Source organism: Plecotus auritus, assembly GCF_963455305.1.
Source record: "Plecotus auritus genome assembly, chromosome: X".
NCBI lineage: Eukaryota > Metazoa > Chordata > Mammalia > Chiroptera > Vespertilionidae > Plecotus > Plecotus auritus.
The window spans coordinates 88,415,609-88,951,774 of NC_137784.1; the positions used below are offsets into that span (position 1 = coordinate 88,415,609).

Genomic DNA, 536,166 nt, shown 5'->3' on the forward strand with positions numbered 1-536,166 from the left:
AGGCAAACCAGCCGGCCCCCATCTGTGCACCAGGCCTCTATCCTATCTAATAAAAGAGTAATATGTAAATTGACCATCACTCCAACACACAAGATGGCTGCCCCTATGTGGTCAAAGATCCTGCCCCCATGTGGACACAAGATGGCCGCCACAAGATGGCCAGCAGGGGAAGGCAGTTGGGAGGGACCAGGCCTACAAGGGAGGGCATTTGTGGGCAATCAGGCCAGCAGGGGAGGGCAGTTGGGAAGGACTAGGCCTGCAAGGGAGGGCAGTTGGGGGCGATCAAGCCTGCAGGGGAGGGCAGTTGGGGGGATCCAGGGCTGCAGGGGAGAGCAGTTGTGGGGGGAACCAGGCCTGCAGGGGAGGGCAGTTGGGGGGGACCAGGCCTGCAGGGGAGGGCAGTTAGGAGTGACCAGTCCTGCAGGTGAGGGAAGTAAGGGGTGACCAGGCCTGCAGGGGAGGGCAGTCAGATATCCCTCGATGGGGTCCCATATTGGAGAACGTGCAGGCTGGGCTGAGGGACACCTCCCCATGCATGAATTTTGTGCACTGGGCCTCTAATATACTATAATAGGCTAGAGCAACTGAGACTAACCCAGTAGCCCAATCTTCCAAGATGAAAAAGGTCATCTTTTTTGAGCAGTTTAGAATCTTTATTGTGGATATAAGGACACATTTTGAATTGTTTCCATATGTCATTCTTATATATTAGGCAGCCAGGATAGCTGGGAGGACATTCTGTCTATATAAGCTAAGTCAATACCCTTTCTAGCTCCTTTTGCTCATGCTACCATCAAAGGCATCCTATAAAACATGTTTATGTGTATGCTTCATATCTCATGGAATTCTCCTGTTTCTTCTCTGCCCTCTGTTTAACAGCAACAACTAACATTTATTGAGAACTTATTGTATGCAATATACTATATATACTAAACACTTCATAGAGATTACCATATTTAATTCTGACAAGCACTACATTACTTGTGTGTTCTTTTTGTCTTTATTTTCACAGATGAGAAAAATGTAGAACATAAAATTAAGTAATTAATCCAAGACCACCAGCTTAGGAAGTGGTTGAGCCAGACTATAAACCAGGTTTAATTAAGATGATCAAGGCCAATCAACTTGTATATGCTAGAGTTAAGTTATAACCAACCCCACTCTGGATCTTAAGTAATTTTCCCACTTTCCACTCTGTTTCCTGGATCAAAGAGTCTCCTACACTACCCAGCTTATATGGACTGACATCTAGATTTGACTAATGGTCTACTTTGGTTTTAATTTCTCCATAGAATACTGCCTCTTGGATTGCCCATATGTGTCCCACTCTCTGCAGGATGCAGTTCAACCCAGCCCTATCCCTGTGGTCAGTACATGTTACAATGACAGTATACTCCAATGTAAATTCAGTGCCACAGAGCTCCATTTTCTGGAGGAACAGATCTAACATTACCTCAGAAAAAAAAAAAAACACAAAAAAAAACGACTGGAGAAAGGAAGAAAGATGGAGACAGCCCTATACTGGTAGATCCTCCAAAAGACTTTCTGGGTTATCCAGACCCAAATAAAATAACAACTAATGTTAAACCTGTGTGCCAAGCACTGGGATGAATTCTTTATCCAAATTATTTTATTTAAATCATAAAAATTCTTTGAGGTTAGTACTATTATCACCCCCATTTTAGAGATGAGGAAACTAATGTTTGAAGAGATTAAGTGACTTGCTTAAGTTTGAAAAGCTAGATTTTACATTCAGGTTTCTTAGACTCTAAGCCCTACACCACTAAAATCTGCAACTAGAGTAGGCTGCAGATGTATGTCTGCTCATAGCTGCACCTGGATGAGATCCAGGACCATGCAGTGATAGCCACGAGATCCAAAGAATGTTGGAATTACTTACTGTATGAGAGTGGGTGATTGTATTTACCAGGTGGAGAGGCTCATACACAAGTACTTCTCTTGTACCATGGTCCCATTCTGTTGGCTATTGTGCTCCATACAAGTCAAGACCTTGAACATGGTTTTTAGTAGTGGCTCCATTTCTGACACAGCATCTTCAGTGAGTCATTATTTATGATAGCTGTTTCCAAGTCAAGAAGAACACTAGCAGATCCAAGAGCCTTCTGCTTTCACTTCAGATCTACAAACACATCTGAGATACCATTTCACAGTAAACTATTTTTTCATATTCCATTTTCATAACTCCACAAAATCTTTGTAGTGGCAGATGTTCTGAAAAAAAATATATCATTCATTGCAGTCAGCACCAGCTCTCTATCTACTCCAGCTATGATTATTTTGTTTACCAAAAGAATATTCTGGTTCTAAATTATTCATCTACAACAACTCTGATAATTGTCTTCAATTATCACCCTGAATTTAGATATCCTGTTCAAGGCCCTTCACATTAGTATCTATTTGTTAATTACCTACTGCTGATAGATATAGATGTCATATTGAGAATATCAACCAAGCACTAACTAGAAGAGAACCTCTGCTGTTTCACCTTTTCACCGAGTTTCCCCCAAATTTATTACATTCATCCAGCTACAAATACCTATTTTCACAGTAATTATGACTTCTACACCCACTATTTTTCACACTCTCCCATGCTGTATTGGACATAAGGAACTGTAAGCTTCCAGAATGCTAAAGTTAAGGACATGGAGTGTACTGAGTAATGCTGGGTTCTTAGAGAGAACATCAGCATGGGAGACAATACCACACACATAAAAACACCATCACATAGGGCACTTCAAGATAATGATTATTATCAATGCCATGGGTTTCTGTCTCTAGCAAATTACTTTATGCTAATCTAACCCCTCCTTCTATGTTCAACCCATTGAGACTTTTCCCTTTAATAAGTAGTTAGCTCTTTAGATTCCAGGAAGGTGAAGTCCAGAACCAAAGTGGGTTGGGCAGTAGGAAATTGGCAGCAGTATCCAGCTATCCCCTCTTATATACTTATTTATGAGGTGATCTTGAGGGTCATGGTTATCCCAATCAGAAATACTTACCAGTGGTGGTTGTTCACAATTATAAGTTATGAATCGAGTGGATATCTGGGTTCGTTTGACCAGGATTTGGTCTACCATGCAGCTTAAGAATCCTGAGTCTCTCCTGTCCTCAATTCAGTGACAGTACATTAGCTCTCCTTTGACAAGCTTGGCTATCAAATATTTTCTCAGATTAGTTTTAAAGCCCAGGTAGTTTCTGAACTTACAAAAGGCCTAAGCTTCATTAATTCACGTTTCTAGGCATTCAGGAGACAAGAAAGAAAAGAAAATCAGCTTTCTTTGACTCCACTGTAAATGATGGCTGAGTATATAGCAGCATTTGGAGCCTAAAGCTGGTATCACGGAACTCTATTAAGCTAGGTAGGGTATGTGTGAACACAGCTTCATCCTAGTAGCTGATAGATAAATATGCAGACCTGTATCTATAACAAAGAAGGAAGTTGACCTCTAAATACTGTCTGATGATTTTCCCATAATATAAAGGCTAAGAAGGAGAACAACCCAGAGAGTTAGTTCCACAAGACAAGGATGGGAAATGGGAGATGTTCCTGAAGTCCTTAGAAATGGATCTTGAAGGATAAAATAGTGAAATTATGTCTAAAGGAAAAAATAGATCTAAAATGAGTGGTTATGCAAGGAAATCTTAGGAAAGAAGCAGAAGTTGAGGGGCAGAAATAGGAAAGATAAGAGAAATATCATCAAGCAGGTCAGAGTGAACAAATCAAATGGGTAGTGTCTGAATGACTACCAAAAGCAGGCACCTAATGATACAGGCTGGGATTTTGCCTGTTCCAGATATTACTTGCACAAAAAGGCCAAGTCCTTTTAATAGGGCCAGAATAACTATCAAATTAAAAATTCAAATAAATAAATACATTTTAAAAATGCAATACTCTCTTACCCAGCAATTTGACTTCAGAAATCTATCCTATTGATATACCTGCACAAAGGCATAAATATGAGGATGTCCAACACAGCATTAATTGTATTAGTAAAAGACTGGAAAGAACAGAATGCCTATTAATATCGGACTGACTAAATAAGTTATGATATATTTATACAATTTCCTATTATTCACCCTTTAATGGGGTGAATAATAAGTCAATTGAAAATTAACCCACAACTGGGTTTTCTGCTCAGAGGAGGCCTAGGTTCAACTTTCTTTAGCCTTTCCAAATCCGGGTTCATCTGACACCAGCTGCCTTCACCATGCCTCCAAAGTTTGACCCCAATGACATTAAAGTCATATAACTGAGGTGCACTGGTGGGGAAGTGGGTGCCACTTCTGCCCTGGCACTCAAGATTGACCCCCTGGGCCTCTCTCTAAAAAAGGTTGGAGGTAACATCACCAAAACAACCAGTGATTGGAAGGGTCTGAGGACTACAGTGAAACTGACCATTCAGAACAGACAGACCCAGATTGAGGTGGTGCATTCTGCCTCTGCCCTGATCATCTAAGCCTTCAAAAAACCACCACAAGATGAAAGAAGCAAAAAACAACAACATTAAGCACAGTGGAAATGTCACTTTTGATGAGACTGTCATCATTGCCCAACAGATGCAACACTAATCTTTAGCTAGAGTACTCTCTGGAACCATTAAAGAGATCCTGGGGACTGCCCAGTCTGTGGGCTGCAATTTTGATGGCCACTACCCTCATAATATCATAGATGACATCAACAGTGGTGCAGTGGAATACCCAGCTAGTTAAGAACCACAATTAAATATCATTTGACAACAACAACAAAAAGTTTCCCCAGAACTGACACAGATAGTAGAATTAGTGAAGACATTAAAACAGTTTAACTGTTGTCCATATATGTTCAAAATATTGATATAGGTCAAGATGGCAGAGTAGATTGACACTGTACTCACCTCCCCGCCATGGCCACATGAAAATTACAACTAAATTATAGAACAATCAACCTAGATACAGTAGGTCCTTGGGTTACATCAGAGATCCGTTCCTACGGTTCATTGTGACTCAGCAATGTGATTTTTGATTTTCGCCGTAAGTCGAAACCCACTTACATAAGCACCTATGTCACTCACATGGAGCACATACACAGCAATAATGAAGTGAAACAGCAAAAAAAAAAAAAATTAAAAGAAAGATAACAATTCCTGACCTTTACTTGTGGTAAATAAATAATAAAAAACATAAAGCACATATGTACATATGTCAAAATGACAGAACTTTTTTTATATATAAAAATAAATGGGAGATGGCAACATAACCACAAAATGACATACGTCGAGCCCGACATATTCCGAGGACTGCCTGTAATCATCTGAAGACTAACTTAACAAAAGTCCTATAATTAAGTATATACAAAAGAAGCCAGAGTCTGGTAAGACAGGTAGAGATGTGAAAACAGCTGGCCCCACAACATCACATGGAGGTTGAGAATCTGGAAAGATATCTCAGCTGCAGAGGTCCTCCCTGAGGAGTGAGAGTCTCAGCCCCATGCTGGGCTTCCCAGCCCTGAACACAAATGTCAGAAGAGGAGTCCACATATCATCTGGCTGTGAAAATCAGCAGTGAGGATTCCATCCATCTGAGTGAGATAGAAGGCTAGGGGAAACCCAGGTTTCCCTTTACAGAGATCAGGTACAAATTTTCACTCACATGTATCCACCTTGGGCTCTGGTGGAGGGATAACTGCTTGGGGAGTGACAGAGACATACAGGGAGAAACTGAGTTGTGTGGCTTTAGGGAGAAGGCTGGATTGACGGCCACCATTGTCCCTGTGTTGAGCCTTCCACCCACACAGCCAAATCTGAATCTGTATTAGCCTAGTGACCTTCACTAGCTCCACTCTGATAATTCCATGACCTAATGCAAAGGTCTTCAGTTGCCAGGTAGGTGGAAGCTGGCCTCAGTGCACCCTGAGACTTTTGCTGAGTAGCCTCAGGCTTAGCACTAGTGCCAAATCTCAATCCACATTAACCTGGTAAACACCACATGCTCCACACTCATGACCCCCTGAGATCCTGTTCCACCTAAATTGTGTACCGCCCAAGGCCCTTTCTATAGCTGAGCATTGTGTACAGCTGGCAGGTGTCAGTAGATCTTGGGTGCTTTGTGCCTTTTGCTGACTTGCCCCAGGCCTGGTACTGGTGACAGCTGGTTTCAGTTCCCTGCGTGGCCTCTCCCATGTGCATCCAGACCTAGCACAGGAAGCTACCAACTGCATATCGGTTAAAAATATAGATTAAAAATATACCAAAGGGTGTTTTTTGCTGATTAGACATTGTAGGAGAAAAATTAGTAAACTAAAAAATACAACAATAAAAACTATCCTATATAATAAAAGCCTAGGTGGCATCGAGTGACATCGTAACAAGATGGCTGCCATGATGTCATCACAAGATAGCCACCACAAGATGGTCACCACAAGATGGCTGGCAGGGGAGGGCTGTTGTGGGCAATCAGACCAGCAGGAGAGGGCAGTTGTGGGTGATCAGGCTAGCAGGGGAGGGCAGTTGGGGGTGACCATTCTTGCAGGGGAAGGCAGTTGGGGGCAATCGGCCCAGCAGGAGAGGGCAGTTGGGGGCGATCAGGCCAGCAGTGGAGCAATTAGGCATCAATTGGGCTGGTATGGGAGTGGTTAGGGGGCGATCAGGTTGGCAGGCAGAAGTGGTTAGGGCCAATCAGGCATGCAGGCAGGCCAGCAGTTAGGAACCAGCAGTCCCAGATTGTGAGAGGGATGTCCAACTGTGGGATCAGGCTTAAACCGGCAGCCGGACATCCCCTGAGGGGTCCCAGATTGGGGAGGTTGAGGGTGGCCTGAGGGACACCCCCCATGCACAAATTTTGTGCACTGGGAATCTAGTATAAAATAAAATACATAGGGGGAAAAGAATCAATATAATGAAAAGCACATCAGTAAGCTGTGAGACAACTTCAGGCAGCCAAATATATGATTAATTGGAGTCACTGAAGGAAAGAAAAAAATTAACAGAAAAAACATTTGAGGAAATCATCATTGAAAAATTTACAAATTTGATGAAACTAAATGTACAGATTCAAGAAGCTCAAGAACCCCAAACACAACAAACATGAAGAAAACTACACTAAACCATGTCCTAATAAAATTTATCAAAATGATGAACAAGAATAGATCCAGAGACAAATGGTAGGGGAGGGGGTATTAGAGAGCAACCAAAGTACTTGTATGCATGCATATTAGCATAACCAATAGACACATACACTGGGGCAGTGGGGTCTTGCCCAGGGTGGGAATGGCTGGGGGGGGCGGTGGTCAATTGGGGAAAAAGGAGATATATGTAAAACTTGAGACAACAAATTTTTTTTATCAAAATGAGTGATAAAGAGTAATTATTATAAGTAGCCAGAGAAAAAAGACAAATTATGTATTGAGAAATAAAAACAAGGATGACAGTATACTAGTATTTCTCATTGGAAATGGTGAAAGTGAGAAGAGAAAGAATATCTTTAAAACACTGAAAGGAAAGAATTTTCAACCTAGTGTTCTACATCCACAAAAAATATTTTTTAAAAAGGAAGGTGATATAAGGACATTTTAAGACATACAAAGGCTTGAAATAATGCATCATCAGCAATACCACACTATAAGAAATGATAAAGGATGTTTTTGAAGCAGAAGAAATATGAAATCAGATATTAATATGGATCTATGGAAAGATATAAAGGGTACTGGAAATAATACTACCTGGGTAAATATGTAAGTTTTGCTACATTATTTAAATATCTTTACAGAATAACTGAGTCTTTAAACAAATATAATAGCAATTAATTGTAGGGTTTATAATTATGTAAAGGGAAATTTATGAAAATATTAGCACAAAGCCTGGGAGGAAAATGGAATTACACTGTTGTTAGGTTCTTATACTATACTGTTGTTAGGTTCTTATACTATACTAGTGACCCAGTGCACAAAATTCATGCACATTAAAAGGGGATTAATTAGGGGAAATAGTTTAATATTGCTATTTGCCCTTTCTCTATAATAGAAGTGTCAGAGATGAAAGAAAATGTATATGAAAACCTTCCTCCTGTCAGAGTCTGGGGCTCACCATGGGACCCAGAGTCAAGTCCCCACTGACCCACATGCACCTCAAAATCACATGAGACACAGACCTGGCTGCCCCCCCATTGGGCTAGATCCAGACCCAGCCAGTCCCACCCTTGTCAAGCCCTGCTTGGCAGGGGGTGTAGCCTCAGGCCCCCTGGCCCGGCGCCAGGACAGGGGGCATGGCCTGAGGTCCCCCAGCCCAGACCAGGGCGGAGGTGTGCCTTGAGTTCCTCCATCAAGCCCCACCAGGTGGGAGACACGGCCTAAGATCCCGTCAAGCCCTGCTGGGTGGGGGGCATGGGCTGAGGTCCCCCATCAAGCCCCACCTGGTGAGGGGCACGGCTTGAGGTCCCCCAGCGTGGTGCTGGGGTGGGGGGAGCAGCCTGAGGTCCCCTAGCCCAGCACCAGGATGGGAAGTGCACCTTGAGGTCCCCTGTCAAGCCCTGCCAGGTGGGGGGCATGGCCTCAGGTCCCCTGGCCTGGCACTGGGGTGGGAGGTGCAGCCTGAGGTCCCCCAGCCTGACACCAAGTCCTTTGGTTGCTCTCTAATCCCCCCTCCCCTATCATTTGAAGTCCCCTGTCAAGCCCCACAGGGGCAAGGGAGGGCGTAGCCCAGCCTTGGGCAAACTACGGCCCGTGGGCGGGATCTGGCTGTTCTATCCGGTTCTTTTGCTCTCCCCTCCGCTCCTTTACTTTGAATTTATATTAGTTCACACAAACACTCCATCCATGCTTTTGTTCAGGCCCTCCGGTCCAGTTTAAGAACCCATTGTGGCCCTCGAGTCAAAAAGTTTGCCCACCCCTGGCGTAGCCTCAGGTCCCTGCTGATTGCTCATTAAGGCTCCTTATGGGAACTTGGCCTCAGCTGTGGGTGCAGCCATCTTTGTGATGGAGTGATGGTCAATTAGCATATTCCCTCTTTATTAGATAGTATGTGAAGAGCTGTAAATTCAATTGAGGGTAGATTTAATCACTTAAAATATTTTATATAAACCATTAATCAATCTCTAAAATAACAAAACAAAAGCTATAGCTAATAAGCCAAAAAGGAGATAAAATGTGGTCATCAAAAATATACAATTAATCCAAAAGAACAGAGAAAGGGTTATAAAGAACAGGTGACACAAATAGAAAACAAATAGCCAAGATGATACACTTAAAGACAAACATATCAATAATCACACTAGAAGAAAATTGGCTATTCTCTCTAATTAGAAGGCAGAGATGGTCAGATTAAATTTTAGAAAATCAAGATGCAATTATACACTGCATTCCACATACACTCTTTAAATATAAAGATACAAATAGGTTAAAAGTAACAAGATGAGAGAAAAACTTACTGAATAATCAACAGAAGACTTGCTGGAGAGAACCCTGATACACAAGAACCAAAAGTAGGGACCACATAGATACTGATAGGAGGGATAGAGGCATGAAAGGACTGGCCGGGTGCCCATAGACAACAATTACAGAAAGATATCTCAGCTGTGGGGACATTGCCACTGACAACTCTGGGATTTAATCCCCAAACTGGGCCCCCCAGCATAGAGCACCAGAACTGAGAAGGGTACCCACATAACATCTGGCTGTGAAAAGCAGCAGCATTGCTGTCTGCCAGGGAGCGATGGCTGGGAATTCAGGCACTCTCTTAAAGGGCCAATGCACAAAATTCCTTGTGGAGCCACCCACCTTGTGCTACAGCAGAGAGAGGGCAGAGTGGACTGGAGCTAGTGAGCAGAATCCAGGATTGGGAACCCAGGGGTTAGAGCTCAGAAGGCAGACACCCCTGGTTTCCTGTTCCGAGTCATTCCCTCATATAGTGGACCGCATCTTTTCAACACAGACAATTGGTATACAAGTGTTCTTACCTGTGGGAAGACAGTTGATCCATCCTATTGGAAAATACCTTGCCCTGAGGCCACTTAAGAGACTAAAAATAACAGTTAGCCTCCAGGCAGAAGCAACTGCCACAGGCTGTTGAAAAAACTCTCACCACCCCTGAGGACAATTGCCTGAGGCACTTCAAGTCAGAAACCTATCAGTCTGTAGGTAGAGGCGGTTTCTGAAGGCATTGAGTCATTGCCCGATCTAATTAGTCAGAAACAGCATTTGACACTGTCCTGCACTAGAGATTGAGAGGTCTACCTAATACATAGTCACAAACCCAAACAGCCAAAATGAGTAGAAAAAGAAACAGCCCTCAAATGAAAGAACAAGAGAATGCTTCAGAAGAAGAGATGAATGAAGTAGAGATAAGAAATTTTTCTGAAACAGAGTTCAGAGTAATGATGGTAAAGATGCTCTACAGCAGGGGTCCTCAAACTTTTTAAACAGGGGGCCAGTTCACTGTCCCTCAGACCGTTGGAGGGCCGGACTATAGTTTAAAAAAACAAACTATGAACAAATTCCTATGCCCACTGCGGGCCCGGGACGAGTCGGCTGCTAAGCAGGACAGGCAGCGGCACCCAGCAGGCCGAATAAATGTCCTTGGAGGGCCGCGGGCCATAGTTTGAGGACCCCTGCTCCACAGCATGAAAAAATATATAGTAACTATGAAAACAGAAATAAAGAATGACATAGCACAAATAAATAACACATTGGAAGGAAAACAAAGAAGATTAGGGGAAGCTGAGGATCAAGTCAGTGAATTAGAAGAGAGGGTTGAAAAAAATCACTCTATCAGAAATACAAAAAAAACAAAAACAATTTAAAAAATAGGACGACAGCTTAATGGAGCTATGGGACAATGTGAAACTTAATATTAGAATAGCAGGTGTGCCAGAAGAGGCAGAAAGGGAGAAAGGTATAGAGAATGTATTTGAAGAAATAATGGCAGAAAACTTCCCTTACCTGGTAAAGGAAGAAGTCACAAGTTCAGGAAGCACAGAAAACCCCAAGCAACAAGAACCCAAACAGGCCCATGCCCAGACACATTGTAATTAAAATGCAAAAAATTAAAGACAAAGGGAAAATCTTAAAGGTAGCAAGAGAAGAGCAAACTGTTACATACAAAGGAGCTCCCATAAGGCTGACTCCTGATTTCTCATCAGAAACTTTACAAGCCAGAAAGGAATGGCATGAAGTACTCAAGGTGATGGAAAGCAAGGATCTAAAACCAAGATTACTATATCCATCAAGGTTATCATTAAAATGAGATGGTCAAATAAAGAGCTTCACACACACACACACACACACACACACACACGCACACACACACGCACACACGCACACACGCACACACACACAAAGGCTAAAGGAGTACATCACCACCAAGCCAGCATTATAAGAAATGCTAAATGGACTATTGAAATGAGAAGAAGAAACAGAGAGAGAAACCTAGTCACACAGAATTAAAATGGCAATAAATAAGTACCTACTAATAATAACCCCAAATGTACATAGATTAAATGCTCCAATCAAAAGGCATAGAGTAGCTGGATACAAAAACATGACCCAACTATATGCTGTACACAAGAGACCCACCTCAGAACAACAGACACACACAGAATGACAGTGAAGGGATGGAAAAAAATTTCTATGCAAATGGAAAAGAAAAAAAAAATATGGAGTATCAATACTCATATCTAATAAAATGGACTTTAAATGAAAGCCATCACAAGAGGCAACAAAGGTCACTACATAATACTAAAGGGATAAATACAACAAAAGGATATAACCCTGGTAGACATATAAGCGTCCAATATAGGAGCACCAAAATATATAAAAAACTTCCAGAGAACTTTAACAGAGAGATCAACAGCAATACAGTCATAGTTGGGGACTTTAAGACCCCACTGACTTCACTGGATATATCTTCCAGACCAAAACTTAACAAGGAAACAGTGACTCTAAAGGACATACTAGATCAGATGAATTTCATTTACATTTATAGAACATTTTACCCCAAAGCAGCAGAATATACATTCTTCTCAAGTGCACATGGATCATTCACAAAGATAGACCACATGTTAGGACACAAAACAAGTCTCTACAAATTCAAGAAGATTGAAATCATATCAAACATCCTCTCAGATCACTGAGGAATGAAATTAGAAATCAACTACAGTAAAAGCACCCCAAAGCATTCAAACACATGGAGGCTAACTAGCATGCTATTAAACAATGATGGGGTTATCAATGAGATCAACAAAGAAATCAAACACATCCTGGAAATAAATGAAAATTAACACACAACAACCCTAAATCTCTGAGACACAGCAAAAGCAGTACTGAGAGGGAAGTGCATAGTTCTACAGGCATACTTCAAAAATCAAGAAATATCAGCAATAAACTATTTCATCTTACAACTTGAATAACTAGAAAGAGAACAACAAGATGAGCCCAGAATAAGTAAAAGAAGGAGATAATAAAGATTTGAGCAGAAATAAATAACATAAATAACATAGGAACACACACAAAACAAACAAACAAACAAACAAACAAAAACAAAGAAAATCAATGAAACCAAGAACTGGTTCTTTGAAAGGATAAGCAAAATTGATGAACCATTAGCCAGACTCATTAAGAAAGAAAGAGAGAGGACACAAATAAATAAAATCAGAAATGAAAGTGGAGAAGTAACCACTGATACCACAGGAATACAAAGGATTGTAAAAAAATACTATGAATAACTATATGCCAATAAGCTGTACATTGTGGATGAAATGGACAAATTCCTAGGAAACAAAAAACAGTCTTCCAAAACTGAATCAAGAAGAATCAGAAAACCTGAATAGGTCAATAAGAACTGATGACATCGAAGCAGTAATGAAAAAACTCCCAGCAAACAAAATCCCAGGTCTGGGCAGCTTCACAGGGGAGTTTTACCAAAGATTCAAAGAAGAACTAACACTTATACTCCTCAAATTATTCCAAAAAATCCAAGAGGAAGGAACACTTTCAAACTCTTTTTATTAGGCCAGCATTATCCTAATTCCAAAACCAGACAAAGACCTACAAAGAAAGAGAATTACAGGCCAATACACCTGATGAACATAGATGCTAAAATCCTCAACAAAATATTAGCAAATTGGATCCAACAATATATTAAAAATATCATACACCATGACCAAATGGGATTTATTCCTGGGATGCAAGGCTGGTACAATATTCACAAATAAATAAACGTGATACATCACATGAACAAACTGAAAGACAAAAATCACAAGATCATATTAATAGAGGCTGAAAAAGCATTTGAAAAAATCCTACAACCATTTTTGATAAACATTCTCAGCAAAGTGGGAATAGAGGAAGCATATCTCAACATGATAAAGGCAATATATGACAAAACTACAGCCAACATCATACTCAATGGATAAAAACTAAACCCATTTTCCCTAACAACAGGAACAAGACAGGGATGACTGCTTTCACCACTCTTATTCAAAATAGTTCTGTAAATTCTAGCCACAACAATTAGACAAGAAGAAGAAATAAAAGGTATCCAAATTGGAAAGGAAGAAGTGAAACCCTCATTATTCACAGATGACATGATATTGTACATAGAAAACTCTTAAGACTCCACCAAAAAACTACTAGATTTAATAACTGAAGTTGGCAATGTAGCAGGATATAAAATCAACACCCAAAAATGGATGGCTTTTTTTATACACCAATAATGACTTCTCAGAAATAGAAACTAAATAAATAATCCTATTTACCATTGCAACAAAAAAAATAATATACTTAGGAATAAACTTAACCAAGGAGGTAAAAGATTTGTACTCAGAAAACTGCAGGACATTGATTAAAGAGATAGAGAAATATAAAAACAAGTTGAAGAATATACTGTATTCATGGATTGGTAGAATTAATATTATTAAAATGTCCATACTACCCAAGGCAATCTATAGATTCAATGCAATCCCTATTAAAATACCAATAGCATATTTCACAGAGCTAGAATAAATACTCCAAAAATTTATATGGAATAAAAAAAGACTGAACAGCTGCAACAATTTTGAGAAAGAAAAACAAAGTTGGAGTAATCACAATACCAGATTTCAAGTTATACTACAAAGCCACTGTTATCAAAACAGCCCAGTACTGGCAAAAGAACAGGCATATAGTTTCATGTAACAGAACAGAGAACCCAGAAATCAATTAAAGCCATTATGCTCAATTAATATTTGACAAAGGAGGCAAGAGCATACAATAGAGTCAAGAGAGTCTCTTCAAGAAATGTTGTTGGGAAAATTGAACAGATACATGCAAAAAAAATGAAACTAAACCACCAACTAGTAAATGGAAAGGGAACCTACTGTATGGGAGAACATATATGGCAATGATACATCTGATAAAGGGTTAATATCCAAAATATATAAGGAACTCATACAACTTAACAAACATTAGACAAACAATCCAATTTAAAAAATGGGCAAAGGACCTAAATAGAGAGCAAAAGCAGTACTGAGAGGGAAGTGCATAGTTCCCTCTCAGTACTCAATGTCACTGATCATCAGAGAGATGAAAATTAAACCAACAATGAGGTATCACCTCACACCTTTCAGAATGACTACCATCAACAAATCAACAAATTACAAGTGCTGTTGAGGATGTGGAGAAAAGGAAACCCTAGTACACTGCTGGTGGGAATGCAGACTGTTGCAACAATTATGGAAAATAGTATGGAGTTTCTTAAAAAAATTAAATATGAAACTGCCATTTGACCCAGTGATCCCACTTCTAGGAATAATAGAGGTCCAGTGCAAAAAATTCATGCACGGTGGGAAGGTGTCCCTCAACCCGGCCTGCACCCTCTTCAATCTGGGACCCCTTGGGGGATGTTCAACTATCGGTTTAGGCCCGATCCCACATGCCTCTCACAAACCGGGACCGCTGGCTCCTAACTGCTTACCTGCCTGCCTGATCACCCCCTAACTGCTCCCCTGCTGACCTGATTGATGCCTAACTGCTCCCCTGCTGACCTGATGGCCCACAACTTCCCTCCCCTGCCAGCCCAATCGCCCCCAACTTCCCTCCCCTGCCAGCCTGATTGCCCCCAACTGCCCTCCCCTGCCAGCCTGATTGCCCCCAACTGCCCTCCCCTGCCAGCCTGGTTGCCCACAACTGTCCTCCCCTGCCAGGGCCTGATAGTCCCCAACTGCCTTTTTCTGCCACGACCCTCTTCCTCCCCCTGGACCTGCCTCCTCTGCATGAGGCGGTGGAGACACTGGGACCAACCACCTCTGTGCCACACAGAGCCACAGGACCCCCAGGCCTCACTGCACAGAGGGCCACTGGGCCCCGCCTCTGCTGTGCGCATGGCCATCTTGTGGTGGCCATCTTGTGGCGGCGATCTTGTGATGACGTTGTGCGATGATGTCACGCAAGGGTGTGAGCCACCTAGGCTTTTATTATATAGGATATCCTAAGAAACCCGAAACACTAATCAGAAAGAATGTATGGACCCCTATGTTCATAGCAGCACAGTTTACAATAGCTAAGATCTGGAAATAGCCTCAGTGTCCATAAGTAGATGATTGGATAAAAAAGATGTGGTACATTAGTACCATGGAATACTATGTGTCAGTGAAAAAGAAGAATCTCTTACCCTTTGAGACAGCATGGAGAGACCTGGCGAGTATGATGCTAATTGACACAAGTCAGTCAGAGAAAGACAAGTATAATATGACCACACTCATATGTGGAATCTAAGTAACATAATAAACTGTTGAACAGAGTGGATCCAGAGACATAGAACCATGCAACAGAGTGCTGAATCTCAGAGGTAAGGCGAGGGAGGACAGGTGGGTGGGAGGTAATCAGCTAAAGACCTTGTATGCATATGTGGATAACCCATGGACACAGACAATAGGGTGCTGCAGGCCTAGGTGGTAGGTGCTGGGCAGGCTGTAGGGGATCAATGGAGGAAAAAGGGGGGCATATGTAATACTTTCAACAATAAATAATTATTTTTAAAAAAGTGAAAGGATGAAATAAGACAAATTATGCTAACTAACCATAGGTAAACTGACATAAATAGATTAATATCAGACAATGTGAATTTCAAAGCAAACAAATCAGTGATAAAGTAGGTCATTTTATAATGATAAAGGAGTCTATTCTTCTAGAGGACATAGCAACCTTAAATGTTTATGCCCCTAAAAAAAAAACACCACATGAAGCAAAAAATGATAGAATTACAAAGGAGAAACAGACAAATCCATAACTAGTTGGATATTTCAATAACCTCTCAATAATTGATAGAGCAAGTAGACAAAAAAAATCAGCAAGGATACAGTAGACTTGAACTAAGCTATTAATGAACTTGACTTGATTGACATATATAGAACAGTTTACCCAACAACAGCAGATGGCACATTCTTCTCAAGTGTAGATGGAACATTTATCAAGATAGATCATATTCTTGAACATAACACAAGTTTCAATAAATTCTATAAGATTCAAGTGACATAATGTATATTCTTTGACCACAGTGGAATTAAATTAAAAATTAACAAAAACTTCTTAAGAAAATTCCTCATACTTTTAAAAACTGTAACACATAATATTACTTCTAAATAACCCATGAGTCAAAGAAGAGATCTAAAGGAAAATTAGAAAATATTTTGAATAGGGTGAAAATAAAAATACAATATATCAGAATTTGTGGTATGTAGCTAGAAGTAGGTTAGAAAGATCTCAAATCAATGATCAGGGTTTCCACTTAAACAGTATTAAAAGAAAATAAAATTAATTAGAAGAAATGATTAAAGTATAAATCAGTAATACAAGAACCAGAAAATCAATAGTGAAAAACAATGAAACCAAAACTGGTTCAATGAGGTAAAAAAAAAAAATTGATAAACCTCAGTCACACTTATCAGAAAGAAAAGAACATAAATTTTCAATATTAAAATGAGAAAGGACACAGGACTACAGATTAGACTAATATTATAAGAGTAATATGGAAATATTAAAAATAACTTTGGTGTGAATGAGTTTGAAAACAAAAACAAAATGGACAAACTTCTTTTTTTAAAAATTTTATTTTATTGTTTAAAGTATTACAAATAGTAGTACATATGTCTCCTTTTCCCCCCATTGAACTTCCCCCAGCACATGCCCTCACCCCACCCCCGAAGTGTCTTGTGTCCATTGGTTATGCTTATATGCATGCATACAAGTCCCTCGGTTGATCCCTTACCTCCTCCCCTCCACACCTCCCCAGCCTTCCCACTGTAATTTGACAGTCTGTTCGATGCTTCTCTGCCTCTGTATCTATCTTTTTGTTCATCAGGTTATAATGTTATTTATTTTATAAATGAGTGAGATCATGTGGTATTTTTCTTTCACTGACTGGCTTATTTCACTTACCATAATGCTCTCCAGTTCAATCCATGCTGCTGCAAATTATAAGAATCGCTTCATTTTTATAGCAGTGTAGTATTCCGTTGTGTAGATATACCATAGTTTTCTAATCCACTCATCTGCTGATGGGCATTTAGGCTGTTTCCAAATCTTAGCTATTGTAAATTGTGGTGTTATGAACATAGGGGTGCATATATCCTTTCTGATTGGTGTTCCTGTTTTCTTAGGATATATTCCTAGAAGTGGTATTACTGGGTCAAATGGCAGTTCCGTTTTTAAAATTTTGAGGAAACAACATACTGTTTTCCACGATGGCTGCACCAGTCTGCATTCCCACCAACAGTGAAGGAGGGTTCCTTTTTCTCCGCATCCTCTCCAGCACTTGTCCTTTGTTGATTTGTTAATGATAGTTATTCTGACAGGTGTGAGGTGGTACCTCATTGTTGTTTTGATTTGCATCTCTCAGATGATTAGTGACATTGAGCTTGTTTTCATATATCTCTTGGCTTTCTGAATTGTCCTCTTTCAAAGTTTCTATTTAGATCCTTTGCCCATTTTTTCATTGGATTGTTTATCTTTCTTTTGTCAAGTTGTATGAGTTCTCTGTAAATGTTGGCGATTAAACTCTTATCAGAGATAACATTGGCAAATAACTTCTCCCATGCAGTGGGCTTTCTTGTTGTTTTGTTGATGGTTTCTTTTGCTGTGCAGAAGCTTTTTATTTTGATGTAGTCTCATTTGTTTATTTTCTCCTTAGTTGCTCTTGCCCTAGGATCTGTGTCTGTAAAGGTATTGCTATGACATATGTCTGTAATTTTGCTGCCTATGGAGTCTTGTAGGATTTTTATTTTTTCCCATCTTACTTTCAAGTCCTTTAGCCATTTTGAGTTTGTTTTTGTGTATGGTGTAAGTTGGTGATCTAGTTTCATTATTTTTGCATGTATCTGATCAAATTTCCCAGCACTGTTTATTAAAGATACTGTTTTGACTCCATTGTATGCTCTTGCCTCCTTTGTCAAATATTAATTGAGTATAATGGTTTGGATTAATTTCTGGGTTCTCTATTCTATACCATTGGTCTATATGTCTGTTCTTGTGCCAGTACCAGGCAGTTTTGAGAACTGTGGCTTGGTAATATAGTTTGATGTCTGGTATTGTGATCCCTCCAACTTTGTTCTTCTTTCTCAGGATATCTGTGGCTATTCGGGGTCTTTTTTTTTTTTTATTCTAGATGAGTTTTTGGAGAGTTTGTTCTAGATCTTTGAAATATGCCATTGTTTGTTTTTTATAGGTATTGCATTGAATCTATAGATTGCTTTAAGTAGTATGGACATCTTAATGATGTTGATTCTACCAATCCATGAACATGGTATGTTCTTCCATCTGTTTATGTCTTTCTCTAGCTCTTTTTTTCTTTTGTAAAATTTTTTAATTGATTTTTTATTGATTAAGGTATTACATATGTGTCCATATCCCCCCATTGCCTCCCCACCCCACCCTACTTCCTTACATGCCCTCACCACCCCCTGCTCTCTCTGTCCATTGGTTATGCTTATATGCATGCATACAAGTCTTTTGGATGATCTCTCCCCCTTACCACCACCATCCTCTACCATCTCTCTGAGGTTTGAGCATCTGATTGATGCTTCTCTGTCTCTGAATCTGTTTTTGTTCATCAGTTTATGTTGTTCATTATAATCTGCAAATGAGTGAGATCATGTGACATTTATGTTTCTCTGACTAATTTATTTCACTTAGCATAATGCTCTCCAGCTCCATCCATGCAGTTGCAAATGGTAGGAGTTCCTTCTTTTTATAGGAGCGTAGTATTCCATTGTGTAGATGTACCATAGTTTTCTAATTCACTCATCTGCTGATGGGCACTTAGGCTTTTTCTAAATTGTTAGCTATTATAAATTGTGCTGCTATGAACATAGGGGTTCATATATCCTTTCTGATTGCTGTTTCTGATTTCTTGGGATATATTCCTAGAAGTGGGATCACTGGGTCAAATGGGAGTTCCATTTTTAGTTTTTTGAGGAAACTTCGTACTGTTCTCCACAGTGGCTGCACCAGTCTGCATTCCCACCAGCAGTGTACGAGGATTCTGTTTTCTCCTCGTCCTCTCCAGCACTTGTCGGTTGTTGATTTGTTGATGATAGCCATTCTGACAGGTGTAAGATGGTACCTATTGTCGGTTTGATTTACATCTCTCAGAAGATTAGTGACTTTGAGCATGTTTTCATGTCTCTTGGCCTTCCTTCTGTCTTCTTTTGATAAGTATCTATTTAGGTCCATTGCCATTTTTTGATTGTGTTGTTTATCTTCCTTTTGTTAAGTTGTATGAGTTCCCTGTAAATGTTGGAGATTAAACCCTTAGCTGAGATAACATTGGCAAATATGTACTCCCATGCAGTGGGATTTCTTATTGTTTTGTTAATTGTTTCTTGTGCTGTGCAAAAGCTTTTTATTTTGATGTAGTCCCATTTGTTTATTTTCTCTTTAGTTTCCATTGCCCTAGGAGCTGTATCGGTGAAGATATTGCTTTGGCATATGTCTGAGCTTTTGCTGCCTGTGGATTCCTCTAATATTTTTATGGTTTCCCATCTTATATTTAAGTCCTTTATGCATTTTGAGTTTATTTTTGTGTATGGTATAATTTGGCGGTCTAGTTTCATTTTTTTGCATGTATCTGTCCAATTTTCTCAACACCATTTATTGAAGAGATGGTCTTGACTCCATTGCATGCTCTTGCGTCCTTTGTCAAATATTAATTGAGCATAGTGGTTTGGGTTGATTTCTGGGTTCTCTATTATATTCCATTGATCTATATGTCTGTTCTTATGCCAGTACCACGCTGTATTACAGGGGCTTTGTAATACAGCTTGATATCTGGTATTGAGATCCCTCCTACATTGCTCTTCTTTCTCAGGATTGCTGCAGCTATTCGAGGTCTTTTTTTTTTATTCCAGATGAATTTTTGGAGAGTTCATTCTAGGTCTGTGAAATATGCTGTTGGTATTTTTTTTAATGGGAGTGCATTGAATCTATAGATTGCTTTGGGTAATATAGACATTTTTATGATGTTGATTCTACCAAACCATGAACATGGCATGCTCTTCCATCTATTTATGTCTTCCTCTATCTCTTTTTTCAACATCCTGTAGTTTTCTGAGTAGAGGTCTTTTACTTCCTTAATTAAGTTTATTCCTAGGTATCTTAATTTTTTTGGTGCGATTTGTAAATGGGATTGTTTTTTTAGTCTCTCTTTCTGTAACTTCACTATTGGTGTATAGAAATGCCATAGATTTCTTGGCATTAATTTTGTATCCTGCTACATTGGCAAATTCATTTATTAAGTCTAATAATTTTTTGATGGAGTCTTTAGGGTTTTCTATTTATAGTATCATGTCATCTGCAAATAATGACAATTTTACTTGTTTTTTTCCAAATTGGGTGCCCTTTATTTCTTCTTGTTGTCTGATTTCTGTGGCTAGAACTTCCAGTACTACGTTGAACAGGAGTGGTGAAAGGGGGCATCCCTGTCTTGTTCCTGTACTTAGGGGAAATGGTTTTAGTTTTTGCCCATTGAGTATGTTGTTGGCTGTAGGCTTGTAATATAAGGCTTTTTTATGTTGAGGTATGATCCCTCTATTCCCACTTTGCTGAGCGTTTTTATCAGAAAAGGGTCTTGGATTTTGTCAAATGCCTTTTCTGCATCAATTGATATGATTATGTGATTTTTGTCTCTAACTTTGTTTATGTAATGTATCACATTTATTGATTTGCAGATATTGTACCAGCCTTGCATTCCTGGAATAAATCCCAATTGGTCATGGTTTATGATCTTTCTAATGTAATGATGGATCTGGTTTGCTAGAATTTTGTTGAGGATATTAGCATCTATGTTCATCATGGATATTGGCCTGTAATTCTCTTTCTTTGTGGTGTCTTTATATGGGTTTAGGGTTAAGGTAATGCTGGCTTCATAGAAAGAGTTTGGAAGTGTGCCTTCTTCTTGAATTTTTTTGGAATAGTCTGAGAAGGATTGTTTTTAGTTCTTCTTTGAATGTTTGGTAAAACTCCCCTGTGAAGCCATCTGCTCCAGGGCTTTTGTTTGCTGAAAGCTTTTTGATTACTGTTTCAATTTCATCAGTAGTTGTCGGCCTATTTGGGTTTTTTGAATCTTCGTGATTGAGTTTTGGAAGCTTGTATTTTTCTAGGAATGTGTCCATTTCGTCGAGGTTGTCCAGTTTGTTGGAGTAGAGTTGTTCGTAGTATTTTTTTACAATCCTTTGTATATCTGTAGGGTCAGTTGTTACTTCACCGCTTTCATTCCTGATTTTGTTTATTTGGGTCTTCTCTCTTTGTTTCTTGGTGAGACTGGTGAAAGGTTCATCAATCTTGTTTATCCTTTCAAAGAACCACCTCTTGGTTTCATTGATCTTTTGTATTGTTGTTTGTGTTTTTTTTTTGTCTCTATGTCATTTATTTCTGCTCTGATCTTTATTATTTCCCTCCTTCTGGATACTGTGGGCTTTTCTTGTTGGTCTATTTCTAATTCTTTAATTTGCAAGGTTAGATAACTTATTACCATTTTTTCTTGTTTTTTGAGTTATGCCTGTAGAGGTATGAACTTCTGCTTTCATTGTGTCCCATAGATTTTGGATTGTTGTTTTTTCATTGTCATTTGTTTCCAGGAGGCTTTTAATTTCTTCTTTGATCTCATTGGTAACCCAATCATTGTTTAATAGCATGCTATTTAGCCTCCAATTGTTGGATTTTTTTCATTGTTTTTATTTTAGTTTATTTCTACTTTTATGCCATTATGATCTGAGAAGATGCTTGGTATGATTTCAATCTTCTTGAATTTGAAGAGACTTTGCCTGTGTCCTAATATATGGTCTATCTTTGAAAATGTTCCATGTGCATTGGAGAGGAATGTATATTCTGTAGCTTTGGGGTGAAATGTTCTGAAGATATCAATTAATTACATCTGATCTAGTGAGTCATTTAGGATTGCTATTTATTTGCTGATTTTTTGTTTAGAGGATTTGTCCAGCAGCGTCAGTGGACTATTAAAGTCCCCTTCTATGATTGTATTGTTATCGATCTCTCCCTTGATTTATTTCAGAAGTTGTTTTATGTATCTGGGTGTTCCTGTATTGGGTGCATATATATTTACCAGAGTTATATCCTCTTGTTGAATTGCTCCTTTTAGTATTATGAAATGGTTTTCCTTATCTCTTGTTATAGCCTTTACTTTGAGGTCTATTTTGTCAGGTATAAGTATTGCAACTCCAGCTTTTTTCTCATTTCTATTTCCCTGAAAAAAAAAATTACCTTCTCTTCACTATCCATCTGTGTGAATCCTTTACTCTGAGGTGCATCTCTTGCGGACAGCATATATATGGGTCATGTTTTCTTATCCATTCAGTTACCCTATTTTTTTATTGTAGCATTTATTCCATTTAAATTTAATGTTATTTTTGATAAGTACTTGTTTGTCATCATTTTTATTCTTAATGTTTGTGTTCCTTCTTGCCTTTCTGTTTCTTCTTTTTACAGCAGTCCCTTTAGCATTTCTTTCATTGCTGGCTTGGTGGTAATAAACTCTCTTAGCCCTTTTTTTGTCTCTGAAGCTCCCGATTCCACCTTCAAGTTGGAATGATAGCCTTGCTGTGTATAGTATTCTTGGATTCAGTCCCTTGCTTTGCATCACTTTGTATATTTCATTCCATTCCCTTCTGGCCTGATGTGTTTCTATTGAAAAATCAGTTGATATTCTAATGGGAGATCCCTTGTATGTAACTTTCTATCAATCTCTGGCCACTTTTAAGATTCTTACATTGTTGTTGGTGTTTGCCTATTTGATTATAATGTGCCTTGGCATCAGTCTTTTGGGGTTCATTTTGTTTGCGACTCTGTGAGCTTCTTGGACTGGTGTGAGTTTTTTCTTCCCTATATCAGGAAAGTTTTCTGTCATTATTTCGTCAAACACGTTTTCTATTCCTTGTTCAGTTTCCTCTCCTTCTGGCATCCCTATTATGTGGATGTTGTTGTTTTTTCGTGTTGTCCCAAAGTTCCCTTAGGCTCTCCTGTTTTTTAAGATTTTTTTTTCTAGATGCTGCTCTGCTTGAGTATTTTTTCCTACCTTGTCTTCTAGCTCACTGATGTGTTACTCCGCTTCTTCTAGTCTACTGTTTATGCTTTCTATTAAGTTCTTTATTGTAATGATGTCATTTTTAATTTCTTCTTGATTCTTTTTCATTTCCTCTTGGTTCTTACACAAAATGTTGAATTTGTCTTCCAACCTTTTCAGCGACCTTATGACTATTTCTCTACATTGTTTCTCTGCTATACTGCTTGCCTCCATTTCTTTTACTTCCTTTTCTGGTGATGCCTCTTTTTCTTTCGCATGCAGGCTGTTTCTTTGTCTCCCCATGATCTCTCCTCTCTGGGTGTGTGGTTATGATGCTCTCTCTCTCCTGTGTTGAGTTAAAGGCACAAAATATAACACAACAACACAACAAGGCACAACACACAAGGCACTGAACACAAATGTATTTATGATACTAATGACCCCAAATAATGGTGACCACCTAAGAAAATAGAATTAGGGGATAAAAAAAGAGTGCAAAAATGATATTGAGAAAGAAAAAAAAGTGAGAAAAGAAAGAGAATAAAAAAGAAGGGGTAAAAACTATTTATATGGGGAGAAAACTCCAATAGAACAACAACTAATCCAAAAAATGCAATCAACTAACACCCAGATATGAATGAAAAATACAAACAACAACTAATAACAAGCGAGGAGAGGAAAAACAGAAGCAAAAAAAAGAGAGACAATCACACAAATAAACAAACAAAAAAACCAATGTAATCAACAATCAAAGTAACAACAACAATAGGACAGAGAGAAAGAAGGGCAAAACAAAACAAAATAAAACAAAAATCATAAATAAAAACAAAAAAAATGGAAGAGAGAAAAAAATTTGGATAGTGAAGATAGAGAAGAGAGAAGTGTAAATGGACTTGGAGCAGGTTATTGGAATTAGATCTATAAGTAGGATGAATTTTTAATGAGGTAGAAAGAAGAAATAGGGAAAATCTAAAGCAGGAATAGGGTAAGAGAAATAGGACAACAAAAGGGGAAAAATGAGGAAGAGAGTGTTGGCATAAAGGTAAAGCTGAGATAGAGTAAATTGATGCTAAAGGAAAAATGAAAATAGAATATAGAACACTAATCCCAAGCACAATAAAATAAAGATAAAATAAAATGAAACTTAAAAAAAGGTAAAATAATAGTAGTAATAATACTGATTAAAAATAAAAATATAATAATTGAAAAGGTAAAATCAAGTGAGAGAAAAAAGAAAAAATAGTTTCTTAAGTAAAAGATAAAAAATAAAAAATGTGCAGTAATGAAGGTCATTCACTTCCTCTACTGTTCTCTTTGTAATGCCTGTTTCTTGCCAGGTAGTCAGCACAATATTGATGTTCCCTGCATTCCACAGCTCCTCTGTGTAATAAGCCACAATCCTGTTTCAAACAGGCAGTATTTCTTTATTTCTCAGCTTGCCTGTGGTTGTATTTACACAAGAGTCAATTTGTGATTCAACCCCTGGGTGGCACTGTTTCTGTATTGTCATCCAGGGCTATAAGTCCTCTCTACCCAGTATTTAGAATTTGTTTTCCCTGCTTCACTTAATATTTGTATGGGGGTATGGACTGCCCCAGAGCTGGTTTTCTGGTCATTGTTCCCCACTCTGATCCCCATGTTCCACAAAAACAACTTTCCCCTGCAGTCTCTGAGAGTGTTTTTAATTGGGAGATCTTATGTACAGGGTTTAGTAATCAAAAGCAAGGATTTTAAAGACAAAAGAGCCACAGTAAGTGTGCAAACTTGTGACTTTTTCACCCAGCACTGTGTGTGACTCTGCTCACATCTCTGTGCAGGTCTTTTTCCCCTGGCACAGCGCAACTGGTTTACTGATAAAGCTTCAGGCTGCCTTTTTGTGCCCAGCCCAGCTATGGGTTGATTTCTAGAGTTCCCTTCTGTCAGCAGCCCTGTGGACCCCCTTCCACATTCTCAGACTATGTTGGCCCCAAAGGCCGTGGATCTTGTGGGGTGCAGACTTCCTTTGTACCTCTATAGCCTGCTGTGTGCATTTCTCCCTCCAGACTGGATTGCAGACCTCACCTTTCTCTGGGATAAATCTGACCTTTCCGTGAGAAGGTGCAGAGCTTGTCCGAGTCCATGTATTCGTGCTGCTTGAGACCCAATGTTTGTGAGTTCACAGCTGGTGCTTTGGTGTTGTGGTTGTAGGGTCCATGGAGGTATCCAATTCTTCCTGGTTGAAGGTAAGGCTATGCTTCCAATCACAGTCACTCTCCCTTTCAAGACTGCATCATCTTTGTAGCAGAGCTGGTCACTCCAGGAGAGATTTCAGCAGCAGTGAAGGCTGCCCAGTCAGGGGAGCCTGGTCCGGCAGTCCCCAATAGTTCCTTGGAATATAGCTGTCCCTCACTCACAAGAAGACACTCCCCATACGTCCACACACTCTCCTTTTGTTCTCTCACTCACTCACTATCTTGCAGCCTGCCTTCCTGTAAGTAGCCATCTTCAATCTCCCTGGACAAACTTCTTGAAAGATACAAACTATCAAAACTCCCTCAAGAAGAAATAACCCAAATATATATATTAAATAAATTGTAATTTTATTTGAAAACATTCCTATTAATATAACTCCAGTCCTAGATACCAAATATTTAAGGAATAATAATAGCAAATCCACTATAAATTTTTTTCAAGAAAATTAAAAAAGGGATATTTTCCAATTCATTCTGTGGGCCAACAGTACCCAATCCCCAAACCAGAAAAAGATGGTGCAAAAAAAAACCAAAAAACTATCAACCACTATTCCTCATGAATATAGATAGATAAATGCCTTTAAAAGTTTTCAAATCAAATCCAACAATATATTAGAAGCATAAACATCACTGCCAAGTGGGACTTATTCCAGGAATACAGGGTTGGCTTAACATTTAAAATTAATGTAATTTACCATAATAACAAACTAAATGAGGCAAACCACATGATTCTCTCAATAGATGAAGAAAAAGCACTTGACTAAATCCAACATGCATTCTTGGTTTAAAAAAACAACTCAGTAACACTAGGAATAGAAGTGAACTCCCACAATCTGGTAAAGTGCATCTAAAAAAACTATCTAAGACATCATATAGAATTATGAAAAGCTTACTATTTTTGCCATTAGATCAAGAACAAAGCAAGAATGTCTGCTTTTGCCACTTCTATTGTACTGGTCCTTCTGGATGGTGCAATTAGGCAAGAAAAACATATAAAAGTCATTCATATTGGAAATGAAGAGAAATAAAAGTATCTTTATTTAGAGATGATATCTATTTAGAAATTTTGATGACATCTGCAGGAAAACGACTAGAACTAAGTAAGTATAGCTCTATTGCCAGTTAGAAAACAATATACAGAAATCAAGTAAATCAATCAATAATTGAAAATTCAAAAGATAAATTTATAGTTGCACAAAATACATAAAATGCTTAGAGGTAAATCTGATAAAAGATATAAAATACCTATATACTGAAAACTACAAATCATTGTGGAAAGTAATTAAAGATGACTTAAATAAATGGAGTAATATACTTTCTTCTTTAGTCTGAAGATGAAATATTGTTAAGATGTCAAGTCTTCCTAAATTGATTTATAAATTAAATGCCATTCCAATAGAAATCCCAATAGGTTTCTTTGTTGAAATTTATGAGCTGATTAGAGAATTTATATAGAAATCTAAGTGGTCTAGTATATGCAAAATAACTTTGAAAAAGTAAAATGTTACAGGGCTAACCCTAAATTATTTCAAGACTTATTTTTTAATATAACTTTTATTGATTTTAGAGAGAGAGGAAGAGAGAGGGATAGAGAGATAGAAACATCAATGAGAGAGGAATATTGATCAGCTGCCTCCTGCACACACCCCACCGGGGAACAAGCCCACAACACGGGCATGGGTCCTGACCAGGAATCGAACTGGCGACCTCTTGGTTCATGGTTCGAAGCTCAACCACTGAGCATACTGGCTGGGCTCAAGACTTATTATATAACTATAGTAATCAAAACAGTGTGGTACTGGTATAAGGAAATATAAAACAATGGAACAGAATAGAAAGTCCAGAAATAGACTAACACTTATATGGGTGGCTGATTTTCTTTACAAAATGACAAAAGCAATACAGTGGGGAAAGGATAGTCTTTTCAACAAATGGTGCTGAATTTATTGGATATTCATATGCAAAACATGAACTTCAAACCATATGGAAATCTTAAAAGTGGATCACAAATCTAAATGTAAAATCTAAATCTATACGATTTGTAAAAGAGAACAAAAGAGGAAACCTTTGTGACCTTGCATTATTCAAAGAGTTTTTGGATACAGCACCAAAGACATGATACATAGAGATCCAAGATGGCGACAGGTTAGGTGAAAGTTATACTCACCTACTCACCTACTTCCAATCAAAATTGGAATTACAACTAAAATATAGAACAATCAACCTTAATAATTAGCTGAAGACTAGCTGAACAGGTCTAATAACCAAGGATTTACAGAAGAAGATACATCGAGACTGGTAGGAAGGGCAGAGGCATGAAAAGGGCTGGCCCTACGTCCTCATGTAGCTGTTGAGATTCTGGAGGGATATCACATTTGCAAAGGTTCACCTTAAGGAGCATTGGGTTTCTCAATCCCATTCTAGATGCCCTTTCCCAGAGAACCAGAGCCAACATTAGGAGCCAACAAGAGGAGCCCACATAAATCTGGATTTGGAAACAGTGGGCATTCTATCTACCAGGGAGAGATGGGAGTCTGAAAGAAAACCAGGAGCCTTCTCAAAGGGTCAGCATACAAAATCTCATACACATCCACTCACCCTGGGCTCTTGCAGAGGGATGGGGGGGATTAGAGTAGACTATTGAGCAAAGACTGAATTGTATGGCTCCAGGTAAACAAACAAAGGGTCAATTGCTACGGCCCCTATGCTGAGTCCTTCTCCCACATGACAAATGCCATCATTCTAGAGTCAAGCATTACCCTCCATACAGCATCAGCCTGTGGTAATGCAAAAGCCCCACATTCCCAACTCTGTTGCCCTGCCTTGCTGAGCTCACACCTTGTGGAGATGTCAGCTGCCTGGGCCCAAGGTGTAGAGGTCTGATAGATGCAGGGGGTGTCAGGAACTGAGTGGTGTGGCTCTGAGGTGAGGGCCATATTGCCTACCTTCTTTAAAGCCTGACCAGCACCACCCAATCACAAGAAACTTACTAGCTCCACCCTCCCAACTCCCAGAACTTGGCTCTGCTGTGCTCTCAAGGAAGTCCAATGAAGAATCTGAAACAGCCTGAGTTATGCCGCTCTAGGACATAACCATTTTGCCCTTTCAAGCCTAAATGGTGCAGAGCTCACACTTCAAGCAGCCAAATCTTGTTCTGTTTAGGCTTGATAAACTCTGCTTAACTCCCCCCGATGACTCCCTGAGACTCCACCCTACCACAAGGTTCTACAGACAACCAGCAGGTGGAAGCTATTCTTGGTGTACCCTGGGACTTTTGCTGAGTGGCCTCAAATCCAGCACTGGCACCAATTTTGAATTTGTATCAATCTGGTGATTCACTGAGAACCTAACTCACATGTCTCACCTACTGCCAGAGGCTCTTTCCGTGACTGAGCCTAATAGGCAGCCAGTAGGCAAAGTGCACATGAGACATTTTCCAGCATAGATCATGTGTTAGGACAAGTCTCAATAAATTTAAGGATATTGAAATCATACAAGCATCTTTTCTGACCACAATGTTATGAAACTAGAAAGTAGTTACAAAAAAACACAACAAAACTGAAAAATTCCCCAACACATGGAGGCTAAATAACATGTTACTAAATGTTGAATAGGCTAACAAGAAGATCAAGGTAAAAATCAAAAGGCACCTTGAAATAAATGAAAATGATAACAGAAGCCAAACTCTGTAGGACACAGCAAAGCAGTGTAAGAGGGAAATTAATAGTATTACAGGCCTAACACAAGGAACAAGAAAAATCTCAAATAAACAATCTAACTTTACACCTAAAAGAACTAGAAAAAGAACAACAACAAACAAAACCCAAAGTGAGTAGAAGAAAAGAAATAATAAAGATCAGAGAAGAAATAAAAAAATAGAGTAAAAAAGATCAATGAAACCAAAAGCTGATTTTTGAAAAGAAAAACAAGATTGATAAACCTTTAACCAGACTCATAAAAAAAAGAAAGGGTCCCAAATAAATAAAATCAGAAATAAAAGAGGTAAAGAAGCCTAGCTGGTGTGGTTCAGTGAGTAGTTGAGCATTGATCCAGGAACCAAAAGGTCACCAGTTTGATCCCCAGTCAGGTCACATGCCTGGGTTGTGGACTCGATCCCTAGTAGGGAGTGTGCAGGAAGCAGCCAACCAATGATCCTCTCTCATCATTGATGTTTCTATCTCTTGCTCCCTCTCTCTTCCTTGCTTAAATCAATAAAAATATATTTTAAAAAATAATTTTTAATGTAAACTGGAATTGAAAAAAAATAAAAACAAAGAATACAGAGATCTGAAATATATAAACCTAATAGCTTACAATAATAAAGAGCTTCTGAAAATTAAAAAAAGACATGCTACATAATAGAATAAATTGATAAATTAAATTTCATCAGTATTTAAAACTTCTGTTTTTCAAAAAAGATTCTTAAGAGAATGAAGGGGGAAACTATTTGCAAATCATATATCTGAGAAATTACTTGTGTCCAGAATATACAAAGGATTCTCAAATCTCAATAATAAGAAAACTAAAAGCTCAATTAAAAAATGGACCATGGTTGAGGAGAAATGTATACATGTGTAAGCTGTTCATTGGTATGTCATCTTATATAGCCCATATGGAGGCCAATTTGCTAGAATAAAACATTTTTAAATGCACTTTACTCATCAATACAATAAATCCTTTATAAGTATTATATTTTTCATAGAAAAATAGCTTTCCATGTGTACAAATAGGCATGTACAGATGTTACTAAAACATTGTTTATAATAGCAAAATATTGGACACTATCTAAGTATGCAACAATTGAACAATGGTGAATAAACTATGATTCATCCATCATCCACATTACACTGAGCTATAACACAACAGTTAAAATGAATGAGGTACAGCTATATGTCCTTCCATGAAAAGAATTCTGAGCTCCAGCAGTAGATGAAGAAAGCAAGTTGCAGAACAAATATGCAGTGTTAACCTTAAACAAAGTAAAACCATGTCTGTATTTACATATGTATGAACACTTATTTAAATTATCTGGTATGAAACATACCAGACTTCCTACAAAAAGCAGGGGAAGGTGGGCACAGATGATTGTGAAGGGGATGTTTATATTATCCTATATAAAAATTGGCTAATATGCAAATTTTCCCCTTGACCTGGAGTTTGACTGGGAGTTAGACCAGGGGTCCAGGCTGGCTAGCCAACCATCCATGGCCCTTCTCCCTGGCCAACCCTGCCCCCGACTGACCCCCCTACCCCGAACAGGGGTGGGGCTGGCCGGCCAACCACCTGTGGCCCCTCCCCCTTGCCAGCCCCACCCACAATCACCTCCCCTAGATCAGGGTGGGCCTAGCCCACCAACTACCCCTGGCTCCTCCCCCCAGCCAACCCCATCCCCGATTGGCCCCCACCACCCCTATCAGCTGCAGGGCCAGCTGACCAACCTCCCCCATCCTCTCCTTGTGGCCAGCCCACCTGATTGGCCCAGATCAGGGTGGGCTGGCTGGACCCCACCCATGTATGAATTTGTGCACTGGGCCTCCAGTGTTATATATTTTAACTAGAGACCTGGTGCATGAAATTCATGCATGGGTAGGGTTCCTAGGCCTGGGTCCCTAGGTTCCTCCTGCTGCTGGCCAGGGCCAGGGCCTTCCTTCATTCCATGCTGCCCCCTGGTGGCCAGCATACGTCATAGTGAGCTGGCGAACTCCCAGTCAAACTCCTGAGGGGACAATTTACATATTAACCTTTTATTATATAGGATGACAGCTTTATTGAGATATAGTTCACATAAAATACAATTCACACAAGTTAAATGTGCAATTCAATATTTTTAGTGTGTTCATCACAATTTTAAAACATTATCATCATATAAAAACACACCTCTTTTTCCATTAGCAGTCAATCCCCAGTTCCCCCAAACCACATTGCTACACTGAGCCCTAGACAACAACTTTCTGTCTCAATGGGTTTTGTTATTCAGGACATTTCATGTAATATGTGGCTCTTCATTACCAGCTTCTTTCACTTAGCATGTTTTCAAGGTTCATTCATGTATCACTATGTTATTTTGTTTTATTGCTGAATAATATTCCATGTATGGATACACCACTTTTTGTTTATCTATTCATCAGTTGATAGGCATTTGGATTGTTTTCACTTTTTAGTCATCATAATTAATGTATCTATAAATATTCACATTCAAATTTTTGTGTACATGCTGTGTAGTTTAAATTTTTTCCAATTTTTTACATGAATATATTTATATATTCTTTGCGTATAAATTGAACATATAATAAATAATGGTTTTCTTGGCTGATGGAGTAGCACAGTGTAGTAGAAAGAGCTTTATGTTCTTTCTTGGGAGCTATGTGGTTTTGGGAGAGTCATTTAAACTTTCTGAACTCCGTTTAATTACCTGTGAAACAAAAGGTTTGGACTGAGATAATAACCAATGCCTCTTGTTGTTCTGGATTTCTGTTATGATGTGAATTAAAATTTCCAAGTTCTCAGTCTTATTCATGAGGAGTCTCATACCTAAATGATTTGAGGGCACCCAAGGTATTTTAACCACCCAGAATGCCTAAACCTCCATTTCATTGGGTTTAGCATTGTCTCCTCCTGCTAGTCTCCCTTTTGAGAAAAGAAACCTATAATGGTACTTCCTTGCAAATAAATATATCTGGTCACTTTTTTTCTGGATGGCAAAGACAGTGATTTTGATATTCAGAGATTGGAAGTGGGAAGGGAAGGGTGCTGCACAGAGAGAGTTGAAGGGTGTCAAGAAAGAGATTTCACCTCCTTCACAATTTGTTTTTTCAGCTTGGTTCTGAGCATTGTTATGACTCAACCTCTCTGTGCTTGGCAAGGCTAAAACAAAAATAATCTCTATTTGGTACCAAATCAGAACAAGGAGTCCTTGGCTGAATGTCAGATTCAGGTATTTGTGACAGATTTTGAATGGACTTATTAATTAGGTGTTTTGATAAACAAGAGCTTTATTAGAATAGCCAAAACATGCCTTTGAGTAAACCATGTACAGTCAAACTTTGATTCTTGAACATCTCTCATCTCGAACAATTCTATTTCTCGACCAAGTTGTTCATGAAAAAAATGTCTTTGTTGTTGAACTTCAGATCTTGATCTGACAACCTTTTCATGCTGATACATCAACATGACAAAAAAAGTCTTTCAGGCCACAAAGGAAATAATTTACCAGTATGAGTCAGTTTACCACAAAACCTCCAGTTGTTAACATCTCAGGAAATTGTGCTGTGAATTTTTTTTTTTTTTTTTGCTTTTGTTGCTGGGGAAATGGGCGATTAGCACAATTTTAAAATATAAAGAAGCCACCTAGAGTACTAATGCTGCTAATGGCGTGAAAGAAGCAATGATCACAAACAACTGAAGAGGTAAAAAAATTGTTGTTGATTTGGATAAACAAAAAGCAGTTAGCCACTGTGTGAAAAAGCAAAGATGTCACATGGGGAAAGACACCCCTAGAGCACTTGCTGAAAGTGATTAGTTTAAGGATAGCAGGGGGTGGTTTGATAAATTTAAGAAAAGAAGTGTTTGTTTATAGATTAAACAGTACATTATACATGTATATAAGAAAGGTTAAAACAGAGAATTATTTGGGGATCTGGAACTAATGAATTCAATTTACATTCTTTCTAATGAAAAAAAAATTGATTTTAGAACAAAGCGCTTTTTGAACAGCCTCCCAGAATTAATTAAGTTCAGGAACCCAGGTTCCACTGCACATTGTTACAAAACCATTAATAGGCATATACATCTATCACAATAACCATGAGTATCAAGAATTTGGGTCAAAATTTCCTGCCCAGACCTAAATTCCCTCTTTTCATCATCCTCTTCTGATTCTGTTCTCTTCTCAGTTTCATGTTGGTTCTCAGTAGTTGCAGAGAATTCATTGTCTCTCTTTGTTTATCATGCCTATCTCCTATTGTCAACACTTGATCTGTCCTATCCTGGGGAAAGAACCAATCGCTTCCTCTGTATTCCCTCAATGTTGAGATATTATTAGTAATGAATCATTTCTGACTTTAATGGAGAAAAACCTATAAGTGAAGTTGTTCCTTTTCTCTAATAATAAGCTATCATTTATTGAGACTTGCTATGTCTCAGGCACCTGTATCACTCCATTTCATTCTCATACTTCCATACCTATTTCATATGTGGATCATTGATACTGAATCATTCTCTAAGATTTTCCATGTAGGGCTGTCTGGTTCCAGAGTGGAGCTTTAACCCCCTGCACTAGCCTGCCTCTTTTGCTTGATATCCATCTGTACACTTGGGATTGCTCAAGTTGTTGTGTGAGAGACAGGTTTCCTCCCTTGGTGGCAAACAATGATTCATTCTCATGACTTAGAGGACAAAGATCTAGCTGGTTGGGGAAACATTCACAAGATTATCAGCCTTTCTGTACCTTCATTTCAAATTATTCTTATAGTAGATGCCAGCCAAATCAAAGAAATAATCATGTCTCTAAATTGGGGACTGAGGCCTAAAAGTCTTTAACTCTTTTTGCCCACTAACTTGTGAGTTGCACCTAAATGTATCAACCTAACTGAAATTATTTTTCAAAATCTCATTTATAATTAAAATTTTCAACTTAGTAAAGACACTAAACCAGGGGTTGGCAAACTTTTTGACTCGAGGGCCACAATGGGTTCTTAAACTGGACCGGAGGGCCGGAACAAAAGCATGGATGGAGTGTTTGTGTGAACTAATATAAATTCAAAGTAAAGGAGTTAAGGGGAGAGCAAGAGAACCGGATAGAACAGCCGGATCCCGCCCGCGGGCCGTAGTTTGCCCAAGGCTGCACTAAACCATTTAACGCCAGCATGGAGATTAATAGATGAATTGGTAATTTATTTCCAAGATGTAATTTAAAACAGAAACTTTGGCTTGGAAATCTGAAGACCTGTGTTCCAATTCTGGATCTGCCACTCACTAGCCTGTAATGTTAGGAAAATCCACGAAATCTGTTTCTTTACCTATAGAATACAAATAATGTTATTTTCCTAGCCCAATTCACAGAGATGGTAATGTAGGGATCCCATTATTAGGAAGTGCTTTGTAAATCCCCAAGTGCTCTACAAGTATAAGCCATTAGGCAAGATGAAGTGAAATGATTAAAAGGTTACCAGGGAAAAGAAGACTTTCAGCAGGGCTCTAAGCAAGGGGTTCACCAAGGATTGACTCACAGGAAAAAGCTGTGCTTGTCAAAGTTGCTTTCCCTTATCTTAGCTTAAGGCAGTGGTTGGCAAACTCATTAGTCAACAGAGCCAAATATCAACAGTACAACTATTGAAATTTCTTTTGAGAGCCAAATTTTTTAAACTTAAACTTCTTCTAACGCCACTTCTTCAAAATAGACTGGCCCAGGCCGTGGTATTTTGTGGAAGAGCCACACTTAAGGGGTCAAAGAGCCGCATGTGGCTCGCGAGCCGCAGTTTGCCAACCACTGGCTTAAGGAATGCAGATCCAAATTGGGTTTTCAGTTGGATCGATGATGATCTTCAATTCTCTGACATCTAGAAAACCAGTGTTATTCTTATCTAGACTGAGTACCCCATTCCTAGAGGGGGAGTGGCATGTTGATTAAATGACTCCTTGACACCAGTGAAACTGGGGTGGGGGTCGCTGGCTGGATAAGCAGACTAAAAAGTAGATAATTGACTGTATGCCACCTTGGTTACAAACACGGAGATTTTTCAATGGGATGAGAGACAGGAAAAAAGGTGGGATGTAATTGTGCATGAAGTTATGGGCACCTCAACTAGTGAAAGTCAAACCCAACTTAGAACAGAAATTGCCTTTTGGGTAGTCCAGGCAGCACTCACTCACGCAATACAATGTGATGGTGATAGTGACTGTCCTTGGTCTCCTTCTATTCTCCTTGGCTATAGCCTTTCCAGAGATATGTGCAGTTGCAAGCTACCAGTGCCCAGAAAGAAGATTGAGGGAAGGAGTGTGGACATTAATGGCAGGCCTGGAGCTTTGGTACAGATCCCCTTCTCCCTGCCCTCGCTGCCTCACCTACAACCCCCATCCCCATGCAGGCACAGTCTAGCTTGAGAGACTGAAAGGGTTTCACTTCCGCCTGGCTGCAGGAACCACAAGTTCAGTCTAGGTCGGAATTGGGAAAATCATAGTCAAAATATACCCAGATGTTCTTTCACACCCAGACGCGTGCGCATCCCCCGGCCATGGGGCGCACGTGAGCCCACGCCCAGCGCACCCAGCCCTGACTCACGCCAGAGCATCCTCAGCAGCTGCCACAGAAGCAGCCTCCTCCTCCTCCCTCTCCGCTTCCTCCTCCTCCTACTGCCGCCCCGCCGCCGCCTCCGCCGCCTCTGCTGCTGTGTCTCCTATCCCCTCATCCTCCTTCTTCCCCCAGTTCCTGCTCCTCCTCCCAGCCAGTGCCTCCTGCTTGGCGACATAGGGCAGAACCCTCAGCAGTGGCTCCCCCTCGCTGTTGCCACGAAGAGGCTGGAACAGGTCTGTATGGGGGACGCTTTGTTGCGGGCTGTTGGGAGTGCCTGTGGCTCCAAGAGCCCCTGGGAGGGCACGGAGCAGACGGGAGGGTAAATTTTTTTTATGAGGTTTTGGTCTTTTTAATGAATAGATGTGGTGCGATGGGGTGAAAAGGCGCTGGATCCCTTTGCCCGTTCGCTGTTCCTCTTGCTTCAAGGCGAGAAAACACCAAAGCTGCCCAGACTCCTGCTCCCCGCCCACCCCTAAAGCTCTCTTTCTTTGAGCCCCAGCCCCCTCGCATCCACTTCTCAGAGCTGAGCTTTCTCTTGTTCTTGGAGCTTATGATGGGGGCGGGAGCGATAGATGGAGTCATCCAGCGGGGTACCTGGGTGCATGGGGCTTTGTTACATACAACAAAAACCAGTCCTCACCAGCTTACAGTTCCATGCTAGGCTGCTGTCTGATGGTGGTGTGGGGTGTGGGCTAGGCAGACTAGGGAAGTGGGAGGATGTGAGGGGGCTCTCCCTGTTTGTGACAGGGCACACAAGAATGCAGTGGTGTGTGCCACGGATATCATGAGCGTTTTGTGAGGGATTCAGTGAGTGTATGTGTGTGTGTGTGTGTGTGTGTGTGTGTGTGTGTGCGGGGGGGGGGTGGTGGTGTATGTACGTGCTCCATGGGGCTGGGCTACTCTTGGCATTATATGTCCTTGGGTATCATCCCATGCCAAGTCAGATTGCAGTAATATGCAGATGGATCAATTCCAACCTGTTCTGCCCTTCCAATGTGACGGAAATACCCCCAGCTGGGGTTCTTATTTAGAATATTATAGATGTGGACATTTCTAGTCAGATTGACCAAGTCTTAATAGACATCGTTATTGTTCCCTCAAAGATGCCCAACTTTCTTAGAAGGTTTCCCTCAGCCAGTGAGCATCCAAAGCTCTTACAGTGATCCCTGCAGTAACCACCACCCTCCTTTAATCAGTGGATCCTCATTTCTTTTTTAAAATGTGTTTTTATTTATTTGAGAGAGAGAGAGAGAGGGAGAGGGAGAGAGAGAAACATCAATGAGAGACAACTATCATCCATCAACTGCCTCACAGCGCCCCCATCCCCCCACCCTGACACACACACACACACACACACACACACACACACACACACACACTGAGGATAGAACCCACAACCTGGCATGTTCCCTGACCAGGAATCAAACTGGCAACCTCTCAGTGCATGGGAAGATGCTCAACCAGCTGAGCCACACAGGCCAGGGCCTTAATTTCTTCTTTAATGCAGTGATGCTAGTGGTGGGCTAGGATGTAGAGATGTATGTTTGGAATAAAAGGAACATATTAAATGCAGCTTTGCATTAGTTGTGAATTTGGATTACAGGTTGTGTTTTTTTCTTCTTGAACCATAAGGTGTGAATTGGTATGGCCATTATTTCTTAAATTAAAGAAAAAAGAGATCAATAAAACTGAATGACACTGCTAAACCCTCTCTGACTTTTTTGTGGTTTTAATAAAGCATTGCTTTTTCAAGGTCCTAAAAACACAGTTAAGGATAGTGATCATTCAAACAACCAACATTTATTAAATACATGCTATGTGCTCGTAATAATTTTAAGTATTGGAAGTATGGAAATGAATAAAACATCTTCTCGGCTCTTAGGGAGTGCACAGTCTGGTAGGCAAGATAGATTGTGTAAACAGATAACTATAGGAGAGTATGACAAGGGACAGGCAGGGTACTGTGAGAGAGCACAGAGAGGGATGCCTGGCTGGGGGTCAGGGGTAAGATCAAGGAAGGCTTCACTGGGGAAGAGGCATTTGGGTGAGTTTTGAGGAATTAATTCACCAGGTGGCTAAGTTGAAGGGACAGCATGTCTAAAGGCAGAGGAATCATTGTTAAATAAGACTTCAGGACATCCTCAGAAGTGTTACTGTCACATTCTCAACCAATTCAGAATGAATCTCTCTGGACTGGGATGGTGATTAGTGGTGAATACAAAAGGAGCCACTATTGGGTGAGGGGAAGTAGAGGAGGGTATAGGGGGGTAAATGGTGATGGAAGGACACTTGAAGTGGTGAACACATAATAGAGTATACAGATGATGTGTTATAGAACTATACACCTGAAACCTGTATAAATTTATAATTTTATTAGCCATTTCACCCCAATAAATTCAATTTTAGAAATTAAATTAACTTAGAAAACAAAAAGAGCCAGTATTGCAGATTGATAAGGATCAGAACACATCCCCATCTTAAGAAATGTCTAGCTCATTTATTAATATTAGTGTGTTTTGATTTAAGCAAATATGGTATGTGTAAGTATGGATTTACAAGGCAAATGAACTAGATGGACAGTATTCACATTGCAGAGTTTGTTGCTTTACAAAAGGATTTATAATCAGATCATCTTAAATAACAGTGCCCATCTGACCTTGACAGTGAAATTTTTACCCCCAGAATACATTTACACAGGATTTTTCATACAGCCAATGGGTTGTATACCAAAAAAAGGTATACCTGTATTACAGTTTGCACAAAAGTAACCAATTTTAATAGAGGCATTTTCCCTCATGGTGTGAATGTTTAATAATAAATATTGTAATGAAACATGAAAATAGTAGTAATGAATATTAAATCCATGTGTGTTCCTTTATCATTTGAATTGTATATAAAATACAAATGAACCAGTACAAGGTCTTCAGGGATTTTTACATTTTAGGTACTTTTAGTAGTGTCACTGGTAATTAATGATAGCAAAAAATTCTGTGCTGTATTTTAGTTTTGAAATAGATATATGATGAGTACTATAATACTCATATGATTAAGCCAGAACAGGGACACATTCTGAGTCTCCTCATTTGTTGTTTTGTTGCTGATTGCATGGGTTGATGCTTGGCACTGGAAATGAACCTAGGAGATCAATTTAAGAGCATAAGCTCTGAGGGTTTAGACCAGCATCCTAAGCACCTCCTCCCTTAAATGAATACCAAAAGTAGCCCTGGGTCCTATTTGAAAGAAATTCCAGCAGAATTAGGTGAGCTTGAATTAACTTTCTGCCTACTCTGGCCAATGCCCTACTGCAGGGGAAACGATGGCCTGGGGTCCTTGGGTGCACCAAGGCCCTTTGTTTACTGGCTGTCAATACCACAAGGTATCGGGCAATATTTCTAAGAAACATTCTCACAGCTTGGACTGGAATAGAATTCATCTGTTTGCTATGCTGATACTTAGATCAGTCTAGTGCAGTGGTCGGCAAACTCATTAGTCAACAGAGCGGCAAACCGCGGCTCGTGAAGAAGACTAGTTCCACAGGATGTTAGGTGTTACACACACACACACACACACACACACACACACACACACACACACACACAGTTTTGTGGTCAAGTTTAATTTAGAGATTCTTAAACAGAAACATGTTTATTTTATGCAGGGCTTCTAAAAGTCATTACTAGCTAATGTAAATTGTGACTCTTCAGGTGAATAGAATATGCAATGTTTCAGAGATGTATTGGCCCACAGAACTTGGTGTTCCTACAAGAATTCAGTTGGACTGGTGTGGAGAATAACATTCTTTGGGCAATGATTAGCAAGAGAAATTCCTGCTGAGTTCAGAGGCTGGTAGTATCTTGCTGGGTAAACTTGATGACTCTGCTTCACCCCTCTAGGCTTTCCTTCCTCCATGTGTTAAACAGGCTGATAATAATCACTGCTCTCACCAACTGTGATGGTGTGATGACAACTAAGATAATATCTCTGCAAGTATTTTGAGCTCTTTAGAAGAAAGGCTCTATGTAAACTCAAAGTTGTTATGAAAGGGAATTGAATAATTAAAGCAATTATCCTAATAATTCAGACTCAAATCCTATTTTTCTGCTGGGTTCTTGGACAGACTGCCTCAGTTCTCTGCTCTGCTTTGATTGGAAAGACCTATCCTCATTCAACCTTGGGTGACTCAGATCTCTGGGATTATTTCCTTACACATCCTGAAAATTTCAGCGTGGACTTTAATTTCCTGGTCCAGAGGTATGATTAGTACAGCCTCAAGAAAAATCCCATCAATCAGAACACCTCCTACTGACCAGAGAACCCCGGAGGTGGGAATTAAATTTAGTTGGGAAGTTGCTTTTATCTTTCAGACTCATTTTCTTGCAGCAGCAGTTCTAAAAGGCCATCTTGAAAGCTAGCTGCTACAGGGTTCATCTCCAGTGGCCCCAATGCCCTATTTGGGCTGGAGCCTGGTTTGCAGAAGAGGTTTCTTGAGCACCATTTGGGGGTTCATTTTGCCAATAGGAAGGGGTGGTCATCTTTAAGGAACTTTAAAGACAAAAGAAAAAGCACTCATGTGCTAATGACCCTTCCTGTTTCCCTTGACTCTTTATTAATTTCCTCAACCTTTATTCTTTACAAGGTGCCTTTAAAAAAAAAGAATGGAGTTCTTGAGAATAATCCTTGCAAACTGGGTTTGGCATAGAGACTGATGTGCAGGCATTAGAGTTATTAGTTCTACAGTGCTCTGCACATGGGCCAGCCATTCTCTGCATGAAAGCAGCAAGCTTCATTTGCAGTAGGAAAGATTTAGACTAGTCACAGAGAAAACTGTATGATTTTAAGATTGTGACACTAAGAAGCATGTGAAGTTATTCTCTGTTCTGGAAAGTTTAGTGGAAATTCCTGTCCAGTAGGGGAGAGTCATAGAATAGTAGAGCTGAAAGCATCTTTTGAAGTTTACCTTGTGCAAATCATTTATTTGGATGAAGAAAATGAGGAAGTGAATTGCCTAAGATCACACAGCTACCACATGACAGGACAGAAGTGATGCTAAAGCTTAAAGCTGATACCTACTACTATCTGCTGCCTCATAATACTCTTTCTATTAAACTTACCTTCTTGTGTAGTTCAGGGGAGTATGGATGGGCTCATTCAGCGGGACTTGGAGGGCATGACCATGACTGAATTGTGTCAGGTCTATGTGGCAACTTGATCAGATGGACAGGTTTCTAGCGAAACCTTAAAAGGCCATGGTTCCCCTCCACTCACTCCATTCTTCTTGAGTATATGGTTGCCTGAGTCACCAAGCCAAACAGCCATCAGGAAACTTGGAGTCTGGGTGTTCTGTCTAGAGATTCAGTGGGTAAATCAATTATCCAACTCCCTCTACCTTGGTGGTTATTAACTTTTCTGTGGACCAAGGACCTCCTTGAAAATCCAGTGAAAGCTACTAATGCACTACCGAAAGAAAGGTTCACATCCACTAACATGTGCATGTAATTTTAGGGCCAACTATGGCTCCTACTCTGCTAGCTCTTGGTGTTGGTACACAGCCTAAGGTCACTTATAGATGCTCCCTAAGATTCTCAGAGCTGGGATTGTCAACCTTAACTTGGATGAAATTGGAAATACTGGGAAGAGCCTTGTGCCAAATAGATTGGGGGAGGAAGAGTTAGGGTGGAATTTCTTTAGGATCAAAGAGTGGGATTGAATCCTGAACTATAGATGAAAACAGAAAAGGAATTGAAAATCATTTAGCCATGTCCCCTTCTCCCTACCTGTGAAAGAGATGAGGGTATATGAGGATGGCAAAAGAAAGATGGGATATTTGGATGGATGTGAGAGAAAGATCATTCTACAGAGGGTGTCAATCATACCATAATTGCATATAATAAAGAGGTAATATGCAAATTGACCCTCACACCCTTGCACAAGATGGCTGCCCCCATGTCGTCAAAGATGGCTGCCACAAGATGGCCGGCAGGGGTGGGTAGTTGTGGGTGATCAGGCCAACAGGGGAGGGCAGTTAGGGGTGACCAGGCCAGCAGAGGAGGGCAGTTGGGGGCAACCAGGCCAGCAGGGGAGGGCAGTTAGGAGCAAGCAGGCCTGCAGGGGAGGGCAGTTGGGGGGGACCAGGCCTGCAGGGGAGGGCAGTTGGGGGCAGCCAGGCCTGCAGGGGATGGCAGTTGGGGGGGACCAGGCCTGCAGGGGAGGGCAGTTGGGGGTGACCAGGCTGGCAGGGGAGGGCAGTTAGTGGTGACCAGGCCAGCAGGGGAGGGCAGTTGGGGGCAATCGGGCTGGCAGGGGAGCAGTTAGGCATCGATCAGGCTGGCAGGGGAGTGGTTAGGGGGTGATCAGGCTGGCAGGCAGGCGAGCGGTTGGGAGCCAGCAGTCCCGGATTGTGAGAGTGATGTCTGACTGCCAGTTTAGGCCTGATCCCACAGATTGGAGAGGGTGCAGGCTGGGCTGAAGGAACCCCCCCTCCCAGGGAAAAAATTTCATGCACCAGGCCTCTAGTAATTGCATAAGATGAAACTCTTCTAAAAATTTGACAACCTTCTACATCTTTCCAGCATTCCTTCTCCTAGTTCAAGTTCTAAACAGCAACAGCTCATGGTTTTAGGTATTAGAAATTGTCTTAGATGCTGGAACACCATGTTCTTGAAGAGGACATTTTTAGAGGCTGAGAGTGGGAGCTGGACATTGTGGGGGAATGGCACAGTTTGCCTCACTTATCATTTTAAAAAAGCGTTTTTATGATCAAAATAATATATGCTTATGGTTGTAAAAATAGAAATATGAAGTAGAATGTTCTGAGACTCTCTGCCACTGATCCCCCACTATGTTCACAGTTTGGTATGTATCATTTTGTACATGTTTTATGAATATTCATATATTCATATTCATCAAATAATAAAAGGAGTGACCAAATGTTTCACATACTACTCTACAACATGATTTTCATTTAACTATGTCAGGAGGTCTTTTTCTGCCAGTATACATCTGGTTATTTAATTTGAAAAAATAGTTGCACAGTACTCATACAATTGTGACATAATTTCTTTAGTCCAAACTTTATTGATTAATTTTTACATTATTTCTAATGATTAAAATTATTAAATATCGTTGCAACATACCTCCTTTTACATGTATCTCTGCATACTTTTGCAAGTGTTTGTGTAGTATAAATTCACAGTAGCAAAATTGGTGGTTCAGAGTTTGGTTTGCCCATCTTTGATTTTTATAGACCCCCACCAGGAAGACTACAGCATCTTACATTCCCACCACCAATGGACATTTCTGCATGATCTTCCTTTCCAATGTAAGATATTATGAAGCTTTTTAATTTTTGACAATATGATAACTGAAAAAAATCTCCTTTTTATTTGCACTTTTTGAATATTAGTGGGGCTGAACATCTTTTCATGTGTTTATTGGCCATTCTTGTGTCTTCTTCTGTGTTGCCATTTCATATTCTTTGCCTGTTTTTCTATTGAATTGTTCTTTCTTGTTTTGAGAACTGGGATCACTTTATGTATTTCAGATAGTACCTACTTAACTATTATCTATGTTGCAAAAATATTAAGCAGTTTATTACTTATCTTTTAATTTTGATTTTAGTGTCTTTCATTGTACAGAAATGTCTGAAATTTTTAAAAATCATAATTGTCACTCTATGCCTTTATGAGCACTCAATGCCACAGTGAACATCCTTGGACTATATAATATGAATTTGGCTAATTATTTCCTTAACATAAATTGATAGGACTGCATTTGTTCAGTTATTTTTTCTAGATATTGCCCAATTGCTCTCTAATGTGTTTTTAACCAATTTACATTCCAATCAAAGTATATAAAAGTATATCCTGCTCCTCTTCAGGTTTTGTTTCTTAAATCAAGTGTGAGGCAGGAATTCATACTGACACCACAAAAGGCTTGGAACAGAAATCCCTAATTGCACATAAAACACATGTAATACACTCTTCACCTTCAGCTATTTAAGCAAATATGCTTTTAAATTCATACCCAACTAGAACTGTGTCAAAAGCATTTTCCAACATCAAATCCCTCTAAATTCACTGTGAATTGAATGGTCATTTAGGATAATTTCTGCTGGCAGCAGCCACTGCAGCAGACAACGGCAAACAAACTTTAGAGATATACCATGTAAGACACTTGGGATAAAGCTACTGATGCATCTTCATTGACCTCTAAGAACAGCTAAATTTGTTCCAGAATTTTCCAGAAGCTGAGTCCTGAGTAGAAGTCAGTTTCTATCCTACTTGACTTCCTGCAAAGAAAATGAGTTTGAGGCTCTCCCATGAGATGCTATTGTAACAGAAATAAACAGTGATGTCACCCTCTGCAAAGGGAATAGTAGGAAACAGGTATAGGGGTAGTTTTTCCCCTCACTCTACCTGAGATTCTTGTATCTCTTTTCTGCTAACATCCAGATATGGTCAAGGGGAATTTAGTATTTGCTTTAGGCCAAGAGTAGCATCTGTGGATAAGGAGAAGATGGAAATCAGAGTGGTCTTTTGTGTGGTTTAGGAACTACCTTTGTCTGAAGAGAATCAGCAGCAACCTTAAAATCCTCTGGGGTTGCAGAACAGTGTTGGAAGCATGAAAGAGTGGTGACAGTTGTTATCCATTTTACAGACACATGTGAAAAGAAGAAATGCTCTGAGAGTTGGACATTTCAGGAAAATACTCCTGAAATAGCCCCCCACCCCAACACTTGCTAGCTAAAAGTTTGGCAAATTCTCTTGCCTAGGGATGGATATAGGTGCCTTTTAAATATAACTTGTTCATGTGAGAGATTTCAGAATGCCCTTTGTACTTACCTATTGTTCACTTTACCTAGTGTGGTACTTACACAGCCCACACCTGGGATGCCTATAAGTTATCAGAAGATGGGTGGATTATTGTACCCAAAGGAATAATTTGGATTATTTGAACTATTAACAATTATGATTTATGGTTTTCCACTTACCTCAAAATTTTTGTATTTGGCAAACTAGAGCCCTGGTGCATGAAAATTCATGCACTGGAGGGGGGGTCCCTCAGCCTGGCCTGCCCCCTCTCACAGTCTGGGAGCCATAAGGGGCGGGAGGTGACCCGGCAACCAGGGGAAGGTGATGCCCCATTACACCTCTGCTGTTGCCACTGCCAGCAGCACAAGCCTCAGCCGGCTCTGGTTACCTGAGCCTCGGGCGGCCCTGGGTGGCTGCGAGGCTTGGCTGCACCTCAGGCCCACCCTGTGTGGCTGGGCAGCTGACATCTGAGGCTTGCCTGCACCTCAGGCCAGCCCTGGGCGGCTGGGGGGCTGAAGGGACTGGGGGACTCCAGAGGCAGGCATGTTGAGCAGCCGGGCCTGCTTGGGGGCAGATCCGGCCTTGCCACGCGCCTGCCGCCCTGGTGGCTGAGGGGACTGGGCGCCGCCATCTTGTGGCTGTGGGCGCCTCCATCTTTGAGGGCAGGGCAGTCAATTAGCATATTCCTTCCTTATTGACTGTGGATAGCACTATCTTTGAGGGTGGGCCAGTCAATTAGCATATTCCCTCCTTATTGGCTGTGGGTGCCGCCCTCTTTGTGACAGTGTGAGGGTCAATTAGCATATTCCCTCTTTATTAGATAGCATGGCTTTAGAGCAGTGGTTCTCAATCTTCCTAATGCCGCAACCCTTTAATACAGTTCCTCGTTGTGGTGACCCCCAACCATAAAATTATTTCCGTTGCTACTTCATAACTGTAATTTTGCTACTGTTATGAATCGTAATGTAAATATCTGATATGCAGGATGTATTTTCATTGTTACAAATTGAACATAATTAAAGCATAGTGATTAATCACAAAAACAATATGTAATTATATATTGTGAAATATTTATTTCTAATTACAAATAAATGAAATTTTGTCTTGAATCATGGTGTAGCATGGGTAAAAGTCTTAATATAACAGCAGTAAACTACATTGCTACGTTTTGCGACAGTACGCGTAAAAAGCCAACATCAGTGCGAAGGTTGAGATTGCTTCTTTCTCACCAGATCAGAAATTCTCGGTGTAGTCTTTGCAAGAGCACAATGAAGATCATCTTCCACAACAAGTCTACTTCTGTATTTAGACTTGATAACCAACAAGCTGGAAAACCCTGTTTCACAAAGATATGTTGTTGGAAATGGAAGAAGAAGGCGCAACACAGTCTCAGACAGAACAGGATATGACTGCAAACACTTGATCCAGAATTTTGTAACTGGCATTGTAGAGAAATCAGTTCTTGCTGCATCGCTGTTAATAAGTTCAATTAACTCCTCTTGTGCTGTCTCAGGAACATCTTCAACTCTGACTGTGAATGAGTTTCTGGCAAGTGCAAATGGGGTGTCAGGTAGATTTGGAAAGTATGATGAAATTTCGTCTGCAAGGATGTTCAAGTGTTCTTTCACAGAAATTATCATCATAATCCTTTTGTCTGGTTCAATGTCACGTTCCTCAAAGAAAGCAGATAAGGTAGGCAACATGTAAATTTTATTTTCATCCAGTTTTTTTTTTGCCAAAGCTGAAGTTTCATTTGCAATGATCGGATCTTTTCAGACAAATCAAGGCATGTTGCATTTGGTCCTTGCAGTGATAAATTTAACTCATTCAAGTTGGCAAAGATGTCAACCAAGTAAGCTATTTTCTGCAGTTCACTTTTATCGCTGAAAAGTGCTTTGAACTGCGGTCTTGCTTTCTGATTAAAAAAACGTTTTGAGTTCATCACGAAGCTCAAAAACACATTTTAAAACTTTTCCTCTCAACAACCATCTCACTTCAGTGTGAAATAGCAGAGCATTGTTTGGTGCATCCAACTCGTTGCACAGTTGTGAAAACAGTCTACTGTTTAAAGTGCTTGCCTTTACAAAATTGACAGAACTTATGACGCTTTTCATTACTTCTTGTAACTCTTGTGGCAGCGTCTTTGTTGCTAATATTTGCCAATGAATCATACAGTGAGTTCCGATGGCTTTTGGTGACTCATTCAGTACCAAACGTTGAAATCCAGATTGACATCCTAGCATAGCTGGAGCACCATCTGTGCAAACACCACAAACCTTTTCCTAAGAGATCTTATGCTCTTTCAGAAATGAACCAACTGTGTCAAATACATCACGTGCAGTAGTTGTTGTTTCAAGAGGTTTGCAAAAACGAAACTCATTTTTAAAGTCGCCATCATTAATATACCTCACGTAAACCAGTAACTGTGAACAGTTTGCAACATCTGTAGATTCATCAAGCTGGATACTAAATATTGGAAGTGGAGCAGATTTAATTTCCTGGATTACCTGATCAAGAATATCAGCAGACATGTCATCTATTCTTCTGCATTAGATAAGGAAATTGCACTCAATTTCATAACAAATTCATCTCCGATCATAACTCGAACAATGTCTTTGGTCACTGGCAACAGTAAATCCTCAGCAATGGTGTGAGGTTTCATAGCTCTGGCGATTCTGAGTGCCACCAAATATGAAGCTTCAACGGCTGCTATGTTTTGTTTGTGGTACTTGCCACCAGTGTCAAGTCTGGCTTTCTTGAGTCCATCAGCTTTGCTTCTAAAATAGTTGGTATCCTTGCTGGCAAAGCTTGGATGCTTTCTATCAAAATGGCGTTTTAGTTTGTTCGGCTTCATAGATTCAGCTGATAGAACTTCACAACAAATAACACATTGGGGTTTCTCAATTCCTGCTGTAATTATTGAGGTAAAACCATACTGTAAAAAATACTATATTTTCTTTTCTTAACGTTCTCTACACAATCCATTGTCATGGGATGGTTTGCTAATGAAAATAATATATAACAATAGCTTCAATAATACAAAAGATGATACATGGCATAGTTCAGTCAATACAGTTCATTAAAGTTTCCCATGATTTACCATTCTCTGTGTTGTTGTTTTTTTACATACCTGTTACTATCACAAGGGGGCAGTATTCACATCAACCACAGCTGAATATAAAAAGACAGATCAGCATCCAGATTAAGTTCCCATGGTACAGTTTTTTTTTTTTGCAGTAGTTGATGATTTTACAATACATAATTTTACATTTACCCAGTAATTATAGTTCTTGAAGTGTCGTTTTACCTGCAATACTGCTTCTTTCAACACAGTAGCTGCTTTTAACAGAGTAGCTGCTTTCAACACAGCAGCTGCTTTCTACATAGTAGCTGCTTTCTACACAGTAGCTGCTCTCTACACATGTGTGACTGGTCTGAATAAGTACATTATGGCGCCAACCCTGTCACATACACCTGTATTTGTATGGGGTGTATGTGATGGGGTTGGCACAATGATGTCATCATGCCGGTTACTCGTATGTGGGCGTATCTGCATGTGGGTGGACCCGCCTGGAGGTGGATAGAGGAGCGGTGTCTTGGTTCCTAAGACCTTCGGAAATATGTGTTTTCTGATGGTCTTAGGCGACCCCTGTGAAAGGTCGTTTGACCCCCAAAGGGGTCGCGACCCACAGGTTGAGAACCACTGCTTTAGAGTCTATCTAATATTTGTTTTTTGTTTTTTTTTTAAGTTTTAGACTAGAATGAGGATATTTCACAGAGGAACTGGTAGCCAGATAATATAATTACTAATCTTTGCTACCTTGAAAAAAAGGCTTTGGTTGTTATGCTAATGAATGTCCAATCTTAAAGCTAGGGTGTCTCTTCTTCAATACTGAATAATTTAAAACTGAAACATTATAGCCACAAATATGGTCAATACACAGAAATCATGTGGTACATTTCTCCTTATACATGGTTATAAAGGGAAAGGCCATATTTTCTTTTCTTTTTAAAACTATGTTTGGTGCTTTTAGTATAACCGGAGATTGTTCATGTTTGGTTTTCTAATGAATTATTTCACAAAGGTAGCATTGATTTTTAACTCTGATTAGAACCAGGAGAGACATCTGCCTCCATACTTAAACTAGAAAGGAAAATCTCATTAAGAGGATTAAGAGATTTGGTAAATGGAGCTTACAGTGAATTGAGAGACAGAAGACCTGGGTTCCAGTTCTGGTTTTGCTACTAATTAGCTGTGTGACCTTGAACAAATGCTTAAATGTCTCTGAGCCCAAGACCTCTCATGTATAGAATGACAAATTTAGGAATAGATTATATTGTAGTGCTTTCCATTTTGACAAAACATACTTGTCTCCAAAGTCAAAGCTTGCTTTGTGACAGAAACACTTGGGGTCACTTTAAAAAAAAATATGTTTGAGTACCCACCTCAACCAACTGAATCTGGAGACAGCAAGAGTGGACCCAAGAAATCTGTTTACCAGCTCCTTAGATGATTTACAAAAGGCTGTAACACCACCACGCCCCACCCGTGGTGACTTTCAGTAGGCAAGATCCCCTGGGCTTTCTGGACTGAAGGAATGAAACCATTTTTCCAAAGTGGTAGAGTCTCCAGTGGCTCTGGCTTAGAAACCTATGATATGAGACTACATTTGAGAGGCTGGTTTTTATAACTAGTTCCCTGGAGCTGGTTTTTGCAGAGGTGAGTGGAGAGCAGAATGTTCTTTTAATAAGAGAAAGGCTAGGTGAACAAACTGACCAGTTATTCAATAGTGAACATATTTCAGGCCCTTTAGCATGCAATATTTAGTAGAAACATTTCTAAGAAAGGACAAAGTGGTGTCCAGAACTCTCACCCTTTCTGCCCAACTTCTTTGACTCATGTTTGAAGTTTCTATGCCTCCTTTAATTTTTTTTTTAAATTTACTCTGTTTCACTTCCCTTCATTAAACACACTATGTTGCAGTGGCTTTGCTTATTTCATGGTATTTCAATACCCCAATTAAATATATATATATATATATATATATAGATTTCAGAGAGGAAAGGAGAGGGTCAGAGAGATAGAAACATCAATGATGAGAATCATTGATCAGCTGCCTACTGCACACGCACTACTAGGAATCAAACCCGCAACCTGGGCAGGCATGTGCCCTTGACCAGAATTGAACCTGGGACCCTTCAGTCTGCAGGCTGACACTCTATCCATTGAGCCAAACCAGCTAGGGCGAGCACCCCAATTTTTATGCCCTAACCTCTCCCTACCACATCACACTTTAAACACCTTCTCCCAACCTACCAGTCCCTCCCTTTGCTATATCACTGATTTGTTTTTCTTTAACCATAGGCACTTTCTCAATACTATCCTTCCTCCTAAATGCAAAAAGAAAAGGAATCAGTACCACTGTCCACCTCTTTGCCCTACTAATTTTCTTATGTCTCAGCCCTCCGTCCTTCAATTCAATACACGGGAAATTGGAGCTAGACAAATGCTTCTCCAAAGCAAACTTTCAGAGACAGCAAGTCTTTCTTTTTATATATGGCTACCATTTATTGAGCTGTGTGCTAGGTGTTGCACCACTCTCTGGGCATGAATTATCTCATTTAATCCCTTTAATAGCTCTATAAGGTAGGTACAACTAGTATTCTCAATTTACAGAGGAGTAATCTGAGGCTAAGAATAGGTAAGCAACTTGCACATGTTCATTCAGCCAGTGAGTAGAAAAGTGGATGTGTCTGTCTGGTCCTGGGTTCTGAATGGTTAAATAGAGTGTTCTGCTGTTAAAGGTTCCCCATGGTGATAAGGCTGTTATACCAAGGGTGAATATATGAAACAGATTTTTTTTTTTTTTTTTTGGTGTGAAGAGTCTGAGCCCTGAAGTCTCTGAGTAACTTCAAACACCAGGGCTATTATTTATCATTGTAGGGGTGACTCTAGGAGACTGGTTTTGATTCTTGAAAATTAATAACTGAGTAAACCTGTAACATTGTCATTAAGAAGTAAATTCCTGATACCCCTGTGACTATTGTTAGCTTTGTGAATTATGGGGATATGGAACATACATGCTATTTTTCTCCTTCCACTCTCATCAGGAAACTGGTGCCAAGGGTACAGATGACCAGAGGTTCAGAGTGACCTCCTGAATGCTCTCAGCTAGATGGGAACTGCATAGGGGTGGAAACAACAAGAAGGAATGTGGAAACCCCTTTCAAGTCCCGCGTGATTCAGAGTTCTGGTTCAGGGTTCGGGTTCTGGAGAAGGCCGCACACAAATGAAAAGAGACTAGAAAAGCATTAATTTGGGAAATGGGGGCCAGGCGGTAGTCCAACTCTAGTGGGAGGACTATTACTCGCTCTGGCCTTGCCATCCCTTTTATTAAGATTAAGATTATGGGATACACCTATATCCCTTAGGCAGGAAACTCCAATAATAACCAATCAGCAAATTTACTTAAGACTAACAGGTGGAGGCTGCTTCAACTACCAATGTCTAGTGATTAGCTCTGACCCTTCAGAGCAATTAAGGTTGATCAGCCCTTCAGATTCCCTGTCCACAGCTCTCTATTATTAAAACAACTAGTGGCCCAGTGCACAAAATTCGTGCACATTAAAAGCGGGACCCAGAGTCAATTCCCTGCCCACCCACAAGCACCTCAAAATCACGTGAGACCCAAAACCAGGCGCCCCCCCCAATTGGGCTAGATCCAGACCCAGCCAGTCCCACCCTTGTCAAGCCCTGCCAGGCAGGGGGCATAGCCCGAGTTCCCCAGGCCCAGTGCCAGGACAGGGGGTGTTGCCTGGGGTCCCCCAGATGGGGTAGGGGCATGCCTTGAGGTCCCCCATCAAGCCCCACCAGGTGGGGGACACGGCCTGAGATCCCCTATCAAGCCCCCGCTGGGTGGGGGGCATGGCCTGAGGTTCACTGTCAAGCCCCACCAGGGGGGGGGCACAGCCTCAGGTCCTCTGGCCAGGCACTGGGATGGGGGTGCAGCCTTAGGTCCCCCATAAAGCCCCACTGGCAGGGGGGCACAGTCTCAGGTCCCCCATCAAGCCCCGCTGGGTGGGGGGTGTGGCCTGAGTTCCCCCAACCCAGCACTGGGGGTGCACCTTGAGGTCCCCTGTCAAGCCCCACCAGGCAGGGGGGTGCAGCCTCAGGTCCCCTGGCCTGGTGCTGGGGGGGTTGCAGCCTGAGGTCCCCTGTCAAGCCCCACCTTGTTGGGGGCACGGCCTGAGGTGCCCTGGCCTGGCACTGGGGCGGAGGGAGCAACCTGAGGTCCCCTAGCCCAGCACCAGTACGGGAAGCACACCTTGAGGTTCCCCTGTCAAGCCCTGCCGGGTGGGGGGCGTGGCCTCAGGTCCCCTGGCCTGGCGCTGGGGCAGGGGTCCCACCTGAGGTCCTGAGGACCCCGGCCTGGTGCCAAGGCAGAAGGTGCAGCCTGAGGTCCCCCAGCCTGATGCCAGGGTGGGGGACATGGCCTGAGGTCCTTTGTCAAGCCCCACCAGGCGGGGGAGGGTGTAGCCTCAGGTCCCTGCTGATTGCTCACTTGGCCTCAGCTGTGGGTGCAGCCATCTTTGTGATGGAGTGATGGTCAATTAGCATATTCCTTCTTTATTAGATAGGATGATCTGCTTCCGGCATCTCCCCCATTTCTTTCCTTTAAAAAATCTTACATCTGCAGGCTAAAAATAAACATAAGAACAAAAAATATTTGAGTCCCAATTTCAATGTCCAAAAGTTCTGAGTCCCAGTTTCAATGTTAAACAGTTCTGAGTCCCAGTTTCAATGTCCAACAGTTCCCTATGTGTACATGTCAGCAATGATATCTGGATGGTGGACAAATGGTGGCAATGCAGGTCCGACCCTCTCTGGTTTGGTCCTGGGCAACCTGCAGTGATGCACAGCTGCTGACTGCTAGTATGGCAAGGTGTCGTCAGCATCTTCCATCTCTGGACTGTTTCTCCTCCGTCTTCATGGCTGGAGCATTCCTGTCTATTCCTCTCTGTTGCAGGAATCCACATGGTCTTGGAGTTGTTTTCTGAAAATATACAAACATATTCTCGACCAAAAGTTAGTAAAGAAATCTTTTCTATAAATTTGACTTGGGATCCTTTTTATTTTTTGCCCAAACGATTTTCCTTTGGCTTGTTTTGACACCATGTGTGTTTTTCATGGGTGTCTTGCTGTTAGCATTACAAATGAAAGTTAATTTTCTAAAGTAAAAAAATTTCTAGATGCAATTTACTTTCAGGATATTTTTCCTTACATAATATTACCCTACTATCCCCCCTTTTTTTGATTAATGGAGGCTTTTGGAAATTTTATAATGCAGTCTTGATAGCTTTAAATTTTAATTTTTTTGCACAAAAATATGACTGCTTTAGGTTTATTGCATGTTAAGCAATTTTATCATGAGATGAACTACCAATAGAAATTTTAATTAATACTTTAGGAACAGCTTTTTGTCCAGTACAATTATATTTTCTTGAATACTTATTTCACTTAGCCAATTTAAATTAATCTGAAAACTTGACTACTATTTTACTGTCAAATTCAATACTCTAACAACAATCTTAGTTTGCCCTGTAAATATTAGTGGAAAGGATTATTTGCATTCTTGAATAGGCTCTGAGCATTCCTGGTGCTAAGCTGGATTTAAATATAGGGCAGCTGCTGTCGGTCAAGTCTCTTTCTGTTACATGAGTCCCAATCTGAGCTGGTCCAAGTCTCTGTTGCCTAGGTCCCAATCTGAGCTGGGCATGGGAAGCAAAGTAGCCATGGGGCAGGAGACCTCCCTCAGAAGGGGCTAGGGTTCAGGCCCCTGCAATGTTGGGGGGTGAGGGTCTATACCCCACCTATGTTGACCCCCAAGTTCTCTCCTGATGGCCCCTCTGCGACTGTGCCTGTCTTAGGTTGTTCCTTCCTTGAGGAATCTTGCCCGTTTCTGGCTAACCAGCCATCCTCCAGGGCCAAGCAGGCTAATGTGAAGTTCATATCTGTCTCCTTGGTAATCTATGCTCCCGTGGCCTCCACACCTAGCATCTGCCTCGGGATCCCACCTCGGCCATCAGCGAGGCCCTGGCACTGATCACAGATCTTGGGAAACCCAGGTTTCTTCTCCAGGGAGGGCCCAGCTCATACCATTGGGCGAGAGACAGATCCATGGTACCAGCCACTACGAGGCTTCAACCTAACGCTCAGGCAACAGTTGTGGGCAATTGGATTGTGAGAAGAGGGTCCTTCTTGGCAAAAAGGGCAAGAGGGGCCAACATAGAATGCTCAAGTGCCTTCCCAAGGGGCCTTCCACACAGTGAAGGGATTAAATCCTTTCATATCCTTTTTATATTACTGCCAGTCATTCAAAAAATTAGTTTGTAAATTTGTTTGAGATAATTGTACAACATGCTGTTATAAAACATCAAAAATTATAATGACATTGTAGAATAATATCATGTAAGGATATTCTTTGCTCTAAGCCATGACAATTCAATCTCAAACTGGCTGTCAATTTCTTTTTGTATATACAAGATCTAGTTACATTTTCTGCACCTCTCCCATAAACAAGTAGTGATAATCCCCTACTTCCTTGGTATCCACGCCAAGCCAGAAACCTCTCTTTAATTTTACACATAAAGGAGCAGTGATTTAATTTTATGTCATGAAAAAGGAAGACTGGGTGGCAACACCTGTATAATTATACTTCCTTGCCCCACCCATGTTCCTCCTGGATGAACCAAGGTGTTTGGTATTATTGATGACTAGGCAGGGATCAGCTCACATAAGGGTTCTTACCCATAAAGGGTCAGGAACATAAGTCAAAAATACTTTCCCATTTGCCCCAGGTAATCTTACCGTACAGCTGATTACTGCTAGCATGGCAAGAAAGACGTTCTCAGGCGTCTGTACCGTCCTCTTTACCATGCCTCAGGTGGTCTCCAGGCTGTTTGTTGTCCAGCTCGTCCTCCTCCTGCTCCTCATCTTCAGGGATTGTGTGGAGTTGCTGCTCTCCGTGGCTGAGGTAGTTGATTGTCTGCATCTGCATAGTGAAGCTCCAGGTGCAAAGTCCTCATTAATCTAACTAGTTACTCTCTTGGATCCCCTGTTACAGTTTAATATTTCTAGCAGGAATCCACACGGGTTTGGAAAAATTCTCTGGAAGTGTACAAGCATACCCTCTGCCAAAGGTTAATAATGGATCGGGTCCCTTCCATAAACCAGATTCGGGATCCTTCCATTTAACTAGACCATTTTCTTTTGTTTTATTCTGACACCAATGTAGCTCCATAGGTGTCTTTCCATCAGCATCACAAGTGAAGAAATTTAAAGTAATTAAGGCTTGGTGCAGTCTACCCGCAGGTGATTTCTCTATCATCCCCCCTTTTTGCTTTTCAAGTTGGGATTTTAAGAAATATTTTGCCCTCCTTAGAGGCCAAAACCTTTATAACATCTAAAAGTAAAATGTAGTTATTAATTTTTATTTGATAAAGCTTTCCATGCAATTTTAAGTATATTAGATCGGTTAAATTTCAAAAATATTTCCTTTAAGAAGGGAGAACAAATTTCCTGTATTACTCCGGGCCCTTGGAGCTTTCCAAGAATCATCTCTATTAAAGCCTTGAAATTTTAACATGGAATAAAACGATCAAATATATGTATATATCCATATATGATTTTAATTACCACAACTATAAAATTTCTCCCAATTTGCACTTTGTACTTTTAAAACTGGCAAGTCAAACATTTAGCAGTCCCTAGATTAATAACAACATCCTGCTTACTTCAGGGGAAGTTTCAGCAACAGATCTGGCCGAATTTCTTTTCATGCTTAATAGATAAAGTCAGATCTTAAATTTTTTCCTTCTTTTTCGCTTTCTGAAGCAATAACTAGCACCCAATTTGGCCAAAATTTGCATTTCCCTGCGAGTTCTTTTATAATTTTTAAACAATACCTTAAGCCATCTCATTGAGGGAGAGCAGATAGCCTTGCCCTCTCCTGCCACCTTTGAATTTCTCCGCACCAGAGACGGTTTCATCAGTAGAGTTTCACTTATTACAGATTTTAAATTCCAAATACCAATTAAAATTTTAATTTTAACAAGAAACCACATTATTTTATAATCTAATTCTTCCCCATTAGCCTGGCTGAAAAAGACGTTCCCACCCTACTTACAGATCACAACTCTGCAGTTAGTCCATGGGCTTTGCCTGTGGTGAACCTCCCTCACTTTTTTCTCAGTGAATTTTTTCCACACCTTTTCTCGGTGTATTTTTCCTTCCTTCGCTCTAGGCGAAAAATATCATCTCCTCCAGATGTCCCGCGGTCAGGCGCCAAAAGTGGAAACCCCTTTCAAGCGGGTGATTCAGGGTTCCAGTTCAGGGTTCGGGTTCTGGAGAAGGCCGCACACAAATGAAAAGAGACTAGAAAAGCATTAATTTGGGAAATGGGGGCCAGGCGGTAGTCCAACTCTAGTGGGAGGACTACTACTCGCTCCAGCCTTGCCATCCCTTTTATTAAGATTAAGATTATGGGATACACCCATATCCCCTAGACAGGAAACTCCAATAATAGCCAATCAGCAAATTTACTTAAGACTAACAGGTGGAGGCTGCTTCAACTACCAATGTCTAGTGATTAGCTCTGACCCTTCAGAGCAATTAAGGTTGATCAGCCCTTCAAATTCCCTGTCCACAGCTCTCTATTATTAAAACAATGATGGGCTTCCAGCAGAGGAAGGCCAAGAATAGGGTGTATACTAGTCTTACTGGCTTGGATTCACTGGTTTACAGCTCACCCAAGTCCTTTTTATCTGATTCTCATTAACAAGCTTGCAGCATGTAGCAAGCCATATTTGGCATCCTACAATATAGACTCATTGAACTAGGATTGGTATCACTCAAACTTCTGAGCACAACAAGCCCACATACAGCATTCCTAAATATACCCATGGGACAGAGTCCATTATCAAGCCCTAACCTAACATTCTATTTGAAGGAGCCCAAGTTTTCACTTTGACTGTAGTATGGATCAATTTAACATTGCTACATAAAAACATTTTTTTTCTTTTTCTTGGCTCTTTCCTGCAAAAATCTTATGTTGGCTATAATTTCTCTAAAGACCTTTCTGAGTTAGTGCCCTCAAATGAAGACTTCCACCCGTTTTCTGAAGTATCTGTTTTCTTTAGTGTCAGTTCCAGTCATTAGAGTATATAGGCACCGAAGTCTTGTAAGGCCTTTGTCACTTGCTCCATATCTAATGCTGAACAAATCACTTTAACTCTCTAGGCCTCAGCAATCTCATCTGTACTGATCCTGATTCACCTTTTTCCATGGAGATATTAGAGCAATCAGATCATTGAAAACAAATGGTTCAAGATATATGATTGTGGTTATCTTTAGGTTTTACTTGACAAAAGAACTGTGTTAGAGAAAAAGAGCAAGTACCAGTAGTGTAAGGGTAAAGGGCCAGGAGCTAGAATCATTTGCTTAAATTCAAATCCTTGTTCTATCCCCTACTAGCTAAGTCAGTGGTCGGGAAACTGCGGCTCTCGAGCCACATGCGGCTCTTTGGCCCCTTGAGTGAGGCTCTTCCACAAAATATCACTGCCTGGGTGAGTCTATTTTAAAGAAGTGGCGTTAGAAGAAGTTTAAGTTTAAAAAATTTGGCTCTCAAAAGAAATTTCAATCGTTGTACTGTTGATATTTGGCTTTGTTGACTAATGAGTTTGCCGACCACTGAGCTAAGTGATCATGGTAAGTTTCTTAACCACATAACAGCCTTAGCTCTGTAACATGGAAAGAGTGATAATTGTACCTATGTAATAGAGTTATGGTACTGAATCAAAGATAATACATGTCAAGGGTCTGCTCCATAGTTGGTACTCAATAAATGGCAGGTTTTTAAAATTATCCTGAGTACATGAAGCTCTGTGGAGAGGTGTGAGTGCTTAGGAATTTTGGACAAGTCACTTAGTTTCTTTAAACTTCAGTGTCTTCACCAATATAAAGGGGCTAGTAATAGTAACTACATCTTTGGACTTTTTGAGGAATAAACAAGATAATTCCTGCAAAGATCTCAGCATACTACATGATACATCGAAGGGCTCAAAGAAGTGTTGTTATTATCAGTCAGTTTCCAATCTCAGTGACACTGCAGACCCTTTGTCCCTGGCTTCTTAGTGTATGGATCACCTTTGGGCCTAGCTCCCACCCCAGCATATATTTTTGATGTCTGTTAGGCATACATTGTTTGTGGTAAGAAGAGGAGATTGTCTTTTGCATAGGGAACTCCTGAGACTGAGAAGTCTTTCTGCAAAAGCACTGCACAGTGGCACATGGGCTGCTTCTAGGTACAAAATGGTTCATGAAGTAACAAAAAGGGGGACAAAGTAGACCCTGCTTAGTAACTCCCATAGGAGTCTGGCCCCATGCAACACAAAGTTCTGTTAGTTGTCCCTCTCACACCTCCTCCCCTGGCAGCCCTGCCAGCCATGTATTCCCTTCTGTCATTCCTCCAAGACAACAGGCCTGGGAGCCCTGCATCTTCTCCCCAAGTAATACATCAAGTAAGGCAACCATATGTTACCATAGTGACAATTCTTACTTGATCAATAGAGCTGGGAATTGAGCCCTGGTGACAGGGCTTGCCTTGAGGGGTACCACCTTCCAAGGCATCACCTGCCTCAGCCTGGTGACCAAGTAATCTGGCCTACCTGCTACTGGCTCTGGGCCTTTCTCTATATATTAATCCATACCGCTACGATGCCAGAGTGACAATTTCAGCCATATGCTGCCCTCATTACATTTTCCAATTTCTCTGCCTTAATTCAACCTTCATTATTTCTTCCCTGAACTATTCAATATTATTGTTGCTGCTGCTGTTGATGCCACCAATAATAGTAATAATAGCTAACATTTGAGTACTTATTACGTGCTAGGCACTTTGCTAAGCATTTATGTGTATTATCTAGTCACAACAATCCTAGGAAGTAGGCACTATTAGTATTCCCATTTTACAGAGGAGGAATAATAATAAACATTTATTGAGTGCTTACCATGTGCTAGGCACTATGTTAAGTATCTTATGTGTACTTTTTTATTTAATTCTCATAATAAACTTATGAGGTAGGCACTATTATTATTATTACTAGAGGCCTGGTGCACAATAGTCATGCATGGGGGGGGGGGGGTCCCTCAGCCTGGCCTGCACCCTCTTGCAGTCTGGGACCCATTGGGGAATGTCTGACTGCTGGCTTAGGCCCACCAGGGAGCAGGCCTAAGCCAGCAGTCAGACATCCCCCAAGGGGTCCTTAGTGCTGCTGTGGAGGCAGGAGAGGCTCCTGGCACCGCTGCTGCGCTTGCCAGCCATGATCCAGGCTTCTGGCTGAGCAGCGCTCCCTCTGTGGGAGCACATTGACCACCAGGGGGAAGCTCCTGCATTGAGCATTTGCCCCCTGGTGGTCAGTGCGCATCATAGCGACCAGTCATTCTGCCATTTGGTCTATTTGCATATAAGGGTTTTATTATATAAGACTAGTAGCCCTGCATAAGAATCCGTGGTCCATAGCCATCTGCAGGGCCTGGCTGCTCTGTGCCCACTGCTCAGAAGCTCTCCATGGCCCAGAGGCCCATCCATGACCAGGCGCGGAACACTTGCCTCATCGCCGGGGTGACAACACAAGTGTTCCGTGCCCCGGCCTGGCCAAAGGCCCATCCACGGCTGGGCACGGAATGCTTGCCTTGTCACCAGGGCGACAACGCAAGCATTCTTCCCCACCCCCTGGCTGCTCCATGCTTGCTGCCCAGAGGCCCTCTGCGGCCAGGGTACAATGCTTGCCTCGTCACCATGGCGACGAAGCAAGCATTCTGCCAGGCTGCTCATGCTGCCCGCTCTCAGCGGCCGCCCCCCAGGACTGGGGGACTCTAGTGGGGCTGAGAGGACTAGGTGCTGCCATCTTGTGGCTATGGGCACTGCCATCTTTGTGATGGAGTGACAGTTAATTTGCATGTTATTCTTTTATTAGATAGGATTAGAGATATCTGTCAACCTTGAGTAGTAGGTCAAATGGTTACCTGAACACCTATGGAATATTAAGAAGGGATTGCAGGACTTAAGAGAACTTTTGATGCACTTTGACAACTAGTTCTTCCTTATCTCCCCTTTCACTTTCCCACCAGATGCTTGGGTACAGTAGACATTGCTCATTCTGAATCCTGCTGAGGCCCTGGACCTGGCAGGAGATATGTGGGCTATTCTAAACCTAATTACTTGCAGCGGAGGAAGAGTGGTGCATCCTGCCCACTCTGGGTTGTTTTGGGATAGCTGGGTTCAGGTTAGGGTAGTAGCATAGTGGAAGTTATCAAATAAAGGTCACACTTCTTAGACTGGAGTTTTAGGCTTTTTAATATATGACTATAAAGTATTTCTAATGTCTACGTAACACAGACCCAAATCTTTAGCCACACCTACCCTCATCCCAAGAATAGTTTTCACACAAATACCCATTTCCATGCCTTTGCTCATGGTGTTCTGCTACTAGTTCTCCAAAAATCTTTCTCAGACCATGTTATTTCTTTATCCCTTTATTATTTCATCTTTTTATCCAAAAGACACATATTGAACATTAATTATACACTAGGTGCTGTGCTAGGTGCTTAGAATATGATTATAAACAAAACAGATATAGACCCTGCCCTGATGGAGCTCATGGTCTAGTGCAGTGGTCGGCAAACTGCGACTCGCGAGCCACATGCGGCTCATGAGCCGCGGTTTGCTGCTCTGTTGACTAATGAGTTTGCCGACCACTGGTTTAGTGGAAGAGGAAGATATTAACCAAATAAACTCAGACATATATAATTATAAGTTGTAATAAATGGTGCAAAGGAAAAGAACAGTGTGGTATTAGGCACAATAACAAGGGAAAGTTAACTTAGATGGGTACGGAATCAAGAAAGGCCTTTCTGGAGGAAGCAACATTTAAGCTGAGACCCTAAAGATGAATAAATATTAACAAAGAGCATTCCATGCAGAGGGAATGGCTTGTGCAGACACCCTGAAATAGATGCTGGAATATTCAAGCAACTTTTTAGTGAGGCAGTGAACCAGGAGAAGATAGTGCTCAGGGAGGTTGGAGACAATGCAGTGCCTTGCAAGCAACAGTAATGAGTTCTCTCTTTATGCTGAGTGCAGTGGGAAGTCACTGATATATTTAAGTGAGGGATCAAACTAATCTAATTCATACTTTTAAACTAGTATTTTGACTGCTATACAAAATTGAACTGGAGAGTGGCAAGGAGAGAGAGAGAAAGGCAAGATAGGAGGCCAGGACAGAATTCCAGGAAGAAAGATGCTGATGGCCTTGGTAAGGGGGTGGCAGTGGCCATGGGGAGAAGCAGGCGGATTTAGGATACATTTAGAGCTAGAGCCAAAAAGGATTTGCTGATGGAATGAATATGGGGCTGAGGGGAGAGAGCAATCAAGGAAGACTTCCTTGTGTCAGGCTTGAGCAACGTGGATGGCACTACCACATGGGTGATATATCCTGAAGTAGATTTGGAGTTTAGCTCTCCTGTGCCACATTTGGTCTATAATGCTCATTTAGCATATATCCTATACTACTTTGTTTTGGTGATAGTTAAAAGGACTGTATTTGTTGTCTACCTAGGTAGATTTTATTTTATTTTTTAAATATATTTTTATTGATTTCAGAGAGGAAGGGAGAGATAGAAATATCAATTATGAGAGAGAATCATTGATCAGCTGCCTCCTATACACCCCACATTGGGAATCGAGCCTGCAATAGGGGATGTGCCCTCACTGGGAATCTCCTGGTTCATAGGTTTATGCTCAACCATTGAGCCATGCCCGCTGGGCTACCTAGGTAGATGTTAAATTCTTTGAAAACACTGAGTATGTCTTACTCATGTCTGTATTCCCCAAAGCACCCAAGACATGATGTATTGAAGACTGACTGATGAATTAAGAGAAGGAAATTCTTTCTCTTTCAACTTTACTCTTCTCACTAAGGAATCACACATGATTCTTGATTAAGCTGTTTTTTTTTTTAATGACAGAATCTTGAAGAAATATGTACTTTGATACAGACTTTGAACAGCATTCAATCATTAATCACCTTTGAACAATTTCTGCTGTGTCAGCATGATACACAGGGCATACCTGACTTTGGTCCTCAGAACATCCTTCAGCAATGCACTTAAGGCTATGTGTTCACAGAAGAGTGGCTTCATGGGAGTGTGCAGGCGAGTTCAGAGTGGGCAGAGCGGAAGACTAGAAGTAGCCTCAGGGCCTCAGTTGTTCAGGCAGTTATGGACCTTCGTGACCATGGGTTTCAGCATGTGGCATCTGAAAGCACATACCATGGATAGCATGCTATAGAATCTTAGATTCAGCTACAAATAGACCAAATATGGCCTGATTACCATGTGCAAACAAGATAAAACAAAAAGAAGGCACCCTATTGCAGATTTTTAAAATTCTCACCAGAGGCTATGTTGAGAGAGAGAGAGAGAAAGAGAGAGAGAGAGACAGAGACAGGCACCCTGACTTCTCTTGACTTCCAAGTGTCCTATTGGAGATCTGAGACTGACTGACCTGGTCATTAATTGCAGAACACATAGCCTGTAACAATGAACATCTAGGGGTTCATTTTACTTCCTGAATTCCTGTTTCCCAAGGTCACCAAAAGAAACACACAGGCAATAATCACATCCCACCACCACCCCATGGACGTGAATTCCCCAAATTTTGAACTGACACTTGGTGGTAACCAGCACCTCCCCAGTTTGTTGCAACTCTGGGACAACCTCACCCCCAATGATTTTTTTCCAAAGGGGGGCTACTCAGAATGTGAGACCTTTTAATTCCTATTAATGCCTTTCCATTCATGCTATCCTCGGCCACTACCCCAAATATAAGGTCCTTTCCTCTCCTGGGGCATTTCAACCCTCATATGTTTGTGCTTTCTTTTTATGCTTTATCCTCTCTCCCAGGCTTTTTGTCTGTGCCCTTTGAGACACATGTTGCACTTCAAAAAAAACTCCCCTGGCCCTTGCCCTTGCAGCGTCATCTACCTACAACTCTGGCTACCCAGTAGCATCACCTGGGGAGCTTTTTAACAAGGTTCGAAGTATGAACACCATCACCAAAGGTTCTGATTTAATTGGCCTGAAGTGGATGGAGCCTGGGATTCTGGACTTTTGAAGAGTCACTCCACGTGATGTTAACGTGCAACCAGCCAGGTTTGCAAACTACTGATACCTGCTTGTCTTAACTGAGACATGAATTCTCTCACAGTTTTATCAAGTGCAGGCTTGCTCATTCTCCTGGACTGTATACACATACCACAGAGGTGAAAGGTGATGTCCACATGATCCTATTCCCTGGCACAATTTTCAGGCCTTCCGTGTCCATCTTAAAAAAAAGAAAAGAAACCCAGCCAGTGTGTCTCAATGGTTGAGTTTCAACCTATGAAACAGGAGATCACGATTTGATTCCTGGTCAGGGCACATGCCCAGGCTGTGGCTCAATCCCCAGTAGGGGGCATGCAGGAGCCAGCCAATAAATGATTCTCTCCCATCGTTGATGTTTCTATCTCTCTCTCCCTCTCCCTTCCTCTCTGAAATAAATAAAAATATATTAAAAGAAAAAAATCAGATAACAAAATCAAATAAAAACTAAATCTATGGTTTACTGTTTTAAAAGATAGATTGTTTTAAAAATGAAATGAAATAAAATTAAATAAATGTTCCTTTGAGGCACATGCCATCTATACCACCCACTATTCTTTTGGTCAACTCTTGTCCTCCTCATTCACTCATACTTTTCCTGGATTTATAATGCCTGGTTTATCATCCTCTCCAACCTGAGTCCTGCTCTTATCCTGGATGATTTTTGTTCCCCTTTATTTAATCCATCCAACATCTTATACTCATGATTTCATCATTTCTTTAACAAATATTTATGGAGTACAGTACCTGCTATGTACAAGGCACTGTTATAGTGGTGATACAAAGGATATAGTAGTGAAAAAAATGAACAAAAATCCCCAGCCTCAAGAAGCTTATGATCAGGAGTGCAGGAATGAGGGAGATAACCAATCAGTAAACAAACAAATAAATATGAATAATACATAGAATGTCAGATGGCAATAAACATATGAACAAAATTAAGCAGCAGCCAAGACAGAGAATTCTGGGAGAGAGGAATAAACTTTATATATGAGAGAAGGAATTTCAACAAGGGTAGCCTTCATTGAGCATATGATATTTGAGCAAAGACCTGGAGGAAGAAAGGGATCTACCATGTAAATATCTTGTGCATTATAGGCAGATACAACAGCAAGTACAAATATCCTGAGACAGGAGTATACTTGGGTGGGAGAAGGCCAGAATGGCTGAAGCTGAATTAGTGAGGGAAGAGTAGTAGATGAGATCCTTGTAGGAAATTGGAAGGATTCTGGCTCTAACTCTGGATGAAATGGTGAGCCATTAGTAGGAAAGGTTCTGGAAAGAAAATGAAATAGTATCTGACTTATATTTGAAGTTTCTTTGGCCTCATTTATCTCCACTCACCTTTATCTCTATTTCACTTTGATCACCCGTCTCCATTGCCAACCCATGTATCTTGTCATTGTCCCAAACTACTGGAAACTTAAACTCAAGTATTGTGATCATAAGAGTTTACACATCCAGTTTCTCATTATAGTTATACTTTCTCTTTCACCTCATCTAATTTTCTCATCTCTTGATTCTACTCCAGTCTTCATGGATATTGTGGCTTTTTTCTCTCTGTCTTCAGCAATTCTCATGTATTAATTTTCTCTCCTGATTATTCTTATTTAAAGTAATTCAGCAAAGTCTAGACCAGTGGTCAGCAAACCACGGCTCGCGAGCCACATGCGGCTCTTTGGCCCCTTGAGTGTGGCTCTTCAACAAAATACCACGGCCTGGGTGAGTCTATTTTGAAGAAGTGGCGTTAGAAGAAGTTTAAGTTTAAAAAATTTGGCTCTCAAAAGAAATTTTAATCGTTGTACTGTTGATATTTGGCTCTGTTGACTAATGAGTTTGCCGACAACTGCTACCATAGTAGGTCATTTCAGTGGCTCTTGGTCTTAGCTGCACATTAAAATCACCTGGGGCATTTTAAAATATGTTGGTGCCTGATTTCATTGATCTAGGATGGGGCCCAGATGCGGGTATTTTTAAAGCTCCCTTCGTGATTATAATGAGCAACTAGAGTGAAACCTCCTGAACTAATCCAGTATCTGCCTCTTCCCTTTCTATACCTCGACACCTGGGCAGGAAACCAATTCAATTGTTACCTTAAAACAACCTGGAACCCAGCCGGCATGGCTCAGTGGTTGAGCATTGACCTATGGGCCAGGAGGTTGGGGCTCGATTCCCGGTCCGGTCACATGCCAGGGTTGCGGGCTTGATCCCAATGTGGGGTGTGCAGGAGGCAGCCCATCTATGATTCTCTCTCATCATTGATGTTTCTATCTCTCTCTCCCTCTCCCTTCCTCTATGAAAGCAATAAAAATATATTAAAAACAAAAGCCACTTGGAAATTTTACAAAGTGACCTTAGTAAGCTACATCTCACATTCCTCTCAGTGCTTAACCCACCCTTAACCCAGCCTCCAAACCTCCTTCTGTCCCTGTCTCTCTTAGAAGATGGCTTCATTTTCCATTTCATAGAGAAAATAGAGGCTTTCATAGCCTCAACCTCCTACCCTGCTGCCTCAAATCCAGAAGTATCTGTGTTCATTTTTATTCTATTATCTTCTGTGCCTCTTCCAAAACTTCCCTCTATTTTGTGGATCTTCAGCATCTTGCTTACCATTGGCTCCCTTCAAAATATCTATAGTCTCTTCTATATTTTAAAATATTTTATTCAATTCTATATTCTCCATTTCTATCTACTGCCCTATGTCTCTTCTTCCTTTCACGGGAAATATTCATGTAAAAGGAATCATGAAAAAGTCTGTCTTCATTCCCTGCCCTTCCACTTACTTTCACAGTCCACTGGAATCTGGTTTCTGCTCTCATTGCTCTCCTTTTCCTGTGGCCACCAGTAATTTCCCAAATGTCAAATCTGATGAACATTTCTTGGTCTTTTACCTTTCCTGGTGTTTCTGAGTCATTAATTTAAACTGCTTGCTTTCCTGAAAATTTGTTCTCTGGTGGATTCCATGACACTATTTTTTCTTGATTCACCTCCTGTTTCTCTGGCTGCTTCTTGAGCTTTTCTTCTTTTTCCAGGACCTGAAATATAAATGTTTCCAGGAATCTCTCTTTCTCTTCTTACTACACATTTTTCTTAGAAATGTTATTCATGTCCGTTACTTCAGCTATCACTTACATGTTTATAACTCCCAGATATATATCCCACCACAGACCTCTCTCCTGACTCCTAGATCTGTTTATAAAACTTTCTATGGGCTGTTTCTACCTAGAAATTCCACTGGTGTCCAAAATTGAATTTGACCTTTTGTATACTCTTATTCCACTAAACTAGAAATCCAAGTCATCAAGATTCCTCCTTCATCTCCCTCACTTTCCCCAATTGCCAGTTCCTCCAAAGTCTATCTCCAAAATATCTATCTATTTGCTCCTTTGCATCTTGCCACTTCTCTAGATTCTCATAATGTCTCATTCATCTGTACCATTACAATATCTACCTAACTGGAGTGTCTGGCTCTATAGCAACATCCTTCAACCTGTCTTCTGGGCCTGAATAATCTTTCTACCATGAAAAGCTTATTTCCCTGCTTGTATACTATTAATAGTCACAAGGGACTTACAGCAATAGTTTTAAAATTATACTTCATGTATCCCTATGTGCATTCTGTAGTGAAGGTGAGGGGCAGTAGGTTGAGTAGACCATACACCAGGACCAAATTTCTAATTTAACTAAAGCAACTGTGCTTTGTATCTGTTTACTATCCTGGGCATCTAAGGACATTTTTCATTTGAGTAAAAATTCTATAGCAAGAATAAAAAGTATCTTGATCTTCACCACGAATTCTAATGAGTTCACTATTTATCAGGAATAGAAGAGTATTTCTTATATCAAGAGTGTGAGAACTTCATAGAGCTGTGTTCAGGAACAATGTACCCTCCAGATGTGTATTGCCAAGGCCCATATTAAGGGCCCTCACAAATTGATATTATTTCATGTGAGTGTTCTAAGGCCCTTCCTCTTTCCTTTAGGGTTGCTGGTAAGTACCTCTCATAGACATGAAAATTGAACTCTGCCTGAAGTACACCCATAGTCTTGATGCATGCACCATTCCTGGTCAATCTCAGATAGCAAATTACACACTGTTCCATAACTTGCATTTTTTTTCTATTTGACATGTCTCTAATATCTTTCTAAGTGATATAACCTATTACTTAGAAAGTGGGTATTTTTCAAAGCTGTAGAATAGTCCATCGGATCAAATACTTTTATATATTTACTTTGTGAAATTAAATTTTGTTCCCTTTATCAGAACTGAGGTAATCTTATGCTACCCTGTCCAGCCCTCATGCCATGACCTCAATGGGATGTGATTCCCAGTGAGCTTAGTTCTCAGAGGAACTCATGGACAGTGGCCTTTATTCGATCTCCCAAACTATGATTGTAGGCTGTAGGCTGTGTGTGGGCTTTAGGCTTTTCATCTGCATTCAGGGAAGGGGAAAATGCACACCCTCACATAAAATGGAATTTTGGCATTGACAAATCTGGTGTTTCCCAGTCCCATGCTATAAAAATAATCTTAATTTGTTCAGTTCAGAGAATGTTCAGGGGTGAGTCATCTGTAGCTATGTCCTGGCTTGACCTGAGCTTCTTATGTCATTTCTCCCTATGCAAACATTTTTGTCAAAACTGTTATTAAGTAAAAGTACTGAGCTAGGGATCAGATTTTAATGCTGTTTGTGTCACCCAGTTTACTGTATGACCTTGGGCAAGTCACTAAACAATCCTCACCTGAACAAGAAGGGTGTTGAACCAAATGATTTCTGGGCTCCTCTTCAGCACTGATACCCTGAGTCTTTGATGCTAGAAGATAATCAGTGTGGAAATGCTTAGAAAATTCCAAAGTGCTATATCAAGTGAAATGCTATTAATTAAACCTACTGCTTTAAGTTCCCATAGCAGCAGAAGGAGAAGTAAAGGGGCCTTCTTGATTAATATACAACTGGACAAGTCAACATCTGAATCAACTGAAGTTGGCAGTGTAGTGTTCTTTACTGGCAAGCAAAATAATAATAGGAGCTATTATTTATTGAGACATAACCGTATGCCAGCAGTATGCTAGTAACTTTCATACACAGATTTGTTATTCATCCTCACAGTAACCCTATCATTACCATTATTTTTGCCTTTTTCAAATGAAGAAACTGGGGCTCTGGGAGATTACGTGACTTGGTTAAGGTCCTATACCTAGTAATTGATGGAACTAAGAACTGAACCATTTTCCTGATTCAAAAGTTCAAGCACTGTCAAGTATGTGAAAATTTGAGAGTCAGGCCTTGCTTTCTAGCCCAGTACTTCTCGAACTTTACTGTGCACATGAATCACCGTATCTTGCTAAAATCAGATTGCTGATTCACAGTTCTGGGGTAGGGCCTGAACTTCTGCATTTTGAACAAGCCCCCAGATGCTGTTGAGGTAGCAGATTCATGGACCACATACTTTGAGAAATAAGGCACTAGAAGCCTTTCTATAGAAATTCCCTGGCCTACATTTGTCCCTGGAGCAGGGTCACATATGCTGTGCCCTGCACAACTACAGAGAGCACCATTTACATTCTAGTCTCAGTGTAGTGTGCCTCCTGTTACTGTGTACTTATGGTAGGTACCATGGCTCTGGGATGAGAACATAGTAAATAGTGAATAGATCTACAGACTTTCCCCACCTGGGCCAAGTCTGAAGAAATAAAAGTGCTCTCTCTCCCACAAATAATATATTGATCAGTGCAGTTGAGAAAAGAAATACAAAGCCAGTCTGCTCACAGTGAGGGTGGCCCATTTGGTGAGGCAAGATGGGAAGGAGTAAAGGAAGATGGCTGGCTGGCTCTATTCTTATGCTAACAAAGCCCTGATTCCAGGCTGCAGCTGCTGCCCTGGCAGACGCTTGGGCCATTCATGGCAGCTTGCCTTAGAGTGCCAGACCCCCAGAACAGGTGCGGCTCCACTTGTTATTTTGTGTAGCCCTGACTGTCCAGACAGAGAGCTGATTATCATTGTGAATCAGGGTTCACTACTGATTTACCAGCTTCTCGTAAACAAAGGGGCAAGCCTTAAGACAGCTGCCTTTTCTGGCCAGAGTGACACTGAATGCTCTGAAAGCCTTGTTGCCTCAGGGAGATGAGCTTGAAGTGGAAATGGGACAGAAGAAAATCAGATCTAGGTAGCAATATGGGCTTAATCACAAGGAACAACAACAGCCTGTAATTATTGGAATCGAGAGTCTAGGTCAGTGGTCGGCTAACTCATTAGTCAACAGAGCAGCAAACCACGGCTTGCAAGCCGCTGTTTGCCGACCACTGTTCTAGGACAAGTCAAAGTGTCTGAGAGTCAGAATCCTCAGAATTTAAGCCCACAGTCCCCAGGCAGGAGACCAAAACCTATTGAGTTATCTCCACCCTCTTCTTCTCTATAAGGGGCTGCTGCCTGAAGCACCCCCACCCTGGTTTGAGGTCATCTGCAACAAGGATGCAGCATAGCCAGCTGGCTATCACTGTCCCCTTCCTCCTCTGCTCAGCCTCAGCACCAGGATTCTGGAACAAGAAAAGCAGCTTCTATTCACAGAAAGGCAGAAGATCTATATAGCACTTGGTTAAGAAGACCAAGCTCCAGAGTGAGGCAGCCTGGATCTAGATCTTAACTTGATTAACTAGCTGCATGAGCTTAGGAAATCATTTTATTTCTTTACGCCTTGGTTGTTACTTCTCATAGAAAGATAATAATAGTACTCTGTCATGGAGCTACTGTGAGGATTTATTATTAATATTAATTTATTATTGAATAATAACAATAGCTAACACTAAGAAGCACCTTCTGTGAACTCTTCTAAGCACGTTACATGATCTAATTCACTAAATCTTCAACATAACTCTATGAGATAAGTGCTCTTATTACCCTCAATTTATAGATGTCTAACTCAGGATGAAAAGGGTTAAGTAACTTGGTCAACGTAACACAGCTAGTAAGCAGCAGAGCTGAGAATTAAACCCATTCAGTCTTCTCCAGAGGTCACATCTTAAGCATTATGCTTTATTTTACTGCATAAAATCACATAAGTAGAGTGGTGAGCACAATGCCTGGCATATGTAAATCCTCAGTATATGAGCTGGTTCTGATTCACTAACCTGATGTAGCCTCACTGTTTTAATGAATGGCTAAATATGTGTCACATAAAAAATGGAATTTTTTTTAAATATGAAAAATGGGTTTCCACAGCTGGAGTCTTCATAATGGAAAGAATGGTGGTTTTTGTTGGCCCCAGGGCTCCAGCTCCATTCACTCACACACAAAGAAAGGAAGGACAATTCATTTTGCCACTTGGCTTAGTAAACCATTTTTGGCCCTCAGAGCAGCTTTACATCCCTACCCACCAAACCTCCTCCTCTTGTTTACATCTTCTTTAGGCCCACTGCTTTTCTCTAAAATTTATATCTGTATAAATTTGCTTCATTTAGTATGTCAGCAATAGGGAGGAAGAGTAGAAAGGAAGGAGGGTAGAATGGGAAGAAGAGAGAGGCAGGAGAGAGAGAGAGAGAGAGAGAGAGAGAGAGAGAGAGAGAGAGGCACTCTTAAAAATGAGAAGGAGAAATAGTCAGGTCCAACAGCTTCATTCAATCTAATCTTAAATCATTGTTTTTGTAAGAATTTTTACTGACAAGGAAGCATGTCCATAACATATGATTAAGTGAGAAAAACAGTCTACAAAATATATTGTGTGACACCATTTTGGAGTATGTGTGTCAGTATACAAATACAGAAAAAAGACTAGAAGTAAATATGTCAAAGTGTTAACGGTAATTATCTGTATTCGTGAGGTCACAGATTATTTTTCTCCTTTAAATTTTTCTGTAATTTCACCATAATTCTAAATGAATATAAATTCCTTATGTAATTAAATAAAGTTCTAAGGCAGAGAAGAATGTAGGGACAAGGTATCTCTGTACTATCTGTATCAGGGGTGGATACCACCCCCAAGAATGCCCTGTCCTAGAGAGCAGTGATTGTATCCTATGCTAAGTAGCATTCCTTCTGTGCAGGGGAATGCTAGGCTACTGAATGATCCCCAGCAAGCTTTGAGGTGCATGGTTAGCTCTAAGTCAGCTCTGAGAGTGTCTAATCTTCCTGCCCAGACAGGTAAGTAGGAATGGAGAGCCCTGACCTCTGATGTCCCCACTTAGAACACCCTGTGTCCCTGACAATGGTTCAGGAAATCAATGGTACAGTTAACATCCTAAAGGCTTGCCATATGGAGCACAAAAGGCTCTCTAAAACAGAGCTACGGGGGGGGGGGGGAAAGAAAACAGATCAGGAACTAATGAGTGAGGAGCCTCAGAGCTGACAACAGAAAGGTGAAGCCTAGGGTAGTATGGCCATTTTAATGATGTTGATTCTACTAATAGATGAACAAGGTATATTCTTCCACTTATGTATTTCTTCTTCTATCTCTTTTTTCAATGTCCTGTAGTTTTCTGAGTTCAGGTCTTTTACCTCCTTGGTTAGGTTTATTCCTAAGTATCTAAAAGTTTTTGTTGCAATGGTAAATGGTATTGTTTGTTTGGTTTCCCTTTCTGAGTGTTAATTATTGGTGCATAAAAATGCCATAATTTCTGGGTATTAATTTTATATTCTTCTACTCAAAGCAATCTATAGATTCAATGCATTCTCTATCAAAATACCAATGGCTTATTTCAAAGACCTAGGACAAATATTCCAAAATTTATATGGAATCAAAAAAGAAGAATAAAGTTGAAGGGATCAAAATGCAGATATCAAGCTATATTACAAAGGCATTGTACTCAAAACAGCATGGTACTGGCACAAAAACAGGCATATAGACTAATGGAACAGAACAGAGAACCCAGAAATCGACCCAAGACAATATGCTCAATTAATATTTGACAAAGGAGGCAAGAACATACAATGGAGTCAAGACAGTCTCTTTAATAAATGGTGTTGAGAAAATTGGACAGACACATGCAAAAAAATGGAATTAGACCACCAACTTATACCATACACAAAAATAAACTCAAAATGGATAAAATACTTAAGTGTAAGATGTGAAACCACAAAAATCCTAGAAGAAAGCATTGGCAGAAAAATCTCAAACATTTCTCATTGCAATATCTTCAGGGATACATCTCCTAGGACAATGGAAACTAAATAGAAAATAAACAAATAGGACTACATCAAAATAAAAAGCTTCTTCACAGCCAAAGAAACCATCAACAAAATAACAAGAGAGCCCACTGCATGGGAGAACATATTTGCCAGTGATACATCTGATAAGGGGTTAACTTCCAAAATTTACAGGGACCTCATACAACTTAACAAAAGGAAGACAAACAACCCGATTTAAAAATGGGCAAAGGACCTAAATAGACACTTCTCCAAAATGGACATATAAAAGCCAAGAGACATGAAAAAATGCTCAAAGTCACTAATCATCTGAGAGATGCAAATCAAAATGACAATGAGATACCACCTCACATATGTTAGAATGGCTATCATCAACAAATCAACAAACGACAAATGTTGGTGAGGATGTGGAGAAAAAGGAACCTTCATACACTTCTGGTGGGAATGCAGACTGGCACAGCCTCTGTGGAAAACAGTTTGGAGTTTACTCAAAAAATTAAAAATGGAACTACCATTTGACCCAGTGTTCACTCTTAGGAATATATCCCAAGAATTCAGAAACACCCATCAGGAAGAATATATGCACTCCTATGTTCATAGCAGCACAATTTATAATAGGTAAGGTTTGGAAACAGCCTAGATGCCCGTCAGCAGATGAATGGATTAAAAAACTGTGGTATATCTATACAATGGAATACTATGCAGCTGTAAAAAAGAAAGAACTCTTACCATTTGCAACAGCATGGATGGAACTAGAGAACATTATGCTAAGTGAAGTAAGCCAGTCAGTGAAAGATAAATATCACATGATCTCACTCATATGTAGAATCTAATGAACAACATAAACTAATGAACAAAAATAGACCCAGAGACATGGAGACATAGATCAGACTCTCAAATCTCAGAGGGAATGCAGGGGAGGATAGAGGAGGAGAGAGATCAACCAATGAACTCAAGTGCATATGTGCATAACCCATGGACACAGATGGTAGGATGGTGAGGGCTTGGTGGGGAAGGGGAATTAGAGAAGGCAATGGGGGGGGGGAAGGGGACTTATGTAATACTTTCAACAATAAAGATTTATTATTTTTAAAAAAAAAGAAGAAAAAGAAAGGTGAGACCTAGAAGTATCTTCCCTATGCTGGAGGTTTCTTAAGTAGGGTTTCTATTGGGAGTATAGGTATATTGGAAATGGGTAAAAGGTTTTATGCAAGGTATAACCAGAGGCCACAAAATCAAATGCCTTTGGGGACCAGACTGGTAGGATAAATGACTAGAAGGACCTGAGTGAGGACTGTGATGGCTGGAGGGAATATTTCTTAAGTAAAAGAGCAGTGGGAAGCCTGAAAATGTGGGCCCAGGGTTACCATGTCTTAGGACTTTTCAAGAGAAGAGAAAATTCCAGATATTTATATGAAAACTTTCAACAACTTTTTTTTTGTCAAGACACTACAGGCCAAAAAAATTAATATGTGGGCCACAATTTTTTAGACTTTTTATTTTAAATAATTATAAATTCACAAGAAGTTGTAAAGATATTACTAAAAAGTCCTGTGTACCCTTCACTCAGTTTCCCACAATGTTTATATCTTACATAACCATTGTAAAATATCAAACCAGGAAGTGGACTTTGGCACCATGTGTTTGTATACTTCTATGTTAACCACATGTGGGTTTATGTATCTAATACTACAGTCAACATACAAAACTTTGACCATTTTTCCAAAACTACAGCCATTCTTCTGCACTCACAGATTCAACCAACTGTGAATCAAAAATATTTTTTAAAGTTACATTGTTGTTGGCATGTACTATGTAGTTAAGCTTACAATGGTTGTATCTGTACTTAATATGTACAGAATTTTTTCTTGCCATTATTCCCTAAATAATACAGTATAACAGCAATTTACATTGTATTAGGTATTACTAGTATAAATAATCTAGAGATGATTTAAAATGTATGGGGGAATGTGCTTAAGTTACATGCAAATACTATGCCATTTTATATAAGGGATTTGAATGTCTGTGGATTTTGGTATTCATGGAACCAATCTCCAGCAAATACCAAGGGATGACTGTATTCCATTACCCCAAAGATCTCCCTCTTATTACCCCTAAATAGTCACACCCACTTTCCTTTCCCCACTATCCCTAACCCCTGGCAATTAGTATCTATTTTCCAACTCCATAATTTTGTCATTTCAAATATGTTATAGCCCTAGCTGGTTTGTCTCAGTGGATAGAGCATCGACCTACAGACTGAAGGGTCCGTGTTCAATTCCAGTCAAGGGCACATGCCCAGGTTGCAGGCTCGATCCCCAGTAGGGAGCGTGCAGGAGGCAGCTGATCAATGATTCTCTCACATCACTGATGTTTCTACCTCTCTCTCCCTCTCCCTTCCTTTTAGAAATCAATAAAAAAATTATAAAAATATGTTATATAAATAGAATTTAATATATAACCTTTTGAGATTGGCTTTTTAAAAAACTTAGCATAATGCCCTAGAGACCCATTCAAATTTTTGCATTTATTAATAATTCATTAGTTTTTAATGCTGAGTAATATTTCATGGTATGGATAGAACAGAGTCTATTTAACCATTGGTTAACTGAAGGCCAATTTTGTTGTTTCCAGTATTGGGCTATTACAAAGACTGTGTGGACAGAAATTTTTATCTCTAGGATAACATCTTAGGAGTATGATTGCTGGGCCACAAGGTAAGTACATGTTTGTTTTATGAGAAACTGCAAAACTGTTTTCTACAGTGGCTGTACCATTTTTCATTTCCACAAGCAACATATGAGTGATTCAGTTTCTCTACATACTTGTGAATATTTGGTGTTGTCACTATTTTTTTTACTTTAGCCAATCTTACAGGTGTATAATGATATCTTGTTATAGTTTTAATTTGCATTTTCCTAATGGTTAATGATATGGATCAAGTTTTCATGTGCTTACTTCTCATCTAAATATCCTTTTCAATGAAATGTATATTCATTTTCTAATTGAATTTTGAGTTTTTTACCATTAAATATTGAAAGTTCCTTATATATTATAGATACTAGTTCTGTCAGATACATGGTTTGTAAATATTTTCTCTCAGTACTAAGTTATATTTTCATTCTTTTAATAGAGTCTTCATAGAGCAAAGTTTTAAATTTTTATGAGGTCCAATTATCGATTTTTTCTCTTATGAATTTTTTTATGTCATGTTTAATAACACCTCACTAAACTCTGGGTCCCTAAGATTTTCTCTTTTCCCAAAAAAGTCTTTTATAACAATACATAGTTTATTAAACTACATATGTGGAGTTTTACATTTAAGTTTATGATCTATTTTGAGTTAATTTTTGTATAAGGTGTGAGGTTTAGATTAAAATAGTTTTGTTTTCTTTTGCTTGTGGATGTCAAATAGCTCCATTATAATTTGTTGAACAGGCTATGTTTCTTTGATTGAATAGTTTTTGCCCCTTTGTCAAAAATTAATTGGGCATATTTGTGTAGACCTATTTCTGAGCTATTATGTCATTGATCTCTGTGTCAGTCCCTCTAACATGATGCTCTCTTGATTACTGTAGTTATATAGTAAGACTTAATATTGTATAAAACAATTGCTCTACTTTGTTTTTCTTTTTCAAAACTGTTTAACTATTTTAAGTCATTTGTCTTTTGAAATATATTGCATAATAATATGACCTAAGGTAATAATAATCTTGTCAGGATTTAGATAGGAACTGTATTAAACGTATATATCAATTTTGGGAGAATTGGCACTTTTACTATATTGAATTTCCCAATCTATGAGCACAGTATGTCTATCCATTTATTTAGATGCTTGATTTCTATTTTCATTGTTTTTAAAATAGTTTTTAGTATGTAAGTCATGTATAGGCATTGTTAAATTTAAAATTTAAACCTATGAACTTCATTTTTTGAGTGATTGTAAATGGATTGAACTTTTAACTTTGGTTTTTATATGTTCATTGCTAATATATAGAAACACAATTGGTTTCTACATGATGATATTGTATTTTGCAACTTTACTAAACTCCATTATTAGATCAAGGAGCATTTGCTTAGATTGTTTTATATTTTCTATATAGGTGATCATCTCATTTACAATTTTCTTTCGTTTTTTCTGATCTGTAAGCCTCCCCCCCCCCCACTTTCTTGTTTTATTGAACTGGGTAGTACTATGTTTAACACCAGTGCTGAGAATAAAAATCCTTGCCTTGTTTTCAATATAAACAAAAAAGCATTGAGTGCTTCATCATTAAGTCTGATATTAGCTTTGGCTTTTTTTATCAGCTTTGTTGAGATGTAATCCACGTGACATATAGTCCATGTATTTAAATGTACAATTCCATGGTTTTTAGTGTATTCACATAAATTTGCATTTATTAGCGCAATCAATTTTAGAACATTTTCATTACTGCTAAAAGAAAAAAAATACACTGAGATCCAAGATGACAGCAAACCAGATACAAGAATATATTAAAAAGATCATACACTATGATCAAGTGTGATTTATTCCTGGGTTGTGAGGTTTGTACAATATCTACAAATTAATTAAAATGATATGGCACTTAAAATTAATGATAAAATATGATCATATCAATAGGTGCAGAAAAGCAATCGACAAAGTCCAACACCCATTTATGATAAATACCTCTTCACAAAGAGGTAATAGAGGGAACATACTTCAATATAATAAAGTCCATATATGTCAGACCCATAGCCAGCATCATATTCAACAGGTAAAAAATAAAATAATTTCCCTTAAGATCAGGAACAAGATAGGGATGTCCAATTTCACCACTTTTATTCAACACTAGAGGCCCCGTGCATGAAATTCATGCATGGGGGGCGGGTGTCCCTCAGCCCAGCCTGCACCCTCTTTAATCTGGGACCCCTTGAGGGATGTCCAACTGCCCCTTGGTAGGATCGGGCCTAAACGGGCAGTTGGACATTCCTCTCACAATCCAGGACTGCTGGCTCCCAACTGCTCGCCTGCCTGCCTTCCTGATTGCCCCTAACTGCTTCTGCCTGCCAGCCTGATCACCCCCTAACCACTCCCCTGCCAGCCTGATTGATACTTAACTGCTCCCCTGCCAGCCTGTTTGCCCATAACTGCACTTCCCTGCAGGCCCGGTCACCCCCAACTTCCTTCCTCTGCCAGCCTGGTCAACCCTAACTGCCTTCCCCTGCAGGCTTGATAGCCCACAACTGCCCTCCCTTGCAGGCCTGGTCCCTCCCAACTGCCCTCCAATGCTGGCCATCTTGTGGTGGCCATCTTGTGTCCACATGGGGGCAGGATCTTTGACCACATGGGGGCAGCTATCTTGTGTGTTGGAGTGATGGTCAATCTGCATATTACTTTTTTATTAGATAGGATAGAGGCCTGGTGCATGGGTGGGGGCCAGCTGGTTTGCCCTGCCCTGAATGGTGTCCTGGATCAGGGTGGGGGTTCCTTTGGGGCGTGGGGTGGCCTTGGCGAGGAGCCGTGGTGGTTTGCAGGTCAGCCACACCCCCTGGAAACCCAAGTGGAGGCCCTGGTATCTGGTATTTATTTATCTTCTATAATTGAAACTTTGTAGCCTGGAGTGGAGCCAAGCCTCCTGCTTGCTCTGTGGCGGCAGCCATTTTTTGGGGGATTTATTTATCTTCTATAATTGAAACTTTGTAGCCTTAAGCGGAGGCCAAGGCAGGCCAGGGCTTCAGAAGCTTGGCTTCCTCCATCTCCAGGGGCAACCCTTGCCTCCTGCTCTCTCCAGCTCTGTGGCTGCCGCCATTTTTGTTGGGATTTATTTATCTTCTATAATTGAAACTTTGTAGCCTGGAGTGCAGGCCTGAGCCGGCCAGGGTGTGAGGAAAGCTTGGCTTCCTCCACGCCGGGTAAACCCAAGCCTCCCTCCTACTTTCTCTGTGGCCGCAGCCATCTTGGTTGGGTTAATTTGCATACTCACTCCTGATTGGCTGGTGGGCGTGGTTTGTGGTCGTGACTTGTGGGTGTAGCAGAGTGATGTTTAATTTGTATATTACTCTTTTATTAGATAGGATAGTAGTGGAATTCTTAGCCAAAACAATCAGATAACAAAAAGAAATAAAAGGCATCCAAATTGGAAAGGCAGAATTAAAACTGTCATTATTTGCACATGACATAATACTCTAAAAATCTATGAGAACTGATAAATTCAGTAAAGTAAAAGAATACAAAATAAATTATCAGGAATCAGTTGCATTTGTATTGGTATATTATTATACATCGATAATGAGCTATCAAAAAGGGAAATTAAGGAAACAATCCCATTTACAATTGTATCAAAAAATAAAATACCTAAAAGTAAATTTAAACAAGAGGGTAAAAGGCCTGTCTTCAGAAAATTGTAAGAAACTGAAAAAATTGAAGAAGATGCAAATAAATGGAAGCTTATCATTAAAATGTCCATAGTATCTAAAGCAATCTATAGATTCAATGCAATTACTATCAAAATACTAATGGTGTTTTTCAAAGAACTAGAACAAATAACACCAACATTTATGTGGTACCACAAAAAACCTGCACATTGCCACAGCAATCTTGAGAAAGAATAACAAAGTTGGAGGAATCATGCTACCTGATATCAAACTATACTACAAGGCCATAATAATCAAAACAGCATGGTACTGGCAAAAAACCAAACACATGTATTCAGTGGAACAGAACAGAAAGTCCAGAAGTAAACCCATATATATATTATCCATTAATATTTGACAAAGGAGGCAAGAACATACAATGGGGACAATTGGGTACTGGAAATATCAGGGAGGATACTCTGTAAAGTATATGGTTGTCTAACTGCTATGCTGTACATATGAAACTAATAATAGACAAATATGTATATTGACCGTCCCTCCACGACACCCACAGCCAATCAGGAGTGAGTATGCAAATAGCGGGCCTGTGGGCAGCGCACATGTGTGCAGGTGCTGAGTGGCCGGGGGCGGGGTGGGCATTCCAGCCCCCAGCCACTACGAGCCTACGCATGCAGGGGCTGAGTAGTCAGGGGTGGGGTGGGACATCTGCCTGCCCACTCCGAGCCTGTGGCTAGTGTGTGTGCAAGCACCAGCACCCAGTGGCCGGGGTTCCAGGGATGCCCCTGGAGTGTCCGGTCCTGTCAGCCCGGCCTGGGGGCGGCTAGAGTTCCCAGTCCTTTTGGTTTCTGCAGTCCCTGGACTGGAAGCGGAAACCAAGAGCACGGGGAGCACCAGGAATTCTGGGAATCATAGTTCTGGTGGCAGACGCATCGCGGGATCTCTTAGACACTAAAGCAAAGTGAGCCTGGAGCAAGTTACTGTTGCGGGTGGGGGATGGAGGGAAAGAAAAGGTGAGAGACATAAGTCAGTGTGTCGAGGAAAAATTAAAAGGAAGATATCCTGCAACTTCTAGGAAATCTCCACCAATGGAGCAAAGAAAAAAAAAAGCACCAAACCAAACTGGGTTGGGGTCTCAGACAATTCACTTATATGATTGCAAAGACAGACAGAAACTCCCAGATTGGAGAGGGCTCCCCTGAGGACTCCCAGATTTGAGAGGGTGCAGGTCGGGCTGAGGGACCCACCCTGCATGCACGAATTTTGTGCACCGAGCCCCTAGTCCTATATAATAAAAGGCTAACATGCAAATTGTCCCCTCGACCTGGAGTTTGACAGGGAATTTGGCCAGGGGGTGGGGCTGGCTGACCAACTGCCCCTGGCTCCTCCCCCTAGATGGCCTTGCCCTTGATTGTCCCCCCCAATCAGGGGCAAGGCTGGTCGGCCAACTGCTCAAGGCCCCTTCCCCCAGCCAGCCCCGCCCCCGATCAGCCCCCCAAATTGGGGGTGAGGCCGGCTGACCAACTGCCTATGGCCCTTCCCCCCAGCTGGCCCTGGCCCCAATCAGCCCCCCACCCTGATTGGCGCCAGGCCAGCTGGCCAAAGGCACACTGCCCCTCCCCCCAGCTGGCCTGGCCTGATCGACCCTGATTGGGGAGGCCTGGACAGACCCCACCCATGCACAAATTTGTGCACCGGGCCTCTAGTACAAAATAACACTTTATTGAATTTATTGCAGTGACATTGATTAATAAAATTATATATGTCTCAGGTATACAATTCTATAATACATCATCTGTATATTGTATCGTATGTTCACCACCCCAACTCAGTTCTCCTTCCATCACTATTTATCTCCCCTATGCCCTCTTCTACCTCCCTCCACCCAAATAATAAATGTAAACTCTATTTGAAAAATAAATTTTTAAAAAGACATTCTATTCAAAAGTTGGTGTTGGGAAAATTGGACAGATACATGCAAAAAGTGAAAGTAGACTGCCTTCTTACACCGTATACAAGAATAAAACCAAAATGGATTAAAGCCTTAAATGTAAGACTCCAAGCCATAAGAATCCTGAAAGAAAACATAGGCAGTAAAATCTCTTAGTAATATACTTTCTAATATATCTTCTTGGGCAAGGGAAAGAAGAAAAATAAACAAATGATACTACATCAAACTAAGTTTTTGCACAGCAAAGGAAACCATCAACAAAATGAAAACACACACACACACACACACACACACACACACACACGAATGAATGGAAGAAGGTATTCACCATGATATATCTGATAATTGGTTAATGTCTAAAATTTATAAAGAACTCATAAAATTCAACAAACACAATCAAATTAATAAATGGGCAGAGGACCTAAGTAGACACTTCTCCAAAAAGGACATACAGATGGCCAACAGACATAGGAAAAGATGCTTAATATCACTAATCATGCAAATTGGCAGGGGAGGGTGGGTAAGAGAGTAATCAAGGGACTTGTATGTATGCATATAAGTATAGCCAAAGGACACAGAAAGTAGGGGGGGCAGGGACATGTGCTGGGGGGTGCAGTGGCCAGGGAGAGGTCAATGGGGGGAAAAGAGACATATGTAATACTTTTAACAATAAAGAATTTAAATTTAAAGAAACTACAATGAGTTGTCATCTCACACCTGTTAGAATGGCTATCATCAATAAATCAACAAACAATGGTTGATGAGGATGTGAAGAAAAGGGAACCCTTATGCACTGTTGGTGGAAATGCAGATTGGTGCAGCCATTGTGGAAAACAGTATGGAATTACCTCAGTGGACTGCCTTATGACCCAGTGATTCCACTTTGGGAAATTTATCTAAAGAAACCCAAAACATTAATTTGAAAGAATATATGCACCCCTATGTTAACTGTAGTGTTATTTACAATAGCCAAGATATGGAAGCAACCCAAGTGCCCATTAATTCACAAGTAGATAAACAAGTGGTACATATATACAATGTAATATTACTCAACCCTAAAAAAAAAGAAATCTTACCATTTGCAATAGCATGGATGGACCTAGAGAGTATTAAGTAACATAAGTCAAAAAGAGGAAGACAAATACTATGTGATTTCACTTATATGTGGAATCTAAAGACCAAAACAAATGAACAAACAACATGGAAACGGTCATAGGTACAGAAGGAAAACTGAGAATTGGCGGATGGAAAGAGGTTTTGGGGACTGGGTAAAAAAGGTGAAGGGATGCCCTGGCTGGTTTGGCTCAGTAGATAGAGCATTGGCCTGCGGACTCAAGGGACCCAAGTTTGATTCCAGTTAAGGGCATGTACCTTGGTTGCGGACACATCCCCAGTAGGGGTTGTGCAGGAGGCAGCTGATTGATATTTCTCTCTCATCAATGTTTCTAACTCTCTATCCTTCTCCCTTCCTCTCTGTAAAAAATCAATAAAATATATTTTTAAAAATAGGTGAAGGGATTAAATACAAATTGATAGTTACAAAATTGTCACAAGGATGTAAAATACAGCATAGTAAATATAATCAATAATATTGTCATAACTATATATAGTGCCAGGTGGGTACTGGAAATAGCAAGATGAACACTTTAAAGTATATGATTGTCTAACCACTATGCTATATATCCAAAACCAATACAAAATAATATTGAATGTAACCTGTAATTAAAAAGTCAAAAAGAGACCTGGCTGCGTAGCTCAGTTGGTTGGAGCATCGTCCCATGTATCGAAAAGGTTGTGAGTTTGATTCCCAGTTAGTGCACATACCTAGGTTGTGTGTTTGATCCCTGGTCTGGACATGTACAGTAGGCAGCTAATCAGTATTTCTCTCACATATTGATGTTTCTGCCTCTCTCTCATTCTCTCTCTCTCTAAAATCAATTGAAAAATCATAACCTTGGGTGAGGATTTAAAATATTAAAAATAAATCTATATATAAAGTCTAAGCGACCATTAGGACCAAACGACTGAACAACTGGAACGACTGGTTGACTAGTTGCTATGACGTGCACTGACCACCAGGGGGCAGACGTTTGATGCAGGAGCTGCCCCCTGGTGGTCAATACTCTCCCTCAGGTAACTTCCCGCAGGCCCTCCCCACTGCTGGCCAGCCCCCCCAATAGGCCTCAATCACTGGCCAGGCTGAGGGACCCCATCTGTGTACAAATTTGTGCACCGGGCTTCTAGTAGATAAATAACTAAATCATACGACCCTTAGCTTAACCACCCAATCATCCCATGTTTCGTAGCCCTAGGCAAACACTAGTCTATATTCTGTCTCTATAGATTTGCCTATTCTGGATGTTTCATGTAAATTAAATCATACAATATGTTGTCTTTGAATATTACTTCTTTCACTTGGCATACCTTTTCAAGATTCATCTATGTTATAGCATGTATCACTACTTAATTTCTTTTTATTGCTGAACTAGAGGCCCGGTGCATGACATTCATGTACTGGGGGGGGGGGGTCCCCTAAGCCTGGCCTGCGCCATCTCACAGTCTGGGACCCCTCAGGGGATGTCCGCCTGTCAGTTTAGGCCCTGGCAGGAGGACAACCCCCTGCGGGGTCCTTAGCGCTGCCATGGAGGTGAGAGAGGCTCCTGCCACCACTACTGCACTCGCCATCTGTGAACCCAGCTTCTGGCTCAGTGACGCTCCCCCTGTGGGAGCACACTGACCACCAGGGGGCAGCTCCTGTGTTGAGCGTCTGCCCCCTGGTGGTCAGTGCGTGTCATAGTGACCAGTCATTCTGCTGTTGAGTCAATTTGCATATTAGCCTTTTATTATATAGGACAATATTCCATTGTATGCTCATATGACAATGTTTTATCCACTCATCAGTTGAACATTTGAGTTGTTTCCACTTCTTGGCTGTCATAGTTGTTGTTTTTTAAATAATTAAATGTTATTTATATATTCTAGATATAAGTCTCTTATCAGATATATGATTTGCAAATATTTTCTCCCATTCTGTGGATTGTATTTTTACTTTTTTTGATGTCCTTTTAAGTAAAAAAGTTTTAATTTTAATTATTTTCAGTTTATCTATGTTCTCTATTTTTTTCTTTGTTCTTTTGTGTCATGTCTAAAAAAACATTTCCTAATACAAGGTCACTAAGATTCATATATATGGGTTTTTTTCTAAGAGTTTTACACTTTCAGCTCTTGCATTTATATCTTTGGCCCATTTCTAGTAATTTTTTTATATGGCATGAGGTAGGAATCCAACTTTATTTTTCTGCATGTGGATATACTGTTTATCCAGCACCATTTGTTGAGAAAACTCTTCTTTATCCATTGAAATTTCTTGGCAAGCTTATGAAAAATCAGTTGACTATAAAAGTGAGTTTATTTCTGGACTCTTAATTCTATTTTATTATTCTTTATGCATATATCTATATATCTGTATATGTAGAAATACATATATATAATCTTCCAATCTATGAACAGGGATGTCTTTATGTATTTTCATTTGTTTAGGGTCAGGTAGGTCCCATTTATTTTTTCATTTATTTAGGTCTGCTTTAATTTTTTTCAATAATGCTTTCTGTTGTTCAGATGATAAGTTTTATACTATCCTGTTAAATTTATTAAGTATTTTATTATTTTATGCTATTGTAAATGAAATTGATTTCTTAATTTTAATTTTGGTTTGCATATTTCTACTGTGCAGACATAAAATTTATATTTTGTACATTGATCTTTTAACTTAAAACCTTGCTCAACTTATTAGTTATGTTTTTCAGTAGATTATTTAGGATTTTATAGATATAGATCATGACATCTGTGATTAGATTTCATTTTACTCCTTCCTTTCTAATTGGGATACTTCTCACTTCATTTTCTTGCTTAATGGTTTTGACTAGAACTTTCAGTACAATGTGTTTTTTGTGTTTTTTTTTTATTTATTTTATTTTATTTTTTAATTGTTTGACGTATTACAAATAGTAGTACATATGTCTCCTTTTTTTTTCCCCATTGACCTTCCCCTGGCCTCCCCTTCCCCCCAGTACATGCCTTTACCTGCCCCCCCCCAGTGTTTTTTATCCATTGGTTATGCTTATATGCATGCGTACAATGTTGAATAGAAATGGCAAAGGCAGACATCCTTGTATTATTCATGATCTTATGGGGAAAGCTTTTAATCGTTCACCATTAAATATGATGCTAGCTATGGGATTTTCATAAATACTCTTTACTAGGTTGAAGAAGTTCCTTTATATTCATGGATTGTTGTATGTGTTACGATGAAGGGGAGTCAAATTTTGCCAAATGTTTTTTTCTGTGCCTATTGAAATGAAAATAGTTTTTTGTATTTTTTTTTTTTGCTGTATTTCTCTCTTTTTAAAATTTATTTATTTTTTAATTGTTTGAAGTATTACAAATAGTAGTACATATGTCTCTTTTTTTCCCCCATTGACCTCCCCCCAGCCTCCCCTTCCCCCCAGTACATGCCTTTACCTGCCCTCCCCCTGTGTCTTTTATCCATTGGTTATGCTTATATGCATGCGTACAAGTCCTTCAGTTGATCTCTTACAGCCCCTCCCACCCCAAACCTCCTCTGCCTTCCCGCTGTAGTTTGACAGTCTGCATTGAAATGCTTCTTTGCCTCTGTATCTATTTTTTCCCCTTTTCTTTCCTTTAAAAAATCTTGCCTCTGCAGACTAGAAATAAACGTATAATAACAAAAAATGTTTGAGTCCCAATTTCAATGTCCAACAGTTCTGAGTCCCCGTTTCAATGTCCAACAGTTCCTTAAGTGTACATGTCAGCAATGATATCTGGATGGTGGGCACATGGTGGCAATGCAGGTCCGACCCTCTCTGGTTTGGTCCTACGTAGGCAAGCTGCTGCGTCGCACAGCTGCTGACTGCTAGGGTGGCAAGGCGTCCTCAGCATCTCCCATCTCTGGACTGTTTCTCCTCTTGTCTTCGTGGTTGGAGCAGACCTGTCAATTCCTCTCTGTTGCAGGAATCCACGTGGTCTTGGAGTTGTTTTCTGAAAATATACAAACATATTCTCGACCAAAAGTTAATAAAGGAATCTTTTCTATATAATTGATTTGGGATCCTTTTTATTTTTGCCCAAACGATTTTCCTTTGTCTTATTTAGACACCATGTGTGTTTTTCATGGGTGTCTTGCTGTTAGCATTACAAATGAAAATTAATTTTGTAAAGTAAAAATTTTCTAGATGTAATTTACTTTCAGGATATTTTTCCTTACATGATATTACCCTACTATCCCTTTTTTTGATTAATGGAGGCTTTTGTAAATTTTATAATGCAGTCTTGATAACTTTAAATTTTAATTTTTTGCACAAAAATATGACTGCTTTAGTTTCATTGCATGTTCAGGAATTTTACCATGAGATGAACTACCAATAGAAATTTTAGTTAACACTTTAGGAACAGCTTTTTGTCCAGTACAATTAAATTTTCTTGAATATTCACTTATTTGAATTAGTCTATTTAATTTAATCTGAAAACTTGATTATTATTTTACTGTCAAATTTAATACTCTACCAACAATCTTAGTTTACCCTGTAAATATTAGTGGAAAGGATTATTTGCATTCTTGAGTAGGCCCTGAGCATTCCTGGTGCTAGGCTGGATTTAGATATAAGGCAGCTGCTGTCAGCCAAGTCTCTGTCTGTTACCTGGGTCCCAATCTGAGCTGGGCCAAGTCACACTGTCTGTCACCTGTGTCCCGATCTGAGCTGGGCGTGGGAAGCAAAGCAGCCATGGGAGAAGGAGACCTCCCTCAGACGGGGTGAGGGTTCAGGCCCCTGCAAGGTTGGGGGGGTGAGGGTCTGTGCCCCACCTCTGTTGATCCCCAAGTTCTCTCCTGATGGCCCCTCTGAGACTGTGCCTGTCTTAGGTTGTTCCTTCCCTGAGGAATCTTACCCGTCTCCTGCTAACCAGTCATCCTCCGGGGCCAAGCAGGGTGATGTGAGGTTCAGTTCTGTCTCCTTGGTAGCCTATGCCCCCGTGGCCTCCACGCCCAGCACCTGCCTTGGGATCCCCTGGCCTGCTGGCGGGGCCCCAGCACTGATCACATATCTCGGGAAACTCAGGTTTCTTCTCCAGGGAGGGCCCAGCTCACACAATTGGGCGAGAGACAGATCCATGGTACCAGCCACCACGAGGCTTCAAGCTCAGCATGAAAAGAAAGCTCAGGCAACAGCTGAGGGCAATTGGATTGTGAGAAGAGGGTCCCTCTTGGCACAAAAGGCAAGAGGGGCCAATATAGAATGCTCAAGTGCCTTCCCAGCGCCCTAATTCCTTCTGAAAGGGATAATAACCTTTCATGTCCTCTTTTTTTTTTTTTTTTAAATTGCTGCCAAACATTCCAAGAATTAGTTTGTAAGTTTGTTTGGGATAATTGTACAATATGCTGTTGTAAAATATCTAAAATTATAATGACATTGTAGAATAATATCATGTAAGGATATTCTTTGCTCTAGGCCATGGCAATTCAATTTCAAACTGGCTGTCAATTTCTTTTTGTAACTTTATATAAACTTTGTCAGGGAGGCAAAAACACAAATTATTCCCCCATAACCCCCCACCCCCCACTTATGCCCCACCCCCTTGTTGTCTGTGTCCATTGATTAGGCTCATATGCATGCACACAAGTCCCTTGGTTGATCTCTCCCCCTTATCCCCACCCTCCCCTACCTTCCCTGAGGTATGACGTGCTGTTTGACGTTTCTCCTTTATTCTATCGAAGTGCTATATTATATTAATTGATTTTTAATGTTATGCCAACTCTGCATTCCTGGAGTAAGTCCCAATTGATCTTGATGTATGGTTCAGTTTGGTAGCTGTGAGGGTTTTTTGTTTTTTTAAAGATTTTTAAAAATCAAGTTGAGGAATTTCTTCTCTATTTCTAATTTTATGAGACTTTTAAAAAATCATGATGGGTGTTGGATTTTGTTAAATTCTTTCCTTCATCAGGAAAATTATAACTTCATTTTTACTAGTATAGGGCCTATTGATAATTTAGATTTTCAATGTAGCCTGTTGTATTTTCATTTTCATTCTGTTCTGTGGATTCAAACTCCTAATAGACTTTACAGGGTTTTCCATCTAAAGTGTCAGCAGGGCTGGACTCTTATCAGGAGATTCTATGGATAAATCTACTTTCAAGGTCATTCAGGTGTTTGGCAGAATTCAGTTCCTTGGGGGCAGATGACTGAAGTCCCCATTTCCTTGCTGGTTGTCAGTCAGGGGTCACTCTCTGTTTCTTTAATCCACCTATATTCCTTCTTACATGATGCCCTTCATCTCCAAAGTCAGTGACCTGCCAACCTGACATTTCAAATCCCTCTGATTTCCTCTTCTGCTTAGTAGTCAGAGAAAACTCTCTGTTATTAAAAGTTCCCTGTGATTAGATTAGACACACCCAGAAAATCTCCATATACTAGTAATGTAATGTAATCATTGGAGTGATTTCTCAACATATTGATAAGTTCCACCCATACACAGAGGGGAAGGGATTATACAAAAGCAATGGTCATTGGGCATCATGTTTAGAATTTTGCCTACCACATTAATTGAGTTTAAAAAGTAAACTAATTTAGCCCAGCTGGTGTGGCTGAGTGGTTGAGTGTTGACCTATGAACCAGGAGGTCAGGGTTTGATTCCCAGTCAAGGCACATGCCTTAGTTACAGGCTTGATCCCCAGTAGGGGGCATGCAGCAGGCAGCTGGTCAATATTCTCTCTCATTATTGATGTTTCTTTCTCCCTCTCCCTTCCTCTCTGAGGTCAATAATATATCTATATCTATCTATACTATATCTAATCTGTGTCTATGTCTACTAGTATATGTATATCTATCTATATTAGTAAACTAATTTAAATAAAAATGTTGAGTAAATGATATGGCCAAAATTTGGAGGAGTGCATGGAAACAGTTTGGGATCCAGTGGAGTAGCTCATTTTTAGGTTCCTTCCATATTCTGTTCACTGTAAGGTACAGTGTATAAAAAAATCAGAGGCCAGTGCCTTCTTAACAAATGTCAAGGTCATGAAAGACGAGAAAGATTGTGGAACTATCTATACTAATAAAAGGGTAACATGCAAATTGGTCAGGACACCTTCACAGTAATGACCAAACAGCAGGCTGCGTGGGGTGACAAGGCCGGCAGGAGGGGTAGTGAGGGACGACCAAACAACTGAACAGCAGGCTGTGTGGGTGACCAGGCCAACAAGGAGGTTAGTGAGGGACAACCAAATGACTGAACAGCAGGCTGCATGGGGTGACTAGGCCTGCAGAAGGGGGGAGTGAGGGGTGACCAGGCCAGCAGGGGGGGGCAGTTGGGGGCGACCAGGCCAGTAGGGGGGGCAGTGAGGGGTGACCAGGCCAGTAGGGGGGGGCAGTTGGGTGCAACAAGGCTGGCAGGGGGGCAGTTGAGGGCAACCAGGCCAGCAGGGGGTGCAGTGAGGGGCAACCAGGCTGGTGAAGGGGCAGTTGGGGGTGACCAGGCCAGCAGGGGGGGGGGCAGTTGGGTGCGACCAGGCCAGTGTGGGGGGCAGTGAAGGGTCACCAGGCTGGCAGAGGGGGGCAGTGAGGGGTGACCAGGCTGGTGGGGGGGGCAGTTGGGGATGACCAGGCTGGCAGGGGGGGCAATTAGGGGCGGTCAGGCAGGCAGGCAGGTGAGCAGTTAGGAGCCAGCAGTCCCCGATTGTGAGAGGGATGTCTGACTGCTGGTTTAAATCTCTAGTTTAAAATTAACATTAAAGGATACTAAAAGCACATGATAACCAATTATTTAGGGATAAAGGAGCATGTCTGCAACTTACTTTCAAATGGTTCAGAAAAATAGTAGTGCATATATAAATATGTACAGAAAAATATAAACAAAATGTAAAATGTTAACATTTGGGGGATCTGAGTGACAGGTATATGGAAATTGTTTATATATACTTTTATACTTCATATTAATAGAGCTTCAGATGAGGATCACAGCTCTGGCTGACATCTTCATTTCAGCCTAGTGAGACCCTGAGCAGAAGATTCAGGCTTACTGTGCCTGGACTTCTGACTCATGGGAACTGTGAGATAATAAATATGTGTGTGTGTTCTAAGTAAGACAAAAGGTCTATAAGAAATGAAGAAAATCACTACAATTTGGTGCCTGACTAGATGTGGTCAGAGGGAGAAGAGTTGGGGATGGGTTCTGAAGTTAGGAGACTGAAAGTTGAGATAATACTGACAGAAAGAGGCGAATCTAGAGGGAGAATTGGTTGAAAAAAAACAACAACAAGTTTTAGGTATCTTAAGTTTGAGTAAATAGGGGACATGAGTGGAAAGGAACCATCCCGTAAAGGAGTTTTTAAAGGATTGAAGCTGAATAGAAAGATAAAGGCTGGAACCAGAGGTTTGGGAGTCATTGCAATGGTATTGGAGGCATCTGTTGTAAAGGGAAAAAAGAGGCTGAAAATAGAGGAATGTTTCTGGATCCACCATTGCACATTCAGCCAGTTAAGAGCACTTGCTCTGAAATCAGACAGGTCTGGATTTAAAATCCTGGCTTTGCTCTTTCTGTGTGACATTAAACAAGTCCCTCAATGTCTCTGAGCCTCAGTTCTTTTCAGCTATGAAATGGTGATACTAACCACACCTGACTTTCTGTGAGGACTAGATGAGATATCCATATAAAGTATTAGTCCATTGCTTCGCACATAGTTGCAGCTGAAGAAATTGGAGATATGATTGTTATTGATTGATATTTTTTTCATTTGCTTGTCTGCATTAGGTAACTTTCTCCAAAAATGCCCCATGCAGTTCAGGTCACTATATTTTGCTAGATGGAATGAGGTGAAGGAGTTCAGGGCAGGTTGCCTCAAAATATGCCTCTTTGGCATATTGACTAAAGTTAATTGAGAAACATCCAGTACAAGAACAGTCTGACCCTACTTTGTCCTCCTGAAAGCAGGAAATAAATTTTCTATGTGAAAGTATTCTTCCTATATCAGGAGGATATAAAGCATTCTTATCATCAAAGAAAGGGAATTCAAGGCCAAGAAAGCTGTATAAACAAACTATCTATTATGTCTTCATTAATTTGCTACTTAAAGCAAACACCCCTTTGTTTTGTCCAATCTTCACAAATAATTATTTCTTTTTTTTTTTTTTTTTTTTTTTTTTTTTTTTTTTTTTATTTTTATTTTTATTTATTTATTTATTTATTTTCAAATTTTTATTAAGGTATTATATGTGTACATATCTTACCATTGCCCCCCACCCCCATCCCACTCCCATACATGCCCTCACCCCCCAATGTTTTGCATCCGTTGGTTACTCTTATATACATGCATATAAGTCCTTGAGTTGATCTCTTATTTCCCCCACCTCTAACTAACCTTACCCCTGTAATTTGACAGTCTGTTTGATGCTTTACTGCCTCTGTAACTATCTTTTTGTTCATCAGTTTATAATGTTTTTCATTGTCCCCAAATGAGTGGGATCATGTGGTATTTTTCTTTCATTGACTGGCTTATTTCACTTAGCATAATGTTCTCTAATTCCATCCAAGTGCCTACAAATGGTAGTAATTCCTTCTTTTTTACGGCAGCATAGTATTCCATTGTGTAGATGTACCATAGTTTTCTGATCCAGTCATCTGCTGATGGGCACCTAGGCTGTTTCCAAATCTTAGCTATTGTAAATTGTGCTGCTATGAACATAGGGGTGCATATATCCTTTCTGATTGGTGTTTCTGTTTTCTTAGGATATATTCCTAGGAGTGGGATTACTGGGTCAAATGGGAGTTCCATTTTCAGTTTTTTGAGGAAACTCCATACTGTTCTCCACAGTGGCTGCACCAGTCTGCATTCCCACCAGCAGTGCACGAGGGTTCCTTTTTCTCCGCATCCTCGCCAACACTTGTCGTTTGTTGATTTGTTGATGATAGCCATTCTGACAGGTGTGAGATGGTATCGCATTGTTGTTTTGATTTGCATCTCTCGGATAATTAGTGACTTTGAGCATGTTTTCATGTGTCTCTTGGCCTTCCTTCTGTCTTCTTTCGAAAAGATTCTATTTAGGTCCGTTGCCCATTTTTTTATTGGATCCTTTATCTTCCTTTTATTAAGTTGTATAAGCTGCCTGTAGATGTTGGAAATTAAACCTTTATCAGTGATACCATTTGCAAATATGTTCTCCCATACAGTGGGGTTTCTTGTTGTTTTGTTGATGGTTTCTTTTGCTGTGCAAAAGCTTTTTATTTTGATGTAGTCCCATTTGTTTATTTTCTGTTTGGCTTCCATTGCCCTAGGGGCAGTATCACTGAAAAAGTTCTTTTGGCATATGTCTGAGATTTTGCTGCCTGTGGATTCCTCTAGTATTTTTATGGTTTCCCATCTTATATTTAAGTCCTGTACCCATTTTGAGTTTATTTTTGTGTATGGTGTAAGTTGGTGATCTAGTTTCATTTTTTTGCATGTATCTGTCCAATTTTCCCAACACCATTTATTAAAGAGACTGTCTTGACTCCATTGTATGCTCATGCCTCCTTTGTCAAATATTAAATGCGCATATTGGTTTGGGTCGATATCTGGATTCTCTATTCTGTTCCATTGATCTATATGTCTGTTCTTGTGCCAGTACCAGGCTGTTTTGAGGACAGTGGCTTTGTAATACAGCTTGAAATCTGGTATTGAGATCCCTCCTACTTTATTCTTCTTTCTCAGGATTGCTGTGGCTATTCGGGGTCTTTTTTTATTCCAGATGAATTTTTGGAGAGTTCTTTCTAGGTCTGTGAAATACGCCGTTGGTATTTTAATGGGGAGTGCATTGAATCTGTAGATTGCTTTGGGTAGTATGGACATTTTAATGATGTTGATTCTACCAATCCATGAACATGGTATGTTCTTCCATCTGTTTACATCTTCCTCTATCTCTTTTTTCAGTGTCCTGTAGTTTTCCGCATATAGGTCTTTTACCTCCTTGGTTAGGTTTATTCCTAAGTATCTTAATTTTTTTGGTGCGATGGAAAATGGGATTGCTTTTTTAGTCTCTCTTTCTGTAAGTTCATTGTTGGTGTATAGAAATGCCATAGATTTCTTGGTGTTAATTTTGTATCCTGCTACATTGCCGAATTCATTTATTAAGTCTGTTAGTTTTTTGATGGAGTCTTTCGGGTTTTTTATGTACAATATCATGTCATCTGCAAATAAGGACAGCTTTACTTCTTCTTTTCCAATTTGGATGCCTTTTATTTCTTCTTCTTGTCTAATTGCAGTGGCTAATACTTCCAGTACTATGTCAAACAGGAGTGGTGAGAGTGGGCATCCCTGTCTTGTTCCTGTTCTTAGGGGAAATGGTTTTAGTTTTTGCCCATTGAGTATGATGTTAGCTGTGGGTTTATCATATATAGCTTTTATGATGTTGAGGTATGATCCTTCTATTCCCACCTTGTTGAGAGTTTTTATCAAGAAAGGGTGTTGGATTTTGTCAAATGCTTTTTCTGCATCAATTGATATGACTATGTGATTTTTATCTCTCAATTTGTTTATGTGATGTATCACATTTATTGATTTGCGGATATTGAACCATCCTTGCATTCCTGGGATAAATCCTACTTGGTCATGGTGTATGATCTTTCTGATGTACTGCTGGATCCTATTTGCTAGAATTTTATTGAGGATTTTGGCATCTACATTCATGAGGGATATTGGCCTGTAATTCTCCTTCATTGTGTTGTCTTTATCTGGTTTTGGTATTAGGGTGATGCTGGCTTCATAGAAGGAGCTTGGAAGTGTTCCTTCCTCTTGAATTTTTTGGAATAGTCTGAGGAGGATAGGTTTTAGTTCTTCCTTGAATGTTTGGTAGAACTCTCCTGTGAAGCCATCTGGCCCCGGGCTTTTGTTTGCTGGAAGCTCTTTGATGACTGCTTCAATTTCTTCCATAGTTACTGGCATGTTGAGATGTTTAGATTCTTCCTGATTGAGTTTTGGAAGTTTATATTTTTCTAGGAATATGTCCATTTCCTCCAGGTTGTCCAGTTTGTTGGAATAGAGTTGTTCGTAGTATTTTTTAACAATCCTTTGTATTTCGGCGGGATCTGTTGTTATTTCACCTCTTTCATTTCTGATCTTGTTTATTTGGGTCCTCTCTCTTTGCTTCTTGGTGAGCCTGGCTAGAGGTTCATCAATCTTGTTTATCCTTTCAAAGAACCAGCTCTTGGTTTTGTTGATCTTTTGTATTGTTTCTTTGGTCTCAATGTCGTTTATCTGTGCTCTGATCTTTATTATTTCCTTCCTTCTGCTTACACTGGGCTTTTCTTGTTGCTCTTTTTCTAACTCTTTGAGTTGTTGGGTTAGGTAATTTATTACCCCTGTTTCTTGTTTTTTGCAGTAGGCTTGTAGAGCTATGAACTTCCCTCTCAGGACTGCTTTCGCTGTGTCCCATAGATTTTGGATTGTAGTGTTTTCATTGTCATTTGTTGTCATGATGTTTTTTATTTCTTCTTTGATCTCTCTGGTAACCCAGTCATGGTTTAATAGCATGCTGTTTAGTCTCCATGTGTTTGATTTCTTTGGGTTGTTTTTATTGTAGTTGATTTCCAGTTTTATGCCACTGTGGTCTGAGAAGATGCTTGATATGATTTCTATCTTCTTGAATTTGAAGAGACTTTGCCTATGTCCCAACATATGGTCTATCTTTGAAAATGACCCATGTGCACTTGAGAAGAATGTATATTCTGTGGCTTTGGGGTGAAATGTTCTGAAGATGTCAATTAATTCCATCTGGTCTAGTGAGTCATTTAGGATTGATGTTTCTTTGCTGATGTTTTGTTTAGAGGATTTGTCCAGTGGTGATAGTGGGGTATTAAAGTCCCCTACTATGATTGTATTGCTGTCAATCTCTCCCTTGATATCCTCCAGGAGTTTTTTTATGTATTTGGGTGCTCCTGTATTGGGTGCATATATGTTTACCAGAGTTATTTCTTCTTGTTGGATTGCTCCCTTTAGTATTATGAAATGGCCTTCCTTATCTCTTGTTATGTCCTTCAGTTTGAGATCTAATTTGTCAGAAATAAGTATTGCTACCCCAGCTTTTTTTTCAGTTCCATTTGCCTGGAAAACCTTTTTCCATCCCTTCACCCTCAGTCTGTGTGCGTCTTTTTTTCTGAGGTGGGTTTCTTGTAGACAGCAGATATATGGGTTGTGTTTTCTTATCCAATCCGTTACCCTATGTCTTTTGATTGGGGCATTTAATCCATTTACATTTAAAGTTATTATTGATAGGTACTTATTTGTCGCCATACCTATTCTTTACCCCTGTGTTACTTCTTCGCTTCCTGTTTCTTTCTTTCTTTCTTTCTTTTTTTTTTTTTTTACAGCAGACCCTTTAGCATTTCTTGCATTGCTGGTTTGGTGGTAATAAATTCCCTTAGTCCTTTTTTGTCTGTGAAGCTCCTGATTTCACCTTCAATTTTGATTGACAGCCTTGCTGGGTACAGTATTCTTGGATTCAGCCCCTTCCTTTGCATGACTTTGTATATTTCATTCCATTCCCTTCTGGCCTGATGAGTTTCTGTTGAGAAATCAGTTGCTAGTCTGATGGGGGTTCCTTTGTATGTAACTTTCTGTCTCTCTCTTGCTGCTTTTAAGATTCTTACTTTGTCATTGGTGTTTGCCAATTTAATTATAATGTGCCTTGGTGTCGGTCTTTTGGGGTTCATTTTGCTTGGGACTCTGTGAGCTTCTTGGATTTGTGTGTGTTTTTTCTTCCCTATATCTGGGAAATTTTCTGTCATTATTTCTTCAAAGAGGTTTTCTATTCCTTGCTCAGCTTCCTTTCCTTCTGGAACCCCTATTATGCGGATGTTGTTTTGTTTCGTGTTGTCCCAAAGTTCCCTTAGACTCTCCTCCTGCCTTTTAATTTTTTTTTCTAGAAGTTGCTTTTCCTGGGTATTTTTTTCCATCTTGTCTTCTAGCTCACTGATGCGGTCCTCTGCTTCTTCTAGTCTACTCTTGATGCTTTCTATTGAGTTCTTTACGGCAGCGATGTCATTTTTCATTTCTTCTTGGTTCTTCTTCATTTCCTCTTGGTTCTTGCTCATATTGTCGAATTTGTCTTCCATTCTTTTCAGCCACCTTATGACCATTTCTCTGAATTCTTTTTCTGGAAGGTTGCTTGCCTCCATTTCGTTTACTTCCTTTTCTGGTGATGCCTGCTTTTCTTTCATATGCGGGCTGCTTCTTTGTCTCCCCATGGTCTCTCTTCTCTGGGTGTCTGGTTATGTAGTTCTCTCTCTCCTGGGTTGATTTAAAGGCACAAAATACAGCACTACCAGGTACAACTCACAAGGCACTGAACAGGAATGTATTCACGATATTAATAACCTCCAATAAAGGTGACCACCAGAGAAAGGCAAATTAGGTGATAGGAGAGAAAGAAGAAGAGGAAAAAGGAAAGAAAGAAAGAAAGAAAGAAAGAAAGAAAGAAAGAAAGAAAGAAAGAAAGAAAGAAAGAAAGAAAGAAAGAAAGAAAAAAAGAAAAAAGGAGTGTGAAAATGAAATTGGGAAAAGGGAAAGTAAAGAGAAAAAAAAAAGTAAGAGAGACAAGAAAGTGACTAAGAGAGAAAGGGGAACAGACTATATATATTGGGGATAAAACTCCAATAGAACAATCACTAATCCCAGAAAATGCCAGCAACAAGTGCCTGGGGATTAGTACAAACTACCACACCAACTAATATGGAGTGAGGCAAGGGAAAGCTGAAGCACAAAACAAACAAAAAAATAAAAAAAAGAAGAATAAGCAAAACAATCTCACAAAAAAGCATAAAAATTGGATATAATCTACATTCAAGCAAACAACAACAAAAGGACAGAGAGAAGGACAAGTTTATGGATAGCTCAGACAGCAAAGGGAGAGGTGTATGTGGACTTGGAGCAGAGGATTGGAGATTAGATATGTAAGTAGGGTGAAATTTTAACAAGGGGTAAACAGAAAGAATAGGGAAAATCTAAAGCATTAAAAGGGTAATATAAACAGGACACTGAAAAGGGGGAGGTTAGGAAGAGAGTGATGGCCTAAAGGTAGAGTTGAGATAGAGTAAAACGATGCTAAAGGAAAGATAAAAATAGAATGTAGAACCCTAATCCCAAAATAAAATGAAGAGAAAATAAAATGACACTTTAAAAAAAAAAAAAAAAAAGATAAAATAGCAGCAGTAATAATACGGATTGAAAATAAAAATGTAATCATTAAAAAGGTAAAATCAAGTGATGAAAAAAGAAAAAAAAAAGTTTCTTGATTAAAAGATGCAAAAAATGAAAATAAAAAAAAAATTAAAAAAATAAAAAAATAAAAGGTAAAAATAAAATGTGAAGTAGTGAAGGTCATTCACTTCCTCTGTTTTTCTGTTTGGCACGCCTGTTTCTCAGTCCAGGCAGTATTGCAGTTCCCTGCGATCCACTGCTCTTCGGTGTTGTAAGCCAGTCCTGATTTTAAGCAGGCGGTGTGTCTTAATTTCTCGTATTCCTTTATTTTTGATTACACAAGAGTCGATTTGTGATTCAGCCCCTGGGTGGCAGTGTTTCTGGATTAACTTCCGGGTCTATCTATGGCCTCTCTAGGCAGTGTTAGAGCCTTCTTTCTCTGTGGCACTCGTCACCGGCCTGTGGGCGTGGTCTGCCTCAGAGCTGACTCTCTGATGGTCACTCCCCGCTCCGATCCCCAGGTTCCAGAAAAACAACCTTCCCCTGCAGTCTCCCAGGGTGTCCCCAACTGGGTGATCCTATGTATTGGGCTTAGTAATCAGAAGCAAGAATTTCAAGAGGAAAAAGCCCAGTTGTGCGTACTCCGGGACTCCGCGTAAGCCCAGGCACCCAGGGAACGCAGGGGCTGCGCGTAAGTCTGGACTGCCTGAAATTCTTAGGGTGTCCCTGCACTTCAGATCAAAATGGGTTGCTTTTTAGAGTGCCCTTCTCTTAGCAGCTCTGAGGACCCCTTTCCGCAATCACAGATCACGCCAGCCCCTACAGCCACGGATTTTTCTAGGCACAGACTTCCCTGGTCCTCCAGCTCCCGCAAAACGCGCGTTCCTCTCTCCCGCCGGGACCAGAGACCTCACCTTATCCCAGGCGAAATCTGACCTTTCCGTGGTGGAGTGTAGAGCTCCTCTGAACCCGTGTGCTTGTGCCAGTTGGGGAGCGTTGTTCTGGGGCTCGCAGCTGTTCCTGGGGTGCCGCCGTTGTGGATTCTCAGGCTTCAGATAAGCTCCACTTTCCGGATCAAGATGGCGCAGACTCCACGTCCAACCCCGCAGCTCCGGGAGGGGACCCAGCCACAGTTGGTGCTGCCAGGTCAGGGGAACCCCGTTCAGCAGTCCCCCACCTCCTTCTGGAATTCAGCTGTCTCCCAACCAGCCAACAAACACTCCTTGTGCGACCCTCAGCTGTTCTTTCTTTCTGCTCCGGGACAAGGCTCGGAACACGTCTGTCTATTCCGCCGCCATTATTCCTCTCTCCAAATAATTATTTCTTTGTCTACTTGGGTTACTTCCTTGAGCCTCATGTTTTGTTTTCCCTATATGCAAAATTAAATTTGATTGTTTTTCTCCTGTTGCTCTGTCTTATGTCAATTTAATGTTTAGATCAGCCAAAAACAAAACAAAACAAAACCCCAACACCTAGAAAAGTAGAAGGTAGAGGAAAATTGTGTCTTTTTCTAATGAAGGACAGGTTCACAACCTGTCACTGAAAAAGGTGGACTCTTTTTCTCTTTTGAAAGTTTGAGCAAATTAAGAGGAAGGTGTAATAAGTTCTAGGAAGTGAGAGCAGACCACAGGCTTACCTGGATCATCAGGAGCAATTCATTCCTCAGAAGTCTTCCCTCCGCTATCAAAGGAAAGATATTTGGAGGAGAAGGATAATATAATCTAGTGTGTAGGATGAGCACAGCATACAAGAGGACAACTTATATTTATGAAAGGTGTCTAGATCACCTGATGCATGTCTAGGGAGGAAATGGGTCCTAAATGAATGTGCCCAGCCCAGGAATGAAGAGATCTGGTTTCACCTACTGGCACTGATTCTTCCTAAGGAAAATGCAGCTCTGGGCACTACACTTCTAGCTTAATTTCCTCCATTCCCCACTCCAACTGTAGCACTAATCAATCTATACTCTTCTGCTGCTAGATGTTAATGCAATCAAAAAGATCACAATGACCTTAAGGTTTCCTGATTAATTATTTTCCCCTCCTAGTCAGCAATTCTTTCTTTAATTTCTCAGTGCTTGGCTCATTTTCTCAGGTCATTTGGCTCTGCTGCATGCTCTAGGAACCTTCTTCCTATATTGGGGACAGGGTTTGGGTGATGTGATAGAGCTCTGAGCTGCTTGGCATTGGTAGATGGACTATCTCTGTCCTTAAATAAAGGCATATTCTCCGAAAAGGAAGGTTTTTAGGTTTTGACAAAAAGCAATCTCAGAAAGGGACATCTGACTATATATGGTTCCAGGTGGTGACTGGAAATATCAAGGGGAACATTGCATAAAGTATATGATTGGCTAACCACTATGCTGAACACCTGAAACTAATGGAAAATGATATTAAATGTAAACTGCAATTGAAAAAAAATTGCTGGGAAATAAATTAGTAAAAATATTGTCTTAAAAAAGAGAAAGGGACATTTGGGAATTTGGAAATAGTAAGAGAGAGAGAGAGAGAGAGAGAGAGAGAGAGAGAGAGAGAATGAATGATTGTGAGGTAACAGGATCAAACTGAAAAACTAAAATCATTATTTCATCTCAGGCCAAAGGAGGCACAGAAAAAAAAAAAGCCTGCTGAGGCAAAGATAAGTATCAGGGATTACAAATATTCCCGAGGCCACTTGTGCTTGAGCTCCTCAGTGAGAAGGAGCTTATGATACAGAGCCTAATAGATCTGTGGCTTAGGTGGGCAGTTGGAGTTGATGCAAACTGCCCAAAGCAGGACTTGTGATTTTTCTCCTGCAATGTTTCTCCTCCCATTAATCTTACTTAGTAAAGGACACTACCACTCACCTGAGTGCTTAAGTCAAACTCACAGTTATCCCGAGTTCCTCTTGGTCCCTTACACCTCATATCCCAGCCACCATCAAATTCTAATGACCTACCTTCAAAATATATCCTGAATTTTCCCACTTCTCACCACCTCCTCAACTATTATCTATTTGAGCTACCATTATCTCTCTCCTGGACCACTTCAACAGCCTCCTAACTGGTCTACTTGCTTTGACTCTTGGCAGCTAAGGCTACTGTGCTTGGATGTTCAGGTTGTATACTACACAAAGATACTATAGCTTTAGGTGTGCCATTTTTATCACAGACACATACTAACTTACATAAAAGTGTGCAGATGGGTGCAGGCATTCTGTATTTTGTGACTCCATGTCTGAGAGCTGAGGAAGAGAGCCTGCTCCTTCATAAACCTGTACCAGTATACATGATCTTGTACTGACTCTGGAGAGCACACTTGCACACATATGCACCCACATAAATGCATAAATGTACATTTAGTGGCACAAATGAGTGGGCTCTGTCTCACCAAGCCCTGGGTGTCCCTGAATTCACTTCTCTCACTCACCACCCATTGCTCTCACAGTCTAAAGTCCTGTCCTTTCCACCCACAGTTGCCTTATCTGGGGGGCCGGGGATGTGGAGCAATGGGGTGAAAAGTGCTGTTGATGGTACACATAGTCCAGTAACAAGAAATCTTTAAGTGTGAGGAACTCAGTACACACAGCCAAGGCTGCTGCCTGCCAGGACTCTAGCAAACTCCCTTGGGCAGGATTTAAAGTTGTTTAGTTATATTTTAGAAGACTAAGTTATTTTTGTTAGTTTTTAAGTTAAGGAAAGAGTATCTTTTTTGTAATCCACTCAAAGACAATGTATCAGATAGCAGTGGCCCTGCCCCCAACAATCTTAGCTCCATACAATGGCCAGCAAGAACTATCAAATATTTGAGTATACAGAGGTGAGCAAAATTAGGCTTACAGTTATGACCACATGAAACACAGCGTTAATAAAACTATTTTAATAATCATAACCTGGATGTCTTTTTCAATATGAACAACTGTAAACCTACTTTTGCCTACACCCCTCCCCCCTGTATTAATCCTTTGCGTAAAGCCTTCCATTTACTTCTCAATGGTCTTAGGATGAAGACAAAACTCCTTACCTGGCCTGACTTCCTTTGGAACCTCATCTCATAACACCCTCCGATGTGCCCCTCCCCAAACTCCAGCCACACTTTCTGTCCTCAAGCTCCTCATTCATAGAATTTCTTGCCTATCTGTATCCACCAGCACCTTCTACTGTATTAACTTTATTAAGTAGGGACTTTGTCTTGTTCACTATCTATCATCTCTTCATCACTTAGTGCAGCGCCTGCCATGTAATAGGTGGTCAATAAGTGTTTGCTGAGTGAATAAATAAATGAACAGAAAAAAATAAGCAATGTCGACCCACCTGAAAGGCTCTAAGACTAATCTCTCTTCAGCCCCCTCTCTAGTGTTCTTTCAGATCCTCTGGTGAAACAAGATGGCCAGAAAAATGCAGGGTATAAACATCAGTAAGCTGAAAGACCTGTTGGGCCAGCTGAAATAATAGTAAGCATAATCAGCAGTTAATTGAGATGTTAGAATGTTCTGGGCATTGCTCTAGTCACTTTACTCCTTTCATCTCCACAGTAACCTTGTAAAGTTTATATAGCCTTAGTTTTATTCCCATTTGACTGTGAGCAAACAGACACAAGAGATTTAGTAACTTGGATTCAAAAGCAGGCAGTTTGACTCTTCTGTGCTGCGCAAGAGTGAGAATGCTCCAATTTCCTCTGGTTTCTTTTTTTTTCTTTGAAATTCCCTGAGAGTGGTTCCTCTGTGCAACCTCACTTCCTTGAACCCAGTCCTGGAAATCAGATAGGATAGGGGCACGTGTTATGTTGGCAAGCAGCAGTGAGTGTGGGGAAGGAACCACCTTGGTGCTTGACAAGACATATTAAATAGCTGAGGTATTTTGTACTTTCTTGATATTGAAAACTAAAAAACCATCAAATCCTAAACCAGCCTCACCAAAATGGAAGGGAGTTGCAGTCACAAAGCAAATTTAACACCTCTTCCAATATTTCTGACATCAAATGGAGTGCTTCCACTGAGGTGAGAATGGTATTAACTTGAAGCGCTATGGGGCTAAAACCTCTGCTATTACAGCGCTAGGTTGCACCCACCACCTTCACATGGGAAGAGAAATTGGAACGGGGAAGAAGTACTGTCTAGGGCCTATGCTTTGCTTCCCTGACTATGCTAAAGAGAATGAAAAATAAAGCATGAGAGGGAAAAGGCAGAGTAATCCTCATCATTAAAATATTAGCATGCTCATGGCATAATATAATTTCCCCTTTATCCCACTCTTTTGATCCCTTTTAATAAAAATGACTATTAAAACACAATTTGAAGTCAACTTGCCTCTTCATGCTCAGAGTCTGAATCACAAATTTGTGGGCTCCATGTGGGGCTTTCCCATATATTTTATCAGAATCCTAGAACCAGAGAAATAACCTAACAGACCATTTGGTTCAACCCATTTACTTTATAAATGAGAACACTGAGGCCAAGAGAAGAGTGTTGATGGAATGACCTGCACTGTGAAGGGGAAGGAGTGAAGAAAAATGTTAGAATCGATAGAGTTTTTGATAAATAACTAGTCACTTGTCACATAAATATATACACATTGCAAACAACACCCCTCTCTGTGGCAGAGGGAAGACCTCAGCGGAGGAAGCTAAATGGGGGTCATTCATCCCTCCAGTCCCTTTTGTGTTATTTCAAAGATTGCTCCAATCCACCACATAGGTTTTTTGTGGGCTCTCAACATTTTGTCCCACAGAGACTTCCAAACATTGCTTCATTAGAGGCTTGTGGCATTTAATCTCTTGTGGGAGGGATGGGGCCTTTTCCTCTTTATGGAATCCATTATTTTTCTTTGAAGCACAGTGCAGAGATTTTTGCAAATTGCAGGGCAAAAATAGAAACATAGCCAGTCCTTAGCACAGCCCTGTGTAGAAGGTTCAGGGCAACCTGTCCTTCTGCAATGTGTTTACAGAGCATGATCATTTCAGAACTAGATGGTAAACCTTTCAGGGAGGGAGGCAGAAAGCAAGCCATCTCTTCCTCTTCTCCCTTAAAGGAAGATAGACATGAAATTGGATGGAACTTGGAACTCTGGAGAAAACCAGCCCAAGTGCACTAGTAGACCCTGCCTGAGGGAATCTGAGTGGTGGAGCTTGGCTATGAACCTGCTGTAAGCCACTTCCCCTGTTTGGGTTTCTAGTTTTTATCTGCCTCTCCTTCCTCACAGGGTAGCTGAAAAGTATAAATGTGGAGAAAATAGACACACATATGCTTTGGAAATAGTTAAAACTCAATTTAAGGGCAAGGTATTATTGTTATTTTATCCCTGATCCTTGTCTCTGGTGGTTGGACCATCTTGGTGCCTAACCTGGAATTTGAATTGGTATTGAACAGTGGTTGGCAAACTCATTAGTCAACAGAGCGGCAAACCGCAGCTCGTGAGCCGCATATGGCTCGCGAGCCGCAGTTTGCCGACCACATTCCAGGACAGGTCTACAGAGGGTCTCTGGAACTACAGAGGGGAGAGGGTGAGAGAGGTCTGTAAAGGTAGGAACAGACTCCTCATGAATCACAGTCCCACCAGTTTCTTAACTTCTCTGTATATGTCTTCTAGCAGCTTGTCGAATTTCTCTGAGCCTTGGTTTATTAATCCATAAAGTGGGATTATCAAACCCGGGACCCTTCAGTCTGCAGACCTGCACTCTATCCAGTGAGCCAAACCAGCTAGGGCATTGATTATTTATTTAATTATTTCTGTGCACTGAGGAAAACTGTGATTCCTTTATGGCAGTACATGGCTAGTTATTGGCAAAAAATATAGATTCTTGGGCCTCACCCCAGAGAAATTCTGATTAAGGACTCCAAGGGATTCTGATCTGGAGCCAGATTTGGGAACCATTGGTCTAGAGCAGTAGTTCAAACTGCCAATTATTACCTACTGTTTGGGAAATCAATTTATTGCAGTGATTTTCAACTGGTGTGCTACAAGAATTTTTAAAGCAGGTAATACCTGACTATTCAGTCAGGGGCACTGACCGCTTTTCCCATAGATTGTCAAATAAAAATATGACAACAGCTAATACAACAATAGCTGTCCAGTGTGAATGAATCAAAATTATACCTGTCTTTTTATGTGCCACAGAATTTTAGTAATTAGTTTATGTGTGACATTACATGAAAAAGGTTTCAAATTGCTGATTTAGTGGGTAGTGACCAGCAGTAAAAAAGACAATTAAAAAGTGGAATAGGAAAAAACAGTGCATTGCACACAGTAAGGGTAAATATTGCTCTATGGATGTCAAGTTTATTTCTTAGTGTAGGTCATGGTGGAAAATATTTGAAATACATTGGAGGATACTATATTCCATTTGGAGACATTAGTATCCAGAGAAATAATATGTCAAGTCTCAGACCAGATAAGAAGAAATGACCAGCAAGAGAATGGGTATTATCCATTTCTCTTGTCTCCCCATCTGTCTCATGCTATGCTTGGGTCAACAGAGTTGTTTGTTCTCTAATTATAATGAGTTTTAATATTGTGCAATGGCCCTGGCCTAAGATGTAAGGTCAAGTTGGGAGTATTTCTACAGGTACCAGGCTAATTGTATTGACCCTATTAGGCAAAAAATGAATTGGGTTTATTGGGGTGTTTAGTTACTCTTGGTTAGCGAGTGCTTTGTATACACATTTCACTCTTCTTCTCTGAGACTTTGCTACTTATTTTACCATTTGAGACCCTTTTCTTGCTTTTGTGAAATAAAATAATAAACTTAAAACTCTGTTTCGATGCACATCAGTATCTTTTTCCTCTTCACTTGGTATATTGAGGATATTAGCACCCCAAACTTTTTACCCATGTGCTCTATCTGAAGGGAGCAGGCATTCCTTGGTTCCAGTTCATGTGGTCCTGTGGGATGAGGTCACCTTGTCAGCAAGGCCTTGTCAACCAGCCTCTGTAAACTATAGTTGCCCCTTAGAATCCGTGGGAGATGGTTCCATGATCCCCTATGGATACAAAAATCTGTGGATGCTCAAGTTCCTTATGTAAAATGATGTAGCATTTGCATATAACCTACACACATTCTTCTGTATGCTTTAAATTATCTCTAGATTACTTGTAATACAATGCAAATGCTATGTAAATAGTTGTTATACTATATTGTTTAGGGAATAAGGACAAAAAAACCCACAAACCTCTGTACATGTTCAGTACTTATACAACCATCACAGTAGGTCTAACTACATAGTACACATCAGCAACAATGCAAACTTTTTTGGAATATTTTCAATCTGTGGTTGATTGAATCCTTGAATGTAGAATCCACAGATACTCAGGGCCAATAGTATAGGCCTTGCAGGATCCTTCTAACTCCTACTCCTTCAGAACTTCTTAAATCTCCCACCTTTATATTTTCCCCATGGAGCTTATCACAACCTAGCACACTATATTCTAAGTAATAAACAGATGATATCAAGTTTTATGTAGTCTTCCAATATTTAATGTTACTAGATCTGATATTTCTAGAGAGCTTGGGAATTTGAATATTTATATAAAATCTTCTGATTTTTAACTTTGGTTACCAGATCAAAGTACTTTAAACCCCATTTGGGCCAAAGAAAATAAGTCTGTGGCCCAGATCTGTTCTGTGCATCACCAATTTGTGACCTGTGTTATAGATTTGTAGACTACTGGGGCTGTGAGAGGCCCTAACCAACATCTTCTATTGAGGAAATACAACCCCAGAGAGGTTAGGTACCTTCTCTATGGACACATGGTTAGCTCATACCAGAACTGAACCCAGCTTTCTTGCCTCAGAGTGCTCTCTCACATTTACCCTGCTGCCTGCTAGGCTGCCTCCCTTCTTCTGAGGGTTGAATTAATCTACCCTGTCTAGAGGACAACATTGAGTTCACTCTCCAGTGCCCTCCTCACAAAGAACATACAGAGTCATCCCCACCCATCTGATAAGCCCCAAGCACTTCTCACCACAGAGTGTATCAATTTATCTGCCTTCTGAATCGTTATCTTGGTTATTGCCCCCTAGCTCTGTTTATTGCTTTTGCTCCAGAGATAGACTCAAGACAAGGTCTTATTCATGCACTGGAGGAGGGGAAGGCTATGCCCCCATCACATCTCTGCTGCTGCCACTGCCAGCAGCACAAGCCTTGGCCAGCCCTGGTTACCTGAGCCTTGGGCAGCCCTGGGTGGCTGGGCAGCTGACATCCAAGGCTTACCTGCACCTGGGCCGGCCCTGGGTGGCTGGGCAGCCACCATCCAAGGCTTGCCTGTGTCTTGGGTCAGCCCTGGGTGGCTGGGCAGCTGACATCTGAGGCTTTCCTGCACCTCAGGCTGGCCCTGGGCGGCTGGGGGGCAGTAAGGGAACTGGGAGATGCCAGAGGCAGGCGCACGGAGTAGCCAGACCCACCTGGAGGTGGGCCCGGCTGTGCCATGTGCCTGCCGCCCAGGTGGGGCTAAGGGTACTGGGCGCTGCCATCTTGTGGCTGTGAGTGCCTCAATTTGAGGGTGTGGCAGTCAATTAGCATATTCCCTCCTTATTGGCTGTGGGTGCCACCATCTTTGTGAGGGTGTGTTGGTCAATTAGCATATTCCCTCTTTATTAGATAGGATTACTAGCATTTTTTTTTAATTTCTTTATTGATTAAGGTATTACATATGTGTCCTCATCCCTCCATTAACCCCCCAACACCCCCCATTCATGCCCTCACCCCCCTGGTGTCATGTCCATTGGTTAGGCTTATATGCATGCATACAAGTCCTTTGGTTGATCTCTGCTCCTTACCCCCACCCTCCCCTACCTTCCCTCTGAGGTTTGACGGTCTGATCAATGCTTCTCTGTCTCTGGATCTGTCCCTGTTCATCAGTTTATGTTGTTCATTGTATTCCATAAATGAGTGAGATCATGCGGTATTTATCTTTCTCTGACTGGCTTATTTCACTTAGCATAATGCTCTGCATTTCCATCCATGCTGTTGCAAATGGTAAGAATTCCTTCTTTTTTACCGCAGCATAGTATTCCATTGTGTAGATGTACCACAGTTTTTTAATTCACTCATCTGCTGATGGGCACTTAGGCTGTTTCCAAGTCTTAGCTATGGTGAATTGTGCTGCTATAAACATAGGGGTGTATATCCTTTCTGATTGGTGTTTCTAGCTTCTTGGGGTATATTCCTAGAAGTGGGATCACAGGGTCAAATGGGTGTTCCATTTTTAGTTTTTTGAGGAAACTCCATACTGTTCTCCACAGTGGCTGCACCAGTCTGCATTCCCACCAGCAGTGCAAAAGAGTTCCTTTTTCTCCGCATCCTCACCAACACTTGTCGTTTGTTGATTTGTTGATGATAGTCATTCTGACAGGTGTGAGATGATACCGCATTGTCGTTTTGATTTGCATTTCTCGGATAATTAGTGACTTTGAGCATGTTTTCATATGTCTCTTGGCCTTCCTTCTGTCCTTCCTGAAAAAGTAGCTATTTGGGTCCATTGCCATTTTTTGATTGTGTTGTTTATCTTCCTTTTGTTAAGTTGTATGAGTTCCCTGTAAATGTTGGAGATTAAACCCTTATTGGTGATGACATTGGCAAATATGTTCTCCCATGCAGTGGGCTTTCTTGTTGTTTTGTTGATAGTTTCTTTTGCTGTGCAAAAGCTTTTATTTTGATGTAGTCCAATTTGTTTATTTTCTCTTTAGTTTGCATTGCCCTAGGAGCAGTATCAGTGAAGAAATTGCTTGGGCATATGTCTGAGATTTAGCTGCCTGTGGATTCCTCTAGTATTTTTATGGTTTCCCATCTTATGTTTAAGTCCTTTATCCATTTTGAGTTTATTTTTGTGTATGGTTTAAGTTGGTGGTCTAGTTTCATTTTTTTGCATGTATCTGTCCAATTTTTCCAACACCATTTGTTGAAGAGACTGTCTTGACTCCATTTTATGTTCATGCCTCCTTTGTCAAATATTAATTGGGCATAATGGTTTGGGTTAATTTCTGGGTTCTCTCTTCTATTCCATTGATCTATATGTCTGTTCTTGTGCCAGTACCAGGCTGTTTTAAGAACAGTGGCTTTGTAATACAGCTTAATATCTGGTATTGAGATCCCACCTACTTTGTTCTTCTTTCTCAGGATTCCTGCAGCTATTTGGGGTTCTCCCAGCTAGTGGTATCTTTGTTAAAATTGGTATGGTCCAGTGCAAAGAATCTGTGACTTAAAGTCCAGAGGGCTGGGTTTAATTATCAGATCTGTGATCTGTGATAACTTTTCTACCTCCTTGGCCCTCAATTTCCTTAACTATATAAATAAGAAAAATAAGATTTGCCTTTTTTATCTCTCAGGGTTTCTATGAAGCAAAAATTAGATAATATGTATGAGAGCACTTTCAAAAGAGAACATTTACAACTTTGAGTGTGTAGTATCATTATGAAATCAAATAATTATTGAGGACCTACTATATGCAAGCTGACATTAACATTTCTTTAGGGCATGCCAAGCTGCTCAAGAGCTAGCTGCCTCCAGGAGCTATAGTCTACTTGAGAAGAAGAGACACATGTGAGTGAAAAGAGATCCAGCACTGCAAAGCCAGAGATGACCAGGACTGAACAAAGTGTACAAACTATGATGAGAGAGATTGTGATGGAAAGGCTGATCATGGAAGGCTCTCTGGAAGAAGTTGCATTTGAGCTGTGCTTTGATAAAAAAAAAGTTGGTAGGATTGGGTTGGCAGAGGGGAAAGAAGGACATCTTAGAGAGAGATAACAGCACAAGCAAGGCCTGAAATCACATGTGTTGGAAGCCTAATCTACATGGATGAAGGGTTCATGAGAGATTGGCAAATGATCGCTTCTTTGGATTCTTCACTTGGCTAGAACACAGGAGAGAAAATCAAAGCATGCTTCTCATGACACCAAAGCAGAATTCAAGTGAGATAGTGGGTATGGTTCACTACATTATGGGAGGTCCTAGAACTGTAAAATAGTCATAATAACTGTTCCCACCTCATATAGCTCTTTTTTTTTTAATATATTTTATTGATATTTCACAGAGAGGAAGGGAGAGGGATAGAGAGCTAGAAACATCGATGAGAGAGAGACATCGATCAGCTGCCTCCTGCACACCCCCCACTGGGGATGTGCCCGCAACCAAGGTACATGCCCTTGACCGGAATCGAACCCGGGACCCTTCAGTCCACAGGTCGACGCTCTATCCACTGAGCCAAACCGGTTTTGGCTCATATAGCTCTTTTGAGCATTAAATGAGGTGATGTATTTTAAACATTTAGAAAAGTGCCTGATACATAGTTGGTACTAAATAATTGTTAGCTATCATCATCAATTTTCATCTTACACTGAAGTCAGGAGGTAATGACATGGGCTTTGGAATCTACCTGATACTATTTATATTACCATGAACAAGTCATCTATACTAATAAAAAGGTAATATGCTAATTAGACCGGATAGACCAGATGTCTTCTGGACATCCTTCCAGATGTCCTTCTGGACAAAGCCACGGTGGTGGGGGCCGAGGCAGAGGTGGTTAGGGGTGATCAGGCCGTCGGGGGAGAGTGGTTAGGAGAGATCAGGGTGGTAAGCTGCGGCAGTTAGGGGTAATCAGGCAGGCAGGCAGAGGGATTAGGGGCAATCAAGCAGGCAGGCAGAGTGGTTAGGGGCAATCAGGCAGGTAGTCAGAGTGGTTAGGGATGGTCAGGCAGGCAGGCAGGTGAGTGGTTAGGAGCCAGCAGTCCTGGATTGTGAGAGGGATGTCCGATCCCTGTGGTATCAGACCTAAACCAGCAGTCGGACATCCCCTGAGGGGTCCCAGATTGGAGAGGGTGCAGGCCGGGCTGAGGGACAGCCCCCTCCCATGCATGAATTTTGTGCACTGGGCCTCTATAATAAAAGCTTAATATGCAAATCGAATGAATAGGGGAACAACCAGTTGCTATGATGCACACTGACCACCAGGGGGCAGACACCCAACACAGGAGCTGCCCCCAGCCTGCAGGCCCCAAGCCAGTCAAGTCAGGTGCGAGCAGGGGCCCCCCGATTGCTCCACCGTTCACACCACAGATCAGCCCTGATCGCCAGCCAGGCCTAGGGACCCTACTCATACACTAATTTCAAGCACCGGGCCTCTAGTATCATAATATCACTTCTCTGTTTCTTGGTTTTCTGGTCTTTAAAATGAGAATAATATTAGTGCCAACTGAAAAGGGATGTTGTGAGGATTAAAATGAATTAATACCAGTAAAGTGCCTATCATAATGCCTGGCACATGATAAGCACTCAATAGATGTTACAATGATTATGGCCTGGCAATCATTAACATAATATGACTGCATTACAAAAAATAAATTGAGAAACATAAACCAAACCACCCAACTCTAACTACTGAGATACAATGCCTTGTTATATTGAGATCCAGTTCTTAAATCTGAAATTGCTTTTGTTGAGAAAGTCAAGACTGTAGAAAAGGGCATGGATTTGGGATACAGTGCCCATATCATTAAACATTTACAGAGTACCCAGTACTGAAGCCTATCTGAGCTCATTTGAATCTCAGTTTAGTTCTTTAGTATACTTGATATCCCTGCCAACTTTGGGTTATCTTCAGTAAATGTACTAGCCAATGTTCCCAGGGCTGAAATTCAACAAAAAAGATGACAGACATGATCTCTGCATTAAAAAAAACAACAACTTACAGACCAATAGAGGGATATAGGAAAACAAAATAAAAATAGAAAATATTGTTATATGGTATTAAGTACTACTGGGAAAACACCTTAAGATGGGCTGATAATGAGTTTTGATATAAGGAGAAGTGTGGAACAGCCTGCAAGGCCAACAATTTTAAAGAGGGTGGTCAGAGGAGACCTCACTGGGAAGAGGATCTTTGAGTCCAGCTCTGAAGAAAGTAAGAGAGAGGGCCATTCCAGTATCATCTCAGGGAAGAGCATTTCAGGCAGAGAGATTAACAGAAACAAAGCCCCCAAATTAGGATCATACCTGGCATTTAAGAAACAGTCAAGAAGCATGTGTGTAACCAGAGAGGAGTGAATGTGGGAAAGGGTAACAGGATAGGAGGTCAGAGAAGTCACAAGGGCAGCTAGTTTGGGGTTTTGTCTACCATTGTGATGACTTCCATTTACAAGGAGTGAGATTGAAACCCATTGGAGGATCTATCTTATAGGAGGGGAGAGGTCACATGATAAGACGTAACCATTTGGTCCTGCTATAAGTAATGGGTTTTCCCTCCATAGATTTTGTACAATAATAAACAAGAGCTGAAGTCTGAGCAGTTCCTGCAGAGCTGTCCTTACCACTCTGTAGATTGCAGAGAGAGGGATAATTGGTCAGAGGAGGCACTAGAGTGGAATTGGTGGCATGGAGAATAGGAGAAAGAGATGCAATCTTATGGAGCTGAAAGGGACCCAGGGAATATAATTCCATCATGGGGTATCTGTTCATCCACTCTTGACTTAAAGCACCCATTGCCTCACTAGCCTACTCAGGCTCTTGCAGGACCCTCTCAAGGTTAGAAAGCCTTTTGATAGATAGGTTTACTGAAAATCTGCCTCCTTGCCACCACTGGGCAGCATTAGCCTAAGTTCTGTCACCTGGGCAACCCAGAATAATTATATGCATTCTATAGTAAAACACTTTTGAGATTTGAAAGCAAGTGGGTATCTTATATGTCCCCTGACAATTCTCTTTTTCAAGGCACATGTCTCTGGTCCCTTCCAAAGACGCTCCTGTTATGGGGTGGTTTTGTATCCCTTCGTCAATCTTGTGGCCCTCCTCTGGATATGTTCCACTTTCTCAGTGGCCCTCCTAAAATGTGGTGCCTAGAATTAAATAAGAGACTCCAGGGGGGAACAGCACAGATTGCAGTGTGAAAATTGTATTGTGGGATCTAGAAACCATATTTAGATTAATACAACTGAAAATTATGCTCTGTTTTGTGCAGCTGAATAATTTAGCTACATTAAACTTCTGGCTCAACTTATGCCTTTGGATCATCTCAGACCCCTATGTCTTTTTTGGTTTGTTTGTTTGTTTGTTTGTTATTATGTAAGCTGCCACCAAACCATGTTTACCTTATTCTGGTCTTACAAATATAGACTTTTAAAATTTTAATTGAGGTTGTGTTTTCCTTATCTTATAAATTTCACCTTATTTTTTTTTAAATTTTAGACCACTGTTCTAGTCCATCTGAACTCATTTTGAATCTCAATTTTGTTCTTCAATATATGTGTTATCCCTGCCAGCTTTGAATCATTTTCAGACGTGGTAAGTACATTTTATGTGTCATTTAAGTTATTAATAAAAGTGGAAAATCCCTGTGGCCTTTCTCTGGAGAATTTTATGCTGGTTGCCACCTATATTTTGAGTAAAATTATTTAATCAAATGCTAATCTATTTGACTTGTGTTATGCTTAATTGTTGTCTTATCGTAGTTCATTTGTGAGAAAGTTATAGGAAACAATTTCAGATGCACTGCTGAATCCAAGATATGTTATGTTTATAAAAGACAGGCTAGGTAAAGGATAATCTAAGATGGAGACTTTTGTTTTGCAAAATGGAAACTATTATAGTTTTTCCAATTATAAAAGTAATATTGGCTTGTTGTAAAGGTCAACAGAATGCAAAAGTATACAAATTAGAAAGTGAAAGTTCCTGTGTAATTCTATGCCTACAACATACCAGATAACTGTGGTTAACAGTTTTGTGCAAATAAATACGAGTCTGTGACTTAAATGGAATCGTACTATAGAGACTGTTTTGTGACCTGCTTTTTTCACTTATAATCTTTTGGAAACATCTTTCCTTGTCAGAACATATAGTTCTACCTCATCCTTTTAAACAAAAACATAGTGTTCTTTTCTGTGGTTGTTTTCTAATTTATTTAATTAATCCATATTGATGGTTACTTAGCATATTGGTGAGTTTTTGCTGTTACAAGCAGTGTTTCATGATGACCTTTCTTTGTTGGCTTGATGAGATGTTGTGCAGGGTGCTGGTTGCTGGCTCTTCTGGATTATTTGTTCTTTTCAAATTTTGTAAATGTTCTAAATGCTCAAGGACTGCTTCCACTGAAGAAAACTAAAAGAAGGGACTGTCTACCCATCATGGTTTGAGTTTTAAAAATCTATAACCTTGTCATCCCTTGGAGTGGAATTAAGGTTATTTGAGCTTCTGGGGGGCCTTAGGAAGACCAAGGCACCTCAATATCAAGCCCTGAGTCACAAAATAATCTTCATAGGTAGGCTCAACCCCTAGCTGGCACAGGTAAGGTGATTAGGAGCAAAGAGGGGAAGGAGAACAGCCTCAGCTCTTACAAGTGGAGCCACTTGGTGGGCCCTGAATAGGCCTCTCTTTCCTCATCTTTACTCCTTTCTTCCTTCTTTGTGGTTTCCTCCCTGCACACATGTACCTACCAGAACAAGGTAAGACTTGTCTGCTCTGAACTCCCACAACACTTTAAGAGTCTGGGTTTGAGAGTCAAACTTGAATATCAGAGCTGCACCTACCCAGATCTGTGATCTTGGATAAGACACCTATCCTTTTTTGGGCCAAATTATTCTCATCTGTAGACTGAAGATTTACCTATATAAAATATTTCAAAACACCTAACCCAGTGACTGGCTGGTATGAAGCACTTATTTCATGTTAGCTGCTATTATCACCATCATTATCATGATTATCATGGGTGATCATATTATCTACTCCATAGAATTTGGAAGATTAAATGAGAACATATGTCAAACACCCAAACGCAGTGCTCAGCATAAATTGTGTGCTAAATAAATAAGCCATTTCATCATTGTATTGTTTTCTAGTTAGCATCTCTCCTATTAACCCATTAACTCTGGGGTGGGGAATGTCTGGTCTAAGGCCCACGGAATCATTTGGTCTGGCCCTGCCAAGGCATTAGGGATGAGTTAATTGTTTGACCAAATATAGCAGGCTAATTTTTAAGTTGATGATTTTGTATAGCCTTTGAATGATGTTATAATTATCCAATTGGCCCTTGGTAGAAAAAAGAGGTTCCCCAACCCTGCAACTGATCAACTGGGCCATTTATCCCTAGGGCAAGTCATGGCATACGCATTCCAACCACTGATCCACTGGTCACAGAATTAGCAATATACAGAATCTTAGCTTGGAAAGTATTCCAGAAAACAATGGCCTTGATAGTGTGTTTATATGAGCAGAATGGATTTTCAGGCCTTCAGCCTTTACCGTTCCCTCGCTGCAGATGTCAGTTTGAGCGGCGCTATCAGCTCTGAGGGTTAGTGACAAATGGCTTCTTCCCTGGCCCCCTCAGCCTCTGACCCTTCTCAGTGGTTGAGAAAGGATGGTGGGCCTGAACAATGCCATCGCCGCGCGTGTGCAGTGCCCTCTTCATCAGGTATTGCATTTACTTTGTTTTTGTTTTTTATACCATATATTTTTTATTTTTTATTTTTTATTTTTTATTTATTTATTTATTTATTTATTTATTTAATAAATCTTTATTCAGATTATTACAATTGTTTCTCCTTTTTCCCCCCATAGCTCCCCTCCATCTGGTTCCCACCCCACCTTCTGCCTTTACCTCCCCCACACTGTCCTCATCCATAGGTGTATGATTTTTGTCCAGTCTCTTCCTGAAACCCCCCATACCCCTTTCCTCCTGAGAATTATCAGTCCACTCCCTTTCTATGCCCCTGATTCTATTATATTCACCAGATTATTCTGTTCCTCAGGTTTTTAATTCACTTTATTTTTAGGTTCACTTGTTGATAGATATGTATTTGTTGTTCATAATTTTTATCTTTACTTTTTTTCTTCTTCCTCTTCTTTAAGAATACCTTTCAGCATTTCATATAATACTGGTTTGGTGGTGATGAACTCCTTTAGCTTTTTCTTATCTGTGAAGCTCTTTATCTGCCCCTCAATTCTGAATGATAGCTTTGCTGGGTAGAGTAATCTTGGTTGTAGGGTCTTGCTATTCATCACTTTAAAAATTTCTTGCCACTCCTGCATAGTTTCTGTTGAGAAATCAGCTGACAATCGTATGGGTGCTCCCTTGTAGGTAATTAACTGTTTTTCTCTTGCTGCTTTTAAGATTCTCTCTTTGTCTTTTGCTCTTGGCATTTTAATTATGATGTGTCTTGGTGTGGTCCTCTTTGGATTCCTTTTGTTTGTGGTTCTGTGCGCTTCCTGGACTTGTAAGTCTATTTCTTTCACCAGGTGGGGGAAGTTTTCAGTCATTATTTCTTCAAATAGGTTTTCAGTATCTTGCTCTCTCTCTTCTTCTGGCACCCCCATAATTCTGATGTTGGTATGCTTGAAGTTGTCCCAGAAACTTCTTACACTATCTTCAACTTTTTGGATTTTTTTTGCTTTTTGCTTTTTCGGTTGAGTGTTTTTTGCTTCTTTGTATTTCAATTCTTTGACTTGATTCTTGTGTTCCTCTAGTCCAGGGGTGGGCAAACTTTTTGACTTGAGGGCCACAATGGGTTCTTAAACTGGACCGGAGGGCTGGAACAAAAGCATGGATGGAGTGTTTGTGTGAACTAATATAAATTCAAAGTAAAGGAGCGGAGGGGAGAGCAAGATAACCCTCCGCTCTTTCAGCTCTGCGAGCCGGATAGAACAGCCAAACAGGCCGGATCCGGCCCGCGGGCTGTAGTTTGCCCACGGCTGCTCTAGTCTGTTTTTGGGTCTCTATATAATATTTTTTTATTTCAGTCAGTGTATGTTTAATTTCTAGTTGGTCCTTTTTCATATCTTCGAGGGTCTCGTTATATTTATCGGCCTTTTCTAGGATATCCTTGAAAAGCCTTATAACTGTGGTTTTGAATTCTATATCCAGTCGTTTGTTTTCCTCCATTTCTTTCGTTTGTGATCTGTTTCTTTGTTGCCGCATTTTCACTGCTTCCCTGAGTTGGTAGGGTAGCTTTGTGTGCTAGGTTTCCTACATGGCCCAGTGGGTCGGCCTCCCTAGTTAACCTGAGGTGGATACTCTTGGTGCACCCCTTTGTGGACTGTGTGTACAGCCTTGTTGTAGTTAATTCTTGATTGTTGTTGGTATCACTGGGAGGAATTGACCTCCAGGCCAGTTGGCTGTGAGGATCAGCTGTGTCTACACTGGGAGAAGTTCGGTGCTGGAGACAGTCTTATAGGATTTAGACTTGCCAAATTGCAAAAGCCTCTGTGCTCAGCTTGGATGGGGTGGAGTCTGAGGGCAGAGCAGACAGTCTTGGCTTCCCGTCAGCCTTGCCCTTGCGCACGCGTGCGCCTCCAGACCTCTGCCTTCCCCGGCTCCCGAGTCTCTGCCCGAGAGTCCAGATTCCCCCCCGCAAGAGCGTGGGTCCCCAGGAGCTCGCCTGGAACTGGGGTTCAGTGCAGTCAGAACTGGGGCTCAGTGCAGTCAGGAGCTTCTGACTCACTTCCACTAGGGAAAGCCTGTGGCAAGCTCCACAATCTTTGTGCACACTGGCGCATGCGCCTCCTGACCTCTGCCTTCCCCGCCTCCCGAGCCTCCACCCGAGAGTCCAGATTCCCCCCCGCAAGAGCGTGGGTCCCCAGGAGCTCGCCTGGAACTGGGGTTCAGTGCAGTCAGAACTGGGGTTCAGTGCAATCAGGAGCTTCCGACTCCCTTCTGCTAGGGAAAGCCTGTGGCAACCTCCACAGCCTTTGTGTACACTGGCACGCATGCCTCCAGACCCGTGCCCCCAGGGCTCCCCTGGGTCTCCCCCACGTCTCCAAGTCTCCGGGTGCCTTTCTCTCTACCTGACAGTCCAGACTCCCCCTGTAGGAGCCTGGGTCCAAGGGGTTTCACCCAGAACTGGGGTTCAGTGCAGTCGGAACTGGGGTTCAGTGCTGTCGGGGGCTTCCTTCCCCCTCCTGCCAGAGAAAGTCAGCCAAGCTCTCAGCCGCCCTTCCTCTGTGCATGCACAAAGACCCTTTGCTGTACCTCCAATTCTCTGTGAGCTTTTCTCTTTCCTTCTAGTTGTAGAATTTCCACTCAGCCAGCTTTCCTGTGGTTCTGGATGGTGTCCTTTCTGTCTTTTAGTTGTAGTTTTGAAATTGTTGTGCAAGGCAACAGTTTAGGTGCTTACCTATGCCGCCATCTTGGTTTCTCCTGCATTTACTTTGACCACAAGAGACAGAATGACCCCAACTTCAGGAACAGGCTCAGAGAACAAAGAAAGAAACAAAAGCTTGCCAATGAGAGAGCTGGACTCTCCAAGTTACCTGACCTTAAAAATGCTGAGGCTGTTCAGAAATTCTCCCTTGAAGAAATACAGCTGGCTGAAGAGTTACTAGCCCAAGGTAAATATGAAAAGGGTGTAGATCATCTCACCAATGCAATTGTGGTGTGTAGACAGCCACAGCAGTTACTGCAAGTGTTACAGCAAACACCTCCACCACGAGTGTACCAGATACTTCTGACTAAGCTTCCAATAATTAGTCAGAGAATTATAAGTGCTCAGAACTTGGTTGAAGATGATGTGGAATGAGAAACAAATGTAAACATAATAATCTCAATTAAAAATATTTAAAAAATCTTGACTTGGAAGATGAACAGCTCTGGGGGAATAAGGGCAAATATGTTTGCTGTGGACTGTCCTACACTGAAACCTACCAAAGTTAATTTTTACTTTGTGTAGATCTATTTGTTTTGTTTTTATTTTTCCCAGTGAAGAGTGTATTTTGATAGAGAGCTTTTCATTATATAAATACACTATGACTTACCAAAATATCATGGATTTTGTTCATTCCTAAAACTTGCAATTAAAATGGACACCTATTATCATATTATGCACATCGGAAATATCTAGTGCTCAATTTAGAAAAGCGGAAAATGTAGGGGAAGGTTGAAGAATACACATTTTTTAAACTAGTACATTTTGCTGTACATAAGAAAATTTGATGGAAATGTGATTTTGTCTATCAAAACTGGGTATTAAAATCTTTGAGATTAAAAAAAAAAAAAGAATGGCTTTTTGTACCACTCTCAGGATTCTGCTATCTAAATGGAGTGACATTAGGCAGCAGCCTAATTCAGGGCACCATCAAGTCCCTCTTAGACTACCACAACAGCTTCTTAAGTGTTTCCCAGCTTTCACTCATTTCATCCACACAGCAGCTAGAGCAATCTTTAGAAAATAGTAAGTCAGATCAAAGCATTCCCTCCTCAAAACCTTCCAATGGCCCCTATCTCATGTCTAAAGTCCAATTTCCTTCCCATGGTATACAAGGGTATGCATAATCTGGCCCTTGGGTATTTACAGTATTAACCTCCATCTTGTTTCATTCTTTCCCTTGCCCATTCTGTACCACCTGTACCAGCCTTCTGTTGTGAGAACACACCAAGCTCATTCCTGCTTCAGTACCTTCATTCTGCCTCTCATCAGGAATTAAAACTGACCCATGGCCCAAATTCCCCATGCTTCATTTTGTCCTTCATATTTCCATTTAAATTATCTCAGAATGGTGTTATTCATTTAAGCCTTCCCTGAATATCCTATCTGAAGCAGGTTCCTTGCCCCCCCCATACCTTCAAACTCATTGGTTCTCAGGCTTTACTTCATATTAAGAATTATGTAGAAAGATTTTGTTATAAGCATTATCAGGTCCCTTTTATATCATGTAAATCAGAATCTCTGAGATGAGGCCCAGATGATCTGTATTTATAAATGCTCCTCCAGTGATTTTAATTGTAGCCAAGGTTGACAGCGTCTGTTATCAGCTTGATTGTTTCTTTCATAGCTGCAATTATTTTTCTTATTTCATTCATTTGTTCAGTAAGTATTTATTGAACCTGTACCATGTGCCAGACACTCCTTGAAACATAAACACAGGGATTAAAATATGCAATAAACACAACTACTAAATTTTATGTAACTTCCATTCTAGTTGGGAAGAAAGAAAATAAACTATATATATATATATATATATATATATATATATATATATATATATACACATACACACACACACACACATACACACACACACATACATATACACACCGAGTGGCCAGATTATTATGATCTCTGAATGCATAATAATCTGGCCACTCAGTGTATATCCTATATAATAAAAGGCTAATATGCAAATTGTCCCCTCGACCAGGAGTTCGACCAGCAGGCAGGCTGGTCAACCGCCCATGTCCCCTCCCCCTGGCCAGGCTGGCCGAACCCCACCCATGCACGAATTCATGAACCGGGCCTTTAATATATATATATATATATATATATATATATATATATATATACTGAGTGGCCAGATTATTATGCGTTCAAAGATCATAATAATCTGGCCACTCAGTGTATATTAAAGCCCTAACCTCCAAGGTGATGATATTTGGAGATGGAGTCTTTGGGAAGTAATTAGGATTAAATGAGGGCATGAGGGTAGGTCTCTGGTCTGATGGGATTAATGAGTGCCCTTATAAGAAGAGATACTAGAAAGCCCCCTTTCTCCTCTTCATTTCATTCTGTGCATTCCTACACTCAAGAAAAAGTCATATGAGCACACAGCAGAATGGTAGCCACCTACATGCAAGAGAAAAGGCCTATAATGAAACCTACCTTGCTGGCACCTTGAGCTTGGACTTTCCAGCTCCTAGAACTGTCATAAATAAATTTCAGTTGTTTAAGCCACCCAGTGTATGATGATATTTTGTTATCACAACCTGAAGAGATGTAAGACATACAGTATATTAGATAATTATAAGTGCTAAGGAGAAAAATAAAGCATAAATGGAGATATGATTTTTTGGTAGGGAGGGAGCAAAGTCTTATAGTTGTCTGGGAAGGTGAATCTTGAGTAAAGACATACAGGAAGTAAGAGATCTAGGTCTGCAACCATCTGGATGTACAGCATTTAAGGAAGAGAATAGTCCATGAAAAGGTGCTAGGCTGAATCATACCCGTTGTGTTTGAGGAATAGCAAGGGGACTAATGTGAGTGGGGAGTCGAGAACAAAGTGAAGAGTGGTAGGAGATAAATTTAGACAAGTAATGGGGGGGTCAGGTAATGTGGAGACTTAAAGGCTATTGTTGGAGCTTTGGCTTTTATTCTGAGTAAAAAGGGGCATCACTGAAGAATTTCTAGGAGAGAATAACATAATCTGACTTAGATTTTAATATGCTCACTCTATGTCTACCATGTGAGAATAAATTGAAGGGGGAAATGGTGGAAGCCACAGAACCAGCTAGGAGACTATTTCAAATAATCCAGGTGAGAGATGATGGTGGCTTGGAAAAGGGTGGTAGAAATGACAGTGATATGATAACGAATAAGGAATGGTCAGAATCCGTATGTATTTTGAGAGATGGAGTTATAGGATTAGTTGACAGACTGTGCTGGACATGAGACAAAGTGCAGTCAAGGATGACACCATGATTTTTGGCTTGAGCATCTAGAAGAATGAAGTTTCCATTTAAATTATATGGAAAGGACTGTGGGAAAAGAAGATTTTAGAGGGAAATATCAAGAGCTTAGCTTTGAACTTGATTAGGTTTGAAATGCCTATTAAGCATTCAACTGAAAATGTCAAGTAGAGAAGTGAATATACAAACCTGAAGTTCATAGGAGAGGTCTGGCCTGGAGGTAGAACTTGGGGAGCCATGAGACTGGCTGGAACACCTAGAGTGTGAGTTCAGGTGAAAAAGAATAGAGGTCCATGGACTGAGTCCTAAAGCACTCCAAAGTTAGAGATTGATTTGACAAGCAACACGCAAAGCAGACTGAGAAGCAACAGCCAGAGAAAAGAAAGAAAGTCAATGGCATGTGGTTTCTTTGAAGTCAAGAGAAGAAAGTGATTAAAGGAAGAGTGGTCACTTAGGTCAAACACTGTGGAGAACTCAAGTAAGATGAGAACGGAGAAAGGACCATTGGCTTTTAAAACATGTAGGTGGCTGGTGATCTTGATAAGCACAGTGATTAGAGTGAGTTCAAGAGACTACAGGAGATACTTTGAAGACAATGAGTATAAACAGCTGTGTCAAGGTGTTAGTACAAAGAGGAGGAGGGTAATGGGGCAGGAACAGTATCTGAAGGGGTAATTAGGGTTGAGAGAGAATTTTAATAATTTTTTGGATGTGAGAAGTAATATTGTTTTTGCTGTTCATCCTCACCGGAGGCTATTTTTTTCCATTGATTTTTCGAGAGAGTGGAAGAGAGGGAGGAAGAGAGGAAGGGAGGGAGGGAGGGAGGGAGGGGGAGAGAGAGAGAGAGAGAGAGAGAGAGAGAGAGAGAGAGAGAGAGAGAGAGAGAGAGAGATGTGAGAGAGACACATTGATACACATTGATTGGTTTCCTCCCACATGCTCTGTTATCAGGGCTGGGGATGGAACCTGCAATCCAAGTACATGCCCTTCACCTGGAATTGTAACAGTGACCCTTCAGTGTGCAGGCTGACACTCTAACCACTGAGCACACCTGCAGGGGTGGTAGAGATAATATTCTAATGAGAATGATTTTGCCTCTCTCATTAGAATATAAGCCCCTTGAGGAAGGCACTTTGTCTTTAGCACAGAGTAGGCACTCAATAAATGTTGTTGAATAAGTGAATGATCAAATGAATGAAGGAATAAGTAAAAGTAGGTGTCAAAGAGTTGATTAAGAAATAATAGTAGGATAAAGTGACAGGTGAATTGGGCAGCAGCACCCTGCCTTTTAGTTCCAGTCATTCCTGCCACACTCCTGGCATACCAAGTTTACACCAGGGCCAGACAGCTTAAGCATGGCTTGACATGGCATAACTCCCTTTGCCAAGAGGGCATGCTATGTCTCTATAATTATCTGTTCCAGTGAGCAGACAGGTTTGGGGTCTGTAAGAACTGGGTGTGGCCAGAAAAGACTGCAGAGTTCAGGAGTGTGCCAATAGAGAAACCCCTTTGTGTCATCATCGTTCTCTGGGTATGGTCTATCTGAAGCACAGAGCATGTCTGAGATGTGCTACAGTGGCTTCCCAGCCTGCCCCTGCTGGCCAGAGAATAATTAATAACCTTACATAGCTCAGACCAAGAAATCTATGTCCATGCAGTGACATTGGCACCTGCTTCACCCCAGTTGCTGCATTGCACAATTCCCACAGTGTAAGGTGGTGGGTTGGCCCAGTGGGGCTCCCCCATGGTTTCTATGACTCAGCTGTTGCTGGAAAGATGGTATGGATCAACATTGGACTAGCAAATAGGAGACACTCAGGAACTTTTGAATGAATAAACCCTTTGAGAAGTGACACAAAAGGTGAGGAAAGAAAGCTTATTTTTCTATGTTTCCCCTGCCATCCCACTTTATACTCAGGCACAGTTCTGTGCAGTGACACAGCCAACGGCAAGAGCATATCCTGGGCTTGGAAGAAGGGACAGAAAAAACCCCATAGCTAGTTGGCAGCAACCTCAGACAGACCTTTTTCTTCTCCTTACCTTGCACCTAGAGAATCCACCATTGTGTCAGGTATCAGAAGTCCAAAAGGTTAATTTCAAATAGCATTGACCTAATACCTGATTTAGACCATTAGCTGCATTTTTTCTCTAAAGTGTGACTATACGATTACTGCAATTATTACTACTGTGATGGTGACTACTACTACTAATAATAATAATAATTGCAGATAAAACATACTGAGCACCTACCATGGGCCAGGCATTGGGCTAAACACTTTACACGTATTGACTCTTGTACTCCTCACCACACCCCTGTGAGGTAAATACTATTGTCTCCACTGAACAGAAAAGATTCATGCTATGAAGGGAAAGAGTTGAGATTCAAGGCCAGTTCTGTTTCACTATAGAATCACACTCTACATAGTTTCTTATTATAGCATCAATGTGCTCTTTTAAAAATGTAAATCGAATAATATCATTTCTTGGCTTAAAGCCTCCAGTGGCTTCTCATCAAACTTAGAATAAAATCCAACTTTTTTTTTTAGACCATCAAGGCCTGGCAGAATCCAGCCATTGCCTGCCTCTTCAGCCTTGTCTTGTTCTCCTATTTCCCTGCCCTTATAAAACTTGTGGACTAGGTTCCATAGTTGTAACAGCTCGCTGATCTTGGTATATTTGGTAGGCTGACTTGGGTGCTTATTCCTGCGTACAGTGATGGATTCCTCGGAAAATGATTTCCACAGTCCAAACAACCAGCCAGGAAGCCCTGTTTATAAAAGGTGAAAGCTGCCTGTGATTGTTAGTTTCACCCATTGTTAGATACACCCATTGTTCCAGGGGTATTTGTTTAGCTATCTTAGTACTCTCTCCTTTCACTTGTATTTTATCATCCTAGGTTGATAGTTTCCTAGATGCTATCCAGCACCAAGAAGAATCTGATGCTCAGAAGTAAATCTAAGCCCAGATTCATTTTTCCCCCCTTTGATTTTTAGACTGGAAGGGAGGAGGAGAGGGAGAGAGAGAGAAACATAGATATGAGAGAGACACATAAATTGATTGATTAGTTGTCTCCTACATGTACCCTCACCCATTTTCATGCCCTTGAATTGGAATCTAACCCTCAACCTTTCAGTGCATGGGCTGATGCTCTAACCACTGACCCATGCCAGCCAGGGCTAAACCCAAATTCTTTGTTTTTGTTTTTTTGTTGTTAATCTTCACCCCAGGATATTTTTCCCATTGATTTTTTGAGAGAGTGGAAGGCAGGAATGGAGGTGGGGGGGCAGAGAGAGAGAGAGAGAGAGAGAGAGAGAGAGAGAGAAGAGAAAGAGAGAGAGAGAGAGAGAGAGAGAGAGAATCATCGATGTGAGAGAGATACATCCACATACATCCACTGATTACCTCTCTCATGGGTTCCTCACTGGGTGGGGGATGGAACCTGCAACCCAGGTAGATGCTTTTGACCGGATATAGAACCTGAGTCCCTTTGGTATGCAGGATGATGCTTCAACCACTGAGCCACACAGGCCTGGGCTAAGCCCAAATTCTTATTCTGTGACTGCTGTCAGTGGCTAGGGCAGTACAGAAGCAGCACTGAACTAGAAAATATATGATTCCAGCTCTCTCACTCATGCTAGGAGAGTTTAGATTAATCCTTTAAATTTTCTAAGCCTAAATTTCCTTAGTCAATGAAAGTAATAGTCTCTGTCCCTAATGAATTGTTTTGAATATATAAAAAGATGATATTGGAGATTGTTCTGGAAAGTACATACATTTGCATAATAATAATGCCTACACATTGTTTACTATATTTCAGCTACTGCTCTAAGCTCCTCAGATGCATTATTTCTACCAATCCTCAGAAAAACCCTATGAGATTAATATTAAAAGTATCTCCATTTTACAGATGAGAAAAATGAGTCAGAAACAGGTTGAGATTTGTTCATCATTACCTAGCTGGTAAGTAGCAGAGCTAGATTGTGAATCCAGGCAGCCTGGCTTCAGAGCCTGTAGACTGAGCCACTTATTTACATATGTAAGGCATTGAGTTTTATTTGGGGCATGTTTTAGTTCATTTGGGCTGCTATAACAGAATACCATAGACTGGGTGGTTTATAAACAGCAGACGTTTATTTTTCACAATACTTGAAGCTGGAAAGTCCAAGCAGGTGCTGGCAGATTCAGTGTCTGATGAGGCCCTCTACCTGGTTGTAAATGTCCATCTCCTTGCTATAACCTCACATGATGGAAGGGAGCAAGAAAGCTCCCTAAAGCCTCTTTTATAAGGGCACTCATCTCATTTACAAGGGCCCCACCCTCATGATCTAATCACCTCAAAGGTCCACATCCAAATACCATCACATTGAGGATTAGGTTTTAGCATATGAATTTGTGGGAAACACAATCATTTGGTCTATAGCAGGACAGAGGGTATTATTATTTTTAGATGTAAAAACCTTTCTATCATTTTGTCCAAGTGTTATATCATTTTCCTGGTTTGTTTGTTTTTTTACTGGGCCACATGCTACTTGGGTTTTTTCTCCAACTTTGTGGTAGGGAACCCTCAACCTTACCCAATCATCTTACCTTCCCCTTCTTCAAAGCCATGAGAGGTTCCCAACAAATGTGATATTCCACAGAAGGCATTTTTCCCATCTCCAGAAAGGAGTGTGGGTGCTTGATGATCTAACCCCTTTGTGTTTTCACATGTACAGAGCTCCTCCTATGTGTCAGGCCCTGTTCTAGTCAATAGGGGATACAGCAATGAACAATAAAAAACTCACTCTCAACAACATTATTTCTGCAGTGTTTTTGCTCAAAATGCATAACCCTCATCTAACCATGAGAAAACATCAGACAGTTATACTAAATTATTGTCCTGAATTTGTCAGAGTCAGAAAGACAAAGACTGAGGAATTGTCACAGATTAGAGGAAGCTAAGGAGACATGACAATAAATACAATATGAGATCCTGGATTGGATTCTGGAATAGAAAAAGGTTACTGTAAAAAAACTGGGAAAATTTGAATAAGATCTGTAGAAGTGTGGCATTAATGTTAATGTCCTGGTTTAATAATTTTCTATTACTGAGTAAATTATTAATATTAGGGGAAGCGGGAGGAAGGGTATATGGAAACTCTCTGTGCTATGTTTATAATCCTATATAATAAAAGTGAAACATGTAAATTGACTGTACCTCCGCTACACTCAACAGCCAATCAGGAGTGAGTATTCAAATTAACCTGACAAAGATGGAGGGTTAATTTGCATACACAGGCACTGGGTGGAGAGCAGAGCTGGAGAGCCAGCTGAGAGTGGAGCAGCTTGGGGAACTTGGTTCCCCAAGCCACCAGATGGAGAGCAGAGAGGGAGAGCTGGGGGTTCGGAAGACTTGGCAGAGCAGGAGGCCATGGGATGGAGACAGAGCAGGAAGGGAAAACCCAGAGCATGGGGAGCACCAGGAATTCTGGGAGTAGTAGTTCTGGTGGCAGCCCCAGGGCCAGAAGAGGAATCCCAGAGCATGGGGAGCACCATGAATGCTGGGAATCATAGTTCTGGTAACAGACAGATCTCCTAGACCAGCCGTGGGCAAACTACAGCCCATGGGCCGGATCTGGCCTGTTTGGCTGTTCTATCCGGCCCGCGGAGTCGAAAGAGTGGAGGGTTCTCTTGCTCTCCCCTCCACTCCTTTACTTTGAATTTATATTAGTTCACACAAACACTCCATCCATGCTTTTGTTCTGGCCCTCCAGTCCAGTTTAAGAACCCATTGTGGCCCTCGAGTCAAAAAGTTTGCTCACCCCTGTCCTAGACACTAGAGCAAAGTGAGCCTGGAGCAAGTTACTGTGGCGGTGGGGGATGGAGGGAAAGCAAAGGTAAGAGACATAAGTAAAATCAGAGTGTCTAGAAAAATTAAAGGGAATATATCTTAAAACTTCCAGGAAATCTCCACCAATGAAGCAAAGAAAAAAATTGCCTTTATTATTCTGTGAGCAACAAACCAAACTGGGTTGGGGTCTCAGACAATTTGCTCATATCATTGCAAAGACAGACAGAAACTCCCGGATTGAAGAGGTTTCCCCGTAGGGATCCCAGATTGGAGAGGGTGCAGGTTGGGCTGAGGGACCCACCCCCCATGCATGAATCTTCATGCACCAGGCCCCTAGTTTTCCTAAGTTTAAAATTATTTCAGGCAGGCACTTGGAAAGGAAGCTGGCAGGTACAGAAATGACAAAGGCTAAAAATATATGGCTAGGGCATTGACAGTATTTGCTATACTTCCTGAATCTCAGTTTTCTCATCTGTAAATTAGACCCAATGATAATGAATCACAAAGAAAATTGTATGGGAACCTGCTTTTGAAGTAGTGTAGATATGTAAGCTATAAATATGTAGTTTTGTGATAGGAGCTACAAAAGAAATAAATACCTTTCTATCCTCCAGAAAAAAAATATTAATAAAATTATTTCAAAATGAAGAGCAAAAAATATTAATTCCTTTCTGGGGCTTATCTTCTGGTAGAGAAGAGGAGGAAATATGAAAGAATAAATAAAATAATCAGGAAATTATGTAGTATATTAGAAGGCAATGGATGCTATGGAGATAAATAAAGCAGCAAGGGGAGATAAGGAGGAAGAGAGGAGCAGTTTTAAAATGGGATGATCACAGTTGGCCTCACTGAGCAGATGACATTTGAATAAAGACTCTAAGGAGAGGGAGCAAGAGCCCAAAGGAGTTTACCAATCAGAGGGAAAGGCAAGTCAAAGGCCCTGAGGCCTGACCAATTTAAGGAAGAGTAGGAAGCCTGATGTGGCTAAAGCACAGCAAGCAAGGTCAGTTTGTTTGATCCATGATCTTAAAGATAATGGAAAGAAACTGGCCAAAGGGAAAGGATTGGGGAAGTTAAAAAAATAGACACCAGATAGAGGGCTTGCTATTGTCCTCTATTTCCATCAGAGTTATAGATGACAGGGAGGAAAGAAAAGAACTGGTGAGGAAACAAATCATTATCAAGCACCATAACAAGTTTCTTTAAAAAACAAAATATTGCTTTCAGAGAGGAAGGGAGGAGAGATAGAAACATCAATGATGAGAGAGAATCATTGATCGGCTGCCTCCTGCACGCCCCCCACTGGAGATCGAACATGCAACCTGAACATGTGCCCTTGACTGGAATTGAACCTGGGACCCTTCAGTCCACAGGCTGCAGCTTTATCCATTGAGCCAAACCAGCTAGGGCCAAGTTTCTGAGTCTCCTGTGCTTTATTTCTCTCTGATCATTGAATTCTTATTAATGTTCAATATGGCAATAATGTCACAGCCTGAGACATTTTCATGATTTTGCTTTAATGAGAAGTATAATTGGTAGCATAGAGGGGTAGGCTGATTTTTCTTGGACTAATAAGTGGAATTGATAAAAATAACAAAACACCAGAATATCCTTGTGGTTTGGTTTATGTTTATTATCAAAAGTCCTCAAGTCATTCAATTAGCATCATTTGGATGTTTGGGCCATGCACTACACAAAATGCAGGAAGCAGCCCTGGGAGGACCTGATGCATAGCTGCAAAAGATAAGCCAAGTAACAAGAAGGTATTGAAAGTGTAAAATATTTCATATGTTCATGTTATTACTATTATAGTTATTGTTAGGCTCACTGAAGGAGGAACACACAAAGCCAAAGTGGTAAGGAATTATGAATTTATTAGGTCATCTGGATACCAGATGGGCTGATCCCCAACATGGCACCCACAAACCAGGAACAGGGAGATAGAGATTTTAAAGGACTCTAGGCAGGCTTTTTCTGGGTGGAGAATTCTCTGTGCAGGTCCCCATTCTGGGAAAGTTCAGAGGGGAGAGATAATGGTCTTAGCAAATGGAAAGTGGTCTAAGCAAGTGGAATGTTTGTTGTGAAGTGGCCTGAAGGTCAGTTCCCAGGGGAGAGGATATCAATTCAATTATTTCATCTGACCTAACATTCCAGCATTTTTGTTTTATGGAGTAGGGACGAAGGTCATATCTTCCATAGTTACTTCCTGCTGAGAGGGGACATCAAGATCATAGGGGGATGGACTTTGATAGTAGTTGGCTGGAACACTGTATAGATTCCTCATGGCTGGAGCGAGGGATTGCAGCAGAATGAGTTCCCGAGAGATTGCTTGGTGAAGTCTAGAAAGCAGTCCTGTTGAGTGTCTTGGGAGATAAAAGCTGGTCCTGAGGCTGCCACAGTGTCACTTGTCTAGTTTTGCTGCTTTTCTGGGCCTGAAGCTGAAATACAACTGAGGCCTAGATGTTATCTTTAGGGAGGAAAAGATCAGGGGTCTAAGTTGCCTGACTAGTGATATGAAAGGGGAGGATAGGTTACTCTGGGGCTGAGTTTCTTATTTTCCCAGTTTTGCCCCTTGCCAGGCATCCAGAGCTTTTTTGTAGGTCCTGAGACAGGATTTCAATAGTGATTAAGCTCCCTATGCCAGTCTGCTGAGATACTGAGGGTTATGAGGAGAGGGATTATCTGGACTTCCCTTTTGTGTCAGATGTGATGGGTTACAGGGACAGGTAAAGACTAATTATTAGGGCCCTAACCAGTTTGGCACAGTGGATAGAGTGTCGGCCTGCAGACTCAAGGGTCCCAGGTTCAATTCCAGTCAAGGGCATGTACCTTGGTTGCGGGCACATACCTGGTGGGGAGTGTGCAGGAGGCAGCTGATCGATGTTTCTCTCTCATCGATGTTTCTAACTCTCTATCCCTCTCCCTTCCTCTCTGTAAAAAATCAAGAAAATATATTTTTTTAAAAAAATACTAATTATTAGGAGCTACATCTGCATTGGGTGAGAGACTGAGAGACAAGAGTACAAGTTTCTAGCTAGTTGGTCAGGAGGCAGATGTATGTGTTTCCTCACAGAGGAAGAAAAATCCCTCATCACGGAGACAACTAAAGGGTATGAGATTCCTTTTCCAGATTCTGCTGCACTCCAAGCTGAGAGAGTAGTCACCATGTCTCTACCAATAAGAGGCAACAGATGAAAGTAGGCAAGAATGCTAGAATGGGCTGTTATCCAAGGGAAAAGTGAAAGGGAAGGAAAGGAGCAATTGAAGCCTGGGGCATGGATGGTTGGTTGCAAGCTGATGGTGGGAGATGGCCTATTGTTATATTGCCCTGTGACCTTGTAAAGCATAAAGGGGCTTGGGTGATTAGTGGGGTGTGTAGAGTGATAGGATCTGTGACTGGGGTGGAGGAAGGAGCTACTTTAGCAAGAGATTGACTATAAGAATGGAAAAGAAGGGAGGCTTGATTTGCCTGGGCTATAGGATAATTAATTAGAAGGGTGTCTGTCTTTTTGAGAAATATAGTTCCCTTTTCCTTTTTATAAGCCAGAGAGTGGTCACCAACTTTTTGGACCTCACGGACCACCAGTGGTCCGCGGACCACCGGTTGGTGAGCGCTGAGCTAGAGTGACTTTTGCCTAATTCCATCTCTTGATTGGTATAGGGATAGTGGTATATGCTGAAGAGGAGAGGGAAAGGCAGAGCCAGCAATCCCTGGCTAAGGTTGAATTGGTCTGGTTTAGGAGGGAATGGGTAAGGTAAAGTGTTCATTCCAGATGAGTGGAGATGAGCAAGTTCCTTATGAGTGTAGGAGAGAAGGGTTGGAATAGGATGAGAAGGAGAGCTAATTCCCACTTCCTAGGTCAGGATTGTCCTGGGTACGGTATGTACGGGATCTAGAAAGAAGGAAATTTCATCCTATGGGAAATCAAAGTCCCCTTGTTGAAGGGAGTCCCATAGAAAGGTGAGAATCCTGATGCAAAGAGAGAGGGGGCAGTAGCTAGGACCTGGAGGATGTATATTGGAAAAAGAGGTGGACTTTCAGAGAAGTCAGGGTTGGTAGGGGTAATACATAGGGGGCATGTGCAGGGATGCTCACTTATTCATCCTCTTCTTCTGGGAGTGGGTAAGGCTGAGTCTGGTGGGCCCATCTGGTGGCTGTAATACTTAGGGGACTCTAGCTCATGTGATGGAGGTTTTCCTGGGATGGGTTTTAATCTGGAAAGGTGGAACCATGGGGAATGCCCTGATAGATTATCTGCAATTGGGGCAGTTAAGAGTACCTGATAAGGGCCTTGCCATCGGGGCTATAAATTATTTGATAGATGGATTTCCTTTAGGAGGACCCGGTCCCCTGGCTGTAAACCAGTAAGTGGAATGTCTCCTGTAAAAGGTTGAGGGAAGACCTGATCACATGTTTTCTCAGTAATTGTGGGATGAGATTTAAAATGGGGACATAGTTTCCTAGAGTGGTCTCTGTGGAAAGGAAGTTTCCTAATAAGAAGGGTCTTCCATACATGAGTGCAAAGGGACTAAGAAAGGAGGGTGCACGGGGTGGGAGATTGTCCTGATGTTCATAAGGGCTAGAGGTAGGAGAGTAGTTTAAGTTTCTTTAGTTTCGAGAGTTAATTTAGTTAGGTGAGGCTTAATTAAGGAATTTGCCTTTTCTAACTTGCCTGAAGGTTGGGGCTGCTAAGGGGGTGTAAGTTCCACTGGATGTTCAGAGTGCAGGAGGGCTGTTGAGTCATTTGAGGTATGAAAGCAGGTCCATTATCTGATTGTAATGAGGTGGGTCAGACTTAGTGGGGAATGTCTTCTACCCAGCCTGAGAAGTTATCTACAAGAGTTAAGAGATATTTGGTTCTTTTAATAGGGGGCATGTGAGTGAAGTCAATTTGCCAGTCTTGACCAGGGATTTGGTTCCTAGCCTGATGAGTAATGAAAGAAATAGATCTAACCTGTCCTTGGGGAGATACTGAGTAACAAGTAGAACATGTTTTGGTGATATCTTGCAGTAAGAAGGCTAGGCTAGGACATGTGATGAGGGGTTTTAGGAGATGTAAATGTATCCTATATGTAGGGAATTGTGAATAACCTGTAAGACATCGTGGGCCTGTCCCTGGGGAAGGATATATTTTCCCTAAAATGTTAACCATGAATCTTCTTGAGTGGCCCCAAGAGCTAATAGGGACTGGAGTTCCTCTGGAGGGTATTTGGGTGTTATATGAGGTATGGCTAAGAGTTGGGGAGATGGAGGCTTCCTCTGAGCCCCTGCCTTGGCCTGCTGTTATCCTTTGTTATTTCCCTACTAGAGGCCCAATGCAGGAAATTCGTTCAAGAGTAGGCCTTCCTTCTCCCGGCTGCTGACACCAGCTTCCCTCTGGCACCCGGGACCCAGGCTTCCCTCCGGGACCTGGGCTTCCCTCTGGCCACCAGCAGGCACCCAGAACCTGGGCTTCATTTCGGCCTCAGCTTTGTTCAGAAGGACGTCTGGAATGACATCAGGTCTAATTAGCATATTGCCCTTTTATTATTATAGATATTACAAGATCATTCTGGACTTGGTGTCCTTTTCTGTGTATGACTTTTAAGAAGGCTAGAAAAGGGGAGAGAGGTTCCTAAATACCAAGCAGGAAGACCTGTTGAGGCTTTCAATGATAGTGTCAAGGACTGTGAATGAGCAGTAGAAATAAAGAAAGTCTAGGCTCAGCTATAAGGACTTAAGCAATAGAGGAGAGAACATGGGTGGGGCTACTTTAGCTTACTAGGAGAGAAGGGTTCCCTTTGGACGTCAGGGGTGATCAGGTCCTGACTCACTGGATAACACAAACTTCCTACCCATTCAAAAATAACCAGCTTTAGCTAAAAGTAAACAACCAGCATTTACATTTATAAACACACTATTATTTTCAAGAAAATATACATTCAACAAAGTACAAGAGACCTTCTGTAATAAAAGCTAATATCAGGTGAATTTAAAACTTGTCTAGCAATCAACATTTCAGTATTTTATGTTATTTTAAAAATATTTAGATGTTTATCATTTAACTCAGCAATGCTCCAAAAGTCTTTAAGTTACCAAAGACTTTGGAAAATTATGTATAGGTCTATGAGGCTGGAGAAAAGGCAGGAGGTTTGGGGCGGGGGGGGGGGGGGAGGGCAAGCAGGCCCAGCAGCCTGTTCCCAGGGCTCCAGCCACTTGGATTTAAAACTGCCATATTTTTCCTTAGATAGCATGCTAAGGTTTTGATGATAATGAGTTCAGCTTCTGATAATAGCAGGACTGTTAAGTGTTTGCAGTTTTGTAGTAAAGAAAGGTGTTCTTTGGGAAGGGGGGTGGTGAGAAGGCACTGAGGTGAGAGCTGTTTTCAGAGCATTAAAGAGGTAAAAATGCTGGCCTTGGGATTTAAAGGCTCAGTGAGGGTTCCCTTCAATGCATCATTAAGGGGCTTTGCAAGAAGACTAAAGTTGGGAACCCAGAGATGAAAGTACTCAGTGAGCCCTAGAAAGGAGCTTATTTCTTGTCTAGAGGAGGGAACAGTCATGGAGAAGATAAAGTGTTTCCAGTCCAAGGTAATGGCTTGGCTTTGTGGGGTGAGAGTAAAACCAAGGTAGATGACTGTGGTTCAGGACAACTGGGCTTTATGTGGGGGTGCCCTGGCTAAGCACTGAGGTAGAATGAGAAAAGAGTGGATAAAGGGGGTGTCTAGTGAGATGTAGAATTGAGATGGCTAATGGCTGTGAGACTAGTTCGTCAACCCCCATAATAGAGACTGAGGAGGGGACAAGGGTCCCAGAGAATTCAGGGAGGGTGGAATAAGTGACTTCAGTATCAATTAAAAAGGAGATTGGCTTACCTGCCACCACAATCATTACCTGAAGCTCTATCTTGGTGATGTAAGTCTGCTGGGCCTTGTCAGGGCCTGGGCAGCTTCAGTCTTCGGTGACCAGTCCAAGGAGGTCTGGGAGCTCCAAACTGGATCCAGAGGACAGCCTTACTGGACTGGCTGAGGTCCACCTGAAGGGGCCAGACTACAGTCTGATTTCCAGTGGCCTTCCCTTCCGCACTTTGGGCAGGGCCCAGGTGGGGGGTCTCAGGTTTGGGCAGACTTGATCCAGTGTTTTTCCTTGTTTCATTTGAAGCATGGGCCTGGAGGAGGCTTAGCTCCTGACATACCCTTGGTTGGAGGACCAGCACTTCGTTTAGGGTTCGTGAGAGTGGTGGCTAGGAGCTGAAAGGCCTCCATATGGGCCTCATCCTTTGCCTGATCTTGCTTTTGTTTTTTTGATTTGGATCTTCTCATCTCTATTAATACAGACCTTAAAGGCTATGTTAATGAGGTCTTTTTGAGGGGTTTGTAGATCTGGGTCTATTTTTGAAGTTTGTGGCATATGTTGGGGGCTGATTTGGATATATTTTGGGTGTTCAGAAGTAGGGTTCCCTCTGGGGAGGTGGGGACTAGGGTGGTAAATTTCTGTAAGGCCTCCATGAGGTGGGAGAGGAAGAGAGCTGGCTTTTCATCAGGTCCTGAGTGATTTCATTAAGTTTTGTCATAATTGACCACCTTATGAGAAGTCTTTTTTGAGCCTGGCAATGAGACAGGTGATCATATGGCTACAGAGCTGGCACCCTGGAGAATTGATCTCATAGTCCCATCTTGGGTCAGTTCGGGGGACCAAGTTAGCACCAACCAGGCTGGCCAATGCATGCTGTCTATGGAGGGCACGGCATGATCCTGAGCTGCTAGTCAGATGTGCTCCTTCTCCTCTGGGGTGAGAGAAGAGAACAGGATGACATAGATGCCATGCCAGATCAGGTCATAGGACTGGGTCAGGCACTCAAATTCCTTAGTAAAGGTGGTCAGGTCTATGGAAAATGACCTGAGATGCCTTTCAATCTGTGCAAGGTCAGACATAGAGAGTGGGATGTGGACTCAGACTATACCCTTAGTTCCTGCTCCCTCCATCAGGGTTGGAATGGGCACAGGAATAGAAATGGCTGTTGAGGAGGGTGGTCTTTGGGTGGCCTGAGAGCGAGTGTTAGGTGGGGAAAAGGTTGTACTAGAGCTCAAGTTCTCAGGATTTGGGCTCTCAGGGGCTGGGGGAGAAGATGGTTGCTGGTTAGGAGGGTCTGGGTTTTGGGAATCTACTAAGGTGAGGGAGGAGGCATGTAAGGGAGTGGAGGCTGGTGGTCTGCTGGGTCAAAAGTAGATTTAGAATCAGAAGTGTTAGGGGTATGATGCTTTGTGTGAAGGAGAAGGATCTGATGGGTAGAGCAGGACTGATAGAGAAAGGGTCTGGACTGACAGGTGAAAAGGGCCTGGAGATAGGGAATCTCTGACCATTTTCTATTGTGGTGACAGAAATTATCTAAATTGTGTAATGTGTTAAAATGGAAAGTGTCGTTTCCAGGCCACTGAGACTTATTATCTAGTTTATATTGTGCTCAAACAATGTTACAAAAGAAAATTGAGATGCTTGAGTGTGATCTCCCCTGTTGAGTATGCAGGGGGAATGTAGTGTGGCCCATGAGAGAGGAAGGATGAGTGACAGATCACAAATCCAAAAGTGACTGTTTAGGGCAGGCATCTTCGCTGCTAAACCATCACCATGAGAAATGAGGAGGTGACCCTCCAGACTGGGCATACCCAATTCATAAAGACCCAAAGCCAAATGGCTGAGAAGTCTTCTGGCCTAGCGCTAGGACTTTTGATACAAGAAGACTTTTGAGAAGTCAGTGAGAGAGAGTGGGCAGAAGACTCAAGACAATGGAAATTGTGGAACACCACTCACCTAAAGAAGATTGGTCAGTGTCGGACCGAGAGTCAGCAATGGAGAAGGAGAGATTCCCAATCTGGTGTCCTCCTTGGCTGGCTCAGGAGGGAAGGAGGCCTAATTGAGGCTGGCAATGAAGTCACCTGAGTAGGATTCAGAGGTAAGCATAGGACAAGCTGATGCTGCCTACTGCTCTCCAAGTGGAAAACTTGGCACGACCAAGGCTGGGATGATAGCTCCCCATCCTCGTGGAACCCCCTTGGGTTCTGGCACCAAATGTTAGGGTGGTCAAAGGAAGGATGCACAAGGCCAAAGTGGTAAGAGATTATGAGTTTATTAGGTCATCAGGATACCAGATGGGCTGAGCAGCAAAATGGTGCCCACACCCAAGGATAGGGAGTCAGAGATTCTAAAGTACTCTAGGTGGGCTTTTTCTGGGAGGGTAATTCTCTGTGCAGGTCCAGATTCTGGGAAAGTCCAGAGGGGAGAAATAATAGTCTTAGCAAGTGTAATGTGGTCTAAGCAAGTGGAATGTCCATTGTGAAGTGACGTATTGGTCAGTTCCCAGGGGAGGGGCTATCGATTCAATTATTTCATCAGACCTAACAATTATTATGTACTATAGAGAGGTATACAGAAAGTTGTAGATCTATAGCCATAATGTTCTCTGCTTCCCTACTTGTTTCATGTTATAGAGGGGTCATTACCCTCTTTTTAGAAACAGCAGCCAACATTTTTTGAGCACTTGCTTGCATTATCTTATTTCTTCCTCATAACAAACCCCATGGAGTAGGCACTTTCTCAATTTTAAAGTTAAGTAAGTGATGATCACAGATGTTAACTAACTTATCCAAGGTTACACAGTAAGTGGTTAAAACTAGGATTTACATGCAGAACACTAGCTCTAGGACTGTGTCCTCCTCTCTGAGATAAAGGGCCTTTTAAATAGTACATTGAAGATACACATGCCTTAAAATGGCAGATTTGGGTCTCCAAGCAGGAGGGTGCCAACTTTGTTCTTTAAGCTCAACACATAGGTATGGCTGTAAACAGAGACACCTCCTACCAGCTAATCAACCACCCCATCTTAGAGTGATGGTGGAGTGGGCACTGACATGCTTGAGGAGGTACTGTGGGGATATCTGGGTTGCCAACTTGAAAGACTGAGCTGGAACAGGACAAACAAACAAGCTCTAAATTCTAGAAATTCCCAGAATAGTAATCACCAACTTCATCTACTCTTTGTGCCTGTGAGGCAGCTGGAGACCCAAAGCAGTACTGAGATTTGCCCAAGGCTGCCCAGCTCACTAGAGCCAATAGCTGTAGTAGAACCTTGATTTTCAGCCTGCAGTGTTACTAGAACTCAGCACTCTTCCTCCTGCCTCAGCCCCACTGGCCTCTCAGATTCAGTGTGAAGCAGTCAGAGAGAAGGCATCTTCTTGTGAGTGAAGCCATAATGTCTATCAAACATGTCAAACTTGTGGCCAGTGGGCCACATGCCACAAGTTTAACATGCTTGATGTATATAGTGGTTCTCAGTGTGACACAGGGACCTGCAGCATCAGCATCACCGGGGAACCTGTGAGAAGTGCCAATCCTCAGGTTTTACCCAGAACTTACTGTGGCTTGAGCTTAGCAATGTGTGTCTTTATAAGCCCTATAGATGACTCTGATACTTGCTCAATTTTGAAAACCATTGGTCTAGACTTCTTCAGGTCCCTCCATGCTTTCTCAAAGGGTAAGATAGCCTTCGTTTTTATTGCTGCATAGTATTCCATGGTGTAGATGTTCCACAGCTTTTTTATATACTCACCTGCTAATGGACACTTGGGCTGTTTTCAAATTTTAGCTATGGTGAATTGTGCTGCTATGAACATAGGGGTGCATATGTTCTTTCTGATTTGTGTTTCAGGCTTCTTAGGATATATTCCTAAAAGTGGGATCACGGGGTCAAATGGCAGTTCCATTTTTAATGTTTTAAAATAAATCTTTATTGTTGAAAGTATTACATATGTCCCTTCCCCCCATTGCCCTCTCCCACTCCCCTGCCCCCAAGCCTTCACCACCTTATTGTCTGTGTCTATGGGTTATGCATATACACATATGAGTTCATTGGTTGATCTCTTCCTCCCCTCCACTCTCCCCTGCCTTCCCTATGAGGTTTGACAGTCTGTTCAATGTTTCTATGTCTCTGGGTCTATTTTTGTTCATCAGTTTATATTGTTAATTAGATTCCACAAATGAGTGAGATCCTGTGATATTTATCTTTCTGTGACTGGCTTATTTCATTTAGCATAATGCTCCCTATGCATCCATGCTATTGCAAATGGTAAGAGTTCTCTCTTTTTATAGCTGCATAGTATTCCATTGTATAGATGTTCCATGGCTTTTTAAACCATTAATCTGCTGATGGGCACTTAGGCAGTTTCCAAATCTTAGCTATTATAAAATGTGCTGCTATTAACATAGAGGTGCATATATTCTTTTTGAATAGTGTTTCTGAATTCTTGGGATATATTACTAGAAGTGGGATCACTGGGTCAAATGGGAGTTTCATTTTTAATTTTTGAGGACATTCCAACCTGTTTTCCACAGAGGCTCACTAGTTTGTATTCCCACTCATTTTTATTTTTTTAGAAGACTCCACACTGACTTACATAGTGGTTGTACCAGTCTGCAATTCCACCAGAAGTGTATTAGAGTTCCTTTTTCTCCACATCTTCACCAGAACTTGTTGTTTGTTGATTTATTGATGGCAGCCATTCTGAAAGGTATGGGATGGTACCTAATTTTTGTTTTAATTTTCATCTCTCTCTGAACATATGGACCTGCCTCTGTGAACCTACCAGCCACACCCTGGCTCCCCAGACTTCCAGACTGTTAAAATAAGGAGACAAAGAAACAACCCACAAATGAAAGAAAAGGAGGAATTGCTAGAAAAGGAACTAAATGAAAAGGAGGCAAGCAATTTGTTGGATAAAGAATTCAAAGTAATGGTTATAAGGATGCTCAAACATCTGAGTGAAAATTACAACTTAATGAGAATCATAAGGAGCTGAATGAGAAATACACCAACATAAATAAGAATCAAGAGGGAATGAAGAATGACATATTTGTAATAAAGAACATCCTGGAAGGATTCAACAGTAGACTAGAAGAAGTCGAAGACTGAATCAGTGAGTTAGAGGACAATGTAGAAAAACAAACAAACAAACACACAATCAAAGCAGCAATTAGAAAAACTTTTAAAAATCAAGAGAGTTTGAGGGTGCTCTGGGACAACATGCAATGAAACAGCATCTGTATAATAGGGGTGCCAGAAGGAGAAGAAGCCTAGCAAGGAATAGAAAACTTGTTTGAAGAAATAATTACAGAAATCTTCCCTAACTTGGTGAAGAAAAAAGTCACACAAGTCCATGATGCACAGAGAGTCCCAATCAAGATGAACCCAAAACGAATCACACCAAGACACATCATAATTAAAATGGAAAAGTTAAAGACAAAGAATCTTAAAGACTGCCAAGAGAGAGACAGAAAGTTACCTACAAGGGAACTCTCATTACTATTAGCTGATTTCTCAATAGAAACACTTCAGGCCAGAAGGGAATGGCATGAAATATATAAAATAATGAAAAGCAAGGAACTTAATCCAAGACTACTCTACCCAGCAAGGCTATCTTTCAAAATTGAAGGTGAAATTAGGAGCTTTGCAGACAAAAAAAAAAAAAAAAGAAACACTAAAGGAGTTTATTACCAATAAACCAGCAATGCAAGAAATGCTAAAGGCACTGTTGTAAAAACAAGAAATAGAAAAGGAAGAAGTAACACAGCATAAAGTATAAAACTGGTGGAGAGGGAAAATGGTCGCTGAATAAGCAGACGTGTCCTATGCCTTGTCCTGGAGCAGATAGAAGGAGCAACTAAATCGAATAATATCTACCTGGAATTGGCGAATAAGACACACACACATGGTGAGACAATTTGCAGCCAGGAAGGGCAGAGGATGCCTGGAGAATGGTAGGATTGGGGATCTGGGCTGTAGAGAGAAGTGTGACCACCGAGCCAAGAGGGTCAGATGGAAGCTGCCCAGCACCAAGGCCATGTTCCTTGGGGATAGGCATAACATCTGACTGTGGAAAGGAAGTCCACAGGGCTGCTGGTGGCTGGGGAACCTAGATCTAAGTCAACAGATGCGATAGGTTGTGTCCTGAAAGGTGGCCTGAAGAGCTGGCTGAGCCACGCAGTGCCGGAAGGAGAGAAACTTGCAGTTGCGTGGTTGTTTTACCTCTGTTTTGTCTTTGCTTCCATTCACTAAAACCAGTTCATAGGACCTTTCAATTACAAATATTTGAGGCTGTGTGCAGGTGGAGGTGCAGATTTGTGGAGTCTAGGTAGAGGATGTGGAGGAGAACAGGACAGGGACAGGTGACTGGGAATCCAGCACTGAGACATTCCTGACCCTCCAAACCTAAGCCACCATTTTTCTCCTGAAGAGCCAGCGCCTCCCAGGAGCCTCAAGACAGATAATACAGCCACACCCAGGCTATACCTTGAGATTTACAAAGGAAAGAAAGACTCTGAATGGCCTCAAAGAGCCCTCAAGAGGAGGTTGAAGAGGGGCCATTCAGTCCCAGAAAGTGATACAGCACCATCCCCACCTAAAGCCCTGTCAGAAACAGACACTTGAGTGATTAAGTCTGACACAGGCAGACAGGCAAAGTGGGCAAATTGGTCCTGCCTGCTTGCAGCCAAGGCTGTGGAGACAGACACAAAGAGAGGAGCGTTGGATCGCTTGGAACTTCAACACGGTGCTGACTACCTAAAACTGAGAAGTGGCAGACAGAACAGAAAACTGGAATCTTAAATGAACCCCATGGGGCATTAAAACTTGGTTGAAGTGAATGACAACTCACTTTCTTATTTTTTTATCTTTTATTAAATTTTTTTCCTATTTTATTTTATTTTTTATCTTTTATTTTTTGCACTTTTCTTCATTCTATTTTTATTTTTTATTGTTATTTTATCTTATTTTTATTTTTTCCACTGTTTTCTCCTTATTTCCCCCCTTTTCATCCTGTTTTCTCTTCTCCTGTCCCCACTTTAGTTTTTCTCTTTCCTTTAATTTTACCTTTTGTTAAAAATTGAGCTTCTTTATCTGCTTAATTGACATGTTATTATTTTAGTCTCTGTTGGCTTACTCATATATCTAATTTTCTCTTCCCTGTTCCAAGTCCATGCAAGCTTCTCTTTCCTCTTTCTTCACTAGTCATTTTTTATGTTTTTGTTTTTTCTCTTCTCTGCTGCTCTCATCTTCTCCTAATTGTTTAATTAGTTTCACTCACTAAATTCAAGCCTATCTACTCTCTCCTCTATTCTCCTTTTCCAAAAATGAATGAATGAATGAATGAATGAATGAATAAATAAATAAATAAATAAATTTTAAAAATATTAATATATATATATATTTCTTTTCTTTTTATCCACTCATTTTCTTTCTACCTCCTCTATACAGAACTGTGGTCCTCCCCTATTCATTCAATTCCTTAACTTATTTTCTGTATATAAGCTCTGCCTCTACAGATTCTGTCTCCCACTTTTTCTGGGTGCTTGTTGTTTGCATTTTTTTTGGTTAATTTGTTTGTTTTGTGGTGTTTTCCTCCCATATACATTTTCTTCTTCTTTTTTTTCTTTTGTCTCTTACCTTTATTTCTTTTCTCGATATCATTTTGGCTCTTTTCCCTCTCCTAATTCTCTTTTCTCTGGTGGTCACTTTTATTGGGGTTATTGGTGTCATGAGTACATTCATGTTTTGTTTCCTTTGTGTTGTGTTTTGTGAATTTGTATATTCCGCTGTTTGGTCAACATGGCAGAGAGAGAGCCTCAAAATCAAACATTCTGAGAGGAGACACCATCCAGGAATGGGACAATAATACTCAGGGCCCAACTACACCAAGAAAACCCAAATATCCATAATAGGGGGCATCCCTAAAATACCCAGCCCAGAAGACCTGAGAGTTTGCACCACTGGGTCCCACAAAACATCTACTACATAAGAAAAACCCAAAAAATCTGGGGTCATAGCAGTTTGATCTAATACAAAGAAACAATCACAAAGGAACAGCCAAAATGGGGAGACAAAGGAACAACCCCCAAATGAAATAAAAGGGGGATCTCCAGAAAAAAGAAAAAAACAAACACAAAATGGAGGCAAGCAATTTGTCAGAGAAAGAATTCAGAGGCATGGTTATAAGGACACTGAAAAGGATGGAAGACAAATTCAATAACATGTGTAAGAATCAAGAGGAAATGAAGAAGAATCAAGGAGAAATGAAGAATGACATCGCTGCAATAAAGAACACAATGGTAAGTTCCAACAGTAGATTAGAAGAAGCTGAGGACCGCATCAGCAAGTTAGAAGACAAAGTAGAAAAAAATACACTCCAGCAGAGCAGAAACTGGAAAAAAAAAAAAAAAAAAAGCAGGAGGAGAGCCCAAGGGAACTTTGGGACAATACAAAATTAAACAATATTTGCATGAGATGAGTGCTACAAGGAGATGAAGCTGAGCAAGGAATAGAAAACCTGTTTGAAGAAATAATGACAGAAAACTTCCCTGTTTTGGGGAAGAAAATAGTCACACAAGTCCAAGATTCACACAGAGTCCTAAAAAAGAAGAACCCCAAAGGACATACACCAAGTCGCGTCATAATTAAATTGGCAAACTTCAAAGACAAAGTAAGAATCTTAAAGGCTGCCAGAGAGAGGCAGAAAGTTACCTAAAAGGGATCTCCCACTAAACTATCAACTGATTCTCAGCAGAAAAACATTAGAAAAGAAGGGAATGGGATTAAATGTACAAAGTGATGCAAAGCAAGGGCTTGATCCAAGAATACTATATCCTGCAAGGTTATCATTAAAAATTGAGGGTGAAATCAAGAGCTTCACAGATAAAAAAAAGGCTAAGAGAGTTTATTAACACCAAGCCAGGAAAGCAAGAAATGTTAAAGGTACTTCTGTAAAAAGAAGAAAAAAGGGAAGAAGGAACACAAGCATAAAGGTTAAAAATGGCAACAAACAAGTATCTATCAATAATAACCTTAAACATAAATGGATTAAATGCACCAATCAAAAGACATAGGGTAGCTGAATGGATAAGAAAACATGACCCATATATTTGCTATCTACAAGAAACCCATCTCAGAACAAAGGACTCACACAGACTAATAGTGAAGGGATGGAAAAATATTTTTCAGGCAAATGGAAAAAAAGCTGGGGTAGCAATACCTATATATGACAAAGTAGACCTCAAGTAAAGGCCATAACAAGAGATAAGGAGGGCCACTTCATAATACTAAAGGGAGCAATTCAAAAGAGGATATAACTCTGGTAAACATATATGCACCCAATACAGGAGCACCCAAACACATAAAAAAAAAAGCTCCTGTAAAATATCAAAGGGGAGATCGAGAGCAATACAGTCATAGTAGGGGACTATAATACCCCATTGACACCACTGGATAAATCCTCTAAACATAAAATCAGCAAAGCAACAGCAATCCTAAATGACTCACTAGATCTGATGAAATTAATTGACATCTTCAGACCATTTCACACCAGAGCTATGAAGTATATATTCTTGTCAAGTGCACACAGGACATTTTCAAAGATAGACCACATTTTGGGACACAGGCAAAGTCTCTTCAAATTCAAGAAGATAGAAATCATATCAATCATCTTCTCAGTTCACAATGGCATAAAATTAGAAATCAACTATAATAAAAATAATAAAAAATAAAACACTTAGAGGCTAAATAGCATGCTATTAAACAATGATTGGGTTACCAAAGTGATCAAAGAAGAAATAAAAAGCATCCTGGAAACAAATGATAATGAAAAAACAACAATCCAAAATCTATGGGATACAGTGAAAACAGTCCTGAGAGGGAAGTTCATAGGTCTACAGGCCTACTTCAAAAGACAAGAAAAATGGTAATGAATTATCAAACCCTACAACTTAAAGAATTAGAAAGAAAGCAACAAGGAAAGCACAGAGAAAGCAGAAGTAATAAAATAAGAAAGATCAGAATGGAAATAAATTGCATAGAGATGAAAAAAAAAACAAAATACAAAAGATCAATAAAACCAAGAGCTGGTTCTTTGAAAGGATAAACAAGATTGATGAACTTCTAGCCAGGCTCATCAAGAAAGAAAGAAAGAGAGAGGACCCAAATAAGCAAAATCAGAAATGAAAGAGATGAAGTAACAACCAACCACACATACATACAAAGGATTGTAAAAAAAAAAAAAAAAAACTATGAGTAACTACTCAAACAAACTAGACAACCTTGATCAAATGGACATATTCATAGAAAAATAAAATCTTCCAAAACTCAATCAGGAAGAATAAAAAAAACTGAATAGGCCAATAACTACTGATGAAATTGAAACAATAATCAAAAAAACTTCCAGCAAACAGAAGCCCTGGTCTAGATGGCTTCACAAGGGATTTTTCCCAAACATGAAAAGAACTAAAACCTATGCTCCTCAGACTATTCTAAAAAATTCAAGAGAAAGGCACACTTGCAATCTCTTTCTATGAAGTCAGCATTACCCTGGTCTCAATCTCAGATAAAGACACTATACAAAAGAGAATTGCAGGCCAATATCCCTGATGAACATAGTTGCTAAAATCCTCCAAAAAATTCTAGCAAATCGGATCCAGCAGTTCATTAGAAAGATCATACATCATGACCAAGTGTTATTTATTCTGGGGATGCAAGGCTGGTACAATATCCACAAATCAATAAACGTTAAACATCATATAAACAAATTGAGAGATAAAAATCACATAATCATATCAATTGATGAAGAAAAAGCATTTGACAAAATCCAACACCCTTTCTTGATAAAAACTCAGAAAAGTGGGAATACAGAGATCATACCTCAACGTAATAAAAGCCTTATATGACAAGCCTACAGCCAACATCATACTCAATGGGCAAAAACGAAAACCATTTTCCCTAAGAACTGGAGCAATACAAGGATGCCCACTTTCACCACTCCTGTTTGACCGAGCACTGGAAGTCCTAACCATAGTGATCAGACAACAAGAAGAAATAAAAGGCATCCAAATTGGAAAAGAAGAAGTAATACTGTCATTATTCACAGATGACATGATATTGTATATAGAAAACAAGGTAGACTCAATCAAAAAACTACCAGACTTAATAAATAAATTCTTCAATGTCTCAGGATAAAAAATTAACACCCAACAATATTTCTTTTTAATACACAAATAATGAATTCACAGAAAGAGAAATTAAAAAAAGAAAAACAATCCCATTTATTATTTCAACAAAAAAATTAAGATACCTAGGAATAAACTTAACTAAGGATGTAAAAGACCTGTACTCAGAATCCTACAGGTCATTGAAAAAGAGATAGAGGAAGACATAAACAAATGGAAGAACATACCATGTTCATGGATTGGTAGAATCAACATCATTAAAATGTCCATACTACCCTATAGATTCAATGCAATCAATCCCCATTAAAATACCAACGGCATATTTCACAGACCTAGAACAAATTCTCCAAAAATTCATATGGAATAAAAAAAGACCCAGAATAGATGCAGCAATCTTTAGAAAAAAGAATAAAGTTGGAGGGATCACAATATCATATATCAAGCTATATTACAAAGCCACTGTTCTCAAAACTGCTTGGTACTGGCATAAGAACAAACACAATGGAACAGAACAGAGAATCCAGAAATCGACCCAAGCCATTATGCTCAATTAACATTTGACAAAGGAGGCAAAAGCATACAATGGAGTCAAGACAGTCTCTTCAATAAATGGTGTTGGGAGAATTGGACAGATATATGCAAAAAAATGAAACTAGACCACCCACTTGTACCATACACAAAATAAACTCAAAATGGATAAAGGACTTAAACATAAGATGGGAAACCATAAAAATCATTGAAGAATCCATAGGCAGCAAAATATCAAACATATGTCCTAGCAATATCTTTACTGATACTGCTTCTAGGACAATGAAAACTAAGGAGAAAATAAACAAATGGGACTACATCAAAATAAAAAGTTTCTGCACAGTAAAAGAAACCATCAACAAAACAACAGGAGATCCCACTGCATGGGAGAACATATTTGCCAATGTTATATCCAATAAGGGCCTAATCTCCGAAATTTATAGGGAAGTCATAAAACTTAACAAAAGGAAGATAAACAATCCAATCAAACAATGGGCAATGGACCAAAATAGACACTTTTTGAAAGAGGATATACAGTAGGCCAAGAGACATATGAAAGCACTAGAGGCCCAGTGCATGAAATTCATGCCCCTGAGTGGGGGGACCCTCAGCCCGGATTGCAAGAGGATGCAGGCCAGGCCGAGAGACCCCACTGGTGCAGGATCAGGACTCGGGAGGGATGCGGGAGGTTGGCCAGCCTCAGAGGGACCGCGGGAGGGCTCCAGGGCGTGTCTGGCCCATCTCACTCAGTCCTGATCAGCCAGATCCCAGCATCAAGCTAACCTACTGGTTGGAGTGTCTGTCCCCTGGTGGTCAGTGCACTTCTAGTGATTGGCTACCTTACTTCCCATGTAACAGAAAATGAGATGGTCTGCCTGGAGTGCTGGGTATAGGACTTGGAGTGTTAGAGGCAGTCTTTGATAGTAGGTTGTAGAGTGGGGATTGAATACTAAACTAAGGATTTAGCATTTTTATTCTGAAGGCAGGGGACATATATATTTGGAGGATGGATTGGAGCAAGGTAATAGGAGAAAGGGAGAGTAAAGAGGCCACTGTATCCTTACTATGGCAGTGGCTTAATAACTGAAAGCAATGGAACAAGATTCAGGGTTAGAACAGGGATTTGTGAGTTAGTGTTTGTGTGAACTCCACTATTACATATAAACCAGAGTTCAGATTAACAGTGTATAAAATATTAAATATGTATATAATATTAAATATGTATAAATATTTTATATGTGTAAAATATATGCTATCCTATATAATAAAGAGGTAATATGCAAATTGACTGTCAAGCCCTCGCACAAGATAGCTGCCCCCATGTGGTCACAAGATGGCCACGCCCATGTCACCACAAGATGGCTGCACCCATGTCATCACAAGATGGCTGCCCCCATGTGGTCACAAGATGGCCATACCCATGTGGTCACAAGATGGCCACCACAAGATGGCCGGCAAGGGAGGGCAGTTGTGGGGGGGACCAGGCCTGCAGGGGAGGGCAGTTAAGGATGACCAGGCTGGCAGGTGAGTGGTTAAGGGACGATCAGGCTGGCAGGCAGAAGCAGTTAGGGGCAACGAGGTAGGCAGGCAGGTGAGCAATTGGGAGCCAGCAGTCCCAGATTATGAGAGGGATGTCTGGCAGTCGGACATCCCCAAAGAGGTCCCAGATTGGAGAGGGTGCAGGCTAGGCTAAGGGGCACCCCCCAGTGCACAAATGTTGTGCACCAGGCCTCTAATAAAATGTATATGTGTTATAATTAATATATTAAATAGAGAATGAAAATTAATGGTTGGAGAGAATATTAGCCAATATTTTATAGTTCTGATATGAAAGACAGTCTCTTTGTTATCTTGAGTTAAGCTATGGGAAATATCGTATTCTGTCAAAACATTTTTCGAAGCTGGTCTTTTTGTAAGAAAACTTGAGACATATATAATTCACATATACTTGATAAATTTAAGCACATTCTGTCTTACTGGCAGGTATAAAAATCTGTAATAAGACAAGGAGTCCTCTGATGATACATGACCAGAAATGGCAATGGCAGTGCACATTGGGTCTTAAGAAATTTTCTAATGGTTGTCTAGGAATACAAGTGCCCCCCATTTGGACTTTGGCAACAATTAGAGTATTCTTCAGTTCTTGATCAGGATCAACACAATTCAAAATATTCTTGAATCCTAGGCCATAGAGAATGTTCTCATTTGGCCCATTACTGAGTTCCCGTGAAGAGGAAAGACACTAACCGCTCACAAATATTTTGTCATTGACTAACTGCAAAGATGCATCCACTAAAGCAATCCATCTCAGTAAGCTAGTTTTCTTGAATATTAAGGAATATTAATATATACAAAAAACAAGTTGATTTGTCAGCATTTACAAAGCAGCTTTGAAGCACAGTGATACCTTTTCTATTTTCACCTTTCTTCCAGAATATATTCACAACACATACAAGTCTGCACTCAGCCTCCTCAGTCAGAGCCTTTCAAATAAAACTGACTTTCTTTGGCTGCATTGAAACAGATGTTTGGGTGGAAGGGGTTATGGGGGTGGGGGTGGGGGTGATGGCTGCTGTATTATTGGGAAAACAGTTCTGTACCCAGCTGACTAAATATCATGAACTCGTGGTTAGCTCCCTCTCAGGCATGCCAGGCTCCCCTTTCATCTGCTACCAGATGGAAACAAAACAGATCCACTTAAGTGGTTAAACTGACCAGTTAGATTGACCCAATTCTTTCAGGAAATGGAAAAAAAAAACAAAAAACTGTGGCTTGTGGGATTAGCTTTTTAATTGCTCCCCATCTGCACATTATCTTCTTGTCTACTACTGCCCAGATTTCCACACCTGCTCAGTTTAACAGCTTGATTTCCAAGCCAAGACAATTTAAGAACAATTTAGTTATGAGAAAGCAATGTATAAATCTAGAAAAACTTTGTGGCAAGTCCAAAAAGAAATTTGGCCCTCATCTTAATTGATTTGCTTTATCCCTGACGTTCTTGTCCAACTCACTATCTGCCCTTTTCTTCTGTAAGTCAAGGTGATGTGGCCAATTTGTTAGGTGTAGCTTTGTGCAGAACACATCACAGAGCAGACACAATTCAATTCTCCTCCTCCTCCTCCTCCTCCTCCTCCTCCTCCTCCTCCTCCTCCTCCTCCTCCTCCTCCTCCTCCTTCTCCTCCTTCTTCTTCTTCTTCCCCTCCTCCTTCTGATTCTTCTTCTTCTTTTTTTCATAGAAAAAGGAACTGTGCTGACCAGTTATAGGGAAAATAGAAGAATGGAAAAATGAGTGTTTTGTTTCCAGTAGAAATATGGAATCAGAAGGCAGTGAGAAAAGGCCCAGGGAACCTCATAGGCAATTAATGATCTCAGAACTCACATTAAAGGAGACATGGGGCCTAGACAAATTATACTCAGGTCTTACTCAGCTGACTATAGTTCCTAAATCTGTTATATACAGTGCTCACAGAAAAGCCCATAGCACAGAGATTGTTAGCCTTGGTTGCACATTAGAATCTCCTGAAGAGCCTAAAAATGTATATGCACAGGCCCCACTCTCAAAGAGGCGGTCTTAATTGGTGTGTGGTTAGAGTCATAGCATTGGCACTTTTTAATAGCTCTCCAGATGGAAAACAAAATTGCCATAATGGACATAATTGAGACAACTGGCCATATTTTAATATGCATTATATATAAGACAATGCTATTGTATCAATGTCAAATTTCTGAACTTGATGCCTATAATGTGATTATGTAAGATGATGGCCTTGTTCTTGGGAAATATATGCTAAAGTGTTTATGATGTCTGCAACGTACTCAAATGAACTAGGAGGGAAAACCACACATAGAAAGTTAGAGAGGGAGGAAGAAAGCAACTATGGCAAAATGCTAACATTTGTTGAATCTGGGTGAGGGCTTATCCTTCTGGCAAGAGTTTTTTGTATTATATTTAAAACTCTTCTATTAGTTTAAAATCATTTCCAAATACAAATATTGTTTAAAAAAGAAAGAAAAATTCTGTTCTGCAGATGAAATAATGTAGAATCAAATTGGTAACCACTGGATTCAGAAAAACAGAAGGAATGGGGACCAACTATAGATACATGACAGTGAAAGCCCTTCTGAGCCACTGTCCTCTACCACTGCTTCTCCCACTTTAATGCTCATACAAATCTCCTGGAGGTCTGGTTAAAACTCAGTTTCTGAATAAGAAGGTCTGAAGTGGGTCCTGAGAGTCACAATTTTTAATAGACTTCCTGGTGATGCCAGAGCCACTGGTTCACAGACCACACTTGGGAGTAGCAAATTTCTAGGACTGACTTACCCCACCATGAATCTGTCATTCAATCAACAAATATTTTGGAACCATGTACTCTGGGCTTAGCAATGTAGTAGAAATTTTCTAAGTGAAGTAGGGTGGGCATGCGGAGCTCCATGGATTGGCAGCCCATCATCTTGTCCTCTTGATTATGGCAACTCCCTGTGAACAACCACATGATCTGGCCTTCTGAGAGTTACTCTGATCCACAGAACAAAACATCCAACAGAACAAGCATAAATAAAGGCTTACAGCGAATGGAAGGAGGTATGAAGCAGTTCTTTTTTAAAGCAAGCCTATAATACAGGTCAAAGGAGAAGTTCAGCCCTTTGGGGGGGTGGGGGTGGGCAATTGGTGCCGAGCTCTTTCAGAGAGCAACATAATTCTTCCTGAGTCAGGCTGCCCGCTTTAGTGTAGGGACTCATTTATTAGAAACAGATTTCCAGGGAAAATTCCCATTTTGTGCTGGTTGTGTCATGCTTCGAGTTTGTTGCTTCTGCTGTAAGAGTAGCCAAAAGGTCTCTCTCCTGGTGGGAGCATATGGAGAACAGATTCTGCCTCCATCGGAATTTTCCAGGCCTCTTCCCACTCCCTCCCCCATGGTAGCTCCCTTTTCCTCTGCCTGCCTGCTGTGATCATGTTTTCCATACATTGAATCAGAAGATAGCTTGTTATTTGTCTTTCTTGTTTATGGTCCAAATCCAGGCCAAGTAACATAGATTCACTGAAAGAGGCAGCTGAGCTTTAATGTGCACACAGCCCCACAAAAGGCTCTAGAAAGTGTGAATTAGCAGACCTGGGTGGTTTTGGATCATAGTTTTGACACTTAATATCTGTGTGAGCTTGGGCAAGTTAGTTTCCTCATCTGTAAAATGGGGCCAATAACAGCACTGATTCATAGGATTCTGAGCATTAAATGGGATGGAGTGCATAGCAAGTGTTCAATAGTGGAAGATAGTCATTCATTCGATGGGTATTTATGAGATTCTTCTGTGCAGAGACAAAGAATAGTTAAAATACAGTCTACCCCTACTTGCTAATTGTGCAACCTTGGACAAGTTACTTAGTTTTACCTCTCTGAGCATCTTAAATGAGGCTGGCACTAGTACATAAACTACCATGGTGCCCTAACACCTTGAGGACTGATGCAATGAATAAATAATTCAGATGAGTTAAGCATGTGTCAGGCATCTAGAACAGTGCTGAGCCAATGTGAATTATCATAGTTGTGGTTACTATTTGTATCAGCTCTTCTCTGAGTTCCTTCTTATTATGAATAGATTAACTCAGCTGTCAAGCATTCTTTAAAATGGTCCTTGCACTCTCCTCCAGTGGACCCTCCCTGACCTACATTAGTATTTCCTTGAGGGCCATGTCATATACTCCATTCTGGTGTCCCCATGGCACTTGGCAGAGAGTATGCATTTGGTGCCTGAAGCAGAGAGCACTATGCAGTAAGCACAGCCATCCACTGGCTTCACTTCCTAGGTTTGAGATTTATCATGTCCACTTCACTTACTGAGTGACTGACTTGGTAGCAACTTCTGGAACTTCAGTATCTATTCTCTCATAGGTATAATAATATAAGTATAATAATTCTTACCTTTGGGGCTTGCTGTAAGGATTAAAACTGGGCACATAGTAGGAGCTTAATAAGGTCTGTTATTATTTGAAAAATTCACATAATCAAGGATCATAAGAGTTACCTTGAGGAATCTCTCCCTCTCTCTCTCTCTAACACACACACACACACCACAAAACATGAGTGCCATTGAGGGGACAGGTGACAGAAGAGACACAAGCAGGCATTCATTCATTGCCCATGAGGGGCTCTTTGAACCCAAGCCAGGGTAATGTCTGTATAAACTTCTCTCTTGGGGACCATGGTGCTCTAACCCCTTTAGTTCTTTTTAATATTGAGGTAAAATTATGTAACATACAATTAACCACTTTAAAGTGAAAAATTCAATGGCATTTAGTCCAATCACAATGTTGTGCTATCAATACTCCTGACATTCTTTAGAATTGACTACCCCTTTTTTATTTTTTACACGTTTCTTTATTGTTGAGAGTATTACAGATGTCCCCGCTTATTTGCCCCTATTGCCCCCCTCCACCCAGCTCCCGTCCTACCCCATGCCTTCACTGCCTATTGTCCTTGCCCATGGGCAATGCATATATGCACATAAATTATTTGGTTAATCTCTTCCCTCCCAGACCCTTCCCTCTGAGATTTGTCAGTCTTTTCCATGCCATTAGTTCTGCTTTATTGGCCAGTTTATTTTGTTCATTAGATTCCACATATAAGTGAGATCATGTAATACATGTCTTTCTCTGACTGGCTTATTTCACTTAGTATAAAACTCTCCAGGTCCCGCCATGGTGTTACAAAAAGTAAGATTTACTTTTTTTTTTTTTTATAGCCAAGAAGTATTCCATGGTGTAAATGTACCACAACTTTTTTTTTTAATAAATCTTTATTCAGATTATTACAATTGTTTCTCCTTTTCCCCCCCATAGCTCCCCTCCACCCGGTTCCCACCCCACCTTCTGCCCTTACCTCCCCACCACTGTCCTCATCCATAGGTGTATGATTTTTGTCCAGTCTCTTCCTGAAACCCCCCATACCCCTTTCCCCCTGAGAATTATCAGTCCACTCCCTTTCTATGCCCCTGATTCTATTATATTCACCAGATTATTCTGTTCCTCAGGTTTTCAATTCACTTGATTTTTAGGTTCACTTGTTGATAGATATGTATTTGTTGTTCATAATTTTTACCTTTACTTTTTTTCTTCTTCCTCTTCTTTAAGAATACCTTTCAGCATTTCATATAATACTGATTTGGTGGTGATGAACTCCTTTAGCTTTTTCTTATCTGTGAAGCTCTTTATCTGCCCCTCAATTCTGAATGATAGCTTTGCTGGGTAGAGTAATCTTGGTTGTAGGTTCTTGCTATTCATCACTTTGAAAATTTCTTGCCACTCCCATCTGGCCTGCATAGTTTCTGTTGAGAAATCAGCTGACAATCGTATGGGTGCTCCCTTGTAGGTAATTAACTGTTTTTCTCTTGCTGCTTTTAAGATTCTCTCTTTGTCTTTTGCTCTTGGCATTTTAATTATGATGTGTCTTGGTGTGGTCCTCTTTGGATTCCTTTTGTTTGGGGTTCTGTGCGCTTCCTGGACTTGTAAGTCTATTTCTTTCACCAGGTGGGGGAAGTTTTCTGTCATTATTTCTTCAAATAGGTTTTCAGTATCTTGCTCTCTCTCTTCTTCTGACACCCCCATAATTCTGATGTTGGTACACTTGAAGTTGTCCCAGAGGCTTCTTACACTATCTTCAACTTTTTGGATTTTTTTTTTTCTTTTTGCTTTTTCGGTTGAGTGTTTTTTGCTTCTTTGTATTTCAATTCTTTGACTTGATTCTTGTGTTCCTCTAGTCTGTTGTTGGGTCTCTGTATAATATTTTTTTATTTCAGTCAGTGTATGTTTAATTTCTAGTTGGTCCTTTTTCATATCTTCAAGGGTCTCGTTATATTTATCGGCCTTTTCTAGGATATCCTTGAAAAGCCTTATAACCGTGGTTTTGAATTCTATATCCAGTCATTTGTTTTCCTCCATTTCTTTCGTTTGTGATCTGTTTCTTTGACGCAGCATTTTCATTGCTTCCCTGAGTTGGTAGGGTAGATTTGTGTGCTAGGTTTCCTATATGGCCCAGTGGGTCGGCCTCCCCAGTTAACCTGAGGTGGATACTCTTGGTGCACCCCTTTGTAAACTGTGTGTACACCCTTGTTGTAGTTGTCTTGATTGTTGTTGGTATCACTGGGAGGAATTGACCTCCAGGCCAGTTGGCTGTAAGGATCAGCTGTGTCTACGCTGGGAGAAGTTCGGTGCTAGAGACAGCCTTATAGGATTAGACTTGCCAAATTGCAAAAGCCTCTGTGCTCAGCTTGGATGGGGTGGATTCTCAGGGCGGAGCAGACAGTCTTGGCTTCCAGTCAGCCTTGCCCTTGCGCGCATGCGCCTCCAGACCTCTACCATCCCCGCCTCCCGAGTCTCCGCCAGAGAGTCCAGATTCCCCCATAAGAGCATGGGTCCCCAGGGGCTCACCTGGAACTGAGGTTCAGTGCAGTCAGAAATGGGATTCAGTGCAGTCAGGAGCTTCGGACTCCCTTCTGCTAGGGAAAGCCTGTGGCAACCTCCACAGCCTTTGTGCACACTGTCCCACGTGCCCCCAGACCCCTGCCCGCCAGGGCTCCCCCGGGTCTCCCCTGGGTCTCCGAGTGAGTCTACAGGTGCCTTTCTCTCTACCTGACAGTCCAGACTCCCCCTGTATGAGCCTGGGTCCACGGGGTTTCACCCGGGACTGGGGTTCAGTGCAGTCAGAACTGGGGTTCAGTGCGGTCGGGGGCTTCCTTCCCCTTCCGCCAAAGAAAGTCAGCCAGGCTCTCAGCCACCCTTCCCTCTGCGCGCACAAAGACCCTTTGCCGTACCTCCAATTCTCTGTGAGCTTTTTTCTTTCCTTCTAGTTGTATAATTTCCACTCAGCCAGTTTTCCTGTGGTTCTGGATGGTGTCGGTTCTGTCTTTTAGTTGTAGTTCTGAAATTGTTGTGCGAGGCAGCAGTTTAGGTGCTTACCTATGCCGCCATCTTGGTTTCTCTCTACCACAACTTTTTTTATCCAGTCATCTACGGATGGGCACTTGGGTTGTTTCCAGATCTTAGCTATTATAAGTGAAGCTTCTATGAGCATAGAGGTACATACATTCTTTCTGATTGGTATTTCAGTATTCTTAGGGTATATTCCTAGATGTGGGATCACTGAGTCAAATGGAAGTTCCATTTATAATTTTTTGAGGAAACTCCACACTGTTTTCCACAGTGGCAGCACCAGTATGCATTCCTACTAGTAGTGGACTGGGGTTCCTTTTTCTTCACATCCTTGCCAGCACTTGTTGTTTGTTGATTTATTGATGTTAGCCATTGTGGCAGGTATGAGGTGATACCTTTGTAGTTTTAAATCTCTCTGGTGATTAGCGACTTTGAGCCTTTTTTCATGTTTCTTGACCATCTGTATGTCTATTTAGGTCCTCTTCCCATTTTTTTAAAAAAAATAAACAAATGGGACTACATCAAACTAAAAAGCTTCTGCACAGCTAAAGAGACTGTCCTCGGAATGAATAGAGAACCCACTGTATGAGAGAACAAATTTGCCAATGATACATCTGATAAGAGTTAATCTCTAAAATATATAAATAACTCATACAACTCAACAAGAGGAAGACAAACAGTCCAATTAATTACCCCTTTGAGCTGGCTGTATTCAGAGGAAGGCAGAGTTCATCCACTTTATCACTCCTCCAGTCACTGTTCTGTACCTATCTTCATCCCCACATTGTTCTTCCCTCTCCATTTTTCAATTACACCATCTCTCTCCACCCTCTTGCTCCATGGGTCAATGAGGATAAGTGTGTCTGAATGACTTATATGTCTAGGGAGAGTGAAGGTATTGACCCACTGGAAAGATGCTGTGCCCCAAGAGTGGCCCTGGCAGTGTGGGTTGGGGCTGGCAAAGCCACTTCTTGCCACAGCTAAAAGCAGACACAGCACAGTAGCAACTGCCTAATGTTGCTTAGCTTTCTGGTGGCCTCAGGGGTAACAGGCTATGTAAAGAGATTGTTACCAATTATGGCCTCTGATAGTTGTAGTCCGCTTTGTTATCACATCTTCCATCCGTGGGCTCCTCGTGGTTATGAATATATTTGCTCCTTATCAAAGCATCTATTACAAAATAACCTTGGCAGGCTCCACAGCCTCATTTGAGATCTACTTTCTATTTCTACCTGTGAAGAAAGAGCCACATCTTGAGTATTTTAAAGTATAAGAGGAATATATTCATATTGGGGAGCTAGAGCTCCTTGGGTGCTCTGTAATAACTCGGGTAATCTGCATGTTTCTCTGGCTAGGTGAAATCCTGGACAAGCCATTACCATTCCTACACTTCATGGCTGTGTGAACTTTTAAGCTGTAGCCAACTTCTCTGAACTCCATACCTGTGTCTTTCATCAAATGTAGTTGGAATAGCACTGGGGAAGTTTTCAGCCTTTGGTACATCAAGGGATTAGATAAACCCAGTGAAAGCCTCCTACGATGCCTCCAGCCTATTTCCTTTTTGCAAAATCTCACTACCTATTACAGAAGTGTGGTGCAAATTAACTTGCGACTAAATGTCTGAAAATGTCTTGAACAGTGCCAGTGTCTGCCTCATAGTGGGTGCTCAAATGATCATGACGCTTTTTGTGAATTGGGTTGTTATTTTTTGGGAGAAGGCAGAATGCAAAAGGAGAGGGAGGCAGCAGCAGGTGGGCAGTTGGGACTCCTCCACCACAGGGCTTGCCAATTTCCCAATTCCTTGAAATGAAGGTGTGATTTTGAAACACAGCTGCCTCTTGTTCAGACAGGAGCAGTTTATGTACACAGTCATGTTTGGCTTCTGATGAAGGTTCTTTATGTTTTCCAGAAATGCTGAGAAGTGGCAAGGTGATGAAGCCTAGTTAAAGGCCTATCTGTTCTATGACCCTTCACCTCTCTGGCATGCAAGGGTTTTAGCAGCAAAGCAGGCAAGAGTCTTTGAGCAAGAAATAATTTTTATTATCTTTCAATGCAGACATGAAAGACAGGGGAGCAGAAAAGCCAGGGAAGCAGTGGAGAGGAGCAATCTTCTAAGCCCCATGTGGAATTATATTAGAGAATTAGTAAACTTTTTCAGAAATTATAAATATTGCACATATTCAGTGTCAGTGAAATAACACATGGGCAATGCACTCCTCTATCATTTTCCACTCTGATGAGTAAGTAACAGTAACAGCCTTGTTCGGAATCCTCCCACAACCTTCCTGTGCTTATGCAAATATGTTTGGGTGTGGAGCACATCTATAGATTATTTTGCTGTTTGTATTAGAATATACTGTGATATACTGGTATACATTTCCCTGCAGCTTGGCTTTTGCACTTAAGAGTACATCACAGTGCTGTCCTATGTGGCTTAGTTGGTTGGAGCATCGTCCCGTGCACTGGAAGTTCATGGGTTCAATTCCCGGTCAAGGCATATGCTTAGGTTTCTGGTTGCTGGTTCAATCCCCAGTTGGTGTGCGTAGAGGAGGAAACTGATCAATGTATCTCTCTCTCTCTCTCTCTCTCTCTCTCTCTCTCTCTCTCTCTCTCTCTCTCTCTCTCTCTTCTCTCTCTCTCTCTCATCAATCAAAAGAATAAAAAGAGTAAATCACAAACCTCCCAGCATATCATTAGTTACAGATCTGGCTCATTTTTTCAAATGACTGTATAATATGAATTTACCAGGATTTATTCACCCATTTATCTATTGATGAGCATTCAGGTTGTGTACAACTTTGTGTTCATTCCCCTGAAGTAGGGCAGCAGCCTCATTCTTTGGGCTTATTTACCAGTGTTCATGGGAATGTTGCTGGGTCAAAGGGTTTTAATTTACCTAAGGTAAGATTGTTTGGCTGGTATTCATAAATAGCATTATGAATTCCTCCTTTTATTATCAGAAAGTTTATTGTTCATCTGTTAAGCAGATTTCATTTGCCTTTTCAATACTTAATGTAAAGAGTGAGCATCCAAAGATATGATCTTCTCTTTGAGAGGTGAATTGTAATTTATCAAACTGGACCAAATTCCTGTGATGCCTTCCTTCAATGACTGAGTCCAATTATTCTCCTGCCCTTTCTATCCATGATAACACTAGGCTCAACCTTGAGAAGCACAGAGAAATATTTCCTTAGCAGTAAATATGTTCTGGTTTCTCCCTCAGATAAAAATTCCTTTGCAAGACAGTGAAAGAAACTAGTGAAACTGGAATAGGAAGATAAGCAGAAATTATAGAAAATGACAAATATCAATCAGCTTTACTAATATATTTTACATAGTATTGCTGAATAGTTCTTTTAAATATCAAGGACATGGTGGGACATGGGTGTGCATTGTAATGTTCTTTCAAATTTGTATAACAAAATGTTAAGATGTTAATATGTGGTTGATTTCTAAAAATTCTGGTCACATACCATTTTCTAGGCATGTAAGATATGTATCAAAATACTTTGCCAGCCAAAACCGGTTTGGCTCAGTGGATAGAGCGTCAGCCTGCAGACTGAAAGGTCCCAGGTTCAATTCCGGTCAAGGGCACGTAACTTGGTTGCGGGCACATCCCCAGTAGGAGGTGTGTAGGAGGCAGCTGATCGATGTTTCTCTCTCATCAATGTTTCTAATTCTCTATCCCTCTTCCTTCCTCTCTGTAAAAATCAATAAAATATATTTAAAAAAAATACTTTGCCATATATATTAAGCTTTATGCCTTTTAAAGCACACTCACAGTCTAATTCTACTCTTAGGTAGCCTTGCATAACAGGAATCACTTTCCCATTTTACAAACAAAGAAAATTAGGCATCAAGAGGTAGATGACTTGTCCAAAGTCACATATACAATTGGCAACAGGGTTAAGCCTTGAACTTGGGATAACCTAGTCAGTGTTCATTCGACTTAAGGAAGAGGGGTGCAACATGAAATCTTAATTCCATTTCTCATTAGGCCTCTGCTTGAGTGTCATTTGGCCTATCCCAATTTCTCTTTTATAGGCATACAAATCTATGCTTCATTCCATGGTTGATTTAATGCTGATTGAGCACCAGTAATGTGCTAGGGGCTCTAGAGACCATTGAATTAAATCTGGTTGTTGCCCTGTAGCTCCCAATCTCAATTTTTTGAGCCCAATTTAAAATAGTTATTGCTCTGTGCAGACAATACAGGCTTATAAGAACATCTATCCTTTCTATTGTTTTTCACCATTTTTCCTTAGGATCCCCAAGGGATTTTATTGTCCTCAGACTGGAATATTTTCTAACTGGTCTCTGAGTAGTCCTGAAAAGTACTTCCTTATTTTGGCCAACTCATGCTTAAAGATAATTGTGTCAGTTTCATTTCCCTTCTACAAAGAGAGGCTACCTTTCTCTTCTGAGGAGTCAGAAGTGCCGCTCACCCAACATGGGATGGTTTGAGGCACATTGGAATGGCCTCTTGGATCCCAAATATTTTTCTTATCATCTGAAATGTCATTCTTAGAGATGCAATGTTTTGAATCCTTCCTGACCCTCATATCCTGTAAGTTATAATAATGTATTGACCTTACTCTATGTACAATTTGGGGACTGTTTTGACCATCTATACTTTTTCTAATAATGTCCACTGCCACTGACTTAGTCACCTTAAACGGTTACCCCCAGGTCCCAGCAGATCTCCCTACTTAGTATCACCTCCTCTAGTTCACCCTGCATCCTTCTGGCAAATTATACTTTTGAAACATCATTCTGGTGTCATATCCTTAGTCAAAAATCATAGCTGGCTTTCCATTCCCTGGAATAGTAGTTATCAAAGCTGTTCATTAGTTTGTTTCTTCTTTTATTTTCAGTTAGCAGGGAACACTTTTATCAAGTAAAATATTAGGTAGTAAAAACCTCCAAATGACCCCTAGCCAATTTAGCTCAGTGGATAGAGTCGGCCTGTGGACCAAAGGGTCCCGGGTTCCATTCTAGTCAAAGGCATGTACCTCAGTTGCAGGCTCCTCCCCAGCCTGGGCCCTGGTCAGGGGTGTGCAGGAGGCAACCAATAGATGTGTTTCTCTCACATTGATGTTTCTCTATGTCTTTCCTTCTCTCTTCAACTCTAAAAGATCAATGGAAAAATATCCTCTGGTCAGTATTAACAAAACAAAACTAAACTAAAAAGAAACAAACTACACACAAAAGAAACCCTCCAAATGAAAAGCAGATAATAGTAGACATGTTCTAAAAATGTAAATATGCTTTAGTTGAAGTGAGGAGAGAAGACCCAGAGCCTCCAGTCTTGCACGGGCATTAGGGAATATAATGCAAAGACTACTGGCCTACTCATGAGGTTCCAACCTCTTCGCTTGGCATTCAAGACTGCACATAGACATACCATGCTTTTGTGTCGAATATCCATCTCCCCTTTGGAGAAAGGAACCCTATGCTCCAGCCTTTTGGTTTGTTCTCTGCCTTCCCCACACAGCTGCGGCATTCTCCACTATTTACCTTTGCCCATGGCATGTCCTTGAGACTGAAATGCCACTGCTGTTTTATCTTCCTGTATGAGTTATATTTACCCTTCAAGGGCCAGCTCTAGTCCTATTTACTTCAAGAAAACTTTGCTGGCTATTTTGTTCATAAGAACTCTCTTCAAAGAAACAAACAACGAAATGGAGACAGAAGCTGTTCAGCGAAGATATTTTTGTGGACTCTGTTTTTTATGTATTCCTTCTAGCTAAATAAGCATAAGGTGTGATCATTAAATGTGAGTGTAAAGTTCCCTAAGTTTGTGTCATGGCTCTGTTACTTGTTAGCTGTTTGACTCTAACTCTAGTTACCATGCCTCAAGTCCCTCATCTATAAAATGGGAACAAAAATAGTACTCACTTCAAAGGATTATATGAGGATTACATTGTATCTAGCTCTTAGCACAGTGTTTGGCACTTAGTAAGTAATTGCTAAATAGTAGTTGTTATTAGGATAGTCAAGGTATGAGGTGATAAAGGTGTGAGATAAGGCAAAGGCAGTGGGGTGTCTACTGAGGGCAGAATTGTTGGGATATCTAAAGGTAGGGAAATGTGCACAGAGTAAAATAAAGAAACTAGCACACAAGCAATGGAGGGTAAAACAGTTTCCTCCGTCATACGTTATCCTGAGAGGTGGTTCCCCCAAAGCCCCTATTAGCAATAATCAAGTTTATCAGCCACAAGTACTTTAGCAAAATTCCTCTTTCAGTTAACTGAGAGCTAAAAGGATAGCCATTTGGAATTGAGCCATAAGACAGAATGTGTTAGAGGGGTGAAAATAGAGCACAGGGATCTTTCAGGAAAAGGAGCATATGTGGCAACAGGTGTGTGCATTGTGCCAGACATAGCACAAACTCTCTATAAATGTTAGCTAGTATCATTAAAACTGTACTAGTTGCCTGGTACAGATAGAGGCAGTGCCAGGGTAACTGAATAGAGTTATGGAAAATCCAAAAGAGAAATGTTGGTAGTAGTTTGCCTATTTAAAGTGTGTGTGTGTGTGTGTGTGTGTGTGTGTGTAGGCATGCATGCTAGAGTACAAAGTGAGAGGCCACAAGGTCCAAATTGGTTTTGTTACCATGGAGATAATTAGCTGTTTGAATTCTTTCAGAGAAAGCATTATTCCAGATAGAGTGGAGGATCACAGTATGATTACTTTTCAGTGAATTCTTTTGGGGCAAGGTCCATGTCTTACTCATCTCATGTGCACATCATCAGTTCTTGTTCAGTTCAATATATAGTTGTAGAAGGAAGGAGAAAGGGAAGAAGAAAGGAAAGAAGGAAGAAAGGAATGAAGCAAGGGAAAAAAGGAAGGAAAAAAAGGAAGGAAGATGGATTATGAGACAATGATTACAGCATCTGCCCCAGAGACTTTTGGAGGTAAATGGAGGCTTCTGACCTGTTTCTTTTATTCTAAAGTTGGTATTTCCTTTAGCACTCACCATGATAAATAGTAAACATTCAACAAGGATAGTAATCCCTGCTTTTGGCTATAAATGAATATGAGTTTGGCATGGGGAAAAGTAAAAGCTGTACCAGGATTTATTTTTATGTGCTGAGGGTGAGATGAGAGCAATATATGGCTCCAAACCATTCAATTTATGTACCACTTAATGAGATCCAAGTTTTCTGTTCACTCTGGGTAAAGGCAAAGCAAGTATAAGAGCTAAAAGCCAATTCAGTTATATAAAATCAATAAATATGTATTAAACACCTACTTTGAGTAAATTAAGCAAACATCGAGCATCAAGCACCTACTCTATATAAACACAACAGAAGTTACAAATGGTCCCCTACCCTAGGGAATTTACAATCCAGGTGAGGACTACAGTTTAATATACTTGAATCAATAATGAATAATGCAAGTCAGATTAAAATTCAGTTTACCAAACATTCGTTAAGCACTTGTTTGTACCATGCATTGTAGATTCAATTATTAATAATAAGAGCAAGTGGGGGTTATTAGCAAGATGGTGGAATATGAAGCTCCAGGTCCTCATGGAAACATCAAATCAACAACTAAGTACTAACTAAAATAACTTTATAGGAGTTCTAGAAACCATTCAGAGATCAATTGTAACCAAGAAAACGCCCAATCAAGAAAAAGCTACATTCAGAATGGTAGGATTTAATGGCATTTTACTCACCTTTGCCTTTCCCCCTCCCCATTGTAGTGCAGTATATTTGGGAAGAATCAGCTTAATCCCCAGTTCCCACCCTTTGAATAGAAAGAGCAGAGTGGAATTTGTTTGCAACATTTTGGACTGCCTGTGGGCTACCCAAGGAACTGGTTTCTATCTTACCTGAATCAGAGCTCAGATAGGGAATGGCAGCATAGTTTGGAACTCAGGCTGAAAGCCATGGAGGTAATGGCAAGTATCGCAACATGTGAAAATTGTTGCAGTGAAGGAATTTTGGGCAAAGGAATCTGTATCCTATCTAATAAAGAGGGAATATGCTAATTGACCCTCACACCATCTCAAAGATGGTGGTGCCCACAGCCAAGAAGGAGGAAATATGCTAATTGACTGCCTGCCCTCAAAGAAGGCAGTGCCCACAGCCAATAAGGAGGGAATATGCTAATTGACTGCCACACCCTCAAAGATGGTAGCACCCACAGCCACAAGATGGCAGTGCCCAGTCCCTTCAGCCCTGCGTGCCTGCCTCTGGAGTCCCCAAGTCCCCTCAGTGCCCCCCAGCCTCCCAGGGCTGGCCCGAGGAGCAGGCAAGCCTCAGATGTCAGCTGCTCAGCTGCCTAGGGCTGGCCCAAGGTGCAGACAAGACTTGGATGGCAGCTGCCCAGCCACCCAGGGTCTCCTGAGGCTCAGGTAACCAGGGCCAGCCAAGGCTTGCGCTGCTGGCAGTGGCAGCAACAGAGGTGTGATGGGGCATCATCTCCACCTAATCGCCCGGTTGCCTCCTGCCCCTGAGGGCTCCCGGACTGTGAGAGGGGGCAGGCCAGGCTGAGAGACCCCCCCTTCCAGTGCATGAATTTTCATGTACCAGGCCTCTAGTATATATATAAAAGCCTAAGCAACCAAACGACCAGTCAACCGGTCACTATGATGCACACTGACCACCAGGGGGCAGATGCTCAATGCAGGAGCTTCCCCCTGGTGGTCAGTGTGCTCCCACAGCCAACCTCCCATGGCCCCTCCCCGTGGATGGCCAACCTCCTGTGGTCCCTCCCCCCGGCCAACCACCCACAGCCCCGATTGGCCCTGATTGCCGGTCAGGCTGAGGTACCCCACCCGTGCATGATTCATGCACCGGGCCTCTAGTACAATATAATATCTAAGGCCCCATGAAGATGCAGAGGTGAGATTCTACAAAATTAAGACATTTAAAAGCAGCTGGAGGGAAAAAGTGCCACATGGAAAGTGCATTAAATTAAAGAGTCAATAATTAAAACAAAACAAAACCAAGATATTCAGTTGAAGATGGTTTTGAGTCATTAAATGAAAAGTGAGGTTGCTGAACAAGAATATTAAAATAAAATGCATGTATAGATAATTCCCTGTTAAAAATTATAAATAGAGGAATCCAATTCTAGAAATAAAATGGTTACCTTGATAAGAGATTCAAGCTAACATCAGATTTTTCAACTGTAATTGTAAATACTAAGAAAAACAATTTTGACAGAATGCTAAAGAAGAATGTCTCTACCAATGCATAGATTTAATTTATACTTCTATGCTCTGACATAAAGGTTTTTAGTAAAATAACAATCTTATCCTATCTAATAAAAGAGAAACATGCAAATTGACTGAACCTCCTCTACGCCCACAAGCCAATCAGGAGCGAGTATGCAAATTAACCCAACCAAGATGGCAGTTAATTTGCATATCCAGGTGCAGAGCGAAGACTGAAGACAACATAGAAGGAAGCCAAGCACTGCAGAAGGGAGCGAAGCTGCAGAGAAGCAAGCGGGGCAGCGGAGAAGGGAGGGAAGCAGGCGGGGTGGCGGAGACTGCCGCAGGAAGCCCTATTCTTGCAGGAATCTTCCTGCAATGGGCCTCTAGTATTTATATAAAATATTATCCAATTGCCTTTTATCCCATAACCATATTAAAATGAGTTAAGGAAACTCTTCTAAAAAATAAATAAAAATAAAAATAGCCCTGTACAGTGTGTCTCAGTGAGTTGGGTATAGTCCCAGGCACCAAAAAGTTGCCAGTCCAATGCCCAGTTAGGACACATGTTCAGTTTGTGGGCTTGATCCCCAGTGGGGAGCATGCCAAGAGGCAGCCAATCAATGTCTTGCTCTCATATCAATGTCTCTCTCTCTCTCTTCCTCTCTCTCTGAAAATCAATTTTAAAAATTATTTTTTTATATTAAGATTTTTTATTGTTTAAAGTATTACAGGTAGTAGTACATATATTTCCTTTTTCCCCCTTGACCTTCTCCCAGCCTCCCCTACCCCCTGTCGCATGCCCTCATCCCATGCCCCAGTGTCTTGTGTCCACTGGTTGTGCTTATATGCATGCATACAAGTTCTTCAGTTGATCTCTTTCCCCCCATCCCCAACACTCCCCAGCCTTCCCGCTGTAATTTGACAGTCTGTTCGATGCTTTACTGCCTCTGTATCTACCTTTTTGTTCATCAGGTTATAATGTTCTTTATTTTCCATAAATGAGTGAGATCATGGGGTATTTTTCTTTCTTTGCCTGGCTTATTTCACTTAACATAATGCTCTCCAGGTCCATCCAGGCTGCTGCAAATGGTAAGAATTCCTTCTTTTTTATTGCAGCGTAGTATTCCATTGTGTATATGTACCATAGTTTTCTAATCCACTCCTCTGTTGATGGGCATTTAGGCTGTTTCCAAATCTTAGCTATGATGAATTGTGCTGCTGTGAACATAGGGGTGCATATATCCTTTCTGATTGGTGTTTCTAGTTTCTTAGGATATATTCCTAGAAGTGGGATTACTGGGTCAAATGGGAGTTCCATTTTTAATTTTTTGAGGAAACTTCATACTGTTCTCCATAGTGGCTGTACCAGTCTGCATTCCCACCAACAGTGCAAAAGAGTTCCTTTTTCTCCGCATCCTCGCCAACACTTGTTGTTTGTTGATTTGTTGATGATAGCCATTCTGACAGGTATGAGATGGTACCTCATTGTCGTTTTGATTTGCATCTCTTGGATAATTAGTGACTTAGAGCATGTTTTCATATGTCTCTTGGCCTTCTTTCTATCTTCTTTTGAAAAGTATCTATTTGGGTCCATTGCTCATTTTTTTATTGGATCATTTATCTTCCTTTTATTACGTTGTATGAGTTCCCTGTAAATGTTGGAGATTAAACCTTTATCAGGATAACATTTGAAAATATGTTCTCCCATACAATGGGCTTTCTTGTTGTTTTGTTGATGGTTTCTTTTGCTGTGCAAAAGCTTTTTATTTTGATGTAGTCCCATTTGTTTATTTTCTCTTTAGTTTCCATTGCCCTAGGAGCAGTATTGCTGAAGAAATTGTTTCAGCATATGTCTGAGATTTCTCTGCCTGTGGATTCCTCTAGTATTTTTTGGTTTCCTGTCTTATGTTTAAGTCCTTTATCCATTTTGAGTTTATTTTTTTGTATGGTGTAAGTTGGTGGTCTAGTTTCATTTTTTTTTTTGCATGTATCTGTCCAATTTTCCCAACACCATTTATTGAAGAGACTGTCTTGACTCCATTGTATGTTCATGCCTCCTTTGTCAAATGTTAATTGAGCATAGTGATTTGGGTGGATATCTGGGTTCTCTATTCTGTTCCATTGGTCTATATGTCTGTTCTTGTGCTAGTACCAGGCTGTTTTGAGAACAGTGGCTTTGTAATACAGCTTGAAATCTGGTATTGAGATCCCACCTACTTTGTTCTTTCTCTGGATTGCTCTGGCTATTTGGGGTCCTTTTTTATTCCAGATGAATTTTTGGAGTGTTCTTTCTAGGTCTGTGAAATATGCCATTGGTATTTTAATGGGGAGTGCATTGAATCTATAGATTGCTTTGGGTAGTAATGATGTTGATTCTGCCAATCCATGAACATGGTATGTTCTTCTACCTGTTCATGTCTTCCTCTATCTCTTCTTTCAGTGTCCTGTAGTTTTTCACATATAGGATTTTACCTCCTTAGTTAAGTTTATTCCTAGGTATCTTATTTTTTTTGGTGCGATGGTAAATGGGATTGCTTTTTTAGTCTCTCTTTCTGTAACTTCACTATTGGTGTATAGAAATGTTATAGATTTCTTGGCATTAAAAAAATAAATAAAATAAAAAGTTAAAGCAGCTGGAGGAAATTTTAAAAGAAATATACAAGCCCAGACAGAATGTATGCCCAAAAAATATCTAAGAATTTAAAAGCTCTCACCCTGGACTGATCCTAAGTCTCAGAGGCCTACTAATTATTGAAGGTCTACCACATTAGTCTGCAGAGACTGGAACAAGTTGCTGCCTTTTCTAAAGCCCAATTTTGATAAAAAATCACAAGATACAAAAACATAGGAAAAACTGACCCATAACAAGGAATAAAATACATCTCTAGAAATGACGCACATCAAGCTTACTGGACAAAAACTTTAAAACAGCTGTCTTACATATGCTTAAAGAGCTAAAGGAAAATACAAGCAACTAAAGGAAATAAAGTGCTATAGACTTCATTGTCCCCCCATTCATGTAATGAATCCTACCCCCATGTGATAATATTTAGAGATATGGCTCTTAAAAATAATTGGGCTTAAATGAGGTCATGTGGGTGCGGCTCTCATGATGAGATTAGAGCCTTCATTAGAAGATGCACTAGAGAGGTTGCTCATGCTTTATCATGTATGGATGCAACAAGAATGTGGTCATCAAACAGAAATTCTGAAGCTGAAGAATAAAATATGTGAATTGAAAACTTCAGTAGAGGATTTCAAGGGCAATTTCAAACAAGTAGAAGAAAGAATCACCAAAGTTTAAAACAGATCATTTGAAGTTATAGAGTCTGAGGAGCAAAAAGAAAAGAATGATGTGCCAAAACCGGTTTGGCTCAGTGGATAGAGCGTCGGCCTGCGGACTGAAGGGTCCTGGGTTCGATTCCGGTCAAGGGCATGTACCTTGGTTGCGGGCACATCCCCAGTGGGAGGTGTGCAGGAGGCAGCTGATCGATGTTTCTCTCCCATCGATGTTTCTAGCTCTCTATCCCTCTCCCTTCCTCTCTGTAAAATATCAATAAAATATATTTAAAAAAAAAAAAAAAGAATGAAGAAAAGTGACCAGAGCCTAGGGGAATTATGGGTTACCATTAAACACAGCAGTATGCATATTGTGGGAATCCCAGGAGGAAAAGAGTGGAAGAGTCAGAGAGATTATTTAAAGAAAAAATGGCTAAAATTTCCCCAAATTTGAGGAAAGTCATAGATATCTATATATTTAATAGAGAAATATGCTAATTAACCGGGACGCCATAACAGGTTGACCGGACAGGAGGAGGTTGTGTGTGCAGCGTTTGGGGCAGGGTGGCAGGGGCCTCCACATGCCTGCGCTAGGGGAGAGCCTGATTAGCACCAACTGTGACTGCCTCAAAGGCCAGGGAGGGAGGCAGGGCCGGACCACCAGCAGCCGCGGCTGCTGTGGGGCCTGGCGAGGGAGGCAGGCCCAGACCGGCGACCCGAGGGTGGGTGGTGCTGCATGATTTCGAATCACGCGCTGGGCTCCTAGTACAAATATAAGAGGCTCAATAAATTCCAAGGAGCGTAACCCCCAAAAGGTCCACATGAAGGCACATTATAATCAAACAATCAACAGAGAATGATAAAGAGAATCTTGAAAACAGCCAAAGAAAAGTGACTTGTCATATATACAGGATTCTCCCATAAGGCCATAAGCAGATTTCTTAGCAGAAACCTTCTAGGCTACAAGATAGTAGGATAACATATTTAAAATGCTGAAAGAAAAATAAACTGTCAACTGAGAATTCTATATCTAGAAAAACTGTCCTTCAAAAATGAGGAAGATATTAAGACAAGTAAAAAACAAACAAAAGTTGAGGGCATCTATTCCTACTAGATCTGCCCTGAAAGAAATGCTAAACAAAATACTCCAAGTTTTAGTGAAAAAATACTTATATGAAGCCATATGAAAATATAAAGTTCTCCATTGTAGGTAAATACATGGACAGATATAAAAACATTATTATTGTAATTTTTGTTTAACTTCACTTTGTATTCTAAATAATTTAAAAGACAAGTGCATTAAAAGTAAAAATCCATGTCAATGGGTACATAATACATCCTAATATATAAAAACCCTCGGTCTGTCACATCCATCCATAACAACTGGGAGGCTCGACTGTTTGTCAGGCTGCACGCGCAGCGGGCGAGCGGGCTGAACTGCTGACCTCTCGGAGAGAGAGGTGGGGCTGATCAGCAGCAGCAGTGGCTGCTGGCGAGGCATGGATAGAGAAGCAGGGTGATCAGACCCTGCTTCTCTCTCCCTCACCAGCAGCCAAGCCTCTCTCTCTCTCTCAGAGGTCAGCAGTTCACATGCTGATCAGCCCCGCCTCTATGATCAGGCCCGGATATAGGCCTGGAGATGCTGATTGGCATGGAAACCAACCAATGAGAACCAAATCTGGGTGAATTGCAAGGAGCCAATGGCTGCCTAGGAGGCGGGGCTTTTAACACTGACTGGCATAGGAACCAACCAATTAGAACCAAATTGGCCGGCAGGGGAGGGCAGTTGGGGGCGATATAAGGCCGGCAGGGGTGGGCAGTTAGGGGTAAGCAGGCAGGCAGAGGCAGTTAGGAGTGATCAGGCTGGCAGGGAAGGGCAGTTGGGGGCAAGATCAGGCCGGCAGAGGAGGGCAGTTGGGGGTGATCAGGCTGGCAGGGGAGAGCAGTTGGGGGCGAGATCAGGCTGGCAGGGGAGGGCAATTGGGGGCAACCAGTCAGGGGAGCAGTTAGGTATTAATCGGGCTGGCAGGGAAGTGGTTAAGGGGTGATCAGGCCGGCAGGCAGAAGCTGTTAGGGGCAATCAGGCAGGCAGGCAGGTGAGCAGTTAGGAGTCAACAGTCCTGGATTGTGAGAGGGATGTCTGCCTGCCTAAACTGGCAGTCAGACATTCCCCGAGGGGTCCCAGATTGGTAAGGGTGCAGGCTGGGCTGAGGGACACCCCCCCCCCAGTGCATGAATTTTGTGCACCGGGCCTCTAGTCCTATCTAATAAAAGAGTAATATGCAAATTGACCGTCACTCCAACACACAAGATGGCTGTCCCCATGTGGTCTAAGATGGCTGCCCCCATGTGGACACAAGTTGGCCACCACAAGATGGCCAGCAGGGGAGGGCAGCTGGGAGGGACCAGGCCTACAAGGGAGGGCAGTTGGGGGCAATCAAGCCTGCAGGGGAGGGCAGTTAGGGGTGACCAGGCCTGCAGGGGAGGGTGGTTAGGGGCAATCAGGCTGGCAGGGGAGTAGTTAGGCATCAATCAGGCTGGCAGAGGAGTGTTTAGGTGATCAGGCTGGCAGGCAGAAGCGGTTAGGGGCAATCAGAAAGGCAGGCAGGCGAGCAGTTGGGAGCCAGCAGTTCTGGGTTGTGAAAGGGATCTCCAACTGCTCTTTTAGGCCCGATCCTACCAGGATCAGGCCTAAAAGGGCAGTTGGACATCCCTTGAGGGGTCCCAGATTGGAGAGGGTGCAGGCTGGTCTGAGGGACACACCCCCCGTGCACAAATTTTGTGCACCAGGCCTCTAGTAAAGATATAATTTGTGACATGAATAACATAAAATGGGGAGTGGGTAGAGCTGTAAAGGAACAGAGATTTTTTTATATGATCTTACCTAATAAAAGAGAAACATGCAAATTAACCATCACTCCGTTACGCCCACAGCTAATCAGAGTGAGTATGCAAATTAACCCAACAAAGATGGAGGTTAATTTGCATATGCAGACACAGAGTGGTGTGAAGCCTGCTAGGAGGGGAAGGAGGGCAGCGGAGGGAGCTACTGGAGTGGTGCTCCAGACAAAAGTGAGGACGTGCCAGCTCCAGGCGGCCCGGGAGCGGGGACTTGCTGGCTCCCAGGCGGCCTGGGAGTTGGGATGTGCTGGCTGCCACACCCCAGGCGGCCAGGGAGTGGGGACTTGCTGGCTCCCGGCAGAAGCGGGGAATTGCCAACTCTGAGTGGCCAAGGAGCAGGGTCTTGCCGGCTCTAGGGCGGCCAGGGAGCGGGGACATGCCGGCTCCCTTCTGGGCGGCCGGGGAGCAGGGACTTGCCAGCTCCTGGGCGGCTGGGAGTGAAGCCAGGGGCCTATTCTTGCACGAATATCATGCAATGGGCCTCTAGTTGAATATAATTGATATCAATTAAATATAGAATGTCATAACTTTAGCTTGTTATGTGTAATGCCCATGGTGACCACAAATGAACTATCTGAATACAAAGGGAAATAAAAATAAATGAGAGTATGGAATTGACATGCCCCAAGGAGGAGATAATGAAGGCCCTTCCCTGGGGATGGGAGGAAGGCTGCTAGACCTCTTTGGCAATGAATCTCACTTGATTGCATTCACCTGATTAATTCATTTCTTCCAGGAATTGCAGACTGATGCCAATCAGGAACTAAGTTACAGAATTTCATGCTGCCCTGCTCTCTTTGCATGGTAATCTCAGCACACTTGCACTGGAGGTTTGGCTTAGTGGAGAAACAAGCCTCCATACAGCTTTCAGAATTTTTGTCATTCTTGATCTCCTATTGGTTATTCTCTGGTACTTTCCCTAAACTGGGACCCTGTGAAGCCTTAGGGAGTTTTTTTTTAAATCCTTATTGTTGAGAGTATTACATATATCTCCCTTCCCCCACATTGACCTCTTTCCCATATCCCCTCCCCAGGTCTTCACCACCCTATTGTCTGTGATCATGGGTTATGCATATACACATATGAGTTCATTGGTTGATCTCTCCTGCCCCCTTCCGACCCTCCCCTGCCTTCGCATTGAGATTTGAAAGTCTGTTTGATGTTTCAATGTCTCTGGGTCTATTTTTGTTCATCAGTTTATGTTGTTCATTAGATTCCACATATGAGTGAGATCATGTGATACTTACCTTTCTCTGACTGCCTTACTTCACTTAGCATAATGCTCTCCAGGTCCATGCATGCTGTTGCAAATGGTAAGAGTTCTTTCTTTTTTACAGCTGCATAGTATTCCATTGTGTAAATGTACCACAGTTTTTAATCCACTCATCTACTGATGGGCACTTAGGCTGTTTCCAATTCTTAGCTGTTGTAAATCAAGCTTCTATGATCATACAGGTGCATATATTCTTTATGATGAGTATTTCTGATTTCTCAGTATATATTCCTAGAAGTGGGATCAAATGGTAGTTTCATTTTTAATTTTTTAAGGAAACTCCATACTGTTTTCCACAGAGACTGCACCAGGCTGCATTCCCACCAGCAGTATACAAGGCTTCCCTTTTCTCCACATCCTCGCCAACACTTATAGTTTGTTGATTTGTTGATGATAGCCATTCTGACACGTGTCAGGTGGTGACTCATTGTCATTTTGATTTGCATCTCTTGGATGATTAGTGACTTTGAACACTTTTTCATATGCCTTTTGGCCTTCTATATGTCCACTCTCGAGAACTATTTAGGTCCTTTGCCCACTTTTTTTTTTTTTTTTTTTACTTTCCAAGTGTGATTTTATTTTTTTTTCTTTATTGATTAAGGTATTACATGTGTGTCCTTATCCCCCTTTGCCCCCCAACCCCACTCCTATTCATGCCCTCACCCCCCGGTTGCCCATTTTTTAATTGGATTGTTGATCTTCCCTTTGTTAAGATGTATGAGTTCCCTATACATTTTGGAGGTTAAACCTTATTGGATGTATCACTGGCACATATGTTATCCCATGCAGTGGGCTCACTTGTTGTTTTGTTGATGATTTCTTTTGCTGTGCACAAGCTTTTTATTTTGATGTAGTCCCAGTTGTTTATTTTCTCCTTAGTTTCCATTGTGCTAGGAGATGTATCCATAAACATATTGCTATGAGAGATGTCTGAGATTTTGCTGCCAATGGATTCTTCTAGGATTTTTATGGTTTCCCATCTTACATTCAAGTCTTTTATCCATTTGGAGTTTATTCTTGTGTATGGTTCAAGTTAGTGGTCTAGTTTCATTTTTTTGCATCTGTCTGTCCAATTTTCCCAACACCATTTATTGAAGATACTATCTTGACTCCATTGTATGCTCTTGCCTCCATTGTCAAATGTTAATTGAACAAAATGCTTTGGGTCGATTTTTGGGTTCTCTCTTCTGTTCCATCAATCTATATGCCTATTCTTATGCCAGTACCAGGCTGTTTTGAGTACAGTGGCTTTGTAGTATAACTTTATATCTCATAATGTTATCCCTCCAACTTTGTTCTTCTTTCTAAAGATTGCTGTGGCTATTTGGGGTCTTTTTTTATTCCATATGAATTTTTGGAATATTTGTTCTAGTTTTGTGAAATATGCCATTGATATTTTAATAGAGAGTGCATTGTATCTATAGATTGCTTTGGGTAGTATGGCCATTTTAATTATGTTAATTCTACCAATCTATGAACATGGTATCGTCTTCCACTTGTACATATATTCTTCTGTATCTCTTTTTTTAATGTCCTGTAGTTTTCAGATTATAGGTCTTTTACTTCCTTGATTAACTAACCATACAACCTAAAGAATTAGAAAGAGAGCAACAAGAAAAGCCCAGAGTAAATAGAAGGAAGGAAATAATAATGATCAGAGTGGAAATAAATCACATAGAGACCCCCCCCCAAAAAAAAAACCACAATACAAAACATCAATAAAACCAAGTGCTGTTTCTTTGAAAGGATAAATAAGATCGATGAGCCTCTTTCCAGACTCACCAAGAAGCAAAGAGAGAGGACCTAAGTAAACAAAATCAGAAATAAAAGAGATGAAGTAACAACTGACCCCACAGAAATACAAAGGATAAAAAGATATACTTCAAACAACTGTATTCCAACAACCTTGACCAAATGGACATATTCCTAGAAAAATACATTCTTCCAAATCTCAATCAGAAAGAATCAGAAAAGCCAAATGGACTGATAACTACTGATGAAATTGAAGCAGTAATAATAATAATAAAAAAAAACCCAACTCCCAGCAAACAAAAGCCTTAGTCCAGATGGTTTCACAGGGATGTTTTACTGAACATTCAAAGAAGAACTAACACCTATATTCCTCAAACTATTCCAAAAAATTCAAGAGGAAGGAACACTTGAAAGTTCTTCCTATGAAACCAGCATTACCTTAATCCCAAAACCAGATAAAGACACCACAAAGAAAGAGAATTACAGGCCAATATCCCTGATGAACATAGATGCTAAAATACTCAACAAAATTCTGGGAAATTGGAGCCAGCAATACATTAGAAAGATCATACACCATGACCAAATGCGAGTTATTCTAGGGCAGTGGTCGGCAAACTCATTAGTCAACAGAGCGGCAAACTGCGGCTCACAAGCCGCATGTGGCTCGCTAGCCACGGTTTACCGACCACTATTCTAGGGAATGGAAGGCTGGAACAATATCTGCAAATCAATGAATGTGATGCATCACATAAATAAACTGAAAGATAAAAACCACATGATCATATCAATTGATGCAGAAAAAGCATTTGACAAAATCCAACACCCTTTCTTGATAAAAAACAACAACAACTCTCAGCAAAGTGGGAATAGAGCGATCAAACCTCAACATAATAAAAGCCTTATATGACAAGCCTACGGCCAACATCATACTCAATGGGCAAAAACTAAAACCATTTCCCCTAAGAACAGGAGCAAGACAGCGATGCCCACTTTCACCACTCCTGTTCAACATAGTACTGGAAGTGCTAGCCATAGTGATCAGACAAGAAGAAGAAGTAAAAGGCAACCAAATTGGAAAGGATGAAGTAAAACAGTCATTATTCGCAGACAACATTATCTTGTACATAGAAAACCCTTAGGACTCCATAAAAAAACTACTAGATTTAATAAATTAATTCAGCAACATAGCAGGATATAAAATTAACACCCTGAAATATGTGGCATTTTTATACACCAATAATGAACTCTCAGAAAGAGAAAACTAAAAAGATAATAATAAAAATACAACCCCATTTACCACTGCAGCCTTTGGAAGTTTTAAGGGGAGGAGAAAGTTATCTTTGTTGTTTTTAAAAAATTATATTTGTTGTTGAAAGGATTACAGATGTCCCCCTTTTTCTCCTTCATTGATCATCTTCCTTCCTGCTCCTGCCCACTCCCCAGGCCTTCACTGCATTATTGTCTGTGTCCATGGGTTATGCATATCTATCTATACTGATAAGAGAAATATGGTAATTGACCATCACTCCATGATGCCCACAGCCAATCAGGAGGGAATATGCAAATTAGCGGGACAAAGATGGCAGCGGCCACAGAGCCAGCTGGAGTGTGTGGGAGGCTTGGGTCGCCCAGGCCAGCCTACGAGGAAGGGGCCTGCAAATGGCCCTCAGCCCCTCACCCAGGCTGGCCACACCCCCATGGGGTGAGGGTTCCCGCTGGGGGAGCGTGGCCAGCCTGCAAACAGCCATCAGCCCCTCACCCAGGCTGGCCAGGTACCCCAGTGTGGACCCCCACCCTGAAGGGGGTGTGGTCAGCCTGAAAATGGCCCTCAACCCCTCATCCAGTCTGGCCATGCCCCCCCCCGCGGGGACGCTCACCCCATTGGGGTGTGGCTGGCCTGCAAACTGCCTCAGCCCTTCACCCAGGCTGGCACTGTCCCCAGTGGGGACCCCCACCCCAATGGGGGCATGGCCAGCCTGCAAACCACCACAGGCCCCTCTCCCAGGCCGCTCCGCCCCCCAAGGGAACCCCTACCCTGATCCGGGACATCCTTCAGGGCAAACCAGCTGGCCCCCACCTGTGCACCAGGCCTCTATATATACTAATAAAAGGGTAATATGCTAATTAGACTGGGAGACCTTCCAGGAGACCTTCCAGACGTTCTTCTGGACAAAGCCATGGTGGCGGGGCCGAGGTAGAGGCAGTTAGGGGCCAAGAGGGGAGGGCAGTTGTTGGTGATCAGGCCAGGATGGGACGGCAGTTGTGGGTAATCAGGCCAGTGCGGGGGGCGTTGGGGGTGATTAGGCCGGCAGGGGTCCAGTTGGGGGCGAGCAGGCTGGCAGGGGGGCAGTCGGGGGCAAGCAGGCTGGAGTGGGGGGGAAGTTGGGGGCAAGCAGGCCAGTATGCAGAGTGGTTAGGGGCAATCAGGCAGGCAGGCAGGTGAGTGGTTAGGAGCTAGCAGTCCCAGATTGCGAGAGCAATGTCCAACTGCTGGTTTCAGACATCCCCTGAGGGGTCCCAGATTGGAGAGGGTGCAGGCCAGGCTGAAGGACACCCCCCCATGCACGAATTTTGTGCACCGGGTCACTAGTATATATATAAAAGCATAATATGCAAATCAACTGGACAGCAGACTGACCAGTCAGCTAGGATGCTCACTGACCACCAGGGGGCAGATGCTCAATGTAGGAGCTGCCCCCAGCCTGCAGCCTCCCATTGTCTGATTGGGGCCTGCTGGCTAACCTCTTGGTCCCTCCCCCTGGCTGGTAGGCTCTGATTACCTGATGGGGAACCAGGAACCAGAGGTGGGTGGCAGCAAACGCGGATGGCGCCAGGGCCCTGATAGCCCTGGTGGCATGGAGGTGGAGGGCAGGGCCAGCTGCCAGCAGCTGGGGAAGATCGGCCCTGATCGCAGGCCAGGCCTAGGGACCCTACCCGTGTGCGAATTTCATGCACTGGGCCTCTAGTATGCATATAAATTCTTTGGTTAATCTTTCCTTGCCTCCCCTCACCCCTTCCCTCTGAGATTCTAGGAGGTGAGTTTTAAGGTGAGCTTCTTTTTGTCATATGCCCCCTAAAGCCTCCTTGTAATTTCTTCACAGCTATCAAAAGACTATAGCAGAATTCCCACCTTCATGTTGAGGAGGAAGCCTCCCTCTCCGCCCCCCCCCCCCCCACACACACACAAATGCTTACCAGTGTTCATTTAGGAGAAACTTTGTATAGAAGGGTGACAGGACTGATGTGTGAGAATTATTGGGAATCTGCAGTGCAAAGGAAGGGCAGGACTGAAAAAAAATCTAAGAAGCTTTTAAAGAGAGGGACTATTTAGTTTAACTAACAATTATTAAATACCAGATTTTAATACTCCCTACCAGAATTTTCACATGATACTCAGTTTGAGAGCTAGATTAACTATCGAGTTCAGATTCCAAGAAGATAAAATTTCCATTATATTGGCTAAATAAATGGGTGGGTGAATGTATGTATGGATAGATCATATATGAACAGATGGATTGATGTTGGATATATAGTTGAAGGAATGTTGATTGGAAGGATGGCTGGCTGGATGATGGATGGATGGACCTGCAGACAACAGACAGATGGATGGAAGGATGGCTGGCTGGATGGAGAACTTTACTGAGACAAAGCAAAAAATCTCAAGTTGATCGCTTGTTTCTTGATTTTTTTGAAGTTCAAGACATCATGTAATTCCTTCTGCTCATTTCCCATTACTTTCACTAGATTTTAAATTTGCCCAATAGTGGTGCAAATGCTGTATCTTAACTATTTCAATACATTTCAATGACATTAATTCTCACTGTGAAAATGTAAGGTACAAGTCAGTTTGTAGTCAGCTGAACTCTCTCCACTGTTTTATAATTTTGGCAACTTGAAAATAACTAATGCCAAGAAACCCACCCTCACCTTTGACCCAACCAAATTGCAAAGTGAATTAGTGAGGTGGTCAAAGCCAATTGTTTGAAATGGCTCATCCATTGGAAGCAAGGCATTTCACTCATTAGCATATACATGCAAATTGATTACCTACTATGAGACAAATAAAACATAGCTCTTACTTTGGGGGAGTTCACAGTCTAGTGGGAGAAATACATATGTGAAACAGGGAACTAAAATACAGTAATAAGTACTAGACTGGAAGTAGATAGAAAGGCCTGGGGGAGTATAGAGCAAGAGGTGATTAACTACTTGAGATGATTAGAGAAGGCTTCTTATAGAAGGTCAGTATTAGGAATCTCTGAGGACAACCCAAGAAGATTTAGGCTTCTTCCTATAGAAAAGGGGAAACTAATGAAGGACTTCTTTGAACAGAGAACAGAGTAGCAAAATATATTTCAACCCTTTTTGGTTGACGCTGGCCCATCATCATGCTCAGTTATTGTAGTGACTGTAAATGTCTATTGCTGAATCAGTTCTGATTTCTAAATATCTGGTGAACCAAATCAGAGGATGGAGCAGCTTTTTCTTTGTTGTTGCTTGTTTGATTGTGTATTGTTATTGTTGTTTCTTTTTGCCTCTAATATCATTAGTCTTCATCATTCTCAGCCTTCTTTGACTTTTTAGCAGTGGTAAGAACATTCTTTCATTTAGGGGTTACTAATGCAACCTTATTTTCAACATGGGCATTCTCTGTCACTCATTTAGACATCTGTGGATAGAATTCAGGGGGTCTATGAAGTTGGATGAGAAAAAAGTTCATTTCTATTTTTACTAATCTTTAACTGAAATTTAGCTTTGTCTTCCATTACAAATGTAGGGCATAAACCACAGTAGTATTAGCAGTAGTTGTGATTTTGTCCCCAATAAAAATCAGTTTTTTCTTAAACACCACAACATTATAACATTACAACTGTTGCCAATGTCTTAAAATATCATTTTTGCTGATCACTATTTTGAAATTATATTAGTTATGAGACCTGCTGCTAAAATTTGTTTAACATGTTAATAAAGAAGTTCATATATAACTATATCACAAAATTTTTAATAATAGAGTTATTTCAATATAGTTGGTTTCTAATCCTATATATTTAATTTTATACATTTACTAGAGGCCCGGTGCATGAATTCGTGCATGGGTGGGGTCCCTCTGGGTGGCCTGCAGGGATCAGGCTGAAACCCACAGTTCAACGCCACCTGCAGCTCCTACCTGCTGCTCCTGCTCATCCCAGCCTCATTGTGCCTGCCGTGGGCTCGCGCCCAATCATACGCGATTGGGAGTGGCTCACACTGCTGTAGCAGTGCTCACCAGCCATGAGCCCTGCGTCTGGCACCTTCCCAAGGGGAGTGGCCTGAGGGATCAGGCTGAAACCAGCTCTCTGACATCCCCCAAGGGGTCCCAGATTGCAAGAGGGCGCAGGCCAGGCTGAAGGACCCCACTGGCGCATGATCCGGCTGGGGAGGGACCGCGGGAGGGCTCCAAGGCGAGCCTGGCCCATCTAGCTCAGTCCCAATCAGCCGGACCCCAGCAGCAAGCTAACCTACCAGTTGGAGCATCTGCCCCTTGGTGGTCAGTGCACGTCATAGCGAGCTGTTGAGCAGCCTTAGCATATCATTAGCATATTATACTTTGATTGGTTGTTCGGTTGTTCTGCTGTTCAGTCTATTTGCATATTTCCCTTTTTATTATATAGGATAAATATTGTTCCGAGAGGGACTAACAGATTTCATCAGACTGTCATGAGGGGTAAGGGTTCATAGCACAATAATAGTTAAGAGGCCCAGTTTTGCATTTGCTCTAATAGCTTACTTTAACAGCCGTGGGCAAACTACGGCCCACGGCCGGATCCGGCCCGTTCAGCTGTTCTATCCAGCCCGTGGAGCCGAAAGAGCAGAGGGTTCTCTTGCTCTCCCCTCCGCTCCTTCACCAGCAGCAGTGTTAACATGGCAACGTCGGGGAAAGACGGCCGCAGCTCCTTCTTCTGAGTGGGCGGATTTATATCCGCCCATTTAGTAGAAGGAACAACCTCTCAATCTTCCAGAGGCTCCTTGTAATGCCCGCAGACACATCCCCCGACATCACCCTGGGAATGCGTAGACACCTTATTGTGGTGATGTAGGGAGACACGCCCCTGGAGAGCACAGTATCAGAGCATTAGCTAAAAAGGAGACCAACAACACTGTTCCCACTGAAGCTGATGTTTTAAAGACCAAAAACCTTTCAACCCAGTCTACATTGCCATCTACATCTACGTCCCGGGCATAATTTGGAAGTTGCACTAAAGAAAATGTTTAATTTACTGTTTACACATTTTGTTCTTTTCTATTTATTTTAGTTTTAAATTATTTTATTATATTTAAGTTTAATTTGAAAGGCTTTTGTACCTTTCCTTTGTTAGGCAATTTTATTTTGCCTTTGCCATCTTCAATATAAGGTATGTTATTGTGCTATGATTCCTCCATTTTTTGAAGTTTCAAATTATAATAATTAGTGTTTACATTCTTCTTGTTAAAATGTTTGAAATGAATAAAACTATTGAAATAAAAAAAAAGACCGTACCCTTTTATGTAATGATGTTTACTTTGAATTTATATTAGTTCACACAAACACTCCATCCATGCTTTTGTTGCGGCCCTCCGGTCCAGTTTAAGAACCCATTGTGGCCCTCGAGTCAAAAAGTTTGCCCACCCCTGCTTTAGAAAGTAAGGAGTAACACATTTCTTTTTGACCACCATGGTGGCATTTTTCATCCAGAAACTTGTCCAAGCTTGTAAACATTTGGATCAAGACTCTTGAAGCCCATTAAAATGGGGTTGTATTGTATAGCTACAGGCAAAGAAGGAACATTATGTGAGCAACTCTGGTTTTCAGCCAAGCTTGATTCTTTAGGGCCCAAGCTCTCTGGGTGCAAGATAATCAATTTATTGTTCTACCTGTAGTGAGTGCTCACTCTTGTTATTTAAAGAAACAGAAGTGAGATTCAAATAGCTCACAGTACGGCATTTAACTCTTTTTCTTCCCTGATGCCCCTATGGATGAACTTGTATAGATCAAATGAAGATAATGAAAAACAAAAGGAAAACTGCCAAATGCTGAGCACAAGCTAGGCTGGTACTCACAGACAGTTTAGAGAAAAGAAAGAGGCATGGAGGACTTTTACATTTTATCTGGGGGTGGGGTTATTTTACTCCATTTTCCTTTCTCTTGATTACTGAAGTGGCTTAATTGTCAAGAAAATGAAGTAGTTTGGTTCAGATCCCTGGCAACTCAGGGCCTAATGATGTAGGTACTTAATGAGCCAGATCTTCTTCCAGTCCTTTTCTTAAAGGGCTCTTCATGGGCTCATTGTCAGTCCCTGTCTCCCATGCTCATGTACTTGTTTTCTTTTCCCTCATTACCAGCAGGCAGGAAGGTCAACACCTGTCAGAGAATGACACTGAGAATTTGAGATGTCTATACATGCATACATAGTCGCATTGTAACATGATTTATTATCACCAGATTTAGGTATGCTGAACCTGAGACATCCCAGTTTTGTATAGTGAGAGCTGAATAGAGCTCTCATATTCACAACCTCCCTCTGCATACACAAGGACCACACACACACGACCATAACCCCCTATACATGCATGTCACATGTAGCTGTAAGAAGCCAAATCTTCACAACCATCACTTATGTCTGTAAGAAATGGTACTTGTTCAAGCATACATGTCTGTGAGGAGTGCATATTCCCAAATGTGCCAAGCCAACCCTCTTCCTCCCCTCCCCCCCACACAGGCATTCATGACACACAGTCCTACGGGTTGAGGGAGTACTTACCTCATAGGCACAACACTGATCTGCAAAGCCCCACATTGGCCTGCATTCACCTTATTATTTCTGCTGTTATGATAAAAAGTAACTCACTTTGGCTTTCTTCTAATTTCGGTAGACCCTGAGCTGACAAAGCAAGAACTTGGGTGGGCCTCCTTTATAAAACTTTTCTCAGCATGTGGTAATGCAACTCTCTTGGCTAAGCTATCTAGCTAAATAGTTACAGTATACACTGGGATGTCTGTCACCCAAGCCTATTAAAGAAGATTCCCCCACACCAAATTTGCCATTTGAAAATTGAGTGTGACTCCCATTTGGCTAATTGCTTTTAGGGAGTCAATCAAAGCCTCTCACTTAATTCCAGCCCACACTCAGTTAGAAATTCCTAAATAACACTATGGTTGGGACAGTGGTTAGAGCAGCTACAGTTGCTACAATGGAGACAGCCTGGTATGATGGCTTGGGCCCAGTGTGAACTCCTAAGAGGGGATTAATAGGGCTTCCCAAGCTGACAGTGAAGAGACGCTGACCACTTGGTTTGAACATAAGCTGAGCACTGAGAAATGCTGGGCTCAGTGACTAGTGGAGTATGAGAAGCCCTAGATCTACCTGCACAACCTTAGGTCAGGGCAGAGGAGACACTGAAGCAGGCCAAGAGGTGATTTTGGGGATCATACCTCTTCCCTAGAGTTACAAACTTCCCTAGATATTTTTTCTCAACCTTCTCAAGAGTTATGCCATGAATTTGTTTTGCTGTGAATAAGCAGGTTAATGAAGCTGCTGTCTGGAATCATATTGTGTTAGTATTTATTGCTATGTAACTAATTACCCCCAAACTTAATGGCTTTACACAAAATGCATTAATAGCTTCATTTCTGTGGGTCAGAAGCCCAGGCACAACTTAGCAAGGTCTCTAACAAGGCTGCAGTAAATGTGTTGGCCAGGGGCGTAGTCATCTCACAGATCAACTGGGGAAGGATCCATTTTTTAAGCTTATTCATGTGGTTGATGGAAAGATTAAGTTCCTTGTGGATGGTTGGACTGAGGGCCTCTCCAGTGTGGCAGTTTACTTCATCAATGTGTCCAAACTGAAAAGGCAATGAAGAGAGAATGCTGGCAAGATGGATTAACAGTCTTTAGTAACTTAATCACTGAAGTGAAATTCCATCATTTTTGCTATATTTTGCTCCTTAGAAGCAAGTCACTAGGTCCTGCCCACACTCCATGCTGTGGATACCAGAGGAGGGAGCACTGAGATCCTTGTCAAAAGCTATTGGACTGGGAGTCAGGAATCTTGTTTTGTTTTTCCAGTTTTATTCAGGTATAATTGACAGATAACATTGTCTAAGTTTAATTTATATAACATGTTGACTTAATATATTTATATATTGCAATATGAGGAATAATCTCTTCTAATTCTGCCTCTGTTGTTGGCTAGCTGGGGAACCTTGGACAATTTTCCTTACTTCTCTTTCCTAATTTTTCACTTACTATAGGATGGGGGCACATAATAGCCATCATAAGGATGAAAAAAAGTAAAAATATATACAAATACTCTGGGGAACTTTTAGTAAATATTGTTTTATGGGGTGGGGGTTAAGGGTCCATCTACCTGTATCCATTCAGGAGAATGGAGTGCAATGTTTAAGTCATAGGATGTTGAGCTGGTTGCTTGGTTTCAGTCTGAGCTGTGGCATTAATTCTATGACCTTGGCCTAGCTACTTAATGACTCTAAACACCCATTTGTCCATCTGCAAAATGGGAATGATAATAATAGCTATCTCACAGAGCTGTAAGTTATAAATAAAATAATGATTATAAAACATTTATCAGGGTAATTGGCACACAATAAAATATCAATAAATGTGACTTATTAATTTTTGGTGGTGTTATTATTATTATTTTGCAATCATGTCAAGAGGGAATAATCTCATATACTCTTGAAAAAGAATTCCACAGTCTCATCCCTTAGGCCATTCTAGTGCCATCACCCCAGCAGAGCTGGGTAGTCTTTCTCTTGATTTCAAGCTTTCTTCTCTCCTCCCCTTGCATACACATACACTCATACACAAACACACATGCAAGTACATACACATAACCCATTCTATACTTTATTTCTTTCTATATTTTCTCTATGTGAATAACTGCTAGAGAGTAAAATTGAAGAATAACCTATTCCCTGGGAGATGGTCACAGTAACCTCCTCAGAGGGCTAAAATATTAACAGAGAAGAATAGATTTAGATATATGATAGATAGATAGATAGATAGATAGATGATAGATAGATAGATACAGATTCTTTTAAAACCAAGAGATTTTTCAAAAATGATACTGAAAGTAAAAATGGAGGTCACTTTCTATAAGCAAGAGATTGTAGCCAAGTGCTTCCGTGATCACATGGTCATTACTTCTCCACTCTCCCATTTCCAACAATGTATGAAATCCAATTTGGCATAGGCTTCTTTGGCTGATCTTTTAGAAAATCTCTTTTATTACTCCATGGATGCTGCTGTTTCTATCTTTTGGTAATTTTCCAGGTCAAGGCAAGTACATTACAGTGAGGCCAAAGGGTGTGCTTGATATCACCAGTAATCTACTGTTTTCCCCAGAACAACCTCTGCATCCTGTCTGAGATACTGCACTTCCTTGAAATTGACCTTGACAGCAGTATGGGACCTGTTGTATAGTGGAAAGAACTCTAGACTAACAAAGAGACCTAGGTTCTCCTTCCACCTCTGCTGTTAACAAACTGTATAACTTTAGGTTAGGCTGTCCTCTGAGCCTCATTTCCTCATCTTTTCAATGACAGTTGCCCTGCTGACCTCATAGCCTTGTTGGGAGGCTCAACTGAGATGTCAGGAAAGCATCCTGAAAGGCATTCATTTCTATGCTAATGCAGGATCAGATTCTGTTTTTTGTTTTAACTCCTGCACTCTACAGGGACTTGCCCAAATCTCTAAGTCTCAGTTTATTCACCATTATATAGCCACTGCAATGCCCAGAGGGAGTTCTAAGCAGTTGACTGCATTTCCCAAACCACCTATTGTTCTTTACTGTGGATAACTGACACCATGCTGGAGACTGAATGGCGCCTGTCATGAGAGCTGATTGGAAGTGGTTTGGTGTGCCAGCAGGCAGAGGTGTGGTTATGGCTGTGAGACATTCTTAGCTAGATGTTTTCAGGCTTTCTTAGCAAGAAAAAGAAAAATAGAAAATGCTTTCAAAATAGAATTTTAAATGCTGTGCAAATATAAGATATTACGTTTTAGTCTACCTCACTTATGATTTTTACTTTGTGTTGAGCACAGTGCTGTTTTTTTACAAGCAGTATCTAATTCCATTTTCACTTCAACCCTGTGTGGGAAGTATTAAGTACATGAGCAAATTGAAGTTCTGGGAGAAGTTAAATAGCTTTCTCAAGATCAACAGCCTCTCTCCAAAGTCATCTTATGAGGTGAATGAAACCAGCCCCAAATTACAGGTCAGATGTAAGTAAATAAACAGAGAGGTAAGTAAACTCCTCAAGGCCAAATGCCTAGTCAGTGGAAGAACCTGACCAAAGCCCATGCTTATTATCTGTGTTGTATATCACCATTTCCATCAGCTCATTGATCTCTAAGCATCCATTCCTTGAATGCATACTCGGTGCAGGGAGCTTGCTGAAGGATGTGGCACTGAACAGAGACCAGAGTCCAGTTGAGACACCAACAGACAAGAGGCTAAATTTGCCTGTCCAGAGCTGAGTGTCTGTTGAGTAAGTATATAGGCCTGTGGCTCAGACCATGGCTGCTTCCTCACACAGGCCCAAAGCAAACCATTATGTGTCAAAGGGCATAAACATAGGCTTAATATACTTATTTCCAAATTGCTTTACAGTGCTTGTTCAATTTATTTTAGCCATGTATGAGTAGCAATAGGACATTTCTTGTCAGCATTAAGTCCACTGATTTTTTAAAAAATGATTATTTAATGCCCAAAATTTGTATCTGACTTGCGTCATTTTTATATATTTTATTACTAGGTGAGGTTGAATAGTTTTCATATATTTACTAGTGTCCCAATGCACGGATTTGTGAACATTGAAAGGATATTAATAGAAGAAATATTTTAATATTGCTATTCGCCCGTTCTCTATAATAGAAGTGTCAACCAAATTCATGATTGACAATGACAGATCAAAACACATGGGTGCAATTGGCGCCAGAGAGAGCTTTATATGTATTTTGCATACCCAAATCAACCTAGCCTATATATAATAAACTTGCTTAATTAGACCTGCTTTCTGATTTAGCTAAACTTTTTCCAGCCCAGTGAAGCACCCCAACTTCCCTTTCCAGTAATTGTCAGCAACATAGCAGTAAAAATCAACATGAAGCAGATTATTATTGCAGATCACACAGGGAGAACAAAAGGTAATATATTTAACTGCAGCAGTGTTTGACTATATTCTGTGCAGTGAGAAAACCTGAAGTCATTTTCAAATTCCACCATTTCTTACTTCCTTTCAGTTGGGTCAAGTTTCTAAATCTCCCTTTTCCACTAATGAAAAGAAAATAAGATTCTACTGAGTCTCCTATCTACCTACTTCAGGACTTCTGTGAGAATCAAATGAGATGAGGCACGTGAAAATGCTTCACAAACATTTGGTTAAAGTATAAAATGTTTGCACCTGGCTATAAAGCAAATCATGTTCCTGGGCTGAAGAAACTCCAAGGAGGGTAGTCGCTAGGGCAGCCGTGGGCAAACTATGGCCCGCGGGCCGGATCCGGCCCGTTCGGCTGTTCTATCTGGCCCGCGGAGCCAAAAGAGCAGAGGGTTCTCTTGCTCTCCCCTCCGCTCCTTTACTTTGAATTTATATTAGTTCACACAAACACTCCATCCATGCTTTTGTTCCGGCCCTCCGGTCCAGTTTAAGAACCCATTGTGGCCCTCAAGTCAAAAAGTTTGCCCACCCCTGCGCTAGGGAGTGGAAACCAGGCGTTGCTACATGATGTCATTACCTGGCGCCCAAAGCCACTGTTTCTGGGCTGGGCTGGGCTAGGCTGTGGGCTGCATTTTGCACCATTGGATCTTGGCAGCGTTGGCTGTGATTTGGTGGGGTGTCACTCCAGGGTGGTGGCGGGGCCTGTGTCCCACTTGGGGGAAGCCAAGTGTTGGTTTGTTGGTGCCAGGTCCATGCTGCCATTACTTTTTAAATGGCCAGTGTGTGTCATGGCAGCTCCTGCCTTGAGTGTCTGCCCCCTGGTGGTCAATGCGCATCATAGCTACCAGTCAGATGGTCGGATGGACACTTTGACTTTTATATTTGTATATATACTGAGTGGCCAGATTATTATGACCACCTGACGTTTGTAGGCAAATTAGCCGTACACTGAATTGTATGGAATATGGAAGTCGAAAGCCTGTTCGAACACCTTTGCTGTCTGCAGTTACCAAGATAAAACATCTCCAATTCATACAGGAACACAAGGATTGGACAGTTGAGCATTGGAAAAAAGTCATGTGGTCTGATGAATCACATTTCCAGTTGCATCATGCAGATGGCAGAGTGAGAATTTTGCAGAAACAGCATGAAAGCATGTACCCCACATGCATGAGTACAACCCTTCCAGCTGGTGGGGACAGTGTTATGGTTTGGGGCATGTTTTCCTGGCATGATCTGGGCCATTTAATTCGTGTGGAACAACCTCTGAATAGCACAACATACCTAAGTATCATTGCTGATCAGGTTTATCCTATCATGTTGATGGCTTCTTCCAACAAGACAATGTGCCATGCCACGGTGCTCGTATTGTGCAGGAGTGGTTTCGAGAACATGAGGGAGACTTTACCTTGCTTAGGTGGCCCCCACAATCACCAGATCTCAATCCAATTGAGCATTTGTGGGACGAAGTTAAAAGAGCCATCAGGCAGCTGGTTCCACAACCATCAAATCTCACAGAACTAGACAGTGCTATTCATTAGGCATGGTGTCAGATTCCTCGCATCACCTTTCAACATCCCGTGGAGTCAATGCCAAGAAGAATTGCTGCAGTATTGAAGGCAAAAGGGGGCCCAATGAAGTACTGATGGGGTGGTCATAATAATCTGGCCACTCAGCATATATATATATATATATATATATATATATATATATATATATGGCCATTTTGAGTTTCTCTTTTAGAAATTGTACTTTTTGCCCATTTAACAATATACAGATGTCACCCGAAAACTATTTTACAAATGTGTAAACTCTTTGTATATGAGGCTATCAACACTCTGTCATATTTGTGGTGATTGCTTATTTTAAGCTTTCCGATTCTCTGCAATTGTTTTAAAATTGAGAGGAGTTCCACTAGGGTTTTGAGTTGGTGTTAATGCCTTTTTAAATCTTCCCACATCCCTTGTTTGTTCAAAAACTAGTCTTTCTTTCCTTGGTATTTTGGTTTTTACCTCTCAAGGAAAAGCAAGTATTTCAGTTATGGGCAGAAATAGAGTGAATATTGTTTTTATCTTAATCATAGGGACTCAGCATAACCCTGGTAAGATACAAATTGAGCCCATCAAGTAGCAGACAGCACAGGTATATTGTATTCTTAGTACAGTGTGTGGTGCATAATAAGTGCTAAGAAAAACTGTTGTAAAATTAAAGCAGGCATGAATCTTCCCCAAGAATCATGTATCATCAGTTATAGCCTCATGTCTTATCACCTGAATTATAAGGCAAACTACCTTTTTTTCTCTCAAATTATTTTTCCCAATATTTGAAAAAAATCATCTGATTACATCAGGAACAGGATATCTGTAGGTATTCATAAGTCTTTAATACTAATAATCTCCCTTTCAACAATGGGTTCCCAAGGTGCCCCTGGTTTCTTATGAATACTATGAAGAGGCCTGCAACATAGTTATTAAAATCTCAGATTCGAGCCCTGGCCTTGGTGGCTCAGTTGGTTGAGCATTGTCTGATGCACCAAAAGGTCACTGGTTCGATTCCTAGTCAGGGCACATGCCCAGGTTGTGGGCTTGATCCCCAGTAAGGGGCATGCAGGAGGCAACCAATTGATGTTTCTCTCTCACTTCAATGTTTCTCTCTCTCACATCAAAAAACATCTAAGTTCAAATTCAACTTATGCAATTTAACTAGCTATTTAGCTATTGGCAAATTATTTGACCTCTCTATGCCTGCACTTCCATCTCTGTAAAATAAATAAATATGATAGCAGTTCCTCTCTCACAGGGTAGAAGTGGTTCTGAGGATTAAGTGAGATAATGTATTCAGAGTATCAGAGATAGAATAGGTAAGCATTCATTGAATGGTAGCTACAATTATATCAACAGTAATAATGTATATGCTGGGGGCAGGAGACAAGGATGGAGATATTGTCAGGGACTGTATCATAAAAGACATAGATATCAATTTCAAATACATAGATTCAAGTTCAAACTCTATCATCAACTCAGCCTTTGGCATTGGAGGAGTTCCTTTCCTTCTGTGGGTCTGGTACTTTGACAGTAAAGTGCCCTGTTATTCTCTGTCCTGGGTTGGGATATAGAAATGGCACCAGCATCATAATGTGCCTTGTGCTTAGGAAAAGGCCTTTCTGGGGTTAAATATAAGGTTGCCTATGGGAATCCAGGAAGAATAAGTATTAGGACCAATGGTGCACAAATTATAAAGAGGTAAACAGGTTTCAGCCAATAAAAGAGCTTTCATTGTTCAGTGATTCAGCGCATGTAGTCAAAAGCCATATTGCCTGGGTCAGAATCCTGACTCTGACACTTACTAGATGTCTAACTGAGTATTTTAGCCTTCCTGATGCTTAGCTTCCTTGCCTGTAACATAAGGATAATAGCAGTACCTACATAATAGAGTTGTTATAAAAATTAAATAGCTCAATATTTGTAATTTGCTTACAGCAGTATCTGATATATATGAAGTACAATGTGAGTGCTTGTCAAATAAAAAAATAGATAAAATTGAGCACCAAGAGAGGATTGGACAAGATGGAATTTTTACCATTCATTCCTGATCAGAAATTCCATGATTTGCCTCCTTAGGTAACCCACCTAGTCAGTAGTAAGGAAGACCCATGATAAACCCAGGTTAAGCCAGAACTTAGAGTTTTCTTTCCTATATACCCTTTTCATTTAAGCTTATGATTCCTCAAATGGCAATTTTTAATTGAATTTTTTGGGTGACATTGGTTAATAAAATTATATAGGTTTCAGGTATACAATTCTACAATGCATCATCTGTATATTGTATTGTGTGTTCGCCACTCCAAGTTAAGTTCCTTCCATCACCATTTATCACCCCTTTACTTTTTTCTACCTCCCCTCAGGCCTCCTTTTCTCTGGCAATCACCAGACTTTGATCCATGAAATTCAGTGGTATGAAGAGCAGGCTTAACTAGCCACCTTTCCGTGCTCACAAAACAGCTATTACTCTGAAAGCCAGTTTTATTTTTTTGTCCCCTTGTCAAATCCTGGACAACTTTGATTGACAAAAAGGCCTTTGGTGAAATTGTTTCATTAATGTTCTGGATATTGCCTGCTGATTTACAATTTTTCCATTTGTAAGGTTCTTGTTGCTATAAATGAGAGGAAGTAGCATCTTATAAAACTGATGCCATCAACTTGTCTGTTTTATATCTGACCTAGCTGTACCTGCATCTGCTATTTGACTTTAGCCTCTTATTTGGGCAGGGAATACCATCCTTTCATTCACACTCCACCACCCACACTCACTAAAGAGCAGAAGAATATGCCTCTAGTTGAGGTTGCTCAGTGATGAACTGAGACAGGGAGACAGTGCTGTGTTACTCTAAGCTCAGCAGAGTGGGCTGATGCTTTAATACACCATGCAGACAAAGGGACAGTGGAAGAACTGGGGCAGAGATGATGTACCTGGAGAATCAGACTAGACTGCAGGCCACACAGATGTGGCTTCTTGAATGACTGGAGATGGTGTCTTAGTGTACCCAGCCCTCAACTGGGCTGAAATCCAAACCAGGAAGGCAAGGCAAGGTGTGAGCACATAAATGAATTTCCCTAAAATAGCCAGGCCCATGGGGTACCCTGTAGCTAAGAAGGGGTCCTGTGAGGAACATAATTCATAAGGTCTTTGCTGAGGCACACCTGCTGACCCTGAGACTCTAATACAACATCCTTCATATTAGAGAAGGGCTGGGCCCCTGGAACTTCTTAACCACTCCAGGAAAAGTGGTTATAGCAAAATATGTCAGCAAGATGCCGTTAGTGTAATAGAGGTTGGAGGTTTGCATGCACTAGAGACCCAACCTAGGTCCAGAGAGAATGCCTCTTGGTGACTGCAAATGGCAGCATGGCCTTGGAATCAGAGAGACTTGGGTTTGTGTCTCTGCTTTGCCAAATTCCATCAGTTGAGTTACTTAACCTCTCCAAGACTCAATTTCCTCTTCTCTAAAATAGAGATGATAATAAAAGTCCTTGATTTATTGGGCTGTTGTAGGAATTACAGAAGCTAGAACGTAGGTAAAACACTTAGCACTCTTCTTGACAAAAACTAAATGCCTAGAATCATCATGGATCAATTACTGGAAGCAGATAAATATAACTATTTAAGAAAATGCATATACATTTTAATACACTTTTTAATGAATACTATATTTCACAATAAAGGCATCATAAAAAAAGAAAAAGAAAAGTGGTGTGACAGAGTATTTAAGAATGTACTACAAGTGATGGTTCACATCCCTAGCTCTATGACCTATTCCATGTGAGTGTCAAGAAAAATCATTTAGCCACTTGAGGCTCATAGGACCAACCTCAAAGGATATTGTGAGAATTAAATGAGGAAACCCCCATAAAGTGCTTAGTACAGTGCCCGTGTAGAATAAACTAATGTTTATTTCTGTTTATTATCATTATGGATGTTTTCCTCTCTGCAACTCTCAGCTCTGTTGTGTTCCATGTGATTCTACCAGCCTTCACTCCATTATTCTAAATTATACCATAAGGAAATCCAGTGTCACTGATGGTCTCCTGAAGGGATGAGTGGTGGGCTTGACACTAGCAGGCCCTAGGAAATAATCCAGTGTTAGCAAAAAATAAAAGAAAAAGAAGGTAAACCATTTTTAGGAGCCCAGTGTATTAACTAAAGGCACTGTGGCTCCAAAAATTGTTTTCCATTGTCCCCATAGCTGAGTGGGTTCCCCAGTGGACCCTGTACCATGATATAGCCCCTTCCTTTCAGCCTCCCACCCCACTAGGCAGAGCTACATGTACTGCTCACTGATGCATTTACCACTTTCTTCAAATATTTGCAAAAAACTTCCCAGAGCAGGAAGCCTCACAGCTGCAGAACACTCCATGAGAAACACTTTGGCACTTCTTAGTGTTTGCATAGGCACTAAAGCAAAATCTAGGGTACAGACAGACACATGCTGGAAAAGGATGAGGAGAAGAGGGCCAGGGGGTACAGAATTGCTCTCACTTTGCCCTCTTGGGTGGTAGCCTTTATGGACAGTCCTGGAGGAATATTTGGGGCATAATTTTGCTGGATGGCCTTATAGAGAGTTTGAATTCTTCCCTGGAAGCTCCAGAACCACTTACCTCACCCAATACTACTGTCTTTGCAACTAGGTTCAGCTTCCTCCAACACGCATTTATCCTGCCCAAAACCTTTGCTGCTTTTCCCTGCTATCTATCTATAGGTCAAGTCTAAATCATGGCATTTGAAGCCTTCCACACCTTCTTCTGTCAAGAAGCTCTGGCTGCTTCCCTCACTCTGCCCTATGCACCTTCTATTTCAACAAGATTTTTCAACCTTATCCTACCTCTGTTCTAGTCACACTGAGAGGGTTTCTACTTCCCCTCTTTCTCCCATAGCAGTCTCCTTGCTTGGAGTTCCCAAAACCTCACTCTTGTATCCAGGACTTACCTTTACCTCAAGACCCATTGTAAGCCTTATTTTCAACAATAAACTTTCTCTGACCACCCCAACTCAATGGACTTTCCTTCTCTGAACTCTGATTACATTACTGCTCTGATTCATCATGCATTTGTTATTTAAACACATATTGCCTGTTCAGTTCTCTTACTATTGCTTATATGTCTCTATCCGACTAGACAGTAAACTCCTCCCTGAAAGGGGATTTCAAAAAGAATTTCTGGTTTTCCCATAGGACCTGATAGAGTACCCTGCTCAAAATTAGGAATTAATTTGACAATATGTGCAAACGGCTCACCCAGTGCTTGCTATATAGTGAGTGCCAAATAAATGTGTGCTGTTATTAAAATAGCCCTCAAATAGTTCCTGATGGATGCCCTGGTACCTCAGTCACCACTGCCACTCAACACATCTCAAGATGCATGTGGCATCCCTGTTGAATTCATTTAGCTTTTGGCTGGGAGCCTTCATGGGCCATTATGTTGGCAAAGCTCAGTGAGTGGACATTGGCCTTATCCTCACCTTCTGCTGTTGCCCACTTACCACTCTAGCTCTCAGGACCAGCTATATAATTTGCAGGAGGCAGTAAAAAAATAGAGATGTGAGGTATCTGGTTAAAAAAAAATTAAGAATTTCAAGACAGTGAGAGCCTCAAACTACTTGTTATATAGTTTTAAATAATAATTTTTTAAAAATTGAATTTTAGAGAGAGAGAGGAAGGGAGAAGGAGAGAGAGAAACATCAATGTGAGAGTAGAACATCAATTGGCTGCCTTCTGCATGCCCCTTAATAGGTTTTGAGCCTGAAATCTGGCCATGTGCCCTGACGGGGAATCAACATGGGATGACACCTAACTAACTGAGCCATACTGGCCAGGGCCAATCATACTTTTACTGTGCTCATAGATAATATCAGGTCCTTAGAACAGTTCAACTCCATTTCTTTAATCATAGTATCATTTCATAGTCTATCTCTGATATGTCCAATTTCTGAAGTTTTTGGGGTCTGTTTCTATTGTTGGCTTTTTCTGCAGGTTCTTGCACATGGCACCTTAATTGTATGTGTGTCTGGTTATCTTTGAATGTTAGTCTTTGTACTTGAAAAATTATTTGTAGGAATAATTTGAAACCCATGATAGTTATCTTTCTTTTTTTAAGATTTTCACATTTTAATACATTTATGTTATTCTCCATTACTTGACCTTGTATTTCCTGATTATGAAATTAGGAATAAAGCATCTGTCCTTAAAACAGATGTCTTAGATGTTTATAAAGAAATTAATTTGCATTCTTCATTTTCTTAAATAAAAGCAAGTTTAAACATTGTGGACATTTCTGTGCAATCTTTCTTCAGAGAGAGAATGTGTGTTTGCTTTGGCTAAGATCCTGTGGCACTGATACTCTAGGACCATTTTATTTTAAGACTTGAGTTTTCATTGATGAAATAAACTCAGGCTGCAGGTATACATGGTTAATGTGTAATTTACCCTTATCCTGTAAGTATAGTCACTTGGAATCTTAGATTTCTTTGGAGAGAGTTTAATAACAGATTTTTCACCTCCTAGGTTTTTTTATTTCTGTTCCCTTTGACTCACAAAACTTTCAATGGGAAAGTTGCAGTTTGCTGGCATTGGAAAATGTCCTTAGGGCAAAAGAAGCTATGTCTATTCTCAACTTAATATCTAGGTTCCAATTATCATTTCAGTTTTGGCCTGTAATACTTGTTACCTTGTTAATTCTTTATTGATTTCAAAAAGATTTAAAAAAAACATATTTGTCCAGAGATTTTTGTTGGTTTCAACAATTATAAGAAACCAAAGTATACTGCATGTGATTCTGTCATCATGTTTAGCAATAGACAGGTGGAGTGAGAAACTAAAACTATATATATTTTATAGATGAGGAAACTTTCTTTTTTATTTTTTATTAATTCTTGCCTGAGGATATTTTTTCCATTGGTTTTTAGAGAGACAGTAGAAGGGAAGGAAGAAGGGAGGGGGAAAGAGAGAGAAAGAGATGTGAGAGACAAACATTGACTGGTTGCCTCCTGCACCTGCCCCAACGGGGGCCGGAGATTGAACCTGCAACCCAGATACCTGCCCTTGATCGGGAATCAAACCTGTTACCCTTCAGTTCATGGGCCAATGCTATAACCACTGAGAAACACTTTCCAAGGCATAGATGAGGAAACTTCTTGAACTTACTTTCCCAGAGCCGCACAGTGAATTAGTGATGGGGCCTGAAGGAGAACCTAGGCTTCCTCCATGTAGCCCTTGCACTATACTGTGCCACCATCACATTAACAAATGATGAAGTGTTATTCCCTAAAGTACTAGTCCTTTTCTTGTCAAATTCTGTGAGGATAGCCCTTGGTTGCAGTTGCTATCCTATCTACTTTCCCTTGATGGCTACTAACAGCAACATTCCCAAGAGTAAGATGTGCTTTCTTCATTTGGTTTTTGACCACCCTGCTTTATGTAGGAACCCCAAGAAAAAGGGTTTCAAACTTTTCCAAAGCAGTGGTGTCAAGGTTCCTGACCCTTTCCTTTCCTTTCTGTTCAAGTACCCTGGTCACACCATGGATGTTGCCTTAGAAATGTGGAGATAGGTACGGTAGTGGGGTCTGATATCATTGACAAATATGTGGGTACCTCTTGGCTACTGTGGTGTCCTGACAACTGCTGTTGACAAACAAGGCCTCTTCTCCCTGCATCTACCATTACCATACCCTGAAGTATCAGATCCTTACATGCAGCTTTGGAAAACATACATACCAGAGTTCTGGAGTACTTTTACACACATGTGTTAATTTCTCCATCTGTGCTGTCATCTATGACTAACAGAAGTTGATCTTGGAATGTGTTTAAGCAAGTTACTGGGGCGGGTGGATCTCCAAGAAAATCTGCCATTTTGGCATTTCTCACCTAAGCTGGATCATTGAGATTTTGCCTTTGGGGGCCGGGGGGCTGGCATAGGAGACAGAAATGTCTGGGAGATGGAGGATTCAGACTATGACATATGACATGAAAACTTAAAGTGTTCTACACAGCCTTTGCTAGGGAAGGCCAGTGGACAGATGCTCCAGCCATAGACTTGCCCAGACCTCTCCCCTCCTCAATGAAATTGACTTCTATCCTAGAGTTTAGGCACTGTTAGTGCTTCTTCACAAGGATCCTCAGCAGGTGTTGCAGGTAAAATTAGGCACTGGTGTCTGGAAAGAGGCCAACAAGTGCAAGCATGGGAAAAGTGTCCAAAATGTATATAAAATTACCTTGAATGTCAATTTGAAAGTGTTAAGGTGGTTTGACATTAGTGAAAAGCAGAACCACACTAGTAACACTTTTAATAAGTTATGGGTAGATTGTGCCACGTTACAAAGATTATGTTATATTTTTATTTTCAACAGTTATATTTTCTGACATTTTGAGCACAGTATTTCTGTTGATATTTGAGAACTGTGGATAATTGAGCATACTGATAATTTTTTTTAATTTAAATAAGAGACTTCACTAATCTCGCTTTTCCCCTAAGTGTGATGTGATTGCATTCAATGTCTGATGTTTTCTCAGAATAATGACAAGGAAGATAATTGGAAAATCATATTCACTAAAGAGAAGTTAGATCCATTCTGTTAAGTAAGGATCACATGTCTGGCTAGCTGTCATGCCTAGTCATACACGTCCAGCTATAGAGGCTCCATTGCAATGAGCAACATTTATTTTTCTCTAGTATGCTATGGTCTCAAGATTCTAGGCAACTGCTTCCATGGCTAATTTCATTCCAACCCACCTGCTCTTTTTATGGGCCAGAGATGGGCTAGGCTGTGGGGACAGTGGATGGCTCTCAAATACATTGGTAACACTGGCCTGAAGCTCCAGTGGACAAAAACTTTTCAACACTAGTCACCTCTATTTGACTCTGCTTCTGAGCTTTTGTTTCTGCCATTGCCATGCCACTAAGCTAAGATAACCTATCCTTCTCATTTATCAATCTAAGTTTCATGTTGTGACCTCATATATTAGTGTTAATAAGGGTCACCCTGGCGGATCTGCTCAACTGGGTGCCAAAAAAGAGCCTTGACTGATGGTGGGCAGAGAAAGCTATATGGGAGCTGAGACAGAGAAAGACAAGAAGGGAACTATCATTTATTGAGTGTTTACTATTTGCTAGGTACCATTCTTGGTGCTTTACATGCATTAACTGTATTCATTCACTGTTGACAAAAGGAAGGTTCAAAATGGCTCAACCCTAAAGAGTGGGAGGCTGACTTGTTTTCCCCGCAATAGATGAAGCAGTATGGTGCAAGGGAGGGATTACTCTGGGAAGAGTAAGGAACTTATAGCCAAACAAGCACATGACTTAAAATCAGCCACTTCACTTCACCGGGTTTTAGTTTATCCCTCTCTAAAATATAGTCTTTGCCAAGCTTATCATACCTCATTATTGTGAGGACACAGTGATATAGATTTGGAAGCTTAGAAAGGCATAAAATATTCTATAATAGCATGATGCATTATAGAGTCAGAGTACAGATGGGGTAGGGGATTCTAAATCTCAGCCCAGTGCTTGCCACCTGTGTGATTTGGACAAGTCACTTATCCTCTGTGTGCCTTACTTTCCATATCTGTAACTGAATATATGGATAGTAATTGTTCATAGGGGTTCTGTAAGAGAAAATGAGATAATATATGGAAAACAATCAGAATAGTACTGGCACATAATAAGTGCTATGTCAGTACTATTTATTATTAGAAATACTAGAGGCCTGATGTACGAAAATTCGTGCAAGAGTAGGCCTTCCTTCCCCTGGCTGCCAGCACCGGCTTCCCTCTGGCACTCTGGACCTGGGCTGCTTCCCTCGGGCTGCCCGCAGGCACCCGGGACCCGGGCTGACTTCCCTCTGGGCCTCACTTCGTCAGGAAGGACGTCTGGAGTGTCATCCGGTCTAATTAGCATATTACCCTTTTATTATTATAGATTAGATACTATGAATATTCTATTTCCCTGTTTTTCCCATTGTACTTTCCCAGTGCTAATAACCCTTAATATAGCAGAACTTGGGTAAAGCTGCAATTCCATATACTTTGTATGTATCTGTTGGCATGCTAAGGCATAACACACAACCCTGCCCTGGAATACACATATGCCATGGCGCCTGTCCATATAAGGTCTGCAAGCTCAATACTCCCCTCTAGATGAGAGACTAGCCTCCTTAAAATGGACAGCCTCTGAGATGAATGTTGTAAAGGATTTATTTATATAAATCAGGATGCTTTTTAACTTTCAGAAACATGTTTACTGCATTATATGACATATACCTGGGTATAAAGGAATATCCAGCATCATTTCATTACTCTACAACATTTAGTGAACACCTACTTTGTGTCACTTGTGAGATACACATAGGACTAAGATCTAGTCCTGACCTCAGAGAGTTGATCATTTAGTGGAAACGGCGTGACAGATGCTCAAACTCAACATGGTTTAAGACAAGACAGTGTTAATTATGAAACTGAATGAGAACATACTATACACATATCCTTTATAAGCTGAAACTAAAATGTGCTCTCTCCTGATTTTCTCAGGTAAAAAAAAATATGCTAATGGTTATTTTTCTTTGGGCCTTAAAAATTGTAAATTTTTGGAGGTTCTAGGAAAGAGAAGTATCATTTATTACTGGAGCATCAGGAAAGGCACAGAAGCATGAGGCAGAACATAGGACAAAAGGCACCAGAAAAGACCTGGAGGTAAGAACATGCAGTGTATGAAGGCACCAGTGAGTAGCTTGTGTTGGCTTTCACATAGGATACACAGGGATATTGTTGAGGGATAATAGGATGAAAACTATGGTTGGACCTGGGCTTAAATGCCAGTCTAGAAAGTAGGGTTTATGTAGTAGGCAATAAAGAGCAATGGGGAATTTTGGAGTAGAGGAATTGCATCAGCAAAAATACCATTTTTGAAAGGTTCCCTGACAGTAGGGTACAGTAGATGCCATCACCTCTGGTCCTCTCAAGGACTTCTGTCTTGTAATGCTATTGCTCTTTTCTGCATCATCAATCTTTCTCTTTCCACATATATGTGATGGTAGCCTGCTGCTTTAAAAAAATGAAAACATCCTTTGGCTCCACACTGCCTTCTAGATTCCTTCCCATTTCTCTACTGCCTTAATAGTGAAACTTCTAGGGTCCGGGGAGGTGTCTATACTCTTTTGTAAAAATATATTTTTATTAATTTCAGAGAGGAAGAGGAGAGAGAGAGAGAGAGAGAGAGAGAGAGAGAGAGAGAGAGAGAGAGAGAGAAACATCAATGATGAGAGGGAATCATTGACTGTCTGCCTCCTGCATGCCCAGCCCACAACCCAGGCATGTGCCCTTGACTGGGAATCAAACCTGGGACCCTTCAGTCCACAGGCCGATGCTCTATCCACTGAGCCAAACCAGCTAGGGCTATACTCTTGTTTCTACTTCTTCACTTATCATTTTCTTCTCAACTTCTAAACTTGCTCTAGACAGGTATTTATGGCCAATATTCATGTTAGGGTCACTGATGACCTCCATGGAGTCACATTCGATGGTCATTTCTCCATCTTCTTTCTATAACACTCTCTTTTCATGATGTTCACAACTCCATAGTCTTGGTTTTTTTCATATCCCTCTAACCATTCCATCTCACTATCTCTTGCTATGTCTTCTCTATCTCATCTCTAACTATTGGGACACACTAAAGATCAGCTGTGGGCTTTTCTTTCAATACTTTCTCTTAAAAATAATTTTGTTCAGTTTTGTAGTTTTAAAATTTTTCTACATGCTGATGGTGCTCACATTTATATCTTTAGCTCTTGCCTCTCCATTCAGTTTTAGATTCATATATCTTACTATAAAATTAAATGTATACTTAGAGGCTTACTAACATCTCAAACTCTTTTCATGGCCCCTAAAACCTACTTGATCCATGCACCTCTCACCTCCACCACCAAATTGTCCCTACCTCTGGTTTCCCAATCTAAGTAAATAGTACCATTTGTCCAAGACCAAAACCTCAGCCTCATTCTTGATCTTACTTTCTCTTACCCAACATGTCCTATTCATCTATTTATCAACAAATCCTATTGGCTCCACCTCAAAAAAAATCTATCCATTCCATCATTACTGCTCTCATCTTGGTCCAAGCAACCATCATCTCTTGCTTAAACTACTATAATAGTCTCCTAACTGGTCCTCCCATTCTATTTTTGTGCAAATCCTATATAATAAAAGCCTAATAGGCAAATTGTCCCCTTGAGCAGTCATTTGACGGGGAGTTCAACTGGGAGACTGGGAGTTCGACTGCTCACTATAACATGTGTTGACAAGCAGGGGGCAGCACAGAACATGTTGGGTGTCAGTGATGTGGCGCTGGCAGGGGGCAGCAGTGGAGGTGCTTCCAGCCCCAATGAGCCCCTACAAGAACAGGACTGCAGCGGGATGGTGGAGTAGGTGAGCTGGTGGTGCCAGGCCAAGGCAGGGTGCCAGGCAGGGCTGTGGGGCTGCAAGGCTGGGGGCACAAGCTGGGGCTGTGAGGCTGGGGGTTCAAGCTGGGGCCCGATCTCCACAGACCACCCCGAGAGACCCCACCTGTTCACAAATTCGTGCATTGGGCCTCCAGTCTATATACTAGTATATAAAAGGCTAATATGCAAAGTGTCCCCTTGGGAGTTCAACCGAGAGACTGGGAGTTCGATCACTCGCTATGATGTGTGCTGACCACCAGGGGGTGGTGTGTAACATGGCGGGTGACCAGAGGCAGTTGGCAGGGCACTGGGGGAATGAGGGAAGTGGGAGGCAGGGGAACCATGTGGTGGCAGCGCAGGTGGCAAGGGAAGGAGGAGGTGAGGAGGTGGGGAGGCGGAGAGGTGGGGAGGCGGGGAACTTGACTGGCCCTGGTTGTTGGCCAGGCCTAGGGACTCTATCTGTGTATGAATTTCATGCACCAGGCCTCTAGTATATATATAATTATTAATTATAGGGTCTCTAATTTTCCACAAAGCCTCCAGGGTGAACTTTTAAGATTGTAATTTAGACCATGTCACTCATCTGCTTGAAACCATCCAATAGCTTCCCATTGCACTTAACAAAAAATTTGAATCCTTTCCTATGCCTTACAAGGGTTTTACAGCATCTGGCCCCTGTGTGTTTTTTCAACCTCATCTTGTGCCACACTCCCTCTTGCTCACTATATTTCAGTCTCACTTTCTTTTCTGTTCTTTAAGCAATCTAATTAGGACTCTGAACCAACTCTTTTCTCTTCTTGGAATGTTTTTCCCCTAATTCTTTACCTATGGTAGGTTTCTTCTTGTCATTCAGATCTCAATTTAAGTGTAGCTTCCTCAGAAAGGCCTGTATGGACATTGACCACCTTAAGTAGCCACACTTCTTTACCATTACTTTCTAATACATCAGCGTGTTTTATTTTATTCATAGTATTTATCTCTATCAAATTATCTTATTATGTAAGTAAGTGATGCACACCCCCAACTGGAATATAAGCACCATAAGAACAGCAACATTTTCCGTCTCATTTGCCATTGTATCCTTTGTGCCTGGAACAGCATCTGGCATGTAGTAGACACAATAAATATGCATTGAATGAATGTTAAATAAATTAATTGGAAGCAGAGTAGTGACTGCAGTAACACAGTTAACAGGTAATGAGCCTTTAATTAAATTGGTGGCAGTGAGAAGCAAAATGGAGGGACAAAACATTATACCAAACCCACCTAGATTTCATCTAAGGTTATTTAACACTGGAAACACTGAAAAAATCTTCCTAGGTAATTATTTCTGTTACAGAGTATTAAAACTGGGATCACAAATAAATTAAGCATTAACTAATTATCCACCCATTAATCATAAAAAATAAATGAAGGACTATATTGGTAGAACTTGCTATCTGCAAGTTACAGGAGTAGAAGGAAGAGATAAATGGTGACTTCATAAGTTGTTACCATTAAAACAAAGCAGGAAGTTTGGGAGAATTGCTGGTGTGTGGGAGGGAGGATGACAGTTTTGGTTTGGAACATGCTGATTTTTACTCATCCCCTGAGGTTTCATGCAGATACTTTCAATGTAGGTCTAGTATTTGGCAGAAATAATAGAGAGAATAGAGACTGAGGATATTATCAACATAAAGATGAGAGTTTAAAGTAATTGGATCCTTGAGGATAGGGAAAGTCCTTACTTCAAGGGATTTGTTTATCATATCTCATGGCTCCCAGGAAGTACAACTAGAAAGTGTGGATTATAATAATCCCCTATTTCCCCACTCTTCCCCACAGTTCACCCCCTTTTTTGAACAATCCTGTGTATTCTTTCTTAGGATACATGAGCTGTGAGGAGATTGTTATCCTCCCTGACATCAACCTCATCACATATGCTCCTCAGTACTCATAGGGACTCACAATAAAAAGTGAGGAATGCCTTGTAATGACTGAGATCTGTTGGGGAAAAGCCTGGCTATAAAGTCACTACCACTATTTTGCCTTCCCAATAGAAATGAACATTTTGATTCTTTAAACTCCAGAAACAATTCACTCAGCAGCAACAATTTCACCGAGGCACTTAAGGCATTTTATCAATATGGCTAGTTATTGTCACTTGAAGCATTGTTATAATTTTATTCACTGTCAATGTATCTTAGCAAAATGAAAGAGCTTATCTGAGTTAGGATGAGGCCCTTAGACTTCTAGGCCCAGCTCCTCAGCTCAGAAGGAGCTGTTGGCAACAATCTCAGACTATTATTCTACCTTCTCCCTTTGCCAGTAAGCAAGGTCTCATCCTCTATGCTGGGCTTCATCCTGAACTTCTAATGGGGAGCCAAGTGTCTATCAGAGGCTGATTGTTCTACATCCCTTGGCAGATTAGCACCAGCCAGTATCAGAGTTCGTGCAGAGAGTATATAATAGGGTCCATAATGAGGACATGACAATGAGGGTTTTGTTTCAATTGAAGAGCTTATTTGTCCTATGTCTGTGTCTAGACCCCACAAGGCAAATCTTGTGTGGTGGGGTAGGGGAGGGAGAAGGCTATAAAACTTAGACTCAGAGGACAAGGTTCTCAGCTTCTGCAAAAACCAAACCTGGACCTTGGGCTTTGGACTTGAGCAGAAAGAGGGTGATGGGTTTAGGAGGTCAGAGTGGGCTATTGTATTCTGAATGATACAAGACAGTCTAAATTTAGATTATAGAAAAGGATTCCACATCTATTGGAAAAAAAGAAGTAAGCTTCATTAAAGCAGTAACTTTCTGTGTTGTTCACTTCTGTATCCTAATGATCTAGAAGAGTACTTGGCACATAGTAGATGCACAATAAATATTTGCTGAATACATAAAACAATAAAAAAGATTTAATATTGAATTAATATTGAATACAACATTTTAGAAATTTATTGATAAAATCACAGTCCAGTGGAAACCTTTCCCTAGCTTTCACTGGAAGAATTAAATGTCTTATTAGCAAACCAAATCCAGCAATACATTAAAAAGATCATACACCATGAATAAGTGGGATTAATCCTGGAATGTCAGGTTGGTACAAAAATCTGCAAATCAGTTAACATGATACACCAAACAAACAAAATGAAAGAAAAAATATATATGATCATGTCCATATATGCAGAAAAAGCATTTAATAAATCCACTACCCATTTATGATAAAAAAAAAAACACACTCTCAGCAAAGTGGGAATAGGGGGAACATACCTAAATATAATAAAGGCCAGATATGACATACCCACATCCAACATCATACTCAATGGGGAAAAACTACAAATGTTTCCTTTAAGATCAGGAATAAGAAAGGGATATCCAATTTCACCACTCTTATTCAACATAATACCAAAGTACTAGCCATGGTAATCAGATGACAACAACAACACACAAAAAATAAAAGGCATCCAAATGGGAAAAGAAGTAAAACTGTCATTATTTGCAAGTGACATGGTACTACATAGAGAGAACCCCAAAGATCCACCAAAAAACTATTAGAACTGATAAATGGATTCCGTAAAGTAGCAGGATAAAAAAAGAAATATCAGAAATCAGTTGCATTTTTATACACCAATAATGAGCGATCAGAAAGGGAACCTAAGAAAACAATCCCATTTACACTTGCATCAAAAGAATAACATACCTTGGAATAAATTTAACCAAGAATATAAAAGACCTGTACTCAGGAAAATTATAAGACGCTGAAGAAAGAAATTGAAGAAGACACAAATCAGTGGAAACATATACTGTGATCATGATTAGGAAAAATGAAGATTATTGACATGTCCATATTACCCAAAGCAATCTATAGATTCAATAAAATTCCTATTAAAATACAATGGTGTGTATTTCATGGAACTAGAACAAATAATACAAAAATTTATATGGAGCCACAAAACATCCCAAATAGCCACAGCAATCTTGAGAAAGAAGAACAAAGTTGGAGGTATAATACAACCTGATATCAACTATACTAGAAGGCTATAGTAATCAAAACAGCATGGGACTGGTATAAAAACATACACAAAAATTAATGTAAGAGCACAGAGAGCTCAGCAATAAACCCAGGCATATATGGTCAATTAATAGGAAGTAAAAATATACAATACAGTAAAGATGATCTAATCAATAAGTGGTATTGGGAAAATTGGACAGATACATCAAAACCAAACAAACCACAAACAAATGAAACTAGACCACCTTCTTACACCATATACAAGAATAAAGTAGATTGAAGATTTAAATGTAAGACTCAAAGCCATAAAACTCTTAGAAGAAAACATAGGCAATAAAATGTCTGACATCTCTGTTAGCAATATTTTTTTTCTGATATATCTTCTCATGCAAGAGAAACAAAAGAAAAATAAAAAAATGGGACTATATAAAACCAAAATGTGCTTGCACAACAAAGGAAAACATCAACAGAATGAAAAGTCAACCCACAGAAAAGGAGAAGATATTCACCAATGATACATCTCATAAGGGCTTAATATCCAAAATTTAAAAAGAACTCATACTTTTAGAATCTTCCTGATTGAGTTTTGGAAGGTTGTATTTTTCTAGGAATATGTCCATTTCCTCCAAAACTCAATCAGAAAGATTCTAAAAATCTCAATAGTCTGATAACTATGGAAGAAATTGAAGTAGTCATCAAAAACCTTCCAGCAAACAAAAGCCCTGGGCCAGACGGCTTCAGAGGGGATTTTTACCAAACATTCAAGGAAGAACTAAAACATATCGTCCTCAGACTATTCCATAAAATTCAAGAGGAAGGAACACTTCCAAGCTCATTCTATGAAGCCAGCATCACCCTAATACCAAAACCAGATAAAGACAACACAATGAAAGAGAATTATAGGCCAATATCCCTCATGAACATAGATGCCAAAATCCTCAACAAAATTCTAGCAAATCGGATCCAGCAATACATCAGAAAGATCATATACCATGACCAAGTAGGATTTATCCTGGGGATGCAAGGATGGTACAATATCTGCAAATCAATAAATGTGATACATCACATAAACAAATTGAGAGATAAAAATCACATAGTCATATCAATTGACACAGAAAAAAGCATTTGACAAAATCCCACACCCTTTCTTGATAAAAACTCTCATCAAGGTGGGAATAGAAGGATCATACCTCAACATAATAAAATACATATATGACAAACCTACAGCCAACATCATACTCAATGGGCAAAAACTAAAACCATTTCCCCTAAGAACAGGAACAAGTCAGGGATGCCCACTCTCACCACACCTGTTCAGCATAGTACTGGAATTACTAGCCATTGCAATCAGACAAGAGGAAGAAATAAAAGACATCCAAATTGGAAAAGAAAAAGTAAAACTGTCTTTATTTGCAGATGACATGATACTGTACACAGAAAACCCTAAAGACTCCATCAAAACATTATTAGACTTAATAAATGAATTTGGCAATGTAGCAGTATACAAAATTAATGCCCAGAAATCTATGGCATTTCTATACACCAATAATGAAATTACAGAAAGAAAGACTAAAAAAGCAAACCCATTTACCATGGCACCGAAAAAAAATTAAGATACCTAGGAATAAACTTAATGAAGGAGGTAAAAGACCTATAGGCAGAAAACTACAGGACACTGAAAAAAGAGATACAGGAAGATGTAAACAGATGGAAGAACATACCGTGTTCATGGATTGGTAGAATCAACATCATTAAAATGTCCATACTACCCAAAGCAATCTATAGATTCAATGCACTCCCCATTAAAATACCAATAGCATATTTCACAGACCTAGAATGAACTTCCAAAAATTTATATGGAATAAAAAAAGACCTCGAATAGCTGCAGCAATCCTGAGAAAGAAGAACAAAGTAGGTGGGATCTCAGTACCAGATTTCAAGCTGTACTACAAAGTCACTTTTCTCAAAACAGCCCGGTACTGGCACAAGAACAGACATATAGACCAATGGAATAGAATAGAGAATCCAGAAATTGACCCACACCACTATGCTCAAATAATATTCGATAAAGGAGGCATGAACATACAATGGAGTCAAAGCAGTCTCTTCAATTAATGGTGTTGGGAAAATTGGACAGATACATGCAAAAAAATGAAACTAGACCACAAACTTACACCATAAACAAAAATAAACTCAAAGTGGATAAAGGACTTAAACATAAGATGGGAAACCATAAAAATACTAGAGGAATCCATAGGCAGTGAAATCTCAGATATATGCCAAAGCAATTTCTTCACCAATACCGATCCTATGGCAATGGAAACTAAAGAGAAAACAAACAAATGGGACTACATCAAAATAAAAAGCTTTTTCACAGCAAAAGAAACCATCCACAAAGCAATAAGAAAGCCCACTGCATGGGAGAACATATTTGCCAATGTTATCACCTATAAGAGTTTAATCTCCAACATTTACAGAGAATTCACACAACTTAACAAAAGGAAGATAAACAATCCAATCAAAAAATGAGCAAGGGACCTAAATAGATACTTTTCGAAAGAAGACAGAAGAAGACCAAGAGACATATGAAAACATGCTCAAAGTCACTAATCATCCAAGAGATGGAAATCAAACCGACAATGAGGTACCATCTCATACCTGTCAGAATGGCTATCATCAACAAATCAACAAATGACAAGGGCTGGCGAGGATGCAGAGAAAAAGGAACCCTCGTGCACTGCTGGTGGGACTGCAGACTGGTGCAGCCACTGTGGAGAACAGTATGGAGTTTCCTCACAAAACTGAAAATGGAACTCCCATTTGACCCAGTAATCCCACTTCTAGGAATATATCCTAAGAAACTAGAAACACCAATCAGAAAAGATATGTGCACCCCTATGTTCATAGCAGCACAATTTATAACAGCTAAGATTTGGAAACAGCCTAGGTGCCCGTCAGCAGATGACTAGATCAGAAAACTATGGTACATCTACACAATGGAATACTATGCTGCTATAAAAAAGAAGGAATTCTTACCATTTGCAGCAGCCTGGATGGAAATGCAGAGCATTATGCTAAGTGAAATTAGCCAGTCAATGAAAGAAAAATACCATGTGATCTTGTTGTGGAGCCAGCGCGAGTGAACAACCACTGGAGTCCAGACCAAATTAAAATTTAGGGGGCCTTTATTAGCCGGCCAGCTGGCCGGCCAGTCGGCCGGTGACTGCTCTGCCTTTCTCCACGCAGGGAGTCCAGAGAGCAGCCCCGACCCTTTGTGCAGGACCACTTTAAGCACATTAACCACATCCTGTTTTTGCAGAGCAAGTAACCCAAGACAAAACAGTTTTTCCCAAGCAACGTCAGGATCATGCCATTGATAACCATGTTATTTACAGGGTCATCCTGTTCTTCAGAAAGCTGACAGTGTCTATGAAAGAAGGCCTACGTGTTGGGCATGGGCCATGGGACCGTATCTCAAGGCCTGGCCTGGTGTCAGCACTGACAACTCTATCTGGGGCATAGTCCATGGCCTCTCTGGAATGGTAGTAGTAAGCATACTCAAAAATTCCCACTCTCTAACAATCTCACTCATTTATGGATAATAAAGAACATTATAAACTGATGAACAAAAAGATAGATACAGTGGCAGTAAAGCATCAAACAGACTGTCAAATTACAGCGGGAAGGTTGGGGAGGGGTGGGAGAGATAAGAGATCAACCGAAGGACTTGTATGCATGCATATAAGCATAACCAATGGACGCAAGAAACTGGGGGGTGAGGGCATGTATGGGAGTGGGGTGGGGGGAGGGGCAATGGGAAGATATGTACACATGTAATACCTTAATCAATAAAAAAAGAAAAGAAAAACTGGATAGAGAATATGAATAGACACTACTCCAAAGAGAACATACATATGGCTAATGGACATATGAAAAGATGCTCAATGTCACTAATCATCAGAGAAATGCAAATTAATATCACAATGACATGTCAGCTCACACCTGTCAGAATGGCTATCATCAATAAATTCACAAAGAACAAGTGTTGGCAAGGATGTAAAGAAAAGGGAACCCTCATACACTGTTGGTGGGAATGCAGACTGTTGCAGCCATTATGGAAAACACTATGGAGGTTTTTCAAAAAATTAGAAATGGAACTGCCTTATGATCCAGTGATTCCACTTTTGGATATTTAATTTAAAAAGACAAAAACACTATTTGAAAATAATATATTGCACCTATGTTCACTGTAATATTATGTACAATAGCCAAGATATGGCAGCAACCCAAGTGACCATCAATAAGATGAGTGGATAAAAAAGCTGTGGTACCTACTGCCCCCAATGTCCTATTTTTGTATAATGGAATATTAGTACAGAATAAAAAGGAATAAAATCTTGCCATTTTCAACAGGGTGGATCGCCCTAGAGAAGATTATGTTCAGTGAAATAAGTCAGAGAAAGTCAAATACCATATGATTTCATTTATACATAGAATGTAAAGAGCAAAATAAACAAACACAATTGAAATAGACTCATGGACACAGAGCAGACTGATGGTTGCCAGAAGAGAGGGAGATTGGGGGACTGGTGAAAGAGGTGAAGGGATTAAGAAGTACAAATTGGTAGTTACAAAATGGTGACAGTGATGTAAAGTATAGCATAGAGAATATAGTCAAGAATATTGTGATATGCTTTTGGAGGAAAGATGGCGACCAAATAGGCAGACCTGTCCTGTGCTGTGTCCCAGGGCAGATAGAAGGAGCAATTAAATCGAATAACATCCACCCAGAATAGGCAAATTGGACACAGCTGATGAAACAATTAGCAGCCAGGAAGGGCAGAGGATGCCTGGAGAAAAGTAGGATGGAGGATCTGGGCTGGAGATAGATGTGTGACCACTGGGCAGAGAGGGTCAGAAGGTGGCTGCACAGCAACAAGTCCATGTCCCTTGGGTACAGGTGTAATATCCAACTGTGGAAGTCCACAGGACTGCTGGTGGCTGGGGAACCTAGATGTAAATCCACAGCCACAAGAGGCTGCACCCAAAAAGGTGGCCTAAAGAGCTGTTCAACAGCATGGTGCTGGAGCAGGAGGGGGAGAAACTCGGTAGACATGTGGTTGTTTTGCCTCTTAATTGTCTTTGCTTTAATTTGCTAAAACCAGTTCATAGAACCTTTCAATTACAAACACTCACCCAAGGCTGTGGTGCAGGTGGAGGTGCAGATTTCTGGAGTATGGGGAGAGGTGGTGGAGGAGAGAAGGACAGAGAGAGGTGACTGGGTATCTGGTGCTGAGACATTCCTGACCCTCCAAACCTAAGCAGCCATTTATCTCCTGAAATGCCATCCCCTCCCAGCAGCCTCAAGGCAGATAATACAGCCACACACAGCCTACACTGTAAGCTTTTCAAAGGAAACAAAGACTCTGAATAGCCCCAAAGAGCCCTCAGGGACTGGGTTGAAGAGGGGCCTTTAAGTCCTGAAAAGCAATACAGCATCACCCCCACTTAAAGCCCTCTCAGAAACAGAAGCTTGAGTGATTAAGATTGACAGCAGGCAGACAGGCAAAGCAGGCAGATTGGTCCCACCTGCTTGCAGCCAAGGCTGTGTAGGAGTATTGGATCCTGTGGAACTTCAACACAGTGCTGACTACCTAACAGGAAACTGAGAAGTGGCAGACAAAACAGAAAAGTGAGATCATAAACCAGCCCACATGGGGCACTAAAACTCAGCTGAAGCCAACACACTTAACTTTGTAATTTTTTATTTAAAATTTTTTTCTTTATATTTTGTTTTTTTTAATCTTTTATTTTTGTATTATTTTTTCTCATTCTATTTTTTATTGTTATATCATTTTATCTTATTTTTTCTTTTTTCCACACTTTTCTTGCTCCCTTCTCCCTTTTTCACCCTGTCTTCTCTTCTCCTGCCCCGCTTTAGTTTTTCTCTTTCCTTTAATTTTACCCTTTGTTAAAAATTAAGCTTCTTTATCTGCTTTATTGACATGTTATTATTATTGTAGTCTTTGTTGGCTTACTCATATATCTAATTACCTCTCCCCTACTCCAAGTCCATGCACCTGTCTATTTTCTCTTTCTTCACTAGTTATTTTTTTTCTGTTTTTGTTTTTCTGCTCCTCTGTTGCTTTCATCTTCTCCTAATTGTTTAATTAGTTTCACTCACTAAACTCAAGCCTATCTGAGTTCTCCTCTACTCTCTTTTCCAAGTATAAATGAATAAATGAATAGATAAATTTAAAAAAAATATTTTTTTGTTTTAACTGTTTATTTTTTTTCTTTTTTCTTTTTTTCTTATCCACTCATTCTCTTTCTACCTCCTCTATACTGAACCGTGGTCCTTCCCCTATTCATTCCATTCCTTAACCTTATTTCCTGTAAATAAGCTCTGCCTCTGCAGATTCTGCCTGCCCCCTTTTTTCTGTGTGTTTGCTGTTTGCATTTTTTGGTTTATATGTTTGTTTTGTGGTGTTTCCTCCCCATATATATTTTTTCTTCTTTTTTCTACTTTTTCTTTTCTCTCCTATGTTTTTTTCTTTTCTCAATATCATTTTTGCTCTCTTTTCTCTCTCCTAATTCTCTTTTCTCTGGTGGTCACTTTTGTAGGGGTTATCAGTGTGGTGAGTACATTCGTGTTTTCTTCTGTTTGTGTTATGTCTGGCTGAGTTGTATTTTGTGCTGTTCAGTCAACATGGTAGGGAATGAGCCACATAACCAGACACCCTGAGAAGAGACTCCATCCATGAACGGGAAATAATGCTTTAGACTCAACTACAACAAGAGAATCCAAATAAACCAAGAACAAGGCATCCCTACAATACCCAGCCCAGAAGACTGGGTCCCATAAAACACCTACTATATATGAAAAACTAAAAAAATCTGGGTGGCATAGCAGTTTGATCTAATACATAGCAACAAACACAAGGAACAGCAAAAATGGGGAGACAAAAAAATAACCTCCATGCAAAAGAAAAGAAGGAATCACCAGAAAAGGAAATAAACAAAATGGAGGCAAGAAATATGTCAGAGAACGAATTCCGAGCAATGGTTATAAGGATGCTGAAAAGGATGGAAGACAAATTCAACATGTGTAAGAATCAAGAGGAAATGAAGAAGAATAAAAGGAAATGAAGAATGACAGCTGCAATAAAGAGCACAATGGAAAGTTCAAACAGTAGACTAGAAGAAACTGAGGACCACATCAACGAATTAAAAGAAAAGGTAGAAAAACCACTGAAGCAGAGCAGCAACTGGAAAAAAATTAAAAAGCAGGAGGATCACCTAAGGGAGCTTTGGCACAATATGAAATGAAACAATACCCATAAAATAGGGGTGCTAGAAGTATAGGAAGTGGAGCATAGAATAGAAAAACTTTTTGAACAAATAATGACAGAAAACTTCCCTGATGTTGGGAAGAAAAAAGTCACACAAGTCCAAGAAGCACACAGAGTCCCAAAGAAGAGGAACCCCAAAAGGCAGACCTAAAGACACATCATAATTAAATTGGCAAACATCAACAACAAAGGCTGACAAAGAGATACAGAAAGTTACCAACAAGGGATCTCCCATTAGACTATCAACTGATTTATCAACAAAAGCACATCAGGCCAGAAGGTAATGGAATGATATATACAAAGTGATGGAAAGCCAGGGACTGAATCCAAGAATACTATATCCAACAAGGCTATCATTCAAAATTGAAGGTGAAATCAGGAGCTTCAAAGACAAAAACAGGCTAAGGGAGCTTATTACCACCATCCAGCAATGCAAGAAATTCTAAAGGGACTGCTGTAAAAAGAAGAAATAGAAATGGAATAAGGAACACAGGCATAAAGAATAAAAATGGCACCCTAACCTGTTTGGCTCAGTGGACAGAGAGTTGGCCTGCAGACTCAAGGGTCCCAAGTTTGATTCTGGTCAAGGGCATGTACCTTGGTTGCAGGCACATACCCAGTAAGGAGTGTGCAGGAGGCAGCTGATGTTTCTTTCTCATCGATGTTTCTAACTCTCTATCCCTCTCCCTTCCTCTCTGTAAAAAAATCAATAAAATGTGTATTTAAAAAAAAGAATAAAAATGGCAATAAAGAAGTACCTATCTATAATAATAAAAGCATAATATGCTAATTAGAACAGACAGCCAAACATCCTTCTGGACGTCTTTCCGGACAAAGCCCCAGCAACTGTGAGGGCCAAGGGCAGGCAGCCACATCAGCTGTGAGGGCTGAGGGCAGGCACTCATGGTGGCTGCAAGGGCTGAGGGCAGGCAGTCGAGGTGGCCAGCAGAGGCGGCGTGATGGGAAGTGGCAGCTTCCCCAGATCAGCCCAGTTGTCTCCTGCAGAGGGAGGCCGGAGGCAGCGGCAGCAGGGGGGTGAAGGGGGCAGTGCCTTCCCCTGATTGGCCTGGTTGCCTCCCACAGAGGGAGGATAGACTGTGGCTTAGGCCCACTCTCTGTGGGGAGCAGGACAAAGCTGTCAGTAGGACATCCCCTGAGGGTTCCCAGACTGTGAGAGGGGGCAGGCTGGGCTAAGGGATCCCTGCCCCAGTGGACAAATTTTCGTGCACTGGACTTCTAATATATATATATATATATAATGCTAAGTGTTTGTCCAGGTAATGATATCACACAGAAATGCCCGACTTCCTCACCCTATCGAATAGCCTCTTTGCAGTTTCTTCAGCCTAGGAACATGACTTGCTTTATAGCCAGGTGCAAACATATTACACTTTGACCAAATATCTATGAAGTGTTTTCCCATGCCTCATCTCATTTGATCCTCACGGAAGTCCTGGAGTAGGTAGATAGGATACTCAGTGGAATCCTATTTTCTTTCCATAAGCCAGAAAACAGAGATTTAGAAAGCTTAGAAACTTGACCTGACTGAGAAGAAGTAAGAAATCGTGGAATTTGAAAATGACTTCAGGTTTTCTCACTACACAGAATATAGTCAAACACTGCTGCATTTAAATATTTTACCCTTTGTTCTCCCTGCATGATCTACAATAATAATCTGCTTTGTGTTGATATTTACTGCTGTGTTGCTGACAATTACTGGAAAGAGAAGTTGGGGTGCTTCACTGGGCTGGAAAAAAGTTTAGCTAAATCAGAAAGCAAGTTTAATAAGCAAGATATATATATGGCTAAGTTGACTCGTGCATGCGCAATACATATAAAGCTCTTGCTGGTGCCAATTTCACCCGTGTGTGTCTGTCATTGTTGATCATAAATTTGGTTGACATGTCTATTATAGAGAAAGGGCAAATAGCAATATTAAAACATTTCTTCTAATTAATTTCCTTTCAAGGTGCACAAATTCATGCACTGGGCCACTAGTCAATAATAACCTTAAATGTAAATGGGTTAAATGCTCCAATCAAAAGACACAGGGTAGGTGAATGGATAAGAAAACATGATCCGAATATTTGCTGTCTACAAGAGACCCACCTCAGAACAAAAGATTCACAGAGACTGACAGTGAAGGGATGGAAAAAACTTTTCAGTCAAATGGAAATTAACATAAAACTGAGGTAGCAATACTTATATCTGACAAAATAGACCTCAAGTGAAGGCCATAACAAGAGATAAGGAGGGCCACTTCATAATACTAAAGGGAGCAATTCAACAAGAGGATATAACTCTGGTAAACATATATGCACCCAATATAGGAGCACCCAAATATATATTTAAAAAAAAAAAAACTTCTGGGAGATATCAAGGGAGAGAAAGACATCAGTACAATCATAGTAGGGGACTTCAATAACCCATTGAAAATAACTGGATAAATCCTCTAAACAAAAAATCACAAAGAAACAGCAATCTTAAATGACTCACTAGATCAGATGGAATTAATTGATATCTTCAGAAAATTTCACCCCAACACTATAGAATATACATTGTTCTCAAGTGCACATGGGACATTTTCAAAGATAGACAACATATTGGTACACTGGCAATTCTCTTCAAATTTAAGAAGACAGAAACCATATCAAGCATCTTCTCAGATTACAATGACATAACATTAGAAATAAACTACAATAAAAACAATGAAAAAATTCTAACACTTGGAGGCTGAATAGCATGCTATTAAACAAAGATTGGGTTACCAAAGAGATCAAACAACTAATAAAAAGCATCCTGGAGACCTAGCTGGTTTGGCTCAATGGATAGAGTGTCAGCCTGTGGACTGAGAGGTCCCGGGTTCGATTCCAGCCAAGGGCACATGCCTGGGTTGTGGGCTCGATCCCCAGTAGGGGGCATTCAAGAGGCAGCCAATCAATGATTCTCTCTCATCATTGATGTTTCTATCTCTCCCTCTCCCTTCCTCTCTAAAATCAATAAAATATATATTTTTAAAAAAGCATCCTGGAAACAAATGGCAATGAAAACACAACAATCCAAAATCTATGGGACACAGTGAAAGCAGTTCTGACAGGGAAGTTAATAGCACTACAGGCCTAACTCATAAATAAGAAAAAATGGTAATAAATTATCTAGCACTACAACTTAAAGAATTAGAAAGAGAGCAACAAGAAAAGCCAAGAGTGCACGGAAGGAATGAAATAAGAAAAATCAGAGTTGAAAGAAATGAAATAGAGACCAAAAAAAATATATACAAAAGATCAATAAAACCAAGAGCTGGTTCTTTGAAAGGATTAACAAGATTGATGAATCTCTAGCCAAGCTTACCAAGGAAGAAAGAGAGAGGACCCAAATAAACAAAATCAGAAATGAAAGAGGTGAAGTAACAGTTGACCCCACAGACATACAAAGAATTGTAAAAAAATACTATGAACAACTCTATTCCAACAAAGTGGATAACCTGGACGAAATGGACAATTTCTTAGACATATACAGGCTTCTAAAACTCAATCAGGAAGAATAAAAAAACCTGAATAGTCTCATAACTACTGATAAAACTGAAGCAATAATTTAAAAACTTCCAGCAAACAAAAGCCCTTGGCCAGATGGCTCTACAGGGGAGTTTTACCAAACATTCAAAGAAGAACTAAAACCTATCCTCCTCAGACTATTGCAAAAAATTCAAGAGGAAGGCATACTTTCAAGCACTTTCTATGAGGCCAGAATTTCCCTAATTCCAAAACCAGATAAAGACACCACAAACAAAGAGAACTACAGGCCAATATCTCTGATGAACAAATATGCTAAAATCCTCAACAAAATATTAGCAAATCAGATCCAGCAATACATTAGAAAGATCATACAATATGACCAAGTGGGATTTATTCTGGGGATGCAAGGCTGGTAAAATACCCACAAATCAATAAACGTAAAACATCACATAAACAAATTGAGAGACAAAGTCACATAATCGTATCAATTCATGTAGAAAAAGCTTTTGACAAAATCCAACACCTTTTCTTGATAAAAATTCTCAGCAAAGTGGGAATAGAGGGATCATACCTCAACATAATAAAAGCCTTATATGACAATCCTACAGTCAACATCATGCTCAAAGGGCAAAAATGAAAAACATTTTCCCTAAGAATAGGAACAAGACAGGGAGGATGCCCACTCTCACCACTCCTGTTCAACATAGTACTGGAAATACTAGCCATAGCAATCAGACAAGAAGAAGAAATAAAAGGTATCCAAATTGGAAAGGAGGAAGTAAACCTGTCATTATTTGCAGACAATATGATATCCTACCTAATAAAAGAGTAATATGCAAATTGACTGTCACTCCAACACACAAGATGGCCGCCCAATGTGGACACAAGATGGCCACCACAAGATGGCCAGCAAGGGAGGGCAGTTGTGGGCGATCAGGCTAGCAGGGGAGGGCAGTTGCGGGTGACCAGGCCTTCAGGGGAGGACAGTTAGGGGTGACTGGGCCTGCAGGGGAAGGCAGTTGGGAGCGACCAGGCTGGCAGGGGAGGGCAGTTGTGGGTGATCAGGCTAGCAGGGGAGGGCAGTTAGGGGTGACCAGGCTGGCAGGTGATGACAGTTAGGAGTGACCGGGCCAGCAAGGGAGGGCAGTTGTGGGCGATCAGGCTAGCAGGGGAGGGCAGTTGCGGGTGACCAGGCCTTCAGGGGAGGACAGTTAGGGGCGACTGGGCCTGCAGGGGAAGGCAGTTGGGGGCGACCAGGCTGGCAGGGGAGGGCAGTTGGAGGTGACCAGGCCAGCAGGGGAGGGCAGTTAGGGGTGACCGGGCCAGCACGGGAGGACAGTTGGGGAAGAACAGACCTGCAGGGGAGGACAGTTAGGGGCAATCGGGCCAGCAGGGGAGCAGTTAGGCATCAATCAGGCTGGCAGGGGAGTGGTTAGGGGGTGATCAGGCTGGCAGGCAGAAGCGGTTAGGGGCAATCAGGCAGGCAGGCAGGTGAGCAGTTGGGAGCCAGCAGTCCTGGATTGTGAGAGGGATGTCCTACTGCCCATTTAGGCCCGATCCCACCGGGCAGTAGGACATCCCTCGTGGGGTCCCAGACTGGAGAGGGTGAAGGCTGGACTGAGGGACCCCCTGGCACTCGAATTTCGTGCACCGGGCCTGTAGTTGTACATAGAAAATGCTAAAGACTCCATCAAAAAAACTACTAGATTTAATAAATGAATTCAGCAGTGTAGCAGGATATAAAATTAAGACGCAGAAATCAATGGCATTTTTATAGGCCAATAATGAATTCACAGAAATAGAAAATAAAAAAAAAACACATTTACCATTGCAAGAAAACAAATTAAGATACTTAGGAATATACTTAACTATGGAGGTAAAAGAACTGTACCCAGAAAACTACACGCCGTTGAGAAAAGAGTTAGAGGAAGACCTAAACAAATGGAAGAATATACCGTGCTCATGGATTGGTAGAATCAACACCATTAAAATGTCCATATTACCCAAAGCAATGTATATATGCAATGCAATCACCATTAAAATATCAAAGGCATGTTTCACAAATGTAGGACAAACTCTCCAAAAATTCATATGGAATAAAAAAAGACCCCAAATTGCCGTAGCAATCTTGAGAAAGAACAAACTAGGAAGGATCAAAATACCAGATATCAAGCTATATTACAAAGCCAGTGTTCTCAAAACTGACTGGTACTGCACAAGAATAGACATATAGACCAATGAAACAGAACAGAGAACCCAGAAATCGACCCAAGCCATTATGCTCAATTAAGATTTGACAAAGGAAGCAAGTGCATACAATGCAGTCAATACAGTTTCTTCAATAAATGGTGTTGGGGAAATTAGACAGATGCATGCAAAAAAAATAAAACCAGACCACCCACTTATACCATACACAAAAATAAGCTCAAAATGGATAAAGGACTTAAATGTAAGATGGGAAACCATAAAAATATATACCAATAAAGGGGTAATATGCTAATTAGACTGGATAGACTGGATGTCTTTCCGGACAAAGTCGTAGCTGCTGTCAGAGCCGAGGAGGGCTGGTAATCATGGTGGCTGCGAGGTCTAACAGTGGCAGCAGCAGCAGGGTGATGGTGGTGGTGCCTTCCCCTAATCAGCCTAGTCACCTCCCACAGAGGGAGGCCAGAGGCAGCAGCAGCTGTGGGGTGAATGGGGTGGCACCTTCCCCTGATCGTCCTGGTCACCTCCTTGGGTAGCAGGACTAAGCCATCAGTAGGATATCCCCTGATGGCTCCCGGACTGTTCGAGGGGGCATTCTGGGCTGAGGGACCCCCCCAGTGCACAAATTTTTGTGAACCGAGCCTCTAGTCTTAGAAGAGTCCATAGGCAGCAAAATATCAGACATATGTCATAGCACTATCTTTACCTATACAGCTCCTGGGTCAATGGAAACTAAGGAGAGAATAAAGGAATGGGACTACATCAAAATCAAAAGCTTCTGCACAGCAAAAGAAACCGTCAACAAAACAACAAGAAAATACACTGCATTGGAGAACATATTTGCCAATGTCATATCCAATAAGGTTCTAATGTCCAAAATTTATAGGGAACTCATGCAACTTAACAAAAGGAAGATAAACAATCCAATCAAAAAATGTGCAAAGGACCTGAATTGACACTTTTCGACAGAGGACATACAGAAGGCCAAGAGACATATGAAAATATGCTCAAAGTCACTAATCATCTGACAGATACAAATTAAAATGACAGTGAGGTACCATCTCACACCTGTCAGAATGGCTATCATCAACAAATCAACAAACAAGTGCTGGTGAGGATGCGGAGAAACAGGAACCCTCGTACACTGTTGGTGGGAATGCAGACTGGTGCAGCCACTGTGGAAACAGTATGGAATTTCCTCAAAAAAGTAAAAATGGAACTCTCATTTGACACAGTAATCCCACTTCTGGGAATATATCCCAAGAATTTAGAAACAACTATCAGAAAGGATAAATGCACTCCTATGTTCATAGCAGCACAATTTACAATAGCTAAGATTTGGAAACAGCATAAGTGCCCATCAGCAGATGAATGGATTAAAAAGCTGTGATACATCTACACAATGGAATACTATGCTGCAGTAAAAATGAAGGAACTTTTACTGTTTGCAACATCATGGATGGACCTGGAAAGCATTATGCTAAGCAAAATAAGCCAGTCGGAGAAAGACAAATATCACATGATCTCACTCATTTGTGGAATATAATGAACAACATAAACTGATGAACAAAAATAGACCCAGAGACATAGAAACATAGAATAGATTGTCCATCCTCAGAGGGAAGGCAGAGGAGGGGGAGTAAGTGATCAACCAAAGGACTTGTATGCATGCAGATCAGTATAACTCATGGACACAGACAGTAGGAGGGTGACAGTATGTGCTGGGGGGTGGGAATAGCTGGGGAGAGGTCAATGGGGCAAAAAAAGAGACATATGTGGTAATTTAAACAATAAAGAATTTTTTTAAAAAGAATAAATAAAAAAGAATATTGTGATAACAATGTATGGGCCAGGTGTGTACTGGAAATATATGGGGACACTTTGTAAAGTATATGATTGTCTAGCCACTATGCTGTACACTTTAAACCAATAATAAATAATATTGAAATAAACTGTAACTGAAAAATAAAAGCACAAAAATATTTAATTTGTGTAACATTCCAGGCAATAAGCCAAATCCCATTGAGATTGCTTTTTTAAAAATTGGTCTTATGCCCATTTCCTCTTTTTCTGTTTTTCTCTAGACCTGGTCTTCCATTGTGAGCATTTTTCAATTTTTTTCTCCTGAATTAATAATTTTTATAAGCTATCATTTTTCCTCCTGTGTCTCTGGGTTGCTGTCCCATTCTTAGCCTTAGATGTCTATTTTTATGCTGATCTCTGATTATTATGACATCAGTGGGTATAGTCCTTATGGAAAATGTGTTTGTTCATTGTGTGTGTGTGTGTGTGTGTGTGTGTGTGTGTGTGTGCGCGTGCATTTTAACTGCTTATAAAAAGTGAAGAACTTAAAGAAGTCAATGGAGAGTGATGATTTACATGGAAGTGAAATTATTAGGCACTTCTCAACCTATCACTAGAGCTATTATGTGTACTAGACAGGAAACCAGGTCTCATTGAGACTAAGCCCCAAATTGGCACTAAGGTGGAGCCCTCAGTTTAAGGCAGTGGCGGGACTTCCAAAAACATACAGATGGTGAACCCACTAACTCTCAGCAGCTCTAAGGTCATTGTACTAAAATAAAAATATGGAAGCTCAGAAGACAAGCAGGTCCATGGCAACAAACAATGCTTTCACTTGCCTGTGTGGAGGACATTGGGGACAGTAGGTACCACACCCATTTCCCTGGCCCATGCTGAGCCTGGCTCTTCATGCTGCCTAGTTCAGAACGTAGTGTCATGACCTCCCAGCCTTCCTCCCAGCTTCTCCCACCATCTCCATAAATTGCTGAGGAAGGGATATTAGCATTAAGTTAGATCCCTTAATGGTGAATGAGCAATAATTGAAGGAGAAGGCAAGTGTTAGAGATCATGAACAATTTATATATAGGTCAGCAGCACAGAAGAATGAGTTATTTAAGACAACAAAACACTGGAATGTGAACCAGAGGTTCCCCCTAAAATGTTTAAGCTATGTAGCCTAAACAGAACTGATTTATTTTTGTTTTATATTATAGGTAATACAGAGTACTAATGGTCAAGTTTCTTTTTTTGTCCCTTTACCTTGTGGTATTAATAATGGAAGCTAACATTTATTGTTTATTGTGTGCCAGACACTGTCTTAATCCTCTTAAGCATTTTACCTCATAATTTCATTTAATCCTCACTATGATTCCCATGGGGCATCATGGGATGATAAAGCTGAGGCTTAGAGTGGCAAATAAGTTATCCTGGGTAATATAGATACTGAGTGATAGAGATAGGATATGAAGCAGTCTCTAACCACAGAGCCAAAGCTGTTAACCAATCCTATTTAATAAAGAGGGAATGTGCAAATTGATCATCACACCATCACAAAGATGGTGGTGCCCATAGCCACAATATGGCAGTGCCCAGTCCCCTCAGCCCCTTCGGAGTCCCCAGTCCTTTCGGCCCAGGCAAGGGGGCGGCAGGCACACGGTGCAGCCAGACCCGCCCTTAGCCCCCAGCCACCCAGGGCCGGCCCAAGGCACAGGCAAGCCTTGGATGGCGGCTGCCCAGCTGCCTAGGGCTGGACCTAGGCACAGGCAAACCTCAGATGTCAGCTGCCCAGCCGACGCCCAAGGCGCAGGTAACCAGGGCCAGCCAAGGTTTACGCCGCGGGCAGTGGCAGCAGCAGAGGTGTGATGGGGGCATTGCCTTCCCCTGATCACCGGGTCATCTACTACCCCTGAGGGCTCCCAGACTGTGAGAGGGGGCAGGCCGGGCTGAAAATCCAGTGTATGAATTTTCATGCACCGGGCCTCTAGTACACTATAATAGGTGTATTCCTTCCTTTAACTCTTTTACATAAATTAACAATTTTGTAAAGCCTTAAGCTGATGCAGTGGCAATGGAAGTGGATGATTTTGTAAAAGTTTTGGCTTCTTTCATGGAAAATGGGACTTAATAAGAACTGTCACCCCCTTTTATATATGTCAGAAAAACTCAAAAGATAAATATATTTTGTTATATTTTATACTTTTATTAAATAACAAACTATATTATGTATGTTATTAAGCTATGAATAGATAGTTGTGGCTTTTACTGTAGAAATATTGATAGATATAAAGTGTAGGTTGCTCATACACACATGTTTTTCTGAGTTATGTGACATAGTCAAGAATGTAACTCCTGTGTAACCGAGGTGAAGTATATTTGAGGCAGGGCCTTTTAAAAAAATATTTATTCCATGAGGGAACTGAGATTAGAATATAGAGACAGGTATGCTTTGATGAAGTGAGCCTGAATGAGAAATGAGTTTCCACCACTGTCTCAAGAGTGGGTGAAAAGTTGGTACCACAACAGGTTCTAAAGTTTGAGGTTGCCAAAGCCCAGTGTTTGCTATAACAGATGAGGGAACTGAAGGCTCAATGTCTTTCAGGATACAAGGCTATATAAGCTTATAGCTCCTGGAACAGACCCCAGACTGTCAGATTGTTTCTATTTATCAATATAGATATTAAATGGTAGAATGTTGTAGACCATTGATTAGTCACTAATTGGCAACTTCTCTAGAGTACAGTAAGTCCTTAACATTGTTGATCGGGTCTGCAACTTTAAATGAAACAACATATAATGAAACCAAATTTACCATAAGCTAATTGATATAAACAAGAGTTAAGTTCTTATGGCATCTTGTCAATGTTATAACAAAACTACATTGAAGGAAACAACATTATTTGAGGACTTGCTGTACCAGTTCCGTATGTACTATAATTGGCTGTAATTTGCTCAAAGGTCCAATTCAGGCCCAGGCACTTTTGACACACGGTGTGCTAATAGGCAGGATCTTGCCAAGATGGAGACCCTCAGACCAAGCTGCATACATTGGGATAACTCTCACCCCACTTAAGATCCATACAAATGTTCCATACCACACTGGGCAGGCTTGCATCCAGCACAAGGACCCCCTTTTTTTTAGCCCTTTGGGGCCCTCATTCACTGATCAGGATAATCTCAAACAGCGCCTTTCAGACCAAGATCTACACCACCACAGTGCAAACCCCAAGGCAGTCCTCCTGGCACTCACTCATATGCCAGACACCACCTGAAAGCTCTGATTACACCAGAAGCCATACTCTAACTGTGCATGGAGTAAAAATCTTTCTTTTTGAGGTCAGACCTTAGCTGTGATACAAACTGAGACAAATTTTCTCTCCACCAGAGTATACCCTACAATTATGCAGCCTTGACATTGACCTCCAGGGCCTACTTAGCTACTCTTTACTCTGAAGCAATCCTCTCTCAGATTGGAGCTTTCATTAAACTTTCCAATGCAGTGAAACCGGCCCTACATGTTCTGTCAACATGTTGCCATACTACAACATCATGAGGTCAATCTTAACCACCCAGCCACCACTTTCCACAGGACAACCAATCCGGAGACTCTCCCATTGCTGGGCTCACCATGAGGCTGAACTCACCAGCTTTCACCTTCACTAGGGCATATACCACTATTTTGCTCAGAGTAAAGGCAACCTTCTCCCAGACCAGGGTCCACATCTCACTGTACACCCAGTGAAGCAACTTTCCAGTGTCCCTAATCATTGTTGTGTTATCCAAAGTCATATAATTACTTAAAAAGTTGGAAATTTGTTATTAAAAATGAAGTAGTGTTAATAACAAAAAAAACTTTTTTAGATTTTTTTTTACACTTGCATGGTTTAAAATTGTTTCCATTGGATTTATAGAGAGGAGGGTTGACATAAAAATCTTTTCATGGATTAGGGCTTCCAAAGGTCCTATTTGGCCCTACACTCTCTGTTTCTCCATAAACTCTGGAGTAGTCATCTGCCACTATCCAAAATGGCTCATACCATTAGCCAGTCAACTCTTGCCTAGAATAGCAACCCTATAAGTAGGAACAGAATAATCATCCAGAATATATGGGTATGACCATTGGCAGGTGTTAAAATATTGAACTATTTTCTCTGAATCATCCTCTGTGTCCCCTGTGCATCCCACCATCACCCAAGCTTCTCTATACCCTCCCTAAGAATTCCTGGACCTCCTCATAATCTAGCAACTAAGGAATAATGCCTGCTTCAGCATCCTGTTACAATGTTTGTACTGATTGACTGGTGCCCATACAAAGCCTGTTGCTAAATATTTTGAATATTATCCCCTCCTGTAACCAATGCATCAAATATACAGCTCTCTAGGCATTACTACCTAGATGCATATTCCAAACCAGCAAGGACTCCAACATTTGGTATATGGTGTGCACCAACCACTGGCCCACACCACCACTCCTTATATTTAAATGTACCTTTTGCCCTAAGGCAACCCCTGAGCAGACTGTACATCAACCACTTTCTTCATGAAGCAGCTCTGCAGCTATATGCCAATCTCCATATACCATGTGGCAGGTTATAACCATGCCTTCTGTTCATCTATTGACTTGACCTGCCTCTCACCACTGTGCCTGTTCCCTGGATAACCTATGATCTGGGCAGTGACATGGCTCCAACATAAGTAAATGACTGTCAAGACCAGTTCCACATAGCTGGTGCCAGTTTTGGCAAACTGAGGCAATTTATGACCAGACCAGAGTCCACTTGCGATATAGTTGTCAGCTTCTAACATGGGTCCTACACCCCTCTTCACAAAGCATTAGGCAGAACTTGATAAAATCAAGATCCATAAAACAATTTCCAAAATTTTGAGGCTTCTAATCAGAGTCAGGTCCAAAACTCCTCTCCCCCATCCACAGATCTCTACTCCTAACAGGCATTTGAAACCACCGAAGGCACTGAAGGTTCAAGGCCACACCTGATCTCCACACAGCATAAGGTAATCCCTGATCAGACCAGAATCCACATCAATGCTGACCAGAAAGTCACACACATAGCCTCCACTTATCCTGAAGCAAACCCTGACCAAGCCAGGGAACTAACAGCAGCCTACAAAACTTGAGGCAAATTCTGAGGAGACTATGAAATCTTGAAGAAGCAATCAAGATGATAAGAAGTACCCTGCACTTCATGAGACAACTTTATTTTTTTATGAGACAACTTTTGAACAGACAAGGCATATGGTTTGATTCTTCACATTCATCTCTCCTCTCCCTTCCCCTTCCTTCTTTCTTTTCCTCTTCCTCTCTCCCCTTTGCTCCCATTCTCTGTGACCCTTATTTTCTCTCTAAGTCAAGTAAAGGCTATATTATTTAATTGTTATAATAATTTTTATGTGCCCCCAGTCATATTTTAGCCAGAGGAAAACTTGGGACACATCTAAGACAGTATCAGCCACCCCACCCCCACCCCAAGCAAGGCTGCTGTGGGATACTGAGCCTACTGAATGAGAATCTGTTCATGGATTTTTGGCTCCTGAGAAGAATGGTTGTGGAATAAAATACATTTTATCTAGTGAACAGGGTCCCAAGCCAGCTACTGGTGATCTAAGGCTAGTCCCAAATGAAAGGTTATGTGACAGCCAAATTGAGAGGGACTAGAGGAGACCTTGAACAAAAAACACAAGTAGGTAAAATCTTCCATGACGCTACCTCACTCCTTGCTATACCATATGGGGAAAATAGCTGTTTTTAAAAATCCTACATGTGTAAGTGTGTAGGATTTTGTCAATCTTTTAAATTAGACACTTAAACAAACCATAATTAATTGTCACTCATGTCTCTTAAACTATTTTCTGTCTATTTCTTTTCATTATTTTTCTTTTTCTTCTATTTTTATATGCAAATCACTTTTTTCATTTTTTTATTGTTTAAAGTATTACAAATAGTAGTACATATGTCTCCTTTTTTTCCCCATTGACTTTCCTTGGCCTCCCCTACCCCCCAGCACATGGCCTCACCACCACCCCCCACCCCGCAGTGTCTTGCGTCCACTGGTTATGCTTATATGCATGCATACAGGTCCTTCAGTTATTCTCTTACCTCCTCCCCCAACCCTCCCCAGCCTTCCCTCTGTAATTTGACAGTCTGTTCGATGCTTCTCGGCCTCTGTATCTATCTTTTGGTTCATACGGTTATAATGTTCTTTATTATCCATAAATGAGTGAGATTGTGTGGTATTTTTCTTTCACTCACTGGCTTATTTCACTTAGCATAATGCACTCCAGTTCCATCCATGCTGCTGCAAATGGTAAGAATTCCTTCTTTTTAATAGCAGTGTAGTATTCCATTGTGTAGATGTACCATACTTTTCTAATCCACTCATCTGCTGATGGGCATTTAGGCTATTTCCAAATCTTAGTGATTGTGAATTGTTCTGCTATAAACATAGGGCTGCATATATCCTTTCTAATTGGTGTTTCTGTTTTCTTGGGATATATTCCTAGAAGTGGTATTACTGGTTTAAATGGCAGTTCCATTTTTAAATTTTTGAGGAAATGCCACACTATTTTCCAAATTGGCTGAACCAGTCTGCATTCCCACCAGCAGATCATGAGGGTTCCTTTTTCTCCGCATCCTCTCCAGCACTTGTTATTTGTTGATTTGTTGATGATAGCCATTCTGACAGGTGTGAGGTGGTACCTCATTGTTGTTTTGATTTGCATCTCTCAGATGATTAGTGACTTTGAGCATGTTTTCACATGTCTCTTGGCTTTCTGAATGTCCTCTTTCCAAAAGTGTCTATTTAGGTCCTTTGCCCATTTTTTTATTTGAATTTTTATCTTCCTTTTGTTAAGTTGTCTGAGTTCTCTGTAAATGTTGGATATTAAACCCTTATCTGAAATATCATTGGCAAATATGTTCTCCCATGCAGTGGACTTTCTTTCTTTCTTTCTTTTTTTTTTTTTTCATGCAGTGGACTTTCTTGCTGTTTTGTTTATGGTTTCTTTTGCTGTGAGGAAGCTTTTTATTTTGATGTAGCCCCATTTGTTTATTTTCTACTTAGTCTCTCTTGCGCTAGGATCTGTGTCTGTAAAGATATTGCTATGACATATGTCTGCAATTTTGCTTCCTATGGAGTCTTGTAGGATTTTTATGGTTTCCCGTCTTACATTCAAGTCATTTAGCGATTTTGAGTTTTTTTTGTGTATGGTGTAAGTTGGTGATCTAGTTTCATTTTTTTTTTTTTTGCATGTATCTGACCAAATTTCCCAGCACCATTTTTAAAAAGGCTATTCTGACTCCATTGTATGCTCTTGCCTCCTTTGTCAAATATAAATTGAGCATAATGGCTTTGGTCAATTTCTGGGTTCTTTATTCTGTTCCATTGGTTTATATGTCTGTTCTTGCACCAGTACTAGGCAGTTTTGAGAACAGTGGTTTGGTAATATAGCTTGATGTCTGGCATTGTGATCCTGCCAACTTTGTTCTTCTTTCTCAGGATAGCTGTGGCTATTCGGTGTCTTTTTTATTCCAGATGAATTTTTGGAGAGTTTGTCCTAGATCTTTACAATATGCCATTAATATTTTAATAGATATTGCATTGAATCTATAGATTGCTTTAGGTAGTATGGACATTTTAATGATGTTGATTCTACCAATCCATGAACATGGTATGATCTTCCATTTGTTTATGTCTTCCTCTATTTCTTTTTTCAATGTCCTGTAGTTTTCTGAGTACAGGTCTCTTACATCCTTAGTTAAGTTTATTCTTTGGTATCTTAATTTTTTGGTGCAATGGTAAATGGGATTGTTTTTTTCATTTCTCATTCTGTGAGTTCATTGGTGTATAAAAAGGCAATAGATTTCAGGGTGTTAATTTTGTATCCTGCTACATTGCCAAATTCATTTATTAGGTCTAGTAGTTTTTTGATGGAATCTTTGGGGTTTTCTATGTATAGTATCATGTCATCTGTGAATAAGGACAGTTTTACTTCTTCTTTTCCAATTTGGATGACTTTCTTTTTAGTTTCACTCTTAAATTGTTGTATCTTTTTTTTTAATTCTTTATTGATTAAGGTATTACATATGTGTCCTCATCTCTCCATTAACCCCCTAATTCCTCCCCACTCATGCCCTCATCCCCCTGGTGTTCGTGTCCATTGGTTAGGCTTATATTCATGCATACAAATCCTTTGGTTGATCTCTCCGCCTTTCCCCCACCCTCCCCTACCTTCCCTCTGAGGTTTGGCAGTCTGATCAATGCTTCTCTGTCTCTGGATCTGTCCCTGATCACAACTTTATGTTGTTCATTATATTGCACAAACGAGTGAGATCATGTGGTACTTATCTTTCTCTGACTGGCTTATTTCACTTAGCATAATGTTCTCCAGTTCAATCCATGCTGTTGCAAATGGTAAGAACTCCTTCTTTTTTACTGCAGCATAGTATTCCATTCTATAGATGTACCACAGTTTTTTAATCCACTCATCTGCTGATGGGCACTTAGGCTGTTTACAAATCTTAGCTATGGTGAATTGTGCAGCAATGAACATAGAGGTGCATATATCCTTTCTGATTGGTGTTTCTAGTTTCATGGGATATATTCCTAGAAGTGGGATCACTGGGTCAAATGGGAGTTCCATTTTTAGTTTTTTGAGGAAACTCCATACTGTTCTCCACAGTGGCTGCACCAGTCTGCATTCCCACCAGCAGTGCAAAAGAGTTCCTTTTTCTCCGCATCCTCACCAACACTTCTCGTTTGTTGATTTGTTGATGATAGCCATTCTGACAGGTGTGAGATGATACTGCATTGTCGTTTTGATTTGCATCTCTCGGATAATTAGTGACTTTGAGCATGTTTTCATATGTCTCTTGGCCTTCCTTCTGTCCTCCTTTGAAAATTGTCTATTTAGGTCCGTTGCCCATTTTTTTATTGGATTGTTTATCTTCCTTTTGTTAAGTTGTATGAGTTCCCTGTAAATGTTGGAGATTAAATCCTTATCGGTGATAACATTGGCAAATATGTTCTCCCATGCAGTGGGCTGTCTTGTTGTTTTATTGATGGTTTCTTTTGCTGTGCAAAAGCTTTTTATTTTGATGTAGTCCCATTTGTTTGTTTTCTCTTTAGTTTCCATTGCCCTAGGACCGTGGTCAGCAAACTGAGGCTCACGAGCCACATGCGGCTCTTTGGCCCCTTGAGTGTGGCTCTTCCACAAAATACCACAGCCTGGGCGAGTCTATTTTGAAGAAGTGGCGTTAGAAGAAGTTTAAGTTTAAAAAATTTGACTCTCAAAAGAATTTTCAAACTTTATACTGTTGATATTTGGCTTTGCCGACCACTGCCCTAGGAGCAGTATCAGTGAAGAAGTTCCTTCGGCATATATCTGAGATTTTGCTGCCTGCGGATTCCTCTAGTATTTTTATGGTTTCCCATCTTAAGTTTAAGTCCTTTATCCCTTTTAAGTTTATTTTTGTGTATGGTGTAAGATGGTGGTCTAGTTTCATTTCTTTGCATGTATCTGTCCAATTTTCCCAACAACATTTGTTGAAGAGACTGCCTTGACTCTATTTTATTTTCATGCCTCCTTTGTCAAATATTAATTGAGCATAGTGGTTTGGGGCGATTTCTGGATTCTCTATTCTATTTCATTGATGTATATGTCTGTTCTTGTGCCAGTACCAGGCTGTTTTAAGAATAGTGGCTTTGTAATACAGTTTGATATCTGGTATTGAGATCCCACCTATTTGTTCTTCTTTCTCATGATTGCTGCAGGAATTTGGGGTCATTTTTTATTCCAGATGAATTTTTGGATAGTTGGTTATAGGTCTGTGAAATATGCCGTTGGTATTTTTTTTTAAATATATTTTATTGATTTTTTACAGAGAGGAAGGAAGAGGGATAGATAGTCAGAAACATCGATGAGAGAGAAACATCGATCAGCTGCCTCCTGCACACCTCCTACTGGGGATGTGCCCGCAACCAAGTTACATGCCCTTGACCGGAATCGAACCTGGGACCTTTCAGTCCGCAGGCTGACGCTCTATCCACTGAGCCAAACCGGTTTTGGCTGCCGTTGGTATTTTAATGGGGATTGCATTGAATCTGTAGGTTGCTTTGCATAGTATGGACATTTTGATGATGTTGATTCTACCAATCCATGAACACAGTATGTTCTTCCATCTGTTTATGTCTTCCTCTATCTCTTTTTTCAGTGTCGTGTAGTTTTCCATGTATAGGTCTTTTCACTCCTTAGTTAAGTTTATTCTTAGGTATCAATGTTTTTGGTGCGATGGTAAATGGGATTGCTTTTTTAGTCTTTTTTTCTATAAGTTTACTATTGGTGTAAAGAAATGCCATAGATTTCTGAGCACTAATTTTGTATCCTGCTACATTACCGAATTTATTTATTAAGTCTAATAATGTTTTGATGGAGTCTTTAGGGTTTTCTATGTACAATATCATGTCATCTGCGAATTAGGACAGTTTACTTTTTCTTTTCCAATTTGGATGCCTTTTATTTCTTCTTCTTGTCTGATCACAATGGCTAGTACTTCCAGTACTATGTTGAACAGGAGTGGTGAGAGTGGGTATCCCTGTCTTGTTCCTGTTCTTAGGGGAAATGGTTTTAGTTTTTGTCCATTGAGTATGTTGTTGGCTGTGGGTTTTTCATATATGGCTTTTATTATTTTGAGGTATGATCCTTCTATTCCCACCTTGATGAGAGTTTTTATCAAGAAAAGGTGTTGGATTTTGTCAAATGCTTTTTTCTGCATCAATTGATATGACTATGTGATTTTTATCTCTCAATTTGTTTATGTGATGTATCACATTTATTGATTTGCAGATATTGTACCATCCTTGTATCCCCAGGATAAATCTTACTTTGTCATGTTGTATGATCTTTCTGATGTATTGCTGGATCCGATTTGCTAGAATTTTGTTGAGGATTTTGGCACCTATGTTCATGAGGGATATTGGCCTATAATTCTCTTTCATTGTGTTGTCTTTATCTGGTTTTGGTATTAGGGTGATGCTGGCTTCATAGAATGAGCTTAGAAGTGTTCCTTCCTCTTGAATTTTTTGAAATAGTCTGAGGAGTATATGTTTTAGTTCTTCCTTGAATGTTTGGTATAACTCCCCTGTGAAGCCATCTGGCCCCGGGCTTTTGTTGCTGGGAGCATTTTGATGACTGATTCAATTTCTTCCATAGTTATTGGCCTATTGAGATTTTTTTATTCTTCCTGATTGAGTTTTGGAAGGTTGTATTTTTCTAGGAATATGTCCATTTCCTCCAGGTTGTATAGTTTGTTGGAGAAGAATTGTTCATAGTATTTTTTTAACAGTCCTGTGTATTTCTATGCCGTCTGTTCTTATTTTGCCTCTCTCATTTCTGATTTTGTTTATTTGTGTCCTCTTTCTTTGCTTCTTGGTGAGCCTGGCTAGAGGTTCATCAATCTTGTTTATCTTTTCCAAGAAGCAACTCTTGGATTCATTGATCTTTTGTATTGTTTGTTTTTTTATTTGTCTCTATGTCATTCATTTCTGCTCTGATCTTTATTATTTCCTTCCTTCTGCTCCCTCTGAGCTTTTCTTGTTGCTCTCTGTCTAATTCTTTCAGTTGTAGAGTTAGATGATTTACTACCATTTTTTCTTGTTTTTTGAGGTAGGCCTGGAGAGCTATATACTTCCCTCTCAGGACTGCTTTCATTGTGTCCCATAGATTTTGGATTGTTGTGTTTTTGTTGTCATTAGTTTCCAGGATGTTTTTAATTTCTTCTTTGATCTCATTGGTAAGCCAATCATTATTTAATAGCATGCTATTCAGCTTCCAAGTGTTTGAGATTTTTGGATTGTTTTTATTTAGTTTATTTCTAATTTTATGGCATTGTGGTCTGAGAAGGTGCTTGGTATGATTTCAATCTTCTTGAATTTGGGGAGACTTTGCTTGTGACCCAATATGTGGTCTATTTTTGAAAATGTCCCATGTGCACTTGAGAAGAACATATATTCCGTGGCTTTGGGGTGAAATGTTCTGAAGATGTCAGTTAAGTCCATCTGATCTAGTGAGTCATTTAGGATTGATGGTCTTTGCTGATTTTTTGTCTAGAGGATTTATCCAGTGATATCAGTAGTGTATTAAAGTCCCCTACTCCCATTTGCAACAATATGGATGGAGATGGAGAGCATTATGTTAAGTGAAATAAGTCAGGCAGAGAAAGAGAAATATCACATGATCTCACTCATCTGTGGAATATAATGAACTACATAAACTGATGAAAAAAAATAGATCCAGAGACAGAGAAACATCAATCAGAACGTCAAACCTCATGGAATTTAGGGGAGGGTGGGGGTAAGGAGGAGAGATCAACCAAAGGACTTATATGCGTGCATGTAAGCCTAATCAATGGACACAGACAATGGGGGGGGAGCATGAATGGGAGGTGGGGGAATAATGGGGGAATAAGGACACATATGTAATACCTTAATCAATAAAGAAATTTTTTTAAAAAAATCCCCTACTATAATTGTATTGTTGTCGATCTCTCCCTTGATATCTTCCAGGAGTTTCGTTATGTATTTTGGTGCTCCTGTGTTGGGTGCATATATGTTTATCAGGGTTATATCCTGTTGTTGTATTGATCCCTTTAGTATTCAGAAGTAGCCTTCCTTATCTCTTGTTATGGCCTTCACTTTGAGGTCTATTTTGTCAGATATAAGTATTACTACCCCAGCTTTTTTTCATTTCCATTTGCCTGAAAGATATTTTTCCATCCCTTCACTTTCAATCTGTGTGAGTCCCTTGTTCTGAGGTGGGTCTCTTGTAGACAGCATATATGTGGGTCGTGGTTTTTTTATCCATTCAGCCACTCAATGCCTTTTGATTGGAGCATTTAGTCTGTTTACGTTTAAAGTTATTACTGAAAGGTACTTGTTTGTATTCATACTATTTTTGTGTCTGTGTTCTTTCTTACCTTTATATTTATTCTTTTTACAGTATTCCTTTTAGCATTTCTTGAATTGTTGGTTTGGTGGTGATGAACTCCCTTAGCCTTTTTTTGTCTGCGAAGCTCCTGATTTCCCCTTCAATTTTGATTGATAGTCTTGCTGGAGAGAGTATTCTTGGATTCAGTCCTTTGCTTTGCAACACTTTGTATACCTCCTTTCATTTCCTTCTAGCTTGATGTGTTTCTGTTGAGAAGTCATTTGATAGTCTCATGGGGGATCATTTGTAGGTAACTCTTTGTCTCTCTCTTGGTGCCTTTACAATTCTCTCTTTGTCATTAATATTTGCCATTGACATTATGACATGTCTTGGTGTGGGTCTTTTGGGATTGATCCTGCTTGGGACTCTCTGTACTTGTGTAATTTTTTTCTTCCCCATATCTGGGAAGTTTTCTGTCATTTCTTCACATAGATTTTCTAATCCTTGCTGCTCTTCTTGTCCTTCTGGCAGTCCTTTTATACGTATGTTACTTCGTTTCATGTTGTCCCAAAGCTCCCTTAGGCTCTCCTTCTGCTTTTTATTTTTTTTCTCCAGTTGCTGTTCAAATTGAGCTTGTTTCTGTACCTGATCTTCTAACTCAGTAATTCAGTCCTCTGCTTCTTCTAGTCTACTGTTGAAACTTTCCATGGTGTTTTTGATTGTAGCTATGTCACTTTTCATTTATTCCTGATTCTTGCATAGGTTGTTGATTTTCTCATCCATCCAATGTATGAATTCCACGACCATTACTCTGAATTCTTTTTTGGTCATGTTGCATGCTTCAATTTCACTAATTTCCTTTCTTGGTAACTCCTCATTTTCTTTCCTCTGGGGACTGTGTTGACTCCCCATTCTGACTATCACCAGGAGCTTCAAACTTTGAGTTGCGGGGACCTGGGCCATGTGCAGTGGGAGCTTCGTTCCACTCAAGTGTCACTGAAGTTCTCCAACACTGGGACATGTGGCTGCCGTGGGTTGGTGGGAACCAGGCTCTCCAAGGGTCAGTGTTAGCAGCATTCAGTGTGGTCTCGTGTGCACACCTAGAATCAGGCACCCCGCCTGCACCACGCTGTTGGCATATGCCGAAAATGAGTCCCCTAGCACATGCCAGGAGTCAAAGTTTCCCTGTGTCTGCACAAAGTTTCAAGTATCAGAGTCTCTGTTGCCTCGTGTAGCTTCTCGCTGAGAATCAGTGTCCCCATGTGTGCATGCACCAAGAATTGGATTCACTGGCTCTTAGTGTGAATGCACCATGAGTCAGGGATCCCAGGCGCACACGGTAAGAAACAGAGTCAAGTCAGTGGTGCTCAATGTTGCCTCTTGCTTGGAGAATCTGGGTGCCAGTCACCATGGGGGACTGGGTTGCACAGTAGCACTGTGGCGTGCCTGCGCTGTGGAAAACACACTTCCATGTGTGCTGCGGAAAACAGACTTCTGTGTGCACTGCGGAAAACAGACTTCCATATGCGCTTACCCAGAATCGAAGTCAGGTGTCACTGCTGCCCTGTGTGAGCTTCAGGTTTGTTCGCCCAATTGCTTTGCAGGGAGCAGATTCCAGTGTAGCAGCGCTGGGGCCCATGCGGGCGCTCCCAAGCTCAAATTTTCTTAGGGGCACTGTGGACCAAGCGAGGGGAGGATCTAACAGTTACTATCGTGCTATCTGTGGGCCTGTGGGGAGTGGGATAGGCTCTTTGACTCACAAAAATCTGCGGCTGGGAAGTCTGGATTCTTGTTGTCTCGTGGTCTGAAGCTATGGTCGCAGTTCTCTGTCCCCAGTGGCTGCAGGGTCCTGGTTTGCGTCTGAGACTAGACTGGGTGGTGCTGAGGCCAGGATCCTAGTATCAAGCAGCTCTGTTTCTCAAGATGGCGTGGTCTCTGTGCCCACACTGGCCGCCCAGAAGTGTCCGCTTTGTGCGCGGGGCTCCACCATCTAAGACTGCCAGTTTGGCAGCCTCTTGGAGGATCTGCTGAATCTAACTGTCCCTAGCTCATACACACACACACACACACCACACGTCTGCACTCTCCTCTATGGCTCCCTCACTCTCTCACACTCTCTCCCTCCCTACCTTCCTGCAAGTCGCCATCTTCCAGCCTCCAAATCGTCATATCTTATCTATTCCTTTTTGGATGACATTTATTTCTTTTTATTGTCTGATCGCTATGTGTAGTACTTCTTGTACTATGTTGAACAGGAGTGTTGAAAATGGGCATCCTTGTCTTGTTACTGTTCTTCGGGGAAATGGGTTTAGTTTTTGCCCATTGAGTATGATGTTGGCTGTAAGTTAGTCATATAGGGCTTTTATTATGTTGAGGTATGATCCCTCTATTCCCATTTTGCTGAGGGTTTTTATCAAGAAAAGGGTGATGGGTTTTGTCAAATGCTTTTTCTGCATCAATTGATATGATTATGTGATTTTTGTCTCTCAGTATGTTTATGTGATATATCACATTTATTGATTTGTGGATATTGTACCATCCTTGCATCACTGGAATAAATTCCACTTGGTCATGGTGTATGATCTTTCTAATATATTGCTGAATCAGATTTGCTAGAATTTTGTTGAGGATGTTAGTATCTATGTTCATCAAGGATATTGGCCTGTAGTTCTCTTTTTTTGTGTTGTATTTATCTGGTTTGGGGATTAGGGTAATGCTGGCTTCATAGAAAGAGCTTGCAGGTGTTCCTTCCTCTTGAATTTTTTGGAATAGTCAGGAAGATAGATTTTAGTTCTTTGAATGCTTGGTAGAACTCCCCTGTAAAGCCGTCCAGACCAGGGCTTTTGTTTGCTGGAGAATTTTTGATCACTGTTTCAATTTCTTCAGTAGTTACGGGCTTATTCAGGTTTTTTGATTCTTCTTGGTTGAGTTTTGTGATCTTGTATTTTTCTAAGAATATTTCAATTTCATCTAGGTTGTCCATTTTGTTGGAATAGTTGTTCATAGTATTTTTTCATAATGGTTTGTATTGCTTTGAGATTGGTTGTTACTTCATCTCTTTCATTTCTGATTTTGTGTACTTGGGTCCTCTCTCTGCTTTTTGGTGAGCCTGGCTAGAGGTTCATCAATCTTGTTTATCCTTTCAAAGAACCAGATCTTGGTTTTGCTGATCTTTTGTATTTTTTTTTGTCTCTGTGTCATTTATCTCTGTTCTCATCTTTATTATTCCCTTCCTTCTACTTAAGTGGGGCTTTTCTTGTTGCTCTCTTTCTAACTCTTTGAGTTGTAGGGTTAGATAATTTGTTACAATTGTTTCTTGTTTTTTAAGGTAGGCTTGTAGAGCTACGAACTTCCCTCTCAGGACTGCTTTCACTGTGTCCCATAGATTTTGGATTGTTCTGATTTCATTGTTGTTTGTTGCCATGATGCTTTTTATTTCTTCTTTGATCTCTGTGGTAACCCAGTCATTGTTTAATAGCATGCTATTTAGCCTCCAGGTGTTTGATATTTTTATTGTTTTTATTGTAGTTGACTTCTAGTTTTATGCCATTATGATCTGAGGAGATGCTTGATATGATTTGTATCTTCTTGAATTTGAAGAGACTTTGCCTATGTCCCAATATATGATCTATCTTTGAAAATGACCCATGTGCACTTGAGAAGAATGTATATTCTGTGGCTTTGGGGTGCAATGTTCTGAAGATGACCATTAATTTCATCTGATCTAGTGAGTCATTTAGGATTGATGTTTCTTTGTTGATTTTTTGTTTGGAGGATTTGTCCAGTGGTGTTAGTGGGGTATTAAAGTCCCCTACTATGACTGTATTGCTGTCAATATCTCCCTTGATATACTCCGGAAGTTTGTTTTTTTTAAATATTTGTGTGCTGCTGTATTGGGTGCATATATGTTTACCAGAGTTATATCTTCTTGTTGGGTTGCTCCCTTTAGTATTATGAAGTGGCCTTCCTTATCTCTTGTTATGTCCTTCACTTTGATATATAATTTGTCAGATATAAGTATTGCTACCTGAGCTTTTTTTTCATATCCATTCGCCTGATAAACCTTTTTCCATCCCTTCACCATCAGTCTGTGTAAGTCCTTTTTTCTGAGGTGGGTTTCCTGTATACAGCAGATATATGGTTCATGTTTTCTTATCCACTCAGCTACCCTATGTCTTTTGATTGGGGCATTTCATCCATTTACATTTAATGTTATTATTGATAGGTACTTGTTTGTCGCCATTTGTTTTCTTTACCCCTGTGTTCCTTCTTTGCTTCCTATTTCTTCTTTTTACAGCAGTACCTTTAGCATTTCTTGCATTGCTCGTTTGGTGGTAATAACTTCCCTTGGTCCTTTTTTGTCTGTGAAGCTCCTGATTTCACCTTCAATTTTGATTGATAGCCTTGCTGGGTACAGCATTCTTGGATTCAGACCCTTCCTTTGCATGACTTTGTATATTTCGTTCTATTCCCTCCTGGCCTGATATCTTTCTGTTGAGAAATCAGTTACTTGTCTGATGGGGGATCTTTGTAGGTAACTTTCTGCCTCCCTCTGGCTGCTATTAAGATTCTTTGTCATTGGTGTTTGCCAATTTAATTATAATGTGCCTTGGGGTTTGTCTTTTGGGGTTCATTTTGTTTGGGATTCTGTGAGCTCCTTGGACTTGTGTGAGTTTTTTCTTCCCTATATCAGGGAAGTTTTCTGTCCTTCTTTCTTCAAACAGGTTTTCTATTCCTTGCTCAGTTTCCTTTCCTTCTGGTACCCTGATTATGTGGATGTTGTTTTGTTTTGTGTTTTCCCAAAGTTCCCTTAGGCTCTCCTCCTGTTTTTTAATTTTTTTTTCCTAGATGCTGCTCTGCTTGGGTTTTTTTTTTTTTCTACCTTGTCTTCTAGATTACTGATGCAGACCTCCGCTTCTTCTAGTCTACTGTTGATGCTTTCTATTGAGTTCATTATTATAGTGATGTCATTTTTTATTTCTTCTTGATTCTTCTTCATTTCCTCTTGGTTCTTACACATATTGTTGAATTTGTCTTCCAACATTTTCAGCGACCTTATGACCATTTCTCTGAATCTTTCTCTGACATATTCCTTGCCTCCGTTTTGCTTATTTCCTTTTCTGGTGATTCCTCCTTCTCTTTCATATGTGAGCAGTTTCTTTGTCTCCCCATGATCTCTCCTCTCTGGGTGTCTATGTAGCTCTCTCTCTCTGTCCTGCATTGACTTAAAGGCACAAAATACAAAACAAGAAGGCACAATGCACAAGGCACTGAACACATATGTATTCATGATTCTAATAACCCCAAATAAAGGTGACTGCAAGAGAAAAGAGAATTAAGGGTTTAAAAAAAAGAGAGTGCAAAAATTATATTGAAGAAAGGAAAAAAGTAAGAGAGAAAAGAAAGAGTATAAAAAAGAAGGCGGATAAACTTTAAGTGTGGAGAAAACTCAATAGATCAACAACTAATCCAAAAAATGGGAATTCCTAACACTGAGAGATGAATGCAAACTACAAACAACAACTAATACCAAGCAAGAGAGGAAAAACAAGAAGCAAAAATAAAATAAAATAAAACAGGAACAATCACACAAACAAACAAAAACACCAATCTAAACAATCAAACAAACAACAACAATAGGACAGAGAGAAAAAAGGGCAGAACCAAACAAAATAAATCAAAAAACATAAAACAAAAACAAAACAAAAAACAACAACAAACAAAAAAAGGGGAATAGAGAAAAAATTGGATAGAGAAGAGAGAAGTTTGTATGGACTTGGAGCAGGGGATTGGAAATTAGATATATAAGTAGGATGAATTTTTAACAGGGGATAAAAAGAAGGAATAGGGAAAATCTAAAGCAGGAATATTGTAAGAGAAACAGGACAACAAAAGGGGAAAAGTGAGGAAGAAAGTGTTGGCATAAAGGTAAAGTTGAGATAGAGTAAAATGATGCTAAAGGAAAAATGAAAATAGAATGTAGAACATTAATCCCAAAATAAAATAAAATAAAGAGAAAATAAAATGAAACTTTAAAAAAGGCAAAACAATAGTAGTAATAATACTGATTAAAAATAAAAATATAATAATTAAAAAGGTAAAATCAAGTGAGAAAAAAAGAAAAAAATTAGTTTCTTAAGTAAAAGATAAAACATAAAAATGTGCAGTAGTGAATGCCATTCATTTCCTCTACTGTTCTGTTTGACACACCTGTTTCCTGCCAGGTAGTCAGGGCAGTATTGAAGTTCCCTGCATTCCACCGCTCCTCTGTGTCGTAAACCACAATCCTGTTTTCAAGCAGGCAGTATTTCTTTGTTTCTCAGCCTGCCTTTAGTTGAATTTACACAAGAGTCAATTTGTGATTCAACTCCTGGGTGGCAGTGTTTCTGTATTGTCATCCGGGGCTATAAGTCCTCTCTACCCAGTATTTAGATTTTGTTTTCCCTGCTGCACTTAATACTGGTTTGGGGGTATGGACTGCCCCAGAGTTGGTTTTCTGGTCATTGCTCCCCACTCTCATCCCCAGGTTTCACAAAAACAACTTTCCCCTACAATCTCTGAGAGTGTTTTTAATTGGGTGATCCTATGTCCTGGGCTTAGTAATCAAAAGCAAGGATTTAGAGAGAAAAAAGAGCCAGAGTAAGCACACAAACTTGCAACTTTTTCGCCCCGGCATAGCATGTGACTCTGCTCATGTCTCTGTGCATGTCTTTTTCCCCTGGCACAGCACAGCCAGTATACTGGTAAAACTTCATGCTGCCTTTTTGTGCCCAGCCCAGCTATGGGTTGATTTCTAGAGTTCCCTTCTGCCAGAAGCTCTGTGGACCCCCTTCCACATCCGTGGACTACACTGGCCCCAACTTCCATGGACTTTGTGGAGTGCAGATTTCCTCTGTACCTCTAGACTCCGCTGCATGCGTTTCTCCCTCCAGCCTGGATCACAGACCTCACTTTTCTCTGGGTGAAATCTGACCTTTCCATGAGAAGGTCCATAGTTAGTCAGAGTGTGCATATTTGTGCTGCTTGAGACCCAGTGTTTGTGGGATTGCAGCTGGTCCCTAGGTGTTGTGGTTGTTGGGTCCAGGGAGGTATCCGATTCTTCCAGGTTGAAGGTAAGGCTAGGCTTCTGATCACAGGCACTCTCCCCTTCAAGATGCCACAGTCTCTGTGGCAGAGCTGGTCACTCTGGGAGAGATTTCAGCAGCAGTGGAGGCTGCCCGATCAGCGGAGCCCAGTCTGGCAGTCCCCAACAGTCCCTTGGAATATAGCTGTCCCTCACTCACAAATAGACACTCCCCGTACATTCACACACTCTCCTTTTATTCTCTCACTCACACATTATCTTGCAGCCTGCCTTCCCATTGGCAGCCATCTTCCAATCTGCCTTTTTCTGTTGTTGTTGTTAATCCTCACACAAGGATATTTTTCCATTGATTTTTAGGGAGAGTGGAAAAGAGAGGGAATGACAGAGAGAAACATTGAGGTGAAAGAAACATCAATTGGTTGCCTCCTGCAGGAGCCCTGACCAAGGTCCAGGCCCAGGAGGAGCCTTCAACTGAAGTAAGTGCCCTTGACCAGAATGGAACCCTGGACCCTTTGGTCCACAAGCCAACACTCTATCCGCCAAGCCAAACTGGATAGGGTTCCATTTCTATGCTTTCATTATATTCTATCTGTTGGATTTTGGTCTCATATGTGGGTATCACCAACACACTCTATCTCACCTGCTCCCCAAGTTTACAGTATCATTCATTTGGTGTGTATATTTTGAGACCTATACAGGGTATTATCTTTGTGTATTTCTTATTGTATGCTATGCAGTCCATATCTTTCTACAACTTGCTTTTTCACTCTGTATTATGTTGAAGTTCTTGTCATATACATGTGGACTTAGTTAATTTATATAAATTGCTGCTTAGTATGGGATATTTTGATATATCTCAATTTATGTAATCACTTCTTTATTAATAGATATTTAGGTTGTCTCCAATATTTTACTATTTCAAACAATGTTATCTCTAGGATAGATATTTAGAATGAAATCAGTGGGTCATATTAAATGTTCTATTTTTTTATTGTAATAAATAATGAAAAATTGAACACCCAAGTGGCTTTTTCAAATTTACATTCCACTAAAGAGTCTGAATGTGTATGTTTCCCCAATCCTTTCTAAATAACTTTTAATCTATTATTGTGAAGATTTTCATACATAAAAAAGAGATAGTGCAATGAACATCCATATAATTATACCTAGATTCAATAATTTTTAGCATTTGCTATATGTGTTTTATCTATTTATCTATCATCTATTTTGCTGAACCATTTCAATGTAAGTTTTAAGTATCATGACTCTTGACCCTTAAATACTTAGCAAGAATCTCTTAAAAATAAGGACATTCTTCTACATACATGCAATTTATATTTACACATTATCTTATCACATGTATGAAAAATAGTAACTTACTATACCTTATATTATTTAATATTCAGTTCACATTCAAATTTCTCTAAGTGTCTCAGAATGTCTTAAAATGTTCTATTTTGGCAGCCATTCAAGTTACATAATTGCATTTTTATTGAAATATAATTTAAATACCAAAACCATTTCAAATTAAAAAATATAATGGTTTTTAGTAAAGTCACTAGATTGTGCAGCCATCAACAGTATTTTACTCCGGAACATTTTCATCACCCCCAAAACAAACCTAATTCCTGTTAGCAGTCACTGCTCATTTCTACTACACACTATCCCTGGCAACCAATAATTTTCTTTCTGTCTATAGATTTGCCTGTTCTCGGTATTTCATATAAATAGAATCATACAATATGTGACCTTTGGTGTCTGGCTTCTTTTGCTTAGCCATAATGCTTTCAAGATTCATACATGTTTTATCATGTATGAGTACTTTTAGTCCTTTTTATAGCTGAATAATATTCCATTACATGGGTATTCCACATTTTGTTTATCTCTCTGTTGATGGACAATTAAGTTGTTTCCACTTTTGGGCTTTCATAAATAATGTTTCTATGAATATTCTTATATAAAATTTTGTGTGGACATACGTTTTCATTTCTCTTGGGTATACACCTAGAAGTGGAATTTTGGGGTCATATAATAAGTCCATGTTTAACATTTCTAGGATCAAAATGTTTTCCACAGTGGCAGACTACTTTTACATAACCACCAGCAAAGTATGAGGTTTCCAAATTCCCTAAATATTTACCAACATTTGTTATTTTCCTTTAAAAAATATAGCCATCCTAGTGGGCATGAAGTGGTAATATTTAATTATGGGTTTGATTTTGAATTTACTAATGATATTGAGCATCATTGCACATTTTACCATCATCTGTATATCTTCTTTGAATAAATGTCTGTTTAAATCATTTACCATTTTAAATGAATGTTCTCTTTACTATTAAGTTGTAAGAGTTCCTTATATATTCTAGATATAAGTACCTCATCCAATATATGATTTACAAATATTTTCTCTTATTCTGTGAGTTGTCTTTGCACGTTCTTGATAGTATTCAAAAATTAAAGTTAAAAAATTTATTTTATGAAGTCTAATTTATCTATTTCCCCCTTTGCTTGCTCATACTTTTGGTGTCATATCTTAAAAAAAAATGTTTCTTAGAGGGAGAACCAAGGTGGTGGTGTAGGTAAATGCCTGTACTTGCTGCCTCCCACATCCACATCAAAATTATAACTAAAATACAGTACAACCATCATTCAGAACTACCTGAAAGCTGGCTGAATGGCAGTCCTACAACTAGAGAAGTAAAAAAGAAAGCACATTGAGACTGGTAGAAGGGGTGGAGGAGCAGAATGGGCTGGTCCGGCACCAATGTGCAACTTTTTTTTTTTAATCGGGAGGGATATCTCCAAGGCTTCCCATGAGAAACAGGGGGTCCCAGCCACACACCACACCCCCAGCCCATGGTTTCAGAACTGGGAAGAGAAAGAGAAATCCCCATAACTTTAGGCTGTTAAAACCAGTGAGGATTGTGCTGAGTGACACAGTGGCTGTTGGAGTCCCAGGTGTCCCTCTTAAAGGGCCTGCACACGAACATACATGGTCTCCCTTCCTCTGAGCTCCAGCACAGTGTGATGGCTTTGAGGGAATCCAGAGATTTTCAGGGAGGAATTGGACTATCTGGCATTAGGCCAGGAATTTGGGGGTGGTTTTCTCCCAGATCGGAGCTCCCCCATCCCAGAGCTGACTTAAAGCCCTATATGAGTTTCCATTGGCATGGCTAACACTGTTCACTGAGACCCCACCCCATTTAATTTTCAGCCCCACCCAAGATGTTTGCAGCTGCTTTTCTATATGAATGGCCTGTTCTGACTAAAGCTTTAGACTTTCCTAAAATCTCTTAAACTAGGAGCAGCTAGAGTCAGTGTGCCACAAACCTATCAGTAAAATGCCCAAGACCTGGCACTAGCACTGGCCTGCCTTGCTTCACAGCTTGGCTTCTTCTGAGCACTTCCTATCCCAAAACAAGTATCAGCCATCTGCAGATATCTCTGTAATTCTTGCTGGGTGGCCCCAGGCAGAGGCAGACTTTGCACCTCCTGGGATGCTCCAGAGCCAGTGCACCTGGTGGACAGCTTCAGACCATACCAGATTACAGCTCTACACATCTACAAGCAACACACTCAAGGGACAGTCTTAGTGAGCACCAAAACCCCACTGAAGCCAGGCCTGCTCCATAGGGGTGTCTCCTGCACAGCAGCTCCTCCATTGTAGACACAGCTGCTCCTCACAGACAGTTGGCCTGGAGGTCAATTCCTCCCAGTGATGCCAACAACAATCAAGGCTCAACTATAAAAAGACTGCGCTCATAACCCACACGGGGGCACACCTAGGGTGCCCAGTTCAGGTAACTAGGGAGACTGAGCCACTGGGCCCCACAGGACACCTATCACACAAGGTCACTCTACCAATTCCAGGAGACATAACAGCTCTATCTATTACATAGAAACAAACACAGGGAAACTTCCAAAATGCAGAGACAAAGAAACATGTTAAAATGAAAGAAATGGAAGCAAGCAAACTACTGAAAACAGAGTTCAAAACAATGGTTACAAGATTAGTCAAGGATCTTAATGAGAGCTTCAAGTGACTTCATGAGAGCTACAAGGGAATTATTGAGAGTGTCAAGGGACTTAGTGAGACTTTCAAGGATCTTAGTGAGAATGACAAAGACATGAAAAAGGACCAGTCAGAAATTAAGCATATACTAACTGAAATAAATAATAATTTACAGGGATTCAACAGTAGAGTAAAGGATTCCAAGAATCAAATAAATGATGTGGAACCTGAGGAAGCAAAAAATAATCAGAAGAACAAAAAGAAAAAAAATAATCCAAAAATATGAAGATGGTGTAAGAAGCCTCTGGGACAACTTCAAGCATACCAACATTCACATTATGGGGTTGTCAGAAGAAGAGAGAGCACAAGACATTGAAAACCTATTTGAAGAAATACTGATGGAAAACTTCCCTTACCTGGTGAAAGAAATAGACTTATAAGTCCAGGAAGCACAGAGAGTCCCAAACAAGAGGAACCCAAAGAGGCCCACACCAAGACACATCATAATTAAAATACAGAAGGTTAAAGACACAGAGAGAATCTTAAAACCAGCAAGAGAAAAGCAGTTAGGTATCTACAAGGGAGTGCCCATATGACGATCAACTGATTTCTCAACAGAAACTTTGCAGGCGAGAAGGGAGTGGCAAGAAATATTCAAAGTGATGAATAGCAAGGACCTACAACCAAGATTACTCAAGCCAGCAAAGCTTTCATTTAGAATTGAAGGTCAGATAAAGAGCTTCACAGACAAGAAAAAGCTAGGGTTCATCACCACCAAACCAGTATTACATGAAATGTTGAAGGGTATTCTTTAAAAGAGGAAGAAGAAGTTCAAAAATATGAACAATAAAATGGCAACAAATACATATCAACGATTGAATCTAAAGATCAAAATAAATGAACAAGAAATCTAATGAATAAAATAAACTGATGAATAAAATAGAATCAGCGGCATGGACATATGGAAAAGACTGAGGAATCTCAGAGGGAAAGGGGGATTGGGGGTGGGAAGAGATTAACCAAAGATTTTATATGCATCTATGCATTTCCTATGGACACAGAAAATAGGGTGGTGAAAGCCTGGGGTGAGGTGGGAACAGGGTGGTGGGCAATGGAGGGAAATAAGGGGGGACATCTGTAATACTTTCAACAATCAAGATTTTTTTAAAAAAAAACTTCTTTGAGGAAGAAATATGTAAAATAAATAAATAAATATTGTTTAGCCCAATTTACCCTTTTCTTTTTAAGAGTTTTATAAATTTAGCTCTTATATTTAGGTCTTTGAACCATTTTTAGTTATGTTTTGTATATGATGTAATGTTGGGGTAAAAATTCATTCTTTTGCATATGGATTCCTGGTTGCCCTATCACCATTTGTTGAAGAGACTGGTCTTTTCTCTTTAAGTAGTCTGGAATCTCAATCCTATTCCATTGATCTATGTCTATTCTTATTCCAGTACCATGCTGTCTTGATTTGTTCCAATAGGTTTTTTTAGTTTTTTAGTGGATTTCTTAAAATTTTCTATATGTAAGGTCATACAATCTATGAATATAAATAATATTTTATTGTTCTTTTGCAATCTAGATACCATTTATTTCTTTTTCTGGCCTCATTGCTCTGGCTAAAACCTCAAGCATAATGTTGAATAGGAATGGTGAAACTTGACATTCATGTCTTATGATCTTAAGGGAAACTTTTAGTCTTTCATTATTAACTGTGATGTTAGCTTTGGGTTTTCATAGATGCCTTTTATCAGGTTGAGGGAGTTTCCTTTTATCTATAGTTTGTTGAGTATTTTTATTATGAAGTAATGTCGAGTTTTGTCAAATACTTTTTCTGTATCTATTGAGATGATCTTGTGAGGTTTTCCCCTTTATTCTACTAATATAGTGTCACGTTGATTTTTATATGTTAAAATTAACATATATGTTAAATAAACTAATCTTGAATTTTTAGAATAAATCCTACTTAGTCAAGGTATATAATCCTTTTTGTATGGTGCTGGCTTTGATTTGCTACTATTTTGTTGAGGTCTTTTGCATCTATATCTGTAAAGCGTATTGGTCTGTAGTTTTCTTTTGATGTATTTGTCTGGTTTTTGTATCAGTGTGATGCTGGTCTCATAGTAGGAGTTAGGAAGTGTTCCATCCTCTTCTAATTTTGGAAGAGTTTGTGAAATATGTGTTAATTCTTACATTTTGTAGAATTCACCCATGAAATCTTCTTGTTCTGGGTTTTCCTTTGTAGAAAGATTTGACTATTAACTCAATCTCTTTATATAAGTCTATTTAGATTTAAATTTTTATTTTTTGGTCAGTTTGGTCATTTGTGCAACTCTTTGCTCTTTGTTATGTCTTTTTAGACTCTTATTCTAGACCTGTACTCCCACTTTTTTTTTCATGATATTGACTGCTAAAGACATCAAGTGTACACTGTCTCATATTATGTATTTATCTGATTGTTTCACTGTGGTGTCATTTAACATGTTCTTCTTCTTCTTTTTTTAAATGTTATTTTATTTTGTTCCATTACCATTTATCCTCTCTATGCCCTCTGCCATCTCTACCATCTCCCTCTACCACCATAATCATCACACTGTTATCCATGTCTATGAGTTTAACATGTTCTTCTTTATCTTGTATTTACTGTAACCTGGAAGTTACATATAATGGCTAGAGTATTGTCAGGCAAAACATTTTTCTTGCCAACATTAGATGTCTTAAAAATTTACACTTTGACAATCTGTTAAAAATAGGCTTTCATTGTTAATTACTAAGAAGGATTGGATATTTTTCAGAATTATTGCCCATTTGGGTTTACTTTTCTGTGAACTGTTGGTGTTTATCCTTTGCCCATTTTGCAACTGTTTTGATCATTTTTGTCTTGTTGACTTGTCAGCATTTATTATATACTAGAGGCCCAGTGCATGAAATTTGTACATGGGGGGGGTGTCCCTCAGCCCAGCCTGCACCCTCTCCAATCTGAGACCCCTTGAGGGATGTCCGACTGTCCATTTAGGCCTGATCCTGGTGGGATCGGGCCTAAACAGGCAGTCGGACATCCCTCTCACAATCCAGGACTGCTGGCTCCCAACTGCTCGCCTGCCTGCCTTCCTGATTGCCCCTAACCACTTCTGCCTGCCAGCCTGATCACCCCCTAACCACTCCCCTGCCAGCCTGATAGATGCCTAACTGCTCCCCTGCCAGCCTGTTTGCCCCTAACTTCCCTCCCCTGCAGGCCTGGTCACCCCTAACTGCCTTCCCCTGCAGGCCCAGTCGACCCCAACTTCCCTACTCTGCCGGCCTGGTCACCCCTAACTGCCCTCCCCTGCAGGCTTTATTGCCCCCAACTGCCCTCCCTTACAGGCCTGGTCCCTCCCAACTGCCCACTCCTGCTGGCCATCTTGTGGTAGCCATCTTGTGTCCACATGGGGGCAGGATCTTTGACCACATGGGGGCAGCCATCTTGTGTGTTGGAGTGATGGTCAATCTACATATTACTTTTTTATTAGATAGGATAGAGGCCTGGTGCATGGGTGGGGGCCAGCTGGTTTGCCCTGCCCTGAAGGGTGTCCTGGATCAGGGTGGGGGTTCCTTTGGGGCATGGGGTGGTTTTGGGCAAGGGGCCTGAGGTGGTTTGCAGGCTGGCCATGCCCTCTGGCGACCCAAGCGGAGGCCCTGGTATCTGGGATTTATTTATCTTTTACAATTGAAACTTTGTAACCCTGAGCGGGCCAAGCCTTCTGCTCACTCCGTGGCGGCAGCCATTTCTGTTGGGATTTATTTATCTTCTATAATTGAAACTTTGTCGCCTTAAGCAGAGGCCAAGGCAGGCCAGGGCTGCAGAAGCTTGACTTCCTCCATTGCCAGGGGCAACCTTAGCCTCCTGCTCTCTCCAGCTCCATGGCTGCCTCCATTTTTGTTGGGATTTATTTATCTTCTATAATTGAAACTTTGTAGCCTGGAGTGGAAGCCTGGGCTGGCCAGGGTGTGCAGAAAGCTTGGCTTCCTCCATCACCGGAGAAACTGAAGTCTTCCTCCTGCTTGCTCCGTGGCCGCAGCTATCTTGGTTGGGTTAATTTGCATACTCACTCCTGATTGGCTGGTGGGCATGGCTTGTGGTTGTAATGGAGTGATGGTTAATTTGCATATTACTCTTTTATTAGATAGGATTTTAGATGAAGATTATATCCATATTTTTTCATTTAGTTCCTTAATACACCTGAAATTTATTTTTCCAAATGAGGTATTTTAGGTAAGTATGTTATCTATTGAAAGTGATATCCAATTATCCAGATGCAATGTTTTGAATAATTGGATTTTTCATTGGCTTGAAGATGCCACTTTTATCATATACTAAATTCCCATATATACAAGAACAAGTTTTTAGACCTTTCATCATGCTCTATTGACTTATTTTTGCTTAGCCCTATGTATATACATTTTAATTACTCAAATGAATTATATTTTTTGAGATCTATCAAGGCAACTATGTTGTCTATTTCTTTTTAAAATTATATTGACTATTTTGCATATTTACTTTATTACTAAATTTTAGAATCAACTAGTCAAATTTTATGAAATATCTTTTACGATTTTGGGTTGTTATTGTGTTGATCTTATAAGATCACTTTTGTGAAAATTTATATCCTAAACATCATGTGTTCCATACATAAGCAGGTCTTCTTCTATGTTGTCCAGTAAAATTTTAGTTTTCTGCATAACAATTTTGACCATTTTGGGGGTCATATTTATTTTTATGTATTCCAGAGACTTTTTGCTATTATAAGTGTGCTTTTTTTCTAATACCTTTTCCAATTTGTTATGGCCTGTGAACCATATGCCCAAGACATTTTAAAAAGTGCTACGAGCCCAGCTGCTATGACTCAGTGGTTGAGCGTTGACCTATGAACCAGGAGGTCATGATTCAATTCTAGTCAGCGCATATGCCCGGGTTGCAGGCTTGATCCCCAGTGTGGGGTGTGCAGGAGGCAGCCAATCAATGATTCTCTCTCACCATTGATGTTTCTATCTCTCTCCCTCTCCCTTCCTCTCTGAAATCAATAAAAAATGCATTTTTAAAAAAGTGCTATGAGCCAAAACCGGTTTGGCTCAGTGGATAGAGTGTCAGCCTGCGGACTGAAAGGTCCCAGGTTCGATTCCGGTCAAGGGCATGTACCTTGGTTGCGGGCACATCCCCAGTAGGAGGTGTGCAAGAGGCAGCTGATCGATGTTTCTCTGTCATCGATGTTTCTAACTCTCTATCCCTCTTCCTTCCTCTCTGTAAAAAATCAATAAAATATATTTTTTTAAAAAAGTGCTATGAGCTCTAAATAGTTTGTCACTTCATTTTAAGACCTACTTTATTTTTATCTCTTATTGCCTTGGCTAGCTTATCTAGTACTATATGGAATAATGGTTGTTAATGATTATTGTTTTTTCCTTTTCATTTTAATGAAAATGCTTCTAAATTTTCACCATTGAAATATGCTTTAGTAGATAAGTTTCAACAAGGTAAGAAGTTTTCAATTTACTAAAAGATTTGTGAACTAATGGATGTATGTTGTACTCGGTGTAGCTCAAAGCTTGAGACCAAGTACCAACTTTATTACAAAGAAATGGACTCCTAGACTGCAGAGTATTGGCTTGGGTTGAATTGAACTATCAGCCGATGGACCTATTGGCAAATCAACCCAGCCAGACATCTGGGAAATCTCCTAGAAGTGAAAAAATTCCAAGGGGGAGGTCTCTGTACATACCGTACAAGCTCAGGCTTACCAGGAAACAGAATCTTGCTTGGGGAAAGAGAGGCAGAAGAGTCTGTCTTGGAGGGGTCTAGGCCCAACAGATAAAATTTCTACTGAAGACCCTGTTGCCTGGCTGCCTTAGGTTATCAAGCCAATTGGGATAAGAAGAGACCAGAGAACTGTGGTTTGTTATACCTCCATCAAACTGTAGAGACCTTATGTTAGGAAATTACCTGTTTGTTTGTTTTTTTCTTTTTTCACTGCCTCAGGAGAGAAAGGTCACTTTCTCGAAGTCTGTCATCCTGTCATCATGGCAACCACAGCTTATGGCTGACTGGCTTTGCACTTTTCATGCCTTACTATTAGCAGTGCCACATGATAGCTTCATCTCTTGCTACCTGAAAATAATTCCTGCCCTGACTGGTTTGGTTCAGTGGGTATAGCGTTGGCCTCCGGACTCAAGGGTCCCAGGTTCCATTCTAGTCAGGAGCATGTGCCTTGGTTGTGGGCACGTCCCCGGTGGGGGTGTGCAGGAGGCAGCTGATCGATGTTTCTCTCTCATCGATGTTTCTGACTCCTTATCCCTCTCCCTTCCTCTCTGTAAAAAATCAATAAAATATATTTAAAAAAATAATAATTCCTGCTTCTTACCCTAGCTTGGAAAAGCTGGTGGCTGAAGCCAAATGCCTAGTAGGTGCTTTCCTCAAAAGAACCTCTCTCCCTCACAGTTTTGGGAAATACCTGTGAAGCAGAATTGAACAAACTATTTTTCAGTCTGGTTATCATCAAGTGGAAAAAGCCAGATGTCCACAGATCTGTATTCTAATATTAACCCCTTTCCTCACTTGTTATGTGAGTGGAACAAATCATTTAATTTCTCCATGCCTTAGTTTCCTTCTGCAAAGTATGGATAAAAATAGTGTCTACCTCAAAAGTCTCTGTGAAGATTAAAGGAAATAGGTATAAAATCTTATCAAAGAATATAATAATATTTAGTATTCACAAAATATTACCTGTAAGAATGAAGTACTGAGTGAAATCATTGTGAAAAACCTTGAAATGAAAAAGAAGAGACACTGTCTTATTCTATATCCATCTCTCTCCAGTGACTTTCAAGCAGACACCCACTAAATTATTTTAATCTAACCAGAGAAAACCAAGATTCCACAAAGAGGTCTTCAGTAGACCCCTGCTTCTAAACCAGCCATCTCTTCTTGTGGGGAAGTATGGGCAAGTGAAACTGGACATTAGTTTCAAAAGCAGTGATTCCTAGACATGAGAAGCTATAGACGCCTGGACACAGCTCAAGATTAGTGGAACTCTGAAATTGACTTGATTTAACTCCTGATTAACTCCAAGGTTGTCCTAGCCTTGCAAGGATGTTGTTGGCAAGGGCAAGGACACAATTCCAGGACAGCTCTTCACTACAGACCCCTCCCACGCACCCTGAACTATGCTAGTTTGTTTACTGCTCTGAACACCAGAGTGCCTTGGTTCTTTAAGTGGCAGACCAGATGGTGTCTCTAATCTGGACTTAGATATGCTCCTACTTTATCTAAACCTTTACCATACTTCATAAGAACAATTTCTTATTTGCAGAAAGAGAATGAAACTGAGTTACATCTCTTTCACCGAGATTTTTTGAGGAAGACATTTAGACAATTCTAAAACAATAACAATAATAACAATAGTAGTAATAATGATACAATTTAATAAGTACATACTAGTAGTCTGTATCAGGGAAAATACGGTTAAGTATTCTGCATACTTTGTCCCATTCAATTATCACGAGAACCCTGTGAGGTAGGTACTATTAACTCATCTATTTGACATATGAGACATTTGAGGCCCAGAGGGATTAAATAACTTGCTCAGGGTCTCATAACTAGTATGTTATAGTTTCTGTTGGCATTGCAAATGAGATTTTTTTTTCTATCAGATATCCTAATAAGCTATTGCTGAACTATAGGAAAGCCATTGATTTTCATAGGCTGATATTTTATCTAATCACCCTGCTGGATTTCCATATTAATTTTATATGAAAGTTGACTGTCTTATATTTCTATATAGCCATATTTTTTGTAAATAAGAGCATTTTTGTCTTTTGCCTTCTAATCCTATTCTCTTATTTATTTATTTTTCTTACTGTATTTCATTGGCTAAAACATCAGAGTGTTGAATGGTAAGTAGTTATAGTGGCCATCCTTGTCTTGTTTCTCATTTTAATGTTTTGTCAAAAATGTACTGCTGATAAAAACTAATGTTTATTGAGCACTTAATATTTTCTGTAAGCACCTTTATATATTTTATATCATTTAATCCTTATATCAATACTATAAGGAATGTGCTTTCCTCATTTTTATGGATGAGGAAAATGAAGCTCAGAGAGATTAAATAATTTTCCCAAGATCATACAGCTTATATATGATGTAAACAAGATCTAAAATTAAGCTGTCTGACACCAGTGCTTGTGCTCATAGCCCAAATTACCTCATGGTAGTTTTCTAAAGCTTTGTTAAGGAAGTTCTCTTCTATTCCTTGTGTGCTGTGGGTTTTTATCATGGATAGGTATTAAATTTTGTTAAATGTTTCTTTCTGCATCTGTTGAAATGACTGTATGGTTTGAATTTTTGATCTGCCATTGTAGTGAATTACATTTGTAAATTTGCTAATGTTAAACTAGTCTTACATTCCTGGGATGTATCATTAGGAATAATGTATTATTTTAATAAGCTTCTGTATTTCATTTGCTTTAGGAATTTTATATTTATGTTCATAAGTGAGATTAGTCTATAATTTTCTTATCCTTTCTTGTCCTGTTTATCCATTTTGCAGGAGCAACTCATCTTTTTCTATACTATGGAATGTATATTCCTGTCAATTGGTTCTGATATTTGTCTATGAGTTTTCTACATCTTATTGGATAAATTTTAGTAATTTCTTTTTTCTTAGAATTTTTCCCATTGAAACATACTAGTTTAGAATCTATGTAGGATTTGTAATATCACCTTGGTATCTGTATTTATAACCCTATTTAGTTTCCTGGTGGCATTTATTTGTATCTTTTTACTTTTTTTAGTACTTGCTGAAGATTTGACTTTATAAAAAGTTTTGATTTTATGAATCAACTTTATTGTCTATTTCACCATTTCTGATTTTATCTTTATCAATCCTTTCCCTCTACTTTCCATGGATTTATTTTACTGTGCTTTTTATAACTTCAGGATTTGATAACTTAATTAATTTCTTTTCCATTTGTTTTGATCTATATATATATAAGCTTAAGCGACTGTTACAACCAAACAACCAGAATGACTGGATCGACTGGTTGACAAATTGCTATGATGCGCACTGACCACCAGGGGGGCAGACACTCAATGCAGGAGCTGCCTCCTGATGGTCAGTGCACTCCCATAGCCAACCTCTCATGGACTCTCCCTCTCCCTCCCCCAGCTGACCTCCCTGATCGACCCTGATCAGGGGGGCTGGCCGGCCCACCTCCCAGGTCTCTTCCCCTGGCCGGCTGGCTCCCTGATAGGTCTCCAATGCTGGCCAGGCTGAGGGACCCCACCTGTGCACTAATTCGTGCACCAGGCCTCTAGTTTTCTAATAAGTTAATTTAAGATCATATGTTATTCTCTGAATATTCCCTTGATAATATCCAATAGAATTTTATATGTAGTGTTTTTATCATCATTCAATTCTAAAGAATTTGTAGTATCAATTTAAATTACTCTTTTATTTAAGAGTTATTTAAAAGTGTGTTTGTGTTTTTAATTTATAGATGTATATTGTGTTGGGGCTGTGTGATGGGAATGGGGAAGTTGGTTGGCTTTTCATTGCTCATTTCTTTTTGTTTTTGAGTTCTATATGACTGGATTTTGACTGTGTTCTCAATCACTAGAAACAGTACTTGTCTGTCCTAGTGTGTATCTCTGTTTCCCAACGTGTAGGCAGTGTGATTTTAGCTTTTTTTTTGTATTCAGCATTACCTAGGGGTAAATACTTGGGGATATGAGAAATGAGAATGAATGTCAGCTCCAAAAAGTCAACTGATCTACTAAGACAAGGGCAGCTCCTTCCCAAAAGAGCTTCCTCTTCAGGGTTTGAAAGAAAGTATTTGCCTTATGAGCCCACTTTGTCAGGCAGGACACACTTAACATGTTGACATATCTAATTCTAGTGGTTTGTGGCTACACTGAAAAGTCCGGACTAGTTGTTATAGGCACATCCCATAGGTCATGTGGGATTGAGGAAGTAGAATTTTCAATGTCCTGTTCTGGGGAAAAAACAATCCATTGGTCTATGGAATTAGAACTTTTGGTTAATTTTGATTCTACTCAACTCCACTGCCTTTTTGTTCTTCAAGCCCACAGTATCCACAGCAAAGGGGATAATGTGGATATTACCTTATAATTCATGATATTGCTTAGCTTATGTTTATAACTTGAGTAGTTCTCTTGCCTCCCCCCTTATATTTTAAGCTTTTTGAGTTCAAGGACTGCATTTTATCTGGCTCCACAGTAGTTTCTCAAGTACTTAGGACAGAGCAAAGCAAAATAAATGCATCAGTAAATGCTTGCTGAAAGAATAAATGTAATGGGTGGATAAAGACAAGATATTTTTATCAGAATAAAACAAAACTAAAACTAAGTACATCTTTTTCCTGCTTAACAATTTGGATGGGTATTTTATCTCCCTTTATACCTTACTTATAAGAATACAGTCTCATTGCCTTGCAATACAGACTGTATATTATATCTCAGGTTGGGGCCTCCTTCAGGCTGCTATTGTGGTCTCTCCTTTTCACTGCTACTGTCATTACCCCAGTGCTGCCTGATACATGCATCCTGAGAATGGTGGGTGTTAATTTGTCTTTCAAATGAATATGGCCATTTTTTTTTTCCAACTGGACACCAGCAAAGTGTTTTGCTTTTATGCCCACATCCTTTGTTTTAATGTCCTTGCTTCCTTAACGATCCTTAATTGGGCTCTTTGCAGACTGAATCTGACTTTTTTCCCCCCTCACTTCTGTATCATTAATGACAGCGCAGGATAAAGCAGGATCTGATAGTGCATACTGCTAACCTCCATGCCAGAAACCCCTATGCAGTGCACTGGATTATCTATTAGCTCTTTCTTTTTTTTCCGGCCAATTTTCTACTCATTTAAGCCATTACAAGATGATCTTGCCTTATATGGGCAAAAGGTAAGCCTGAAACAAAGAAACAGACTGGCAGGGATTCCAGGAGATTTGCACTAACCCAGAGCTGTTGTGAAGCCCCTATCTTTCACTGCTGAATTTGATCATCTATATGGACAAAGCAGGTTAGTTTTTCCCTATGTGTGTTTCCAGTGAGTTTACCAGTATCTGTGACTTCAAAATAGTTGCAGTCATGTGTCTAGGTCAGGACATACCTCAGATGGAGCCATCTTGCCTTTCTGAGGCCGAGCTATATTTGCTGAAGAAAAATCTTTGCAATTCCTCACAGCAGGGAAATCTTTGCAATTTAGGGCAGGCTTCTTAAAAGAACAAGAAAGTTTTAACCTAATGTTAAGGCCTTTGTGTACTTGTAGTCATCACTATACCTCATGAGTGGCTCTTTCAAATGTATTTCCCTTCCTTCAGCTAGGAATGCTATTGTGATCCTATTTAAAGGTGAGGCAAGTGGGGCCTCCAGAAAATGCCATTCTGTAGTCCCAAGATCATCTGAAGACTTCATACTTGACCCTGCCATTGTTTGTACTCTGCCTATGTTGTGCTATTCTGTCTTGGTCACTGCTTTGGTCTGAATATGCTCTCCAAATAGTCTGGCCATGTTGCAACATGCTGGGCATCTACTGGGGATAATTTTTACTTCCAACTCCTTTAACTGAGGGTAGATCTGACTCACTCCTGTATGGCTGTAGAGATTTATTATATCCTTTAATGCAATAATAATTCCTCTCAGCCTCTGGAGCTGGATGTGGTTCTTTCATGTGCAACCTGCCATTTACCAATCTTTTGATGTCTACATTAAAATATCTTTTCCAATTATACTTAATTGGGTGCATGTATTCATTAGGTGCCTCTCTTAGTTAATGAGTGATTGCATATCAGACTCTAGAATTCATGTAAGTGGCCCAATCTAATGGGACAGCTTGTTGCATACTTATATTATTTAGCTATATATTAAAAGTCTTTTTGGAAGATTCTTATATATACCATTGATGAAACCACTTCACAGAGGCCATATTGGTTTTTGGAAATGGATAGAACTGGATTCCTAGTTTTGCTATACTATGAAATACTGACCACTTAACTAGCTGTGTGGCATTAGACACATTATTATAAACTTTCTATGTCTTAATTTTTTATCTTTAATGGGATAATGGTACATGTCTCACAGGTTTGTTGTGAGGATTGAGATAATCCACATAAAGAATTTAGATCACATAATGTATACCACATTGTAAAGATTTAATGCATTGCTATTGTTATCATCATCATCATCACTATCTCTAGCTACATTTCAGGGTTGTTGTAAGATTATTAAATAAAGTGATATAAACTATATAGCAATGTTTCCCATACTTTGAAATAGCAACTCTTATGATTATGGTTATTAAAATTCTAGTAGTATATCATGAAGCTGTGACATTTCTGGAGCATGGCTTATTTAATCACAAAGATGGTTATCTTGAGCAAGTAGTACTGTTCAGATTTTCTAATGCAAGTCCACTTGTCCCCACCAGAGAGTACTAGTAAAGTGATAAACATCATGGAGCCCTTTAAAAATGAATCACCTTTTTTACTTTTCCCATTAACCCTGAGTCAGCTTTCTAAAAGTAGTACTAAAACATACTCTTAGAAAATAACTTCTTTTCAGGGTAGGGTAGAATTGTGACAAATGGTATTACCAAGGTGGCTAACTAACAGAGACACACATTTTTCAAGATGTGTTCTGATTACTTGTTCTCAACCCTTCTTTAATTTTAGCATCCACCTGCACAGCCTACCTCCTACAGAAACACCCAACCAAACTTGTGTACAGGAAATTACAAGGGGTTAGAATTCAGAAAGACCTGGATTCTATTTTGGGCTCCAGCACTTGTTAGCTCTCTGACCTTTCCAAGTCTCTGAATGTGTCTGAATATTAGTTTCCTTAAGTATAAAACTGATATAGAAATAGTTTCCCAACCCCTATCAAAAGCCTTGAGGCCAAATAAGTTCCAGGGTGTTTTTGTTTTTTTTTGTTTTGTTTTTAAATACTGCATGGTGCACAACACCTTCAGCGGGATTTGAAATAGAATCCAGTAATCAATCACATCAATATTTCTGCAATGAAACATGAATATTTACAGTGAAAGAGCCTCACAGGTTTTGTCACTGCATACATGTTGGCAGGAAACATAAAAAAAAAAAAAAACTGCTTGGTTTTCAGAGCTTTCTGGAATTTGGAATTATTGATAATGGAATGAAGAATTCAACCTAATCTCATGAGATTATTCTAAGGATTACATGAAATACATTGTGTGTAGTGTGGATTCTGCTCATCCTAAATTGAAATTCAGACACACCTGGGTGTATGAAGACCCCTGGATGTCTATTTGCTTGAAATGATATGTGGAAGGGAAAAAGTCATATAGGGAAAGCTGTGTCTGAAACTTAGGGCTGTAGGCATGAGGGAACAATTTGGCAGAACATAACGGTGCTTGTTCTCTAGGCACAGGAACCAAGTTGGAAAGTCTGAACTGGGGTGATGGAGGCTCTACAGAGAGTGAGAGGGTGCTCTACAGTGTTGCTGCAAGAAGAAACTGGAGATGCTCTTCTCACACAAGCCTCACTGAGAGAGGGTAGAAGCAATGTTTTACTGTCCAGGTGACAAAGTGTTGCACAGAACAAAAGTAGGCATTTCCATCCTTCTATGTAGACCCATTAGTGGCTTCAGCCAAGCTTTCCAGAAGAGAGGTCAGCAACATTTAGGCCCCTTGTGGATTTGTAGAATCCTTCGCTCACCCCAGCAAGGACCTTTGTGTTCCAACAGTCAAAGGTACCCACCAGCAGCTGGGGTGAGGCTGAGGGGCTGCCATGGACTATCTTTTATTAAGAATGCAAGCTTCCTAAAACTAGGGATTCTCTTGTTTGTCATGGCCCCCACTCTATCCCCAGCAACTGGGAATGGGTCTGGAACATAGTATGTACCTAAAACACATTTGTTCAATTAATTTGCTGGCAGTTTACATCCACAAGGAGAGAGGGAGTAGAATAATAACATAAAAGGACTGTTCTTAAGGACTGTCAGATATAACTGGAGGTGTTAAGAGGGAATGAGGCCCTCTGTTGAGCAGGTAGGGACACGAGTCAGTGACATGTGAGTTATTAAAGTACATATGTTCTCACTTGCAATCAAGGTCAGATATAGCCTGGGGAAACTTGGGACCTTAACATTTTATAAAGGTTCAAAATGTCTTCTGGAGCATTCTGGATATTAGATAACTAAGCTTCAGACAGACACCAAGTGGTGCTTGGAAAGATTCTAATTATAAAGTAAGACCTTCAGGGTGGGATGAGGGTAGAGGAGCAGGAGCTGGTTGTGGCAGGTTCTTCTTGGGTTTTAGCTGCTCCATTTAGCCCTTGTGATGTTAATTTAGAGGAAGGGAGAGGCAATAATAATTAGTTGGTGACAAAAGGAAAAAAGGAAAGATTTTCTGTTGTTCTCCACTTTTCCAAGAGGAAATCAGTTTTACTTGAATTTATTACAATTAAGGTGAATTCATTTGCATCCATGTGCTGCTAAGCATGGGTAAATGCAAGATATATATATATATATATATATATATATATATATATATATAGAGAGAGAGAGAGAGAGAGAGAGAGAGAGAGAAATGATTTTTAAAAGGATATTTCCCTCTAATACCCCTCCTCCATCTCTGACCCTTAAATATGAGCTTCTCGAGGTCAGGGAGCACAGTTTGTTCTCTGATGCCTAGCATGCTTCCTGTCCCATAGTAGGTTTTATTTATTTTTTATTTTTTATTTTTTTTTTGTTTTAGGATACCTTTTTTTTCTAATTTATTTTTTTAATATTATGCGTTATTTATTTATTTATTTATTTATTTATTTTTTATTATTTTTTAATTGTTTGAAGTATTACAAATAGTAGTACATATGTCTCCTTTTTTTTTTTCCTTCCCCATTGACCTTCCCCGGGCCTCCCCTTCCCCCCAGTACATGCCTTTACCTGCCCCCTCCCCCCAGTGTTTTTTATCCATTGGTTATGCTTATATGCATGCATACAAGTCCTTCGGTTGATCTCTTACAGCCCCCCCACACCCCCCGCAACCTCCTCTGCCTTCCCACTGTAGTTTGACAGTCTGTTCAATGCTTCTTTGCCTCTGTATCTATTTTTTCCCCATTTCATTCCTTTAAAAAATCTTGCCTCTGCAGACTAGAAATAAACATATAATAACAAAAAATGTTTGAGTCCCAATTTCCATGTCCAACAGTTCTGAGTCCCCATTTTAATAAAAAACATTAATTGAATGAGACATATTGATAATTAGGATATGGATATACAAATTTATGCCACAGAAATAATTAAAAGAAATTATTTTCTCTCAAACTGTTAAATCCTGTCTGACATGAACACTAACAATTTGCTTAACAAACAATTCTTTGATATGAAATGCAAAATATAACTTTATTCCACTCTAGGTCTGGGATTATTTTAAAAAAAACTGGATTGGGTAGATCCAAATGAATGAGGTTTTCCTATTTATTTTTCTTGTTGTGGCTTTTGACATTCCTTCCCATAAATAAGAATACAGCAGAGAAAGTATAACCAGTCCTTTTCTTCTTACAGTTTGATATATCATAGCTGCTGGTTTCAGTTGGCTCACATTTCCTAAATAGTCCCTTACCTCATTTTGGTTGATAGCTATTTTTATGAGGTCTTCATGAATTGCTGCTCACCTAAAATAGTTTATTCATTTTTCTAAAAGCTGACTTTTAAAAAGACTCCACTCTTGTAAGCTTGCATCATTGCTCATTCTATATACAAAATCAACACCCAAAAATCAGTGGCTTGAGTGTGATAGAGGAAGATGGCGACCGGCAGGAGGGAGAAAGTGTGAGAGAGTGAGGTAGTGATAGAGGAGTGTGTGGATGTGTGTGGTGTGTGTGTGTATGCACTAGAAACAGTTAGATTCTGCAGGTCTTCCAAGGGGCTGCCAAACCAGGCAGTCATAGATGGCTGAGCCCTGCTCCCAACGCGAACACTCTGGGGCAGCCAGTGTGGGCACAGAGACCATGCCATCTTGGGAAACAAAGCTGCTTGAGACTAGGATCCTGTCCTCAGCACCACCCAGTCTGGTCTCAGATGCAAACCAGGACCCTGCAGCCACTGGGGACAGAGACCTATAACCACAGCTGCAGACCCGCAGACACCAAGAATCCAGAAATCCCGGACACAGATTTCTGTGAGTCACTGAGCCTATCACCCTCCCCACAGGCTCACAGGCAGCAACATAGAAACTGATAGACCGGCCCCTTGCACGGGGGGCAGCTTCGCTACAGGAATTTGAACCTAGGAGCATGTGCATGGGCCGCAGTGCTGCTACAAGAATTTGAGCCTGGGAGCACTCAGACACAGGAAGTCTGTTCCCCGCAACACAATCGGGTGACCAAACCCGAAACCCACACAGGATAGCAGTGACACCTGACTTCGATCCTGGGCAAGTGCACATGGAAGTCTGTTTTCCACAGCGCAGGAGTGGACCTCCTGCAGACACAGTGCTATGGTGAAACCCAGTCCCCCAAGCTGACCGGGACCCTGATTCTCAGCGCAGGAGGCAGCAGTAAGCACTAGTGACTTGACTCTGTTTGCTATCACATGCACCTGGGATCCCTGACTCCCAGTGCATTCACATTAAGAGGAAGTGACTCCAATTATTGGTGCATGTGCACACAGGGACCCTGATTCTCAGCATGAGGCTGCACGAAGCAACAGAGACTGTGATACTCGACTCTTGGTGCAGACACAGGGGAACTCTGACTCCTGGCATGCACTAGGGGACTCTGATTTTTGGCACATGCCAGCAGAGCCTCTGTTTCAGCATGTTGCAGGTGGGGTCCCTGATTCTAGGTGCACACACAAGACCACACTGAATGCTGGTAATGCTGAACCTGGGCGAGCCTGGTTCCCAACAACCCACGGCAGCCAAACATCTTAGTGTCAGAGCACTTCAGTGACACTCAGGTGGTGCAAAGCTCCCACTGCACATGGTCCAGGCCCATGCACACAACGTTTGGACTTCCTGGTGATAGTCAGAATGGGGAGACGACACAATCCCCAGAGGCAAGAAAATGAGGAGTCGCAAAAAAAAAAAAAAAAAAAAAAAAGGAAATTAGTGAAATTGAAGCATGCAACATGACCAAAAAAGAATTCAGAGTAATGGTCGTGCAATTCATACACAGGATGGATGAGAAAATCAACAACATATGCAAGAATCAGGAAGAAATGAAAAGTGATATAGCTACAATCAAAAACACAATGGAAAGTTTCAACAGTAGACTAGAAGAAGCAGAGGACTGATTTACTGAGTTAGAAAATAAGGTAGAGAAACAAGCTCAATCTGAACAGCAACTGGAGAAAAAAATTAAAAAGCAGGAGGAGAGCCTAAGGGAGCTTTGGGACAACATGAAATGAAGTAACATATGTATAATAGGGCTGCCAGAAGGACAAGAGAGCAGCAAGGATTAGAAAATCTATTTGAAGAAATAATGACAGAAAATTTCCCAAATATGAGGAAGAAAAAAAGTTACACAAGTACAGACAGTACCAACCAAGATGAATCCCAAAAGACCCACACCAAGACACATCATAATTTCAATGGCAAATGTTAACGAAAAAGAGAGAATTGTAAAGGCGGCAAGAGAGAGACAGAGAGTTACCTACAAAGGAACCCTCATTGGATTATCATATGATTTCTCAACAGAAAGACATCAAGCTAGAAGGGAATGGAAAGAGGTATGCAAAGTGTTGCAAAGCAAAGGACTGAATCCAAGAATACTCTATCTAGCTAGGCTATCAATCAAAATTGAAGGAGAAATCAAGAGCTTAGCAGACAATAAAAGGCTAAGGGAGTTTATCACTACCAAACCAGCAATGCAAGAAATGCTAAAGGGAATGCTGTAAAAAGCAGAAATAAAAAGGTAAGAAGGAACACAGACACAAAAATAGAAATGACTACAAACAAGTACCTTCCAGTAATAACTTTAAACGTAAATGGATTAAATGCTCCAATCAAAAGAAATCAAGTGGTTGAATGGATTAAAAGAACATAACCCATATATATGCTGTCTACAAGAGACCCACCTCAGAACAAGGGACTCACATAGACTGAAAGTGAAGGGATGGAAAAATATCTTTCAGGCAAATGGAAAGGAATAAAAAGCTGGGGTAGCAATACTTATATCTGATAAAATAGACCTCAAAGTGAAGGCCAAAACAAGAGATAAGGAAGGCCACTTAATAATACTAAAGAGATTGATACAATAACAGGATATATTCCTGATAAACATTTATGCACCCAATGCAGGAGCACCCAAATACATAAAAAAACTCCTGCAAGATATCAAGGGAGAGATCGACAACAATACCATCATAGTAGGAGACTTTAATACACCACTGACATCACTGGATAAATTCTCTAGACAAAAAATTAGCAAAAAAATAGCAATCCTAAAGGACTCACTAAATCAGATGTACTTAAGTGACATCTTCAGAACATTTCACCACAAAGCCACGGAATATACCTTCTTCTCAAGTGCTCATGGTACATTTTAAAAAATAGACCACATGTTGGGTCACAAGCAAAGTTTCCCCAAATTCAAGAAGATTGAAATAATACCAAGCATTTTCTCAGACCACAATGGCATAATATTAGAAATAAACTATAATAAAAACAATCCAAAAAACTCAAACACTTGGAAGCTGAGTAGCATGCTATTAAATAATGATTGGCTTACCAATGAGATCAAAGAAGAAATTAAAAACATCCTGTAAATGAATGACAATAAAAGCACAACAATCCAAAATCTATGGGACACAATGAAAGCAGTACTGAGAGGGAAGTTTATAGCTCTCCAGGCCTACCTCAAAAAACAAGAAAAAATGGTAGTAAATCATCTAACTTTACAACTCAAAGAATTAGAAAGAGAGGAACAATAAAAGCTCAGAGGGAGCAGAAGGAAGGAAATAATAAAGATCAGAGCAGAAATGAATGACATAAAGACCAAAAAAATAAAATAAAATACAAAAGATCAATGAAACCAAGAGCTGCTTCTTTGAGAGGATATACAAGATTGATGAACCTCTAACCAGGCTCACCAAGAAGCAAAGAAAGAGGACTCAAATAAACAACATCAGAAATGAGAGAGGCGAAATAACAACAGACCCTGCAGAAATACAATGGATTGTTAAAAAATACTATGAACAATTCTTCTCCAACAAACTACACAACCTGGAGGAAATGGACATATTCCTAGAAAAATACAACCTTCCAAAACTCAATCAAGAAGAATCAAAAAATCTCAATACCAATAGCTGTGGAAGAAATTGAAGCAGTCATCAAAAAGCTCCCAGCAAACAAAACCCGGGACCAGATGGCTTCACAGGGGAGTTTTACCAAACATTCAAGGAAGAACTAAAACCTATCCTCCTCAGACTATTCTAGAAAATTCAAGAGGAAGGAACACTTCCAAGCTCATTCTATGAAGCCAGCATCACCCTAATACCAAAACCAGATAAAGATAACACAATGAAAGAAAATTATAGGCCAATATCCCTCATGAACATAGGTGCCAAAATCCTCAACAAAATTCTAGCAAATCGGATCCAGCAATACATCAGAAAGATCATACACCATGACCAAGTAGGATTTATCCCAGGGAAGCAAGGATGGTACAATATCCACAAATCAATAAACATGATATATCACATAAACAAATTGAGAGATAAAAATCACATAGCCATATCAATTGATGCAGAAAAAGCATTTGACAAAATCCCACACCTTTTCTTGATAAAAACTCTCATCAAGGTGGGAATAGAAGGATCATACCTCAACATAATAAAAGCCATATATGACAAACCCACAGCCAACATCATACTCAATGGACAAAAACTAAAACCATTTCCCCTAAGAACAGGAACAAGACAGGGATGCCCACTCTCACCACTCCTGTTCGACATAGTACTGGAAGTGCTAGCTATTGTGATCAGACAAGAAAAAGAAATAAAAGGCATTAAATTGGAAAAGAAGAAGTAAAACTGTCCTTATTCGCAGATGACATGATACTATACATAGAAAACCCTAAAGACTCCGTCAAAACATTATTAGACTTAGTAAATGAATTCGGCAATGTAGGAAGATACAAAATTAATGCCAAGAAATCTATGGCATTTCTTTACACCAATAGGTGAACTTACAGAAAGACAGACTAAAGAAGCAATCCCATTTACCATCACACCAAAAAAAATTTAACGTACCTAGGAATAAACTTAACTAAGGAGGTAAAAGACCTATATGTGAAAAACTACAGGACACTGAAAAAAGAGATAGAGGAAGACATAAACAGATGGAAGAACATACCGTGTTCATGGATTGGTAGAATCAACATCATCAAAATGTCCATACTGCCCAAAGCAATCTATGGATTCAATGCAATCTCCATTAAAATACCAATGGCATATTTCACAGACCTAGAACAAACTTTCCAGAAATTCATCTGGAATAAAAAAAGACCCCGAATACCCACAGCAATCCTGAGAAAGAAGAACAAAGTAGGTGGGATCTCAATACCAGATATCAAGCTGTATTACAAAGCCACTGTTCTTAAAACATCCTGGTACTGGCACAAGAACAGACATATAGATCAATGGAATAGAATAGAGAACCCAGAAATCCCCCCAAACCACTATGCCTAATTAATATTCGATAAAGAAGGCATGAACATACAATAGAGTCAAGACAGTCTCTTCAACAAATGGTGTTGGGGAAATTGGACAGATACATGCCAAAAAATGAAACTAGACCACCAAATTACACCATACACAAAAATAAACTCAAAATGGATAAAGGACTTAAACATAAGACAGGAAACCATAAAAATACTAGAGGAATCCACAAGCAGCGAAATCTCAGACATATGCCTGAAGCAGTTTCTTCATTGATACTGCTCCTAGGGCAATGGAAACTAAAGAGAAAATAAACAAATGGGACTACATCAAAATAAAAAGCTTTTGCCCAGCAAAGGAAACCATCAACAAAACAATAAGAAAGCCCACTGCATAGGAGAACATATTTGCCAATGTTATCACCGATATGGGTTTAATCTCCAACATTTACAGGGAACTCATACAACTTAACAAAAGGAAAATAAACAATCCAATAAAAAAATGGGCAACAGACCTAAATAGATACTTTTTGAAAGAAGAGAGAAGGAAGGCCAAGAGACATATGAAAACCTGCTCAAAGTTACAAATTATCTGAGCGATGCAAATCAATACGACAATGTGGTATCATCTCACACCTGTCAGAATGGCTATCATCAACAAATCAACAAACGACAAGTGTTGGCAAGGATGCGGAGAAAAAGGAACTCTTTTGCACTGCTGGTGGGAATGCAGACTGGTGCAGCCACTGTGGAGAATAGTATGGAGTTTTCTCAAAAAACTAAAAATGGAACTCCCATTTGACCCTGTGATCCCACTTCTGGGAATATATCCCAAGAAGCTAGAAACATCAATCAGAAAGGATATATGCATCCCTATGTTCATAGCAGCACAATTTATAATAGCTAAGATTTGGAAACAGCCTAAGTGCCCATCAGCAGATGAGTGGATTAAAAAACTGTGGTACTTGCCAAAACCGGTTTGGCTCAGTGGATAGAGCGTCAGCCTGTGGACTGAAAGGTCCCAGGTTCGATTCCGGTCAAGGGCACGTAACTTGGTTGCGGGCACATCCCCAGTAGGGGGTGTGCAAGAGGCAGCTGATCGATGTTTCTCTCTCATCAATGTTTCTAACTCTCTATCCCTCTTCCTTCCTCTCTGTAAAAAATCAATAAAATATATATATTAAAAAAAAAAAACTGTGGTACATCTACACAATGGAATACTATGCTGCGGTAAAAAAGAAGGAGTTCTTACCATTTGCAACAGCATGGATGGAACTGGAGAGCATTATGGTAAGTGAAATAAGCCAGTCCGAGAAAAATAAATACCACATGATCTCACTCATTTATGGAATATAATGAACAACATAAACTGATGAATAGGGACAGATCCTGAGACAGAGAAGCATTCATCAGACTGTCAAACCTCAGAAGGATGGTAAGGAAGGGTGGAGGTAAGGGGGAGAGATCAACCAAAGTACTTGTATGCATGCATATAAGCCTAACCAAGAAGTCTTACATGGGGGTTAGGGGGTTAATGGGGGGAAGAGGACACTTATGTAATACCTTAATCAATAAAGAAATAAAAAAAAACAAAACAAAAAACAAACAAACAAACAAACAACAAAAAGCAAAAAAAAAATCAATTGCTTTTTTATATACCAATAATGAATCATCAGAAAGAGAAACTAATCCCATTTACCACTACAACAAAAACATTAAGATACTTAGGAATAAACTTAACCAAGGGCTTAAAAGACTTGTACTTGGAAAACTACAAGGCATTGAAGAAAGAGATAGAGGAAGATATAAACAATTGGAAGAATATACTATATTCATGGATTGGTAGAATTAACATCATTAAAATGTCCATACTACCCTAGGCAATCTATAGATTCAGTACAATCCCTATTAAAATACCAATGGCATACTTCACAGATCTAGAACAAATATTCCAAAAACTTATATGAAACTAAAAAAGAACCCGAATATCTGCAGCAATCTTGAGAAAGAACAAAGTTCAAGTAATCATAATAATAGATTTCAAGTTATACTACAAAGCCATCATAATCAAAACAGCCTGTTACTGGCACAAGAATAGGCATACAGATCTATGGAACAGAACAGAGACCCCAGAAATCGTCCAAGTCAATTAATATTTGACAAAGGAAGTAGAACATCCAATGGAGTCAAGAGAGTCTCTTCAATAAATGGTGTTGGGAAAATTGGACAGATACAATTAAAAAAAATGAAACATGACCATCAACTTACACCATACACAAGAATAAACTCAAAATGGATAAAAGACTTAAATGTAAGTCATGATATCATAAAAGTCCTAGAAGAAACCATAGGCAGCAAAATCTCAGACATGTCTCATAGCAATATGTTTATGGATACATCTCCTAGCGCCAAGGAAACTAAAAAGAAAATAAACAAATGGAACTACATCAAAATAAAAAGCTTCTGCATAACAAAAAGAAACTATCAACAAAAGGAAAAAGGATCCCACTGTATGGGAGAATATACACTGAGTGGCCAGATTATTATGATCTCTGAACACATAATAATCTGGCCACTCAGTGTATATCCTATATAATATAATAAAAGGCTAATATGCAAATTTTCCCCTTGACCAGTAGTTCTACCAGCAGGCAGACTGGCCAACTGCCCATGTCCCCTCCCCCTGGCCAGGCTGGCCAGACCTCACCCATGCACGAATTCATGCACCGGGCCTCTAATATATATATATATATATATATATATCTTATCTAATAAAAGAGAAACATGCAAACTAACCATCACTCTGCTACACCCACAGCCAATCAGAGTGAGTATGCAAATTAACCCAACAAAGATGGAGGTTAATTTGCATATGCAGGCACAGAGTGGAGTGGAGTGAAGCCTGCTATGAGGGGAAAGGGGGCGGCGGAGGGAGCTACTGTAGTGGTGCTTCAGACAGAAGCGAGGACTTGCCGGCTCCGGGTGGCCTGGGAGCAAGGAGGTGCCGGCTCCAGGCAGCCCGGGAGCGGGGACTTGCCGGCTCCGGGCGGCCAAGGAGTGGGGACTTGCTGGCTCCTGGGCAGCTGGGAGTGAAGCCAGGGGAAAGAAGGCCTATTCTTGCACGAATATCATGCAACGGACCTCTAGTGTGTGTGTGTGTGTATATATATATATATATATATATATATATATATATATATATATATATATAGTATGCATGCATATAAGCCTAACCAATGGACATGAACACCAGGGGGATGAGGGCACGCATTTGGGGGGTTGAAGCATCCACAAACTATATATGCATGCATAATAGTCTGGCCACTCAGTGTATTTGGCAATGATACATGTGATAATGGGTTAATATCCAAAATATATAAGGAACTCATAAAACTTAACAAAATGAAGACAAACAATCCAATTTAAAAATGTACAAAGGACCTAAATAGATACTTCTTCAAAGTGGACATATAGCCAAGAGATATATGAAAAAATGCTTAAAGTCATTGATCATCAGAGAGATGCAAATTAAAGCAACAATGAGGTATCACCTCACACCTGTCAGAATGGCTACCATGAACAAATCAACAAATGACAAGGGCTGGCGAGGATGTATAGAAAAGGGAACCATAGTACACTGCTGGTGGGAATGCAGACTGTTGCAGCCATTATGGAAAACAGTATGGGGTTCCCTTAAGAAATTAAATATATAACTGCCATTTGACACAGTAATCGCACTTCTAGGGTTATATCCTAAAAAACCCAAAACACTAATCAGAAAGAATATATTCATCCCAATGTTCATAGCAGCACAATTTACAATAGATAAGATCTGGAAACAGCCCAAGTGCCCATCAGTAGATGAGTGGATAAAAACCAGTGGTATATTTATACCATGGAATAGTATGCAGCTATAGAAAAGAAGGATCTCTTCCCTTTGAGACAGCATGGAGTGACCTGGAGAGTATTATGCTTAGTAAATAAGCCAGTCAGTGAAAGACAATTATCACATGATCTCATTCATATGTGGAATCTAATGAACAAAATATACTTATGGAGTGGATCCAGAGACATGGAAACATGGAACAGTGTGCAGAATCTCAGAGGGAAGGTGGGGAGGATGGGTGGGTAGGAGTTGAACAACCAAAGAACTTGTATGCATATATGCATAACCCATGGATGTAGACAATTGGGTGGTGAAGGCCTGGGGTGGGGGTGGGGCAGTGGCAGTCTGTAGGGAGTTAATGGGGGAAAAGGAGGGGCATATGTAACTTAAAACAATAAATATTTAAAATAATAAGAAATAACATGTACAAAAGGTCAGTGATTCACGGGATTAATTTTCTTTTCTCTGTGCTTTGTAAGGGAAGTAATGATTGTTAAAATGAAATGATGTGACATGAACATATGGGAGAGCATATTTTCCAATAACACATCTGATGAGGGGTTAATTTCCAAAATATATAAAGAACTTATATAACTCAAAACTGGTAACACAAACAATCCAATTTAAAAAAATGAACAAAGGGCCTGAATAGACACTTCTCCAAAGTGGACACACAGATGGTCCAGAGACAAGAAAAAAATTCAAAATGCCACTAATCATCAGAGAGATGCAAATTAAAACCACAATGAGATATCACCTTACACCTGCCAGAATGGCTACCATCAATTAATCAACAAACAACAAGTATTGGCAAGGATGTGGAGAAAAGAGAACCCTGGTACTGTTGGCATGAATGCAGATTGGTGCAGCCACTATGAAAAACAGTATAGAGCTTCCTCAAAAAATTGTAAATGGGTCTGCCTATGACCCAGTGATCCCATTTCTGGGAATATATCTTACGAATCCCAAAACACCAGTCAGAAAGGATATATGCACCCCTATGTTCATAGCAGCATTATTTACAATAGCCAAGATATGTAAAAAGCCCAAGTGCCCATAAGTAGGTGAGTGGATAAAAACACTGTGGTACATTTACACAGTGGAATACTACAGGGCTGTAAAAAAAAAAGGAGCTCTTACCTTTGCCACAGCATGGATGGACCTGGAGATTATGTTAAGTAAAATAAGCCTGTCAGAGAAAGACAAATACCATATTATCTCACTTATATGTGAAAGCTAATGAACAAAGTAAACTGACAAGCACAATAGAACCAGAGCCATGGAACAGACTGACTGCTGTCAGAAGGGAGGGATGCATGGGGAGGAGGTGGGGGAGACTGGATGAAAGAAGGTGAAGGATTAGCCAAAGAACATATATGCACAGTCCATGGACACAGACAACAGTGAGGTGATGGACTGAGGGAAGAGGGTTTGGGGGCTGGGTGGAGGTAAGCAAAGGGCAGGGGGGTGGGGTAGAGGGGACATCTGTATTAGTGTCAACAATAAAAATAAATGTTAAAAAAATGCAATGAAATGAAACTAATCACAGGTTGTAAATATTTAGCTCCAATTGTGAGGCAACTTTTAAACATGGGCTGCTTATCCTCTTTCTGTCCTTATGGGTTTTCATATTTTACCCTCAGATCAAGCTGTACATTAGATAGTAACATCTTTTCTTGATTGCTTCCTTGGGACCTGCTTCTCTTGCTCTGATGTGGATGGATGGCACCCAATCATTTCCTAGTTGATCAGAGTAAAGTATAAGCTCTGATATGAAGTTTGTGGATGCTTCACACCCAGGATAGTTTCACACTACCTGTCTAGCAGCTGAGTCTGATCCTCTGTAGTTTATTTTTCTGATTCATAAACTTTGAAACTATCCTTTTACTAATTCAGGGAAATGTCTGAGGCTTTATTTTGTTTGTTTTTTGTGCCTTCCTTTTCTGTGTGTTTGTCACAGTAAATTATTTGAAAAATTTCTATCACTTTCTCAAGAGCTTTACAAATCACCTATTGGGTAAATGGCTTAGTCCGTTCTCTGAGCCAGTGTAGAATCAGCTTTGGAATCAGAATTCATCTAAAATGGGCCAAGGAGGGAATCTCCTTAGAGCAGTGGTTCTCAACCTTTCTAATGCCGCGACCCTTTAATACAGTTCCTCATGTTGTGGTGACCCCCAACCATAAAATTATTTTTGTTGCTATTTCATAACTGTAATTTTGCTACTGTTAATGAATCATAATGTAAATAGACAAATGGACAGGAGGGGTATATAGCATGGATAAGCTGGACAAAGGGATGATTCACATCCCAGGTGGGATGGAGCAGGAAGGCTGGAGACTACATCATGCTACTCAGTCAACATGGCACACAATTTAAAATGTATGAATATCTGTGTTTTCCCATGGTCTTAGGCGACCCTGCTAGCGGTTCTTAACCTGTGGGTTGCGACCCACAGGTTGAGAACCGCTGCTGTAGAGCCTAAGACCATCGGAAAACATAGATATTTACATTACAATTCATTAATATTAGCAAAATTACAGTTATGAAGTAGCAACGGAAATAATTTTATGGTTGGGGGTCACCACAACATGAGGAACTGTATTAAAGGGTTGCGGCATTAGAAAGGTTGAGAACCACTGCCTTAGAGGAAATATATTTGGTTATAGCAGTCTCTCCTTTCCTCAGGGGATGTTCTAAGACCTCCCATGGATACCTGAAATCACAGAGAGTACTGAACCCTACATAGTCTATGTTTTTTTTCCTATATATACATACCTATAATAAAGTTTAATTTATAAATTAGGCATAGGAAAAGATGAACAAAATAACGAATAATAAAATATAACAATTATAACAATACATTGTATATAAAAGTTTGTGAATGTGGCATTATTAACTAACATACGGGTTACTTGAACACAAGCACTACAATAACATGACAGTCTATCTGATAACTATTACAGCTGCTAAATGACAAATGGACAGGAAGGGTATATAGCATGGATAAGCTGGACAAAGGGATGATTCACATCCCAGGTGGGATGGAGCAGGAAGGCTGGAGACTACATCATGCTACTCAGTCAACATGGCACACAATTTAAAATGTATGAATTATTTATATCTGGAATTTTCTATTTAACATATTTGGACCATGATTGACTATAGGCAACTGAAACCACAGAAAGCAAAACCATGTAATAATAATAATAATAATAATAATAATAATAATAATTTACTATTAATAATAATTATTATTTTTAGTATAAGCTAGTTTTCCAGTAGTTTCAAAAATCATACACTTTATCTTCAAGTGCTAAATTATTATGTTTTTCCTTAATCCTCACTTGAGGATATCTTCATTGATTTTAGAGAGAGGAAGGGAGGGGAGAGAAACATCTATGTGAGAGAGAAGCAACATCAATTGGTTGCCTTTTGTATGCACCTGATTGGGAACCAAACCTATCACCTAGGTATGTGCCCTGACTGGGAATTGAACCCACAATCCTTTTAGTACAGGGACAACAATTCAACTAATTGAGTCACCCATCTGGGACAAGTGCTGAATTATTTTTAAATATCATTTTTACAATTTAAAAAAATAAATGTATTGAAGTAACATTGTTAATAACATTATGTAAATTTCAGGTGTACAACTTTATACCATGACATCTGTGCTTACCGCCTAAAGTCTAGTGTCCTTTCATTACCATACTAGAGGCCTGGCGCACAAAATTCGTGCGTGGGTACAGTCCCTAGGCATGGCCTGTGATCAGGGCCATCTTCCCTGGCTGCCCACAGCCAGCCCCACCTCCTGCCGCCACCCATTCCCCAGTTCCCCATTCCTGATCAGGCGATTGGAGCCTGCTGGCTGGGGGGAGGGACCAAGAGGTGGTCAGTGCACCTCATAGTGACTGGTTGAGCGGTCGTTCTAGTCGTTCCGCCATTAGGGTCAATTTGCACATTACCCTTTTATTATGTAGGATTGAGGCCCAGTGCATGGTTGGGGGCCATCTGGCCTGCCCTGATGGGGGCCCCGGATTGGGGTGGGGGTCCCCGCTGAGGGCCGGGGCCAGCCAGGGTGAGGAGTCGTGGGAAGTTTGCAGGCTGGCCATGCCCCCGATCAGAGTGGGGGACTCCGCTGGGGTCAGGGTCAGCTGGGGCAAGGGGCCCTGGGTGGTTTGCAGGCTGGCCATGCCCCCAATCAGTCATTCTGGTCTCTGGTCATACTTATTTTGCCATTTTGGTTGCTTGGCTTTTATTATATAGGATGGTTGACTCCCTTTACTGCCTTTGTCCTCCCCCCACTTCCCTTCCCCTCTGGTAACCACCATACTGTTCTCTGTATCTATGAGTTTGTGGTTTTGTTTGTTTGCTGCTTTTTGTTTTATATCCCACATATGAGTGAAACCATACTGTTCTTATCTTTTTCCATCAGACTTATTTTACTCAGCATAATCCTCTCAAAATCTATTCATGCTGTCACAAGTGGCAATAATTTCATTTTTTATGGCTAGGTAGTATTCCAGTGAATATGCACCACATCTTCGTTATGTAATCATCCATTGAAGAACATTTAAGTTGTTTCCATAGCTTGGCTACTGTGAATAATGCCATAATAAACATAGGGGTACATATATTTTTACAAATAACTGTTTCTACACTTTGGGGGTAAATATTCTGAAGAGAAACTGGTGGGTCAATATGAAAGGTCTATTCCAACATTTTAGAGGAAACAACGATGTCATTTTTAATACAAGAGGATTAAGTGTTTAAAAATGACAATGCTATCTATCTATATCTATCTATCTATCTATCTATCTATCTATCTATCTATCTATCTATCTATAAAGGCTAATATGCTAAGTGTCCCTCCTACCATCCGACCAGTCGCTATGATGTGCACTGACCACCAAGGGGCAGACGCTCAATGTAAGAGCTGCCGATCTGCAGTGACTTGGCAGTGGCAGTTCTCGGGTGACACACCCCAAAACCAGAAAGGAGGGAGCCCAATTCCTCTAGGGGCCATGCGATTCCACCTTCGTCCAGAGATTATGTTGTTGCTGGGGCACTGTCAACCCGGAATCTGGTTTACTGCACACTTGCGTTTGCATTCCACACCCTGTACGACATCAACTTTGCAGGTTCCTCTTGTACTCAGGGACCCCTCAGGGGATGTCAGAGAGCTGGTTTCGGCCCAATCCCCATAGGCCAGGCTGAGGGACCCCACCTGCTGGAGGGACCCTGCTCACCCTGCAGACGTTCTTTGAGCCCCGGCGCTGCCCCAGGTGTGGCCAGCTAGGGAGGGACCATGGGAGGTTGGCTCCAGGGTGTGTCCAGCCTGTCTTGCCCTGTTCCACCCCGCTGGCCACCTTCTAATTAATTTCCTTCCAATGTGCACGAATCCGTGCACTGGGTCACTAGTTTTAAAATAAAACAGTGCATTGAAACCAATCAAAATCCCCAGATCAGAAAATGGTTTTTCAATTTAGTCAGACGGTTCTAATCCAGGTTCCAAGGCTCAGCTAAAGTAGCCATGAGATTGCTCCCCAACCCTATTCTCTCCACAAGCCTTCTAAATCAGCATGTATAAAAATTTATGACAACAAAGAAATATGCTCTGAGCCTTGATTCTTAATATGGTCAGGTTGCAGTTAACCAGAAAGCTGCCAGTCATCAGCACTGCAAGGCATTTTAAGTTTCTATTTAACCAAAAGCCCTATTTTTGTCTTAAGCTTCTTGGAGTTTATGAAAAGTCTTGCTTTCATGTATGAGTGCAGAAGCCTGTCTTTGAAATTATGGAGTGGATTACTGTCTGCTGATGGAGAACCCTGGCAGTGGCCTACACCAGAACCAAACTTGTGTGGAAGAGCTTTTTACTGTTGTGATTGTCAATATTTCTCCACCAAAAATATCCCTCTCTTATCCTCTCTCCCAAAGCCTACTGTGACCTTCACATTTCCACTCCTGCAATTCATTCCTTTGAGTCAAACATCCCCATGCCATAATGGTCTTTCTAAAATACAGAAACCTAAGAAAATCAATAAATGAAATCCCTAACACTGTACTGAGAAGTCAATCAAATTTCCTCCTTCTCAGACTCAGGAATGAGAAAGAAGGGGCAAAATTAGCTCCTTGGGCCTCTAGGTGGGCTGGGAGAAGTGTCTGAAAGGAAGAATAGAACTCAGGAAAGGAAAGGACAATTTAAGACTAGTTCAAGCCTGTCCTGTACACTGGTCTTTGTCTTAAACTGTAGAAAGAAAATGTAAGACCCCCTAGAGGGAGACCCTTACTCTATCTCACGGATTGACGGCAACCCCAATCATCCGCAGGAGGCGTCACTTGATGCAAACAGCAAGAGGCTTTATTCCAGCGCGCTGGGGCTCAACTCGTAACTCACACGGAGCGAGGAGTTGAACCCCGAGCAGAAAGTCTTACAAGTATATATAGGCAAAAACCATACATCGGGGGGTTACACATGTGAGGGGGGAAGAGAGGACAAAGTCGCCAGGAAATTCCAACAGGGCTCGTTAATAACATGTTTAATGACAGGGCCTAAGTTTTCAGTCAACAGTCCCATCCGGTAATCTCATGTCCTGCTTTTCTTATCTGTCAGAGCACTATTTGCTCTGTCTGCTCTTAGCTCGGGGCTGCTTCCTGGGACAGGTTTAAGGGTCTTTTTCCCATCACTGGCAAGGGGGAAGACCTTGGAGATTTAAGATAAAACGGACAGCTGTAAAAAAACTTTACTCTTTCAGTTAGGGTTTGCTTTTTTTTTTTTTTTTTGAAGCTCCATTTTCTATTGTTGCTTTTTAATCTCTGGAGTTAAGAAGTTCAGTATTTGCCCAGATAAGATAAAGTAAACAAAATTCTTTACCTTTCAAAAACTCTGATATCAGCATATGCATGTGTGTGTGTGGGGGGGGGGTAAAAATAGAACATAGTGAAAATAATAAACTTATTATTTGAACCTGCTGCTGTTTTGGGGATTCTATATTTAGATTTTACTATAAATCTAAGGATTTGAAGGCTGTTTGGTGTAACTAGAAAGGGATAATTTCACCATAACCCCCCTCTACCAGCTGAATCCAAATAGTGCTACCCATTTCCCAATATAGCTCTGATAAAGGTCTGATAATTTCAACAGAAGTAAAGGGAGAATAATGCTTTCTCTACCTCTCTTTCTTTTAAGAACAGAGTTCTGGGGCGTTTGCTTTAAATTACAAAAAGCCAGGTTAAGAGTTCTTTATGACCTTTTATTTTTTACATGGGTGGTGAAAATTAAAAAGGGTCAAAGACATCCCAAGAATAATGAGAAAGTACACCCCTTCCTGGTTACAAAGACGCCCTATGTCTTTCTAAAAAGAATCAGAAAATTACCATGGAAATCTGCCCAATAGGCAGTGCTCAAGTGGAAGTCAGAGTCTTTGTTAGCAAGGGCTTTGTGGGGGCCGGCACCATAGTGAACACGGTTAAGCCTCACCAATTCCCTGAATGGAGGAAAGGCCAATCTTGATTTGTAAGAAGCTTGAATTTGAAAATATGTTTAAAGAAATGCCATGTTATTATTTCCAAAAACCTGCAGTCAAACTGCTGGTTGAGGTCTGTGCTCTGAGCTTTCCTGACTCTTCATGCCTTGAACAAACAGATAAGGGCTATAATTAGCATATTGGTCATTTGAATGCAAAGTGCAGTTAAAAACTGCATGTTAGCATACTCCCCTAGCAGGGTGTCACTTTCCTATTGTTTATAGTATTAATTAGCCTAGCAACCTGCTCCCTTTCCTTTTTAGTAATAAACTTTAGCCTACCATGTCAGAATTCATTAAATTTTCCATATTAGCAACTGGAATTAATAAGAAGTGATGGTGGGGAGAGAGGAAGGTGAACAACTTTTAAAAATCAACGTGTACATATTTTAAATATCTATTTAGCTGACCTTTAAAACTCATCATTTGATTCATATTTATTATTTGCTGAGTAGGGAATGTATTCTCTTGGATAATTCAAAAGGGGGAAGGGGCAAGCTGTTTCGAATACCCCTCCCCCTCAAGTGACCTGACCAAGTAAACACCAGAGAACATTAAATGTAATGAGTTCCTGGATTATAACAAAATAAGGATTGATTATGAGGCTCAACATGTGCTTAATTATAGGAGCAACAGCACATTGAGGTCTACATCTATTAAACACATCTGTGATGGTCAGCCGGCTCTGTGCACACATTTTAACTTTCTTTTTAAATTCATATTTGAGACCATTTAATTTGAAGTGTGATTGATTTATGTTTGGGAAGGGGGAAGAGAGAAAGGAGTACAGCTACAGTTTTACTCAGTCAATTTTTTCATAATTTTTCTAAGAAAATGAAAGAAAAGAGCTATGTTCTTTCCCAAGTTGAATACATAAGGGAAAATAAGTAAGGATTGTAGAAAGAAAACTGGGTGAAGCCTCAGGGAGGACCAAACTTAAAAGCATGCCCTTGGGAAGATCCCCCGATTCTACTTTCTGCCCCTGTGAGATTCAGACATTTTGAGGAAAATGGCCAAAATTTATGAACAAACCTAAGGAGGAAAGATAATACTTAAGCAATTAAATTCCTAATGTAATGGTCCCAAACTTTGCTACACATTAGAATCTGAGGAGATTAGAATCTGAGGGGACTTTTTAAAACCCCGATGCTCAGATTACTGTCATACAATGAAATTAAAATGTCTAGGGATCAACCAAAGACTATCAGAGACAAGAGTATATATAGTCCCACAAGGTCAAATTTATTGTGGAAGTGCATTGAAAAGAGGGAGGGGAGAACATCTTTTAAAAATATATTTATATTGATTTCAGAGAGGAAAGGGGAAGGAGAGAGAGATAGAAAAATCAATGATGAGAGAGAATCATTAATCAGCTGCCTTCTGCATGCCCCACAGCACACCACACACTGGGGATCGATCCCACAACCTGGACATGTGCCTTGACAAGGAATGGAAGGGTGACCGCCTGTTTCATAGGTTAATGTTCTGGCCACAGGCAAGAACATCTTTGGTAACATTTGGGTTCCTACTGAGTGATTCTGAGGAGTGTCTAAGGAAGCAAGGATAAGTTCTGGATTGATTGCAGTTTCTGTGGTGGGATCAGAAGGGATCAGTAGAAGGAGGTATTGACCAGAAATTGGGTACTGTCATGAGGAGAGAGTGACTGAGCAATTGGGAATCCCCATTAATAAATGAAAATAGCAAAGCAGATCTGGGGCATCATTGATAAGAAAGCAGTAGTCAAAGAATGTGGAGGTCATGGTGTCATTTTACAACTGCTGTGTGACCTTGAGAGAAACAGTGTTTTCTACTAACTTTGCAGCTGGCTTTATCTGTCTGTATTCCCAGGCTGATTAATAGCAGGGCTGCTTTTCCTTAGTCCAAGCTGATTTTCTTTCTTTCAGTCCCAAGCAAGTTTTGACTTTTTCAGAGGGATAGGCCTGAGGGAAAAGTTGAAAAATAAATAAATTATTCATAGTTTTGCTACTTTTCAGCTGAGTTGGCAAATTACTAATGAAAAAGTGCATGTAAAACTGGAGAATTATGAATAAGGCCTGAATTTGAGTTAGTAGTATTCAACCAATATCAATTTCCAGGGTTTTGACAATGTACTGCAGATGTGCAAAATAATGTTCATACAATAGTAGATTAAAATATTGGGGAAAACCTGGGAATCTCTGTACTATTTCTATAACTTCATGTGAGCTTTAAGCTATTTCAAAATTATATATATATATATAGATGTCAAGTGGAAAAACAGGTTTGTGTTTCATTATCTAAATAAGACTTTTAAAAAATAGTCTGACTTTACCTATGTTCTTCCCCAAAAATCCAAAATTGGTTGTACCAATGTTCTCTTATGTGTCACTGGACTTGAATGTGCTAAATTTGAATGCAGTACATAATAGTGATGCCAGTCGACATCCATGTCTACCAGGTACCCTCTGGGTTTGTAAATATGGGACCAGTTTGTGCATCCACAATATGCCATTTGAGTCAAGTATGGGAATATTCATTAAACATCCCCAGATAGGGAAAGGAGTGAGAGAGTTATACTAGACAAAGGGGAGGGCAGAAGGAAAGAAAGGCACAGAGATATGAAATTCAATGCATATCAGGGAAATAGATAATAGTTTGATGGGGCTGACTCTTTGAGATATCAGGGAGGACTGGTGAAAGAAGAATCTGGAAAAATGGGTTGGAACTAGAGTGGGACAGTCTGTTTGTAATTCTCCTCTCTCTGAAAATAAGGACTTTGGATTTCCCTTGTAGTACTACATCTGTCTTATATCAAGGTTACTTGAGTATATATCTTTTCTCCCCAACAAGATTCCAAACCCCTTAAGGAGATAGCCCAAGTTTGGTTCATCGTGTAGCATCTATTGCCTCTAGCTGTGTTCTTTGCACTTAGTAAGTGCTAATAAAATTGTCCTAGGAATGAATAACATATTGCAAAGGTGCAGCTGATATTCCCTCTCCAGAACATCTGGAGCCCCAAGATAATGTTAAATGATGTGCTTACCCTCAGGGAAATGAGGGTAACTGGTAGAAAATCACACAATTTATTTCCCTTAAGCTCTCTTTGTGTCTGACTTTGGTGACTGGGGATAGTCATGCCCTATTACCTTTGACACATGCCACCGCCCCCCCCACCCCGGTACTTACCCCTGGATGCCATAATGACATCCTATGAAAAAAGGTGATATGCCTTTCCCTAACTTATTTAGCATTCCAGTCACACTTCTCTCTGTTTAGCTTTGCTGGAGGGTTGCAAAGTTGTCTCCCTCCTCCCCCACTTGTTCCACAGATCTCTGAATTACAGTGAATACAATGGTTCAGGCATGACCTGAAGATGGCAGGTAAGGAATTCCTTAAGAAGGAGATTTCCCCCCCCCAGAATTTGGCTAATGTACATTATCTAAGGTGATTTCCATCATGCCTGTTAGTGATTTTCCCTCTTAGCCCCCTGAGAGAAATATTCCATTGCTCACCACTTCAAATGGTTGGGTGTAGCAATGGGGGACACTTCTGTTCCCGACAATCTCATTATGTGGTTATCAGGAGCAGACACTGCCTAGGTTGTCATGACAACCAGTAGTGATTCAATGCTTCCCCTAAAGGTCTGTATCTCTGGCAAATAATCAGCCTTTAGCTCTCAGCAGATGCTGAACTGAGCAGCCAATCACAGGTGAGTTGGGAAAGCATGACATCATAGTCCAGCCGGTCCAAAAGAAAAATTAAGATTTGTTGCGCTATTTATTTTCTTGGTTCTTTGTTCCTTAGATTTTGTCATCTACTTTCTCCTCTCTCTTTTTTTTTCTAGTAAAATGGGGAGAGCAATGGAACCAACTTTCCAAATTCAATTTATTCTGCAGTTTGACTTAGATTTGGGCAGTGCAGTGATTGGAATGTGTGAGGAAGTACTGTATAATATGATCCACTGCAAAATCAAACAAAGCATCAGATCAATTAAATAATGTGGTTTGATATGTAGGACCATGGTGGAAGAGAGGCTAATTAAAATCAAGTCAGAAGAGAAGAGCTTTCCCATTCTCATACTAATTCATCTAGGTCCATCTGCACTTAATTGTCTTCTGCTTTTCCTTTACTAACTTCCTGGTGGAAGGGAGGAGGACAGAGTCTGTGGGCTTCTGAAAACTCATAGGTTCTACAGGGCAGGTTTCTAAGGGCTGCTAATTATAGTGAAGGAAGGAGAGGAGAGATCCCATTCCCAAGGTCCCACCATAAAGGGAACATATGTAAATGAAGACTCATCAAGTCTATTAAAGAGGTGTGTAGCTCTGAAATCTGTTAAATCCACTCTTGTTCCGTTAGCCATTTGCATCCATACAAGAATCTAGGGAGAGCCCGGCTGATGTGGCTCCATGGTTCAGTGTCGACCTATGAACCAGGAAGTCACAGTTCGATTCCTGGTTAGGGCACAAGCTTGGGTTGTGGGATTGATTCCCAGTGGGGGGCATTCAGTAGGCAGCCTATCAGTGATTTACTCTCATAATTGATGCTTCTGTCTCGCCCTCTCCTTTCCTCTCTGAGATCAATAATAATAAAAAATAATATAGGGAGATAGGGAGAGCAAGTTTCACAGAGGAGAAAACTAAAGCCCAGGGAAATTTTCATCTTCCTCAAGGTTTCCTAGCCAGAAGTTAGAATAATCTGTATCTCCTGATTCCTTGGCAATAACTCTGCAGGCCCAAGAGGATGAGGAATTTCTATCCATGGCCTTCCTTCTTTCCCCACACTATGGTTTTTAAGGGACCTAGAATGAAACCTTTTGGCATTTCTGAGACTCCTTGCTCTTTGTCCAGCATGTTACCTACCATGTTGCCTTCTATAGAAGAGCTGTAACCCCTAATGATGAGGGAGGGGGCAGGAAGGAAGGGGCTCAGTAGGGCCTGATCTCAGTGATGGCAACAGGTTGTAGTGAACAGGCCCTGGTAGAAGAATGGGAACTGTGCTTCCAGCCAATGCCTTCTACACTAGCTGTACCAAGCTAGATTCTTTTGTATTCAAAGCAGAAAGGGAGATTTTTTTAAAAGTGTAGCTACTGTAGTAAAAGCTGTGAAGACTGAAAACAACAGAGATATAGAATCTATCACTGGAAACAATTTCTGGCTTGAAGTAGGGGTGTGAAGGGAATCAGGGTATCCAGGCTGCTTTTGCTCAGGGGGTTGTGTATTTCTGCCTTGCATCCAGTGCCTGCTCAGGTATGGCTCAGCTCAGCCTGGCACACCTTAACCTTTATTGAAACATTGACCTGGAAATCAAACCTTTTTTTTATGATAGCAGGGGTGTTTTTGTTTGTTTGTTTTAACCCCAAAAAAGCCATAGTTTCCCAAGTATGCTTATTGTAAAACTATACAAACAATGGAGAAGAAAATGGTTAATGCCCCAACCATACAGACATACATTTCTTCCTTTCCACCTTTTTTAATTCCTAGAGTTACCCTGTTACCATTTTGGTATGTATAATTCCAGGTTAAACAAACACAATTTTTTTAACAACAATTAAATAATAGTACACATGCTGTCCTGTCCCTTTTTTTCACTCAAGAATGTGTCAAGGTGTATTTCTATTTTAATATGTAGAAATCTACCTGATTCTTTTTAGCTAATGAACAATATGCACAAATATGTATACTGGTATACCATAATTGATTTAACAATTACTTTATTGTGGGACATTTAGATTGTCCTTTATGTACGATTTTTTTCATCCTTACATAAAATTCAAGAATAAACATACTTGAACATGTCTTTGCATGGTTTTTATGAGTATTTTCATAGTCAAATTCCTTGAGTTGAAATTCTTGGTCAAGTGACATATGCATTTTAAAATTTCCCAAGTATTGCCAACTTGCCCTCCAAAAGGCTATGTCATTTTACACTCCCATCAATGTATATGAGAGTGAGCAATTTTCCCCTTTCCTGGAATTGGATTGGAGAAGTTTGAAAATACTTTTTAAAATTTACTTCTGTTGCTACCAGTCCCATCCCAGAGTCTCTCACTTCTCATGTGATTCAAGGGGCTGGTTGGATTGGTGGGAGCCAAATAAGAAATACAAGCGAGGATGCCATGTAGGGTGGTATAAAGAACACGGAACTGAGAGTGGGAGAATTGGTTTCTAGGACCATCTCTCTGAGGCATTGGACAGGCTACTTTAAATCTCTGGGCATCCATTACCTCATGTGTAAAATGCAGATCATAATAGTACACTGTGTGGTTGTTGTGAGGATCAAACAGGGAGATACAAAAGTGGTTGGCAACTTGAGAAGCAGGTACACATGCCAAGTGGTTATTATGGTAGTGTTGTGATTATATCCTTAAATTAATGAGCTTGGGGAAGGGAATGGAGGACAGTGAGAGTTTAGTGGGAAATCTTTACGACATTTCAGCTTCACTGTATATTTCCATGCAGTTGTCCTATATTCTTGGAGAACAAACCACATTGGCAGTAAAAACTGCTTTATGGTATCAAGAATAAAATAGGAGGGCAAGAGAGACTAAGAAGAAAATAAACAAATGGGACTACATCAAAATAAAAAGCTTCTGCACAGCAAGAGAAACCATCAACAAAACAACAAGAAAGCCCACTTCATGGGAGAACATATTTGCCAATGTTATCTATGATAAGGGTTTAATCTCCAAAATTTACAGGTAACTCATACAACTTAACAAAAGGAAGATAAACAATCCAATCAAAAAATGGGCAAAGAACCTAAATAGACACTTTTCAAAAGAGGACATTCAGAAAGCCAAGAGACACATGAAAACATGCTCAAAGTCACTAATCATCCGAGAGATGCAAATCAAAACAACAATGCGGTACCATCTCACACCTGTCAGAATGGCTATCATCAACAAATCAACAAACAACAAGTGCTGGAGAGTATGTGGAGAAAAAGGAACCCTGGTGCACTGCTGGTAGGAATTCAGACTGGTGCAGCCATTGTAGAGAACAGTATGGAGTTTCCTCAAAAAATTAAAAATGTAACTGCCATTTGACCCAGTAATACCACTTCTAGGAATATATCCCAAGAAAACAGAAACACCAATCAGAAAGGATATATGCACCCCTATGTTCATAGCAGCACAATTTACAATAGCTAAGATTTGGAAGCAGCCTAAATGCCCATCAGCAGATGAGTGGATTAGAAAAGTATGGTACATCTACACAATGGAATACTATGCTGCTATAAAAAAGAAGGAATTCTTACCATTTGCAGCAGCATGGATGGAACTGGAGTGCATTATGCTAAGTGAAATAAGCCAGTCAGTGAAAGAAAAATACCACACGATCTCACTCATTTATGGATAATAAAGAACATTATAACCTGATGAACCAAAAGATAGATACAGAGGCCGAGAAGCATCGAACAGACTGTCAAATTACAGCAGGAAGGCTGGGGAGGGTTGGGGGAGGAGGTAAGAGAATAACCGAAGGACCTGTATGCATGCATATAAGCATAACCAGTGGGCGCAAGACACTGCAGGGCGGGGGGCGGAGGGTTTGAGGGCATGTGCCAGGGGGTAGGGGAGGCCAGGGGAAGGTCAATGGGGAAAAAAGGAGACATATGTACTACTATTTGTAATACTTTAAACAATAATAATAAAAAAGAATAAAATAAGTTATTCCCCTTTCACAGGAAGACTAAAGTATTTTGTGCTGGGCCTGACTCCTAAGTCCAGTCCTCTTTCTATGACACTACTATGCTTTAATTTGTTAGGCACCTAATAGGATTGTGGCCCTGTGCTACTTTCTATGATCACCAGGGAGAGAAGAAATATACACATGAAATGTTCAAATAACTGTGCGGTGACCACATAAATAGCTCTGAGTTATAGCAGAGGTATAAGGGAGGATTAGAGTGAAATCAACTACCTTTTAATTACTATTTAAATAAATAGCCTAGAAGACCCAAGTTAAATCATTAGCCAGGAAAATCCAGTCATATCTTTCTATTTCTTAAAAAAAGCATGCTTATTGTTTAAAAAATAACTTGAATAAGTGCATTTTACAAGTTAGAAATGTAAAATTTAATTGAATGACATTCATTTTCAGATCAGTACTTTTTAGATTAAATTTACCGTGATGTAAAAACAAAAATTAATGTGATGGGTTACTTTTTTTAACCTCAATGTTAATTTAAAAGATATCTGTAAAATCATTAGAAGCAGGACCATCCTGATTTCAACCTATTAATTAGGGATTTGAAAAGGAGGGTGATGGGTGTTTTTGCATTAGGAGACAAGTAACCACCATGTCAAAAAAAAAAGCTATCTAAAGAGCCTGATTAAAAAGCAACAACAACACCAATCTGGTATACTTTGGGCTTTTCCCCCCAAAGCAAATATGTATTTTAACCAAACCAGTAAAGCCAGGTCTCATATTAGAAAAAGCATATTCTTTGGACTCAAATCTATATACAAATCTCAGCTCTGCCATTCTATGCAAAGTTTGTGTAATACTCAATTATGCACAAGTGTATTTTAAGTAAGGAAAATTCAAAGTAAAATGCAAAGTTATCCTTTTAAAAGTCTAGAGTATATAGTTCACTTATTCTTTCCTGGTTTAGAAGGGTCATTGTTGTTCTCGTTTCAATTCCCCGTATCATCACATGTTAAAATAAACTAGTCCAAAGAGGCATCCCATTCTCTAACTTGCCCAGATGTTGCCTCTGGTAAATCTAGAGTCCTGTTGCATGACTTTTTCTAACAGTGGCAGATATATTAGTTCACTCTCAATCTTGACACTTATTTTGTTGGCATTATGGAGAAATGATTGCTGGGTGTTATGAGGAATTGATAAAATTGGAGAAAAGTGCACTGGAAGTGTCATGACTCATTTTTACAATTTAAGTATATGAGGATATAGTTATCTTTACAAAATTAAGTTTGAAAGTGTAGAGGAAAAAATAACTATTACTTTAACCCAACTGTTATAATTATGTGTCCTTTTCTGATCTTTATTTACAGGCATATTTTACATCATTATAATTCAAATGAGCTTATTATTTTGCATTTGTTGTTGTTTTTGTTAATCCTTACTCTAGGATATTTTTTCCCATTGATTTTTATTTTTAGAGAGAGTGGAAGGGAGGAGGAGGGACAGAGAGAGAAACATCGATGTGAGAGAGACCCATTGATTAGTTGCCTCCTGCACATGTCCAGACTGGGGCCAAGGATCAAACCTGCAATGGAGGTACTGTCCTTGACCAGAATAGAATCCAAGACCCTTCAAACAATGGGCTGATGTTCTAACCACTGAGCATAAACCTGCTAAGGCTTGTTGTCATTTTTTTATGAAAATTTAAAGTCCCCTTGCTGAGATTTAGCATGATTTACATGAGCTAACCAAATACTGGGGTGGGAGTATGGATTTGGGAATAGCAAAAGATAATTTTGGAGTTAGATTTTAGGCATTGGACACCAGCAAAAAATTGAATTATTTTTTAAAGACAAGAGAGGCCATGGAAGGTTTTATGGAGAGCCACATTTTAATGAAATAAAATATATCTATATCTATCTATATAAAGTAGATTAATTATTCTTTTTGTGGTGTAAAAAGATAAGTTTTTTCAAAAATATATGTTTTATGTGCAGCAAGGTAATTTCCCTATGTAGACTGTCATCTCTTTGAATCCCAGTGCCACATCTGTCTCTCTGAGTTTACTGTGTATTCCAGAGACTACATCAGTATTACCTGCTTGCTTGACAGGTGGTGTCCCAAATCCAAGCCATTTTCCTTTCAAAAGAGTGTCCGTGTAGCTGGAAAGATTTTCTCCCCTAAAACTTATCTGAAATTCAAGTCTTCCTGAAGGGTTAGTCAAGGAAGAGAAATTAAATACCCGCTCTCCTTTCTACTCTCAGCCTCTTTCTTGATGGCCAGACCTCTGCCTAGACAACCCTGACAGTGTAGAAGTTTCCATCTCATTTTCCTTTCCCTCTCCCAGTTCCCTCCCCTTTATTTTTTTTTTTTTCCTTCCAAGGCGCTTCCTGCCTGGAAACAAAAGATTGGTCCCCAGTAGCCCACTCAGGGCGATTTTAGTTTGATGCTCATCCTCTGATTGGCCTATGTACTGCGCAGAGCCCAGGTGATGTCATAGCAGAGAAGGGCTAGGGAGCGGTTGCGGAGCTGTGAATCTACCTCTGGCTGGCAGCTGTCAGAGGCGGGTCTTCTGGGGTCTTGTGTAGGGTGCTTCAGCTTTCACTTGCCTAGAACAAGGGTGGGGGTCCGGGAGGGGGTTCGGGGTGGGGGGCGGGGAGTTGGCTGGGCATGAGGCGGCGGCTATAGCCACGGGTTGTGGCTCTGCAGCCGCGCTATCCCGCTATCGCGAGCGCTCTGAGGTAGAGGAAAGGTCTTGACAGGTTGGCTGGACCAGTGGCAGGTAAATCCACTTATGGCACCTGGCTCACTCAGGGGAGGGGGTGGCGGCTGGGCATTGATTTTAGGCGGCTGGGAAGATTTTGTTCCTTCTGGGATCCCCCTCTGGCTTCTAAGGCGTTCCAGCCTTGAGTCCCTGATGTGGCTCCTAAGGAGTCCTGAGACCTAGGGCGCTGTTTGCAGCATCTCTGGTCGGGAAAGCAGACAAGTGGGTGTGTCAGGGCCCTTCCCGAGGGCTTGGGCTCCTTCGCTGGGTCAAGCCTTATACAACCATACTGGGCTGGAGGCAAAATCCGTCCCCAAAGCTATGTCAGCCTGTAAATCTTATGACTTCTATGAGCCCGCTCCACCAGCCACTGTTGCTGGGATGGCAGTTCCCACCCCCACCTCCAGGGGGGCAGGTGGGGTGTCTGTGGCCTAGCAAGTCCCTTAGGGGAAGAACCAGACCTGAACAAACAAAAAAAGTGACTATTTTTAAAAGGGGGACCTTTCCCCATTTCATTATTTTTTTCTTATCCCCTTGCCCCCTCCCCCTTTTTTTGGTGGGAGAAGGGTAATGGCAGGAGGACTCTCTTCTTCTCCTGTGGGGTTTGGAATTATGGAATAATGTCCCTAAAAAGCCTTGGGTCCCTCAGTTGGCCTTTGTCTTTGTCTGGGGAGAGGGGTCATTAGATCCAGTGGCTCTCCCTTCCCTGTCCTTCTCAGCTTGCAGGGGGCATTGCCCTTAATTTTTGAACTGGATTTGGCAAGATTACTGCTGCACTTTTGGGCAGATTGAACATTTTACAGTCTTGATCTCAGCAGGTTTTCTTTCCTGAGTTGGTGGTTGAGGGGTGGGGTGGGGTATATCAGGAGGGCTGTGCCAGGAGGGAGGGAGCCAGAGGTTCCACTTGGGTTTTTGTTTTGTTTTGTTTTTGGTCCCACCTTCCAGAATCCAGTGCCAGACTCTGGACTTGAGGGTTCTGGCTATGGTCTGTAGAAGCGAAGGAGAGAAGGGTGAGTGGCTTGGCTTTGGGAAGCATGAAGGGGGAGGTTACAGCACTATTTTTTAAAAATGGCTTTCAGCAGGGAAGCCTTTAGCCATGTTAGTCTTGCTCCCCTCATGGTTCTCCAGACTCAAATCCAGGTCAACTGTATGGCTGTCTGAGGTGCTGCAACAGAAGGAAGTCCATTCCTATTGGTGATAACACTGTGGCCCTGTTCTGAGACGACCGATGTATAAAGGTCAGTGTGGTTTTCACTGGACTATTTGCAAAATTATAATTGGGTAGGTCTGTGATTTGGTACTTAAGTCCCCTAATCAGAGGCGTCTTTGGGCAAAGGGACTTAATATGGTAATAAATGATTAATAGGCAAGTGCTTGGAGAGACAGCTGTGTAAGCCTGTTTCGAATACAAATGTTGTAACCCATTCCCCTATGAAAGAGGTAAAGTGAAAAGAGACTGGGATGTATGCTGGGTAAAAGATGACAGCTGAGAATCTAGAGGACAGAGGGACCTTGATATGTCAAATACCAGACCCTTCAAGCTGGCAAGTGGGCCTTGTAGGAGAGACCTAACGGGAAAAGGAGGTTTAGTTGGGATACAGGTGCAGGAAAGGGGCCACAACATCTTAGAGGATGTTCCAACTAGCTGACCAATCCCACAGGTTACAGACTTTCTGGTTAGAGGTGGAAATGGTATACAGAGCAAACAAGCTTGCTGAGGTCTTTGAAGGTAGAGCAGTGGACATGACAGGTGAGGGAAAGTAAGAATAATTGTGGGGATGGGGAGGTGCTGTCCCCATTAGAGACTCTGCTATTAGGAGGTCAGAGACTAAGCTACTATGAGGTCGAAGCGAGTAGCAGTGTGAAGCTCGGTTGGTTGAAGCTTCGTCCAGATATGCCAAGGTTGCAGGTTTGATCCTCAGTCAGGGCACATACAAGGGTCAATCAGTGAATGCATAAATAAGCAGAACAACAAATTTATGTCTCTCTCTCTCTCTCTCTCTCTCTCTCTCTCTCTCTCTCTCTCTCTCTCCTCTCTCTCTCTCCCCCCCCCCAAATAAAAAATTAAAAATAAAGATCTAGAATCCAGAGTAGGTAGGTAAAAACAAAGTGATAGAGAGAAGAAAAAAACATTGTCTTACCAAGAACTCAAAAACTCTGATTTACCTGGTGAGATGGGGAATTTGGTGGTTGAGATTCCTGTGGCTCAGCCCAGACTTAAAGGGATGATATCTCAATATTTAGGGACTCAATAGCTTTCCCACCCATGTAACCCACCTTCTGGATCCAGTTACTTCTGATCAAGGGAAGAAGAAAATCCATGGGTGCAGCTCAACAACCAGCTTTTACCTCCTGGGTAAGGAGAGGGAATGGAGGGGCAGGGACCCAAAGGGGACTGGAGGAGCTTTGAATCTGTTTGAGACAGGTAGGTTGACTGCTTTTACATGGGAGTGTCAGGCCTTTGCTCCAGGTATAGGGGTATCTGCCTGTACGGAAAACAAAATAAATAAATAAAATTAAAGCCCTCATTTCCAGGCAGGGGCCCATAGGACCCAGTGCAGGCTGAGGGACGGTGAAAACAACTATACTAGAAGGTAAGTGCAGCTCTTGAGGCATCTGGGGTGCAGCTTATGCTTCAGCTGCCTTGTTTTTCTCCAACCTCTCCATTTGCCAGAAATTAGGTGATTTCCTCTGCAGGGCCTGGGGTGGACTCCCCTGCCAACTAGGCACTAGGAGGCTTCTCCAGCAGGGAGCAGGAAAGGGCATGCAGTGGTGTACAGGGCCTGAGTCCTCCATTTCAGGTGTGAAGCCCTAGCCTGGGAACCAGTAAGAGCCAGACATGTAGTATCTGATATAGAGGTAACAACTAAACAAATAAACCCCCAGGTCTAGCAGTCTGTTTCCATTTCCCCACAAGAAATGTGTCACTTCTTATCTTGCTCTGTGACTTTGGAAGGTATGTGCATTTATATATGAGGTGATTACTGGTATCACTAATACATACAGCCTAACCGTGAGTTTAATTGGAAATGTTAATCAGTGTCTGATTTGCACATTCAGTCAATTATCTGAGTGTTGGGGCAATCTGTTTTTTACAGGGGATGTGATGTAGGCATAGCTATCTCTAGGTCTGCGGGTGGGAAGCAAAATGGGAGAGGTGAACCTTGAAGACTGGAAATAGATGAACAATATACCGGTAGAGAATGGAAATCATTCCAAAGGCGTGGCCACAGAGAGGGAGACTAATCCCTGAGATGGAATAGGACAGTATTGGAGGACACACAGTGGAGGTGGAGGCTAGCTAGTGTTTCACTATGAGATGGGAGGGGACTGGATTAGGAGAAGTAAATTTTATAAGGACTAGAGTATCAGGATCTGATGTGGAATGAACCCTGGGAATCAGAAGTCAGGCATTCTGGTCTGAGTGTTTGTACCTCAGTTTCCTTTTCTTTCAAATGGTGTGGTTTGGGGGAGATGCTTTTAAAAATAATTTTGACATTTTAGGAAGTGGGTCCATATGTTTTGGTAATAAAGACAGGCCTGCTAAAGGACAGCCCTCTCCCCTAAAATTACCCCTTCTAAATCACACTCTTTTCTGTATGCTCTCCATTTGAGGGGAAACAGTACAAAACACACCTGCAACCCCTACCACATTTCATCTCTTCACCAGTATGATTACACTTTTGTTTTATGTGAATGGTGAAAATAGGGAAAAGAGAAGCCCAAGTGGAGAATCTGCTAAGGACCCTATAATCAAGCCCACAAAAAGGTCTGTGGGGATCTTATATGGTGGGGATACAGAGATTCACCAGTGACTCTGAGTCTCAAAAGAGAAGGCCTTGGGGTAAGGGTGAATGAAAGACCTGGCTTGGATGTGGATCCTTTCCCTTTTATCTTTCTCCCTCATCTCTCTCTGAGCCAGGCAGAATTTTGGGAATTCTGCAACCCTCAAGAGACCTACCCCTAACAATCAGCACAGTCACGCCCTCTAGTGACCTCAATGGAGACAACTTTGGCAGAGCTCCCCATACATTCATTCCATAGCCCAGCTCTGGTGCTAGTGCTAACCCTTGTGCAGCTCTTAGTCTCTGTGGAGAAGGGCTCCAGTACTTCCAATTGGCCTGAAGGAAAGACTCAGGTGCAGCTGTGGCTTCTTGTAGGCCCTTCTCATAAATGGATGGGGCTGGGAATTGAGAGAAGGAGCCATCCCCTCCACCTCCAGTGCCCAGTTTCCTTCTTAGAGCCTGAAAAAGGCTCCAGTAATCTTTCAGTGCTGGTCCAGGCACTCGCCACTGGAGAATTCTGTAGTAGAAAGAGTAGTTGTCTGCAGCTTCTCTCATTCCATCACCAACAAAGTGGCAGCCCTAGTCCCCATATAGAGATGCTGGCAAGAAGCTGGAATGCAGCAAGTCTGGAGTGTTAGTAGGTAGAAGATGTGTGCACTGATCTCTATCTCAGGTCTGGTAGGAGGCCTGAGCCACAGGTGAACACACAAGACAGTAGAGACACGCAACATGATACAGGCATACAATGTGGCATAGGCATATGGCACATGATATGGATTAGCTACATGGTACACACACACACCGCATGGAATAGATACAATACACATACAACACAGTACAGACCCACAGCATGGACACAATACAGTACTGACATGATACATATACACAACACAGTATAAACATGACTGCACATGTACCAAACATAATACAGATTTGATATACACACAACATAATATAGATATGATTTGGCACACACCCAAAATGGTATAGGCACACAAGGCACATAACTTGGTATAGAGAGCAGCACAGATATATACTCTACCCACCATACTATTCTCACTCAGGACATACCCCCAGACCTACAGGAGGAGTGTAGCCACCAAGTGGAGCCCTGTGTCCTGCCAGTGGCATCTGCACTGGCTCCAACTATGCAACTGGTAGGTTTGAGGCAGGCTGCATGGAGTTAATAAGTGAATGAAGGGATGTGGAGGCAGGTCTAAGGAAAGCTCTGGATCTTATGCAGAAACCTGGAGGTGCATTTCCCCCTTCCTCTAGGTCTTCTAGCAACTGTTCCCCACCTCTATCCCCCATGAATGCATGCTGGGAGTAACCCTCAGCTCTGAGGATAGGCAAGGGTTTTGTTGTTTTTTTTTGTGGCCATCCTTCTTGAGCCCTCTTCAAGCCCCAACCCTCTTTGGAGCTTTGACAGCCCTCACTCCTCCACCCCCACCCCACCTCACCTCAGCCCCTTGAAGGATGAGCTCCTGTAGTGAAGGAGGCTGAAGGCACACCACTCAGCTGCAAAGTGGGTGGGATTTGGAAAGGCTCTTTGGAGTGTGCATGTGGGCAGCATAAAGGGAATGCCAGGGCTCCTGGGGGAAAGATGTGCTCTGTAGTCTTGCCAGGAACAAATGGAAGACCTGGGGTATGGCTTGGTCTTCTTAGTCAAGAAGGTGGTATTGTGGGAATCAAGGGAGCTTTTCTTGGCTCCCTGAGGCTCTAATTTTGCTATGTCCACCTTTAGATATCCATCCAACCATCCATCCATTCAACCATCCCTGACTTTGGCTTAGGACCCTGTGTATTCTGGTATCCTCTAATAGCATGTGTGCTAGCCTGGATCTGGCTTTATTGGGAGTTGTGTATAAGTGCTGCTTTTCTTTGAAGAATGCTTTTCTTTGAGGACAAACACCATGGAGGGAAAGGGGACAGAGTAGGAAGGATTGCAGAGCTTGGAGTCCTGTCAAGGGAAGTTTGGTCTCCTCCTTGATAGTACTAAACCCTTGAGAGACTCAAGTGAATGTGTGGAAAGGCAGAAAAGGGAAGAATTAAAAAGACTCCATCTCCTTCAAGGTTGGACATGAAAACCACTGTTGGGAAGATAGGGTAAATTGCCATAAACACGCAAAATAAAAATAAAAACCCAAGTATATATCACCCAATAAGATCTTGGGAAGACTGTAAAAGATATCCCTGTGGTGGAGATAGGGGAAGGCAAAGAGAATTTCAAATTAGGAACAGAAGCTGAGGGAATCAGCAGCTGTGAGATGACTTTAGAGTGTTTCCCACCCTAGTGGAGCTTGTTGAGAAGGAAAATGGAAATGGACGTGGACACTTGGAGTTGAGGAATGAACAGCAGTGCCAGGTCTTCAGGAAGCTCAGGTATCCTTAGAACCCACCTGAATCCCCTATCATCTCTCAGTTTTCCATGGTACACTGGATTATACCACCTCCGTTAAATATGCAAATATTTTACATCTGTCATATTTGATTTAGTCCTCCCAATGCTTATCCAAGGTAACGAGGGTAGGCCTTGTCCACTTGATAGCAAACTGATCCAGAGTGGTGAAGTGACAGCACTTCTCAAATTGAAACTCCCAGTTCAGTGGCCTTTCTGGACTCCTAAGTAACAATGCTTTTTTAATATACTTCTCTAATTCTCTGTCTTTTGAAGGGATTTCCTGAAATTCACTGTAGTGCGTGTGTGATGTTTGGGGGGTTGGATGAGGGAGTAGTAGTAGGTGGGGAAAGAGATTCCTGCTCCCCCACAATGCTTCTCTTGGCAGGTTTTCCCCAAGAAAGAGCAGCTGATTCCTTGCATCTTGTGACAGCTGGTATACCCAGCCCTGAATTCGTCGGAGCTGAAGGCACCCTGGTTCCTTCTCATGGGCAGCATCCACCCATGCTAAGGTCCTGCAGCGGTGGTGGTGTGAGGTGAGTAATGGATTCCAGGGCAGGGAGTTAGGGATCTCTAAGCCAAGGTAAATACCACCTTTTCACCAGAGCTCCCACTTTTAAAGACCTTGATTAGGCCTCATTAGCCAGGCCCCAAGGCATGGCCCCTTCTTTCTGTACAGCTTCCCTTAGTTTCTTGGTTCCCCCATCTCTAATATGAGAATGACACTCTTGACCTACATACTAGCAACAGTATAGAAACAAACAGTCACCGGCAAATCCTTCGTTAATGTCAAACTCCATCTAAGAGCTTTAGTGTAACACAGACCTGCTTCCCATCAAGCTGTCATTTATTTTCCCCCTGCTTTCCTGATGCTGAAGTTGCATTGCAGCCACATGCCACAAATTTACCAATTGGTACCTATAACTTCGACTACCTCACTACCTCAAAACCTTAATTTTACCTGCCTATTTAAAGTGTAACTTCCAACCCAATCATCCCAACTTCTTAACTTAAACCTTCCAGAACCTTTTTTCTGCCTTCCCACCCAATCAGGGAATACTTCCTTCCCCGGCTCTCCAACAACACTTGAGTCTGGCATGTAGTATAGTTTGTTCTTCTCTACTGCCTAAAATAATTCTTGCATGGCTTCTGCAGTATTCATTTTGGCAGGTAAACTATACTTTAAGCTCTTCATGGGTAGGGACTAGATCTCATAGGTCTCTAGTCTCTCACAAGTGCCTGACAGCTCCCCAGCAGCTTTTTAATTTGGGCCTCTCTCTCTTCCTCTCTACTTCTTTCGGGTTTATTGGCCTGACTCTCTGATCATCTCCCTGTCTCTTTACTGCTCAGGCATCTGTTATAGCTTCTCTGTTGGCTTCTCTATCTGGCCTTCTTTTGCTATGTGCTGCAGTCCAGGCACCTGTTTGTGTCTTACTGTCTCTTTGCCTTTCTATCTGTTCTTCTGTCTGTCCCTTTGTCAGTTACTTAAGCATCTCTCATATTGCCCAAGTCAAAAACAAACAACCAAAAATCAAAATAAAAACCCAAGAGAAAAACAAACTAAACAAAAAACAAACAAATAATATGCAATCCAATTCCCTTTCAAACTCAGCCTGTCCTGAACCTAAAGAACAAAGGAAAACTGTGGCTCAGTGACAGGTGTTTATGTGATGCCTTCTCATGAAGGGGAAGCTCCAGAGTTTCAGCTGTGAAATGAAAGGTATGAAATTACAGCCTTGCCTATATTGATGCATTCAACTTTCTAGAGATGCTTTGGTAGAGGATCCTCTACAGATCTTGAACAACAGAAGGTAACTAGAACTGGCTAAAATAAGAATCAAGCCATGGGTCTCTCCTGGGTATTTTATGTCAGCTGCAATAATAATGTATTTATTGAGTAGCTACTGTTGCCAGCACTATACTAGGCATTTTACTTGCATGAGACAATTTGATTCTACAGTAACTCTACAAAGTAGTATGTTTTTCTAATAGTTACTATATTTGTTTCTTATTATAAAAGTGATAACTATCTCAAGGTACCTACTTTATCATCACTGTTTTACCCATGAGGAGATAGAGGTTGAGAGGTGCTATGTAACTTGCCTGTAACTGGACACATATGACTTTGGGAGGAGATACTTCCTAGAGAATTTCTCAGAATCCCAAATTATTTTGGTACCTTTCAGTGCTCATACACACTCTCACAAGCACACTTGCTTACTTGTACATCACACAATCATATTTTCTTCTTTGACTCACACTTTTCACACTGAACACATTCATAGTGATGATCACTGTTATTCCTCCACCCTCACACACAATCATATTTATAAACCCACTACATACAGGCAAATTCTTACTGCCACATTCATATTTATACATTCATATTTTCATGCTGACACACATTCACACTTGCCTTATACCCCATCTCACGTTCTCACTCACTCACACCTTTATGTTTTCTTAAATTCTGACACACAGTCACCCTTAAGCCTAAAATTCTTACAGTTATACATATTCTATGCACAAATACATACTGACTTTCCTCTGCTTGTTTCTCATAGATATACATATGTTCAATTTCTATCATTCCAACACATTTGCACTATCACTATTTCCTCCTCACATTCACACATATAAACAATTTATAACTAATCACAGTGATACACACATGTGCATGCATACCCATATGTTCACATGTATACATGCTGACACCATAAAAACAATCTCACCCATTAAACCTTTATACTTTATTACATGCTCTTATATACTCAGCACTGACACAATATTTCTATCCTATCACATTCACACATAATCACACTTACACATGGAAACTTATTTTACTACATATTATTTGGTTACATATTCACATTCCTATTCTCACTGAGGCATAATTGCCTCATAATTGCCTCTTCACCAAACTCATCAAATATAATCACAAACACACTCACTTTCATAAGTTCAGCCATTTTCACTGAGACACATAACCCTACTCTCACACTCATACACAATCACATACACACAATTGCAGTCACCTTGACACACACTCACACATACATATGGTCACTCACATTCAGTACCCACAAAAATTAACATTCACACACAGTTACACTGCACACACAGGCTTACATACTTACATTTTTACATATTCTCACATTCACAACTGCACACTTAAAATCATACCCTTCCACACATCCTCATGGAGGCACAGTCATACTCCCTGACACTCATGTTCATTCATATGTACACTGTCTCATACACCAACTCCCATTTGTATATCACACATATTTACACTGGCACAATCACACTTCCCACATACTCACATTCTTATACATTCCTGCTCTCACACTGACACACCCTTACTCACATTGCTATATACATTCTCACCAGTACACATGTAGTGACATGAATAGTCACTGACTGCATTTACCTTGGCACACACCAGAGCAACCCATGCAATTGAGTGTCACAATAAACTTACAAGAATACATATATACACTCACACAGATATAGTCCACATAGACTGACCCTCACTCGGGCTCACAGTCATCCTGTCATATCCTCCCTTACACTGATACACTTGCTCACACTGACTCACACAGTCACTGATGCATAAATCACTGACTCGTTTGACACACTCTCCTGAACTTCCACTGACTCTTACCTGGACTCTTAGATGGACACATCAACTCTGATTCATACTCACATTGACACTAACCTAAACTCCCTCACTGAGATGATCCCACTGACCCACTTTTACATTGATTCAAAAATGCTTATAGAGGCCTACACTCTCATTCACACACCCATATATACTTTGCCAAACTCTTATACATGCCCCACACTGATATTGCCACATTCACACATCTTTTCACTGACACACACTCTATAACACACCCAATTACAGGTAATAGTTTATAATCACAGTTGTCACTCTTTTTTCCTACTTGAACTATTATTCTCCTTACCCCTGCTAAAAGGCTTTCCAGCAACCTGTGGCCAAAGAAAGAGAACGGGAACTAGGTCTTTCCTGAGCAGAAAGGAGTGGAATTTATGTCTAGGATTTAAAAGAGAAAGCAGAAACACACATATCAAGTTTTATATCCTTTTGCCAGTTTCCTCTTAGAGAAATCATTTCTAATAGAACCTTACTCAGTCCTATCCAAAAGAGGTTGGGATTTAGATGTTTATTTCTTTTTAAAGAAGTTTATAGCTAAACTTACTACCTCATCTCTTTTCCAAGGGGAGGGAAAGGTGAAGAATGTGTTTCTTTATGCACTCGATGTTTTCCTATACTAAAGTGTGTGTCTCCAATTTTGTGTTTATGCTCTGGAATTGCCTGTGGATTATACACATGGAAAGAGCAGTCCTACTACAAGTAGGTACCTCTGATCTAGCAGGTCTACTTTTAAGCTGTTAACCCAGGAACATGAAATTAAAGAAAGAGAAAGAAAAGATGATAGCAAGATGATAAAATAAATTCTATTGTGCATGTCCATCCATAGACCCCACTGGAATTTCAACAGCTGTAACCAACAAGTTAACAGAGAAAATTTGTCAATAAGCTTGGATAAAGACAAACTAAAGAAACTTCCTTGCACTCCAGACAGACTGTAGATTTCCATGTAACAGGATAAAAAGAAACACAAAATCCGGGAGTGAACCAGTAGACCAGAAGCCTGGTGCCAGAGCCATGTGCCCTCCCAGTTCCCTGGCAGAGATTTGGAAACATGAAAGCCCCTTGTAGCAATCTCCCTAGCCCACGGCTTCTGCTATAGTCTCTCAATAACAATGAGTGCAAAATATGACTAATCCACTATTTGATATGGGTTCTGGCATACCATGTGGAAATGCCTATACTCTGGAATACCACCTACCACCCTGAACATGTCATTAGATTGAAAATGTATTTGATAGCAGACACCACATCATCTTGCTTAGTTTGGATTACCAATGCCTATTACAATGTCAGGCCCAGAACAGCTACTTGTAAAGTTCAGTTAAGAAAGTGAAAGGGTTATGTGGACAGCAACATGTTGTCAGGACAGGTGCAGTGTGTCTCTTCCTCAGTCTTAGAATTCCAATGCCATTACCAGTATAGATGGACACTCTTCATTAGTCCTCACATAGTGTTAGGCCCAGATGAAGATTCAAATGGGTGAAAGAAACATGCTCTGCCCTTGAGCTATTTCATTTGAGTAGGAAAGATGAAGTCACTATGAAACAGTAGAATAAGGCAACAGTCTTAACATTTGGGATTAGAAAAATCTTTATCATGTAATTCAGTGACCTTCAGGCTCCAAAGGTCTTGAGGGCCCATGAGTGGTTGAGAACAGAAGTCAGGATATAAGTAAATCACTTCCCAAAGCAAAGTTCCTTGTAGACATCTTGCTAAGCACAGGGCTGTGCCATCTTTCCAGGAGATTCTGTAAAAGAGCCCTTTGTCACTGGGCCTAAGGAAGAGGAATTAAAATGAACTACAGACCTTGATGAAAATTTTGTACCTCCACGAGGAGACAGCTTAGAGAGTAGCCTGGCCAATTTATATTTGATAGTTTCTGTTGATATACCAAGATTCACCAAAAATAATTTATGTAGTTTACAGGACTGGCTGAATTTTAAGAAGGGAAAATGTACCTGCCTGAATTCGCTTGAATGCAGTGAAAAGTGCTAAGTGATGACACCCACCCCTTTGCATTTATATGATATTTTATACTTTTCAAAACATTTAATAACTCATTCATTCATTATGATAATGACATTAAGAACAACACTTCTTAGCTATGTAACCTTGTTTGAGTCAATTACTTATCACCCCTAATCCTCAATTTCCTCATATGTAAAGTGGGCATGACACTAATAACATCTACATCATCTATATATATAAAAGGCTAATATGCAAAGTGTCTCCTTGGGAGTTCAACCGGGAGACTGGGAGTTCAATCACTCACTATGACATGTGCTGACCACTAGGGAGCAGTGTGGAACATGGCAAGCGACTAGCGACAGCAGTGATGGGGTGCTGAGGAAGTGAGGGAAGGAGAAGGCGGGGAGGTGGAGGAGGGGACCGTGCTTGCAGTGGCACCATGCGGGCTGGTGGTGAGGGAAGGCAGAGGCAGAGAGGCAGGGAGCCGGGGAATCTGATTGGCCCTGATCGCTGGCCAGGCCTAGGGACCCTACCTATTCACGAATTCCGTGCACTGGGCCTCTAGATGAGTTATAATGAGGATGAAATTAGATAAATTCATGAAAGCATTTAGCACAATGTCTGGCCTATAGTAAGTGATCTACAAATTTTAGATCTTAGTGTTATCCTTACCACAACCCTTTGAGGTAGATGCCTTCAAAGGGACAGAACCTTATGATAACAGAGAAACAGTATGTCTCTTTGCAGTCAAAGACCCCATTTTCATAGCACGTGTTGCCTGCTTTCCTTTAAGTCTTTATTTCTGCTTAACCAAAAGCTAGGAGTCAGTGCTCATTCCCACTTAAGAAGATGAATGAAAAACAGAATTAACCCATGGGGTTTCCTCAATTCCTTTCATTTTAGGACATGTTTATCTGGCCATTGCAGCAATGTTTCTTGTTAATTTAAATGTCCCCTTTAGTTCTCCAATGTTCCTCTTGAACTAGTGAAGCCCTCACTGTTGTCACCTTCATTTGCTGGTACAGAAACTTGAGAGGATGAATAGAAGAGACTGCTGATGCTGGTAGAGGCAGAGGTACCATTCACCATCAAAAGTCAAGGCATGTGTGTGATTCTGTTCATGCTTCTAGAGCAAGCATGTCAAACTCAAAGGCTAACAAAGGCCAAATAAACAAGGTTTAAGTTTATGTGGGCCGCAAAAAAACAAAACCTTCAACTTTTATAGAAACGTAGGTTTATTTCCATAGAAATATGCTGAATAAAAAGGGCTGAAATAAATGAGTAATCGTTAACATAAAATAATAGAACATTTTAATAAAAATTAATATTTTTTCTTGAACATTAACTTACCAGACACTGAATAACTGCACAAATTAATAAGCGTAATGCAAATAAACCTACTTTTCTTGTTTTCCAAAAGCGAAATATTTCCTGTTGTGCACAACAAACAAGTCAGTCCAAGACTAATGACATGGCAATCGGCTGCTAAAATATTCACTGCTAGTATTAGTGAAGAGAAATGATGCGCCTATGCATAAGGTGCATCAGGGAAATGAATGCAACACGATTATAGTAATCAGTCATTAGCAAACGTTGTAGTTCGTTATTAATAATTATGTATAACAAGATATTGTAAAAAAAGTTATGAAATTTTTATTAAAATGTTTCTTACATACTGTTATATTGTCTGGGCTGCAAAAATATTAATTGTGGTCCAGGAGTTTGACCAGCTCATGCTAGAGTAATGCCAAATGTTTGGAGTCTGGGACATGCATTATGAAATGGCTCAATGGAGAGCTGGACACATGGACTGAAGATATTAAACTGACAAGATGAACCTTACTCCCATGCTGATGGTCTCCAAATTAATGTCATATTGCCAAAAATAAAACATGTTGGAACTGCTGCTATTATATTTGTATTTGCTGTATTAATATTGCTTTATTTATTGAGAGGAATATATTTAGGTAGAGATATATTTTTCCACCACATGTGAATTGACATTTCCTTCAGTTTTTCATTATTTGCTATGTAGTTTCATTACTCTCAAAGTCAAGATGCTTATATACATATTTGTTTTGCTTCCCACTAGATATTTTTACTGAGATATCAAATATTTTACCATGGTTATCCTCTCTTCTTAGTATATTGACTTATACAAGACTTACATATTTGTAGTCCATTTTGCATTACTTAGTCTTTATAGAATATTTATGCTTGTTTGTTGAGTCTATGAATTTTCTATAAAACTCATATGTGCAGTCCTGTTGGCCAAAAGCATAATAATGTGCTCTTATTATACTCTTGGGAATATTATCATATTACTGGTGATCCAATGACTGATAATACAAGTGGCCTCCAGGATAATTATATTTGTTATCATCACATCGACTTCATTGTTGTTTCTGATAATCCCATTTTAAGCTACTTGTTTATGCTCATCTCAAAACAACGACAACAACAGCAACAAAACACACACAACAAAAACCAAAAATCAAACAAACAGAAACTGAGGCACTATTCTGTTTGGAACCAAAACAAAAACTAAAGGCTATACTGGAGATGTAATGTGCAGCATGGTGACTATAGTTGATAATACTGTATTGTATAATTGAAATTTGCTAAGAGAGAGTAGATCTTGTGTTTTTACTATACAAACAAAAAAGGTAACTATGTGAGGTGATGGATGTGTGAATTAGCTTGATTGTGGAAATTACTTCACAATGCGTACAAATATACCATCACATTGTACACATTAAATATATATAATTTTCATTTGTTAATTATACCTCAATAAAGCTGATAATCACCTAAAGACTAAAAAACTCTTCAGGCCTACCAAACTCCTCTGGGGATTATAGGATAGAAATATATTTCTACCCAGATTTCCAATTAGAATCCTGAAATCAGTTCATCTCACTATGCCTAGCATCCCTTCCATCTTTGGCCAATGTCCAAAATAGAGGCCTTTCTTGAAATCTAGTTTTTCCTATCTTTCTATTCCCATACTGTCTGTGCTTATTCTCCCCTGCTTCATTTTCTCAGTGTTGTTTATTTTCAAAATTATTTCCATGTTGCTACATGGAGCATCCCACTCCATGTGGGGAAAATTCCCTGTCTTCAACCTTATGCATCTGCTACATAGTCACCTGAGTAATACTTCTGAAATTCTAAGATAATATTGCCTTTCTACTATTTGAAACTTCATCTGGACAAGAAGAGTCCAAACCTCAAAGAAAGGCTTAGAAGACCCTTCTTCATTTGGTCTCTACTGATCTTATATTTTTTCCAGCCCTTCTCTTTGCTATAGTCACAGCAAGTTTTCTGCAGTTCCTTTAATATACTACATTGCCTATAATATCCCATGGGTCCTAACAACTGCTGTTCCTTGCACCTGAAGAATGCCCTCCCCATGGTTTGGTTACTTGTTCTTCCTAATTCAGCTTAAGTGCATTTCTTCTGTAAAGTCTCCTTCCTCAGGCTGTTAGGAGTTCCTTTCTCTGTCCTAATTTAGTAGCAACCTGTTGTCATCTTTGCACTGAGCTGCCATGGCCAAAATACATTACATTTTAAATCTCTTCGAGGACAGGGACTGTACCTTGTTCATCTCCCACCCTAGATCCTGCTAAACTCCTACTCATTTTTCAATACCCTGATCAAGTGCTACATCCTCTGACTCCTCTGGGTAGCATCAACTGCCTTTCCTCTGCTGCCCTTTCAAAGCATCCTCTGTCTTTCTAAGAACAAACTAGACACTGTGTAAATGCTGAATGAATGAGTTCATGCAGGTTTAATGATTTTTTTCAAGATCACAGAATAAGCCAGAAGTGGAGCTGGAATTAGCCATTCTTCTTTTGTTAGAGATATTCTTTTGGTTTTATAAAAGACTTACTAACTAAACATCAACACCACCCCCAGATTAAAACTGCATAACAAGATGCAATTTAGTTCTTCTAAGAAAAGAGATTTCTTCTAAGAGAAAGGAATTTCTTTTCCCAAGTGTCCTGTTCTTAATACAGTTAGTTCCCAAAAAGAAGTCTGTCCTGCTCATATATGGATATAGTTATAGCAAATGTTTTTTAGTTCATCAGGGGCAAGTGTTTTTGCTTTTTTTAACACACACACACACACACACACACACACACACACACACACACATCTATCATGCTTGGGTATTTGTTGGTTAGAATATAGTACTTTGAATAATGGCTTACACCAATCTATTGCTTTCCACTTTTCAAATTCTGGTGAATTCCTACTCATCCTCAATAACCTGCTCAAGTGCTATATCCTCTGATCCCTCTGGGAACATTAGAGACCCTTCTTGCTCTGTCCATCCAAAGCATCCTGTGCCTACCTAGGTTGCATCACATTCTCTATTGCATGTATACATGTCTGCTATCCTCACTGAACTGTGAGCTCTTAGAAGAAAGGAACTAGTCTTTATTCACCTCTTTTTGTATATGCCCTGTATCTGACATAATACCTGGTATATATATATATAATATATATATATATATATATATATATATATATATATATATATATGAATGTTGGTAGCATGGAGATGGAAGGCAAAGCAATGATGTTCTTTAGAACAATATCAAACAATTTTTTTAATGTATGAAGGTATGATTATTGGCACCAATTTCTCATATAATAGGAAAGCAATCAGTTAAAGAGTCTTGCTCTTTTCTGAACTGCTGCAGTCTTTTAATTTTTGCACTCTTCATTTTCCAATATACATGCCCTTACTTGTTTTGTAGGTACATTTTTATCTGTGTACTTAATATACATTTTAGATGGAAGCCAGGGATAAAACCCACTGCTCAAACATGTAGCTTCACTCAGGGCTGGGTGTTTAGTTCTTTACTCCCAGCATTTTGAGTGATGCCTAGCACATAAACTTCAATAAATGTTTTTTTGTTTGAATACATGCACAGATAGGTTGCTTAAGGGGTACTTTCTTACAGTTACTATCTAGCTCCTCAAAGGGTAGTAGGTCTAGGATTTGGTCTCAGGATTCTTTAAAATGAAAACCAACCAGAAATCAACAAGAAGAAAACATGTAATTAGTTTACTTTTCTGTAAAAAGCTATGTTAGGCTGATGCAAGGTCTTTTCTTTTCATTTTTTTTATACAGCTTTGTAAGCTACAGACCCTCATTATTAAGCTGGGCAGAAGAATATAGGTATACCTAAGCGACCTTCTAAAGGCCATGCAACTGACTGGTGGCTGACTGACATGATTGTGAGTGCAAGGAATGTACCAGGATCAATCTCAAAGGAGAAAGAATACTCTGACTCTGGCCAGGTGGTTCAGTTGGTTGGAGTGTCATCTTGTACACCAAAAGGCTGAGGGTTCCATTCCTGGTCAGGGCACATACCTAGGTTGCGAGTTCAATCTTCAGTCGGGGCATGTACGGGAGATAACACTGATGTTTCTCTCTCACATCGATGTTTCTCTCCCCCTTCCTCCCTCTCTAAAATCAATTTTTAAAATATATCCTCACCTCGGCCAGTGTCACTCAGTGATTAGAGCATCAGCCTATGCACCAAAGGGTCATGGGTTTGATTCCCAGTCAAGGGCACATACCTGGGTTGCAGGTTTGATCTCCAGCCCGTCAGGGCACATACAGGAAGCAACCAATGGATGTGTCTCTCTTACATCGATGTTTCACTCTCTCTCTCTCTCTACCTCCCTTCCACTTTCTCTAAAAAATCAATGGGAAAAAATATTATCAGGTGAGTATTAACAATACATATTCATATATATATATGTATATGTATGTATATATATATATATATATATATATATATATATATATATATATATACACATCATCAGATGAGGATTAAAAAAGCAATACTCTGAGATGAACATCATTTGCAGAGTTTATATATGTTAAACACCAAGCTTTCTTCCCCTTTTTCTTCCCAAAATTTTTGTTAGTATGTGTTGTAAGCTACAGTCCAGGCTCCATAGGAATAATTTGGGAACTACTAACTGATTCCCTCTCAGGCCTACTGACTTCAGCTCCTTGCACCAAACTCTGCTTCTGCTTTATCTTTCATTTTCCTACCAGAATACTATATCTTGCTTTGAGGTGAGGGCTGGATCCTCTGATTCAGCCTTGGGCCTTCCCAAGACACAAAAAAGACTTGGGCACATGGCAATCTTCTCTTTGTGTGTGTGTGAGCTCTGGGGAAGCAAAAACTAATCATATGCTGGATTAAGGATCTACACTAGCATGAACCGATGATGAGCCATATCTTATATAAGTGCACGGTGGCAGCTGCAACCAGGAAGGTAGAGTAATGAGCAGCAAATGGAATACACTATTTGGTGTATCCAACAGGTTGCAAATGAATATCTTTATAAGCTGGGAAGAGGAAAACCACGAGAAAGCCAATATGCTCTGTTATAAGGTCATCCTTCAGATTTGTCTTTTGGTTTCTAGAAGAACTTTCTTTGGGTGGAATGATATTTTCTTAGACCCATTGCCAATTTTGTTTAAAACACAAAAATTTGTCTTTGGTGGGGGTAAGAGGTGGGGAAATTCCTACAACTAAGGCGTGGCCAGCTGAAAGTTTATACTCTAACATTTGTGAAACAGGATAGATAGAAAGTAGATCTTGTCATGTCCCATTCTTTCTTCAGTATTAGAAAGAAACACTTTTTTTAAAACATGGTATTTATTCTTCCTTAGCTGAAACCCTTAGGTAAGATGCTAAGATGTACATTCAGCTCTTTTAAAATGTAGGCATGTGAACTTGGGTCAAGGAACAAAAATTTGGGAAAGAGTTGTTGCATTTTACGCTAGCTCAAATTCTTTGAGCTCCAGTTCGATAAGTTGTCTTTATTTTAGTGAAATATGAGCATTGTTAAATTGATCTAAATTATTGGTTTAGAAATAATACCAAGGTCTCAATTGATCCCATGTAGCTCTTTTATTCAGACAGGCAAGGAGCACCTTCCCTCTAGAAAGCTGATTTGGGTACAGACGAATTCAAACTACAGCAAGGACCTAGAATGATTAGCCATGACACTTAGGTGGGAAGACAATGTTCAGGCATCTATATGGTATACAAAAAGCCCTAAAAATTACTGGAATTTAAATTTTAGCCTTGGATTTGAAGAAATTTGTGGCTTTTTCACTGGAGTGGATCAGGAAAGAGTATAATTATAACCCATGCAGAGTAACAGAGAGCAGCTAGAACCCCAGACACTCAAGACCTTGATTTATCATATATGCTCACTTAGGCTGTTAGTCTGCATCTATTTTTTTTTCCATCTGAATGCTTTCTAGGTTACTACATTCTGTTCTGAGAACTAGGAAATATTTTATTACTAGATTTTACTTTCCTTACCTTTTCCCCACACATTTCTTTGAGGCATCTTTTAAGGTCGTCACTTTTTTATGATTAAAAAAATGTATACCTCTGCTCTTTAGGCATTTTATTTTCTCTTTGTAGAAGCATCAAGGTTGGAAATGGAAAGCTGAAACCTGTAATAATGCATCAATTTGCAAACATAAATACACGTCAGATGATCATTAGCATTTTCCTAGCATTATCTCATGTAGCCTACACAATAAATAATAAAGTATGGTGCTGCATACATTTATAAGCTTAATAAGTCATTGGAAAAGGAACTATTTGTCCCACATAATATACAGTATGTAGTATATGAGGTCTGGATGCTGGGTCTACCTATCAATTTCCTTATTTGCAACCTATCCTTGAAATTTGTGACTATAATATGCTGGCTTATTGGATTCAATTAATGTCAAGTTGTGGCTCAAAACAATGAAAATCACTCATAAAGATGTTAGCATAAAAATAGGACTACAGCAGAACTTACCTCATTTGCTTGTGTATATGAAAGGGAACATGAATTTATTCTATGTGAGTGTGCTTGTATGAGTGTCAGTAGTTAGTTATCTTTTGTAGCATCTAACATTGAAAACAGGCAGCTGTAAAAAGAGCTAGTTACCTCCCTTGCTTGTCTGGCTGCTTTTGTAAATCTGCCAAACAAGTTGCTCAGCTCCTCCTGATCAAATGATCTTAGAAATGGCTTCCCTCCATTACACACTGTAATGGTATCTCCCAGGCGAGGCTTTCTGAAACAGCACACCCCTGTCTCTGATAGCAGAGTTCCCTTGGTGAGTGCCCCAGAACAGACAAGCTCCAAAACAAGGCCATCTAAGAATTGGTATTACCGGCCAATGAAACCTGTTGGAATTCTGTCAGTAAATCACCTAGCCTTGGGTCTTTGGATGAGAAAAGCAGTTGAAATCAGTAAGTACTATCCTGAAGTGGGTTGAAGTGAAAAAGCTAGAAGTTTCATATGAATATTTTTGGAATATAAAAATATATATATGAAGAGTGTGTGTGTATTTGTGGGTTTACCTGGATACACATTGAATAGGTGTAGTGAAAAGGGAATTGAGAAGAGTTTGAAATTCTAGTCTCAGTTTTTTCATTTATTTTGTCACCCTGGGTAAGTCACTTAACTTTTATACACTTTTAATTCCTCATGTGGAAAGTGGGGATGCTACTTCCTTCTTTACATGCTGGTGTCTGTCTCAAGAGCAAGACATAGTTCTATGGACATTACAAAGTCATATAGTAAAAACAATGAGGTGCTAATAATGGTAGCTGGTTTCTTCATCATGCCCAATTTCTTGGAAGTTAGACTAGTGCCCATATTTCCAAAGATGCCTTTTTGGCTCAGGCCTGCTTTGAGTAGGCATATAGACTTATATAACTTTATGACAAACTTACTGCAACAAATGCATAGCATGTATAGAGTTCAGTGTCATTATCTCACATGCGTATTTAATGCCTACTGGGGATAAAACACTGTATTAGGCAGTATGAAAGCATACAGTTATGACTGAGGGGTCTTACCCTCAAGGAGCTTATGTTCTAGTGAGGGAATGATATGTATAATGACTATGTGCAATTTGAAAGAAGATGATAGAAGTTCTCAGTCGGGCTCATCTAGCTGGCTCCGGTTAGTGGTCAATCTCTCTCTTGTCCATCTAGTCTGGGAATGGGAGTATGAGTTTGGAGCTACTAGGAGGCCAAGACTATGCCTTTTCTCTTTCCTGTAAAATGAGATAAATGTTCTTTCTCTCTACTTTTGAATCATAGCATATTGTGGGAATTAATGTCTAAATTAATGTCAAAATCTTCAGATGCAAGTTGCTATAGAAATGCAACATAATGTATTATCTTTCTTTTAAATTAATATACATTGTCCCCTTTGTGAAAGGCTAGATAATTACTTTTCTTTCTTTCTTTTTCTTTTCTTTTCTTTTCTTTTTTTTTGGCAATTAAAACCAGTCCACTACATCTTCTTCCATTGTCCGTCAGTATCTGAGCCAGTTGGTTCAGTTGCTAATAATGTGTCCACTATAAAGTGTATTTAATATCTGTGTAGGCTAGTTAGCAAAGCAGAGTTTGTTTCCCAGTCCCAGGCAATATGTGGAAGCTCAGGTAGCCATCGTGAAAACATGTGCTTTTATTTACGGGGAGCCCAGGAAAAAACACTGGCAGGTAACTATTAGATCCCTTTTCCTGCCACCAAAGTACAATTCATTCTGATAGTGAAAGCAACCTCATCCTCAAATACCAAAAAAAAAAAAATCCCTGTGTTGATATCATTCTTTAAATAGACATTGGCTGACTTTAAATCTATGTTTACTTCATACCTCAAAGTCTGAAAGCTCTCATTAAATCTTCAATTTGTCTTGATGTATAGAGCTAATTCTTGTTATAAAGATTTCTCAAATTGTAGAGATGTGAAATACCCTCATGTTTTATTACTCTTTTTGACTTAGTGAGAGTTCTTTGACTTGTTTACTTCAATTTTGAGATCCTAAAATCCATCTTCTTTCCTATGTGCTCCTGTCAGTTTGGCAGTCATCTCATCAGCTCAAAATGTCTTGAAACCCCATTTTTTTATGTAGGTATCTCAGAAACATTGTGAAGTTCACCCTGGAAATTTCCCCTAGGCTACATCTCTTTCCTATGTTAGATCCTCTAGTTTGATATCAAAATGATGTTAAGAATATTGGTGTGCTCGCCAATTTGTAGCAATAACCTTGTGTGGCTGGTGGTTTAGGAGCTTTACCTCTGGATTAATTAGATCATAGCTCTGCATCTGCTGGCCTGGGCTTTTCTTTTTGAAAGGAGTCCAGTATTAGTTTGTTTCTCATTGGGAAGATATGAAAATAAACAGTTATTTCGATTTTTAAATCAGACAGGATAATACAGTCATGTCAGTTGTCTCTGATGGCACCAGATATGATGAAAATAGTTGTTTAGGTTGCTTATGGCTTAATATATGGCCTTGCAAGTTGCAGGACTAATATTTCTGGACTCATTTTTACACACCTGGATAGAACACCTATGGCAAATGGCTATGATTGGCATTTTTGGTTGCATCCTATTCAACATGTATGCCAGAGTATGAATTTTGAGCACATTAGGGAGAGCATAATTGATTACCTATCTCTCCCTTGGTTCCTGAAATATGCAAATTGGTGACTTTTTTTTTAACCTATGGGGCATTCTTTGTCTACCTTGGCACGCACTGATTAAGATAATGCATTTTGGAGGAATGAGAGAATGATAGAAATTTATTTATAATTCCTAATCATTTCATTTAAAGTCCCATGCATCTTGAGAAAAAGATTTCTCTAAAATTCTTTGCAGTAGATCTCTGTGTCAAAAGCCAAGTCAGTGAAGAGCTGTGTGTATGTGTTTGTATATGGCCCTGTGTATGCATGCCCTCGTGCTTTGTGAGGAGAAGGGGAAAAAGAAAGAGAAAAAGGAAGATGAGTGAGGGGAAAAAAGAAGTAATCTCTCCTAGTACTCTGAAAAGGGGATGATTAGGCTTCTTGGTTATCATGAGACAAGAGGCTCACTTCTTTTTACTGATGAATTTATATTGTAATTACTGAGTGCTGGTGAACCTCATTAAGTTCCAGGGGCTGGATTATAAATATATACAATTCACAGAAGCCATTTGAATTCTCTGTGAAAAACCTATCAATCTGTGAACAGATATAACAGTTTTGATACTGGTTGTCCATTAAAGTTAGCTGTTTATCCACAGTGCTAAGGGCCAAGTTCTAAAAGTTAAACAAATGGCCTGTGGCTAGATCCAATGTGCCACTCACTTGTAAGTTCCTGTTCTGTTGCAGAAGGGAATGACAGCAGTTAAACTTTAAAGCTAAACATTTTTTAATTGGGTTCCTAGAGAATAATGGTGATTTTGTACAATTCTTGAAATAGAACCTTCAGCCGCCCCAAACAAAATAGTCTCTAACAAGATCTTGGTAATAATGACATCATAGTCAGATTGAACCAGCAAGCCATTAAACAGTATGCTTTGTAGAAAACTATATCATGGGAGGAACCTGTTTTGGTAAATAGGCATTGTTTACAAACATAACATAATGGAATCCCCTTTTTATCTACATTTGTGGAATAGTTGGAGGTATCTCACACTTGGGAAACAAATACATTAGCAGCAAGGTTTCCTTACATGTTCCTACCCTTTCACCATTGGTCTTCTAAAAGTATGCTTTGAAGCATTTGCTTTGAAGTTGAGTTAATGATAACAAGATGCTCCTGCATTATTCTCTTGCCACCAAATCAGAATTATTTGGAACCATTAGAAGAAGATGAAGATAAGTTGTACCTTGTAAAGGGTAACAAAGAACTGAAGTAATATGAGGATAATTCAAGCAAAACCAAATCTGAAATGTCTAGGTTAAAGGAGTGGTTATTTGGTTCATGCTACATATTCCTGGTGTGGAACTAAACAAAAATTCTTCAACTTCATTTTCATGTCTGTTAAATGTTTATTCCAACTCCTCTTATAATCTTCTGATGATTTTAATGGAATTGAAGCAAATTTAATTTACTGAGCAGTAGAAAGTACACTGTATAAGCTGGGTACTTTGAAGATGCCCATGATATAGACCACATCAAGTGTGTGGGGTAGACATTTTAGTCAGGGATTTCTAGTGTAATATAGGAGAGTATAGTATGAGTTTGTTGTTTGTTTGTTTTTTTTTTTTTTTTAAAGTACAAGTAGCCTTTCTCTCCCAACCTAAAATATACCAGGTCAAATAAGGTCAGAATAATCAGGCATCTTGAAAAGAAACAGGGCACTTACCTTGTGAGTCTCTGGCAGGAGCCCTTAGTTGGGAACAAAGAAGGCCACTTTGTTAGCCCCACCCATTTATCAAGAACAAAGGAGCCTAGTATTTTAAATTACATAGGTGCCCTAGAATCCTGACTGGCCCAGACTCTGACTAGCTTTATTATGCAAGACCAGCTCTGTATACAATTTTAAAGACGACATGCATGTTCCTCTGACTTCTTCATCTCAAGTTAAGTAATCAATCATCAGAAAATATGCATCATCTGAATTTGGTGGCTCCTCTCTCCATGTGATATAAATTTTTCAGAAACCTCTCTTTTAGGTATTTCTATTTAAACTAGAGGCCCAGTGCATGAAATTCGTGCACGGGGGTGTGTGTCCCTCAACCCAGCCTGCACCCTTTCCAATCTGGAACCCCTCCAGGGATGTTCAACTGCCCTCTCACAATCCAGGACTGCTGGCTCCCAACCGCTCACCTGCCTGCCTATCTGATTGCCCCTAACCACTTCTGCCTGCCAGGCTGATCACCCCCTAACCACTCCCCTGCCAGCCTGATCGACACCTAACTGCTCCCCTGCCAGCCTGATTGCCCCTAACTACCCTCCTCTGCTGGCCTGGTCGCCCCTAACTGCCCTCCCCTGCCGGCCTGGTCCCCCCCAACTGCCCTTCCCTGCAGGCCTGGTCCCCCCAACTGCCCTCCCCTGCAGGCCTAGTCACCCCCAAACTGCCCTCCCCTGCAGGCCTGGTCACTCCCAACTGCCCTCCCCTACAGGACTGGTCCTTCCCAACTGCCCTTCTCTGCCAGCCATCTTATGGCAGCCATCTTGTGTCCACATGGGGGCAGCCATATTGTGTGTTGGAGTGACTGTCAATTTGCATATTACCTCTTTATTATATAGGATACACAGTTCTATTGCAATAACTTTAAATTTTCATTTTTTTTACCAAAGTTCAGTATCATATGAGGTAGATTTTGTATAATTGAACTTTATTTAATAATCTCATATTCAGACATCACTTTTGAACTGAGAAAAGTAAAACAAAGAAATAAAACCAAAGAAAAAATAGTGCTTTGTTTCTGGTGGCAAATTCTTCTCAGTGACAAAGTTAAAACCATGAATCTTTCCAGAACAGAATAATGCCACTGATGAAATCAGTCTTTTTTTTTTTTAGTTTTTTGTTTGTTTGTTTGTTTGTTTGTTTTTGGTTTTTTGGCTTCCTAGTTTTGTTTTTTTTTTAATCTTTATTGTTCAGACTATTACAGATGTTCCTCTTTTTCCCCCCCCTTAGTTCTCCTCCACCTGGTTCCCACCCCACTACAGGCCTCCCCCGCCCCAACTAACCTCGTCCATAGGTGTAAGCTCTTTGTCCAGTCTCTTCCCGCACCCCCCACTTCCCCATCCCCCCCGAGAATTGTCAGCCTGCCCCCTTTCCATGGCCCTGATTCTATTACATTCACCAGTTTGTTCTGTTCATCAGATTTTTTATTCATTTCATTTTTAGATTCACTTGTTGATAGATATGTATTTGTTGTCACTTTGTTGTTCATAATTTTTTTATCTTTACCTTTTTCTTCTTCTTCCTCTTCTTAGGGAATAACCTTCAGCATTTCATATAATACTGGTTTGGTGGTAATGAACTCCTTTAGCTTTTTCTTGTCTGTGAAGCTCTTTATCTGACCTTCAATTCTAAATGATAGCTTTGCTGGGTAGAGTAATCTTGATTGTAGGTTCTTGCTGTTCATCACCTTGAATATGTCTTGCCACTCCCTTCTGGCCTGCATAGTTTCTGTTGAGAAATCAGCTGACAGTCATATGGGTACTCCCTTGTAGGTAACTAACTGTTTTTCTCTTGCTGCTTTTAAGATTCTCTCTTTGTGCCAAAACCGGTTTGGCTCAGTGGATAGAGCGTCAGCCTGAGGACTGAAGGGTCCCAGGTTCGATTCCGGTCAAGGGCATGTACCTTGGTTGCAGGCACATCCCCAGTGGGGGGTGTGCGGGAGGCAGCTGATTGGCATTTCTCTCTCATCGATGTTTCTAACTCTCTCTCCCTTCCTCTCTGTAAAAAAATCAATAAAATACATTAAAAAAAAAAGATTCTCTGTTTGTCTTTTGCCCTTGGCATTTTAATTATGATGTGTCTTGGTGTGGTCCTCTTTGGATTCCTCTTGTTTGGGGTTCTCTGTGCTTCCTGGACTTGTAATTCTATTTCTTTCACCAGGTGGGGGAAGTTTTCTGTCATTATTTCTTCAAGTAGGTTTTCAATATCTTGTTCTCTCTCTTCTTCTGGCACCCCCATCATTCGGATGTTGGTACGCTTGAAGTTGTCCCAGAGGCTCCTTACACTATTTTCATATTTTTGGATTCTTTTTCTTTTTGCTCTTCCGGTTGGGTGTTTTTTGCTTCTTCGTTCTTGAAATCTTTGACTTGATTCTTGGGATCCTCTAGTGTACTGTTGAATCTCTGTATATTATTCTTTATTTCAGTCAGTGTATGCTTAATTTCTGACTGGTCTTTTTCCATTTTTTTGGCATTCTCACTAAGATCCTTGAAGGTCTCACTAAGTTCCTCGGATGTTTCTAGAAGATTCTTGATAACCTTATAACCGTGGTTTTGAACTCTATATCCAGTATTTTGCTTTCATCCATTTCTTTCATTTGTGACTTGTTTCATTGTCTCCACATTTTGGCTGCTTCCCTGTGTTTGTTTCTATGCACTGGGTAACTGCTAAGTCTCCTTGAGTTGATAGAGTGGCCTTGTGTGGTAGGTGTCCTATAGGGCCCAGTATCTCAGCCTCCCCAGTCACCTGAGGTGGATGCTCTTGGTGCACCCCTTTGTGGGCTGTGTGCATAGTCTTATTGTAGTTAAGCCTTGATTGCTGTTGTTATCACTGGGAGGAATTGACCTCCAGGCCAATTGGCTGTGATGACCAACTATGTCTACACTGGAAGATCTGTTGTGCAGGAGACACCCTTATGGGGCAGGACTTGCTTCAGTGGGGCTTTGGTGCTCACTGAGTCTGTCCCTTGAGTGTGTCTCTTATGGATGTGAAGAGTTGTAGTCCAGTATGGTCTCACACTGACCACTGGGTACACTGGCTCTTGGATCTCCAAGGAGGTGCAAGGTCAGCCACTGTCTGGGGCCACCCAGCAGGAGCTACAGAGACATCTTCAGATTCTTCCTCTTTGTATGGGGTTTAGAAGTGCCTAGACGGGGCCCAGCTGTGAAGCAAGGCCAGCTGCTGCTGCTGCCAGGCCTTGGACCTTCTTTTGGAAGCTCTGGGGCTCTCTGACCCACCTTCAGTTTGACACGTTTTAGGTGGAGAAAGGATAGGCCTTTCATATGCAAAAGCCACTGTGCACAGCTTGGGTGGTTTTGTAAATTGGGTGGGCGTTGTCTCTGGGAATCACCAAGGCGGAGCAACCAGCAATGGCTGCCAGTCAGCCCTGCACCAGAGGGGTCCCAGCTCAGGAACAATGACCTCTGAGAGCACCTCTGTCTGAAAGAAAGCCGCCTTCGCATTCCTTCACTGATGCCAGACAATCCAGTTTCTCCCCGTATGTGTCTGGGACCCCCAGAGTCTCACCCAGAACTGGAGTTCAGAGCAAGTGGGAGCTTGTATCTCCCTCCTGATTAAAAGAGCAGCACATCCAGGTGCCAGCACTTTCCATGCCTCTGCACCTCTTACCAGTCTCAATGCACTTTCTTCACCTCTGTAGTTGTGGAACTTCCATTCAGCCAGCTTTCCCGTGGTTCTGAGTGGCAGTTTTTCTGCCTTTTAGTTGTAATTTTGATGTGGTTGTGAGAGGCAGCAAGTATAGTTGTTTACTTAAGCCACCATCTTGGCTCTCTCCATGAAATCAGTCTTAAACTCACTTTTATTTGGGGGAACCAGTGAATTTATAAGGACCAAATTAAAATACAAAAGGGAATATAAACCCATTAGCACTAGTTTAATATTCTAATTAAAATAGGCACTAGTATATCCATTAGTAGTCCTTATCCTTGACATCAGTTCGTTTTAATTTTGCTGTATACTATAGTTTCATCTACATAGGAAAATGGGAGACTTGTTAAGTTGTTGCCATTTGTGACAAAACATTTAATATTGAGTATTTTCTTTATCATGCTAACTGAAAAAGAACACCCACAGAATTGTTCTTAATTTATTAAGATAATGCAAGTCATGTCACTTAGGAAAGGAAAAGAGATCTCTTGTCCAAATCAAGATCAATCCAATCATCATCATCATTGTTAGTTGGCAGTCACCTATGCAGATGGAGAAGCTATTGATAATCACTTATTCTTAAATATTCACAGGCTGTATATATTTGAGAATACTTAGAACATAGTAAAATTTAAAAAAAATTTCTTCATAACATGATGTAACCTAATTAGTGTTCAATACTGAAATCAATAAACATTGTAACAACTAAAGAGCTAAACGTATTTATGACAGATTATTTCTCATTATAACTGGTAATGAGGCGATCCTGGTTTTATTGTTGTTGTACTTAGATTTGTTTATAGTAAATATTGTTGGGATAAAGTGATGTACTAAGTTGTGTTTGGAGAGTTCTTTTGCTCCTAAATGAGTGCCAGTTAATACTTGAATTTACAGAGATTTTGTCGCAATGAAATTTGATTTTTCTTGTATTTAAACTGAAGATTCATTTGGAAAGTACTCTTAACACCTGACTTGCCATGGCAAGTTTCAGGTCCCTAATGAAGGACTTCAATTAGAATAGTAAAACAGCTGGAAACAGAAACATTTCTTTGGAAAGTCCACGCTTTACAGTTCACTTTACCCTCCAAGTGGGATAAAACCCAAATATATTCAGCCTTAAGCACAAAATGCAAAAGTAATGAAATTAAGAGCAAATAAGTTGCTAAAACCCAGACAGATTCTTACAACCATGTTACCCCTGTCAACTTCTTTGCTCCCTATTCCAGGACACATAAAATATGACAATGAGTAGGCTTTTAGTGTCTCCTCAGGAAGTGGTCCTCTCCTTGGAGCTCCTCTTTGCTCATGGTGACATTTGCTTCAGCTTTATCTTCTACCTGCTACCCGAAGATGGGGAATTATTTCTTATATCTGTACACCCCAACTCTGCTGAAACTACCAGGTCTACTAGATTGCTTCTCAGTTCTTTCTCATAAAACGGTAGAGTATATTTTGTAGCTCAGGTACACACAAGTAAGAATCAGACACCAAAGGCATCCCAATGTCAAAGCATCCAACAAATCATTCTTATGGGCCATTAAAATCAACAGCCAAATCTGTGTCAATTGTGGATTCTGAAGAGGTTATGGCTACCCTACCATAACAATGATCAGGATAGAATGTTTAAAGAAGAAAGATTGTAACTTGTTCATTAAAAGACTTGGTGTACAGCAGAAAATATAGTTTCATTGTGAGAAAAGGAAGGGACCTTTTATGTGTTTGTGTGTGCATACTGAAAAGCGATTAATCATAGCCTTCACTTTTCTCTTTGGGAAATTCCACTGTTGGTCATTAGGGAGGCAGTACCTTTTCCTCTAGAAAAGAAAACCTTCAACATGATCAATGAAAAACCTGAGACAATATGATACCAATACCTTTGTTTCTAAGATATTAGAATCCCTATATTTACTAGATTGTTTTATAGATCTCTCTTTTCTTAACCCCTGTTTTCTCCTCCTCCTCCTTTAGGAGCTGTGCAGTTAATTGTAACTGAAAATGTCTGACAATCTGGATAATGAAGAGAAACCCCCAGCTCCACCACTGAGGATGAATAGTAACAATCGGGATTCTTCAGCACTCAACCACAGCTCCAAACCGCTTCCCATGGCCCCTGAAGAGAAGAATAAGAAAGCCAGGCTTCGCTCTATCTTCCCAGGAGGAGGGGATAAAAGTAAAGTATCAGTGGCCGGGCATTGAAAAGGGGCTAGTTTATTCTTTCATTGTCACTTTCTTTCTTGGGTAGTCATTTCTTGAGCATTAGCTATTTAGGGACTGCCTGATATTTATGTCTACTTCTTCAGAGGTTGCATTTTGTCAGAAGTTAAAGTTTGATTGATGTACTGTGGTATACAGAAAATATACTTATGTTGTATTTGCCTTTTACATAAAATTGAATTCATAGTGTTAAGCCAAGGGAACTCATAGCAATAATACTGTCTTGAATATATAAACTACTTTCTTTCTGATAACTTAGAGGAGAATTTACAGTAATCTTTTCTAAACTACAAGCTCTCCTTATTGGAAATTGGACTATAGGTGGATGTACTTCTATATACCTTTTTGACAGCTGTGAAAATTTTGAACTGAGTATACAGGAGTCAGTCCAAGTCATTTGTTTTCTTTCTCATTTTCTGTCAGTTGTCCCCTACACAACCAGGCCTATTTGCACTGGATATTACAACAATATATTATCATTTATCCTTGTGTTGTTCATAATACCATTTGGTGCTTAAAAATCATATGCTGACGCTTTGTAACACTAGGGGATATAAAATATCTAGTAAGTAATTGTCAGGTTGCATTAATTAACCTAAAGTTTAAACATGGCTTCTATAAATGTGACTATTGAGGCAGAATAGAGTAGATGAAGTGCAGAGACAGTTACCACAGAAACTTGCCAAAAGGGCAAGAAGGGTGATGTCTTTAGAAGAGAAAATTATCATTCTTCATCTGCTTCTTCAAGGCAAAACAAATGGCTTCATAGGTTGCTTTCGCAGTGTTAATGAATCCATAATTTGTACCATAAGGAAAACCAAATTTTTTATTAAGGTCAATATTGTCTCTTGTATACCGTATCACTTAAGAGATGTTTTATCCCTTGTGACATAAGGATGGAAAACTTGGAAATGATGTTAAACATCTGTATTAAATACAAGCAAAATAATAAGGAAACACTTTCCATGTATGGGATCTGTGACCACGTAAGAGGAATTTTTGAAGAAATATTTTCAGACACTGAAATGGGTACAGAAAAAATATTTTCTAGGAACAAGGGATAGTTTGAGAAACAGGGAATGCCATGATCTGGAGACCAAGTTTTATGTTATAGTGGTGCCAAAGAAAGAACTACCAGAGCCTGTGTTGTATCTGCCACAATTGCAGAAAGTAATTGAATCAGGGGATTATGTGTCTGTGCAAATCTGTGCTGTTGAGACCACCATGCTTTGGGAACCCTTGAATAATCTTACTTGCCTTTTTGAAGAGTAGGAGCCAACTGATGGTGGTATGAGGTCACCAAAAACAGGGAGGCTTACATTTGTGGTTTGTGCCACTACTTCAGGTGGCATCATAGTGAAATCATTACTACTCTACATGAAACTATGCCCAAATCTTCCCAATGGAAAAACCGAGCCAAGTTTCCAGTGCATTTGCGTGCAAACAGAAAAGCCAGGGTGACTCCTTCTCTCTGTAAGGAATTGTTTGCAAAGTACTTTCTTGTGGAAGTTCAAGACTATTTTTTAAAAATCTTGAATTCAAAGTCCTACTGATTTTTCACAGTCCTTTTGGAACCTCAGATGTACTTGCCAATGTGCATCCTAATGTTAAGGTTGATTTGATAATTAGTCTCATGTCTCAGATCCTTGAGGCCTTAGATCAGTGTTTGATCCAGTCATTCAAGAAGACTTAATGCCAAATTAATAATATAACTTTGTTGTTAAAAATCTCACAAAGGTTCCTCTGTCTGAAGATCCTAGTGCATGGGATTCCTACACCATCACTAATGCTATATTCTTAATAAAAGAGATATTCGATAGTTTAACAGGGCCTTTCATTAATACAACCTGAGGAAAAATTTGGCTAGATATGGTGAAATATCTTTCAGCAGTCCCTCCTGAAAAAAAATATTGCTATCAAGAAGAACCTATGGGTGCAGATGAACATTTGGCACAAGCAGTCATTGGCTGAAGTTGAATTTGAACCTGTTGACACTAACCCAAGTGATGTGATGCTGCTAGAAGATGACTTTCAGGAAAATTCCAATACTCCAGAGATGATTATCATAAGTGATGATGAAGATACTTAAAATCTATGAAACTGTAGCAACAGAAGCAAATATTTTAGAACAAGATTAGCACCTCCCAAAAAAAGTTGGGAAAATTGATACCTTTACATGTCAAACCTTACCTCTTCAAAGCTTGAGTAATTTAGCAGAATTACATAAAGAGGTATTCTGGTGCCTTAAAAAAATATCACATTGGACAGAAACCAGCGGAGCTTAAATCATCAAATACCAATGCTGGAAAGCTGATAAGCTGCCTTCAGATGAAGCTTGAATGATTTACTTGAACTCTATAAGGAGATTCTAAGAGTCTTTTGACAACGCCATAATAGGAAGAAAGCAAACTCAGAAGAGCCTAAAATTCAGCCTTGGGCAAACTACGGCCCGCGGGCCGGATCCGGCCCGTTCGGCTGTTCTATGGCCCGCGGAGCCGAAAGAGCGGAGGGTTGTCTTGCTCTCCCCTCCGCTCCTTTACTTTGAATTTATATTAGTTCACACAAACACTCCATCCATGCTTTTGTTCTGGCCCTTCGGTCCAGTTTAAGAACCTATTGTGGCTCTAGAGTAAAAAAGTTTGCCCACCCCTGGTAGTGCCATTTATATACCAGTGCTGGACAGCTGATAATCTGACTTCAGAAAAGCTTGAATGATTTAATTTGAATTCTACACCAAAGTGCTAAGGTGTCTTTTAAAAAGACTTGAGAAGACAGAAGGCATCTTCAGAAGAGCCACCCACAGTCATTAAATTGTACCACTTAAATTCACTTGCTTGATAAGGCTAAAGCCACAAGCAAATCATTACAATTTTAGGATTGGATTTAGATTACTCTGAGAGTATGGAGAGCCATGATTTTGAAATACTCCAGCTTTGTTCATTGATTCACTGTCACTCCCATTTTCCACTGCCGTAATGAGTGGTGCATCTTCATTACCTTTGGAAATCATTTCAGGATCTAAAATGGAAACTATGTAGAACCTGTCATTTTTATTAATTTAAGCTATGTAAACTTTCATTCTTTTTATGTAATGTACTGTTATTATTGTTTTGTTTTATTGTGCAAAAAAAGTATTTATGAGGGCTTTCAAAATTCACATGTAACCTCACTTTCCTTACTCTTTTTTTTACCTCCTAAAATCATAATTTCATCAGCTGAACTCCCCTACCTTGGGGATCATTCAGGAATAGCATCCTTATAAGTAGGGAGTGGTTATTGTTTCTATGTTTCTGTCTCTCAGTGACTGATTAGGTTACACCACTGTCAGTCTTGAATAAATATAAAGAACACTGGTCTTGGGTTCTGGAGGCCTGGGTTTAAGTCTATCTGTGTCACTGATTATTGTGACTTTGAGCTAGTCACTTAGTTTCTCTGAGTCTCAATTTCATCACCTATTAAATGAGAAGAGTAATATCTAGCTTGTCTCACAAGATATTGTTGATAATCAAATATAATTATAAATATCAGGATGCTTTTACAAATAAGTTTAATAATATTAAATTTAAATAAATTTATTAATTATTAAAATTTAAAATAATTTTATAATTATTAAGTGCTTAATTATTGTGAGGTATTATTAGATTTGCATCATTCTGGCCCTTACAAACAACCAAAAAACTAGATTTTAGAATTCTTGTTTCTTTAAGTAACTTTGTTCCTGGCTAGAATTTATATGTCAGTTATAGAAAATTGAAAAATTGAAACTGTTCATAATTCCGTAGACCAACGATAACTGATTAGGTTGATATTTTCTTCCTAGTCCTTTTTTTCTCATTATAGAGAAATTTTTCATCAGTATAAAAAACTTTGGAAAATAAACACAAAGATATAGAAAAAAAAATCACCCAAATTCACAGATCTCAGAAACAATGTTAACATTTTGGTGGATTTCCTTTCAGACTTTTTATGGCTATATATGGGGATATTTTTACATAGTTGAGATCATAATATATAATTTTATATCTTGATTTTCACTTGCATTTTTATCATTAATATTTTCCTACATTTTAAAAAGTTTTCATAATGTTATTTTTGAAGTGTATAGTATTTCATCATATATTGGCAATAGTGGCATCATGGTTTATTTAATCATTTCCTTTCATTGGATATTTGGGGAACTTTCTAAATTTTTGATATAAATAATGTCACAATGTCTACTTCTTTAATTAAATGAAAATACTTGCTTTGGTGAAAGAGGTTTTTATTTGTTTTGTTTTGTTTTAAGAAATCTCTTTAATAGCTACATTTCATTGAACAAATGGAATTTCAAGAGATAGGTAGAAAAAAATAAGTAGTAGTAGACGTAATTTCAAGAATGACTATCTTTGTTGGAGACTATTCCTGGAGCTGAATCGTGATGTTGGAGAAACTTTGGAGAGACAATTTACCACCATTTTATGACACTTCACTATAGGAAAGTTTTTAGAATGTAGATCAGGAAAAGAACATCCTTAACAAGTGGTTTTGCTTTTATTTTATGTACCCTGTGAAATGTGAGACTGTGGTTACTAGAAAGCTTGTTGGCTTTCTAGTAAATGGTAGATCACTTCTTTTGTGATCTACCATTTACTAGGTTTCTCTTTTGTTGGCTACTAGAAAGCTTGGAGCCAAATTTGTGGCCCATACATAGCATTTGCCATGGGGACTCTATGGTATGCATGTGCTTTGTATTAGCTTTCTTCCAGGCTCCATTTTATGTCCCTATCATTTTTTTAAGATTTAAAAAAATGTTTTTATTGATTTCAGAGAGAGGAAGGGAGAGAGAGACAGAGATAGAAACATCAATGATGAGAGAATAATCAATCGGCTGCCTGATGCACACCCCCTACTGGGGATAAAGCCTGCAACCTGGGCATATGCCCTGACTGGGAATCAAATCATGACCTCCTGGTGTGTGGGACAGTGCTCAATCCACTGAGCCACACAAGCAGGGCTGTTCCTATCTTTTTTCCCCTTTTTACTTTCTTATCTACTTTGAATTTATACTATCATTTGTATTTTGTGTATTCTTGTAAGCCACCTGATAGCCATTTTGGAACAAGGTCAGGAACAAATACATGAATGAATAAATAAATACATGAGAAAATTACAAAGGCAGTGAGGCAAATGAATCTGCCAGGACTCTGAAAATGGTATAGTACCTCTAAAAATAAATCAGTGTTAAGGACTTGAAATTGGAAGAACATATGGGGAAGAAGTAGGTGAGGTTGCATTTGGAGGTGACATATTCTGTGTGACATCTGTGTCATCTGAAGCATGCTTAGCTGTCCTGTGCTGCACTTGAGCATCAGGTGTGTTTCAGAGGATATGCAATGCTGTGTGAAGGGCTATGTCCTTAGAGAGCACAGTTTATGTACATTTTGTTTGTGGGGAATCCAGAGAGATTTGGAAGCTGGTGAGCCTGGGAATGAAGCAAAGGCCCCTCTTCCTAGAGGAGTATTAGGAGATAGTTGGATATAAATAAAATCAAGACAAATAAGAAGTGACCTACCATTTACTGACTGATCTACCATGAATTCCTGTATGCTAAGCTGTATTCCATGCACCATACAACCATTCTGTATAATCCTCTTTTTACATATGAGGCAATTTAAGTTCAAAGTGTTTAATTAGACAACCTAGCATCACATAGCAAATGATGGAAGCCAGATGTCTCCCAGGTCTCTTGGACTCCAGATCGTATGATTTTTCTGTTCTGTAAACACTCCCTTGAAATAGAACAAATGGAATATGTGGGAAACTATAATCTTAGCATCTAAAAGCCAGCAGTGGCTTTCACTTTTCCTTAAGAATATATGGTAGTGTGCTTTGAAACTTTTCTCACTTTCAAAAATGGGACATTTTTATTATCACCACTCAGTAGGAAAAAAACAAAAACTTTTTCATATTTTTATAAAATGATGGCAAGAAAATATTCTTCATCGTAGAGGTGTGCTAACATTTAATTCAGGTGTTTTGCAGGTTAGATTCTCATTTAGTGTGTATACTTTACAGCAGGGGTGGGGAACCTTTTGTCTGCCAAGGGCCATTTGGATATTTATAATATCACTAGAGGCCCGATGCATGAAATTCATGCAAGGGGCTTGGTCCTCGTAGCCACGGCAACTTGCCTTGGCCCTCGCAGCCCCGGCTTCATCCAGAAGGACGTCCAGAAGGTCGTTCGACTGTCCGGTCTAATTAGCATATTATACTTTTATTATTATAGGTTTGGGGGCCATACAAAATTACTTAAAAATGAGCTTGCTATAGTTGGTCAAACACTTAATTAGCTCACCTCTAATGCCTTGACATGGCCAGTCCAATGACTTCGTGGGTCTTATATGGCCTGCAGGCCGGGCATTCCCCACCCCTGCTTTACAGGCTTGCATACTGCTTACTTTAGAAAGTTGAGGCTCTAAATGAGAGTGCTCATGCATGTGAAAAGTTTTTAAAATGCCATATAGTTTGTTATTGTATAGTTTGCTCTAATTCTTAGAGTATGCTATTTTCCATATATGCTACACAGCAGAAAGCATTACTGTGCAAAAATTATGTTAAAGAAGACTCTCAGTTATCCTTTATGGTCTTGTTAATGAAATGTTTTGGTCAATGCACGTTACTAACTTTCACCTAATTAATGCACAATAAAAAATTCTTAGTGTGATAATAGACTGAAAAGTATGCAGTCTTTCTTCGGTGATGCTGAAGACCCTTTGGGATCTTATAGTAGCTCAAAGTTATGATCATTACACTAACAATCAATGGGAATCTCGATTAATCATGGGTTCTGTTATCAGAATGCCAGATGTCAGAGACTGCTGCATCCCGAATGGTGTTTACATTCCTCTTGGTTCTCCAAAGTATCCTATACAGATCAGAAAAGAGTGCTCTTTGGAGATCATTGCACTACCCTTTGGAAAGCCTGAAGGACATGACATCTTGCTTGTCCTCCAGGGTCAGTGCTGTGCCTCAGAAGAACCTCCTGTACTACTCCTTTACTCTTAAAGTCCTCTATGGTTGAAATGAGAATAAGGGGGCATAATGATGCCCTCTATCTACTAGGTCCTGTGCTTCTATTTCAAGGCCAATAAACAGGAAAATTGGGCACTAAAACCAGCAGTCAAATTCAAGACAAGTATGGAGGGCAGAACTGGGAGATATATACACTAAAGGAAATAAGTTATAGGGAGAAATAAATTGAGAGAAAATGTTTGAGAGGGAGATTAAGAAGTGGAGAAGATACAGGGGATAGATGAGAATGGGGAAGACAGAAAAGAGTTGTACCAAACATTAAAATGAAGAATTGAAAGGAGAAAATGCTAGCTAAAGAATATAAAGTTACTTCCCTGCTTAAAGCAAATGAGGCTCCATTTTTTTCCTCTCTAACTTACGCCATGCATAATTATCCACATGATCAGATGTGTCTGGTTTAGGACATTGCCTCATATTTGCTTTTTGTTTTCAAACATTTTCCATTGAAACTGTTGCACATGTGAATTGGGTATAAATGAGAGTGAGACCAGTGTGTATTGTCTAGAAGGAGATAGGTATAAAAGTCAACTCCTTAATGATTTGTCAGAATGATCACTGTTGCTGAATATCTTTGAAGATGATACCACTGGAGGTGATGGCTGTCAGCATGTGTGAGTGGGGGTCACTAGAAGGGCTAACATAGGGCCATCATTTCCTTTCATCCATCATCCTCATGGAACACACAGCCTGTGAATTGGGCTTGTAGCTGATCTTGCAGAATCAGGTACCATTCTGACTATTTTTCTATATTAAAGACTGCTATGTTATAGAGGGCATATATTGTTTCCCATAGCCACTAAAGACCTGGCAGGAGGAAATGGGCTCCCTATTTCACCAGAGAGAATGGAACTAGACATAAAGAAATTCCAGCCCTGGCAGGTTTGGCTCAGTGGATAGAGTGTCGGCCTGCGGACTGAAGGGTCCTGGGTTCAATTCCAGTTAAGGGCACATGCTCGGGTTGTGGGCTTGATTCCCAGTAAGGGGGGGGGGCGGGCATGTAGGAGGCAGCTGATCAATGATTCTCTCTCATCATTGATGTTTCTATCTCTCTCTCCCTCTCCTTTCCTCTCTAAAATAAATAAAAATATTTAAAAAAAGAAATTCCAGATGTGCTGATTGGATACTATGATTACCAAGGTTCTCTATTGGGTCTCTCATGGATTTAGCAGGTCCTCCTACCTGAGGATGGGAGAATGAAACTTCCACCATGGGCCTTCCCAGTATATACATCTGAGATTTGCTAATATAATGTAAGATATTATAATAAGAGCAGTGAATGTTTAAAACATCCCAGTTTAATCCTCTTTCTTGGTAGTTATATTTCTAAGGACTTCATTCATAGGGTGCAAGTGCTACATTTTATTTATTTATTTTTTTTAGCATTTTATTTTTTTAATTTTTTTATTAAGGTATTATATGTGTACATATCTTACCATTGCCCCCCCCCACCCCACTCCCATACATGCCCTCACCCCCCAATGTTTTGCATCCGTTTGTTACTCTTATATGCAAGTGCTACATTTTAAAAGTGTCAGGTTACTTAGTTCTCCAGCAAACACAGATACCCTGTTACTAAGTATATTGTTAATGAGATGATGTATTTTGGATGGCAGTTACAGGAATATTCCAATGTTCAAAGTGTTTTTATATCAATTACCTCCTTCAAACCTCCTTATGATGGAGTCAAGGATTATCCCAATGTTACAGAAGGCAGGGGTTTAGAGAGGTTAAATGACTTCCACAAACCTGCCCTACTACTAACTACAAAACAAGGCAGACCTAAAATTTAGATCCCCATATGCTAGTCCAGTGGTGATTGAACACTATATAGCTTGCCATAAAATAGGAGTTACCTAACTTGTTTTGAAAATAGGTTTTAGTCCATGGAATATATAAAAATGAAATCTTTACAGAGGTAGGTGAAACCTAGGTGAATCTAACCCATTTTCTCAATCAGCCACTACAACAGTACTCATACCTTTGTCTTTCCATGTTACTCCTCCAGAGGGCCTAACTTGCTAGCAGAAAGTACCAGCTTTTGTAAAAAAAAATAGTTAAACGCCCCCCCTCTCCAATTCCTGTGATATTTTGGGGGCTTCGAAATATTTTTCTATTACAAAGATATCTGATGTTCTTACGATTAAAATATTTAAAAACTATATTAAAATAGAATATGACAGTCACCTCTCATCCTTCCTCTTAGATTCATTCATAATTCAGTATTAAAAGATTAGGGCCCTTTTTCCCTTATCTGATCAAAAGCAGTATATACTTTGCTAAATATGCTAGATTTAAACCAGAAATATATTGTTATGTAGAACCTCTTTTTAAATCTTTTACCCACCTTGCACTGTCAATTTCTTAAATACTTCAAGCCAAGAATAAATTCTGTCTAACTTTCCACTGTAATTATCACATATAGTTTGGAGTATTTCCATTTGGAAAAATAAATTTGAAGGCCCACAAAATAACATTTTTTTTTACCAAAAAATAGAGTAAAACTAGAAAATTAATCTCTCCCTATGTAAGAGAAAAATATACATTTCATGAATCCAGGTAGTAATAAATTCCTTTGGATCCCTTCTCATAATAAGCCCCCAAACAGAATATTTTAACTGTTCTCAGGTACTTATTTGTTCCCAAGTATAAGACTTCAGAAAGCTTCCCTTGTGGGGTTATGGCACAATGTTCTCTGTGACCCACAAGTAAGAGGGTGGAGCAAAACAACTCCAATGCTTGCTTAATTTACTTTTCTGGTAGTTAAGTAAACACTAAGACATTTTAATTCTTAAAGGCCACAAGGGCAACATGTTTTTAATCTTTATTGTTCAGATTATTACAGAAGTTCCTCTTTTCCCCCCATAGCTCCCCTCCACCCAGTTCCCACCCCACCCCAGGCCCTCACCCCCCCCCAATGTCCTCGTCCATAGATATAAGATCTTTGTCCAATCTCTTCCTGCACCCCCACACCCTGTTCCCCCCAAATATTGTCAGTCTGCTCCCTTTCCATGCACCTGATTCTATTACATTCACCAGTTTATTATGTTCATCAGATTTTTTATTCATTTAATTTTTAGATTCACTTGTTGATAGATATGTTGTCACTTTGTTGTTCATAGTTTTTGATCTTTACCTTTTTCTTCTTCTTCCTCTTCTTAAAGAATACCCTTCAGCATTTCATAAAAACTGGTTTGGTGGTGATGAACTCCTTTAGCTTTTTCTTGTCTGTGAAGTTCTTTATCTGACCTTCAATTCTAAATGATAGCTTTGCTGGGTAGAGTAATCTTGGTTGTAGGTTCTTGCTGTTCATCACTTTGAATATGTCTTGCCACTCCCTTCTGGCCTGCATAGTTTCTGTTGAGAAATCAGCTGATAGTCGTATGGGTACTCCCTTGTAGGTAACTAACTGTTTTTCTCTTGCTGCTTTTAAGATTCTCTCTTTGTCTTTTGCCCTTGGCATTTTAATTATGATGTGTCTTGGTGTGGTCTTCTTTGGATTCCTCTTGTTTTGGGTTCTCTGTGCTTCCTGGACTTGTAAGTCTATTTCTTTCACTAGGTAGGGGAAGTTTTCTGTCATTATTTTTTCAAATAGGTTTTCAAGATCTTGCTCTCTCTCTTCTTCTGGCACCCCCATAATTCTGATGTTGGTATGCTTGAAGTTGTCCCAGAGGCTCCTTACACTATCTTCGTATTTTTGGATTCTTTTTTCTTTTTGCTCTTCCAGTTGGGTGATTTTGCTTCCTTATATTTCAAATCTTTTACTTGATTCTTGGAATCCTCTAGTCTACTGTTGAATCTCTGTATATTAGTCTTTATTTCAGTCAGTGTATGCTTAATTTCTGACTGGTCCTTTCAATTTTTTTTTTTTTTTTTTTGGCATTCTCACTAAGATCCTTGAAGGTCTCACTAAGTTCCTTGGATGTTTCTAGAAGATTCTTGATAACCTTATAACTGTGGTTTTGAACTCTATATCCAGTATTTTGCTTTCATCCATTTCTTTCATTTGTGACAGACTTCATTGTCTCTGCATTTTAGCTGCTTCCCTATATTTATTTCTATGTATTGGGTAGCTGCTAAGTCTTCTTGGGTTGCTAGAGTGGCCTTGTGTGGTAGGTGTCTTAAGGGCCCAGTTACTCAGCCTCCCCAATCACCTGGAGTGGACACGCTTGGTGCACCCCTTTGTGGGCTGTGTGCACAGTCTTATTGTAGCTAAGCCTTGATTGCCGTTGTTATCACTGGGAGGAATTGACCTCCAGGCCAATTGGCTGTGATGACCAGCTGTGTCTACAATGGATGAGCTGCTGTACAGGATATACCATTATAGGGAGGATTTGCTTCAGTGGGGCTTTGGTGCTTGCTGAGTCTGCCCCTTGAGCGTGTCACATATGGATGTGAAGAGTTATAATCCGGTATGGTCTCACACTGACCACTGGGTACACTGGCTTTTGGATCTCTAAGGAGGTGCAAAGTCAACCACTGTCTGGTGCCACCCAGCAGGGGCTTCAGAGAGATCTGCAGATTCCTCCTCTTTTTATAGGGTTTGGAAGTGCCCAGATGAGGCCCAGCTGTGAAGCAAGGCAGGCTGCTGCTGCCAGCCTTTGGCCTTTTTTTTTTTTTGATAGCTTTGGGGCCCCCTAACCCCTCTGCTGCCTGTTTGACATGTTACCAGGGGTGGGCAAACTTTTTGACTTGAGGGCCACAATGGGTTCTTAAACTGGACCGGAGGGCCGGAACAAAAGCATGGATGGAGTGTTTGTGTGAACTAATATAAATTCAAAGTAAAGGAGCGGAGGGGAGAGCAAGAGAACCCTCCGCTGTTTCGGCTCTGCGGGCCGGATAGAACAGCCGAAAGGCCGGATCCGGCCCGTGGGCTGTAGTTTGCCCATGGCTGTTTAGGCTGAGAAAGAACAAGCCATTCGTATGCAAAAGCCACTGTGCACAGCTTGGGTGGTTTTGTAAATTGGGTGGGCGTTGTCTCTGGGAATCACCAAGGTGGAGCAACCAGCAATGGCTGCCAGTCAGCCCTGCACCAGAGGGGTCCCAGCTCAGGAACAATGACCTCTGAGAGCACCTCTGTCTGAAAGAAAGCCGCCTTCGCATTCCTTCACTGATGCCAGACAATCCAGTTTCTCCCCGTATGTGTCTGGGACCCCCAGAGTCTCACCCAGAACTGGAGTTCAGAGCAAGTGGGAGCTTGTATCTCCCTCCTGATTAAAAAAGCAGCACACTGGGGTGCCAGCACTTTCCATGCCTCTGCACCTCTTACCAGTCTCAGTGCACTTTCTTCTTTACTTCTAGTTGTAGTACTTCCACTCAGCTAGCTTTCCCGTGGTTCTGGATGATAGTTGTTCTGTATTTTAGTTGTAATTTTGATGTGGTTGCGAGAGGCAGCAAGTACAGGTGTTTACCTATGCCGCCATCTTGGTTCTCTCCAACATTTTGTAAAAGATCCCTGTGAGGCATTGCCTAGCAGCCTCTTAGTGAATTAAAGAAATAAATAATAAAAAAGAAATTAATAAGCCACTGAAAGTACCTATCATCCAGCTAAAGAGTCACCAAGTCAGTAATATCATTTATTAGGAAAAGTGGTCGTTACCACCCATGGGAAGTGGATCACCCATTAAAATACCTCTATATCCTTCCAAAATGGTTTTCCCTGAGCAAAGTCCAGGAATACTGAGATGAAAAACAGGCATTTAATATGGCATATCTCTAACCAGCCTTCCTCACTGCCCCTGCTAGAAATGGCCCCTATATCTACACATGTAGCTTGGCTTCAGGTACATATAACACAGTATAGATTGCACATCAGCATGGGGAGTGGGAAAAAGTAGGGAAGAGAGGGGGAAGGGATTTTAATATCAGGGTAGGGACAAGGGTATCTCCCAGGAGATCTTCAACATCAGCAACTCCAGTACAAATCTTCTAACAAAATATTTTAATAGACATCCTTTACTTCAAAGGTCTTCATGGAAGATCATAGGTTAGAAACCTATGTGCAACCAGCCAGTGCATAAATCAGAGCTGCATGCTGAATTTGAGCAGATCTAGCTTAATAACTATTTCAGTTTAAAAATCAGATATAATAAAAGTGAATGTTAATATAAGCTAACCTGGAGCATGTTTTATAATTCACTCAGAAAAGACTTTTGCCTGCTTTATATGTGCCTAGTTCTGTGCTGAGTGTTGTCGGGGATACTACAAATAAGACAAGCTTCTTTGTCCTAAGGTAATTTTCAATCTAGTTGCAGGAATCAGACATGCACAATTTATAGGAAATGCCCAACAGGTAATCTTAGAGGCAACAGATTTAATGGCAGATAGGTCCTCCCCATTCCACTCCCAACATTTATTTTTCTCCTCAGCCTACAGGATAGCAACCATTTTGAAGCCTGCTATGTGTACCTAGAAGTACATAGCTACCTGGCTTGTCTTTGAGGAAACACCTTTTCTATCATATCATCCATCTGTTCAAAAAACTTTCCCAGTAAATTCTTCATTGCTATCTTCAATTGCATCTTCTTTCCTGATTCCCAAGGCCATGCCCTATCTATTAACCTTTCTGTCTTCTCATTTCCTCATCAATATGCTATACACATTTTTACTTCCAATCTTTGCTACTCCCATTTTTCCTGCATTAGATGCTTTATCCTTTCCTGCCTATCCATTCTTTAAGACCCATCTCTTTAGTCTTACCTCCATCAGTAAGCCCTCACTATCCCCACAAGTTTCTATGATGTCCTTTTGACATGCTACAGCATTTATACTCTATTCTTCCCATATTAGCACCTTATTTTCTTTGATCTGGTATTATCAATTTGTATTTTTTATTTGTTTAGCTTATTTCTCTAGTTAGATCACAAGTTTAGAATATTAAGTTCCTAATGAGTTACTCAGCCTAATCTGTCACTATACGGATCCTCAATTCTCTGTATACTTGTTAACTGAACCAGTGATTGATTCAAAGGAAAGGAGTCTAGAACAGTAATAGAAGGGAGCTTGGTCGTTAGAGCCAAGGTTGTGAAATGCCTGCTGCTTAGAACTAGCCAGCATATGTTCCTTTTTCTTTGGAAAAAAATTATTTCTGTATTTCAAAAATGTTCTATATAATATTTTGCTTTTAGCTTTGTGTATAAATGTTGCTTTTAAAATCATGCCATATACTGTGACTTTGCATGCTTCCCATTTCTTTTTTAAAAAATGATCATTGTTCTGTGCTTTCAGGCTAAATGTATGTGGGAAAGCATTTCTCTATGTCTGTCCTCTGTCATTCCTGTTTTTTCTTGCATGCTCTGTTTTCAAGGAGCTAGAAAGTTTTCTTAAAAAATAATTCTGGATGTGACCAATATGACATCCAATAAGAATGTCCAACAAAACTTCCAGGAATTTTAGGGGAAGATGACAAGTGGAATTCCTACAACAAGGAAGACTCAGGTGACAGTTTTCTAAAATGCTTTCAGAAGACAAGTATAGCATCATCCAGGGATTTCATCTTGGGGAGAATTGGTTGTTTTGCTGTACCTTGAACCCTGCGCATCAGTGTTGCCAATATATGGTTTTGCCCCCAAAGTGGCACCTGGGAAGAGATGTGCCTGATGAGTACAGAGTCACCCCCACTGTTGTGGAAAAACAACAACAATGCCACCACCAACAACTTCAACTATAACAAACACTCTAAAATATATTCTCTGACCCCCCCAGCCTTCTTTGAGAACTTGGATCATTGTCTCCTCATCCACCAACACATAATGGCAAATATGCATGACCTGTCTCCATGTATTGGGTCTCATTTCATATACTGAAGGTCATTTATCCATTCATTTGTTTATTTGCTTATTCATTAAATATTTATTTAATCAGGTACTGTTCTATATAGATGTTGGGGTACATAGGAGAATAAGTTCCATTTCCTGCCTTTAAGAAACTGATGGCCTAGTGAGGAACACAGACAATTCAATGAATGATTAGAGTCTATCATGGTGAGTATAATATAGAAGTGAGCAATGAAGAGGGGCATTTATTCAAACCTGAGGTTGAGGAGAGGGGCAATTAGGGAAAGTTTCCTGGAGGAGGTGACCACTGAACTGAAGTGAGTCTTAAAGAATAGAGCTATCCATGTAAGAGATGGGTGGCATTTCAGATAGAAGGAACAACATTATGAAGGCAGTAGGCATGTCACACTATTAGCTTAGGTTTTATGAATACAACTACAAATAGTTCAGAATAGCTAGTGCATAGAGTGATTATGGGAGAGGGGTGGGATAAGAAGCTGTGGAAGTAAATTAGGTACTGGATCCTGGAGAACTTATTTATGCCATACTGAGGGCTTTAAATTTGATTCTGAAGGCAATAGGGAAACATTAAAGCAGGGGAATGATATAATTTTTGTGTGTCAAAAATATCACTTTAGTCACAGGAGAAAAATGGATTTGGGAGAAGAGAGATGGAAGAAGACAAGTCAGACTGTTGGAATCATGCAGGTGAGAAATGGCAGTGGCCTGGCTAAGGGCCAGTATCTATATGAATAGGAGAGAAAAATACAGTGGCAATTCTTTAGGAGGAAGAATTAATAGAACTAAGCAACTATTCAGAAAGTAGGAGGGGAAGCTGGAGGATGGTGAGGTAGAGAAAACAGGGGGAGTTGTAGTTTTTGTTTTAAGTGAGGAAAGGCAGTGGAGAATAGTTTACTTTTGAAAACATTTAGAGTGAGGGGCCTATGAGACATCCAAATAGAGGGTTTCAGTAGGCAGTTAATTCCATGGGATCAGGGTACAGCAGGAAGGTCAGGGCTGAAGATGCATATGGGGAGTCACTAGTGTAGATGGTAATTGAAACCATACAAGCACATGAGGTGACCTAAGGAAGAGGTGTGATAATAAGAAGAGATGAAGACCTAGAATAGCTCCTGGGGGATACTAATTCAAGAGTTGATAGAAGATCCAGAAATATTGAAATATATTTTAGAAAAGTGTTGTATGAAAGAAGATATAGAAGAGTTAATTTCATGAAGTATATAGTCATAAATGTCAGTTTTGACTGAAGGTTATTGTTGGTAAGGACTGGAAAGTAGCAATTTTCAGTGCCCTCAGGGGGCTCAGTGCAGTGGTTTGAGGAGTGAGGGCAAAGTAAGTCTAGATTGCCTTTTCAAGGTGTTTAAAGAAGGAGAGGCTGAGAGACTACTGCAGTTAGAGAGAGCTGCGAGGTGACAGAAGGTTTTAATTTTTAAGTACAAAAGAGATCTCAGCATGTCTTTTAAGCCAAATAGGAGTGTCAGTAGAAAGGGAGAGATAGAAGATACAATGAGAAATATGAGAAGTGAGAGGGACTGGTATCTAGGCACCAGTGGAAGAATAAACCTTACACAGAAGGATGGAACTCTGCTTCCAGTGAAATGTGAGATAAATTAAAAGACTTGGGGAGAGAGTGAAGTCAAAAGAGCTCCAAACTAATGGCCTCCATTTTTATCTTAGAAGTAGAAGGAATTTCATATGCTAAAAGTAAGAGAGAAGAGGGTGAAGCAAAAGTTTGACTGAAGTGATAAAAGTCTGGAATGTTCAATAAGAAGAGTAGGAACTGAAGTTGGCAAGGGGAAAGAATAATATTACCAAGCACCATTTATGAACCAGTTGTTATCTGTGAACACCAATATGCATAGTTGTATGGTTTTCCCCCAACAACTTTTAGTAGCTTCAGTATGAAAGTGGAGGTTTTGTGGTTGGATTCTGTCAGAGTATGGTTTAGAAGGACAATTGCAAGAGAAGGTCAAAGAGCAAGAATTTCCAGGGCAGTGGCTTAATAGCAATTTAAATGATGGGCCATAGAGTCTGGCCCAGGAGGAAGCTGAGAAATTGGTTAAAAGTGTAAGCATACAGGAACTGGAGGTTTTTGTTGAGATCAAACAACAGGTAAAATAGAGTAAGGGCTTGAGAGAGTGAGAAGGTTAGCAGGATGGGAAGATGGGCTCAAAGAATGAGATGACACTGTTGAATATTTCAGTGAAAGGGTCATTCTAGATAATGAAAAGGCCTGGGGTAGTTGTGATTCTCCAGTCAGTCTGAAAATCATCTATGGAGCTTAAAATATTATTTGTCCAGGTTCTGCACCCAGGAATCCTGATATAGTAGGTTCTGGGTGGGCCCTAGACATTGATATTTTATGGAACTCTACAAGTCATGCTGATGTGCAACCCCGGTTGAAAATCACTGGTTTAAAAGGTGGTCATGAGAATGGATTGTAGATGTGGAAGAGTGGTCCAGTTCAGTAGAGTTGATGGAAGTCAAGGAGTTAAAAGGAAAGAGTGTGAATGAGATATCCATTTATATATTACATTTCACAAAGTGATGGCAGCATTGAGTGCAGGAATGAAGACTAGGTATCAAAGTCCTCAATGGATAAGGGGACTTGGCCAAGAGAACTAAATGGCAATAACCTCAAGGAGGGGGTCTTGTGGGCAAGTGCAGTAGTACTGATTCAAATACACATTTTGAAGTGAAAAATAGGGAAATTCTGTCTTTTCCCATCCCCCTAGGCCTAAGGACTTAGGATGCAGAAGAATGAGCAGCACTTATCAGAAATATTTGTGGAAGGGGTAGCTTTATTGGATAGTAAGGCTTACAGTTGTTGTTTTCAACCCCAGCGGCTTAATGGAAATACCTGAGGAGCTTTAAAAATGAAAGGTGCTTGGGTCTAGCACAGACTAACTGAATCTGAATCTTTGTGGGTGGGGTTTTGACATCTCTATTTAAGTTTCCCAGATAAGAGTGATGCACAGTGAAATTTGAGAACTTAAGGCAGGAAGTGAAGCGATCATATAAAGAACAGGTTGAGCTCTAGCGGGTTTGGCTCAGTGGATAGAGCATCAAGACTGTGGACCAACGGGTCCTGGGTTCCATTCCAGTCAAGGGCACATACCTAAGTTGCAGGGTCCTCCCCAGCCTGGACTCTGGTCAGGGCACATGCAGGAGGCAACCAATCGATGTGTTTCTCTCACATCGATATTTCTCTCTGTCTTTCCCTCTCTTTTCCACTCTCTCTAAAAATCAATGGAAAAATAGCTTCGGGTGAGGATTAAAAAAATAAAATTAAAGGTTGAAAGTTTAGGGGAATTTGTAATGAAAAAAAGCTCTAGCCACTGGAGGAAGTATGGAACACTGTGGTGGACCATATGGGAGATGACTGATATCTAGAGGGGCTTTTCTTTCTTTCAAAAGTAGTAAGATGAAGAAAAGTGTCAGGATGAGAGACAAGAAAGATTAGCTGTCCCTTGAGTTAAAATCAGAATTCATGTACACCTAGAGAGTCCCAAAACCAAACACTCTTTGCAGTTTGTAGTCTAGTTAGCAATTTGTGTCCTTCGTTTTAGATTCCAATAGAATATGCATGGTATGCGTCTAAAAATAATACTCATTTGGTCTTCTGCTCTCTACAAACATCAACACAGCTGATCAGGCTGAGTCTTATTATCCCAAGGTTCAGGTTAGGCTAAATCTTAACAGAAATGACCAATGCTCACAGAATTTTCTGAAGGAGATACAGACATCTTAGTGTTGCTAAAAAGAAAAAAAAAATTTTCATCTAAGCTCCAATTCAATCACTATACATTTACTGAAGACTAGGGCTCAAATGTGTCAAGTTTTAAAAATGCTATTGAATAAAAAATAATGTTGCTATTAAGAGCTCCGGTTCTATAGCCACAGTTGGTACCTCTTTTCAAATCCTTATTCTGACACCTGCCAGCTATATAACCTGGGTATGTGGTTTAATCTCACTGAGTCTGATTTCCTCATCTATGAAAATAATAATATGGTCTACCTTATAAGATTTTGGTGATTAAATGAGATAACCTTAAAAGCACTTTGCACATGGTGAATGTTTCAGAAATGCTAGGGAATGTGAGCCTGCATAAGATACAGTGGCTGCTGTCAAATACCTCAAATTTTAGCTAAAGAAATAGGTATATAAAGAAGGAAAAACAATCTAGTGTTTATAAGTGTCAAGCTCAGAGTATACACTGGGTAGTCCATGGGAACATGAAGAGAAGGGCATTTAACTTTGCCAGCAGGGGAGGGCAGTTAGGGGTGACCAAGCCGGCAGAGGAGGGAAGTTGGGGGCAACCAGGCCTGCAGGGAAAGGCAGTTGGGAGGGACCCAGGCCTTCAGGGGAGAGCAGTTAGGGGTGACCAGGCCAGCAGGGGAGGGCAGTTAGGGGAAAACAGGCTGGCAGGGAAGCAGTTAGGCATCAATCAGGCTGGCAGGGGAGTGGTTACGGGGTTATCAGGCTGGCAGGCAGAAGCGGTTAGGGGCAATCAGGAAGGCAGGCAGGCGAGCAGTTGGGAGCCAGCAGTCCTGGATTGTGAGAGGGATGTCTGACTGCCTATTTAGGCCCGATCCCACGGGCAGTCGGACATCCCTCGAGGGGTCCCAGATTGGAGAGGGTGCAGGCTGGGCTGAGGGACACCCCCCAGTGCACGAATTTCGTGCACCGGACCTCTAGTATAATTAATAATATTGTAACAAATATTATGATTCTAGTGGGTTCTAGACTTACCTCACTTTGTAAGGTATATAAATGTCTAATCACCATGTTATACACCTGAAAATAATACAATATTGAAAAATAAATTTTAAAAAAGAGAACTCCAGCAGTTTAGGGAGCATGAAATGGGTATGGGACAAAGGGGACCATGACAAGAATAGACAATGGAGAAGGATGAAGGCAGATCATGCAAGCCCTTGGATCACATGCTAAGAAGCATGTATTTTTAACTTGGACAGCATGCTAAAAAGCAGGGATAATGGGAATCCATTTAAGGGTCTTAAACAAAGGCAAGAATGCAGTGAGATTATTATATTTCAAAAGATTACTCTGGCCCAGCATAATAAATTGCAGGGAGCAAAATTAGAGACAGTAAGACCAGGTGAGTAATGCTGGTACATTGGACCAAGATAATGGTTTGTGGGGATAAGAGAGAAGATGGATTTAAGATGAGTTGGGGATATAGATAGAGAGAACTTGGTGACAAACTAAGATAGAATTAAAGTAGAGTCAAAGAGTCCTAATCGGTTTGGCTCAGTGGATAGAGCGTCAGCCTGTGGACTGAAGGGTCACAGGTTCGATTCTGGTCAAGGGCATGTACCTTGGTTGTGGGCACATCCCTAGTAGGTGGTGTGCAGGAGGCAGCCAATCGATGTTTCTCTCTCATTGATGTTTCTCTCTCTATCCCTCTCCCTTCCCTTCTGTAAAAAATAAATAAAATATGTATTAAAGTAGGGTCAAAGAAGGTCCCAAATTTATGGTTTGGACAGTTGGGCCAGTGCTGGATTACCCAATATCCAAAGTAAGTATGTGCTTAAGGCACTGCAAATCAGGGGTACCCAAAATGTGAAAACATTGATTTGGGGTATATTGTTTTTTTTAAAGACTTAATCATTATAGTAATATCAGAACTCTTTAGACTTCCTTACCTTTTTATGCTTTAATATTGTTTTTATTTGAATTAAATGTCAGAGAGGGGGTGATCCTAATCTTTTCATTACTTAGAACCTCCCAAAGGAGGAGTGTAAGGCTTTAATCCTTCTCTGATCTGGGTGGTTAGTGGTATCATTTCGCTAAAACATGGACAATGAAGAAAGAGCAAGTTTTGGCTCCCTGTCTCTTTTATGGTTAGCCCTGAGCAATGGAAATGGCATGATTAGGCTGGTAAGGGACTGACAGGAGACCTTCAAGGGAGATACCATTAAGGCAGTTCACATAGCTCAAATCAAATGGAATATTTATGTATAAATCAATATGCTTCAAATGGGCAGCCAATACTAATGGAGAAATAGGGAGAGCTTATTTGCTGGCAAGAGAGATGATGAATGCAAGTTGATATAATAATTGGAGATATAGATTAAGCTATAGGTTTTTAACCTGGAGTTCAGGAAAATTGTGAACTTATAAAATTACATTCAAAATTGTGTATGTATGTATGTATAGTGCATTTTTTATGGGCAAAAGTTCCATAGATTCAGATTTTTCAGAGTGGTCTTTGACCCCCAAAAGATCACCAACCACCAGGAGTAGATTTACTATGAAGTAAATAAAGCTTCTTCTTCAGAGTTTCTCAATTGCCTGGGACTCTTCCAAGCCCCAAGGAGGATCCCTATCAATATTTATTTATTTATTTATTTATTTATTTATTTATTTATTTATTTATTTATTTATTTTGCTTAAAGGATACATTCCTTTTATTTTATTTTTTTAATTTCTTTATTGATTAAGGTATTACATAGGTGTCCTCATACCTCCATTAACCCCCCAACACCCCTCCCCACTCCAATGGTTAGGCTTATATGCATGCATACAAGTCCTTTGGTTAATCTCTCTCCCTTACCCCCACCCTCCCCTACCTTCCCTCTGAGGTTTGACAGTCTGATCAATGCTTCCCTGTCTCTGGATCTGTCGCTGTTCATCAGTTTATGTTGTTTATTATATTCCATAAATGAGTGAGATCATGTGGCATTTATCTTTCTCTGACTGGCTTATTTCACTTAGCATAATGCTCTCCAGTTCCATCCATGCTGTTGCAAATGGTAAGAATTACAACTTTTTTACTGCAGCATAGTATTCCATTGTGTAGATGTACCAACGTTGTTTTTTGTTGTTGTTGTTGTTGTTTAAATATATTTTATTGATTTTTTCACAGAGAGGAAGGGAGAGGAAGAGAGAGTTAGAAACATCGATCAGCTGCCTCCTGCACACCCCCTGCTGGGGATGTGCCCGCAAACAAGGTACATGCCCTTGACGGGAATCAAACCTGGGACCCTTGTGTCTGCAGGCCGACGCTCTATCCACTGAGCCAAACCAGTTAGGGCATGTACCACCGTTTTTTAATCCACTCATATGCTAATGGGCATTTAGGCTATTTCCAAATCTTAGCTATGGTGAACTGTGCTGCTATAAACATAGGGGTGCATATATCCTTTCTGATTGGTGTTTCTAGCTTCTTGGGGTATATTCCTAGAAGTAGGATCACAGGGTCAAATGGGAGTTCCATTTTAAGTTTTTTGAGGAAACTCCATACTGTTCTCCACAGTGGCTGCACCAGTCTGCATTCCCACCAACAGTGCACAAGGGTTCCTTTTTCTCCGCATCGTTGCCAACACTTGTCGTTTGTTGATTTTTTTTTTTAAATATATTTTATTGATTTCTTACAGAGAGGAAAGGGAGAGGATAGATAGTTAGAAACATCGATGAGAGAGAAACATCGATCAGCTGCCTCCTGCACACCTCCCACTGGGGATGTGCCTGCAACCCAGGTACATGCCCTTGACCGGAATCGAACCCGGGACCCTTCAGTCCGCAGGCCGACGCTCTATCCATTGAGCCAAACCGGTCAGGGCTGTCGTTTGTTGATTTGTTGATGATAGCCATTCTGACAGGTGTGAGATGATACCGCATTGTCGTTTTGATTTGCATCTCTCAGAAAATTAGTGACTTTGAGCATGTTTTCATATGTCTCTTGGCCTTCCTTCTGTCATCTTTAGAAAAGTTTCTATTTAGGTATGTTGCCCATTTTTTGATTGGATTGTTTATCTTCCTTTTGTTAAGTTGTATGAGTTCCCTGTAAATGTTGGAGATTAAACCCTTATCGGTGATGACATTGGCAAATATGTTCACCCATGCAGTGGGCTTTCTTGTTGTTTTGTTGATGGTTTCTTTTGCTGTGCAAAGCTTTTATTTTGATGTAGTCCAATTTGTTTATTTTCTCTTTAGTTTGCATTGCCCTAGGAGCAGTATCAGTGAAGAAATTACTTCAGCATATGTCTGAGATTTCACTGCCTGTGGATTCCTCTAGTATTTTTATGGTTTCCCTACTTAAGTTTAAGTACTTTATCCATTTTGAGTTTATTTTTGTGTATGGTTTAAGTTGGTGGTCTAGTTTCATTTTTTTGCATATATCTGTCCAATTTTCCCAACACCATTTGTTTAAGAGACTGTCTTGACTCCATTTTATGTTCATGCCTCCTTTGTCAAATATTAATTGGCCATAGTGGTTTGGGTCGATTTCTGGGTTCTCTATTCTATTCCATTGATCTATATGTCTGTTCTTGTGCAGTACCAGGTTATTTTAAGAACAGTGGTTTTGTAATACAGCTTGATATCTGGTATTGAGTCCCACCTACTTTGTTGTTCTTTCTCAGGATTGCAACAGCTACTCGGGGTCTTTTTTTATTCCAGATGAATTTTTGGAAAGTTCATTCTAGGTCTGTGAAATATGCCATTAGTGTTTTAATGGAGATTGCATTGAATCCATAGATTGCTTTAGGTAGTATAGACATTTTGATGATGTTGATTCTACCAATCCATGAACATGGTATGTTCTTCCATCTGTTTATGTCTTCCTCTATCTCTTTGATCAGTGTCCTGCAGTTTTTCGCATATAGGTCTTTTACCTCCTTAGTTGAGTTTATTCCTATGTATCTTAATTTTTTTTGGTGTGATGGTAAATGGGATTGCTTTTTTAGTCTGTCTTTCTGTAAGTTCACTATTGGTGTAAAGAAATGCCATAGATTTCTTGGCATTAATTTTGTATCCTGCTACATTGCCGAATTCATTTATTAAGTCTAATAATGTTTTGATGGAGTCTTTAGGGTTTTCTATGTATAGTATCATGTCATCTGTGAATAAGGACAGTTTTACTTCTTCTTTTCCAATTTGGATGCTTTTTATTTATTCTTCTTGTCTGATCGCAATCGATAGCACTTCCAGTACTATGTCGAACAGGAGTGGTGAGAGTGGGCATCCCTGTCTTGTTCCTGTTCTTAGGGGAAATGGTTTTAGTTTTTGTCCATTGAGTATGATGTTGGCTGTGGGTTTGTCATATATGGCTTTTATTATGTTGAGGTATGATCCTTCTATTCCCACCTTGATGAGAGTTTTTATCAAGAAAGGGTGTGGGATTTTGTCAAATGCTTTTTCTGCATCAATTGATATGGCTATGTGATTTTTATCTCTCAATTTGTTTATGTGATGTATCATGTTTATTGATTTGCGGATATTGTACCATCCTTGCATGCCCAGGATAAATTCTACTTGGTCATGGTGTATGATCTTTCTGAAGTAGTGCTGGATCCGATTTGCTAGAATTTTGTTGAGGATTTTGGCATCTATGTTCATGAGGGATATTGGCCTGTAATTCTCTTTCTTTGTGATATCTTTATCTGATTTTGTTATTAGGGTGATGCTGGCTTCATAGAATGAGCTTGGAAGTGTTCCTTCCACTTGAATTTTTTGGAATAGTCCGAGGAGGATAGGTTTTAGTTCTTCCTTGAATGTTTGGTAAAACTCCCCTGTGAAGCCGTCTGGCCCCGGGCTTTCGTTTGCTGGAAGCTTTTTGATGACTGCTTCAATTTCTTCCATAGTTATTGGTATTGAGATTTTTTTATTCTTCCTGATTGAGTTTTGGAAGGTTGTATTTTTTAGGAATATGTCCATTTCCTCCAGGTTGTCTAGTTTGTTGGAGTAGAGTTGTTCATAGTATTTTTTTAACAATCTTTTGTATTTCTGCAGAGTCTGTTGTTATTTCGCCTCTCTCATTTCTGATTTTGTTTATTTGAGTCCTCTTTCTTTGCTTCTTGGTGAGCCTGGTTAGAGGTTCATCAATCTTGTTTATCCTCTCCAACAAGCAGCTCTTGGTTTCATTGATCTTTTGTATTGTTTTTTTTTTGTTTTTTGTTTTTTGTTTTTTTGCTCTCTATGTCATTAATTTCTGCTCTGATCTTTATTATCTCCTTCCTTTTGCTCCCTCTGAGCTTTTCATGTTGTTCTCTTTCTAATTCTTTGAGTTGTAGAGTTAGATGATTTACTACCATTTTTTTCTTGTTTTTTGAGGTAGGCCTGGAGAGCTATAAACTTCCCTCTCAGTACTGCTTTCATTGTGTCCCATAGATTTTGGATTGTTGTGCTTTTATTGTCATTCATTTACAGGATGTTTTTAATTTCTTCTTTGATCTCATTGGTAACCCAGTCATTATTTAATAGCATGCTACTCAGCTTCCAAGTGTTTGAGTTTTTTGGATTGTTTTTATTATAGTTTATTTCTAATATTATGCCATTGTGGTCTGAGAAAATGCTTGGTATGATTTCTATCTTCTTGAATTTGGGGAGACTTTGCTTGTGACCCAATATGTGGTCTATTTTTGAAAATTTCCCATGTGCACTTGAGAAGAAGGTATATTCCGTGGCTTTGGGGTGAAATGTTCTGAAGATGTCAGTTAAGTCCATCTGATCTAGTGAGTCATTTAGGATTGCTGTTTCTTTGCTGATTTTTTGTGTAGAGTATTTATCCAGTGATGTCAGTGGTGTATTAAATTCCCCTAATATGATTGTATTGTTGTCTATCTCTCCTTTGATATCCTCCAAGAGGTTTTTTTTTATGTATTTGGGTGCTCCTGCATTGAGTGCTTAAATGTTTATCAGGAATATATCCTGTTGTTGTACCGATCCCTTTAGTATTATGAAGTGCCTTCCTTATCTCTTGTTATGGCCTTCACTTTGAGGTCTATTTTGTCAGATATAAGTATTGCTACCCCAGCTTTTTTTTTTTCCTTTCCATTTGCCTGAAAGACATTTTTCCATCCCTTCACTTTCAGTCTATGTGAGTCCCTTGATCTGAGGTGGGTCTCTTGTAGACAGCATATATATGGGTCATGTTCTTTTTATCCATTCAGCCACTCAATGTCTTGATTGGAGCATTTAGTCCATTTACGTTTAAAGTTATTACTGAAAGGTACTTGTTTGTAGTCATTTCTATTTTTTTGCCTGTGTTCCTTCTTACCTTTTTATTTCTGCTTTTTACACCTTTCCCTTTAGCTTTTCTTACATTGCTGGTTTGGTAGTGATGAACTCCCTTAGCCTTTTTTTTGTCTGCGAATCTTCTGAATTTTCCTTCAATTTTGATTGATAGTCTTGCTAGATAGAGTGTTCTTGGATTCAGTCCTTTGCTTTGCAGCACTTTGTATAACTCCTTCCATTTCCTTCTAGCTTGATGTGTTTCTGTTGAGAAATCATATAATAATCTGATGGGGGTTCCTTTGTAGGTAACTCTCTGTCTCTCTCTTGCAACCTTTAAGATTCTCTCTTTTTCGTTAACATTTGCCATTGAAATTATGATGTGTCTTGGTGTGGGTCTTTTGGGATTCATCTTGGTTGGTACTCTCTGTACTTGCGTAACTTTTTTCTTCCCCATATCTGGGAAGTTTTCTGTCATTATTTCTTCAAATAGATTTTCTAATCCTTGCTGCTCTTCTTGTCCTTCTGGAAGCCTTATTATTCATATGGTACTTCGTTTCATGTTGTCCCAAAGCTCTCTTAGGCTCTCCTCCTGCTTTTTAATTTTTTTCTCCAGTTGCTGTTCAGATTGAGCTTGTTTCTCTACCTTATCTTCTAACTCACTAAGTCAGTCCTCTGCTTCTTCTAGTCTACTGTTGAAACTTTCCATGGTGTTTTTGATTGTAGCTATATCACTTTTCATTTCTTCCTGATTCTTGCATATGTTGTTGATTTTCTCATCCATCCGGTGTATGAATTGCACGACCATTACTCAGAATTCTTTTTCGGTCATGTTGCATGCTTCAATTTCACTAATTTCCTTTTTTGGAGACTCCTCATTTTCTTTGCTCTGGGGATTGTGTTGTCTCCCCATTCTGACTATCACCAGAAGGTTCAAACTTCAACTTGCATTGGGACCTTCGCATCACCTGAGTGTCACTGAGTTGCTCCGACAATAAGATGTGTGGCTGCCGTGGGTTATTGGGAACCAGGCTCGCCCAGGGTCATCGTTACCAGCACTCAGTGTGGTCTTGTGTGTGCACCTAGAATCAGGGACCCCGCCTGCACCACGCTGTTGGCGTGTGCCAAAAATCAGAATCCCCTAGCACGTGCCAGGAGTCAGAGTTCCCCTGTGTCTGCACCAAAAATTTTGTATCAGAGTCTCTGTTGCTTTGTGCAACCTCTCGCTGAGAATCAGGGTCCCTGTAAGGGCATGCACAAAGATTTGGAGACACTGGCTCTTAGTGGGAGTGCCCTGGGAGTCAGGGATCCCAGGCACACGTGATAAGAAACAGAGTCAAGTCAGTAGTGCTCGGTGCTGCCTCCTGCCTGGAGAATCGGGGTTCCAGTGTGCTTGGGGGACTGGGTTGCATAGTAGCACTGTGTTGGCTGGAGGTCTGCTCCTGAGCTGAGGAAAACAGATTTTCATGTGTGCTTGCCCAGAATCGAAGTCAGGTGGCACTGCTGCCCTGTGTGGGTTTCAGGTTTGGTCGTCCGATTGTGTTGCAGGGAGCAGATTCCCAGTGTCCTGGTTTGCGTCTGAGACCAGACTGGGTGGTGCTGAGGCCAGGATCCTAGTCTCAAGCAGCTCTGTTTCTCAAGATTTCGTGGTCTCTGTGCCTGCACTGGCCACCCAGAAGTGTCCGGGTTGTGCCAGGGGCTCCGCCGTTTAAGACTGCCCAGTTGGCAGCCCCTTGGAAGACCTGCAGAATCTAACTGTCCCTAGCTCATACACACACACACCCCACACACATCCACACACTCCTCTATTGCTCCCTCACTCTCTCACACTCTCTCCCTCCCTACCTTCCTGCCGGTCGCCATCTTCCGTCTCCTTTAAAAATATATAAAGTGTCTGGTCCCACAAAAGATGGATGTATCCCCTGCCAGCCATAGATTAGGGAATTACGCAATATAACTTAATATCTAGAAGTGGATGCCATGCAAGAGAAATTAATGTAAAGAAAGGGTTGTAAAAGGCCAAAGAGTGCACTAAGGCAGAAGGAGAAGCAATGCCTATCAAATAAAAATTGTCACTGAAGGAGGAGGAGACTGAAAGCATATTATCAAGGAAGTAGAAAGAGAGATGGTTAGCTATGTTCAACATGAATGGGAGATCAGGAAAAATAAAAATAAGGAAATTGATTACATGAGTAGCTAGGACACCTTCAAGGAAGTGGCAAGAGCAGAAAGTTGATTGTTCTATTTTTGCCTTTCTGAACAAGTAAAAATGGTAGTTGAATAAGTGTAAATGGTAGCTATAGTCCACAAACATTCAAGGAGATAAAAGTACCAACAGAAAACTCTAAACTTCATGATTCAGTTAAGATAATATTCATCACTAAAGTAGGCTCACTGCCCAGGCAGGTGTGACTCAGTTGATTGAGCATCATCCCATGCTCCAAGAGATCACCAGTTAGGTTCAGGATAGGGCACATCCCCTGGTTTCTGGCTTGATCCCCAGTAGGGGGCATGCAGGAGGCAGCTGATCAATTTCTCTCATATTGATGTTTCTCTCTCTTCCTCTCTTTTCCTCTCTCTCTAAAATCAATAAAACATATTTAAAAAAATAAAATAGTCTCACTGTAATATTGAGATCTATACTGAAGCTAAGTTAGATGGTACATATGTACTTTTCAAAATGGGTCCTAAATGTGTTCCATGGTCAGGCAAAGGCTTTGAGTGACCCTTGTTCCTCCAGCTCCTAATCCTGTATCCTATTCTCTCAGTACTTGAATTTACATATTTCTGCCCCATATCTATGTCTCCTGACAGGCGATATGGACCAGTCAGAGAGGGCAGAAAGAGAAAATAAGCCATAAGAATGACATTCAAAAGTAAAAGGCTTTGAATTTAAAATTATAGTAGGTAACCCACAAAACTAGTAATTCGTGTATGGTTAATTAAATGTCTGAAATTCAGGCCAAGGAAACATCTATTTGAACCAGAATGTTCTAAATTGACCACCCTGGCAATTCTGAAGTTGATTGGTTTTAATTGAGCATATGGATTCATACTGACTTGCCCAGTATTAGGAGTGTATTATTTTTTTAGGGTGAATTGCAGCCTTACCAGAGAAACATGTTCAAATCTGCTGATATGTCTATTATGGAAGCTACTAGATGCCATTTTACAATATTTTTCACGCTAATTTTCTCTGGGATCAATTTCAAGATGGACTGATTTCATTACAGTTTCTAAGTTAATTTCTTCAGTTATTTTATTTTTAAAGGCTTTTGACTTACCTATTGATTGCATGTTCATAATTGTCATTATGAAAAAATCTGCTACTTGAGGACAATGATTTTGAATGGCTAATATGACAGAATATAACAGGGACATGAAAAATAACTGCAAACTAGAATGACTAAACCAAAATAAAATAAATAAATAAATAAATAAATAAATAAATAAATAAATAAAATAGAGCGACTAAACCAAGGAACTGGTTTGAGGTTTCTAAGAACTAAATAAAATTAATTCAGTAAAAAGCAGTAATTTTTTTTACTAGCAAAGTTTTGGGTAGAAAATGATTAAAAACATTTCTAATGATAAAGAAATATTTGTGCCGAAACCAGTTTGGCTCAGTGGATGGAGCGTCAGCCTGCGGACTGAAGGGTCCTGGGTTCGATTCTGATCAAGGGCATGTACCTTTGTTGTGGGCACATCCCCAGTGGGAGGTGTGCAGGAGGCAGCTGATCGATGTTTCTCTCTCATCGATGTTTCTAGCTCTCTATCCCTCTCTCTTCCTCTCTGTAAAATATCAATAAAATATATTTTAAAAAAAGAAATATTTGTAATATTATTGATTTGCAATATTATTCTTGTTGAAAGAAGATCAAGAGTTTATTAAGACATGTTTCATAATGTAAATATGTAAATGAAAGATGTGCTAGCTACTTTATAATTAATTATGGTTAACATGGAAACAATTCATAACATCTTTATAGATAGCATAAGCAATTTTCTTTTCTACTCTTTTTCTTCTTATAGTAAGCCTTGGCTTGACTTGAGTGTAATGAATTTCTTCTTTAGTAAGCAGTATTTGATTCAACAAAGCCAGTTAAACACAATAACCTAGATACCTGGTGGCTACATCATTAGACTGGTAGAGGGCATAAATCAGATTGAGTGCAGATTTTGTTTGGATTGGATTTTGGAAATTTATAAATTATTCGAACATAATTTTTGCCCAACTGTCAACTACTTCTGCAAATAAAATTATAATTTCTGTAGTTAAGTGTTGTTAAAATTGTGTTCAAATCAACTGTCTTTCAAATTTTTAACTGTTTTAGATTAATCTAATTATACAACTTGTGGATCCAAAACTGTTTCCCAAATAAATGCATGTTAACATTTTGCCTTTAGCCAATAAGAAGAAAGAGAAAGAACGCCCAGAGATCTCTCTTCCTTCAGACTTTGAACATACGATTCATGTGGGGTTTGATGCCGTCACCGGGGAATTCACTGTAAGTAAGCTTATTTTGTTTTGTAATCCATGAAAAAATCCTTTATTATAATAGGATTTTATAATAAATCAAGAATTGCCATGTGCCAAAATGTCACACTTGAAGTTTTTGATGGAAAGAATATTGGCAAAATAATTTTGTCCACCTTAACAAAAATGTTTCATGGCTGTATAGTCTTCAACTTGATTGAAAATACTAATTTACCACTGCATGGAAGAGGTAGTCCTAGTAGTTAGAACCTGCTTGATTATGCCTATTCTTTGTCATTTGAAGTTAATCAGAGAATCATCAACTCAACTTGGACAGTGAAGAAAATCTTTCTGAATAATTCAGGCTTTATGTTGGAATCTCAATTAACCAGATCAGCTAACCACATACACTAACAACAAACAACCCTGTAAAATTGACCTGTTTTTCCCTTTGATTTCAAGAACATGGCTTATTTTTAGGCTTAACAAGTATATTTTATAGACATTAAAAAATAAATTCCATGCTTCAGGAAGGAATATTGATGGTTATACATATTATGTATGCTTTAGTGGTTATATATACACCATAATAAATACCAATAAGAATTCTCTAGAAAAACCCACATATCTATAGTGCTCAAAATAGCACAGGATCTCAAATCAATGGCATTTTATATTTAAGATCTGACATATTTTTATAAATTGAAGAAGGAAAAGATGTGGCTAGAAATATGTCCCCAGGAAGATCAACTATCTTTCCCACACTAGTAAGGAACTCAGTCACAATGTGCATTCTGAGATTAGTAATTTTCAATGCTTTCAAACAAAACATCTCTGATAGGACCATCACAGTTGATTCATGGGTTCTTAAGCCAGAGATAAATTTAGATATTAAATAACTGAATCTCCTATTATATAACATGATGGTTAGTAAGTAGACTATTGTATGATTAAATGAAAGAAAAGAAGAGATGACAAATTAAGTTAATTTGGAGAAGCAGACCATATATTTGATTGATAGCAAAATTATACTATTTTTTTTCTATTCTGGAAGTAAGCAATATGAGAATGAAATGGAAATTGGATAAACATCTTGGACTTAATGATGTGAGCTAATTATTTCTATGTTCTCAGTAGCAAGAAGAAGAGAACATTAAGAAATACTGACATTGACAAATTTGAGATACTGGTAGGATTTAACCAATTTTACCACTGGAGTCAGAGACATTATTCAAATGGCCTTGTGTTTGAGCCCAGCTGCTGTTCTCTACTATATGTGATAATATTCTCTCAGCTATACCTGGGAAATATAACATTGTCACCACTATGACCACCATCATCACCAACAAATATTTTTTATAATCTGAGCAAGTTAAGATTATTTTTAAAAAGTCATAGAATGACTATTTTATTACATACTAGAGGCCTGGTGCACGAAATTCGTGCATGGGGTGTGTCCCTCAGGCCAGCCTGCACCCTCTCCAATCTGGGACCCCTTGAGGGATGTCCGACTAGGATCGGGCCTAAATAGGCAGTCGGATATCCCTCTCACAATCCAGGACTGCTGGCTCCCAACTGCTCGCCTGCCTACCTTCCTGATTGCCCATAAGTGCTTCTGCCTGCCAGCCTGATCATCCCCTAACCACTCCCCTGCCAGCCTGATTGATGCCTAACTGCTCCCCTGCCAGCCTGCTTGCCCCTAACTGCCCTCCCCTATAGGCCTGGTCACCCCTAACTGCCCTCTCCTGCAGGTCTGGTCACCCCTAACTGCCCTCCCCTGCAGGTCTGGTCCCCCCCAACTGCTCTCCCCTGCAAGCCTGGGTCCCCCACAACTGCCCTTCCCTGCAGGCCTGGTCACCCCCAACTCCCCTCCTCTGCTGGCCTGGTCACCCCTAACTGTCCTCCCCTGCAGGCTTGATCATCCCCAACTGCCCTCCCTTGCAGTCCTGGTCCCTCCCAACTGCCCTCCCCTGCTGGCCATCTTGTGGCAGCTATCTTGTGTCCACATGGGGGCAGCCATCTTTGACCACATGGGGTCAGCCATCTTGTGTGTTGGAGTGATGGTCTATTTGCACATTATTCTTTTATTAGATAGGACGTAACAGTAAAACACTTAAACTTTATAAGTTTTGTCTGATATCTCTTCCCTTTTTTATTTGATGAACTTTATTTTTCCAGTTTTTGACCTTTTCATGTTCAATGTGCATTCCCTCTGCTTAAATTTCTCATATATTTTATATTTTTCTTCCTTTTCACTTTCTGATGTAAAAGTTTCCTCCTCCACTATTCTCGTGTGACATTCTGTTTCCTGTCCAATTTTTTTTTCACCTAATTTTTTCCAACTTGCTTGAAATCTTATATGATCTATCTTTAGCTCTTTCTTGTTTCTTTACGGGTTCTCAATGAAAATGAAGGAAAGTGAATCATCATCATCTTGCTGACTATAGTCAGCCAATTTCATTTTTCTATCATTTGGAACCCAAAGAACCAACCAGAGAGGGATAGAATGGGACATGTTGTGGGCAATCTTTTTAATTGTAAAATACACTTTGATGCAACTGAACCAAACCAAAAAAAAACCTGTCCCTTCCTCCCAAAAACCCAATCCTATCTAATAAAAGAGTAATATGCAAATTAACCATCACTCTGCTACACCCACCAGCCACGCCCACCAGCCAATCAGGAGTGAGTATGCAAATTAACCCAACCAAGATGGCTGCGGCCAGGAGAGAGCAAGAGGGAGGCTTGGGTTTCCCCGGCAATGGAGGAAGCCAAGCTTTCCGCACACCCTGGCCGGCCCACTCCAGGCTAAAAAGTTTCGATTATAGAAGGTAAATAAATCCCAACAGAAATGACGGCAGCCATGGAGCTGGAGAGAGCAGGAGGTTAGGGTTGCCCCCGGCAATGGAGGAAGCCAAGCTTCTGAAGCCCTGGCCTGCCTTGGTCTCTGCTTAAGGCTACAAAGTTTCAATTATAGAAGATAAATAAATCCCAACAGAAATGGCTGCCGCCATGGAGCAAGCAAAAGGCTTGGCTCTGCTCTAGGCTACAAAGTTTCAATTGTAGAAGATAAATCCCAGATACCAGGGCATCCGCTTGGGTCACTGGGGGGCGTGGCCAGCCTGCAAACCACCACAGGCCCCTCTCCCAGGCCGCCCCACGCCAATAGGGAACCCCCACCCTGATCTGGGACACCCTTCAGGGCAAACCAGCTGGCCCCCACCCGTGCACCAGGCCTCTATCCTATCTAATAAAAGAGTAATATGCAGATTGACCCTCACTCCAACACACAAGATGGCTGCCCCCATGTGGTCAAAGATGGCTGCCCCCATGTGGACACAAGATGGCCACCACAAGGTGGTCAGCAGGGGAGGGCAGTTGGGGGGGACCAGGCCTGCAAGTGAGGGCAGTTGGGGACGATCAAGCCTGAAGGGGAGGGCAGTTAGGGGTGACCAGGCCAGCAGAGGAGGAAAGTTGGGGGTGACCTGGCCTGCAGGGAAGGGCAGTTGGGGAGACCAGGCCTGTAGGGGAGGGCATTGGAGGGGGACCAGGCCTGCAGGGGAGGGCAGTTAGGGGCAAGCAGGCTGGCAGGGGAGCAGTTAGGCATCTATCAGGCTGGCAGGGGAGTGGTTAGGGGGTGATCAGGCTGGCAGGCAGAAGCGGTTAGGGGCAATCAGGAAGGCAGGCAGGCAAGCAGTTGGGAGCCAGCAGTCCTGGATTGTGAGAGGGATGTCTGACTGCCCGTTTAGTCAGACATCCCTCAAGGGGTCCCAGATTGGAGAGGGTGCAGGCTGCACTGAGGGACACTCTTCAGCACAGAGTGCACCGGCCTCTAGTGTGAAATAAAGAAGTTGTTTGGATGCAGTCTTCTGTTAGAAATCTATTTGAATATATTGATAAGACCCAGTCTAAATTTGGAATTCTGATGCATTTTATTGTCATCTTGATCTTTTACAACTACTTGTCCACATATTATTTTTAAAGATGCCAAATTCTGCCTCTTTTTTTTTTTTTACCACCTTAACCTATTATTTAAATTTACAAACTAAAATACAAAATTAAAATAAACTTTTAAAAATAAATTTATTGGGCCCTGGTCAGGTAACTCAGTTGGTTAGAGCATCATCCCTATACACCAAGGTTGGGAGTTTGATCCCCACTAAGAGCACATATAAGAATCAACCAATGAATACATAAAGTGGAACAAAAAATCTCTCTCTCTCTCTTTCAATCAATATTTTTTAAAAAAATGATTTCATTGGTAGGAATTAAATTGGCTCCTAATTCCACAGTACCACTAATTCATTGTGTGCATAACTAATGTGATTATTGCCACAGTACCACTAATTCATTGTGTGCATAGCTAATTTGATTATTGCAGTTGTTCACATTGAATTTTGAGCAATATAGTCCAGCTGTCTTACAAGGTATTATTATTTTGAATATTTGAACACTGATTTGGTGTGTTGCTTGGTGATTAACCTATGGCTAATTGGCCCCTATAACTGTGTACACCTGTTAATATACTTGGACCCTGATATAAAAATTAAGTTGGGAGGTGAAATTCGGGGTATTGAATTATGACAAGTCCTTACCCTTTATATTGCCATTTTTGTCCCAAATACTTCAGAACTCCCCCTTCCAGACCTCTAGACCTGTGACGGTCGCTTCAAGTCAATCAAAGGGAAAAATGGTATGAGTGATATAAATTATAATTTCTTATGATAAGATAGATGTTTGGCCTGTTGTATCATGCTGCCATTCTCCTGGGCTATACTGGCCAATCCCCAGCTTGATGTACATCTAGTTGTTATTGTATATATGGCCAGGCATTTATACATGCTTCTGCTTCTGATGCTCTCACATCCAGGTCTCCATTAGCTGTCTAACTTTTGGGATTTGTACATCAGTTTGGAGTAATGATATGGCTTTCTGATATGTGCCTTTGTGGCATACATTCAGGTTTCATTGATTAACTGGTTTATTTCAACTTAGAAAAGAAAATAGAAATTATGTCATGAGTGTACTCATGTGGTAAGTAGAGTTATCTGAAGGATCTTCTGCAGTAGGTAGTATTTTCCCCCTGTGGTCTAGTGATCACAAGACTATTTATTTATCACAAAAGTTTAGAAGTGCTATGAGAATGTATAATAACTGCAAATATTCAAATGATTACGGTAATGATCATGCTAGTGATTATGTGCAATGCATACCTGGTTTTGTAACATTTAATAACTCCTTTGGCCATTACAGTATTAACCAAATGCTATTAATTGCACTTAGAATCAGAACTGGGATCATGCATGGGCTCCTGAGTTCAAAATTTTGGCTTAAGGCTTTCAAATTGTGTGATGAATGCATGTAAAAGTGTTGTTTCACTGTGCTTGTAGTAACCCCAAATGCTAGGAATCAAACCGTATCCCAAATTAACCAGTTGGGTCAAAGCATGTTTCTGTAGCATTGGACATATCTTTATTTTGAAAAAGTTGCTACCTTATATCTGATCTTATTTTGTAGAAAGCAAGACTTCAGAATTGTAGAATTAAAATGGAAATTATTCCTGTATGGTTTGAAATGAAATGTTTTCCCTTTCCCTGGCCTAAATGTCAAGAAATTCAAATACAGAATCTGTCTGTGTAGGAAATCCTCTATCTAGTTTTCTCTAAGCCAGCCATGATATTAGCTACAAAATACAGAATAATCACATCAATGAAAGTAAATGTTAAATTCAACATCACCCTATAGCCATACTTTGAATTTTAGTCACATACACACTTCCAATGTGAAACTGAAAATGATTAACTAGAATTGGAAACTTAACTTTATAAGTTCATCTCATGGCCATTGGCTACCTGTGATGGATCACCAGTTACAAAAACAACTTACAAATTATTATTGAAACTGTTTATAATGCTATCCTTCTTCCTTCCAAATTCATGTTTCTACCTTTTAGTAACTTCTTCAGTCATTTAATGATAATTCTTATTAGTGTGTATTTATGGAGGAAGCATCTGGCCAAAAGTGGAATTATGAATCCAAACTTTGGAATATTGTTGTTTTCTCTGTTTTTTGTTGTTTTTTTGTTTGTTTGTTTTTAAATATGTCGTACTATAGTCTATCCTGCCCCTGATTAGGTAATACCTCCCTATTTTATAACCACTTTAGATGGGATTACCCCCACCCCATTCAGACCCATTGGTTTCATCTCCTCCCACCTTCTAAGTTGTCCCACATTCTGTTTTAACTTTCTTTTCTTTCTTTATTTACGTCCATTACAGCCAGATCTCTATGGCTCACAGATGTGCCCAGGGAAGCTCCCAGAGGTGCGTCACAGGCCCAAAAGAAGCTTGCATCAAAGTGCTTCTTTGAGATGTCATAGCACTGCAGCAGCAGGTTCATGTGTGTGCAGTAGAGTTGTTGCTTGGCTTATCTCACTTTTTTGTTGTCATTCCCAAACTCTGGAGGCCCACGTCACACATTGTTTTGCCGAGACTTCATAGGACAAAACCACCTAAATTGTATCTAAATGCACTTCAGGAGTAGTGTATTTGTTTTTCACTCCAAATTTCTATTGGAAGTTGAATAATCATGAAATGGGGACATCTGTAGGCTGAGCAACTAGGAAAGAATACTGATTGCCTAATGCAAAACTAACCTCTCTATGTAATTTTTGCAATTCTCCATGTTTAGATTTCCAAATACTCCTTCCTCTCTGCTCTAAATGCTTCTGATTATTTCAAATTCTCACAAGGCTTTGGCATGGTTGTCACAGTCCCCAGGTTCTTCTATGTGGCCAGTGAATGGAGTGGGAAGGAGGGAATGAAGGGAGGAGCCGACAAAGCTGCAGGGAAAATGCCCAAAGCAGCATTAATGTTACTCTTTAGTATCTCAATGGTTATTGCTCCCCCACAATTCTGTTGTTGTTTCTTCTCAATCACCCTTTCTATTAAAGCACTAGACCTCCCAAATTATATTTTATGATCAAAAAGTATGAATTGACCAAGGGTGGGGCTTTCCTTTTATTCTAAAAGATATTGTAATTACAACATGCCCAGAAACAGCTTATGTTATTCACAGTAAAATAAAATCTATTGATCTGCACACTACTATGCTGTGCACAAATTTAGAGAAGTCTTGCTATGTCTGCCCTGAGTCACCAGAAAAAATAAGCTAAGCTGTAAACATCATTTCATGGATGAGCAGAGTTAATATGGAGGTGATTTTCATGCACTTTTTTTTTTCTATCACAGTCATACTCCCACCCACCCTTTTTAAGTTGGATCCTAGTTTTAACTATGTGTTTTATTTAGAGAAGAGAATGATTGCATTATTAAGTTACTAACTTTAAATCTGGAGTGTAACTTCAGTTTTCCAAGTGAAATTCTACAGGTAGCATGGGCTTCTTGGTGAAGAACTTTACTGGACCAGAAAAATGTAACTGCTGAATGTTCTGATATGCCATTCTTTGCCTTTGCTTGTCCACAGGGAATTCCTGAGCAATGGGCACGATTACTCCAAACCTCCAACATAACAAAACTGGAACAGAAGAAGAACCCACAAGCAGTTCTAGATGTTCTCAAATTCTATGATTCCAAAGAAACAGTCAATAACCAGAAATACATGAGCTTTACATCAGGAGGTAAGAGTAAATCTAGGATATCAAAAATGTAAAAAATTTCTAATACCAGACCCTCACGATTAGAAGAGAATACCTGTATGGTATTTGAAGTCAGTTCTAGTTCCTTCTCTGAATGACTTCAAAAGAAGTAAACCAAATGATGAGTTGGAAGTTTAAGTTGATGTTAATAGATTTACAGTGCTTGGATAATTTTATTTTATTTATTTATTTTTGTTTTTTGTTTTTTAAGTTTGTCAATTTTTGTATTGCACATTAAGTTTGTCATTCAGATAGCCAACACATATTTTTGTGACTATACTATGCCAATAAAGAGAGAAAGAAAGAAAGAAAGAAAGAAAGAAAGAAAGAAAGAAAGAAAGAAAGAGAGAGAGAGAAAGAGACCAATTTTAGAACTGAAATAAGGAAATTGTTCAGTGAAGCAGTAATTATCAGTTTGAATCAGCAATCACAATTATTGTTTGGTTTCTTCACTGGCATGAAACTCAGTTACTCATGATCAGGCCTTGTGATGTGTTCATGAAGTAAGAAATGTATGGATCAAACCATAGTTTCTTGAAATTTGTTTTATTCTTTAGAATCATCTAATTGAACCATGATAATGCAGTACAAATGTTGAGGCTGCCAGGTTATTTTTATCAGACTTCAAAGTCAGACTTTAAAGAAGAAATCATGGTTTGCTATTCCAAGAGATTGAAAGGCTATGAGTCTGCCAAATTTTGACTTCATTTGCTAGCTTGTAGACCTGGACTTTGTTTTAAGTTTTGATGTTCAAATTTGCACTATAAGCAACTACAATACATATACCAAATGATACTTCTGCATTTTAATAAATATTATCTGGGTTGCCTCTCAAGAGCAATTTCTTATTTAACATCCAAAGAAAGAAGAGAATACTATCATTAGTGCCCCACCTATAACAAACCCATATCTTCTGGCATTGTTTTTTTTCTTTATTGATTAAGGTAATACATACATGTCCTTATCCCCCTATTGCCCCCCACCCCCTCACTCATACCTTCACCCCCTAGTGTCTGTGTTCATTGGTTAGGCTTACATGCATGCATACAAGTCCTTTGGTTGATCTCTCCCCCTTACCCCCACCCTCCCCTACCTTCCTTCTGAGGTTTGACAGTTTGATCAATGCTTCTCTGTATCTGGATCTGTTTTGGTTCATCAGTTTATATTGTTCATTATATTACACAAATGAGTGAGATAATGTGATATTTATCTTTCTCTGACTGGTTTATTTCACTTAGCACAATGCTCTCCATTTCCAGGGCAAGCTTGGTCTCTTCAACAATGGTACAAGAATACACTGGGTTTCTTATTTGGTCATATCAAAGACCAAACTTAAAGGCATATGGCAATTTTCATGCTCAATAGGATTCTTTTTAATGAGAAGATTAACTTTTGTTATCCAATGGCAAAAACCTAAAAGAAGAAAAGGAACCATCAAGGAGAACTTTTTATGATATTTAGCATATAACATGGAATAAAATATTTAAGAGATCCTGGTGACACATCAAAAAATGCTTAATGTGAATAAATCTAGAGCTATGCTCCAAGTACACTGTAGAACCATAGGCTATTAATACCAAAAAATGCGTTCAAGAAATCATTTCAGTGTACCCATTAATACTTTTCAAATTCTCAAAATGTGTATTTATTCCATGTCGCCACTGCTTTTTAACCCTTTTATTTTTGTGTTGAATTTTCTCAACTTACAAAGAATCAATCCTAAAAGTTATGTTGAAACTCAGTAATATCTGAGATATTGCATTATTGCGTTGAGTGAAATGCCACCATATGTTTTCTGGATGCTTATGTCACAACTGACTAATAGGATAGGGAGGGAAAGGAGGAGTAGGGGAGTGGAAGGGAGGGTAGAAGGGAGGAAGGGAAAGGGGGTAGAAGGTAAAGGGAAGGAGGAAGTGGTGTAAAAATTCTAGATATATATGTACAGTAGTCCTTCCTTATCCATGCTTTTGTTTTTTGTAGTTTTAGTTATCCATGGTCAACCATGGTACAAAAATTATTAAATGGAAAATTTCAAAAATAAAGCTTAAATGTTGTGCTGTTCTGAGTAATGAAATGAAATCTTGTGTGGTCCTGTTGCATCCCACCTGGAACATGAATCATTCTTTGTTCAGTGTGTCCATGCTGCACACACTCCCCACCTGTTAGTCACTTAGTAGCCATCTAGGTTATCAGATCAGCTGTTGGGGTATTGCAGTGCTTGTGTTCAAGTAACCCTTATTTTACTTAATAATCTCCTCAAACAAAGCACAAGAGTAGTAATGCTTGCAATTCAGATATTCCAAAGAAAATTCATAAAGTGCTTTATTTAACTGAAAAGGATAAAGTTGTCAACTTAATAGGGAAAGAAAACAAACATGCTGAAGTTGCTAAGATCTATGGGAAGAATGAATCTTCTATTCATAACTGTGAAGAAGAAATCCATGCTAGTTTTTCTGTCACAACTCAAACTGCAAAAATTACAGCCACAGTGTGTGATAGGTACTTAGTTAAAATGGAAAAGGCATTAAATTTGTGGGTAGATGACATGAACAGAAAAACTGGATTCCATAATTCCTCACTTAATGTCTTCCATAGTTTCTTGGAACTGTGTCCAAATAATATATAATGAAACCAATTTTACCATAGGCTAATTGATATAAACAAGAGTTAAGTTACTACAGCATCTCATAAACATTATTAGAAGGCAATGTCGAATGAAATGTTATTCCAGGACCTGCTGTGTGTGTGTGTGTGTGTGTGTGTGTGTACGCGCGCACGCACACACGCGCACCCATGCACAAGATTTGGTATTATCTCAGGTTTCAGACCTGAATATATCCTCCACTTTGGGGGAACTACTGTATGGAATCATTGCAATCCAGGAGTAGGTAATCTTAACATTTCTCCATATAGATGAGAATCACTATAGGCCTTCATTAAAGGTCTATAACATAATGTTGTGATAATATGTTGGGGATGTAAGGGTGTAAATTATAAGAAAAATATCATTTTCATAATATCTATTTAATAATGAATTGGAGAATTCCCTTCTGGTAAAACACATGAAGTTATTATTATTTTTTTAAGTATCGCCTTTAAATAAGACAGTCTTTATGAAACAAAGGTGACAGCTTTATCTTCACTTTTCAGATAAAAGTGCTCATGGATACATAGCAGCCCATTCTTCGGTAAGTGAAAAATTTAAAACAGTTTTGTGTAATCAGTGTTTCTGGTAGTCCAATAGAACACAATTGTGCATATCTAGTTTTTTAGATATAGAATCTTTTAAAATGGTTTTGAAAAGTATAATTTAGATACATACTATATGATTCTACTTACATGAATTACCTAAAGTAGTCAAAATCATAGAGACAGAAAGTGGTTGCTCAGAGAGGCAGAAATGGGGAGTTATTGTTAATGGGTACAGAGTTTTAATGTTACAAGATAAAAAGAGTTCTAGAGATGGATGGTGGCGATGGTTGCACAACAATGTGAATACATTTGACACTCTGAACTATATACTTAAAAATGGTTAAGATGTTAAATTTTATGTTATATATGTTTTACCACAATTAAAAATAAAATGAAAAAAAAAAGAATTAAGGCCTTGGACATAGGTATTTAGTCTTATTCCTCCTCTTAAAAGCTGAAAAACTTTGGGAAAATGGCTTAGCTCCTCTGAGCCTCTTTCTTCAGCTTTAACTGGGTATAACCTACCTCCTAAAACTTGTGTGAATATTTAATGAGATAATACATATGATATACTTAGTACATTACCTAGCACACTCTATGTGTTTATTAATTGTAAGCTACTATTACTATTATTTTTTAGATGGTAACAAGAGGAAAAACTTATTCTCTTTATACACAAGGCTTGTGTGAGGCAATGGTACTTGTGCCTTACTCAGATTCTCCAAAACACAACAAAATATAGCCCTAGTATTCTCACTGGTAATCTCCCCTTCTCCTTTTTCTATGCTGTGACAGCTTATTGGGCAACACTGAAAACAGCATGTCAAGGAAGGTAATAGCAACATGGGAAAGACAAAAATGCCAACCTTCCATGATCAACACATAACTTATGCCCCTTGATTTAATTAACAACATTATTGTGTAATACTGACTAGGTAACCTAGCAAATAAATATTGTTATCTTTTAGGTAAGTCAACTATTTAACACATCAGTCTACTAGGATGGTCTGTGTAGGAGTTTTATTTTGTAAACAGTTTATACTCCCTAAGACAGTGGTTCTCAACCTTTCTAATGCCACGTCCCTTTAATGCAGTTCCTCATGTTGTGGTGATCCCCAACCATAAAATTATTTTTGTTGCTACTTCATAACTGTAATTTTGCTACTGTTAATGAATCGTAATGTAAATATCTGTGTTTTCCGATGGTCTTAGGCTCTACAGCAGCGGTTTTCAACCTGTGGGTCGCGACCCACAGGTTGAGAACCGCTAGCAGGGTCGCCTAAGACCATCAGAAAACACAGATATTTACATTACGATTCATAAGAGTAGCAAAATTACAGTTATGAAGTAGCAACAAAAATAATTTTATGGTTGGGGCTCACCACAACATGAGGAAGTGTATTAAAGGGTCGCGGCATTAGAAAGGTTGAGAACCACTGCCCTAAGAGATTGGCCTTTTTGAGCTTGCCTCTATTGGTTTTGCATGTAGAATTAAAACTAAATCTATATAATAACCAAAATATTCTACCAAATCAGAAAAATATGATATCACTGTTTAGAGATAAAACCACTGGATATTCACTTATTATTTTTTTATTTTTTAAATAAATCTTTATTCAGATTATTACAATTGTTTCTCCTTTTTCCCCCCATAGCTCCCCTCCACCCGGTTCCCATCCCACCTTCTGCCCTTACCTCCCCCACAGTCCTCATCCATAGGTGTATGATTTTTGTCCAGTCTCTTCATGAACCCCCCATTCCCCTTTCCCCCTGAGAGTTATCAGTCCACTCCCTTTCTATGCCCCTGATTCTATTATATTCGCCAGATTATTCTGTTCCTCAAGTTTTTAATTCACTTGATTTTTATGTTCACTTGTTGATAGATATGTATTTGTTGTTCATAATTTTTATCTTTACTTTTTTCTTCTTCCTCTCCTTTAAGAATACCTTTCAGCATTTCATATAATACTGGTTTGGTGGTGATGAACTCCTTTAGCTTTTTCTTATCTGTGAAGCTCTTTATCTGCCCTTTAATTCTGAATGATAGCTTTGCTGGGTAGAGTAATCTTGGTTGTAGGTTCTTGCTATTCATAACTTTGAAAATTTCTTGCCACTCCCCTCTGGCCTGCATAGTTTCTGTTGAGAAATCAGCTGACAGTCGTATGGGTGCTCCCTTGTAGGTAATTAACTGTTTTTCTCTTGCTGCTTTTAATATTCTCTCTTTGTCTTTTGCTCTTGGCATTTTAATTATGATGTGTCTTGGTGTGGTCCTCTTTGGATTCCTTTTGTTTGGGGTTCTGTGCGCTTCCTGGACTTGTAAGTCTATTTCTTTCACCAGGTGGGGGAAGTTTTCGGTCATTATTTCTTCAAATAGGTTTTCAGTATCTTGCTCTCTCTCTTCTTCTGGCACCCCCATAATTCTGATGTTGGTACGCTTGAAGTTGTCCCAGAGTCTTCTTACACTATCTTCAACTTTTTGGATGTTTTTTTTTTTGCTTTTTGCTTTTTTGGTTGAGTGTTTTTTGCTTCTTTGTATTTCAATTCTTTGACTTGATTCTTGTGTTCATCTAGTCTGTTTTTGGGTCTCTGTATAATATTTTTTATTTCAGTCAGTGTATGTTTAATTTCTAGTTGGTCCTTTCTCATATCTTCGAGGGTCTCGTTATATTTATCGGCCTTTTCTAGGATATTCTTGAAAAGCCTTATAACTGTGGTTTTGAATTCTATATCCAGTCGTTTGTTTTCCTCCATTTCTTTCGTTTGTGATCTGTTTCTTTGACACAGCATTTTCACTGCTTCCCTAAGTTGGTAGGGTAAATTTGTGTGCTAGGTTTCCTATATGGCCCAGTGGGTCGGCCTCCCCAGTTAACCTGAGGTGGACACTCTTGGTGCACCCCCTTTGTGGACTGTGTGTACAGCCTTGTTGTAATTAAGTCTTGATTGTTGTTGGTATCACTGGGAGGAATTGACCTCCAGGCCAGTTGGCTGTAAGGATCAGCTGCGTCTATGCTAGGAGAAGTTTGGTGCTGGAGACAGCCTTATAGGATTAGACTTGCCAAATTGCAATAGCCTCTGTGCTCGGTTTGGATGGGGTTGAGTCTCAGGGCGGAGCAGACAGTCTTGGCTTCCCATCAGCCTTGCCCTTGTGCGCACGTGCAGACCTCTGCCTTCCCCGGCTCCCGAGTCTCCGCCCGAGAGTCCAGACTCCCCCCACAAGAGCGTGGGTCCCCAGGGGCTTGCCTGGAACTGGGGTTCAGTGCAGACAGAAGTGGGGCTCAGTGCAGTCAGGAGCCTCTGACTCCCTTCCACTAGGGAAAGCCTGTGGCAACCTCCGCAGCCTTTGTGCGCACTGGCACGCACGCTCCTTCAGACCTCTGCCTTCCAGGCTCCCGAGTCTCTGCCCAAGAGTCCAGACTCCCCCGTAAGAGCGTGGGTCCCCAGGGGCTCGGCCGGAACTGGGGTTCAGTGCAGTCAGAACTGGGGTTCAGTGCGGTCAGGGGCTTCCTTCCCCCTTCTGCCAGAGAAAGTCAGCCAGGCTCTCAGCCATCCTTCCTCTCTGCGCGCACAAAGACCCTTTGCCATACCTCCAGTTCTCTGTGAGCTTTTCTCTTTCCTTCTAGTTGTAGAATTTCCACTCAGCCAGCTTTCCTGTGGTTCTGGATGCTGTCCGTTCTGTCTTTTAGTTGTAGTTTTGAAATTGTTGTGTGAGGCAGCAGTTTAGGTGCTTACCTATGCCGCCATCTTGGTTTCTCTCTGGATATTCACTTATTAAACATATTTTTATCAAGTGCTTCCTTAAACTCACTAGGAAATTTGGAGCGTAGTTTAGTAAGAGAAAAAAATATAAACATAAACAAGCTCAACACAATATGGATCATGTTACATACTTTAAATGATGTTTATTTGCTATGAGAATTCAGAGAAAATAGATTACTTTTAGCTGGGGAAGTTAAAGGAAGCATGCCCTTGTCCCAAGGGCTTAAGCTCAGTGGCTGCTACATATTTATTGAAGGTTGAGTTAGAAAATGGTTTAAATAAAAGGAGGCATTTGAGTTAGATCTTGAAAATCACATGGGATTTGGATCTGTGAAGATGGGGAAGGGCATTCCAAGCACAAGGAAAAGCATGGCAAAGGACATGATAGTGAGGAGAGCAAGGAGAGAAAGGGATGTAAGTTTGAATGAAGACTGAGATGCAAGAAAAGGAATCATCCTTTATAATAAAGAGGTAATATGCAAATTTACCCTCATGCCCTCACACAAGATGGCCGACCCCATGTGGTCAAAGATGGCCACCCCCATGTGGTCAAGATGGCTGGCAGGGGAGGGTAGTTGTGGGCAATCAGGCCAGCAGGAGAGGACAGTTAGGGGCGACCAGGCCAGCAGGGGAGGGCAGTTAGGGGCAACTAGGCTGGCAGGGGAGGGCAGTTGGGGGCAATTAGTCAGGCAGGCAGGTGAGCGGTTAGGAGCCAGCAGTCCTGAATTGTGACAGGGATCCCAGATTGGAGAGGGTGCAGGCTGGGCTGAGGGACACCCCCCACTCAGTGCACGAATTTCATGCACCAGGCCTCTAGTCCTATATAATAAAGAGGTGATATGCAAATTGACCATCACACCCTCGCACCATATGGTTGCCCCCATGTAGTCATAAGATGGCCGCCCCCATGTGGTCACAAGATGGCCACCACAAGATGGCTGGCAGGGGAAGGCAGTTGGAGGTGAACAGACCAGCAGGGGAGGGCAGTTGGGGGCAATTGGACTGGCAGGAGAGGGCAGCTGGGGGTGATTGGGCTGCCAGGAAAGGTCAGTTGGGGGTGACCAGGCCGGCAAGGAAGGGCAATTAGGGGTGACCAGGCCACCAGGGGAGGGCAGTTAGGGGAGACCAGGCCTGCAGGGGAGGACAGTTGGGGGTGACTAGTCCGGCAGGGGAGGGTAGTTGGGGGGGACAAGACCTGCAGGGGAGGGCAGTTGGGGGGCAATCGGGCCAGCAGGGGAGCAGTTAGGCATCAATCAGGCTGGCAGGTGAGTGGTTAGGGGGTGATCAGGCAGGCAGGCAGGTGAGTGGTTGGGAGCCAGAAGTCCTGGATTGTGAGAGAGATGTCTGACTGCCAGTTTAGGCCCGATACCTTGAGGGGTTCCAGATTGGAAAGGGTGCAGGCTGGGCTGAGGGACACCCCCCTCCCAGTGCACGAATTTCATGTACCAGGCCTCTAGGCTATATATATAAAAGCCTAAGTGACCGAATGACCAAACAACCAGAACAACCAGTCGACCAGTCGCTATGATGCGCACTGACCACCAGGGAGCAGATGCTCAATGCAGGAGCTGCCCCCTGGTGGTCAGTACACTCCCACAGACAACCTCCCATGGCCAGCCAACCTCCCGCGGCCCCTCCCCATGGCCTGCCAACCTCCTGTGGCCCTGATGGGGACTGGGTGAGATGGCCCCAATCAGCCCTGATCACCAGCCTGAACCCCACCCATGCACGAATTCGTGCACTGGGCCTCTAGTAGGAAATAAGCCTTGAAAGTTAACTTGGAGCCAAATCATAGAGACCCTTAAATGGTACTCTTAGAGATATGGCTTTTGGCAGTGTATAGTGGAAAGGTCAAAATTTTTTAGAACAAGAGTGTTAAATAATTAAAGCTTATGCCTTGAGAAGAGTAGTCTGACATCAAATGTTCAGAATGAATTAAGGACAGAAGGTGAGACTGGATGAAAGGAGGCCATTTGGGGGAGTATTGCAAGCCCCCAGGGCAGAGGTAATGAGGTCGTAAGTGAGATAGTGGCAGTAGGAATGTAGATTAAATTAAAATTTCCAAGATGGTTAGGTTAATGATTAGATGTTGGAGAAGAAGTTGAGGTCAAAGGTGATTGCAGGCTTAAAAATGATATGTGGTTGGCCAGAAATAGGGTGTCATCTTTCAGGAGTTTCAAATTTCTGTGAGAAAATGCTGAGTTTCCTCTTGGACAGTTTGAGTTTGAAAGGCTGGCAGGATTTCAGGTGGATATATTTGATTAAACTGCTTGACTAAGGCTGTATTTTTATTGACTGAATGAACTGAATTAGACCCTTAAGTTCAGGTTGGATCATTTCTGTGGGACTCAGTTACTTAGGAATGGATAATTGCACCTTGTGTTCTCCTTATTATTCTAAGGGGAGACTGCACTTTGCACTTCTTATTTTATTATTATTATTGATATTATTATGATTATTATTTTGCATTAGAAACACTCCCAGTACACCTAGCTATCCTACAGTATCTGATTTAATGGGATTGACAACCCTTTATAGATATAGCCTGAAGTGATCACGAGTTTTGGCATCCTCTAGTAGCCTTGATGGGAATTAAAATAGAAGCACTGTTGTAGTCATTGAATGTTTTTAAATACTGGCTATATAATTAATATTGAATTAAGTGATACCTCCCATAATCATATAACATCTGCTTTACTGCTCACTCTGGTAGCTTCTTTCATATTATTGTATTAAATGCTAAAAACTGTTCATGGGCCTGCTCTTCAATTTGAGGCTGCTTTTTAAATTTTTATTTGTATTATACTATTGAGAGTGAAGTAATCCTAACTAATAAAAGAGTAATATGCAAATTGACCATCACTCCAAGAAACAAGATGGCTGTCCCCATATGGTCAAAGATGGCTGCCCCATGTGGACACAAGATGGCCGCAACAAGATGGCCATCAGGGGAGGGAGGTTGGGAGGGACCAGGCCTGCAAGGGAGGGCAGTTATGGGTGATCAGGCCAGCAGGGGAAGGCAGTTGGGAGGTACCAGACCTGCAAGGGAGGGAAGTTGGGGGTGATCAAGCCTTCAGGGGAGGGCACTTAGGGGTGACCAGGCCAGCAGAGGAGGGAAATTGGGGGTGACCAGGCCTGCAGGGGAAAGCAGTTGGGGGGGACCAGGCCTGCAAGGGAGGGAAGTTGGGGGTGATCAAGCCTGCAGGGGAGGGCAGTTAGGGGTGACCAGGCCGGCAGAGGAAGGAAGCTGGGGGAGACCAGGCCTGCAGGAAAGGGCAGCTGGGGGGGACCCAGGCCTGAAGGGGAAAGCAGTTGGGGGGACCAGGCCTGTAGGGGAGGGCAGTTGGGGGGGACCAGGCCTGCAGGGGAAGGCAGTTAGGGGTGACCAGGCCTACAGGGGAAGGCAGTTGCAGGGGACCAGGCCTGCAGGTGAGGGCAGTTGCGGGGGGGGGGGGGGGGAGAAACAGACCACCAGGGGAGAGCAGTTAGAGGCAATGAGGCTGGCAGGGGAGGGCAGTTAGGGGTGACCAGGCTGGCAGGGAGGGCAGTTAGGGACAATCAGGTTGGCAGGGGAGCAGTTAGACATCAATCAGGCTGGCACAGGAGTGGTTAGGGCAGCCGTGGGCAAACTACAGCCCACGGGCCGGATCCGGCCCGTTCGGCTGTTCTATCCGGCCCGCGGAGCCAAAAGAGTGGAGGGTTCTCTTGCTCTCCCCTCCACTCCTTTACTTTGAATTTATATTAGTTCACACAAACACTACATCCATGCTTTTGTTCCGGTCCAGTTTAAGAACCCATTGTGGCCCTCGAGTCAAAAAGTTTGCCCACCCCTGGGTTAGGGGGTGATCAGGCTAGCAGGCAGAAGCGGTTAGGGGCAATCAGGAAGGCAGGCAGGCAAGCAGTTGTGAGCCAGCAGTCTTGGTAGGATCGGGCCTAAATGGGCAGTCAGACATCCCTCGAGGGGTCCCAGATTGGAGAGGGTGCAGGCTGGGCTGAGGGACACCCACCCTCATGCACGAATTTCATGCACAGGGCCTCTAGTGCATTTATAATCCTGGGCCAGTATTCCAAGTGGAAGGTAATAGCAAAAATATGAATATGCCATGATTTGTGCCTAGAGAACCTGGATGTGCACTTGACATATTGTGCTTCTGATTTGCAGTACTGAATTACTTTTGTCCATGTAGATTAGTGGTTCATTTACTTTATTGTGCATCAGAATTGCCTGGGGAGTCTGATAAAATGCAGATTTCAAGAATTTACTTTTCAGAGTAGTTCTGAAATGGAACCTTGATATCTGCATTTTAAACAAACACTGAAAGTGGCCCAGATGACACCTTGCATTATCTAAAGTCTCCAAAGTCCTTAAATCTAATTCATTTAACCTTAAAAATTAAAATTGAAAAATGAATATATATAATTTTTTTAAAAAATTAACTCAAAGAAAGGAGAGTTTTCTGAGGTAGTTTCTCTAGATGGTGTACTTACTCTCTAGAACAAGGTTTACAACTTCGGGTTCATGGATAGTCTTCAAAAAATCTATGAACCCTTGAAATTATATGTAAGACACATGCCCTCACCCCCTAGTGTCTGGGCATGTGCTGGGGGATGGGCGAGACTGGGGGGAGGTCAATGGGGGAAAAAGGAGACATATGTACTAGTATTTGTAATTCTCTAAACAATAAAAAATAAATTATATGTAAGAGCATGTATATACTTGTCTTTGGGGGGGATGGGCCAAACCCTTTGGAATTCTAAGACTACAGGACCCAATCCAGATGAAGAATTATCTCCCCTGACCCAGTGTATGGCATAATGAGGCTCAAAAATACCTAATTTCAAAAAGACAAAAATATTCGCTATACGTATATCTTTATTTTTGTAAGTTTAGACATATTAGACATAATAATTTTCAGCCTGGAAGGAAAAGTGTAGCAACATTATACTTTTGCCACCAGAAAAACCTGTTAATCAAGTAAAGCTAAGTTTATTAAACTTACAGCAGTAAGAAAGAGTCCTACCTCAGTAGCATTAGCTGTGTCTTTAAAAGGGGATCTCAAGGGACAATATTTATAGGGTTTTAGTGCATGACTGTGTGATTTTTGAAGCAGGTCTTGCAAGGTAAAGAACAAGTTAGAACTGTAGTGTTATAATAAAACTAGGGGCCTAGTGCACAAATTTGTGCACCTTGAAAGGCACTGTGGGCTGTGAGGCTGCTGTGAGCACAGGGGTGGGTCTCGACCCATCCTCCACATCCTCCACCTGGCCCCTCCAGCCGTGGCCCCTGGTCCCCTTTCTGCCGGCAGCACCGTTCCTGCCACCGCTGCTCCCACATACTGACGGTGCCGGCCCAGCTCGCACCCGCTGACAGCACAGAGCAATTGGGGCTGGTGCCAACAGCAGGTGCAAACAAGGCTGGCACTGTCAGCGGGTGCGAGTGGCGGCTGCTGCCCTGATCACCCCTCAGGAGCAGGGGGAGGTGGAGCAGTCCTCAGGGGCTATCGGGGCCAGCAGCCACCACTTATACCTACTGACAGTGCCGAGCAATTGGGGCTGGCACTAGGCACCGGCAGAGGGTGCGAGCAGCGGCTCCAGTGCTGGCAGCAGGTGCGAGAGGCGGCTGCCAGCCCCCACCACTCCATAGGAGCAGGGAGAGGTGGAGAAGCCTTCAGGGGTGATTGGGGCCGGCAGCCACTGCTCAGACCTGCTGATGGCGCTAAGCGATTGAGGCTGGTGCCAGGCACCAGCAGTGGGTGTGAGCAGCAGTTCTGGGGCCAGCAGCGGGTGTGAGCGGGGCCAGCGCCAGCAGCAGGTGTGAGCACCAGGCGGGACTGCAGCACACGGGAGCAAAGAACTTTCAGTAACCATCAGAGGCTCACTGCGATGAGAGCAATGAGCACCCCACCTTGGTCTGGCACCCCCACTCACCTGCTCCGCCATCCCACTGTGGCCCATGCCCACCATGTTCTGCACACGCCCCCTGGTGGTCAGTGTATGTCATGGTGACCAGTTGTTCAGTTGTTCCTCCATTTGGTCTATTTTTATATTAGGGTTTTAGATGAGGATAGATAGATGATAGATAGATGATAGATAGATAGATAAATAGATAGATAGATAGATGATAGATAGATAGATAGATAGATAGATAGATAGATAGATAGATAGATGATAGATAGAAGATAGATAGATAGATAGATAGATAGATAGATAGATAGATAGATAGATAGAGATAACTTTGGATTGGCAAATACAGTGGAATGAGAGGCTTGAAGAGAGTCCTGGTAAACAGGCTAATTTTTTATTGAATTTATTGGGGTGACAATGGTTAACAAAATTAAGGTTTCAGTTGTACAATTCCACAATACATCATCAGTACACTGTATTGTGTGTTGACCATCCCAAGACAAATCCCTGTCCATAACAATTTATCCCCCCATACCCTCTTCCTTCTCAACCACCACACTATTGTCCATGTACATGAGTTTTTCTCTTTTTTTTCTTTTTTGCTCAATCCCCACTCCACCCAGCCCACCAACTCACCAACCCTGACAGCTGTCAGTCTGCTCTCTATGAGTCTGTCACTATTTTGCTTGTTAGTTCATTTTGTTCATTCAATTTCACATATGAGTGAAATCATATGGTACTTGTCTTTCTCTGACTGGCTTCTTTCACTAACCATAATCCTTTCTAGGTCCATCCATGCTGTCACAAAAGGTTAAAAGTTCCTTCTTTTTTACAGCCAAGTAGTATTCCACAGTGTAAATGTACCACAGCTTTTTTTTATCTGCTCATCTACTGATGGACATGGGCTGCTTCCAAATCTTGGCTATCCTATATAATAAAACCCTAATATGCTAATTGTCCAGTCATCCAGTTGGCCATTCAACCAATCAAAGCATAATATGCTAATGATATGCTAAGGCCTTTCAACCCCTTGCTATAATGTGCACTGTCTACCAGGGGGCAGAAAGTCAACTATGACGTGTACAGTCGCTATGACGTGTACAGTCGCTATGACGTGTACTGATCACCAGGGGGCAGGCAGTTGACCAGTGGACCAGTTGCTATGATGTGCACTGACCACCAGGGGACAGACACTCTGACCAGTAGATTAACTTGCTGCTGGGGTCTGGCTGAGCGAGATGGGCTGGACACACCCTGGAGCCCTCCTGTGGTCCCTCCCCAGCTGGCCAACCTCCCACATCCCTCCCAGACCCGATCGTGCACTGGTGGGGTCCCTGGCTTGTGCCCTCTCACAAATTGGGCTGAGAGACATGCCCCCCCAAGTGCACAAATTTCATGCACTGGACCTCTAGTTGTAAATAGCACTGCAATGGGCATAGGGGTTCATATATTCTTTCAAATCAGTGTTTCAGGTTTCTTCTGATATATTCCCAGAAGGGAAATAGCTGGGTCATAAAGCAATTCCATTTTTAATTTTTTGAGATAACTCCATACTGCTTTCCATTGGCTGCACCAATCTGCATTCCTATGGTACTTTAGTTGGTTCAGTCGTATCTTTCCAGAACAAGTATTTCTTAAAATAAGAAGCTACATCATTTTTGTTTGTTCTCAATATTGTTTAATATAAGAACAGAAAAATATAGTCTGTTTTGTATTATTTAACATAGGAGAAAAAGTGTGCCCAGTCCCAGTATTATTTATGGAGAAATAGAAAAGTATACTAGGTCCAAGTATTATTTAACTGGGACAGGAAATCATATTAATATCAGTTCTCAATTCTGTGGTCTAATGTTCTAGGTGTATTGCTGGTTAGTTAATTCTCCCTGGCCCAACTAACATCCAAAACAGAATGTCCACTGGAGGCCACACATTCTCTCCAACCAAACAACCATCATGCCAGCATAGTGTTTGGACCCAAATGCATTATAATATCTGTCTTCCTTCACCCTACAAACTTTCAGAGGATAAAAATCTTTAGGTTTTCTAATTAATTCCTTAGTCCATCCATGGATGTGGGGAATGTCCCCCATGTGAAATTAGAATAGTGAAGATAGAAATAGTCAGTGAAATATTGCAGAAGGATTTTCTCTAGTAAAATAATAAGAATTGATATGTGTAAGGCTGTCTCTTGGCCAGTAGGTCTTTGTACCAGTTTAAGTGCTGGGCCAAGATACCTAGACCTTGGCCCATTTTTTGCCATCATGACCATTCTTAGATCCTCATAGGCTCTCTCTCTCTCTCTCTCTCTCTCTCTCTCTATATATATATATATATATATATATATATATATATATATATATATATACATATATATATATATACAATCTCACTTATGGAAGCCACATGATGCATTGTATCAAATATATTAAAGTGCCCCTATATCCCACTTTATATTTTGTGGTAAACTTTTAAAAGTGATTTTTAAAATAATGATTTTGAAATTATTTTATTACAGATAACATTTTATTTGTGGTTAGGTATAATTTATTGGAAATCATTGTGAATACTCAAGAACTGTTGCTAAATAAGACAATCTACCCTACTATTTGTTTTTAATGTAATAAAATTCCTATAATTACTAAATTTAAATGACTAGTTAATATATAGTTATACTTAATATAAATTTAATTAGACATCAATTAATTTATAGTTTCCTTGTGGTATTTTGGAGTTAATGATTTATTTCTCACTTAAAACATTTTTCCAGGCCCACATATGGCTTATTATCCTTGTATATGGTTCATATTGCCTAATAGATAAAATAGCATTGTTTGCCATATAGAGTATGTTCAGTTTATATTCAGGTTCTTCCCTTCTACCAAGGAACAGTGATTAGTTGCATTCTTAATCCCAGCTGGCATAAGATAGAACAGAAATTTCTGGAACAAAAGAATATAAAAGCTTATATTCCAATAATATAATTCCAGTATAATACCAATACCCTAAAGCAATTTCTCCTTGAGCCCACTGAAGTGCCCTGAAGAGTTATCTTTTCACAAGAAGAAGCTGATTTTTTAAATCTGGAAATTTAATGTCATTATCCATACGTTGTTTTTCATACAGCCACAATCCTATATAATAAAAGCCTAATATGCTAATTGTCCGGTCATCCATTCAACCAATCAAAGCATAATATGCTAATGATATGCTAAGGCCACTCAACTGCTCGCTATGACATGCACTGACCACCAGGGGGCAGACACTCCAACTGGTAGGTTAGCTTGCTGCTGGGGTCTGGCTGATCGGGACTGAGCAAGATGGGCCAGACATGCCCTGGAGCCCTACCGCAGTCCCTCCCCAGCTGGCCAACCTACCAAGTCCCTCCCCAGCCCAATCATGCACTGGTGGGGTCCCTTGGCCTGGCCTGTACCTTCTTGCAATCCGGGACCCCTCAGGGGATGTCAGAGAGCCAGTTTCGGTCCGATCCCACAAGCCAGGCCTAGGGACCCCACTGGTGCACAAATTCGTGCACCAGGCCTCTAGTAAATAAATAATTTTCTGACTTGCTAGACAAAAAGAAGAATAAATATAGGTGTATAAATAAGAAAACCAATATCAGTAAGCATATACACTTCAATCTATAAACCACTCAGTATGTATATCAGGCAATCAAATATTCTTTCAAGTACTTATTTATAACTTTAAGGTGTCTTCCTTCTCGAAAGAGATAAACCTTTCTGGCTCCAATCAAATATATGATTATACCTTATTATTCCATCATAGGTTTCTACATGATTGTAGAAAATCCACAGTGAACTTGTAATCATAGACTAAGGTTTTTTTTATGTAAATCTACTAGTAGCCTTTATCTGACTTCGGAGATTTGTCCTCAAAAAATGAAAATTCTTTTTAAGATTAGCCTAAGCTAGTATAATTCAAGGAATAAACAAAGAACAAATACATATATATATATAACAAAAAATAAAAAAAAAACATCTATAATAGTGCTTTCCAACCGAAATTTAATAAAAGCCATATATGTAACTTTAAATTTCGAAGTAGACATATTTAAAAACATAAGACAAAATAGGTGAAATTATTTTTTATTATTTTTAATCCTCACCCGAGGATATGTTTTATTGATTTTTAGAGAGAGAGAAAGGGAGAGAGAGGGAGGAACATTGATTGGTTGCCTCCCAGGGATCGAACCCACAACCTAGGTATATACCATGACCAGGAATTGAACTCACAGCCTTTTGGTGTAAGGGTCAATGCTCCTACCAACTGAGCCACCCAGCCAAGGTAGGTGAAATTATTTTTAATAAAATATTTTACTTAACCTAATATATTCAAAATGTAGTCATGTCAATGTATATACTCTATAAAAAACATAAGAAAATATCAATTATTTCATATTGCATATTTAATATCTGGTATGCACTTTACAGTTACAACTTTTCTCAATTCAGACTAATCAGTTATAAGTGTTCAATAACCATGTATCGTTAGTGGCTGCCATATTGGACAACACATATCTATATCATAGTTCACTGGTTTTTACATTTGTACCTGTATTAAGATCATCTGGAAAGCTTATTATAACAAAGATTGCAAGGCTGTACTTCCAGAGTTTTTTATGGATCTGGATTGAGCCTGAGAATTTGAATTTCTAATAAGTTCCTTGATAATGCTAATGATGCTGATCTGGGGACCACAGTTTTAGAACCATGACCATAGTTCTTTCAAAATCCAGCTTTGGTACCATTTTACACCTGTATTGACATGAACGATCAAGAACTGACCCTAGATGTTATCGTCATTATTGTTTTTGGTGCTGGTGTTATTGCATTTTTAGCATTACAAGTCACCATTTACCTTTTGGTTAAAATTGAACAATTATTTATGAAGATGGATATTCCTTAGATCTTCATGTCTGTTAATTTTGAGTGTTTCATTTCAGGAGGTAGAACAAGGATGAAACATTCATGGGCTTGCTTATACTTAGTATTTGCAGAGCTGTCTTAATATGATATCCATACACATGATCTGATCTATAAGCACAAAATAACCTTTTTCTGGTTAACAGCCTGTCAATCAATAAATTGATAATCTTCCCAGAACAAATTCAAAGCTTTAATAGTAATTCATTTGATTTTTAAAATATATTCATGATTTTACAAAAAATGGAACTTTAATAAATGAATAGCTCACTTTTTTGGCTCAGTGGAAAATAAGCATAATTTTTTAAAATTTAATTTGTTTAAACCATGATCTGAATGTATCTCTAGATGTGGGCAAGTCCTGGACACCAAATTTTAGATGGTTCTGCTCCTTTGTAAAAGATGCAGTTCCCTCCTAACCCTACATGGTTAAATATTTCATTTCCTCTTGTCTCATTTCTGAAGGGAAGCAATGAGGAGTTAATACCTGGTCTTTTAACTTTGTTTTTGTCATAAGAGTACAAAAACAGCATCAGAGCCTCCTTTGGCTCCTCCTGTCTCTGAAGAAGAAGATGAAGAAGAGGAGGAAGAAGAAGATGACAATGAACCCCCACCAGTTATAGCACCAAGACCTGAGCATACAAAATCAGTAAGTAACAAGTGACTATTTCCAAATGATTCAAAAGATGTCATTTGGAACAGTCATATAATCAGAGTTTAGTTAATCAACTAGTACCTATTGATCATCTTACTACATTCCAAAACTTGGGATACAAGATTAGGACTTGACAATTAGGGAATAATACCAAACAATCCTATATAATAAAACCCTAATATGCAAATTGACCGAATGACGGAATGACCCGTCGCTATGACCTGCACTGACCACCAGCGGGTAGACGCTCAATGCAGAAATTGCCCCCTGGTGGTCAGTGCTCTCCCACAGGGGGAGTGCTGCTCAACCAGAAGTCTGGCTCATGGCTGGCCAGCGCAGCGGTGGCAGTGAGAGCCTCTCCCACCTCCACTGCAGGCAGGCAGTAAGGAGCGAGGGGAGAGCCCTGTTCTGTGAGAGGAAGTCTGACTGCTGGCTTAGGCTGGATCCCCCAAGGGGTCCCAGACTGCGAGAGCATGCAGGCTGGGCTGAGGGACCCCACCACAGTGCACAAATGTCATGCACCGGTCCTCTAGTATACAAATAAGTGCTAAGTTATAAAACTGTTCCAGAGGTTAAGAATGAGAAGAAAATTCATGTGAATCAAATAGGAAGACTCGCATAAGCAGAGGCACTAGTACCAGAATTAGGACAGCTCATATGGGGGTCACAAAGGACTAGCTCCTCAGAGCTTTCAAGGACAGTATATTTGAAGCAACATAAAGTGTGTTTTTATATATAAATCACTTGTTTTATAAAACTCACTGAAGGTTGGGGTGCAGGTTAGGAGGATGGGTGAATAGACAGAGCACAGAGAATTTTTAGGACAGTGAAAATACTTTGCATAATACCATAAAGATAGATAAATCTCATTATTCATTTATCCAAACCCATAGAGTGTACTACACTCAGAGTGAACTGTATATAAATTATGGACTTTGGGTGATTATGATGTAAGTATAGGTTCATCAATTGTAACAAATGCACCAATCAGGTAAGGGGATGTTGATAATGGCTTAAGTTATGCATGTGTGGGGGCGGGGAGTATATGGGAATTCTCTGTATCTTCCCCTAAATTTTGCTGTGAACCTAAAACTCCTTGAAAATTTATCTTTATTAAAAAAAAAAAAACTCACTGATATGACAGTGTCTTGACTTCATATTCTTTCCTGGGCTGCTGTTTTAATTGTAGAACATTTATTTTTCTTACCTTTAAGATCTATACTCGTTCTGTGGTTGAATCCATTGCTTCACCAGCAGCACCAAGTAAAGAGGTCACACCGTCTTCTGCTGAGAATGCCAATTCCAATACTTTGTATAGAAACACAGATCGACAAAGGAAAAAATCCAAGATGACGGATGAGGAGATCCTAGAGAAGCTGAGTGAGTCTTTTGCCATCATTACTTTTTTCATGGAATGGTTTATCTTTAAATAGAATTGGAATTGATTCTTTAGAAGTTTGAATCTGCTTGTATGAAGTCCAGACTCCCTGAAGTCACAAGATGTAAAGTTTGAGACTCACTGTGTATTTTAGATCACTCTCTTTCTCACACTCCTAATTTGACATAAACTAAATATGCTCACTTGAAACATTAATTAAGCTGAAAACTTGACAAAATGAATTAAGTAGTAAGTTTTAAGATTACACTCCCAAAAGGAAGAAAACAGTCTGATGACATATCCTATGATCATACCGCAAAGGCTCCCAACTGACCAATCATGATAGATAAGTCTATAAAAGCCCCACAGAGTCCATCAAAACTGGCAGCCACAATAATATATCCTTTTCCCTTAATTTAGGAGCACTTCTATATGGAGAGAGGCCATGGTCAGCAAATGCTGATAGCCCAGCCTCCTTTCCACAGTGTCATTAGTGTGTACATGCTTGTGTATACACAGTCACTCCAGTTTTGCAAAACACTCTTCCAGTTAGCTCGCTGGGTGAAAAAAAGCTTTAAAAACATTTTCTGCTGAAAGAGTCAAAAGTCTATGAAATATATTCATTAAAATCATATTACAAGAGCATTTAACAAACTACTAGTTATCTGCAATCAATGCCCTCATCTAGTTACTACTTATCCTTCAAAACTCAGCTCAAGTGTTGCCTCCTTAGGTAAGCCTTCTTTGTCTCTCCCAGTTGTTAAGTACCCTTCTTCTTTGCTGCTTTTATGACAAAAAAATATCACATTATACTAATCTGTCACCTTCCTTCACTCTTAGACTGTGAGCTCCTCAAAGGCAGGGATTGTGTCTTCTTTTCCTGTATGTCCAACTCTAATAAAGGGTCTGGTACATATACACTGAGTGGCCAGATTGTTATGATCTCTGAACCCATAATAATCTGGCCACTCAGTGTATATCCTATATAATAAATGGCTAATATGCAAATTGTGCCCTTGACCAGGAGTTGGACCAGCAGGCAGGCCAGCCAACCGCCCATGTCCCCTCCCCCTGGCCAGGCTGGCCAGACCCCACCCATGCACGAATTCCGTGCACCGGGCCTCTAATATATATATTAGAGGCCCGGTGCACGGAATTCGTGCGTGGGGGGGTGGGTAATCCCTCAGCCCAGCCTGCACCCTCTCCAATCTGGGATCCCTCTCTCAATCCATGACTTCTGGCTCCCAACTGCTTGCCTGCCTGCCTTCCTGATTGCCCCAACCACTTCTGCCTGCCAGTCTGATCACCCCCTAACCACTCCCCTGCCAGCCTGATTGATGTCTAACTGCTCCCCTGCTAGCCTGTTTGCCCCCAACTTTCCTCCTCTGCTGGCCTGGTCACCCCTAACTGCCCTCCCCTGCAAGCTTGATCACCCCCAACTGCCCTCCCTTGCAGGCCTGGTCCCTCCAACTGCCCTCCTCTGCTGGCCTGATTGCCCACAACTGCCCTCCCTTGCAGGCCTGGTCCCTCCCCACTGCCCTCTCCTGCTTGCTATCTTGTGGTGGCCATCTTGTGTCCACATGGGGGCAGGATCTTTGACCACATGCGGGCAGCCATCTTGTGTGTTGGAGTGATGGTCAATCTGCATATTACTCTTTTATTAGATAGGATAGAGGCCTGGTGCATAGGTGGGGGCCAGCTGGTTTGCCCTGAAGGGTGTCCTGGATCAGGGTGGGGGTTCCCTTGGGGCGTGGGGTGGCCTGGGCAAGGGGCCTGTGGTGGTTTGCAGGCCGGCCATGCCCCTCGATGACCCAAGCGGAGGCCCTGGTATCTGGGATTTATTTATCTTCTACAATTGAAACTTTGTAGCCTGAAGCGGAGCCAAGCCTTCTGCTTGCTCCATGGTGGCAGTCATTTCTGTTGGGATTTATTTATCTTCTATAATTGAAACTTTGTAGCCTTAAGCAGAGGCCAAAGCAGGCCAGGGCTGCGGAAACTTGGCTTCCTCCATTGCTGGGGGCAACCCTAGCCTCCTGCTCTCTCCAGCTCCGTGGCTGCCGCCATTTTTGTTGGGTTTAATTTATCTTCTATAATTGAAACTTTGTAGCCTTAAGTGGAGGCCTGGGCCAGTCAGAGTGCCCAGAAAGCTTGGCTTCCTCCATTGCCAGGGAAACCCAAGCCTCCCTCCTGCTCTCTCTGTGGCCGCTGCCATCTTGGTTGTGTTAATTTGCATACTCACTCCTGATTGGCTTGTGGGCGTGGCTTGTGGGTGTAGTGGAGTGATGGTTAATTTTCATATTACTCTTTTATTAGATAGGATATACACACACACACTGAGTGGACAGATTATTATGCATTCAGAGATCATAATAATCTGGCCACTGAGTGTAAAGGCACTTAACAAATACTTCTTGAGTAAATGGATGAAAAAATAAGCAAACAAATTTATCTTTACTGGGCTCCACCTTGTCTGTTGTATAACAGAATCTTTTAAGGAAACAATAGAAAAACAATTTCCTGACATCAAGAAATTTGCAATTTTATTCTGAAGATAAGATTTAATTGTGTGATATAATTATCAAATAGGAGGCCATTTTATTTCAAGAAAATGTCTATCTAAAAGGTTGCTGAAGAGAAAGAGAGCAGTTCAGGGGAGCTATAGGTCACAGGAAGACTCTACAGACGTGGTCATTGGGCCATTTGGCAATGTCTAGAGACATGTTTATTGTCACGACACAGGGAGTGCTGCAGGCATCTGGTAGGATAGACTGGGGATGGTTCTAAGTACTCTACAGTGTAAACAACAACACCATCCTTTCCCCTCAACAATGCTGATGTTGAGACATTCTGAGCTAGGGGTATTTTAGAAAGACAAAGGTTCAGGTTGCAGATGTCTGTGAGCACTCAGAACCGGAATTGCTGAACTTTAGCCAACTGACTTTACTATACATGATTAATTATGCCTCTAGTGCTAATACTATTTGCTGTAATAACAGTAATTATTCCCATTTATTATTTTATGTGATGGCCACTTGCCATACATTATCAGGTTTACTTTTCACAATAATCCATGTGGTAGATTTTAATAGCCTCATTTTATAGATCAGTGAACATATGCCTCAAAAAAGTTTCACTAATGACTGGCAGAGCCAGAGTTTGGATTCAGATCTGCTTGCATTTGAAGCTTACACTATTTCCACTACCCATTTTGCATCTGCATGTCTCAACTGTCTATATATGTAAAAGGAAAGGGAAAATGAAAAAATTGCCTTAATAATTTCAGTTCAGTTACTCAGACAATTGCCTCATTTTTTTCCTTTATCTTGTACATGTAGACATGACCTATGAGATTTATTAGATGTTAAAAATCTAATAGCCTCGTTTTAGTAAAAATGACTGTTATTTGGTATCTGTTTTAGATTTATTATAATTAAATTTATAGATTCCTTAATTTCAGTGACAGAGAAACAAGCATTATTTTCTTGGGCCAAAATCTGGCTTTGCTTGCCAACAGTAATAGTACTGGATCTGTTTACTTTATAATTTGTTGTTTACTCTGTTCTGAATTGAGCAAAATGATGAAGAGGCAAAAACTACCTTTCATTTTTTTAAATTAAAATTGTTTTCCTCTCTGTTGGAAAATGCTTGGGCCTAGAGGGGAATCATTTCCCCCCTAGCCAGTGGGCTACCTATAACAGCCAACCCTACCTTGTATTTATAAGACCTTGGCAGGGAGAACCTCTAAAGAAATGGGAGATTACTTCTCATGAATCAGATTCAGGCGGCTGAGCTATACTTCATAGTCTGCAAAGTCAGTCTTTCCTATTCCTGCTCCACCAGCACCCTCTAACGCCCTTTCTCTGCCACTTTGTCACTCTCTGTGTGACCTTTGACGAGTTATTTAACCCCTCTAAGCCTCAGTCCCTTATCTGTCAAACTGGGATACAAATCATAACTACACATTAGTACTCTCTCTATAGGATGGATTTTATGTAGCTCTACCAATGGCTGAAAGGACAGGTATTGCAGTCAGAAAGGCCCCAATTTAAATTACAAGATGATTGTCAACAGGTGTCTCACTTTGGGCAAGTTATTTAACTTTTCTGGACCTCTTTTTTCCTCATATAAAAGTAGCTATAATAATAGTACCAAATTCATAGCATTTTAATAATTAAATGAGAATAATGCAGGTAAAAATCTTGTACAAAATAGTTGGTCAATAAGCGGTAGTAACATTCCTGCTCCCTAACCCTGACTACTGAGCGGCATGGACCTCAGCAGCTGAGGAGAGCAGGAGGAAGCACGGTGGCAGGAAGATGCTGCACTTTGGCGTAAATTGCAATTGATTAGGTATCGTTTCTCTGACTCAAGTTAGAAGTGAGAGTTCAGATAAGTGAGACCGCCATTGCTGCTTTGAACACCTCAGAAGGGGAGAATGGATTTATCAGGAGTGAAAAGAAGAGCTTGCTAGGAGTCAAAGAAAATAATAAAAAGTCCAGCACTAGGGCTCCTTCTCCTACCAAATGCAAAGACCACTCTGATGAGAAGTCCAAGGATCACTCTAAAGATAAAGGGGCCACCAAGGAGTCAAGCAAGAAGGATTGTGGCAGGGATAAACTCAGAGGAGCAGTGCTTCCATTGGTAGCAGCAGCACCAGGTCTCAGTCCAGCTCTACCTCCAGATCTGGCTCCAGTACTAGCACTGTCTCAAGCAGCGGCTCTAACTCTTCATCAGCATCAAGCCACTCAGAAAGTTCCAGCACATCCAGAAACTCCAGTTCTAGCATCTCTTCCGGCTCTCCAAGTCCTTCTCGGTGTAGACATAACAACAGGCAGCGTACCCGCTCCAAATCCAAACCATCCAAAAGAAATGAAAAGGAAAGGTAAAGGTGGAGCCCTTCCCCTAAACCCACCAAAGTACACATTGGTAGGCTCACCAGGAATGTGACCAAGGTTCACATCATGGAGATATTCTCCACCTATGAGAAAATTAAAATGATTGATATGCCTGTAGAAAGGATGCACCCCCATCTATCTAAAGGCTGTGCATACGTGGAATTTGAGAATCCAGATGAAGCTGAGAAGGCGCTGAAGCACATGGATGGAGGACAAATTGATGGCCAGGAAATCACCGCCACTGCTGCGGTCCCCCTGGCCTAGGCCACCCCCCAAGCGATTCAGCCCTCTCAGGAGAATGCTACCACCACCTCCCATGTGGTGTCAGTCACCCCCACGGATTAGGAGAAGGTCATGCTCCCAGAGGCGCAGGTCCCTGGTGCCTCGATGATCCTGCTCCCACGGCCGCTGCAGCCACAGAAGCCACTCCAGCTCCAATTCCTCCTGATAATCAAGCCACTGAAGCTCTGCCCCGAAACTTATATCCCATCCAACTCAATTCTGTCACTTTTCTAGCTGAAGGAGAGTCAGTAGGAAACAAATCCTCAGTCAGGGGCAGGCTTCCAAAGGAGCATTGGAGACATTTCCTCTGAAGGCCAAGTTTGGCTACAGAAGTGTTGTTCATTTGGGGTTGTGCCTATGAAGATGCTCTCCAGTTTCCTGAATAGAAAGTTCCCATGTTTCCAGTCTCTGAGAGTCAGTTTAACTGAGCAGGAACAGAGCAGGGTTCCAGGTGGCAGTGCCACCCAAGCCTGGGAGCACATTTTTCCATTCCATAGATGAACTAGGGCCAGTCTAGTAGCCTGAGGATCCTCCAGGAAAGGGCATGCTTTTGTGCAGCTGCTATTTCTATTAACCTGGCGGTGCTCCCCTGCTTGAGTTCTTCTGACATCTAGAGTTAAACATCCCATATTAGTTGCTGTAAATGGTTCTTTTTCACATGTACTCATGCATATATATCCAAATGGTACATCTCCTTTTTCTAAGAAATTGGTGAGAAAATTGAGAGCTCTGCAAGGTCATCACAGACCTTCTCCCCCTTCATGGTGGTCTTTGGGGTTACCTTGACAACATGTACATTGCTTTTTTTGGCTATTATTATATAGTCAGTACTATAAATTTTCTGTTTTGAATTTTTTGGTAACTTTGTAGCATTTTAGATAATGTGTTTATACTTTGTTGTGTACAGTAAAAGAGTTGTGTTGAATAAATCTAGGATTAGAATGCAAAAAAAAGTTAAGTGGTAGTAACTATTTTATTACATAGTTTTAAAAGCCTTATTAAGATAATACAATGAAATAGGCTTTGAAATGAATCATAACTGAGTTTGAGTCATAAATATAGACAAGCTGTATGTCCTTAGGCAAGTCACTCAACTTTGAACTTCAGTTTCTTCATCTGAAAAATAGAGATAATAATACGACATAATATAATGGGACTTTGTGAGGACTAAATGAAGTGTAAAGTATGTAAGACACCTAGCACAATAAATAGTAGTATATTATTATTATGCTACTTTTTCAAAAAGGGAGCAACCATATCATTCAAAACTAGAGGACTGGTGCATGAATTCGTGCATGGGTGGGGTTGAGCAGGCCTGCCCCAATAGCTGTCCATTGGGCTGGACTGGCAGGGTGAGGAGCTGTGGGCAGTTGGTGTCTGGCCTCACCTCTGATTAGGGTGTTGGGGGCCGACTGGGGGCCGGGCCAGCTGGGCCTGGATCAGGCTGGTTGGCTGCCACAATGCACAGGATAGCCACCAGTCGTTCTGGTCATTCCACTGTTCCAGTCGCTGGGCTTTTATATATATAGATTTTAAAAAATGGGGCATGGGGTCTTGTAGTGGGACACAATGTTTGAAATCAGGAATAATTCCAGATGTATGGCCCCTATACAGAAGTCAGTGAGAACCTTGCGGTCAATGAGAACCTTGGAACTTGGGGAAGGAGTAGAGGAGCCTGTGCTGAAATATAAAGGAGATAGGGACAGGAGACAGGGAGGTAGAGGAAATGCCTATAGCCCATACCAGAGTGGACCCCCCATCATAGGCATAGAGAAGAGGTAATGGTAGCCTCACCTTCAATATCAGGGATCCAATTACTATGAGGTGGGCAGTTCAAATAAAAATGCCTCCAGGCTATTTATCTTTTATGCAGATACTGATTATGGGGATCAGACTATGGGATCACTAATGGTTGAAATGGACAGATCATCTTTCAGTTTTACACAGACAGATAGCTTGGGCCAGGCTTGTTCATTGTAGTCTGTCTGAATCTGTTGGAAAATAAAGAAACCACCCTAGCCAGGTGGCCTAGTTTGTTCGAGTGTCAGCCTGTGCACCAAAGGTTGAGGGTTAGATTACCAGTCAAGGCATCTACCCAGGTTGCAGGTTTGATCCCTGGTCAGGGAGCATATGAGAGGCAACTGATAGATATTTATCTCATAGCAATGCTTCTTTATCTCTCTGTTCCCCTTCCTCTCTCTCTAAAATCAATAAAAGCATATCCTCAGGTGATGATTTTTAAAATTGTGAAAAAGAAAACCCTACATTTCAGTGAAATTTTTCAAAAGGCACTTACTGTCAGCAGAATTGTGCAATGCAGGAGATTTGTCCTTGGCCTGTCTCTTCTGGGCCCCATAATCACTTTCTCGTCTTGTTCCTCACCATCCCCAACATTCCTCACTCAAGACTCTTTCTCTTAATCTGCCCTCACATAGAACTGAAATTAAGTTAGATAATTATTTTTCATTTTCTTAGGAATCAAAATTTTCATTATACTAAAGTGATAATGTTTTAGTAGTTAGAGTTCAACTTAGTTTAATATGTAGGAGAATACATTGATGGGCTTTTCTGCCATTGAAACTACATCATGAACCCTATTTCCAAATACTAGTATTTCATGATTTCTTAAATCATTGTAGTTTAAAATGAATAATATGTTTCTTATTTAGGAAATCGCTCTAGTAGGAAACTGTTCTGGTATTGTTATCATTTTTTTCCTTTTGATTTTGAGTTGCTCATTTTTGTCTCTTTTTTCCCTATTGTGTCACAATGTTTTTTCCTTTATTAAATTGTATAAAAGCAAATTATAATGGCTCCAATGAAAGAGGTCACTTTGAAAGCTTGTTCTATGATTTAGAATACTAAACAAGGCCTCCTGTGTACTTGCCTAACATCAGTAGATGGCAGCAAACACTCTCCTGTGAAAGGTTATGGGTGTTGGGATTCCATTTTATTTGAATAGCAGTTAAATTCAGAAACAGAATGTCATAAAAATGGTTGTCTTTTGGTAATCCTTGTGAAGGATTTATCTCCAGTTTATTTTACCATGCATACCATGGAAATAAAGGCTGAATAATTTACTACCATAAAACCTCATTAACTGAATCCTGCCAATTGAAATTGGTTATAATTTAAAAAGTGGCTTGGGCTGAAGCTTATTTGCTTTTGTTCAGTCTATGGAAAAGAGTTTGCTCAGCAAATTAATAGAATAAGTTTCTTACTAGTAGAAGACTAGAAATTTCTTAAAAGAACTATGGTTTCAAGTGACTTTAAAACTGATATTTCATAAAAAAAGAAGAAGAAGTCCAGGCCCTTTCCAATTAATAGCTGACTTGGATAAAGATAGTTCTCAATGATGTAGAAATCTGTGAGACAATTTGAAAAATGAAATTGCAACTCAGAAATTGTTAATTCGGGAGTCGGTTCCTGGTCTGATGCTTCCCAGCTTGGTACCCCTCACTCCTCGCTTCTTCTCAGGGAAAAAATAAAAAATGGAAGGCTTGCCCGATGCTGCTGCTTTTGCAACTAAACTTAAAAACACTCTCATCCAGTACCATAGCATTGAAGATGATAAGTGGCGTGTTGCAAAGAAAATGAGAGATGTCACAATTTGGAGAAAACCTTCAGAAGAATTTAATGGATACCTTTTCAAAGCCCAAGGTATTATAGATGGTGTTGTTAATGGTATAATAGATCATATATGCCCAGGTCCCTGTTGCTTAGATTGGGACAGCTTAATGACTTCATTGGACATTTTGGAGAACTTTGAAGAGAATTGCTGTGTAATGCGTTACACTACTGCTGGTCAGCTTTGGAATATCATTTCCCCAAGAGAGTTTGTTGATTTCTCCTACACTGTAGACTATAATGGAGGGCTTTTATCCTGTGGGATCAGCCTTGACTGGAGTGAGAAGAGAGCAGAATTTGTTCGTGTATATAACCATCCCTGTGGTTGGTTTTATGTTCCACTTAAAGACAATACAAGTCAGAGTCTTTTGACAGGCTATATTCAGATGGATCTGCATGAGATGATTCCTCAGTCTGCAGTAGATACAGCTATGGCAAGCACTTTAATCAACTTCTATGGTGATTTACAAAAAGCCTTATGAAAGGCATAAGACCTTTAAACTTGTAGTACTATGACCCTCTGAATCAACTCCTTTCAGCTCCATGGCCTGTAAAAATCATTACCCTTATCTCTCATCTTTATAACTTGTAGAAGAATTTGAGATATTTTTGTGTTATTTTATTCCTAAAGTAAATAGCTGTCTAAGAGAGGGCATTGTAGTTTTCGGAAATAGTTATTTGCACTTTGTTTGGTATGGCAGTCTGTGTGTCTACGAATGGAGACCATGACAGAAATCCACCTCGAAGTAGATAGCAGTTCTTTGACTCAAACTCTTAAGAAAATGAATAGTGCATCAGTATGAATTTTTGGCTGCTTGGAATTTAGAGAGAGCACAAGCTTCATGCTGTTAGGTTAAAATAATCTATTTTAGAGTTATGAACATTTTGTAAAAGTTTTAATTTTTTTAAAGTTAAATATTAGTGCTTTTGGTATGCTCTATGAGTTTGCCAATATCTTGGAGTAAAGAAAAAGCTCTTGATATTTTATAAATATGAACTTCATTGTCAACCGACTTGCACTGCTCCAAGTATTGAAAAGATCATAAATAAATGGGTAGATATTATAGTAAATATAGATTCAAATCAAATGCAATTCGATTTTGATAACTAGATAGCATTATGTTGTGAATATCTTTAAAAATATGAATGTTTTTATGTGCATTTATTTTGGGAGTCTTAAAACATTTATGCATGAAAGAAACAGTACAAAAACTGCCAACTATGTGATGGGGACACACCATTGATTGAACAGGAGTCTGAGTTTTGTGAAGTGGCTGGTGGTATTCTGTATTTAGCAACAGGGAATCATCTCTCCAGAAGCTCAAATTCAATGAATGTTCTGTACATGTTTCAGTTTTAAAAGTATCACTCAACTCATGAAGTATTACAAACTACTTCATAAACATTCATAATTGTGATGAAACTTTTGTCTGAAACTATAACAAATGCATTCAGAGATTTAACCAAATGCGAGATGAGTCATTGTGTAAATAGAATGAACAATAATAATTGGTCCCTTGATTCTATGGCTGCCTTAAAGGAACATTCTACATGATTTTAACATCCCAAATGACTCTAGCTTTTGAACTGTCCACCTAGTTTACTTCTAAAATAAGAACTTGAGGCATCTCAATGTGTCCAGGCAAATTTTGGTATGTATCTGTTTGTGTACATGCACACATCTTGAAATTCATTTCAGTGTTCAATGTGAGTTCTTCCTGCATTATTATCATTTTATTTCCTTTTTGTGTGTGTGGTTAATATGGAGTAAAGTGAACTCTGGAAATGCATGCCAGATAGGTTACAAAAAGCACAAGAGCATATGGTGGTTCAAGTGCATGAAGGTTTGATCTGTGTTTTACTTTACTGTGTTTTCCTGAGTGTAAAGAAAGCATAAGTCATAGATCCTCAGACCCATTTTGATAAAGTGAAAAAAGTTGAGCTGGTTTTTGTCTTTATATTTTTGCTATTAGCAATGATGTTTAAAAATTAAATAAAAGGTTGTAGTAAAAAATGTTAATTTGGTGGCATTCTATAGATATAACTCAAGTAAAATACATTCTTCAATCCCTGTCTTAAAATATGGGGCATTTACAAAAGGTACATATATACAATGCAATATAAAAGGAAATGCATACTTTTATTTGAGTTTAATTCAGCAGACATTTATTGAATTCCCAACATATTCCATACACAGCACTGTGTGAGGAGGCACTGAAGATACAGAGGTGAATAGAACATGGCTTCTGTCCTTAAGGCACAGTCTATAAGGGAATGTCAAATAAATATAGATATATATAGCATATTAAGTATAGAGAAAGAAAGAAAGAGAAAGAAAGAAAGAAAGAAAGAAAGAAAGAAAGAAAGAAAGAAAGAAAGAAAGAGCAAAAACAAGAAAGCAAGAGACAGAAGGATGGAGGGTAGAAGGGGGAGAGAGAGAGAGAGAGAGAGAAAAAAAACAGTACTAGTCCAGAAATTATTAACATTATTCAAAAGAATTAGGGAAGGCTTTCTAGAACTGCCAACATTGAAGCTGAGTTGAAGCATGAATATGAACTTGCCAGGAAGAAAACTTAATAAGGACATTGCAGTCTGAGAATAGCATATAAAGAAGGTATGAAGGCATATACCTGATAATTTTAACTTATTCAATATTACTTGAATATAAAATTGGGGGGGGGATGGTGGTACTAGAGTTTTAGGAGAGGAAGCTAAAAGGTTAAGCAGGAGCTGATCATGAGCTACAATTAATTTGTTATGGTCAAAGCATAAGGTTCTGGTGGGAAAGAGGTCAGATAAGATGGAGAATGAAGCAAGAACCAGATCATAAAAAACCTTATATTTCATGCCAAGGAGTTTGAGCTCTACCCTGTAGGTGTTGGGGAAGTATCAATGACTCTTCAACCATATAATCATATGATCAGCTTTGTACTTTGAGCATCCTGACAGAGGTATGAAGCCTAGACTGAAGTGGGAAGAGGCTGGAAATAAGGAATCCAGTTAGGAGGCATTTGAAATAGGCCAGACAAAAATAATGATAGCCCAACTAAAACAGTAGTAGCAAGGAAGGGACAGATTCAAATAGTATCTAGGAGGTAAACAGATACAGGCCCAAGACTCAGGGGACAACTGCACGTGGGGAGTGAAGGTAATGGATGAATCAAATAAAACTTCCAGGTTTCTGATTCAGGCCACTGAGTAGATAGATGATAGTGCCATTGACTGAGATTGAAAATACAGAGAAAAAGAATTATAATACAACTCACATATTATGCAAGTCTTAATTTAACCTAACTGAAACATGGACTCCTATTACAAAAAAACAAACAACAACAAAAAAGCAATAACAAAGCTGATGAGCAATCCATGAGGGAAATTTTTAATTAATTATTTTTAAGATAGACTGTTTACTGGTAGCTCTAAATTAAGTTGTTTACTAGCCCAGAAAATGGATCATTATCTAAACTGAGCATAAGGCATTGTCTGTAGCACACAGTTTAGTACTTGAATACATATTTTTTTGTTCTTATTCATTTAGTCAACAAATATTTATTCAGTAGCAGCCACTATTTTAAGCACTGAAGTTGCAGGAATGAAAAGACAAGGTTCCTTCCCTCAAGAAGAAGCACATTAGTCTTATTAGAAGGATCAGAAAAAAAATCATAAAGGATAATGACTTGAGATTATATTTAAGTGATAAATAAGAATTCATGTGTTAAATAGGAAAGGGAAAGGGGGAGCATCTGCAAAGCCTTGGACAATGATAGTATTAATAGGATATAAAGTTGGAAGGATTGAGAAGAAAGGAATATGAGGCTAGGCTGGTCAAGTACGAGCTAGAAGGTGCTTGATGGTAGAGTTTCTATGCCAGACTAAGAAATTTGAACTTGATCCTGTAGAGAGGAGGAACTTTTGAGGAATTAAGAACAATGGCTCAAATGTATGGTACGTTGACCATACATTTCAGTTTATCCAGGACAGTCTCATATTATGAATTATACTAGTGGCCCAGTGCACGAAATTCGTGCATGGGGGTGGGGGGGTCCCTCAGCCCAGCCTGCACCCTCTCCAATCTGGGATCCCTCTCACAATCCAGGACTGCTGGCTCCCAACCACTTGCCTGCCTGCCTGCCTGCCTGATTGCCCCTAACCGCTTCTCCCTGCCAGCCTGATCACCCCTTAACCAGTCCCCTGCCAGCCTGATCGACATCTAACTGCTCCCCTGCTGGCCTAGTCGACCCCAACTGTCCTCCCCTGCAGGCCTGATCACCCCCAACTGCCCTCCCCTACAGGCGTGGTCACCCCTAACTGCCCTCCACTGCTGGCCTGGTTGCCCCCAACTGCCCTCCCCTGCTGGCCCAGTCACCCCTAACTTCCCTCCCTTGCCAGCCTGGTCACCCTTAACTGCCCTCCCCTGCCAACCCAATTGCCCCTAACTGCCCTCCCCTGCTGGCCTGGTCACCCCGAACTGCCCTCCCCTGCTGGCCTGATCGCCCACAACTGCCCTCCCCTGCTGGCCATCTTGTGGTGGCCATCTGTGTCCACATGGGGGCAGCCATCTTTGACCACATGGGGGCAGCCATCTTGTGTGTTGGAGTGAGGTTCAATCTGCATATTACTCTTTTATTAGATAGGATAGAGGCCTGGTGCACAGGTGGGGGCCAGCTGGTTTGCCCTGAAGGGTGTCCTGGATCAGGGTGGGGGTTCCCTTGGGGTGTGGGGCGGCCTGGGCAAGGGGCCTGTGGTGGTTTGCAGGTGAGCCATGCCCCCTGTCACCCCAAGCGGAGGCCCTGGTATCTGGGATTTATTTATCTTCTACAATTGAAACTTTGTAGCCTGGAGCGGAGCCAAGCCTTCTGCTTGCTCCATGGTGGCAGCCATTTCTATAGGGATTTATGTATCTTCTATAATTGAAACTTTGTAGCCTTAAGCGAGGCCTGGGCCAGCCAGGGTGTGCGGAAAGCTTGGCTTCCTCCATCACCGGGGGCAACCCTAGCCTCCTGCTCTTTCCAGCTCTGTGGCTGCCGCCATTTATGTTTGGATTTATGTATCTTCTATCATTGAAACTTTGTAGCTTTGAGTGGAGGCCTAGGCCGGCAAGGGCAGGCGGAAAGCTTGGCTTCCTCCATTGCCAGGGAAACCCAAGCCTCCCTCCTGCTTTCTGTGGCCGTAGCCATCTTGGTTGGGTTTATTTGCATATTTGCTCCTGATTGGCTGGTGGGTGTGGCTTGTGGGTGTAGCAGAGTGATGGTTAATTTGCATATTACTCTTTTATTAGATAAGATGGATGCTTCAATATAAATTATAGAAATCATACAGGAATGTTGTTCTAATGTTTTGTCATTAACTCTGGCATATTAATTTTTAGTATTACATAAAGATAAATCAATCAGTTTCAACCTCACTCTCTCTCTCTCCTCTCCTCCCCTACTCAGGAAGCATTGTGAGTGTTGGTGATCCAAAGAAAAAATACACAAGATTTGAAAAAATTGGCCAAGGGTAAGTGATTGTTAATTAAAATATCAAAATATATGTATCAAAATATACATTAAAATTCAATAACAGCTTGGATTTCTGCTCCTCACTTTCTGAGTTACAATCACGTTTTCATCCTCAGTGTTGGCCTTTCTGGTTGGCCAACCAGAACATATCCTGCTGGAATCTTCTCTATTGTTGGGCTGACAAAGAAATTATTAGGGACATTTTGATCCTATTTGGTTAGAAGATTCAAACTTATTTCTCCAGAAAAGTAGTAGGGTTACCAGAAACCTCTTGTATGTATGAAACCCCCTTTATCCCTGCCCCTATACACTTATATGAATGTTATGCTTAAGATACCACTTCTTTGTCAAACTGGAAAGTGACAGAGTGAGGGTAGGGAAAGTCCTTTTTGAATGATCCAGAGGTGAATATCTGAGTAAAGAGGAAATTGAGCAATAATCCCTAAAAGAGATGGAGTGCATCATTTTCACCTATTATACTCAATAAGAATAAGATTCCAAGAGAACCAACATGGTGGCACAGGTAAATGCCAGTACTTGATACCGCCCACAACCACATCAAAATTACAACTAAAGTACAGAGCAACCATCATTCAGAACCGCCTGAAATCTGGGTGAATGGCAGTCCTATAACTAGAGAAGTAAAGAAGAAAGTACATTCAGACTGGTAGGAGGGGTGGAGGCGCAGAACGAGCTGCTCCGGCACCCATGTGCAACATTTTTTTTAATTGTGAGGGATAGCTCAGCTGTGGAGACCTACCCTGAGGAGCAAGGGGTCCCAGCCACACACCAGATGCCCATCCCAGGGTTCCAGAGACTAAAAGAGGAGTCCGCGTAACTTCAGGCTATAAAAACCATTGGGGATTGTGGCTGAGTGACACAAAGGCTGATGGAGTCCCATGCAGTTTCTTTCAAAGGGACAGTTTCTTTTGAACTTACACAGTTCTGCTCCCTCTTGGCTCCAGTGCTATTTGGTAGCATTGGAGGATCCAGGGACATACTAGGAGGAACTGCATTTTCTGGCATCAGAGCAGGAACTCAGGGGTGGCTTTCTCTCAGAGTGGGGTGCTTGTAGGGTTCATTGTTCCTGAGCTGGGATCTCCCCCATTGCAAGGCTGACTGACAGCCATATCTGAGTTTCCATCAGCTTGGCTCACACTGTTTGCTCTACCCTGTTGATTCCCTAAGACTCCGACCCATCCAATTTGCAGCCCCACCCAAGGTGTTGGCAGCAGCTTTTCCATATGAATGGCCTGTCCTGGCTCAGGCTGCAGATTTAAAATCTCTCAAACAACAGCAGTTGGCATCAGCATGCCACATACCTATCAATAAGAGGCCCAAGACCCAACACTAACAAAGCCTGCCTTGCTTCACAGCTTGGCCTTGCTTTGGCACTTCCAATCCCAATACAGAGAGCAGCCATCTGCAGGTGTAGTATAGTAGCTCCACCCATCTGTAGCTCCTGCTGGGTGGCCTCAGGCAGTGGCTAACTTTGCACCTCCCAGGAGGCCCCAGAGCCAGTGCACGCAGTGGACAGCTTCAGATCATATCAGATTATAACTCAACACATCTACAAGCAACACACTTAAGGGCAGACTTAGTGAGCACCAAAGTTCCACTAAAGCAAGTCCTGCTTCATAGGGGTTTCTCCTGCACAGGAGCGCTTACACTATAGCTACAGCTGGTCCTCACAGCCAATTGGCCTGGAGGTCAATTCCTCCCACTGACGCCAACAGCAATCAAGGCTCAACTACACCAAGAGTGTGCACACAGCACGCACAGGAGCATACCTAGAGTGCAGAGCTCAGGTGACTGGGGAGGCTGAGCCACTGGGCCCTACACATCACCTATTACACAAGGCCACTCTACCAATTCCAGGAGAAATAGCAGCTCTGCCTAATACATAGAAACAAACACAGGGAAACAGCCAAAATGTGGAGACAAAGAAGCATGTCACAAATGAAAGAACAGAAGAAATCTCCAGAAAAAGAACTAAATGAAATGGAAGCAAGCCAACTACTGGAAACAGAGTTCAAAACAATTGGTCTAAGGTTACTCAAGGATCTTTTTTTTCTTCTTCTCCTTTCTTCTTTCCCATTCAAATTTTTTTAATTGCTTTATTGATTAAGGTATTACATATGCATACTTATTCCCCCATTTCCCCCAACCTCCCATTCATGCCCCCACCGCCCTGTTGTCTATGTCCATTGATTAGACTTATATGATAAACATAGGTGCTATATGATCTCTCCCCCTTACCCCCTCTATCCCCTACCTTCCCTGAGGTTTGACGTTCTGATTGATGTTTTTCTGTCTCTGGATCTATTTTTGTTCAGTTTATATTGTTCATTATATTCCACAAATGAGTGAGATCATGTGATATTTATTTTTCTCTTCCTGGCTTATTTCACTTAACATAATGCTCTCCATCTCCATCCATGTTGTTGCAAATGGTAAGAACTCCTTCTTTTTTACTGCAGCGTAGTATTCCATTGTGTAGATGTACCACAGTTTTTTTTAAATTTTTTAATTAATTTCTTTATTGATTAAGGTATCACATATTTGTCCTCATCCCCCCCATTCCCATCCCGAACCCTTCCCCATGCATGCCCCCACCCCCTTGTTGTCCATGACCACTGGTTAGGCTTATATGCATGCATACAAGTCCTTTGGTTGATCTCTCCCCCTTACCCTCACCCTCCCCTACCTTCCCTCTGAGGTTTGACAGTCTGATCGATGCTTCCCCGTCTCCGGGTCTGTTCCTGGTCATCAGTCTATGTTGTTCATTATTTCCCCTAGATGAGTGAGAACATGTGATACTAGAAATACACTTATAAGAACCGAAAATGAGACAAGCAATAATGGTTATGCTGAGAGGCAAAAGAATCAGTCTGTAGTGAGTTTCCTTCTGGGCCAACAGTTCTTTTGAGTCCCAATTTCAATGTCAAACAGTTCCTTATGTGTACATGTCAGCAATGATATTTCAGTTCTGGATGGTGGACAAATGGTGGTAATGCAGGTCCGAACCTCTCTGGTTTGGTCCTGCGCAACCTGCGGCGATGCACAGCTGCTGACTGCTAGTATGGCAAGGCGTCACCAGCGTCTTCCATCTCTGGACTGTTTCTCTTCTGTCTTCATGGCTGGTGCAGTCCTGTCAATTCCTCTCTGTTGCAGGAATCCACATGGTCTTGGAGGTGTTTTCTGAAAATATACAAACCTATTCTCGAACAAAAGTTAATAAAGGAGTCTTTTCTATAAATTTGACTTGGGATCCTTTTTCAGTTTTTGCCCAAACGATTTTCCTTTGGCTTGTTTTGACACCATGTGTGTTTTTCATGGGTGTCTTCCTGTTAGCATTACAAATGAAAGTTAATTTTCTAAAGTAAAAATTTTCTAGATGTAATTTACTTACAGGATATTTTTCCTTACATGATATTCTTCTACTATCTCCCCTTTTTTGATTTAAATATTAGGAGGCTTTTGGAAATTTTATAATGTAGTCTTGATAGCTCTTAAATTTTAATTTTTTGCACTAAAATATGTCTGCTTTAGGTTTATTACATGTTACACAATTTTACCATGAGATGAACTACCAAAAAAAAATTTTAGTTAACACTTTAGGAACAGCTTTTTGTCTAGTACCATTAATTTTTCTAGAATATTCACTTATTTCACTTAGCCAATTTAAATTAGTCTGAGAACTTGACTACTATTTTACTGTCAAATTTAATACTCTAACAAAAATCTTATTTTACCCTGTAAATGTTAGTGAAAAGGATTATTTGCCTTCTTGAGTAGGCCCTGAGCATTCCTGGTGCTAGGCTGGATTTAGATATCAAAAACCCACTTCCCTACACCATGGGTACAAGAAAACTCAAACAAGTCTTGTTGCAGTGAGAGGGCAGCTGCTGTCGGCCAAGTCTCTGTCTGTTACCTGGGTCCCGATTTGAGCTGGGCATGGGAAGCGAAGCAGACATGGGGGCAGGAGACCTCCCTCAGAAGGGGTGAGGGTTCAGGCCCCTGCAAAGTTGGGGGGGTGAGGGTCTGTGCCCCACCTCTGTTGACCCCTTAGTTCTCTCCTGATGGCCCCTCTGCGATTGTGCCTGTCTTAGGTTGTTCCTTCCCTGAGGAATCTTACCAGTCTCTGGCTAACCAGCCAGCCTCCGGGGCCAAGCAGAGTGATGTGAGGTTCAGTTCTGTCTCCTTGGTAGCCTATGCCCCCGTGGCCTCCACGCCCAGCACCTGCCTTGGGATCCCCTCGCCTGCTGGCGGTGCCCCGGCACTAATCACATATCTTGGCGAACCCAGGTTTCTTCTCCAGGGAGGGCCCAGCTCGCCCCACTGGGTGAGAGACAGATCCAATGTACCAGCCACCACGAGGCCCCAACCTCAGCATGAACAGAAAGCAAAGGCAACAGCTGTGGGCAATTGGATTGAGAGAAGAGGGTCCCTCTTGGCCAAAAGGGCAAGAGGGGCCAATATAGAAAGCTCAGGTGCCTTCTCAGGGAGCCCTCTACACAGTGGAAGGGATTAAATATTTTCCTGTCCTTTTTAAATTGCTGCCAGACATTCAAAGAATTAGTCTGTAAGTTTGTTTGGGATAATTGTACATTATGCTGTTGTAATTCTAAAATATCAAGAGATGTGTTACCTTTGTCTCCAAGCACCAAAAAGATGATTTTTTTATTGATTCCCAAGGGTGTAAGGTACTATTATAGGTAATGGGGGTAATACAAATCTGGGTAAAATTATAATGACATTGTAGAATAATATCATGTAAAGATATTCTTTGCTCTAGGCCATGGCAATTCCATTTCAAACTGGTTGTCAATTTCTTTTTGTATAGACAAGGTCTTAGTTACATTTTCTGCACCTCTCCCAGGAGCAAGTAGTGATAGTCCCTTCCTTTGGTGTCCACGCAAGCCAGAAACCTTTCTTTAATTTTACACACAAAGGAGCAGTGGTTTGATTTTGTGTCATACAAAAGGGAAGCTGGGTGGCGACCCCTGTGTAATTATACTTCCTTGCCCCACCCATGATCCTCCTGGATGACCAAGGTGTTTGGTATTATTGGTGACTACATTAGGTGGGGGATCAGCCCAAATAAGGACTCTTACCCATGAAGGGTCAGGAACATAAGTCCAAAATAATTCCCCATTTTCCCCAGGTAATATTACTGTACATCTCATGACTGCTAGCATGGGAAGAAAGATGTTCTCAGGCTTTCTTGTGGTTCTGGTTACCTCACAATTTCTTTTCTGTTTTTATTTTTATTATTTTTATTATTATTATTATTATTATTTTACATATGTGTCCTTATTCCCCCAGTACCCTCCAACCCCACTCATGCCCCACCCCCCTGTTGTCTGCGTCCATTGATTAGGCTCATATGCATGTACACAAGGCCCTTGGTTGATCTCTCCCTCTTACTCCCACCAACCCCCTCCTTCCCTGAGGTTTGAGATTCTGATCGATGTTTCTCAGTCTCTGGATCTGTTCTTATTCATCAGTCTGTGCCATTCATTGTATTCCACAAATGAGTGAGATCATGTGATATTTACCTTTCTCTGCCTGGCTTATTTCACTTAGCATAATGCTCTCCATCTCCATCCATGTTATTGCAAATGGTAGGAACTCCTCTTTTTTAACCACAGCATAGTATTCCATTGTGTAGATGTACCACAGTTTTTTTAAACCACTCATTTGCTGATGGGTATTTAGGCTATTTCCAAATCTTAGCTATGGTGAATTGTGCTGCTATGAACATAGGGTGCATATATCCTTTCTGATTGGTGTTTCTAGTTTCTTGGGATATATTCCTAGAAGTGGGATCACTGGGTCAAATGGGAGTTCCATTTTTAGTTTTTTGAGGAAACTCCATACTGTTCTCCATAGTGGCTGCACCAGTCTGCATTCCCACCAGCAGTGCAAAAGAGTTCCTTTTTCTCCGCATCCTCACCAACACTTGTCGTTTGTTGATTTGTTGATAGCCATTCTGACAGGTGTAAGATGGTACCGCATTGTTGTTTTGTTTTGCATCTCTCTGATGATTAGTGACTTTGAGCAGGTTTTCATATGTTTCTTGACCTTCCTTCTGTCTTCTTTTGAAAAGTGTCTGTTTAGATCAGTTGCCCATTTTTTGATTGGGTTGTTTATCTTCTTTTTGTTAAGTTGTATGAGTTCTCTGTAAATGTTGGAGATTAAACCATTATGGTTGATATCATTGGCAAATATGTTCTCCCATGCAGTGGGCTTTCTTGTTGTTTTATTGATGGTTTCCTCTGCTGTGCAAAAGCTTTTTATTTTGATGTAGTCCCATTTGTTAGTTTTCTCTTTAGTTTCCATTGCCCTAGGAGCAGTATCAGTGAAGAAGTTCCTTCAGAATATATGTGAGATTTTTCTACCTGTGGATTCCTCTAATATTTTTAGGTTTTCATGTCTTATGTTTAAGTCCTGTATACATTTTGAGTTTATTTTTGTGTATGGTGAAAGTTGGTGATCTAGTTTCATTATTTTTGCAAGTATCTGTCCAGTTTTTCCAACACCATTTATTGAAGAGACTGTCTTGTCTCCATTGTATGTTTATGACTCCTTTGGCAAATATTAATTGAGCAGGGTGATTTGGGTCGAATTCTGGGTCCTCTATTCTATTCCATTGATCTATATGTCTGTTCTTGTGCTGATACCAGGCAGTTTTGAGAACAGTGGCTTTGTAATACAGCTTGAAATCTGGTATTGAGATCCCACCCATTTTGTTCTTCTTTCTCAGGATTGCTGTAGCTATTCAGGTCTTTTTTTTTATTCCAGATGAATTTTTTTGAAAGTTCATTCTAGGTCTGTGAAATATGCCCTTGGTATATTAATGGGAAGTGCATTGAATTTATAGATTGCTTTGGGTAGTATGGACATTTTGATGATGTTGATTCCACCAATCCGTAAACATGGTATGTTCTTCCATCTGTTTATGTCTTCCTCTATCACTTTTTTCAGTGTCGTGTAGTTTTCTGCATATAGGTCTTTTACCTCCTTAGTTAAGTTTATTCCTAGGTATCTTAATTTTTTCAGTGTGACGGTAAATGGGATTGCTTTTTTAGTCTCTCTTTCTGTAAGTTAATTATTGGTGTATATAAATGCCATAGATTTCTTGGCATTAATTTTGTATCCTGCTACATTGCCAAATTCATTTATTAAGTCTAATAATTTTTGATGGAGTCTTTAGGGTTTTCTATGTACATTATCATGTCATCTGCGAATAAGGACAGTTTTAATTGTTCTTTTCCAATTTAGATACCTTTTATTTCTTCTTCTTGTCTGATTGCAATGGCTAGTACTTCCAGCACTATGTTGAAGAGGAGTGGTGAGAGTGGGCATCCTTGTCTTGTTCCTGTTCTTAGGGGAAATGGTTTTAGTTTTTGCCCATTGAGTATGATGTTAGCTGTGGGTTTATCATATATAGCTTTTATTATGTTATGGTATGATCCCTCTATTCCCACCTTGTTGAGAGTTTTTATCAAGAAAGGGTTTTGGATTTTGTCAAATTCTTTTTCTGCATCAATTGATATGACTATGTGATTTTTATCTCTCGATTTGTTTATGTGATGTATCACGTTTATTGATTTCTAGATATTGTACCATCCTTGCATCCCTGGGATAAATCCCACTTGGTCATGGTGTATGATCTTTCTGATGTATTGCTGGATCTGATTTGCTAAAATTTTGTTGATGATTTTGGCATCTATGTTCATGAGGTATATTGGTCTGTAATTCTCTTTCACTGTGTTATCTTTATCTGCTTTTGGTATTAGCGTGATGCTGGCTTCATACAAGGAGCTTGGAAGTGTTCCTTCCTCTTGAATTTTCTGGAATAGTCTGAGGAGGATAGGTTTTAGTTCTTCCTTGAATGTTTAGTAAAACTCTCCTGTGAATCCATCTGGCCCTGGGCTTTTGTTTGCCGGAAGCTTTTTGATGACTGTTTCAATTTCTTCCATAGTTATCAGCCTATTGAGATTTTTACTATCTTCCTGAGTAAGTTTTGGAAGGTTGTATTTTTCTAGCAATGTGTCCATTTCCTCCAAGTTGTCTAGTTTGTTAGAGTTGTTCATAGTATTTTTTAATAATCCTTTGTATTTCTGTGGAGTATATTGTTATTTCACCTCTTTCATTTCTGATTTTGTTTATTTGGGTCCTCTCTTTGCTTCTTGGTGAGCCTGGCTAGAGGTTCATCAATCTTGTTTAGCCTTTCAAAGAACCAGCTCTTGGTTTCATTGATCTTTTGTATTATTATTATTTTTTTTTTGGTCTCTATGTCATTCATTTCTGCTCTGATTTTTAATATTTCCTTCCTTCTGCTCACTGTGAGCTTTTCTTGTTGCTCTCCTTCTAACTCTTTTGAGTTGTTGAGTTAGATGATTTATTACCATTTTTTTCTTGTTTTTTGAGGTTGGCCTGTAGAACTATAAACTTTCCTCTCAGGACTGCTTTCATTGTGTCCATTAGTATTTGCATGGTTGTGTTTATATTGTCATTAGTCTTCAGGATGTTTTTAAATTCTTCTTTGATCTCATTGATAACCCAATCATTGTTTAATAGCACGCTATTCAGCTTCTAATGTTTGAATATTTTGGAATGTTTTTATTGTAGTTTATTTCTAATATTATGCCACTGTGAAAATGCTTGGTATGATTTCAATCTTTTTGAATTTGGAGAGACTTTTTTGTGACCCAGTATGTGGTCTATTTTTGAAAATGTCCCATGTGCACTTGAGAAGAATGTACATTCCTTGGCTTTGGGGTGAAATGCTCTGAATATGTCAATTAGGTCCATCTGATCTAGTGAGTCATTTAGAATTGCTGTTTCTTTGCTGATTTTTTGTCTAGAGGATTTATCCAGTGATGTCAGTGGTGTATTAAAGTCCCCTAATATGATTGTATTGTTGTCTATCTCTCCCTTGATATCTTCCAGGAGTTTTTTTATGTATTTGGGTGCTCCTGCATTGGGTGCATATATGTTTATCAGGAATATATCCTGTTGTTGTACCGATCCCTTTAGTATTATGAAGTGGCCTTCCTTATCTCTTGCTATGGCCTTTACTTTGAAGTCTATTTTGTCAGAAATAAGTACTGCTACCCCAGCTTTTTTTTTTCATTTCCATTTGCCTGAAAGATGTTTTTCCATCCCTTCACTTTCAATCTGTATGAGTCCCTTTTTTTGAGGTGGGTCTTTTGTAGACAGCATATATATGGGTCGTGTTTTTTTTTTTTTTTATCCATTCAGCCACTCAATGTCTTTTGATTGGAGCATTTAGTCCGTTTATGTTTAAAGTTATTATTGAAAGGAACTTATTTGTAGCCATTTTTATTTTTTGTCTCTGTGTTCCTTCTTACCTTTTTATTTCTTTTTTTTCACCAGTCCCCTTAGCATTTCTTGCATTGCTGGCTTGGTAGTGATTAACTCCCTTAGCATTTTTTTGTCTGTGAAGCTCCTGATTTCTCCTTCAATTTTGAATGATAACCTTGCTGGATAGAGTACTCTTGCATTCAGTCTCTTGGTTTGCATCACTTTGTCAATTTCCTTCCATTCTTTTCTGGCCTGATGTGTTTCTGTTGAGAAATCATTTGATAATCTAATGGGAGCTCCCTTGTATGTAACTTTCTGTCTCTCTCTTGCAGCCTTTAAGATTCTCTCTTTGCCCTGAATATTTGCAATTGTAATTATGATGTGTCTTGGTGTGGGTCTTTTTGGGTTCATCCTGTTTGGGACTCTCTGTGCTTGTGTGACTTTTTTCTTTGCCACATCAGGGAAGTTTCCTGACATTATTTCTTCAAATAGTTCCTCTAACCCTTGTTCCTCTTCCTGTTGTTATGGCACCCCTATTATTTGTATGTTGCTTCATTTCATGTTGCCCCATAGCTCCCTTAGGCTCTCCTCCTGTCTTTTATTCTTTTTCTCCAGTAGCAATTCAGTTTGGGTGTATTTTGCTCTCCTGTCTTCTAGTTCACTAATTTGGTCCTCTGCTTCTCCTAGTCTACTGTTGAAACTTTCCATGGTGTTTTTTATTGCATCTATATCACTCTTCAATTCTTCTTGATTCTTTCATAAGTTGTTAATTTTTTCATCCATTTTTTCTTGATTCTTACATAAGGTGTTGATTTTTTTCTTCCATTCGGTTTATGAACTCTATGACCCTTATTATGAATACTTTTTCTGACATATTGCATGCCTCTGTTTCACTTAGCTGCTTTCCTGGCGATTCCTCCTTTCCTTTCCTTTGGGGGTATCTTTGTCTACCCATTTTTGATCTCACCGACTGATCTAGATGTCAAGCTGTGCATGGGGCTGCTCCTTGGGTGGCAGTGGTTTCTCTGGCTGCGGTTGCTCCTTGTGCACTTATGGTAGCAGCTGCTTCTCAGTTGGCAGCAGCTCCTCTGGTGGGTGCTGTTCTCAGCAGTGGTGCCTCCTCTGGCTGGTGGGGAGGCTCCTCGTATAGCTGCTGTTCCTTGGATGGGCATGGGCTCATTATGAGTTTGCTGCTCCTCAGATGGGGTAGGGTTGCTCATGTGGCTTCTGCTCCTTGGACAGGGGCGGACTGCCCACGTGGCTGCTGTTCTTTAGATGGGGGCTGGCTGCGTGCTGCTGCTGTTCCTCAGATGGGACGACTTACTCGTGATGCCACTGCTCCTTGGACAGGGGCAGGTTGCTTGCAGGGCTGCTGCTCCTTGTACGGGTGCAGGTTGCTCGTGCATCTTCTTCTTCTCAGACGGGGGATGCTCTGCTCATGTGGCTGCTGCTCCTTGCATGGGAGTGAGCTGCTGGTGCTGTTGATGCCCCTCGGACAGGGACGGGCTGCTCACCCGGCTCCTTCTCATCGGACAGGTGCAGGCTGCTTGTGGGTGCTGCTACTCGGACCAGTGAAGACTGCACAGGGCTGCTGCTTCTTAGACATGGGCGGTCTGCTTATGTGGCTGCTGCTCCTCAGAAGGGGGTGGGCTGCTCACACAGCTGCTGCTCCTCGGATGTGGGCCAGTGGCTCATACGTCTGTTGCTCCTCAGAAGGGGGTGGGCTGCTCACACAGATGCTGCTCCTCGGATGGGGGCAGGCGGCTCACACAACTGCTGCTCCTCGGATGGGGCAGGCTGTTTGTGTGGCTGCTGCTCCTGGGAAAGGGATTGTCTACTCACACAGCTGCTGCTCCTCAGAAGGGGGCGGGCTGCTTGCACAGCTGCTACTCCTTGGAAGGCAGCTGGCTGCTCGTGCGGCACAGCTGCTGCTCTTCAGACAGGTGTAGGGTGTGGGCTGCGTGCAGCTGCTGCTCCTCAGAGGGGGGCCGGCTGAGTGGGGCTGCCGCTCCTCAGTAGTGTGTGGGCTGCTCAAGCGGTTGCTGCTCCTCGGACGGGGTGAGCTGCTTGTGTGGTTGCTGCTCCTCAGACAGGGGAACGGGCTACTCACACAGCTCCTGCTCCTTGGACAGGGGCAGGCCACATGAAGCTGTTGCTCTTAGGCCTGTGGCGGGTTGCTCGCGGGGCTGCTGCTCCTTGGACAGGAGCAGGCTGCTCACATGTCTGCTGTTCAAGTGGTTGCAGTGCCCTGGGCTAAAGCGTTGGGCCTGTCAGAGGGGAGCCTGCTTCCGAACTCACAGGAGCCTACGCCCAGGGTGGCTGGAGCCTCGTTGACTGTGGGATCACAGCCTAGGTAGCATGTCCCTGGCAGGGGTGGCTGTAGAGTTCCATGTGTTATCTGAGGGCACTCTGGGTGGAGTTGAGGCTGGGAACCCAGTTACAGCAGCTCTCCCCTTCAAAAAGGCTAGGCCTCTAAGGACAAGCTGGCCTCCTGGTACTGTTTGCAATGGTAGCAGAAGCTGCCTAGTTAGGCGAGCCTGATTAGCCTGCTCCTGAAGGTCCTGTGGGATCTAACTGTGCCTCATTCACTCTCTCTCAGACACACACAAACATACCCCAGCTGACCACACGCTCCTCTTTTACTCCCTCACTCACTCATGCTCTTTCTCTCACTGCCACATTCTTCCTGCCTCTATAGATGGGTCTAGGGTGTTATTGACCCATTTGTGGATGGAGTTTCCTCTCTAGGTGTCTGGTTATCTGGCTTGCTCTCAAGCCCCTTGACCAGACAGGATAAAATTCACCTCAATAAGACACAACACAGAGGAAACTAAGCACAAATGTACACATAACACCAATAACCCCAATATAAGTGACCACCTGAGCAAAGAGAGTTAGGGCAGAGAAAAGAGAGCACAAATGCTATCAAAGAGAGAGAACAAGATAAGGGATAAAAGACAAAGGAATAAAAAGGGAAAAAAAAAAAAAAAATATATATATATATATATATATATATATATATATATATATGCATGTGGGGATAAGATACCACAGAATCAATAGATAAACAACAACAACAACAAAAATACAAACACCACACACCCAGCAAAGATGATTGGGGCAGAATCTGTAGAGGCTGAGCTTATTTAGTGAAAATAAGATTAAGAATTGGATGAATATGGGGAGGACCTCAATTTAGTATTGAGGAAGTAGAAAGGGAATAAGTGGATGAGAAGAAAGAGAATGAGAAGAAAAAATAATAAATTTACCCCAAAAAATGAATTCATAAATGGTATAAAAATTAAAAATAGCAAATAAAAAACATTGATGGAAAAATAATGCGAAAAGAAATAGAAAAAAAAGCAACAAACAAAAACAGAAAAACAAAGAAGAAAAAAAAGAAAAAAGGGATAATAAAAAATAAAATAAAATAAAAATAAAAGTAAAAAAAGTGGAGTGTCGTTCCTTTGGCTGGCTTATGATTCCAGTTGTCTGTAATGTACTGTTTCTCAGTTTCTGGTTGCTGGGTCTAAAGATTTCTCTTTAGGCCAGTTCCTATGACCTCAGGGAGTATTCAGATTCTTTTGTATTATTCAGGGTGCGATCTGGGTGTGGCTATATTGGTTGTCTGGAGACTGGAGGGAGGGGCTATCTCTCGGGAGAAAATGGTGACTGGGGCTTAGATATGACTCAGCACCAGACTCGCTACCACCTCTCCTGGACTGCTGCCTACTCTCCCCAGATTCCACAAGTCCACATCTTCTCCCGCACCACAGCCATGGGTAATTGTCTGTATCAGAAAGGTCCTAGGAACTAGGTTCAGTGCTTGCCAGCACTGCGTGGTCTGGCCAGCCCTTCAGGGCTGCCTCTGAGCTCAGATCCAAAATCCAGACTCCAAGGTCCAAAATTCCCTACCTCCTACAGTCTCGTGGTCCCTTTTTTTTTTTTTCACAGTCAGACACTTTGCCTGTCCTCAGGGACACGGCTTGGCACCCTGTAGTTTCTCCCTGTCCTTCTGGGCACAGAGGTCTGGCAGACTCTCTTGCCTAGATCCTTGATTTCACCTTTATCCAGGGGACCTCTGTCCTTCTCTGCTGCAAACTGTCTCACCAGCTGCGTCTCCTTCGCCAATTCGGGCTGAATTCCACTCGTTTCAGCCACTCACTCTATTTGCTCTGGGACAAGGTTCAGGACACGTCCATCTATTCCACCACCATTTTGTCTCTCTCACTCAAGGATCTTAATGAGAACTTTAAGGGACTTAATAAGAACTTCAAGGGACATAGAGAGACTTTCAAGGATCATAGTGAGAATTTCAAAGACATGAAATAGGACCAGTCAGAAATTAAGCATACACTAACCTAAATAAAGAATAATTTACAGGGATTCAACAGTAGAGTAGAATATTCCAAGAATCAAATCAATGATTTGGAATATGGGGAAGCAAAAAACACCCAATCAGAAGAGCAAAAAGAAGAAAGTATTCTCTGGGACAACTGCAAGCGTACAAACATTCACATTATGAGGGTTCTAGAAGCAGAAGATAAAGAGCAATATATTGGGAAAAAATCTGTAGAAATAATAACAGAAAACATCCCCTACCTGCTGGAAGAAATAGACATAGAAGTCTAGGAAGCACAGAGAGTCCCAAACAAGAGGAACCCAAACAGGCCCACACCAAGACACATCATAATTAAAATGCCAAGGGTTAAAGACAAAGAGAAAATTTTAAAAACAGCAAGGGCCTGCCAGGCATGGCTTAGTGGTTGAGTGTGGACCTATGAATCAGGAGGTTATGGTTCAATTTCCAGTTGGAGCACATACCTGGGTTGCAGGGTCAATCTTCACTGTGGGGTGTGCAGGAGGCTGCTGATCAATGATTCTCTCTCATCATTGTTGTTTTTATCTCTCTCTCTCTCTCCCTTCCACTCTGAAATTATATATATATATATATATATATATATATATATATATATATATATATAGAGAGAGAGAGAGAGAGAGAGAGAGAGAGAGAGAGAGAGAAGCAGTTGGTTATCTATAAGGGAGATCTCATAATACTATCAGCTGGTTTCTCAACAGAAACTTTGAAGGACAGAAGGGAGTGGCAAGAAATATTCAAAATGATGAATAGCAAGGACCTACACCCAAGATTATTCTACCCAGAAAAGCTATCATTTATAATTGAAGGTCAGATAAAAATATTCACAGACAAGAAAAAGCTAAAGAAATGCATCACCTCCAAACTAGTATTACATGAAATATTGAAGTATATTCTTTAAGAGGAGGAGGAGGAGGAGGAAGAAGAAGAAGAAGAAGAAGAAGAAGAAGAAGAAGAAGAAGAAGAAGAAGAAGAAGAAGAAGAAGAAGAAGAAGGGGAGGAGGAGGAGGAGGAGGAGGAGGAGGAGGAGGAGGAGGAGGAGGAGGAGGAAAGTGGAGTAGTAGGAGAAGGACAGGGAGAAGGAAAGGGAAAGGTAGAGGGAGAAGGAGAGGAAGAGGGAGAGGGAGAAGAGGAAGAGGAGGAGGAGGAAGAGTAAAAAATATGAACAATAAAATGGCAATTAGTACATATCTATCAATAACTGAATCTAAAAAAAACACAAAAAAAAACCCCAAGGAATATAATTAACAAAATAAACTGATGAATAAAATAGAACCAGAGGCATGGAAACATGGAACAGACTGAGGACTGATGAATATCAGAGGGAAGGGGGGAGAGGGGATGGGAAGAGATTAACCAACAGTCTTACGTGCTATATACATTTCCTATGGACACAGACAATAGGGTGGTAAAGGCCTGGGGTGTGGCGGGAACTGGCTGGAGGGGGTCAATGGGGGGGGGGACAAAGGATGGCATCTGTATTCTCTCAAAAATAAAGATTTTTTTAAAAAAAGAATAAAGATTCCAAGGCCCGACTGCCAGAGACTTGATTCAGAAGTATGTAGTGGGGACCAGGAAACTAAACTTTGGAAAAGTTCTTTAGTTAATCCTGACCATTAATTAGACATGTGAACCAATGGGGCTAAATCATTCACCAGAGCTGGTAGGAGTTACCAGTTCTACAAATCAGCTGTAATTAGGTATGTCTCTCAGGCCTCGATGTGAAACTAAGTGGAAGGGCTTCAGTTGTCAACTGTTTTATTTATTTATTTTTTTTTTTCAAATTTTTATTAAGGTATTATATGTGTACATATCTTACCATTGCCCCCCCCCCCACCCCACTCCCATACCTGCCCTCACCCCCCAATGTTTTGCATCCGTTGGTTACTCTTATATGCATGCATACAAGTCCTTCAGTTGATCTCTTATTTCCCCCACCTCTCCCTAACCTTACCGCTGTAATTAGACACTCTGTTTGATGCTTTACTGCCTCTGTAACTATCTTTTGGTTCATCAGTTTATAATGTTTTTCATTATCCCTAAATGAGTGAGATCATGTGGTATTTTTCTTTCATTGACTGGCTTATTTCACTTAGCATAATGTTCTCTAATTCCATCCAGGTGTCTACAAATGGTAGTAATTCCTTCTTTTTTATGGCAGCATAGTATTCCATTGTGTAGATGTACCATAGTTTTCTGATCCAGTCATCTGCTGATGGGCACCTAGGCTGTTTCCAAATCTTAGCTATTGTAAATTGTGCTGCTATGAACATAGGGGTGCATATATCCTTTCTGATTGGTGTTTCTGGTTTCTTAGGATATATTCCTAGGAGTGGGATTACTGGGTCAAATGGGAGTTCCATTTTCAGTTTTTTGAGGAAACTCCATACTGTTCTCCACAGTGGCTGCACCAGTCTGCATTCCCACCAGCAGTGCACGAGGGTTCCTTTTTCTCCGCATCCTCGCCAACACTTGTCGTTTGTTGATTTGTTGATGATAGCCATTCTGACAGGTGTGAGATGGTATCGCATTGTCGTTTTGATTTGCATCTCTCGGATAATAAGTGACTTTGAGCATGTTTTCATGTGTCTCTTGGCCTTCCTTCTGTCTTCTTTCGAAAAGATTCTATTTAGGTCCATTGCCCATTTTTTTATTGGATCATTTATCTTCCTTTTATTAAGTTGTATAAGCTGCCTGTAGATGTTGGAAATTAAACCTTTATCAGTGATACCATTTGCAAATATGTTCTCCCATACAGTGGGGTTTCTTGTTGTTTTGTTGATGGTTTCTTTTGCTGTGCAAAAGCTTTTTATTTTGATGTAGTCCCATTTGTTTATTTTCTCTTTGGCTTCCATTGCCCTAGGGGCAGTATCAGTGAGAAAGTTCTTTTGGCATATGTCTGAGATTTTGCTGCCTGTGGATTCCTCTAGTATTTTTATGGTTTCCCATCTTATATTTAAGTCCTGTATCCATTTTGAGTTTATTTTTGTGTATGGTGTAAGTTGGTGATCTAGTTTCATTTTTTTGCATGTATCTGTCCAATTTTCCCAACACCATTTATTGAAGAGACTGTCTTGACTCCATTGTATGCTCATGCCTCCTTTGTCAAATATTAATTGCGCATATTGGTTTGGGTCGATATCTGGATTCTCTATTCTATTCCATTGATCTATATGTCTGTTCTTGTGCCAGTACCAGGCTGTTTTGAGAACAGTGGCTTTGTAATACAGCTTGAAATCTGGTATTGAGATCCCTCCTACTTTATTCTTCTTTCTCAGGATTGCTGTGGCTATTCGGGGTCTTTTTTTATTCCAGATGAATTTTTGGAGAGTTCTTTCTAGGTCTGTGAAATATGCTGTTGGTATTTTAATGGGGAGTGCATTGAATCTATAGATTGCTTTGGGTAGTATGGACATTTTGATGATGTTGATTCTACCAATCCATGAACATGGTATGTTCTTCCATCTGTTTACATCTTCCTCTATCTCTTTTTTGAGTGTCCTGTAGTTTTCCGCATATAGGTCTTTTACCTCCTTGGTTAAGTTTATTCCTAAGTATCTTAATTTTTTTGGTGCGATGGAAAATGGGATTGCTTTTTTAGTCTCTCTTTCTGTAAGTTCACTGTTGGTGTATAGAAATGCCATAGATTTCTTGGCGTTAATTTTGTATCCTGCTACCTTGCCGAATTCATTTATTAAGTCTGTTAGTTTTTTGATAGAGTCTTTCGGGTTTTTTATGTACAATATCATGTCATCTGCAAATAGGGACAGCTTTACTTCTTCTTTTCCAATTTGGATGCCTTTTATTTCTTCTTCTTGTCTAATTGCAATGGCTAATACTTCCAGTACTATGTCAAACAGGAGTGGTGAGAGTGGGCATCCCTGTCTTGTTCCTGTTCTTAGGGGAAATGGTTTTAGTTTTTGCCCATTGAGTATGATGTTAGCTGTGGGTTTATCATATATAGCTTTTATTATGTTGAGGTATGATCCTTCTATTCCCACCTTGTTGAGAGTTTTTATCAAGAAAGGGTGTTGGATTTTGTCAAATGCTTTTTCTGCATCAATTGATATGACTATGTGATTTTTATCTTTCAATTTGTTTATGTGATGTATCACATTTATTGATTTTCGGATATTGAACCATCCTTGCATTCCTGGGATAAACCCTACTTGGTCATGGTGTATGATCTTTCTGATGTACTGCTGGATCCGATTTGCTAGAATTTTGTTGAGGATTTTGGCATCTACATTCATGAGGGATATTGGCCTGTAATTCTCTTTCATTGTGTTGTCTTTATCTGGTTTTGGTATTAGGGTGATGCTGGCTTCATAGAAGGAGCTTGGAAGTGTTCCTTCCTCTTGAATTTTTTGGAATAGTCTGAGGAGGATAGGTTTTAGTTCTTCCTTGAATGTTTGGTAAAACTCTCCTGTGAAGCCGTCTGGCCCCGGGCTTTTGTTTGCTGGAAGCTCTTTGATGACTGCTTCAATTTCTTCCATAGTTACTGGCATATTGAGCTGTTTAGATTCTTCCTGATTGAGTTTTGGAAGGTTATATTTTTCTAGGAATATGTCCATTTCCTCCAGGTTGTCCAGTTTGTTGGAATAGAGTTGTTCGTAGTATTTTTTAACAATCCTTTGTATTTCGGCGGGATCTGTTGTTATTTCACCTCTTTCATTTCTGATTTTGTTTATTTGGGTCCTCTCTCTTTGCTTCTTGGTGAGCCTGGCTAGAGGTTCATCAATCTTGTTTATCCTTTCAAAGAACCAGCTCTTGGTTTTGTTGATCTTTTGTATTGTTTCTTTGGTCTCTATGTCGTTTATCTGTGCTCTGATCTTTATTATTTCCTTCCTTCTGCTTACACTGGGCTTTTCTTGTTGCTCTTTTTCTAACTCTTTGAGTTGTTGGGTTAGGTAATTTATTACCCCTGTTTCTTGTTTTTTGCAGTAGGCTTGTAGAGCTATGAACTTCCCTCTCAAGACTGCTTTCGCTGTGTCCCATAGATTTTGGATTGTAGTGTTTTCATTGTCATTTGTTGTCATGATGTTTTTTATTTCTTCTTTGATTTCTCTGGTAACCCAGTCATGGTTTAATAGCATGCTGTTTAGTCTCCATGTGTTTGATTTCTTTGGGTTGTTTTTATTGTAGTTGATTTCCAGTTTTATGCCACTGTGGTCTGAGAAGATGCTTGATATGATTTCTATCTTCTTGAATTTGAAGAGACTTTGCCTTTGTCCCAACATATGGTCTATCTTTGAAAATGACCCATGTGCACTTGAGAAGAATGTATATTCTGTGGCTTTGGGGTGAAATGTTCTGAAGATGTCAATTAATTCCATCTGGTCTAGTGAGTCATTTAGGATTGATGTTTCTTTGCTGATTTTTTGTTTAGAGGATTTGTCCAATGGTGATAGTGGGGTATTGAAGTCTCCTACTATGATTGTATTGCTGTCAATCTCTCCCTTGATATCCTCCAGGAGTTTTTTTATGTATTTGGGTGCTCCTGTATTGGGTGCATATATGTTTACCAGAGTTATTTCTTCTTGTTGGATTGCTCCCTTTAGTATTATGAAGTGGCCTTCCTTATCTCTTGTTATGTCCTTCAGTTTGAGATCTAATTTGTCAGATATAAGTATTGCTACCCCAGCTTTTTTTTCAGTTCCATTTGCCTGGAAAACCTTTTTCCATCCCTTCACCCTCAGTCTGTGTGCGTCTTTTTTTCTGAGGTGGGTTTCTTGTAGACAGCAGATATATGGGTCATGTTTTCTTATCCAATCCATTACCCTATGTCTTTTGATTGGGGCATTTAATCCGTTTACATTTAAAGTTATTATTGATAGGTACTTGTTTGTCGCCATTCCTATTCTTTACACCTGTGTTCCTTCTTCGCTTCCTATTTCTTTTTTTTTTTTTACAGCAGACCCTTTAGCATTTCTTGCATTGCTGGTTTGGTGGTAATAAATTCCCTTAGTCCTTTTTTGTCTGTGAAGCTCCTGATTTCACCTTCAATTTTGATTGACAGCCTTGCTGGGTACAGTATTCTTGGATTCAGACCCTTCCTTTGCATGACTTTATATATTTCATTCCATTCCCTTCTGGCCTGATGAGTTTCTGTTGAGAAATCAGTTGCTAGTCTGATGGGGGTTCCTTTGTATGTAACTTTCTGTCTCTCTCTGGCCGCTTTTAAGATTCTTACTTTGTCGTTGGTGTTTGCCAATTTAATTATAATGTGCCTTGGCGTCGGTCTTTTGGGGTTCATTTTGCTTGGGACTCTGTGAGCTTCTTGGATTTGTGTGGGTTTTTTCTTCTCTATATCAGGGAAATTTTCTGTCATTATTTCTTCAAATAGGTTTTCTATTCCTTGCTCAGCTTCCTTTCCTTCTGGAACCCCTATTATGCGGATGTTGTTTTGTTTCGTGTTGTCCCAAAGTTCCCTTAGGCTCTCCTCCTGCCTTTTAATTTTTTTTTCTAGAAGTTGCTCTACTTGGGTATTTTTTCCCATCTTGTCTTCTAGCTCACTGATGCGGTCCTCTGCTTCTTCTAGTCTACTCTTGATGCTTTCTATTGAGTTCTTTACAGCAGCGATGTCATTTATCATTTCTTCTTGGTTCTTCTTCATTTCCTCTTGGTTCTTGCTCATATTGTCAAATTTGTCTTCCATTCTTTTCAGCCACCTTATGACCATTTCTCTGAATTCTTTTTCTGGAAGGTTGCTTGCTTCCATTTCGTTTACTTCCTTTTCTGGTGGTGCCTGCTTTTCTTTCATATGCGGGCTGTGTCTTTGTCTCCCCATGGTCTCTCTTCTCTGGGTGTCTGGTTATGTAGTTCTCTCTCTCCTGCGTCGATTTAAAGGCACAAAATACAGCACTACCAGGTACAACACACAAGGCACTGAACAGAAATGTATTCACGATATTAATAACCTCCAATAAAGGTGACCACCAGAGAAAGAAAGGCAAATTAGGGGATAGTAGAGAAAGAAGAAGAGGAAAAAGAAAGAAAGAAGAAGAAGAAAAAAAGGGGTGTCAAAATGAAATTGGGAAAAGGGAAAAAAAGAAGAAAAAAAAGTAAGAGAGACAAGAAAGAGACTAAGAGAGAAAGGGAAACAGACTATATATATTGGGGAGAAAACTCCAATAGAACAATCACTTATCCCAGCAAATGCCAGCAACAAGTACCTGGGGATTAATACAAACTACAACACCAACTAATATTGAGTGAGGCAAGGGGAAACAGAAGCACTAAACAAACAAAAAAATAAACAAAAGAAGAATAAGCAAAACAATATCACAAAAAAGCATAAAAATTCGATATAATCTACATTCAAACAAACAACAACAAAAGGACAGAGAGAAAAACAATTTTTTGGATAGTTAAGACAGCGAAGATAGAGGTGTGTATGGACTTGGAGCAGGGGATTGGAGATTAGATATATAAGTAGGGTGAAATTTTAAAAGGGGGTAAACAGAAAGTATAGGGAAAATCTAAAGCAGGAAAGGGGTAAGATAAACAGGACACTGAAAAGGGAAAAGGGAGGAAGAGAGTGATGGCATAAAGGTAGATTTGAGATAGAGTAAAATGATGCTAAAGGAAAGATAAAAATAGAATGTAGAACATTAATCCCAAAACAAAATGAAGAGAAAATAAAATGACACTTAAAAAAAAAAAAAAGATAAAATAGCAGTAGTAATAATACGGATTGAAAATAAAAATGTAATAATTAAAAAGGTAAAATCAAGTGAGGAAAAAAATTAGTTTCTTGAGTAAAAGATGCAAAAAATGAATATAAAAAAATAAAAAATAATAATAAAATGTGGAGTAGTGAAGGTCATTCACTTCCTCTGTTGTTCTGTTTGGCACGCCTGTTTCTCAGTCCGGACAGTATTGCAGTTCCCTGCGTTCCACTGCTCTTCAGTGATGTAAGCCAGTCCTGATTTTAAGCACGCGGTGTGTCTTAATTCGTATTCCTTTATTTTTGATTACACAAGAGTCAATTTGTGATTCAGCCCCTGGGTGGCAGTGTTTCTGGATTGACTTCCGGGTTTATCTATGGCCTCTCTAGGGAGTGTTAGAGCCTTCTTTCCCCGGTTTGTGGGAGTGGGCTGCCTCAGAGCTGGCTCTCCGATGGTCACTCCCCGCTCCGATCCCCAGGTTCCAGAAAAACAACTTTCCCCTGCAGTCTCCCAGGGTGTCCCCAACTGGGTGATCCTATGAATTGGGCTTAGTAATCAGAAGCAAGAATTTCAAGAGGAAAAAGCCCAAGTGTGCGCACTCCGTGGCTGCGCGTAAGTCTAGCACACCCCTGAAATTCTTAGGGTGTCCCTGCACTTCAGATCAAAATGGGTTGCTTTTTAGAGAGCCCTTCTGTTAGCAGCTCTGAGGACCCCCTTCCACATTCACAGATCACGCCAGCCCCAGCAGCCACCGATTTTTCTAGGCACAGACTTCCCTGGTCCTCCAGCTCCTGCAAAACGCGCGTTCCTCTCTCGCGCTGGGACCAGAGACCTCACCTTATCCCAGGCGAAATCTGACCTTTCCGTGGTGGAGTGTAGAGCTCCTCTGAACCCGTGTGTTTGCGCCAATTGGGGAGCGTTGTTCTGGGGCTCGCAGCTGTTCCGTGGGTGCCGCCGTTGTGGATTCTCAGGCTTCCGATAAGCTCCACTTTCCGGTTCCAGATGGCGGCTACTCCGCGTCCAAGCCCGCAGCTCCGGGAGGGGACCCAGCCTCAGTGGGAGCTGCCAGGTCAGGGGAACCCCGTCTAGCAGTCTCCCACCTTCTTCTGGAGTTCAGCTGCCCCCCAACTTGCCAACAAACACTCCTAGTGCGACCCTCAGCTGTTCTTTCTTTCTGCTCCGGGACAAGGCTCGGAACACGTCTGTCTATTCCGCCGCCATTTTTCCTGTCAGTTGTCAACTGTTTTAAATAGGGAAAACTTTTCTTTAAAGAAATGAAGTGATATTCATGGCTGCCCTTAAGTGGAGAATGGGACAAGATTTTTTGGTGCACCAATTATTGTGTGACAGGAACCAATATAGTACCTCCGAGGTCTCCTGGATGAGACAAGGGACTGAGAAGGAAGGGATATATCTAATGTGCTTGCAAAATTCTGTTAGCCCTTCGGCCAATAGTTTGTTTCTCAATAAATGAATGTAGGAGTTTCTTCAAGAACATCACTGTTTTTCCTGGGATTCTTAGGTTCAGAAAATTATATATTATATATAAGCTCAACTATTTTTCATGATTTTTATATTTTATTTATTTCTTCCCCCTACCTTTTGTAGCAAAGTTTCTTTTGAAATTGTCAAGTTATCTTGGGAAATAAGGGAAGCATTCATTACATTTTGGCTAGAGGATAAGAGGGACATATCTTACCCCCTTACTTGTGGAGATTTTGATTTGCAGGAATCAAGGTAAGAAGACCAGGGAGAAATATATAGCCAACCTTTTCCCAATAGAAGCCATAATGGTGCTGCATTTCTAGGAGGTTACCTACTTGTGCTTTTGCTTCTTTCTTTGTCATTTGATACCACTGGTATTCTCACTTGTTCATTTTTTTAAAAAGTATTTTGTGGTCTTTAGGGGCCCCCTATCACTTAACCAATCAAATAGTATGTCTGCCCATTTCTCAGTGCTGTCCAATAGAAATTTCTGTGATGATGGAGATATACTGTATCTGTGTCATCCTATATCACAACCACTAGCATGTGTGGCTATAGAGCACTTGAAATATATCTAGTGCAAATGAGAAATTATTTAGTTGAATTAATTTATTTTTAAGCACACAGAGAGATGGGTATTGATGGTATGAGCCCTCAAGAACTTATTTTTTTTAAATATATTGTATCAATTTTTTACAGAGAGGAAGGGAGAGGGATAGAGAGTTAGAAACATCAATGAGAGAGAAACATCTATCAGCTGCCTCTTGCACACCCCCTAGTGGGGATGTGCCTGCAAGCAAGGTACATGCCCTTGACCGGAATCAAATCTGGGACCATTCAGTCTTTAGGCCTATGCTCTATCCACTGAGCCAAAGTGGTTAGGGCAAGAAATTAAAGTTTACTATGATAAATGCCCGACAGAGGGCAATATAGGGTGCAAGGAGAATATCAAGACAAGCCTACTGAATTCACCAGCAGGGCTGACTTCTATAGCCATTATTTTCCACCTAGAATTTTCCTTCTTAACCTGTGGTGGAATGGTAAAACAACTTTAGTAAGGAAGCCATACCTTCTTATGTTCATATGTGAGCCTCAACTTGTTTTTTCTTGCCCCAAAGGGAAACTCCACAAGGCAGATTGTAAAAACGCAATATTATGTATTAAGGGGGTTCAGAAAATAAATGTTGGATTTTAGATTAGATTTTGATCAGGTTGAATCTTTGGTGTAGCTAACAATAGGAAAGGATACAGAATCCATAGAGAAGTAGCATTCCAGATCTTTGCTTTCAAATACAGCAAATATGTGGTTATTGAGCACTTGAAATGTGGCTAGTCCAAATTGAGATAAGCTACAAATATAAAATATGTAACTGATTTTTAAAATATAGGATTAAATAGATATTAAATATTAATAAATTTTGTATTGATTATACATTAAGATATTTTATAGACATTTTTAATTTCACCTTTTAAACTTTTAAAATATAGCTCTCAGAAATTTGAAAATATGACTGACATTATGTTTCTAATGGAAAGCACTGCTCTAGTTGTAGGTTTAAATATGGGAGCTATTTATTTATTTACTAGTGGCCCAGTGCATGAAATTCATGCACGGGGGGGGGGTGTCTCACAGCGCGGCCTGCACCCTCTCCAATCTGAGACCCCTAGGGGGATGTCCAACTGCCGGTTTAGGCCCAATCCCACAGTCAGACATCCTTCTCATAATCTGGGACCACTGGCTCCTAACCGCTCGCCTGCCTGCCTGATTGCCCCTAACCACTTGTGCCTGCCAGCCTGATTGCCCACAACTGCCCTCCCCTGCTAGGACCCGCCTTTTCCGCATGAGGTGGCAGAGATACCGGGACTGGCCTCCTCCATGCTGCATGGAGCCACAGGACCCCCAGGCCTCACTGTGTGAAGCAGCCACTGGTCCCTGCCTCTGCTGTGCGCACAGCCATCTGGTGGTGGCCATCTTGTGGTGGCCATTGTGTGGTGGCCATCCTGTGACGATGTCATGCACGAGGGCCACCTAGGCTTTTATTAGTATAGATTCATGAAGTGGATTTTTTAGATTTGTTTCTGGGGGAATGGGGAGTGGAAGATGTTATAATTTTGATTATTCATTTTAAGACCCAATTTCACCAAAAATAGCATTGAATTTAAAAAATGCAAAAAGTAAGTGATGGTTTCAAATATCTCCCAGAAACCAGGTAATGAAGCAAGACTGATTTCTCCCAGAACAAAGATCAGGCCACCAAGTGACTTTGAATACCAAAGAGTTTTCCCCTCCTGGTTGTAATTTATGCTTCTGACCTCTGAAGATGCAAAAGGAAAGTTATCTTTTTCTGCATACCTTTGTGAAACCTGTATAATCTAAAATGAAAAATTAAAGCAGAAATCCTGCTGGCTCCTGCAGAAAGGTCTGTTTTAAGTTTCCAGTGAGTTCATAATTTTTTAAAATTAAGTTTTAGAGAGAGGAAGAGAGGGAAGAAGGATGAGGAGAGAGAGAGATAGAGATTTGTTGTTCCACATATTTATGCATTCATTGGGTGTGCCCTTACCAGGGATCTAATCCACAACCTTCATATTTTCAGACAACACTAACTAACTGAGCAACCTGGCTAGGGCATAAGTTCATCATTTTAAAGAATAATGAGCCCTAGCTGGTTTGGCTCAGTGGATAGAGCATTGGCCTATGGACTGAAGGGTCCCATGTTTGATTTTGGTCAAGGGCACATGCCTGGGTTGAGTACTCAACCCCCAGTGGGGGCATCAGGATGCAGTTGATCAATGATTCTCTCTCATCATTGATGTTTTTCTCTCTCTCTCTCCATCTCCCTTCCTCTTTGAAATCAATAAAAAATAAACATTTAAAAAGAATAATGAAACCAGCAGATATTTCACCTATAGGTCCAATTGAACTTTTAAGTAAGTCCTGAGAATGTAGGAAGTCTATTTTATTTCTCATTTTGCCTCCTTTAGTGTCTAGCACAGTGCTTTTACACTTAGTAGGCCACCCAAAACAATTTTGTACAATTTGGATGCGCAGCAATAGTTTACTTGGCCAAGGTCAAAGACCTACAGAACTTCCCCTGTCTGCCTCCCCATCTCTCTGGATCTGTTTTTGCCTCAATAAATATTTGTTGAACTAATGAGAATGTTTGTCTTTCTAGCTCTCCTTTTCCTCTATGTCTGTGTTTTCATGTATGTATGTACATACATACTTTGCTCTTTCTGTATCTGTCTGTCTCTCTTATATTCTGAATATATCTTCATCTCTGTTTCTCATATTGACTTGATCAGCCTTGCCACATCTAATTCTTTATCCTTTGGGTATATTTGTGTGTGCTACACATCTGTCTTTTTTATTCATCTTAACCTTCCACTGTGCATTTTCTCTCTCACACACACAACCAAAATTGTCATAATATAAATAAAGATGTATTTTAAATTGCTTTTAAGATTAAATTTATTAACTTAAATTGACACTGTAATTTTATAATTTAATTTACTATTTTTTAGAGTTTTGTTCTTTGTTCTTAATTTTTAAAAAGAATGATCAAAATATCGATTTATTTCTCTGTAGACCAAAAACCCACTTAAATTAATTTTCATTTTACATAAATTGTTCTCAATTGATTTTTTTTCATGAATTATTAGCCTAAGTTAGGTAAACTGTCCTCCACTTTCAACGTATAGAATTTTTATTCTCTTTTAATTAAGTCTGCGTTTTTATTGTCTTCTTTTACCTATTATAATGGTGACATTCAAATCTCTGTTAATAATAATTTGATACTAGAAATAATCAGCTCCAGTATTCAATTTTTAGCTTCAGGGAGAACAGCAGCTTATTCTTGGGAGCTGGCTTTGAGAAAAACCTCTCCATTAATCACCCTCATCTTCTTGGAAAACTAAATTTTTCCAGTATGGGTTTCTGCCATCCCAGCATTCAGGCCTGGGGCCAGAGAATTTGGCTCCATCCTCCGTAAATCTTCAGAATTGCATGTCTAATCATTTGAGGCCATAGCTAAGAGATGAAGGTTTAAAATGACATTATTTCATCAGCTTTGCTGTGAAAAGTGTTCTACAGTCACCAACAGAAGATATTTTGAGCAGATGTATGCAAGTTTTAAAAACAAGAAAGAAAAAAAAGTCCTGGTACCTTCCAAATTATCATTAACTCAACATTTGTGTATCAGAAATACTGTACATCTGGTGGTGATTTAAGAATCTTCACTTTCTAGAATAGTTATATAAAATAACTTGTTTAATAAATGGAGTAGGATAAGACAACAAAGTCAAATATTTATTTTCAGTCACTAGCTATCGTTGGCAAGCCTGTATAATTCCAGAATAAGCAACAGCTATTTAACAGAAGGCAGAATTTACTAATGTTGGCAGCTATCCTCACAGATTTCTTATTAGTATATTTAAATTAATTTTAAGGCCTTTCTTTAAATGAGAATACTTTGAAAAACAAATCCTTTTTTCTCTTTCAGGTTCATATTTGTTTTCTCTTCAACATTATAATAGAAAAGCACTTTTGAGGAGATGGTTTGGATCCAGTTTAACAAATAGCTTTTTTAAAGAAATCAGCTAATTTTTGTTGAGTGACTACTATGTATAATACACATTACATGGCATAATAGTTAAGAATCAGATTCTAGGAGTCACAGTGATTGCTATGCTCCCTCCCTCTCTCCCTCTCTCTGAACAACTGATGAGGAGAAAAGGAAAGTTGTATCAAGAAATAAGCAGGACCCCATCCCTAATGCATGTAACTTTCTCCATATTTTATTTATGTTATTACTAGAGGTCCAGACCACAAAATTCGTGCATGGGTAGGGTCCCTAGGCGTGGCTGGTGATCAGGGTCAATCAGGGCCTCGTGGTTGCCATCCGGGTCCTTCCTTCCAGCTGCTGGCCAGGGCCTCCCTTCCCTGGCTGCCTGCTGCAGGCTGGGGTCTTCCTTTGTTCCATGACTCCCCCTAGTGGTCAGGGCACATCATAGGGAGCTATCGAACTCCCAGTCTCCCAGTCGAACTCCCAAGGGGACACTTTTCATATTAGCCATATATATATACTAGAGGCTCGGTGCATGAAATACGTGCATGGGGGAGTGTGTCCCTCAGCCCAGCCTACACCCTCTCCAATCTGGGACCCCTCGAGGGATGTCCGACTGCCCGTTTAGGCCCAATACTACTAGGATTGGGCCTAAACGGGCAGTCGGACATCCCTCTCACAATCCAGGACTGCTGGCTCCCAACTGCTCGCCTGCCTACCTTCCTGATTACCCCTAACTGCTTCTGCCTGCCAGCCTGATCACCCCCTAACCACTCCCCTGCCAGCCTGATTGATGCCTAACTACTCCCCTGCCAGCCTATTTGCCCCTAACTGCCCTCCCTTACAGGCCTGGTCCCTCCCAACTGCCCTCCCCTGCTGGCCTGATCACCCACAACTGCCCTCCCTTGCAGGCCTGGTCCCTCCCAACTGCTCTCCCCTGCTGACCTGATCACCACAACTGCCCTCCCTTGCAAGCCTGGTCCCTTCCAACTGCCCTCTCCTACTGTCCATCTTGTGGTGGCCATCTTGTGTCCACATGGGGGCAGCCATCTTGTGTGTTGGAGTGATGGTCAATTTGCATATTACTCTTTTATTAGATAAGATAGAGGCCTGGTGCACAGGTGGGGGCCAGCTGGTTTGCCCTGAAGGGTGTCCCGGATCAGGATGGGAGTTCCCTTGGGGCGTGGGGTGGCCTGGGCGAGGGGCCTGTGGTGGTTTGCAGGCCAGTCATGCCCCCCGGCGACCCAAGCAGAGGCCCTGGTATCTGGGATTTATTTATCTTCTATAATTGAAACTTTGTAGCCTTGAGTGGAACCAAGCCTCCTGCTTGCTCCGTGGCCGCAGCCATTTTTGTTGGGATTTATTTATCTTCTATAATTGAAACTTTGTAGCCTTGAGTAGAGTCCTGGGTCTGCCAGGGTGTGCGGAAAGCTTGGCTTCCTCTATTGACGGGGAATCCCAAGCCTCCTGCTCGCTCCGTGGCCACAGCCATCTTGGTTGGGTTAATTTGCATACTTGCTCCTGATTAGCTGGTGGGTGTGGCTTGTGGGTGTAGTGGAGTGATGGTTAATTTGCATATTACTCTTTTATTAGATAGGATAGATTATTATTTTCCATCACAGATCTCTCCCTGGCTATCCTAGCCCTAAATGATCATTTCTATCTTCTGTTTGAATCCTATAGCTTATATCAGCACTGGCATGTATACACTACTTATATCTTAGCTTGTCTAGACATTTAAAGTTGCTTAAAACTTTGAAAACTATGAAAGAATAAAGGGAGGATTTCTGAAAAATTTGAAGAATTAGAAGAAACCCAGATTCTGAACTCAGAAGGCTGTGAGCAAATTAATTTTTTAAGGTTTGGTTTTCTCATTCATAGTATACAGAATACACATACCTCATAGATTGTGAGAAATGAATGATAGAAGGCATTTAAAGTATATGGCACACAGTGAACTGCTCAGTAAGTGCTAGTTATTATTAGGGGTGAAATACACACTTGCAAGTACTATGATATAGAGCAGAATACAGTAAGTATTGTAATGTAATTACAAAGAGTTAAGGGGACAGCGAGGAGGTACACATCATTTATAGCCATGGTGGGGGTTTAATAAAGAATTCTTAGAGAGGAGGGTGCATTTAAATAGTGACTTGAGAAGGTATAGGATTTAACAAGTAGGGATTATAGGAAGTTTCATTTGAAGGAAAGCAAATGAACTCTTGCTTCAGACCATAGGTTTCATTCACTTTGGTATCCAGCCTGGGCCTTCCTTCCAGCTGGGGTCAGGGCCTCCCTTCCCTGGCTGCCTGCTGCCGGCTGGGGCCTTCCTTTGTTTCGTGCCGCCCCCTAGTGGTCAGCAGCTATCGTTGGCAAGCCTGTGTAATTCTTACCAATGATAGCTGCTGACCACTATCAGGGCCCGTAACAGTATCTGGCATAGAGTAAAATACTCACCAAGTATTTGATAAATGCATATCGAAAAGACCAAAAGAATTAAGTCTATAATTGGTTTGTTCACATCAGTATCCAAAGAAATCCACACATTGCATTTGCTTGTGCACCTATGTCTCTGTACTCTAAATCAGTCTCCCTTCTTTTTCCACTACCATTGACTTCTTAAGAAAACTAGTCGTTGTCTTATAGAATGTACTACATTCTGGGTTTCTCTATTAGTTTCATTTGATGTCATTTAACTCGTTCCTCTATTCCCTGTAATTTCTATAAATGGAAGATAAGTTAAGAAGCTTAATAAGGTTCAGGTTCAACTTTTGGCAATATTCTTTCATTTGTGGTGCTGTGTGTATAATACTATATCAGGAGACACACAGCGTCTGATTGTTCCATATTTTAGGGATAAATAGATTGATCAGAAAATTAAATGAGTAACTGTCCCCTCCAATGCAAAGTTCCTGATCAACTGTTCATCTAATGGAGTCATCTATTGGTGATTATTACCCAAATCAACTATTTCACTAGGGATTACAAAATAGTGATTTAAAAACAAACTATCCTGCCTTCCATACTAACTTGCTAGGATACTTCTGTTGAAAAGAACTTTACCTCATCAGCTAGGGGACTTTGGTTACTCTGAAACGTAGTTCATACAGGGAAACCAAGACAAACACATCATTTTAATAGTTAATTTTCAGTGTAAAAAGTTGGTACTCAAATTACTATCAAAGGTGTCCAATGAGAGGTGTTTTGATTTTTTTTAGTGGGTGTAGGCATTGTCTTTTTTAAAATGTTTTAATTCTTTATTGTTTAAAGTAGTACATATGTCTCCTTTTACCCCCATTGACCTCTCCCTGGCCACTCCCATCCCCCAGCACATGGCCTCACCTCCCTAGTATCTGTGTCCATTAGTTATACTTATATGCATACACACAAGTCCTTTGACTGATCTCTAACCCCCTACCCCCGCCACACCTTCCTTCTGAGGTTGGACAGTCTGTTTGATACTTCTCTATCTCTGGATCTATTTTTGTTCATCAGTTTATGTTGTTCATTATATTTCACAAATGAGTGAGATCATGTGATGTTTATCTTTCTCTGACTGGCTTATTTTGCATAGCATAATGCTCTGCATGTCCATACATTCTGTTGTGAATGGTAATAGTTCTTTCTTTTTTACACCAGCATAGTATTTCATTCTGTGGACATACCACAGCTTTTTAATCCACTCATCTGCTGAAGGGCACTTAGGCTGTTTCCAAATCTTAGCTATTGTAAATTGTGCTGCTATGAACATAGAGTTGCATATATCCTGTCTGATTGGTGTTTCTGATTTCTTGGGATATATTCCTAGAAGTGGCATTACTGGGTTAAATGGGAGTTCCATTTTTAATTTTTTGAGGAAACTCCATACTGTTTTCCGCAATGGCTGCACCAGTCTGTGTTCCCACCAGCAGTGCATGAGGGTTCCTTTTTCTCCACATCCTCACCAGCACTTGTCGTTTGTTGATGATAGCCATTCTGACAGGTGTGAGATGGTACCTCATTGTCATTTTGATTTGCATCTCCTAGATCAGTGGTCGGCAAACTGCGGCTCGTGAGCCACAGTTTGCCGCTCTGTTGACTAATGAGTTTGCCGACCACTGTCTTAGATGATAAGTGACTTTGAGCATGTTTTCTTATGTCTTTTGGCCTTCTGTATGTCCACTTTCGAAAAGTGTCTATTTAGTCCTTTGCCCATTTTTTGATTGGATCGTTTATCTTCCTTTTGTTAAGTTGTATGAGATCCCTATAAATTCTGGAGATTAGACCCTTATTGGAGATAACATTGCATTGGCAAATATGTTCTCCCATTCAGTGGGCTTTCTTAATGTTTACTTGATGGTTTCTTTTGCTGTGCGGAAGCTTTGTATTTTTGATGTGGTCCCATTTGTTTATTTTCTCCTTAGTTTCCATTGTCCTAGAGTTGTATCAATAAAGATATTGCTACAACATATGTCTGATATTTTGCTGCCTATGGATTTTTCTAAGATTTTTATGGTATCCCTTCTTACATTTAAGTCCTTTATCCATTTTAAGCTTATTTTTGTGTATGCTGTATGTTGGTGGTCTAGTTTTATTTTTTGCATGTATCTGTCCAATTTTCCCAGCACCATTTATTGAAGAGACTGTCTTGACTCAATTGTATGCACTTGCCTCCTTTGTCAAATATTAATTTAGCATAATGGCTTGAGTTGATTTCTGGGTTCTCTGTTCTGTTCCATTGATCTATATATCTGTTCTTGTGCCAGTACCAGGCAGTTTTGAGAACAGTGACATTGTAATTTAGCTTGATATCTGGAATTGTGATCTTTACAACTTTGTCCTTTCTCAGGACTGCTGCAGCTATTCGGGGTCAAATGAGTATTTGGAGAGTTCTTCTAGATCTGTGAAATATGCCATTGGTATTGTAATGGGAGTTGCATTGAATATTATAGATTGCTTTCAGAAGTATGGATCTTTTAATGATGTTGATTCTACCAGTCCATGAACACAGTATATTCTTCCATTTGTTTATGTCTTCCTCTATATCTTTTTTCAATATCCAGTAGTTTTCTAAGTACATGTCTTTGACCTCATTATTTAAGTTTATTCCTAGGTATCTAATTTTTTTTTGTTGTTGTTGCAATGGAAAATGGAATTTTTTTTAGTTTCTCTTTCTGTGAGTTTATTATTGGTGTTTAAAAAACATCAGTAGATTTCTGGGTGTTAATCTTGTATCCTGCTACATTGCGAATTCATTAGTCTAGTAGTGTGTTGATGGAGTCTTTAGGGTTTTCTATGTACAATATCATGTCATCTGCGAATAATTAGTTTTACTTCTTCATTTCCAATTTTGATGCTTTTATGTCTTCTTCTTGTGTGATCGCTATGGCTAGCACTTACAGTACTATGTTGGATAAGAGTGATGAAAGTGGGTATCCCTGTCTTTTTCCCTTTCTTAGGACAAATGGTTTTAGTTTTTGCACCTTTAGTATGATGTTGGCTGTAGGTTTGTCATATAAGGCTTTTATTATTTTGAGGTATGATCTCTCTATTCCCACTTTGCTGAGAGTTCTTATCACAAAAGGGTGTTGGGTTTTGTCAAATGCTTTTTCTACATCAATTGATATCATTATGTGACTTTTGTCTCTCAATTTGTTTACTTGATATATTACGTTTATTGATTTGTGGATATTGTACCAGCTTTTCATCCCCAGGATAAATCCCACTTGGTCATGATGTATGATCTTTCTAATGTAACGCTTGATCCAATTTGCCAGAATTTTGTTGAAGATTTTAGCACCTATGTTTATCAAGAATATTGGCCTCTAATTCTCTTTCTTTATAGTTTCTTTATCTGGTTTTGGGATTAGGGAATGCTGGCTTCATAGAAAGAGCTTGGAAGTGCTCCTTCCTCTTGAATATTTTGGAATAGTATGAGGAGGTTATGTTTTCATTCTTCTTTGAATGTTTGGTAAAACTTCCCTGTGAAGCCCTCTGACCCAGGGTTTTAGTTTGCTGGAAGCTTCTTGACTACTGCTTCAATTTCCTCCATAGTTTTTGGACTATTCAGAATTTTTTATCCTTTCTGATTTAGTTTTAGAAGCTTGTATTTTTCTAGGAGTATGTCCATTTCGTCTAGGTCAGCCATTTTGTCGGAATAGAGTTGTTCATAGTATTTTTTTTTACAATCCTTTGTATTTCTGTGGGGTCTGTTATTACTTCACTTCTTTCATTTCTAATTTCGTTTATTTGAGTCCTCTCTTTGCTTCTTAGTGAGCCTGGCTAGAGGTTCATCAATCTTTCTTTTTCTTTATTGATTAAGGTATTACATATGTGTCCTTATCCCTCCATTCCCCTCCCACCCCCTTCACTCATGCCCTCACTTTGCTGGTGTCTGTGTCCATTTTGTTTATCCTTTCAAAGTACCAGCTCTTGTTTTTTGTTTTATTTTTATCTTTTGTATTTTTTGTTTGTTTGTTTCTGTGTCATTTATTTCCTCTTTGGTCTTTATTATTTCCTTCTGCTCACTCTCAGCTTTTCTTGTTGCTCTCTTTCTAATTCTTTAAGTTGTAGAATTAAATAATTTATTAGCAGTTTTTCTTCTTTTTTGAGGTAGGCCTTTAATGCTATGAACTTCCCTCTCAGGACTGCTTTCACTATGTCCCATAGATTTGGATTGTTGTGTTTTTATTGTCATTTTTTCCAGGATGTTTTTTTTATTTCTTCTTTGGTCTCCTTGGTTACCCAATCATTCTTTAATAACATGCTATTTCGCCTCCAAACTTTTTATTTTTTTGGATTGTTTTTATTTTAGTTTATTTTTAATATGATGGCATTGTGATATGAGAAGATGCTTGATATGATTTCAATCTTCTTGAATTTGGAGAGACTTTACCTGTGTCCCAATATGTTGTCTATCATTGAGAATGTCCGATGTGCACTTGAAAAGAATGTATATTCAGTAGCATTGGGGTGAAATGTTCTGAAGATGTCAATTAAGTCCATCTGATCTAGTGAGTCATTTAGGATTACTGTTTCTTTGTTGATTTTTTGTCTTGAGGATTTATCCAGTGATGTCAATGGGGTATAAAAATCCCCTACTATGATTATATTGCTGTTGATCTCTCCCTTGATATCTTTCAGAATTTTTTTTTATGTATTTGGGTGCTCCTGCATTGGGTGCATATATGTTTACCAGTGTTATACCCTCTTGTTGTATTGATCCCTTTAGTATTATGAAGTGTTCTTCCTTATCTCTTGTTATGGCCTCCACTTGAGGTCTATTTTGTCAGATATAAGTATTGCTACCCCAGCTTTTTTTTCCATTTCCATTTGCCTGAAAAATATTTTTCTATCCCTTCACTTTCACTCTGTGTGAGTCCCTTGTTCTGAGATGGGTGTCTTGTGGACCGCATATGTATAGGTCATGTTTTCTTATCCACTGGATGTCTTTTGATTGGAGCTTTTAATCCATTTACATTTAAGGTTATTATTGATAGGTACTTGTTTGTAGCCATTTTTATTCTTTATGCCTGTGTTCCTTCTTCCCTTTCTATTTCTTATTTTTATAATAGTTGCTTTAGCATTTCTTGCATTACTGGCTTGGTGGTGATCAACTACCTTAGTTTTTTGGTGTGTTTTTTTTTTTTGTGTGTGTGTGTGTGTGTGTTTTGTTTGTTTTTTGTTGTTGTTGTTGTTGTTGTTGTTTTGTCTGCGAAGCTCCTGATTTTCCCTTCAATTTTTCATGATAGTCTTTCTGGATAGAGTACTCTTGGATTCAGTTCCTTGCTTTGCATCACTTTGTATACTTCATTCCATTCCCTTCTGGCCTGATGTGTTTCTGTTGAGAAATCATTTGATATTCTAATGGGAGATCCCTTTTAGGTAACTCTCTGACTCTTTCTTTCAGTCTTTAAAATTCTCTCTTTGTCGTTAACGTTTGCCATTGTAATTACAACATGTCTTGGTGTTGGGTCTTTTTGGGTTCATCTTGTTTGGGATTCTTTCTGTTTGTGTGACTTTTTTCTTCCCCAAATCAGGAAACTTTTCTGTCATTAGTTCTTCAAATAGGTTTTCTGTTCCTTTCTCCTCTTATTGTCCTTCTGGAACCCCTATTATACAGATGTTACTTCATTTAGTGTTGTCCCAAATCTCCCGTAAGCTTTCCTCCTGCTTTCTCATTTTTTTTCTCTAATTGCTGTTCAGATTGGGTGTTTTCCTGTCCTGTCTTCTAACTCGCTAATTTGGTTCTCAGCTTCTTCTAGTCTACTGTTGAAACCCCCATTGTGTTTTTTATTGTAGCTATATCATTCTTAATTTCCTCTTGATTCTTACATAAGTTGATTTTCTCATCCAGCCAGTTTAGGAACTGTATGACCCTTACTCTGAATTCTTTTTCTGACGTATTGTATGCCTCAGTTATCGACTTCAGATTCTCGGGGTCAGCAGGGGTGCATGCACAGTTCCTCTGGTGTATGACTCCCTGTGAGGTCCCAGAGCCCTCTAGCATGCAATTCACTGTACTTCCCTGGCAACTAAGGCACAGTGAATTGCATTCCAGAAGGCTCTGGGCCCTCACAGGGAGTCACACACCAGAGGAACTGTGCATGTGCCCCTGCCTACCGTGAGTATCTGAAGTGGACAACTGAGGTGGTGGGCTTGGAGGGAGAGGAAAGCACTCTGGGGCTCACAGGAGCCTGCAGTCAGGGAGGTTAGAGTCTCAGAGTTTGTGGGTCTGCGGATGAAGTAGAACGTCTTTGGGTGGAGTGGCTGCAGGGTCCAGGACAATATCTGAGGACAGTCTGGTGGTGATGAGGCTGGGCTCCTAGTCACAGCAGTTCTCCCGTTCAAGATGGCATGGTTTCTGTGCCATAGCTGGCCGCCCTGGGAATGCTTGCAGCAGTAGCAGGGACTCCCCATCTAGTAGAGCCTGGTCTGCCAGCCCCTGAGACTTCTGCAGGATCTAACTGTCACATACACACACACAGCACACACGTCTACACACTCCCCTTTCACTCACTCACATTCTCTCCCTCACTGGCAGCCATATTAACCAGTTCTGCATTCTCTTATTTTCTGGAGGCATTGTCTTTTATTTTTAAAAATATATTTATAAACTCATGGGTTTTTTTGTATTTTTAATTTGTTTTATTCAATTGCATTCATCTTTGTTTTTGATGGTCCAACTGTCCTATCTTTGAGTAATGTTATCCCTTTTCACAGCATTTATTTTTAAAGTGGCCTGTAAAAACTTGTTTATGACATGTAACACTTGCAGTTAAGAGGTCATACTTTCATAAATAATTTATTTCTATCCTTTTATAACAATTCTGACAGGTACTCTCCATACACATCCAAAACCAGCATTTATTGAGAATATTTCAAACTAATGTGTCTTTCCCAAAAAGTACTTTATGTATAAAAATAAATGAATGTGCAAAATTACCACATTACATAAGATATTTTATAAGGATTTGAATTTAGGGCAATTCTTTTTTCCTAATGGAACATTTTAGGAAAAAAACACCTTTGTATTTGGGCATATATGGTACATTTCTCTCTGTGTGTTGTTGGTATATTTTTAACACAAGTGGTAACAAACTATTTCCTTTTCTGTTATGTGCCTCTGTCTTAAAGGTTACATGTCAGTACTTTATTTTTAACAGAAGCAGTGTTTTGTCATTTGGATGTACTGTAATTTATTTAATCATGCTCCATTGATAGACATTTAATTTGTTTCAAATATTTTGCTATTATAAACAAGGCTTCAGTGAAGATCCTTGAAAATGAGCTGTTTAATACATATGCAAGTTTATCACTAGAATAAATTCCTGAATGTAGAATTATTAGATGAAAGGATATGTTCACTTTTAATTACCAAGTTGTCATTCATTCAGGTTGTTCCATCTAACATCCCCACCAACAAGGTATGAGAGTGCCTGTTTGTCCATCCCCTCACCAACACAGCCATATTCATTTATTTGGGATTATAGAACTATAATAAAAGCACATCCCCACACTGATTTTCAGGAGGAAAAAAATGTTTTAAAAAGGAACTCTAATAAGAAATAGTATGGCAAAACAAAGGCTATCCTGAAGAATCCATTGGCCAATATAGTCCATGTCTATATTATGCCAAAATATCTTTGTTGCATATCTCATCTTTTTGCAGATTTTATCAGCCATGAAGCTAAACTTGTCAGAAAATGACAATGGAAGCATCTCTTGAAATCATTGTTCTCCTATGTGTAAAGATATATGTCTGGCCAAAGGAATTTTGTCAAACATTGGATCTTTGCCAGTTGTAGAATTATATAGAACTAGAGGCCCAGCATGCATGAAATTGTGCATGGTTAGTGTCCCTAGGCCTAGGCTGGCCTCTGTCGCTGGCCTCTGCCTCCCTGCAATGCTAGGTGAAGCTCCCTGCCCCAAAAAGCTCCACGATGCTCTCGGCCCCTCAACTGCTCCGTGAAGCTCCCCCTGGACTGTCACTGCTCTGTAAGGATCCCCCCACCATGCCACTGCCCCACAAGGCTCCCCGCCCTTTGATTGCTCTGTGAAACTCCCCCCATCATGCGACTGCTCCGCGAGGCTCCCCATGCCCCTTGACTGCTCCATGAAGCTTGTTGCTACCCCCGCGAAGCTCACAGCTGGACACTCGGCGAAACTCCCCCCACCCCGCCACTGCTCCACAAGGCTCCTCCCACCCTGCGACTGCTCCATGAAACTTGCTGCTGCCCGCCCGGTGACTGCTCTGCTAATCTCGCTGCCACCCCGCGAAGCAGCCCGCTGCCACCACCACCACTCAACAGTCCCCAGTTCCGCCTGCCACCACCCATCCTTCATGATGAGAGGCTCGGGGGCACAGGGGAAGTGGGGGGACCCAGAGGTGCTCCATGCACTTCATGGTGACCGTTCTTACATTCTGTCGTGACAGCACCTGGCTCTTTATATATTAGGATGATAATATGATCAATCCATTGATTGCAAACAAACTTTTTTTACAAGCCCTCAATCCCTGTCACTCTAAATTAAGGCTTTAGTTTTAGGTTTAAGGCTTGAGAAAGTAAATATATCATATTAGGTATTTTTCAGACTTTGCTTCTCAATGAAGAGCCCACTTCTTACTCTAACATGAAGTTCCCATATTGAAGTTGAATCATCTTGAAACTTGTTTCTGAAAGGACTTGATTAATAACAGCTGTATAAAGAACCTGGTAAAGCAGAGTACAATATAGAACTCAGGGATAAGTGCTGAGAATAAAACCTCTGACTTGCTTATCTTTGTTTGAGAAACTATGGACAGGAGTAGAAGTGGTGTCCTGTGTGCTTACAGACATTATTCTTTGCATAAGGCCACCTACCCAAAAAGTATTTTCTTCCTCATGGGATCTATTTTGGGCCATACATGGTAGAACACTGCTGTGAGGCACTAAATTAATGTCTGAGATTTATAATAGGCTTTGTGATGAAGGAGATTGGAAGTAGATTAGTATTTGTGAAGAATAATGCTTATGGAGCAATTGAAGATACTTTTTGTTTTTAAAAGCACTGAGTTGTGTGCTGTACCTTATAAAGAAAGATGATGCCACTCAGTCCACCACCATTAGCAGAGTTTGTGCACTTTAAGTTGTTTTTTTACAGCCATAGTAATGAGCTTGTGTTAAGCCACCTGCCCCCTTTGCCTGTCTAGGCCCTCTTGAAACCAATGGTGCCTATTGTGAAACAGCTGCTTAAACTTAATGTTGGAATGAGTAGTTGAGAGTTATCTGGCCTTTCCATAGATTAAGCCCTGTAACTGTGGCCTCATTATCACTGGACTATAACCCATTGAGCTCCCTGGCCCCACACTCATAATGTGTTATAGCTCTATTTAAATTTAAATGACCATGAATACTCTGGGAAAAGCCATACTCTAGCTGAAGAATAAAATATTTTCTATTCAGATTTATAATCCTCATAATTACAATCTATACTACTTAGCTTTCACTATATTCTGTGTACTTAGAAAGGGACTGAGTAAACATGATTTTTATATAATTTTATTTTTTTTAAATTTAGTGGTACATTTTTAAGAGGTAAATCACACAAAAGTAAATACTGTGAAACTCTCTCTCTGTCTCTGAAAGTATTGCATGTGATGGTAACACTGTTCATCTCCATTCCTGAGCCCTAAAGGGTATGTGTCACCACATAGCAAGTAAATGTATAGTAGGTGGTATTGGACAAGATGATATCTATGTATTTTTTATGTCAAGTGCATTAATATACCAAGACAATCTTACCTAATAATAGACAATCATGTAAATTGGCTGTACCTCTGCTACACCCATAGCCAATCAGAGTGAGTATGCAAATTAACCCAACAAAAATGGAGGTTAATTTCCATACATAGGCACCCAGCGCCTGGGTCCTGGGAACATCCTGGCACCCAGGTCACTCTAAGGTAGGCCCCGCGTGGGCCCTGAACAGCCTGGGAAGGGCCAGAGCCAGGGGCTTCTGGGCAGGGCCAAGCCTGCGATCAGAGCCAAGGGGGCAGGGGCGGAGCTGGCGATTGGAGGGAGCTGGGGGGCCCCTTCCCAGGCCCCAAGGCTTTAGGCCTGGGCAGGGGTGGAGCTGGCGATCAGAGGGAGCTGGGGGTCCCCTGCCCAGGCCTAAAGCTTCAGCCAGAGGCTTTAGGCCTGGGCAGGGCCCAGCTGGTGATTGGTGTGAACTACAGAGGAAACACCTTTTCTGACTGCTCATTGGCTAAGCTTCCTGTATGCCACTGGTAATATTCTTAGTAACTTGGGTAATAAGAATCCAAAAAGGTGATCTAGGGTTTTTCCACCACACTTCTAGAGAAAAAAAATGAAGGTCTGCTGCTGGAGGGCTAAGAAATGTCATATCCTGCCCTAGCTGGTTTGGCTCAGTGGATAATGCCTCAGCCTGCCGACCTCAGGGTCTGGGTTCAATTCTGATCAAGGGCATGTACCTAGGTTACAGGCTCCTCCCTGGCCAGGGCCCAGGTCAGGGCTCATGCAGGAGGCAACCAATCAAAGTTTTCCTCTTACTTTGATGTTTCTCTCTGTCTTTCCCTTTCTCTTCCACATTCTCTAAAAGTCAATGGAAACATATCCTCAGGTGAGGATAAAAAAAATAAAGAAAGAAATGTCATATCCTATGAAAGACACATCTTGAAAATGCCTAAAGAAAATTATAATTTTTTCATGGTGAAGGGACTGGAGTCCATGTTGATGAAAACACCTTGGTGGCTGTGGTGACTGGCAGTGGCTGCAGCAGCGGGGTGATGGGGCTGGTGCCTTTCCCTGATCAGCCCGGTCGCCTCCCACAAAGGGAGGCCAGACTGTGGCTTAGGCCCACGGGGAGCAGGCCTAAGCCGTCAGTAGGACATCCCCTGAGGGCTCCCAGTATGTGAGAGGGGGCAGGTTCGGCTGAGGGACCCCCCACCCCCAGTGCACGAATTTCGTGCACCAGGCCCCTAGTCTCTAGATAATGGCCTAAAAGTAGTAACTGTGTCTTAAATACTCAGCAGAAGATAAAGTCCAGTTCTAAGAATTAATCCTAGTCATAATCCACTCTTGGCACATGACCAAATTCTAACTGAATCATAAAACAGAAGAACCATCTTGTATAGTTATACCAAAGCACTAAAACGTACCATGTCCAGTGACAAACTGAATAGCTTACAAGGGACACATGGACTAAGTGAGCAGAAAATTAGAGATGAGAAATACAGGGGTAGACAAAAGTAGGTTTACAGTTGTTCATACAATAATACAATAATAAATAAATAATAATATAAGAATAAACTGTGTTTCACATACAATTGTAAACCTACTTTTGCTCACTCCTCTATTTTAGGGAGGCAGCTTAGCATAGTACATACAAATGTGAACTTTGGGAAGTACTACACTTGCACTTAACATTGATGTAAAAATGCTAAATAAAACAGAATATGAAATGGTGGTTAAGAGCATGGGCTGTGAAGTCAAACTAATGCATTTTTTAGTTTATCTGCTGACTATGTAAGCTACTTACTATTTCCCAGTTTCAGTTTTCTCATTTGTAAAATGAGAATGCTAGAACTTACCTCATAGGGTTGTATAGGGTGAGCATTAAGTGAGATTATCCATCCATCTATAGAGAGCAGACAGAAAGTAAGGCTCAATCAATGATATGGCCTTTTCTAGCAGCAGCAGCAGCAGCAGCAGAAATAGGAATAGTTGTAAAAAATAGTCATTCTAAATGTGTATTAAATCCTTGACTGTGACCTCATTAACATTAGATTTATATTTTTAAAAACTTAAATGTGAACACTGCCCTATCCTTTTGACTCCCTCACCCTTATTCCTAGGAGGCTCTCCTTGGACCACATTGAGTTCTCTAGTCCTCTTGCCATTTTCTTTTTCACCAGTCCATGAACTTCCTACTAGCCTCATTTTCCTGTCCTTCCTTTCTTCCTCTAATCCATTGCTATGCTGGAACCAGAGTGATTTATCTAAATTATGTCTTACCATGTTGCTGCTTTGGCGACTACACATGATCATGGGTTGACATTGGGTCTTTGGAGGAAGCATCAAAACATGACTAAGATTGCTTATAATTAAACTGATTTGTCTTAGGAAGAAAAAAGAGAAATAGTGAATTGTATGTTTCTTTTTAGACCCTTTAGAACAGTGGTTCTCAACCTTTCTAAAGCTGCGACCCTTTAATACAGTTCCTCATGTTGTGGTGACCCCCAACCATAAAATTATTTTCGTTGCTATTTCATAACTGTAATTTTGCTACTGTTAATGAATCGTAATGTAAATATCTGTGTTTTCCGATGGTCTTAGGCGACCCTGCTAGTGGTTCTCAACCTGTGGGTCATGACCCACAGGTTGAGAACCGCTGCTGTAGAGCCTAAGACCATCAGAAAACACAGGTACTTACATTACGATTCATTAACAGTAGCAAAATTACAGTTATGAAGTAGCAACGAAAATAATTTTATGGTTGGGGGTCACCACAACATGAGGAACTGTATTAAAGGGTCGCGGCATTAGAAAGGTTGAGAACCACTGCTTTAGAACATGTGCCAATGTTTTCATTTGGGTGTTAAGTGCCTGGTCAGGTCAAGAAAAAACTGTTGGTAAAGCATTTAAAGTAATGCCATGGACCCAGCAGTAAACATCACATTATAATTGATGATGAGACCCAACAGTTGAATAATTGGTTGGTTTCATATTTTTGAACCACAGTATAAGTTAACTGAAAATCTTTTCCTCAAAATTAGGAGACTTTTGTTACATACTAGCTGTGCCATCTTAGATGATCTCTATTTTTTCCTTGAGTCTGCATAATGCTTGATTTATTTATATCATCTAAATGGCTGAGTCTTGTAATAAATAAACAAAAAGCCCATCATAAACAAATGTTCTTCCTTCTGCATTCTGGCTTCAATACAATTGGAAAAGAGGGATAATATGAATTAATGTAATTAAATGGCATACAAATAAAATTATAGTCTGTGGATGATGATGAACATAGATGATGATGATGATGTTTGCTAATATTTATTGGCAATTACTATATGTCAGAACTGTTTTTTAAATACTGTATACATTTGATCTTTTAATCCTGAGCCACAGAGAGGTTATATTATTTACCCAGGGTCACACAACTAGGAACTGGTAGGATTTGAACCTGGGAAGATTTGAGCTCACCCATCAGTGAACAAAGAGAGTTCTTTAATAAATTAATAAGAGAAGTGAAATTCACATATGTGCTAGTTAGAATATTGAAAAGCATCAGAATTGGGGTACAGAGAGGTTGTTAGAGGTGCTAAGAAGGAGGTGGATATAGCACTAAATTTTACTCTGCAGGTTAGTACTTGAGTATGTGTGTTTGAATTAAGGATTCTACAAAGGCTGGAAGTTGGGACAACCAACAACTTATTGGTCAAAGCAGTGAATTCTAAATGGCTAACAACATGTTTGGTGTGGGGGCTGGGTGTGAGAAGTGAAGTGGAGGAAGATATCACCATTTTATATTCTGGGACAAGAGTTCGAAGGAAGGGAAAATTGGTTCCCACTAGACAATTGCATGTGTGCAATAAGACCAGGGAAGGAGAAGTGAGGAGTAAAGTTCATTTTTTAGTTAATAACTGATTCCTAGAGTTTCAGGGTCTTTAAACCTCTTTGGATTAGGGATTCTTGGCAATTCCATATAACCCAAGATATTGGTATTCTAGGTTTAGAACTCTAGTAATTTTAAAATAATGAAGGGCTAAGGGAGGGGAGTCACAAAACCCCCAAGGATTTGAAAGGTTAAGGTCTGGAGATGTTAAACTCGAATCCCCCTTAAACTCCAAGTCAATCACAATTTTAACCCCTAGGACAGTGGAAATGGGCTTAGGGAGTAGAGGATGAGATGGTAAAAAAGAGGAAAGCCACCTTGGCAGAAATTTTGGGCCTCTCTCTCTAGGCTTTCACTGGAACAGCTCCCGTTTTATACGGAGGGCTTTTGCATATGATAAAGCTTTCCTCATTTGATAAAGGGATTCCAAACTTAAAGAAAAAGCAGCGCTAGCCGGCTTGGCTTGTGGCTAGAGCGTCGGCCTGTGGACTCAAGGACCCCTGGTTCTATTCTGGTCAAGGGCATATGCCTGGGTGGTGGGCTTGATCCCCAGTAGGGGGTGTGCAAGAGGCAGCCAATTAATGATTCTCTCTCATCATTGATGTTTCTATCTCTCTCTCCCTCTCCTTTTCTGTCTGAAATCAGTAAAAAAAAAAAAGAACTCATAGTTTAGTGTATTTTCTTATAAAAGAAAAATAAAAAGGCAAAACCACTTTAGTAAGAAAAAAAGGACATGGAACCTCTAAAAAGTATTCTAATAGTCCTTGTCCTTTTTAAAAATAGTGATGGACGCTAACAATGTTTTGGTGGGAGAATGGGAAGAGCCAACTAACAACTCAGCAAGTGAGTCATCCTTACTGTGAAACCAGTAACAGCAACAACAATGACAATATTAGCAGTTACCATATTAAAGCACTAACTCTAATCTGGGAACATGGCTAAATGCTTACACAGACTGTGCCATTTAATTCTCTGACTTCTAAGAGATAAATACTTTATCTAATTTTGCAGATATCATCACTTTTTTGCATCTGAAGGAATTGAGCAAGTGGTCTACATATAAAAACCAAATAAAGGCATTTTTAAATTTAATTCTGCATATAGATTTGAGTAGTTGCTCAGGGCTTATACAACTGAAATACTAGTAGACACTAGGTTGAGGTGACCTGTTCCTTTAAACTCAGGTAATTCTGAGTTTGGAAGGGCAAAACATGAACTGGCCTCTAAAATCAGGAAGGTCTGATATTTTTTTTTTCCAAGAGGGAAGAGTTTTATGTAGACTTGAGTAAAAGAAGAAATGCTTTCTTCACATAAATGCAAGGTTTTATTGCAATTGCATGTTTGCTTAAAAAGACTTTTATTATTTGGTTTATTCAACAAATAGTTATTGAACACCAACTATGTGTTCTGAGCCCTGAATTTCAAACATATAAAATTGAGAGAGCAACTTGTTTAATATAATCCTTAAACCTAAGGAATTTCTGAAATTACCAAATTCTGGTTTAGAGAGCACCTATTGATTAAGTGCGATTTCTCTAATTTCAATAGATATTTAAATACCCATGCAGAGTGACAAGAGCAATACAGTTTATAGATGCTAGATCATGGAATTAAAGAATATTAAAAATTAAGTAACCCATTTTCTATATTTTGCAAGTCAGAGAGTCAGACAGGCTTAGATTATAAACTCTATAATCTTGGACAGGTTTCTTAACCTCTCTGAGCCTCAGATTCCTTATCTATAACATGGGAATAATAGCATTTGCCTTATAGAAATACGGTAAAGGTTACATAAGACCATTTATATAAAATTCTTAGTGCAGTGTCTGACACATGCAACAAGCTCAATATATGTTTTCTGTTATTGTGATTACTATTTTCCAAGCAAGGGGACTGAAACACAGAGAGTGGAAGTGACTAGCCTAAGCCTTAGGCCCTAAGGTCACACAGCTTGTTAACGTTAGGACAAACATTAGAACTCAAATTTCTATTAGTACTCAAATATTCTTTAAACTACATCACTAATTTAAATCCTTAGGAACAGGTAATGTAAACTTCCTAGGCCTGTGATAAATATTTTAGCTCATCCAGAGGGAAAAATGAAAAGGAAATGGCTGACATAGCAAGAGAATTCCTGGACTCAAAAAACAAAACAGCAAGGGATAAATAGAGAACAAATGAGAAACAACAATTACCAGAAAGTTTAGACAGCAGTGTTAAAGCATTACTATTCCTGGTGAATTACAGAACTGATCTCTATCCTCCTCCCCCTCCTCCTCCTCTTCCTCTTCTTTTTTTATTCACCACAAACATTTCCACAAAAATGACTAGGTTTTTTCTTTTCCTGGAGATGGGGGTGGGGGGGGGTGGGGAGGTGTTTCAGGATGCGTAAGTGTTTCACAAAATTTTACCATGAAGTCAGCTTTATTAGACAATTTCTATTGGAAAAGCAAAGGAGCCTTGTAATTCAAGTTATAATGGACGCATGAGTACTACCAAGAGTTAAGAAATGATATATTTTTAAAAGCATAGTGGAGTGTAACCTCATAGTAGAAGCTGTTGAGAAATATAGCAAAAAAAAAAAAAAAAAAAAAAAAGCTTAACAGTAAAGCCATATTGTTATTGGTTTGTGTAGCTATAGGTTAAGTACAGCACTGAGAATGATTTATTTGTTAGATGAAGATATTAAGGATTAGTAATATATTTTAAAAGCTACTCTGTTTATATGATAAAATAAACAATTAACTTACAGTTGGCTAAGCAAAAGAAAAAAAAAAAGAAAAGATATATTCTTTCCTAAACTATACTTAAGTTTAATTAGAGAACTGTCATGTTGGTTGTTGCAACATCCAAGGAGTATTTAAAATGTTCCAGGAGATTCCTAAAAGGAGCAAAGCCACTTTGCTCAGTTTATTACTGTGTAGTACCATGGCACACAGATTGCTGCCAGGAAGTCTGACTGGATTTCCTGGCCCACCAAAAGAAATATGCCATGACTGTTTCTGGTGTAATTACTGTACAAAACGGTTATTACTTTTTTACTTCACCCTTTAATCTTGAGTTTGTTGATATCCTTCTCCTAAAAATAATTACATTTATTTCAAAGACAACATATTGATAGCACTTTTATTGCTTATTCAGTTGATAATTTTCACCTTCACAGGGCATCGGGTACTGTCTATACAGCACTTGACATTGCAACAGGACAAGAGGTAAGTGCTAATATTCAATCCTGACTTTTACTTTCCTTTATTCATATTAATCAGATTTCCTCTTTGATGGCATCTACGCCTGAAAAAAAAATGGATACAACTGGATGCCAGGGCCAGCCTGACAGGTTGAACTGGGCTGAGGTAGGGAGGTGGGAATTGAGAAAAGAAAGAAAGACAGGAGAGCAGGATCGGGAGGACTACAGGTCATCGAGAGACTGCAGCAAGTTTATTAACTGCGTAATGCCTTTTATACACAAAACACTGAATAGGAGGTCTGTCAAGAGAAATGTATTCTTTGTTCCTCTTAATCTCTAAGGGAGAGACAGGGCAGAAGGACAAATTCTCAGTACGGCAAATCTCAGTATATAGCTACAGACTTCTTGGTAAGCTATGAAAGGTTGCTCTCATTCTACTGATAACCGCCATCCAAACAAGCCTGGGAAAACTGTGTGAGTAGGGGACCCAGCCTTGCTAGTCCCTTCAGGTGCAAGGGCCGTGTCAGCTTACACCTGGTCTCCAACAGATCCCCCTTCTTTGTTTTTTACGCAAAGTTCATGTAGTCCTATTTGCAGGGATCGGATGCTAGATCCAATGGTTCGGAAGCAGACTGGAAGTAAACAGAGAATAATGAGAGCAAGGATAACAACAACTAACAGAGACCAAATGAAAGACTGTAACCCATGAAAGGACATAAGGCTTTGAATTTCATTAAAAATATTCTGTGCTACTTCACTAGAAGGCAACAGAGGGGAACCTGAATCATTAATAGCTTGAATCTCTCCATGTAACCTACTGATATCTAAAGTAAAGTTAGTCTGATCCCAAACTCCTAACAGGTGGTTGCAAACTCGATCCCAATGCCACATAGTACCATTATATATCTTAGGGGTGACACAAATCCAATCAAACTCAGCAGTTCGTTGTGCCCCTTGGCGAACGACCATGGCTTCGGCTTCCATTGTCAGCTTCTTCAACTGTCCCCAAGTTGGTGGAAATGTCCTCCAAGTCGTCCATGATCTCCGTGGTGGCGGTGGTGGCACGGGCGCTAGTGGACCGACCCATAGCCTCTTGAATGGTGGAGTGAGTTCTTGTTCCACTTCGTCCTCCATCTTGACCTTGAAAGGGCCAGACATAGCGGCTGGGGATCCAACGGGGCTCAGAGTCCCCTTCAGGAAATACACAAACAGACCCCCGAGCCCATATCAGAACAGGGTTGGGGCCATGCCATTGTCCTGTAAGTAAGTCTTTCTACTGTACCCAAGGGTGGGATCTGGACAGTGAGGACCACTGTCGCTCCGCAGCGGTTTTGCCCTGAGCATCACCATTTAAAAAATTAAGGGAATAAAGAGCTCTGTTAAGTATGTTAGCAGGGGTATCTACAGACTCCCCCTTCCTTATTTTTTCAATTTGCCTTTTTAAAGTCTGATGAGCTCGCTCAACTATTCCCTGTCCATGAGTATTGTATGGGATGCCCGTTTTATGCTGGATTCAAAAAGTAGCACAAAACTTCTGGAATGCCGTACTTGTGTAGGCTGGACCATTGTCAGTTTTAATGGTATGGGGGATGCCTAGGAAAGTAAAACCTTGTAAACAGTGAGCAATAACATGTTTAGCGGCTTCTCCTATACGTGGGGATGCAAAAATAAAACCAGAAAAAGTGTCAATAGAAACATGGACATAAGTTTGTTTTCCGAAAGATGGAATATGGTTTACGTCCATCTGCCATAGTTGGCCTGGTTTGTAGCCTCGCGGATTGACTCCTTCTGTGGGAGGAATGAATGTGGTTAATGGGCATTGAGGACAGAGTTTAATAATTTGTCGAGCCTGTTCCTTTGTGATTCAAAACTGCTGGCGCAGGCCAGTGGCATTTTGATGATGAAGAGAATGTGAGGCTTTGGCTGCATCTAAAGGAGATAATGCTAGATAGACAGTTTTAGTAAGTTGATCAGCATAAGTATTTCCTGCAGAGAGAGATCCAGGTAAATCTGTATGAGCTCGTATATGGCCAAAGAAACAAGGGTGAGAACGTTTCCTGAGTAAAGCTTGAACCTGTAGTAAGAGAATAATCACTTCGGATCAGTCAGTGTCATGTAAATTAGCAGTTTCTAAGTGAATCATAATATTTACAATATAACGAGAGTCTGAGTAAAGGTTAAAAGATTGAGTGGAAAGTTTGCGTAACGCTTGATGTACTGCTTCAAGCTCTATGCGTTGTGCTGAAGTGTGGTTAGTCTGAAAAACAAAGGGTTGATTATTGATACCTAGGGCAGCTGTGCCATTATTAGAACCATCAGTAAACACTAGAACTGCATGAGGAATTGGTTGGGTCTTGACTACATTGGGGAAAATGAGGGAATGTTCTGTAAAAAATTGTATGAGTTTATTAGATGGGTAATGAGAGTCTATTGTACCGTGATAGTCTAGGAATGAAAGAGGCTATTTATTATCTATATGAAATACCATTGCCTTTGTTGAGCCTTATAGGGTACTAAGATGGTATGGGGCTCTTGACCAAAAAGTTCCAGAGATCTGAGAAGTCCTGCAAAAATAAAATCTGCTACTGCTTCTGAGTAAGGATAAACTACCTTTTTTGGGGAGGAGTGCGGATGAATCCACTCCAAAGGCCCCTGTTGCTATAAGAGGCCAGTAGGATATACTGGCGTAGCCAATACTAAATACAGCCATGGCTGTGAGTAATCAATTTTTTGTACAAATTGTTTCTTTAAGGCAGCTCTATGTGGCAGATAGCCTTGCGAGCTGCAGGAGTAAGCTGACGAGCGACCCGCTCTCCCCACGAAGAATATCAAATAAAGGTTTAAGGTCATTAGTAGTTATGCCTAAAGTTGGCCTAATCCAGTTGACATCCCCTAAAAATTTTTGAAAATCATTTAAAGTCTCTAGCTTGTCTATCCTGAGTTGAATCTTTTGAGGACGAATTTTTCTTCCTTCTATGATATGTCCAAGATATAGGTAAGGGTCTCGTCTTTGAACTTTTTCAGGTGCAATAATTAATCCAGATTTAAGAAGAGCCTGTTGCATGTCATCATACACTTGTTCTAATTGACATTCCGTATAGTGAGCTAAAAGGATGTCATCCATATAGTGTATGATATAAGCCTGCGGATGTTTCTCTCGAACTCCGTGAATTACCTGACTAACAAACTTCTGACACAGGGTAGGGCTGTTAGCCATTCCCTGAGGCAATACCTTCCAATGATAGCGGCGTATGGGTTCCTGAAAATTAGTAGATGGGACACTGAATGCAAAGCATTTGCAATCAGAGGGGTCTAGAGGAATAGTGAAAAAACAATCCTTTAAATCTAGTACTAATAGCTTCATCCCATTAGGGATTGCTACAGAGGAAGGGAGACCAGGCTGTAAAGGTCCCATAATTTCCAGTCTTGTTTATTGCCCTTAAATCTTGTAAAAGGCGCCAGTTTCCTGATTTCTTTTTTATGATAAAAATAGGAGTATTCCAAGGACTGGTAGTCTCTTCTATATGTCCTAGCCGGAGTTGCTCCTGTACCAACTCATGAGTAGCTTGTATTTTTTCTTTGGAAAGGGGCCACTGCTCTACCCATACAGGATTATCTAACTTCTAAGATATCTTGTCAGCTGTGAGGATAACAGGAGAAACAATGACGCCCCCTAAAAATTTCCCTGAGCTGGGGTGGTAACAAGGGCAACACCCAGGGCAGACAGAATGTCTCTTCCCCATAATTTCACAGGGATCCCTGGTAAGACATATGGCTGAAATAACCCAGAGTGACCTTCGTTGTCTTACCACTTTAACATTTGTGAACTCTGTAAAGGAGAGTTGGTCTGACCTATTCCTTGAAGTTGTGTCATAGCTTCTCTATAGGGCCACTGTTTAGGCCAGTGAGCTAAGCTTATGACAGAAATATCTGCTCCTGTATCTAAAATCCCTGTAAACCTTTTCCCTTGTATAAGTAAAGTTCTCTCAGGCCTTGCATGAGAAATAGCTTGTACCCAATATGCCTTGTCCAAGGAGCCAAAACCCCTGGCTCCCCGATACTCTGTGGAAAGTAAATTGCCTGTGGCAGGCAGTGGGAGCAAAATCAATTGAGCAATTTTTATATCTGAGGTGATGGTGATGATATTTCTGGGGACAGAGGCCATAATTTTAATTTCCCCTTCATAATCCGCATCAATTACTCCTGGAAAAACTTGTAATCCTTTCATAGTTAAGCTGCTTCTACCTAGTAGAAGGCCAAACATTCCTTTAGTAGTAGGTCCATATACCCCTGTAGGATGGCCTGTGGTCCCAATTCTGGAGTTAACACATATCGCCCTATGGATCCAAGGTCTAATCCGGCACTTCCAGGGGTTGCTCGGAATAACTCTTGTATCCATTTTGCTCCCTGGGTGTTGTGCAGCCAGCTGGTCTTGAGATGGCACAAGGACAGGAGGGTAAACACCCGAATGAATTTTAAAAATTTTTCTACTTGCTTGTTATTAACCTTTGTTCCTTTACTGTTTGTTGAGCATAGACTTTAACATTTGCCCATAAAGGGCATTTTCCCTAGATTCTAACTGTCCCATGCTTTACTCCCAACTATCAAAAAATTGCTCCTCCCTTATCTTAACGAGTACACTCTTTATCTGGAGGAGTTCCTCACCGTCTGCTTCCCAAGTCCTCAGGTCCCCTTTTGGGCGCCAATTGCCAGGGCCAGCCTGACAGGTTGAACTGGGCTGAGGTAGGGAGGTGGGAATTGAGAAAAGAAAGAAAGACAGGAGAGCAGGATCGGGAGGACTACAGTTCATCGAGAGACTGCAGCAAGTTTATTAACTGCGTAATGCCTTTTATACACAAAACACTGAATAGGAGGTCTGTCAAGAGGAATATATTCTTTGTTCCTCTTAATCTCTAAGGGAGAGACAGGGCAGAAGGACAAATTCTCAGTACAGCAAATCTCAGTAAATAGTTACAGACTTCTTGGTAAGCTATGAAAGGTTGTTCTCATTCTATTGATAACCGCCATCCAAACAAGCCTGGGAAAACTGTGTGAGTAGGGGACCCAGCCTTGCTAGTCCCTTCAGGTGCAAGGACCGTGTCAGCTTACACCTGGTCTCCAACAACTGGATTGATATTGTAGTTTTCTTTATTGGTGTCTAAAGTATCTGAAGTGGATAGTTTACTCATGATTAACCACAGAAAAGGGGGCTTTGTAGCACCAAGACAAAGCTTCTTAAGATAAAGAATTTGTATACCCCAAAATATGGATGTTTGTTTTTGGCCTAATAATTATAATACATGCTTATATTTTAATCATCATTCAGGTGGCCATAAAGCAGATGAACCTTCAACAGCAGCCCAAAAAGGAATTAATTATTAATGAAATTCTGGTCATGAGGGAAAATAAGAACCCCAATATTGTTAATTATTTAGATAGGTAAGTGTGCTCTTTAATTGTGTACTTTTTTTATGGAATACCATTTTATTGGCAAATTACTTTATTTGGGATCTATTTAGCATCCATTGTATAAGTATTTCTCAAATGTTACAAAATAGAGTATCAGATCTATTGATAAACTTGCATCCATTTATCTTTATCCACCCATCAAACGTTTGAAGACACATTTTATAGTCTTATTTTTAAACATGAGCAGTTTTTGTAATTTCATTTTGAGAATCATGACTTCTTGTTTGCAGGAAATAGCCTACTGCATATAGGAAAGGGCTGTGGTGCATTAAATTTCATCAAGTGTTTGTTTGAAGCTAGTGCAGTCTCTGGGTGTCTAAGTGAGGAAGCCTGTCTAAGATGGCCCCGCTTTAATGTGTGCTTTGTAAATAACTGACAGTGAGGCCCAGGGAATTGAAAATTTAATCTCAAACCTTCTTCCTAGACCAGGTAATGAATGTCTCTTTCATCAGTGGTATTAGCAGTGGGTTATAAAAATAAATAAATAAATAAATAAATAAATAAATAAATAGGCATTTAAAGACAGCACCAGCTCTTCAATTGTGGTTAACATCTGTCTCCTTCAATTTCAATAAGTGTTTGTTTAGCACCACTGTGCTGTGTACTCTGGGGGTACAAAGGAAATAAGACTGGGTCTACAATATCAGCGAATTTAGGATGTTGCTTTCTGTGTTTTGCATCAGATGGACCAGTAGTACAGGAAAGGAAAGGGAGACAAAAAAAGGGAGGGTCAAATTTTATAGTAGAAATCAGTGTTTCATAAAGTATCACAACTGCCTTCTATCAGAACTGACACTTCATCACAGTAAATCCATTGCAAACATTAATCTCTTTGATTTAGTGACTACTTGAAAACATTTCAGTAATCAATTAAGTAGAATTAAAAACTAATAATGCCAAGATATGAATAAATATTCTGTACATCTGTATGCCATGTGGCCAGTTCAATACAAGAAGTCAACATTGTGATTTGGGTTAACCAAAAGGGCTATCCATTGATCCTGTTCACTGAAACTAGCTTTTTCAAGGAATATAGTAGTCAGTAACCAGAAGCCTCCCTGTTCTTTTCCTTCCTCCATGGTGCACAGTCATATCTAGTGGTCCTTTGATTTCCATAAATATTCTCTTCCAATGTTAAGGAAGTGTCTCATTATCACTATCACTGATCTCCTTCTCCTTCTCCTCTCCTTCTCTTTCTCCTTCTCCTCTCCTTCTCTTTCTCCTTCTCTGTCTCCTTCTCCTTCTCCTTCTCCTTCTCCTTCTCCTTCTCCTTCTCCTTCTCCTTCTCCTCCTCCTTCTCCTCCTCCTCCTCCTCCTCCTCCTCCTCCTCCTCCTCCTCCTCCTCCTCCTCCTTCTTCTTCTTCCTCCTCCTCTTCTTTTTCCTCCTCTTCTTCTTCTGTTAATCCTCACCTGAGGATATTTCCCATTGATTTTTAGAGAGAGTGGAAGGGAAGGGAAGAGAGAGAGAGAAACATCAGTTGCCTCCTGCATCAGGGCCCAGAATGGAGTCTGCAACCGAGGTAGGTATCCTTGACTGGGAATCGAACCCAGGACCCTTCAGCCCGCAGGCCAAGACTCTATCCACTGAGCAAAACCAGCTAGGGCAATATTCTCTTCTTGTTATTTAATATAATCAAATGCATAGAAACTGAATGCAAATTAACTTTTTAATAGAAATATGGAAAAGTCCCCACTTTCTTAGGCCAGAGTCAACGTCTTTTTCTTTTTTTGTTATAGCTACTTAGTGGGTGATGAACTATGGGTAGTCATGGAATATTTGGCTGGTGGCTCTTTGACTGATGTGGTCACAGAGACCTGTATGGATGAAGGACAGATAGCAGCTGTCTGCAGAGAGGTAAGAAAATAGAGCGTTTCTAGCTGATGATAACACCAAAATTAGAAGTTCTTTCTTTATCTCTGATTATTTGGAATGTTTATAACATCAAAGTAATAATAGCATATTTTTTCTACTGAAAAAAATTGGAGACCCTAAATTCAGTTTAAATCCTAATGTAATAGCACTCCTCTTCCCTTAGCCCCTAGTTTATTTTAGCTGTTTTGCTATGGATCTTTTGAGTTCCATTATGCCATCCACAGGGTACCATATCTAAGCCTGAATGGTTTTAAGTCTCAGTGAACATGGAAAACCGTAATGTTTCAAGGAACTTCTTTCTGATTTGGAGGAATTTTTACATAGTAGTTATTTTGTCTTTGATGTGCAATGTGAGCCATGTAAAAGTACAAACCATATTATAATCATATCATTTTTTAGAAGGTAACTTAACCAAGGTCTTCTCTCAGCCTGGAAAGTAGTTACTTTCACAGTACAAGTTGGGATTCCCTCATAGCCCTCTAATGTGTTTTAAGTGTCTGCCTCTTTTCCAATAACAGTGTCATAATACTTATTTTCAATTTAAACCAAGAATATTTTATTATATTATTTTTTTTCAATATTAAAAACTCTCCATTGGAATTTTATCTTGGATCTTACCATTTACCACATTCATTGTAGTAAGATATTCTATAGATATATTAGGAACTCTGAACCACTGAAACTTGAAAACCATTGATAGAAAAACAAAAAAAAACAGCAAGTAATTTCAGCTAGTCTTTGCTTTATTTTAAATTGTTCATATAAATTTCCTCCTTCTTTGTTCTCCTCTCATTCTCATTTCCTCCTCCCCAAACATGCAAACATATCCACTAAAAACATATATTTTCTATTCATGCAATGTATCAAACTTTTAATATTTAAGAGTATATTGGGCCCTGGGTCTGTTGTTTCCATCTTCTAGTATTACAGTGCAAAACATATTCCAAACAAGTCCTACTGTTACTTCATAGTGGTCCTCAAACCTGGCTGTCCATCAGAAATAGCTCAGGGCACTTGTTTTAAATGCAGATTCTTGGGTTTCACTCCAGACTTACTGGATCAAATCGTACCATGGAAACAGAAGCTTACTACATCTACTTAAGACCAAGGTGAATTCATATCCTCTAGATAACTAAGTCAAAGTATGATTATATTAATTGGTTAGTTTGGCTGTATTAATGATTTGGTGCTACTTATCACACCATCACTCTTCATGTCCTAGTCTTATTCAGGAGCTTTCATATGTATAATGCTAAATTGCATCACTGATGTAAATGGTAATATGATTTCAAAATGGTGTCAAAGCACTTCGTTATCTATTTCACTTGGCAACATAAAATTATACTCCTGCCCCAAATTTATGTAGATTAAACTTAATTTTAAAAAAATTATTTGTGATATAATTAACTTTTTTTTTCTAATTCAATAGTGCCTCCAAGCTTTGGATTTCTTGCACTCAAACCAAGTGATCCATAGAGACATAAAGAGTGACAATATTCTCCTTGGGATGGATGGCTCTGTTAAATTGAGTAGGTATTTTTGGTTCTGATGGTATTTGAGAGAGTATCCGGAGATCTCTGCTCTTTTGCTGTCTATCTTGAGAAGAAAATGGCTATTAAAAATGATTGGTTTGAAAGCATTTAGAGCCCAGTTTGAAGCAAAGAATTTTTTAACACTGTGTTCCTATAGATTGTGCCCAGATTTTGGGGAGGGGGTAGTAATATTTCAGAATTTCTAGTGACCCCATCACCTGAATGACAAATACTTAATTAGAAGACTGAAATATTCTGTGAGTTGGAGAAAACCAGATTGAGGTCCAGTGAAAATGGCATCATATCATTCAGTTATTTCAGACTCTTAAAATCAGATCTAGATGAGAGATCAGGTACAAAAGGATATGAGCTGGCAGTTGTGGAAGCTCCGTGTCTAACAAAGGAAAGTACAGTCATATCTGAAAGTGTCCTATAGTAAAAGAAATATAATTTGAACTTATTTTAACAGACTTTTCTTCTTTGCAGCTGATTTTGGGTTCTGTGCCCAGATCACCCCTGAGCAAAGTAAACGAAGCACTATGGTGGGAACTCCCTATTGGATGGCACCTGAGGTGGTGACTCGAAAAGCTTATGGTCCAAAAGTTGATATCTGGTCTCTGGGGATTATGGCAATTGAAATGGTGGAAGGTGAACCCCCATACCTTAATGAAAATCCACTCAGGGTAAGTTAAAACTCAGGTACATCATCTTCAGATAAAGGAAAAGGTGAAATGTCATTTCTTGTCTTCACCAAAATTGGCCAGAATGGGCTCTTTCCTGGTATAAGTGATTTAGAAGCTCCAAATTACACTTTTCAAAAATTACTATGTTATTTTTAGTTTCTCTTAAGATGTCTCAATAGGTTTTTCCAGGACTTTGATATTAGTATTTCTAATTACAGGGGTCCTTAAAATGTTTTAGTATCGCTTTCTACTGTTTAAAAAGTTACTAAGTTTGATCCTTACATGGTCTGGTTATGATGCAAAGAGAAAAGTTTCATTTCATAGCCTAATACTACCACCTTTATTCACATATGCTGTTGATCATGAGAGAAAAAGGCAAAGGAATATGAAAGAAATAATTGCGCAGAACAGAAGTCAGCCAGTAGCTGTTTTGTTGTATATAGCCTAAGGGTGAGCCAGAAGCTGTGTTGTATATATATAAAGGTCATTCCACTATTGAAAAAATAAAATATGCACAGATTCAAATTCTACTCTCAAAATGCATGCAGTGTGCGTTTACTAGACCTACAATGCCAAATGCATCTTGAAAATTGTTTGTATCATTACCACTGAGCCTAAAATTTTATTTTACCCTTAGTATACAAAAACCATTGTCCTTAGTATATGATTAAGTATTTACACATTAAGCTTTTATTTTTTTATGCCTCATTTTTCTCATTTTATTTATTTATTTATTTTTAATTTTTTTAAATTAAGGTATTATATGTGTACATATCTTACCTTTGCCCTCCCACCCCACTCCCATACATGCCCTCACCCCCCAATGTTTTGCATCCGTTGGTTACTCTTATATGCATGCATATAAGTCCTTCAGTTGATCTCTTATTTCCCCCACCTCTCCCTAACCTTCCCACTGTAATTTGACAGTGTGTTTGATGCTTTACTGCCTCTGTGTCTATCTTTTTGTTCAACAGTTTATAATGTTTTTCATTATCCCCAAATGAGTGAGATCATGTGGTATTTTTCTTTCATTGACTGGCTTATTTCACTTAGCATAATGTTCTCTAATTCCATCCAGGTGCCTACAAATGGTAATAATTCCTTCTTTTTTATGGCAGCATAGTATTCCATTGTGTAGACGTACCATAGTTTTCTGATCCAGTCATCTGCTGACGGGCACCTAGGCTGTTTTCAAATCTTAGCTATTGTAAATTGTGCTGCTATGAACATAGGGGTGCATATATCCTTTCTGATTGGTGTTTATAGTTTCTTAGGATATATTCCTAGGAGTGGTATTACTGGATCAAATGGGAGTTCCATTTTCAGTTTTTTGAGGAAACTCCATAGTGTTCTCCACAGTGAATGCACCAGTCTGCATTCCCACCAGCAGTGCACGAGGGTTCCTTTTTCTCCACATCCTAGCCAACACTTGTCGTTGGTTGATTTGTTGAAGATAGCCATTCTGCCAGGTGTGAGATGTTATTGCATTGTTATTTTGATTTGCAAATCTCTGATAATTAGTGACTTTGAGCATGTTTTCATGTGTCTCTTGGCCTTCTGTCTTCTTTCGAAAAGATTCTATTAAGGTCCGTTGCCCATTTTTTTTTTAAATATATTTTATTGATATTTTACAGAAAGGAAGGGAGAGGGATAGAGAGCTAGAAACATCGATGAGAGAGAAACATCGATCAGCTGCCTCCTGCACACCTCCCACTGGGGATGTGCCCGCAACCAAGGTACATGCCCTTGACCGGAATCGAACCCGGGACCCTTCAGTCCGCAGGCCGACACTCTATCCACTGAGCCAAACCGGTTTTGGCAGTTGCCCATTTTTTTATTGGATCATTTATCTTCCTTTTATTAAGTTGTATAAGCTGCCTGTAGATGTTGGAGATTAAACCTTTATCAGTGATAACATTTGCAAATATGTTCTCCCATACAGTGGGGTCTCTTGTTGTTTTGTTGATGGTTTCTTTTGCTGTGCAAAAGCTTTTTATTTTGATGTAGTCCCATTTGTTTATTTTCTCTTTGGCTTCCGTTGCCCTAGGGGCAGTATCAGTGAAGAAGTTCTTTCGGCATATGTCTGAGATTTTGCTGCCTATGGATTCCTCTAGTATTTTTATGGTTTCCGGTCTTATGTTTAAGTCCTGTATCCATTTTGAGTTTATTTTTGTGTATGGTGTAAGTTGGTGATCTAGTTTCATTTTTTTGCATGTATCTGTCCAATTTTCCCAACACCATTTATTGAAGAGACTGTCTTGACTCCATTGTATGCTCATGCCTCCTTTGTCAAATATTAATTGCACATAGTGGTTTGGGTCGATAACTGGATTGTCTATTCTATTCCATTGATCTACATGTCTGTTCTTGTGCCAGTACCAGGCTGTTTTGAGGACAGTGGCTTTGTAATACAGCTTGAAATCTGATATTGAGATCCCTCCTACTTTATTCTTCTTTCTCAGCATTGCTGTGGCTATTCGGGGTCTTTTTTTATTCCAGATGAATTTTTGGAGAGTTCTTTCTAGGTCTGTGAAATATGCCGTTGGTATTTTAATGGGGAGTGCAATGAATCTATAGATTGCTTTGGGTAGTATGGACATTTTAATGAGGTTGATTCTACCAATCCATGAACATGGTGTGTTCTTCCATCTGTTTACATCTTCCTCTATCTCTTTTTTCACTGTCCTGTAGTTTTCCACGTATAGGTCTTTTACCTCCTTGGTTAGGTTTATTCCTAAGTATCTTAATTTTTTTGGTGCGATGGTAAATGGGATTGCTTTTTTAGTCTCTCTTTCTGTAAGTTCACTATTGGTATATAGAAATGCCATAGATTTCTTGGCGTTAATTTTGTATCCTGTTACATTGTCAAATTCATTTATTAAGTCTGTCATATTTTTGATGCAGTCTTTCGGGTTTTTTTATGTACAATATCATGTCATCTGCAAATAAGGACAGCTTTACTTCTTCTTTTCCAATTTGGATGCCTTTTATTTCTTCTTCCTTTCTAATTGCAATGGATAATACTTCCAGTACTATGTCAAACAGGAGTGGTGAGAGTGGGCATCCCTGTCTTGTTCCTCTTCTTAGGAGAAATGGTTTTAGTTTTTGCCCATTGAGTATGATGTTAGCTGCGGGTTTATCATATATAGCTTTTATTATGTTGAGGTATGATCCTTCTATTCCCACCTTGTTGAGAGTTTTTATCAAGAAAGGGTGTTGGATTTTGTCAAATGCTTTTTCTGCATCAATTGATATGACTATGTGATTTTTATCTCTCAATTTGTTTATGTGATGTATCACATTTACTGATTTGTGGATACTGTACCATCATTGCAATCCTGGAATAAACCCTACTTGGTCATGGTGTATGAGTTTTCTGATGTACTGCTGGATCCGATTTGCTAGAATTTTGTTGAGGATTTTGGCATCTACATTCATGAAGGATATTGGCCTGTAATTCTCCTTCATTGTGTTGTCATTATCTGGTTTTGGTATTAGGGTGATGCTGGCTTCATAGAATGAGCTTGGAAGTGTTCCTTCCTCTTGAATTTTTTGGAATAGCCTGAGGAGGATAGGTTTTAGTTCTTCCTTGAATGTTTGGTAAAACTCTCCTGTGAAGCCATCTGGCCCCGGGCTTTTGTTTGCCGGAAGCTTTTTGATGACTGCTTCAATTTCTTCCATAGTTATTGGCCTACTGAGATGTTTAGATTCTTCCTGATTGAGTTTTGGAAGGTTATATTTTTCTAAGAATATGTCCATTTCCTCTAGGTTGTCCAGTTTGTTGGAATAGAGTTGTTCGTAGTATTTTTTAACAATCCTTTGTATTTTGGCAGGATCTGTTGTTATTTCACCTCTTTCATTTCTGATTTTGTTTATTTGGGTCCTCTCTCTTTGCATCTTGGTGAGCCTGGCTAGAGGTTCATCAATCTTGTTTATCCTTTCAAAGAACCAGCTGTTGGTTTTGTTGATCTTTTGTATTGTTTCTTTGGTCTCTATGTCGTTTATCTCCGCCCTGATCCTTATTATTTCCTTCCTTCTGCTTATACTGGGCTTTTCCTGTTGCTCTTTTTCTAACTCTTTGAGTTGTAGGGTTAGGTAATTTATTACCATTGTTTCTTGTTTTTTTGCAGTAGGCTTGTAGAGCTATGAACTTCGCTCTCAAGACTGCTTTCGCTGTATCCCATAGATTTTGGATTGTAGTGTTTTCATTGTCATTTGTTTCCATTATGTTTTTTATTTGTTCCTTGATCTCTCTGGTAATCCAGTCATTGTTTAATAGCATGCTGTTTAGTCTCCATGTGTTTGATTTCTTTGGGTTGTTTTTATTGTAGTTGATTTCCAGTTTTATGCCACTGTGGTCTGAGAAGATGCTTGATATGATTTCTATCATCTTGAATTTGAAGAGACTGCCTATGTCCCAACATGTGGTCTATCTTTGAAAATGAACCATGTGCACTTGAGAAGAATGTATATTCTGTGGCTTTGGGGTGAAATGTTCTGAAGATGTCAACTAATTCCATCTGGTCTAGTGAGTCATTTCTAATTGATGTTTCTTTGCTGATTTTTTGTTTAGAGGTTTTGTCCAATGGTGATAGTGGGGTATTAAAGTCTCCTACTATGATTGTATTGCTGTCAATGTCTCCCTTGATATCCTCCAGGAGTTTTTTCATGTATTTGGGTGCTCCTGTATTGGGTGCATATATGTTTACCAGAGTTATTTCTTCTTGTTGGATTGCTCCCTTTAGTATTATGAAGTGGCCTTCCTTATCTCTTGTTATGTAGTTCACTTTGAGATATAATTTGTCAGATATAAGTATTGCTACCCCAGCTTTTTTTTCAGTTCCATTTGCCTGGAAAAACATTTTCCATCCCGTCTCCCTCAGTCTGTGTGCATATTTTTTTCTGAGGTGGGTTTCTTGTAGACAGCAGATATATGGGTCTTGTTTTCTTATCCAATCCATTACTCTATGTCTTTTGATTGGGGCATTTAATCCATTTACATTTAAAGTTATTATTGATAGGTACTTATTTGTCGCCTGTTTTATTCTTTACCTTTGTGTTTCTTCTTCGCATCCTATTTCTTTTTTTTTACAGCAGACCCTTTAGCATTTCTTGCATTGCTGGTTTGGTGGTAATAAATTCCCTTAGCCCTTTTTTGTCTGTGAAGCTCCTGATTTCATCTTCAATTTTCATTGATAGCCTTGCTGGGTACAGTATTCTTGGATTCAGACCCTTCCTTTGCATGACCTTGTATATTTCATTCCATTCCCTTCTGGCCTGATGAGTTTCTGTTGAGAAATCAGTTGCTAATCTGATGGGGGTTCCTTTGTAGGTAACTTTCTGTCTCTCTCTTGCTGCTTTTTAGATTCTTACTTTGTCGTTGGTGTTTGCCAATTTAATTATAATGTGCCTTGGTGTCGGTCTTTTGGGGTTCATTTTGCTTGGGACTCTGTGAGCTTCTTGGATTTGTGTGGGTTTTTTCTTCCCTATATCAGGGAAATTTTCTGTCATTATTTCTTCAAATAGGTTTTCTATTCCTTGCTAAGCTTCCTTTCCTTCTGGAACCCCTATTATGCGGATGTTGTTTTGTTTCCTGTTGTCCCAAAGTTCCCTTAGGCTCTCCTCCTGCCTTTTAATTTTTTTTCTAGAAGTTGCTCTACTTGAGTATTTTTTTCCCGTCTTGTCTTCTAGCTCACTGATGCGGTTCTTTGCTTCTTCTAGTCTACTCTTGATGCTTTCTATTGAGTTCTTTACAGCAGTGATGTCATTTTTCATTTCTTCTTGGTTCTTCTTCATTTCCTCTTGGTTTTTGCTCATATTGTCAAATTTGTCTTCCCTTCTTTTCAGCCACCTTATGACCATTTCTCTGAATTCTTTCTCTGGATGCCTCCATTTCGTTTACTTCCTTTTTGGTGATGCCTGCTTTTCTTTCATATGTGGGCTGTTTCTTTGTCTCCCCATGGTCTCTCTTCTCTGGATGTCTGGTTATGTAGTTCTCTCTCTCCTGCGTTGATTTAGAGGCACAAAATACAGCACTACCAGGTACAACACACAAGGCACTGAAAAGAAGTGTATTCATGATATTAATAACTTCCAATAAAGGTGACCACCAGAGAAAGACAAATTAGGGGATAGGAGAGAAAGAAGAAGAGGAAAAAGAAAGAAAGGGAAAAAAAAGGAGTGTCAAAATGAAATTGGGAAAAGGAAAAAAAAAGTAAGAGAGACAAGAAAGAGACTAAGAGAGAAAGGGGAACAAACTATATATATGGGGATAAAACTCCAATAGAACAATCACTAATCCCAGCAAATGCCTGCAACAAGTACCTGGGGATTAATACAAACTACAACACCAACTAATATTGAGTGAGGCAAGGGAAAACAGAAGCACAAAACAAACAAAAAAATAATCAAACAAAAGAAGAATAAGCAAAACAATCTCACAAAAAAAGCATAAAAATTCGATATAATCAACATTCAAGAGAACAACAACAAAAGGACAGAGAGAACAACAATTTTTTGGATAGTTAAGACAGCGAAGAGAGAGGTGTGTATGGACTTGGAGTAGGGGATTGGAGATTAGATATGTAAGTAGGGTGAAATTTTAGCAGGGGGTAAACAGAAAGAATAGGGAAAGTCTAAAGCAGGAAAGGGGTAAGATAAACAAGACACCGAAAAGGGGAAGGTTAGGAAGAGAGTGATGGCATAAAGGTAAAGTTGAGATAGAGTAAAACAATGCTAAAGGAAAGATGAAAATAGAATGTAGAACACTAATCCCAAAATAAAATGAAGAGAAAATGAAATGACACTTAAAAAAAGATAAAATAGCAGTAGTAATAATTAAAATAAAAATGTAATAATTAAAAAGGTAAAATCAAGTGAGGAAAAAAGAAAAAAAGTAGTTTCTTGAGTAAAAGATTCAAAAAATGAAAATAAAAAAATAAAATGTGGAGTAGTGAAGGTCATTCACTTCCTCTGTTGTTCTGTTTGGCATGCCTGTTTCTCAGTCTGGACAGTATTGCAGTTCCCTGTGTTCCACTGCTCTTCAGTGTTGTAAGCCAGTCCTGATTTTAAGCAGGTAGTGTGTCTTAATTTCTCGTATTCCTTTATTTTTGATTACACAAGAGTCAATTTGTGATTCAGCCCCTGGGTGGCAGTGTTTCTGGATTGACTTCCGGGTCTATATATGGCCTCTCTAGGCAGTGTTAGAGCCTTCTTTCCTTCTGGCACTCACTACCAGTTTGTGGGAGTGGGCTGCCTCAGAGCTGGCTCTCAGATGGTCACTCCCTGCTCCAATCCCCAGGTTCCAGAAAAACAACTTTCCCCTGCAGTCTCCCAGGGTGTCCCCAACTGGGTGATCCTATGTATTGGGCTTAGTAATCAGAAGCAAGGATTTGAAGAGGAAAAAGCCCAAGTGTGCGAACTCCGGGGCTGCGCATAAGTCTAGGCAGCCGGCACACCTTTGAAATTCTTAGGATGTCCCTGCATGTCAGATCAAAATGGGTTGCTTTTTAGAGAGCCCTTCTGTTAGCAGCTCTGAAGACCTCCTTCCACATTCACGGATCACGCCATCCCCAACAGCCACGGATTTTTCTAGGCACAGACTTCCCTGGTCCTCCAGCTCCCGCAAAACGCGTGTTCCTCTCTCCCGCTGGGACCAGAGACCTCACCTTATCCCAGGCAAAATCTGACCTTTCCATGGTGGAGTGTAGAGCTCCTCTGAATCCGTGTGTTTGCACCAATTGGGAACCGGTGTTCTGGGGCTCGCAGCTGTTCCGTGGGTGCCACAGTTGTGGATTCTCAGGCTTCCGATAAGCTCCACTTTCCCATTCAAGATGGTGCAGACTCCGCGACCGAGCCCACAGCTCCGGGAGGGGACCCAGCTGCAGTGGGGGCTGCCAGGTCAGGGGAACCCCGTCTAGCAGTCCCCCACCTTCTTCTGGAGTTCAGCTGTCCCTTAACTTGCCAACAAACACTCCTCGTGCAACCCTAAGCTGTTCTTTCTTTCTGCTCCAGGACAAGGCTCAGAACATGTCTGTGTATTCCACCGCCATTTTTCCTCCACTACACATTAAGCTTTTAAAATCCATATTCAAACCAAATATATGTGGCTTACTATACATATAAAGAAACCTACAAACTAATTGCTTTTGCAGTTGAACATTTTGTAATTGGGAGCTGCATTCCCTATGTATGCGGGGGGTGGGGAGCAGCCTCCTCTTCAACCCCTCCTAATTCCTTTCTGCTACTTGTCCTCTTGTCCTAGTCCCTTCACTAATTAATTAGAAAACAACAGATAGGAATGCTATGGGCTATTGCTCTGGACTCATGAAACAATCTGGCAGTGAGATGTGCACATTGATTAGTTGCCTGCAGGGCTGAGTGGAAAAGAAGGGGCATTTTCCCACTCTTTGTAGGTCAGCTCTCTATGAATTTAATCAAGCCCACCCCTGTCCTATGGACCAGAACATCAGGATAATTACTTGAGCTTGTCCTTATTGTTTAACCTCCTTTGCTCATTAAGAAATAGCAGTGAAAAAACACATAAGGCCTCTTATTTCCATGGATTTCCTTCTCTAAATCTTTGGAATTTGGAGGCACTAAACAGGATTATGGCTATTTTGCTTTAGGCCTTCTAATGAGTAATTTACAACTTGCAAAATTTAAGGATTAAATAAATTACTTTGTAAAGCAACTGGCCTCAGTAATGCATTTATTATCTCCTTCAGTTTCCCAAATACAATTGATCTTTCTTTTGCTGGGCCATTAACTGTTAGGAAAAAAAAAAAACACATTTTAATCTTTATAGGCATCTTCTAGCCTGGGATTAGAATGCATAATTAACAGTTTATCTCTTAGAATCCACAGCCTGTATCTAAACAAGTACTTGCAGATTAATAAAACACCAGGTTCAGGAAGCCGACATTAAGGCTATATAACAAAAAGACCTGTCAGAAAGACCACCCTTTTGAAGTCCACTGATAAGGATGTACCATGTTTCCCCGAAAATAAGACAGTGTCTTATATTAATTTTTGCCCCCAAAGACATGCTAGGTCTTATTTTCAGGGGATGTCTTATTTTTCCATGAAGAAGAATACAGTACACATTTATTGTTAAATGAAAATAAAGGAAATTTATTACCTGTATACGGTACGGTAGTACGGTAGTTGTCAACACAAACCAGACAAACTGTGAATCCTACAGTATCAAGACTTTACTCATTTATTCAATGACAATCATGTCATCATCTTCTGGAACATCATCATAACAATCCAATTCCTGAATTTCCTGGTGAATTTCTTGTGACTCCATTTCTTTCAGAATCAGTGGACCAAATCTCTCATGTTTAGCAATAGCACTGTCTTTAAATGAGTACTTCTTGTCAAAGTAGCCTGCTCGCAGTGCATTTGCAATGCAACTGTCAGTGATTTTCTCCCATGAATTCTTCACCCAAGTCACAACTTCTTGCAGTTTAGGTTTCACAAAGTTTCCAAGCTGATTTCTCTCCATTCTATTTTCAATGTAGTCATTAATTTCCATGTGCAAATTGTCTTTGTATGGCTTGTTTATTGCAATATCAAGAGTCTGGAGATAGGCCGTCATTCCTGTGGGAATCATCATCTGATCGATTTTTCTTTCGTGAAGAAATGTCTTCATGTCTTTAGCGTGGTGAGTGCTGGCTGCATCCCAGACTAGCAGACCTCTTTGGCTCCCTCGCATAACAAGCGGCAGCATTAAATCGACCCACTTCCTTATAACTGCTTGTGTGGCCCAGGCTTTTTCAGTTTCAAGAATAGAAACGCCCAAAACACGTTCAATCTTTTCCTTCTTGCCCTTAGAAATGATTAAAGGTGGGATTTTAGTGCCATCCAGACGAATTGCCAAAATACAGGAAACACGTGCACTTTCGTAAGCAGTGGAGGGAATGTACGCCAAGGAGGCAAACCACTGTTCAATTGTTGTTTGAGATGATTGGCCCATAAACACTGCCGTTTCATCCATAGCAATCATGTTGGAAAGATTGTATTTAGAGAAGTCAGCATCATCAATAAAGGACTTGAATGCAAGTGCTCGCTTAATAACTTGAGTATCTTCCAACCTAAACAATGTTATAGATCTTCTTAAAGACAGTTCACTTCGCTGAAGGAAATTATCCAGCCAGTGTTGTGATGCTTTGAAGTCTTCGGGGGCTATGCCAAACTGTGGTGCCATTGCAAGGGCAAATTCTTGAATCTGAGCCCTATTCACAACCAAAGCCTTTGCTCTCCTGTCAACAACCCATTCACAGATCAGGTCTTCCAGCTCGGAAAATAATGGTTGCCGACCTGATCCACACTTGCGCTTTTTAGCATTTCCCTTGTCCACTTGTTCAATGAGGTTACCATACTCTGCTCGCCATTTTCGGACCAATCGGATACTCAACATCTTCTCTTTGCAGAAAGCAGTAAGATTTTGGCCCCAAGAGTCTTCCACGATTCCTTTCTTGTACTCCATGGAGTAGCTTTTTCTTTTTGCACTCATTTCTACCGTAGGGGTAAAAAAAAAATGGAATTGGGGTATCAAGGTGGGGGGAGGGGGATCACTCAAAATGACACAGGGGGGATCAGAGGGGGGAAATCAAAATGGCACAGGAGAATCAGAGGGGGGATTACTATTTTAGTAACCCCTTTTGATCCTCCTGTGGCATTTTGATTGTCCCCTCTGATCCTCCTGTGTCATTTTAAGTGATCCCCCTCCCCCCACCCCTGTGCCACTGAACACCTTCACCAGACATCCCCCCTACCCCTTTATCAGACATTTACCCCCTGAGACCTGCCTGGGGACTGTCACTGGGCTTGCTGGGGCCTGGATCTGGGCTGGAGCAGGGTCTGCCACTGACTGAGAACCTTCAGTCATCATGAAGGCGGCCACGAGCATCAGGTAGTGTCACCAGAGACAGACCAGCACTCACCATCTTCGCCGCGTCCCATCCGCTCTAACACTCCTGTTCTTCTACACGCATCTGCAAAAGTCTCCTCCTCTCTCCCGCCCCGCGCTCACAGCTCACTCCGACCTCCACTCCACCTCCACACAGCAGTGACGTCAGGACTCCGCGTAACGTCACTGGTTGCTAGAAGCCAGTAGGGGCAGCCCTAGCGACCAGTTTACAGTAAATTAATTTTCATTCAGAGACAGAGCCTAGAGGCCTTATTTTCGGGGGATGCCTTATATTTCACTCAGAAGGAAACCTGTAAGTAGGTCTTATTTTCGGAGGATGTCTTATTTTTGGGAAAACACGGTACTATAACTTTGCTCATTACTCTCCATGTGTGATCAATCTCCAATATAATATTCAGCAAATCCATATTGAGCCAGCCCTCTTATCTCTCTGCTAGGCACCACAAGTACTTTTTTAGTTTTTATTTTAAATATGTTGTCTTTGTGTTCTCTAATGGAAATCACAATGTATCAAGCTATATGCCCTTATTTGGGATTTTAAAAATGTAGTCACTAAAACCATGGAGAGATTGGAGAAGAAAACATAACATGAGCCTGTAGGAAGCCAGTGTTTTCTTGGATGCTGATCACCAGGCCATGTGTGGGGAAATAGGAAATTACACAGCTTCTGGAGAAGTATAAAGGAGGATTAGGTTAGTGCTTGTTTCTTTAAAATCCTTCCAGTATTACCACCCATCCACCACTATAGGCTTTGAGGAGGAAAAAGGAAATAAGTGGAAAGATGTCAGAGTGATAGAGTGTAGCACGTTAATATGAAAAAAAAAAAAATGGCCCATTATAATCAAGCAAATATGGGTGTGTGTGGGAACCCCTTTCACATCCCGTGTGGTTCAGGGTTCCGGTTCAGGGTTCGGGTTCTGGAGAAGTCCGCACACAAATGAAAAGAGACTTGGAAAAGTATTAATTTGGGAATATTGGGGGCCAGGCGGGAGCCCAACTCTAGTGGAAGGACTACCCTTTGCTCTGGCCTTGCAATCCCTTTTATTGAGACTATGGCATACGCCCATAACCTTTAGGCAGGAAATTCCAATAACAGAAATTTACATGAAACAAACAGAGGTGGAGGCTGCTTCAGCTAACAATGTTTCAACTAAACAGTGAGTGATCAAAACAATTAAGGTTGTTGACCAGCCTTCCCAGTTTCCTGTCCACATCTTTCTATTAGTGGTAGAATGATTGGTTTCCAGCAGGTGTGTCCTGGTTCCACAACATATAAGCTCTGTGACCTTCAGCAAGTCATGTAAAACCTTTATATGCCAGCTTCCTTTAATGGGGACAATATCTATCTTGCAGAATTAGTGTGAAAGCTAAATGAAATAATGCATGTAAATCACCTAGCACAGTATCTAGCTCATTATAGGAAATATATTAGAGAGAGACATTTATATATAAATAAAAATGTGAGAAAGGAAAAGGAGAAAAAGGATCCTTAGAGGACTTTTTACTCATCCATGAGGGGAGATAGGATTCCCCACTTCCTCAAACCTTCCCCTCCACACTGGTTATATTCCCCTCCCCTCAAGGAGTGGGGGGTTTGCACAGTTCAGTTATATTATCATGAACAGGCAACACTGAACAGGAGAGGTTAAAGGTGAAGACTAGGGCTATATATTTGAGGTATTTTCGCATTTCACTGTGGTGTGTGTGTGTGTGTGTGTGTGTGTGTGTGTGTGTGTGTGTGTGTCTTTGTTGTGTCAGTTACAACTGAGCACCCAGTCTATGAATTTTTCCTGTTAACACATCATAGAGGCAAGGAATTAGCTACTACCCACCCCCCTCCCAGTTATAAAGAACTGGAATTTTACTTTGTAAATTGGGAGCTGCATTCCCTATGTATGGAATTTTTTCCCTATGTATGCAGGGGAGTACAATTGGAATTTTTTAAACTGTAAATTGTTTTGTACTAATTGACCTAATTTGTTCATAAAATGCCTTTTAAAGGTTGCAGAATTATTGAGTGTACTAATGTTATGAGGTTGGTACCCTTCCAGAGACAGAGAGGAGACAAGCTTCTTCTTTCTTCCTCCACTGCCTGAAGTCTTTGTACTCAACATAATTGACCTTGGACATGTTGTTATGTGACCCATGGACATTTTTAGTGTAGTCTCCAATAATGATGTGTCTTGTTCTTTCTGTTTACCAAAGTGACTGATGTTAAAATCAAACTTTCCCTCAATGTGCAAATCAAATATTGGTGTTCTGCTCATCAACCTGACTTGTTTTTATTAATTTTTAAAACCTGTGATTATAATGACCTGATTCAAATTAGGAGGCAAAATCATTTTCATAATACAAATCTTTGGTTTGTTTTTATCTCAGCACCAAAAGAGTGCCTCTCTATTAACTTTGCATTCAGACAAAAAGGGGCAGTTATTTTCAATGAATTCTGATGGAATTTGGTATTTGTGAAATGTCTCAGTGACATTGAGTTGAAGGCCTTATTGGACCCTGTGGATGGAGCCCTTTTTATGTGTAATTTTCCAAACCATTATCCAAATTGAGATGAAATTTAAGTGTTCTCATTCTACCCTTGTTTTAACCATCTGTGAAACGGAGTCAAACATTGGATCTTTGGAAGAGAGTTATTGGAATCAATAAGAGGCATCTGGATGCTAAAAACAGTATGCAGTATAGTATGCAAACCACTTATCTATACTAATAAAAGCCTAGGTGGCCCTCACGCAAAGTCCTTACATCTCACAAGATGGCCACCACAAGATGGCTGCCGGCAGGGGAGGGCAGTTAGGGGCAACCAGGCCAGCAGGGGAGGGCAGTTGGGGGAGACCAGGCCGGCAGGGGAGGGCAGTTGAGGGCCATCAGGCCTGCAGGGGAGGGCAGTTGGGGACGATTGGGCTGGCAGGGGAGCAGTTAGGCGTCAATCAGGCCAGCAGAAGAGTAGTTAGGGGGGTGATCAGGCTGGCAGGCAGAAGCAGTTAGGGGCAATCAGACAGGCAGGTGAGCAGTTAGGAGCCAGCAGTCCCGGATTGTGAGAGGGATGTCCGAGGGGTCCCAGATTGGAGAGGGTGCCGGCCAGGCTGAGGGACACCCCCCCCCCCCCGCACGAATTTCATGCACTGGGCCTCTAGTCCTATAATAATGGTTCTCCAACTTGGCTGCACATTGGAATCACCTGTGGAGCTTTCAAAGAACCAATGATGTCAGGTTTCAAGGACTGAACCAAATAAATGCAAAGTTCTATGGCAAGCCTTTTATAGAACGCTGTCTAGATTGAAAAACAATTCTTCATTAGCCCTCTCTTAAGCATGGTTATTCAATCAGAAAGGAGCACATTATCATTCTATCCACATTTCTTCATTTCATCTACAAAATTGTCATGAGTAACGCTTTCAAAGCCTTGTTGAAATCCTAATGATCTCTATGTATATGGCATTATCTGATTTATCAGTCCAGTAACACTATCAAAAAAGAAATGACATTTTTAGGTCAGTATATACCTCTATGATATGCCATTTTCTTTTAAAATTTTGCTTCTCTTGAAAATGGAGTTCATCATTAAAATGTACTAGTTTCTGAGTACATTGCACATATTGGTGATAATAAAACTATCAGTCTGACTACTTATGATTAGTGCATTATCTCTATGGCTAAGGAGAAGTAAGGGAAGAAATCTAAATTCAGATCTGTTGTCTACACTAGTAGATGTGTTACTTTCCCTTTCCCCACATTTAAAGCACTATATAAATGTTATTGTTATTTTTTTATTATAGAACCAGGAAAATTCTGGTTATCTTGTATTTCTGGAGAAGAGAGTAAAAGCAGAAGAATAGAATATCTAACAACTAAAAAACAGCAACTAAGGACCAAAGTGCTTCTAGCTTCCTCCAGCCACTGGAACTTGTGTTGTGCATTGGAATGTCTGGGTTTGAAGGCGCGTGCTCATTTGGAATTAAAGTCAGACATAAACTTCCTGATCACCAGAGAAGCAAGCATACTTTGCTAGCACTCAGTCAATATAGTTTTGAATGTATTTCAGGAAAAGCTGGGAGCATTCCCTTCTTTTTCCATAAGCCACTTTAGAACAGTAAGGTTTATTGATGGTTCCTTGACACTCCTCCTACTTTGAGGGCAAGCCTATGCCTAATAGTAGGGACCAGTTGGGATAACTGCAGCTAAAATAATTATAGAACAGTAACAAGGTTTCTTTTTAGTCAGAAGAAAACATTGCCTGTCAAAAGATAGACAGCTTTTAAGAATCATTGGTTGTCAGGAATTTAGCACAGTAAAGTGGGACCTAACCATAGGAAAGCTGCAAGTTTCATTTAGATTGTAATTCAGAAGCAGATGGTTCAAAGTAGTGAGATAAGACCCAGAAGACAGCCAAAGGAGAAACTGATTTCACAGCAAACTAAAATCTAAGAGACTCTGGCCAGGTGGAGGGGGCTGAGTGGGAAGAAAAATTAAAATTTGACTGGGGACCTACTGTTGTCCAAGACTGATATTCCCTTATCGTACTCTTTTTTTTTTTTAAATTTTCCTCAAAAATTTATTGTGAAAAACTTTGATTATACAGAAAAATTCTAAAAATAGGGTAATAGACATCTATATACCCACCAGCTAGACTAAACAGTTATTTTGCCATATTTCTTTTATATATCTATCTACCTATAATTTGTATGTATGCTTTTTTTTAACTTTTATTCTTTTTTCTTTTTATTATTATTATTTTTTAAATATATCTTTATTGTTCAGATTATTATAGTTGTTCCTCTTTTTCCCCCCCATAGCTCCCCTCCACCTGGTTCCCACCCCTCCCTCTGCCCTTACCCACCCCCCCACTGTCCTCATCCATAAGTGTACGATTTTTGTCCAGTCTCTCCTGCATCCCCCACACCCCTTTCCCCCTGAGAATTGTCAGTCCACTCCCTTTCTATGCTCCTGATTCTATTATATTCACCAGTTTATTCTGTTCTTCAGATTTTTTTATTCACTTGATTTTTAGATTCACTTGTTGATATATATGTATTTGTTGTTTATAATTTTTATCTTTACCTTTTTCTTCTTCTTCCTCTTCTTAAAGAATACCTTTCAGTATTTCATATAATACTGGTTTGGTGGTGATGAACTCCTTTAGCTTTTTCTTATCTGTGAAGCTCTTTATCTGACCTTCAATTCTGAATGATAGCTTTGCTGAGTAGAGTAATCTTGGTTGTAGGTTCTTGCTATTCATCACTTTGAATATTTCTTGCCACTCCCATGTGGCCTGCATAGTTTCTGTTGAGAAATCAGCTGACAATCGTATGGGTACTCCTTTGTAGGTACCTGTATTTCTCTTGCTGCTTTTAGTATTCTCTGTCTTATGCTCTTGGCATTTTAATTATGATGTGTCTTGGTGTGGTCCTCTTTGGTTTTGTCTGGGGTTCTCAGCACTTCCTGTACTTGTAAGTCTATTTCTTTTACCAGGTAGGGGAAGTTTTCTGTCATTATTTCTTCAAATAGGTTTTCAATATCTTGCTCTCTCTCTTCTTCTGGCACCCCCATAATTCAGATGTTGGTACGCTTGAAATTGTCCCAGAGGCCCCGTACACTATCTTCATATTTTTGGATTCTTTGTTCTTTTTGCTTTCCCAGTTCGGTGTTTTTTGCTTCGTCATATTTCAAATCTTTGACTTGATTCTTGTGATCCTCTAGTCTGCTGTTGGATCTCTGTATATTATTCTTTATTTCAGTCAGTGTATGCTTAATTTCTAGTTGGTCCTTTTTCACATCCTCGAGGGTCTCACTAAATTTATTGGCAGTTTCTAGAAAATTCTTGAAAAACCTTATAACTGTGGTTTTGAACTCTATATCCAGTAGTTTGCTTTCCTCCATTTCTGTCATTTGTGACCTGTTTCTTTGTCTCGGCATTTTGGCTGCTTCCTTGTGTTGATAGAGTGGCTTTGTGTGCTAGGTGTCCTATAGGGTCCAGTGGCTCTGCCTCTCCAGTTACCTGAAGTGAACACTCTTGGTGCACCCATTTGTGGGCTGTATGCACAGTCTTGTTGTAGTTAAGCCTTGATTGTTGTTGGTATCACTGGGAGGAATTGACCTCCAGGCCGATTGGCTGTGAGAATCAGCTGTGTCTATGATGGGAGAACTTCTGTGCTGCAGACACCCTTATGGGGCAAGTCTTGCTTCAGTGGGGCTTCGGTGCTCACTGAGTCTGCCCCTTGAGTGTGTCCCTTATGGATCTGAGGAGTTGTAATCTGGATGGGACCACTCTGACCACTGGGTACACTGGCTCTTGGATCTCTAAGGAGGTGCTAATTTAGCCTCTGCCTGAGGCCACCCAGCAGGAGCTACAGAGAGATCTGCAGAGTCCTCTTCTTTGTTTGGGGTTTGGAGGTGAAGCAATGCAAGCTGCTGTGGGGCCTTGGGCCTTCTTTTAGATGTTCTGGGTCTCTCTGACTCAGCTGTAGTTTGTTAGGTAATTTTAGATTGCAAAGGGCCAGGCCATTCATATTCAAAAGCCTCTGCACACAGCTTGGGTGGGGCAGCGTCTCAGGGAATCAACAAAGCAGAGCAAACAGCTATGGCTGATCCTCAACCCTGCCCTAAGAGGCCTCCAGGTTTCAGTGTCCCTCAGTAATCACTGCAAGCACCTCTGAGAGAAAGTTGCCCTCAAGTTCTGCCTGATGCCAGACAGTCCTGTTTCTCCCAGTATGGGTCTGTGTCCCCAGAGTCTCACCCGGAACTGGAGTTCAGAGCAGTTGGGAGCTTGTGTCTCCCTCCCAATTAACTCAGTTGCCAGCCCTTTCCTCCGTGTGCACCTCCATACCTCTACACTTTACTTTCGCACCTCCTCTGAGTCTCAGTGTGCTTTTTTCTTCTAGTTGTAGAATTTCCACTCAGCCAGCCTTCCTGTGGTTCTGGATGATGTCCGTTCTGTTTTTTAGTTGTAGTTTTGAAGTGGTTGTGCAAGGCAGCAATTTCAGGTGTTTACCTATGCTGCTATCTTGGTTTCTCCCTTAACTTTTATTCTTGACACTATTACAGTTGTCCCATTTCCCAAACCCTGCTGCCTTCCTCCACCCAGTCCCCACCCTCCTTTCTTCTGGGCATCACCACACTATTGTCTGTGTCTATGAGTTATGCATATATGTTCTTTATCTAATCCAGGGGTCCTCAAACTTTTTAAACAGGGGGCCAGTTCACTGTCCCTCAGACCGTTGGAGGGCCGGACTATAGTTTAAAAAAAAACTATGAACAAATTCCTATGCGCACTGTGGGCCCGGGACGAGTTGGCTGCTCAGCAGGACAAGCAGCGGCACACAGCGGGCTGGATAAATGTCCTCGGCGGGCCGCATGTAGCCCACGGGCCATAGTTTGAGGACCCCTGATCTAATCCCTTCACCTTCTTTTATCCAGTCTTATCATTCCTGGGTGTCCTTAAAGCATGGTTTGGGAATAAGCCAAGGGTATATAATAATTATTGTCCTATTAGATTGTCTATGTGCTGTGCTCAGACTCTTGGTGACACTATAAATAAGTGAAAAGTTTCAACATAGGGTTTTCAAAGTAAGAAAGTTAATAAAGATAAAATTTGAGAAAAGAACAAGCAGTGATTTACCATTGCTTTCTGCTGCATAGGGTATGGGTCCAACCCACATGTGCTTAGATCCATGGTGCCACAAATCACCGAACAGCTAGGAAATATAAGTGCTCCTGTGGGGCACCCATAGGTATCAGACTTATAACTAAGGAGTTAAGTCCCTCATAATCAAAGTTCATTCTAAATAGGCAAAGCATGGAATGTGGTGGTAGGTATTTGCCTGCTGAAATGCTCACTCACATGTTTTATTCTATGGCTTTTTAAAATCTGTGCTTTTGCCAATAAAAATGACTTCACCAAGAAATTCAGGGTTTTCCTGTTAACTAAGAACATTTCCTACCTTTATTATTTTGAAATACATGTATACCTTTTCCAACCTGGTTCTAACATTATTTTAGAAGAACCTTTGTATTATGATAAAAGGATACTCTGAGATGCCTTACACAAGCATCTCAGCAGAGAAAGTTAACCTGATTAAGGCAGTGTTAGGCCTGTAGCTAGGAGATCCAATGTTCTAACAATATTACCAAAATCAGGATATCAGGATGACTTTCTTTCTCTTTCTCTCTTTTTTTCCTTCCTTCCTTCCCTCCTTCCTTCCCTCCTTCCTTCCTTCCCTCCCTCCTTCCTTCCTTCCTTTCTTTCTTTCTTTCTTTCTTTCTTTCTTTCTTTCTTTCTTTCTTTCTTTCTTTCTTTTTCTTTATTTTCCCTCTGTTCCTCTTCCTCCTTCTTCCTCATTTTCCTCTTCCTCTACCTCTTCTTTTTTGGTAAAGAATTGCCACAGTGCTTAGATAGCAAAACTCACCAGTACTTTTCATCTAGGCATGGCCAGTGAATGTGAGGGGACCAGACAAGGAACTGTCTAATGTCACTACCAACTGTATGCATTATGAGTTGAACAGTTAATTACTTTGCCAGGTCTGCCAGTCAGGAGCTCCATACTCTTATATAGATTACTTCTTGATGGGTCTCCATTCCCTTATGGCTTCAAACAAGTGGAATTTGGTGAGATTATTGGTTACCAGTAAACTCTGGAATTCCATGGAGTTCCTTGGGCTTAAAGTGCCTAAGGGGGAGGTCATGTGATACTTGATTCCACCAGAACAATTCCTTTTTAATTTGTTTCCATGTGTAATGGGCTTCCACATGACATTCGCTTAAATAAAAGGGGAAGCTCAGCATCCCTTGCTCTGATTCTGTGTTCTTAGGCTATGGATAGGCTACAGCTTTCCCTGACTGCTGGAAGGCCCATGGTTTGAGTGTGCATAGTTTTTAGGAGTACTTCTAGAGGAGTTTTCTTCAGAAAGCATCTCAGAGACTTTTCTCCTCACCTGACTAAATCTGTATCTCATAGAATGGAAGATTTCCCTTTTCTTACCAAGTAAAGGTACTTTATTATGATGTGAAACTGGGCAATCCCACTCTGTCAGGAATCTTGGGGAAAAACACTGCAGTCGTAAAAATGCCACAGGGACCCATGGTCTATAGTCAGTGGAGTGATGGGAATAATTGTATGTTATTGTGTACAGAGCTATTCAGCTGAGGAACTGCATATAAAATATGAGTTGAAACCAGTTTCTGTAACCTAAAATGCATGTTTCACAGATTATATCACAGTCTGGCTGTTTTGATCCCAATATGGTTATTTGGAAAAGAATCTGGGAGTTAGTTTCTTCCTGCTTGAATATTCTGAAATGAGATATAAATCCTATCTAATAAAAGAGTAATATGCAAATTGACCATACCTCCGCCACACCCACAACTCACAACCACCAGCCAATCAGGAGCGAGTATGCAAATTAACCCAACCAAGATGGCTGCGGCCACAGAGCGAGCAGGAGGCTTGTGTTTCCCCAGCAATGGAGGAAGCCAAACTTTCCGCACACCCTGGCTGGCCTGGACTCCACTCAAGGCTACAAAGTTTCAATTATAGAAGATAAATAAATCCCAGGTATCAGGGCCTCTGCTTGGGTTGCTGGGGGCCGTGGCTGGCCTGCAAACCACCACAGGCCCCTTGCCCAGGCCACCCCATGTCCCAAGGGAATCCCCACCCTGATCCGGGACACCCTTCAGGACAAACCAGCCAGCCCCCTCCCATGCACCAGGACTCTATTCTATCTAAAAAAGAGTAATATGCAAATTGACCATCACTCCAACACACAAAATGGCTGCCCCCATATGGACACAAGATGGCCACCACAAGATGGCCAGCAGGGGAGGGCAGTTGGAAGGGATCAGGCTTGCAAGAGAGGGCAGTTGGGGGTGATCAAGCCTGCAAGGGAGGGAAGTTAGGGGTGACCAGGCCAGCAGAGGAGGGAAGCTGGGGGTGACCAGGCCTGCAGGAGAGGGGAGTTAGGGGCAAACAGGCTGGCAGGGGAGCAGTTAGGCATTAATCAGGCTGGCAGGGGAGTGGTTAGGGGGGTGATCAGGCTGGCAGGCAGAAGCAGTTAGGGGCAATCAGGAAGGCAGGCAGGCGAGCAGTTGGGAGTCAGCAGTCCTGGATTGTGAGAGGGATGTCCCAGATTGGAGAGGGTGCAGACTGGGCTGAGGGACACACCCCCTCCCCGTGCACAAATTTCATGCACCGGGCCTCTAGTAAAAATATAATGTTAAATATTATCTTAGAAATATAAATTAGTTTTAAGTTAAAGAGAAAAAAGGGAGGTGAAGAAGTCAATATACCAAATATAGATAATGCTTTGAAATGTTTTGTGTGAAACAGACCAAAGATATGGAGCATTAACAGAATGGAAAATAGAATCAGTTCCCCTTGACCTCACTGATTTTCTAGTCTTTATCTTTATTTTTCTTCCTCTTCATTCCAACAGCCACCTTCTCTCCCCATTACCCTTTGACCCTTGTCTTTGTCCTATGTCCTCTTATTCCCTTTGCTTCTCATAGTTTCTTTCCTCTATCCCCTGCTCCATTTTGTTTTCCTACTTTTTCTATCTCTATACCTACCTCCACTTTCAAATCCCCTGTGATTCTAAACCTTGGGTTATGCTTGAGGTGCCAAGGATTGCTTTCTGAGTACACATAGCCTGCTCTACGTTTCTTTTTTTTATAATTGATTTTTTTTATTGATTAAGGTATTACATATACATCCATATCCCCCATTGCCCCCCCCACCCCACTCCTGTACATGCCTTCACACCCCTGCTGTCTCTGTCCATTGGTTAGGCTTATATGCATGTATACAAATCTTTTGGTTGATCTCTCCCCCTTACCCCCACCCTCCCCTACCTTCCCTCTGAGGTTTGAGCATCTGATCGATGATCCTCTGTCTCTGAATCTGTTTTTGTTCATCATTTTATGTTGTTCATTATAATCCACAAATGAGTGAGATCATGTGATTTTTATCTTTCTCTGACTGACTTATTTCACTTAACATAATGCTCTCCAGTTCCATCCATGCTGTTACAAATGGTAAGAGTTTGTTCTTTTTTACAGCAGCATAGTATTTCATTGTGTAGATGTACCACAGTTTTCTGATCCACTCATCTGCTGATGGGCACTTAGGCTGTTTCCAAATATTAGCTATTGTAAATTGTGCTGCTATGAACATAGGGGTGTATATATCCTTTTTGATTGGTGTTTCTAGTTTCTTGGGATATATTCTTAGAATTAGGATCACTGGGTCAAATAGGAGTTCCATTTTCAGTTTTTTGAGGAAACTCCATACTGTTCTCCACAGTAGCTGCACCAGTCTGCATTCTCACCAGCAGTGAATGAAGCTTCCTTTTTCTCTGCATCCTTGCCAGCACTGGTCTTTTGTTGATTTATTGATGATAGCCATTCTGACAGGTGCGAGATGTGAGATGGTACCTCACTGTTGTTTTGATTTGCATCTCTCGGATGATTAGTGACTTTGAGCATGTTTTCATATGTCTCTTGGCCTTCCTTATGTCCTCCTTTGAAAGGTATCTATTTAGGTCTGTTGCCCATTTTTTGATTGAGTTGTTTATCTTCCTTTTGTTAAGTTGTATGAGTTCCCTGTAAATGTTGGAGATTAAACCCGTATCAGAGATAACATTGGCAAATATGTTCTCCCATGCAGTGGGCTTTCTTGTTGTTTTGTAGTTTCTTTTGCTCTGCAGAAGCTTTTTATTTTGATGTTGTCTCATTTGTTTATTTTCTCTTTAGTTTCCATTCCACATTTCTTTATAAGCACTATTAATCCTGAGATATTAAAATGAGCATATGCATTGAGTCATCTGTAATTTATTTTCAGCCAGTGGTCATTCCTTTATGGTGTAAAGGAGCACTCTAAAGCTAGGCCAACACCTAATCTGTCAGTGGTACCTAATTACCTTTTACCATCAACCTATAAGGGGGTAGATCTACATTATGTTATTTTAAATGACATTTTAAAGATGAAAAGACAACAAAAATCTCCCCATAATTTGGTGACAGATGAGAACTACTATGCAAGACAAGTAGAAAGCTAAATTAGACCACATTGTTCATTCAGTAATCATAATGGACTGTTGGATTGAATAAGTTTAAAGTATAGAATACAACATCAGTTATATAAAGCTATTTTTGGAGATTTGACCCCATTTACTCTCTTCTTAGAAAGAAAGAAATGTCAGGGCCTTTCATGAAATTCATAAACACTTTAGAGACAGCAATATATTCTGGCCTTTAACCTCTGACATCCCAGGTCATGAGTAAACTAAGGTGTCAAGTCATTCATTGCCAAGTCTCTCTCATAAAACACTCAAAGGCAGTTTAAAATTCTAAAATGAGAAAGGAACCAGGACAGCAGTAGGTTGCAGGTAACAACCAGAGTAAAAGCTGCTTATAAACTGTCAACATATATATAGAGAGAGCGAGACACTGGTGAAAACAATATAAAACCTCTCTAACTGAGTACCTGCCCTTTGTTTCCCATTTCCAAGCACATGGAAAACAACCTCAAGAGGGCCTATTTTCTCCATAGAGGAAGAGATGGAGTTACTCATGCTCAGTGTGCCTCATTTTTTAAAAATTTTCTTTATTGATTAAGGTATTGCATATGTGACCTTATACTCCCATTGCCCACCTAACCCCCCACCCTCCTTGTGTCTGTGTCCATTGGCTTATATGCATGCATACAAGTCCTTCAGTTGATCTCTCCCCCTTACCCTCCCCCTCCCCTGCCTTTCCTCTGAGGTTTGACGGTCTGATAGATGCTTCTCTGTCTCTGGATCTGTTTTTGTTCATCAGTTTATGTTGTTCATTATATTCCACATGTGCCTCATTTTTTGAAGAGCCCTTGTCTGCCTCTGGTAGGAGAATTCATACCTCAGAGACTGGGAATAGTCTCTATACAGTGGTCAGGAGTATGGACTCTGGACTTACACTCCCTGAATTTAAATATTAAATCCCTCATTGCTAGGTGTGTGATATTAAGCTAGTTGTTATATTAACCCTGCAGGCCTCAGTTTTTTTATCTGTCAATTGGGAATCATAATTGAGTCTGCCACCCAGAGTTGTATGGATTAAATGAGCTAATAATAATCATTCAGTAAATTTTAGATATTAATATTTCCCATGCACATAGCATTTATATAGATATTGATATTTAGATGAATAGCCTTTCTTCTTGGTCTTATAGTTAAACTTCATTGTATGTTAAATAGATTTATATGAACTAGGTTGGGAGCCTGTTCACCATTTATAACAGAATATCCATAGAATAAATGTAATTTGACCCTCAAGTATTCAAGTTAGAAGGAAATGTTTGTACCATAGTCTATATTCTTTGTAAACTGTATCTTTATATCAGTGCTGGGGCCTCTCATGGTTATTAACATATTTCCATGTAAGTCCTTTAGTTAGTTTTCTAACATTCTAACTTAAACTTATAAACTGTTTCAATGAACTAAAGTCACAAACTGAAGCTTTTTAACTAAATGGTTAGTCCTCTTGTAAAACTGCCTTAATGAAAATTTATATTTCGATTATTTTGAAGAAATGTGGTAACTTCTAAGATGACTGCTTTAATTTTTTTTAGCTGAGAAAATTGCCAATAATATAAAATGAATTATTCTTTCTACTAGGTAAAATAGTTTTCTCTGAGTACTTAGGTAAATTTAGTTGCACATTGGGGCCAGTGAAAACTGTGATGTTTGTGTGTTATTACCAAGATGTTTTAATTATTAAGAATTCCAGAGCATCACAAACTTCTAGGTATATCTCAATGCATAAGGCCACTATTTGGGGGCCAAGGGTTATCTTTCTAATATTATAAATAATGTCAATAAATCATAAGGCCTATATTACCTCACCTTAGGAATTAAACAGACCTTATTCAATGGTGTATCAGAATATTAAAGAAGAGCACCTTCTCTGTTGAATATCAGTCAGAGAAGACTAAATTTCTGAACTATGTTCCAAGTTCTGGAGAGCACTTATTCTTCCCCTTCCTCTTTGGGTTTGCCCAAAGCAGATTATCATATTGTGGTCATCTTTTTTCCAGTTTTCCATCCCTTTAATGGCATCTCCTTATATATACTGCTCATGGATCACTTTTCCTTCTCCCACACTGAGGAGTGAGTAGTTAGAAGTTATCACATGCCATGCCTGTTCAACTACAAAAAGTTGTTTTTGTCATTCTCTGTGTATCTTCTGACATGTTTAATAGTTTACTTTAGGTTATGAGCTTCAATACTTTGTATGTCATCTGTTATATTCCCTGCTCAGTTAAATTTATTTATATTTTTGGCTCTCATTTCATTCAGCAACAGAAATATTTATTGAGCCCCTCGCCATGAAATCCAGCATTGATCTTGTTACAATTCCGACCTTCATAGTCCAGGATGGCAGACCTATAAAGACATAACAAGTATACACAATAAAGTGTGAAAATAGGCATATGAACAAAAGACTGTAGTAACTCAAAGGAGTAAATTGCCAACTCAATCTGCAGGGTGACCAACTGTCCCACTTTGCTTGATATCGAGGGACACAGGAACTTCAGTGCTGAAACCTAGGGCAGTCCCCAGAAAACTGAGGTGGTTTATCACCATATCTATCTAGGAGAGATTGAGAAGTCTGTAAAAAGGAAGTGCCATTTGAAATAGAGCTTAAAAGATAAGTAGAATTTCACTAGGAATCTAAGGGAAATGGGGAAAGCATTTAAGGCAGATATGAAAGAACATTTCCTGTTATGGGAATTATTAACAAACTAGAGGCCCAGTGCACGAAATCGTGCATGCATGGGGTCCATCTGGTTGGCCTGCAGGGATCGGGCCAAAACCCGCAGTCCAACGCCGCCTGCAGCTCCTACCTGCTGCTTCTGCTCATCCAGGTCCAGGCCTCACGGTGCCTGGTTCGAGCTCACGCATAATCAGATATGGAGAGGCTTGTGCTGCCTTAGCAGCGCTCACCAGCCATGAGCCCTGCATCTGGCACCATCCCAAGGGGAGTGACCTGCAGGATTGGGCTGAAACCGGCTCTCCAACATCCTCCAAGGGTCACAGATTGCAAGAGGGCATAGGCCAGGCTGAGAGACCCCACCGATTCATGATCTGGTTGGGGAGGGACCACAGGAGGGCTCCAGGATGTGTCCGGCCCATCTCACTCAGCCATGATTGGCTGGACCCCAGCAGCAAGCTAACCTACTGGTCCGAGCATCTGCCCCCCTGGTGGTCAGTACACTTCATACAGACTGGTCAACCAGTTGACTGTAAGCCTTCTGGTGGTCAGTGCATGTCATAGCGAGTGGTTGAGCAGCCTTAGCATATCATTAGCATAATTTTTAAATAAATATTATTCAGATTATTATAGATGTTCCTCTTTTTTCTCCCAATAGCTCCCCTCCACCCGGTTCCCACCCCACCACAGGCCCTTACCCCCCCGCCACTGTCCTCATCCATAGGTGTAAGAATTTTGTCCAATCTCTTCCCGCACTCCCACACCCCCTTCCCCCTGAGAATTGTCAGCCCACTCCCTTTCTATGCCCCTGATTCTATTATATTCACCAGTTTATTCTGTTCTTCAGATTTTTATTCACTTGATTTTTAGATTCACTTGTTGATAGATAGGTATTTGTTGTCACTTTGTTGTTCATAATTTTTATCTTTACCTTTTTCTTCTTCTTCCTCTTCTTAAAGAATACCCTTTAGCATTTCATATAATCCTGGTTTGGTGGTGATAAACTCCTTTAGCTTTTTCTTGTCTGTGAAGCTCTTTATCTGACCTTCAATTCTAAATGATAGCTTTGCTGGGTAGAATAATCTTGGTTGTAGGTTCTCGCTATTCATCACTTTGAATATGTCTTGCCACTCCCTTCTGGCCTGCATAGTTTCTGTTGAGAAATCAACTCACAGTCATATGGGTACTCCCTTGTAGGTAACTAACTGTTTTTCTCTTGCTGCTTTTAAGATTCTCTCTTTGTCTTTTGCCCTTGGCATTTTAATTATGATGTGTCTTGGTGTGGTCCTCTTTGGATTCCTCTTGTTTGGGGTTCTCTGCACTTCCTGGACTTGTAAGTCTATTTCTTTCGCCAGGTAGGGGAAATTTTCTGTCATTATTTCTTCAAATAGGTTTTCAGTATCTTGCTCGCTTTCTTCTCCTGGCAACCCCATAATTTGGATGTTGGTACATTTGAAGTTGTCTCAGAGGCTCCTTACAATATCCTCATATTTTTGGATTCTTTTTCTCTTTTTGCTCTTCCAGTTGGGTGTTTTTTGCTTCCTCATATTTCAAATCTTTGACTTGATTCTTGGGATCTTCTAGTCTACTGTTGAAGTTCTGTATATTATTCTTTATTTCAGTCAGTGTATGCTTAAATTCTGACTGGTCCTTTCCTTTTTTTTTTTTTTTTTTTTTTTGGCATTCTCACTAAGATCCTTGAAGGTCTCAGTAAGTTCCTCAGAGGTTTCTAGAAGATACTTGAGTAACCTTATAACTGTGGTTTTGAACTCTATATCCAGTTGTTTGCTTTCCTCCATTTCTTTCATTTGTGACATGTTTCTTTGTCTCTGCATTTTGGCTGCTTCCCTTGTTGATAGAGTGGCCTGTATGGTAGGTGTCCTATAGGGCCCAGTGGCTCAGCCTCCCCAATCACCTGAGGTAGACACTCTTGGTGCACCCCTTTGTGGGTTGGGTGCACAGTCTTATTATAGTTGAGCCTTGATTTCTGTTAGTATCACTGGGAGGAATTGATCTCCAGGCCAAATGGCTGTGAGGACCAGCTGTGTCTATAGTGGAAGAACTGCTGTGCTGGAGACACCCTTATTAGCAAGACTTGCTTCAGTGCGGCTATGGTGTTCACTGAGTCTGCCCCCTGAGTGTGTCACTTATTGATGTGAATAGTTGTAATCTGGTATGGTCTCACACTGACCACTGGGTACACTGGCACTTGGATCTCCAAGGAGGTGCAAAGTCAGCCACTGCCTGAGGCCACCCAGTAGGAGCTACAGAGATATCTGCAGATTCCTCCTCTTTGTTTGGGGTTTGGATATGCCCACATGAGGCCCAGTTGTGAAGCAGGGAAGGCTGCTGCTGCCTGGCCTTGGGCCTTCTTTTGGAAGCTTTGGAGCTCTCTGACTCAGCTGCAGTTTGTTAGGTTTTAGGTTGCAAAAGGATAGGCCATTCATATGCAAAAGCCTCTGCGCACAGCTTGGGTGGGGTTGTAAACTGGGTGGGGCAGGGTCTCAGGGAATCACCAGGGTGGAGCAAACAACCATGGCTGCCAGTCAACCCTGCACCAGGCAGGTCCCTTTGTCTCTGCGTCCTGCGCCTCCATGCAGGAACAATGATTGTTGTGAGCTCGTCTGAGAGAAAGCCACCCTCGCATTCTGGCCTGATGCAAGACAGTCCAGTTTCTCCCCGTATGAGTCTGGGTCCCCAGGGTCTCACCCAGAACTGGAGTTCAGAGCAATCAGGAGCTTGTATCTCCCTCCCGATTGAAAAAACAACAGCACACCCAGTTGCCAGCCCATTTCGCATGTGCCTCTGCACCTCTGCACCTCCACACCTTCTACCAGTCTTAATGTGCTTTTATCTTTCCTTCTAGTTGTAGAACTTCTACTCAGCCAGCTTTCCCGTGGTTCTGGATGATACTTGTTTTGTCTTTTAGTTGTAGCTTTGATGTGGTTGTGAGAGGCAGCAAGTACAGGTGTTTACCTATGCCGCCATCTTGGTTCTCCCCTCATTAGCATGTTACGCTTTGATTGGTTGTTTGGTTGTTCTGCTGTTTGGTATATTTGCATATTACCCTTTCATTATATAGGACTAGAGGCCTGGTGCATGAAAATTCATGCACTCGAGTGTGGTCCCTCAGCCCAGCCTGCTCCCTCTCACAGTCCGGAAGCCCTCAGGGGTGGGAGGCTACCTGGTGATCAGGGTAAGGCAATGCCCCCATCACACCTCTGCTGTTGCCACTGCCTGCAGTGCAAGCCTTGGCTGGCCCTGGTTACCTGAGCATTGGGCAGCCCTAAGCAGCTGGGCAGCTGCCATCCAAGGCTTGCCTGCACCTTGGGTCCACCCTGGGCAGCTGGGCAGCCAACATCCGAGTCTTGCCTGGGCCTCAGGCTGGCCCTGGGTAGCTGGGGGTTGAGGGGACTGGGGAACTCTGGAGGCAGGTGCACGGAGTGGCCAGACCCGCCTGGGGGTGGGCCTGGCCATGCCACATGCCTGCCACCCCAGCAGGGCTGAGGAGACTGGGCATCACCATCTTGTGGCCGTGGGCACCACCATCTTTGAGGGTGTGGCAGTCAATTAGCATATTCCCTCCTTATTGGCTGTGGCCACCACCATCTTTGTGCGCATGTGATAGTCAATTAGCATATTCCATCTTTATTAGATAGGATTGGTGTGTATAGCTTTGACCAACATGTGCATGTGTGTGGGGGTGGGGACTAAGAATGACTCCAGGGTGAGAAGAAAACAGATATGGGCAAGAAGGGTGAGCAGGTGCCAAATCATTAAGGGCATTATATACCTTGCTCTGGAATCTTTACTATGTCCTCTGTATCAATAGTTCAAATGAAACTTTGTTTTGGAAGCATAAATAAATAGTGAAAAAGGAAGTGTTTTTTAGATTGGAACAGATATGTGTGGGTAGAGGGTCCTAGAATCTCTACAGCTATCTCCCTCTTCCACCTGTTTTTCCTCTTAGCTGCCCTTAGGGGAATTTTGGGTAACCCAATTGAAAACCACATCAATGAATCATGGGGATCCACTAACTTTTTTCAAAGCAAAAAGATGGATGACATGATGAAATCTCTGATGGGATAGCTTAGTAAGGAGACTGGACTGAAGAATAAAAAGGCTTGAGTAAAGAAAACCAATCAGGAGGCTATGGAACAGCCTGAGAGAAACTCAACATTAAGCAGAGACAATGGTTGTAAAGAGAAATGGATGGGTATGAAAGACATTTCTGTAGGTTGCATTAACAGAAGCTAGTAGACTGATTATAGTAAGGGTGGGAAAGAAGAAGGTTGCTGGTTGAGGAAGGAGGATTCAAGAATGATTCTTGGTTTCTTAAGAAGCAACCAACTAAACTGATGAACAAAAACAGATCCAGAGACAGAGAATCATCGATCAGATTATCAAAACTCAGAGAGAAGGCAGGGGAGGGTGAGGGGAAGGGGGAGAGATCAACCAAAGGACTTGTATGCATGCAAATAAGCATAACCAATGGACACAGACACCAGGGGTGTGAGCGCATGAGCAGGGAGGGGGTGGGGGAGGCAATGGGGGGATAAGGATACATATGTAATACCTTAATCAATAAAAAAATAATAATAAAAGGAAGCAACCAACTAAAAAGGAAATCTCTAGTCTAATTTCTAATTACCCGCCCACTTTACTTGAGTTTTCAATAACTCATATAAAACCAAAATGTGATCATTCATGCCTGGATATATTTTCCTCAATCTGTCTTCATCTAAGACTTAACTTTGCTAGTAAAATTCTTTTTTTGCTGTGATTGTTGTATTGGCTACAACTGTATTTGCCTCTTATATGCAGGACTGTGGGCAGCAATTTTCCTTTTACAGCTGATGCACAGGATGTGTTCCAAAAGTTAATTTTAAGTTATTTATTTGAAACTAAGAGTGCATGTTCCCATAGAACTGGCATTATGCATAGTGAGAAGGTTCCCAGGCTAGTCCACAAAGGCCAGTGTAGACCATAATATAACTGAAAGTGTGGATTTTTGTAATGGAAATTAATTGAAAATATTACTGTTACAATTAAAAGGAAAACAACCATTGAAAAAGAAATCATCTGGTTTTTTGTTTCCTTCAAGTGGTAGTACTTGATGAAAAGCAGGTTGAAACCTTGGAAGACAGAGAGAAATAGATAAGGAATTGGACAGAACAGCCTTTTACATTTATTTTTAAGTAGTGTTTTACAATTTTAAAATAATTAAATTGTAGAAAGTTTGGAAAATTGAAAAATATGTTTTAAAAATTAAGTCACCAATAATCCTACCACCCAGAGAGAACCACTGTTAACATATTGTTGTTTCCTTTCAACCTTTTTAAATCATATCAACAATATTAACTATAGTATATTCCCATGCTGAACTATTATGCAGTCCTCAAAATAATATTTCTGAAGAAGTTTTTAAAACAGCAAACAATATTTGATATAGTATTGAGTAAAAGGCAGCCTTGCATTTGATACCTAAATGGGGGACGAGGGTAAGCAGATCAGCACTTATTTATTTATTTATTTTTCTTTTTTTTTATTTCTTTATTGATTAAGTTATTACATAGCACTTTTTAACCTAAAGGAGTCATCTATTAGGTTCCCAACCCAGACCCCCTCCCCACCACCATTGGTCCCACCCCCCAACAAAAACCACAGCCATTGTTTTTATAGAAATTCAGAAGAGGACATATGCACTCTTTGAAGTGCTGCAGAGGTCCATAGCACTGGTTCCTTTATTACTTCTGATTTTCCTTCAAAATTACAGGACTTTCTTCTCCCTGGCTGCACTGTATCACTAACACCATTCAGTCTTCACAACTATTATCAAAGTGTTGTTTTTCTTTTATAAATGGAATGGAAAGAGGGACATGAATTCCCTGAGGTATTTTTTCCATTGATTCTTATAGAGAGTGGAAGGGAGGGAGAAGGGGGAGAGACAGAGAGAGAGAAATACCAATGTGAGAGAGACACATCAATTAGTTACCTCCCATGCATGCCCTGAACAGGGTGGCAATTGTGCCTGCAACCTAGGTATGTGCCCTTGACTGGAATCAAACCTGAGGCCCTTCAGTACTCAGGCTGACCCTCTAACCACTGGACAACCAGCCAGGATGATAGAAATCTATATATATAAAAGCCAAGCGACTGGAATGACCAGAACGACCAAAACGACTGGAGCAACTGGTTGCTATGACACACACTGCAGCTGCCAACCAGCCCGTTTGGGGGCAGGGCCAGCCGGCCAACCTCCCGCATCTCCTCCCCCTCAGCTGGCCCAGCCCCCATCAGCCCTGATCAGGGTGGGCCAGCCAGACCCCACCCATGCACAAATTCGTGCACAGGGCCTCCAGTACTTTTAATAAAACTATTAGGAGCCATAGTGGGGAAGAGGAAAAGGGATTGATAATTTGCTGCAAAGCCCAAGCAAGTTCAGGAGGGAGCATGTCTTCACAATATTTAGGGGATTGGTTGCATAGGCAGGATAACCCTGGTGGCAATACCTGCAGGAAAACTCCTACTTAGCCTTCAAGATGCTGTTCTGATGCCAACCTCCTATGTGAAGTTTTCTCTGAGCTCTGGTGTAAATTGCTTTATCCTTGTGTTTATTTAACACTTGCTAAGTTCATTGATTAGGTCTTATCTCACTGTATTGAATCTCTCTGTCTCTCTCCCTCACTAAATTGTGTGACCTTTGAATATAGGACATTCTCTACTCATCTTTCGATATCCAATGTCTAATATAATACCATATGCATACTTAATGCCCTAGAATTATTTGCTTAGAGGATAATAATGAATTGCCAGGTTTTTTTGGCTGTCAAGAGCCTTTGAATGGTGGGCTTTGTGACTTAATCATGGTCTTGGGTCTGACTCTCTGCCTGGGGTCTTTGGTTTTGTCAACAAACCATGAATATATAGATATCTCTCACTGATAGCCTTACACAACAGTGATTTTAGTATTATTTGCAACTTATTATTTTATAGCAGGATACATAACTATCTGGTTCCAGGACTATTAATGTCAGTTTTTCCTCATAGGTAGACCTTCAGGGGGATTCTAATTAAAATATTTAGACATACATTTGCCACAGTACAAAAGTACTTGAGTTTTTAGTCCCCAGAGGTTACCCCTCATCCAGGCACTGCCATCTTCTGGTTCTTTTTGTAGTTCTCTAACTCTATACTGGACTCTGTTCATCCCTGGGCTGCTCACAAATATTCTTTAAACCAGATAAACACTTAATAAATTACAATCACCTTTGCAACCATGCCTTCCAGAGGTTATATATACTCAGGTCAACATGATGGCATGTATATGTGTTTGCCAACTCTTTAGAGTCACAGATTCACAGGCAATTCTTGGTTTAATTTTCTAGGTGGTTCATCACACATTCATTATAGTATAAGGATTTTTACTGGTTTAACTTTCACAGAACAACCTCATAACCTTATTTCTAATTTGGGGGGGGGGGGGATAGGGCATCTCACTGTCACCTTAGTTACTGCCAAGAGTAATAATTTCTAAATGTTATAGAAACTTTGAAATATATGTCAATGCCATTATGTATACTATAATTTTTAAGATATACTGTATAAACCAGAAGAAACTGGATTTGTACCTTCTATGCCAACTCATAATCCTAATATGTATGTGCTGAATAGATTTCTATATTTTTTTCTATAGGCATTATATCTGATAGCTACTAATGGAACACCAGAACTCCAGAATCCAGAAAGACTGTCGGCTGTATTCCGTGACTTTTTAAATCGCTGTCTTGAGATGGATGTGGATAGGCGAGGATCTGCCAAGGAGCTTTTGCAGGTGAAAATAAAATAAGACAAGTACAAAGAGTCATTATATTGGGCTTTTATAACTTCAATGTGCGACAGCAAGAGAACTCTGTCAAGAGATGTCTAGTGAGAGTTAAGCTATAGACCACAGGCACACAAGTATAGACATGCATCTGGTACATGATTGATTGACATGTTGCCTTTCTTCTGAAAAGTTGGCAATTTAATCTATAAATCTCTTTTGCTCTTCCTGGAGTCTTATTTTGCAAGGTAAAAACCAATTTGAATCTCTGGTGTTGCTGTTTTGTTCTAAATTTTACTTGTGCTCCTGGATGTTGTTTGCAGGTGCTCTTGGCTAGAGGTAATTCTCTACATAACTATGAAATTATTTCCATGGCATTTGCTACTCTAAAGCTTTACTGGTCAAAGCCCCTTTGCTTGTGATGCCAAATGGCAGGCACCTGCTTGCCTGTGTGAGTAACATCCAGTGGTGAGTGCCTATGTAACCATTTGTCCTTTTCATGGCTCTCATGGATTAGTATATACAATAATAATTAGTACCTATGATTTACCAAATTATTTACCCACATTATCTCATTTAATTCTTATAAATGCTCTATAGGGCAGGTGTTATTATCCCAAGTTACAGATGTGAAAATTGAGGCTCACATAGCTATTGAGTGGTAAACTGGGATTTGAGCCCTGGATTGTCTGACTTTCCACCACACAAACACACAAACCAGTTTAGAGCAGTATCTCAGGAATAGCTCAGAGATATTGCCAGTTTGGTTCCAGGCCACCACTGTGGTGCGGTGTTTCTTCCTTTTCCGCGTCCCGCACGGAAAGAGAGAAAGACAGGTTCCTGAGGGGAGGAGCTGGGGATTAAGAAATTAGAGAAAGAAAGAGACAAGAGACAGAAATAGATTCAAGCTGGGTGCCAGGTGGCTTCCTGCCCTCTAATAGAGAGACAGTCACACCCACACCTCAGACGACACAGCATATTTATTGGTTTCCAAAAGGGATTTTATGATCAAAAGGAGTTTCGGGTGTGCCCAAATCCTATTCATCAGGATCTGAGTAAACTCCTTATTTTGGGTGGGTCAAGGTCCTTTTTGTTCCTCATTCCAAGTACATGGATAAGAAATCAGTACTGATAACAGGATTCTGCCAGTGCCCTTGGGCTCAGCTGATAAGAATTAAAGAAGTATCCATTTGCCTTCCCAGACAGCTCTCTACACACCACAAGAAAGTCAATATAACAATAAAGTGAGTCATAATATTTTTGTTGGTGAGAAGTCTTACTCTCAATTTACAAGAAAAATAATGCAACATCCATGAAGTGCAATAAAGTGAAGTGCAATAAAACAAGATATGTCCATACCTATATTGATAAAGCAACACATGCTCAGGATTACACATGTACCTTCACTGTTGGGGACTGTTCCTCAGGGAAATGTATCAAGCTATGTAACATTCAAGAGCAATGACTGATTGTTCTCTCTCTGACTTTGACCACATACTCAATTTAAACAAAAGATACAACCATGGATTCCATTCAAGGCAAAAACAAAAACAAAACAGAAAAATATTTCCGTTACTCCTGAACTCCCTCCTGAGATAGGCAAAAAATATCCTACCCCAACCCAAATCACACCCGGGATAAACCAACTTGAAGGAATTAAGGAAGCTACACATTTTCTTTTTTGCTACCTTTATTTCACAGGCTCTCTTAGAAACCTACAATGTCAAATCTGGAATGGTTCCTTATTAATCCTCTAGTTAATCCCATCTCAAATTACAGATGAAAAATCTGAACTTTTTAGTGCTTCACTTGTACATCTTTTCACTCTTCCCACCACCCCATATATACCTCCTGATGCATGTTCCAAAGATAAATGAATATATTTGTTTCCTATATAATAAAAGCCTAGGTGGCATCACACCCTCACGCGACACCCTTAAGCAACGTCGCCACAAGATGGCCACTACAAGATGGCTGCACTCACAGTGGAGGCGGGGCCCGGCAGCTGCTCTGCACAGTGAGGCCTGGGGGTCCCGCATCTCTGCACAGCATGGAGGAAGCCAGTCCTGGCCTCTCTGCCACTTCGTGTGGAAGAGGCGGATCCCGGCAGAGGAGGAGGGTCATGGCAGGGGAGGGCAGTTGTGGGCGATCAGGCCAGCAGGGGAGGGCAGTTGGGAGAGATCAGGCCAGCGGGGGAGGGCAGTTGTGGGCAATCAGGCCAGCAGGGGAGGGCAATTGGGTGCAATCAGGCTGGCAGGGAAGGGCATTTGGGGGCCATCAGGCTGGCAGGGAAGGGCATTTTGGGACTACCAGGCTGGCAGGGAAGGGCAGTTAGGGGCAATCAGGCTAGCAGGGGAGTGGTTAGGGGGTGATCAAGCTGGCAGGCAGAAGCAGTTAGGGGCAATCAGGCAGGCAGGCAGGTGAGCGGTTAGGAGCCAGTGGTCCCGTATTGTTTAAGGGATGTCTGACTGCCGGTTTAGGCCCAATCCTGGGGATAGGGCTAAACCAGCAATCAGACATCCCCCGAGGGGTCCCAGATTGGAGAGGGTGCAGGCCTGGTGAAGGACACCCCCCATGCATGAATTTTGTGCACCAGGCCTCTAGTATACTGTATATATTAGCAATAACCCGTATATTGCCTTAAGTCCATATAACTTCATGCTCTGACTTGAGCCTATCTATGCCCAGTTTATTTATTTATTTTTATTGTCTGAGGTTTTACATATGTCTCCTTTTCCCCCAATTTACCCCCCCTCAGCTATTCCCACCCTGGCAAGCCCCCCAGTGCCCCAGTGTCTGTGTCCATTGGTTATGCTAATATGCATGCATACAAGACCTTTGGTTGCTCTCTAACCCCCCTACCATTTGTCTCTGGATCTATTCTTGTTTATCAAATTGTGTTGATCATTATATCCCAAATATGAGTGAGATCACATGTGAGAGGTTAGAAAGGAAAGAGTTGCATGACATTCACACCACTGGAATGCTTGAGACAAGACATAAGTATTAAGTATTTGTGTGACTTTCTATATGGCCTACAGTCCTCTGTCCATTAACTTATATTTATTGAGAAACTCTTATTTGCAAGGCTTAAGTGCAGTGAGTGATACAAACCTCTTAAGGGTGTGATTTCTCCTCTCCAGAAGTTCACAATCTCCTTGGGTACAAAAAAAAACAACACACAATGCAAGGTTGTTTCAAGACTCATTCAAACCAAGTGACGGCCATGATTCTATAGGTGATCAGAAAATATCTGTAAACAGGAAGGAGTTCTGCTGGGTTTTGAAGGACAGATAAGTTTTAGATAGGTTGAAGAAAAAGGGGGCAGGAATTACAAATGGCAGAACTATAGTGTGACCAAAGGTATGTAGGCAAGGTTTAAGGGAACAGAAAACAGAAAGTATAGCTGAAGAGTTCAAGTGGGAAGTTACAGGTGATAAAACCATAGAGGGTCTTGACACCAGGCTAGAGTTGGGACTGTAGACAGTGGGGAAATACTGAAGATATCTGAGGGAATCAAATGATGAAAGCTTTGTTTAGGAAAATTTATCTGGTAGTATGCAATAAAAATCAGCACCATTTAAAAAATGGAGGTGGGAGATCAAGGGGGAATTATAGTTATAGTTCAGAATTAAAGTTGATTAGGAAAAGCAAGAGATCATTATAAGAAGCATTGAGAAGAAAGTACTTGATAGCTGATTTCATGTAGAACATAAGATAGAAGAAGATAAAAATGACTTTAGAATATATAATCACTGGTAGCATTCAATAAAAGCCAAAGTGATATAGGATAATGCAATGGCAACATGTCTTTGCTTCTATGTAGTTTACAAGGAATGTTATTTACCATACCTGATTTAACCATTGTAAGAAGCAAAGAAGAGGATTGATTTTAGGTGCTCTGAATCCAAAACCCCTATGGTTTACATCACACAAGAGGAACCTGTGTGGTATCTTAACATATATTTTTAAATGTTGAATTCAAGATGACAGAAGAACATCTAAAAGGAAATATCCAGGAGGCAATTGGAAAAATAGGACCAAAATTAAGGAAAGAGATCAGGTCATACAATATAGATTTGGGAGTCATTTCCCTAAAACTGATGAGAAGTTGAAACCATGAAAGGGAATGATCTCTCCAATGAATTAAATTTGAAAGAGAGGATGCTGAGAGCTAAGTTCTAGTATGTGGGAAGTAGATGGAGGTGAAAACAGGGAAGAAGATAGGGAGGGAGTAGTCAGTGAGCATGCTTGTGGAAAAGAATCAAGATAGTAAATGTCACAGGCCCCCAAAAAGGAAACCATCTCAAAGAAGGAAGAAATGTTCACTTGTATTAAGTACTGTAGAGGGGCCAAAAGAGAAATGGTGGAGGCATAGTATTGGATTTAGCAGTTAGGAAGCCACTATTTTTAGGGTCAAGGTTAAAGACATTTTTTCAAGCATGTGAGCTGCTCTTAATAAAATCACAAGTTTAAGAAATTCAGAAAGTCAGACTGTTGTAAACACTGAGATTTTACAGGACCCCAACTCTGAGTTTCTAGCTCTGCTAGTCAGCTTCCAGAGTATTTCATAATACTGAAGGAAAAAAAAAACATATGAAGGACAAAAGCTGGCACTATTTTAATAAAATAATCTTTAATTGGGTGCTCAAAATACATTTTAATGAAAAAATGGCTGCTTGAAAATGTAAAGTAATATACTTGTTTGGATGAAAGAATTCCAGTTATTCCTTTGTTTTTTTTTTTTCTTTTGCAGCATCCATTTTTAAAATTAGCCAAGCCTCTCTCCAGCCTGACTCCTCTGATTATCGCTGCAAAGGAAGCAATTAAGAACAGCAGCCGCTAGGACTGCAAGCCTTACCCTGCACCATCTCCCTCATGAGTAAGACTGAAATAAAACTCTGCTACAGGAAAGAAGGAAGAACGACAGTCAAATGGGGTGGGGGTTCTTTAACTTTCTAATGAATAGAAACTTCTTACAAGCCTTTTTCCTACTCCCTAAGATTATGTAATTTATTTGTAAGCCTGAATCGCAGCCCAAACAGGGCAGCAATGTCGAAGTGGCCATAAAGTGGTCACTTCCACGGTGAAGCGAAAGAGCCAGTAGTGAATCCCCTCATTTTGTGCATTCACTTTGAAGAAAAAGGTTTCTCAAAGGTGCACACTCCCTCTTCATAGTGTTGTGTTTGTTTTTAAGTTAGAGAATAGTCCCTCTTGCATTCAAACCTCTTTCAAAGCTCCTTACCCAATGTGATTTTTTCACTTGCATTGTCATTAGATGTCCAGAAAAAAAAAGATGTCAAAACGTTTTTTTTAAAAGAAAGCAAAAAACAAAATAAAATAAAAAAAATAAAAACAAACAAACAAACAAAAAAAACAAATGAACAAAAAAAAGAGCAAGTACTGTGTGAATATTTGGAAGGCCATGCCCTAATAGAATTGCAATTTTTTATTCTTCTTCTACAGTGGTGGATCGGTTTGTGTACCTGTTTTTTCTGCACTTGCACTGGAAAAGGTTTCTTTTAAGATATTTTCCAAAAGCATGGAGCAATATGTGTGTTCAGAAAAGGCTTTAAAAACACTATAAATAAAGCTCTGATGGTGAAATCCTGTCACATTTCCATGATGATGCTTAAGAGGCAGTTGATTTATCATTTATGTAAATCAGCTTGTTCAACTTCATGCTATGTGAAAAAGGACATACCAAAACTGTGGGACTCCTGATGAGTGAGTCCAGGTCCCAAAACCTAGGAAATCCTCATAGGAGAAACCATACTTAAACCAAGATGGGACTCTATCCAAGAGCCAAAAGGAAAATAAGTATGAAGTACTGAAATTCTTGTTGGACAATAAGTAAACAAAAATTAAAAATACTTAATTTAACCCTATCTTGTGCTTATGACATGTATGCACTTAAAATAGACACATCAGGGGGGGAAACAAACCCATTAGCTAACATTTGCTTAGGATAAAGAAATGTTTATTTTGACAATTTATAACATCTTAAAATTAAAACTATCTGGAAAACAAAGATTTTTTTTTTTTTTGTAAGCATTCAACTCTGTAAGAAATGGGAGGTCAGTGAAAACTATATCCCAATCAACATTTGGCTATAAGTACTTGTTTCAATTTTCTTTATATACCACCAATTTCTGTTTCAGGATATAGTGTGTTTATACTTAGTGTTTTGGGCTTTTGAATTTCAGAAACATGCTCATAAAGACTTGGAAGTTCTCCAGTGAAAATAATTAGGGCGTGCAATCATATACCCCAAGAAATATAAGTCCAACTGAATTCCTTTTGTGGCTTGGAGAAAATATGAAAATTTGACTACTATTTCACCATGTATCTATTTATTAAAAAATCAACAGTTGGCACTTCCTGAATCTTCTGAGAGTAGAAAAATATCTAGAGGATGTCTGCATAGAAAAGGATATGCTTCTTTTTTGAAAGAATTGTCAAATTTTATAAATTCTGCAAAGTTGTTTCTTGAAGCCTTTGAAAAGCTAACCATTTGTGTTTTAGAAAGCTTCTTGATTAGTAGTATATCTGAATAGAACCTATCCACATTAAGCAAGAGGAGAAAAGAGGTCAATGCCTTGGGTCTCTCTCATTCTCTGCGGAGGTACATCTATCCATCTAACCATCCATGTATTCCTTATAATGAAAGTACTTTCATTAGAGCTTCTGCTAACCATATAGTGCATATTTATATTTAGGTGATGACACCACTGGTGGATTTCCTATTTTCTTAATGTTTTCTTTAACTATAAAATTTTGGAGGGGCTTGAACCCCCATCCCATAAATGTCCACAGTGGGATAAAACAACAAATGTGAAAAGAAAATCAAATGGAAATATTAATTTGAAACATACCACATTATACTTCACAAAAACATGGCTGGGCCTGAATATTTTAATGCCACACTGTCCTAATGAGAGAAAGGGGAGTGTTGATTTTTATTTCATTTAAAATTAAGTATTTGAATGTTTGTTTGTTTTTTCATTCATAGTGTCAGGGAATTCAATGAAATAATACATGGGATGCAAAAAGAATTTAGTACATTGATAACTATACCCTGCCAATGGAGAGAGCCTCAAACCTGGTTGGGAATTCTTAGTTGTCAAATAGCATCCCTTTTATATCATAAAGGCCTTTTTTTGTGGGGGGAGACCTGGAGCAGTGATCCTTCATATCACTGTAGGCAGAGAAATAGCTGCTCTTTTATGCTTTCAATTCAGCATATTAACCATGAGGAGCCAGGTACTTTATCACATCCCACTTTACCAAGATTTTATAATATATCCCAATAGGCTTTACTCTTACAAATTTATATCTATGTCAAATTTAAAATAAAAAAGTTTCTAAAGTCCCTTCCCCCATTGGAGAGTTATGTATATTTCTAATAATTATTAAGAGAGAAGCTGAAAATGATGCAGAAGAATTCACATTTGATACACTTGAACACCTTGGATTCCAGATGGTTCATAGTTTATTCCCTTTCCCTGGATTTTTTTAAAGCTCATCTTGACACAGGTGAGTCTATCCAGATCTTTAAAGTTGCTAGTGTGCCCTGAAATAATGAGGGCACATGATTGAATGTTCATTCCAAAATGTCCTGAGATTGGAATAGGGCAGTGGGAAAGTCAGGGAAGGGTGTGAAGCACAGTAGAGATTATTTATTTAAAAAAGAAAAAAAAATGTTGTAACAAGGATCCGGTGCGTTGTCATAATCCCATGAGGATTTTTGGATGACACAATCTCCTCAAATCAGTCACCATGTTGGGTAATGACTTCGTTCTTGCTGATCTCATCTATGTGTCATTGTAAATATTTGTGAGTCCATGTCACGTTTTGGCTACTGGATGGCCAAGTCATATAATAAGATTTAATTCAAGTATTTATTCTTTGTGTTATTCAGATTCCTTTCAGGCTTGTGAATTGCACTCCATCATTTGAGTTTAACCACCTGATTCTTACTCTATCCTTCCCCTGTAAAGCACATTCCATTGCTAAAAGAAAAAGAAATATGAAATTGCTCCCTGTTGTCTGTATAAATGTTTTGATAGTTCGAGAAGTTTGTCTATAAATAATATTTCTCAGCTCAAAAATTGTGTAAATAATTATATTACATTATATTACATTGCTCAATGGGTTGTTTATTTCTAATGAGGCTGCCAGTTCTCAGAGAGAATCTATAAATCACTTTTAAATAACATAAACAGGGATTACAGCTATGTAAAAATAAGTGTGCACATGGAAAAAGACTGGGAACACAGATAATTGAAATCAGTTGTGTTAGGGTGGTGGGATTATGCAACATTATTTTTCCTTTAAAATTTTTCTTTGATATTATTATAATATTGCTTTATAATAAATAAACATCAGAAAGGGGACAATAGAAAAATAGAAAAGATGCCAGAAACAGATGCCTTCTGGCCAGAGCCCAGAGCATGCAGGGCACAGATGTCTTATAGTTACAATTATTCCATAGGCTTTATATTTGCTTGAGTGCTGAAGTTGGCACATGCTTGGGTATGGCACATGCTTTCTTAGGGGACTATTATCTATAAGTTAAAACTAGGGAGATGTCACTATTAGAACTCTAAACACATCCTTCTGCTTTAAATCAGGCTGTCCTCCACTTTGGTATGGCATCAAGGTTTCTGTTTTGGTTACTTTAATTGGATAGGTGACATTTGATTAGCCCCCCTTGATAATATGTGGTTTTGGTATCACCCTTCTGAATCATTTTTAGAAGAGTTTCAGATTGAATTTTGGAAGAATAGAAGGATAACATTTCCAAGTCTCACTTTCTTGTCTGACATGATAGTATATCATCCAGTTAAGATTCTTCTTTTAATGACCAGTAGGCAATTCTCATTGATTTTAATAGAAGTTATTATGACTTGCAATTAAAAGCTGAATATGAAAACATTAAGACAAATATTTAGAACTAACTTTGTCTGTTGGCATTCAGTCACAGTCCTGCTAGCTTTGGCTTGAGTTGGCCTCTGTGTACTTTCTGTATTGCCTGATTATAGGTTGTATATAGTGGTTGTCTTTGTTAAAGAGAAAAGGGAGACTATCTACCAAAAGAGAGGAATTTCCTTGAAACTCACCAAAGAAATTTTAGGTGAGGAATTTAATGAGGATGAAACTGAGATGCTACTCAGTTTCACCAAAAGCAGACCCTGTTCCTCAGGAATCCACAGGCTTTTCATTGACCATTATAAACATAAAAATGTGTATGGAAGTCTTAACCTTGGCCTCCCCAGTTGAGTCTCATGGTCCTTTCCTGAGCTACTTGCAGTTAATATTCAGTTAAATAAAGGCATGGCCAGTGATGCAAGCTTCTCCTAGTTTCTGAGCAAGAGGACTGCATTTCAGCATTTGTAAATTGACAGTCTAATAGGCCTTGAATTTTGACACACAATTCTGAACATATATTTGCATGTGGATTGAAAAAAAATAAATGGGGCCATGGAAATATTTTTCCAAAGAAGGAATTTTTTCTTGAGATTTGTTTATGATATAATTGTTAATATGGTTAGCTTTAATTTTTTTCTCTCCTTTTCTGATCCCACATTTCTTTAGTAGCTAAATGAATATAACCTAACTCCTCATGCATTGGGAATGCCTATTTAATATTAAACAAATCCAACCAAATCTGCAAATTCAGGAACTGATATATCATCTCCATGTGTACACTTCAGTGTACAAGTATACTATGCTACAAGTAATATTTACTGCTATGTAATATAGTTGAACTTACAAGATAAACTTATAGAGAAGCTGGTTAGTGCCATCAAAGTCTCCTCTGGAAGCTACCATCAGGTGAATGCTATCTCATAATACCGACAGTAAGGCAGATACCATGTTCACCTGATTTAGTACCTAAGAGGAAATCAACAGCAATTATAGAAAATGTCAGAAGTAATGAAAGGAGTGTTAGTCTAGGAGTAAGGAGACCTGGATTCTAATATAGGCTCTATTACTAATTTACCATGTGACCTTGGGCAAGTCACTTAACATTTTTGTGGCTGTTTCCTTATCTATAAATTAAGAGTATTGGACTAGAACTAGATGATCTCCAAGGTCTTTCCAAAAGTTGTAGCATTCTGTGATATTATAGCTTGCCTTGCAAATTCAACCTGCTTAAAGTGATGGTAAATATCACATGTTTAAGCCTGGGTCTCTTATGTGACATTTAAACAATAGCACTATGAAAGATGAAAAGAACTCAAGTAAATGAAGTTAATATTATTAGGGAATGTTGATAAAACGTGTGGCGGCCTTCCAATTCCTTCACAGTTGTTTTGTTCTGTTTTAGTTTCAATGTCCTTTTTCCTATTGAGTGTTCCCAGTTTCATTTTACATATACTAGTACTCTCTATGTAAAGTCTGGTTTTCATTAAGCTATAGCCAGTATTTGTTACTAGAACAAAAATACCCCCACTCTTACACTTGCTAGAATAGAACTATACTTGAGCATCTTCTTTCCTATGAAGCAGTGCTGGACTTTATAGAATTTACTTCATAAATGGCACAAGGTGGCAGAACCCATGTATTTTAATGGTTAGGACTAGCACTAAGAGTGGATCTATACACTTGCAGGTTGCAAAGAGAGAAATGAAAAAAAGTAATTACATGCTATTAACATTAAAGAATGTTGATAAATCCACTTGTTGGGAGCCAAAGATAGCATTTCTGATTACAACTCCTATAATGATTGGCCAGTTATATAAACATGCTGCTGGAAAGAAGATAAACTGGAAGTTAGTGAATGGTCCCAATTCCCTGCCTACAGTAGAGTGCCAACCAGCCCTCAGTGGGAAATTCGAGTTCAATGTGTGTGCTTGTGTGTGGTGTGCTTTATGGACCACATATACTATATTATTCACTAGGGATGATAAGATCTTTCACAGAATCCCATAACCATTAGTGGGTTGAGTTTAAATCCCAGTACATCATCAAGGAGGAGTCAGATCATAGGGTATTGATGTTTACTGGGAATATTCTCATAATATCCAGACAAAGCAAGTTGAGGAGGATCTACATTTTCATTATTTATCAGAATTGTGTCTCATTTGGCTGTGCATTACTTTTCTTAAAATGTTATCTGTAAACCCATGTGTAGTGAAATTCTTCTGTAACTTTGGATTAAAGGTATTTATGGTATTTTTGTTTGTTTGATTTTTCAGTAAGTTATTTCTTTTGTAGACCTGCTGATGTAATGATTCCATCCTTCTGACCTCAGCATTTAATCTTCTTAAGAAATTTTGTTTCCAATATTGTTATTTTAAATTGTGGTTGAAGCAATAGAAAATTGAAATATGGATTGTGCATGACTGTGTCTTGAGTGTAAAAATATTGCAGTTTGAAACTTGGACCTAAAGTATTGCAAATAAAAATGACAAACATCAATGAGCTGGTACTTCTCCCTTCTGTCACCTTTCATCCCATCTTTTTGGCATTGGTAATTTTACCTACTTCACAGGTTGAAGTGTAGCACTCACAGGTATCAAGGCAGGGAAATGCCCAGCCTTGTGAGCAATATAGGAAATGTCCTTCAGAGTCTGCCACTAAATAACTCAGACACAGAGTCTCCATATGGTTCTTACATAGAATAACTCAGGCGAATGTGTATACTCAATGCAGGACAAAAGCCTGGCAGATCCAAGAGGTAGGTGAAGGAAAACTGCCAAATGACATAATATGTAATAAATATACATATTTTTTTATTTTTCTTCTTGAAAACATCCTGAATGTGTACAGTCATCTGAATAATGTTTAATTTTTTATCATATATCTGTTATCAAGTTCCCTAAGTCAGTGGCAAGATTCCAAACCCACATTACTGAGAACATTCATTAATTCATTCATTCACTCTTTTTATGAAGTGTTTGAGCGTGCATGCCATAGGGAAAATCAAGTATTATGATCTACACTTATCAAGTCTATGGATTATCCAAGGCCTCTTTGTGTGCTCAGTGGCAAAGCCCAGAGAACAACTCAAGTCTCTGTTTTCCAAAGTGGAGTTTTCTTCCCTGAAATTTGAGCTGGCTTATCTGAAATGGAAATGCTAACTAAGCTCCTTGGTGGCCTCTTTCCCTTAGTACATCTTCACTGTGCCTGAGGATGGGCACAAGGTCATCATGTCACTGCAACAGAAGGATATGCGTACATACCGCCGCATGGGAAGACCTGACAATTACATCATTGGCTTTGAGCTCTTCGAGGTAGGAATGTGCATTTGGAGAAGAGAGAATGATGACTAATGGAGTAAAAATTAGGATGGCTTGGGGTTAGGGGAATTAAGAAATGTCCAGGGGTAAAGGAAGCAGAGGACCTAGGATCTTCCAACACAAAACTATGACTTGAGTGGAATGGAGCATTTCTTTCTTTCTTTTTTTAATTTCTTTATTGATTAAGGTATTACATATTTGTCCTTATTCCCCCATTACCCCCCACCTCCCATTCATGCCACCACCCCCCTGTGGTCTGTGTCCATTGATTAGGCTTATATGCATGCATTTAAGTCCTTTGGTTGATCTCTCCCCCTTACCCCCACCCTCCCCTACCTTCCCTGAAGTTTGACGTTCTGATTGATGTTTTTCTGTCTCTGGATCTATTTTTGTTCATCAGTTTATGTTGTTCATTATATTCCACAAAGGAGTGAGATCATGTGATATTTATCTTTCTCTGCCTGGCTTATTTCACTTAGCATAATGCTCTCCATCTCCATCCATGTTGTTGCAAATGGTAAGAAGTCCTTCTTTTTTTACCGCAGTGTAGTATTCCATTGCATAGATGTACCACAGTTTTTTAATCCACTCATCTGCTGATGGGCACTTAGGCTGTTTCCAAATCTTAGCTATGATGAATTGTGCTGCTATGAACATAGGGGTGCATATATCCTTTCTGATTAGTGTTTCTAGTTTCTTGGGATTTATTCCTAGAATTGGGATCACTGGGTCAAATGGGAGTTCCATTTTTAGTTTTCTGAGGAAACTCCATACTGTTATCCACAGTGGCTGCACAAGTCTGCAGTCTCACCAGCAGTGCACAAGGGTTCCTTTTTCTCTGCATCCTCGCCAACACTTGTCATTTGTTGACTTGTTGATAATAGCCATTCTGACAGGTGTGAGGTGGTACCACATTGTTGTTTTGATTTGCATCTCTCTGATGATTAGTGACTTTGAGCAGGTATTCATATGTCTCTTGGCCTTCCTTCTGTCTTCTTTCGAAAAGTGTCTATTTAGATCAGTTGCCTATTTTTTGATTGGGTTGTTTATCTTCTTTTTGTTAAGCTGCATGAGTTCCCTGTAAATGTTGGAGATTAAACCTTTATCGTTGATATCATTGGCAAATACGTTCTCCCATGCAGTGGGCTTTCTTGTTGTTTTATTCATGGTTTCCTTTGCTGTGTAAAAGCTTTTTATTTTGATGTAGTCCCATTTGTTTATTTTCTCTTTAGTTTCCATTGCCCTAAGCCAGTATTAGTGAAGAAATTGCTTTGGCATGTGTCTGAGATTTTTCTGCCTATGGATTCCTCTAGTATTTTTATGGTTTCCCACTCACTATTTCATTCAAAAAACCATATCTTGAGATCCTGCTATATATCAGGCACTGTGGACATTTCTGGTAAGGATGACTTTCTTTAAAAAACCATGTTCAAATGTGACTAAATGACAGTAACATTTATTCAAATGTTACTGTCAAAGCTGTTAGATGCACCTATTTGGGGTCAGTTTTGTCAGAAACCCTGAGTCTTCAATACTCCAGACAAAAACACCAGAGACTTAGCAAACTGGAGGTTTGTTCCACCAATATTACTAGTACAGTGGATATAGTGCTCCTCTGGAGCAGTATATATAATTTTATACATTTTTGTAAGTGGATACACAGAATAGATTAAAGATCCTACCAACTGCTATCTACTTGTTTCCTAATTCACTGTGTTTACATGCAAGCTTTATTTCTCTTACTGAAACTCTCCACACAAAATAAACATTTTCTATAAATATTAAGAAGTACGGGAATGAGAATCCAGCACTTAGCCTTTAGGCAAGTTCTCTATGGCCCATGTGTGCAAATTACTGAGTTGCTACTCTTACTATTAACCTCATATCCTTCCATCCTTGATTGGAAGGTTTCCTTCAACCATTTTTTAGCTATTAAATGAAGTAGGAATACTTTTTATGCATTAGAAAATTGCTAATATATTCCATCAAAAATAAAATTTAAAAGGCATTTCCCTTTGCCACAATAACTTGAAAAAACAGAGTCCTAGGAAATGATAAATGTATTACTCCACAGCTCAGCCCTACTAAATCAATTTCTGGAACTCCAACCTCATCTAAGTCCCTCACCTGCTGAAGTGGGGAGGGGACAATCACTGAAGTGCCCCACAAATTATTATCATTCTTCACATCTCATGGGACCCTGACCCCCAGGCACTGGGTGGCATCTGGTGGCTTTCTCACATACCTGTGTCCAGCACTACTGCTGTCATTGCCATCCACTAATCCTGTACCAAAACCACCTTGGTCCTATTTGTTGCTACTGTGCTTGTCACTCTACTTAACTATGTCTGCAGTATTCACACCACTTCCTGTTTCTAGTAGCATCTGGGTAGTGCACTGGGATGACTCATCCACTTGCAGTTTCATAGCCAATTACCTTTTACTAATTTTCTTTTCCATACCTCACAGCAGAAACCATTCTCATGAACTCAACCCATTTTGCTAAATCTTTGGACCCATTTTAGTGGTGTTTTTTTTTTTTTTTTCCATTTCTAGCACATCACTGAATCAGTAATCAAGTTTGGTCTTTGTTTCTCTTTCTCCCTTCCTGGGGCTTGACAGGTCAACCTGTATATATCCCAGCCCCTTTCAGGTCACCACCTCCCATGAAGATTAATTCTCAGCTTCTGCTATAGCCATTTCTTTAAAATTATCCATGTTCACCCAAGCAACCTTACATGGAGGCAAGAGGGAAATGGAAATTTGGTTCCATTCTACTTTAACAATTTAACTAGAGTACCCTGGTCCTATTTCTAGGGATATACATTCCTACAAAGTAAGAAGCAACAAACTATGCTACCATTGGGGGGCGGGTAAAGAATACACAGGATATCTCTGTATTATTTCTGAAAACTGCATGTGGATCTACAATTACCTCAATAAGATGTTCAATAAGAAGAGCAACAGACTGCAATACACTTCCCCCATGATATTTCAGAGGTTGTGGCAAGGATATAGGATACAGGCTGGATATCATGCCCCAACCTACTTCCACCAGCAACTACCATTACCTTGGTATCAAGAAGTTCTTCCCTAAGTTAATTCCACCTGTCACTAGTCCCACCCACCTTACATAGGAAGACTTCCAACTTTCTCTTCAGACACTTCTGAGCCTCACTGGGGAAGCAGGGAACTCAAATATAATTGCTTATGAGTTCTTCCCTATGAACATGGATTGACTGGGTCCTCAACCTATGGTGTCATATGAGAATAACATTCATAATGAGAAATAACTTTTAATTTTACAGGTAAAACTGAATTGCTGGGCTTTAAAATACAGGAAGGGAATATTATGTTACAACAATTTCATACTACAGAATAAGGCTCTTGACATTGTGTCCTATAACCCTGTAGTAGACACAAATGAATAGACCCACCATGTTTTTCACATTTCTATTCTAAATTCTTTTGAACAGACATTAGCAAATAGTAGCTGAAATCCTCTTCATACTTTTTAAAATATATTTTTATTGATTTCATAGAAGAAGGGAGAGGGAGAGTGAGAGAGAAATAGAAACATCAGTGATGAGAGAGAATCATTGATAGGCTTCCTCCTGCACTATTGAGAATTGAGCCCACAACCCGGGCATGTGGCCTGACCAGAAATCGAACCATGTCCTCCTGGTTCATAGGTTGACACTCAACCACTGAGCCACCACAGCCAGGCTCTCCTTCATATTTAAATAGATGTGTGACAACTTTTAAAATTAATAGCTTAAGTGAGATATAATTACTCTTATAGCATTCAAGTAGAGAGCATGATTACTAACTATTCCCCTCCAGGAAGACCCTAATCTCCAGTTTTATTGGTCCATTACCACCTTCAGCAAAGACTATTTTTTCTGATTTTGAATTTATTATGTTCGGTAAGCTGTTTTTATCCTGAAGAAGAAGTGCATATGTCAGAATTTGCTTTCAGGGTATTTCTATCCTAAGGCTTTATTGTGGAAAGATAGTATTGCCCAGTTTGTAATTTAGATCCTTCTGACTCCTTTGGATAAAATATTTGGATTCCATATGTTATCATCAATAATGAATAATTTCCAATCATGCTGTTCCTCATCATTGTCATAGTGCCTGGCTACAGCTGAGGTGGCACCTACAGGTGCAGGATCCAGTTTGGCTCCTTAGCCTCTAAATGTGAAAGAAATAAAGGAATGAACCTTTCCTAGAGGGGCATTTACTTTGCCAGGCAACATATTGATCATAACGGGTTTATTATTTGCTTTGACAAAATGTCCTGGAAAAGGCTGGGCATGGAAGAATCTAAAACTTTGCAAGAAAATAAATGTTTACACTTAAAAATAAAAGAAGATAATAGACCAAAAAATCATAGCTAGTTTTATTATTAACCTTTTAAATATATCCTGGCCAACCAGAACACTTTCAATAGTAGCCACTGTTCTGGGTGACTTTTGGCTGGCAACCCAAACACATACAAGTGTTTCTTCTATAATAATATAGCCATTGTTAGCCATTAGTACTGTGTAGAACAAGTCTGGTTGGGCCCTAGCTGGTGAATTATTCAGACAGTGTAAGAATGTACCCCACATTTTTTCTCATGTACATCCAAAAGTAAGAAATCTTTACTCACTAACATCAGTGACTTGCATGTGGGGATACCGTCCAGTTATGCTTTCTGTATTGGTGAGATCTTGTGCTGTACAAAGCAAGCCTATGCTTTGCATTTCCATTACAAGACTTCATCTATATTTTGGTTGAAATAACCAGTTCTTTAATAGTTATCAAAAAATTTCCCTTCATTCATTGCCAAAATAATTGTGTAATACTCTTAAAACCTGAAGATAATACTCTTGGGGGAAACAAGATATAGCAATTCATTTTAGCAGGAGGCATTATAGCATCCATAGAAGACACAATTGGAGGGTCACTGGGGGAAAAGGAGATATATGTAATACTTTTAACAATAAAGATTTAATTTTTAAAAAGATACAATCGACCCATAATTGAATCATAGAATTAAAATCAGACAATCTTATTATATTTAAAGTAGAGGCCTGGTGCACAAAATTTGTGCAATGGGAAGAGGTGTCCCTCAGCCCAGCCTGCACCCTTTCCAATCTGGGACCCCTGCGGAATTGGGCCTAAACCAGCAGTAGGACATCACTCTCACAATCCGGGACTGTTGGCTCCCAACTGCTCGCCTGCCTGCCTTCCTGATTGCCCCTAACCTCTTTAGCCTGCCAGCCTGATCACCCCCTAACTGCTCCCCTGCCAGCCTGATTGATGCCTAACTGCTCCCCTGCCAGCCCAATCACCTCCAATTGCCCCCTCATGCTGGCCCAATAGCCTACAACTGCCCTCTCCTGCCAGACCGATCGCCCCCAACAGCCCTCCCCTGCTGGCCCGATCACCCCCAACTGCACTCCCTTGCCAGCCCAATTGGCCCCAACTGCCCTCCCCTGCTGGCCTGATGGCCCACAACTGCCCTCCCCTGTCAGCCATCTTGTGACGATATGGGGGTGGCCATCTTGTGACATCATGGGGCAGCCATCTTGTGATGACACAAGGGCAAGACACCACCTAGGCTTTTATTAGTATAGACTAGTGGCCCAGTGCATGAAATTGTGCACATTAAAAGGGAATTAATTAGAGGAAATATTTTAATATTGCTATTTGCCCTTTCTCTATAACAGAAGTGTCAAAGATGAAAGAAAATTAGTAAAATGTATATGAAAATCTCCCTCTTGTCAGAGTCTGGGGTGCACCACGGGACCCAGAGTCAAGTTCCCGCCCACCTGCGCAAGCCTCAAAATCACACAATACCGAGACCTGGCCTGTTCCACCCCCATCAAGCCTCTCAGGGTTGGGGGCACAGGATCAGGTCCCCCAGCCCAGTGCCAGGTGGGGGGGGGGCAGCCTCAGGTCCACCGTCAAGCCTTGCTGGGTGGGGGGCAAAGCCTCAGGTCCCCCATCAAGCCCTGCCAGGCAGGGGTGCAGCCTCAGGTCCCCCGGAACAGCTTCAGGTCCCACAGCCTGGCACAGGGTCGAAGGGCATGGCCTCAGGTCCTCCAGCCCAGCACCAGGGCAGGGTGCATGGCCTCAGGTATCCCAGCCCTGGTGCTGGGGCAGGGGGTGTGGCCTCAGGTCCCCTGTCAAGCCCTGCCAGGTAGGAGGCACAGCCTTAGGTGCCCCGGCCCCAACTCCAGGGCAGGGAGTGCAGCCTCAGGTGCCCCAGCCTGGCCTCAGGTCCCCTGGCCCCAGAACAAGGGTGTGACAACCATTTGCATATTAGCTCTTTATTATATAGGACTAGAGGCCTGGTGCATGAAAATTCATGCACGGGAGGGGGGTCCCTCAGCCCGGCCTGCCCCCTCTCACAGACCGGGAGCCCTCAGGGGTGGGAGGCCACCTGGTGATCAGAGGAAGGTGATGCCCCATGACACGTCTGGTGCTGCCACTGCCAGCAGCACAAGCCTTGGCTGGCCCTGGTTAACTGAGCCTCAGGCAGCCACCATCCAAGGCTTGCCTGCACCTTGGGTTGGCCCTGGGCAGCTAGGCAGCTGCCATCCGAAGCTTGCCTGTGCCTTGGGCCAGCCTTGGGCAGCTGGGGGGCTGAGGGGACTGGGGGACTCCGGAGGCAGGTGCACTGAGCTGCCTGGCCACGCTGGGGGTGGGCCCAGCCTTGCCACATGCCTGCCACCCCAGCAGGGCTGAGGGGACTGGGCACCACCATCTGGTGGCTGTGGGCAACACCATCTTTAAGGGCAGGGCAGTCAATTAGCATACTCCCTCCTTATTGGCTGTGGGCACTGCCATCTTTGAGGGCGGGACAGTCAATTAGCACATTCCCTCTTTATTGGCTGTGGGCGCCACCATCTTTGAGGGTGTGGCAGTCAATTAGCATATTCCCTCCTTATTGGCTGTGGGTGCCGCCATCTTTTGTGACCATGTGAAGGTCAATTAGCATATTCCCTCTTTATTAGATAGGATTATGCTTTAATGAAACTGATTAAAAATAAACTATAGGATTTTGAGTATGTGTTTATGAATATATCTATATCTATCTATCTATATATCTATATCTATATCTATATCTATATCTATATATATTTATCTACATATCTACATATCTATATATCTATACATCTATATAAACAACCTGACCATTTCTCACCACCTTCACTGCAACTGATCTGATACAAAACTACTACATCTTTTTCTTAGATTATTGCAATAGCCTTTTTTTTTTTTCCAGGCACTATATCCATTTTTTTAATTTAAGGAAACTGAATACCTTTGATAGACTGAGTGAGACCATGTTGTGGGGAAATGCAAGGCATAGGGTTTGACAAATGGTATGCTCTTGATAAATTATAGCTTTCCCTCTACCCTTGCCCAGCCTGGGACTGTATGAAAAGTGAGTCTGAAAAACCAAGAATCCTAAGGGTCAGAGCTGCCCCTTTTTGATGTGTCCCAGTTCTAATAGAAAGATCTTTGGTTCTATCTCCAAAAGACCAACTAGAAATAACACAAGAGGGAGATTGGACCCTTTATGAAAGGAAAATCTTCAAAAAGGGTTACTGAACCATTATGTAAATAAATAATATTAGTTTTACTTTTATCTAAAAAGTAATACATGACCTATGTTTATTTTATGTTGTTCAGTTAAATGTTATTTAATATTTTTAAGATGCCAATATTCCCCAAATTGATCTACAAATTGAATACAATCTCTTTCAAAATCCAAGAAGACTTCTTTGCAGAAATCAGAGGCTTATTCTAAAATTTTTATGGATGTTAAGAGACTCCAAATACCCAAAGCAATTTTGAAAGAGAAAAAAAAATCAAAATCTCACATTTCCTCATTTCAAAACTTACTAAAAAGCTATCATAGTCAAGACAGTGTGGTATTGGCATAAAAAACAGACTTAAAGATCAATGGAATAGAATGAGAGTCCAGAAATAAACCCACATGTTTGTGGTCAATTGGTTTTCAACAAGAGTGCCATGCCTATTCAATAGAAAAGAATAATCTTTTCAACAAATGTTCCTGGGACAACTGAATATCTACATGCAAAAGGATGAAATTGGACCCTTGCTTTACAGCATATACAAAAATTAACTCAAAATAGTTCAAAGATCTACATGTAAGAGCTAATACTACAAAATGGTTAGAAGAATACATAAGTATAAATCTTGTGACACCGATTTGAGAATGGTTTCTTTGATATGACACCAAAACCATAAGCAACAAAAAATAGATACATTTTACATAATCAAAATTAAAAAAGGTTGTGCTTCAATGAACAACATCAAGAAATAGAAAGACAATTCAGGATCCAAGATGATGGTGGAGTAGGTGAAGGTACACTCACCTCCTCCCAGGACCAAACTGGAATTACAAGTAAATTATAGAGCAAACATCCTGAATAACCAACTGAAGACTAGCTGAAGAGAATTCTTATAAGCAAGAATATATTGAAGAAGCCACATTGAGAGTGGTTGGAAGGGCAGAGTTGCAAAAAGGGCTTGCCCCACTACCACAAGTGGTGGCTGAGAAATGTGGAGTCTCAACCCAAAGCTGGACTCCCCAGCCCATATAACCAGAGCAGGGAAGAGATGCCTACATAACATCTAGCTGTGAAAATCAGCAGGGATTCTGTCTGCCAGGGAGAAGCAGGAGTCTGCTAGTTACACATGAACCCTTTAAAGGGCCAACACACAAAATCTCTTTTGCAGTCACTCACCCTGGGCTCCGGCAGAGAAAAGGCAGAGCAGTGTCTCAAGAGTGGAAACTGGGGTTTGTGGCTTTGGAGAGAGAGTTTAAGGGACAACAACCAGGACACATGAACTGAGTTATTCTCCCACACCACTGACACCATCTTTCTTGGGTGGAGCACTCCGTTCCATATGCCATCAGCCTGGGGGAATGCAACTCTGGACTCCCTGCAGTCCACACAGTGGAGCTTGTGCCCTGCTGAGGATTCAGCTGCCTGGGCAGGGGTGCAGTGTTCTTGGCCGACTCGGGCAGTGTCAGTGGCTGAGTTGTTTGGTTTGGATGTGGGAGTAATTCCCTCCACTCTCCCGAGAAGCTGATTAGTGCCTCCCCTCACAAGTGATCTGCTAGCCTCACTCTCTGGTCTTCCAGTGGTTTCACCCTCCTGATTCTCAGTGGCTTCTCCCTGATAAGTGCTGGGCAGAATCCAGGAAGACTCTGGGATGGGGTCACTCCCCCTACATTTCCTCAAGCCTGACCAGCACCTTCCCCTCCTGGGAGATCCACTAGCCCCAACTTCCTGACTCCCAGTGGCACCACCCTGCTGAGATCCAGTTATGGGTAGAATCTGGGTCAGACTGAGTTGTTGGCTCTAGAATGGGGGACATTTTTCCTTTGCACACCCACCCGGTGCAGAGACCTCCTTTCACACAGCCAAATTGTGGTCTGTCTGTGCCTGATAAATTCTGCTGGCCTTATCCTCACAGTTCCCAGAGACACGACCACACTACAAAGGTGTATGAACACTCAGCAGGTTGCATCTAGACTTGGTATACCCTAGGACAGTGGTTGGCAAACTGCGGCTTGCAAGTCACATGCGGCTCTTTGGCCCCTTGAGTATGACTCTTCCACAAAATACCACGTCCTGGGTGAGTCTATTTTGAAGAAGTGGCATTAGAAGAAGTTTAAGTTTAAAAAATTTGGCTCTCAAAAGAAATTTCAATCGTTGTACTGTTGATATTTTGCTCTGTTGTCTAATGTGTTTGCTGACCACTGCCCTAGGATATTTGCTGATGGGCCTCAGACAGAGCACTGGCATGGATTTTGAACTGTATTGATCTGGTGAGCACCACTTGTCCCTTCCTAGTGACTCACTGAGAACCTACCTCATGCAATTCGAGTACCACCAGAGACACTTTCAATGACTGAGCCGAACAAGCAGCCAGCAGGCAGAAGCAAGTAGAGGCGGATGTTGGAGTGTCTTTGGCCTGGTGCTGGTTTGCTAGGTAGCTCCAAACAGGTTGCCCACAACCAGTCAAAAACAGCATCTGGCAATGGCCTGCAACAGAGTACCTTCCAAGAAGTCCCTAAACCAACACACCCAGAGGCCAGCTTCATACAACATCAGAGTAGAATCCAATTGGTTTCATAAGCAGTATATACAAAAAATCTCAGCAGGAACCAGACTCTGCTGAGATTATTTCTGCTTCCTGTGGTCAGCACCTGCACAGCAGTTCATTCATTGTGGTCAAAGTTGAGACTCAAATAAACCAACCTACGTGTCGACTACACACACAAATGGGGCAATAGAAATTAAATCTCAATTACAACAGGACAGCCCACATAAACCACACAAGCATATTCCTAAAGCACCCAGCTCAGATGATCAAGGAAACTATACCACTGGGTCCCACAGGATACCTACTACATAAGGCCACTTTATAAAGACTGGGAATCATAACAGATCTACCTAACACATAGAAACCAACACAAAAAGGCAGACAAAATGAGACAAAGAAACATGACCCAAATAAAAGAACAAGAGAACTTTCCAGAGAAAGAGCTAAATGAAATGGAGGCAAGCAATTTATCAGATATAGAGTTCAAAAATGGTATGAAGGGAAAGGGAGGAAGATGGTGGCTGGCAAGACAAAGGTGAGGGAGAGGGTGTGAGTGAGAGAGGAGGTGAAAGGGGAGTGTGTGGTGTGTGTGGGTGAGTGAGGGACAGTTAAATCTGGCAGGAGTAGCAGGGGCTGGCAGACCAGGCTCTCTTGGACAGGGAGCACCTACCACCACTGCAGGCACTCCACAGGCTGCAGAACACAGGCAGAGAGCCCACACCAACTTGAAGGGGAGAGCGGCCTCTTCTAGGAACTCATCAGCACCACCACCCAGACTGGCCTTAGACACTGCCTGTGATCCTGCAGCCACTCCAGCCAAAATCCTGCTGCCCCACCTGCTGATCTACAGACCCTAGGATGTCCACTTCCAAGGTTGCATGGCACCTGCACCAGTAAGTGCTACTTCCCCCTCCCCAGCTGCTGAACTTCGGACACCTCAGTTGCACCTTCTCAGCTTGCAGGCCTCCTGATCCCACCGCCCCACAGGCCACTCTTGGGTGCCGCTGTGAGCCCCCACTGGGCGCAATCATATCAAAACAAGGGAACACTGCCCTGGCAGTAGAAATTTGGACTTCCCCCCATCCTGGCTGCCTGCCCACAGACACCTCAGTCACGCGGCTTCAGCACAAGGGCCCCTCTGAGTGCATCACCCTGGCAAATGGCCCCAGGGTTGCTCTGTGATCTGCTACTGAGCACACACAAGTCCAACCAAGGGCGCAAGGCCCCAGCAGCAAAAACTGAGTCTTTCCACTCCACAGCTGCCAACCTCCAGACACCACCATCATGCCTTTCCAGCATGCAGACCTCCAGAGCCCACAGTCCCAAAGGCCACTCTTGGGTGCCTCTGTGAGCCCCACTGGGCATGCTAACATCCATACAAGGGTGTACAGCCCCGGCAAGAGAAATTTGGTCTTCCACCTTCCTGCCTGCCTGTACACAGACACTGCAGTCACCAGGCTTCAGCATGAGGGCCCCTCTGAGTGCGCTCCCCTGGCAAATGGTTCCTGGGTGCCTCTGTGAGCCACCACTGGGCACGCGCAAATCCAACCAAGGTGCAAATCCCAGGAAACAAAAACTGAGTCTTCCTCCTCCACTGCTGCCAATCACTGAACAACGCAGTTGCACCTTTCCAGTGTGAAGGCCTCCTGAGCCCTACCACCCCAACAGGTAGTTCCTGGGTGCCTTTGTGAGCCCCCACTGGGCACACACAAATTCAAACAAGGGTGCAAGTCCCCCCCCCCAAAAAAATTGTGACTTTCCCCTCCCCGGCTGCTGACGAGACACCACAGTTGCACCTTTCCAGCATGCAGGCCTACTGAGCCCACTGCCCCTATAGGTGGCTCCTCGGTGCCTCCTTGAGACCCTGCTGGGTGCGCTTGTATCCAAAAAAGGGCACATTGCCCAGCAATAGAAATTCGGACTTCTCCCTTCCCAGCTGCCTACACAAAGACACCATGGTTGTGTGGTTTCAGCATGCAGGCCTCTGAGGCTGCTGCACCAGCAGGTGACTCCGGGTGCCTCTGTGAACTGCCACTCAGTGCACTTGTATCCAACCAAGGGCACAAGGCTCTGGCAGCAGAAACTTAGACTTCCCCCTGCTTGGCTGCCAACCTCTGGTCACTGCAGTTGCACCAATCCAGCGCGCAAGCCCCTTGAGCCTGCTGCACTGACAGGCAGCCCCTGGATGCTTCTCTGAGCCACCACAAGGCACAACCCCAGCTGCTGGCATCAAGTCCCCATGGTAGTGCTGCTGCAGCACATGGGCCCCCTGAGCCAAATGCCCCAGCAGACAGCTCCTGGATGCCTCTATAAGCAGCTGCTGGGCACGCATATCCAACCAAGGGCACACATCCCCCAAAGCCGAAACTGGGACTTCTCCCTCCACAGGGCTAGTGACAAACCACAGTCGCTCCAATCCAGCGTGCGGGCCCCACATGCATACACCCCTTAAGATGGCTCCTGGACCCTTCTGTGAGCTGCCACTTGGCATGTGCCTTTCCAAACAAGGGCATACGGCTCCCTCAGCAGGATCCATGACATCCTCCTCTTGGCTCCGACCTCTGCAGAGCTTGGTGAGTTACTGAGGACTTGCCTCCCTGGACAAGGTCACATTAATTCAGCCACCGACTCCGAGATTCCAACATCCCCAGCTGCTGGATCCTGAACCTCCTTGTGATTCAGAGAGGAAAATCACTTTGGCCAGAGTATCACTGCCTCAACCACAGACTATTAGACACACGCCCCCCACTGTCACATGCTCCAGGACCCTCATAATTAGTTGCAGAGTGACACTAATCCAGCAAGAGTCGTGCCACACCAGCCAAAGTCAAAGTACCTGAGCCTCAGGCCCAAAGACTCCTTTCTCCCAGGCTGTGGACTCTGGGAACCCACAGTGAGCACATACCAGTGAGACCTCAGAAAACCATTTCCACAAGAGCTGGAACCACAATCACATCCAAAACAGCTTGCACAACGAAGCTGGGGGTGAGTCACATTGCCAGTCTGTTACAAGACTTCATCCATGAATAAGAAACTAACATTCATGATCCAACTACATCAACAGAACCCAAATAGCTCAAGTAGGGAGCTACATTAGATCATCAAGCCCAGGAGAGCTGAGAGCCCAAACCACTAGAACCACCACCAAAAGAACCAAGGTAGCAAAGCAGTTTGATCTAAGACACAGAAACAAAACGTTATAGCAAAAAAAATGGGGAGATAAGACAATAATCCCTAAAGGAAAGAAAAATAGGAATCACCAGAAAGTGAATTAAATGAAATGGAGGCAAGGAACATGTCAGAGAAAGAATTCAGAGTAACAGTTATAAGGATGCTCAAACGGCTGGATGACAACTACACACAACTCAATGAGAATTATAAGGAGCTGAATGAGAATGTCACCAACATGAAAAGGAACCAAGAGGAAATGAAGATTGACATAGCTAAAATAAAGAACACAATGGAAAGCTTAAACAGCAGACTAGAAGAGGCTGAGGACTGCATCAGTGAATTAGAAGACAAGGTAGGAAAAAACATACAAACACAGCAGCAACTGGAAAGAAAACTTAAAAAGCAGGAGGAGCATCTAAGAGAGCTTTGGGACAACACAAAATGAAACTACATCTGCATAACAGAGGTGCCAGAAGGAGAGAAAGTAGAGCAAGGAATAGAAAACCTGTTTGAAGATATAATGACAAAAAAGTTTCCTGAGTTGACAATAAAAAAAAAAAACATACAAGTCCAAGCAGTAAATAGAGTCCCAAACAAGATGAAACCAAAAAGACCAACACCAAGAAAAATCATAATTAAATTGGCAAACGTCAATGACAAAATAAGAATGTTAAAGGCTGCCAGAGAGATACAGAAAGTTACCTACAAGGCATCTCCCATTAGAATATAAAATGATTTCTCAACAGACACACATCAGGCCAGAAGGGAATGGAATGAAATATACAAAGTGATGCTAAGCAAGGGACTGAATCCAAGAATACTATACCCAGCTAGGCTATCACTCAAAATTGAAGGTGAAGGTGAAAACAGGAATTTCACAGACAAAAAAGGGCTAAGAGAGTTTATTACCATTAAGCCAGCAACGCAAAAAAAAAAAAAAAAAATGCTAAAGGGACTGCTATAAAAAGAAGAAACGGAAAAGCAAGAAGGAACACAAACATAAAGAATAAAAAGGGCAACAAACAAGTACTTATCAATAAAAACATTAAACCTAAAAGGATTAAATGCTCTAATTAAAAGACATAGGGTAGCTGAATGGATAAGAAAACATGATCCATATATTTGCTGTCTGCAAGAGACCCACCTCAGAATAAAGGATTCACACAGACTGAGAGTGAGGGAATGGAAAAAAAATTTCAGATAAATGGCAATAAGAAAAAAGCTGGGGTTGCAATACTTATATCTGATAAAATAGACCTCAAAGTATATGCCATAACAAGAGATAAGGACATCTCACGACTGAGGTGCGACAGCCCTATGCAGCCTGCCCCAGTCAGAGGAACAGCGGCTGCACACAGCCCGCACCCTACACCTGTCCAAGGAGCAGCAGCTGCACAAGCATCCCACCCTTATCCGAGGAGCAGCAGCTGTGTGAGAAGCCCAACCCCATACGAGGAGCAGAAGCTCTATGAGCAGCCTGTCCCCATTTGAGGAGCAGCAGCTGCCCAAGCAGCTAGCCCTGGTCTGACTAGCAGCAGCCACACAAGCAGACTGCCCACATCTGATGAGCGGTAGCCCTGTGCAGCCTGGCCCAGTCCAAGGAGCAGCAGCTACATGCAGTCCACACCTGTCCAACAAGCAGCAGCCAGGTGTTTGGCCTGCACCCTGTCCAACGAGCAAGGAACAGCAGCTGCATGTACAACTCACTCACGTCCAAGGAGCAGCAGCTGTGCAAGCAGCCTACCCCCATACAAGGAGCAGCAGCCCTGTGACCAACCTGCATCTGTCGAAGGAGCAGCAGATTAAAAATAGCCTGCCTTGTCTGACGAGCAGCAGCCACATGGAGCCAGCTCCCATGCAAGGAGCAGCAGCTATGTGAGCAGTCTGCCACCATCCGAGGAGCAGCAGCTGTGCAAAGCCTGTCCCCATTTGAGTAGCAGTAGCCTCATGAGCAGCCCACTGCTATCTGAGGTGCAGCAGCTGTGTGAGCAGCTTCCCCCCACCAGCCAGAGGAGCCACCACTGCTGTGAACAGCACCCTCCAGAGGAGCCACTGCCAACAGAGGAGCAGCCACTGCTGCGACCACCTAAGGAGCAACCGCAGCCTGAGGAGGCGCTGCCACCCAAGGAGCAGTGCATGACTCGACATCTAGATACTTCAGTGAGAACAAAAAATGGGTAGACAAAGATACCCCCAAAGGAAAGAAAAGGAGGAATCGCCAGAAAGGCAGCTAAGTGAAATAGAGGCATGCAATATGTCAGAAAAAGAATTCAGAATAAGGGTCATACAGGTCATAAACCAGATGGATGAAAAAATCAACAACTTATCTAAGAATCAAGAAGAAATGAAGAGTGATATAGCTGAAATTAAAAAAAAATAACAATGGAAAGTTTCAACAGTAGACTAGGAGAAGCAGAGGACCAAATTAGCGAATTAGAAGACAGGTAAGCAAAACACACCCCAACTGAACTACAATTGGAGAAAAAAAATTAAAAGACAAAAGGAGAGCCTAAGGGAGTTATGGTACAACATGAAAGGAAGCAACATACGAATAATAGGGGTTCCAGAACAACAGGAAGAGGAACAAGGGTTAGAAAACCTATTTGAAGAAATAATGTCAGAAAACTTCCCTGATGTGGCAAAGAAAAAAGCCACACAAGCACAGAGAGTCCCAAACAAGATGAACCCAAAAAGACCCACAGCAAGACACATCGTAATTATGAAGGAAAATGTTCAGGACAAAGAGAGAATCTTAAAAGCTGCAAGGGAGAGACAGAAAGTTACTTACAAGGGATCTCCCATTAGATTATCAAGTGATTTCTCAACAGAAACACATCAGGCCAGAAAACAATGGAGGGAAATTTACGAAGTAATGCAAAGCAAGGAACTGAATCCTAGAATACTCTATCCAGAAAGGATATCATTCAAAACTGAAGGAGAAAGAGGAGCTTCACAGACAAAAAAAAAGACTATAGGAGTCTATCACTGCCAAGTCAGCAATTGAAGAAATGCTAAAGGGACTGGTATAAAAAGAAGAAATAAAAAGAGAAGAAGGAACACAGGCACAAAAAATAAAAATGGCTACAAACAAGTACCTATCAAAAATAACTTTAAATGTAAATGGACTAAATGCTCCAATCAAAAGAAACCGAGTGGCTGATTGATAAAAAAACATGACATATATATATATATATATATATATATATATATATATATATATATATATATATATATATATATGCTGTGTACAAGAGACCCACCTCAGGACAAGGGACTCACACAGACTGAAAGGGAAGGGATGGAAATAATATACTTTACGCAAATGGAAATTTAAAAAAGCTGGAGTAGCAATACTATTATCTGACAAAATAGACCTCAAAGTGAAGGACATAACAAGAGATAAGGAAGGCCACTTCATAATACTAAAAGGATCGATACAACAAGAAGATATAACCCTGATAAACATATATGCGCCCAATGCAGGAGCTCCCAAGTACATGAAAAAAAAAAAAAAAACTTCTGGAAGATATCAAGGGAGAGATTGACAATAGTACAATCACGGTAAGGGACTTTAATACTCAACTGACATCACTGGATAAATCCTCTAGACAAAAAATCAGCAAAGAAACAGCAATCCTAAATGACACACTAGATCAGATGGACTTAACTGACATCTTCAGAACATTTCACCCCAAAGTCATGGAATATATGTTCTTCTCAAGTCCACACGGGACATTTTCAAAAATAGAACAGATATTGGGTCATAAGCAAAGTCTACCCAAAATCAAGAAGATTGAAATCATATCAAGCATCTCCTCAGACCACAATGGCATAATATTAGAAATAAACTACAATAAAAACAATCCAAAAAATTCAAACACTTGGAAGCTGAATAGCATTCTATTAAACAATGATTGGGTTACCAAAGAGATCAAAGAAGAAATTAAAAACATCCTGAAAACTAATGACAATAAAAACACAACAATCCAAATCTATGGCACACAAAGAAAGCAGTACTGAGAGGGAAGTTTATAGCTCTACAGGCCTACCAAAAAAAGAAAAGGAAAGGAAAGGAAAGAAAAGAAAAGAAAAGAAAAGAAAAGAAAAGAAAAGAAAAGAAAAGAAAAGAAAAGAAAAGAAAAGAAAAGAAAAGAAAAGAAAAGAAAAGAAAAAATGGTAGTAAATCATCTACCTCTACAACTTAAAGAATTAGAAAGAGAGCAACAAGAAAATCCCATAGTGAGCAGAAGGAAGGAGATAATAAATATCAGAACAGAAATAATGACATAGAGACAAAAAAAAAATACAAAAGATCAATGAAACCAAGAGCTGGTTCTTTGAAAGGATAAACAAGATTGATGAACCTCTAGCCAGACTCACCTGGAATCAAAGAGAGTGATCCCAAATAAACATAATCAGAAATGAAAGAGGGGAACTAAAAAAAGACCTCACAGAAATACAACAGATTATGAAAAAATACTATGAACAACTCTATTCCAACAAACTAGACAACATGGAGGAAATGGGCATATTCCTAGAAAAACACAACCTTCCAAAACTCAATCAGGAAGAATCTTAACATTTCAATAGGCCAATAACTATGGAAGAAATTGAAGTAGTCAACAAAAAGCTTCCAGCAAACAAAAGCCAGGAGCCAGACGGCTTCACAGGCGAGTTTTACCAAACCTTCAAGGAAGAAATAAAACCTATCCTCCTCATACTATTCCAAAAAATTCAAGAGGAAGAAACACTTCCAAGCTTATTCTATGAATCCAGAATTACCCTAATAGCAAAACCAGATAAAGACAAGACAATGAAAGAGAATTACAGGCCTATATCCCTCATGAACATAGATGCCAAAATCCTCAACAAAAGTCGAGCAAATCAGATTCAGCAGTACATCAGAAAAGATCATACACCATGACCAAATAGGATTTGTCCCTGGGATGCAAGGATGGTACAATATCTGCAAATCAATAAAAGTGATACATCACATAAACAAATTGTGAGATAAAAATCACATTGTCGCCAAAACCGGTTTGGCTCAGTGGATAGAGCGTCAGCCTGCAGACTGAAGGGTCTCAGGTTCGATTCCGGTCAAGGGCATGTACCTTGGTTGCGGGCACATCCTCAGTGGGAGGTGTGCAAGAGGCAGCTGATCGATGTTTCTCTCTCATCGATGTTTCTGACTATCTATCCCTCTTCCTTCCTCTCTGTAAAAAATCAATAAAATATATTTTTAAAAAAATCACATTGTCATAGCAATTAACTCAAAAAAAGCAAAATCCAGCACCCTTTCTTGATAAAAACTCTCAGCAAGGTGGGAATAGTAGGATCATACCTCAACATAATAAAATCCATATATGACAAAACAACAGCCAACATCATACTCAATGGGCAAAAACTAAAATCATTTTTCCTAAAACAGGAACAATACAGGGATCCCCACTCTCACCACTCCTGTTCAACATAGTACTGGAAGTACTAGCCACTGCAATCAGACAAGAAGAAGAAATAAAAGGCATGCAAATTGGAAAAGAACAAGTAAAACTGTCCTTATTCAGAGATGACATAATACTATACATCAAAAACCCTAAAGACTCCATCAAAAAATTATTACACTTAATAAATGAATTTGGCAATGTAGCAGGATACAAAATTAATGCCAAGAAATCTATGGCATTGCTATACACCAAATGTGAACTTACATGAATAGAAACTAAAAAAGCAGTCCAATTTACCATCACACCAAAAAAATTAAGATACCTAGGAATAAACTTAACAAAGGAGGTCAAAAGAACCATACTCAGAAAACTACAGGACAGTGAAAAATGAGATAGAGGAAGATATAAACAGATGGAAGAACATACCATGTTCAAGAATTGGTAGAATCAACATCATTAAAATGTCCATACTACCCAAAGCAATCTATAGATTCAATGCACTCCCCATTAAAATACCAACAGCATATTTCCCAGACCTAGAACGAACTCTCCAGAAATTCATCTGGAATGAAAATAGACCCCAAATAGCTGCAGCAATTCTGAATAGGAAGAACAAAGTAGGTGGAATCTCAACACCAGATATCAAGCTGTATTACAAAGCCACTGTTCTCAAAACTGCCTGGTACTGGCACAAGAACAGACATATAGACCAATGGAATAGAAAAGAGAACCCTGAAATCGACCTAAATCACAATGTTCAATTAATATTTGACAAAGGAGGCAAGAACATACAATGGAGTCAGGAGAGGCTCTTCTATAAATAGTGCTGGTAAAATTGGACAGATACATGCAAAAAAATTAAAATAGACCACCAACTTATACCATATATAAAAATGAACTCAAAATGAATAAAGTACTTAAATGTAAGAGGGGAAACCATAAAAATCTTAGAGAAATCCAAAGGCAGCAAAATCTCAGACATATGCCGAAGCAATATCTTCACCGATACAGCTCCTATAGCAATGGAATCTAAAGAGAAAATAAACAAACGGGACCACATGAAAATAAAAACTTCTTCACAGCAAAAGAAACCATCAACAAAGCAACAAGAAAGCCCACTGAATGGGAGAACATATTTGCCAATGATATTTCCAATAAGGGTTTAATTTTCAAACTTTACAGAGAACTCATACAACTTAATAAAAGAAAGATAAACAACCCAATCAAAAAAATGGGCAAACCATCTAAATAGACACTTTTGGAAACATGACCTACAGAAGGCTGAGATACATATGAAAACATGCTCAAAATCACTAATCATCTGAGAGATGCAAATCAAAACAACAATGAGATACCATCTCACACCTGTCAGAATGGCTATCAGCAACAAATCAACAAACGACAAGTGCTGGAGAGGATGTGGAGAAAAAGGAACCCTCATGATCTGTTGGTGGGATTGCAGACTGGTGCAGCCACTATGGAAGACTGTATGGAGTTTCCTCAAAAAGTTCAAAATGGAAGTCCAATTTGACCCAGTAATCCCACTTCTAGGACTATATCCCAAGAAACCAGAAACATCAATCAGAAAAGATATATGTACCCCTATGTTCATAGCAGCTCAATTTACAATGGGTAAGATTTGGAAACAGCCTAAGTGCCCATCAGCAGATGAGTGGATTAAAAAACTGTGGTACATCTACACAATGGAATACTATGCTGCAGTAAAAAAGAAGGAGTTCTTACCATTTGCAATAGCATGGATTGAACTGGAGAGCATTATGCTAGGTGAAATAAGCCAGTCGGAGGAAGATAAATATCACACGATCTCACTCATATGTGTGATATAATGATCAACATAATTTGATGAACAAGAATAAATCCAGAGACACATTGCAGCGGATGGGCGATTAAAGAACAACCAAAGGACTTGTATGCATGCATATTGGCATAACCAATGGACACAGACACTGTGGTGGTACGTGCTTGCCCGGGGTGGGAATGGTTGGGGGGTTAATTGGGGAAGAAGAAGACATATGTAAAACTTAAGACAATAAAAAAATTTAAAAATAAATTAAAATTAAAAGAAAGTAACAAAAATTTCCATTAAAATAAAACCCCAGGTGTTACATCTACACAACGGAATACTATGCTGCTGTAAAAAAGAATGAATTCCTACAATTTGCAACAGCATGGATGGAGCTGGACAGCATTATGCTAAGCGAAATAAGTCAGTCAGGGAAAGATAAATATCACATGATCTCACTCATTTGTGGATTATAATGAACAACATAAACTGATGAACAAAAGCAAATCCAGAGACTGAGAAGCATCAATCAGATGCTCAAACCTCAGAGGGAAGGTAGGGGAGGGTGGGGGGAAGGGGAAGATATCAACCAAAGGACTTTTACGCATGCATATCAGTATAACCAATGGACACAGACACCAGTGGCGTGAGGGCATAGCAGAGGGCGTGGAGGGGCAATGGGGGGATAAGGATACATATGTAATACCTTAATCAATAAATAAAGAAAAAAATCAAGTTTACAAAAGATAAAGGGAGAGTATATTTATCTGAACCCTTTATTTACTACTATTTCGATTTTTTTTTAATTATGCAGGAAATTATTTCATTTCTCTAAAGAGTGTAGATTCTTGAGGGCCGAGGTTGAGGTCCACCTAGAAGTTTAGCAATAAATAAATAAAAATAAATAAATAAACAAATAAATTAGTAAATAAATGGAGAATGGCATTGAAGGGGAGCTCATCTTCCATGGGAGATCCTGGAGATCAGAAGGGATAAACCTAACCCTGATCAAGTCAGCATTGACAATAAGATGAATTCTTATTTTCAAGAATGGGACACATGCTTTGATTCTGAAACATAGCTAATTTCTTTAACTTTGCACTTTCTCTTGAATTTGTAAATTAAGACTTGTGATAATTTTTTAATAAGTTATGTATTATTGTGAAGTAATATAACTACTCTAAGAAATAATGAATTCATAGTAATAAGTGTCAGCAAATGAATGCTGTCTTAGCATAGATCCTTCTATGAAATACTATATAGTAGGGATAATCAACATCTATATATATAAAAGCCTAGGTGACAGTCTGACTGTCTGACCGGTACCTATGACATGCACTGACCATCAGGGGGCAGACGCTCAATGCAGGAGCAGAAACCACAGGCATGGAAACATGGAACAGACTGATGGGAAGGGAAGAGTGGGGAGGGTGGGAAGAGATTAACCAAAGATCTTATATGCAGACTAGAGTTCTGGTGCGGGTCCCTCGGCCTGGCCTGTGCTCTCCAACATCCCCCAAGGGATCCCGGACTGTGAAAGGATGCAGGCCAGGCTGAGGGACCCCCCCTCACCCCCAGTGCATGAATGTCACGCACTAGGCCTCTAGTTTTTCTGTAGCAAGCTAGATAGTAACTATATATTTTAATTTTTGCAGGCCATACAGATTCTGTTGCAACCACTTGACCCTGCTGTTGTAGCATGAAATTACCATAGAAAATACATAAATAAATTAGTGTGACTGTGTTCCAATAAAACTATTCACAAAAGCAGACATTGGCCAGCCCTAGCTGGTGTGGCTCAGTTGGTTGGAGTGTCATCCCCTATACCAGTGGTCGGCAAACTCATTAGTCAACAGAGCCAAATATCAACAGTACAACGATTGAAATTTCTTTTGAGAGCCAAATTGTTTAAACTTAAACTTCTTCTAATGCCACTTCTTCAAAATAGACTCGCCCAGGCCGTGGTATTTTGTGGAAGAGCCACACTCAAGGGGCGAAAGAGCCGCATGTGGCTCACGAGTCACAGTTTGCCGACCACTGCCCTATACCAAAAGGTTTCAGGTTCAATTCCTGGTCAGGGCATGTACCTAGTTTGTGAGTTCATTCTCAGTCAAGGTGCTTATGAGAGGCAACCAGCCAATGTTCTCTCTCTCTCTCTCTCTCTCTCTCTCCCTTCCTCATTCTCTAAAATCAATAAATATATCCTTAGGTGAGGTGAGGATTTTTTTAAAAAAACAGACTGTGGCCATATTTGGCTAACAAACCATAGTTTGCAGACTTGGTGCTAGATACTTGGCTTGCATAAACTAAAATTACCAACACATTTAGGTAAATTCAGATATAGTAGTACTTTTGTTTTCTTCTGAATGGATCACTTTGAAGACTACTGAACTCTACTTCCCTTGAAATAAATGGCTAACTTTGACTAACCACCAAAATGTAAGGCTCTAGCAAAAAAAAAGGGTGATTGTCTCCAGTTTTATTAAAGAATTCCCTTTGGGATTTTTCCTCTTAACCATGTCTTAAACACTCTCTTTCATCACCAAACTAAACAGGCCCTCCGTACTATACTTTTAAACATAAAATGCTTTGTGGGCCTGACCTAATTGAATTATAATCAGATTCCCATGGTATTTCTCAGAAATTTAGCACACCAACAGTTACTTCACCTGCCATTTCTCCTCAAGAAGAAAATATAAAAGCTGCACTGTTCAGATTGCTGAGGAAAGTTAGCGTCTCTAAAAATCTAGCTCTTCTTTCATCCATAGCCCCTTGGCATTTGTGACTATAGTTTGAAAAAAAGTTCAAACCCCTTTACAATAAATTGAAGACTGTCCCAAAAAATGGTATGAAGGGTGCTCAAGCTTAGTAAGAAGTATAAGGAACATAGAGAGAACTACAACAGCATGAAAGGGTACATAGAAACCATTAAAAGGAACCACTCAGAAATGAAGAATACTCCGGAAGGAATAAACAGGATGGATGAAGCAGAAGATCAAATTAGCAATTTGGAAGACAAGAAGGAAAAAGACACCAATCAGAGCAGCAAAAAGGAAAAATAATTTTTTAAAATGAGAATAGTTTAAGAAATCTTTGGGGAAACATGAAGCATTATAACATACACATCATTGGGATGCCAGAACAAGATGAGAGAGCAAGGGATAGAGAACCTATTTGAAGAAATAATGGCAGAAAACTTACCTAACCTAGTGAAGAAAAAGACACAAAAATCCAGGAAGTGTAGAAAGTCCCAAACAAGATGAACCCAAAGAGGCCCACATCAAGACATAATTAAAATGGCAAGGGTTAAAGCAAGGGTTAAAGGCAGAGAGAATCTTAAAAGCAGCAAGAGAAATACAGTTAGTTCCCTACAAGGGAGATCCCTAAGACTGACAGCTGATTTCTCAACATAAACATTATAGCCAGAAGGGGTTGGCATGATATATTTAAAGTGATGAAAAGCAGTAGGTATAATAAGACTACTTTACCCAGCAGGCTATCAATTAAAATTGAAGGAGAAATAGCTTCCCATACAAGGAAAAGCTAAAGAAGTTTGTTACCAGCAAACATGTATTAAAAGAATAAAATGGCAATAAATATGTACCTATCAATAATCACTTTAAATGTATATGGCTCAGATGCTCCAATCAAAAGACATGGGGTAGCTGAGTGGATAAGAAAACAAGATCCATATATATGCTGTCTACAACATAATCACCTCAGAAAAAAAGATACACACAGACTAAAAATAAAGGGATGGAAAAATATATTTCATGCAAATGGAATGGGAAAAATACTGGGGTAACAAGACATATCTGACAAAATAGATGTTAAAACCAAACCTATAGTAAGAGACAAAGAAGGAAGAAGGGAGCAATCCACCAAGAGGATATAATCCTTACAAACTTTTATGCATCCAACATAGGAGTACCTAAATATGTAAAGCAAATATTGATGGACATACAAAGTTTGACAGTAATACAGTCATAGTAGGGCACATTCACACCCCACTGACATCAATGGATAGATCTTTCAGACAGAAAACAGAAGCCTTAAATAACACATTAGATTGAATGGATATAATTGATATTCTAAGAGCATTGCACCTCAAAGCAGCAGAATATACATTCTTTACATGTGCACATATAACATTTTCTACAATAGACCACATATTAGGACAAAAAACAAGTCTTAATAAATTTATGAAAATTGAAATCATATCACACTTTCACCACTCTTTTGAACGTAGTACTGGAAGTCCTAGCCATAGGAATCAGTCAAGAAAAAAAAAATAAACAGGGGGATGAGGACAAATATGTAATACCTTAACCAATAAAGAAATTAAATGTAAAAAAAAAGAAAGAAAAGGCATAAAATTGGAAAGGAAGAAATGAAGTGTCATTATTTGCACATGACATGATATTGTATATAGAGAGCACTAGAGATTGCACCATAAAACCTTTACAACTGATAAATTAATTCAGTAAAGTAGCAGGATACAAAATAAATATCTAAAAATAAGTTGCATTTTTATACACCAATAATAAACTATCAGAAAGGGAAACTAAGAAAACAGTCCCATTTACAATTGCATCAAAAAGTACCTAGGAATAAATTTAACCAAGGATGTAAAAGACCTGTATTCAAAAAATTATAGGACACTGAAGAAATTGAAGAAGATACAAATAAGTGGAATCATGTACCATGTTCATGGGTAGGAAAAATTAACATAATTAAAATGTACATATTACCCAAAGCAAAATGTAGATTCAACATAATTCCTGCCAATATACCAATGGCATTAGGGGAAAGGGGAAATATGTAATATTTTCACCAATAAAGAATTTTTTTAAAAGATAGCAATAAAATATTTCAAAAAACTATAACAAGTATTCCAAAAATGTATATGAAACTACAAAAGACCCCAAATAGCCATGGCAATCTTGAGAAAGAAAAACGAAGTTGAAGGCATCAGGCTACCTGATATCAAACCATACTACAAGGCCATAGTAATCAAAACAGCTGGGTACTGGCATAAAAAGAGATCTATAAATCAATGGAACAGAATAAGGAGCATAGAAAGAAACCCATGCTTTTATGGTCAAATTATATTTGACAAAGGAGGCAAAAATATACAATAGGGTAAAGATAGTCTAATCAATAAATGGTGTTGGGAAAATTGGACAGATACATGCAAAAGATGAAACTAGACCACCTTCTTACATCATACACAAGAATAAACTCAAAATGGATTGAACACTTAAACGTTAGATTCAAAATCATAAAAATTATAGAAGAAAACATAGACAGTAAAATCTCAGACATTTCTCATAAGAATATTTTTTTCTGATATATGTATTTCTTCTGGCAGGGGAAGCAAAGTAAAAATAAAAATGTTTTGGGGAGATCTGTGCCACGCTCAGGATGAACATGGGTGAACCTCAGGGTGGGGGCGGTGAAGGAGTAGAAAAGACAGACAAGAGAATAAAGCGGAGAATAAAACTGAGAATAAAGGTGGGACGCTGCCCTCTCTGATGGAGAGACAGCCCCACAGTCAGCAAGCTGAGTCTTTATTTTATAGCCAGATTCCACGAGGCAAGGTAAGGGTGTGGTTAAGATGTTTACAATGTTCTTGTGGGTTTTGAATCTACTCAATTACATGCACCTGATCAAGCTTTGTTTACTTGTTGCACCTCCCACAGCCCATATCACTCAGCCACATGGGACCACAGGTTTGGACCATAAGATCAAGCTTACAACCATAAGCTTTGGCTGTAATTGTGCTGGGAGGTCTTTGCCCTCCAAGCTGGGACTTGCATGTGACTTTGCCACAAGAGGACCGTGCCCTCTCATTAGTCCAAGGCTTTAACCTGTCCAAACACTGTAGCCACTCTCCACAGAGATCCAAGATGGCTGCCAACAGGACAGCAGAATGCAAGATATTGTGTGAGAGCAAAAGGAGAGTGCTTGGATGTGTGGGGAGTGTCTATTTGTGAGTGAGGGACAGCTATATTCCATGGGACTGCTAGGGACTGGCGGACCCGGCTCTCTTGGCTGGGTAGCCTCTACTGCTGCTGAAATCTCTCCCAGAGTGGCCAGCTCTGCTACAGTGACAGTGCCATCTTGAAGGGGAGACTGGCTGTGATCGGAAGCCCAGCCTTACCTTCAACTGGGGAGACCTCGGATACCTCCCAGGACCATACAACCACAATGCCCAGGGACCAGCTGCCTCAGCTGTGAACCCATGAACACCGAGACTCCAGCCTCACTAACTACAGGCACCTAAAAAGTCTGTCCAGGGGGAGACAAAGCAGTGCTGAATATGTGGATGGGCCCTGAACCTTCTCACAGAGCAGATAGAAGGAACAGCTGAATCGAACAACATCCACCTGGAATTGGTGAATTAAATACAGCTGATGAGGCAATACATGGATGGAAAGGTCAGATATCGCCTAGAGCAGTGGTCGGCAGACTCATTAGTCAACAGAGCTCCAGTTTGCCGACCACTGGCCTAGAGAAAGGTGAGATTTGGGATCCAGGCTGGAGGGAGAAACGCATGCAGTGGGGACTAGAGTCTCAGAGGAAGACTGCGCCCCACAAAATCCGTGGCCATTGGGGTCATTGTAGCCCTCAAATGTGGAAGGGGATCCACAGAGCTGCTGGCAGAAGAGGACTCTAGATATTAACCAGCAGATGGGCTGGGCTCAGAAAGGGAGCCTGAAGTTCTGTACTGGCTACACAGAGCCAGGGGAAAAAGACGCGAGTCCATGTTCCTTTTGGCTTTTATACATTTTACCTCCTTGCTTTTGCTTGCTAAGTCCAATACATGGGATTTTCCAATTAAAAGCACTCACTGAGTGTTTCTTTGGGAAAGTTGTTTTTGTGGAAACTGGGGAACAGACTGGGGAGAGACGAGCAGGAAAACAGCTCTGTGACAGTCCATCCCCCAACCCAGTATTAAGTGCAGAAAAAAAAAAATCTAAACACTGGGTAGAGGGGCCTTTTAGGCCTGGATATTAATACAGAAACACTGCCATCCAGGGGTTGTGTCAGGAATTGACTCTAGTGTAAATACAACTGAGAAACAAAGTGAACAGAGAGATCTCGCCTGCTTGAAAACAGGGTTGTGGCTTATGACACAGAGCAGCGGTGGATCACAGGGAACTCCAATGCTGTGCTGACTACCTGATAGGAAACAGACGTGCAAAGCAGAACAGGAGAGGAAGTGAACGACCTTCATTACTTCAACATTTTATTTTTTACCTTTTACTTAAGAAACTAATTTTTTTCTCACTTGATTTTACTTTTTTATTATATTTTTATTTTTAATTATTATTACTACTATTATTTTACCTTTTTAAAGTTTTATTTTATTTTTTCTTTATTTTATCTCATTTTGGGATTAGTGTTCTACATTCTATTTTTATTTTTCCTTTAGCATTATTTTACTCTATCTCAATTTTAACTTTATGCCAACACTCTCTTTCTCACTTTTCCCCTTTTTCATTCTGTTTTTCTTACCCTGTTCCTGCTTTAGTTTTTCTCTATATTTTCTTTTTCATCCCTGTTAAAAATTGACCTTACTCATATATCCAATTTCCTCTCTCATGCTCCAAGTCCATGCACACTTCTCTCTTCTCTTTCTTCACTATCCAAACTTCTTTTTCTTCCTTTTTTTCCCTTTTCTTTCTTTCTGTCTTGTTGTTTGTTTGATTGTTTGTATTTGTTCTTTTTGTTTTTTTGCTTCTGTTTTTCCTCTCCTCGCTTGTTCTCCTCTTCTAATAATAGCCTAATTAATTCCAATCACCAACTCAGGCCTATCTACTCTCTATTCTCCTTTTCCAATAGTAGACGAATACGTAGATATATAGATTAAAGAAAGGGGACAATTTTTTATATATATATAAATTTTTCATATATATATATATATATATATTACTTTTTTTTTTTAATACACTCATTCTCTTTCTACCTCCTCTATACTGAATTGTGGCTATTTCACCATACATTTAATTCCTTGACCTTACCTTCTGCAAATAAGCTCTGCCTCCTCAGATTCATCTGGGTGTTTGTTGTTTCATTTTTTTTGGATTAGTTGTTGATTGTTGTTTTCATTCATCTCTGGGTGTTAGTTATTTGCATTTTTGAATAGTTGATGTTTTATTGGAGTGTTCTATCCATATCTATATACTTTTCCCCCTTCTTTTTTCTTCTCTTTCTTTTCTCTCTTACATTTTTTTCCTTTTCTCAATATCATTTTTACACTCTTTTCTAGCCCCTAATTCTCTTTTCTCTGGTGGCCACCTTTATGTGGGGTTATTAGTATTGTGAATACATTTGTGTTTGGTGCCTGTGCATTGTGTTTTGTCATGTTCTATTTTGTGCCTTTAAGTCAATGCAAGAGAGAGAGAGCTACATGACCAGACACACTGAGAGGAGTGATCATGGGGAGACAAAGAAACAGCCCACATACTAAAGAAAAGGAGAAATCACCGGAAAAGGAAGTAAATGAAATGGATGCAAGAAATATGTCTGAGAAAAAAATCAGAGCAATGTTTATAAGGATGCTGAAAAGGATGGAAGACAAATTCAAAAATATGTGTAAGAACCAAGAGGAAATGAAGAAGAACCAAGAAGAAATGAAAAATGACACACTGCTATAAAGAACTCAATAGAAAGTATCAACAGTAGATTAGAAGAAGTGGAGGACAGCATCAGTGAGCTAGAAGACAAGGTAGGAAAAATTTCCAAGCAGAGCAGCAGCTAGAAAATAAAACATAAAAAACACGAGGAGAACATAAGGGAATTTTGGGACAACAAGAAATGAAACAACATCTGCATAATAGGGGTGCCAGAAGGAGAGAAAACTGAGAAAGGAATAGAAAACCTGTTTGAAGAAATAATGACAGAAACCTTCCCTGATGTTGGGAAGAAAAAAACTCACACAAGTCCAAGAAGCTCACAGAGTCCCAAACAAGATGAACCCCAAAAGATCAACACCAAGACACATTATAATTAAACTGGCTAACACCACCAATGTAAGAATCTTAAAGGCTGCCAGAGAGAGACAGAAAGTTACCTACAAGGGATCTCCCATCAGACTATCGACTAATTTCTCAACAGAATCACATCTGGCCAGAAAGAAATGGAATGAAATATACAAAGTCATGCAAAGCAAGGGTCTGAATCCAAGAATACTGTACCCAGCAAGGCTATTAATTAAAGTTGAGGGTGAAATCAGGAGCTTCACAGACTAAAAAGGACTAAGGGAGTTTATTACAACCAAATCAGCAATACAAGAAATGCTAAATCTTCCACCGTAAAAAGAAGAAATAGGAAGGGAAGAAGAAACACTGGCATAAAGAATAAAAATTGCAACAAAACAAGTACCTATCAATAATAACTTTAAATGTAAATGGATTAAATACCCCAATCAAAAGACATAGGGTAGTTGAAGGGATAAGAAAACAAGACCCATATATCTGCTGTCTACAGGAGACGCACCTCAGAACAAAGGACTCACACAGACTGACGGTGAAGGAATGGAAAAAGGTTTTTCAGGCGAATGGAAATGAAAACGAAGCTGGGGTAGCAGTACTTATATCTGACAAGTTAAACCTCAAAGTGAAGGACATAACAAGAGATAAGGAAGGCCACTTCATAATACTAAAGGGCGCAATTTAACAAGAAGATATAACTCTGGTAAACATATATGCACCCAATACAGGAGCACCCAAATACATATAAAAACTTCTGGAGGATATCAAGGGAGAGATTGACAGCAATACAGTCATAGTAGGGGACTTAAAAAGCCTAATAACACCACAGGACAAATCAAAACAAAATATCGCAAAGAAAATCATCAATCCTAAATGACTCACTAGATCAGATGGAATTAATTGACATCTTTGGAAGAGTAAACCCCAAAGCCACAGAATATACATTCTTCTCAAGTGCACATGGGTCATTTTCAAAGATAGACCATATATTGGGACACAGGCAAAGTCTCTTCAAATACAAGAAGAAAGAAATCATATCAAACATCTACTCAGATGACAATAGCATAAAATTAGAAATCAACTACAAGAAAAATAATCAAAAACATTAAACACATGGAGGCTAAGTAGCATGCTATTAAACAATGATGGCATTTCCAAAGAGATCAAAGAAGAAATAAAAAGCATCATGGCAACAAATGACAATGAAAACACAAAAATCCAAAATCTATGGGACACAGTGAAAGCAGTCTTGAGAGGGAAATTCATAGCTCTTCAGGCCTACCTCAAAAAACAAGGAAAAATGGTAATAAATTTTCTAACCCTACAATTTAAAGAGTTAGAAAGAGCACAACAAGAAGAACACAGAGTGAGCAGAAGGAAGAAAATAATAAAGATCAGAGTGGAGATAAATGAAATAGAGACCACAAAAACAATACAAAAGATCAACAAAACCAAGAGCTCGTTCTTTGAAAGGATAACCAAGATTGATGAACCACTAGCCAGCCAGGTCACCAAGAAGCAAGGAGAGAGGACCCAAATAAACAAAATCAGAAATGAAAGAGGTGATATAACAACAGATATCACAGAAATACAAAGGATTATGAAAAAAATACTAGAAAGAACTCTATTCCAACAAACTAGACAACCTAGACAAAATGGACGTATTCTTACAAAACTCCAAGCTCCCAAAACTCAATCAGAAAGAATAAAAAAACCTGAATAGGCCGATAATTACCCAAGAAATTGAAGCAGTGATCAAAAATCTTCTAGCAAACAAAAGCCCTGGTCCAGATGGCTTTATAGGGGAGTTCTACCAAGCATTCAAAGAAGGAGTAAAACCTATCCTCCTCAGACTATTCCAGAATATTCAAGAGGAAGGCACACTTTCAAGCTCCCTCTATGAAGCCAGCATTACCCTATTCCCAAAACCAGATAAAGATAACACAAAAAAGTAAACAACTGGCCAATAACCTTGATGAACATAGATGCTAAAATCCTCAACAAAATTCTAGCAAATTGGATTCAGCATTACATTAGAAAGATCATACACTATACCAAGTGGGATTTATCCCAGGGATCCAAGGATGGTACAATACCTGCAAATCAATAAATGTGATACATCACACAAACAAACTTAGAGACAAAAATCACATAATCATATCAATCAATGCAGAAAAAGCATTTGACAACATCCAACACACTTTCCTGATAAAATCTCTCAGTAAAGTGGGAATAGAAGGGTCCTACCTTAACATAATAAAAGCCTTATATGACAAACCTACAGCCAACATCATGCTCAATGGGCAAAAACTAAACTAATTTCCCCTAAGAACAGGAACAAGACAAGGATGCCCACTTTCACCACTCCTGTTTGATATAGTACTGGAAGTGCTAGCCATAGTGATCAGACAAGAAGAAGAAATAAAAGGTATCCAAATTGGAAGAGAAGGAGTAAAACTGTCATTATTCACAGATGAGATGATACTGTATATAGAAAATCCCAAAGACTCTATCAAAAAACTACTATCCTATCTAATAAAAGAGTAATATGCAAATTAACCATCACTCCGCGACAAAATGGCAGTGCCCATAGACACAAGGTGGCAACGCCCAGTCCTCTCAGGCCCGCCGGAGTCCCCCAGTCAAAGGGAGGGCTGCTTCTGAGAGGCAGCCGTGCCCCCCAGCGCGATCAGCTCCCAGCCACAGCCCGGGCCGTGGGCTTGCTAGGCGCCCGCGCATCCCTGGTGCAATCCGCTGCCAGCCGCAGCCCCGCCCGTGCCCCCCCTCACCCCCCTCCAGCGCGATCTGCTCCTAGCCGTGGCTGGGCTGTGGGCCTGGGAGGCACCCGCGCCACCTATCCCCACCCCCCACCAGGGATCAGCTCCCATCTGCAGCCAGGGAGTGTAGGCCTGGGATGCAGCCGCACTCCCCAGAGCTATCCCCTCCCAGGGGCAGCCTGGGGTGTCAGCCTCCAAAGGGCCTATGCCCACATGGAGTCATCCCCCCCCACACACACACCTATAGCCTTGGAACTTCCCTTGCCCCCAGCGGAGTGATTGGACATGGGGGGTGATATCTGGGCGATGCTGCCCAGCAAACTTCTCCCATTGGGTAGAAACTTCTGACCAGGTTAGGGAGGTAAATGGGTTTTGTTTAAAATCTTTAGAAACCGCAATGGAAATGTCTGAGGTAGGGTTTCACATCGGAAGTAATTTACAACTAATTTCTGAAGGCAAACAGGGACATTGCAGTTACATTACTGGAGAGTACCCTGAGGTCCGGAGGTTGGCTCTGCAAGGGCAGTGGTGTGTGCTCCCTACCCTGGTTCCTCAGCACCTTGGGCAGGGGTTGAGCCCACCCAGGAAGGCCTTTTCCCCTACAGTTTTCACCAAGGCAGGGAGGTTTTATAGACATGAATAAGAAGTGCCCACGCACAAGTCCTGAAGATGCCAGGGCCGGCAGAAATGACAAAACAACTGGAAAAAGAGCAAAACCAAAAACACCACCGACCCCAACATAGATCATCTTTTTCTTCAGATGACGGTGTGTTTCCCTCTTCTTCCCCTTCTGGAAGCAAGACATATTCAAGTACTGACGATTCTACCAACGGAAAAGTTAAGAGAAAGAGAGGACAGAAAATGAATAAAAGGGAAAAAGAAAGAGGACAAAAATGAAACATCAAGAAAAAGAAAGAGAAGGAAAAAAGGAAGAAACAAGCACATGATATCACCTTTCCAAGGTTTCATGAAATTCCTGTTTAAGTTTATTTTATGACACTTAGTTTGGGTTTACATTTTTACTGGTTTGTCAAGACCACGGCAAGTACACTGTCCAATATGTTAAAGAAAAAAACCCTATCTAATAAAGAGGGAATATGAAGGGGAGGGCATTTGGGGGTGACCAGGCTGTCAGGGGAGGGCAGTTGGGGACGATCGGGCCCTCAGGGGAATAGTTAGGCATCGATCAGGCTGGCAGGGGAGTGGTTAGGGGGTGATCAGGCTGCCAGGCAGAAGCGGTTAGGGGCAATCAGACAGGCAGGCAAGCAGTTGGGAGCCAGCAGTCCTGGATTGTGAGAGGGATGTCCGACTGCCCATTCAGTTGGACATCCCTCAAGGGGTCCCAGATTGGAGAGGGTGCAGGCTGGGCTGAGGGACACACCCCCCCATGCACGAATTTCATGCACTGGGCCTCTAATACCTAATAAATGAATTTGGCAATGTATCAGGATACAAAATTAACACCCAAAAATCAATGGCTTCCTTATGAACCAATAATGAACTCATAGAAAGAGAAACAAAGAAAAAAAAATCCCATTTACTATTGCCCCCCAAAAACTAAGATACCTAGGAATAAACTTAACTAGTGATGTAAAAGACCTGTACTCGGCAAGCTACAGGACATTAAAAAAAAAGAGATAGAGGAAGACATAAACAAATGGAAGAACATACCATGTTCATGGATTGGTAGAATCAAAATCATTAAAATGTCCATACTACCCAAAACAATCTATAGATTCAATGCCATCCCCATTAAAATACCAACAGCATATTTCAAAGATCTAGAACAAACTCTCCAAAAATTCATCTGGAATAAAAAAGACCCCGAATAGCCACAGCAATCCTGAAAAGGAAGAACAAAGTTGGAGGGATCTCAATACCAGATATCAAGCTATATTACCAAGCCACGGTTCTCAAAACTGCCTGGTACTGGCACAAGGATAGACAAATAGACGAATGGAACAGAATAGAGAACCCAGAAATCAACTGAAGCCATTATGCTCAATATTTGACAAAGGAGGTAAAGAGCATAAAATGGAGTCAAGACAGTCTCTTCAATAAATGGTGCTGGGAAATTTGGTCAGATACATGCAAAAAAATGAAACTAGATCACCAACTTACACCATACAGAAAAACAAACTCAAAATGGCTAAAGGACTTAAATGTAAGACGTGAAACCATAAATATCCTACAAGACTCTATAGGCAGCAAAGTAGCAGACATATGTCGTAGCAATATCTTTACAGACACAGCTCCTAGGGCAATGGAAACCAAGGCGAAAATAAACAAATGGAACTACATCAAAATAAAAAGCTTCTGCACAGCAAGAGAAACCATCAACAAAACAACAAGAAAGCCCACTGAATCGGAGAACATATTCACCAATGATATTTCCAATAAGCGTTTAATCTCCAAAATTTACAGAGAACTCATACAACTTAACAAAAGGAAGATAAATAATCCAATCAAAAAATGGGGAAACGATCTAAAAAAAAAAAACACTTTTCAAAAGAGGACATATAGAAGGGCAGTAGACATATGAAACATGCTCAAAGTCACTAATCATCTGAGAGATGCAAATCAAAATAACAATGAGATACCATCTCACACCTGTCAGAATGGCTATCACCAACAAATCAACAAACAACAAGTGCTGGAGAGGATGTGGAGAAAAAGGAACCCTCATGATCTGCTGGTGGGAATGCAGACTGGTGTAGCCACTGTGGAAGACAGTATGGAGTTTCCTCAAAATGTTCAAAATGGAAGTCCCATTTGACACAGTAATCCCACTTCTAGGAATATATCCCAAGAAACCAGAAACACCAATCAGAAAGGATATATGTACCCCTATGTTCATAGCAGCTCAATTTACAATGGGTAAGATTTGGAAACAGCCTAAGTGCCCATCAGCAGATGAGTGGATTGAAAAAACGGTGGCACCTCTACACAATGGAATGCTACGTTGCTTTAAAAAAGAGGGAACTTTTACCATTTGCAACAGCATGGATTGAACTGGAGAGCATTATGCTAAGCATAATAAGCCAGTCAGAGAAATATAAATATCACATGATCTCACTCATATGTGTGATATAATGATCAACATGAACTGATGAACAAGAATAGATTCAGAGACAAGGTAGCACTGAGCAGACTGTCCAACCTCAGAGAGAAGGCTTGGGTGGGGGTGTTAGAGATCAACTAAAGGACTTGTATGCATAAATATTAGCATAACCAATGGACACAGACACTGGGGCAGTGGGGGCTTGCCCTCGGGGGTGGGAGCGGCCAGGGGCGTCATTTGGGGGAAAAGGAGACATATGTAATACTTAAACAATAAAAACAGAAATCTATGAAATAGAAAAAAAATAAAATGAAAAATTATACCCAGTAAAAAATGAAAAAAACAGAACCTTCAAGATCTCTGAGACAAAGTCAATGGGTCTAATGTTTATGTTATTAAAGTCCCAAAGAAAGCAGAAAAAGATATTGGTGCGGAAAGTAATTTTTGAATAAATAATTGCTGAAAACATCCTAAAATTTTATTAAAGGTCTAAATTGACAAATTCAAGAACTCAGTAAACTTCAAACTATTAAAACAGAAAGAAAACTACTCTTAGACAGATAATAAAACTGCTGAACACCAAAGATAAAGAAAAATCTTGAAAGCAGCTAGAGATAGATGACATGTAAAATATATGATAACAATAATTTGAAATACTTGGTTTTCTCATCAGAAACCATGAAGGGCAGAAGACAGAGGGACAATGTCTTCAAATTGCTGAAAGGAAAGAACTGTTAAATCAGAATTCTATACCCAGTGAGATACTCTTCAGGAATAAAGGCAAAATGAAAACATTCTTGGATAAAGAAAAACTAATGGCTCTAAAAGAAGTACTAAAGGAATTTCTTTAGGCTGAATCTAAATAACACCAGAAAGAATAATGGAACTTCAGAAATAAAGAGAGATAAACAGAAATCTTATATAATAAAGAGGTAATATGCAAATTGACCCTCATGCCCTCACAAAATGGCTGCCTATGACCAGGCAGGCAGGGGGGTTAGTGAAGGATGACCAAATGACTGAACAGCAGGCTGTGTGGGGTGACCAGGCCAGCAGGGGGGGCAGTTAGGGGCATCCAGGCTGACGGGGGGGGGGGGGGCGGTAAAGTTGGGGGTGACCAGGCCGGCAGGGAAGGCAGTTGGGGTGATTAGGCTGGTGGGGGCAGTGAGGGGCAACTAGGCTGGCAGGGTGGCACAGTTGGGGGCAACCAGGCCAGCAGGGGGGCAGTAAGGGGTGACCAGGCCAGCAGGGAGGAGGCAGTTGGGGGCGATCAGGCCAGCAGGGGGGGCAGTTAGGGGTGACCACGCAGGCAGGCAGATGAGTGATTAGGAGCCAGCAGTCCAGGATTGTGATCATTGAAAACAGAATTTATAGCAATGTCTGGATTTAAATATAATACATATAAGAACTTTAAAGGATTTGTTGGTGATAGTGAAATGGTTTGGTTATGTGGTTTTATTTCTTTAAAACTTATTTACATTAAAAATGAGTTGAGTTTTGAAAGACACATACAGACGTGCAGCCAACACAACCACCAAAATAAAGAGTACATTGAAAAGAATGAACATAATCATTACTCCCAAAATTTTCTTCAGGTCCCTCTTATTCCTTTCTTCTCTTCAATGACAAGCTTATGTTACTACTAGAGGCCTGGTACATAAAATTCATGCACTGAGGGGGGTCCCTAAGCCCAGCCTGCACCCTCTTCAATCCAGGATCCCTCGGGGGATGTCGGACTGCCAGTTTAGGCCCAATCCCTGTGGCCTGATTCCTAACTTCTCTCCCCTGCAGGATTGGGCCTAAACTGGCAGTTGGATATCCCTTTCGCTGGTTCCTAATTGCTCACCTGCCTGCCAGCCTGAACCCCCTAACTGTTCTCCCCTGCTGGCCTGATCCCCCTAACTGCTCTCCCCTGCTGGCCTGATCCCACTAACTGCTCTCCCCTGCCAGCCTGATCCTGCTAACTGCTCTCCCCTGCCGGCTTGATCCCCTTAACCGCTCTCCCCTCCTGGCCTGTTTGCCCCTAACTGCCTCTTCCTCTGCATGGCCACCATGGCTTTGTCCAGGATGTCTGGTCTAATTAGCATATTACCCTTTTATTAGTATAGCTAGAGTACTTTACCTTTTTTTAGATTTTATATCAATAGAATTAGGCAGGGTGCATCTTTTTTTTCTGGCTTCTTTCACTCAGCATAATTATTTTGAGATTCATTCATGTTGTTGTTATCAAATACATAGTGGTGTTTGTTAGTGTACTGGATTCATTTTGGGAGGACCAAGTCTACCAAAACATTATATGCATGTGTGCATAAGTATATGCATATATACATAAGTTAGAGTGATAAAGGTTCTGAGAGAAATATTTGGTATATCTGCACAGTTCTTGTTATAGTGTTGTGGATAAACAGTAATACAGATGTAGGGAATATGTTACTACTTTCTGGGGACAGCATATTTTCATGGAAAAGGTTAAAGGTCAGGGGTCAAATAATAACCATGATATGATTAGTACTTGAACATCCTTATTTCACATCTCTGTTCCTTAATTTCATTATCCTTTAAAAACTGGGAGATAATGTCAGCACTTCATATGATTGTTACGTGTATTAAATAAAATCACATATATAAAGCACTGAGCATAGAGTTTGACACATAGCAGATAAACAAAAAGTGTTAGTTCCCTTTCTACCTTTTTCTTGGGGAAAACTTCTCATCCTGAAAAAAAAAAGGGGGGGGGGGTGGTAGTTTCTTTGAGCTTAATTGTAATATCATAGTGCCATCTGGTGACCATGTAGAACTATTACAGTACCTGTATTGGATACTGCATTTCTGACAAAGCTCTACACCTGTATTGAAGATGTCATCTCTAGGCTAGTGTTGAAGGGACAGGGAATGATGGCTGTGCTTGAAGACTGTTCTACTGAGTTTAGAGACCTCTCCCCTGCCTGGACATTCTTTCCTGTCAGGAAGCAGGGCTCAAGAAAAAGGAGAAGAGTTTCTGCCATAGCCTATTCTAAGATGGGTAAATGGCAGATTGAGTGTGGAAGCAAGTGAGTGAAGTATTCGCATTTATTCAGCTCTAAGGGAGATACTGAAAGGGAGGAGTTGGTATTTTTTCCTGTTGAGAGGTCTGCCCTTGAAAAATTGGGCACAGTGCCTTTGACCTTGAATCCAATCCCAGAGGAGTTTCAAAATCATGTAACTCCAAATACTACCCAAATATTCCTAAAAATGGAATAGAAGAGCGGCCTTTTCCATTTTTCCAACTCTCCCTACCCCAACCTGGATGGAGTACTGTACCATCAGAATACATCCAGTGCCTCTGCATCCATCAGACTTGTTCCTTGGCTCAGGTTTCAAGAAGTACCCCCACTCCCCCACACCCCACCTCTAGTGGCTCCAAAACAAGTATCAACAGATGGCTAATCTTGCCATTTCTCCTTTGCCATCAAATCAAGTCAAAACTGGTCACTTTATTGAATTTGAAATTTATTGTGGTTTGGATTATGTAAGGCAGTGTAGTGAAGGCACTGCAGAAGTAACACAGGCTGAAAAATATGATAGAAAATGAACAAGCTAAAAAAACCCTACAAAATATTTTTTAAATGAATGCATGCTGGACTAGACTAGGTACTACAACTATGGTTTTTTTAAACATTGCAGAAGCATTGAAATATTGTTGGAGCTGGGGATTTTGAGGGTTAGGAAAGGCTTCATGGAGGAGGTGGCATTTATGCTGGGCCTTAAAGGAGGGGTAGAATGTTGATAGATGAGATGAAGGGAAGAACATTTTGGAATGACTGACTCTAGAGAAAATTCCATAGACATACTGAAAAAATAATAGGGCAAACAAATACCCTCAGGGAGTGAAGCTTCCCAAGTGATAAAAATGCTTGAGGAGCCTGGGATGTAACCAAAGCCTCAAGGCCTTAGATGGGGTCTTCAATACCAATGATATTAGGAGGCACAGGACAATGAGCTTGTTTGTAAACCTAGCAGCAGCAGGACGTTTCACATTGCAGTCAGGGGCCCAAAACTATCTGTACTCTGCCTGGATGGATTTTCTTATCTTTTCAGGGTGTGTGGTACTTAGGCATTCTTCCTCTTGCCCACTGACGGCCTGAATGGTAGTTTGTGTGCGCCCAAATGCGCGTGTGTGAGTGTAGGTGTGTGTGTGGATGGGTGGGGGACAGAGGCTTTGTCTCCCACTGCAGCTTCTTCCGTTTTCCCTCTTGTGGCACACAGCTGGCTTCCACTGAGCTGGAGCTCAGGCCCTTCCCACTATCTAGGCCTCACTGAACTCGAGCTCTTGATTAAGCACCAAGGAAGCTTCCTCAACATGAAAGTAAAACCAACTATGGGAGGTGACTTAGGTTAGGGCAGGACTACACTTTCTGGAGGTGATGATGATGGTGTAGTGATACTGGTGGTGATGATGGTGGGGGTGATGCTGGTTGATGGTGGTGGTAAGGGCTGGGGACTTATAAGCAGGCTCTGGCTGTGGAATACAATGCTGCAGAGTTGTTTGTAGTGTTCAGTAAGGAGCAGGGATGTCAGGCTAGACCAGCTTGGCCTTGATCACCCCTCCTCCTTCCTCAACATACTCTACAGAGGAGATATATTGGGCACCTGAAAGCAGCAAAGACATCTGTAGGGTATCCAAACTGTTGTTGTCCTGCTTGAATCTCACCCCCGGAAGCTCCAGAGATATTTCTTGGCAAACATCCATATGATCTCTGGATAAGACTGTCACCTCCCCCTGTCCAGCTTCTGGAGGTATATAGGTTATGTAGCTACTGATGCTACTTGGATCAGGAGGTATGGGGAACTTATCAAAAGAAAGGAAAAGTTAATATTAATTTTTTTAAAAAGATTATGAATCTGAGATACGATCTGGAATCTGACAGGCAATAAAAGGGTGGAAAGCTGTCAGGATTTTCTGGAGCTGGAGATTTAGAGCTCAGTAAGATCATCGCTGGAAATAACCTTAAGGCTGAGGTGGCCTTGCTTGACTTTGGCAGTTGGACCACCCTTCTTACGAAGGTACAGAGACTTCAGATCACGGCAGTCACTGGGGTCAGCATCCAGAGTAACCTGCCCCAAGAATTGATCACAGAATTTTCGGCTGTTCCAGACCTGGAGAGACAAGTTGAAAGAGTGAAAGTGAGCAACCCTCTGTGAGATTGGACTTTTCCCAGTGGCAGCTAGAACCTAATTCTAAGCTTAGAAAGATGGGTTTAAAAACTAAAAAATGATCTCTCCTGATACCTCATTGGCTGATGAAAAGCCATTAAGTCAGAAGAACAACCAAACTGTAGGGGTCCATCCTGGCATAGTAGGATCAGGGTCATCTGAACAGGTGTATGCTTTCCCTTATGGGGTTTTACAGTTACCTGAGAGCATGAGGACTTCTTCCCATAATGAAATAAATGGAAAAGAGGCTATTAAAGACAGAGATTAACAAGGAAGTCAATGTCTATTCCTGGTGGGAGGTATCTTTGAGTACAAAATAAATAAACAAAAAACCCCAGGTTAACCCTTGCTTTGTATTCTAGACATATGGGAGACACTTGGGATAATCTAGTGTGCAATACTGAATATGAGCCACCCTGGGGGTCCCTGTTCACATTCTCACCTGTACTATAATAGGAATGTCAGTGGTCCTTCTGTAGAAAATGGCCTGTGTGTCAAAAATGGCATGAACAGTATTCTTTTGGACAGGAGAACGGACTTCATCCTTTCCACATTTGATGACCAAATATGGGTTCACAGCTGGAACAAAGTGACATTTGTTATTAAGACAATGATTAAATTTCTCTTTCCAGATAGTCAAGAAACTATCTCACTAAGTCCATTCTGGGACATTGGGCATAACACCAGGGTACCAGAATGACCCAACACTTTTGTTCCTGATTCCTTTTTTCCCTACACTTTATAAAGGAATATAAAATAAATATTATCTAGACCTTTCCCAGAGTTTGCATTCCATTTTGCCATAGTTGAGAGCCATCCTGACTTGTCTAGACTGAAAATACGATTGGAGAGAAACATTTGTGACCATCTTTTCTAACCACACATGCAACAATTAAAACTAAATTTTGTTTTCCCAGACACCTTTGCAGATCTTACTTTCATTGGCATACTTCTTCTCCAGGCCCTCAGCACTGTGAACAGTGATCTGGGTAACTACCTTTGGGTAGCCACGAGCCAGATTCCAGCAAGACATCTTGGGCATGTCCAGAGTCAGTTCCCTGCAACATCAAAGAGAAGACACATTATTGATGTTGAATGTCCTTTTTTGATGAGGAGATAGTTTTTCCCAAGCAGACACTGTTGCTAAAAAGCATGAACTACTGAGTGACCTAACTCATTCTCCCTCAGACATGGCTTATATTTTATGACTGTTTTCCTTTCCCCTTATTTTAAGGACCAGCAGATAAAGATCAAAGAAGTCAGAGTTGGGGTGAAAAGGTAGCTTTGGTGACCCAGCACTCAGAACATAATAGAGGAACAGTGAGGAGGGCCAGCTGTTTAAGAGAATAGAGTTTGCCAGAGAACAGAAGATAAAATATAAGTAGAAAATGTTAGGATATAGGCCTATTCCCCTTAAATAGCTGGTCAGAGATTTCAAGCTCAGATCCCCCACTGGGGAATTTCTTATAAGCCCACTTTGAAGTATATTTCTACCACCATCATTTCAGTTAAATCTAATTTGAACAAGTTGTTCTTTTGGAGGAAAAGCAGAGAATAGGAGTTTGCAGGGCTGGCCAAGGAAACAACCTGAGCTGGACAGGAACTTCAGAGAAGATTCTCAGGAGAAACTCGCTGGTGCGGCCATGCTGAAACATGGTTGGGACAAGCACATAGTTGCCTTTCTTCAGGTACTTGCTTAGAAACACAGTGCGGGTGTCAATATAGGTAGAAGTCCCAGCGCGCTCCTGGATATAGAGGTGGTGAAGGCGGAATTTGCGGTTCATCTCCACCTGGAAATAAAATTGAATGAAATGCTCCATTATAAGCAGTTCCAGTGGCGCGCTGCGGCGTTGTCGGTGGGGAGGCTGAAGAAGCAGTTACTCAGAGCCAGCCAGTAACAGAATTGTGGCTGCCTCCTCTCTGGGCAGAAATGACTTCAAGCCGCAGCCCCTGAGGTGTCCCAGTGCACTAAACGTGTCCACCATATCCTCAGCCAAGTTGAAAGGAGAGAGAGAACTACATAACCAGACAGCCAGAGAAGAGAGACTATGGGGAGACAAACAGCTCACATATGAAAGAAAAGCAGGCATCACCAAAAAGGAAGTAAATGAAATAGAGGCAAGCAACCTGTCAGAGAAAGAATTCAGAGAAATGGTCATAAGGTGGCTGAAAAGACAAATTCGACAATATGTGTAAGAACCAAGAAGAAATGAAGAAGAACCAAGAAGAAATGAAAAATGACATCGCTGCTGTAAAGAACTCAATAGAAAGCATCAAGAGTAGACTAGAAGAAGCAGAGGACTGCATCAGTGAGCTAGAAGACAAGGTAGGAAAAAATAGCCAAGTAGAGCAGCTTCTAGAAAAAAAATTAAAAAGCAGGAGGAGAGTCTAAGGGAACTTTGGGACAACACAAAACAAAACAACATCCGCATAATGGGGGTTCCAGAAGAAGAGGAAACAGAGAAAGGAATAGAAAACCTGTTTGAAGAAATAATGACAGAAAACTTCCCTGATATAGGGAAGAAAAAACCCACACAAATCCAAGAAGCTCACAGAGTCCCAAGCAAAATGAACCCCAAAAGACCAACGCCAAGGCACATTAAAATTAAATTGGAAAACACCAACAGCAAAGTAAGACTCTTAAAAGTGGCCAAAGAGAGAGACAGAAAGTTACCTACAAAGGAACCGCCATCAGACTAGCAACTGATTTCTCAACAGAAACTCATCAGGCCAGAAGGGAATGGAATGAAATATACAAGGTCATGCAAAGGAAGGGTCTGAATCCAAGAATACTGTACCCAGCAAGGCTATCAAACAAAATTGAAGTTGAAATCAGGAGCTTCACAGACAAAAAAGGACTAAGGGAATTTATTACTACCGAACCAGCAATGCAAGAAATGCTAAAGGGGAGCCCTGACAGGTTTGGCTCAGCGGATAGAGCGTCAGCTTGTGGACTGAAGGGTCCCAGGTTCGATTCCAGTCAAGGGCATGTACCTTGGTTGCAGGCACATCCCCAGTAGGAGGTGTGCAGGAGTCAGCTGATCGATGTTTCTCTCTCATCGATGTTTCTAACTCTCTATCCCTCTCCCTTCCTCTCTGTAAAAAATCAATAAAATATATTTTAAAAAAAGAAAAGAAATGCTAAAGGGTCTGCTGTAAAAAAAAATGAAAAATAAATAGGAAGGGAAGAAGGAACACAGGGGTAAAGAATAAAAATGGCGACAAATAAGTACCTATCAATAATAAATTTAAATGTAAATGGATTAAATGCCCCTATCAAAAGATATAGGGTAACGGATTGGATAAGAAAACATGACCCATATATCTGCTGTCAACAAGAAATGCACTTCAGAAAAATAGATGCACACAGACTGAGGGTGAAGGGATGGAAAAAGGTTTTTCAGGCAAATGGAAATGAAAAAAAAAAGCTGGGGTAGCAATATTTATATCTGACAAATTAGATCTCAAAGTGAAGGACATAACAAGAGATAAGGATGACCACTTCATAATACTAAAGGGAGCAATCCAACAAGAAGAAATAACTCTGGTAAACATACATGCACCCAATACAGGAGCACCCAAATACATAAAAAAAACTCCTGGAGGATATCAAAGAAGAGACTGATAGCAATACAATCATAGTAGGAGACTTTAGTACCCCACTATCACCACTGGACAAATCCTCTAAACAAAAAATCAGCAAAGAAACATCAATCCTAAATGACTCACTAGACCAGATGGAATTAATTGACATCTTCAGAACATTTCACCCCAAGGCCACAGAATATACATTCTTCTCAAGTGCACATGGGTCATTTTCAAAGATAGACCATATATTGGGTCATAGCCAAAGTCTCTTCAAAGTCAAAAAGATAGAAGTCATATCAAGCATCTTCTCAGATCACAGTGGCATAAAAGTAGAAATCAACTACAGTAAAAACAATCCAAAAAAATCAAACACATGGAGACCAAACAGCATAATATTAAACAATGACTGGGTTACCAGGGAGATCAAGGAACAAATAAAAAACATCATGGCAACAAATGACAATGAAAACACAACAAAATCTATGGGACACAATGAAAGCAGGCTTGAGAGGGAAGTTCATAGCTCTACAAGCCTACTGCAGAAAACAAGAAACAATGGTAATAAATTACCTAACCCTACAACTCAAAGAGTTAGAAAGAGAGCAACAAGAAAAGCCCAGTGTAAGCAGAAGGAAGGAAATAATAAAGATCAGGGCGGAGATAAATGACATTCAGACCAAAAAACAATACAAAAGCTCAACAAAACCAAGAGCTGGTTCTTTGAAAGGATAAACAAGATTGATGAACCTCTAGCCAGGCCCACCAAGATGCAAAGAGAGAGGACCCAAATATACAAAATCAGAAATGAAAGAGGTGAAATAACAACAGACCCCAATGAAATACAAAGGATTGTTAAAAAATACTATGAACAACTCTATTCCAACAAACTGGACAACCTGGAGGAAATGGACATATTCCTAGAAAAATATAACCTTCCAAAACTCAATCAGGAAGAATCTAAACATCTCAGTAGGCCAATAACTATGGAAGAAATTGAAGCAGTCATCAAAAAGCTTCCAGCAAACAAAAGCCCAGGACCAGACGGCTTCACAGGGGAGTTTTACCAAACATTCAAGGAAGAACTAAAACCTATCCTCCTCAGACTATTCAAAAAAATTGAAGAGGAAGAAACACTTCCAAGCTCATTCTATGAAGTCATCATCACCTTAATACCAAAACCAGATAAAGACAACACAATGAAAGAGAATTACAGGCCAATATCCCTCATGAACATAGATGCCAAAATCCTCAACAAAATTCTAGCAAATCAGATCCAGCAGTACATCAGAAAGATCATACACCATGACCAAGTAGGATTTATCCAGGAATGCAAGGATGGTACAATATCCACAAATCAATAAACGTGATACATCTCATAAACAAATTGAGAGATAAAAATCACATAGTCATATCAATTGATGCAGAAAAAGCATTTGACAAAATCTAAAACCCTTTCTTGATAAAAACTCTCAACAAAGTGGGAACAGAGGGATCATACCTCACCATAATAAAAGCTATATATGATAAACCCACAGCTAACATCATACTCAATGGGCAAAAACTAAAACCATTTCCCCTAAGAACAGGAATAAGACAGGGATGCCCACTCTCACCACTCCTGTTCGACACAGTACTGGAAGTATTAGCCATTGAACTTAGACAAGAAGAAGAAATAAAAGGCATCCAAATTGGAAAAGAAGAAGTAAAGCTGTCCTTATTTGCAGATGACATGATATTGTACATAAAAAACCCAAAAGACTCCATCAAAAAACTAACAGACTTACTAAATGAATTCGGCAATGTAGCAGTATACAAAATTAACGCCAGAAATCAATGGCATTTCTATATACCAATAGTGAACTTTCAGAAAGAGAGAATAAAAAGGCAATGCCATTTACCATCGCACCAAAAAATTAAGATACTTAGGAATAAACTTAACGAAGGAGGTAAAAGACCTATATGCGGGAAACTACATGACACTGTAAAAAGAGATAGAGGAAGACGTAAACAGATGGAAAAACATACCATGTTCGTGGATTGGGCAAATCAACATCATTAAAATGTCTATTCTACCCAAAGCAATCTATAGAGTCAATGCACTCCCCATTAAAATACCAACTGCATATTTCACAGACCTAGAAAGAACTCTCCAAAAATTCATCTGGAATAAAAAATGACCCTGAATAGCCACAGCAATCCTGAGAAAGATCAAAGTAGGTGGGATTTCAATACCAGATTTCAAGCTGTATTACAAAGCCACTGTTCTCAAAACTGCCTGGTACTAGCACAAGAACAGACATATAGATCAATGGAGTAGAATAGAGAAGCCAGAAATCGACCCAAGTCTCTATGCTCAATTAATATTTGACAAAGGAGGCATGAACATACAATGGAGTTAAGACAGTCTCTTCCATAAATGGTGGTGGGAAAATTGGACAGATACATGCAAAAAATGAAACTAGACCACCAACTTACACCATACACAAAAATAAACTCAAAATGAATTAAGGACTTAAACATACGGCGAGAAACCATAAAAATACTAGAGGAATCCACAGCCAGAAAAATCTCTGACATATGCTGAAGCAATTTCTTCACTGATACTGCTCCTAGGGCAATGCAAATGAATGAGAAAATAAACAAATGGGACTACATCAAAATAAAAAGCTTTTGCACAGCAAAAGAAACCATCAACAAAACAACAAGAAAGCCCACTGCATGGGAGAACATATTTGCCAATGATATCAACGATAAGGGTTTAATCTTCAACATTTACAGGGAACTCATGCAGCTTAACAAAAAGTAGAAAAACAACCCAATCAAAAAATCGGCAACTGATCTAAATAGACACTTTTCGAAAGAAGACAGAAGGAAGGCCAAGAGACATATGAATACCTGCTCAAAGTCACTAATCATCAGAGAGATGCAAATCAAAACAACAATGTGGTACCACCTCACACCTGTCAGAATGGCTATTATCAACAAGTCAACAAATGACAAGTGTTGGCGAGGATGCAGAGAAAAAGGAACCCTTGTGCACTGCTGGTGAGACTGCAGACTTGTGCAGCCACTGTGGATAACAGTATGGAGTTTCCTCAGAAAACTAAAAATGGAACTCCCATTTGACCCAGTGATCCCAATTCTAGGAATAAATCCCAAGAAACTAGAAACACGAATCAGAAAGGATATATGCACCCCTATGTTCATAGCAGCACAATTCATCATAGCTAAGATTTGGAAACAGCCTAAGTGCCCATCAGCAGATGAGTGGATTAAAAAACTGTGGTACATCTATGCAATGGAATACTACACTGCGGTAAAAAAGAAGGACTTCTTACCATTTGCAACAACATGGATGGAGATGGAGAGCATTATGCTAAGTGAAATAAGCCAGGCAGAGAAAGATAAATATCACATGATCTCACTCCTTTGTGGAATATAATGAACAACATAAACTGATTAACAAAAATAGATCCAGAGACAGAAAAACATCAATCAGAACGTCAAACTTCAGGGAATGTAGGGGAGGGTGGGGGTAAGGGGGAGAGATCAACCAAAGGACTTACATGCATGCATATAAGCCTAATCAATGGACACAGACCACAGGGGGGTGGTGGCATGAATGGGAGGTGGGGGGTAATGGGGGAATAAGGACACATATGTAATACCTTAATCAATAAAGAAATTAAAAAAAGAAAGAAAGAAATGCTCTATTCCACTCAAGTCATAGCTTTGTGTTGGAAGATCCTAGGTCCTCTGCTTCCTTTATCCCTGGACATTTCTTAACTCCCCTAACCCCAAGCCATCCTAATTTTTACTCCATTAGTCATCATTCTCTCTTCTCCAAATGCACATTCCTACCTCGAAGAGCTCAAAGCCAATGATGTAATTGTCAGGTCTTCCCATGCGGCGGTATGTACGCATATCCTTCTGTTGCAGTGACATGATGACCTTGTGCCCATCCTCAGGCACTGTGAAGATGTACTAAGGGAAAGAGGCCACCAAGGAGCTTAGTTAGCATTTCCATTTCAGATAAGCCAGCTCAAATTTCAGGGAAGAAAACTCCACTTTGGAAAACAGAGACTTTAGTTATTCTCTGGGCTTTGCCACTGAGCACACAAAGAGGCCTTGGATAATCCATTGACTTGATAAGTGTAGATCATAATACTTGATTTTCCCTATGGCATTCAGCATGTATTGAGAGAGATAACTTCATGCCTTTCCATTTGATGCCAAAGGTATTATGCTATATTTTAATAAGTTCTTGGTAGGATATTGGGTGTTTTTTGTTTTTATTATTGTCCTCTTGTTAGTAAAAGCTATATACAGAAAAATTGCAGAACATGTAAAAACAGAAATTATTCTGGTTTAACTTAAACTGACAATGCAGCATCCCCTTAGGCCAGTGGTCAGCAAACTGCGGCTCGCGAGCCGCGGTTTGCTGCTCTGTTGACTAATGAGTTTGCTGACCACTGACTTAGG

The 536,166-nt window shown here is 40.4% G+C and overlaps 3 protein-coding genes and 2 pseudogenes across 14 annotated transcripts in view; 4 read left to right on the forward strand and 1 right to left on the reverse strand.

Moving 5' to 3' along the window:
* Positions 1-4,229: 4,229 nt before the first annotated feature.
* On the forward strand, positions 4,230-4,731 carry LOC308240458 (large ribosomal subunit protein uL11-like; annotated as a pseudogene). Its single transcript has one exon. The product of its transcript is annotated as a large ribosomal subunit protein uL11-like (transcript).
* Positions 4,732-35,927: 31,196 nt separating this feature from the next.
* On the forward strand, positions 35,928-486,680 carry PAK3 (p21 (RAC1) activated kinase 3). Of its 10 annotated transcripts, XM_080653001.1 has the most exons (20): positions 283,307-283,429; positions 284,357-284,421; positions 284,540-284,649; positions 289,983-290,130; positions 313,119-313,320; positions 343,617-343,717; positions 349,965-350,009; positions 351,172-351,325; positions 354,494-354,531; positions 369,653-369,784; positions 371,005-371,170; positions 385,408-385,471; positions 432,169-432,217; positions 437,519-437,631; positions 439,399-439,516; positions 440,964-441,063; positions 441,553-441,749; positions 475,131-475,268; positions 480,016-480,141; positions 480,726-486,680. In XM_080653001.1, the coding sequence occupies exons 5-19, from the start codon at positions 313,146-313,148 to the stop codon at positions 480,103-480,105; spliced, it is 1,680 nt and encodes a 559-aa protein (XP_080509127.1). In that variant the 5' UTR covers positions 283,307-283,429; positions 284,357-284,421; positions 284,540-284,649; positions 289,983-290,130; positions 313,119-313,145; the 3' UTR covers positions 480,106-480,141; positions 480,726-486,680. The 10 variants fall into 10 exon arrangements, with proteins under 10 accessions (XP_080509121.1, XP_080509120.1, XP_080509125.1 ...); XM_080652993.1 differs by having other exon boundaries at positions 480,016-486,680; XM_080653002.1 differs by lacking the exon at positions 349,965-350,009 and having other exon boundaries at positions 480,016-486,680.
* Positions 375,604-376,511, forward strand: LOC308240072 (RNA-binding protein with serine-rich domain 1-like; annotated as a pseudogene). The gene has a single exon. The product of its transcript is annotated as an RNA-binding protein with serine-rich domain 1-like (transcript).
* On the forward strand, positions 379,812-380,454 carry LOC308240073 (stAR-related lipid transfer protein 4-like; the record flags this gene model as incomplete). Its single annotated transcript, XM_080653003.1, has 1 exon — positions 379,812-380,454. Exon 1 carries the CDS (start codon positions 379,837-379,839, stop codon positions 380,452-380,454), a length of 618 nt encoding a protein of 205 aa, XP_080509129.1. The 5' UTR covers positions 379,812-379,836.
* A 39,701-nt stretch (positions 486,681-526,381) lies between the features above and the next one.
* Positions 526,382-536,166, reverse strand: part of CAPN6 (calpain 6) — a gene marked incomplete at its 5' end in the record, with an annotated part of 21,892 nt that continues 12,107 nt past the window's right edge. Inside the window, 5 exons of the mRNA XM_080653127.1 lie at positions 526,382-528,039; positions 528,539-528,675; positions 529,033-529,154; positions 529,684-529,886; positions 535,546-535,668. Coding sequence (XP_080509253.1) covers positions 527,857-528,039; positions 528,539-528,675; positions 529,033-529,154; positions 529,684-529,886; positions 535,546-535,668 — 768 coding nt within the window. The 3' untranslated portion in view covers positions 526,382-527,856. The remainder of the gene's footprint in view (positions 528,040-528,538; positions 528,676-529,032; positions 529,155-529,683; positions 529,887-535,545; positions 535,669-536,166) is intronic.

Excerpts from the sequence above, each read along its gene's own strand:
- PAK3 (XM_080652995.1), top strand. The coding sequence starts at position 313,146 with ATGTCTGACAATCTGGATAATGAAGAGAAACCCCCAGCTCCACCACTG. Across the intron at positions 354,532-369,652 it reads ACATAGCAGCCCATTCTTCG|AGTACAAAAACAGCATCAGA; the intron begins GTAAGTGAAAAA and ends TTTTGTCATAAG. Across the intron at positions 441,064-441,552 it reads GGATGGCTCTGTTAAATTGA|CTGATTTTGGGTTCTGTGCC; the intron begins GTAGGTATTTTT and ends TCTTCTTTGCAG.